The sequence below is a fragment of the Pan troglodytes genome, chromosome 4, assembly GCF_028858775.2.
Source record: "Pan troglodytes isolate AG18354 chromosome 4, NHGRI_mPanTro3-v2.0_pri, whole genome shotgun sequence".
In the NCBI taxonomy this organism is placed as follows: Eukaryota; Metazoa; Chordata; class Mammalia; order Primates; family Hominidae; genus Pan; species Pan troglodytes.
Window position 1 is genome coordinate 98,760,600 of NC_072402.2, and position 576,716 is coordinate 99,337,315.

The following is a 576,716-nucleotide window of genomic DNA, read 5'->3' on the forward strand; positions in this document are numbered from 1 at the left end:
GTTTGCAAATATCTCAAATCTGAGAGGGAAATGATAACTTTATGATGTTTTCTTCTCTTCTGTAGGAAAATGACAGTGACCACGTTAAATTACATTAAACCAAATAGGCACACTACATTTAAGTGTTCAAATATTTGCCATATAGTAGAATTGTATATTAAGAACTGTTAATAAATAAAAACACTCCATTGTGTATATGAGACACATTTTCTTTATCAATTCATTAATTGGTGGGTGCTTACCTTGCTTTCATGTCTTGGTTATTTTCAATAGTGCTGTAATAAATATCAGAATGCACATTTGTTTTCTTTTGGATGTATACCTGGAAGTGAAATTCCTGGATCATATGTTAGTTCTATTTTTAGTTTTTGAGAAACTTTCCTACTGTTCTCCATAGTAATTGTACTTACATACATTTCCACAAACAGTGTACGTGAGTTTCTCTTTCTCCATATCACCAGCATTCGTTATTGCTGTCTTTTGGTTAAAATACATTTTAACTAGGGTGAGATGTTACCTCATTGTAGTTTTGATTTGCATTAGTCTGATAATTAGCTATTTCGAACATATTTGCATATAACTGTTGTCTATTTGTATGTTTTCTTTAGTAAAGTTTCTATTCATATTTTTTGCCCATTTTTTAATCTGATTATTTGTGGATTTTTTTCTATTTAGTTGTTTGAGCTCCTTACGTATTTTGGTTATTGTTAGAAAGGTGGTTTGCAAATATTTTCTCCCATGCTATGGTTGTGTCTTCACTTTGTTTATTGTTTTCTTTGCTGTGCAGAAGCTTTTTAGCTTGATGTGATTCCATTTGTTCATTTTTTATTTGGTTGCCTATGCTTTTGACATCTTAAGAAATCTTTGCCCAGTGTAATGTCCTGGAGTATTTCCCCAATATTTTTTTCTAATAGTTTCATAGTTTCAGAATGAAGTTTTTAATTCATTTTGATTTGATTTCTCTATATGGCAAGAGATAGGGGTCTAGTTTCATACTCTCTCTAACATTTCTTGTAAAACAACTCTGATGTTGACAAAATCTCTCAGTTTTTTTGAGAAATGTTTTTATTTATGTTTGAAGGATAATTTTTCTAAGTACAACATTATAGTTTTAAAATTGGAGTGGTTTTTAAAATTATTATTTTCTATACTACTTTGAATATGTCAACCTGCTTTCTCTTGACCCACAAAGTTTCTGCTGAGAAGTCTGCTGCCAAACATATTGGAGCTCCATTATGTGTTATTTGCTCCTTTTCTCTTGTTTATTTTAGGATTCTTTTTTTAAAAAAACTTTGAACTTTGAGAGTTTGATTATTATATGCCTTGGAGTAGTCTTCTTGGGGTTGTATCTACTTTTTCTTTTATGACTTTCTTGTACCTGGATACTCACATCTTTCACTAGGTTTGGAAAGTTCTATGTTGTTAGTTATTTTTGAATAAACTTTATACTCTGATTTCTTTCTCTACATCCTCTTTAAGGTCAATAACTCTGAGGTTTGCCATTTTAAGTCTGTTTTCTGGGTATTGTAGTCATAATTCATTCTTTTTTAATTCTTCTCCTCTAACAATGCATTTTCATATTACCTGTCTTCAAGCTTACTACATCTTTTGCATGCTTGATGAATTTTGCTATGGAGAGACTCTGATACATTTTTCAGTTTGTCAGTTGAATTTTTCAGCTCCAGAATTTTTGCTTGATTTTTATTATTTCAATATCTTTGTTAAATTTCTCTGACAGAATTCTGAATTCCTTCTCTGTATTGTCTTAAAGTTTGTTGAGCTTCCTCAAGACAGCTATTTTGAATTATCTGCCTGAAAGTTTACATATCTATATTACTGAGACTGATCATTTCTGCCCTATTTAGTTTGTTTTGTGAGGACATGTTTTCCTGAATAACATGTGGACACTCATGAATGTCTGGGCATTGTAGATTTAGGTATATATACTGATCTCTGTAGTTCAGAATGTTTGTACTCACCTTTCTTGAGAAGGCTGTCCACATAGTCAGAGAATTGGGTATTGTGATCTAAGCCTGTGGTCACTTCAGCTGTATTAAACATCACTGCACTTTTAAACTCCTCTATATAATTTTTCATTTCCTTCTATGGATGAATTATTGGGCAGAACCTAGAGCTGTTTTTGCAATATTTCAAAAGATTAACAAATAATTACATGGTGTCTAGATCTTAATAGTCAAATCCAATCTAATATCTGATTTCTTTTATATTGTATTTTGTCTAATCTTCCTCAGTAAATTTTAAGTTTTGTAAATAGGGATTATCATTTATTATAAGTGACAACCTTTAACATTTTTGCAACTTTTATTACTTTCAGAGGAAAAGATTGTAGTAGAAAAATAAGCATTATAGTGAAGAGGCCTGTGATAAAAGGTTTGGAGTACAGTGCTAAATGCTTGAGGGGATGGATACGGCGTTCTCCGTGATTCCTTCTAGTTTTAATGTGTATTAGCTGTGTGATCTTCAACAATAACTTAAAGAATCTTTATATTTCACATTTGTATTTTGGAGATATATCTCCAAATTTTATATATATACATATTTATTTATTTATTTATTTATTTATATATCTCTTTCATTATAATGTCCTAATTAGAATATAATAAATCATTAAAGCATTGAAAATAACAAATGACACTTAGTAAACACTAAATAATTATTATTTTTATCATGATTACTAATGTTAATTGAGTTTGAGTATGGACTCTACAGAGCATTTTGTTTTCCTTTTAAAATTCAATTTGTGTAAAAATATGAGCTAAAATGATAATTATACATATTTTTACAGGGAAACTGAGGAATCGGATGTCATGTACTTTGCAGGCAACCATCAAATTTTATGTAAATTATATTTATTTCAATGTAAATCTGCTTTAACTTAATGCTATATCTGCTAATTTTCTTATACCGTGCACTTTGCAGACCGCTAAGAAGTATTGTCTTAACAAATAAAAAAATGCATAATTGGAATGCTTTATTTTATTAAATTTATGGGCAGTCAAGCCAAAGACTTGTAGGGCCTGAATTCAGTCATTTGCCTACCAGTTTGTGATACCTGATTGTGTGAACTGTGACAGATAGAAGAATAATAATTTAAAACATAGAACCACTGTCTCAAGACACATAGTTTAATTTGTTTCTTTAAGCTTTCAAGCTGATAAGAAAAATAGTCTTTCATCAAGGGCATAAATCCAAGGTGAAGATAAAGATATTTGTTCTAAAAGCATTCTTATTTTAGACTACAAGGGTACTATTATAAGGTTGGTCTCCTCAAAATATTCCCAATATAAAAAGAGAAGTGTGACTAAATAAGGTTGTTGTGATGATGCTGATATTATTCATTCTCTCTCTGACACACACATGCACACATTTTTTTTTTTTTTTAGCACACTCATCCAGTTCTTTCTCTTTGACTGGTAAGATTTTTCTCTATGGGCGTAGAAAATCTGTTCATGTCACTGCTACTATAAAGTCATGGATGTCAAGCTATTTTGTGTTTTCTGGATGGGCCCAATATCTGCATTGCTTATGGAACGAAGCTTCTTTCATCTAGCCACGAAGTGGCTAGATGCTGCCAGGGCACAGTCTCCATCATTACTCACTTTTGCTACAAATTTCCAATTTGTAGAATTTTAGCATCTTTAAAGATACTACTAGTTATAAAATGTCCCAATGAAACTTGTGAAACTCTTTGATAGATTGCCTAAGTCAGACTTACAAGGACAAACAGAAAAGGAGTTCTCATGGAGACACCCATGCCTGCATTGTTGGTGGATTATTAAGGTACTTCTAGTATTTGCATCTGAACATTTCAACCAATATTCATTTCTCTCTTGGGGGACTGATTTCTTAACCAAAGATATATTTAAATACTATAAAAGTAGTCAAAAAAGACATATCTTCTTTCTCAGTTCATTAGCTCAGATTGGTCACTGTGGCTTAATAGTTAATGACAATGTTGTATAGTTTGTGACATCTGGAGTAACATATTCCTTCTCGGATATAAATAAAATGTCTCTTTTTGTCCTGGTAATGTCATTTCCTATGAACTATTGCAGTGATGTGCTGCTTTGGTATATAAAAATCAGTGCCATGTATCTGATATCACAATAGACTATTTTAAAATCAGGTTTCTATTCTCTTTATCTGTATCCTGCTCAACATGATGTAATGTTTTGATTTGCAGTCAATTTATAAACATCTAAAATCTGACACTTGAAATGTTCAAAGCAACCACATTAATGGAGATTTTTGTATGAACACAAACACATTAATACAGCAGGGAAAAAGAGTTTGAGCCAGTTTGTTGCACAAAAGACATCATTTTCCTGAAAACAAATGGGGTGTTAAGTTCAGCTGACATCACAGTGACAGTACAAACAACTAAAAGACAGAATTATTGCCAAGAATTTCACTTTGCCCGATAATGATTGAAAGAAAATACACTGTGATATCATGTGGAAATGTAGGTTTTCAGAATTTCTATTTTTCTAAAAGAAACAGCTATATAAAGCAGAGAAATACACTCATTTCTCAGATGTATTTATTTTAAAAGGTAGACAAATAAATTGTAATAATTCTGATTTCATTCTTATTTCATTTTATTCATAAGTCAACTTGGAGAAAATTCTGGAGATGCGAAAGTCAAATATTCACGCTTTTTATTTTTTAGCCACACAACTAAAGAAAGGCTTAAAAAAATCACTTTTCTGGCCATATATGCTATTTTGTTCTTTATTCAGCCTCTTGAGAAGACATGGGATGTCAAAAAATGTACCATGATTGAGCAAAATGCATTAGAGTAGTTTTTCCTGGATTTCTTCTGAACATGGTGGTCAATGTATAAAAGCCTGTTTATATAACATTTTTTTGACCATATGTTTTAAAATATAATGATTTTCATCTGTTTCTTGACATTGCTATTTTAACGTGGAATATTTCTAAATTTCTTCATAGTATATTGTCTCAATATTTAATTCTATTTAATCAAAGTTATTGTACCTAGAATACTTAGAAAAACATTAGTGTGTACATGCTTATGATAACACATATGTGTGTACACACACAGAGTAAGCCAAGTGAAGGAATATTGTTCAGGCTTTTTGTTGGTCCATGGTTTGGAGACTGTAGTATTAGAGACTTGCAAAGGTTAAGCTATACTGCAGGTAAAACAAATTAACTTTATTTAAAATTCAGAAGGTAAATCTGGAATAAATGGCCTTTTCCCTGTATCCAATATACAACAAATGAATATAAATATACGTGTAGTTATATAGTTATAGATAACATAACATAACACATAACATAACGTTTTTGTACGTTTGTACATATCAGTTCACCGAGTGTAAATTTCCTGTCTTATATTGTTAAGTACATCAGTTTTTTTTAGAGAGGCATGTTAAGGGTTATTTGTAAAACAGTTGCTTTGTAAGCAATTTACAGATTAATTGAAACTAGCTTTATAACTAAAATAAATCACAATGTTCAGTTCCACAGATGCATGAGATAATTTTTTAATAGATAATTCTCCTGAGAATCTTCCAAAATCAAATTATTTGATGTAAAGAGTTAGTTCTTTTTCTTATGTAACCCAGGAGACATTATCCAAAATATAGCCCTTCCATAGTTTCTTGCTTTTTCTACCTCCTGTTTCATTATCTAGGTGAAAGCTTTTCAAATTTGAAGGCAAAGCTGACTTATTTAAAACTTGAACAATTAGACATACATGCTCTGAAGTCACCACCATTAGAAATCAATAGCTTAGGATAGCTGTTCAGGATACTAGTGGAGAAAATGAACTCTGTATTTAAATATGTGTGGGAAAGTTAGGGGAGGTGTTAAATAGTTCTTTTTCTTTCCTATATGAATGACTACTACCATGTCAATCAGTCTTTTCTGAATTTCTAATCTGCTAGTGTTGAATACAGCATATTTTATTACCCCCACAGAATGCCTATAAATATACTGAAAATGTTCATCAAAGTTCTTATCAGTTCTGTGGTTACTAGTAATGCAAAGAATATTTCCTTATCTGTTGAGGAAAAATTTATTGCTCCCTAATCACAGAACTCAATTACTTTTATCAACCACATTAGGTGCTTAGATAAAGTTTCATTACATCTCCCCTACTCTGTTGTTACCTGCCAGGGCCTTATGCTCAATATCCTGAGAGATATGATGGAGCGCATTTAATCCATCCATGAATCAGGAACATTTATAGTTCTGTGTTTTTGTTAGCTTCTGTATTGCGACTCAGCTAAGTACACGTGTTTAGGCAATTTCAGTAAATATAAATTGTCAACACGTACAGCATCTGGTATTTAGGCATAAACAGATGTCTCCAGTACAGATGCTTTCATGAATTTGGCTACTGTTCCATTGTAGATTGTAAATCATGTTTCCTCTCAAAGGCTCTTGAGCTAAAACATGATTGATATAAAGCTTTCTTATCAATTAGATAAGACTTTAATGGTATATATGTGTAAGTGTATGTGTGTGTGTATATATAAGTATACATATATACATATATATACCATTACATAAATACATTTGATTTGTTAATTTGTCCTTTATACCCTTTGACTGTAATCAAAATGGTATGATAAAACTAGCTAGTTAAATGGAGATTATATACATACACAAATATATACATATATGCATACACACATATACATATATACACATGTATATATGTAGGTATATATGTATACATGTATACACGTGTATATATGTATACACATATACATATACAGATATGCATACACATATATGCATATACATATATGCATACATATACAGATATACATATACAGATATGCATACATATACATATATACATATACAGATATGCATACACATACATATATACATATACAGATATGCATACACATATGCATGTACATATATGCATATATATACATATATACATATACATACATATATACACATGTATATACATGTGTATATACACACACACACTCACACATATACATATATCTGGTCTGTACCTGGCCCAGGTCAGTTATTTAAGTGACCTGCATAGTTTTGTAGGTGCTTAAGGACAGTGACTATGTCTTCAATATTACACTAGGTTCAACTCAGGTCTATCTCTTGAATCTTGCCTCAGTATGTGTGGCATTTTCATTCTAAAATTACTATCTCTCAATTCATTCTTCAACTATTGTTTTATGTTGCACCAGTCTACAATGATGATCTCACTAAAGCCTGCTACTACTTCAGATGATAAGGTACACACCAGTGACATCATAATACTTGTTCACATGTTACATTTGAATGACATGTTACTCTCTTCTCATTGCTCATACCACTGACAAAGTCCATTAAGAAGGAACTGACAGAATATTGTCCTAAGAGGTTATTTGCATTTGTTTTGTTTTAGTTAGTAGAAATTCTTGTGTTTTCATCAGCAAAGAATTTCTTTTTATATATATATATTTTTATTATACTTTAAGTTCTAGGGTACATGTGCACAACATGCAGGTTTGTTACATATGTATACATGTGCCATGTTGGTGTGCTGCACCCATTAACTCGTCATTTACATTAGGTATATCTCCTAATGCTATCCCTCCCCCCTCCCCCCACCCCACAAAGAATTTCAACAGGAATATGTGGTTGCGATGATAATGAGGATACTAAAAGGCGGAAATGGAAAATTGGCATCTAGCTAAGTAGATTGGCTCTAACATTGAGTATATCAGGCTGCCCAATATTACACATCTATGGCTGAGAAGGTGTTAATTTACCAACAGAACAGAGTAGAAAGACCTCATGAAAGTTGACCTCACAAATGAAAACCAATGTCTTGTTACTTCCCACCATACCTCTGTGTCCACGATCTTCACATCCAATGGTAAAACAAGGAACTTCTCACATGGTGCCACACACCACACACAGAGGAACACTTTTATCCCTTATTACCTCAAACACATAATCTTTTCTGCACTACAGGTATTGAGTCATTTTTCTGAGAAGAAAAAAAACATTTCTAGAAGAATTGGGAAGACTGGAAACTTGACTCTCAGATGTCAGATATTCTGTGTTAGAACTTCCTGTCTCTGTGTTAGAAAGGATATTCTCTCACTTTGTGGATCAATGTCCTTAAGCAGCTATTTTGCATGGCTTTTTATGCATATTTTATGACCTAGATGCAAATCTGTCAGGCAAAGATGCAACATGAGAAAGTAAATATTGAAAAACTCACTTTTGTTAAGTACTGTTGAGATACCCTACATAGGTAGATATGTAATAATTACTGTCCCTTATATTTTACTTGGAAATTTATGGGGCATTTATTTGTATATCCTCATTTGACTGTTACACTTCCTTAAAAAGTATTATTAATGTTATCCTCTATTAAAATTAAAACAATCCAAGGTGTACATTAAGTAAACAGTAGAACCGGGTGTTCTGACTCCAGAACCAGTGCTCTCCTTGGATTTTACTCTTCCTCTGGGGAAAAAATATCCTTGGCCCTACATCTTTTTGAAGTATCATCTGAGGACCAGCCATGCTTTTTTCCTGGCAGATACAGCACAATTGCTATGTATATCTATGTCTAGATAATTATTACTTAGCTGACACCTTACCATCTGAGACGTTAGATTTTTTACAGTACTTGATCCATACCTACCCAAGACTTCTGTAATACAGAGACTGAATTCAGACTGTGGCCCTTTAACGAGCATAGTACATGGATCTGCCTACTGTGGAATAAATTCATTCTTCAGTTATGTAAATCCCTAGCCCACCAAGTAAATTCTTTGGTGCTAAGAAGATACTGGCTTCTTGTATCCTCAGCAAAATATAAGAGTGAAAATAAGGATAAGAATAAAAAATAATCACAATGTCAGGGCACCTGCCCCATGCCAACAATGTTTCATATCTATTACCACTAATCCTCAAAAACACTCTAACAGGCAAGTTTTATATATTTGTCCAAAGACATGTCAGATATAATTTCTAGAGCAGAGCACAAGATCTGATTTGTCATTCTCTAATGCCTGTCTAAGAACTTTCTGCTAAATAATTGCCTCTGTAGTTCGGGAGACAAAAATGAGCTAATTTTCTAAAGATTATTGAAGAGGGTTTACATAAAGTGGCTGTTATCAGAAGGATTATCTCATGGCACAGTGCTTAATGATGATCAGTTTAGATAACACAAACATCTGAGATAACACTCACACTGTGTCCTGATATGCAAATCATGGAGAATATTTGAAGCAATTATTTGGATAATTTTTGAAGAAAACAAATGCCATTACCTATGATAGTAGAAAAATTAATGCTAGCTTTTTGTACTGTACTAATAATATTAATAAATATTTCCTGCTTATATCATGTCTGAGGCAGTTCAAAAGGCCCCTTTTCTTGTAGCTATGCCATCTGGAGCAAATGCTTTTAGTAGAGAAAACTAGAAATAGAAGATTCATAATAGTCTTCAGTTGCATTGGCCCTGAAGTGACACTCTACATACACACTGTACTCTAGTTAGTAAATTTACTTCTTATAGGGTGTGAGGTTACAAAGTAAACCTGATACATATGTAGAGTAGAGATGAAAGTACATAAGTTATAGATAATGGGAGTCAGGTTTTTCACTGTATTATGCCATTCTCATGCTGCTATGAAGAAATACCTGAGACTGGGTAATTTATAAAGAAAAGAGGTTTAATTGACTCACAGTTCCGCATGGCTGGGGAAAACTTAGGAAACTTAAAATGATGGTGGAGGGCACCTCTTTACAGGTTGGCAGGAGAGAGAATGAGTGCCCAGTGAAGGGGGAAGCCCTTATAAAAAAAAATCAGATCTTGTGAAAACTAACTCACTATTATGAGAACAGGATGGGGGAAACCGCCTCTATGATTCAATTATCTTCACCTGGTCTCTCCCACGACACGTGAGGATTATGGGAATTACAATTCATGATTAGATTTGAGTGGGGACACAGCCAAATCATATTGCTGTCAGAGAAATAAGCTACAAAATAAATAAATACAACAAGAGAGCACAATGAAGCCTAGAATGAACCCTATGGGGCTAGACGACAGCTAGAGAGATTCAATAGAACCCTTGTCTTTTAAAATATGTAATATACATAGAAGTAGAGAGAAAAAAAAAAGATGTGTATAGAGACTGACTGGAATACATAGTTATGTTTGCTACCTCTATCCTCTGATAGGATCTAAAAGTTGTGACATTCCAGTAGCAACAAGCATATCTAGGGCCCAGATTTTGATTTCTGAAGATAATTTCCAATAAAAGAAACCATTACTTTTTGCAGAATTATTTGTTCTAGGGCACATACAAGACATCTTATAGGGCTACAGAGTAAAGAAGTTCTAAAAAAAAAAAAAAAGGAGGAAAAGAAAAGGATGGGGTTATATCTGGGGATGTATCAAAAGGAGACAGAAATCAACCTGAAAGAACTCTCAAGGGCCAGAAATGAAACAAGTTGAAGGACAAAATAAATAATATATTTTATTATACTCCTAAGAATAAGATATCTATCCAATGTTCCTACTGGTATATATAAATAAATAAATAAGGAACAACTGTCTTATAGAAGAACCTTAATTAATAAGGGTGGAAATAAAAAGGTAAGTTGAAAATCATAATTAGAAAACCATGGTAAAATGTTTGCAGACCAAATCTATTGATAAATGTTGAAATCAGTGGATGAAACTTTAAGAAGTGGTATATCCACATAGACTCAAAATATCCACAATGTCTGTGGTGTTTTATATATAACCACAGAACTTTGATATTCCCTCATCTAGCAGATAGAGCTTATTTCTCCCCACCCTAAGTGGAGGCTGGACTTTAGGACTTGGTTATAATGAATGGTGTATGAGAAGGAAAACAACTTATTTTACAATGAAGAAAACTGAAATACACTACCTTTACCAGATGATCACGTTAACAATACTGGAATAAGTCATACCGACATCATGTACCCTTGAAAGGATGCAATGAAATGGGAGCATCACCTCTGTAGTATTATTCCTTATATCTATAATATGTCTATTTATAAATAAATATTAGACAAATACAAACTGAGGCACATTTCCCAATATACCCTACTGAGTCATCTTATCCCTGACCTTTAACTTCTCCAAAACACTTTCACTAGAAATGAGCACTTTCTCTAGAAACAAGCACTTTCATCTCTCTTGTCAAAAAGACCTATCATATTGACTTTACATATGAAATATCTATTTCGTGGAAATTAATGGTATTATTTTTTAAATAAGTCTATTAAGACTGACCTAACTTGCAATGTGGGACATGATGTTCAGTGTTTTTGCTTTCCCCATCCTGATCCCACTACGGGGCAATGTTGAAGTTTGAAATTCTAGGTTCTAATCCTTTTCTAAATATTTACTGAATTTCACATTAATTGATAAAAATTCCAAGATTCTTTCAACTAAATTTTTTTTTGACTTGTGTTGTGGAACAGGTGAAAAGAGTAAATTGAAAGTCTAAATGTTATTTATAAACAGTGTATGACACTGTTAAAAGCACGTTGAAGAAATAAATGAATGTGTTTTTCAATGCGAATAAAATTGTTATAGTCTCAAGTTGAATATTATTTGTTTATGTTTGTATGCTGTTATATTACTGGTAGGCTCAATATAAGACAATTATTTTGGATTTATTATACATAATTATTCTAAGCTATGTTATTATGTATGGATACTAAATTTCTTCAAGATATCTATATGATAAAGAATTAAACTAGCCAATGGAAAACTAGTAAAAAGTAGAAATCTTTAAGCAGGAACAATACAATTCTAGAATCCTGTAATACTTGAAAATGAAAATGATAAGAATAATAATTTAGAGCCATAGTGCCACTACCATACCCACAAACTTTCTGTGGCTATGTATAAATTTAAATATAATTTACAATTCAGTTCCTTTATTACACTAGTCACACTTCAATTGCTGAAGAGCCACATATGGCTAGTAACTATCATATTAGAGGGCACAGGCACAGAACATTTTTCGTTACTGTAGAAACTTTTATTAGTCTGATTTAGATTAAAATGATATTAATTTAAAATGATAATGTTTTGTTTTTATTAAACATTTCCAAATGTATAATATAGCATAAATCTGTAGAAATTTAACTCATTCTCTCAACATACTTGAGGAGAAGAACATTTTCCTTACTGTGAGAATTAAAAGCAAATAGGAAACAAGATTTAAAGGTGTATTTCAATCTGGACAGCAGGTCACTGCCCAAGTTCACTGAGCATTAAGTACCTTTGAAATCTTATAATGGCTGACATTACATTGTAGTCCTGAATCTCCAAAGATGTCTTTGATAATGGCTGTAATGATTAATTTACACGTTGCCTGGTCTGGGCTAAAGAATAAACAAATAACTGGTAAAACATCATTTCTGGGTGTGTTGAGAGTGTTTCCAGAAGAGATTAGCATTGAATTGGTAAACTGAAGAAATGATCGTCTTCACCAGTGTGAATGGTCATCCAATCTGTTTAAGGCCAGGATAGAATGATAAAGTGAATAGAGGGAAAATGTACTCTTTTAGTTGAGACATTCACTTTCTCCTGCTCTCAGACATCAGCACTCCTGGTTTCCAGGCCTACAGACCCTGGCCTGGACTTATATCATCGACCTCTACCCCTCTCTGCCAATTCTAGAGTATTTGGACTTGAACTGAATTTCAGTAATGGCTTTCCCAGTTCTCAAGTTTGCTGGCAGCAGATCATGTGACTTCTTTGCCTTCACAAGTGCACAACCCAATTCTTATAACACTATGATAAAGATAAATTTATCTCTTTCTCTGTTTCTTTTTCACACACACACGTGTGTGTATATCCTATTGTTTTTGGTTCTTTGAATAGCTCTAATACAAATTTTTGTCCAAGAGTGTTCAAAAGAAATAGAATTTTAAGGATGGTTTTTATAAATTGATTCTGAGATTTTGAGGTTTCAGAAATTGTCTCCTTAGTCTGATTAGATTTGAAGATGGGAATGACTATTTCCAGTAGAAAAGAGGGCAATGACATTCTATGGCCTGAATAGGGAAATGGAAATCTGCAGTTGATATTCCTTATCAACCACTTATAGAAGCAAGAAGCTCAGTGACTTTGTATACGACACTTTTGAACATTTCTTTTAAATTAAGGACTGTAATGATGTTCATTGGTTGCTCCCACTATCACTGTACAAAGTGGGAAAGAAAAGGAGGAGTTCAAGGAATCAAATTCCCAGCTCCAAGCTCTATTTCTTCTAGCTGCAAGGCTAGAATTGCCAAAAATAAAATGCAGAAGCTCACCCTGTGATTGGCTGAATTACAATGAAGTTGTATTCCCAGCCTCTTTGAGTTTCTACTATTAAAATTGGGCATTGATTGAGGAAAAAATTGAATTGCATAAGTTGAAAGAGGGTGTGAAGAAAGACCTTGAACCCCTAAATTATTTTTGCTTTTGAAATGGACAGGGTCTTGGTCTGTCACCCAGACTGAAGTGCAGTGGCGTGATCATAGCTCACTGCAGCCTTAAACTCCTGGGTTCAAGCTATCTTTTCACCTCAGCCTCCCAAATATCTAGGACTGCAGGTGCATGACATCATACTCTGGTAAAACCCCTAAATTTAGATTGTTATTCTTTGTCAGTGAAATTTCCATACACCCCATCAAATTAGCCTCTCAGCCACCAGCTAAATTGGCTGTTCCATCTTCCATCTTCAGTGGTATTGGTCTCCCTGCCTCCCTATGAGAGTATTAACACATATTGCCTGGGAAAATAGTAACAGTCTCTCCTAAAGTAGTTGCCATGGAAGACAATGTTGATTCTCCTCTCAACCTACCCCCAAGTGACTGCACTCAACCAAAGGCAAGATGGGCATGGTTACCACAATGGACATCAGAGTCAAAGCAGCAATCAGAATAATCTGACCTGCACAGACTTATGGATTTGGCTAGTTAATCATAGAGTTCCTAGCAGTAAAGTAGATAGGAACCATACTAAATTCTTACCTGATATATATAGATAGAAAAGTCTTAAGTGAATAAACTTAAATCCTAACTTAAATCCTAAAAACAGAAAGTCACAACCCCTCAATCAATTATCAGGCCTAAGGAGTTTACAGACTCATAAGTCTTTGAATTAAGGGGAGGCTGGTTCTCCTAAAGGAAGGACCTCAACATAAAATTTTGATTGTAAATCTTTCTTCCAGCCTTGTCCAAAAGGACCCATGGCTTTTTGTTAGGGTAACTGTGCTTCAAAGAAAAGGAAATAATCATACCTTTCGGGGACTACTGATCACTGGCTCTGAAGTGACATTGAATCCAGGAGATGCAAAATGTCACTGTGGCTCTTTAGTCAGATTAGGGGCTTATAGAGATCAGGTAATCAATGAAGTTTTAGCTCAAGTCCATCTCACAGTGGATCTAGTGGGTTCTGAATTCATCCTGTGGTCATTTCCCCAGTTTTAGAGACATGATTGAAATAGACATACTTAGCAGCTGCCCGAATCCCCACATTGGTTCTCTGACCTGTGAAATGAGGGACATTATGGTAGGAAAGACAAAGTGGAAGCCAATATAACTGTCTCTACTTATAAAATAGTAAATCAGTAGCAGTGCCTCATTTGTGGAGAGATTGCAGGGATCCTTGCTACCACCAATGATTTAAAAGATGCAGGGGTGGTGATTCCTACCCCATCCTTATACCACTCTCCTATTTGGCTTGTGCAAAGGATGGATGGATCTTGGACACAGAATTATTGTAAGCTTAACCAGATGATAAATCCAACAGCATCTGATGTACCAGGTGTGGTTTCATGCTTGAGAGAATTAAGACGTACCCTGGTACTGCTATGCAGCTATTGATCTGGCTGCCTGTTTAGACAGCCAGAGGATAAGTGCCTCTTTATCCCTGTCCATAAGGCCCATCAGAAGCAATTTCCTTTCAGCTGGAAAGGCCATCAGTACATATTCAGCTACTCCAATTATATATCAACTCAATGACCCTATGTCATAACTTAGTTCAAGAAGGATCTTAATCATCTTAACCTTATATAAAATAACACACTGTTCCAATACACTCAAGACCTTATGCTGACTGGACCTAGTGAGTGGGAGATAGCAACCACTCTAGACTTATTGGTAAGACATTTATGTGTAAGACAGTGTTAAATAATCTTCACTAAAACTCAGGGACCTTCTATCTCAGAGAAATTCTTAGGGATCCAGTGATGTGGGACATGTCAAGATACACTTTCTACATTGAAGAATAAGTTATTGATTGTATCTATCCTTTCCTAAAACCATAAAAGAGGCACAGTGCCTAGAGGTCCCCTTCAGAATTTTAGAGGTGATATATCATTCATTTAAGTGTTTTACTTCAGCCCATTTACCAAGTGACCCAAAAAGTTGCTAGTTTTGAGATGGGCCCTGAAAAAGAGAAGGCTCGGCAACAGGTCCAGGCTATTGTGCAAGCTGCTCTGGCATTTGGGTCACATGATCCAGATGATCCAATGGCGCTTGAAATGCCAGTGCAAATAGGCATGGTGTTTGAAGCCTTTGGCAGGTGCCCATGCATGAATCACAGAGGAAGTCTTTAGGGTTCTGGAGCAAGAGCCTGCCATCATCTGCAATTAAATAAGCTCCTTTTGAGGAGCAACTCTTGGCTTGCTATTGGGCGTTACTGAATGCTTGACCATAGGCCACCAAGTTACTATGAGCCCTGAGCTGTCAATCGTATACTGAATGTAATATGACCCAGCAAGCCACAATGTTGGGCTTGCATAGTAACACTATATTATCAAATGCAAGTGGTATGTATGTTATTGAACTTGAGCAGGCCTGAAGGTACAAATAAGTTACATGAATAATTGGCCCAAGTGACCATAATCTTCAATCCTACTACCCTGCATTCTCTCTCCCAGCCTGCATCTGTGGCCTCATGGGGAATACCCTATGTTCAGTTGACAAAAAAAGAGAAAACTTGGGCTTGGTTTATGGATGGTTCTACCCAATATGCAGATAACCACTGAAAACTGGACCACTGTAGAACTATAGTCCCTGTCAGGACATTCCTCAAAGATAGGAAGGAAGGCAAATCTTTCCATGGGTAGGACTTAGGGCAGGGCACCTGGTTTGGAACTTTGCTTGAAGGGAGAAATGGCCAGACATGTGATTATACAACAGTTCATGGGTTCTCACCAATGGTTTGGCTAGATGGTCAGGGATTTGGAAGAAACATGATTAGAAAATTGGTGACAAAAATATTGGGGAAAGATATTTGAGGATAGAGAACTCTCTGAATGGGAAAAATTGTGATGATATTTATATCCCATGTGAATGCTCACCAAAAAGTGACTTCAGTAGAGAATTTTAATAATAAAGTGGATAGCAGGAACCAGTTTATAGATGGCCCTCAGCCTCTTTCCACAGCCACCCCTGTCATTGCCCAAAGGACTCATTTAAAATAAAAGGTCTTAGTAGCAGGGACTAAGGGTAAGCAACATAGATCTCCATTCACCAAGGCTGACCTGGCTATGACCACCACTGAGTGCTCAATCTGCTAGCAGCAGAGATTAACACTGGGTCCCCATTTGGCACCATTCTCCAGGGTGATCAGTCAGCTATCTGATGACAGGTTGATTACATTGGACCATTTCCATTATGGGAGAAATAGCATTTTGTCCTTTCTGGAATAAACGCTTTGGATATAAATTTGCCTTCCTTACCTGCAATGCAGGCGTGGTGGCAGGTGCCTGTAATCTCAGCTACTCAGGAGGCTGAGGCGGGAGAATCACTTTAACCTGGGAGGCAAAAGTTGAAGTGAGCCGAGATCGCACCATTGCACTCCAGCTTGGGCAACAAGAGTGAAACCCTGTCTCAAAAAATAATGTATTAACTTTATATCAGTATTTAAGTCACGTTAATTTTATATCCCAATATTTAAGGTATGGAATATCAGGAGAAGGGTTAACATTATTTCAAGACTTTTGAAGAAGAGTTAACATCATTCAAAGACTCCTTTTTTGGGAAGACATTAGAGCATTTTTGGTCATATAAATGATAATTGTATCATAGTAGGTAGAATTATGACTTTGTTATTGTAGTTATTTGGAGGTTAAGTATGGTTTAAGTAGATGCATATGGGCACCAAGTTAAAAAGGGGTGAGCTTCTGATGGTTAATTTTATGTGTCAGCTTGACTGGGCTAAGGGATGCCCAGATAGCCCGTATTTTTTAGTGTGCCTGTAAGGAAGTTTCCAAAAGAGATTAGCATTTGAATTGGTAAACTGCGTAAAGAAGGTTGCTCTCATCAATGTGAATGGGCATCATTCAATCTGTTGAGGGTCAGCATAGAAGAAAATAAAGGAAGGGCAAATTTTCTCTCTCTATTTGAGCTGGGGCATTTATCTTCTCTTGTCCTTGGACATTGTCACTCCTGGTTCTTAAGCCTTCAGACTCAAACCTGGACTTCCACTATCACATACCTACCCTGAACCCTTGAGACTCAGATTGAATTATACCACTGGCTTTGTGATTCTCCAACTTGCAGACTACAGATGGTGGGATTTCTCAGCCTCCATTATTATTTGAGCCAGCATTTTATATATATACACACACACACACATATACATATATCAGTGAGAGATGATTCTGTTTCTTTGAAGAATCTTGACTAACATATGCCTGACTTGTAGAGTATACCTAGAAGTTCATTCTTTTTTCACCCAAATTTGAACTTACATGTGGCAAATTATGCATAAGTTAAAATCAACTATTTCCAGCAACATGTAGCAAAGCTGTTAGCAATTTATGTATAGTATTTCATTGTTTTATGTTTCCTGTGTTTTAAATGCCAGTATATTAAAATACTTGACTGTAGATAACAGTAGATACTTTAGTAAACCTTTTCCAAGATAATTCAATATAAAAAAAAAAGAAACAACTAAAGGCTAGAATGTGGTTTTCTAGGAAATACAATTAATAATATAAAATCTTCCCTTATTTGTAATTAAATGAAATAGTAGAAAATCTATATTTGTTATGTGGTAACCAAAAAAAAGAACTTTAAAAAGAGGATTTATTATGTAAGGTTTTTTTTTTTTTTCACTCTTGCACAGGCTGAGTCACATACTTTATTATTTTATTTTAATTTTGAAATAAAACTATTTTAAACAAATAGTAATCCTGTCAGAAGAGTATGTTTAATTATCTATTATTAAATTATAATCTCCTAGATTTTGCGAAAAGCTCTAGATTTTTTTCTATATTGATCTAACTACAAGGCAGCATTATTTCCAAATGATAATGTATTAGTTTCCTAAGGCTATTGTAACAAAGTACTGCAGCCTGGGCAGCTTAAAAAACAGAACTCTATTGTCTCACAGCTGTGGAGGCTAGAAGTCCAAAATTAAGATGTCAGCAGGATTGGCTCTCCACAAAGTTTGTAAGGGGAGGATCTGTTCCAGGTCTCTATATTTGGCTTGTAGATGACCATCTTCTCCCTATGACCTCAAGGACCTCACTTTAACTGGAATCCATCTGTAAAGATATTATCTCAAAATAACATCACATTTTGAGATACTTGTGGTTAGGACATCAACACATACTTTTTTTTTCGGGGGAGCACAATTCAATGTACAACCCATCGCTTTTTTTTTTTTAATACGGAGTCTTACTGTGTCGCCCAGGCTGGAGTGCAGTGGCGCAATCTCGGCTCACTGCAAGTTCCACCTCCCAGGTTCACGCCATTATCCTGCCTCAGCCTCCCGGGTAGCTGGGACTACAGGGGCCCACCACCATGCCCGGCTAATTTTTTTGTATTTTTAGTAGAGACGGGGTTTCACCGTGTTAGCCAGGATGGTCTCAATCTCCTGACCTCATGATCCTCCTGCCTCGGCCTCCCAAAGTGCTGAGATTATAGGCGTGAGAACCCATTGCTATTATACTATCAAAGCTTTCCACTAATTCCTTGCTTATTCACACTCACAGTAATATGTATGTTGTGTGTGTGTGTGTGTGTGTATACATATATATATAGAGAGAGAGAGAGACAGAAAGAGAAAAAGAGAGAGAGAGAGAGAGAGAGAGAGAGAGATTCTTCTCAGGAGAGAAGAGTAAGTGAGCACATACTTGAACCAGAACAGATAAGTGTGGTCCTCAGGCATTCTCCTGCTTAAGATTTGCTTTTAATAAATCATCAGACTGACAAATTACTTAAAAAAAACTGAAAAGTTTCAAGATGCATAGACCTGAAGGCAACAGAAGTCTGGGCTATGGGAGCATCATTCTTTGATTATATCATTAGATTTAACCAAAGACAAATTCGGCCACAAAAATCTCCCACTTTCCATTCTGACAGTGACTCAGCACATTATCCTACTAATTCCACAGATTTTTAACTGGCCCTCCAAATCAAAAACCAATGTTTGTCCCCTGATTTTTTATAATAGAAATGCATTTCCATCTGTGCAAGCCCCAGCAAGGCAGAGTTTTCACTGTTTTTATGCTGTTTCGACAGAATTGTGCTAGAGATCAATGGATAATACAACACAAAGTGCCATATGATCAGCATGTATTTCACAGATTGAAATGTTAATTTCAGGCCAATAGAAATGAAGAAAGCTTAAAAACAAATGCAGGAAAGGAAACGCGCACACACACACACACACACACACACACACACTGGATGCTATTGCATTTAAAACATTCTGCACATCTGTTATTAATCTTCCTCTACTGCGCAACGAATAGTTATATTAGCTACTGAAACATCAGAAAAAATAGCATCTGGAGAGGATGTTGTAATATTCCATAAATATTCAGCAAACTAGGCCAGTTTCACAGGCTTTGGGAAAGGAAAGGGTGAGTTTGGTGCTCTTAGCTGGTGTGAAGGGACCTGGAAGTGGGGTGAATTAAAATAAAAGTGAAAACAATATGACATGTAAACCATTTATAATCCTAAGGCCAGGGCTACTGTATGTTCATATCCCAGGGAAATTTGCCAAATAATTAATAATATAATTTTCCCCACACCGTGTCTGAGATATTATAGGAGAAAAATCTCTGCTTCATGAAAAATGTCTTTAGTGTAGTTGTTATCAAGGATAAATGTCTTATATTAAGAAAAATAAGCTATAATATAGTGGATAATACAATTCCAGTAATAAAACCTAATGCCTGAAAATCATTTTAATTTTGGAGTGCTTGTACTCCAAATAACTAGTAGAAAGCCTATTGATAAACAGATAATATCTATACAGTACTTTTTCAGTTCCACAAATTCTAAGTGAGATCTTCATGCCTTTCAAGACACTTTTAATATAAAAAATATTATCTTTAAACTTTAACATAACTGGAATGTATAACCTCATTCTTTTATGGACACAGAATGATATGCTGAATGAGTTTTGCACTATGTGATTTGGCAGGTGCAAATTCATTGAGAATTTTTGCTAGCAAAAGAATGACAAAATCATGGTGCTACAAATATCCTCAAATTTAATGTTGCTTGATTTGGATTTTTTTTTTCTTTAAAGCAGCTTGTTGCTTCTGGGAAGATTATACACTTCATGGATGCCATTTATAAGAACCAACCCTCCCTCCCTCCCATCTCCCTTCCTTCCTTCCTTCCTTCCCTCCCTCCTTCCCTTTTTGTTACTATATGATACTTGGCCAGGGACAAGGTGTGAGAGAGGGAAACAATTCTAAACTGATGTAGGTGTATCTGATCATGAAACTATTATTAATAGAGGAAGACATAATGTAAGGGAACTGGATTATATTAAAATTATGGAGTCTGAATCTGATGAACATAATCTAAAGCATATTATTACAGAGAAAAAGAGCATCTATAAATTTGCAGATTGATCCTGAAGTTATTCATCTAACATAAAAAGGTAACAAAAATGAAATCCATTGTTTATTTATATATAGTTTTGCCAAATTTCAAGGTTAAATGCTTCTCTAGAAAATTAGAATAAAAATTATAAAAATCTACAAATACTATTCGGTGAAGTTACAATATCATTAAAAATTTGGACAGGCAAAGGATTTCAGGAGTCATTTATTAATCCAAAACTCCTGTTGAAACAATAAGGAAATAAATTATTTTATATATTCATAAAACAATTACTGTTCGATGTGTAAGATATACAATGTGTATTATAAATATGAAACCATCTGATTACTCAGAAGTATTGTATATCATAATATAAGCAGAAACAATCAAATAAAAACACAATTAAGGTAATTTTCATGATACAGTGTATGATGGCTGTGAAATAATAATCAGGACAATAAATACTGAAGAGTTCAATGGAAGGAGAAGTGCCTGGATCAAGCTTGTCAGGGAAGCAGAGGTATAGCTCAAGTTAGAATTTTAAGAATTGTCAAGATTTTTTGCATAGTAAAATTAAAACATACTTCAGGCAAATGAAGAGCATTATTACATTCTGCTCCATGCTATGAAACAGCAAATTACATGCTCCCTCATGGCCACCATCAGTACCTTTGCATGTGCATAATGGTAGAGAAAATAGGGATCTCTTCGCCTATTATTCAGACCTTCCTCCCCAAAACAATGATATTTTGACCTTATATATCCATAATCTCTGTCGTTTCTCTTATCTCAATAAACTGTTTTCTCAAGGCAATCTAGAATGTTTAGGTTTTGTCGTTTCACTGTTTATCTGTGACAACCGTTTACTGTATTTACATAGATCTTCTTTATCATACTTTAGGCTAGTTCAATTTAGGTTACAGAATAAGAAAATAAATCTTAGGATTATGAAAAATATGCTGAGTTATTTTTATAAAGTATATGTTAATTTTTGTTTCATTAATTTGGGAGGAATCATCCACCCATGATACTTTTATTTATTTAGATATCCTTAAGTTTGATGTGCTTTTCTTTCTAATTTTTTTATGATGCCTTTGAGGATAAGAATATATCACTAGATAAATATATACTTCCATATAGCAGATTAATTTTTTATATGGGCTAGATATTTATAATATCTCCTGTCACTAAAAACAACAATCTATGTTTGATAGGTATTAAGCATTTAATAAATATCTGATGAACAAACCTGAATATCCTCTTTAAAAGTCATCAAAGAAATGAAAAACAGCTGTTCCTTTCCACTGGTTGCTTAGTTATCTGCTGAATATTTCACATGAATCCCAAACAATTATGCCACTTGGGCCCTAAACAAAGTAAAAGAATTTTATAAAATACATTATGGGTTGTGTGGGGGGGTTACATTTTGAAGCTTATATTTGCTAAGCATCACTGTCGTATTTCTTTGGCTCCATATTCTTATTTCTTTCAGTTTTGTAACCAGAGATCCAAACTTTCATCTCTAATCTCTCAATCACCCTCATTTACTTGAAAAATTCAATGGAAGCCTCACCACATTTAATAAAGCCAAACTTAACTGAGCTTTAAAACTTGAAAGCAGGGGCAGGCTATATCTTCAACAGCATGAATAATATCATAATTTAAAAAAAGCAAAATGCCTTCAACTGATAGAGCAAGATTAAATTGTATATTTACTCTAGGTTCTGGCCATAGAAAAAGTCAAGGGGCTGTTTGAACGCCAGTGGGAAAAGTAGTAGCAAATAGGTGCTCAGAGTGTATTTCCTTATATTTCCTATCACTTTATTTTTTCCTCATCATTTTATTACTTTACTGGGTGGCAAAAAGTAAAGAGCCCATGAGCCCCTATCAGCAATTCTATAGCTACTCAAAGTACATGTTGTCCTGCTAATATTTTATTTTATATCATAATATTTTTTAGATTCTGAAATAAACTTGAGGTTATCTTACGTTGATCATTCAAGGTAGTTGAATCTTCCTGGAAGAAGTATCCTAAAATCATGAAGGCCAAATCACAGAGCACAAAAACAAGCAAGAGTTTCCCAGGGCAGTCATAATTATTACTTTGGAAAGCATCACTTCTTATTTAGACTCCTGTGGTTAAATATTTGAGAAACATGCTATAGTTGGTTTAACTTAAAAAGTGGGAATTATTACATGCTCAGAGAGGTAGCTCCTAGAATGTAAGAGAGAGATGAGACATCCATTAAGACACACTGAATCTAACTAGAAATTTATCAGAAATGTTATATATGCTTTATCTCTGCTTTCTTCCTTTTTTTCTTTCCAAATATTCTCATTACATACTGTTTTTTTTTTTTTTTTTTTCCTGCTTCTTAGAGATAGTGAAACTGCCACCACACCACTCCTTAGTTATCTTAGTTCCAGACATGCAGGGGAACCAACTGACTGACTCTGAATCCTCTTTGTAAATCTAGCATTGTAAGAGCCCTCTACTATGACTACATTCACCTTTTGAAAATCATCAGGTTTAACTCATTTTAAGACATCTTATTTTGTGTTTTTGCATTTATGATGTTCAAGAATTCTATATTTTGATTTATGTAATTTAAAAATAAAACAATGGTAAAATGTGATGAAAATATTTGAATTGGTTCTAGTGGTCAGCAATGTTATTGAATAATGTGTGTATTTAATACACTCAAGCGTATTTGCATACTAATTCCTATATTTACATATATTTATACATGTTTATATGTATAGAAAATATGTAAATAAAATGTATTGGCCATACAAATAAATTTCAAGTTATGAAAAACTGGATTAAGAAAACATAAAGGCATACTGAGTTTGTTTGTGAGAATGCAAGACCATTAATCACTTCAGAAACACTGCGTTGAAATCACCTTCACTAATAGGACATTTGTGTGTTACGTTGACTACTATGTACCTCTCGTGGTATTTATCCTAATACAATTCTATACATTTGAAAAGAGAGAGCCATTCCACCAATGTTAGCACAATTCACATAATTTTAGAATGTTGTATAATCAATACTTTTACAGTCCCAAGCTTGTACAGGCCTCAAAGCAGAAGGTTAGGTCATTCTTCTCGTGGGGTATAGAGTTTAGCCTTCATCAACAAGTGCTGTGACTGCATAGCTGGATTTTATTTTATTTTTTATTATTTTCAGTATAAATATATATGTTTTCATTTTTATTTTTGTATATGTTGATGCATACATTTAGAAGTCACATATTTCTTTGTATATTTAGAAATATACACATGTATGTGTGTTTATACACATACGCATAAATGTGTATATTTCCAAATATATCTCGATATAATCTGTCAGTCTGGTATTTCATGCATACAGGGAACAAGCAAAGATATATCACAGCACAAAATGGGCACTAGCTTATTAAATGGTATCATCCACTCACCTGGGCTGGTAGTGTTCAACAGTGTGTCTTGTATCCAGATTTTCTTTCTTGCCACCTACTTTGGAGTTCAGAAGAGTTTGTGATGCCAGACACATTTTTTCCATGCTCCTCATACTTGTCAAAGAGGCCTCAGGCACCTAGTATTCCAGGTGTTTTTACTCTAGGTCTTCTGTCAGCCTATCTTGAGTTTCTCTAAATTTAAATGAGAATGGCCAGAACAGGCTAATTCCAGGACTGGGTAATCTTTAGCATCTGGTCCCACTGTTATGGCACTCAGAAAGACCCCAGTGGTCCTCAGTGCAGCCCGGCTATGGCCTGCCCCTTCTACCATCCTTTGTACTGTATTTCATAAACCAAACTTGTGCCGCCCTTAACCTGTCCTGAGGACTCAGGCCTAGCCTTGCTACCTCTGATGGAAAGCCTCTTCTCCACCCATTGTACGTGCACCAATAGGAAACAATTTTCCTGATTTAAAGGTGGAGGAAAAGTGGACAGAATTCCCTCTGGAGGGTGGTAGAACTATTACTGGGTATGGTAAAATTGCTGGCCTGGTTTTAGCCACAAGGGTGTAAAACCATGGAACTAGCAAGAAAAGCCTCTAATGGCTTCCTTTCCTGACAGTAGGTTGCAAAGGGCCCAATGGCCCCTAGTGTAAATGTAGGTATATCTGTGTGTGTGACTCTATGTGTGTACCTCTGGGTATTTTTATTGGATTATGTTTATTTTATACATATGCATTTATATTTTGATATGCTTCTGTAGATATTTGTATAAATACATATGTTATATATCATATCTATATTCATTTTTTATCATTTATCTTTTTTATTTCTAAAAATGTAAGGAGTACAAGTGCAATGAATATGTTGTGTATTGGTGAAGTTTGAGCTTTTAGAGTAACCATCACCTGAATAATGTACATTGTACACATGAAGTAATTTCTCATCCACCCGCCCTCCCACCACCCACCCTTAAAGTCTCCAGTTCGTCATTCTGTACTCTATGTTCATGTGTACATATTATTTAGCTCCTACTTAAAAGTGAGAGCGTACAGTATTTGCATTTGTTTCTTAATTGTTTCTCTTAAGATAATAGCTTCCAGTTCCATCCATGTTGCTGCAAAATACAGAATTCCATTCTCCTTGTGGCTAAGTAGTATTCCGGTGTGTGTGTGTGTATATAAACACACACACATATGTGTATAAATATACATATATGTATATACCCATATACACATATATATACACAATGGAATACTACTTAGATGCAAAAGAAGGAAATTCTGTACTTAAATATTATTCTTACTTAAGAATAACGTGTTTATTATTTAATAATACTGCAATTAAGTAGTATTCCTTTGTGTGTATATATACACACATATATACATATATGTGCGTGTACACACACATACACACACGTGTGCGTGTACACACACATACACACACACGTGTGTGCATATACGCACGCATATATATGTGTGTACACATATATATACATACACACATATATACATATATACACATACACACATATATACATATATACACATATACACGTATATACGTATATACACATATACACATATACACGTATATACGTATATACACATATACACATATACACGTATATACGTATGTACATATATACACATATACACGTATATACGTATGTACATATATACACATATACACGTATATACGTATATACATATATACACATATACACGTATATACGTATATACATATATACACATATACACGTATATACGTATATACATATATACACATATATATGTATATACATACCTATGACTGGGTAATTTATAAATAAAAAGAGGGTTAATGGACTCATAGTTTTCACATGGCTGGGGAGGCCTCACAATCATGGTAGAAGGTGAAGGAGAAGCAAAGTCATATCTTACATGGTGACAGGCAAGAGAGCGTGTGCAGGGAAACTGCCCTTTATAAAACTATCAGATCTTGTGAACAGTCACTCACTCTTGTGAGAACAGCATGGAGGTAACTGCCCTTATGATTCAATTACTTTTCACCAGGTCCCTCCCACAACACAAGGGGATTATGAGAACTACAATTCAAGATGAGATTTGGGTGCGGGCACAGCCAAGCCACATCAGGTAGATAACTAGTATGTGTATATATATACACACACACACATATATACACATATACACACACATGTGCATATACATATATATGTATATATACACACATATTTGCATATACATATATATGTATATATACACACATATTTGCATGTGTCTGTATGTATATATGTGTGTATATATGGGAAATGTCTGAACTTTCCCCTCAATTGTGCTGTGAACCAAAAACTGTCCTAAAAAATGAAGTCTATTGAGAATGCTACATAAAGTAAAACAAGGTTTAATGATTTTAAAAATTAAACTACTTTTCATATCTTATTTACAGTTTCTATCACTCTGTGTGTGTGTGTGTATGTGTGTGTAACAGACTTCATGGTGGGTTGAGGGTAGAAGAGTGAAAGAAAACATGCAGAGCAAATGAAGACCTCTCACGGAAGGTGATGATCATGTAAACCTTATTAGGGCAATGGAGCAAAAGGGTTGGTAGTGCAACCTTCCCTACTTTCAACTCTGAATGCCAAACATAGATATCCTAGTGTGAGAGAAATGAAACAATCTTGTCCTTCACTGCTGTGAGCCTTCTTTCTGTAAAATCAACACCAAGTTGAAATCAGAAGTATATTAGGTTGAAAGATTTTGAGAACTTGGGCCCCTCTTTCATACAAGTACCTTGTTCTCACATAGATTACCTTGAGAACAAATATGCTTTCAACAGACACCAAAGTGTCAAGCATCTTTGTCCTTTTAACCATCAAAATTATTTCTAAGAAGTTAAGAAGAAATTAAATAAGCCAGGGATAAATTATTTTGTCAAACTTCATCTCAGAATGGTATGATTTGAAGATTTAACCTTTGGTAATTTACCCAGTAATTTATTTTCTAGATACAAGTGCCTATTGCGGCCTTATAACAACAGCAAGCTTAAGAAAATGTAGAAATATATAATTAAGGAAAAAGCTGACATTTATGTTTCCCTTAAATTTATACAGCTGCTTCTTGGTGCAGCAGTAGACCTCTTACATCAATATGAAGTTGATTTCAATCAACATTGATTGCCCAGTCTGGACCATTAAGTGCATAAGCTGATTTCAGAGAAATGAAATATGATAGATGTAGAAATCAGTGTAGGAAAGCTAAAGAACAACAGGAAGAAATCAAGGGTCCTGAAGTAAATAAACTCATTCCTCACTGTTTGCTAATTAGCTTTTTTTTTCTGCTTTTAAGTTTAGCAATTTTGTTGATTGTTCTTTTCTTCTTTAAAGTGTCTGAATCTAGAGGATCTGAAACACAGTGCATCCAAAGAACGTTAAAATGGTAAATAAATCCATCCTAGTACCATTTCCCAAATTAACGAAAGCTCTACATACACAGGGAAGTAGGAAAAGTAAGTATAGGGAAGCTGAAGTTGCTCAAGAACACAAAGGTGAATGTGGGTGTGAAGGAGCATTCAGAGATTTGAAAGTAATGAAATTTCATTCACTTTATCATAATACTTCCATTTTCCTTATATTCTGAAATCTGAATGTCCTTTTAAAAAGCAGCTAAGTTTTCTTACTCCTGATACAGTTGTTTTATTTAAACAATAAAACTCAACTGTTTAGAGAATACTGAAACTCATCACTCTTTTATTAACAACCATTAACTGCATATAAATTTTCCAGAAAATGGAAAGCATTAGAAGTTTAGAACTTCCTGAGTGTCCTATGAGATTAAATGTACACAAGTTATTTAGGTTATGCTATATATTTTGTTGTACTCCCTAACAATCTTAAGACAGTAATAAAACAGAAGAATGAGGGGCCACAAACTAGGTAAAAGGCAAGAGAAATAGGAAGAAACACAGATATGAAAAACAGAGACTGTTTAGATTTCAATATTCATATTTCATTTGAACCGAAAACTGTCTAGTGTTTTAACATATACAAAAAGTAGATAACCTTATCCTTTTGCACCTTTTTAAAAATTCCATCAAAGAGCTTTCATGCTCTTTAATTATTAACGAGAAGCCCTCTTCGGTACTTTTCTTTCTCTGTGTTACAGTGTCTAATATCCATCTGGATATTTCTCTCAATTAACCCAAAGAGATAATTTTTTAATTTCCCATGCTAAAATGCAGTCCTTAATGTCCTGCTTACACTTTTTAGATTATAAATAATCTAAAAGAAGCCTTTGATTCTTATGTAATATGGAGCATATGTATTTAACTGAAGCCATAACTTTAATCTGTAGGGTGCATAATTATAGCACAGTTTGATTTTAAGTTATGGTTTAAGGAACCATAACGTCTCAAATAGCATAAGGTATAGGCATATTTTTGCAAAATGTATTTGTGAATCTTCACTGAACATTCAAAATATGGATTCAAAAATTGCTGTGCAATTGCAGCTCTACTGAAATGAACCAGTTATAGGAAAAAACAAAAAACAAAAAAACAACTTTTTCCCCCAGAGCTAAACTGATCTCTTTTTAAGCCATCACAAGAGCTCCACTGTAGGAAAAAATGTCTTTGCCATTTTAAATACTCTTTTAATTCAGATATTATTCTTTCACTATAAATAGTCCATTTTGATAACGAATTACGTAGTCCATCTGTCAGAGTTTCACTTCCATTTCTCAAAAATGGCAGCCAGGTATATGATGGGAATCACAGGACTGGTGACTGGTATTGGCTGTTGCTTGGGAACTTAAATAAAGGGAATGACAATCAAAACACCTACACCTGGGCTCCACATTTCTTTAGCTTCACTAAAACATCATGGCTGGGGCCGGGCAAAGTGGCTCATGCCTGTAATCCCAGCACTTTGGGAGGCCGAGTCAGTTGGATCACCTGAGGTCAGGAGTTCGAGACCAGCCTGACCAAAATGGTGAAACCCCCATCTCTACTAAAAATACAAAAAATATCTGGGCATGGTGGTGGGCACCTGTAATCCCAGCTATTTGGGAGACTGAGGTAGGAGAATCGCTTGAACCTGGGAGGCTGAGGTTGCAGTGAGTCGAGATCACACCATTGGACTCCAGCCTGTGACAGAGCCAGACTCGTCCCCACCCCCAGCCAAAAAAAAAAAAAAAAAAAAAAAAAAAAAAAAAAAATCATGGCTAGATACAAAGTTTCAGTATCCTAAAAGGGAAAGAGCATGTAGGAGCACCTTTGCCTTTTTGGGGCCAACTTTGAAATTGACTAATTATCCTTTCCATGACATTTGATTAAAAGCAAGTGATTAAAACCCTTCATATTCTGGCTGGGCGCAGTGGCTCACGCCTGTAATCCCAGCACTTTGGGAGGCTGATCACTTGAGGTCAAGGGGTTGAGACCAGCCTGGCCAACATGGTGAAACCCTGTCTTTAGTAAAAATACAAAAATTAGCCTGACTGGTGGTGTACATCTGTAATCCCAGCTACTTGAGAGACTGAGTCAGCAAAATCACTTGAGCCCGGGAGGTGGAGGTTGCAGTGAGCCGAGATTGCGCCACTGCACTCCAGCTTGGGCGACAGAGCGAAACTTGAAAAACTCTGTCTCAAAACAAACAAACAAACAAAAAACAAAAAAACTAGAATCCGTTATTTCATGGAAAAAGCGTCAGAAAACCTGCAGATATATTATTAAATCACTATAATCTGCTTCTATTTATATTCTTCACACATGTAAAATAAACTCTTCCCTCTCCCATGTCCTCCTACACTGTCTTGCTTATTGTGATATCATGGTAAGCTTGAAGTTCAACTTAAGTTCAAGTGTGGGTGAATTATCTCAGCTACAGTTCCTCCAGTGTAGCTCCTTGAGTAAAATTCCTCTGTATCTGAAGACCTGTGAACTTTACAGACAAATTAACTACACACAAACACATGCACACACACAGACCCATATGCAAATAAATTCCAACTAGGCAACAGTGAGACTTGCCCCGGATAACTGCTCTAGACTCTCCCATTCAAAAAGAGAAAAATGGGCACACAAGAATCACATATTTATAGCAAATTTGAAATCTAGCCAAGAACATGCTGCCAGCTTCTTGATTAGAACTTAATCCTGCTACCTAAGGATGATTCTTCATGACCCTTGTGGATTTACCTTCAAGGTTCTTGATTTTACTGAATGAGTTACTTATTTCCATTAGAAATGAACAGTATTTACAGCTGAACAGTTTTCTCAGCATGCACCTTGCCTATACTAGTTCAAGGTTTCAACAGACTTTTAATTCTGTTGTCTGTGTCCCTCTTAGTCTAAGCTGGCCGAGTTTCTGCCAATATGTTCTCTTAAAATTTTTGCAGGATCTCCATGAGGATTTTGTCCACTAGACAAAAGTTACGCTCACAAATCTCATCAAAATAAACCCATCTCCTTGACTTCCTGTAAGATTGCTGAGGAGAAAGTCCTCAGGCCCTTGAGACGTCCCGTTCTTTAATGAAGATTTGTGAGGCATGGTTAGAAAGACTGTTGCCTGTTTGAAATACCATAATAAATATTTCTGTGGTCTTAACAGAAGGTTTTATAGACATGCCCTTATTGCCTCTTTTAGACTATATTTTCCTGACAATACCCTAAATTTGATCTCTTAGAAAATATTTTTAATTTTTACAATCATTCGCTAACTGAAGAAGCTGTTGATGAAAAAATGGCTTTAATTTGACAATGTACTGGACAATAAATAGACATATATAACATAAGAAATCCTGTTTTATGCTAAATAAATAAATGTTTTTTTAAATCTTATTTCTTTTACGTTTTAATATAAGCAGTTAAAGGAAGCCAGGTGGCAACTTTCACACTTTGTCTGGAATATTCTTGAGTAGATCATCAAGTTCCTTTTTCTTATTTTTAATGTTAATAAAGGTAACAGTATCATTAAATTTCCGCATATCAATGACTCTTTTTCTTTTAATCTATCACCAACATCCTATCAAAGTACTACTAGGTTACTAACAGGCTCTGAGGCTTTTTAGGCTCTCACTGTCACTGTTGTCTGCATCTTTCCACCTTCTCCCCACCAGCAGGGCTTAAGGCACTCTTACCTGTTTTAAATGTTTTATTGTAGTAGCACCACTTCTGGTAGCCAAAACTATTCCATATTCCAGGTATGCATTGCTGTGAAATAAACTAGTGCAATATTTAATGTTTAAAGCAAAATCCTTTTTTTAATTACACATCTGCTATTTGAGAAGGGCTTTGAGGATACGCTTACCTCTGCTTCATTTAGCATTACACAGGGTGCTGGATCCTAGAAGCTGAATGCTGGAATTATGTGAAGGCTGTATCAGTCACTTATCTCCTGGTCAATACTGGCTATAACTTGTTGCCTAAGATAGTACTGCTGGTTTTTATACCATGTAGTCCCTTTATGTAGTTTAGGTATCTCATAACATGATGGTTGGTTTCCCAAGATGAACATCCCAAGAGAAATAATCAAGCCTTTCCTATCTTAGCATCAAAGATCAGGCAGATTCCCTTTCAGTAACTCTATTAGCACAAGGTCACAAAAGCTGACCCATATTTAAGTGGAGGGGAATTAAATTCCACGCTTTGAAAGACAAGTCTCAAGATATTTGTAGACAAGTTTTAAAACCACAATCTTAAGATTTACCGTAATGTAAATCTCTCTTTTATACTTTCAACCGTGGTTCATGATATGCTAAGTTGCATAAAGCATTAAGAAAATACTCCTCTCCATGAAACTTTATTTTTGAGACTCTTCCAGTATCTCATTTTTGCAATTAAATTAGAAACTTGACTTGGTTTTCTTATTTTTCATTTATGCTATAGCAAAATACTACACACAGCCCTTCAAGAAGATAAACAAATGAGTGTACAGAGACATAATTATGTAACAAATGCAAAGGATAAATACACATTAATATATTTTAATATATATTGTTCCTGTTACAATCCAAGGATAATCTCAAAAATATTACAGCGGAAAAAAAAGCAGGAATTGATAAATCAATGTCAGAACGGTTGGATGGATGTTTTCCTTGGGTATATAATTTTCATTTAGATGGAAGGTTGAAATACTAGTTTGAATCATAGTCACTGACTTTAAGATCTTCTTTTAAGATACTACAAAAAATACAGTTATGCAGTTGAAAAGATAGCTATATAGATATTTGAAACTCAAGAGAAAGTTCAAAAATAGCCCAATGTATATATGGTTTTAAAACAATGGCACCCATAGAATTTTATGTGGAAAGGAAAATCTTTTTAACAAATATTACTGGAACAATTGCGTAGCCATATTGCAAAAATGAACTTTGACTCCTATTTCAAGTTACACAAATGCATGCACACACATACACACAGGCTCTCTCACTCTCATGGGGGATAAAACATAGATCCGTACTCACTGTGTTGTGCTATCAAATACAAAGCATGTTTATTCATTCGAACTATTTTTAAAAAGTATAATTAGATTGTTTGTAACACAAAGGATACATTCTTGAGGGAATGGATACCCCATTTTCCAAGATGTGATTATTACTCATTGCATGCCTGTATCAAAACATCTCATGTATCCCAGAAGTATATACATTTAATATGTACCCACAAAAATTAATAACTAAAAGAATAAATCTAATATAACATCTAAACTCATAAAGCCACTAAAAATTATGTGATTATATTTGTGAACATGAGTTACATCAAGATTTCTTGTACAAGGTAGTAGCCATGTTAGCCGTAAAGAAAAAAAGCATTGGCCGGGCGCGGTGGCTCACGCCTGTAATCCCAGCACTTTGGGAGGCCGAGGCGGGCGGATCACGAGGTCAGGAGATCTAGACCACCCTGGCTAACATGGTGAAACCCTGACTCTACTAAAAATACCAAAAATTAGCCTGGCGTGGTGGCGGGCGCCTGTAGTCCCAGCTACTCGGGAGGCTGAGGCAGGAGAATGGCGTGAACCCGGGAGGCGGAGCTTGCAGTGAGCGGAGATCGCGCCACTGCACTCCAGCCTGGGCGACAGAGCGAGAATCCGTCTAAAAAAAAAAAAAGAAAAAAAGAAAAAAAGCATTAACTATAAAGAAAAAATATAAATTAGATTCTATTATCTTTTTATTATTAAAAAGATAAATAAGGTAAGAAGTACTGCATATACATATAAATATTTGACAATGTATTTGTACTCAGAATATATAAAGCAAGCTTATGAATTCTTCGTAGTGCAAAATACAAGCACGTTTGTTTACATTGTGGGCAAAGAATTTGAACAGACTATTCACAAAAAAGACAAATACACTTTGCCAATAAACTCTAAACAAAAGTATATATTTGTATTAGTTATAATTGAAATGTAAATTAAAACTATTATTGTTATAATAGTTATATTGACAATTATATTAAAATATAATTGTCATGTGATTATATTTGCGAACATGAGTTACGTGAAGATATGTTAAACATAATTGTTATATTAACAATTATGACAAGGATGTAGAGCAACTTGAGATATCTTATACTGCTTGTGTGGTGTAATATGCAAAACCTCTTCTTAAATTGGCTGACAATTTATAATAAAGTTAAACCTTATTCCTATTATGTAACCCAAATTTTCATCTCAGGTATTTATTTAAAGGAAATGAAAGAATGCACAAAAATTTATACAAGATTGTTTATAGCAGCTTTGATAATAATTGCCAAATAATGGGAAAAACAAATATTCATCGACAGAGTGGGGTAATCAAAGTACAATATATTTATCCAAATAAAAAGTCTTCAGCAATAAAAAGAAATAAAATATTTGTGGACGCAACAACCTTGATGAATCTTTCAAGCTTTGTGCTGTTTGAAAGAAGCCAGATATACACAAAAATATATTGTATGATTCCATGTATATAATCAAATACAGACAAAACTAACCTATAGCTTAAAGTGCACAACAGTAGTTGGTTTAGTGCTATTGACTGAAAGGTGGCCCAAGAGAATTTTCTGGGGTAAAATAAATATATTTCTTGATTTGGGTATTGTTTATATAGTTCATAGATTTCTCAAATACATAAAATATAAAATATGGGCAATTTTATGCATGTAAATATGTTATTACTTGAGGTATAATACATATAAAATTAAAACCATTTTAAGGTGCTCAAGTCAGTGATATTTAGCACATTTACAATGGTCTGCAACCATTGCATCTATTTAATTCCAAACACTTTCATCACCCCTAAAAAGAAATTGGATAGCCCTTAAGCAGTTATTTCCCATTACCCTTTCCTTCTTAGCTACTGCCAACCATCAATTCTTTTCTCTCCTATGTATTTATCTATTCTATATACTTCATGAAATGAAATAACACAGTATATCACATTTCTAAGTGGCTTCTTTCGCTTAGCAAAATGTTTTTGAAGTTCATGCATTTTGCATCATGAATCAATACTTCATTCCTTCTTATGTTTGAATTTTATTTCATTGTATATGTGACAGAGAATTTTACATATCCACTTGCTTGGCCAGACTATACAGACATGTGGTTAAGCATGATTCTAGATGTTTATGTGAAGGGATTTTTTTTAGATGAGATTAAAATTTAAATCAGTAGACATTGAGTAAAGCAGATTACTCTCTATAATGTTGTGGTTCTCATCCAATCAGTAGAAGGCATTAATAGAGAAAGAGTGACCTTCCTAAACAAGAAAGAATTCTGCCAACAGATTGCTGTTGGACTTAAACTGTAGCTCTTCCCAGTGTCTCCAGCTTTCAAGCTTACCCTACAGATTTTGGATTTGTCAAGCCTCCACAATTACATAGGCAAATTTCTTAACATATGCCCCCACCTCTACATCTCTATCTATCTATATATCTGTCTGTCTATCTGTCTATCTATCTATCTATCTATCTATCTATCTATCTATCTATCATCTATCCATCTAGATATATGTATATCTCCATATACACACATTTATATGTGTATATACACATATGTATAGCCATATTTACATATATATATATACACACGTGTTTATGTTTATATGGTAAGACTGTGTTTAGTTTTATTTTAAAAAACTGTCAAACTGTCTTCCAAAATGACTGTATTATTTTATATTCTACCAGCAAATAATGACACGCAGTGTTACTCCATATTTTTGCCAAAATGTGGTGGTGTTAGTGTTTTAGATTTTGGCCATTCTATGAGGTATGCCGTGGTATATCCTTGTTTTGATTTGCAACTTCCTAATGATCATCATCTTTTACTATTTTGGACATTTATACATTTTATTTGGTGAGGTGTCTATTCAGGACTTTGGACAATTTTTAAATTGCTTCTTTTCTCAAATTTTTAAATGTTTAATTTTTGTGGGTATATAGTAGATGTATATATTTTGGGGATACATGAGAGGTTTTGATACAGGAATACAATGTGAAATAATCACTTCATTGAGAATGGAGTATCCATCCTCTCAAGCATTTATCTACAAATCAAAACAATTGAACTCATGGACAAAGGGAGTAGAAGGATGGTTCTCAGAGGCTCAGGAGGGTAATGGGGAGATGCAGATGGTTAATGGGTACAAAAATAGTTAGAATGAGTAAGACATACTGTTTGTTTTCTTGTTATTAAGTTGTATGACTTCTTTATATATTTTGGATAATTGTCTTTTACCAGGAATACCTTATACAAATATTATTTCCAGTTTATCGGCTTGTCTTCTAATTATTTAGACATAGTCTTTTGCAGATCAGAAGTTTTTAATTTTAACAAAGTACAGCTTGTCATTACTTTGTTCATGGATCATGTCTTTGGTGTATCTAAAAAGTCACTGCCATATTCAAGGCCATCTGGGTTTGTTATCTATGTTATCTCCTAGGAGTTTTACAGTTTTATTCATTTTACACTTAGGTAAAATCTATTACCTATAATTTATTTTGAGTTAATTTTTGTGATGGGTATTAGATCCATGTCTAGATTTTTTTGGAGGGACGACTATTCCTTTGTTCCTGTATCAAAGACCATTTGACTCGATTTGTATGTGTCTATTTCTTGGTTCTCTATCCTGTTCCATTGATTTGTTTGTCTCTCATTTTGCCACTACCACATTTTGTTTATTACTCTAAACATAATGCTTTACAGTAAACCTTGAAATTGGGTAGTGTCAGTCCATCAACTTTATTCTTCTTCTTCAATTTTATATTAGCTATTTTGGGTCTTTTGTCTCTTACACAAACTTTAGAATCGGTTTGTCAATATTTACAAAATAACTTGCTGGGGTTTTTACAGGCCCTCTTTGAGTGCCACGTGAATTTTAGAATAGTTTTTCTACTTCTGTGAAAAATTACATGGGTATCTTAATAGCTATTGTATTGTATCTCTAGATGGCTTGGGGCACTGTAATCATTTTAACAATATTAATGCTTTGGTCTACAAGATAGATTATATTTCCATTTGTGTCTTCTTCAATTTCTTTCATCAGTGGTTTGTAGTTCTTCTTGTAGAGAACTTTCACTTGCTTGTTTAAGTAAATTCCTAGTTTTTGTTTTAGTAGCTACGGTAGAAAAAAATCAACATAAACAAAAATAGGCAAATGAGTACTAATTAAGAAGCTTCTGCACATTACAAAATAAAAATAATAACCAACAGAGTAAACAGACGATCTACAGAATGGGAGAAAATATTTGCAAACTATACATCTGACAAAGAACTAATATTTAGCATCTCCAAGGAATTCAAACAAATCAGCAAGAAAATAAAACAAATAATCCAGTTAAAAACTGGGCAAATGACAAGGATAGGTATTTCTCAAAAGAAGACATACAAGCAGCCAACAAGCACATGAAAAAGTGCTCAACATCACTATTCATCAAGGAAATGCAAATTAAAACCACAAGGAGATAGAGCCTCCCCACACCAGAATGGCTACTATTAAAAAGTCAAAACCAATATATGTTGGGGAGATGTGGTAAAAAGGGAACACTTATATACTGCTGGTAATAATGTAAACTATTACAATCTCCATGGAAAATAGTATGGAGATTTCTCAAAGAACGAAAAGTGTATCTACCATTCCATCCAACATTCCCACCACTGTGTCTCTACCCAAAGGAAAAGAAAGTCCTGATATCAAAAAGACACCTACTTGCACACATATATTTATTGCAGCACAATTCACAATTGTAAAGTTATAGACTCAACCTATGTGCCCATCAACTGATGAGTGGATACAGAAAATGTTATATATGTGTGTGTGTGTTTGCATATGTGTGTATATATCATGGAATACTACTCAACCATAAAAAAGAATGAAATAATGTCTTTTGCAGCATTTGAATGGTTGAATGGAACTGAAGGTCATTACCCTAACTGAAGTAACTCAGGACTGAAAAGTTAAATACTATGTGTTCTCACTTAACAAGTGGGAGCTAATCTATGGGTATAAAAAAAGCATACAGAGGTGGTATAATGGACATTGGAGATTCAGAAGTGGGGAGACTGGAGGGGTGTTGAGCAATAAGATATTATCTATTGGGTACAATGTACCCTTTTAGAGTGACAAGTACACTAAAAGCCCAGACTTTACCACTATAAAATTCATCTATGTAACCACAAACCACATGCACTCCAAAGCTATTGAAGAAAAAAAAATGAAGTGATTATTGATATAATTGGGGTAATGTTTACCATACTTTTTAATGCTTTCTCTTTGTTGTCCTTATATTCTGTTCCTATTTTTTGTCTTCTGCTTTTTTCCTGCCTTTTGTGATTTTCATTGTGAATTTTGTGTAATATATTTTCCTTTCTTAGCACATCAGTTCTCCTCCTTCTCCTCTTCCTTCTCCTTAATTTAGTTTTTGTCTTAGAGTTTTCAATATACATTTACAACTAAGTCAAGTTCACTTCCTAATAACACTATACTGCTCTATGGGTAGTGTAAATGACTTATAATGAAAAAATAATCTGAATTTCTCCATATAGTCTCTTGTACTGTTGCTTCATTCATTTCATTTTTATACATAAACATATGAAATTATGTTTACTGTATATAGCAGTCACAGTCTCTGTAGATTGCTTGCGGTGGTGTAAATATTTTAACAATATTAATGCTTCTGATATATGATTGATGTCTCTCTCTCTAGACATTTATATATATATATTATAATCATATATAGTAAGAAAAGTAAATAAATCTTTTTATGGACTCATTGGCAGGTTGGATATGGCTGAGAAAAGAATTTGAGAATATTCTCAAGAGCTTGGAAATATTTCATGAGAAACTTTCAAAACTGAAAAGTAAAGATAAAAAAATTTTATAAAAAGAATAGAATATCAAAGAGCTGTGAGGAAACTATTATACAAAAGGCATAATATATACATAATAGAATAGAAAAAGATGTAGAGAAACAGAACAAAAGCAGATGTATATACATAAACATAGCTTATTGAATGCATTGATTTTATTATTTTAAAGAATCTGATATCTATTAGCTCACTTAAGAATAAAATAATTATTTTACCTTCACTTTTTATTTCTCTGATGATCTTTCTTTTATATACAGACTGAGTTGCTTATTTACAGCATTTTTCTTTCTCTGAAGAACTTCTTTAACATTTCTTGCAAGGCAGGTCTATTAACAAATTCTTTCCATTGCTGTTTGGTTCAGAAAGTATTTATTTCTCTTCTACTTTTGAAAGATAATTGTGCAGAGTACATATTTCTAGGGTGGTAGTTTTTAATTTTTTTCTCTCAGAACTATTTCACTCCAGTTTCTTCTTACCTGAATGATTTCTGAGGAGGAGATGAATGTAATTCTTATGTTTAACCCTCTGTATGTAAAGTATTTCCCCCCAACATCATTTGGCTTCTTTGTAATGTTTCTCTTTATCTATGATTTTGTGCAGTTTGATTCTGATATATCTAGTTGTAGTTTTGTGGTTATTTTTGCATTTATCCCATTTGGTGTTTTCTGAGCTTTCTGGGTCCATGGCCTGGTGTTTGAAATTAATTTGGGAAAGTTTTCAGTCATTATTGCTTCAAATATTTTTTTCTCTTCTTTTCTTTCTCATCTTCCATTTTGCATATATTATGCCCTTTATAGTTTTCCCACAGTTCTTAGATATTCCATTCTTTGTTTTTTTCTTCAGTAATTTTCCTCTAGGTTTTTATTGAGGTATCCTTAAGTTTAGTTATTCTTTTCTCAGCCATATCCAGTCTACTAAGGAGTACATCAAAAGCAGTATTCATTTCTGTTGCTGTGTTTTTGATTGAAAACATTTCCTTTTGATTTTTTTCTTAGGATTTCCACCTCTCTGCTCACATTTCTTATTTGTTCTTGCATGCTTTCTACCTTATTCTTTAAAGTTTGTGGCACAGTAAACATAGTTGTTTTGAATTTCCTGTTTCATAGTCCCAACACATCTGCAATATCTGAGTCTGTTTCTGATGTTTTCTCTCTCTCTTCAAACTGTGTTTCTTGACTGTTAGTATACCTTGTAATTTTTTCTTGGCAGCATGACATAATGTCCTGGGTAAAAGAAGCTGCAGTAAACAGGCCTTTAGTAATGTGGTGGTCAGGTATGGCAGTAGGAAGAGTCTCAGTTTTTTAATCACCCTATATCTTTAGATTATGAACTTCACAGTACTTCTCAATTTCCACTCCCATCCCCTTTCCCTGGAACAGCCTGGCTGGAGTGAACCAGAGTTGGATATTTTTTTTCTGCATGTGACATGCTAGAGCTAGCTGGAGTAGGGTATTTACCTTCTCCAGGTCAACTGGGCTCTGCAACAATAGCAACTAGTTTTAGCTCTGGTAAAATAGTTTTTCTTCGGGGCAGGCCTTTTTTTTTTTTTTTAAGAAAAACAGAATGCTTAGGATAATAGCCTGTAGCTGCATACATGTTTCTGCCGAGGAGGAGGAGGAGGAGGGGGAGGGGGAAGCGGGGAAGGGGAGAAAGGGGGGGAGGGGGAGGGGGAGAAGGAGGGCAACAACAGAATGCTCCAGTATATTAATTTCAAACTGGTTACTTTCTTTTCTCCCTGCTGGCAGCATGAAGGGATTTTTCTGATATTTACTGTGATAACCTGGTCAAGGTCCTGCAGATGAAACTCACAAAAGTGTGGGGTTCTGTACAAAGTTTGAGAGTATTCACACTGAGCCTCCAGCATTCATCAGCTCCTGTTTAGGTCTGCCTGTTCACCAGGACTGGTCCCCACAGAGGTTTCTGCTCCTGGTTTTCTGCTCCAATAAGTTGTGATTTTCTACCTCTGCCTGTCTCTCTAATATTGAGGGCACCAGTTTATCTGTGACCTCACTTCTCTTACAAATCTAAGGAGAGTTATTGACTTTTCATTTTCCTCAGTTTTAAGTTTTTTTGTTAGTACAAGTGACATATTCCTAGCTCCTTGAATTTCAGATCAGAAAGTTTTATTGTTTCTTTGGCAATATTTTTACTGATGCTTCCAAATAAAAATAAATAACAATATTTTGTCGTTTCTGATCTTTTTGCATAGTGAAAATTGTTACATTGTTTTCAAGTGTCCAGAAGAATTTATTTTTTTTTTTGTTTTTAAAGATTTGATTATTTCTTCTGGCTAAAACCAATATATTATCTATATTTCACAATAGCCAAAGTTTTTGATTATAACAATATAAGAAAAGTATATATCACTACAAATAATTGTGTGATATAAAGAAGTATTATAATATAACTTTTATAAAATTATTAATGGTAATCTCAGTTTACATTCTGGCAATGGTAATATTCTGGCAATGGTAATTACTGATCATAAATGCATGCAACTCTGTAAAAAGTCTAAGTACTATTTTCCTTTCAAATATTCTTTTGGACACAGTGTTTAAACTATTCAATCTGGTCTCCAGGTGCCTCCCAACCCTCAGCACCACCTGCTTGACCCAGCATGCTCTTGCTCCTTAATAGAGGCTGATTTTTTCCCTCTCCTTTGATCTCATTCTGAGTCATCACTATTCACATAGGCTGTCCCTGGGACAGGCTGTGGCAAAATTCTATTTCCTTCCATTAGATTAAATCCTACTCATAACTTAAATCACACTTCTTCAAAGAAGACATCTTGGACAGAGAAAAATAAAATAAAATTACCTTTCTGCTAATGTCTCCTTATATAATGCCCTTAAATGTTTTATGTGTTTGTAATATATCATCAAATATTAAGCTGTCTCAATTATATAGTACTGTAGATTTTATAGACAGCTTTCAAAAGTCTTTTTATGCATTCCTGACAATAGTTCTATAGTTGGTTGGATTTCTATTCCAACAGATGTAGAAATTAAGAATGTGGAGTATAGGGTAACCTACTCTGAATTACAGAGCCCCATAAAACTAGAAACTAAAAATAGTCCCTATCTTCTGATGATCTGACCTCTGTAAATATCTCTTTCTTGTCTTCTTCATGTTGTATACATTTGGACCTATTTTTCATTTAACTCGATAAATGGATGTTTTCGTGGAATGTAAGAGGAAATCCTTGGAAAAACTCTGATGCTTTAAAAGTATCATACCACTTATCACTAGAGCTCATTCCATCACTGGGAAATATACAATTGATTAAATTAACTGACTCTCTCAGAAATCCCTTGTTCAATCACTTTGCAGAGAATTCTCATCGACACAGTTACTGTATTTAGTTGACACTGACTAGTTACTAATTTAGCAGTGATTTGAGAGAATGGGTTAAAGGATATGCATGTTATGATAGAGGAGAAGAAAGTTAGGTCAGGATTTGGGGATACTATTATCAGTGGCACAGCAAAGTGGGGTTTTGTGCAAGTGGCATCTAGAAAATATGAAGTCCTAATTGGTAGAAGAAAAAATGAAGCAAAGCCATGGGAAAGGATGTTAAGAATAAAACATACAGATGTTAAAAAACATATTATGTATGCAATATTTACAGGTGATTGATATATTAATACATAATAAATACATTTACATGCAATTATATGTCATATGTTTTATATATTACAAAAGAATTAAAGGGACAAGATTTAGTCTGTGGTAGAATTTTAAGCAAATATTTTGAAATGAATAAGATAGTAAAAAATCGAGCTGAAAGAAGTTCTAAAGGGCTTTTTTATTTTCATCATTTCCCAGAAAAGGCCCTGTTTCTGCCAAATAAAGCTAAGTACCTTTTTTTTTCAAGGTGAGAGACAGAATAAGAAGCAAGGGTTACCTTATTCCCATTTATACTGTATATGTTAGCCAAGTTGAATGACTTGCAGTTCATTGTTTACTTCATGATTTTCACATTCCTCTGCCTTTGCACTTGCCTCACCCTTAAATGGATGGTGTGCATGTGGCTCCTGTTTATCCTTTATCTGTATTTGCCTATTTGCTTTTCTGCTTTTCTAGCCTAGTTGAATTATGTAAGAAATGAAACTGTATCCCTTTCATTTTCACATCTCTCAGTGGCTAACTCACAGTGGATGCTTAATAAATATTTGTTTAAAAAATTGAATAGGTATCGGCTAGAACTGACATTTTATACACTGTAGTTTTTCTCCCATTATTTATTTTAAATTGTAAGAATTTCTTTTATATGAATTGTGAAATTTAGATTACATTATTTTATCTATAGATGCCACATTTTAAATGCCTTGGTTTCAATGATTTTTCTCTTGACCATCTGTTATCAAGTAAATTTTATAACTACATTTCATTGTTTCTATTTTACAACTTTTGTAATACTTTAATTTTCATGCCCAGTAATGTCTCCAAAATGGGGAAGATATGGTTACAAGAATGTACTATACTTTTCATATGTCATATTAAATTCCTTTATTCCAATAGCTAAACAGTGTCCAACTCTCTATTTTAACAGCTTTGGTTAAACAGAATATTTCTGGTTTCATCTATTATTCTTTTACATCTTTTAGGTGTTTCTGTAAATTCAGAGTACATCAAGAAAATTAGGCATTCTGTGTTGTTTTAGCTGTTTTGCATTGAACAAAAACATGTTAATCAAATTGTGACAGACAGTCAGAAGTAAAATGGAGCAATATGAGACTATGCAGAAAAAAAAAAATAACTAAAATTTCACGTGGAAAGGAACATTTTATAAAAGCTTTTCCAAAGAGCGTTTACCAAAAAGATATCCTAGTGCATGAGGGCATTTTAACTTTCTATCTTAACTACTTTATATAACTAATTTCCCTTGGCTACTTTATATTTTTTTCAGTATTTGAATAATGTTTAACAATTTTATTACTGGAACATGCTATAAACCTACTTAAATATTGAGAAAAACTTGTTCCACATTCTCATTATAAGGCATTCTATCTTATAAGATCATTGTCTATTTCAGATTAAATTTATGTTGTTTCATTTATTCAGAGACACAAATTCAACTTCTATTCATCTGCATCTCTAACATTTTTAAGAAAATGCTCATAAGCATTTAGATTTACACACATTTATTTGTATTTAATGATATAACATGTAGAGTATATAAATGTCTTTTATGGCTTTCACATAAGCACATCTTGGGACTAAACAATATTATGAGGTTATGAGTATCCTTCTTTACTGTATTTTTTTTTGAGAGTTTCTCTCTGCAGCCTCCACGTCCCAAGTTCAAGCTATTCTCCTGCCTCAGCCTCCTGAGTAGCAGGGATTACAGGTGTGCGCCACCACGCCTGGCTAACTGTTGTATTTTTCGCAGAGACAGGGTTTCACCATGTTGGTCAGGCTGGTCTTGAACTCCTGACCTCAGGTGTTCTGCCCACCTTGGCCTCCCAAGGTGCTGGGATTACAGGCATGAGCCACAGTGCCCGGCCATCCCTCTTTACTCTTAATTCAAGGGGTCATTTTGAGCTAACTAAAGTAAGGGTTGCTAGGCATAAATCAGGACAGGAATTAGAGAATCAGAATTTATAGGAGTGTATCCTGGATCAGAATGTTAACAAGTAGCACAGAAAAATCATATATATATATGTGTATATATATATATAATTTATATATATATAATATATGTGTGTATATATATATAATTTATATATATATAGTATATGTGTGTATATGTATATAATTTGAAAGTTAGTGGTTCACTAGGTCAGGTAAGCAGGATAATGACAGTGGAGGCCATAACAAGTTCTGAATGATAAAAAAAAATCTGAAGTAAAAAGAGTAGTCAACAGAATTGAACAGATAAATTAGAAAAATAGAAAAAGAACTTATTATGAATGCAAATATTCCTATTTATTCAGTGGCTTTTTAACACTTTCTTCTATGGTGTAAACCTACTTGACAGGAAGGTAGCTTTAGCTAGTAAATAGGCTTACTGTAGCACAAGATATTTAAATAGTTTTCTGAAGAACTCTGTTTGGGACCTTGGAGAGAGGACAGAAAGAGGAAGAGATAAATGAAGGATATGTGAAAGTAATAATAAAAACTAAGTAGTAATCTGAGGTATGCAAGGGAGGCAACCAATAGAAAGAGAAATATGAATATTACTGACTGCATAAACATGACATCATTTTTATTTCTATTTTTATTTCATCTCTGTCTATATTACCTATATGACATGGTAGGAAGTAGACACCCTGAGGAGTGAGAGAGGGTAAGGGTGGGAGAGCGATTTAAATCCTTATGTGATTGATAAAATGTATTATTTGGCCAGTGAAACATTGTAGTTTGGAGTAATAATTCAACTTGTGCAAATTGCTTCTAGTGTCATGTTACTTACTAACTCAAAAACATTGTTTACTATATTAATCTCTAGTGCAAAGTCTATTTGGGTTCATCATGTGTTTATTAATTTTTTGTTAAATATCATATTAGGATAATGTCATTAATAAATTACTTTATTGATGATAAAGAAAATTATTTAATGTGCTTAAATGATCATATTACTATAATAAACTATTTGTGTATAAGCAACTGAACATATTCCTGATTTCTCAGACTTTTATAATAAACATGTCTTAAGAATTAAAAAAGTGAGAAAATATTTAATTTTATTAATTGTTTGTTACTATGTTTTAATGCATAATTTCACCAATAAGTTATTTTTTTCTCATCTGGGTAGGCTTAAGAAACTGAGGAATAATGTAAAAATAACAAAATTTATCAGAACTGCCTTAATTCATTAGAATTTAAACACTGAAAATATTGATCCATTCTATGTTTAGAAAATTATTCAAAGAATAAAATCTTATACAGAATATCATTTATTTTTAGGTTATCTTACTTGAAACTTGAAACTGCAACATATTATATCTGACATTTTATGCTGATTACCTTTTTAAAAATGATCACACCAGATAGCTAACAGTTTTCAGGTTCAACATTATTATATAAATAAAATGAGGAAACATTCATAATAAGTTAACTTTAATCTTGGGAAAAAAAGCAACTAGGTGATTGTGAACCAACATCCCTCATTAAATTAATTGGTTTACCTAATTCTTATGTCTGCTAAATGCAGCTTATTAAGCTTTATGCTCTTTTACATTTATTACAGTAACATCTTGTGAATTTTGTGTTATTTTTCTTTATAATCATCTTATAAATCATTTGATCGTTGAAGAAGCTTAACCTACTTTGCTAAGGAGAAAAATATCTTCAAATTGCTGGTTCAACAATATAATCTTGAAAATAATCTCTGCTAGGGCCTAGATGATTTGCATGGACTTCTGGTAATATATCAGTTAGCTTGGACTACCATAATAAAACACCACAGACTGTAGCTTAAACAACAGAGATTTATTTTCTCACAGTTTAGAGGCTGGAAGTACCATATCAGAGTGCCAGCATGATTAGATTCTAATGAAGGATCTCTTGTTGGGTTGCAGATAGCTATCATCTTGCAATGTACTCATATGGCTCTGCCTCGATCTATGTGCATGGAGAGAGAAAGAGAAGATCTTTGGTGTCACTTCTTACAAGGACCATAACTGTATCAGATTACAATGTCATGCTTATGATCTCACTTAATCACATATGTAAAGGCCCTATGCCCATTATAGTCACATGAAGGGTTAGGGCTTCAATATATGAATTGTGGGGTAAGAAATTAAATTCATAGCATTCTACCCCTGGCTCTCTCAATTTCATGTCCTTATCATGGGCAAGATGTATTTTTTTCATCCCAACAATCTAAAGATGTTTTTAGTCATTCCATCTAAACTCTAAATTTGAAAGTCCAAAGCATCATCTAAATATCATCAAATCAGATGAAGGGAAGACTCAAACTATGATTTATTCTGATGTAAATTTCTTTCTGGCTATAAAACTGTAAAACCAGACAAAGTATGTGTTTCCAAAATGCAGTGGTTGGTCAGGCATAGAATCGACATTATTATTCCAAAAGGCAAAAATAAGGAGAAAAATGTGTGGGCGAAAGGTCTCAACCAACTCAGAAATCTAGAAAGATAATTTTCCATAGATCTTAAGGCTTTAATAATACTCTTTGGCTTAATACTCTGCTATCCAGGACTGCTGGAGACAGAGTCACCCACACAGCTGTACAAGGAAGCCTCACTCCTTCGGTCCTCTGTGAGAAATCTACCCATGTGGCTTCTTATGGGGCAGCTCCACTCCTTAAGCCCTGGATGTGGTCCTGCTGTCCCACAGAAACAAGGGAAACTGATCCTGCCCTTTGAAATGGAGGAGGAAACAGTCTTTCCCTCTAAGCCTGTGGCAAGAATGGTACCTCTGATGCTCTCAGAATCACCTTTAGGAATTTTTTTTTTCTTTTTTTTTTTTTATTATACTTTAAGTTTTAGGGTACATGTGCACATTGTGCAGGTTAGTTACATATGTATACATGTGCCATGCTGGTGCGCTGCACCCACTAACTCGTCATCTAGCATTAGGTATATCTCCCAATGCTATCCTTCCCCCCTCCCCCCACCCCACAACAGTCCCCAGAGTGTGATATTCCCCTTCCTGTGTCCATGTGATCTCATTGTTAAATTCCCACCTATGAGTGAGAATATGCGGTGTTTGGTTTTTTGTTCTTGCAATAGTTTACTGAGAATGATGTTTTCCAATTTCATCCATGTCCCTACAAAGGACATGAACTCATCATTTTTTATGGCTGCATAGTATTCCATGGTGTATATGTGCCACATTTTCTTAATCCAGTCTATCATTGTTGGACATTTGGCTTGGTTGCAAGTCTTTGCTATTGTGAATAATGCCACAATAAACATACGTGTGCATGTGTCTTTATAGCACCATGATTTATAGTCCTTTGGGTATATACCCAGTAATGGGATGGCTGGGTCAAATGGTATTTCCAGTTCTAGATCCCTGAGGAATCGCCACACTGACTTCCACAATGGTTGAACTAGTTTACAGTCCCACCAACAGTGTAAAAGTGTTCCTATCTCTCCACATCCTCTCCAGCACCTGTTGTTTCCTGACTTTTTAATGATTGCCATTCTAACTGGTGTGAGATGGTATCTCATTGTGGTTTTGATTTGCATTTCTCTGATGGCCAGTGATGATGAGCATTTTTTCATGTGTTTTTTGGCTGCATAAATGTCTTCTTTTGAGAAGTGTCTGTTCATGTCCTTCACCCACTTTTTGATGGGGTTGTTTGTTTTTTTCTTGTAAATGGGTTTGAGTTCATTGTAGATTCTGGATATTAGCCCTTTGTCAGATGAGTAGGTTGCAAAAATTTTCTCCCATTTTGTAGGTTGCCTGTTCACTCTGATGGTAGTTTCTTTTGCTATGCAGAAGCTCTTTAGTTTAATTAGATCCCATTTGTCAATTTTGTCTTTTGTTGCCATTGCTTTTGGTGTTTTAGACATGAAGTCCTTGCCCATGCCTATGTCCTGAATGGTAATGCCTAGGTTTTCTTCTAGGGTTTTTATGGTTTTAGGTCTAACGTTTAAGTCTTTAATCCATCTTGAATTGATTTTTGTATAAGGTGTAAAGAAGGGATCCAGTTTCAGCTTTCTACATATGGCTAGCCAGTTTTCCCAGCACCATTTATTAAATAGGGAATCCTTTCCCCATTGCTTGTTTTTCTCAGGTTTGTCAAAGATCAGATAGTTGTAGATATGCGGCGTTATTTCTGAGGACTCTGTTCTGTTCCATTGATCTATATCTCTGTTTTGGTACCAGTATCATGCTGTTTTGGTTACTGTAGCCTTGTAGTATAGTTTGAAGTCAGGTAGTGTGATGTCTCCAGCTTTGTTCTTTTGGCTTAGGATTGACTTGGCGATGTGGGCTCTTTTTTGGTTCCATATGAACTTTAAAGTAGTTTTTTCCAATTCTGTGAAGAAAGGCATTGGTAGCTTGATGGGGATGGCATTGAATCTGTAAATTACCTTGGGCAGTATGGCCATTTTCACGATATTGATTCTTCCTACCCATGAGCATGGAATGTTCTTCCATTTGTTTGTATCCTCTTTTATTTCCTTGAGCAGTGGTTTGTAGTTCTCCTTGAAGAGGTCCTTCACATCCCTTGTAAGTTGGATTCCTAGGTATTTTATTCTCTTTGAAGCAATTGTGAATGGGAGTTCACTCATGATTTGGCTCTCTGTTTGTCTGTTGTTGGTGTATAAGAATGCTTGTGATTTTTGTACATTGATTTTGTATCCTGAGACTTTGCTGAAGTTGCTTATCAGCTTAAGGAGATTTTGGGCTGAGACAATGGGGTTTTCTAGATATACAATCATGTCATCTGCAAACAGGGACAATTTGACTTCCTCTTTTCCTAATTGGATACCCTTTATTTCCTTCTCCTGCCTAATTGCCCTGGCCAGAACTTCCAACACTATGTTGAATAGGAGTGGTGAGAGAGGGTATCCCTGTCTTGTGCCAGTTTTCAAAGGGAATGCTTCCAGTTTTTGCCCATTCAGTATGATATTGGCTGTGGGTTTGTCATAGATAGCTCTTATTATTTTGAAATACGTCCCATCAATACCTAATTTATTGAGAGTTTTTAGCATGAAGTGTTGTTGAATTTTGTCAAAGGCTTTTTCTGCATCTATTGAGATAATCATGTGGTTTTTGTCTTTAGCTCTGTTTATATGCTGGATTACATTTATTGATTTGCGTATATTGAACCAGCCTTGCATCCCAGGGATGAAGCCCACTTGATCATGGTGGATAAGCTTTTTGATGTGCTGCTGGATTCGTTTTGCCAGTATTTTATTGAGGATTTTTGCATCAATGTTCATCAAGGATGTTGGTCTAAAATTCTCTTTTTTTTGTTGTGTCTCTGCCTGGCTTTGGTATCAGAATGATGCTGGCCTCATAAAATGAGTTAGGGAGGATTCCCTCTTTTTCTATTGATTGCAATAGTTTCAGAAGGAATGGTACCAGTTCCTCCTTGTACCTCTGGTAGAATTCGGCTGTGAATCCATCTGGTCCTGGACTCTTTTTGGTTGGTAAGCTATTGATTATTGCCACGATTTCAGATCCTGTTATTGGTCTATTCAGAGATTCAGCTTCTTCCTCATTTAGTCTTGGGAGAGTGTATGTGTCGAGGAATTTATCCATTTCCTCTAGATTTTCTAGTTTATTTGCGTAGAGGTGTTTATAGTATTCTCTGATGGTAGTTTGTATTTCTGTGGGATCGGTGGTGATATTCACTGTATCATTTTTTATTGCGTCTATTAGATTCTTCTCTCTTTTTTTCTTTATTAGTCTTGCTAGCGGTCTATCAATTTTGTTGATCCTTTCAAAAAACCAGCTCCTGGATTCATTAATTTTTTGAAGGGTTTTTTGTGTCTCTATTTCCTTCAGTTCTGCTCTGATTTTAGTTATTTCTTGCCTTCTGCTAGCTTTTGAATGTGTTTGCTCTTGCTTTTCTAGTTCTTTTAATTGTGATGTTAGGGTGTCAATTTTGGATCTTTCCTGCTTTCTCTTGTGGGCATTTAGTGCTATAAATTTCCCTCTACACACTGCTTTGAATGCATCCCAGAGATTCTGGTATGTTGTGTCTTTGTTCTCGTTGGTTTCAAAGAACATCTTTATTTCTGCCTTCATTTCGTTATGTACCCAGTAGTCATTCAGGCGCAGGTTGTTCAGTTTCCATGTAGTTGAGCGGTTTTGAGTGAGATTCTTAATCCTGAGTTCTAGTTTGATTGCACTGTGATCTGAGAGACAGTTTGTTATAATTTCTGTTCTTTTACATTTGCTGAGGAGAGCTTTACTTCCCAGGATATGGTCAATTTTGGAATAGGTGTGGTGTGGTGCTGAAAAAAATGTATATTCTGTTGATTTGGGGTGGAGAGTTCTGTAGATGTCTATTAGGTCCGCTTGGTGCAGAGCTGAGTTCAATTCCTGGGTATCCTTGTTGACTTTCTGTCTCATTGATCTGTCTAATGTTGACAGTGGGGTGTTAAAGTCTCCCATTATTAATGTGTGGGAGTCTAAGTCTCTTTGTAGGTCACTCAGGACTTGCTTTATGAATCTTGGTGCTCCTGTATTGGGTGCATATATATTTACGATAGTTAGCTCTTCTTGTTGAATTGATCCCTTTATCATTGTGTAATGGCCTTCTTTGTCTCTTTTGATCTTTGTTGGTTTAAAATCTGTTTTATCAGAGACTAGGATTGCAACCCCTGCCTTTTTTTGTTTTCCATTTGCTTGGTAGATCTTCCTCCATCCTTTTATTTTGAGCCTATGTGTGTCTCTGCACGTGAGATGGGTTTCCTGAATACAGCACACTGATGGGTCTTGACTCATTTTTTTTTTCAAAACTGTATTCTGGTTCTCATCTAATGTTCCACTTGCTCGTCAAAATCTCATCCATTCCATAGCTTAGAATACTATTCATAATCTGACCATGCCTACATTTACATATTTGGAATAGAATTATATAATTCTGTTCTGTACTTTGTATTTTATATAGTCATGCCCTGCATAATGACATTACAGTCAACAATGAACTGCATACATGATGGGACTCCCATAAGCTTATAAGGTTATCATATCATATTTTTACTGTACCTTTTCTATGTTTAGATATGTTTAGATACACAAATGCTTACCATTGTGTTACAATTGCCTACATAATTCAGTACAATACTATGCTGTACAGGTTGGTAGCCTGGGAACAATAGACCATATCATCTAGCCTAGGTGTGTAGTAGGCAATACTCTCTAGGTTTGAATAAGCAAACTCTACAATGTTTAAACAATGATGAAATTGCCTAATGACACATTTCTCAGAATGTTTTCCCATTGTTAAGCAACAGGAGACTCTCTCGCTCTGTTTATGTACATATATGCCATCTCTATTGAATATTCTTATGTGTGATTTAAATTTAACTATCTAAAATTAAACTGACATTTTTGCTTTGTGAACTTAATATATAATGAATATTTTTAAACCTCAGTTCAGAATCATAACATTTTCATCGAAATCACACCTCTCTTGACTTTTAGTTTAGGCTGATTATTTCTCTTCTAGCTGATTTCTATAGGTTGGAGTTTTTTAGGGATTACTTTTCCTTTCTTTGAAGAACAGTCTGCATTTCCAGCCTAACAGCTCTGTGATCTACTGTGGTAGTACCCAAAAAGTCTGAAAGTTTTTCTTTGTTCTTCCCACATTCTCTGTCTTCTTTAGTTCAAACTGGCAGCACTTGCCAGTGGTTAATCCCATTTCTATTCCTGGCTTCTGCTGAAATGGTTTACTCCAGGAGTTGAACCCGTAATGTCTTTATCAAATGATTGCTCAGCCACACCTTAGTGTTGTCTCTCACAACAAGCTTTCTCATTTTGTTCAATATAGATAGGCTGAAACATTCCCACATATTTATGTTCTGTCTTTTGTTGTCATTGCGAAAAATGTTCTCTTCAATTCATCTCTCTCCTTTTGCATTTTACTATTAATAGTCAGAAGGAACCAAGTTGCTCTTTCAACACTTCCTTACAAATCTCCATAGCTAACTACCCTACTTCATTGCTTGCTAGTTCTACTTCCACAAAACACTAGAACACAGTTCAGCCATGTTCTTTGCCACTTTATAACAAAGATCACCTTTTCTCTAGTTTCCATAACCTATTCTTCATTTCCATGTGAGACCTCACCAGAATCACCATTAACATCCATATTTCTGGCATGTATTTCAAAACTCTTCTAGCCTCTACCCATTATCCAGTTCAAAGACTGCTTCCACAGCAGTAACCCATTTCTCAGTACCAAAACCTATCTGGGTTAGTTCAGACTGCTATCACAAAACACCATAGACTGTGTGGCCTAAACAACAGAAATTCATTACCTTATAGCCTAGAGACTGGAAGTTCCAAGATCATTGTGCCAGCCTGGTCAAATTCCAGTGAAATTTTTCATTCTTGTTTACAGGTCACTGCCATCTTATTGGATACATATTTGTGCATATGAGGAGAGACAGCAAGTTCATCTCTTCTGATAAGGACAATCTTTATATTAGATGAAGTTTCCACCTTTATGATGCTATTTAATGTTAATCACTTTTTTTTTTGAGATGGAGTCTTGCACCATCGCCCAGGCTGGAGTGCAGCGGTGCAATCTCGGCTCACTGCAACCTCCACTTCCCGGGTTCAAGCTGGGACTTTCTCAGTCTCCCGAGTAGCTGGGACTACAGGCGCCTGCTACCACACCCGGCTAATTTTTCTGTTTTTAGTAGAGATGAGATTTCATCTTGTTGGTCAGGCTGGTCTCAAACTCCTGACCTAAGGGATCTACCCACCTCAGCCTCCCAAAGTGCTGAGATTACAGGCATGAGCCACCAGGCCTGGCCAGTTAATCACCTTTTTAAAGGCCCTGTCTCCAATGTAGTCACAAAGGCAGTATTAAAGCTTCAACATATGAATTTGTCTATTCAGTCTACAGCAGATAACCATCGGACTGTATGTGTAAAATTTGAAAAATTATGTATCACATAATGACTGAGAAATCATCCTAGATCTCTTTTTCTAGGCGTTCAATAAATAATGACCTCATACTATTAATTAAACAAAGAATTGTTGTTCTAGATACTGTGTTAGGGGCCAGATATAAGTGAACAAATGAGAGCTAATTGTTGCTCACTTATATTTGGTATAATAAATACTAATAAATGAAAAACTCCCAGCGTAAGAAAAAGTGTGGGATTAGCAAAGGGTTCCCTGAGAAAATTAAAGGTAAATTGAAATCTAAATGCAGAATTGAAGTCTTGGAAGCGTTCCAGGAAAGAACAGCTCTGATAGTAATCAGCATGTGCAAAGGTGAAAAGACTAAAGCATATTAAATGACCTGAAAGAAGACTGAATTAGAAATGACTAATTTAATTTTTAAAATCATTACTTTGGTTTTTCAAGGAAAAATAGTTTGGAATGGGACAGCGGAAGCAAAGAAACAACTTGGGAAACCATCTCCTAGACCAGCAGAGAAGGCATGGTCACTCAAAATGGGGGCGCAGAAAGATTGGGGATATAGTAAGAATGTAGTATAATATCATATGGTAATAAATTGAATATTTATGGCATAATGGAAGTAATATGATTAGTGACTTCCAGATTTATGGTACTCAAAACATGCATGGAGTGGTGACTTACTGTATGTAAGAGGTGCAGAATTGAAATTTTTCAGTTTAATTTTAGATAGTTAAATTTAAATCACACATAAGAACATTCAATAGAGATGGCATATATGTACATAAACATAGAGAGAGGGTCTTCTGTTGCTTAACAATGGGAAAACATTCTGATAAATGTGTCATTAGGGGATTTTATCATTGTTTAAACATCATAGAGTGTACTTATTCAAACCTAGAGAGTATTGCCTACTACACACCTAGGCTAGATGATATGGTCTATTTTTCCTAGACTACAAACCTGTGTAGCATAGTACTGTACTGAATTCTGTAGGCAATTGTGACACAATGGTAAGTATTTGTGTATCTAAACATATCTAAACATAGAAAAAGTACAGTAAAAATATGATATGATAACCTTATAAGCTTATGGGAGCACCATCGTGTATATAGTTCATTGTTGACTGTAATGTCATTATGCAGGGCATGACTATATAAATAAAATACAAAATATAGAAGAGAATTATATAATTCTATTCCAAATATGTAAATGTAGGCATGGTCAGATTATGAATAGTATTCTAAGCTATGGAGTAGACGAGATCTTGAAGAGCAAGTGGAACGTTAGATGAGAAACAGCATAAAGTTTTGAAAAACAAAAAACAAAAACTCCAACCTATAGAAATCAGCTAGAGGAGAAACAATCAGCCTAAACTAAAAGTCAAGACAAGTGTGATTTAGATAAAAATGTTATGATTCTGAATTGATGTTTAAAACTATTCATTATATATTAAGCTCACAAAGCAAAGAGTAAAATATCATATCTTTAATAGATTATTTTCAAATCTATCCCTGTATTGAAATAATAAATTTAAGAAAAATAGTGATGTTGATACTTGTAGGTGTTGAATTGTGAGACTTTTTGTTTTTTAAAATTTTTTTTAAACTTATTTTATTTTCTTCATTTTCTCTACAGAATATACATTTTGTTTGTAAAATAAACATCAAATTTATTTTGAATCTAAAAATACATTAAATGCTTGTATCTTATGAAAAGAGGAAAGGCAAATCTTGTAAGCTACTATGAAATATATAATTTAGTAAGCTTTACATAAATTAGGGTCTCTCTGACCTATATATTAATAGGTCAGTGACATACTCAGTATCTTTTTTTTAGGCTGTAATGTATATTTCTATATATACTATTGTTTATTTGAAAGGAAATACATTTTAATTAAAAATAATTAATTGTTTGCTGTCCAGTAAACTTTTTTTATCTCCTGGAGCAAGTAATACCAGTTTTACAATACAAGATCAACACACAATTTTGGATAGGTAGTGATATGGTTTGGCTGTGTCCCCACCCAAATCTCATCTTGAATTGTAATAATCCCCACATGTCAAGGATAGGGCCAGATGAAGATAATTGAATCATGAGGGAGGTTCTCCATACTGTTCTTGTGGTAGTGAACAAGTCTCACAAGATCTGATGGTTTTAAAAATGGGAGTTCCCCTGCACAAGCTCTCTTGCCTGCTGCCATGTAAGATGTCCTGTTGTTCTTCCTTCATCTTCCACCATGATTGTGAGGCCTCCCCAGTTATGTGAAACTGAGTCCATTAAAACTATTTTCTTTATAAATTACCCAGTCTCAGGTATGCCTTTGTTAGCAGCATGAGAATGGACTAATACAGGTAAGTTTAAGGATTTTTACATATTATTTTTATCACTAGTCTACATTACAATGGAAAATGAGAATTTATAGGAAAAGAATGTTTTTCACATCCCTGCACTAAAAAGTATGTGCAAATAAAACACATGGTTTCAAAATGTTATTTATAATAATTATTGGAAAAAATAGAGTTTGATTCAAATATTGAATCAATATTTGAGTGTCCCAAATTTCCTCTAACTTTAGAGTTAAAATCCATTTAGTTAAGCAGATATCAGTTCCTATAGAATCCACATATGCAATAGATGGTATCGTCCCATTATTAAATTATTATATTATGAATGACTCAGGATTTCTTTCTAAATATAGTATACAGTTGTGCTATTTATTTGAAGTTCCATCTAACCTATATAGGTAAGTTATACTGGATTTGATACAGTTAACATTTCCCTGTTTTGGAGGATGGGATTGATAATCTTTGAGTACATGGCAAGTACCAAAGTTTCAGCTGCTTAAGTCAGATAATTACATAAAAATGGAAAAAAATTATAAAAGTGCCAGAGCCTCTGTTTGCCCCTGCTCCGGAAATGACACAAGTATTGAAAAACATGTAAAATATTAATAATGTTTAATGTCTTACTTGCTTATCTTTAGCCAGATATGAGAACAAATCCAAATTCCAAAGCAACCATTATAAAAGGCTTCAGTTTTCCCTCCAGTCAGTTATTATGAAGGATGTTGACAGTATATTATCATCATATATCTTTAAATTCTGGCAAGAACTTCATTGTGAAAAGAAGAAATTGAGTTCCACAAAACCTTTATTTAACACAGTTTACTTATATGTTAGGATGAATTGATAAAAGTAATTCATTTACTATTATCATTTTAAAAATAGTAGACAATGATAAAATGGACACAGTTCATGGTCAAGACCTCCTTTCATCTTTTCTCTCCACCCATTAGAAAGCTAAAAAATGTCACCTGGGCATTTTTTTTTCATGCATTAAGTTTCAAGCACCATTAAGATTAAGATGCTTGGGACAGTGGATAAGAAAAGCTATTTGGTAAATGTATTAAAGCAGGTTAGTGAAAGATCTTAGGTTCTTATCTACACAAGGAGTGAGAGGGCAATAGATTATGCATTCTAACAATTAAAAATACATCTTCATTTGTTTTGCCAATTCCCCAGATTTATTCCTTAGAGGAGAAATTAAAATTATATGATCTGAAATATTCTAAAATACAAGAATAGTTCTTTTTTAGTAATTTTTCCATTAATTTGAAGGAAGATTTCACATTAGACAGTTTTTATTCTAGAATTATGGATTCTGAACATCAACTGTAAAAATAACAGAAATGCAAAATGCAGTTTTTGTCTAAACTTAATAAAATAATTAATGAAGTGTTTCAAAAATAAGTATTTTAAGGCACAATCAGTTATATAATAATGTTTGTTTCAAAAATAACATTTGTTGCAATGCAATTGATATATAGGAACAATTTAAACATAACAGATTTTACATTTGCTTCTGTGTGATTTCATTCACGAGAAACCCAAAGTAATCACTGAAAACTGTACCAAGCTCAACCCAATGGCATAGCAATACACAAACACACACATGTACAAGCTACCTCAATTCACTACGTGTGTTATGAGCCACATCCGTTCACATCTGATGTTATTAATTTCATACAACCGAACTTCAGGTAATTTTCAAGGAAAATTGATATATTTATTAAGTATTTACGCAGTTCTTAACCTCTTAACATAAACAAAACTGTACTATCATTTTTATGGGTTTCTATTTTTTCCATAAACCCAGAATATTTCCTTATTCATTTTTTCACAGCTGCTAATTTTTAACACTGCATATCTAGAGTTATAGGAGAACTGACTATAGTATATTTAATGAATTAAACCTACATCATTTGTATTTGCATAAAAAGACTGAGGATAAATAAAATTTATACTGATCTTAGGCTCTCTTGGGAATGAAAGATTAATTGGCATCATTAAACCTAGCTATAGTATACGTTAAGTCCTTGAGCTGCACAGTTTTCTTTAAGTAGGGTATGTGTTAGTAAAAAAAGGCAATTTATAAAAGTTTTTAGATAATGTATAATAGGCCTGACTACCTAATATTTATTTTTGTTTTTTATGAGTCAAACTAAAAGATTAAATTTAAAATGTATTAATAAAATGAAACTTTTAAAAATATTTTATTTACTTAAAATTCTTTATCCCTTAACACCTAAATATATGTTCATATGTAAATGCCTATGTAAGTTCATTATACTCACAAATGTCATTGTCTCTTTGGGTTGGTGTGATATGGTGATATTTTTACTCAGTATTTCTGTTTTAAATATCATAAGCTGCAAAATAAACCATTCTAAAATTAGTGGCTTAAAATAACAATAATCTATTATTTATCATGATTTTGTGGGTTAGTTGGATGACTCCTCTCCTGTTTTGCCTGCATTTATCAGAGGATGAGCTAAGAGACTCACTTGTCTGGAAATTGTTGCTGAGTTATCAACTAGTAAAGATTGGTTCTTCTTCACATAGCTTGTAAAGATGCAGTGGATTAGCCAGTTACCTTACACAACACTCTCAGTGCACCCCTCCAGGAGACCAAATACAAGTCACCATAAGACCAGGGCCCAAAAGATAGGACTTTACTTCTGCCACATTCAACTGGGTCAAAGCAGACAGAAAATCAATCCGGATTCAAGGGAGAATTAAGTAGACTCCATTTCCCAATGGAAGTGTGGCAAAGTCACATAATAAAAGGTAGTAGGAGGAAATGTTTTAACCATCTGTGAAAACAATAAACCATGAAATGCATTTCAAAATTTGTAACAGGAGAAAATTTTATAAACACCTTTTAAAAACATACAACCAGAAAGATGGATCACTATAATTAAAATAAGTAATGTGTTGAATGGTTAATATAAACAAAACAAAATAAAAACATGAACATCTGATCTAAACTGGAATTGTTAGAACTATGATGTGAAAGAACCAATTGATGGGTGACAATTGTTTTTGTAGGAAAACATATTTCTACAAAAATACACGTATTAAGGGAGGCATCTTAGAAAAATGACAGGTATCTAGCAATAACACATGTCTCCTGTTGAGTTATCTGGAAGGAGAATGAAGTGTCTTAAGTAAATTAGCAAAGATAATTCTGTAAGGAAACAAAGGAGTTTCAACTCATTCTAAGAATACAATTCTAAACATTTTTTAATTGATAAATTATACATGCATATGTTTATGGGGGTACAAAATAGTGTCATAATATTTGAACACAATGTTGAATGGTTAAATCAAGTGAATTAACATATTCATCACCTCAAATATTTAACAATTTTATGATAAGAACTTTTGAAATTCACTCTTTTAGTGAAATTTAAATGTACGGTATTCAGTTATTAGCTTTATTCTTCATGCTGTGTAACTGATTTCAAAAAGAGGAAAAGAAATGAAATGTATTTTTCCTATCTAAGTAAGGCTTCTACCATTTGACTGTATCCTCATTCTCCCCATGCCCCAGTCTCTGATAAATACCTGTATTAATCTGTTTTCACACTGCTCATAAGGACATACCCAAGACTGAGCAATTTACCAAAGAAAGAGGTTTAATGGACTTCCATTTCCACGTGGCTGGGGAGACCTCACAATCATGGCAGAAGGCAAGAAGGAGCAAGTCACGTCTTACATGGATGACAGCAGGCAAAAATAGAAAGCTTGTGCAGGGAGACCCCCAATACACAAACCATCAGATCTCATGAGACCCATTAACTATCATGAGAACAGCCCAGGAAAGACCTGCCCCCATGACTCAATCATCTCTCACTAGGTCCCCCCTATAACATGTGGGAATAATAGGAATAAAAAGATGAGATTTGGGTGGGGACACAGGGCCAAACCATATCATTCTGCACCTGGCCCCTTCCAAATCTCAGATCTTCACATTTCAAAACCAATCATGCCTTCCCAACAGTCCCCCAAAGTCTCAACTCATTTTAGCATTACCTCAAAAGTCCACAGTCCAATGTATTTTCTGAGATGAGCCAAGTTCCTTCAGCCCATGAGCCTATAAATTGAAAAGCAAGTTAGTTACTTCCTAGATACAATGGGGGGGTATGGGCATTGGGTAAATACAGCCATTCCAAATAGGAGAAATTGGCCAAAACAAAGGGGCTACAGGCCCCATGCAAAGCCAAAATCTAGCAGGGCAGTCAAATCTAATGCAGGAGGTGAGTACCCATGGTCTTGGGCAGATTCATCCCTGGGGCTTTGGAGAGTATAGTCTCCCTCCCAGCTGTTTTCACCACTGATGTTGAGTGTCTGTGGCTTTTCCATGCACACGGTGCAAGCTGTTGGTGGATCTACCATTCTGGGGTCTGGAGGACAGTGGATCTCTTCTCACAGCTCCACTAGGTGGTACCCCAGTGGGAACTCTGCACAGGGGCTCTACCCCACATTTCCCTTCTGCACTGTCCTAGCAGAGGTTCTCCATGAGAGCTCCACCCCTGCAGCAAACTTTTGCCTGGGCATCCAGGTGTTTGCATACATCTTTTGAAATCTAGGCAGAGGTTCCCAAACCTCAGTTCTTGATGTGTGTGCACTCACAGGCTCAACACCATGTGGAAGCTGCCAAGGCTTGTGGCTGTACCCTCTGAAGCCATGGCTCAAGCTCTGCATTGGCCCCTTTCAGCCCCAGCTGGAGCAGCTAGGATGGGGGGCACCAAGTCCCTAGGCTGAACACAGCAGAGGGATCCTGGGTCTGGCCCACAAACCAATTTTTCCTCCTAAACCGCCAGGCCTTTGATGGGCTGCCTGAAAGGTCTCTGACATACCCTGGAGACATTTTCCCAATTGCCTTGGTGATTAGCATTTGGCTCCTTGTTACTTATGCAAATATATGCAGGCTTAAATTTTGCCTCAGAAAATGGGATTTTCTTTTTTATCAATTTATCAGGCTGCAAATTTTCCAAACTTTTATGCTTTGTTTCCCTTTTAAAACTGAATGCCTTTAATAGCACGCAACTCACCTCTTGAATGATTTGCCTCTTAAAAATTTCTTCCTCCAGATAACCTAAATTATCTCTCTCGAGTTCAAAGTTCCAGAAATCTCTAGGGCAGGGGCAAAATGCTGCCATTCTCTTTGCTAGAACATAACAAGAGTCACCTTTGGTCCAGTGTCCAAAAAGTTCTGAGACCACCTAAGCCTGGATTTCATTGTCTGTATCATTATCAGTATTTTGGTCAAAGCCATTCAACAAGTCTCTAGGGAGTTCCAAACTTTCCCACACCTTCCTGTCTTCTTCTGAACCCTCCAAACTGTTCCAACCTCTGCCTGAAACCCAGTTCTAAAGCTGCTTCCACATTTTTCAGGTGTCTTTTCAGCAGTACTCCACTCCTGGTACCAATTTACTCTATTAGTCCATTTTCACACTGCTGTTAAGGACACACCCAAGACTGGGCAATTTACCAAAGAAAGAAGGATAACTGGACTTACATTCCACCTGGCTGGGGAGGCCTCACAATCATGGTGGAAGGCAAGGAGGAGTAATGTTACATCTTATGTGGATGGTGGCAGGCAAAAAAGAGAGCTTATGCAGGGACACTCTCGTGTTTAAAATCATCAGATCTCATGAGACCCACTCACTATCATGAGAACAACACAGGAAAGACCCACCCCCATGATTCAATCATCTTCCAACAGGTCCCTCCCACAACATGTGGGAATTATGGGAGCTACAAGATGAGATTTTGATGGAGACACAGAGCCAGACCATATCAACACTATTCTATTCCTTGCTTCCATGAGTTTAATTGTTTTAGATTTCACATGTAAGTCAGATCATGCAGTATTAGTCTTTCTGTGTTTGACTTATTTCACTTGGTAAATGTCCGATTTCATCTACATTTTTGCAAATGACATAATTTCTTTGTTTTTAATGCTGAATTTATTACAATAAACAGCCTCATCAACTCAGGATTTTAATCCAGACTCAACAGATATATGTTTATGAGATAAAGTTTGAAGCCATTATTTTGGCTCAAAACTTAGTGCTTAGAACTGATTGTACAATTATTTTAAAACTGCAACATATATACAAATATACTATAATAAATGTAGGATAATGTGACTACCTTTTTAGTAATTTGATCCTAAAACAGAAAAGCATAGTATCAGAAATATTAATGAATCTAGAAACATTAGAGAACACTTGGGAAAATATCTATCTTTTATAGGTTATTTTAAAAAGTCTTATGTTTTTTAAAATAGAGTTTAAAACTATGTTGGGATTGTGTCATCTGATTTTCATTTTAGTTTGTTTTTTCCAAAATAATTGGTAATTATATATTTGAAAAATAAGATTTATTTGTGACTTAATTAACATAATCAAAGATATAGTACATATTTTCTTTGTAAGATATCAAGTTTTCGATATGTCATTCTTGTGCCTAGGTAAATTTTAATTTAAATGGGTCAAAGCTGACAGTAGAGGGTCAGAAATTTCAATTCCTAACTGACATAACTGCAAATGTTTTATTAGAATTTCAAAGATAAAAATGTATATACTTTAGACATCTCCTTGATAGACATGACTTAAAATTTTTTGCCTATTGCAACAAAAATTTGTGCTGATGTTGCAAATATTTCTACAATTTATAAATGTCATTTTAGTTATATTCTTTCATATTTTGAAAGTAAAAGATGATGGGTAACAATTCACTTGTGCTTGATAGCATAGGGAAAATGGAAGAGAGGCTAAATGATTCCAAGGTCAAAGGGCTAGTGCCAGACCTGGAACAATATCTATGCTACATTTTCTGTAATTTTCCCTGAATATACATTAAAACTGACAATACTATCAAACTTTATAAATATCATGAGCCTCTGATACAGAATATAAATATCCATAATTTTTCTACCCAACTGGGCAATTTTGTTCTCCATAAAGTTATATACATATGTGTTTGCCTAAATATTTATTTTAAAGTTTTTTTTTCTGAGCTTCTCTTCCTGTCTTGAATGAATCTTCCTGCGCACTTAACAAAGGGAGAATTTGGACTCAAAGACAGTTTTATATCCAGCATTAATAAATACAAAGAGATTTAAAAATTCACTAAAATTCTTGATAATTCATTTTGAACTTAACTGCTTTTGGATTTCTTATATTTCATTATTTATGTTGAATTGTAAAGCACTTAGTAACTTTGGTCCTTACCTAATCACTCTAGCAGGTCCTTGGCTTACTTACCGTATGTAGGTCAGTGTCAGTGTTTCAACTCTATTAAATGGAACATGTTTATCATTAATATATTCAATGATATAAAGTTACTAGAAACTAATTCAAGATAAATTAATCTCAAAAATAATAATGTAATGTATAAGAAGAAAATGGAATGCCTACATTTGCTTTTTAGTAAAAGGCAATTTTTAATATAAGCAATGGGTGTGTTCTCTTACCAGTGAGTGATCAAGCCATTCTCTCTGCATAGGACAATCTCTATTCTTAGTTTAATGAGTATTAGTTGTTTTATTTCAGTAAACCTTGCACACTTTTTATTTTTCATAACAATATTTTGAGTCCTTAAGAACATCCCACCATTTCTTTTTCTATTATTGTAAGAGTGACCAATCCAATTTCCCAGATTCAAGAGTGAATCATTTACCTAGACTTGGACAGTAATATTTTAAATTTTATCCCTTACAAAAATATTTATGGAGTGCCTACAATGTGAAAAGCAGCTTTTTAAGATGTTTGGGGTACAGTGCTGTAAAAAGATATGACCACTGATCTCATGAAGATTATGTGTATTGTATTAGATGTGCATTTTACTCTTTTTGCCTATTTCCAACCCTAGCTGTAGTTTCCAGAATGGGCATTTGATTCAAGCTAGGCAAACGAGATGAAACCCTGAAATTTCTCATGGAAACATGGGAAAATGAGATGACCTTGGTCATTCCATTTATTGTTTGTACGACAGAATATAAGCCAATGTTCTTACAGCCACACAGTAAGAGGCTGGCTAAATGGAGACGACTGGAGAACAGTCAACTGGATCTAGCTTTTCCTGAGAACTAAAATTCAGCTCTGTTCTCTAAGACATTGTTTTCTTCTCCTCCTTCTTCTTCCTTTTTAGCAAAAAGCAGCTGAATTAAACTATTTTTACTTGAAACTGACACATTTGGTGAGTATAGAAGCAGAGCAAAAAGGATTTAATGACATAATTTCAGTGTGGAATGACCCCAAGTACAACAACTAAATGTGCCCAGTCTTACAGTCTTGTTTTTTGCAAATGCCCATTGCACAGACTCTCCTCTGCACGGTACAGGAAGCAAATGCTATTATTTGTCTCTGCACGCTTGCCTTTTCTATGCTTTTTTTCCCTGACTAAATCCTTTCAATTCCCAGATAACTTCATCTTCATTAAGATATATAAATCATTTCATATTAAATTTGAAGTCACTTAAAGTTTTATATTTTTTAATATTTTATTTTCCCCCATACTACACAGATATATTAATGTTTTAAAGTTTCATATTTAATGTGATTTTGCACTTTATGCTCTGGTTTCTATTGTACTTATTTCTTAGTTTAACTCATTAATTGTGTATATTTCTTGCCAGAGTTTGCAAGCCTTTTCAAGGGATGACATTTCCTGTAACCCTTATAGCAACTTCAACACTCTATTTTCCAGCTTTATTGAGGTATTACAGACAAATTAAATCATATATAAGATTTCCAACATGATGGTTTGATGTATGTGTACATTGTGAAATGATAACCACAGTCACACTAACATAACCAACGTACCTACTTTTATATTTGAGTCAGAGACCATGGTTTAAAAGAAATTGATCAGCAATTCACATGTAGAGATACAAACAGGCATCTAGAGAGTAATATTCAATTAAATGTCTTCATATAAACTCTGAATATTTGGAGTAACTAGTAAAGGAGAAATCTTAAGAGACATTTGTGAGCAGTTTTTTCATCTTAGTGGCTATGGGAGAAAAAAAAAACAACACCAAGTCTTCTCCAACTTGTATTTATCTTTAAGAACAGTGTACTACTAAGAATGTCTTTTTTTCTTCACTTGGTAAGGAAATATATTCCTTCAAGTTGGAGATGATGATGTAGATATTACTGAATTCAATTCGGTTAGGTAGAGTTTTTAGAGATAATAATATTGAGACTCCTTTGGATATATACCCAGTAATGGGATGGCTGGGTCAAATGGTATTTCCAGTTCTAGATCCCTGAGGAATCGCCACACTGACTTCCACAATGGTTGAACTAGTTTACAGTCCCACCAACAGTGTAAAAGTGTTCCTATTTCTCCACATCCTCTCCAGCACCTGTTGTTTCCTGACTTTTTAATGATTGCCATTCTAACTGGTGTGAGATGGTATCTCATTGTGGTTTTGATTTGCATTTCTCTGATGGCCAGTGATGATGAGCATTTTTTCATGTGTTTTTTGGCTGCATAAATGTCTTCTTTTGAGGAGTGTCTGTTCATGTCCTTCGCCCACTTTTTGATGGGGTTGTTTGTTTTTTTCTTGTAAATGGGTTTGAGTTCATTGTAGATTCTGGATATTAGCCCTTTGTCAGATGAGTAGGTTGCAAAAATTTTCTCCCATTTTGTAGATTGCCTGTTCACTCTGATGGTAGTTTCTTTTGCTGTGCAGAAGCTCTTTAGTTTAATTAGATCCCATTTGTCAATTTTGTCTTTTGTTGCCATTGCTTTTGGTGTTTTAGACATGAAGTCCTTGCCCATGCCTATGTCCTGAATGGTATTGCCTAGGTTTTCTTCTAGGGTTTTTATGGTTTTAGATGTAACGTTTAAGTCTTTAATCCATCTTGAATTGATTTTTGTATAAGGTGTAAGGAAGGGATCCAGTTTTAGCTTTCTACATATGGCTAGCCAGTTTTCCCAGCACCATTTATTAAATAGGGAATCCTTTCCCCATTGCTTGTTTTTCTCAGGTTTGTCAAAGACCAGATAGTTGTAGATATGCGGCGTTATTTCTGAGGGCTCTGTTCTGTTCCATTGATCTATATCTCTGTTTTGGTACCAGTACCATGCTGTTTTGGTTACTGTAGCCTTGTAGTATAGTTTGAAGTCAGGTAGTACACTGAAAAATAATAATAATAATAATATTGAGACTCTAAATAAATAATTCCCCTTTGTTTTTATAAAGTGGGCATTTTCACTAGACTGAGGGAAAAACTATACACAGCAAAGAATAAATGTAATTTTATTATACAGAGTACAGAATGTAATTATATTAGAAATAGTAATTATTTATTATTGATTAATTAAAACATGAATTTAATTATTATCATTGGCTTTAATTGAAATGTGAAAATTGAAATACATTATATATCATTAGTAGAGAAAAATGAACTAAAGCTGTTGAAATTCATTTTCCTGAATTAATACATAGGCTTCCCAAAATCAATGAACAGGAAACTCTGGTTACCTATTTATCTTAATAGTATTATGGCTAGTAAAGATTGGCCTGGATGTGATCTTTCTTTTGAATGTAAAAAACTGATTATTGGGAGGGCTATATGTAGCTAATATATGCATATAAATATCAGTATTCAAAATATTTATGCGAGCAAATTTATTTTAAAAATTGCAAATTCTGTCTTTAGGTGTTTGAGGAATCACTACACTGTCTTCCACAATGGTTGAAGTAATTTACACTCCCACCAACAGTGTATGAGTCCCTTTTTCTCCACAACCTCACCAGAATCTGTTATTTTTTGTTTTTAATAATAGCCATTCTGACTGGTGTTAGATTGTATCTCATTTTGGTTTTGATTTGCATTTCTCTAATGATCACTCATGTTGAGCTTTCTTTCATGATTTTTGGCCACATGTATATCTTCTTTTGAGAAGTGTCTGTTTATGTCTTTTCCACTTTTTAATGCGGTTGATTTTTTTCTGTAAATTTGTTTAAGTTCCTTTTAGATTGTGGATATTACACCTCTGTCAGATGCATAGTTATCCTATTATTGGGTAGATACCTAAAAGAATATAGATCATAATATTATAAAGACACATGCACACGTATATTCATTGCAGCACTATTCACACTAGCAAAGACATGGAATCTACCCGAATTCCAATCAATGATAGACTGGATAAATAAAATGTGGAACATACACTCTGTGGAATACTATTCAATTATAAAAAAGAATGCTATCACGTCCTTTGCAGGGCATGGATGGAACTGAAGGCCATTATTCTTAGCAAACTAACACAGGGACAGAAAACCAAATACTGTATATCCTTACTTATAAGTGGGAGATGAATGATGAGAACACATGGACACATAGAGGGGAACAACACACACTGGGGCCTATCAGAGAGTAGAGGGTTGGAGGAAAGAGAGGATCAGAAAAAAATAACCAATAGGTAATAGGCTTAATACCTGGGTGATGAAATATTAATAATCTGTACAACAAACTCCTCTGACACAAATTTACCTATGTAACAAACCTGCACATGTATCCCTGAACATCAAATACAAGTTAAAAAAACTGCAAATTATACTATTTTAAAGGTCTATTGAATAATTTAAAAATCAGGTTTGTAAAGGCAGATTTTCATTTTCATTGTGTTTTAGAAGCTGTCAAAAGCAAGCACATCAACACTTCAAATTTTTCTAGTAGCTAGGGAATATATTAGCACTTCATTTTGGTATCATTGATGAGAAAAATAAAAGCAAAACCCAAAACTTCTTATCACATTTCATTTAGAGACAAAATAAAGAGAACTATTTTGTTTTCTGTTAGAATTTATTTTACCTTGACTAATTTCCTCTTAATTCTATTCAACTCAAATCACTGGGACATCTTCAGCACTTGATGAAGTGCAATAATAAGAGTCTCTGCTTACAAGAACATTATTTTAGGCTTATAATTTGATTTGTAAAATGAATTTATTTTTGCTAAATATAACTTATCTTTATATCTTCTTTTAGCAATTTCCACATTTATTTTATCCTGCTGTTTATATTTTTCTTCATAATATTTTATTTGAAAATTCAGCTCTCTACTTGAAATTGATGGAATGAATACATATTGATGTATTCATGAAATTGATGGAATGAATATTTATGCCCATTTCCTCCCACTGTCACCTATATTTTTCTTCAGTACTTTCGTAGTTAAAAAACAGGTTAAGAAAGCTACTATTCATCTGGAAACATGGGTCATTTCTTTCTGAAAATGAAGGATTACTCAGAGGTCAAGCTGGTCATCTTGAACAACAATTCTCTGGCGATAGATGTGTGCCTGAAAAAAAAAAAAAAAAAGCTGATGACTGCTTTTCAGAATCCTTATGAACCAACTGCTTACAGGTGCCCTGTTGTCTGCCATTTTGAATGGAACTACATATTTTTGTCGTTGTCACTGGCTCAACATTTTATTTTGTATTTCTGGAAGGCAGATTAATTTTCTCCTAAGTTCACTGGCCGTTAAGTCAAAAGAATCTGTGATTGAGGAACTTGCTCTGATACCTGTACTTGATTTAGATAATATCACAGGCCTCAAGCTGGAGCTGATGCCATAATGAAATGGTACTTTGAGGATATTGGAAAGAAGGTAAGAAAACCATGAATCATTAGGGGCTGTATCTTAGCCTGAAATAAACTTGTTTTGTTGGCCCCTAAGGAAACATGCTTCCTGGTCTTCACACAATAGTTTAAACCATCCCCTGGATAAGTGACTTCTTTAACCAATAGCAAATAGCACAAACAATATTGTACAAGTTTCCAAAGTAAGTCTTAAGAAAGACTTACTTAGAATTAGTTAGTCCAACAGCTTGTTTTTGCTTTCTATGGGCAACCACTTAATATAAGTTTAGTTATCCAGAGACAATTAGGCAGTGAGAATCTCAAATTACCCACATATATAGTCCTTGTGCAAAAGAAGCTCAGAACAAGCCTAAGGTTAGATCCCACTCATCAGCCAGAACCAACTTGTCAACCGTATGAGTGAACTCACTTCAAAAGTGGATCCTACAGCTTCAGTTGAGCCACCCTTGATAAGGCAAAGTGAAGCAGTGACAAGGTAACTCCATAGAACCCTGACACATTTCTATAATAATGAGCTAGTAAATAAAATGGTTGTTTTAAAGCCATTGAGCATAGTAGTGGTTAATTACACAGCAAGAGTTAACCAAAACACTATTTTAAATTCTTTTTCTGTACTTATGTCCATTTATCTATTTGGTTGTTAATAGACAATATTTCAGACAAAAAACATGAGAAATAATTGGTAGATAGTCTACCCTCTATCACTCAATTATGACTTACAGATTATCTTACTTCTGACATACGCACATGCACACACACTAATGTAGATAAATATATGCATAAATAGTTTTGAAAATTAAATATCTGATACTTTAAAAATAAATTTAATTATTTGTTAATTCAGTAGCAACTATGTAGTTACATAGTTAGAATGCTAGGATATTTTTATGAAATAAGAAATGACATTTGGAATAATATACAAGTGACAAATGTAATTGGTTTTGCTACTTAAGAGTCAACACTTGTATTTATGCAAAGTGGTTTGTTGGGAATAATTTGTCACCAATATTTTCCAAAATAAAGCATCACATTACAGATTCATAGAGTTGACAGAGAACTTTGAGAGTCCTCATACATATCTGTGCTTTTTTGAAGAACTATATATAACCTCTCTACCTTCTGACAACCCAGGCAATTAAAATCCTTCAATAATGGCATTATGTAGGAGCTTACAGAATATTAATTGAAAATGATTTTGTAAATTATTAATGGGGATTTGGATATATATTTACCATATGTGATAAAAATTATGTGAATATTTTTATTCACATAATACATGTGAGTTTGGCAATATACTTTTTCAAGGCAACGCATTGAAATAAAGCATTTAATTCTGTGTAATCTTATGCCTTATTTGCCCAATTCATCTCTAAAAGATGTTTCATTATTAACTACTGGATTGCTTAGGTTTATTAGATTGTAAAATGATAGAATCCTTCAACTAATTTGAATACACGTGGTGAATATTAGTTGAATATATCTTTCTACAATAAGATTGAATAAAACTACATATCCCATAAATGAATCCATCATAGGGCGATGTCTCAATTAAACTGCAGCTCTAGGTATCTGAGGAGCAAGCATTTTTTGGCAGGTCTTTATATTTGTTTTCAAATATGCCATTTTGTATTTTCCTTTTTTCATTTTTTAATATATTTTTATTTGTTCATTTTCGGAGGGACGGCCAGTTTGTTACATGGATATACTGTGTAGTGGTAGGGTTTGGGCTTCTAGTGTACCCATCATCATTTGAATAGTAAACATTGTACCCAAAAGGTACTATTTCAACCCTCACCCTTTCCAATCCTCTTCCCTTTTGAGTCCCGAGTGTCTTTTACTTCCATGTTGATGTCCATGTGGACTCGCTGTTTAGCTCTGACATAAGTGAGAATATGAGGTATTTGGTTTTCTGCTTCTGACTTATTTCACTTAAGATAACAACATCCAGCTTCATCTATGTTGCTGCAAAGACGATCCCATTCTTTTCTATAATTGCATAGTATTCCATAGTGTCTGCATACCACATTTTCTTAATCCAATCATCTGTCGATAGAACATGGTTGTTTCTTTGACTTTGCTGATGTGAATAGTGCTGCAATAAACATATGAGTTCAGGTGTCTTTTTATTATACTGATTTCTTTTTCTTTGGAAGTACCTACGAGTGGAATTACCAGGTTGAATGGTAGTTCTATTTTCAGTTCTTTGAGAAATCTGCATCCTGTTTTCCATAAAAGTTGTCATAATTTACATTTCCACCAAACGTGTCTAAATGGTACCTTTTCTCTGTATCCTTCCTAACATCTGCTGTTTTTGACATTTTGTTTGTTTGTTTGTTTTGTTTTTTGAGACAGAATCTTGCTCTGTTGCCCAAGCTGGAGTGCAGCGGCACGATCAAGGCTCACGGCAACCTCCACCTCCCAGGTTCAATCGATTCTCCCCCTCAGCCTCCCAGATAGCCGGTATTATAGACACGGGCTACCATGTCCGGCTAATTTTTTTTTTTTTTTTTTAGATGGAGTCTTGCTCTGTCACCCAGGCTGGAGTGCAATGGCGCGATCTCGGCTCACTGCAGCCTCCGCCTCCCAAATTCAAGTGATTCTCCTGCCTCAGCCTCAAAACTACCTGGGAATACAGGTGCTTGCCACCACACCCGGCTAATTTTTGTATTTTTAGTAGAGACAGTGTTTCACCATGTTGGTCAGGCTGGTCTCGAACTCCTGACCTCAGGTGATCTCCCCACCTCAGCCTCCCAAAGTGCTGGAATTACAGGCATGAGCCACTGCGCCTGGCCCTAATTTCTGTACTTTTAATACTAACGGGATTTCACCATGTTGGCCAGGCTGGTCTTGAACTCCTGACCTCAGGTAATCTGCCTGCCTTGGCCTCCCAAAATGCTGGGATTACAGGGGTGAGCCACCACGCCTGGCCAACTTTTTAAAAATAATCATTCTCACTGGTGTGAGATAGTACCTTATGATGGTTTTGCATTTCTCTGATGACAAGTGATTTTTACCATTTTACCATGTATTTGTTGACTTCTTGGATGAATGAAACCACTGGTTCTACAATATGCCATCCTTTATGCCATAGTACAGCTTTTTTGTTTTAATGGTAAGTTTTGATATTTGTTAGTGTAAGTACTCCAACTCTGATGTCCTTCCTCAAGTCTGTCCTGCCAACTTTTGCCTTTTACAATGCACATTCCTTTAAAAATAATTTTACAATATCTGTGAAAAAACCTGCTGAGATCTACATTGAATTGCATTGGAGCTGAAGAACAATTATGAGAGAGTTATTACCATTATTTTACTAAATCATCTAATTTATAAACATGGTTTATTCTCCCATTTATTTAGGTCTCTAATTTTTCTCAATAATATTTTGTGATTTTTTTAGTGTAAATATCTTACACATTTTTGAAAAATTTAGAGGAATGCAATGTTTTAAATATAATTGTATATAGTATTTTAATTTTACCTTTTCTTATACAAACATGGAAATAATTTCAGAATTTGCTGACCTTGTTAAAGTATGGATTAATTTTAATATTGTATAAATACTTCTGTATTTAGTATGTTGAAAATCATTCTAAAAAATTGGAGTTTTTTTTCCCTTTTTTCTTTTTTTTTTGCTTTTGTTTTTGTTTTGTTTTGTTTTCTGAGATGGAGTTTTGTTCTTGTTGTCCAGGCTGGAGTACAATGGTGCAATCTCAGCTCACTGCAACCTCCGCCTTCTGAGTTCAAGTGATTCTCCTGCCTCAGCCTCCCAAGTAGCTGGGATTACAAGCATGTGCCACCACGCCTGGCTAATTTTGTATTTTTAGTAGAGACAGGATTTCACCATGTTGGTCAGGCTGGTCTCGAACTCCTGACCTCAGGTGATCCGCCCACCTCTGCCTCCCAAAGTGCTGGGATTACAGGTGTGACTTTATTTCCCTTATGTTCACAAACTAGTGTTTTCAGGATACTGTAAAAGAAAAGTATTTTTGTCTCATTTTTAATCTTATTGTTCATCATTTAATATTAAGTATAAAGTAGCTTCAAGTGTTCTGTTGTTAGTCTTTGGTAAATTAAAGGAATTTTCTTATATTACTAGGCTGTACAGTTTTTATCATAAATATTATTTGAAACTAAAATCAAGTATATTTTAATTAGATTATCAAATTCTTAAGTCTTGCATTATCTTTTGAGTTTTTTAAAAATTTCTTATTGTGTAACAACTCTTGACTTTTTAGAATAAATCCAAATTAATTTTAGCATAATATAATTGTCATTTATCACTGGGATTAATTTGACAATATTTTCTACAGGATATTTGTATCTATATTTTTAAGTATTTGTTTTCTTACATAATTTTCAGATTTAAGATTCTAATGGATTCATAACAGTATTTGGGAAAGTTTCATTTTATTCAAATTCAATGTTTAACATTTGGAAGACTTTATGGATAAAGCCATCAGGGTTTGAGATTTTTTTCTGAGGAAATATTTTTGAAATGAGTTTAATACTCTAAGAGATTAAAACAATTCTCATAGGTCAAATTTGTTATACTATGGCTTTCGTACTATGACTTTTCTATTTTTTCTGCCAGCTTACAAATTCTTTCTTATTTTATATTTTAAAAAGAAATTAAAAATAACTTTATTATGATGTAATTTATAGTTAATATATTAAGTGCACATGATGATGAGTTTGCAAAATGCATACACTTGTATAACTACCACTTAAATCAATACAGAACATTTCTAGTACCACAAATCTTTCATTTTCCTCTTTGCCACCAAATATCATAAGCCTCAGGACCCACATAAACACTTTTCTGCTTTATTTCAATATAAATTAAGTTTTTCTTTTATATCATTTAATAAAATTCAAATCACATAGCATATTTAGTGTCTGCATTCTTTTACCAAGCATATTTTTGAGATGCATTAAGTTCTTTCATATGTTGATTAATTTATTTCCATGTTTGTTTCTAATTTTAGCAATTATAAATATAACTTTTATGAATATTTCTGAACAAATATTCCCATGGAGTTATAATTTCGTCTCATTTTATAAATGCCTAGGGTTGGATATTTATTTAACTTTACAAGAAATTGTCTAATCTTTTCACAACCAATTCTCCATTGTGCATTCTCACTAAGAAATAACAAGAATTCCAGATACTCTACATATAGGTCAGATGTTTAAATTTTAGTCATTCTAAAGTTTCTGTAGTGGTTTCTAAATAAAGTTCTAATTTGCATTTTTTTCTGATTATTATTTTTATATGCTTATTATATTTTGTGTAACTTCTTTTGTAAAATGTTTAACTATTTCCCAAATTTTTGTCTTGTGATTTTTGAGTTTGAATTTTTTTTATTGTAGGTATAAGTCCCTTGCATGATACACGCATTGTGAATATTTTATAAAGATATGTTGTTGTTTCTACAATTTACTATTGGTCTTCTGAAGAGCAAAAATTGTAATTTGGTTAAAGTTCAATTTATCCACCTAAATAGATGTGCTCTTTCTTCCCTTAAAAACTTTGCATATTCCAAGTTTACAAGAATTTCCTCTTATGTCTTCTTCTAGCAAGTTTATCATTTCAGCTCTTACATAAGTTCATAATTCAAGTTGCTTTTTGTAATGTCTGAGATTTTAAGATTAATTTTTTCCATTAATATAATTATTTTTTCCAGCACTGTTTCTACATTCTTTGGGATTTTTAGTGACTTACTCCAATAATCTGCAAATAAAGGAGAAATTGTATTCTTTGTTCTTACTTCCATGCTTTTAGTTTATTTTATAGCCTCATTGTTATATACAAGTAGTAGCACATTTTATATAAAGGATTCGAGCATCCATGGATTTTTATATCCTGGTCCTGGAACCAATCTCCCATGGATACTGAGGGATGACTGTAAGGCACATAGACTCTCAGTTCCCTCTTTGGAATCTCTCTGAAGAGCTTAAATAACTTAGTAGCAAAATAATTCGTTCAGAGCTCTAAACAATGAGGTTACAGCACTCACTTAACTTCTCTTTTTGTCATGGGGCTTTTTCTTAATGGCAATATTCTAGGGTTCTCTTTGTCTTAAAGCTGTGTTTTCAGGCAAGTTTGTTTTAGTGAGAAGCATATTCACTTTTTAACACTGAAATTTGGGGAATTATTTAACATTCTATTTTACAATTATATTTGAAAACTGGTCACTTCTGAGAGCTCATCACTTTCTTTTAACACCTTACACAATTTGATAAAAGTCAACCCCTACTGATATTGTGCTTCAAAACTTACTTGTCCATTAGCACAAGTTTATTAAATGCATTTTTATTCCTTCTAAATTGTCACGAGTAATATTTTTACCAATTGTTTCACTGCTATGTAATATGAGTAATTAATTTTTCAATCTCTTGTAACAGTTTCCTTGTTAACGCCCATCTAATTGCAAACTTAATACGGTATTTTTTTTCATTATTTAAGTATCTCATTTCTAAGTGCCAAATCCTGTATTAATAATTTATTACTGCAAAAATAATTGGTGAAATAAAGAACTTCAAGTATTGCAATGATAAAACAAGATTTATATTTCATTCACATGTGTGCAGAATTTAATTAATTTAATGTGAAACCTTTAGCTTAATAATTGTCTAGAATAAACACAGGTACATTCGTTTAAAAATACTTGTTTTTTGTATATTTAAATACAAAATTATTATTGGTTGAATTTTTGAATATAGTAGTCGACATTTCAAAAACTGATTATTTGATCATTAAACCCCTCTCTCATAAAAAAAATTACTAGAGGTTTAAATAAAGCAAACCCAAACCAAAACAAACCAAAACAAAACATAATTGAGAAATGAGATTTTTGTAGATTCTGGATATTAGTCCTCTGTCAGATGAGTAGGTTGCAAAAATTTTCTACCATTCTGTAGGTTGCCTGTTCACTCTGATGGTGGTTTCTTTTGCTGTGCAGAAGCTCTTTAGTTTAATTAGATCCCATTTGTCAATTTTGGCTTTTGTTGCCATTGCTTTTGGTGTTTTAGACATGAAGTCCTTGCCCATGCCTATGTCCTGAATGGTATTGCCTAGGTTTTCTTCTAGGGTTTTTATGGTTTTAGGTCTAACATTTAAGTCTTTAATCCATCTTGAATTAATTTTTGTATAAGGTGTAAGGAAGAGATCCAGTTTCAGCTTTCTACATATGGCTAGCCAGTTTTCCCAGCACCATTTATTAAATAGGGAATCCTTTCCCCATTGCTTGTTTTTCTCAGGTTTGTCAAAGATCAGATAGTTGTAGATATGAGGCATTATTTCTGAGGGCTCTGTTCTGCTCCATTGGTCTATATCTCTGTTTTGGTACCAGTACCATGCTGTTTTGGTTACTGTAGCCTTGTAGTATAGTTTGAAGTCAGGTAGCATGATGCCTCCAGCTTTGTTCTTTTGGCTTAGGATTGACTTGGCAATGCGGGCTCTTTTTAAACAAATTTACAAGAAAAAAACAAACAACCCCATCAAAAAGTGGGTGAAGGATATGAACAGACACTTCTCAAAAGAAGACAGTTATGCAGCCAAAAAACACATGAAAATATGCTCATCATCACTGGCCATCAGAGAAATACAAATCAAAACCACAATGAGATACCATCTCACACCAGTTAGAATGGCGATCATTAAAAAGTCAGGAAAACAACAGGTGCTGGAGAGGATGTGGAGAAATAGGAACACTTTTACATTGTTGGTGGGACTGTAAACTAGTTCAACCATTGTGGAAGTTGGTGTGGCGATTCCTCAGGGATCTAGAACTAGAAATACCATTTGACCCAGCCATCCCACTACTGGGTGTATACACAAAGGATTATAAATCATGCTGCTATAAAGACACATGCACACGTATGTTTATTGCAGCACTATTCACAACAGCAAAGACTTGGAACCAACCCAAATGTCCAACAATGATAGACTGGATCAAGAAAATGTGGCACATATACACCATGGAATACTATGCAGCCATAAAAAATGAGTTCATGTCCTTTGTAGGGACATGGATGAAGCTGGAAACCATCATTCTCAGCAAACTATCGCAAGGACAAAAAACCAAACACCGCATGTTCTCACTCATAGGTGGGAATTGAACAATGAGAACACATGGACACAGGAAGTGGAACATCACACACCGGGCCCTGTTGTGGGGTGGGGGGAGGGGGTGATAGCATTTGGAGATTTGCCTAATGTTAAATGACGAGTTACTGGGTGCAGCACACCAACATGGCTCATGTATACATATGTAACAAACATGCACGTTGTGCACATGTACCCTAAAACTTAAAGTATAATAAAAAAAATTAAAAAAAAAAGAAGTGAGATCCTATTTCCCACTTCAGATTTAAACTAATTTGAATGTTTTTGAGGTAATACAAAATCTAGTCTCATTCTGCCAAATTTCCTAGTAAATTCCTTGCTGTTAGAGAACCAGTTTCTTAGTATCTTCTTAAAATAAAACTTGTATTGCTCTGAAGACATTAATCCTACCTATTGTACTTTCCTTTCTTCTTTTTACTTCTGCAATTTTTAAAGAAAATTATGGATTCAGCGGGGATATGTGAAGGGTTGTTACATTAGTATATCAAGTAATGGTGAGGCTGGAGTTTCTAGTACACCCATCACCCAAATAGTGAACACTGTATCCAGTGGGTAATTTTTCAAGCCTCACCCGGCCTCCTGCCTTCTCCCCTTTTGGTGTCCCCAGTGTCTATCATTTTATTTATGTCAATCTGTATCCATTATTTAGCTCACACTGATAAATGAAAATATGAAGTATTTGGTTTTATGTTTCTGAGTTATTTCACTCAGGTTAATGGCCTCCAGATCCATCCAGGTTGCTACAAAAGACACCAAAATGTTGCTAATATAGTACAACTTTTTAAGGTTGTATAGTATTCCATAGTGTGTATGTACCACATTTTCTTTATCCAATAATCTGCTAATAGACACTTAGATTGATTTCATGACTTAGCTATCATGAATAGTGCTGCCATAAACATGCTAGTGCAGTCATAGTTTTGACGTGATGATTTATTTTCCTTTGGGTAGATATCTAGTAGCCGATTTACAAGGCCGAATGGTAGTTCTGTTTTTTTCGTTCTTTGAGAAATGTACATACTGTTTTCCATAGAGGTTGTACTAATTTACATTCCTACCAATAGTATATAAACATTACCTTTTCTTTCTATCCTTGCCAACATGTGTTGTTTTTTGGCTTTTTAATAAGTCTTTCTGAGTGGTGTGAGATGGTAGCACATTGTGGTTTTAAATTACATTTTTCTGATGACTAATGATTTTGAATATTTTTTCATGTTTGTTGGCTTCTTGGCTATTTGTATGTCTTCTTTTGAGAATTGTATATTCATGTTTTTTGCCCACTTTTTAATAGGGTTATTTTTTTTCTTATTTAGTTGTTTGAATTTATTGTAGATCCTGGATATTAGCTCTTTTTCAGATGCATAACTTGCAAATGTCTTCTCCTTTTCTGTAGATTGTCTGTTGACTCTTGATGATTGATTTTGCTGTGCAAAAGCTTTTAAGTTTAATCCAGTCCCATTTGTCTAGATTTGTTTTTGCTGCATTTGCTTTTGAGGTCTTAGTCATAAATTCTTTGCATACTCAAATAAGATAAAGATCAACTTTTACTCTAAAACCTTCTGTAACACCTGTGATTCATAGTAAACTTTTCTATTTCCGACACTCCATTAGCGGTGGTGAAATCTCAGCTTACTGCAACCTCTGCCTCCTGGGTTCAAGTGATTCTCCTGCCTCAGCCTCCCTAGTAGCTGGAACTGCAGGCGTGCACCACCACGCCTGGCTAATTTTTGTATTTTTAGTAGAGATGGGGTTTCGCCATTTTGGCCAGTCTGGTCTTGAACTCCAGACCTCAAGTGATCCGCCCACCTCAGCCTCCCAAAGCGCTGGGATTACAGGCGTGAGCCACCATGCCCAGCCTTTCATAGTCTGATATCTGCTAGAACAGTAATCTCTTTCTTTGATATTAAACTTTTATTGACAGTAACTACACTTATGATGATTTAACAGAACAAATTTCAGATTCTTTATAGTTCATACATAGGCCAGAAATTTTAATTAACAAGTTAATGTTTTGTTCTGGCAAGTAGTGAGAGAAGTAAGAATTATTTAAAAAGAAATAAATTAATATATGAATAACAAAAAAATGGTTATGTCTTACTTTATCTGGTGGTATGTGGAGATTTAGATAAGAGTATGAGAAATTTTACTGACAAATGTTTTAAAGTAATTCATCAAAATATTTATGAGTTGAGTATCCTGAAGTCATTATGTTATGCTTCTGGAAACTGCATGGAATCTTTTACTCCACTTCAACATATTCCTTAGGCATTAGAATAAATACGTTTCTTATTATAATCTGGAGTAAGTGAATGCAAATGTACAGCACTTTTTTGATACAGGTTTCCCATAAGCTTTCATTTCAAAAAGTTCGTACATTTCAATCAAATGTAAAATAAAATCTTAGAAAAAAATGAGACACCTTTAAAGAAAATGTCTTCATGTGTAATTCTGTGTAATAGCTAAGTATGGATTTGATTGACAAAGAGCACACTATGTTCAGTACTTGGGAAATACACATTTCCTCTTACTAATTTGTGGCAATTAACATAAATATTCAAAGGATGGAATATTTGTGTTACTATTTAAAAGCAAGAAGGTATTCTCATTCATTTTATCTCTCTGTGTGTAGAAGATAACAGGATAGTACTTGTTAATAATGTCAAATTATCCTTTTGAAAAATAGATCAAACAGCTATCTTTCATAACCTATTTGGATGACATCTTTAAAAATATTGAATGCTATCCGGTGACTACAAGTGAGAACATAGAGTAACTAGTCTGTTTAGCAATAAGGTACTATACTGACATGGTTTGGCTCTGTGTCTCCACCCAAATCTCATCTCTAATTGTAATTCCCACTTGTTGAGGGAGGGACTTGGTGGGAGGTGATTGGATCATAGGGGCAGTTTCCCCCATGCTGTTCTTGTGATAGTGACTGAATTCTCAGGATACCTGATGGTTTTGTAAGTGTTTGACAGTTCCTCCCTCACATACTCTCCCTCTTCTGCTGCCTTGTGAAAAAGATGCCTGCTTCCCCTTCTGCAAAGGTTGTAAGTTACCTGAGGCCTCCCAGCCATGTGAAACTGTGAGTCAATGAAACCTCTTTCCTTTATAAATTACCCAGTCTTGGGCAGTTCCTTACAGTAACGTGGGAATGGGCTAATACATATACCATCCAGACAGCCGGCTTTGGTCAACATATAACCCTACATTGTTTTTAGGAGAAGCCATTTTTAAATTTCTTAGTTAATTTTACATTTTCCAGTAAATTAACATTAACATAGTTAAGGTCTTTGATTCATTTCCCTTTATGTGGAAATGTATTTATTCCATAAAAATAAAACTATTTAATGCATACAATTTATCCACTTTTATAATTCAGATTATTTCATTTTTGATGTATGTAAAATTCAATTTTAATACAAACAAATTACAAGACCACAAATCCTTGGTCTACCAAGGGCTGCTTAAATCTACCAATAGTTATATTTAATTTGCTCTGGGGATTGCTGGACTGCAGGAAATTAGATATCCATCTGTACCTCAGAATCTGTAAGTAACAGGATTATATTATTATTGTGTATGGCTGCAAATACTATAATTATTGTATGATAGTTTGTGTTTGGTCTATCAATTTATCTTGAAAGAGAGAAATTGAGTTTTAAGGATATATACAAGACAATCAAAAAATATCAAGAAGGAAACATATTTTCACTGGTTTTGATTCACACCAAATCTGCTTCTTCTTCTACCTTAAAATTGACAGCAGATTTTTTTCGACTCTTTTTGCTTTTGCTTAACTGTATGTTTTCCATTGTCAATTCTTGCTTACTCAACTATTTTATCTCTTTATACTATAAATTGATATCTGAAAATATTGTTACATTACATAACTGATTTAATACCTCTGTCATCTTTTCTATCAATGCCTTCATCTTACACCTTCACAAATAGCTTATTTATTTTGTAAAAGAAAAAAATGAGAAAAGAAAGAAGAGACAGTCATAGTCACATTTATTGAATGTCTCTGTGTATGGATTATCAAGTCATAGAAAGTAAATGTCATTTTAATGGTGCCCGTTATTGAAATAGAGAATAGCTATAACAATGCAAATCTGTCAAAATAAAATTTACTCTGGTAATAAAAGTTTCTGGTTGCTAGACTACTATTTAATTCAGATAGTGTGAAAGATTTATTGTACTTTACAAATTATTTATCTTACTCTCTAAGAATAAGTTACAAATGGGGTAAAAGAGATTTCTTAAATTTTGAGGAAACACGGAAGAGACGTACCCAAGGTCTTTTGATTCAGAATATGATTATTGTATCTATGATTAATACTTATAATCTTTGGTTGTGTTTCAATATGAAATAAGGCACGTTATAATTATTTGAAACTAGTTGCTTCTATAATTAAAACTATCCAAACAGAAAAGCTTCCCTTTTATTTGGGAGCGTCCCCAGAGACAGTTAATACTTCTACAGGTCAGCTGCAGTCATTACATTATGCTAACTTTGACAATGCATTTTCTTTCTTACTACAGCTATTTCTTTGGCTCCGGGTTCTTTAAGAGCTAATATGAAAATTTGACAGGTGTAGGTTTTGAAGAAGTAGTTAAATATGAAATCTTCTGCAATCCAGCAAAACCTCTCCACAAAAATGTAGCAAATAGTAAAACAGTTTTATTGTTAAATTAGCATCAAATCAGACTGTGATGCATATCACAGGCCATTTACTAAAGAGATTACAAAGAGAAAAATAAATCTCGTCCTTTCATATAATTAGGCAGATACAATCTATTACATATGTGTTAAGTATCTTTATCCAAAGAAAAAGTAAAATTTCTTGTATCTTTGTGACAAGTATCAGGTTATGACTCTGAGCCAGGCATCTAAGCTAAGCTAAAGTGACAGAAGACAGGGTGTCTATCACCTTGATGTTTGTATTTAAAGAGACCACTCCAAGTCCCCCTAGTAAGACATTTCTGGGATGCAAAACTAGCAACAGTCTTATTTAGCTCTTAAAAAGATTTGCATACATCTTAAGGTGACAGAGGAAAGATTCAGAATATCAAGTTATCTCAAGTAAATACGAAAAGGAATGGAGTGTTCTCTTTCTCTTTTAGCACCAGAAAAATATAAAATGTATTATTATTCATAGTAGAATTTTAGACTTCCATTTTCTCTCACATGGTCCTCTCACTATTCTGTGTTATGCAGTATCACTGGGAACGAATTTCCTCAGAATTATTCATAAAATCATTTCAGTCCGTTTATGCCCTCAATTCCTTAAATTTAGAGAGTCAAATTAAGGTCACAACGTACACAGTAAAGACATACCTTTCTGTGTCCTTCTTCCCCTCTTCCCTGCACCACATCCTCAACCAGACCCTGAACATCAATGGGGTCAGGCTACGTTGGTGGCCCTGTCAAAAATTCTGATTTATCAAAATTTTAAAACTAGAGACTGATGTTTCTTTTACTGTATTAATCCACTGTATTATAGACTTTGGAAATATTTGTGCCTAGTTTTCTAAAGCAACCTTTATGAGCAGTTTCATGGATCTAGCTGTCAAAATTTTTCAGTCTATGCATGCACTTGCTGTGAATAGGTGGCAGTTAATGAAAGTTGAAATCACAAACAGCAATGAATTCACTGATCTTATGCTTTTTCCAATGCCTTGCTTGAGTCTGAAATAATTTTATAGCTATTATTCCACTTCAGGACTTTGATAAAACAAAATAAATGCTTCAAATATATTCTAGCAACAGAGTAAAAAATGGTAGTGTGATTTTATTTTTCTTATCAACATCACATGTATATGAAGAAGATAGATTTCAAGTTCTAAGAAAAGAAAAAATTGATTTGTAACCGAGTTAAACAAGTATGGAAATTCATGTTGAAATTGAAACTATGTATAATACAAATAAAAAATAATGATTGTATACATTTTTCTAACATGAGTAGATATAAATATGATTTTAATTACAATCAGCAGCACTATGGTTATAGGATGAAAAATGACATCATTTTTGTCGATATTGATAAAATAATAGTTGTTGCTTTTCAATTTGGGCAGTATTACTTTCAGTTTAATGTTGGTAATTCTGAGTAGACCCAAGACATAGAGAGGGAGTTGTTCCTCTTGCTGGCTTTCTTCTATGTAAGAGTTATATTGTGAAGCAAATGAAGTAATAATGATTCTAGACTTTCTCCTTAGAAACGAAAAGCAGAATACTGAAAGAATACACCTGTTTTGAAGTCTGATAAATAACCCTCATCTATTCAAGATCCAGAACAAAGGGTAAGATGGCACTAAGAAAGCATGAACAAATACAAGAGAAATAAGACTGAACACACACACACACACACACACACACAACTTTTTATGTAAATCAATATAAATGTTAACCTAAAAGTTCACCTTAAAATTTATGTTTAATTTGTTTTTGGTTTACATCGATATCTGTAACACTTTTCTCAATAGCGTAACTATGTTCTATTTTACCTAGCATTCATTTCATTAGATGTGAATGTTGATCCTTCAAAGAAAGGAACCCAAAACAAAAATAACATATACAGCATTATAAAATTAAGGTTATTAAAAAAGACATTTCTTTGAGAACAGTATAGGCAATATACTCTGCAGTGAAGACTAACAAAGTCAGCATTTCCTTTCCTTTTGTGCATTCGGTTTTCTGGACCTTGTTTTTGTTTTTGTAGCTGTATGGTCAAATCTAGTTATATTAAGGCATAACTGTTGTCATTTAAATCCTGAACATCTTCAATCTTTTCTCCTCACTGGCTGTCTTTTAACCATGGCTTTTAAGTACTTGTGTACCAATATGGTTCTGTGATCTGATTCTGGGTCTCCTGTCAGCTTTCAGACTAGACAAAGCGTTACCATTTTGGCCACCCCAATTACTGCTGATATTGCTCTTCATTGTTGAAAGTTTATCCTTTCTCTACCTTCTTCCACATCTAGGACTCATCTTTAGATATTTCTAACAATAGCTTAAGTAATAGAAAAAATGTATATGTAATTGTCGCCACAGTATATTGTCTATGACAACAAAAAAGGGACTTCGTAGTTGAAATTTATAAAAGAACTAGTTTTCCAGCAAGGTCACTAGGATAACTGTCCCTCAAACTTGAGATCAAGCTTCCTATATATGATACTGCTTGGTTTCTGCCTTTCAAGACCCCTGTTCAACATCAATGAGGCAATAGCAGAACATTTAAAAGAAAATTATGATTTTTGGATACAGGGACATAAGTTTGCCACTTAACCCTTCATTCAGTGTGTTTACTGTCTCCAAACAAAAGTGAGAAACATTCCCAAATTTAAGATGAAAGTATCTTAAATAAAAATGTATAGTAAGCCTAAGCATACCAATATTTGGAAGCACATTCACTATACTTAGACATTTTATTTTACTTCTACTGGAGTTAATTAAAACAAAAATTGAAAGTAGTCCCTCTATATGAAAGGACAATACTCATGATAATTTTGGCTTTCTTGTACTCTCTTTCCAAGAACAGATGACATTATGAAAAACAAAGGAAGAAAGCCAAACTTATTCACATCTCATGAAAAATCATAGAAAGATAAACATTTAGTAAAAAAAAAAAATTAGAGTGAGAGAAGAATCCAATGATAAATAAATATGACACTGTCAGTTACCTATGAGGGAAACAAGCCACAGAGTTGTTTTTGACCTAACTAGTGCAGCACCCAAACTTTATCTTAGTTTTCTTTACCTGAGCTTGGGGATTAGAATTGACACTTCAAAAGCCCTCAGAGTTACCAGGGAATTCCAAAAATTAGTTGCATGTTAGAATCACCTGAGAAACTATTTTATTTTTATTTTTGAGACAGGCTTTCCCTCTGTTGCCAAGGCTGTCATGCACTCAGTTCATTGTAGCCTCTGCCCCCTGGGCTGAAGTGATCCACCTCAGCCTCCTGAATAGGTGGGATTAAAGGTGTGCCTGCCACACCTGGCTAATTTTTGTATATTTTTTGTAGAGATGACATCTGACAATGTTTCCCAGACTGGCCTTGAACTCCTGAGCTCAAGCAATCGGCCACCTCAGTGTCTCAAAGTGCTGGGATTACAGGAACGAGCCACTGCACTTGAGCAGAACTTTCAAAATCATATATGGTTAGCCCACATCCAGAAATTATTCTTCTGAAATAAGACCTGTATATCCACAGATTTCAAAAGCTCTCTTTAACATTCAGCCAGTGTTGAGATCCATCAGCAAAGGTATTTGAAGCCTTTTTTATACCAAAGCTGTCATCGGTTTAGAATTAATGATAGACTGGCTCAAGTTTGGTGTGTATAATAATTTTTTACAATCTTTAATACACAACAAATTTGTGGGAAACCAGTAATTCACCTTGGTTTACTGAATTTCATTTTTAAAAATCTTCCTTCAATTTCCATTAGCTACATAACTCATCTATTTATTTACATTAAACTGTTATATGCTGGGTGAAGTTCAAAATATTTACCCATTGATAAAGATGTATGGTAAATGAGACAGGCAAGAGTAACCCACACAGACAGTGAAGCATGCTAAGTTCTTTCTCTCTGTTCATAAGCAACACTGCTTTTTTTCTAATAGATTATAAAGATATATCAAAATAATTTGCCAATAAAGTGTATCTGAATGATAAAATGTTGGCATATGGTCAAATTATATTGAGAACCTAAATTTGGTTGAAAAAATTATTATGTCCCATTCTTGGAACCTTTGCAGACAGTTGAACAATAATATAGGGCAATATTTCTTTAAAACAGCTAACAACAGTAAATAAAGTTAAATAATATAGCATATTCATCATCAGCTCTCAAGGAAAAATAAATCTGTCTGTCAATTTACTTCAAGGGAATAGTTTTGTCATGTTTCCACTCTAGCTATCCTTTTAAAGCTTACCATATCTGAAATAAATAATCTACAAATCTCAAACTAGGTATCTTCTTAGAGTCCCAAAGTATATAAATATGGATACGGATATCAATGTGATTTCTTTCCTGACCCAATCTCTTTTCCAAAATGTACGACATAGTGCCCATATCTTTTAAAACTGGAAAAATTTATAATTTATTATTTTTTGTAATTGAGGAATATTTTCTAAGTAATAAACAGATCTTGTGCTCAGTTTGGCAAAATTGCTGATTAAATAGACTTATGTATGTACCATGTAAAACAAAATAAAGACTCTGCATCTCCCCAGAATTTTCCAGTGTCCCTGTATAGGTATTCTTCTTATCCTGGTCCCTCCAGTGGCAACAACATTCTAACTTCTATCACCAATAATACATTTCACCAACTTTTTTATGTTTAGCTTTTTTTTTTTTTTTTTTTTTTTGAGATGGAGTCTCGCTATGTCACTCAGGCTGGAGTGCAGTGGCACTATCTCGGCTCACTCCAACCTCTACCTCAAGTGAGTCTCCTGCCTCAGCCTCCTGAGTAGCTGGGATTACAGGCACCTGCCACCACGCCTGGCTAATTTTTTTTTTTTTTTTTTTTTTTTTTTTAGTAGAGACAGGGTTTCACCGTGTTGGCCAGTCCGGCCTGGAACTCCTGATCTCAAGTGATCCACTCGCCTCGGCCTCCCAAAGTGCTGGGATTACAGGTGTGAGCCACTACGCCTGGCCTGTTTAGCTTATTTTCATTCAGATTATGTCTTTAGGTAGCAAGATTCAGTCATCAGCAGCTCATTATTTTATGCTGCTGAATAGTATTTTGTTGTATGATCACACACTTATTCACACATTTATTCATTCTCTTATAGATAGAAAATTTTTTGTTTTATTGGTTTTGCATTTGTTAGCTTTTGGGAACAAAGCTGCTATAAGTATACTTGTACAAGTGTTTATTTATTTATTTATTATTTTTTGGTGTGGAGATTAATTGCAGAATCACTGTGTAAATATATACTCAAAAGAAACTGCCAAAAAGACAGCTCCAAAGTATAATATCACCATTACATTTCCAACTGCAGTACATGAGGATTGCATTTGGTCACATTTGGTATTGTCAATCTTTTTTATTTTAGAGCTGTGCTTCATGTGATGACAGGGAAAATTCTGAGTTGTTCTAATATGCTATATACCTGACTCTTCTGCATGTCTGCCTCTTCATTCAGGCATTTTTATGAAGTTATTTTTTTTCCCCTTCAGCTTTGTCTATTGGCATTAGAATGCAGTAGAAATGTAATGTATTTATTAAAGCACTTATTACTTAAAAATAAATATTTCTGGTAGGATACAATTAAATTTTTTTGCATACCTATCTTTTTAAAAATTATTAAACTAAATAAGATGTAAGTATTTTTTAAATATTTCAGACTTTATGACATAGAGTTATATTTTCTCCTTTAGCTGTCTACATCTCTTATTTAGTTGCTGTCATAGTTATTTGAATCAAAGCATTGAAATGAGCACATATTTTCAGAGCTGAAATACATATTTTGAAAAATATTTTTGCTTTTACCACATAGGCCACTAACTAACCAATAACATGACTAAAGCAAATTATTGTCAAAACTAGTTCAGCCTCCTTAGAAGACGCATGTGTGCACTTAGGACCCTCAAAGGTGCCCTGAAAAAGACTCATCTTGTGTACTGATATTTCTTGTCTCCATCTTCTGTCCCAAAACTGCAGTTTTTTTCTGATGTTTCTCTTGGTCCAGTGTCTTTTGGCTTTCCCTATGGTTTCGGGATTTACTTACATATCTTCATTTTTACTCTGTTCTCACACTTGTCTTTTCACTCCTCCTAAAAATAAATCCTTGGTCACAGATTTTCCATTTTTGCTTAACTGAGAGGTAAAGTATAGAGGTTTACTTCTGATGGCTGAGTTCTGTTTGGTTATTCAATTCAGAATGGCAAAAAAGGCAACCTTGATTTTTCTTACTTTCACATTATTCACCATCTAAAGGTTTTGCACTTAAAATAATATATAATCCACCTGGAGCTTTTTTTTGTATAATATGATAGCTTTTAAAATCCACTTTCTGTCCATATTTTTATCCTTTTGATGCAGTAATATTTATTGAAAAAATAATGATTGCTCCAATGCACTACACCATGTTATCACCTAGATCATAAATCAAGTGACTCTAGATGTGTGGATATGCTTTTGGACACTTCAATCTGTCATACCGTTCAATTTCTTTAGCCTTGTGTCAAGGCATCACTGCCTTACTTACCATTGCATTAAGTCTTCAGCTGTGATATTTGTCACCTAAATTTTTAATGCAGCTTTTTAATTACCATAGGGCTAACTGGTGGGATTTTGACTCAGATTGCACAATATTTTTGCATCAATTTATATAGAAGAAGCACATTTACAATTTCACCTATTTTGTAAACTTGGCATACCCCTCAATTTATTTAGAATTTCTTTAATGGTTTTCAGTATTGTTGTTATTAAGGAAGTAGTTGTGCACAGTTTGCATTACATTTAGTATGAATTATTGATACCTTTGACGCTATTGTGAATGGTATTTTTAATTCACTTTTTTGTCTCTTTCTGGCATATAGAGATAACACAAAGGTGTATAGGTTGTCCTTGTATTCAACAATGTTGAAAAGTTCATTATTTAATTCTCAGTTTATGTGTAGATTATTTTATGGTTTCAGCATATACAGTAATTTTGCCAAGTTACAGCTTTTTTGCTGTTTTTAAATGTTGATATCTTGTAATGCATTTTTGAGGGGCATGGCTATGGTGTCTAGAACAATTTTGACTAGAAGGCATGCCAATGACATCTGGTGTCATTACTGACTTCAGGGGTATAACTTTCAATATTTTAACTTTATGATATCTATTCAGAGTCTTACATATACTCTATCAGACTAATAGACTTCCACTTTAAGGGAGATCTTTTCTAAGACTCTAAGCATAAAAATATAATGAGATTTTATAAACATGTTTTCCAAATTTATTTTGGTAACCAAAATATTTCTCCCATTTTTAAATTAAATTGTGACTTCTGTTGTTCAAGCTTTGAATATTAAATTATCCTTATATTATTTGAATAAACCCTACTTGGTTGTTATGTACTGTTCTTTTTTGATATGTCATCAGGTATGATTTGCTATATTTAGTTTGGGAGATTTTTCAACAAAGAGCTCTGGCATGCAAGGTCATAAAATAAATTGACATTTATTTTTCTTTCCTACAATCTCTTTGTCATAATACATCAAAAGATTAAATTTTCAATAGAGATCCCACAAATAAACTCAAGCATATATAGTCAAGTGATTTTTTAACCAGGGCGTCAATAAGACACAATGGAGAAAGAATAGTCTCTTCAATAATTTAAATTGAGAAAAGCGGATATCCACATGCAAAAGAATGGAATTAGACCTCTATATTACATCATACCACAAACATCAACTCTAAGACCTGAAACCATAAAACTCCTAAAAGAAAATATAGGAGAGAAGCATCTTGATATTGGCCTTAGTGCTGATTTATTTTTAGATATCACACTAAAATCTTAGGCAAAAATAAACAAGTGGGACTACATCAAACAAACTACTTCTGCACAGCAAAGGAAACAGTTAACAAAATTAAAAGGCAGCCCGTGAAATAAGAGAAAATATTTGTGAACTGTATATCCAGAGACTAATATCCAAAATATATTAGGAAGTCACACAACTCTATAGCAAAAATAAACTGATTAAAAAAGTCGAAAGCCCTAAATAGACATTTCTCGAATGAAGACATAAAAATGTTCAACTGGTGTATGAAAAGGCCTACATATGCCTTGTCATATACCAGTTGAACAATTTTATGTTTCCATTTGAGAAGTATCATCATTAATCATAAGAGAAATGCAAATCAAAACCACAGTTAGATACCACCTCACACCTGTTAGTATGACTACTATAAAAATGACAAGAGATAACAAATTTTGGCAAGGATGTGGGGCAAGGGTAACCCTTGTACACTGTTGGCGTGTATGTGAACTAGTAGAGTCAGCATGGAAAAGAGTATGGAGGTTTCTTAAAAAATCAAAAATGAAATTATCCTATGACTCACAATTCCCTCTTCTAAGTTTAACCAAAGGAAATTAAATCAGCAGCTCATAGAGATTTTTGTGCTCCCATGTTCATGGCAGCATTATTTATAATAGCCATGATATAAAAGATGATCTTGTCATTTGCATCAACATGGATGAACCTGGAGGATGCTATGCTTAACGAAATAAACCAGCCCGGAGAGACAAATACTGCATAATTTTACGTATCTGTAGAATTTTAAAAATTGAACTCATAGAAGCAGAGAGTAGATGATGGTTTCCAGGGCCTGGACATGAAGAATGGGGGTACTGGGGAGATGTTGGTTAAAAAGTACAAGTTACTCTTTAAGAGTTAGATAGGAGGAATAAATTCTGGAAATCTATTGTATGGCATGCAACTATGGTAAAAAATAATGTGTTGTATATTTGAAAATTGCTAAGAGAAATTTGAAGTGTTCTCTTCACAAAAAATGATAAGTATGAGAGGTTATGGATATATTAATAAGCTTGATTTATTAATTGCACAATGTATACATATGCAAAATGTCACATTATTAGCCATAATTATATAAAATTTTTATTTGTCAATTAAAATAATATATTTAAATGGTAACTATGTGGGATGATATGTTAATTTGCTTGGCTACAGTAGTCTTTTTTTACATATATCAAAACATCATGTTATACACATTAAATATATATAATAAAAGAAATTTTCACATCAGTCTATTAATTTTATTATATTATTTTCTCTTTACTTAGTTATTAAATACTAAACTATTTTTGAATTTATAGAATTAGTACCACATGGCCATGGCATATTCTCTTGTTATAACTTGATTAATATCTTATTTACTATTGTTACTTTTATCTGCATGAAAGATGTTATTTCCTGATAAAAATCCTTATTATAATATTTGATAATCTAAATTGGGAAGGTCACTTCTTTGTTTTTTTTGAGAGGGAGTTTTGCTCTCGTTGCTCAGGCTGGAGTGCAATGGTGCAATCTCAGCTCACTGCAACCTCTGCCTCCCGGGTTCAAGCGATTCTCCTGCCTCAGCCTCCCAAGTAGCTGGGATTACAAGCATGCACCACCATGCCCAGCTAATTTTGTATTTTTAGTAGAGACAGGGTTTCTCCATGTTTGTCAGGATGGTCTCGAACTCCCGACCTCAGGTGATCCATCCGCCTCTGCCTCCCAAAGTGCTGAGAGTACAGCTGTGAGCCACCTCACCCGGCAGGAAGGTCCCTTTTTTTATATATTCTCTGAAGGAGTTTTTTGAAAATTGGTGTTATTTCTTAACTATTTTAATATTGTATATATATTTACCAGAGAGGGGATTTTATTCTAAATACGTCTTTAGATTTTTTTTTCAAAATCACAGACATAGTTTCTATATTACTTATCAGACTGTTCAAAGCATTCACGTCTTTTTACAATTTTGATTAATTATATTTTTCTTAGATTTTGGGATTGCTGCTTTTCTGTGGGAAGCACAATTTTCTATGTAGATTTGTTTTTTTCTTTCATTAATTTTGGCAGATTTGTTATATAATTTGTCTAGTTTCTTTGCTTTGAGTTTGCTACTTTTTTCTGATTTTTTGTGTACATACTTACATGATTAATTTTTTAAGTCTCCCTCCCTTTCTAGGGTTTTCTTATGATGATACACATTTCACTGTAAAGATTTAGCCAAATTGCAGAGTTTTGCTAGGCCATTTTTACATTCAGTTGAAAATGATTTTTTATTATTTTCTATTTATATTTCTTATTTGTCCTGTATATTAGTCTGTTTTTGCACTGCTATGAAGAACTGTCTGAGACTGGGTAATTTATAAAGGAAAGAGATTTAACTGACTTACAGTTCAGCATGGCTGGGGAGGCCTCAGGAAACACAATCATGGCAAAAAGCAAAGGGGAAGCAAAGAGCCTTCTTCACAAGGCAGCAGGAAGGAGAAGGAACACAGGACGAACTATCAAACACTTATAAAACCATCAGATCTCATGATAACTCACTCACTATCATGAGAATAGCATGGGGGAAACCACCCCCATGATCCAACTACCTCCACCTGGTCTTTCCCTTGACATGTGGGGAATACAGGGATTATGGGGATTATAATTCAAAATGAGATTTTGGTAGGGACACAAGGCCTAACCATATCACCCTGCCATTCATTTGGAAATATGTTATTGTCAAGCGTGTCTGTGAGATGAAAGTCCACCAACAGGCTTTGCGTGAGCAACAACGCTGTTTATTCACTTGGGTGCAAGTGGGCTGAGTCCAAGAAAGGAGTCAGCAAAGGGAGATAGGGGTGGGGCAATTTTATAGGATTTGGGTAGGTAGTGGAAAATTACAGTTAAAGGGGGTGGTTCACTTGCCGGCAGGGGCGGGGGTCACGGGGAGCTCGGGAGACTTATTGTCCAGGAGAAGGAATGTCACAAGGTTAATTGATCAGTCAGGGTGGGGCAGGAACAAACTACAATGGTGGAATGTCATCATTTAAGGCAGGAACTGCCTATTTTCACTTCTTTTGTGGTTTTTCAGTTGCTTCAGGCCATCTGGATTTATACATGCAGGTCACAGGGGATATGATGGCTTACCTTGGTCTCAGAGGCCTGACATTACTTAATTGCCATGGCCATCATTTGGCTGAGTGATGAGATGTGAGGCTCAAAATAAGTGAGGCATGTATCACAGAAAGGCACCAAAAAGAAGGAGTAATTTCTTTGACATTTATCTTGCCAGGGTCCTGGGTTGATTTTGAAGGTTGCTCAAAAAACAGCATACTCATATTAACTGAGGCCACTGATCAGTTTCAAGTAGCTAATAGAAGAATATGTATAGAGTTTTACCCAAACCACAAAAGACTTACATGTAATGATTATCACAAAATAGACTGAAGACACTCCTAATACCTTTACAATTAGCTAATTAGTTTCAATTTTTGAAAATCTGTATAATAAATATAACTAGCATACTTGTTTGTAGATGCTGAATTAACAAGAGCAACAGAAAGTTTTTCCATCATCAAATTACTGAGTTTGAAATATTTGCTTCTAAAGAACCCACAAGCCTATGTTTAACATGGATAATATTTTTCCTATATGATGATTTAAATAATTTCTAATTTGCTTTGCAATTTACTGGGTCATCCTATTAAATTTTCAGCTTTTATTTTAAAAAATTATGATGTTTTTAAACTAAAGTTCTGCTTCATGTATCGGGAAATTTCTAGGCCTTTTAAGGTTACATGTTATTTGAAATTTATTTTATGTTAGGATAATCTAAATAATATATAAACACAGTTCCCTTTTTAACATTTTAAAATGATATGAAAATGTCTGTATTTAGGAGATCAAAACCAGAATGAATATTTATCCATTTTCATCATTACTTTTTAAATACATCAAAGTATTGAATGGCATATGAAAAACACTAAGCAGGATTCATCATTATCATCTTTCTGCTTTATGAATAAGTTAGCAAGAGAATTATTCAAATTAAGTTTCATGAATTATTATCAAAGGACTAGTCTGTTTCTAACAATAGGTTAGTAAGTTACAGAATAAGCTACAAAGGCATTGCTTTTAAATAATTGGTATCATCTATGGTATATTTAGATGCAGGAGTTTTGTTTTGTTTTGTTGTGTTTTGTTTTGTTTTTTAATTGAGATGGAGTCTTGCTTTGTCACCAGGCTGGATTGCAGTGGTGCAATCTCAGCTCACTGCAACCTCTGCCTACCAGTTCAAGTGATTCTCCTGCCTCAGCCTCCTGAGTAGCTGGGACTACGTTGTGCACCACTATGCCCAGCTAACTTTTTGTATTTTTAGTAGAGATGAGGTTTCACCATGTTCGCCAGGATGGTCTCTATCTCTTGACCTCATGATCTGCCTGCCTCAGCCTACAAAGTGCTGGGATTACAGGAATGAGCCACCACACTCGGCTTAGGAGTTTATTCTATTAATATATTTTCTTGAAAATTTATGAAATCAAATGTAAGGATTGTGGTCATATTGCTTTCTGTTGCATTATAAATTATTTTTCCACCTAAATAATTTTTAAAACATGCACATATGGTAAACTAATGTTAATGAGTTATTGTCATCAGTTAGCAAAATAAAATATATTAAATGTGGTAAAATGTGGGTAACATAGCAAAAGATCTCTGAAAGAAGAACATAAATATCTGTGATTCTAAAAGCTCTAACTTATAGGATATTTGAAAAAGTACATTTTTAATGCAATTGTATTTATCAGTAAATATCATATGCTTTATGTATATGTAACCCCCTAAAATATTTAGACTTTTTTTATTGTCCTAAGTGGGTTAATAAATGTTAATCTAAAGTGTGTTTATTTGTTAAGCAAAACTTTTTAAATACATAGAGTAAATCCTGATATCAATCAGCCTGTAGTATTCTGTGCTAGTTTCCTGCTAGAAGGCCAAATTGATGCTGCTTGGCTATTTATGCAATGTTTAATCTATATTAACTATATTCTCTTCAAGTTGCTTTAGTTCTCAAGCTTGTATCTTAAAGGTTATCTACTTGCTATTTTGAGCTGTCCAATATTTCATAAGTACTTATTATTGAAACATAGAACAGATGAAATGGATGATTACTCTGGTAACCCAGTGTCCAAGAACCTCAACTTGCTTGCTGACATGTAGAAAACAGTGCACTAGAAATACTACACTGGAGGTGTCCCTGGACTTTCATTTCCTAATAAAAGACCCTCAGAGCATTTAGTAAGTGCCACTCAGACGTCAATGTGCGACCAATCACCATCTCTAAAATTAGTTTACTTTTTCTTTATTTTTAGAAATTTCAATCGTGTTTAAGCAGAGTTGTTAACATTGTCTTCTAATAGTGGATTAATGAAATAGGAACAAAGCATTATTTTGTTTGTTTAACGCATTTCAGAAATCTTTCTTCAGCTTAACAAGCCCATAGATGATTACTGTTAACTCTATATTTAATTATCTAAACACCATACAAAAATATGTGTCTAAAAGACATGTTTTTCCTACATCTTCATTTTCTTTATTTAAGAAGCAGACATTTCTTTGAATTTTTGTATACATTCTGGCAGGCTTTAGACCATGGATTTTATTGATTGACCCTGATCCAAAGCAGCAATTATGTTCTTAATTCTCTCTGAAGGTAAGAGGGTATATTTATCCAACTAGCAGAAAAACCAAAGTTCAGGTCAGGAGAAAATATTAAAGGTGATTTTTAAACTGGAATAATTTAACAAGTTGAGAACAGAAAGATGGACCAAAAAAGTACACTTAGGTATGTAAAAAGATCCATACTTTTTTTTTTGATGTCCAGATGGTTTAAATACAGCATCTTCTTGGCAGAGAGTATGAGTCAGTACTGGACACGTTCTTTAGAAAACTAAAAATAGGCTGGCGTTTCTGCTAGTAAAGTCTGAAATAAGCCAAACTGTGTTTTAGCTGTCATGACAATTCTTAGACAGTAATGGCCTAGTTTGAGATCCTGCATTAAAAAAAATATATATATATGTATATATATATACACACACACATATATATACACACAAGTATATATATACATACATATATAATATATATTGTAAATATAAAATATATATCATAATACGATGTATCATGAATAAGTATGTTTTGTACATTTTAAAAATTAAAATTCAATTATGAGGTTCCAGAAACCACATAGTGCTTATGATTAAAGACTTAGTAAATAAACCCTATAAGAAACAAAAAAAGAACTAATTTTGTTAGTCTTTAAGGCAAATAAAGAAAACATATGAATGAACTCGGTATATAAGATAAATAATTGTTTTGGTGAAAAAGATATGATTGCATAGAAACAAGAGTCAATTAATTATGTATCACTTGTAGAAATTTTTTTTAACCCCAGGAAAAAAGTATGAAAATAAATAAAACTATCTTTATTTTCTATAATTGAGTATAATACTTTTGATGCTCTAGTTTATCTTGTGGCCAAAACTTTTATCAATGCAAATAAATTAGTGAATTCTCAGGGTTTTTATTTTGTTTTAAATAAATTTAGGGATTTGCTATTCCCTTTCTTCATATTCTTGTGCTTGAGTGGAAGTTCTGGGTGATTTGGATATAGAGGGGCAACTGACAAGCGGTCATCATCTTCTTTCACTGCTCCCTTTGATTGATATTTCTATGTGAAATCGTGTATCCAAGCAAGTCACTATGCCTTATTCTCATCTCAGACATGAGTCCTCCTAGATTCCCTAATCACCTCTCAGATATTTCTGTTTGTTTAACAGAAATAGTTACATAATCTCTTATAGCATTCTGGGTCATGAGCAACTTGTGAAGTGTCTCAGCTACTGCTATTTTCCTGTTGCTGTACAGAAATTCTGGTAGTCTTCCAAGTTTTCTGTGAAAGGGGTGGCAGCATCTGAGTTTTGTTTTGTTGTGTGCAAATAAACTTAACAAAGATTCTCATTGTTTTCTAATCCAAGCAGTGAAATAATGAGAGGGAGCAAGCATTTCTAACAATAAAATTTAGAAATACTTCTCAATTTCTGCAAAATAGTCTGTTGTTTTGATTGACATTGAATTGAATCTATACATTATTATTGTGAAATTGACATATAGAGTCTATTCTTTCAAACTATTAACCTGTTTTTCTTCATTGTTTCTCTAAACAAAGTTTTATGTATATATATTTTATATTGAGAGAATTTTTCTATTGGAAAATTAAGATTATTAAGGGTTACAATATTGTCCCTTATTTCAGGGCATTTTGGTAAAATATTCTACAATAAGTCATATTTCTATCCAAAAGAGTTATTTGACGTTGAATAAAAAAAGATAAGCGTTGTGGAGGCCAAATTGTGCTATTGGAATTTGTTGTTAAACATAATTTCCATGCTAATCATTATTCAGAATCACTTAACCTGTTTACTTTGGACAATTTGTTTATTCAGATGTTAAAATACAGATAGGCTCAATGACCATAATAGAACCAATATAAAACCAAGACAGAATATGAAGCATAAAGCCTATATGATTCAAAATATTAAGTCCTAGTAAACTTAAAATGAAGAAAGCCAAAATGATGAACTTAACCCTGCTTTAACACTGATGGAGACTCTAAAGTGACTTTAACAAATCCCTCTTCCAAAAACCTTTTTTTCTAACTAAGGTTTTATAAACCATGTTATGACAGCCTATACAGATTGTGGAAAATTAAGAAATTAAATATTTCCATGGTCAGAATACTTTGGGGTAAAAATTATTTAGGACATTTTGGAAGTTTATATTTTATTTGGTGAATTATTTTTATTTCCTTTTTAACTTTTATTTTATGTTAAGGGGTACATGTGCAGGTTTGTTACATAGGTAAATGCATATCATGGGGGATTGTTGTACAGATTATTTTATCACCCAGGTACTAACCCTAATAGGCAATAGTTATTTTTTCTGGCCCTATCCTTCCTCTCAAACTCCACCCTCAAGCAGGCCCTGGTATCTGTTGCTCCTCTCCTTGTGTCTCTGTGTTTTCATTGTTTAGCTTCCACTTATAAGTGAGAACGTGTGGTATTTGACTGGCTGTTTCTGTGTTAGTTTGCTAAGGATGATGGCCTCCAGCTCCATCCATGTTCCTGAAAAGGACATGATCTCATTCCGTTTTATGGATGCATAGTATTCCATAGTGTATATATACCACATTTTCTTTATCTAGTCAACCACTGAAGAGCATTGAAGTAGAGTCCATGTCTTTGCTATTGTGAAAAGTGCTGCAATGAACATATGTTTTCATGTGTTTTTATAATAGAATATTTTATTATTTCTTTGTAGATATACCCAGTAACGTGATTGCTGGGTCAAATCGTAGTTTCGTTTTTAGGTCTTTGAGGAATTGCCACACTGTTTTCCACAATGGTTGAGCTAATTTACATTTCCACCAACAGTGTTGAAGTGTTCCTTTTTCCCTGTAACCTCACCAGCATCAGTATTTTTTTTTTTTTTTTTACTTTTTAATAATAGCCATGCTGACTGGTGTTAGTTGGTATCTTGTAATTTTGATTTGCATTTTTCTAATGGTCAGTGATATTGAGCTTTTTTATATATATACCTGCAGCCTGCATGTATCTTCTTTTAAGAGTCTGTTCATGTCATTTGCCCACTTTTTAATAAGGTTGTTTCTTGTAAATTTGTTTAAGATCTTTATAGATACTGAATATTAGAAATTTTTCAGATGTATGCTTTGAAAAAATATTCTTCCATTATGTAGGTTATGTAGGCTTTCTGTTTACTCAGTTGATAGTTTCATTCGATGTGAAGAAGCTTTTTAGTTTAATTAAATCCCGTTTGTCAACTTTTGCTTTTGGCATCTTCATCATAAAGTTTTTGTCCATTCCTATGTCCAGAACAGTATGGTCTAGCTTGTTTTCCAGGGTTTTTATAGTTTTTGGCTTTACATTTAAGTCTAATCCATCCTGAGTTGATTTCTGTATATAGTATAACAAAAGGGGGTAATCCCAGCACTTGGGGAGGCTGAGGGGGGTGGATCACCTGAGGTTAGGAATTTGAGACCAGCCTGACCAACATGGTGAAACCCCGTCTCTACTAAAAAATACAAAAAAATTAGCCAGGCTGGTGGTGGGTGCCTGTAATCCCAGCTACTTGGGAGGCTGAGGCAGGAGAATCACTTGAACCTGGGAGGCGGAAGTTGCAGTGAGCCGAGATCACACCATTGCACTCCAGCCTGGACAAAAAGCGTGAAACGCTGTCTCAAAAAAAAAAAAAAAAAAAAAAAAGAAGAAAAAGAAAAGGAGAAAGGTCTTAAGTCAGTGACCTCAGTTTTCACTTTAAGAAACTAGAAAAAGGAGAGGAGTCCGTTCCAAGATGGCCGAATAGGAACAGCTCTGGTCTGCAGTTCCCAGCATGATCGATGCAGAAGATGGTGATTTCTACATTTCCAACTGAGGTACCTGGTTCATCTCATTGGGACTAGTTGGACAGTGGGTGCAGCCCACGGAGGACAAGCTGAAGCAGGGCAGGGCATCGCCTCACCTGGGAAGCATAAGGGGTCAGGAGATTTCCCTTTCCTAGCCAAGGGAAGCTGTGACAGACTGTACCTGGAAAATTGGGACACTCCCACCCAAATACTGCACTTTTCCAATGGTCTTAGCAAATGGAACACCAGGAGATTATAGCCCCCTCCTGGCTCAGTGGGTCCCACGCCCACGGAGCCTTGCTCACTACTAGCACAGCAGTCTGAGATCGATCTGCAAGGCAGCAGCCTGACAGGGGGAGGGGCGTCTGCCATTACTGAGGCTTGAGTAGGTAAACAAAGCAGCCAGGAAGCTTGAACTGGGCAGAGACCACCACAGTTCTGCAAGGCCTGCTGCCTCTATAGACCCCACCCCTGGGGGTAGGGCATAGCTGAACAAAAGGCCGCAGAAACTTCTGCAGACTTAAACATCCCTGTCTGAAAGCTCTGAAGAGAGGAGTGGTTCTCCCAGCACAGTGTTTGACCTCCGAGAATGGGCAGACTGCTTCATCAAGTGGGTCCCTGACCTCTGTGTAGCCTAACTAGGAGACACCTCCCAGTAGAGGCTGACTGACACCTCACACAAGCGGATGCCCCTCTGGGATGAAGCTTCCAGAGGAAGGATCAGGCAGGAATATTTGCTGTTCTGCTATTTGCTGTTCTGCAGCCTCCACTGGTGATACCCAGGCAAACAGGGTCTGGAGTGGACCTCCAGCAAACTCCAACAGACCTGCAGCTGAGGGACCTGACTGTTAGAAGGAAAACTAACAAACAGAAAGGAATAGCATCAACATCAACAAAAGGGACATCCACACCAAAACTCCATCTGTAGGTCACCAACATCAAAGACCAAAGCTAGATGAAACCACAAAGATGGAGAGAAACCAGAGCAGAAAAGCTGAAAATTCTAAAAGCTAGAGTGCCTCTTTTCCTCCAAAGGATTGCAGCTTCTCGCCAGCAATGGAACAAAGCTGGACGGAGAATGACTTTGACGAGCTGACAGAAGTAGGCTTCAGAAGGTTGGTAATAAGAAACTTCTCTGGGCTAAAGAAGGATGTTTGAACCCAACATAAGGAAGCTAAAAATCTTGAAAAAAGATTAGACAAATGGCTAACTAGAAGAAAAGGTGTAGAAAAGACCTTAAATGACCTGATGGAGCTGAATACCATGGCACGAGAAGTTTACGTGACACATGCACAAGCTTCAATAGTTGATTTGATCAAGTGGATAAAAGGGTATCACTGATTGAAGATCAAATGAATGAAATAAAGTGAGAAGAGATGTTTAGAGAAAAAAAAGTAAAAAGAAACGAACAAAGCCTCCAAGAAATATGGGGCTATGTGAAAAGACCAAATCTATGTCTGATTGGTGTACCTGAAAGTGATGGGGAGAATGGAACCAAGTTGCAAAATATTCTTTGGGATATTATCCAGGAGAACTTCCCAACCTAGCAAGGCAGGCCAACATTCAAATTCAGGAAATACAGAGAACATGACAAAGATACTCCTCGAGAAGAGCAACTCCAAGACACATAATTGTCAGATTCACCAAGGTTGAAATGAAGGAAAAAATGTAAAGGACAGCCAGAGAGAAAGGTCAAGTTACCCACAAAGGGAAGCCCATCAGACTAACAGTGGATCTCTCAGCAGAAATTCTACAAGCCAGAAGAGAGTGGGGGCCAATATTCAACATTCGTAAAGAAAAGAATTTTCAACCCAGAATTTCATATCCAGCCAAACTAAGCTTCATAAGTGAAGGAGAAATAAAATTCTCTACAGACAAGCAAATGCTGAGTGATTTTGTCACTACCAGGCCTGCCTTACAAGAGCTCCTGAAGGAAGCACTAAACATGGAAAGGAACAACTGGTACCAGCCACTACAAAAACATGCCAAATTGTAAAGACCATCGATGCTAGGAAGAGACTGCATCAACTAACGGGCAAAATAACCAGCTAACATCATAATGACAGGATCAAACTGACACATAACAATATTAACCATAAATGTAAATGGGCTAAATGCCCCAGTTGAAAGACACAGACTGGCAAGTTGGATAAACAGTCAAGACCGATCAGTGTGCTGTATTTAGGAAACCCATTTCATGTGCAGAGACACACACAGGCTCAAAATAAAGGGATGGAAGAAGATCTACCAAGCAAATGGAAAGCAACAAAAGAAGCAGGGGTTGCAATCCTAGTCTCTGATAAAACAGACTTTAAACCAACAAAGATCAAAAGAGACAAAGAAGGCCATTACACAATGGTAAAGCGATCAATTCAACAAGAAGAGCTAACTATCCTAAATATATATGCACCCAATACAGGAGCACCCAGATTCATAAAGCAAGTCCTTAGAGACCTACAAAGAGAATTAGACTCCCACATAATAATAATGGGAGACTTAAACACCCCACTGTAAATGTTAGACAGATCAGTGAGACAGAAGGTTAACAAGGATATCCAGGACTTGAACTCAGCTCTGCACCAAGCAGACCTAGTAGACATCTATAGAACTCTCCACCCCAGATTAACAGAGTTTACATTCTTGTAAGCACCACATTGCACTTATTCCAAAATTGACCACATAGTTGGAAGTAAAGCACTCCTCCGCAAATGTGAAAGAATAAAAATCACAGCAAACTGTCTCTCAGACCACAGTGCAATCAAATTAGAAGTCAGGATTAAGAAACTCACTCAAAACCGCACAATTACATGGAAACTGAACAACCTGCTCCTGAATGACTACTGCCTAAACGACGAAATGAAGACAGAAATAAAGATGTTCTTTGAAACCAATGAGAACAAAAACACAATGTACCAGAATTGCTGGGACACATTTAAAGCAGTGTGTAGAGGGAAATTTATAGCACTGAATGCCCACAAGAGAAAGTGGAAAAATCTAAAATCGACACCCTAACATCACAATTAAAAGAACTAGAGAAGCAAGAGCAAACAAATTTGAAAGCTAGCAGAAGGCAAGAAATAACTAAGATCAGGGCAGAACTGAAGGAGATAGAGACTCAAAAAATCAATGAATCCTGGAGCTGGTTTTTTGAAAACATCAACAAAAATGATAGACTGCTTGCAAGACTAATAAAGAAAAAGAGGGAGAAGAATCAAATAGATGCAATAACAAAAGATAAAGGGGATATCATCACCGATCACACAAAAAATACAAACTACCATCAGAGAATACTATAAACACCACTACATAAATAAACTAGAAAACCTAGAAGAAATGGATAAATTCCTGGACATATATACCCTCCTGAGACTAAACCAGAAAGTAGTTGAACCTCTGAATAGAACAAAAACAGGCTCTGAAATTGAGGCAATAATTAATAGCCTAGCAACCAAAAAAAGTCCAGCACCAGACAGATTCACAGCCAAATTCTACCAGAGGTACAAAGAGGAGCTGGTACCATTCCTTCTGAAACTATTCCAATCAATAGAAAAAGAGGGAATCCTCCCTGACTCATTTTATGAGGCCAGCATCATCCTGATACAAAAGCCTGGCAGAGACACAACAAAAAAAGAGAATTTTACACCAATATCCCTGATGAACATCTATGCGAAAATCCTCAATAAAATACTGGCAAACTGAATCCAGCAGCACATCAAAAAGCTTATCCACCACGATCAAGTGGGCTTCATCCCTGGGATGCAAGGCTGGTTCAACATACACAAATCAATAAACATAATCCATCACATAAACAGAACTAACAACAAAAACCACATGATTATCTCAATAGATGCAGAAAAGGCCTTTGATAAAATTCAACAGCCCTTCCTGCCAAAATCTCTCAATAAACTAGGTATTGATGGAATGTATCTCAAAATAATAAGAGCTATTTATGACAAACCCACAGCCAATATCATACTGAATGGGCAAAAACTGGAAGCATTGCCTTTGAAAACTGGCACAAGACAGGGATGACCTCTCTCACCATTCCTATTCAACATAGTGTTGGAAGTTCTGGCCAGAGCAATCAGGCAAGAGAAAAAAAAAGGGTATTCAATTAGGAAAAGTGGAAGTCAAATTTTCCCTGTTTGCAGATGACATGACTGTATATTTAGAGAACCTCATCGTCTCAGCCCATAATCTCCTTAAGCTGATAAGCAATTTCATCAAAGTCTCAGGATACAAAATCAATGTGCAAGAATTACAAGAATTCCTATACACCAACAACAGACAGAGAGGCAAATCATGAGTGAACTCCCATTCACAACTGCTACAAAGAGAATAAAATACCAAGGAATCCAACTTACAAGGGATGTGAAGGACCTCTTCAAGGAGAACTACAAACCACTGCTGTACGAAATAAAAGAGGACACAAACAAATGGAAGAACATTCCATGCTCATGGGTTGGAAGAATCAATATGGTGAAAATGGCCATACTGCCCAAGGTAATTTATAGATTCAATGCCATCCCCATCAAGCTACCAATGACTTTCTTCACAGAGTAGGAAAAAACTACTTTATACTTCATATGGAACCAAAAAAGAGGCCACATTGCCAAGACAATCTTAAGCAAAAAGAACAAAGCTGGAGGCATCACGCTACCTGACTTCAAGCTATAATAAAAGGCTGCAGTAACTACAACAGCATGGTACTGGTACCGAAACAGAGAGATAGACCAATGGAACAGAACAGAGGCCTCAGAAATAACACCAGACATCTATAACCATCTGATCTTGGACAAACCTGACAAACACAAGAAATGGGGAAAGGATTCCCTATTTAAAAAATGGTGCTGGGAAAAAATGGCTAGCCATATGCAGAAAGCTGAAACGGGATCCCTTCCTTACACCTTATACAAAAATTAATTCAAGATGGATTAAAGACTTAAACATTAGACCTAAAACCATAAAAACCCTAGAAGAAAACCTAGGCAATACCATTCAGGAAACAGGCATGGCCAATGACTTCATGACTAAAACACCAAAAGCAATGGCAACAAAAGCCAAAATTGACAAATGGGATCTAATTAATCTAAAGAGCTTCTGCACAGCAAAAGAAACTACCAACAGAGTGAACAAGCAACCTACAGAATGGGAGAAAATTTTTGCAATCTACTCCTCTGACAAAGGGCTAATATCCAGAATCTACAAAGAACTTAACAAATTTACAATAAAAAACTAAAGAACCCCATCAAAAATTGGGCAAAGTATATGAACAGACACTTCTCAAAAGAAGACATTTGTGCAGCCAACAGACACATGAAAAAATTCATCATCCCTGGCCATCAGAGAAATGCAAATTGAAACCACAATGAGATAGCATCTCACACCAGTTAGAATGGCAGTCATTAAAAAGTCAGGAAACAACAGGTGCTGGAGAGGATGTGGAGAAATAGGAACAGTTTCACACTGTTGGTGGGAGTGTACACTAGTTAAACCATTGTGGATGACAGTGTGGTGATTCCTCAAGGATCTAGAACTAGAAATACTATTTGACCCAGCAATCACATTACTGGGTATATACCCAAAGGATTATAAATCATTCTACTATGAACACACATGCACTCATATGTTTACTGTGGCACTATCCACAATAGCAGAAACTTGGAACCAACCCAAATGTCCATCAGTGATAGACTGGATTAAGAAAATGTGACACATATACACCATGGAATACTACGCTGCCATAAAAAAGAATGAGTTCATGTCCTTTACAAGGACATGGATGAAGCTGGAAACCATCATTCTGAGCAAACTACCCCAAGGACAGAAAACCAAACACCACATGTTCTCACTCATAGGTGAGAATTGAACAATGAGAACACTTGAACAGAGTGGGAACATCACACATGGTGGCTTGTCATGGGGTGGGGGACAGGGGGAGGGATAGCATTAGGACAAACACTTAATGACGAGTTAATGGGTGCAACAAACCAACATTGTACATGTATACCTATGTAATAAACCTGCACGTTGTGCACATGTATTCTAGAATTTAAAGTTTAATAATAAAAAAACGAGAAAAATGAGAGTAAATTAAACTCAACATAAGCAGATAAAAGGAAATAATTAAGATCAGAGCAGACATAAATGAAATGTGAGACAACAATAAAAACCAAAACAATAGAGAAAAATCCAATGAAATCAAATGCTGCTTGAGAACAATGAAATTGATAAATCTCCAGCAATAGTTACCAGGAAAAAAAAAGTGAGAGAAGAGAGACAAATGACCAATAACATAAATGAGAATGGTTTTATTACTATAAATTCTACAGATATTAAAAGCATAACAAGAAAACATTATAAATAAATGTATGCCCATAAACATAACAACTTAGAAAGACACAAATTTCCAAAGTTCCACCAGTTATTAAATGTGAATCCTTCAACAAGTTATTTTCAGTGTCTAGACCTCAGTTTCTTTGTATTAAAATTGTAGAGTTTGTGAAGAGTAAATGTACCTGAAGTTATTAGTCATTACTATTATTACTATTGTTATCTTGGATTCAGACTTACAGAGCAAATGAGGATCTGGATGGGACTGAGAAAAAAACATGTGATTCACAAATAGCTACTGTGGGAGTTAGTTGATGTGGTAAAATTCTCTTGATTGGACCTCTGATTTTGTTCAATCTCATCATTTTTGTTTCAAAAGTTTTCCTGCTCACTAGAGAGTACTAATTGGTGCCTTGTGCATTAAAAACCTGATTGATCACTATCATTAACTTGTGCTCATAAAAGAAAGAAAAAAGGGGGACCAGTTTCAATATTCTGCTTATGGCTAGCTGGTTATCCCAGCACCAGTTATTGAATAGGGAGCCCTTTCCCCATTTCTTGCTTTTGTTAGCGTTGTTGAAAATCAGATAGTTGTAGGTTTGTGGGCTTATTTCTGAGCTCTCTATTCTGTTCCATTGGTGTATGTGTCTGTTTTTGTAACAGAACCCTGCTGGTTTGATTACTGTTGTCCTGAAATATAGTTTGAAGTCAGGTTATTGATGCCTCCAGTTTTGTTCTTTTTGCTTAGGATTTCCTTGGCTATTTGGGTGCTTTTTTGGTTCCACATGAATTTTGAAGTAGTTTTTTCTATTTCTGTGAAGAATGTCATTGGTAGTTTGAGAGGAATGGCATTGAATCTATAAATTGCTTTGGGCAGTATGGCCATTTTAATTATACTGATTTTTCCTGTCCATGAGCTTACAATGTTTTTCTATTTGTTTGTGTCATCTCTGATTTCTTTGAGCAGTATTTTGTAAATTTCATTATAGAGATCTTTTACCTTTCTGACTAGCTGTATTCCTAGATATTTTATTCTTTTTGTGGCAGTTGTAAATATGATTGCATTCCTGATTTGGCTCTTAGCTTTCCTGCTATTGGTGTATAGGAATGCTTGTGATATTTGTACACTGATTTTGTATCCTGAAACTTTGCTAAAATTCTTTATCAGGTGAAGGAGCTTTTGGGCTAAAACTATGGGGTTTTGTAGATATAGAATAATGTCATCTGCAAACAGGGATACTTTGACTTCCTCATTTCCTACTTGAATGCCTTTTATTTTTATCTTGCCTGATTACTCTGACAAGGACTTCCAATAGTATGTGGATAGGAGTTGTGAGACAGATAGCATCCGTCTTGTGCTAGTTTCAAACAGAATGCTTCCAGCGTTTGCACATTCAGTGTGAGGTTGGCTATGGGTCTTCAAGAGGCCCATCTCACACTCAATGACACTCATATGTTCAAAAAAAGGGATGTAGGAAACTCTACCAATCAAAAGGGAATCAGAAATAAAGAAGCGGTTGCACTCCTAAATTTAGACAAAACAAACTTTAAACCAGCAAAGATAAAAAAGGACAAAGAAGGGCATTACATAATAGTAAAGGGTCCAATTCAAAAGGAAAATCTAACTATCTTAAATACACATGCACCCAATATAGGAGCACATGGATTCATAAAGCAAGTTGTTAGAGACCTACAAAGAGACATAGACTTCTGCACAATAAAAGTGGGAGTCTTTAACACTCCACTGACAGTATTAGGCAGATTATTGAGGCAGAAAATTAACAAAGATATTTAGAACCTGGACTAAACATTGGACCAAGTGGCTAATAATAGACCTCTACAGAACTCTCCATCCAAAAATAGCAGAATATATTTTCTTCTCATCACCATATGGCACATGTTCTAAGTCAACCACGTAATCATACATAAAACAATCCTCAAAAATTGCTATATAAACCTAAATAATACCAAACACACTCTCAGATCACAGTACAATAAAAAACAGAAATCAAGACTAAAAGCATCACTTAAAACCGTGCGATTACAGGGAAATTAAACAACGTGCTCCTGATTGACTTTTGGACAAATAAGGAATTTAAGGTATAAATCAAGAAATTCTTTGAAACTAATGAGAACAAAAATACAACATAGCTGAATCTCTGGGACACAGTGAAGGCAGTGTTAAGAGGGAAATTAGTAGCACTGAATACCTACATCAATAAGTTATAAAGATCTCAAATTAACAACCTAACATCACAACTAAAAGAACTAGAGAAGCAAGAACAAACCAACCAGAAAGCTAGAAGAAGAAAATAAATCAAAATCAGAGCCAAACTGAAGGAAATTGAGATGCAAAAGTCCATTCCAAAGATCAACAAATTCAGGTTTTGGTTTTTGAAAAAAATTAAAGAGAAGCATAGGCCACTAGCTAGATTAATAAAGAAGAAAAGACAGAAGATCCAAATAAACACAAAGAAATAACAAAGGGAATGTTACCACTGACCCCACAGAAATACAAACAACCAGGAGCAACTACTGTGACCAGCTCTGTGCATACAAACTAAAAAACCTAGAAGATATGGGTAAATTCCTGGACACATAAACTCTACCAAGATGGAACAAGGAAGAAACTGATTCCCTTAACAGACTAATAATAATAATGAGCTCCAGAATTGAATCAGTAATAAATAGCCTACCAACCAAAAAAGCCCAGGACCAGATGGATTCACTGCCAAATTCTACCAGATGTGCAAAGAAGAGTTGATGCCACCCATACTTAAAATATTCCAAAAAATTGAGGAAGAGGGTCTCCTCTCCAACTCATTCTATGAGGCCCACTTCATCCTGATACCAAAACCTGGCAAAGACACAATAAAAAATGAAAACTCCAGGTCAATATCCTTGATGAACATTGATAAGAAATTCTCAAGAAAATAACTGGCAAAACAAATCTAGCAGCAGATCAAAAAGCTAATCCACCATAATAAAGCAGGCTTTATGCCTGGGATGCAAGTTTGGTTCAACATACACATGTCAATAAATGTGATTCATCACATGAACACAGTTAGAAACAAAAATCATATGACTGTCTCAAAAGATGTAGAAAAGGCTTTCGATAAAATTCAACATCCTTTTATGTTAAAAACTCTCAATAAACTAGGTATTGAAGGAACATGTCTCAAAATAATAAAAGCTAACTATGACGAACTTTTCTATCTTTAACACTTAACAAAGATTTGTCTTTAAAAACTGATGCTCAATATGAGGAGACAATCAATATGACATTTTGAAAGACAGGTAAGCAACAATAAACTAATGGTGAATATTAACTGAGCACTTACTAATGCTCACCTATAGTTTTGGGTCCTAGATTTCAGCTAGTGGAGAACATAGTGTAAATAAGATGAACCTTGTTCATTCTTAAACATAAGCATGATTAATTTATTAACCAAGTAGTGATTTTTTTTTTTTTGAGAAGGTGTCTGGCTTTGTCGCCCAGGCTGGGGTGCAATGTTGCAGTCTCAGCTCACTGCAACCTCCACCTCCTGGGTTCAGGCGATTCTCCTGCCTCAGCCTTCCAAGTGGCTGGAACTATAGGCATGCACCACGATGCCTGGCTAACTTTTTGTATTTTTAGTAGAGACGGGGTTTCACCATGTTGGCTAGGCTGGTCTCAAACTCCTGACCCCAGGTGATTTGTCCTCCTTGGCTTCCCAAAGTGCTGGGATTACAGACATGAGCCACTGTGCCAAGCAGCTATTTTTTCTAGATAAATTATTCACACACATTTTTGTAATATATTTAGTCATAAATTTAAGCATGAATTTAAGCATGGTATAGCATTCAGACAATTTGAGGCATATAAACAACCCCCCCCCAATAAAATTTCATCTTGGGACATTTATGCAACTATCTCTCGCTTAAAACATCTAACATTTCTGTATTTTCAACACTCTAGTATTTCAGGACACAGGTTTAATGTTTGCTTGACTGACTAGATAAACAACTTTAAAAAATCAAATTGTTCTGTTTCATTCATTAAATATGACATTGAAAAATTATAACTGAGCAAAAGCTTCTTGCAAATATAAAAGAGTGATGATAATTTGAAGTCACTAGAGCTCAGAAAGACAGCAAATTTACCACAAAAATTCATGCAAACCTTTTTTTGTACTTTAAGTGGAGATAACACACGTAGTTTCATTCAAACTTTTCAATAATTTTATGTAATTTGAGTAAATACATGTCTAATAAAAGATGTGTGCGTAAATATGAAGTTTAATTTCATATTGTACTGCTCGATTGATCTTTGACTATTCTTGTGATCACTTGCTCGAGAATTTCTAGTTAGTTCATTTCAGAACTTTTGACCTATAAAATTTATTAAAGAAAAATTGGATCATGTAGCCCAAAGTGGCAGATTTAATTAATGTTCTTATATTGATCACTGAATTAATCACATCTATTATTTAACTTCAGAAAATCTTGCTGTCAGCTTTTGCCAAGGTGTTGAAAGTTATCACAGACACAGTCTTTCATGCAATGTTTGCTTAGTAATATTTAACAAGCTCTTTTTATTCCTTTCTTTTTTTGTTTTCATATACTATCAGACATTTGGAATTTCTTGCAAGACTAAAAGGCAAAAATCTCTGTGAATGTAATAATGGGATATAAATGTATTTTTAATATTTGTGCCTATGTTTTGTGTCAGCTAAATGTATCCATCATGAATGAATGAATAAATAAAACACATTTGCATATATATGTCAATCTTTAATCATAAAACTAAATATACAAAGAAATTTTTAGTGCCATTTCTCAAGTGCATATTAACATGCCAGGTACTCTCTGTTGGGTGATTATATATATTATGTTTAATTTTACAGCAACACTTTAAGGATAATGAAAATTATCTCAGCATACAAGAAAACATAGGTTAAGAAAAATGCATGTGAGCTTACAGTTAACATAAAAAATAAGCCATTTTAAAACCAAGTCTTTCTGGTCCAAAATGCAGTTCATTCTCTTGTGCTATGTTACTAACAGGTGATAAGAGTCAGAAGATGTAATGAATGTTTTGTTTTAGTTTCTTTTCTTGCAAACAAGCTTTCCAAAGTCTAGTATATGTTTACAGAATTTAGAAGCTATATTCTCATTTTTAGAGTGACGTAAGTACAGTAACCCTGACACTCTTTTCTTTAGCAGTATAAACATTATGCACAGCTACTTGGATTCCCAAAATTGCTAGTTTCATAACTCTTCCTTTGTCTACAAGTCACCAAATAAAAAGTCTTGACATTTTTTTCCTTAATTTCAAATTATACTACATAGAACCGCCCCCTTCCAATAAAAAAGACCTTCATAGGAAACACATATATTAACAAATGCATTTTCCTTTTTCTATTGTCTAAACTTTCTATTCAGTTTCTTCTATTTTGAACTATGCTAAGGAAATTTGGGCTTAATGTGGTGCAGAAATGGAATAGAAATGAAAGAAAGATAAATTAAAAAAGGAGTATTGGTATATTCTATAAAGAAAAGTTGAGTGAGAAAAATAGCTACAGATTCTTGAAATAAGGGTAGTATAGGAGTGAATCATGTTTAGTGGGGTGAGATGAAACTGTTTAGATGTCTGGGATAACATGGACGGGAATGCACATTTTCTAGACATGGAAAAGTGAAAATCTGAGATATTTGGAAGGAGGTAATAATTTATGAGTTGAGAAAAACTGATTTTTCTAACGTCTATGGATTATACATATGACTCTCTAGGTTTCATAGTCTCTGTGTAACTGTTTGCTAGGCCAAAAACTTATTCATTTTTCCTGTGGCAGTGCTTACTTTATCTTTGTATACATGAACTAGTTAACCATCACTCAAAGAGCCTGTTTAACAAGTCTACATTGTAATACCTCTGGAGTAAAAGATACCTCCCTCTCAAATTCCATGTGAAAAGAGAGATTGTATCTAGTTATAATTCCTGCCAATTGCACAATATAAAAAGAAGGGAGGCAAGTTACGTCAGATACAGGGGGGAAACCAATTAAATGTATTTGACAATCCTACATCAGCATTATGGTTAGAGCATAATAGAATTTCTAAAAATCACTGCTCAGATTTATTTTTAACTGTTGAAGGAAAGTGGCCTGATAAATAACTAAATAAATGTGCAGGTTAAATCTGATAGTTACTTAATACATGTTTGACATGGTTTGGTTCTGTGTCTGCACTAAAATCTCATGTTCATTTGTAATCCCCCAGGGTGGAGAGGTTGGATCATGGAGGTGGATCCTTTATCAGTGATTTAGCACAATCCCTTTGGTGCTGTTCTTGAGATAAGGTTCTCATGAGGTCGGGTTGTTTAAGTGTGTAGCACCCCTCCCATTTTCCTACTGCTCTGGTCATGTTAGACATGCCTGCTTCCCCTTTGTCTTCTGCTGTGATTGAAAGTTTTCTGAGGCTTCCCCAGAAGTCATCATGATTCCTATACAACCTGTGGAACTGTGAGAAAATTAAACCTCTTTTCTTTATAAATTATCAGTAGTCTCAAGCACTTCTTTATAGCAGTGTGAGAAAGGACTAATATAGAAAATTGGTACCAGAAAAGGGTATTGCTATAAAGATACCTGAAAAGGTGGAAGCATCTTGATAACTGGGTAATGGGTAGAGGTTTGAACAGTTCTGAGGGCTCAGAATAAGATAGAAAGATGAGGAAAAGTTTGGAACTTCCTAGAAACTTGTTAAATTATTGTGACCAAAATGCTGATAGTGATACAGACAATGCAGTCCAGGCTGAGGAGGTCTTAGATGGAAATGAGGAACTTACTGGGAACTGTAGTAAAGGTCACTGTTGCTATGCTTTAGCAAAGAAACTGGTAGCATTGTGTTCCTGCTTTAGGGGTCTGTGGAACTTTGAACCTGGGAAGGATGATCTGGCAGAAGAAATTTCTAAGCAGCAAAGCATTCAAGATGTGGCCTAGTTATTTCTAAAAGCCTTTTCTCATATGCATGAGCAAAGAAATGAACTGAAACTGGAACTTATATTTAAAAGAGAAGCAGAGCACAAAAGTTTGGAAAATTTGCAGCCTGGCCATGCAGTCGAAAATGAAAACCCATTTTCAGGGGGAAGAATTCAATCAGGCTGCAGAAATTTGGATGAGTAAAAGGAAGACTAATGCTGATAGGCAACACAATGGAGAAAAGGTCTCCAAGGCATTTCAGAGACCTCCACAGCAGCTCCTTCCATCACAGCCCCAGAGGCCTAGGAGGAATAATGTTTTTTTGAACCAGGCCCAGGGTCCTACTACTCTGTGCAGTCTCAGGACATGACACCCTGCATCCTGGCCACTCCAACTCTAGCCATGACTCAAATGGGCACAGGTACAGTTCAAGCTGCTGCTTCAGAGGGTACAAACCATAAACCTTGGCAGCTTCCATGTGGTGTTAAGCCTATGGATGTGCAGAGCACCAGAGCTGAGGCTTGGGAGCCTCCACCTAGATTTTAGTGGATGTATGGAAAAGCCTGGATGTCCAGGCAGAAGTCTGCTGCTTGGGGGCAGCCCTCATGGATACCTGTACTAGGACAGTGTAAAGGGGACATGTGGGGTTGGAGCACTCACAAAGTAAAGTACTCTCTGGGGAACTGCCTAGTGGAGTTATGAGAAGAGGGCCAACCATCCACCAGACCACAGACTGCTAGATCCATTGACAGCTGGCACCGTGTGCTGGGACAAGCTGCAGGAACTCAACCCTACCACATGAAAGCAACTGCGGCGACTATACCCTGCAAAGTCTCAGGGGTGGCGCTGCCCAAGGCTTTAAGAGCCTACCCATTGTATCAGTGTGCCCTGGGTGTGGTACATGGAGTCAAAGGAGATTATTCTTGAACTTTCAGATTTAATTGCTGCCTTGCTGGGTTTCAGACTTGCATGGGCCTGAAGTCCCTTTCTTTTGTCCAAAATCTTCTTCTTGTAATGGGAATATTTGCTCAACGTCTGTACTCCCATTGTATCATGGAGATAACTAACAGGTTCATAGGCAGAAGGGAATAGCCTTGACTCAGAACAAACTTTGAACTCTAGACTTTTGAGTTAATGCTGGAATGAGTTAAGACTTTGGGGACTGTTGAGAAGGGTTGATTGTATTTTGCAATGTGAGGACATGAGATTTGGGAGGAGCCAAAGTTGGAGTGATATGGTTTGAATCTGTGTCTCCACCCAAATCTCATGTTCAATTGTAATCCCCAATGGTGGAGATGGGGCCTGGTGGGAGGTAATTGAATCATGGGGGTTCATCTTTCATGAATGGTTTACCACCATTCCTTTAGTGCTGTTCTTATGATAGAACTGTCATAAGATCTGGTTGTTTAAAAGTCTGTACCACCTTCCCCCACCCACCTTCCTCCTGCTCTGGCCACGTAAGACATGCCTGCTTCCCCTTCACGTTCTGTCATGATTGAAAGTTTCCTGAGGCCTCCCCAGAAGCCTGTCATGCTTCCTTTACAGCCTGTGGAATCATGAGGCAATTAAGCCTTTTTTCTTTACAAATCACCTAGTCTCAGGTATTTCTTTTTAGTAGTGGGAGAACAGACCAATGCAATGTTAAAATTAGAAGTTAAATATTCCTATGATCAGAGCATTTTGGAGTAAAAAAATAATCATCAGTTTGAAAGTTTATGTTTGACTCGATGGACTATTAACTTCATTTTAATTCCTAAAACATTTCAACAGAGAATTTTTTCAGTAAATTGGTGCTCACTGTGAAATAATCAATATGAAAATTTAAAATATAACAAATTAAGCAATAATTAATAACAAATATTAATTTTATTGAATTAGGAGACTTTATTGAATATTTATTCTCTCTAGAAAATGGGAACATTTTATGTACTGACTTATTTTAAAAATACTTATTATTGGTATATGTTATAGCAGGCAAAAGGTAATTTCTTTTAACTCTTATTTTAAAATTTGCCCTAAGCAATCCTTTCAATGGTTTTTAATATAATGTATTTATTAGCTCATTTAAAGTCAAAGTTATTAACTTTGGGGACCATGATTCAGAATTGTACTTTTAGACAAAACACCTGACATGGAGTAGCTGGAGGGTGCTACCAATGAATTGAAAAAAAAAAAAAAAAAACTCAAGCAGCCAGGGTGCCCATATGGTCAGAGTTGTAACATTTGTTTTGTCTCAGCAAGTTTGGCCTATTTAATCACTGTCATGTAAGTGATGATCAAAACTTAGTATTCATTTATTTTCAGAGAAGACAAAGAAAAAAATTTGAATCATTCAGATGAGTGGGAATAATATATTAACCTGATTCTCAAGACTGGTAAGAGTAAAATATAATCAAATCTTCCCTAAAACACTCAGAAAAGCACAAGTTTTATGAAAATAGTTGATAGCAATAACTCTCTTTTTGCTGAAAGGAATATAAAATGGTGCAAACAGAATCATGTTTTTAGTCCATTAAAATACACAAACACTTTGGTTCATTCAACATCCTGTATTCAGCCAATTAATTGGGACAAACTGCTTCAGGAAAAAAAATAGTATTCTGAAAATTATTTTATTTCCTTAGTTCTGCTTCAATGACAGACTGCTTGCAAAGACACTGCTTGCTCACAAAGCAAGGTGGTTAATTGCTAGGGTTATTCTGCTCTGAGATAAAACATTTAAAATGCAATTATTCTAAAAGCAAGATGGATAGTTACTTCAGTTGCCTAGTTTTAAATCTACATCAACAGAAGTTTTTATGAATGTTAAGTAGATTGTGACTTCACTGTTTCCTCTAATTATTTTGTTTATTTGAGAAAGCTAATAGTCATAAAATTGAATGTCTAATATCATTGGCTAAACAGACAAAGTGCTACTAAAATATTTTGTAGACTAAAACAGTTTACAAATTGCTACTAAAATATTGTGTAGACTAAAACAGTTTACAAATGCACTATTGTCCTAAAATAATAATGTGTCTGTTGTGTCACTCAGAACTCAATGCCATTCAAAAGCAAAAGAAGGTTGTCTTCTTTAACAAAAGGTAGAAATATGGATGTAGTTAGTTAGTAAATTTTAAAGGTGCTCAGCATGCTCTGTGACAGACCGCACTGAATTCATGAGGTAGTACATCACAGATGCATAAAAATTTCTCTCACCTGAGTGGAAACATAATATGACGGTCATTAAAAATTTAGAATATCTGAATATTTTCTTTATGACATATGTCATGTAAACATCATACAGAGAAAAAAATTTATATTATGAAAATGTCAGTATCCTCCCTCTATCCTTTTATGGTGTGTGCGCCATTAAAACTTAAAAATGTAAAACACAGCAACACTAACACTTCCACATATTACTAAAACTTAAGCTCCCTAATTCAAATTATTTCACTACATTTTAATATAGTTTAATTATAACCATTTGCTTATTTGTATTTATTGTATATGTTTGGTGGAACTATGATGTTAGTTTGCTGCTGCACTTATCTTTGCAACACCATGGTCAATGACATCATGTCTGCCTTGACATCATCTTGAAATGTTCTTTGGTAGGGTATTTACATCACAAAAATTACCAAACATACAAATCAGGGCTGAATTGATTGTGTTGTTGATTTTCCAGGCATTTAAAAGTGACGATAATGCAAATTCAACTGAAGTGTGGCAATATTTTGAAAAAAAAGTTCTTCCAGTATTTAAAACTACCATTAGATTGAGAAAGAAAGAAGATGCTCACTACATTGAAAAATAAGTAAAATTTTGATGTATATCTTTATTATTTCACTTGTCTTTCTCAGAACATAAACAAAAATATGGTAGAACAATACTCATTTATCGTTCAAAATCGTAATTTGACCACAGAAAACAACAGTTTGACAAAAATTAATGAAGGCATTCAGTAAGATTAAATTGACTATATGGGGGGGAGGAGCCAAGATGGCCGAATAGGAACAGCTCCAGTCTACAGCTCCCAGCGTGAGCGACGCAGAAGATGGGTGATTTATGCATTTCCATCTGAGGTACGGGGTTCATCTCACTAGGGAGTGCCAGACAGTGGGCACAGGTCAGTGGGTGTGCGCACCGTGCGCAAGCCGAAGCAGGGTGAGACATTGCCTCACTTGGGAAGCGCAAGGGGTCAGGGAGTTCCCTTTCCGAGTCAAAGAAAGGGGTGACGGACGGCACCTGGAAAATCGGGTCACTCCCACTGAATACTGCGCTTTTCCCACGGGCTTTAAAAAAGGTGCACCACGAGATTATATCCCGCACCTGGCTCGGAGGGTCCTATGACCACGGAGTCCCACTGATTGCTAGCACAGCAGTCTGAGATCAAACTGCAAGGCAGCAGCTAGGCGGGGGGAGGGGCGACCGCCATTGCTCAGGCTTGCTTAGGTAAACAAAGCAGCAGGGAAGCTCGAACTGGGTGGAGCTCACCACAGCTCAAGGAGGCCTGCCTGCTTCTGTAGGCTCCACCTCTGGGGGCAGGGCACAGACAAACAAAAAGACAGCAGTAATCTCTGCAGACTTAAATGTCCCTGTCTGACAGCTTTGAAGAGAGCAGTGGTTCTCCCAGCATGCAGCTGGAGATCTGAGAACGGGCAGACTGCCTCAAGTGGGTCCCTGACTCCTGACCCCCGAGCAGCCTAACTGGGAGGCACCCCCCAGCAGGGGCACACTGACACCTCACACGGCAGTGTACTCCAACAGACCTGCAGCTGAGGGTCCTGTCTGTTAGAAGGAAAACTAACAAACAGAAAGGACATCCACACCAAAAACCCATCTGTACATCACCATCATCAAAGACCAAAAGTAGATAAAACCACAAAGATGGGGAAAAAACAGAACAGAAAAACTGGAAACTCTAAAACGCAGAGTGCGTCTCCTCCACCAAAGGAACGCAGTTCCTCACCAGCAATGGAACAAAGCTGGATGGAGAATGACTTTGACGAGCTGAGAGAAGAAGGCTTCAGACGATCAAATTACTCTGAGCTACTGAAGGACATTCAAACCAAAGGCAAAGAAGTTGAAAACTTTGAAAAAAATTTCGAAGAATGTATAACTAGAATAACCAATACAGAGAAGTGCTTAAAGGAGCTGATGGAGCTGAAAACCAAGGCTTGAGAACTACGTGAAGAATGCAGAAGCCTCAGTAGCCAATGCGATCAACTGGAAGAAAGGGTATCAGCGATGGAAGATGAAATGAATGAAATGAAGCGAGAAGGGAAGTTTAGAGAAAAAAGAATAAAAAGAAATGAGCAAAGCCTCCAAGAAATATGGGACTATGTGAAAAGACCAAATCTACGTCTGATTGGTGTACCTGAAAGTGATGGGGAGAATGGAACCAAGTTGGAAAACACTCTGCAGGATATTATCCAGGAGAACTTCCCCAATCTAGCAAGGCAGGCCAACGTTCAGATTCAGGAAATACAGAGAATGCCACAAAGATACTCCTCGAGAAGAGCAACTGCAAGACACATAATTGTCAGATTCACCAAAGTTTAAATGAAGGAAAAAATGTTAAGGGCAGCCAGAGAGAAAGGTCGGGTTACCCTCAAAGGGAAGCCCATCAGACTAACAGCGGATCTCTCGGCAGAAACCCTACAAGCCAGAAGAGAGTGGGGGCCAATATTCAACATTCTTAAAGAAAAGAATTTTCAACCCAGAATTTCATATCCAGCCAAACTAAGCTTCATAAGTGAAGGAGAAATAAAATACTTTACAGACAAGCAAATGCTGAGAGATTTTGTCACCACTAGGCCGGCCGTACAAGAGCTCCTGAAGGAAGCACTAAACATAGAACAACTGGTACCAGCCGCTGCAAAATCATGCCAAAATGTAAAGACCATTGAGACTAGGAAGAAACTGCATCAACTAATGAGCAAAATAACCAGCTAACATCATAATGACAGGATCAAATTCACACATAACAATATTAATTTTAAATGTAAATGGATTAAATGCTCCAATTAAAAGACACAGACTGGCAAATTGGATAGAGAGTCAAGACCCATCAGTGTGCTGTATTCAGGAAACCCATCTCACGTGCAGAGACACACATAGGCTCAAAATAAAAGGATGGAGGAAGATCTACCAAGCCAATGGAAAACAAAAAAAGGCAGGGGTTGCAATCCTAGTATCTGATAAAACAGACTTTAAACCAACAAAGATCAAAAGAGACAAAGAAGGCCATTACATAATGGTAAAGGGATCAATTCAACAAGAAGAGCTCACTATCCTAAATATATATGCACCCAATACAGGAGCACCAAGATTCATAAAGCAAGTCCTGAGTGACCTACAAAGAGACTTAGACTCCCACACATTAATAATGGGAGACTTTAACACCCCACTGTCAACATTAGACAGATCAACGAGACAGAAAATCAACAAGGATACCCAGGAATTGAACTCAGCTCTGCACCAAGCGGACCTAATAGACATCAACAGAACTCTCCACCCCAAATCAATAGAATATACATTTTTTTCAGCACCACACCACACCTATTCCAAAATTGACCACATACTGGGAAGTAAAGCTCTCCTCAGCAAATGTAAAAGAGCAGAAATTATAACAAACTATCTCTCAGACCACACTGCAATCAAACTAGAACTCAGGATTAAGAATCTCACTCAAAACTGCTCAACTACATGGAAACTGAACAACCTGCTCCTGAATGACTACTGGGTACATAACGAAATGAAGGCAGAAATAAAGATGTTCTTTGAAACCAACGAGAACAAAGACACAACATACCAGAATCTCTGGGATACATTCAAAGCAGTGTGTAGAGGGAAATTTATAGCACTAAATGCCCACAAGAGAAAGCAGGAAAGATCCAAAATTGACACCCTAACATCACAATTAAAAGAACTAGAAAAGCAAGAGCAAACACATTCAAAAGCTAGCAGAAGGCAAGAAATAACTAAAATCAGAGCAGAACTGAAGGAAATAGAGACACAAAAAACCCTTCAAAAAATGGAGCTGGTTTTTTGAAAGGATCAACAAAATTGATAGACTGCTAGCAAGACTAATAAAGAAAAAAAGAGAGAAGAATCAAATAGACGCAATAAAAAATGATAATGGGGATGTCACCACCGATCCCACAGAAATACAAACTACCATCAGAGAATACTACAAACACCTCTACGCAAATAAACTAGAAAATCTAGAAGAAATGGATAAATTCCTGGACACATACACTCTCCCAAGACTAAACCAGGAAGAAGTTGAATCTCTGAATAGACCAATAACAGGAGCTGAAATTGTGGCAATAATCAATAGCTTACCAACCAAAAGGAGTCCAGGACCAGATGGATTCACAGCTGAATTCTACCAGAGGTACAAGGAGGAACTGGTACCATTCCTTCTGAAACTATTCCAATCAATAGAAAAAGAGGGAATCCTCCCTAACTCATTTTATGAGGCCAGCATCATTCTGATACCAAAGCCAGGCAGAGACACAACAAAAAGAATTTTAGACCAATATCCTTGATGAACATTGATGCAAAAATCCTCAATAAAATACTGGCAAAACGAATCCAGCAGCACATCAAAAAGCTTATCCACCATGATCAAGTGGGCTTCATCCCTGGGATGCAACGCTGGTTCAATATACACAAATCAATAAATGTAATCCAGCATATAAACAGAGCCAAAGACAAAAACCACATGATTATCTCAATAGATGCAGAAAACGCCTCTGACAAAATTCAACAACCCTTCATGCTAAAAACTCTCAATAAATTAGGTATTGATGGGACGTATTTCAAAATAATAAGAGCTATCTATGACAAACCAACAGCCAATATCATACTGAATGGGCAATAACTGGAAGCATTCCCTTTGAAAACTGGCACAAGACAGGGATGCCCTCTCTCACCACTCCTATTCAACATAGTGTTGGAAGTTCTGGCCAGGGCAATTAGGCAGGAGAAGGAAATAAAGGGTATTCAATTAGGAAAAGAGGAAGTCAAATTGTCCCTGTTTGCAGATGACATGATTGTATATCTGGAAAACCCCATTGTCTCAGCCCAAAATCTCCTTAAGCTGATAAGCAACTTCAGCAAAGTCTCAGGATACAAAATCAATGTACAAAAATCACAAGCATTCTTATACACCAACAACAGACAAACAGAGAGCCAAATCATGAGTGAACTCCCATTCACAATTGCTTCAAAAAGAATAAAATACCTAGGAATCCAACTTACTTACAAGGGATGTGAAGGACCTCTTCAAGGAGAACTACAAACCACTGCTCAAGGAAATAAAAGAGGATACAAACAAATGGAAGAACATTCCATGCTCATGGGTAGGAAGAATCAATATCGTGAAAATGGCCATACTGCCCAAGGTAATTTACAGATTCAATGCCATCCCCATCAAGCTACCAATGCCTTTCTTCACAGAATTGGAAAAAACTACTTTAAAGTTCATATGGAACCAAAAAAGAGCCCGCATCACCAAGTCAATCCTAAGCCAGAAGAACAAAGCTGGAGGCATCACACTACCTGACTTCAAACTATACTACAAGGCTACAGTAATCAAAACAGCATGGTACTGGTACCAAAACAGAGATATAGATCAATGGAACAGAACAGAGCCCTCAGAAATAATGCCGCATATCTACAACTATCTGATCTTTGACCAACCTGAGAAAAACAAGCAATGGGGAAAGGATTCCCTATTTAATAAATGGTGCTGGGAAAACTGGCTAGCCATATGTAGAAAGCTGAAACTCGATCCCTTCCTTACACCTTATACAAAAATTAATTCAAGATGGATTAAAGACTTAAACGTTAGAACTAAAACCATAAAAACCCTAGAAGAAAACCTAGGCAATACCATTCAGGACATAGGCATGGGCAAGGACTTCATGTCTAAAACACCAAAAGCAATGGCAACAAAAGACAAAATTGACAAATGGGATCTAATTAAACTAAAGAGCTTCTGCACAGCAAAAGAAACTACCATCAGAGTGAACAGGCAACCTACAAAATGGGAGAAAATTTTTGCAACCTACTCATCTGACAAAGGGCTAATATCCAGAATCTACAATGAACTCCAACAAATTTACAAGACAAAAACAAACAACCCCATCAAAAAGTGGGCAAAGGACATGAACAGACACTTCTCAAAAGAAGACATTTATGCAGCCAAAAAACACATGAAAAAATGCTCATCATCACTGGCCATCAGAGAAATGCAAATCAAAACCACAATGAGATACCATCTCACACCAGTTAGAATGGCAAACATTAAAAAGTCAGGAAACAACAGGTGCTGGAGAGGATGTGGAGAAATAGGAACACTTTTACACTGTTGGTGGGACTGTAAACTAGTTCAACCATTGTGGAAGTCAGTGTGGTGATTCCTCAGGGATCTAGAACTGGAAATACCATTTGACCCAGTCATCTCATTACTGGGTATATACCCAAAGGACTATAAATCATGGTGCTATAAAGACACATGCACACGTATGTTTATTGTGGCATTATTCACAATAGCAAAGACTTGGAACCAACCCAAATGTCCAACAATGATAGACTGGATTAAGAAAATGTGGCACATATACACCATGGAATACTATGCAGCCATAAAAAATGATGAGTTCATGTCCTTTGTAGGGACATGGATGAAATTGGAAATCATCATTCTCAGTAAACTATCGCAAGAACAAAAAACCAAACACCGCATATTCTCACTCATAGCTGGGAATTGAACTATGAGATCACATGGACACAGGAAGGGGAATATCACACTCTGGGGACTGTTGTGGGGTGGGGGGAGAGGGGAGGGATAACATCAGGAGATATACCTAATGCTAGATGACGAGTTAGTGGGTGCAGCGCACCAGCATGGCACATGTATACATATGTAACTAACCTGCACAATGTGCACATGTACCCTAAAACTTAAAGTGTAATAAAAAAAAAAATTGACTGTATGAAATTTATTATACCGTACCATTTAGTATTATAATTCATTAGTATTTTTAAATTATATGCTGCACATTCTGCCTATCAGTAAAGTTTATAAAAAACATATGTGTTTGTATGTGTGTATTTATTTATATGTATATGTACACATAATGTTTTGAAGAGGTTATTGTTTAACATTTACCAGCACAATGATGACTAAACCCAACTATGTTAGTAGATACATAAGATGTGGGAAAACACCTCAAAAGTTAAACGTGATGAGAGTCAATTAAAAAATAATGCAGAGCCTATTATATTCTACTTCTAAGAGATTAATTTTACAAATTGAGAGACAAATATTTAAACACATGTATATATATATGATCAATACATATATGAATATTAAAGTATAATAGTGTTAGAGTAGACTTGAATGCAAGAGGTATTATTTGAGAAAAAGAGGGAATTATTATAATTTGGAAAAAGTTCATCTTCCAGAAATTAAATACACAATGAATATGCAACAAATAACATACACTTAAAATATATTTAAAAATTTGACAAAACTAAACAACAACAACGACACCAAAATAGAAAATCCTCCAAAAAATATGGAGGTATTTTGAGATATTTTTCTCAAAAACAGTTATTTAAAAAGTGAAAAAATATAAGAATATAAGACATTTGTACAATAACATGGACAGAATTGACACAATGTCTGTATAAAGGGCACAGAATTTATCAATAACAGAATAAACCGTATTTAGGTATATATGGGACACTTAATATTGTTGACTATACCCTGGGCTAAGAAGCATGTCTCATCAAAAGGCAAAGGATGAACATTTATAGAACGTATTTTTTTACCAATACAATTAATTTGCAAATTTGTAATAGGGATTTTTAAAAACTCATCAACTACTTGGAAGTTTAAGAAACACAATTACAAATCAGGGGCTCAAACATGGAAATTATCTAAAAAAACCTAAATAAATGATCATTAAATCACAGAAGTAAAAAATTATGAACTTTAGGTTAAGATTTGACCAAAGGAAAAAAATTATATTGTGGAACATAAAAATGTATTTAAAAGAGTTGGGAGTACATAGCCTCAGGGACATGAACTCTTCCCACAGCTGAATCTCACAGACCCTTTCCAAGATCCATCCATGGGCCTTCATGGATTTCCTGATATTTAGTAGCTACCTGTCTGGTTATTGATATATAACCCTCCAAGAAGTATTAAAGTAAAATCATCATGACCACAAAATTGTTGGTTGCTTTCATTTAAGAATCAAATTTAATCTTATAGGTTGACACTGTAATATTGTGATGATAATGACTTGTTTATTAGTTCAAATGGCAGATTTGGATACTTTGTTTGCATAGTTCACCCCCTTGGAAAGAGCAAAATAGTGTGTAGAGAGTCACACTTTGAACTTTTATCTGAGAAGGAACATGGGAGCTCAACAGAAAAATTGAAAGCATATTTGAATACTTTGAAAGGAGTGGCAGGCAGCAGCCAGGTGGAAAATTGCAAGTTTTCAGAGCGTGAAAGTGGACAGGGACTGTCTTCATCCTACACATTCCCATTGGGGAGCCAGGCAATCCAAGCCACAGGGAACTCCTTGACCCTACCCAGCACTTGATCTGACTTGATGAACAGAGGATAGTTTTTAAGAGGTAATGGTATCAGGAAATGTTTTGCATGCACTTCCAGGCCCTTGTGCCAATAAAAGGAAGACATTCCTGATCCTAATTCACAGGAGACCTCAGGGAACTTTGCCAGCCACCTCAGGAGGTGGTCACATTAGATCCCAACTGAGATTTGCAATCTAATTGTTAATGAGGATGAATCTGCACAGCCAGATAAAATTAGCTAAAAATAAAGAAGAAATAAAGTCTTTCCCAGACAAATGCCATGGGAATTTGTGAATACTAGATCCACCCTATGAGAAACACTCAAGGGAGTTCTAAATATGGAAATGAAAGGCTGATACTGACAATCATAAAAACACATGAAAGTATAAAATCACAGGTCTTATAAAAATTACACAAATTAGACTGCAAGAAACCAGATTACAGTTAACATTATGACAGAAACAAAACTTCACATATCAATATTAACCATTAATGTAAATGGATTATGTTCTGTACTTAAAAGATATAGATTGGCAGAATCAATTGCAAAGTGTGATCAAACCATATGCTGCTTAGAAGAAACTCACCTAACTGGTAAAAAATTAAAAAAAATTAAAAACAAACAACAATACAATAAACTTATAGACTCCAAGTAAAAGGTAGAAATTGATATGCCTCACAAATGAAAACCAAAAACAAGTAGAAGTAGCTATAGTTGTGTTGGATAAAACAGCCTTTAAATCAACAACATTTTAAAAAAAGACAAAAAAGGTCATTATATAGTAATAAGCGGATCAGTTAAATAAACTTATTTGGACCCAACACTGGAGCACCCAGATGTATGAAACAAATACTACTCAACCTAATAAAATAAATAGATAGTAATACAATAAAATTTAACAGCCCACTGACAAGACTAGACAGATTATTGAGAAAGAAAATCAACAAACACAGAACTTAAATTGCACTTTAGTCCAAATAGACCCAACAGTAATTTACTGAACATTCTACCAACAACCTCAGAAAATACATTCTTATCATCAGTACATGAAACATTCTCCAAGATAGACCACATGTTAGGCCACAAAATAATTTTCAGTAAATTAAAAAAGTGAAAATTTTATCAAGTATGTTCTCAGACCACAGTGAAATAAAATTCAAAATCAATTCTAAGAGAAACTCTCAAAACCATAAATTAAATAACCTCGAATACATGGAAATTAAACAACCTGCTTCTATGTGATCTTTGGATCAATGATGATATCAAGATGAAAATTTAAAAATTTTTAGTAATAAATGAAAATTGAGACACAACAGATAATATAACTTCTGGGATACACCAAAAGCAGGCCTAACACAAAAGTTTAAAGCATTAAATGACAACACTTAAAAAAAAAAAGCAAGTAAATAAATTAACAACTTAATGTCACACCTTAAGGAACCAAAAATGAAAAAAACAAACAAGATCCCAAATTGGTAGAAGAAAATAAAAACAAAGACCAGAATAGAACTAAATGAAATTGAGACAAAAATATACAAAGGATCAATTAAAAGAAAAGTTGGTTCTTTGAAAAGTTAAACGAAATTGTTAGACCACCACCTAAATTAACCAAAACAAGAACAGAGAAGATTAAAATAAGCACAATCAGAAATGAAAAAGGAGACATTATAATTGATACCACAGAAACACAACATATCATTAGTGACTAGTATGACCATATCTATGCTCACAAACCAGAAAACCCAGATTAAACGAATAAATTCCTTAATACATACAATCTCCCAAGATTGAATCAGAAAGAAGTAGACACCCTGGGCAAAATGATAACAAGTTTTAACACTGAACCAATAATTAAAAATTATCCAATGAACAAGGGGCCCGGGACTACATGGGCTCACAACCAAAATCTGCCAGATGTACAAAGAAGAACTGGTACCAATCCTACTGTAAATGTTCTAAAAAATCAAGGAAATGAGACAATTCTCTAATTTGTTCTACAAAGCCAACATTTCCCAGATATTAAAGCCAGACAAGAACATAACAAACAAACAAACAAACAAACAAAAACACAAACCAATATTCCTGACGAACATAAAAACAAAAATGCTCAAGCAATCAGGCAAGAGAGATAAATGAAATCCATACAAATTAGAAAATAAAAAGTCAAATTATCTGTTTGCTGACAATATCACGTTGTGCCTAGAAACTATTAAAGACTTCTCCAAAAATTCCTAGAGAGATTTTACCAATGAATCCATTAAAGTTTTAGAATACAAAATCAACATACAAAAATCAGTAGCATTTCTACACACCAGTAACGATCAGGCTTAGATATAAATTAAGAAAAAATCCCATTTACAATTGTTAACAAAATGCCTAGAAATAATGTAACTAAGGAGGTGAACGATTTCTACAAGAAAAACTACAAAACACTGAAAGAAATTATAGATGACACAAATGGTAAAATATCCCATGCTCCTACATTAGAATAATTAATATTATTAAAATGACCATACTGCCCACAGCAATCTACAGATTCAATGTAATTCTTTTCAAAATACCAATGTTATTTTTCACAGAATTAGAAATTAGAAAAAATAATTCTGACATTCATATGGCACCAAAAAAGAGCCTTAATAGGCAAATATATTATTGCCATAAAAGAACAAAGTTTGAGACATCAAACTACCTGACTTAAAATTATACTATTATATAGTATATAAATAAAGATGCATAGACCAATGAACCATAATAGAGAAAACCAAAATAAAGGCTACATCTAACTGATCTTCGACAATGTCAACAAAATCATATACTGGGGAAAGGGCACACTATTTAATATATGGTGCTGGGAAAATTGGATACTTATATGCAGAAGAAAAAAACTGGACCCTTCTCATTATATTAAAAAAATTAAGATGGATTAAATACAGATGCAGGACTTGAAACTGAAAGTTCTAGAAGAAAACCCAGGAAAAACTCTTCTCAACAATGGCCCAGGCAAATAATTCATGATTAAAACCTCAAAAGCACACAAAAACAAAAATAGACAAATAGGACTTAATTAAACTAAAAAGCTTTTGCATAACAAAAATTATAATCTACAGAGTTAAGAGACAACCTCAAGCATGGGAGAAAATATTTGCAAACTATGCATCTGACAAAGGACTAATATCTAGAATCTTAAAGAACTCAAACAATTCAACAAGAAAAACCAAATAACCCATTTAAAAATGGGCAAAAGATATGAACAAACATTTCCCAAAAAAGAAATACAAATGACTAAGAGACATATGAAAAAATATTAAATATCACTAATAATTGGAGAAAGGCAAGTCAAAACCACAATGAGATACAACTTCATACCAGTCAGAATGGCTATTATTAAAATGTGAAAAAATAACAGATGTTGGTGAGAATGTGAAGAAAAAAGAATACTTATACACTGTTGGTTGCAATGTAAATTAGTACAACCTTTATGAAAAACAGTATGGAGACTCCTTGACTCCTTAAAGAACTAAAAAGCCGTTTAATACAGCAGTTTCACTACTGTGTATCTATGCAAAGGAAATCAAAGTTAGTATGTAAAAATGATACGTGTAACCCTATGTTTATCACAGCAGTATTCATAATAGCAAACATACAAAATCAAACTAAATGTCTATAAATTAATTACTGGATAACTAAAATGTGATGCAGACACACAATGGAATACTACTAAACTATATCAAGGAATAAAATGATGTCTTTGACAGCAACATGGATGGAACTGGATGTTATTATTTTAGTGAAATAACTTGGAGAGTCAAATATCACATGTTTTCACTTATAATTGGGAATAAAGAATGTGTTCACATGGGCACAGAAAGCAGAATAATAGATTTTGGAGATTTAGAAAGGTGGGAGGCTGGTAGGAAGGTGAGGAATGAGAAATTTTCTAATTGGTACAATGTACACTGTTTTAGTAATGGTCACACTAAAAGCCTGTACTTCTCCACTATGCAATATATCCATGTAACAAAACTACACTTGTACTCCCTAAACCTATATAAGTATGAAACAAGTTGACAAAAAGCAATCATTTAAGTATCTGTCTCAAAAGCTGTAAGTATCGAAGCAAATCCGATGGAAATATGATAAAACTAAACAATATTGAGCAATTAATGCAACAGAAAAAAGTTTAAAGAATGTATAAAAGTGAAAACTTTATTTTGAAAAAGTAAAAATGTTAATTTTCTAACAAGGTTTATCAACTAAGCAGAATGAAAGAACAATTAATATTTATAGAAATGCAAAAGATGACAAAGCAAGTGATTTTACAGAAATAAAGAAAATTAGAGTGTATAATTATGAGATTTATACTTAAAAAATTAGTACAAATATATAAAATACAACTTACCAAATTGATAACAACATGAATACCTATCTATATATTTATGTACAGATTATTATGGATGTGTGTGTGTGTGTATTGCATACTTCAAATCTCTAGATTTTAAGGAAGGACTTACTGATTTATTTTATAATTTAATAATTACATAATTTTTTTAAGTTTGGTATGATATTTATCTCAAAATCTTAAAAGAACATTATATGAAAAAAACTAAAAATCTATCCCATAATCATATAATATATACTTATTTATATTATATATATAATTATTTAAAAACCAGCTCTATTTGTTAATGTTATTATGTTGGATATTTATTTGGTTTTAAAAGATTTGTTTTTCATTAAATAAAAAACTAATATATTAATATCAGAATAAAGAAGAATATGTGATTTACTCAGTGGATGTGGAAAAACATTTGATAAAGTTGAAAATTAATCCACAATAAAAACTTGTAGCAAATAAAGCATGGATGGGAAATTTCTATACAATTCAGAATATCTACAAGATACTTACAGCCATCATTACACTTAAGGTAAATTTTCAAAGCTTTCGTCATGAGATTCAGGAATGAGGCAAGTGTGCATATTATCTCAGCTTCTTTTCATCGTTTTATTGTAGAATCCAGTCAGTGCAATAAGAAAAGCTCTCCCTACCCCATTCCAAGTAGAAAAAAAGATAAAAATCGAAAGGAAGAAAGATAACTTATTATTTACATGACATAATTTTGAATGTAGAAAATACATGATGTTCAAAATTAAATCACTGCAATTAATGGGTGTATATAGCAAGAACACTGCAAACAAATTCCATATAAAATTCTATGGAATTTCATACATAAGTGATTAATTACTAAAGTCAGATGTATAAAAATAATTAAATTTACACTAGTATCATAAAATATTAAATATCTAAGAATAAATGTACTGAAAATCATATGATTATTTTTTACTTAACAATTAAACTTGGGGATAAATTTAAAGACATATGAATTGAGGGCAATAATGTATTCATGGAATGGAAATAAAATGTTTAAATTCTTCCCAAGTTAATCTATAATTCAGTGTAATAAAAAATAAAAATTAAAGTAGTTACTTTCATGACAATCACAAATTTTATAAAAATGAAAAATTACCAAAAATAGCTAAGATATAAGAATTTTACATTGGCTATTGAGTTACTGCAAAGATTTATTAATTCCGGGAATGTGGTATTGTCACAATGACAAATAGATAAATGTAACTATTAATAAAAAGATGAAATTGAATCTATATAGAGAATTGAGAAACCGTGTACAGATAAATGGTACCTGATTTACAGAAAATAAATCTGTTTATAATAGACATTCTACACAATAATAGTGTTGGATTGACTACACAGCAGCATAAAAAAAGAAACCTTTTCTCATACATCACAGAATACATAAAAGTAAATTCCAGATGAATTGTAGATTTTAATCTAAAGGGAAAAGCCATGACAAAAATATAAAAATATCTTCACTACTTTGAAGTAAGAAAAACTTTTTTACATATGCTATGATATGTAAATTATGGTATGTTAAAATTAAAAAGTTGTTCACCATTACTTGCATGCAAGGACAAAAAATGTTGTGGGTAAAAGATATTCCCAAATATAAAAAACCCAACATAGAATGCACACATTTTACATGCAGACAACACACACACACCAAACATACATGCACATATACATATGGTTATATCTACTAAAGTTGAGCATATGAACTTTCTATGACAAAGCATTTCTACTCTTAGGGTATAGGTGACAGAATGCATATATACCTACCTACATACATACACACACACACACACATACACATATATATGCACTTAATTTATATACAAGAACATTCATGAAGAAAATACAAAATGATTTTTGTCATTATGATATATATTAGTATTATGACACCAACAAATCTTCATGTCTTAGCAGGAAATGGCTAATGTATGGCAAATAATGGAGTATTCCATCAGCCTGAAAATGAAGGAATTTTACAGGAAGAAGTAACATGGATCCATATACAAAATACTATGAGTAAAAATATATATATACTATATGTGATCTTATTTATTTATAGTTTTAATACAATGAAAGTAAACTTATGGCTTTGAAATTCAGGATATGATTATTTTAGGGAAGGAAAGAGGTTGTAATAATTGAAGTGGGAAAGAAGACAAGGTTCTAGGAAGCTAATGATATTATACTACTTATTTTATGTTCACTTAGTGATACTGTATTGATTTTTGCACTTCTGACGTGACTTTTCTAGAAATGTATTTTGAAAGTATGTTTTATAAAACACAAAATCTACAGAAGATAATAGCTTCTGAATTCCATTAATGTATTAGAAATAGATCATAATAAATTAGAAATGTCCATTGTTTTGCATTTTATGAATGCAATTTTTTTCAACTTTAGTAATCAAATGACATATTTTGTTAGTTTACCAAATGACATCAACAAAAATAACAAATATACCAGTTCTAAAATATATAAAGTAAGAACAAATAATGGTGTTTAAAAATGGTAAAGTCTCTGGCAAAACAAATAATCAATTGCAAATTAAATGACAAAAAGCTAAAAATATTGTCATTATAATTATCTACAAAATAGGAATATACACTATCCCCATAGTTATTCAACATTTTAAAGATGTTTAACAAAATATGTGATAAATATTGGTAAAGTATTCATCATTTCTAAATTTAAAGATGATCTAAAAATTCAATGATACCCTAATAAGCATATTAAAATTATTAACAAAATTTGATAAAGTGGCAGTTATAATGTAAAAATTAAAAAGTCATAAACTTTCATTCTAGGTAAGAAAATTTACTTATGTTACTCTTGTGTTATTAACTTTTTCAAAACAGATTGTGATATAGTTATTTTAAAAAAGAAAACGAAAACATATATGTAAGCCCCTAAATGACATAGTATCTACATATAGAAGTAAAAAAATATAAAACACAGGTTTGTTGAGCTCTATGTTTAGAAATAGACAGTGGAGGTCAAGAGTTTGTTTTCTGCTAGGTAAAATGGAGTGGAAGTGTTTCAACCTCATGCCTAAAGCAAGGCACTGTGGAATGAGAGCTTCGTTACTATCCAAATACTGAGCTTTCCTGCTTTCTGCCGAGTATTTTGACAGAAGAAAAATAACAGGTTAACAAACAAAAGGAGAAGATATTCATGCACTGAATGTGGACTGTTTTTTTGGTTCAATAGATATTAAAAAGTATAGACATGGGCTCGTGACCAAGAGCTGTACCAAAGTATCTGGCTTTTGAATATCTCCTGGATAAGCAAAGACAGAATATCTAAACTTTTCATTACCACACTGGCGTGTGGAACGAATGGTGGAGGCAACCAAAAATGATAAGAGAGCAGCCAACATAAGCAACAACTGTAAAACAAATTCATTTTGGCCAAAGTTGTCACAATAGAAGATATTTAGAGATGATATTACATTAAGTTAATTTGGGATGTTCAAAGTACTAAGAAAAAAAAAAGGCCCAAAACCAAAACCAGCATACAAGTATGCAAAAAATTTTATACACATATACAAGCTCATTCCAGAGAATGGACAAATATGCAAGATTATCAGTCACAGACTTTCCTAATAGAACTATAAAATCATGTTAATTCTAGCAAACCTCTTAGATTTACTAAAAAACATTTTTAATCGAGAATTCATGAATTAAAAAAATTAGAAATCACAAATGAGTACAAAAGTTGAAATAATAGTAATAGAAATATAATTAATAAACCACCGTATAGTATAAAGTTAATTTATCCCTAAGAAAAAGCAATTCTAAAATAAATAATAATGGGAGAGTTGTGCATTCTAAGTTTTTTTCCTTATTTGGGGAGGAAAAATGGAAAGAATAAGTACATATTTAGTTAGCAAATTAATGTATAAAGAGCAATGTTAATAACTTAAAATTAACCATTAAAGAATAAAGTTGAATATAAGGTTTCTAAACTAGCAGAAACAAAAAATAAAAAATGAATATTTTAAAATTATGAATTTAGTGAATGGAAGATAATAATAGAAGGAAATAAAATATGATATTAAACATAACATAAAAAGGGCATGGTAGAAATAAATTTTAAAAAGTATGCTTATGCAATGGAATACTATATGCCAGTCAATATGAAAAATATGTATAGATAAGAATTCAGCCAAATATTCAAAGTAATATTATAAATAAGAGTTTCAAAAGTTTAGAGACAGTATGACAACAATTTTATAAAGATAAAATTTTGAAATGACAAATAGAAACATCAAATTTACCAAAATAATTACATCTGAGGACAAAATATGAGGAGGAATTAAAAATAAGAGGAGAAATTCAAACAGAAACTTCACCATACCTAATGTTTTATATTTATATAAAATTTAAAGATCTAAAGACTAAATGACAAAGTTGTTGAGATTTAGTAATGGATGATGAGTGTTTTAGTGTTAAACATATTATTTTTATACTAATATTGATAGTGAACAAATATTAAAAATAATCATTAGATTTCTCTATTCTAATAAAAGCTAATTCTAGAAAAAATAATTTATTCAACTACTAAAATTTATTTGTAAATATTTTGATATAAATAATTATTTAACTTTTGTTGACTGTTATATGAATTGTCTATATTTCTTTTTCTTAGGTGGATATAATTCGTTATGCCAAAACCAATTAAGAAATAATTTTCTCCCATTAGTTTTCAATGGTATTTTAAATGTGGTACATATAGTTCTCATACATTCTTGAGTAAATTAGGAGAATATTTTTCAAATCTTTAGCATGGTTTGGCCTTTCGAGCAAGGGAAGAAACCAGAAAGATCTTAAGAAAAATAGCGTAATTAATTTCATAAAACATACTATTTTTAATATTAAAATAATCTATGAAGTAACAAGAAAAAATTTCAAAATAAGTGAAGTATATTTTATAGTACAGTCTAAGGTTCCATATTACTAATTTGGAAATAATCCTACAAAATGGTAAGGAAAAAAACAAGCAATCCATTAGAAAAAAAGGCAAATGCAAAAGCAAACAATGAACATAAAAGGCTCCCTAAGAAACACCTGAGAAGCTGTCCTATCTAGCTAGTACTTTGAGAAAAGCAAAATGAATTAAAATAAAATAGAGATTTTCATTCATACGCTTGCTAAACCTTTTAAAACTCTACAACTATGAGAATTGTCAAGAGTGACAAAATTGTACATTCCATACCTGCTTGTGGGAATGTGAACTGCTGTAAAATTACTAGGGTATTACCCGGCAATATCTATTAAAAGTACAAATAGTTTTTTTTTTAATTTCTTAAAATTTAAATTTGTTTCAGAATCATCTCAAGTATTACAGGAATTCTATTAATTATAATTCTTACATTCCTTTTTTTATATACTTTAAGTTCTGAGATACATATGCAGATCATGCAGATTTGTTACATAGGTATGCATGTGCCATGGTGGTTTGCTGCACCCATCAACCCGTCACCTAGGTTTTAAGCCCCACATGCATCAGGTATTTGTTCTAAGGCTCTCCCTCCCTTTGCCCCCCATGCACCGACAGGCTCCGGTGTGTGATGTTCCCCTCCCTGTGTCTAGGTGTTCTTATTGTTCAACTCTCACTTATGAGTGAGAACCTGCGCTGCTTGGTTTTCGGTTCCTGTGTTAGTTTGCTGAGAATGATGGTTTCCAGTTTCATCCATGTCCCTGAAAAGGTCATGAACTCATTCTTTTTTTATGGCTGCATGGTATTCCATGTTGCATATGTGCCATATTTTCTTTATCCACTCTATCACTGATGGACATTTGAGTTGGTTCCAAGTCTTTGTTATTGTGAATAGTGCTGCAATAAACATATGTGTGCAGGTGTCTTTATAGTAGAATGACTTATAATCCTTTTAATACAAAATTCTAACTTTAGGAAATCTATGCTGTCAAAATAAAAGCAAGAATGCATAAATAATGAAAATAATGTGTACATTTTTTCCATTTTTTGTCCCAAATGGCAGAACAAAAACATCTGAAACTATTTACAGATATCAGTATAGTGCTTTATGTTATTATGAACACAAAGAAATATATAAATGACAATGCACCAACTTTTTAAAATTAATTATTTATGAGTATGTGTGTGGTTCAGGAATAAAAGTAAATGTCAGAAAAATTGCTAATACATTCTTTACATATCTGTATTTTACTTATTTTAGCAGCTTTAAATTTTTTATACAAGTGAATAATTTTTAAAACTTTAAATACATATTAAAATAATAACATTAAATTAAGGTGAATATTGATGTCGTTTTGTAGATACCAAATCATTGTGGAAAACATGAACATAATTCTGATTCATGTTTCCATAGGTTGTCTACAACTGGCATGCCTGTACTACCATGTGTGTTTGTGATGACTTAATTCTCCCAATGATTTTCTGTATTCTAACTATTGAGATACCTTTAATTTCAGCATATAGTGACATCACTATCATTTAAGTGTTAGAGGCTGACCTGTCTTTTAAATATTAAAACAATTCTTGTTCTTATTTGCTTGCAGTAACAAGAGAAGTTATACTTGGCATCAATGTAGTTATGCAGAAAAATGAATACACAGGTACTAAAAGATAGGACAAAACCTAGGGATAAGATAGTCTTCTAAAACATTTGTAGAATGTTGATATTATTATTATATATTTCACTATAGAGTAAAAAAAGTACACAAGTATCAAAAAACAATCTCATAGAATGTCTCAGACCCCTACAATTCATTCACTTTCTGTGTTCTGTTTACCCATTTGTGATTTCAGAAACATCTTTTCCAGTGGTGCGATCTTGGCTCACTGCAAGCTCCACCTCCTAGAAACATCTTTGATAGAAAATTATTTATGCAGACCGAGCTTCTTGCTTTGTGTAAACAGGTTCAATTATGCAAAAAAGTGTATATCTTACTAAGAATTTTTATAAAATTATACGTGAAATTTTTTGTTGTGTTGTTTTTAAATTTCCTCAAAAGTTAAAGACACTTTTAACTTTGCATCTTGTCCAAACTCTCCTTTTTAGCACCTTGGGTTATTAAAATGACCTTAAACATTTTTTTAGGACTAAATTGAATCTATTTTTAATGATTCTCTCTTCACCCCTAATACACTGTTAGAGCTCACCAGATAGCAAAAGAGACATGGTTAGTATTTGAAATTCATCTAATCAGCTCTCTTTAATGTGTTAAATCCACTAGTACTGAGGGGCATAAGAGGGAAAGTGAAAAGGATAAAGGTTCCTTTACTTGTTTGGCAAATAGTTAATCCTTTTTAAGGCTGTTGCTGCTTTGTGACAAGGGCTGGCTTTCAAAAATCTGTAAGGGCTGGATTCTGAATTTGTTTTCACTTTCAAATGTATTTGCGAGTACTTTGGAAGACCCTGTGTGGGACTCCACTTTGCACAGTTTTTGATGTAGAAGAACTTGCTTCGACTCATCTTCTCTATGCCTACCTCAGTTCTGTAGATTGAAATTCCTCTTCAAAATGTGACTACCTTTCTTCTAGCCTTCCTTTCTATTGATTGAGGAATGTTTATGATGATGATGGTAAAACTAGCGTGAGCACCTTTCAAAGGGGACCTGTATGAAAGTGGCTGAGCCCAATGGTTAGTGACTTTCCAAATGTTGATTTTGGCTATTAAGAACTTTTCTCTCAACACAGGGCTTCAGTCACAACCCTGTTATAATAGAAAAAAAAATCCTGGTTATAAATCAGAATTGGTATTAACACTACCAAATTCTTCTGACAGTTTATAGTAATTTTTCTCATTTTAATTGGTTTTAAGATCACATATTGTCTAATTCTCTCCCACTATCCTACTCTCCATGGAACATAAAGTGAATACAACTAATATTTCTTAGTGAAGACACTTCTAATCATGTTCCACACTCAGCCATTTGATTTGTGCAGTATTAAATGCATTTTAAAATGATAATTTGCTTTCTAACTTTTTCTGTGTTTTTGACTGATATTTATCTCTCTCACATCTTTTAACATACAGGTTGGTGGTATTTACTTGTTAATCAAAATTTATCTGTCTTTTCCACAGTACCATGTACTGGCTTAGGGAATAGAAAATCAACAATGAGCAAGATAGGCACTGTCCCTATCTCATGGTATTATTTTTCTACAATTCTAGAGACTATTGCATTAATTTGGTATTAGCATTGTTTCAGAGAGTGCTGGTATCAGATAGCTAAATGAAAATATAAGAGTATTAAAATGAGAAGTTTACAGCCAGCACAATTTTTAATGTCCAAGGATAAATAAAAATATGACTTCATGCATTGTATCTCTTATGGCATTACTATTAAAAATGGCTTATGCCATTTAAGTTTTAGAAAATAGAAACGTTTGGACTCTCATTTATAGATAGCACTCTCTGTTCTATCATTTATCTGTACCAGATCAAACGTTTACCTTCCTTGCGCTTTGTTAACATAAAGTGATGAAGAATACTTCTGATGAATATAGGCTTTCAGAAATGTTAAACCATTGTCATAATGTTGTGCTGTAAATACAATTCCAAAACAGGGCAAAAAAAAACACACCTGTATTCCACCCTTAATTAACAGAAAGGCACACAGTGGCAAAAGCAAGTGCATAAGGCTGGTAATATGAGCAACTGTGGAACGCTAACAAATATGTTGGTAGTCTGAACACAATACAGTGAAGAATATCTGGAACAGAGTCAGATAAATTAAAATATTTGTTCATTTATATCCCACATAGAACTGCGTACTGCTTAAGATTTTTGAAATCATACAAAAATAGGAACTAATGTATGTCACAAACTTCAAAGAGATGCTCTACACCAATGCACACATTCACATAGAGTCCCATAAATGTATTACATTGTAGAGGGTTATTATCAGTTCCTAATATTTTTGTTTTTGTTCATTATATGGACAATCTGAGCTAAATATTTATTTGTTTCAATTATTTAGAATATCAGTTGGATATAGTGGTACGAATAGTTACCTAATATTAAGCAATAAATTACTTTAATACTTTTTGAAAAGTTTTTCAATATGCATAAAAATGCTTTCATAATTACAGAATAATCATATGAAAGTTAGAAACCACAGTTTCTAGCACATTGCAAAATTTTCCCAAGTCAAAGAGTACTTTTTATGCTAATATTCTTAATAATTGTGTCTAGTTAAACAATATTATATTTATACCCTAACCTGCAGTCCTGAGATTATTAAAAAAAATCAAATCTACGTGCTTAATTTTTGGTTATGTTTATAACAACCTTAATAAATATTGCAAATAAACTAAGCAAACAAAAAATGTCCTGTCATAGTTAGAATGGAACAAATCTTTACCATTAAACAACTGGTTATGAGAGGTATTCAGAAGGGGAAGGCAGCCCACCACAGTGAAAGTAGCAAAATGTAGGGAGTACCATTTTTCTTTGTTTGAAGGGTGCGTTACCTTTTAAAATTTTTGTTGATTCCTTAGTAATATCATAGATTTAAGAAGCCTTTGAAAAGTAACGCATACACTGAACCATACATCCATAAATTTCTATTACAATTACCATTATTTCTGCTACTGCATAAATTATAAATGAGTAGAAATAATTTTCAAATCTTTTACCCTCTCTAAGCATTAATGTGTCCCCACTAAGACTCCTTCATATACATTTCTATGGCGTAGTCATAATGTCTTAAAATAATTTCTTTATAAAACAAGTGTGTATATTATATATGTTACTCACTACTCGAGGCAGTGCTAATTTACCAGTGATCATGTAAAGAAAAACTTTTACTCACATGAAACATAAATTATATTAAATTAGATAGGAAACCCTAATACAACACAAAATCAGCAAAATGTGTAAGTTTTCAAAAGAATAATAAATACAAAGAAACTAAACAAGGAAAGGAGAGCAAGAATAATCAAGCAAAGGAGAAAAATAGGATACCTAGAGAAAGATAAATTAAAGAAATGACATTTCAGTGGCAACATGAAGTAAGTATGTGACCAGGCCATAATAATACCAGGAGAAGTAAAATTGCAATGAAGGAAAACAGCAAGTGTAAAGCTCTGAGGTAGCAGCTTGCCTGGTATGTTTATAAACCAGCATGTAGGCCACTATGGCTTCAACAGAAAAAGGAGAGATAATAATAGAAGATGAGGTCAAAGAGGTAACAGAAGGCTAGAAAATATATTTACTTATGGATCATTTTTAGGATACTGGCTTTTGCTCTTAGAGAGATGGAAGCTGCTTGGTTTTGAAACAAGAAATCTCAAGATCTGACATATTTTAGCAGACTCACTTTGGTGGCTGTATTATGAAGAGACTAAGGATGGTGAATAAAGGAAGGAGTAGAGGTACTATTTTGAAGTGTATTCGAGTAACACAGGAGAAAGATTTTGATAGGTTGGACTAGAGTGGTAGCAGAGTATCAACCAAGAGAATGTTTAAAATGCTGAAGTAGAGAAAATACTTTCAGCAACAGTTTTGAGGAGCTGTCTCAAATACTGTTGACGAGTCATCATTGTCATTTATTTGTCATCAATGCCATCTATTTATCATTTATTACCTTGCCAAGAGCAAAAACTCATGCAGAGCAAATGTTTCCAGAAACCAAACTAGTAGTTTAAAAATCATGTGATTAGTCACTGCTTTTTATACATTGTGTTTCATCAGGAATTTTAAGAATTAGGATTATCATTAAAATTATCACAAAGTAATTTCTGAAACTATAATTTTATAGCTGATTTTGTATCAAAATAGCTCAGAAATGTGATTTGTATCATCTAAATTAGCTCTTGCAGTTTAGTTTTTCAAAAATGAATTTTCAACCTGATTTTTCATCAAAAATGTTCAGAACCTTAATTTTTAATTTAAATTATCTCAAATGCAGTGTTTCTTATATACCAGATTTACAGCAGATTTTTATTCAAGAATAGCTCAGACACTAACAACCCATGAAAGACTTGGCTGATTCCAACTTTTTGGTTTCCACCTTGGTGCTCAGATAGGTATAATTTGCATTTTCATGGATCAACGTTTATGGAGTCATTCAAAATACATATTTGTGGTTTTCCCACAGAGATACTTAAGTTCACTGGTATACTATCATAATACAGTATTGCAGAATGATGAGATTAATAACAATTATGGGTAATTCAGTGCACTTATTGATGGTATTATAATTTTCTCCTCAAGAAATATATATGGAGTAGATAAAGAGTATAGCAACCTGTATAATGAGGAGAGGTCAGCTAATGAAACCAGCAAGACCTGGCTCAGTGGAAAGTTTTTGGAATTATGTGGACCAGAGAAATGAGAAATATCCTTCAAATTAGAAAAATAAATGATTTTTTACTGATATTTCACTAAAAAGGAAGCCTAGAAACTCATGATACTCATTCATTTTGATAAAACCTCATTCTTTCCATGAGTTAGGCTGCCCCATTCATTAATTCACCAAAATTTAAAATTGAAAGATCGATGAAGCAAAAATAAGCATTAAAGGACTTACAATGGTCTATGGCCTTGGCTATAAACTAACCTTCAGATGATTTTACATGGCATATAGAATCAAGTCATTAGCAAAACTAGAATGCCACTTGATATGGTTTGACTCTGTGTTGCCCCCCAAATCTCATCTTAAATTTTACCCCCATAATTCCCACATGTTGTGGGAGGGACTCTGTGGGAGGTAATTGAATCAAGGAGGCAGTTAGCTCCATACTGTTCTCATGGTAGTGAATAAGTCTCATGAGATCTGATGGTTTTATCAGGGGTTCCCACTTTTGTGTCTTCCTCATTCTCTCTTTGCCATTCCACGTAAGATGTGCCTTGCTCTTCCTTGCCTTCTGCCATGATTATGAGGCCTCCCCAACCATGTGGAACTGTAAGTCCAATTAAACCTCTTTCTTTTGTAAATTGCCTAGTCTTGAGTATGTCATTATCTGCATTGTGAAAACAGACTAATACAGGAAATTGGTACCAGTAGAGTGGGGCACTGCTGAAAAGATAACCAAAAATGTGGAAGCAACTTTGGAACTGGGTAAGAGGCAGAGGATGGAACAGTTCGGAGGGCTCAGAAGAAGACAGGGAAATATGGGAAAGTTTGGAACTTCCTAGAGACTTGTTCAGTGGCTTTGACCAAAAGCCTGATAGTAATATGAATAAAGTCCAGGCGGAAGTAGTCTCAAATGGAGATGAGGAACTTTTTGGGAACTGGAGCAAAGGTGACTCTTGTTATGTTTTAGCAAAGAGATTGGCACAATTTTGCCCCTGCCCTAGAGATTTGTGGAACTTTCAACTTGAGAAAGATGGTTTAGGGTATCTGGTGGAAGAAATTTCTTAGCAGCAAAGCATTCAAGAGTTGTCTTGGATGCTGTTAAAGGCATTTAGTTTTATAAGGGAAGCAGAGCATAAAAGTTCAGAAAATTTGCAGACTGTCAATGTGATAGAAAAGAAAAACCCATTTTCTGAGGAGAAATTCAAGCTGGCTGCAGAAATATGCATAAGTAGCGAGGAACTGAATGTTAATCCCCAAAACAATGGGGAAAGTGTCTCCAGTGCCCGTCAGAGGTCTTCATGGCAGCCCCTCCTATTGCAGGCTGGGAGTCCTAGGAGAAAATGGTTTTGTGGCCCAGGCTCAGGGTCCCTGTGCTGTGTGCAGTCTAGGGGACTTGGTGCCCTGTGTCATAGCTACTCCAGCTGTGACTAAAAGGGACCAAGGTAGAGCTTGGGCTGTTGCTTCAGAGGATGGAAGTCCAAAGCCTTTGCAGTTTCCACCTGGTGTTGAGCCTGGTGGTGCATAGAAGTCAAGAACTGAGGTTTGGGAACCTCCACCTAGATTTCAAAAGATGTATGGAAATGCCTGGATGCCCAGGCAAAAGTTTGCTGTAGGGGGATCCCCCTCATGGAGAACCTCTGCTAGGGCAATGTGGAAGGAAAATGTGGGGCCAGAGCCCCCACACAGAGTCCCTACTGGGGAATTGCCTATTGGAGCTGTGGGAAGAGGGCCACCATCCTCCAGACCCCAGAATGGCAGATCCACTGACAGCTTGCACCATGCACCTGGTAAAGCCACAGACACTTAATGCCAGACTGTGAAAGCAGCCAGGAGGGAGGCTGTACCCTGCAAAACCACAGGGTTTAGCTGCCCAAAATCATGGGAACCCATTTCTTGCATCAGCATGACCTAAATGTGAGACATGGAGTCAAAAGAGATCATTTTGGAGCTTTAAGATTTGACTGCCCTGCTGGATTTTGGACTTGCATGGCCCTGTAGCCCCTTTATTTTGGCCAATTTCTCCCATTAGGAAGGGTTGTATTTACCCAATGTCTGTACCCCCATTGTATCTAGAAAATAACTAGCTTGATTTTGATTTTACAGGCTCATAGGCAGAAGATACTTGCCTTGTCTCAAATAAGACATTGGACTGTGGACTTTTGAGTTAATGCTGACATGATTTAAGACTTTGGGGCACTGTTGGGAAGGCATGATTAGTTTTGAAATGTGATAACATGAGATTTCAGAGGCCAGAGGTGGAATTATATGATGTGTCTCTGTGTCCCCACTCAAATACCATCTGGAATTGTACTCCCATCATTCCCACCTGTTGTGGGAGGGAACTGGTGGGAGATCACTTAATTATGGGGGAATTTTCCCTCATAGTGTTCTTGTGGTAGTGAATAAGTCTCACAAGAACTGATGGTTTTATCAGGGGTTTCCACTTTTGTATCTTCCTCATTCTCTTTTTGCCTGCTGCCATTCCAAGTAAGATGTGACTTGTGGCCAGGTGCGGTGGCTCACAACTGTAATCCTAGCACTTTGGGAGGCCAAGGCCAACATGGTGAAACCCCGTCGCTACTAAAAATACAAAGAAATTAGCTGGGCGTAATGGCATGCACCTGTAGTCCCAGCTACTCAGGAGGCTGAGGCAGGAGAATCACTTGAATACAGGAGGTGGAGGTTGCAGTGAACTGAGATCTCACCACTGCACTCCAGCCTGGGTGACAGAGCGAGACTCCATCTCAAAAAAAATAAAATAATAAAAAAATAAAATAAAAAAGATGTGACTTGCTCCTCCTTGCATTCTGTAAGTCCAATTAAACCTCTTTCTTTTGTAAATTGCCCAGTCTCGGGTATGTCTTTATCAGCAGCATGAAATGGACTACTACACCACTACTTGGAAGAGACTTTTGTGGTTCTGTAATTAAATGCTGCCTTGCAGATTACTTAAAAGACAATCGCTATTGATCACTGAATTTTGCTTGAAAGTGTGTCACCATGGAAAGACATCAATTAATCTTGAGAATGAAAATAGCTATTAAATCTTGAGTATGCAGATACAATTTTGGATAAAAGGAGAAGCTTAAGAAAGATCATCTGTAAAATGGAAAAGGTGTGTTATATTACATGCATCAGAGGGAAGCTTAGGGGAAGGTACAGGTAACAGTACATTGCTTCATTCCCCACAATACCAAACATGAAGCATTCCAGTTCTCCCTTGCTTTGTTTCCCAGAACTCTTCCCTAGCCATGACAGAACACACTGCTGAATCACCATCAAGAGTTCCTGGATTGAATGTGACATTATTTGGAGACAGCTGTCATATGCCCTAAAGGAATAAGGTAATAGAACATCTGCACAATGGGCAAAGCTGAGTAATATTTAGATAATGATTTTAAAAAGTGCTTAGTGACTCCTTTGAGGGTGTTTTTTGATATTTTCTGAGTCTTGAGCCTTTGTCCTGGCCTTGCAGTAGAGTGAAGAAAATGGGCCCAACATAATTGGAGAAAATAGTCATTTATGGACTACTCTGAAAGTCTCTATGATAATTTAAAGAAATAATTGAAGTGAATCATACAGAGGCTCACTCAAAGACCCACTGACTACCTTAAAAGAGGATTTGAATTATGAAGTACATACCTTAATCAGATACCTAGAATTGCCCATGTTGGTTAACGAAAAAAGGGAATCTGTGGGATTCCTGGCTATGTACAGATGTACTAAATAACAACATACTTCCTTCACATACAATACAACCACAAATGTGGGATTAAAGTGTACCCAGTGGCAACAGAAAAGTTACTACCTGACTTGAACCAACACTTCACCAAAAAATATACACAGATGACAAATAAGCACATCAAACTATATTCAACACAATAAACCCCTCAAGGAAATGCAGAGAAAAATCAAGGGGAGTGATGTGGTTTGGCTCTGTGTCCTCACCCAAATCTCATCTCAAATTGTAATCCCCATGTGTCAGGGGAGGGACTTAGTGGGAGGTGATTGGATCATGGGGGTGGTTTCCCCCATGCTATTTCCATGATAGTGAGGAAGTTCTCATGAGATCTGATGGTTTAAAAGTGATAGTTTCTCCTGTGCTCTCTCTCTCCTGCCACAATGTAAGACATGCCTTTCTTCCCCTTCACCTTCCACCATGATTATAGGTTTCCTGAGGCCTCTTCAGCAATGCATACTGTGAGTCAATTAAACCTTTTTTATTTATAAATTACTCAGTCTCAGGTTATCTTTATATTAGTGTGAAAACAGACTAATACAGAGAATTGGGACCAGAGGTGGGGCACTGCTATAAAGATAAACTGAAAATGTGGAAGTAACTTTGGAATTGGGTAACAGGAAGAGGTTGGAACAGTTTGGAGGGCTTAGAAGAAGATCAGAAGATTTGGAAAAGTTTGAAACTTCCTAGAGACTTGTTGAATTGCTTTGACCAAAATACTGATAGTTATATGGACGATGAAGTTCAGGCTGAGGTGATCTCAAATAAAGATGAGAAACTTATTGGGAACTAGAGAAAAGGTTACTCATGCTATGCTTTAGCAAAAAGACTGTTGGCATTTTACCCCTTTCCTAGAGATCTGGGGAACTTTGACCTTGAGAGAGATAATTTAGGGTATCTGGTAGAAGAAATTTCTAAGCAGCAAAGTATTCAAGAGGAAACTTGGCTTTTTCTGAAAACATGTGGTTATATGGGTTCACAAAGAGATTTTTCTGAAACTGGATCTTTTCTTTAAAAGGGAAGTAGAGCATAAAAGTTTGGATAATTTTCAGCCTGACCATGAGGTAGAAAAGAAAAACCAATTTTCTGGGGAGAAATACAGGCCAGCTGCAGAAATTTGCATAAGATGAGGAGTGGAAATTTAATAGCCAAGACAATGGGAAAAATGTCTCTGGGGCATGTCAGAGATCTTTGTGGCAGCCCCTCTCATCACAGATCTGGAAGCCTAGGAGGGAAAAATGGTTTCACAGGCCAGGCCTAGGGCCCCCCCTATTCTGTACAGCCTTTGGACTTGGTGCCCTGCTTCCCAGCTGCTCCAGCTTCAGCCATTGTTAAAAGGGTGCAAGGTACAGCTTGTGCCATTGCTTCAGAGGGTGCAAGCCCAAAGTCATGGTGGTTTCCACCTAGTGTCGAGCCTGTGGATGCATACAGGTCAAGAGTTGAGTGTTGTCAGCCTCCACCTAGATTTCAGAGGATGTATGGAAACACTTGGATGTCCAGACAGAAGTCTGCTGCAGGGGCACAGCCCTCATGGAGAACCTCTACTAGGGTAGCACAGAAGTGACATGTGGTGTTGGAGACCCCCACACAGAGTACTCACTGGGGCACTGCCTAATGGAGCTGTGAGAAGAGGGCCACTGTTCTTCAGACCCCAGAGTTGTAGATCCACCAACAGATTGCACAATGCACCTAGAAAAGTCAAAGACAACACCAGCCCATGAAAATAGACATAGGGGCTGTACCTAGCGGAGCCACAGAGGTGGAGCTGCCCAAGGCCTTGGGAGCCCACCCCTTGCACTAGTGTGCCCTGCATGTGAGACATGGAGTGAAATGAGATCATTTTGGAGATTTAAGATTGAATGACTACCCCACTGGGTTTTGGACTTCCATGGGGTCTGTGGCCCCTTTCTTTTGGCTAATTTCTCTCATTTGAAATAGGAACATTTACCTAAAGTCTGTATCACTATTGTGTAATGTAACTAACTAACTCTTTTTTTTTTTTACAGGCTGTTAGGCAGAAGAGGCTTTCCTTTTCTCAGATGAGGATTTGGACTTGGACCTTTGGTTAATGCTGAAATGAGTTAAGATTTTGAAGGACTGTTGGGAAGGCATGATTGGTTTTGAAATGTGAAAAGTACATTATGTTTGGGAGAGACCAGGGGTAGAATGATATGGCTTGGCTATGTGTCCCCAACCAAATCTCATCTCAAAGTGTAATCCCCATGTGTTAAGGCAGGGAGCAGGTAGGAGGTGATTGGATTATGAGGGTGGTATCCCCCCTGCTGTTCTTGTGATAGTGTGGGAGTTCTCATGAGATCTGATGGTTTAAAAGTTTTTCCTGTGCTTTCTCCTTTTCTCCTGCTGCCATGTGAGATGTGCATTGCTTCCCCTTTGCCTTCAGCCATGATTATAAGTTTCCTGAGGCTTCTCCAGTCATGTGTAACTGTGAGTCAATAAAATCTCTTTTATATTTATAAATTACTCAGTCTCAGGTAGTATCTTTAGAACAGTGTCAAAATGAATTAATACAGGGAGATATTGCTACACAACTATCAGAAGAACTAAAATACAAAATTCTAACAATTTAATGTGCTGACAAGGATACTGACTAACAGAACTCTCGTGCATTGTCAGTGGGAATTAAAAATGGTACAGCCACTTGGGAAAACAGATTGGACCTTTTGTGCAAAGTTATCATTATGAGTGCAATATGATCCAGCAACCCTATATCTTACGGTTAGGGTTAGACGTAGAGTTGCTGGATCATATTGTACACATTTTGTTAACTTTACACAAAAATATAAATATTTATCTTATAGAAACGAAAACATCTGTGTACACAAAAACCTATACACAAATGTTTATAGCAGCTCTAACCATAATTATCAAAAATCATACAGGACACAGACGACACTTGAGGGTGAGTGGATAAACAAACTGTAGAATATTCATACATAAAATACTAATCAAAAGAGAAAGAAATAAACTAAAGCAACAATTTGGAGCCAGTCTCAAAAGGTTACACATCATATCATTCCATTAACGTGGTATGCTGGAAAAGACAAATCTATTGTATCAGTTGCCAGGGAATGAAGTGAGAGTAAGATATGATCAAAAGGGGTAGCATGAGGTAGTTTTCTGGGGGAGATACAACTGTTCTGTATCATGATGTTGGTGGTGTTTATACAAATCTGTACTTGGATCAAAACATACAGATCTGTACAACAAAAAGTGTCAATATTACTTTATATGTTTGCTTTAAAACAATATACTTTCTGTAGTCTTCTGAGCATTATTGTTCTTATTATTTTATATAAAATATTACAGAAAATGTTCTAAAGCAAATTATGAAAAAAATCTGAGAAGTCTTCTGCAAGGAGATATTGTCTAAATTCAGAAGGTAAACTAGTGGTCAGCAAGATCGCAAAATAGAAAGCCTCAGAGCCTCTTCCATCCATGGAGACTCTTAATCAACAACAATATATAGACCAATTTACTTTGTGAGAAATCCTCAAACAAATTAAGAGGCTTATCTACCTGAGGTGTGTTTGAAACAAGTCACATCAAAGGCGGAAGGGAAATTCAGGGGACTCACTCACCAGAGCCCATTCCCTCCTTCATATCACAGTATAATTTGTAAGTGGAAAAAAAAAAAAAAACCCTTCTCCCAGCTACACAATGGGGAGAGAAAGAAAAAACTAGACTATATGTCCAACATTCTGACTTTTCTAGGGGGATACTTGAAAAGGTAGCTTCTACCTTGCTTTCATTTCAGCACTGACAGGAAAGGATATATGTTTAAGACCCACTGAGAGCAAAAGCAATGAGTGGTTTAGATTAGCATTCACTCACTAGCCATAGTCCTTCCCCCAACCTCACTACAGAAGTAGGAGAAGAAAACTCCTAACTCCTGTATTTTTTTTTTTTTTTCCTGGTGAGAGTAAGAGTTGAAGCATAATTCTAACATTCTGGCTTTTCAAGATGATAGTTCCCAAGGGACCATTTTCTATCTCACTTGTCTTGGAGTACTAAGTCCCAGCATACTCTAGATGCCTGAGGGCCACTGAAAACAAGAGAGAGGTAAGCAGCTTGCTGCTGCTCCAGAGGACCTGTGTTATAGCAGACAGAGGCTGACACATCTCAGAAGACTCCTTTTTGAAGGAAAGAAAAAAGAGAAGAATTGAGTATGTGTCCAATATTATAATTTGTTAGGGGGCTGCTTGACGGACTAGTTTTTGTCTTGTCAAACTTAGAATGTTGATGGAGTCTGGCACACTCCACAAGCCTGGAACTCTCTGAGAGCAAAGGAGAACTGAGCATTTTCCAGCATATTCAGAGAATCTGCAGTACTACAGACAGACACCAGAGAAAGCAAAAAATTTATAAGCTCTTGAGAAAAAGAAACTGGTAAAACCCTCTACTTGGAATTTACAAGCGCAAGTTGAGAAAAAATACATTCACAGAAAAAATTTGAGAAGCTCTCAGAATCTTGAGCCAGGCTAATAGGTGAAGGTATTTCAGTTTTGAAGTTAGTTTGTAGCACTGGGAGAAGTGTTTTTTGTTTGTTTGTTTGTTTTTTGTTTTTTTCTTAAATGTGTAGTGTCCAACACAAAACACACAAAGAAATAAGGAAAAATTACTCAAATAGAGGAAGATAATAAACCTCTAGAAATTGAGCCTGAAGAAACAAGAAGTTTAAAGTTACCACCAAAAGATGCTCAACAGGTTCAGAAAAACAATACATGAACAAAATTAAAATATCAACAGAGATAGAAAATATTAAAAAATAACCAAACAACAATATTGTAACTGAAAACTGTAGTTATACTGTTATTACTAAATTTAAAATTAAACTAGAAAAATTCAACAGCACGTTTCAAGAGGCAGAAGAAACAATTACAGATCATTTGAAATTATCTAGTCTAAACAACCAAAAGAAGAAACAATGGAAAAGAGTAAAGAAATACTAAAGGACTTATGGAACACCATAAATCAAAATTATACACAGTATAGTAATTCCAGAAGAATAAGAGAGATAAAAATGTGTAGATAGCTTATTTGAAGTAATAATAGCCAAAAACTTTTCGAATCTGGGTAAGGAAATGGGTATCCAGATTGAACAAGGCTAATGGACAGCTAGTAGTATGTACCTAAAGAAGTCTACATCAAAACACATTACAAGTAAACTGTCAAAAGTAGAAAGCAAAAGGAGAATTTTGAAAGCAGCAACAGTAACTTTTCATATAAAAGGGATCCCCCATAATATTATCAGTAGATTTGTCTGCAGAAAAGTAGATTTGTCTGCAGAAACCTTGAAGGCTAGAGGGGAATGAGTGACATGTTCAAAGTGCTAGCAGAAAAAGAAATAACTCAAAACTGTCAATTCCAAATTCTTTATCTAACAAAACTGTCTTTCAAAAATGAAGAAGAAATAGAGCCTTTTCCAGATTAACAAAAGCTGAGAGAGTTCATCATCACTTGTTCTGCCTTATAAGAAATGTGAAAGGGAGTCCTTGAAGTTAAAACTAAAGATGGACTAGACAGCAAGACAAAATCATACAAAAATAAAGCTCATTGGTAAATATAAATATATGGACAAATACTGAATACTGTAATACTGTAACAGTGGTGCATTAATCACTTTTAATTCTAGTATAAAAGTTAAATTATTTAAAATAACCATAACCATAAAACATTAATAGATATATTTTTATAAAGATATGACTTATGACATCAAAAACATTAAGTATGTGAGAAAGAGAAGCAACACAGTAGAGGTTTTGAATGTGTCATGGTTAATAGTGTTAACTTGACTGGATTGAAGGATGCAAAGTATTGTTTCTGCATGAGTCTGTGAGGGTGTTAGTCTCCTCTGCCAGAGGAGATTAATATTTGAGTCAGCGGACTGGGAGAGGAAGACCCACCCTCAATGTGGGAAGGGGACACCATCCAGTCAGCTGACAGCATGGCCAGAAAAAGCAGGTGGTAGAAGGTGGAATAAGCTGGCTTGCTGAGTCTTCGGGCTTTCAACTTTTCAGCAGTGCTGGATACTTCCTGCTATTTAACATCAGACTCCAGGTTCTTCGGTCTTTGAACTCTGGGACTTAAACCAGTGGTTTGCCGCGGGTGGGGGCGGGGCGGGTCTCGGGCCTTTAGCCACAGACTGAGGGCTACACTGTCGCGTTCCCTACTTTTGAGGCTTTGGGATTTCAACTGAGCCTCTACTGGCTTCCTTGCTCCTTAGCTTTCAGATGGCCTATCATGGAACTTCACCTTGTGATTGTGTGAGTCAATTCTCCTTAATAAAGTCCCCTTTGTATATATTAATACATATATCCTATTAGTTCTGTTCCTCTGGAGGACTCTGACTAATACAGTATGTGACTGAAGTTCAGTTGTTATCAGCATCAAATAGTTTGTTATATTATCATAAATTATGTTTTATGAAAACTTCATGATAACCAGAAAGAAAATTCCTATAGAAGATACACAAAAGAATATGAAAAAAGAATCAAAGCATACCGTCACAAAATATCAATTAAACACCAATGAAGCTAGTGAGAGAGGAAAAGAAAGGGAAAAAAATCCCTACAAGGTAGACAGGAAATGGTGATCAAAATGACAATAATAACACCTTTTTTTTTTAACAATAATTACTTCAAATGTAAATAGATTGACTTCTCAAACAAAAGACATAGAGTGGCTGAATGAATAAAAAGAAATAAGACCTAACTGTGTGAGCTACATGAGATTCATGTAAGATTTAAGGACATACAGAGCCTGAAAGTGATAGGAGGGAAAATAATACTTCATGCAAATAGTAAACAAACAGAGCAGGTGTGGCTGTACTTACATGAGGCAAAATAAACATTAAGTCAGAACTGCCATGAGAGACAATGGAAGGATGAAAGGTATTATAACAAAAATATCAATTCACAAAAAAGGCATAACAATGATTACGTGTGTGAGTGTGTGTGTGTGTACCTAGCTTTAATTAAGGTACCCACACGCATAAAGAAAATATTGACAGAACTGAGGGGAGCAATTGACAGCAACACAAAAATAGGAGATTTCAATGCCTCACTTTCAAAAATAGATATAACATTCAGATAAAGGATTGATAATGTAACAAATGACTTGAACAACACTGTAGACAAAATGGACCTTAGAGACATATACAGAATATTCTACCAACATAAGCAGACTATACAGTCTTCTCAAACACACTTAGAGCTTTTTCCAGGATATATCACGTTAGGTCACAAAACCAGACTTATTGAATTTAATAAGACTTATTGAATCCTATTTGGTATTATTTCAATCACACCAAATATCTTCTATCTGACAACAATGGAATGAAAGTAAATCAATAACAGAAGAAAAACAAAAAATTTGCAAATATGTGAAAATTAAACAAGACACTCTTTAACAATCAATGAGTCAAAGAATAAATCCATTATTTGAATGTTTTCCTTTTCAGAATGGAAATTAGAAAAATCCTGAAAAAAATGAAAAGAAAACTTAACATATCAAAATATATGGAATTCAGCAAAGACAGTATTAAGTGGGAACTTTATTGCAGTAAATGCCTACATTAAAATAAAAGAAACATTTTAAACAATGTAAATTTATATCTCAACTAGAAAAACAGAAACAAACTGTGCAGAAAAACAGTAGAAAAATCAACTAGAGGTTTCTTTTTCTTTCTAAAGATGTACAAAATTGGCAAACCTTGAGGTAGAAAAGATAAAAGAGAGAAGGTTCAAATAAATAAAATCAGAAATGAAAGAGGAGCCATTATAACTGATGCCACAGAAATATAAAGGATTGTTAAGAGTCTACCAGAAAGAATTATACACTAACAAACTGAGTAACCTAAAAAATGGATAAATTGTTGGAAATATACAGCCAACCAAAACTGAATTATGAAGAAATATAAAATCTGAACAAACCTATAGCTGTTTTGGAGATTGAATCAGCAGTCAAATTCCTCTCAGTAAAGAAAAACTCCAGCCAAGATGGCTTCCCTGAAGATTTCTACCAAACATTTCAAAAATAATTAATGGAGCCAACATTACTGTGATATCTAAGCAAAATAAAGACACTGTAACGAAAGAAATGTACAGGCTGATATCCCTGATAATTATAGTTACAAAAATTCTCAACGAAATACTAGAAAACTGAATTCAATCGAACATTAAAAGAATCATAGACCATGACCAATTAGAATAAATGACTTAGACACAAAGATGATTGAATATATAAAAATCAATCAAGGTAATATACTACATTAACAGAACAAAGGATAAAAATCAAGTGATCATCTCAATAGGTGCAGAAAAATCATTTTACAAATTCAACACCCTTTTTGGATTTAAAAAATGTAAAGCTGGCATAAAAAAAGAATTATTCAACCTAGTAAAGGCCATGTAGGAACTGCCCACACTAATATTACTATAAATGATGAAAAACTGAATATTTTTTTCCAGCATAAAGAGCAAGGTAAGAATACCTCATTCTTGCCAGTTCTATTCAATGTGGTAGCTGAAGTCCTTGCTAAAGTAATTATACAATAAAAACTTTAAAAAAGACAAATCAGAAAGGAAGAACTAAAAGTATCTCTGTTAGCAGATGCAAATGCTAAAGATTCATACATGCACACATACATAAACATACTGTCAGAATTAATAAATGAATTCAATAATATTGCAGAAAACAAAACCAGCATGCAAATATTGGTTGTATTTCTAGATGCTAACAACGGAAAATCTGAAAAAGATGACTTTCAAATGGGCAACATATATATGAAAAAATGCTCAGATAACCAATTATCAGGAAAATGCAAATCAAAACCACAATGAGATAGCACCTCACACCTGTTAGAAGAGCCATCAAACAACAACAAACAAACAAATAACAAATGTTTGCAAAGATATGGAGAAAGAGAAATCTTTGTGCACTATTGGGGGGAATGTAAAATGATGCAGCTATTTGGGCATGTTTGGCTAGACCCTTTCATGTAAGTTGTATATTTAATAGGATAATTACAGGAATATGTTCATCAACAAAACATCTCTCTACGTGAAGGTAATATTCTGCATGAATTGCTTAAATATAGCAATTTAAATCACATTCAGAAGGCATTCTAATACAGAACAGAAAGAATCTTTATAACACGTTGTTGACAGTCTTGAACTTCCTCAAGAAAATATTGTTTTACAAGCCCAAATGGCCTGTATATTTTGAAATAGGATAAAGGTTGGTACTGGGTAGTATCTATGATTAAATTAATTCTGGTTTGGCAATGAGATGCTCTGTGTTTTCTCAAAGTATGAAAAATCCTTCCCCAAATATCTCTATTTTTTGCTTGTGTTTTGATTTGTTTTTAATTGAAGTTTAATTGTACAGATTAAAATGTGTACATCTTCAGTGAACATATGAAAATGTATACACCTACGTAAGTAACACCCAGATAAAACATGCTCATCTGTCAATAAAGCTAGCTTCTAACTATGTGGTTTTCATTTGCATTTCTCTAATGATGAGGATGTTGAGGACTCTAATGTTTGTAGGGCTATTTATATTTACTTTATTTAAATTGTTGATTTATCTCTTTCCCTTTTTTCTATGATGTTATTGTTTGTGCATCCCATATTTTAGATATTTATATATTAATGATACTGCTTCTCTGCTACGTTTTTCCTAGTGTTGTATCCTTTGTTTTTGCTTACAGTATTATTTTTTTCATGGAGTTTTTCTTTTTGTATGTTGCAAACTTATTTATATTTTCTATTATTGCATGGGGTTCAGTCATAACAATAAATGATTTCCTCACTCTGGTCTTAACAGTGTTTCCTTTTAGATTTTGCATGATTTCCATTTAAATATTTGATTGATTTTCCTACAAAACATGTTAGCTATTTTGTATACTTATATTAGGATGTTACATTGAACATATATCTGTCATGAAAACTCAATTCTTACCTCTAGAGCTACAAAAGACTACTATGGCCTTGATTTTTATGATGTAAATGAGCATGCATTCCTACTTACAATTAAAGATGACTTTAGAGAACTACATGGGGCATCAGAGATTCTATATAACAAAATCTGTTCAAAACAAACTGTTGTCTTAATCTATTCAGGCTTCTATTACAAAATATAATAAACTAGTTAACTTATAAACAGCAGAAATTTATTTCTCACAATTCTGAAGGCTGAGAAGTCCAAAATCAAGTTCCCAACAGATTCAGAGTCTTGTAAGGGCTTGCTTCCTGCTTTATGGATGATGCCTTCTCACTGTGTTGCCACACAGAGAAAGAAGGGAATAAGCTCCTTTGGCCTGTTTTATAAAGCCATTAATCACATTCATAATAAATCTGCCCTCCTGACTCAATCACCTCACAAAAAACCTCATATCCTAATACCATCACCTAATAGCACCCACCTACCCCACAATATAAACCTTAATGAAAATTTCTAACAATGTAGAAATACTATTTCAAAAATATTACATTCCATTATTGAAAACATTACAAAACTCTTTCTTTAATGAAACAAACTACTTGCAGTTGTGTACTTTTGATCTTCATTTTTGTTTTTCTATAAGATTGCAAGAACAAACCCACCATTTGTTTTAACTAACAAATATTGCAGTTGGCTGTATATAGCTCATAATATTCTCTTTTCCAAAGTATATATTCTCATTAATATAGTGACTTCTCATATATGATTATTTCCAGTCAGTTGCTATCCCAATTACTCTAACCTTGGACATTCCAGTTTACCAATGTGCTATTTATAATAGGTTGCTGTATCTTTGCCTAATTCAGTGTAACAATTACTTTTATTAATTAACATTGTCTGAAAGTTTATTCATCTTTCTCATTCTGTGGCTTTTTTGTTGTACCTAATTTACTTTGTCTTTTCTTGATAAATTATGGCCTATTAGTGAATTCTACATTTTATGTTTTTGAAAATAATCACATAACTGTTAGTTATCTGGCAAACTCATTTAAACAGTTTCTTGATTTACATATACTAAACTATAATCCCCTGTGATCTATGCTTCTATCTCAGAGCTTTAGCTTTTTTTTTTTTTTGTAAAATTGATGGTAACTTTAATACATAAATACACTTCTTTTCTTGAATGAGAATCTGATTTTCTTTCAGATGCTTATTTCAATATCTGTCCTTGGAATAATATAGACTAATTCTACTACTTTCCCACATTATTATCTTTTAAATATTTGAAATTATCTTTCAGGGTAAAATTTGCATATGAAACAAAATTAGATAAAATATTAGGCTAAAATTTACTGAGATCAGTATCATAGTTTCTTTACTTCCCTCAGAAAATCAATGCTTATGATGATATTATATTTGGATGTCATACCATCAAATTTTGTATTCATATATTTATATTTATTTATATTTGACCAAATAATTTTAACTGCATTCAAATGACTGATTAGAAGTTGAGATAAATAATTTTATGTTCATGATGTTTAAGATAAATGGAAATAAAAACACTTTTATTTTCTTCCTATCTTCTAAAATATTAAACTACTTTGTTCATTATTCTCTTTAATTTCTCTGATGCAGGGTCATCCTAAATTTATATATAGATAAGTGATCACTAGGACAGGAAACATAGCTCTGCTTTCACTTATAGCAATATAGAATAATCTATAAATATTAAATATTAGATGCCTCTACAAATGTGGTCTGCAGAGGAATGTGTGCCATCAGGAACTTGTTTTTAGGAAAACAACCGTGCATGAGTAACTTTATTTTAACTCATCAATTTTAATTAAATTGAGTCTCCTATGTAGCCAATTTTTTAACTTGTGTGCTAAGTAAATGGCAGCATATTTAGCTGGAGTTTTGATTAGAGTATTAATAAATTGATAACATTCTCTTCTATGATCAAAGCTTAAATTTTCTAATAACTGGTGCCTAAATGAATAAAGAGTCCTAATAAAGATATTAGAAAATAAGCAACACTGTATTAGTTGGTACAAAATTTAAATTAATTATAATAATTGTATAAAATTGAAAAAATATCAAATTCACCTGTAAGGTAATTAAGAGGGAAAAACTGAAACAAACAGACTGAAAAAAAAAAAAAGCCAGCACAAATGCACATGTCTTGCCTACTTTGTAAAATGAAACTGCAATGATTGGCAAGTTCCCTTGGGAAAAGGAAATTAATTCTTTCTATTCTATTCTATTCTAAACATAGTCAGTTAACTCTAGATAATCAATTGATCAATCATTTTCATTACATCATTCTCCATTTGTGATTTTTGAGATTAGCGCCATTTATTATTCTTTCATAGCAAGAATCTACATGTGTGTACATCAAAACAGTCACAATTAATAGTTACAAAAAGTATGTATAAAAATAGAAGTTAAAATAGCCTGCTTATTGGGATATACCCATTCAGTCTAGACTATTGACAACATCTAACATGTAAATGGACCCTCTGCAAAAATAGTGATTTTTTTTGCTAGTCATATGGTAGAATAAAAAATTAAACATTAGAAATCTTAGAGAATCTACATTCATTGGCAATGTAATACTATTTTTAAATAAATACTTATCTAAGTCTTATTCTGAGCTGCTAAGGATATGCACGTGTGTGTGGGTATGTTAGAAAATATACAGTAAAATATTTTCCTTAAATCTACAGTAAAACTTTGTTGTTAAATTAACTAGGATATATTTTTTGAAATTCATATGCTAGGCAGACATTCCAGATGAAATACAGAGAATTGTTAAAAACCCAAATTGTTAGATGATCTCTCACCTTTTTGAGGTTAGAAAGGGCACTTCCTATTTTGAATTTTATTTTGTAGCATTGGGGACATGGATAAATTATTTAATTTTATTGAGTCTGAATTTTTCACTATAAAATGAAGATGTTTCAGTAATTTCTGTAATATCTTGCAATTCTAGAACTCCACACTTTTATAATATATCACTTGCATAACTTATTTTAATTCACAGTATGTAATGGAAGTAATTGTTTGTAAACATGCCTATTATTATATTTTTAGATCACAAAGATAAGGACTTGAAATTTACCTTAAGTGATTTCTTGATTTATTATGAAGAATCAAAGTGCTTATTCACTGGAATAAAGGGAGACATGCAGGTTTTCTCAAACACTTTAGACAGATTAAATATATTAAACTTAAATACTTCCTTTTATTTAAAATTTTCTTTAAATCCACTTAATTTTGTGTTTATCTAGTGTCTAGTGGGAGTCAAAATAATAATAAACTACTAAAATTGAGTCAAGTAAATATCAAAAAACAATAAAAATTTAATTTCTAAAACTTTGGTACTGAACCAATTCTCATTGTTATAATATTTTCACAAGTATTTTATGGTGACAAAATACTAAACTATAACAAAAGAAGAAATATTTTTTGTAGGTTTCAAAGTTATTTTTCTTTTTTTCTGACTGAAATTCCACTTATATCATTTATATGATATTAAGGCTGAATGTTTTTCCCACTCCAAATGATTACTTTTATTGAAAGAGTTCAACACACCTGATTACTGAAATGTTGATGGCTAAAGTTTTTCAGAAGACATGTCAGTAACCAATAGTGAATGCTTACATCTCTGTCTCTTGTTACCTGCAATCTATCAATGATTTATTGTGCATCTTTGAATTCAGCTTTCTCACATGTAAAACAAGGATAAATTTGGTGGCAAATAAATATAAAATACATTACAAAGATTTTTTATCAGTAGCATAATAAACATGCAATATATCATCCTTGTCATTTTCATTACTGTTATCTTTATCCTAACAACTTCAAGGATTGAGATTAGTTTTCTTCACATCCCTGAACCTATTTATTATTTTTTTTAAAAAACTATTCATTTATTTATATACTTTTGTTTTTTTGAGACGGCATCTTGCTTTGTTGTCCAGGCTGGAGTGCAGTGGCACAATCATAGCTTGCTGCAGCCTCAAACTCTTGGGATCAAGCAATCTTCCCACCTCAGCCTCCTGAGTAGCTGAACTTCAGACACATGCCACTATGCCCAACTCCTGAATCTCCCTGTAGCAATGTTATTCCGCTATAATTATGAAAAATATCAGATATCATGTTCAAAGTTAAATAAATTTGCAGAATTATTTACTTGTAATTTTTGTGTTATTATGTATGCTAACTAAAATCGATGGTATCAGGGCTAATGACCCTCTAAATTAGAAAATATTTGTTTTTATTGGTTCTTTTTCTTATTCAGCATGCTTGAGAATATGAAACAATTTAGTTACATAGTGACATTTTTACTAGGAAGTTAGCAATTCTTATGAAATATGAAATTAAAAATATATTAAATATTCAATATCTGAGCTCTTGTCCTCTATAATTTGTCAGAGAAAAGGACATTTCAGTAACTATAGAAAAAGCATTTAAATAAGACCTTATATAACATACTATACTTATACTTCATTCTCTTTTTTATTTTTCTGCAAAAAAAAACTTATTGATGGGCTTGTATATTATTCTGTTTCACATTTCTTTTTTCTGATCCAGTTTGCCTACAATATCTGTTTTAGCATAGTATACTTGACATTTGTTTATTTTTTACTTGTCAAACGTTATAAAGAAAGCAAAAATGAGTGGAAATTCCTGTTGTTTTATTAAATGTTTGTTGCAGACACTTCTATTCATCTTAACTCTATCCACCTCTATTTTCTTCTTAAATACAACATTTTGATCTAGTTTATTGTGGCAAAATGTACATCCATCATGTTAAGCCCACTCTGGTTTCACACTTTATAGCAAAGGGTGGACATGAGGCATGGATTTGTCCGATGAGAACAAATGAAAAATGATATCTATCAGGAAAATCTTTTATTTTTTCTTAGGAAAAAAAGGTGTATTCATCAAGGTTCTCCAGATAAACAGAAGTAATAGGAGAGAGAGAGAGATTAATTAATTATGGAGGCCAACAAATCCCATGATCTGCTAACTGGGGAACCAGGAAAGCTGGTGGTATAATTTACTTCAAGTCTGAAGACCCAAGAAAGAGGAGTGCCAGTGTCCAAGGACTGGAGGCGATGAATTACCCAGATCAAACAGACAGAGCAAATTTGCCCTTCCTCTCCCTCACCAGATTGGATGCCAGTGAGGGAGATCATCTTTGCTCTGTCTACCAATTCAGATACTAAGCTCTTCCAGAAACACTCTCACAGACACACATAAAAAGTGTTGTACCAGCTATCTGAACATCCCTTAGCCCTTTCAAGTTAACATAACATTAATCATTATTAAAGGTAAGGCACACTGGCATCATTATCTGTATTTCTCTTTTTCTCCAGCTGTGCATTCTTATATAATGACTAAAGCTGCAGAAGACATCTTGCAGTCATAGGAGAAATGCCCAGTTTATTAGACACATTGGCCCTACATATTCTAGTGGCCTCCTGATTATTGGGCAAGATAGATATATTTCTTTCTTCTCTTTTTCTTTTTTTTCCCTACTTTCTTCTATATAATTTACACAATAAGGTGTTAAGAACGTATCCCATTGTATGAAACTATTTATTGTTAAACTATCTATTTGTTAAGAATGCATCCAGTGTATGAAACAGAAAACCCTATTGACTACGGCTTAAAAAAACAAGCGTTTATTTGTCCACGCATGACCAAATATTCCTGGAGTAAGGGAGTTACTTCTTTTGATTCAGGTCCTCAAATGTACTACCGGGGACTCTGTCTTATATTTGTTTCTTACACAATTTATTTATTTGCATATGTAAAATATTCACATAATTCCAAAGCCAAAATTATATAACAAGACAGAATCGAAGAAAGCTTGTTTCCAAGCCCATCCCCTCCACGCTTCTCCTCCTTTTCTTTAGGTGTAATAACTTGTATGTTTTTAAACATCTTAAAAGTATAATACGGCCGGGCGCGGTGGCTCATGCCTGTAATCCCAACACTTTGGGAGGTCGAGGTGGGCGGATCACCTGAGGTCAAGAGTTTGAGACTATCCTGGGCAACATGCTGAAACCCCATCTCTACTAAAAAATATTAAAAAATTAGCTGGGCATGGTGGCAGGCACCTGTACTCCCAGCTACTCGAGAGATTGAGGCAGGAGAATCGCTTGAACCCAGGAGGCAGAGGTTGCAGTAAGCTGAGATTGCGCTCTTGCACTCCAGCCTGGGTGACAAGAGCAAGACTTCATCTCAAAAAAAAAAAGAAACATTATAATATACTTACAATGATGGAAATTACATCATAAATATACAGTTTGGTGAATTCTCATAGATTGATCATATATGTGTATCCACCACCAAGGTACAGAAATAGAATATTACCAGCACCCCAGAAACTATCCTTATGTCCTCCTTGGTTGGTACTCCCTATTCTCTCCAGAAACAACCGCTCACTTAAAACACTATGGAATAGCTTTGCCCGATGTTGAACTATGTATAAGTGGGGTAATACATATGTGTTCTATTGTGCTTGGTTTCTTTCACTTGACAGTATATTTATGACATCCATCCATGTTGTGTGTAGTAAAAATGTTCCTTCTTTTTTATTCCTGTTAACAAAATCTATTCTATATAATATACAGTATATCATAATGTGTTTATCTCTTTTGGGAGCTGAGCAATGACAACACATAGACACAGGGAGGGAAATGACACACATTGGGGCCTGTCTGGGGAGAGTAGGGAGAGGGTGGGAGAGCATTAGGGAGAAGAGCTAATGCATGCTCTCTTACACTTTTTTACCACATGGCCCACCTACCAACCTCAGAGGAATGACTTTCTTTCTCGTACTTTATACAACACAATTGCAAAATTGCTGCCCTAGTTTCAAACGCCATATCTGTTTATAAGGCAGGAAGAAAGGCAGTTATTGGCATCAGTTGTCACTTTCCCTATAATAACGAATTCCACAGGAGAACATTTTATATGTCTTACCGCTAGAAATTAGTTACATAGAAAATTGTAGCCAAAAGGGAGTGTAAGAAAAACAAAACAAAAAAACAAAACAAAACAAAAACCTTGCACTGATAAAAACAATAAAGGTTTCATAGAAGCCATTTTCTGCCATGTTTTGAAATTAAACTTATTGGAGTTAAAGGGAGAAGAAACATATAATGCACAAAAATAGTATTTTTTTTGTTTGTTTTGTTTTGTTTTTGTTTTTTGCTTTGTCTTGAGATGGAGGTTCGCTTTTGTTGCCCAGGCTGGAATACAATGGCGCAATCTCGACTCATTGCAACCTCTGCCTCCTGGGTTCAAGCGATTCTCCTGCCTCAGCCTCCATAGTAGCTGGGATTACAAGCAGATTTTGGAGAATTTCAGATTTTAACTCTCAGAGTTTCACAGATATGTCTTGTTATATTCATAATACCATTTTGATTATCTAACTCCTCAAAACATCCAACAACACAAAGAAAAAATTTTTGAAGAATATATTAGTATTTTTCTATCTAAAAGACATTCTGAAAACTAATAAGTAATATTTTCTTTTTCTTAAATTACTTATTCATAAAAAGACAATGCAGTTCAGAAATTCTGCATAATTAATTAAAGAAGTATATTAACATTGTAAGTAATTTACACATGTCTGTTTATAGGAAATAGTAATGTCATAATACTGGAGGCCATTCAAGGGGTGAATTGAAATTTCTTAATTGCTGAATGAGTCAATATTTAGCCTACTTTTTACTCTTGGGTTGCATAATATTAATAATCTACTAACTCAAAATTATCCCTGTTTAAAAATCCTATTAACAGAAATTAAGTCAAAAAAGCAAAATGGCATTTTCTCAGAAAATCCCATATATTTAATCATAGTTCGTAGTAGTTAACCATTTTATAACAACTTAAATCATCTAAACCTCTCATATTAATGTGTTTTGAACTCACACTACAAAACAAGACTAACAAATTGCTGAAAAATATAGTAACACTAGACTATTTATAACCCAAGGCCTTTAGAATCATTATGTACTGTTTCAAGATTTTCATACATTTAGAAGAGAGGTCACAATGAAATTTGTTGTAGTTCAAAATAGTCATAATAAAGGGAACCCTGAAAATATTTTAATCTTATTATGTAGGTCAATAAAAATGTGATTAATGGGACTAGAATCTAAATATCATATATATTCTGAATTATTTTTGTCTTATCAGTGAGACCTAGATATCCCAGGACTAACTCAAGTGAAATAATTCCATAAATTTCAAAAAAAAAAGTTGTATAAACTACATAATTTCCATAATTGTTACTAAAGTAATAGAGACATTTGTTAGAATGACTGTGTTATGGGCGAAATTGTGTTTTCAAAAATGTATATCTTGTGGTCCTTACCCTCATTATCTCAGAATGGAACTGTATTTTGAGATAGAGTTTTTAAAAGAGGTAATTATGCCAAAATAAGGTTAGTAGGGTAGGACCTACTCCAGTATGACTGGTTTCTTTTCAAGAAGAAGACATTAAGACACAGAGGAAAGCCTACGTGAAGGCACAGGCAGAAGATGGCCATCTACAAACCAAGAAGAGAGGTCTCAGAAGAAACCAAACCTAATGGCACCTTGATCTCAGACCTGTGACTTCTAGAATTATGACATAATTAATTTATGTTGTCGATGTCACCCAGCCGGTGCTAATTTGTTGCAGTAGCCCAAGCAAACAAATACAGATTGTAAAAACAAAGCATTTTAATAAGTCAAGAAAAAAAATACTTACCATATTGGTAATATTCCCTTCTGCCCTAAATTCATCCCTCTCCTTGATGTGGATCTGCTAAAATGATATTGTCAACCAACAGACCTCAATTCTAGGCCCAATTTTGTCATATAATTAAACTCTGCACTAGCTCAATGTTTTGTTAGAGGAAAATGTATATAAAATAAAGAGCAATTAGGCAAGATATGATAATTCATTGACTTTTAGTTTCAATTTTCAGTTTATTATTAGCAACTTAACATTTCTTGTCAGTCTTTATTTGTGCATGTTGTCACCCTTATTTTTTTAATTATTATTTTTTATTTTGATAGTTTTTAAGGTACAGATGATTTTAGGTTACACAGATGAGGTCTATAGTGATCAATTATGAGATATTTAGTGCACCTGTCAACTGGGCAGTATACACTGTACTCAACATGTAGTCTTTTATCCCAAACCCCCTTCCCAGCCTCCATCCCTGAGTCCCCAAAGTTCATTATATTACTCTGTATGTCTTTGTGTCATCATAGCTTAACTCCCACTTATAAATGAGAACATACAGTATTTGGTTTTGCATTCCTGAGTTACTTCACTTAGAATAATGGGCTCCAGCTCCATCCAAGCTGCAGCAAAGACATTATTTCATTCCTATTATGGATGAGTAGTGTTCCATGGTATGTATAAACCACATTTTCTTCATCTACCTTTTGGTTGATGAGCACTTAGGTTGGTTCCATATCTTTGCAATTGTGTACTGTGCTGCTACAAATATGCGTATGCATGTGTCTTTTCATATAATGACATCTTTTCCTTTCAGTAGATATCCAGTAGTAGGATTACTGGATTGAATGGTAGATCTATGTTTAGTTCTTTAAGGAATGTCTATACTGTTTTCCATAGAGGTTGTACTGATTTACATTCCCACCAGCAATGCAAAAGTGTTCCCTTTTCACCACATCCAAATCAACATCTATTGTTTATTGAGTTTTAAATTATGGCTATTCTTGCAAGAGTAAGGTGGTATCTTATTATAGTTTTAATTTGCATTTTGCTGATGATTAGTGATGTTGAACATTTTTTGTATGTGTATTGGTTGTTTGTATGTCTTCTTTTCAGAAATGTCTATTCATGTCCTTGGCCCATTTTTTTCATGGGATTATTTTTTTTCTTGCTGATTTGTTTGAGTTCATTGTATATTCTGAATACTAGTCCTTTGTCTAATGCATAGTTTGCGAATATTTTCTCCATCTCTGTGGATTATCTGTTTACTCTGCTAATTACTTCTTTTGCTATGCAGAAGCTTTTTAGTTTAATTAGGTCCAATGTATTTATTTTTGTTTTTGTTGTATTTGATTTTTGGATCCTAGTCATGAATGCTTTTCCTAGGCCAATGTCCTGAAAAGTTTTTCCAATATTATCTTCTAGAAATGTTATAATATGTGATGTATCACATTTATTGACTTGCATATGTTAAAATATCCCTGCATTCCTGGAATAAAACCCATTGGATCGTGATATATTATCTTGCTGTTGGATTCAATTAGCTAGTATTTTGTTGAGGATTTTTGCATTTATGTTCATAGCTTGAACATCGGGCTGTAGTTTTCTTTTTTTGTTGTTATGTTATTATGTCTTTCCCTGCATTTAGCATTAGGGTGATACTGGCTTCATGGAATAATTTAGGGAGGATTTCCTCTTTCTGTATCTTTTGGAAGAGTTTCAGTAGGATTGGGACCAATTCTTCCTTTAATGTCTGATAGAATTTAGCTGTGAATCCATCTGGTCCTGGACTTTTTTGTTGGCAATTTTAAAATTACAGATTAAATTTCACTGCTTGTTTTTGGTCTGTTTATGGTTTCTATTTCTTCCTCATTTAATCTAGGAGGGTTGCATGTTTCCAGGAACTTATCCATTTCCTCTAGATTTTCTAGTTTGTGTGTGCAAAGGTGTTAATAGTAACCTTACATGATCTTTTGTATTTTTGTGGTATCAGTTGTAATAGCTCCAGTTTCATTTCTAATTGAGCTTATTTGGATTTTCTCTTCTCTTTTCTTGTTTAATCTCACTAATTGTTTATCAATTTTTTTATCTTTTCAAAGAACCAGTTGTTTGTTTCATTTATTTTTTGTATTTTTTTGTTTTAATTTAATTTAATTCTGCTCTAATATTTATTTTTTTTCTTCTACTGGATTTTGGATTTAGTTTGTTCTTGTTTCCCTAGTTCCTTGATGTGTGACGTTAGTTTGCCAATTTGTGATTTTCAGACTTTTGATGTAGTCATTTAACACTATGAACATTTTTCTTAGCACTGCTTTTGCTGTACCTCAGAGGTTTTGATGACTTGTGTCACTATTATCATTCATTTCAAAAATTTTTAAAATTTTCATCTTGATTTTATTATTTACACCCAAATGATTCAAGAGCAGATTATATAATTGTCATGCATTTTTTGAGGTTTCCTTTTGGAGTTGATTTCCAGTTTTATTCCACTATGGTCTGAGAAGATACTTGATATGATTTCAATTTACTTAAGTTTGTTGAGACTTGTTTTGTGGCCTATTGTATGGTCTATCTTGGAGAATATTCCATGTGCCAATAAGAAGAATGTATAAGCTGCAGTTGTTGAGAAGAATGTTCTGTGAATATCCATTAACTTCATTTGTTCTAGGGTATAGTTTAAGTCCATTGTTTCTTTGTTGACTTTCTGTTTTGATGACCTATTTAGTGTTCTCAGTGGAGTATTGAAGTTCCCCACTATTTTGTTGTTGTTGTCTATCTCATCTTTTAAGTCTGGTGCTAATTGTTTTGTGAATCTGGGAGCTCCAGTGTTAAGTGCATCTAAATTTAAGATTGTAATATCTTCTTTTTGGACTGATCCTTTTATTATTATATAATGTTCTTCTGTGTCGGTTTTTTGTTTGTTGTTTTACTCTTGTTGCTTAAAGTCTGTTTTATCTGATATAGGAATAGCTAATCCTGCTCACTTTGCTTTCAGTTTCCATGGAATATCTTTTTCCACCCCTTTACCTTGAGTTCACATGAATCCTCATGTTAGGTGAGTTTCTTGAAGACAAGTGATAGTTGGTTGGTGGTTTTTAAAATTCATTCTGCTATTCTGTATCTTTTAAGTGTTGCATTTAGGCCATTTACATTCAACATTAACATCCAGATGGTAGGTACTGTTCTACACATGTTAATTTTTACCTAGATACTTTATTTTTTCATTGTGTTATTGTTTCATAGGCCCTGTGAGTATTATGCTTTCAGGAAGTTCTATTTTGGTGCACATGAAGCTTCTGTTTCAAGATTTGGAACTCCATTTAGCATTTCTTGTATTGCTGGTTTGGTATTGGAAAATTCCCTTAGCATTTGTTTGTCTGAAAAAGACTTATCTCTCCTTTATTTATAAAGCTTAGTTTTGCAGGCTACAAAATTCTTGGCTGACCATTATTTTGTTTAAGAAGACTAAAGATAGGACTCCAAACCCCTTCTAGCTTGTAAGGTTTCTGCTAGAAGTCTGCTGTTACTCTGATAGGTTTTCCCTTGCAGGTAACCTAATGATTTATCTCACAGCTATTAGAATTATTTCCTTCATTTTGACTTTAGATAGTCTGGTGACTGTGCCTTAGTGATTATTTTTTGCAGTCAATTTCTCAGGAGTTCTTTTAGCATCTTGCATTTGTGTATCTAAATCTCTATCAAGGCCAGGGAAGTTTTCCTCAATTATTGTCTCAAGTAAATTTTCCAGACATTTAGCCTTCTATTCTCCCTTGGGAACATCAATTATTCTTATTGTCTCAAGTAAATTTTCCAGACATTTAGCCTTCTATTCTCCCTCGGGAACATCAATTATTCTTAGGTTTGGATGTTTAAGGTGATGCCAAATTTCTTGGAGAATTTTTTTTTTTTTTTTTGCTTCTTTATTTTTATCTTTGTCTAATTAGGTTAATTCAATAGACTTGTTTTGAGCTCTGATATTCTTTCTTCTACTTGTTCTAGTCTATCGTTTAAATGTTCCACTGCATTTTTAAAAATTTGTCTATTTGTATCTTTCGTTTACAGAAGTTCTGATTGGTTTTTCTTTATGAATTCTATCTCTCTGGAAAATTTTCATTCATATGCTAAATTGCTTTTTAATTTCTTTATGTTGTTTTTCACCTTTCTCTGGTACCTCCTTGAGTAGGTAGCAGAGAAAGGTGAAAAACAACATAAAGAATAATCAGCCTTCTGAATTCTTCATTTGGTATTTCAAATATTTAATCTTGGTTTGGACATGTTGCTGAGAAGCTACTGTGATCATTTAGAGGTGTATGGAACCCTATTTTGTCACATTACCAGAATTACTTTTTTTTGTTTCTTCTAATTTGAGTAGACTATTTCTTCAAATTATTCTTGAATTTATTTTTGATTTGACTATGTTTTTTTTTCTCTCAAGGATGTGACTTTAATGTTTATAATTTATTATAGCTCAGTTTGGTTCTTGGTGCTTTTAGGGTTGAAAACTCTTTATGACTTCCTTGGTTATGTAGAGTATTTGTGTGCTGGCTTTCTCAAATGCTAATTGTAGTAGTTATGTACTTGATGTATGGGCAAGCTTATTGTCTGCTGTTAGGTCAGAATGGCAAGGATCTCTTGAAGCTTGTATCATTCCTCCATTATGTGCACTTTTAAATTTATTTAATATTTCCTCAGTTTTCTGTTTAACAACTTGATGCTTCAGGCTTCATACCAGTAGGGGATGTACCCCTGGGTAAAAAAACAGTTGTAGCTAAAGCACGTGGGTAGATGCAATACCCAATGGTGGGCAGAAGTCCCAGCCTTGATAAAGGTGTCTGTGGGAGCTCACAATTAGATGCACTGAGGTTTCATCAGAAAGAGGGGTGAGAGTTACCTCAGCTCCCCTGCCTGGTCAACAGGAAAGCTATCCACCTCCCTCCTGTCCAGTGTTCCAGCTATTCAAGTCAGACAGACACCTTTTTTTTTTTAAATGTGTAGGAATGTTGATGTTCCAAGTAGAGAGAAATTGTGACACAGTCCTTGTTCGAGCCTGAAACTGGGGCATGCTCCTCTTGTGGAGATACAATCACCCTTAATTCTTCCAGGAAGGCTGTCTACAGTTGTATTCATGCTGACTTGCCATGGGAGTAGCCCCAGCTGTGCCTGCAGTGGTGGAAGGAGGGGAACAAGGATCCCTTCACCAAGACCCTTTGTGAGCATGAAGACTGCCTGATTATTGGGATAGAGGTGCAGACTTTCTCTCCTGTTTCCAGCCTGTCATTGTGCCTCTGCTGAAAGAAACTTCCCACCAATGGAAAGATCTGGGATTCAAGGACTGCTGTCCATATATTTTTGTTCTACAGGGTGTTCCCTTGATGTGGTGCTCTCCCTCTTCCCCTAGGAGTAGGAGCTAATGAGAGCCAGACTACATTGATTGCTATTGTTTTTCTGGGTTTAGCCACCCAGTGGGGCTTCCACACTCTGGGCTGTTGCTGGAAAATATCTGCAAGGGATCCAGTGATGAGATCTGTCTTCAAGTCTCCTAGCAGTGGATACCAGTACCAGCTGTAATGGGGGTGGTGGGGATTGATATAGACTTTGTGAGATTCCTTGTTTGTAGCCAGTCTTGGTGTGCTGGGTTACTCAAATGCTGCTTATAATTGTAGTGAACTTGTCACGTGGACAGAATCAGGATCTCTGGAGATCCAGGGTGTTGTGGGTGGTGGTGATAGCTAAGGCTATGCAGTCATTTTCTCCTTCCTGAGTGCCATGTTATTCTACCTAGAGATATTTTAATGGACAGCGTTGGTTGGCCTCAAGCCAGGAGGTGTTACTTGCAAAAGAGCACCAGCTGCAGTAGCAACAGTGGAATTTGAGCCTGCCCTAAGTTGCCCAGGGTAAGTATTCTGGTTTCTTTTTTTAATTTCCCACTTTTATTTTAAGTTCAAGGGTATATGTGCAGGATGTATAGGTTTGTTACATAGGTAAAGGTGTGCCAAGGTGTTTTTTGCACAGATCATCCCATCACCTAGGTATTAAGCCAAGCATCCATTAGCTATTCTTCCTGACGCTCTCCCTCCCCTGACTCCCTGCCCTCCAATAGACCCAAAAGTGTATTGTTCCCCACCATGTGTTGATGTATTCTCATCATTCAGCTACAGCTTATGAGAACATGTGGTATTTGGTTTTCTGTTCCTGCGATAGTTTGCTGAGGATAATGGCTTCCAGCATCCATATTCCTGCAAAGGACATGATCTCATTCCTTGTTATGGCTGCATAGTATTCCATGGTGTATATGGACCACATTTTCTATATCAAGTCCACTGTTGATGAGAATACAGGTTGATTCCAAGTCTTTCCTATTGTGAATAGTGCTACAGTGAACATATTTGTGCATGTATCTTTATAATAGAATGATTTATTTTCCTTTGTGTATATACCCAGTAATGGGATTGCTGGGTCGAATGGTATTTCTGCCTTTAGATCTCAAATTTAGATTCCCACCAACAGTATAAATGTGCTCCTTTTTTTTCACAACTTCTCCAGCATCTATTGTTTCTTGACTTTAAAATAATAGCCATTCTAATTGGTGTGAGATGGTATCTCATCATGGTCTTCATTTGCATTTCTCTAATGATCAGTGCTGTTGAGCTTTTTTTCATATGTTTGTTGGCCACATGTATGTTTTACTTTGGGGAGTATCTGTTCCTGTTCTTTGTCCATTTTTTAAGGAGATTTTTTTTCCTTGTAAATTTATATAAGTTTATTGTAGATGGTGGATATTAGACCTTTGTCAGATAGACTGCAAAAATTTTCTTTTGTAGGTTGTCTGTTCACTCTGATGATAGTTTATTTTGCTGTGCAGAAGCTCTTTAGTTTAATTACATTACATTTGTCAATTTCTGCTAGTGTTGCAATTGCTTTTGTCGTCTTCATCATGAAATCTTTGTCCGTGACTATGTCCTGAATGGTATTACCTAGATTTTTTCTAGGATTTTTATAGTTTTGAGTTTTACATTTAAGCCTTTAATCCATCTGGAGTTGATTTTTTATAGGGTCTACAAAAGGAGTCCAGTTTTGATTTTCTGCATATGGTTAGCCAGTTCTCCCAGCACCATTTCTTAAATAGGAATTTTCCCCGTAGCTTGTTTTCGTGAAGTTCATCAAAGATCAGATGGCTATAGGTGTGCAGTCTTATTTCTGGGTTCTCTATTCTGTTCCATTGGTTTATGTGTCTGTTTTTGTACCAGTACCATGCAGTTTTGGTTACTGTAGCCTTGTAGTATTGTTTGAAGTTGGGTAGCATGATGCTTCCAGCATTTTTCTTTTTGCTTAGGATTGTCATGACTATTCAGGCACTTTTCTGGTTTCATGCAAATTTTAAATTAGTTTTTTCTAATACTGTGAAGAATGTCAATGGTAGTTTAATGGGAATAGCATTGAATCTATACATTTCTTTGGGTAGTATGGCCATTTTCATTATATTGATTTGTCCTCTTCATGAGCATAAAATGTTCTTCCATTTGTTTGTGTCATCTCTAATCTCTCTGAGCAGTGGTTTGTAGTTCTCCTTGAAGAGGTCCTTTAGTTCACTTGTTAGCTGCATTCCTAGGTATTTTATTCTTTTTGTGGCAATTGCGAATGGGAGTTCATTCATGATTTGGCCCTCGACTTGCCTGTTGTTGGTGTATAGGAATGCTAGCAATATTTGAACATTAATTTTGTAACCTGAGACTTTTCTGAAGTTGCATATCAGCTTAGGAAGCTTTTGGGTCGAGATGATGGGTTTTTCTAGATATAGAATCATGTCATCTGCAAACAAAGATTGTTTGACTTTCTCTCTTCTTATTGAAATACCCTATATTTATTTCTCTTGCCTGATTACTCTGGCCAGAATCTCCAATACTATGTTGAATAGGAGTGGTGAGAGCGGGCATATTTTTCTTGTGCTGGTTTTCAAGGGGAATGCTTTCAGTTGTTGCCCATTCATTATGATATTGGCTGTGGGTTTGTCATATAGGGTTCTCATTATTTGGAGATATGTTCCTTCAATACCTAGTTTATTGAGATTTTTTAACATGAAGAGCTGTTGAATTTTATCAAAGGCCTTTTCTGCATCTATTAAGATAATCATGTGTTTTTTTATCTTTAATTCTGTTCAAATGATAAATCACATTTATTGATTTGTGTATGCTGAACCAAACTTGCATCCCAGGGATGAAGCCTACTTAATTGTAATGGGTAAGTTTTTTAATATGCTGCTGGATTAGGCTTGCCAATATTTTCTTGGGAATTTTTGCTCACCAAAAATGTTAGCCTAATATTTTTTTTTTTATCTCTGCCAGGTTTTGGTATCAGGCTGATGCTTATCTCACAGAATGAGTTAGGGAGGAGTCCCTTCTTTTCAATTTGTTGGGAATAGTTTTAGTAGAATTGGTATCAGCTTTTCTTTTTGCCTCTGGTAGAATTCAGCTGTGAATCCATCTGGTCCTAGGCTTTTTTACATTGGTAGGCTATCTATTACTGGCTCAATTTCAAAACTCATTATTGGTATATTCAGATATTTAACTTCATCCTGGTTCAGTCTTGGGAGGGTGTATGTGTCCAGGAATTTATCTATTTTTTCTAGATTTTCTAGTTTATATACATAGAAGTGTTTATAGTATTCTTTGTTGGTTGTTTGTGTTTTTTTGGGGTCAGTAGTAATATCATCCTTATCATTTCTGATTGTGTTTATTTGAATCTTCTCTCTTTTCTTCTTTTAGTCTTATTAGCGGTCTATTTTATTAAGTTTTTCAAAAGAGCAGCTCCTAGATTTATTTATTTTCTAAAGGGTGTGTGTGTGTGTGCGTGTGTGTGTGTGTGTGTATGCATGTGTGTGTGTGTGTGTGTGTGCGTGTGTCCTTCAGTTTAGCTGTGATCTTGGTTATTTCTTGTTTTCTGCTAGCTTTGGGGTTCGTTTGCTCTTGGTTCTCTAGTTCTTTTAGTTGTGATGTTAGGTTGTTGACTACATATCTTTCTGGCTTTTTGAGGTAAGCATTTAATACTATAAATTTATCTTTTAACACTGCTTTAGCTGTGTCCCAGAGATTCTGGTAAATTGTCTCTTTGTTCTCATTAGAACTTCTTGATTTCTGCCTTAATGTCATTATTTACCGAAGAGTCATTCAGGAGCAGGTCATTCAATTTCTATGTAGTTGTGTGGTTTTGAGTGAATTTCTTAATCTTGAGGTCTAATTGGATTGTGCAGTGGTCTGAGAGACTGTTTTCTATGATTTCAGAATTTGCATTTGCTGAGGAGTGCTTTACTTCCAAATATGTGATTCATTGTATTTTTATTTTTTTATAGGCTACTTTTTTTTTTTAATACTTTAAGTTCTGGGATACATGTGCAGAGCATGCAGGTTTGTTACATAGGTATACACGTGCCATGGTGGTTGATCCACCCATCAACCCATCACCTACATTAGGTATTTCTCCTAATGCTATCCCTCCCCTAGCCCCCACCCTCCAACAGGCCCCGGTATGTGATGTTCCCTCCTTGTGTCCATGTGTTCTTATTGTTCAACTCCCACTTAGTGAGAACATGCAGTGTTTGGTTTACTGTTCCTGTGTTAGTTTCCTGAGAATGATGGCTTCCAGCTTCATCCATGTCCCTGCAAAGGACATGAACTCATCCTTTCTTATGGCTGCATAGTATTCCATGGTGTATATGTGCCACATTTTCTTTATCCAGTCTATCATTGATGGGCATTTAGGTTGGTTCCAAGACTTTGCTCTTGTGAACAGTGCTGCAATAAACATATGTGTGCTTGTGTCTTTATAGTAGAATGATTTATAATCCTTTGGGTATATACCCAGTAATGAGATTGCTACATCAAATGATATTTCTGGTTCTAGATCCTTGAGGAATCACTACACTGTCTTCCACAATGTTTGAACTAATTTACACTTCCACCAACAGTGTCAAAGTGTTCCTATTTCTCCACATCCTCTCCAGCAACTGTTGTTTCTGAACTTTTCAATGATTGTCACTCTAATTGGCATGAGATGATATCTCATTGTGGTTTTGATTTGCATTTCTCTGATGACCAGTGATGATGAGCTTTTTTTCATATGTTTTTTGGCCACATAAATGTCTTCTTTTGAGAAGTGTCTGTTCATATCTTTTGCCCACTTTTGGATGGAGTTGTTTGTTTTTTTTCTTGTAAATTTGTTTAAGTTATTTGTCGATTCTGGATATTAGCCCTTTGTCATATGAATAGATTGCAAAAATTTTCTCCCATTCTGTAGGTTGCCGGTTCACTCTGATGATAGTTGCTTTTGCTGTGCAGAAGCTCTTTAGTTTAATTAGGTCCCATTTGTCAATTTTGGCTTTTGTTGCCATTGCTTTTGGTGTTTTAGGCTTGAAGTCTTTGCCCATGCCTATGTCCTGAAGGGTATTGCCTATGTTTTCTTCTAGGGCTTTTATGGTTTTAAGTCTTACATTTAAGTCTTTAATCCATCCTGAGTTAATTTTTGTATAAGGTGTTAGGAAGGGGTCCAGTTTCAATTTTCTGCATATGGCTAGCCAGTTTTCCCAACACCATTTGTTAAATAGGAAATCCTTTCCCCATTGCTTGTTTTTGTCAGGTTTGTCAACAATCAAATGGTTGTAGATATGTGCTGTTATTTTCGAGGCCTCTGTTCTGTTCCATTATTCTATATATCTGTTTTGGTACCATTACCATTCTGTTTTGATTACTGTAGCCTTGTAGTATAGTTTGAAGTCAGGTAGCATGATGCCTCCAGCTTTGTTCTTTTTGCTTAGGATTGTCTTGGCTATACAGGCTCTTTTTTGGTTCCACTTGAAATTTAAAGGAGTTTTTGCTAATTCTGTGAAGAAAGTTAATCGTAGCTTGATGGGGATAGCATTGAATCTATATATTTCTTTGGACAGTATGGCCATTTTCACAATATTGATTCTTCCTATCCATGAGCATGAAATGTTTGTCCATTTGTTTGTGTCCTCTCTTATTTCCTTTAGCAGTGGTTGGTAGTTGTCCTTGATCAATTTTAGAGTTATTGCCATGTGGTGAGGAGAATAATGTATATTCTGTTGTTTCTGGATGTAGAGTTCTGTATATATCTGTCGTGTCCACTTTATCCAGAGGTGAGTTCAGTTCCTGAATATTTTTGTTAATTTTCTCCCTCAGTGATCTGTCTAAAATTGTCAGCATGGTGTTACAGTTTCCCACTGTTATTGTGTGGGAGCCTAAGTCTCTTTGAAGGTATCTAAGAACTTGCTTTATGAATCTGGGTGCTCCTGTATTAGATGCATATATATTTAAGATAGCTAGTTCTTCTTGTAAATTAAACAATTTATCATTATGGAATGCACTTCTTTGTCTTTTTTGATCTTTGTTTGTTTAAAGCCTGTTTTGACAGAAACTAGGATTGCAACCCCTGCTTTTATTTCTGTTTCCCGTTTGCTTGGTAAATTTTCCTCCAACCCTTTGTTTTGAGCCTATGTGTGTCTCCGCATATAAGATAGGGTCTCTTGATTACAGCATAGTAATGGGTCTTGATTCTTTATTCAGCTTTCTATTCTGTGTCTTTTAATTGCGGTATTCAGCCTGTTTACATTTAGGGTTAGTATTGTTATGTGTGGATTTGATCCTGTCATCATGATCTTAGCTGGTTAACATGCAGATTTGTTTATGTGATTGCTTTATAATGCCACTAGTCTGAGAAATTCGGTGTGTTTTTGAAGTGGCTGGTAATAATCTTTTCTTTCCATATTTAGTGTTTCCTTCAGGAGTTCTTGGAAGGCCATTCTGGTGGTAATAAATTTCCTCAGCATTTGCTTGTTCAAAAAGGATCTTAACTTTTTTTTTTTTTTTTGGCTTATGAAGCTTAGTTTGGCTGCATATGAAATTCGGGGTTGGGAATTTTTTTTCTTTAACAATGTTGAATATTGGTCCCCAAACTCTTCTGGCTTATAGGGTTTCTGCTGAAGGGTGCACTGGTATTCTAATGGACTTCTCTTTGTCAGTGACCTAGTCTTTCTGGCTGCCTTTAACATTTTTTTTTTCTTTTGGACCTTGAAGAATCTAATAATTATGTGTCTTAGGGATGATCTTCTCATGGAGTATCTTACTGAGGTTCTCTGCATTTTTTGAATTTGAATGTTTTCTTGTCTTGCTAGGTTGTGGAAATTCTACTGGATATCCAGAAGTATGTTTTCCAACTTGATTCCATTCTCCCTGTCTGTTTCAGGTACCCCAATTAGTTGTAGATACAGTCTCTTTACATAATACCATATTTCTCAGAGGTTCTGTTCTTGCCTTTTCATTCTTTTTTCTCTCTTCTTGTCTGCCTGTCTTAATTCAGAAAGCCGGTGATCCAGTTCTGAGATTCTTTCTTCTGCTTGGTCTATACTTCTACTAATACTTGTGATTGCATTGTGAACTTCTTGTAATGTGTTTTTCCACTCTAACAGGTCAGTTATGTTTCTCTTTAAACTGGCTATTTTGACTGTCAGCTCCTGTATTGTTTTATCATCATTCTTATCTTCTTTGCCTTAGGTTACAACATGCACTTATAGCTCATTGAAGTTTGTTATTATCCACATTCTGAAGCCTACTTTTGTCATTTCAGCCATCTCAGACACAGCCCAGTTCTGAGCTCTTGCTGGAGAGGTGTTGCTGTCATTTGGAGGAAAATAAAGCATTCTGGCTTTTTGATTTTTAATTGTTTTTGCTTTGATTCTTTCTCATCTTTGTGGGCTTATATACAACCTTCAATCTTTGAGTTTGCTGATGTTTGGATGGGTTTTTTTGTGGTTTTGTTATTGTTGTTGTTGTTGTTGTCCCCTCCCTCCAGGCACTCTGTCCCGGAGAGAGATCAGAGCTTTCTCCATAATACCTGCAGATGGGTATGGCTAGAGGCCCTGGCTGGGAGGTCCTCCCCAGTGAGGAGGAATGGATTGGGGTCCCACATAAAGAAGAAGTCTGTCCATGATCTGGCAAAGCCACTGTGCTACACTGCTGGGGGGACCCTTTCTTGTCTGGACCATTTGGACTCTCCATAGCCCACAAGTTGGAATGGCTGAGTCAACCAAACAGCAGAGATGGTGCACCTTCCCCGCCACCCAACCCCGGGGGGCTCGGTCTGATCTCAGGCAGGCTCCATCCTGTTGCCAATGCCTGGCTGGAATTCCAAAACAGGTTTTCTTATCCCATGAGGTGTCATGTAAGTGGAACGATGCTCAGCTCTCTGAATTCTATCTACACTCTTCCTAGGGTTGTATGCAGACCTCCAGCCTTACGTGAGTTGCAGACATGTTTGTTGGGGATCCCTGCGCTGGAGTATGTAAAGCTACATGGTCTCTGTGTGTGCATGAGCAGCTGATCTGAAGACTCCACACAGCTCTGTGTGTCAGACCCAAGGTCCTGGCGCCATGAGCTCACAAGGGGATCTCCTGATCCATGGGTTGCAAAGATCCATGGTAGAAGCATGGTTTCCTGGAGTTACACAATCACTCCCGGTTTCCCTGGCTAGGGCTGGGGGTTCCCTTGGCTCTATGTCACTCCAGAGTGGGCCATCACCCTACCCTGTTTTTCTTCATTGTCCACAGTCAAATTGTTTCCCTAATCAGTCCCAATGTGAGAACCTAGATATTTCAGTTGAAGGTACTGTATTCATTCTCCCCTTTCATTCTTATCTGTTAGTATCTTGGATCGCAGCTGCTTCTAATTGGCCATCGTGGCACCTCTTCAGTATTCTGGTTTCTTAGGCAATAAGCAGGGCTATAAGGTTCCCAAAAGTTTATGTTGTTTGTGCTAAGCTACCAGGGTGGGTGGATGGGCACAACCAGGAGAAGCAAGGTTAGTCGAGTCTTTACTCTGACTCTCCTTGAGCAGGTCAAGCTGTGACCCCTGTGAGGGTCAGGGGGTGGTTCTATGGTCACTGGAGCAGTGTTCCCAAGGTGAGTATAACTGCCTCTGCTTCACAGAAAAGTTTGCAAAGGGAGTGGGGAGTTACAGGCGGCTGTAAGCTTCACCCAGCTTCCATGCAGTTGGCAAGGACAATCTCACTCCCACAGTGTTCCATTAACATCACCAGGTTAAGACCCAGGCTGTCTGTGCACAGAACTCAGACCTGCCCAGGCCATAAGCTTACCCTTCAGAGATAGCAACCATGGCCTCCCTGTCTCCGCACTAGGCTGGGTGCCCAGTTCCTGTGCTTGTTTCTGGAGCATACTTCCCTTTCAGCCCCTGGGTTCTGGGCAAGGGAGTTCATCCCCACTTGAGATTATATTATGAAATTCAGTTAGGAGCTTCATTCTCATCATAGTGACCCCTCCCTGAGCTAGTTGACTGACTTCCCCAAAGTCTCTTATGAGATATAATCAGGAATGGCTTCCTTCAGTCCTCACTGGAGACGGAATACTTGCAAAGTATTTCCTGCTGCTGCTTCTACTTTCACATTTCTTGTCATTCCTTAAATCAGTCCCAGCTCTGGGTAGGTTTAATGTCTCCTGCGAGCTGGATTTTCAGATTCCCAAGTGGGAATGTATATCCTGGAGGCAGTCTCTCTCTCCTCACACTCTGTGGACTTACAGTTTTTCTCTTGTTTCAGAGAGTAGGCTTCAGACTGTTACTTGTTTCAAAGGGTCTATGGATTATTTAAGTTTTCCTATTAATTTCCTGCATTGCTCCTTGGAAAACAGTTCACAGTGTGAATTTCTACACAGTATTCTGTCCTTCCAGTGGGAGAGACACACTGACAGTTCCTCCAATCTGCCATCTTAGAAAAAAAAATCACCCTTATTTGTATTATTTTCTAGGTCTATCTATATTTTCATGAAGTGAATGTCTTATTAAAATGACTTTATGGGAGATGTCAACAAAATGGTGGAAAAAGAGCTTTCTGACTCACACTCCAAGCATGGATGTACCAAATAAACATCTACTCATGTATCAGTTCCATCTGAGAGAAATTCAGAAATAGTTGAGAGACTCCTACTCACTGAGCAGCTAAGAAAACATCCACATGGAATGGGTAGTAAAAGCAGAGGCACACCCAGGTACAGGCCCTGTTCAGATACTGCACCACGTAGACAGGAGAGAAATCCCAAACACTCAGCTCTGCCTGTGGAGAAGAGGGCTTGGACCTCACATGTAATGCCCTCACTCTAAGGTTCCTTTTAATTTGGTTCTTAATTCACTAACTCTGGGAGTGAAGGAGATTAACCATGTAAAAGTCTATCTTGTCCACAAGAAAAAAAAATGAGTGGTTTTGTATACATGTGCAAGCACTTCTAGGGGCTCTATCCTCCAGGAGTAGTGCAGAGAAGGGGCTTGAAAAAACAGCTCCTTGTTTCTCCCCAGAAGGGGTTTATGACACACTGTTGCAGTGGATACTTAGTAGCCTGGCTTCTACCTAACATACATTGAGGACTTAAAGATCAAACAAACAGTGACCCTCCAGCGTCTGAGAAGCAGATCAGCACTTTCCAAGCCTTCTACTCCTGCTTGCCCCCGTGATAACATCAAGTTTATCAATTCATTCTGGAAAGAGTTTGTCCAAATATCAAACACTCCAACTTTTACAGCTTCCACCCAAGGTATTGAATTCTAATCCTCCTAGCTGTGGGAGCAGAGAAGACTAGGCATATATAAGTCTCTCTAGAACACAGAAGAAAAAGTACAGTTGTGAGCAATCATTCAAGTACTTCCAGGCGCTTCATCTCTCAAGGGTGCTGAAGATAATGGGGCTTTAAAAATGAAGTTTCCTTCTTCTCCCAGAAAATGGTTTAAGCCACACATTAAGTACCCCAACTTTTATGGATCCCACCAGATGGGCTGTCTCCTAAGCATCTTATCTCTGGGGGCAGAAAAAACTAGGTATATCCAAGACTCTCTGGATCACAGAACAAAGAGGTAGTTTTTAAATGATGTGCAATATCTTCTAGTGGCTATGCCCCCTTAAAGCAGTGCAGATGTAGGGTTGGAATGTATAGTTTCTATTTTCTCTCTGAAAGAGGTTTCTTGTATTCTCTTTCAGTGTCTTCTTAATGTCCTGCTTCTAATAAATTTGTATCAAGGAGCTAACAGAATAGACAAATAGTAACCCTTTGATAGCCTTAGCCAGGGCTTGAAACTTCCTGAGCCTTTCCTCCTGCTTGCTCCAGTGATATATCCAGGTCTACCTTTTCATCCTGAAAAGAAATGGTTGAAGCACATAGTGCCATAACTCCCATAGCTTCTGCTCAAGGGACTATCTTCTTAACAACCTAACTCTGGGATTCAATGGATATTTGTGTTCGCGAGTGGCCCTAGACCACAAAAAATAAAGAGATAGATATACAATGGGCTCACGTCCAGCAGCTATCTGCCCAAGATCAGAGCATACAAACTGAATATGAGTACAGGCATTTGACAAAGATCCTTGCTCAGGCTTACTGCAGAAAGAGAGGGAGATAAGAGCCTGTGCTCAGCTTTACCATGAGGATAGATAAAACTGAAATACATCTCCAACCTTTCCAGTTACATCTAGAGGGGTTGGCTTTTACCTTAGTTATCAGAGTAAGGTCAGTAAGTACCTTACTTACTGACAGGATGTGGCCTATTCTAATCTCCAAGGAGCCACCAAAAACATAGACAGTAGTTTGGTCAAACACAAAAATTTAAAAGGTACATTAAAATCTCTAGCCAGACAGATAGGTGAGATGTTTCTCCTACAAAAGACCGGTCTAACAAGACTGAGGGAGGCAGTAGTCTTATCTGATTCACAGACACCAAGACAGTGAAAAAAAAATGAATATACAGGTAAATATATTTAAAATAAGCAAACAAGATAAATCTCTAGAAACTTACCCAAGTGAAGTGAAGATATGTTTTTTACCTAACAGGAAATTCAAAATTATGGTCATAAAGAGGCTCATTGAGGTTAGGAGAGCAATGCATGTATAAACTGAAGATTTCAACAAAGAGATAGAAACTGTAAAAAAGTACTGAACAGAAATTGTAGAGCTGAAAATTGCTATAACTAAACTGAAAAATTTAGTAGAGGGATTCAACAGAAGACTAGCTCAATCAACAGAAAGAATCAGGAACTCAAAGACAGGTCCCTGGAAATCATCCAATCTGAAGAGCATACAGAAAAAAATAAAAAAGAATAAAGATAAGTTAACAAATGTTTCTCAACACAATAAAGGTCCTCATTATTTTTTAGTCTCACGTATCACTTTGTAATGTAAACGTTTTTCTTGGTATATAAATTTTACTTATTTTACCCTTCTCTTTCTCCTTTCTTAGCTCATGACAAGCTCAAAGCTAACTTTATACTGGGTGATAAAGAGTTGAAGGCATGTCTTCTAAAATTAGGAACAAGACAAAAATGCCCACTATCATCACCTCTTTTCAAAGTAGTACTGGAAGTCCTGGCCAGATTAACTGGGTAAGAAAAAGAACATCTAAATAGAAAAGAAAGATGTAAAATTTTCTCTGATTTCCACACATCTTATAACAATCTTATATAGAGAAAATTTCAAAGATTACACCAAAAAACTGTTAGAACTAATAAAGGAACATAGTAAAGTAGCAGGATACAAAATTAGTTTAGAAAATTCAGTAGTGTCTCTATACACTAAGAAAAAAAGACTTGAAAAAATATAAATTTAATTTACAATAACATCAAAAAATGAAATATCAGTAAATTAGTAAATTTAACTATGGAGGTGAAAGACCTGTGTACTGAAACTTGTATATTGATGTAAAAAAATGAAAAATGACACGAACAAATTGAAAGATATCTGGTGCTGATGCATTGGAAGGATTAATATTGTTAAAATGTCTATTCTACTCAAAGTGATATACTGACTCAATGTAATTCCTATCAAATTTCCAATGTCTTTCTTCATAGAAATAGAAAAAAATTACCATTCGTGTGGAACCACAAAAGACCCCAAGTAGCCAAAGTTATCTTCAGCAGAAAGTACTAAGCTCAAGCTATCACATTTCCAACTTTCAAAATCTATTACAAAACTGTAGTAATCAAAACAGCATTGTACAGGCAAACAAACAAACAAAACAAAACAATAAAAAACAACAACAACAACAACCCCAGAAACATTCACTAATGTAATAGGAAAGAGGGTCAGTAAATAAAATGGACATTTATGGTCAATTGATTTTCCAAAACGGTGCCAGGAACACAAAATGGGGAAAAGGCAGTCTCTTCAATAGTTGTGGGAAAACCCAATATCCACATGCATATGAATAAAATTGAACCCTTATATCACTTCTCATACAAAATTCAATTCAAAATGAATTAAAGACTTAAATGTAATACTTGAGACTGTAAAACTATTAAAGAGAATATAGGAGAAAAGCTACATGATATTAGACGAGTCAGTGATTTCTTGGATATAACCCTAATAGCACAGATGGCAAAAGCAGAAATAGATAAATGGGATTCCATCAAACTAAAAAGTTTCTACACTGCAAATCAAACAATTAACAGAGTAAAGAGACACCCTACAGGTAGAGAGAAAATGTTTGCAAATCATACATCAGATAAGGGGCTAATATCCAAAATATATAAGAAACTCAAACTAGTCAATAACAAGAAAAAAATTTTCAATGAAAATGGACAAAAGGGTTGAGAATGGTGGCTCATGCCTACAATCCCAGAAGTTTTGAAGGCCAAAGTAGGAGGATCACTTGAGCCTATAAGTTCAAGCCTGGACAACATAGTGAGATTTTGTCTCTATACAAAGCAGACAAAATTGTTAGTTAAGCATGGTGGCACAGGCCTATGGTCTCAGCTACTTGGGAGGCTGAGATGAGAGGATCACTTGAGCTCAGGAAGTTGAGGCTTCAGTGAGTTGTTATCACACTCACAGGTATGTAAAAAATGTTCAACATGTCTAGTCATCAGAGAAATGCAAGTTAAAACAACAACAAGATATTACCTCACACCCGCTAGAATGGCTACTATTAAAAAAATGAAAGATAACAAGTGTTGGCAACTATATGAAAGAAAGGGAATCATTTCTTAGGAAAAATAAATTCTGGGACCTATTACATAACATGGTGCCTATAGTTAATAATGTAATATATTTTTCAAAATAGCTAAAGAACAGACTTCAAATGTTCTTACCACAACAAAAAGAACTATTTAAAGGGATAGATATGTTAATTGTCCTGATTTTATCATTCCACAATGTATACATGTATCATAATGTCATATTGCATTCCACAAATATATAGTTATTATCTGTATATATACATGGAAACATAGAGCCACAAAATTTCCTAAAAAAGAAAAATCCAGGACCAGACGTCTTCAGTAGTTAATCATAACAAATATCAAAAAAAGAAAAAAAAAGTATCAAACTGTTAGCAAAAAAACTTGACAATAAGGAGATATTTTAAAATTCAGTTTATGAGCCTAGCAATGCCAAAATCAGATAAAAACATCACAAGAAAAGAAAAACATGGAACAATATCCCTTATAAATACGTATGCAAAAATCCTTGGGAAAACATTAGCAGATCAAATCAAACAACATATACGAGCTATACACTGTGACCAAGCAGGATTTATCTTCACCCACTAGATTTTAAGTAGGCATAATATAGCAAAAAATTATTTTTAACAAATTTATGATATCTCAGAGTAACATCAGCAAAATGGTAGAGTAGGCAATACCAATCTCTCCTTCATCCCCAGAAGAAGCAACAAATAAGCATGAATCGTTAGAAACAACTTTGACAAAATTCTAAAAAACAGTCAAATGTTTGTGTCAATCAAGTGAATGTTAAATTAAGAAAAGGCAAGTTGAAATTGACAAAAAATTCTCAGTTTTTTTACTTGCCTTTATCACACCACCTCCCTGGTACAGTAGCAGTCTTGAAGTGGTAGCAACTTCTTGTTTTCAGTGTGGGACCTTGGTCTCCAGTTCCTGAAAAAGCAGAGCAAACCTTATATATAAAGCATTCTGTTTATCTGTTCTGAGCTGTCAAATGGGCTTCCTGAAGAACTAACATATGGTACTTGTCTCTGTTTTTCCTAAATCAGACCAAAAAAAGTGGCATATATTGCACATATATATATATCCATATATATATTTATATATGCAATATATATGCATATCTCAATGTATATATACACCATATATATGGTTTCTCTGTCTCTCTCTCTATATATATATAGTGTGTGTGTGTATATATATATGGTGTGTGTGTATATATATATAGTGTGTGTGTGTGTATATATATATATATATGGTGTGTGTGTGTGTGTATATATATAGAGAGAGAGAGAGAGAGGGAGAGAGTAACTTTTGCCCCAGATGCTTGTTGTTTATTAGTCCAACTTTCAGTGTGTATGTGTGTGTGTTTGTGTGTGTGTGTATGTTTTAAGACATATGTGTGTGTGTATATATGTGTATACACATATATACTATATATATATATTTTTTAAACTGTTTTACTATCTTTTATTGATATAAATACAACAAACCTCCTAAGTGTGTTCCTGCTTCAAGGAACTTAAGGACATCCTCCTCCTTTATTTGCAAGACATGAAGGGCTCCAGACATTGTGAAGGTTTCACTTTAAGTTAGGACTGACAGGAATACAGAACAATGCCATATGGACCCCTCTGTGGGTAGTATGGAAAAGCTGTTCATTTTTATATACCATCTAAAGTTCAATAAGTAAAGTCGTGATAGATTCTTTGGAAAACTAGGAACATCTGTGTATACAGGAGAATTTAGAATTCCACATGCATAACCAGGGCAAGATATATGCTCAGAAAAAACTGAGAAGGTCCTAATATTTTGCCTTGGGAACTAGACTAAGTTGGAAACCTGGCAAAGATTTGAAGTACCCCAGCATAGAGCCAATTTGCAATGATTGATAGAGAAGTTTGTTTTGGTTTGCTTTTTTTTTTTCTGTTCTATAGTTGTTGTTTTGTTTATTTACTTATTTTTAGTTCATAACAATCAAGAAAATCTCTGTCAAAGTATTAACTAAACACAAGATAAAAGATCAGAGATTTCAGGGACCACATATGACAAAGAATACAATTTTTACAATCATTTGGAAAAGTCACTAAACATATGGACTATTAAACCTTCAACAATAAAAAAGCTGCAAATCCTGAGTAAGAGGGAGAATCTGACTTCCAGAGTTGCCACATTAAAGCATTCGAAAGTCTACTTTTTAAAAACAATAACAAAATCACAAGACATGCAAATAAACAGAAAAAAACCTGCCTATTGAAAGGAAAAAATATTAAATTGACAAAATATGCAATGAGCTAAATGTTTGTTTCTCCATCAAGTGTATATGTTGAAATCCTAACCTCCAATGTGATGGAGCTAAATGGTGGTGCATTTGCAAGATGATTAAGTCGCAAGGGTGGAGCCATCATGAGTGGGATTACAAGTTTTACAAGAAGAAGCATAAGAGCTTGATCTCTCTCTTTCTCTCTCTCACTCATTCTCTCTGCTCTTCACAATTTTAGCCCTATAAAAAAATGCTGAAGGAACTTCTTTAGGTTAAAATTAAAGGATACAATTAGAAAACTGCCATCTGCAAACCAGGAAACACACCCTCACCAGACACTGGATCCACCAGGAAACACACCCTCACAAGACACTGGATCCACCAGGCCCTTACCCTCAGACTTCCCAGCCTCCAGAACTGTGATATATAAATTTCTCTTGTTTAAGATGTCCATTCTATGGTTTTCTCTTACAGCATTTGAAACTGATTGAGAAAGCCCAATCATGAGATGGACTGGACAAATCTTTAAACAACTCTTCTAAATATGCTAAACAGCTAAGAGAGGAGACAGAAAGAAATAAAAAACTAAAGAAATTAACAAAACAATGTCTAAACAAAAAGACAATAATATTAAAATGATGAATAGCTTCAAAGAAACCAAACAAAACCTCTCGAGATAAAATCAATAACCAAAGTGAATGTTTTGCTATATGGGCTCAACAGCAGATTTGAGGAGGTAGAAGAAAGAATCAGTAAACTTGAAGATAGGACAGTTAAAATTATTGACTCTGAGGAGCAGAAAGAAAAAGTAATAATAAAGAATACTTAACAGAGCCTAAGTGACCCGATGAAAGCTATCAATTCAAGAACATACAAATTATGAAAGTCTCAGAACTAGAAGAAATAGAAAATAGGGGCAGAGAGAATATTTAAGGTAACAGAAACAAAAATACTACCAACATACCAAAATACTACAAACATTTCATTTTTATCAAGTACATGTGTATGCAAATCCAAGATCAACAAAATCCAAGTATAATAAAAATTAACCAGACCCACATTAAGACACAGCATAGTCAAATTGTTAAAAGCCAAAGAAAAGATAATCTTGAATGAAGTGAGAGAGAAATGACTCATCATCATATATAAGGATCCTCAACAAGATTAGGAGCTAATTTCTCAAGTGAAACCTGAAGGCCAAAGGCATGGGTATTATATATTTATAATGCTGAATGAAAAAAAAATGAATGCCAACCAAGAATTCTATACCTGACAAAACTATTCTTGAGAAATAAAGTAAAATTAAGACATTTTCAGATAACCAAATCTGAGAAAGTTGATTACTACTAGACATTCCTTACAAAAAAATGCAAAAAGGAATTATTTAGGTTGAAATGAAAGGAAACTGGATGTAATTCACAGCAATACAAAGATATAAATATCACCAATAGAGGTAAATATATGGACAATATAGAAGCTAATATTTTTGTAATTTTGTTTTGTAACTCTAAATTTGTTTTTGTTTATGAATATTAATCAATGAATGTGTCAATGAAGATTGCAAAAAATTAGAAAATACTTAGAGATGAGTTAAAATAAAACACAACATGTAAAACCTTAATAGATGTAACAAATGTAGTGCTCAGTGGGAAAATTATAGCTGCAAATACCTATATTTTAAAAAAAAGACCTCAAATTAGTAACCCAAATGTACATCTTGAGGAATTAGAAAAAGGAATTTACATCTTAAGGAACTAGGGAAAATACTAACAAAGTAGGAACTAGAAATGAAAACTAAAGCCAAAGCTTTCAGAAACAAGACAATGATAATGGCTAAAGTGGAGACATAAAACAGAGAATAGAAAAACAATACAATCAAGGTACCCAAGAGTTGGGTGTTTGAGAAGATCAACCAAATTGGCAAACTTTTTGCTAGTTTGACCAGGAAAAAAAGTAGTGCAAGTAATTAAAAACCAAAATAAAAATAGAGACATAACTACTAGCTTTATAGAAAGAGGAAAGAATGTTAAAAGAATGCTAAGAACAATTGTACAGCAACAAATAGTTAACCTAGATGAAATTTACAAAATCCTAAAAATATACACATATTCCAAACTGACTCAAAAGGAAATAAAAAATTTCATCAGACCTATAACAATTAAAGATATTCAATAAGTAATCTAAAATCTCCTAAAAAAGAAAAGTCCAGAACCAGATGTCTTCAGTAGTTAATCATGACAAATATCGAAAAAAGAAAAAAAACTTATCAAACTGTTACCAAAAATACTTGATAATAAAGAGATATTTTAAAATTCAGTTCATGAGGCTAACAATGCCAAAATCAGATAAAAACATCACAAGAAAAGGAAAACATGGAACAATATCCCTTGTAAATACATATGCAAAAATCCTTAGGAAAACATTAGCAAACCAAATCAAACAACATATAAGAACTATATAGTATGACCAAGCAGGATTTATCTAAGGAATTCAAGGGTGGTTCAACATAGAAAAATCCATCTACGTAATATCTTACATTAGTAGAAAAAAAAGAAAAAAAATGATTATCTCAGTTGTTTCAGAAAAAACACATGGCAAAACTCAGCACTCTTTCATGATAAAAGCAGAAAAGTAGGAATACAAAGGAACTTCCTAAACAATAACAAAGAACATTTATAAGATCTCACACTAATAACCATCTATGCCATTGTAAAGACTGAAAGCTTTCCCTCTAAGATAATGAGCAAGCAAACATGCCTTTTTCCATTGCTGTTATTTGACAGTTTACTGGAAATTGTAGCCAGAGAAATTAAACAAGCAAAAGCAATAAAAAGCATTGAAACTGGAAAGGAAAAAATAAGATTGTCTGTAGTCAGAGATAACTTGATCTTACATAATAAAAAAAGAACTCCACAGAATTCAGAAAGCATTTGAGCTAAAAATTAAAAATTAAAAAAATATAACACAAGATCAGCACACAAAATCTAGTTGTGGTTCCTAAAACAGCAATGAGCAATTCAAAAAAAATCAAATCAATTTACAGATTCAACACACTCTTTATCAAAATTTCAAAAGCCTTTATTTGCAGAAACAGGAAAGCCAACTCTCAAATACATGCAGAATTGCAAGGGTCCCCTCAAGGCCATGACAATTTTGAAAAACAGAACAAATTTCAAGGACACACACTTTCTATTGTGGAAAGTTACTACAAAGCTACCATAATCAAAACAGTCTGATACTTGCAGAAGAATAAACATATGGGCCAATGGAATGTAATTAAGAGTTTAAACCACATCTTTATGACAAACTGATTTTTGATGAGGGTGCTAAGTCCATCAATGGTGAAAAAATAGTTTATCAGAATGGATGGTGCTGAAACAACTGAATTTCTACATACAAAAGAACACGATTAGACCACTTGATTAAAAATGTATCAGTGACCTAAATGTAAGAGCTAAAATTATAAAATACCTCAGACAAAACATGAATAAGCCTTTATGTTCATGGTTTTGGCAACAGATACTCATATATGACACTAAAAGCAATAAAAAATAAAAACAAAGGAAAAATCGACAAGTTGGACTTTGCCAAAACTAAAATCTTTTGTGCCACAAAGGACATTGTCAAGAAAAAAAAAACCTACAGAATATGAAAAAATATTTGCAAATCATGTATCTGAGAAAGCTTTTACTTAGAATATATAAAGAACTCCTACACTCAAGAACAAAAATAAACAATACAATTTAAAAATGGGCAAATGTAAATTGATAAAAATTTCTTCAATGAAGATATAAAAGTGGGCTATACATACATGAAAAGATTTTCAAATATTCACTAATCAAAAGAGAAATAGAAATGCACATGAACATTAGTAATCACTAGGGAAATGCAAATTAAAACCAGGAGATGTCACTTCATGCCCATTAGAGTGGCCATTATTAAAAAGCAAATAAAAAATATGTGTTAGTGCAGATGTAAGAAACTGAAACCCTTTTATATTGCTGGTGGGAATGTAAAATAAAGCAGCCACTGTGGGAAACAGTTTGTCATTCCCTCAAAAATTTAAACATGTAATTACCATACAACCCAGCAATTCCACTTTTAGATATATGCCTAAAATAATTGAAAACAGAGACTCAAACAGGTATTTCCATGCCAATGTTAATTGCAGCAGTATTAACAGTAACTAAAAGAAGCAAACAACTCACTTTCCACTAACAGATAAACAAAATGTGGTATATTCATACAATGGGATATTTATTCAGCCATAATAAAAAATAAAATTTGTATACATGCTACAATGATTTATCCTTGAAAGCATTGCAGTAAGTGAAATCACACAGACACAAAAGAGCAAATATTGTATATTCCAATCTATCTGAAATATCTAAAATAGGTAAATGTATAAAGAGAGAAAGTAGTTTAGAAGTTATCAGGAGTTGGGGAAAGGGGAATTGGAAATATGTGCTTACTTCTTTACAGAGTGTCTGTTTGGAGTGTTAAAAAGGTTTTGAAAATAGATTGTTGGACACGGTTGGACAATATTGGAATTACACTGTGAATGTAATTAATGCCACTTAATAATACACTTAAAATAATTAAAATGGCAGAATTTATATGTATTTTACCATGATAAAGAAAGAAAAAGCAGTTCATATGATTTCGATAGAAATTCCTAAGACTCTCATTAAACATTTTATGAAGTGCTATTTTGCCCTGTGATGCCTCCAGTTAGTATTTGCATTGCTGTTGAATTCGTGAGTGATATGTATTTTTATGTTTTTAAATATCCCTCTACTTGAATATAAGATTTGGAAACACAACCATGTCTCATATTTGCTAGCACATTTCTGAACACTTTTTGATCAACATTCAAAAAATAATTTAAAATTTGAGAATATGTTTAAATCTCAAAATGGAAAAATATTAAGTCATTGTATACAACCAATTGCTCATAATCTTTCTTTAGATAATAGAAATTATATATGTAGAGTATATTATATGATGATATATAAGTATGTGTACCTTATATCATAATTATATGCATATGTAATAATTATTAATTTACTCAACACTTGTGATACTACACTAGTTTATAAAGCTGACTATCTTTGTGACTCCACCCTGTATTTTCTAGAATTTTTTAAAGAATGGGCAAGAAATATCCAGCTCATTATTTTCTTTTGCAGAGTATATTCACATACCATTAGAAATAAAACACTCATGATTTGTAATACATATTTTAAAGACAAATTCTAACAAGAAATAGTAAATGTTTTCATGTTGAAAAACATTGAAATCAAGTAGAAATAATTGTTTCTTTTTGAATACAGAAGGAAAGAGAACAGAAAATAATTACTTTTGCTCATCTACATCACTTCACAAAAATGAAACATTTATTTTCATCTATCCAATCTCTAGTAGTTGAAGGCTCAAGCTCAGTGTTATTCGAGGACATCTGTGTTACTTCATTCCACATTGAATTCACTTCCTTTTTAAAGAGTTAGTCTCTAACTTGGCAGTTAATTTATACAGCCTTATTATATATTACAAATATAATAATGACAAATAGTTACAGGGCATCTTCTATGCATCATTGGCTGTTCCAAGTGTTTTACATATATAAATTCATGAAATCTCCAAGCAAGTTTATGAGATAGGTAAAATTATTAGTTGCATTTTGCAGATAAAGGTATTAGTTTTGGAAAAATTAAGAGTCTTGCTCAAGGTCATATAGCTAAAAAGTGTCAGGCTCAGATAAGAATATATCTTTTAAACATCTCAATTACTATAGGTCTTTCAAAACAAATATACTATGCTATGCCATGCCATTCAATGCCATGCCATGCTATGTTATGCTTACCCCATTAGTGTCTGTTGTGGGTTGAACTGTGCCCTTCTAAAAGATATGTTGAAGTCCTAACGCCTCATATTTGTAATGTGACTTTATTGGGAAACAAGGTCTTTGCAGATGTAACCAAGCTAAAATAAAGTGATATTAGATTAAGGTGGTCCTAATCCAGTAGGACTCATGCCCTTATAAGAAGAGTGGAATATATGCAGGCTCACAGAGGGAAGAATGACGTGTGAAGATGGAGTCTGAGATTGAATTTAGGAATCTACAAGTCCAAGAATGCTAAGAATTACTGGCAACCAGCAGAGCTAAGAAGTTGCAAGAAATGATTCTTACCTAAGAACTTAGAGGGATCATAGGCCTACAGATACCTTAATTTTATACTTCTGACCTACAGAACTCTGAGAGAATATGTGTTTTTAAACCACATAATTTGTGGTAGTACTTGGTTATGGCTGTTCTAGGAAACTAACAAAATGTCTCAGAGTGTTTTATCAATTTAGGATTTAAAATTGCTTCCGTTCACAAATTTTTAATGTTTAATTTTGTACATTAGTAGCATTACTTCAAAATTAACAGGAAACTTAATGTTAAAGCAAGCAAACAAACAAACAAGGAAGCAGTCCTGAGGGGCTTTCTGGTGAGGCCCCTGATGCCACCCTCTAGGTCTTAGAGTTTTCTGATGCACAGTTGTGAAAAATAACAAACCCAATTTAAAGTTATTATTTAATTTGTGTGAAAACTGAAGCTTAAAGAACTTTATTCTCTTATATAAGGTCATCCAGATAGATGGTGGCAGACCTCTCACTTTGGTATGTATTGTTATTTCTTTATTAATTTTCTACACTATGCTGGGCTTCAATTTAAAGACTGACTTCTAAAAATAGCTCTTATTGATTTTCTCATCATAAAAATATTATATTTTATCTCAAGAAAATTTATTAAATAAAAACAGTAAAATGAAGAAATGAAAAGTCTAATTAACACTCCATAAAAGAACTGTAAATATTTGGTGGATTTACATATAAACACTTAACTCTGAAATTAGATCCTGGAATCTCTATTGCCTAGTCAGAAAGCAATCTTACAGTCAAAGAAACATCAATCCATCAGCCAAAAGATACTTACACAGAAATAACATTTTATTACTCTTTTTCTTGTAATTCACAACACTTTGAAAACCCTCTTCCTCTAGTTCTTCTCATTCCACAATTTACTTGAAATTCTGTAGCCACCATTCCCATCCTTTACTCTTAACAATACACACATTTCCTTTCATCAGGAAACTCACCCTTTTTCTCCAACTTGTCCTTTCATCTCTCTTCCATTCTCCAGATTCTTTTTTTTGCAAAGTTCAGGAAACTTTCTCACAGAAAATCTACACAAAATGTAGCAATAACCTAAGCAGATATATTTTATCTGGTCCTGCCCTTGGTACACATACACATGTACTAGTTTGCATCATACTTTAGTCAGAAACACTGTCATCACTAGGAGTTCTCTTAAAATATTTGTTTTATTTATCCTTTTAAACTACTTTTTTCTCATTATAAGTCAAGAAATATCATTGATTATTGTACCTTAATTTTTACAAAGGATTAAGCAGATGCATTTATGGTAGGTATATATTTTTAAACATATCTAGGCTATTTTAATGTCATATATGCTATTGTTAAAATTCTAAACCATACAAGAGTGAATAAATGAGACTTCTGTCTTCATCTCTAGATGTTGAGAAGTTGAAGGTACTTTATTCCCATATTTACAATAAAATAAAATGCAACAAACTGTAAATTCATGACCAGTTTTGAACCCATTATAAAGCTAAGTTGACAGAGCAACTGTGATATTGTGAAATACATATATTTAGTCTTCAGTCCCCATTTTTTGACATTCAACTCATAAAATCCTTGGACTATCCAGTGTTATAAAATATTCTATGCTACTGATTTGACTAGTGGCTGACAACCTCTAGGTAGCCACAGGATTGGGCTGGTCACTAGAAAGACTAAGGCAGGATTAGACGGCTGAGACTTTCAGTACCACTCCTAAACCTTCAGTGGGGAGAGAGGGGCTAAAAGCTCAGTTGAGCACCAACAGCAAATGATTTAATCAATCATGCCTATGTAATAAAGCCTCCATAAAACCCCTCAAAAAACAGGATTCAGAATGCTTCTGGATAGCTGAACATGTAGAAGTTTTTGAAGAGTGGCATGCATGAGGAGCGTATGAAGGCTCCATGCCTCTTCACGCATGCATTGCTGTATGCATCTTTTCATTTGTACCCTTTGTATTATTCTTTATAATAAACTGATAAACTTGAGTTACATTTTCCTAAGTTCTGTGAGCCACTCCAGCAAATTAACTGAACCCAGAGAGGTGCTGTGAAAGCCCCAATTTATAGTGGGTCAATCATAAACACAGGTAAAAAAAACCTGGGGCTTATGGTTGGCATCAGAAGTGGAAGGCAATTTTGTGGGACTGAGCCCTCAACCTGTAGGATCTGATGATACCTCCAGGGAGACAGTGCCAGACTTGAATTAGAACACATCCAGTTGCAGAATTTATTGCTTTCTTGGCATGTGGGGGAAAAATACCTACACGTTTAGTCACAGAAGTCTTCTATGTTGACTGTGGAGTGAAAGTTTAGGAAAAACAGTTTGCATGTTTTTCATTCAGATCAACCCACTGCCCCAAAATTTCATTAGAGACAGCAACCTACAGAGAGAGCAGAGAAACCTGGAGGGAGAGAGAAGTGAGCGCTGGTTTACTTATTGAAGACATAAATGGGCACTTGCAACAGGAGCTCAGCATATATAATGCAAATTTTTGAAGGCTGTATTTGAGTTGGTGGGATATTGTAATGCCCTGGGTGTCATAGATATTGAGGTATTTTACACTCTGTGGAAAGTGTTTATCAACAATCTCACCGAGTATTCACAACAACTATCAAAATGAGTCCTAAGAAAGTTTCCATTGTAGATCAAATGTAGAGGAGGGCAGTAGCAGTTCTGTTAGAGAAGAAAGACTCCCACTTGAGCCCTTCTCCTCTAAATCCACTATAGAACAAAAGCCTTAATTTATGCAGAGGTGGGCAACATACACCACTGCCTTTAGAATACTGGAGAAAATTTATTGCATCTAGAATAAAACATGGGAAAAATATCTACTCCTGAATCAGGTGAAGATCTATGAACTGGATTCTGAACTAAGCCAATGGAGGTGAAAAGAAATAAGTAGGAGCCATTCCCCAAACCTAGGATACTGTGACTGCCTAAGACTTAAAGCTTGATCAAACCATTTAAGAATGCTTCTCAAGTACTGGGAGCCAAGCCGCCAAGCTTTGAAACACAAGTAATGATTGAGAACTGCAGAGAGCAGTATAAGAAAAGAATAAGAACATGCAAAAAATAACACTCTCTGAGGCACAATGTAAAAGGAAGGCCAATACTCAGGGTCAAACCAATCTATACACTAAACACATGGTATTGCTACAGGAAAGTGCATCCTATTATGCATAGATAATAACTATAACAACAATATACTTCTCAGCTCATCACCTGAATTAATTAATTAGTTAGCTTCAACTCCTGCACTGAAGGCATTCAAGAGAAAAGGTATAACCATTTTCAGCATTAAAAAACTGTTTACTTCAGTGTGTATTGTCCTAAACAGATTGCAGGTGGCTTTCAACAAAACCTATAAGACAAATAAAAATTATCTGAGATAGCACACTGCTAAGAGAACAAGTAATAATCAAAACCATATTTTAAATGACACAGATATTAGAATTTATGCTAGGGCATTTAAAATAGTTATAATTGATATGTTAAAACAGCCCACGGAAAAGATGTACAATATGCAGGATCATATTGGGAATTTCAGTAGAAAAATTTATACCAATAAAAAAATAAATTATTGAAAGAACACAAGTACAGGACACAAATCAAACAAAAGAAAAAAAATTCAAATGGAAATACTAGAAATTAAAAACATACTAACAGCGACATAAAGACTGTCTTTGTATGCTTGGCACACCTGAGGGAAAAATCAACTTAAATCAGAAAATCAGACAATAGAAATTATACCAATTGAAAAACAAAAAGAAAAATATAAAACACTCAAGAGTTGTCTGGAAATACCATATGGTCTAACTTATGTGTAATTAGAATTCTAGAGGAAAATAAAAGAGAATAGGGCAAGAGAAATTGTTTAAAAAAGAATGGCTGAGAATATTTCAGAATTAATGACAACCATCAAACTCTAAAAACACAAATCTCAGAACAAAACAATTGGTATTTTTTAAAGAGAAGTATGTACATTATGTTCAAACTGGTGAAAACATTAGACAAAGAATAATAAAGCAAACATGGCAAAAAAGCAAATTAAATACAGATAAACAAATATATAAATTATGGTCTGATACCATACAAGCCGGAATATAATCAATCCAATGAAATAGGAAAAGAAACTACTTATGGGAGAAACTGAATGATATGGTTTGGCTCTGTATCCCCACCCAAATCTCACCTTGAATTGTACTCCCATAATTCCCACGTGTTGTGGGAGGGACCCAGTGGGAGACAATTTGAATCATGTGGGCGGTGTCTCACATACTGTTTTCAGGGTAGCTAATATGTCTCATGAGATCTGATGGTTTTATCAGGAGTTTCCACTTTTGCATCTTTCTCATTTTTTCTCTTGCTGCCACCATGTAAGAAGTGCCTTTGCCTCCTGTCATGGTGCTGAGGACTCCCCAGACATGTGGAACTGTAAGTACAATTAGACCTCTTTTTATTCCCAGTCTCAAGTAAGTCTTTATCAGCAGCATGTAAATGGACTAATACAGTAAATTGGTAATAGGAGTGGGGTGTTGCTGAAGAGATACTCAAAAATGTGGAAGCAACTTTGGAACTGGGTAACAGGCAGAGGTTGGAACAGTTTGGAGGGCACAGAAAAAGACAGGAAAATGTGGGAAGGTTTAGAACATTCTAGAGATTTGTTGAGTGGCTTTGACAAAAATGCTGATAGTGATTTGGACAAGAAGGTCCAGGCTGAGATGGTCTCAGATGGAGATGAGGAATTTTTGGGAACTGGAGCAAAGGTGACACTTGTTATGTTTTAGCAAAGAGACTGGCGACATTTTTTCCCTGCCCTAGAAAGTTTTGAAACTTTGAACTAGAGAGAGATGATTTAGTCTATATGGCAGAAGAAATTTCTAAGCAGTAAAGCATTCAAGAGGTGACTTGGGTGCTTTTAAAAGCATTCTGTTTTAAAAGGGAAACAGCATAAAATTTCAGAAAATTTGCAGCCTGAAGATGCAGTATAAAAGAAAACCCCACTTTTTTGAGGAGAAATGCAAGCTGGCTTCAGAAATTTCCATAAGTAACAAGGAGCCAAACGTTAACCCCCAAGACAATGGGAAAAATATCTCCAATGTGTCATAGATCTTCATGGCAGCCCCTCACATCACAGACCTGAAAGCCTAGGAGGAAAAAAAGATCTCATGGGCCAGGCCCAGGGTCCTCATGCTGTGTGTAGCTTAGGTCTTGGTGTCCTTCATCCCAGCTGCTGCAGCCATTGCAAAAAGGGGCCAAGGTATAGCTAAGCCAATGGTTCCAGAGGGTGCAAGCCCAAACCTTGGCAACTTCTATGTGGTGTTGATCCTGCAGGTGCACAGAAATCAAGAATTGAGGTTTAGGAACTTCCACCTACATTTCAGAAGATGTATGGAAATGCCTAGATGCCCAGGCAAAAGTGTGCTGTAGGGGCAGAGCCCTCAAGGCAAACCTCTGCTAGGGCAGTGCAGAAGGGAAATGTGGGGTTGGAGCCCCCACACAGAGTCCCTACTGGGGCCCTGCCTAGTGGAGCTGTGAGAAGACAGCCACCATCTTCCAGACCTCAGAATGGTAGATCCACTGACAGCTTGAACCACGTGCATGAAAAATCCACAGACGCTCAATGCTAGCCCGTGAAATCAGCCAGGAGGAGGGTTATACCCTGCAAAGACAAAGGGGCAGAGCTTCCCAAGACTATGGGAACCTACCTCTTGGATCAGAGTGTCAACGTGACCTGGATGTGAGACATGGAGTCAAAGGAGATTATTTTGGAGAACTAAAATTTGACTGCCCCACTGAATTTCAGACTTTCATGAGGCCTGTAGCCTCTTTGTTTTGGCCAATTTCTCCCGTTTAGAAGACCTGTATTTACCCAATACCTGTACCCCATTGTATCTAGGAAGTAACTAGCTTGTATTTGATTTTATAGGCCCACAGGTGGAAGGAACTTGCCTTTTCTTCAGTTGAGACTTTGGACTGTGGACTTTTGGGTTAATGCTGAAATGAGTTAAGACTTTGGGAGACTGCTGGGAAGGCATGATTGCTTTTGAAATATGAGAAGATGAGATTTGGAGAGGCTAGGGTCAGAATGATATGGTTTGGCTCTGTGTCCCCACCCAAATCTCATCTTGAATTGTACTCCCATAATTCCCACATGTTGTGAGAGGGACCTGGTGGGAGATAATTTGAATCATTGTGGTGGTTTCCTCCATACGGTTCTCGTGCTACTGAATAAGTCTTGCAAGATTTGATGATTTTATCAGAGGTTTCCACTTTTGCATCTTTCTCATTTTTTCTTTTGCTGCCATCATGTAAGAAGTGACTTGCAACTTCCACTATAATTCTGAGGCCTCCCTAGCCATGTTGAACTGTAAGTACAATTAAATCGTTTTTCTTCCCAGTCTTGGGTATGTCTTTATCAGAGGCATGAAAACGAAATAATATACTGAAGAAGTCCTAAATTAATGAAGAGATATATGTGCTTATGAATTGATATACATGCTTATGAATTGATATACATGCTTATATATTGTAAAGATGTACGTGCTTATATATTGTAAAGATGTCAGTTCTTCCCCAAATAATCCATTGATTAAATGGAATCTCAAACAAAACTCTCTCAGGCTTTTTGGTAGATATCAATAATACTATACTCAAATTTATATAGGAAATCTAAGGAACTGAAATAACCAAAATACTTGAAAAAGAGAAATTTCTAGGATCATAATGATACAAACAACTAAATATATAAGTAAATGGGATATATAAGACAGGGATATATCTCTTCACGACAGAATAAGTCTGAGTAACAAATGTAAAATTAATGATAAAAATAGAAGATTAGTATTAAAACCCCACATTAATAATTTTCACAAGCAGTGTCCATTGGGATGATGCTAACGTTAGTGGGTAAAAATTTAAGCAGAAAGAGATATCTCATAGCTTCAAATGTCCCTCTCAAAATATTAAATGTTTACAAGGGGAAAAAAGTAACAATGGAGAATCATTGCAGACAGTACCTTAACCAATGATCAAGTTAACATCACCAGTAACACATATCTTCACCAAGAACTACCCAATACAAGAGAGTAGGAAGGACATATCAGAGTTGTGGCATTGTTTCCAATAATTTATAAGGTATATGTAATAATGGAGACACTTCAGAAGAAAACAAATTGGAGGACATTCTATAATATAACTGACCAGAATTCTTCAAAAGTTTCTAGGTGATGTGCTTTGGCTGTGTCCTCACTCAAAGCTCATCTTGTATTCCCACATGTTATGGGAGGGACTTGGTGGGAGGTAATTGAATCATGGGGGTGGGTCTTTCCCATGTTGTTCTCCTGATAGTGAATATGTCTCATGAGATCTGATGGTTTTAAAAGGCAGAGTTTCCCTGCACAAACTGTCTCTTTGCCTGCTGACATCCATGTATACTGTGTCTGTCCTGCAGACTCTGGACAAGCGATGGATGAAAGAAGTACGCAGATATTTTGCGTGAGCGTGACTAAGGGATTGCTCAGCTTAGAGATGCCAAAGAGAGAGTGCAGTCTCGATAAGCCTGAGCCGCTTGTATTTATTCAGTACAGATTTTATGACAAAGGCTTGGAGCTAACACAACCTGTGGATAATTAACATTGTTATCCCCCCTTTCAAGGAGCAGTCTTGCGTGGGGATGATCAAAGGTCAGTTTCTGGACACCATAAGTAAATAAACTTATCTAGATAAACTCCTTTACACTCCCTTGCATCTACTTCTCACTCTCTGCATCAGGGTAAGGGAATTAGCTGCATTCAGCTTTTATTCTCTCCCGAAGCTTTGCAAAACCTCCCGGCCTTCCAAGAGGGTTTGCGTCTTGTCCTAGAAATTTTCTTATAATTTTTCCCACCACCCTGACTGATCTCCTACACATGTAAGATGTGGCTTACTCCTCCTTGCCTTCCACCATGATAGTGAAGCCTCCCCAGTTACGTGGAACAGTAAGTCTATTAAACCCTTTTTCCTGGATAAATTACCCAGTCTTTGTATTGTATTTATCAGCTGCACAAAAAGAGACTAATACAGTAAATTGGTACCAGTAGAGTGGGGTGCTGCTGTAGATCCCTGAAAATGTGGAATCAACTTTGGAACTGGTTTACAGGCAGGGGTTGGAATAGTTTGGAAGGCTCAGAAGAAGACAGGAAAATTTATTGAAAGTTTGAAACTTCCTGGAGACTTGTTGAATGACTTTGCCCAAAATGCTGATAGTGATATGGACAATAAAGGCCAGGCTGAGGTGGCCTCAGATGGAAATGAGGAACTTGTTGGGAACTGGAGCAAAGGCGACTCTTGTTATGTTTTAGCAAAAAGACTGTCATCATTTTGCCTCTTCCCTAGATATTTGAATTGAGGGAGATGATTTAGGGAATTTAGTGGAAAAAATTTCTAAGCAACAAAGCATTCAAGAGATAACTTGGGTGCTGTTAAAGGCATTCAGTTTTAAAAGGGAAGTGGATCATAAAAGTTCAGAAAATTTGCAGCCTGACAATGGGATGGAAAACAAAATCTCATTTTCTGAGGAGAAATTCAAGCCAGCTGCAGAAATTTGCATAAGTGGCGAGGAGACAAGTGTTAATCACAAAAACAATTGGGAAAGTGTCTCCAAAGCATGTCAGAGACCTTTGTGGCAGCCCCTCCCATCATGGACTTGGAGTTTTAGGGGGAATAAATGGTTTTGTGGACTGGGTCCAGGGTCTCTCTGCTCTGTGCAGTCTAGAGACTTGGTGCCCTGCGTCCCAGCCATTCTAGCCATTAATAAAAGCAGTTAAGGTACAGCTTGGGCTATTGCTTCAGATGGTGGAAGCCCCAAGCCTTGGCACCTTCCACATGGTGTTGATCCTGCACATGCATAGAAGTGAAGGATTGAGGTTTGAGGACCTTTGCCTAGATTTCAGAGAATGTATGGGAATGCCTGGATGCCCAGGCAGAAGTTTGCTGCAGGAGTAGGGCCCTCATGGAGAAACTCTGATAGGGCAGTGCAGAAGGAAAATGTGGGGTCAGATCTCCCGCACAGAGTCCCCACTGGGGCACTGCCTACTGGAGCTGTGAGTAGAGGGCCACCATCCTCCAGACCCAAGAATGGTAGATCCACTGACAGCTTGCACTGTGTGCCTGGAAAAGCCACAGACACTCTATGCCAGCCCATGAAAGAAGCCAGGAGAGGGGCTATACCCTGGAAACACACAGTGGTGGAGCTGCCCAAGGGCATGGGAGCCCAACTCTTGCATCAGTGTGACCTGACTGTGAGACATGGAGTCAAAGGAGATTATTTTGGAGCTTTAATATTTGACTGCACCACTGGATTTCTGACTTGCATGGGGCCTGTGGCCCCTTTGTTTTGCCAATTTCTCGTATTTGAAATGGCTGTATTTACTCAATGCCTATACCCCATCATATCTAGGAAGTAACTAACTTGCTTCTGATTTTACAGGCTCATAGGTGGAAGGGACTTGCCTTGTCTCAGCTGAAACTTTGGACTGTGGACTTTTCAGTTAATGCTGAAATGTATTAAGAGTTTGGGGGACTGTTGGGAAGGCATGATTGGTTTTGAAATGTGAGGACAGGAGATTTGGGAGGGGCCAGGGGCAGAATGAAATGGTTTGGCTGTGTCCCCACCCAAATCTTATCTTGAATTTCCACATGTTGTCAGAGGGACCCAGTGGGAGATAATTGAATCATGGGAGTGGGTCTTTCCTGTGTTATTCTTCTGATAGTGAATATGTTTCATGAGATCTGATGGTTTTATAAGATGGAGTTTCCCGACACAAGCTCTCTCTTTGCCTGCTGCCATCCATGTAAGACTTGACTTGCTCCTCCTTGCCTTCTGCCATCCATGTAAGACTTGACTTGCTCCTCCTTGCCTTCTGCCATGATTGTGAGGCCTCCCCAGTCACGTGGAACTATAAGTCCATTAAGCCTTTATTCCTTTATAAATTATCCAGTCTTGTGTATGTCTTTATCAGCAGTTTGAAAATGGATTAATACACTAGGTCATGAAAAATAAGGAAAAATTAATACTGTTTCAAATATGGAGGCTAAGAAGACATGATAACTAAATGTATTGTGGAATAACTAATTATATTCAAGAAAAGAACAAGACAATGAGTGGGAAAACTGGTGATAATTGAATAAATTCTCTAGTTTAGCTGAGAGTATGCTACCAGAGTTATTTTCTTGTGTTGATACTCATGGTAATGTAAAATGTTAACATAGGGAGCCATTGGGTAAAGGATATATAGAGGTACTTCCCTCTATTTCTACAACTCTTCTGTAATCTAAAATTAATCTCAACATAAATAGTTAAAATGAAGCCAAAATCTAAACAACCAAAAAGTGAATAAACAGAAAAAAATCTACATATCCTCACCTTTCCATGTTCAACATTTTTCAGAAGAAGACATAGAAATGCCAAGAATTATATAGAAAGTGCTCAAGATAACTAATCATCAGAAAAGTATAAATTAAAACCACAAGGAGATTCCACTTTATACTAGTAAACATGGCTGTTACTCAAAGGACAAAAAATAATAGATGTTGGTGAGGATGCAGAGATAGAGTTACACTTATACATGGCTGTTGGGGAAGTGAATTACTGCAACTCTGTGGAAAACAGTATGGAGGTTTCTCATGAACTAAAAGTAGAACTACCTTTCGATCCTGCAATCCCACTACTATTTATCTACCCAAAGGTAATAAAATCATTATATCACAAAGACATCTACACTTGCAGGTTATCACAGCACTATTCACAGTAGCAATGACATGGAATCAACTTATGTTTCCATGAACAAATTGTTGGACAAAAAATTATGGTATACAATGAATACTATTCAGTCATGTAAAAGAAAGAAATCATGTCTTTTGCAGCAACTTGGACAGAACTGAAGGCATTATCTTAAGTGAAACAACTCAGAAACAGAAGGTAAAATCCCACATGTTCTCATTTATGAAAGCTAAATAATGTGTACACATGGACATAGAGTGGGGAATACTAGACATGGAAACTCAGAAGCATAGGAGGGTGGGGGAGGGGTGAGAGATGAGAAATTACATAATCGGTACAATGTACATTATTTGGGTGATGGTTACACTAGAATATCTTACTTCACCACTGCACAATATATCCATGTTGTGTAGTATAACAAAACTACACTTGTACCCCTTACATGTATACAAATAAATTTTAAAAAAATTAAAAAATACATACACTCCATATTCTTCTAGAAATGTGGAATATATTTTTATTTTCCTAAGCCTTATATAATACTGCATACTCTTTTTATCTATTAAGATAGACTGAAGTGATGGTAAACTGATGTTCATTGATTAAAATTTGTATGCTTTGAAACGTGACCCAAAGGTCCAAATCGTGTAAGAAACATTTCATAAAGTACTTTATTTTTGTAAAATATAAATTTGTGGGAAATAATTTCTACTTTAACTTTTTTTCTCTTACTGGATTGTTAGTTATACTTTAGGTGATTAGGCTGGTAAAGTGCAGGCTAGCTACAGAAGTATATGCTCATTATCTTTAAAAGTTTAGCATTTTTTGGTTGTCTGGATAATGTGAATATGTTTGTCTGCTTACATCCACTATGTTTTTCCCCAACACCATAACGTTTCTCTAAGCCAAAACAATTTCAATGTGAACTTCTTGGTTTAAAAATATGTCTGTTAATTTTTTTTTCTTTTTTACTGATCCAACTGGGGAACAAGTTAGTCTATGAATCCTTTAATCCTCCTCCCATAAAGAGATTTAAATAAAGCTTGTTCTTTTAAAATAGATGTGTATTTATGACTGTATTCTCAAATAAAATGCTGTGCAAATGACTCTGAGTGACTTTTGAGGTTAGGTTATAACATGCCATGAATCTTCCAGTAGTTCTCTCTGGGATTCTCTGTTAGAATGTACAAAGGCCAGCTACCAAATGATCACTATATGAAAGGACCACAGAAAGTGACTACAAAAAGAGAAAGAGAGAGAGACCCAATAATTCCACTGGTTTTAGTGTCCAGATATTTGAATCTTTTCATTCTAGTGCAAAACATGTGAGGGAAGAAGCCTTCATGAGGACTACAGACACCTTCTGATGTGAATGTATGAGTTAACAAATGAGAATTGCAGTTGAGTGTAGGCAACTTCCATATTCATGAGCAAAATAAATGATAGCTAGTGTTTTAAGTCACTGTTTTGGTATAGTTTGCTTTACATCCATAGATAACCGAAAAAGGAAATTATTTAGAATCATCTATAGGACTGTTACTGCATTTCGATACATCACATTTTGTTCCAACTAATAGCCTTAAATCTTAAAATCCTGAAAGAGAGAATGTGTCTGTGATTGTCTCTCTGTCTTTTATCCTGAGATAATCTTTGTGTACCTCAAAGGCTTTACTTTCATCAACAGCTAAATTTGTCAAAACTGTTTTCTTACCCAATGTACTTAACTGAGTTGTTTATATTAATGAAAAAGAGTTTTGCATAACTTATCTTTCTTTTTTTTTTTTTTAGTATTTGAAGAGATTTATTCTGAACTGAATATGAGTGACCATGGCCAGTGACACAGCCCTCAAGGAGGTCCTGAGAACATGTGCCTGTAAAGATTTTTTTTAATTGGGGTATGGGGAAGATACCAAGTCAAGATGCATGTGGTTACAAATAAGAATTTTTAAAAAGGCAGAATAAACATCTTGTAATAAACTTAATAAGAAATATGTAAAAGAAGAAAACCATATTGAAATGTGTATCATGTTCTTAAACAGAAAAATTCAGTATAACAATATCAGCTCTTCCTTAGTTAATCTACTACTTTTATGTGATCCTGATAAAACGGCCAACAGGAACTAAAGTTAGACAAGCTGATTATAATGTATCTATGGGGAAAATAAAATTCAAGAATGAACATAGAATTCTAAACAGGGAAGATAATAAGGAAAGAATGTAATTAAAACACTGTGCTGCTATCACATGAATAGACATATCAATGAAACAGATTAGAAAGTCCAGGAATGGACACAAACAAACCATACAGGAATTATAATAAAAAATGAATTTTCAAATCAATGGAGAAAATATGGATTATTCAATAAATGGTATTGAAACATCTGACTAGTAAAGCAGGAAAAAAGAAACACATTTGGATTAATACCTTATATTATATATCAAGAAAAAGTCCAAGTTGATCAAATATCTGAATCCTAAAACCAAAACCATAAAAGCACTAAGAAAAAAATGGAAGAATTTTGTTTAATCTCAAAGTTGGAAAGGTCTTTCTATACGTGAAGGAAAACCCTGAAGTCACAAAGGAAAATATTGATAAATCCACCTCTGTAGAAATAAAAATGCATACATAAAACATCCAGTATAAATCAGAAGATAAATGACAGACTGGGAAAAAGTATTTGCAACTCATATTCAAAGGCTTAATTTCTTTAACGAATAAGAAACAAAATCAATGATTCAAAGAAAAACATGAAGAAGAAATAGCAAAAGACAATTTGTAGAAAGGAAAATCAAGCAATTATAAAAATTAAGGGGTATTCAATCTCAGTACTTATTTTTTAAAAATGTTAATCAAAACTACAATGAGCTGTAAGTTTTCATCTATTACATTATCAAAGAACAAAAGTTTGATAATTCACCAGATTGCTCTGCCAGTTTTAGGGTTATTGTCCCTCAGCTCCAATCCTACCTTGTGAAACTGTGATGCTGGTGCTGGCACTCTGCACCCCACATTCATCATTGCCATCTGACTCCATGGTAGGCTCAGCCAATGAGAGGTACAAGAGGTAGAGAGGAAAGCTGAAAGAGGAAAAAGGGACTTATTCCTCCCGGTCCGCTTCCTGTTCTGTCTATTTCACCTCAGCAACTTCTTTCACCTGCAGCATCAGTTCTTAGCCACTGAAGCAGCTGAGTCCAGTTTGCAGTTTTTCCACCACTTGCCAATTAAGCCTGATTATTCTGCCCTCAGAGAACCATCACTAGCCAACCAGTGCTCCCTGCCAGAAGTCTGGTCGCAGCCCCAGCGGATCCCTCCTCCAAGCTCACGGTATCAGATGAACCATACTCCGTGCTCAGAGATATGAGTTTCAATACTGGAGATCCCTCCTCTAAGTTTCTCAATTTTAATAATTTCAACTTATTCACTTGTTCTCCTTACCCCTAGAGATGGTGGTTGTTTTCTGCAGTTGCTACCTCCCTGATACCTTAGTATTCCATTCTTGCCTTAATTTTCTTCTTAACAACTTTACACCTACTCAATTATCTTTCTGAAGGCTTTCGTTTAAGCAAGTTTCCTGGTAACTTGCTTTATTGTTTGGGTGTCTTTTGACAGAAAAAATTTTAGCTGTGATATGCCAGTCAATATTGTATTCTCTATATTTTAAATAAGAAAAGCTACTCAAATGCTGCCATAACTGCAGACTATAATCTCATTTCTGGGTTATGTTTTTCCTTTTAAAACCTTAGGCAAGATTTGCAGTATCTGTTTCAAGCCATAGAGACATTGGAGCCCAGATTATAAAATTCTATTTTTCAGCCTTACCACAGATTTACTGTAAGAAACTATAAAAATTGCTTAAATTTGGAGATGACATGATAACACATCTAGGAAATATGACCTTCATTTACATCATGTTCTTATTCCTCTACTATTAGCCTCTTGGTGCCTAAAAATTGACATGCAGCAACTTCAAATCTCAAAAGCTAAAATAGAGGTGAATATTTGAAGGTAAAAGTTATTAAAGTATCAGTTGCACATGGAAGTAATTGAGAGGTGCTATAAAAAGAGGAAGGAAGTATTAAACTTAGCTCTCTTTTCACCTCTGTGGTGACTTGATACTCAGAATAATCTACACTTACAAGATATTTTCTTGGCTCTCTCCTGGCTTCTGACATCACAGATTACAGACAGAAAGGAATAAAGAATACTTAAATAATGGTGTCAGTAAATGGTATTAAATTTTTCTCTAATATCTGTGTGTCATATACTTAGTCAAGTAAAAGCTGAATTAAAATTTTAAAAAATATATTTTTAAATATTTCCTCTTATTTCCATGCTCTTAATTGATGTTAGTGGCTTTAGGTACATTTTAAGACTTTGTACATTACTTAACTCATTTGGTTATCACCCTTTAGCCAATGTATTAGTTACCCAGTTTTACCAATGTGCTATCTGAATACCCTGAAAATAGAAATAAGATGACAGTGACTGTTTCCATCAAATTGTGCTATTAGAATTTTAAATAAATAGGAAATAATTAAATATCTACAAAGTCATAACAACTTCTAACTCATTCTCAATAGATGATGCTGTTTGAAACTTTTTTAATTCTGGAAAATTATAAATAACCTAGAGATAAATCAATTCTGAATTGATAATTGTTAAAATACCCAGACATTCTGATGTAATCATTAATTGAATGTAATGCCATAAATGCACATTTACATGAAGCAATATTTATCCCATATTAAGTGAAAAAAATGCTTTAAAACAACAATAAATTGCACCTCTCCTACAGTAAGAGAGAATAGATTTTCCCTCCAATCTTAAAATTAAAAAATAAAAACAAAAGTATGCAAAAAATATGAAAGTACAGTTTTCAGATAGTAAACAATAGGCAGCAAAAAACTATTACATCTGAGAGAAATGCTTAAAAGCATGCTTGGAAACAATTAAACTGGTGACAAAGTATTTACAGGGATACCAAAGCAATGTCCAACACTAAAAGAATACAATAAAACTCTGGACCCAATAATGTAAAACCACAATGTTCATTACCCAATCAAGAATTCAACAGGCATGCAAAGAAGCAGAAAAACATGACTCTTACCCAGGAAAAAAATAAACTGCTAGAAACAGAACCAAGAATTATCAACATAATAGGGTTATCAACCACAGATGTTAAAAAAAATTTATAAATAGGTACCACATTTAAGACAGTAGAGAAAAAGATGAATATAATGATGAGAGGCATAGGATATATGTAGAATGGCTCAAATAGAGTTCCATCCATTTAAAACAATATCTAAAATGAAAAATACACTGCATTGGATTAACAGCATATTAGACATTGCAGAAGAGACTAGTGATATTGAAAACAAAACAATATAAAATATCCAAATGAAACACAGAGAAAAATAAGAGTTAAAAACAAACAGAGCCTTGTTGGTTAGTGTGACACTATCAAATTGTGTAATACTGTCTACTGGTCTCAGAAGAAGAAGTAGGAGAGTACCAAAAGTTGAATAAATAAGGGCTTTAATAATTTTTTTATCACAGATGATATGCTGTTTTATGTACAAAATTTTTAAAAAATCTACAAAAAAGCTTTGAGAACTATTAAATACTTTTATCATGTTGATGAATGCAAGCAATAAACAAATGAATATTTAAATGAATGAAAACCAACTCTCCACACAGCAGTATCAAATTTAAGAAATTTTTAGGGATATATTTAACAGGAAGTGTGCAAGTTTTGCACAATGAAAAGTATGAAATATTGCTAAGGGAAATTATGGAAGACCTAAGTGAATTAAGAACAGTAGTATCATTATGGATCAGAAGACCCAATATTGTAAAGATTTCAAATCTCTCTAAATTTATTTACAATTTTAAAGTCATCTAAACCAAAATGGAAATCAGCAAGCCTCTCTTAAACTTTATAGAAAAACAATGTTGGATAATTAAAATTACCTGATTTCAAGACTTATTGCAAAGCTATATCAACAAAAGCAGTGTGGTATTGATATAATGGTAGAAATATAGACCAGTATAAAATAATAGGAAGGCCAAAATAGAAAAACACACATAGGGTAAATTAATTTTTCATAAAACTACCAAGGTAATTCAATGCATAAAGGATGAACTTTCAAGACATTTTGATGAAACTATTAAATATCTAAATGCATAAAAATGAACCTACATGTTACCAAATTCTATACACAAAACTAAATCAGTATAAATAATGGATCTAAGTGTAAGGGTTACAACTACAAAAAATATATTAAAAAATTGAGCAGAAATATTTGTAGTAAGCAAATATTTTTTGATAGGACACAATATTTATAAATAATAAAAGATAAAAGACAGATGAACTTAAATTAATTAAAACTTAAATTAAAAACTTTTAAAATGTTTTTAGCTAAGATACAATAATAGGACTAGATTTATCCTTTACCCCAAAATAACAATAAAACCATTACCACATGTGAAACCATAGTTGTTAAGACATAGGTTATCAGACAATTAAGGTTAGTGATCGGAGAGAGAAAATAATTGAACAAAGTGAGTCATATGTTGGCCCAGCTTACTGCATGGAGAAAGTACCCAGCCAGCGATTTGAGGATGGAGAGTCCATGTGGAACTTAGTATTCTTGTCTCTTTAAGAAGATAAATCTAGGAGACCAAGGAGACCAAGGCAGCAATTGTTAGAAAGGCAGAATACGAGAGAGAACAACAACAACAAAAAAAAAGATTAGGAGGAACAATTCCTAGTAAGAAATTTATGAAAGTATTAAGGAGAAAAAGCCCCAAGCTCACGTGGGACTGGGAATCAATCCTATTCCCAAGAACTAAATTCGAAAGCTTCAAAATTTGTTCAGAATAATATCCATAAAGTTTTTGAATCTGTAGGAGTCACAATTCGTCCTAATCTAAAGGCTTCTCTGCCTCCACCTAAAACAGCTCTAAATAAAGGTCCTGAAGAGTTAAACAATATCCAAGAAATCTAACCGCACCCCAGAACAAAGCTCAGTAGTATTTACTGGAATACAAAAATTTGCAGTATGAGATAAAATTCCTCACGTCTGTTTTTGATGAAAAACTACAGTCATGCAAATAAGCTGAAAGGTACAACCCACAATAAAATGAAAATCAACTGATAGAAAAATACCCCCAAAAGACACAGATGGAGTATTATAAATGAATGTTTTATCTTGTATTATAATTGTACTCTATATGTTTAACAAGCTACAGGAAAGGCCGAATTAGACTTTATGTTATGTAGAATTAGGGAAGATATAAAAAAGACTCAACTCCCACACACCCAACCCTGGGCCACTCCTGAAAGTGCACTCAGGTTGCATCTGGAGTTCGTCCTGAGGGCTGGAGCAGGCAGTGTCCATCCTTGGTGCAGAAGCTACTGCCCTGGAGCTGTCTGCTTGGGTGATCCAGGCAGTGTAGTTCCCCTTAGACTGTGAGAGCCCAGCCCTACCCTGTATCACCTCTGCAGTTCCTGAGAGATGTTCCCCTTCTTCCCCAATGTCATTGCCAATTACAAGACCTAGAAGCTAAAAGCATGCTGGGCAAACACACAGGGTGAGGAAGAGGCAGTTTTTTTGTGACTATGAGGGGTGTGGCAAAACCTTCATCAGGAACTACCATCTGTCCCTTGATCTTGATTCACACAGAAGAAAAGCCATTTCTGCAGCTATTGGCTGTGGTCAAAAATTCAAAACAGAATCAAATCAGTAAAAATAATGTGTACGTAATTTTGAACTTTGGAACATGAGCTTTAAGAAACATTGCAGCTGAAAATTTTTCAGTGCCAGTATATTGGTGAAACACTCTTCAAGAAAACCATGGAGGATGTGGGAGACACTTTGCTTCACCCAGCAGGTGGAAAGGAAGGAGAAAGGTTCAGAGGGTTCTGTGTGTCAGACAAGACTTTCCTCTGAGGTAAAACCATGGATAGAGCTTCTTGAAATGTGAGAGAAACCCAAAGAGACAGTATCACATGAAGCATGAGAGGAAACATGTGAAATATGTCTCTGAAAACATTCAAATGCAAAGATTGTCTTAAGCAGCACATGAAAACTCGTGCCTCCAAAAGGGATGTATGCTGATGGCGAAGAGAAGGCTGTGGTAAAACCTTCATAACTGTTTAAACTCCAGAACCATATTTTCTCTTTTCATGAAGCGGAGCATTCATTTATGTGTGAATATGCTGGTGGTGGCAAAGGTTTGCAATGAAACAAAGTCTCAGTAGTCATGCATGTACATGATTCTGATAGGAAAATAAAATGACCAAAATAAAACAATCTTATGGAAAATAGTTTTGCTTCTCATGTCATTGCATATATCCCTCCTAAACAAAACAGGAACAAGGCTTATCTTTGCCTACAAATGGAGAGTCACTGAATTGTATGAAGACAAGGTGCTCTGCGCAGTTGTGATACTTACCCCCAGCTAAATCTCAGATTGCTTTGTTTAAAGAACTATAGACTGAGGAACTTAGCTATTTCCTGTCAGAAGCATGTTTTTTTCCTTTATAAATCACTACTGCAGTGGCTCATACCTAAACCCAGCTACTTGGGAGGCTGAGGTGGGAGGATCCCTTGAGCCCAGGAGTTTGAGGCTGCAATAATTCTTCCACTCCACCCCAGCCTGGGTGCAGAGTGACATCCAACCCTACCCTGCACCTTGTCTCTAAAAAAAAAAAAAGATAAATAAAAATAAAATCACTGACGTAGAAAATAAAGCCCAAAGGAAATTTCTAGAGATTCTAAAAAACATTCTGAAATTTGGAATACACAGCAAAAGATTCCATAAGATTAGATATTGCAGAATACAAGATTCATAAGTTGATAAATTTTATACATAAATAATTAAAAATATCCAATATGAAACACAGACAGAAAAAAGACTGAAAAAATAAAAGGGCATCAGTGGACTGTGGAACAACTCTACAGGACTGAGAACATGTGAAATTAAGCTATTCATAAATTTTGAATTTTTAAAACTCTTAATAAATAATGCTGAATACTTTTGAAATTTGATATAAACTGTAAACTCACAGATCCAAGAAGCTCAAAGAACCTCAAGCACAAGTCTGAAATCAAAACTAGACAAAACACGAAGATATATCATAAGCAAATTTCCTAAAGAGTGATGACAAAATCTTAAAAGCAGCTATGGGCTACAGTAAAAAAAAACAAACAAACAGCAAATGTGATTTCTTGTCAGAAACAATGGATCAGATATATTCCTTAAAGTGTTGAGGGGGAAAAAAGAGATATACCTAAAATTATGTCTCCTATAAAAATTCATTTTAAAATTAAAGGCAAAATAAAGACTTTTCAGACATACAAATACTTAAAAGACTGTATTACCAACAGATCTAGGTTACCTGAAATGCCAAAGATGTTGGCATTTTTGACCACAGCCAATAGTTGCAGAGATGGCTTTTCTTCGGTGTGAATCAAGATCTAGGGACAGATGGTAGTTCCTGATGAATGTTTTGCCACACCCCTCATAGTCACAAAAAAACTGCCAAAGACATTAAGACAGATGAAAATGATACCAAATGGGATTCCAGATCCACAGAAAGGAATGAAAAACACCAGAAATTGAAACTACGTAGGTAAATATAAAGACACTTTCCTTGTTATATGAAATGTTACAAATACAATTAATGTATTGAAACAAAATAATTTATCATGGAGTTTAAACCTATGTAAAAGTAACATAGAGAAATAAACTATGTCTCTATATACTAGTTATGAACAATTGGAAATGAAAATGTTTCTATGTGTGTGTATATATTTGGGTGTGTATACATACACACGGAGACATTTTAATTTCTTTCTATATATATAGGCAAGAGCATCAAAAATGAAATACTTAGAGATAAAGCTGACAAAATATTTGAAAAGCATATACGGTAAAAACTGAAAAATGTTTCAGAGAGAAATTTGAAGAAAAATGAAGAACTTTATGTGTCTATGGACTGGATGACTAATATTATTTAGATATCAATTTTCCCCAAATCAATCTATAAATTAAAGACAATTGTATTCAACATTGCAGCAGATATTTAATAAAATAATGCTGGTTTTAAAATTCATGTGGAAATGGCAAGGAAATTGAATAGTTAAAATCAATTTTGAAATAAAAGGAGCAAAGTTGGATAAATTACACTGCCTGATTTCAATACTTATTCTAAAGCTTCTCTAGGAAAGAAAGGATGGTATGGGTGTCTAAATAGACAAATAAGTCAAAGGAACAGAAATAGACACAACCATGTAAGTCTATTTTCCAGAGTTGCAAATGCAACTTAGTGAAATAAGGATAGTTTTTACCAAAAAGTCTTGCTGAAAATTTGAATATCCATATTCAAAAAATTAAGCTGGTCCCAAAATTACAGCATGTACAATAATGAGCCCAAAATGCATTACAGGCTTAGAAGCAAAGCAAAAACTGAAACCACCCCAACTTTTAGAGTAAAACATAGGAGAACATATTTATGACCTTAGACTTTGTATGTAAACCTTAGATAATACATCATAAGCTCAGTTCCACAAGTTATTTAAATTGAATACATTTCTGTTGATATACATTGAATAAATTAAAAATAAAAATCAACCACTTAGACTTCATAAAAACTAACAACTTTGCTTGTCAGAAGACACTGTTAAGAAAATAAAAAATAAGTTACTGACTAGGATAAACTATTTGCAAATCACATATTTTAGAAAATGTTTTGTATCAAAATATAAAAAAACTCAAAATTCAATGATAAGAAAAAAATTCAAATAAATATAGGAAAGCAAATAGGAGAAATAACACATGAATAGTAACGATTCCAATATCAGCAGAAACTAGAGCATTAAATTAGTCCTAACACAAGAAGACAACTAATTATATATATATGCTTACACACAGACACACACATAAATTTGCTGCATAAATGAGAATGCCTCTAGTCAGAGGGAATCAGGTTGTAGAATTGTCATTTCTTGCCTTACAATTTCTTCCAGTTCTTTCTTTTTCTTATAATTCCCCTTCCCCTTGGTAAAATTGACAAGATGTGGAAAGTGATCACAGGAAATTTTACAGGATAATTAAAGGCATTTTTTTAAAGTTAGAGAAAATCAGAAGAATATGTATAGAATGCATGTTCCTTAATTTAGATTACATTTTAAACTTCCAATAGAATGAATATAAGGGCTCCCAGAGATAAGAACCCTCATTTTTTTTCCCATTACAATCCTTTTGAATTTTTTTTACAACTCAATTATTAGTCAGTTTTTCTAACTGGTTTTGATGAATCCCATCTTCTCCCCCTAAATTGGTATGTATTAGCATTTACATCTCATCTTTCTAGTAATCCTGAGATTTAAAGGCAGAGCTGCCATCCTGAAAATAAGTAATTAACATGTGCTTTCTCTAATACTCAATCGTGGATATTATTTTTCTAATTTTCTTGTGCGTTTTTTCCTCCTTTCTAAAATTTATTTTATTTCCCATATAAGGGATTCTGCAATTTCTGTTCCTTGGCGAGCCAACCCTAACAATGCAGTAATGATTAGATATGCTGCTAGACCCAGGAGTGTTACAATCCTTGCTTCTCTATCTTTCTCATTTGCCCTTTAATTCCCTTCCTCACCAGTGGGGCAGTGTAGCATCAACATGTCATATAAAATTTATTACTTTGAAGTGCCTTAGACATAGCATAAGAACAATACATGTTTAATTAAATGAAGGATGCATGGACAAGTGAACTCGGCCTGTAGGAGGTCTCTATGGATTTCACACATATTTCTAGGTAGCTGGGGGCAGTAGAATAGCATTTAATTTCTGAGAGAGGAAGTGATGCTGAGAAGACTCAAAAAAGCAAAGTACAGGCCTTAAAGAAAACTGCTCTTGGATGCCTAATTACCCTAAGCTTATCCCCACGTTCAAATCATTTTCAAATATCTGAAAGAATTGAGGAGGGCAGGTCTCAGTAGCTGAACCATAAAGAGATAAATTTAAGACCGGTATTATAAGAAAGTATATTCTTCATGTGTCACTGAGACATTGATATCGGCACAGCATTTAATGGAGTTTTGACAGTAGCTAATGATAATTTAGGTTAAAGAGTTTTTGTTAGTAGGTTTACAGCAAGACCAAAAGTGGTTTTTGTGTACATTGAAAAATAGTGTAGGATGGAGATGAAGTTTCAAATAGTTAGTTAAAAATGGGCTACCCAATAAATGGTGTGAAGAAAATTGAATATTCATTTTAAAAGTCAGAAATATTTCTCAAGCAATATTAAAAACATAAATTTCAGTAATAAATGCAAGAAAAGCTGTATTTTCAAAGAATTAGAAAAAAAATATAATACTTCTAGAATTCTAAGATTTAAAAACACATTTTAATTTCAAAAACTTGAAGTCAAACAAAATGCCATCAAAAAAGATGATTGAGTAAAATAAAGTACACATATACCACAGAATTCTGTTTAATATTTTAAAAGAAATAAGTAAATTTAAACAGACTGACACGAGCAAATCTCCAAGTCATATTGACATCAAATGCAATTCAGAGAAAATTACATATCTAATTTGGTTCATTAAAATCTCTACTAGAAACAGGGTATCAAAAAGCATGTGTGTTTATGTGTGTGGTGTTTGTAAATTAATACAGTAAGGTCTGGACATGTATAAACTAGGCTATACCAGTGGTTATTTCTAGGGAGGAAAATAGGATTATATGAAGGTACAGTGGTATTTTCACTTCCCACTACAATGTGGGAAGGTTTGACATTTTTCCCACATTGTGTTCCTCTATTATTTGAGTAGTTATAGAAACATTTTAAAAACACATGTTTTAAAATGTTATTTTTTTCTTATCATAATTTCATTCATCTGGAACTGCAGTTATTGAAGGACAGGTCAAAATTCTAGATCCATTTGACAGTTGAAAAGGAAAAATAAATACTATTGCAAAGAAGGTAGTATCCCTGGAATTATTTTACATGTTGGGTTACTTTTCTTTTATTCTGTAAGTCACAGTAAACCTATTATGATGGTTTCTTACATAGATTTTTAAGGAATTGTACAAAATTGGATAAGAAGATTGCAATTCTAGGTAATAACATGTGAATTATTTTACCAATTGGAAATTCTTGAGACCTCCATCACTATATAAGTGACATATTGCAAAATCCCTTGATATAAAAGGGTATGAGAGAGTTAAGAAATATAGATTCATCTTAATATCACAAATAAGAATTTAAAGGAATGCAATTTTTTACTTCCACTGTTGTGCTAACTTCAGTTCTGGTAAGTTTTGAGTATCTAAAGCACTTTTAACTGTGTTCAACTTTAATGTATGACAAGTATTTGATTTTGTTATTCATCTTGCTGTATAAGAACTATGCCTGAAGGCCATAAAATGCATTCTATTTTAGAGTCTGAAATATCAGTCATAAACTCAACTTATTAAAACTCAAAGAGATAAAAGTTTCTATATAAATTATTATAATACAAAGGGAAATAATTCCATAGCCTGGTTAGAAGATAAGCCCTGCATTTGGGAATAGGCTTAAAGGGTTAGCAAGCATTGATGCATTTCACATTGCCCCTCATAGAGGAGAATTGCCATAGAAAGCCTCAGAAAGAGAATGAGATATATGCTGCCTTCACACATTTAAGAAAAAGTCCAATTTAAAGATTTTTAAGTGTTCATTTTAATTAATAGTGAAGCAGACATTTTATATTTTCTTTCTATTTCCTTCTATGATTTCAGCCTGCTGCCTTTCTGTTTCCTAGAAAAAATACAATTTAGTAATATATTCTTATTTTAGAGAAAGACATAATTATAGGTTCATATAATGTTTGTTCCAAATGGGATCTTAGAACTTAGTTTTCTCATTTCCTTATTTTACAGATTGTAAGTTAAAAATTATTTTAGGCCGGGAGTGGTGGCTCATACCTTTAATTCCAGCACTTTGGGAGACCAAGGTTAGTGAATCACTTGAGCCCTGTAGTTTAAGACCAGTCTGGGCAACATGGTGAAACCCCGCATCTCTACAAAAAATTATCTGGGCTTAGTGTCATGTGCCTGGAGTCCCAGGTACACAAGATGCTGAGGTGGGAGGATGACCTGAGCCCAAAGAGTCAAGGCTGCAGTGATCTGTGCCTGGGCAACAGAGTGAGACCCTGTTTCAAAAGAAATTAAACTAAAAACAAATAAAGAATTCTTTTCTGCAGAAGGAAATAATTTCTTGTTTCTACATGACCATTATGCAGGAAATCTTGCCTAACTGCAAAACAGCATGTCATTTTCTTAATTATGTGTATAGGTGACTCATTTCTCAGTCATGAAGTACAAGCAAGCATCAGTGGGAGGATTTGGGGACCTGGGAAACATGAGATTATAACTCAATGAGAATGTGGCTCTCCTTTTTCTCCCGGGAACAGGTTACAAAGGATCCAGAACAACAGCAACAATAAAAATTCCAAGAGAAGGAAAAAAAAAGACAAAATGAGTACTGTTCCCACAAATAATCCTTAATAATCAGTACTCTCTTGTTCACTAAGAAAAAAACATATATTACAGTGGAACATAATATTATATGTAGTTTTGAATACCATCACCATTTTTTTTAGTTAAGTTCTTTTTATGCTGTTAAACCATATAATCTTAGCTTCTATGGTAACAGATATTTCTGTTCAAGAATGTTATTTTGACAAAACAATGCAAAAATTGAAGATGTTTTCAGGTGATGCTGAGAATTCTGAAGTATTGCCCAAACTGGATCAAGCAAACATTGAAAGACATTATTAATGAGCCACCTAACCAGCTTTGAGACCCTCAGAAAGTTCTTTGTTAAGCAAAGCCATGCTGTGTTGAAGTTGACAAAATGAAATAAGGGAAAGGGAAAGGTGCTATGTAGCATAACCACAACTCAATTGCTAGCCAACCTCCTACACAATGTACAGTCACAACTGGTGAGCCACTATTAATATAAGACAGAGGCAGCCTTACATAAAGTATGAAGGGAAAATCTTTTCTAAAACGGAGCATAATGGAACGGTGTGCTGTTGTCAAGGTAAAAACCTCATGGCAGTATGAAATATAAAAGATCTAATTAGAATGTGCCATCTAGCTTCTTACTAACTTAAGATGCAGTTCCCAGGGAAGGGACTTAATCCCTAATTTTAGTCAAAGGGCAAATGTACAATTAAGCTAACACAAATGCTTCAGCCAATCTTTTAGGAAAATTCTCTTATCCCTGGAGTCCCTAACCCACCACAGCTTAATAAGAACTTCCTACTGCACAAAATTGCTGTTTGTCAGGCTGAAAAGAGCACAGCCCACTGAACTGCTCTACATCAGATGACACTTTGATATGAAATAAATGTGAGTATAAAATAGACTACAGCATGTGTAGTTGCTGGAATTGAAAATAAACTTTTTTTGCGCAAAAAAAATACCTCACTTATTTCTAATCCAAAGATATCTCTGCCAGCCACTCTTGGAACACTCATGTGTTCTGAGGCTTTGACCAACAAACTAATTTGAAAATAAAAAAATATATATGAAATAACAAGCTTTACTGAAAAGATGCTGTGAGAATAAGAAAGTTCATCATTATGGGAATGCTTGTGCCAGTAACAGCACTGGCCCAAGTCTCCCTATGTGTTAATGAACAGAGGTATTTCCAGTCCACAAAGTTGTTGGTGGGTTGAGTAGGGTTGGTTCACACAGTGTGCCCCTGTGAATAAGCAGTGCTATCCTTTTTGAGGAGGAAATTTGTCTTTTGACTGCTAAGGGTTCATTAGCTCCTCTCTTTATCTTGCAGAGAGAGAAAAAGGGAATAATGAGGGAGCTTTGGAAACAAATCTGATCTGAGAAAATGATCTGGCTGTAGCTAATAGGTTGCATTGCTTTCTCCCAACCAACATCCATTTCAACTGAAATGCACTCAATTATGCTTATCCAAATTTTTTACCTCTAAAATGTAAAATTGATGTCACCAACATTTCAGGGAATATAGAGGAAAGTAAAAAACACAAACTCTACACTCAAACTTCCAGTTTATAAGTAAAAATTAAAAGTTCACAAATAAATATCACTCAAAGAAGAACATAAAAGCTATGAAATAGTACAAATAAAATGTAGAGGGAAATAAGAAAAAGAGATTAAACCCACCCAATCGTTCAGACCAGCCTCAAACAAATTGGATAGATAAGGAAAATCAGCCCCTTCCTCAAAACACCTACGATCACTTGCTTAAAATTTGTCACAAAAATTTAAAAATCTTCCATAAGCAAAAATGTGACCTGTGACCCTAGAGTTGCATTTGTATATCAGAGACATGGATATTTTTTAAAGCAAGCATTACAGGTGTCACTATTGGCAGATAATATAATAATTTTCTCAAAAAACTAAATGCTAATGAAGATCACTGACAAACTACTGGAATTACTCAGTGAGTTCTATAAGATGCTGGTTTACAGGTCTGAACTCTGTATTAGTGACAGAGCTATACCTGGCAAAAAACTTCTGGATACACAAGGCAAAATATTTTGTGTTACTTTTTTAGCAAAATCTCATGAGTACATTAGATTATGGTGGTTACTCAGTACTTAGCTACTTACCAAGTGTTTACTGAATGTTTATTTTTTCTTAGTGCATTTGCAGAACAGCAAGTAATAAATAAGCAGAAATTAGTCACCGACGTCAAAAGCCAAAGACCAGCTGCCACTATGCATAGATATATGTACTGAGGTCCCAATGGAACTAGTTTTATTATTTATGTGTTTGTGCGTGTGTGTGTTTGTGTGTGTGTGATAGTCATTGAGAACAGCTCACGTTATACATTTTCTAATGAGGAACTGAAGAAATAAAGTGAATGGAGATGAATTTGTTCCCTATTTTAAAGTATCCTTCAAGGACATTCAAAGTGAGATTATATATCTAGGAAAAAATACTGTATTTGTAATATTTTTCTGTGGACAATTTGCTTTAAAAATATAAATCATTTTAGGAGGTTTTAAAAATTGTTCTAAAGTAATTCCTATTATGGACATTTTCTGTGTGAGTAGCAACATTCCATGCATTAAAATTCAACTTCTCAAATTATTTAATTTTGGACTTCACAGAAACAACCAAATAATTAATATAAATTATTTTTTCCTCTACTAACATAATTATAGTTATTATATCACAGACTCTAAGTATTCCTCAGTTGCTTATGTCAATTTCTTTTATCTTTTTTGACACAGGATCTTACTGTGTTGCCCAAGCTGGTCTCCAACTCCTGGGCTCAAGTCATCCTGCCACCTCCGCTTTGCAAGTAGTATATATCAATTTCTAATTTCATACTTCTAGACATGAAATCAGATATAGTTAAAAGCATTATTTATCTGGGTTTGATTTATTTTCTTGTGCCATTCAGGCTATGTTTGCTCTGCCTTTCCTTTAGGTTCTGAATTCCTTTTTACATATTAGTCTATGCAAAAATAGATGTTGTTGTTTTGTTGTTGTTGTTATTGCAGCACCATTATTACTAATCACAGTATTATTTTTAAAATCTTGGGTGCATTAAGACTTCACACTCTTAATTATTTTATTTTTTAATCAATTGCATTTTTTAGAAGGCTTTGCTCTCTCAGTTATCCTGTTCAACACCTGCCATGTCTTGCTATCTTGCTTACTATATTTTATGAGGGAAATATTTTATTTTTCTTTGTGGTTAAACTGCTACTCTATATATTTCATTAGAGTCTTACCTTTTCCTAGCTGCTCTGGAATTTTGTCTCTCTATTCCCTTGCTATAGTATGAAGCACACATATTTGTACATATTTGTGTAGGGTGTCATGAGGAGAAAGAACACTGTTCTGTTATGGATTACTCTGGTTTATCCTGGTTCCTAAAAGAAAATATAAATAGATCTAGAATGTGTTCACAATGAATATAAATCTCTGTATTAGTCAGCATTCTCCAAAGAAACTGAACCATTAAGAGATAGAGAGGTATAAAAAGAAGATCTATTATGGGAATTGGCTCACACAATTATGGAGTCCAAAAAGTTCCATGATATCCCTTCTGCAAGCAGGAGAACTAGGGAAGCCAATATTTAATTCAGTCTGAGTCCGGTGACCTGAGGACCAAGGGAACCAATGGTCTTACTTACAGTGGGGAGAGCGGGCACTGATCTAAGTCCCAGTCCCAGGCCAGAGTTCCAAAAACCAGGATCACCATGGCAGAAGAGGATGAATGTCTTAGCACAAGGAAGCAGGAAATTGACTCTTCCTCATCCTTTTTGTTTATTCAGGCAGGCCTTCCATGGACTGGATGGAGTTTGTCCACATTGGCATGGGCAGATTTCCTTTATTCAATCTACTAATCCAAATGCTAATTTCCGTCAGAAACACCCTCACAGACACACACAGAAAGAATGTTTTACCAGTGATCTGGGCATCCCTTAACCCACTCAAGTTGACAGATAAAATTAATCATCATATCTCTGATATGGCAGAAATGACAATATCACAATACTTTTTAGTGTCACAATATATACTTAATCACCGGCTACAGTGGTTCAAGAATTTACAGTTACCACATCATGGTAATTATGAAAGCCTGGAGGACTTAATCATTTATTAATTCTCTCCCTCAGGCTTATGTCACAACAAAATAGAAAAGGGTCAAATAAGGGCATTGGTTTTATTAGTGGTCATATTGTGCCTATTACCTTGCAAATAGAAAGATTTTGGTATACTTTGTTAGAAGTAATATTTAGGGTCTAAGGCCAAAATGAAGTTGTCTGCTGTTTACTCCAAAATCTGAATATTAAGACCTGATGTTGGATTTATAGAGTAAACTTATCCACCTAACCATTTGGAAAATCTTAGTTTGCTTTACAAATCTGGCAATGGAGAGCTGCATTTTGACTTTTGTTACTCATAGGCACTTTAACTTCCTGGAGCTCTGTCTTCATAGAAATACTAGAAATTATGTTTTATGACAATTTTAATATAAATATGGATATACTAAATATATAAAACATTTTCTTCAACCTAAAGGTGTATTATATTTAATCCCTTTTCAATCATCTATGGGCCAATATTATTTTTTAAACTGGGAATGACTATACTTACTCATGGAGTTAAAAATAATGAAAATATCTAAAATGAAAACAATTCACTGCCAATTATGTATCCCAAGAAATGGAATGTAGCTTCATACATATTTTAACCAATTTACCCACAGAGCATCATAACATTAATTATAGTCGCTTTATATATTGCTTATCATTTTTCAAGGCATAACCTTATTTAAATATTATGACAGCCATTTAATAGATCAGAAGCCTCAAGCCCTAAGAGATTAAGTGATTTGCCAAAACTTACCTTGTGAGGAAATAGCAATGCTGAACTCAGACCCATCCTGAGACCAGATACTTAATTAATACAATATATATGGTCTGTTTTTTTACGGATAGATATTTGAGCGGCATAAGTTCACTTTATATTTTCATTAAGACTGTGCTGATGGAATGATCAGGTAAAGAACACATTTTATAAAATGTGTCTGTAAACAGATTCATTACTGTTAGGGGGAGCTTATTTTCTGTGACGTCACAATATTTTAGATTCTGTAGAAAAACTTTAAAGGTAAAGAAATAGATGACAAATAAAATGCCTTTGGATAACTACAATGGTAATTTAATTCTAATTAGTGATTTCTTTATTCCAAGTTGCATATCTCGTTATCAAAAATAATTTATAAATAATTCATTTTATTTCTCCTAATGCTATCCCTCCCCTAGTCCCCCACCCCCTAACAGGCCTCGGTGTGTGATGTGCCCTCCCTGTGTCCATGTGTTCTCATTGTTCAACGCCTACTTATGAGTGAGAACATGTGGTGTTTGGTTTTCTGATCTTGTGATAGTTTGCTGAGAATGATGGTTTCCAGCTTCATCCATGTCCCAGCAAAGGACATGAACTCATTCTTTTTTATGGCTGCATAGTATTCCATGGTGTATATGTGCCACATTTTCTTCATCCAGTCTATCATTGACGGGCATTTGGGTTGGTTCCAAGTTTTTGCTATTGTGGATAGTGCCACAGTAAACATATGTGTGCATGTGTCTTTATAGTAGAATGATTTATAATCCTTTGGGTAAATAGTATAAAAAAAAGAATTCACTTTATGAAGCTCCATGAATACTGAAAGTCAAATGAATCAATAGGGTGATTTTCTACTGAAATTTTTTACATTTTTTTTTGCTTTGATATCACAAAAAAATCTTTTTAAATGGAAATTATTATCTTAATGAATTAAAAAATACCTATTACTACCTTTAGATGAAATTTCTCACCTATTAAAAATAATACTTAATTTTAGAATGTTTACTCTTAAGTCAGAAGAAAAAATAATGCCAATAACACCACCAAGAAGCTTTATTCCTTCTACAAGCATTTCAAAACAAAAATAACCTCAATTTCAAATGATAAAATTCTTCAAATTTTGGACATTTTAAGTGTAATTCTGTATAACCTGAAGCACCATTTCACCCTCTGGACTATTGCTCCTGAACATTTAATTGTGACCCAAATAAATGCTGTAACATTGTAGGAACCACTTTATTTTGAATAATAACAGCAATAAACTTCAGGTGACTTGAGAATACTCACAATAGATTGCTTTCAATTAAATGGTGGTACCCCTGAAGGTCTTTTGTTTAGGCAGCAGGATGAGAGTTATTTATTGGTCATATATAGCCCATTCTAAAAACAGGAGGTCAGACCATTGCATAATACATTCACTGTCTTATTTCTGCTTTTCTGAAAATAGGTACTTTGAGCGTCAGTATAGTGACAAAGAAAAGCATTTGTAAGTAGGCTTCAGGAATCTTGGCACCAAATGAACATAAAATAGATATATTGTGTTTTTAAAACATTCTCCCTTATTTTCAGCACAGTTCTCATTGTTGGTATCCCTATGAATATTGTATGATTACTGTCCTTCACACAGTTCAAGGAGAGAATGATGTGGCACCACTGAGATGCTGCTGTGCAGCCACTTAAAAAGAAATCCCTAGAGATAGACACTGATAAAAGGGCCAGATGCAAATGGGTATTAGAGGCAGACCTTTCCAGAAAAGCTAGGTCAAGACATCCTTGGTCATGAAGATAGAAAAAAAAAAAAAAAATACAATGTGCACACCTAGAAGTCTTTTAAAATCTCTCTTTACAATTCCTCATTCTTAATAAACTTTTTGCACAGATTCAAGACCATCAGAACTAAATTGAAAAACTCTGACATTGTCACCTGGATTCTCATTCACAGTATAATAAATATAAGGCTTATCATATACATACATACATACATATGGAATTATGTATGTATATAAATTCTCTCCAGTCTTAGTTTAAAATATAATGATAAATAAAAATGTGACAACTTTTAATAGTGCAAATATGTGTATATATTTCAAGGTGTTTTTTTACCTGATAATACAAAATATTTTATCATCTATAATTTTAATAAATTATATTAAAATGTAATATATGAATCATATAAATCAAAAGTTTCATACAGTGATAAAATTTTAATTGTAGTTATTAATTATTGGCCATATACAGTATTGAATGCTAGCCACTATAATCGTTTGAATGCTGACATTTGATTCATGTATATATTTAATTCACTTAACAACATTGATATACAAGAAATATGATAAATCCTGGGAGACTTTTGTCATTCAGAGTAGTTGAAAACATAGTTTTCCTTTGTCAATAATTCAAGGTAGACTTTCTTATATTAATGTGGCTTTTTGTTCAGACGCTGTAAACAGGAAATCAAAGATGTATTAGATATAATCAGTAAGAGCATAAAATAAATACACCATCTCTTCTTACAGAGATATTTGGTTATAATTTTAAGTAGAAAGGGAATTATACACATATCCATACAATTATAACTAAATATCACTAGGAAATATTAAAGTTACAGACAATAGCACAGAGAACAGAGGGGAAACCCATGAAGGATGTGAGGGCAATGGGGGTTGTTGTTGGCGGTGGTGGTGTGGTGGTGAACTGGGTACAAAGGAATCAGTAAGATACATATACGTAGAGGGTAAGGGGATGACATTACAGACTGAAGGCACATTATAAGCAAGTGTGGATAAATGAAAATGGATTTTGCATATACAGAAATCTACAAAAAGATCTTATTGAATGTGATCATTGGAGCATTCAGGTAGGAAAACAAAAGAGAGAATTTGGAAAATTTGGGAACATGTTAAAAGTTATCTTGAATTCTAAACTGAGTAACATGACCTTTCCTGTCAAAACATTGGATTGCTATTGATATGTATGTGTGTGTGTGAGTGTGTGTGTGTGTGTATGTGAGAGAGAGAATGAAATGAAGAAAGTAATGTTTTATTATGGTTTAATCTGTCTGCAAAACGCAGGATTTCAGTGAATGAATAAACTACTTAGGTGGTTACAATGGAATTGATAGGTCTTGCACCACAGTCGTTTCCATGTGGATAGAAAGGAAATTTTAGGTGTAGATTATATTAGGAAAAGTGAACATAAAACACTTCAAGACTGATCATTTATACAGACGAAAGCAGATATATAAATATTATGTAAATGTTCTAAACTTTCATGACTTGATATATGGTGGCTTGGTTTTGTTTAAGGATCATGCATTCAGCTTTATTTTGAGCTTGAAGTAAACAGAAAATCAAAGTAGAAATGTGATTATATTTACCATCTTGGGATGGTTTTCTTTGCAGTCATGTTTGTTGCTTTACTTTTGAACAATCTATTGCTCAGCATGGTTTCCTAGCCCAGACATTGTCTCGATTCACCATTTTTTTAATAATTAATGAAGTGATAAATGTTAGGGTATATAAATGTTAGTTTCCTGAAGAGAAAATTACTGGTAAAAGAAAACCAGCTATTATAGTTCATCATGATATAAGAAAGCAATCGTTTCTGTTCAAGCGAAACTTCAAATGTTGAATATGATGATGGTGTAACGCTGCAGGATCCATCACTTGTTCTCTATTGCACTTCCGTCCTAAAGAGGAGTTAGGAGTGAGAATTTACATGCTAGTCTGTGGATGCAAGTGTGGGAATTTTTATTAGGTCTTACAAAAAACCTTTCACAAATCAGGAGTCTACAAAAATGCCACTTTGTTGTTAAATACTTTTTCTATGACAAATTATATAAAATGTTTAAAATCAAAGGAACCCAAGCATATTCCTCTGGAGGTTCCTAAATATTGGGGATAGATAAATAGCTATGTCTTGGGAGACACTGTTTCATATCCCAAGCAGGAGGAAACATCAAGTGAGATAGTAGTTAGCTAGTCAAGAGAAAAAAAATTAATCAGTTTCTGGAGCCTGCAGTGTAGACCCTAAAGATAAGATATAAATAAAAAAACAGGCCGGGCACAGTGGTTCACGCCTATAATCCCAGCAATTTGGGAGGCCGAGGCGGTAGGATCACCTGCGGTCAGAAGTTCAAGACAGCCTGGTCAACATGGTGAAACCCCGTCTCTACTAAATATACAAAAATTACCCAGGAGTGGTGGCAGGCGCCTGTAATCCCAGCTACTCGGGAGCCTGAGGCAGGAGAATCGCTTGAACCCGGGAGGCAGAGGTTGCAGTGAGCTGAGATTGCGCCATTGCGCTCCAGCCTGGGCAACAAGAGTGAAACTTCATCGCAAAAACAAACAAACAAATAAACAAACAAAAAACTAATCTGGATTGGAGAAGGTGGAACATGAGCTAGGTCTAAATGGGTAAGTAAAATTAAAAGATGCATGAGAGATGATATGTTGGAAGTAAAGCAGAGAGGTACATACATGCAAGGCATGAGCTGTGGCTGATAAATACACCAATTTGAATAAAACACACAGTCCATGCAAAGAAAATATAGTTAAATAGGGAAGTAGAGAGAGGCCAGATGATATGCAATCTTTAAATTATAGTGAAGGAATGTAGTCTTATTTAGATGAAATAAAAGGCACAAAAGATGTTTGAGAAATAAATCTGTGTGTAATTATTTTAAGATACTTTATGTTTTATTCTGGTGGTAGTAAGTAAGGTATTTTGGAGAAAAAAGTGGCTAGAACTAGAATATATCATTTAGGAAGTTCATAAAATAGTACAGACTTTGGAGCCTAATGATCTTTGGAAACAGAGACATCTGGATTACACATCTTTATTCCAAAATTGATAGCTTTGAGATCTTGAGAAAGTTACTTATTCTTCCTGAATTTAGAGATAATGTTGTATGATTGTTTGGAGATAAAATTATATAAGTGTGTACATGCATTTTATACATGTACACGTACACACACATACATCTGTAGATAGATAAAATATGGATATATTACAGTGCCTGACATAACGATGCCTGACAAAGTTCTTAACTGAAATGTTTGTATACCCCATTTATGTTATTTTTTATTTAGCATCCATATATACATTTATTCATGTTGTCTTCTTATTCCTCTCAATATATTTCCTTTAGCAAAATGTTTAAAGTGTCTATAAACTGCTTAAACAAGAAAATAATTTGAAACTATATATTAGGTTAGTGCAAATGTAATTGCGGTTTTTTTCCATTACTTTAATGAAAAAAACCGCAATTACGTTTGCACCAGCCATTAAGTAATGGAAAAAAACCGCAATTACGTTTGCACCAACCTAATAGAAACCATAAAATAAAGCGGTTCAGTGAAGAGAAGTCGGTGATGCCAAAAGGGTCATATTACGAGAAAAGGTCATACATAATTGGTCAAAGTTTTCTCATGTGAGAAAATAACTTTTTTTGCCATTGGGGACTCTGGAATTACTTTGAAAATTTTCTTAGAATAGCAATTTTTTTATGTTCCATCTTAAGAAAATATTATTTCAAATGTGCAGAACATATGATAACAATATTTTGTATGTTTCATACAGTAGTTTTTGAGGCATTTCATGTACTTTAAAACACTCTTTAAGATCATGTAAAGAGTGATTTAGCAGAGTATACTTAACAGAGCGCATTTGCCTTCTATCGACAGCAAAAAGTATTCCTTTATCTCCTCATTATTTCTGAGGTAGAGAGTCTTTGCTCTCTGTTCCCTATTCATAAGAGAAGTAACAGGTACAAAGAGGGTCAAAATACACTTATTTACTAAAAACGAGGCACTTTTCTTATACTTTTAAGAGAATTTAAACCACTGGCTCAAAGGTTTAACTACAGTACGTTGGAAAAAGGCAGTGTATTTCTGGGTTCTTGGTTCTGTTCCATTGGTCTATGTGCCTATTTTTTTGTTTGTTTTTTATTTTATTTTATTTTGTTTTATTTTTTCTTTTATTATTATTATTATACTTTAAGTTTTAGGGTACATGTGCACAATGTGCAGGTTAGTTACATATGTATACATGTGCCATGCTGGTGCGCTGCACCCATTAACTCGTCATTTAGCATTAGGTATATCTCCTAATGCTATCCCTCTCCCCTCCCCCCACCCCACAACAGTCCCCAGAGTGTGATGTTCCCCTTCCTGTGTCCATGTGTTCTCATTGTTCAATTCCCATCTATGAGTGAGAACATGTGGTGTTTGGTTTTTGTCCTTGCGATAGTTTACTGAGAATGATGATTTCCAATTTCATCCATGTCCCTACAAAGGACATGAACTCATCATTTTTTATGACTGCATAGTATTCCATGGTGTATATGTGCCACATTTTCTTAATCCAGTCTATCATTGTTGGACATTTGGATTGGTTCCAAGTCTTTGCTATTGTGAACAGTGCCACAATAAACATATGTGTGCATGTGTCTTTATAGCAGCATGATTTATAGTCCTTTGGGTATATACCCAGTAATGGGATGGCTGGGTCAAATGGTATTTCTAGTTCTAGATCCCTGAGGAATCGCCACACTGACTTCCACAATGGTTGAACTAGTTTACAGTCCCACCAACAGTGTAAAAGTGTTCCTAAGCCAAAAGAACAAAGCTGGAGGCATCACGCTACCTGACTTCAAACTATACTACAAGGCTACAGTAACCAAAACAGCATGGTACTGGTACCAAAACAGAGATATAGATCAATGGAACAGAACAGAGCCCTCAGAAATAATGCCGCATATCTACAACTCTCTGATCTTTGACAAACCTGAGAAAAACAAGCAATGGGGAAAGGATTCCCTATTTAATAAATGGTGCTGGGAAAACTGGCTAGCCATATGTAGAAAGCTGAAACTGGATCCCTTCCTTACACCTTATACAAAAATCAATTCAAGATGGATTAAAGACTTAAACGTTAGACCTAAAACCATAAAAACCCTAGAAGAAAACCTAGGCATTACCATTCAGGACATAGGCATGGGCAAGGACTTCATGTCTAAAACACCAAAAGCAATGGCAACAAAAGCCAAAATTGAAAAATGGGATCTAATTCAACTCAAGAGCTTCTGCAAAGCAAAAGAAACTACCATCAGAGTGAACAGGCAACCTACAAAATGGGAGAAAATTTTCGCAACCTACTCATCTTACAAACGGCTAATATCCAGAATCTACAATGAATTCAAACAAATTTACAAGAAAAAAACAAACAACCCCATCAAAAAGTGGGCAAAGGATATGAACAGACACTTCTCAAAAGAAGACATTTATGCAGCCAACAGACACATGAAAAAATGCTCATCATCACTGGCCATCAGAGAAATGCAAATCAAAACCACAATGAGATACCATCTCACACCAGTTAGAATGGCGATCATTAAAAAGTCAGGAAACAACAGGTGCTGGAGAGGATGTGGAGAAATATGTGCCTATTTTTATACAAGTACTATGCTCTTTTGGTGACTATGGCCTTGCATTGTAGTTTGAAGTCAGGTAATGTGGTGCCTCCAGATGTGTTATTTTTGCTTAATCTTGGTGTGGCTATGCAGGTTCTTTTTTGGTTCCAGTGAATCTTAGGATTTTTTTTTTTTTAGTTATGTGAAGAATGGTGGTGGTATTTTGATGGGAATTGCATTGAATTTGTAGATTGCTTTTGGCAGTATAGTCATTTTCACAATATTGATTTCACTATTTCACTTATCCATGAGCATGGGCTGTGTTTCCATTTGTTTGTGTTGTCTATAATTTCTTTCAGCAGTGTTTTGTAGTTTTTCTTGTAGAGGTCTTTCACTTCCTTGGTTAGATATCTTGCTAAGTATTTTATTTTTTTGCAGCTATTGTAAAAGGGGCTGAGTTATTGATTTCATTCTCAGTTTGGTTGCTGTTAGTGTATAGCAGAGCTACTGATTTGTGTACAGTAATTTTGTATCCAGAAACATTGTTTCATTTACCAGTTCTAGGAGCTTTTTGTATGAGTCTTTAGGGCTTTCTAGGTATACAATCATATGATCAGCAAACAGAGTTTGACCTCCCTTTACCGATTTGGATGCCATTTATTTTTTCTCTTGTCTGATTGCTCTGGCTAGGACTCCCAGTATTATGTTGAACAGGAGTGGTGAAAGTGGGCATCCTTGTCTTGTTCCATTTCTCAGGTGGAATGTTTTCAACTTTTCCCAGTTCAGTATAATGTTGGCTGTGAGTTTGTCATAGATGGCTTTTATTACCTTAAGGTATGTCCCTTCTATGGGAATTTTTCTGAGGATTTTAATCATAAAGAAATGCTAGATTTTGTCAAATGCTTTTTATGTGTCTATTGAAATGATGATGTGATTTTTGTTTTTAATTCTGTTTATGTGTTGTATCACATTTATTGACTTATGTATCTTAAACCATCTCTGTATCCCTTGTATGAAACCCACTTGATCACGGTGGAATGTCTTTTAGATATGCTGTTGGATTCGGTTTGATAGTATTTTGTTGAGGATTTTTGCATCAATGTTCATCAGGGATATTAGTGTAGTTTTCTTTTTTTTGTTATGTCCTTCCCTGTTTTTCATATTAGGTTAATACTGGTTTTATATAATGGTTTAGGGAGGATTGCCTCTTCATCGTTTTGAATAGTGTCAATAGGATTGTTGCCAATTCTTCTTTCAATGTCTGACAGAATTCAGCTTTAAATCCATCTGATCCTGGACTTTTTTTCTCTTGGCAATTTTTTTTATTGCCATTTCAGTCTCACTGCTTGTTATGGGTCTACAATCAACTGATCTTCAAAAAAGCAAACAAAAACATAAAGTGAGGAAAGGATGCCCTATTCAACAGATGGTGCTGGGATAATTGCCAAACCACATGTAGGAAGAATGAAACTGGATCCTTATCTCTCACCTTATATGAAAATCAACTCAAGATAGGTCAAAAACTTAAATGTAAGACCTGAAACCATAAGAATTTTAGAAGATAACATCGGAAAATCCCTTCTAGACATTGGCTTAGGCAAAGACTTCATGACCAAGAACCCAAAAGCAAATGCAGTGAAAACAATGGTAAATATATGGGACTTAATTAAACTAAAAAGCTGCTGCACAGCAAAAGAAATAACCAGCAGAGTTAACAGACAACCCACAGAGTAGGAGAAAATCTTCACAATCTATACCTTCGACAAAGCACTAATATCCAGAATCTACAAATAACTCAAATCAGCAAAACGAGCAAACAAAGAATCCCATTAAAAAGTGGGCTAAGGGTTGGGCACGGTTGCTCATGCCTATAGTCCCAGCACTTTGGGAGGCTGAGGTGGGCGAATCACGAGGTCAAGAGATCAAGACCATCCTGACCAATATGGTGAAACCCCATCTCTACTAAAAATACAAAAATGAGCTGGGTGTGATGGTGTGCACCTGTAGTCCCAGTTACTCAGGAGACTGAGGCAGGAGAATCACTGGAACCTGGGAGGCAGATGTTGCAGTGAGCTGAGATCACGCCACTGTACTCAGCCTGGTGACAGAGCAAGACTCTGTCTCAAAAAAAAAAAAAAAAGTGGGCTAAGGACATGAATAGACAATTCTCAAAAGTAGATATGCAAGTGGCCAACAGGCATACTGAAAAATGCTCAACATTATCAAGGAAATGCAAATGGAAACCACAATGCAATACCACCTTATTGCTGCAAGAATGGTCATAATCAAAAAATCTAAAAATAATAGATGTTGGTGTGGATGTGGTGAAAAGGAAACATTTTTATACTCTTAGTGGGAATGTAAACTAGTACAACCACTAGGGACAACAATGTGGAGATTCCTTAAAGAACTAAAGTAGATCTACCATTTCACCCAGCAATCTCACTACTGCGTATCTACCCAGAAAAACAGAAGTCATTATATGAAAAATATACTTGCACATGCCTGTTTATAGCAGCATAATTTGCAATAGCAAAAAATATGGAAACAACCCAAATGCCCATCAGTCAATGAGTGGATAAAGTGTGATATATATATCACACTTATATATATATGTAAGCCTCCCAAACTGCTGGGATTATAGGCACAAGTAACCATGCCCAACCCTTAGCCCACTTTTTAATGGGATTCTTTGTTTGCTCGTTTTGCTGATTTGAGTTATTTGTAGATTCTGGATATTAGTGCTTTGTCGAAGGTATAGATTGTGAAGATTTTCTCCTACTCTGTGGGTTGTCTGTTAACTCTGCTGGTTATTTCTTTTGCTGTGCAGCAGCTTTTTAGTTTAATTAAGTCCCATATATTTACCATTGTTTTCACTGCATTTGCTTTTGGGTTCTTGGTCATGAAGTCTTTGCCTAAGCCAATGTCTAGAAGGGATTTTCCAATATATATATACATATATATAAAAAATGGAATGCTACTCAGCCATAAAATGAAATGCTACTCAGCCATAAAATGAATGAAATAATGGCATTCACAGCAACCCGGATGGAATAGCAGACTATTATTCTAAATGAAGTAACTCAGTAGTGGAAAACTAAACATCTATTTTTCTCACTCATATATGGGAGCTAAGCTATGAGGACACAAAGGCATAAGAATGATACATGGACTTTGGGGACCCAGGGGAAAGGGTGGGAGGGGGTGAGGGATAAAAGACTACACACATTAGGTACAGTATACACTGCTCAGGTGATGGGTGCACCAAAATCTCAGAAATCATCATTAAAGAACTTATTCATGTAACCAAGCACGACCTGCTTCCTTAAAACCTGTTGAAATAAAAAAGTATTTGTTTAAAAGGCATTGTAATAAATTATAAATGCCTTTGGTTCAATGTAAGTATAAGATGTGAACATTCTTACACACCCCACTGACCAACAAAAGTGCCTCTACTCCTTGCTAGTTTTCATTGATTTCAATGATTTCTTCATTCTGAACTCAGAGCCTTTCCCTGGTAGTCTAACTTTTAAATATCTCTTCCATTTTACTAGCTGTGTAACTTAAGCCAAGTTACTTAAACTCATCTAGAATACTAAGTACTAATGCTACATTAAACATGGTGCATTTAACAATCCTTCTAAAATAATTATTTTCTTTAGACAAGGCAAAAAGGAGCAGATCTTCCATGACCAAAATTTTAGATGATTTATGGATGCCCACAGGCCTCCTTGTTCACAATAGTAAGAATAATGATAAACACCAATTACATCTTAGGGTTCTACCTGCAAAAATTAATTCAGTCCTGACAACAAATTTGAACAAATCTGAAGGTTGTGTACTGTTACCAATTTCTATCCACAAATAACGAAATTAGGGTCTGAGAATTTGAGAGTTGTATAATGTCAAGCACCAGGCTGAATGGCACCATTTATGACTTCATTTGCATGGCCAGCCTCTGAGCATGGCACTAGCATCTCTACTGGGTTGTCCAGACTTTAGAATTAGCCACAATTTTGAAGTGAGTATCTTATTCTGTTGAGTTTAGCTCATTTCAGTCAGAGAGGAGTTGATGCAAAGGTAGGTTGTGAAGTATAACAAGAAGCAGCTGAAGTCCATCAGATTTAAGTTATAGTTGATCAGCGATCTTCTATGATGTCCAGGTGGCATGTTTTCACATCTAAGTGTTTTGTATCTTGGCCATACTTCAATATGTATAATTTATCCAATCTACTCTGATCTTGTAGCTGGGTCTCTGCATCAGTAGCCTGGGTTTTAAGTAGTTTGGGTTATATAGGGTTATCCAGGGTTTTAAGTGGGTTTTAAGTGAGTTTTAAGGAGCTCTTGCATGTAGTGTAGCTGGTAGCTCTTGGTATTTTCTTTTTTTGCTGAGTTGTATCCCTTGTCTACTAAAATCTGACTTCTTATTTCAACTTACTGTGACTAAACCCTTGTTCTCTCCTTTATAAATAATATGTTTCATAAAGCCTTATTCCTTGACCTAAAATTTCTATCTACATTACCTTGGAAAAGCCATAATTATACTGATTAAATTATATATTCTTCTTGAAGAGAATACTCAAAATATCTGAATCCCTTTTCTCCAACTCTGTTAATTAAGAAACTGTTACTTTAGTTCTCAATTCTTTCAATTCTTTACACCCATAAAATGCTTCCTAAAAATGCAAACATAGACACTTGAGATATAAATAATTATATACCCAGAGGAAGTACACCATGTCCTTGGATCCTTGAAGATATTTTACAAAGGTGCCCATGAAAATATAGGTGTGACTGGATGGTGGAAAACTATGGGTTCAGAGGTATATGTGATAGATACTACTTTTCTAACTTATGAGCTATTCAATTATGAAAACTCCAGCAAAAAAAGTTTTCTATATTTCGCCCAGGCTATATTTATCTTTAACATGATGTTAAATTTCCACAACAACCAAGTTACTTCCCAAACAACAAAACAAAACAAAAACAGAAACCCGGAAGACATTCAGTGATAATAGCAATATATAAATCCTTGGAACCTACATTTATCCAAATATTTCAATCACAATCATACACATTTCTTTCTGTTGAAATTGTGCTGTTTGATGCATGAGGCTGACCCACCCATGCATCTACACCGTTGAAATTAAGCAGGATAATATCAGCTAACTTTTCTAGGTAGGTGCCTAAGCTCTATAGAGCATCTTGCACAGTTTCATAATGTATGATTACTTTGAAAACCCACCTCACACAGGGAATTCCCTTATGTCAGGTCACTGTACATTTGCTACATTTTGATTTTAATGTTGCAGTACCCTCAAAGTAATTTAGTTATACTATCACCTAGTAGTGTAAGTTAAGAGGATGAGTTGCCTGAAAACAGCAAGCACTCCTCTTAACTGCACAGAACAAACTGTCTTCTCATATGGAATTTTTCTCCTGCAAAAATATAATCGATTTGAGTTTTTGGTCATGAAAGTTAATAGCACATGGTTTGGACTCAGGCAAATCTTGATTTAAATCCCAACTCAAATTTTATTACCTACTAATTTAGCTAATTTGTTCAGGCCCAATTATTTCTCCTATAAAATGGAAATAATGGCCTTAAATCTAAAATTTTTTGAAGTTAGTAAAGGAACACATGTGAAACAAGTGGCGTATCTAGCATATTGAAAAGTTAATAAATGTGAATAATAACAATAACTATTATTATCGTCATTATGATAACATTTTCCTTGACAGTATATATGGATTCAAATTTTTATTGTACCACTAATTTCATGACCTAAGTTAACTTGTCTGATGCTGGTTTAATGATTTATGCTTCTAAGCTTGTTATTTTATTTCAATAATATAGTTTTCGTTATGTTATACAACAGTCAATGCATGGAATTTGGTAAACATTTTTAAAGGTTTTTCTGTCTTTTTATTTATGTATCTTTATTTTTTATAGCACTATGGAGATTGTTATATATTTAGTAGGGCTTTAGTAATGAAATCATAAGAAGATGAATATTTAGCTAAATGAGTAATCATTAAAGGAATATAATACATTTAAAAATATACACTATTTCAATGACACCCCTGGAAAAAAAATGTAATGCAATTTTTTTTCTGGTAGAAACAATTTTTTTGATACATCAATCCATGTTTTATGTTTTAATGTTTATATGATTCAGAGATAAAATAATTCTACCACAGAGCTGCTGCTGTTTTTTTCTTTCTTTCTTTCTTTCTTTTTTTTTGCTCTCCTCAGCACTCTCGTGACCATTAACAGATCATTAGCATTGATGGGAGTTCCTAAGGCATATTGAAAGTACACATTCAGCTACCAACTCACTTCCTTTAAACATGACAAATAAGCAAAAATAAATTTACATCTGTTGCCTTTAAAGACATGTTTGAAGTTTCCATATCATTAAAATGGTATAGCTTTCCCTAATATGCTTAACACTACTTTTTGAAAAAATAGTAATGCTCCATGGATTTTGGCTTCCTTGATCATTTTTTTAGCTAGGGGAGAGGGATATGTGATAGAATCGTTTGTTGCTTTAGTTGCTTGAACAGCATGTACAGAATGAAAATAAGAAAAATGTTAAAATGTATTCAACAAATATGTAAAAGATAATATAGTTAGGAATAAAAAATAGCGTAAATTTAACTTCCAATATTTACAACATATTGCTAAAGAACTCAGAATTCATGCTAATATTAATATTTCATATTGAAAACATTTACAATTATGTGAGCCAGTTAATTTTACTTTTAAAATAGTTATTTTTCTAACTATACTGCACAATTGGAAAAAAAAGTAATATAAAATATAACCATTAGTATAGCACAGAGAAAAAGCAATTCAGCATAACTAGTAAGTATAATTCTTTGTAGACAATGAGCGTGTTTATGGAATCAAAGCGGAAAAACGCATATCTCTCAATGTAAAATGTATTATAAAATATTGCATATATTTTAGTGCATATATAAATGAAGTTTTTAAATATATGCATAAATAACAACATTTATAAAATGCATACTTTAATTATGATGTATATTCTAAATACAATGTTTTCTTTTTATCTTTTAGACGTGTATAATATCATACGCTACACTATTATGCATAGATTGTGAAAGCAACAAATTCAATATGACCGATGCTGATTTGTAATCTTGCTGAAGACAGTATTGCAATAGAAAAAGTCATCTTCTGTTTCAAGCAAATAATCAACATTTAATGTGCTTGTATTAGTTAAGTGGTAATTGGGATAGAAAAAAATCATTTAAAATATGTTATTAGTCAAAAGATTGAAAAAAATAGAGCTTTGTAAGTTCAAAGGAGAAATCAAGGTGACTATCACAATAAGCAATTCACTTTTACCATGTAAGTTCAATGCCATTCAGAAAGAATTAGAAAGAAAAGGACTTCAAAGGTCTCATAAGCATAAAGATGTCAAAGAAGGTCAATCTTGAAACAGCTGCTGAAGGGGATCAGAGATAAAACTTAAACCTCATAATTACTATTAGAAAATTAAAGGAATAAAAGTGGCCAACATCAAATCAAAAACTTTCAAAGTGGTAGAGGAGATTCTCTTGAAACAGCAATAAAATCCATCCAGACATAAGTGTTCAGAATTCATATTAAAAGATGATAATGGAAAAATAGACTTCAACCCATTTATCAATATATTATCAAGAAAGAAAGATTCTAGAAATCATTCAGAGGAAGGAATAGATGATAAAATTTTAAAAAAACAGGAAATAAGATATTTCCCTGAGTAATAAGAGAATTTAAACCTTGAGGTAAAGGAATAAAATCCTAAATTTGAAATCTAATAGGTCCCAGGCCAAGGACAAGCTATTGAATAGTGGCCAGCAAATCAATTAATGCATCTCTGATTCTAAGGCCCAGGGACCATGGAGACCAAGTAGATCATAGATATTTTAATTTATGAGTTCCTTGTGATAGCAAACTACTGCATATTACTCTACATACTGCTCTGGGTAATCGAGTATAGAATTCATTACCCTATATTTATTTTTCTACTTTAAGATTAAATTCTATCAGAAAATATCCATATCCACAGAAACTCAGTCATACTTAAAGAAAAATCCCAGCAGCAACAGTCCATATTTACATGGATCAATTATTGAGTAAATAAATAAATGGGTGAGAAAACACACATCTCCTCTAAGGAAAATTTTCAAATAATTTATTTAGATATTTGTATTCAAGGATGTGAGGCATAAGCCTCTCTCCATTAAGTATGGCCTGGGCATAGTGACTTCCTTGCAAAGAGAAGAGCGTCAAATAGAGGAAAAGAAAAGTTACGTGGCATTGAAGAAACCGAGAAACATTATTTCAGTCAGACAATTGAATTCAACATCATCAGTGATCAGTCATGTTGACAGTATGTGCTCTTGATAGGATGTGATGAGAATGACATTTTACTTCTGTGGTTTTCCTCCTAAAAACTCATAATCATAGTATAATTCTGGAAAAACAACAGACAAGTTTCAATTGTGGTATGTACATTCCATAAAAGTGCTAGACCAGTGCTTCTCAAACTGCCATGGCTGTCTGAAACAATAAAAGTCTAAGAAACTGTCAGAACCAAGAGGAGCCTAAGGAGATGCTGACAACTACATGTAATGCGTTATCTTGGATTCAATACTGGAGCAGGAAAAGTTTGTAAAGTAAAAACTAAGGAAATCTGAATAAGGTGTGAACTTCAGGTAATTTTTGAAAACTTAGGATAATATTAAAATTATATTAAATACCTTATTGTTTAAAACTATTCACATACAAGAATTACTATGTACAATTGTTAAAAATTAAGCTATTCCCAAAAGTTGACATTGTAGGTGCAGCTGCACAGCCTTCTCTGATCCTGCAGTTATTCATCCCATTTAGATTGCTTGCCAATTATTATATTACTTAATAATAATAGAGCATATCGCTAGAACCATCACTCCATAGAAACAGAGATTCAAAAATGGAGAGTTCAAAATACCATGAGTTATAAGCACACAAATTTCATCACTTGTCCTGGATTTATTAAAAAGATTTAAGCATTTTCAAATAATAATTCACTAATGTATTAACAGCAATGGGCATATTCATTTATTAGTAATAGTCTTAAAACTGAAATACAGAAGATGTGTTAACTTTTAATGTAAAATGTATTTAGTATAATTGTCAAAGCCTTCTAAAGGGCCTTCCAGACAATAACCCTGAAGCTACAGACACACACACACACACACACACACACACACACCCCATTTGTACATGAATACATACGTACATTTATATATACATGAATATTTTGTTGTCAGTTTTTTACTTGATTTCTTTAATCATCAATTACTTGTAGAAAACTGTGCTACTATTGAAATTATGTCTTATCCTTATTTTTTATGGTGGGTTTCTGTGACTAAGTACAGTATTTGAGCTTACTTTCATATTGACACTATTAATCAATGTGTTAGTACATATCAGTAATAGTATTAAAACGATACAATTGTATAGTATGTTTTCCAGAAAAGTTGACAAAAAGTCACGAGTTTTGCCTTAAGATCTTAACAAATAGAGAAACATTATTATGCAAAACAATGTAGAATCTAAGGAAATGTAGTAGGACAAACTTTTACAAGTAAAAACTTTAAAGTTGAAAATATAAATGCTCTCTGGATAATCAAGAAATTTTATCAAGGAGAAATATAGTCTTGAAATAAAACACTTCATTCAATTATGCCAAAAGTAGCTGGTCAGGAAGTTTAAAATGATTTATGAGATTTATAGCTTCTATCTTATAGAAAGCATTGGCTGAAAAATAATTACAGTGGTAACTCCTTGACCAAGCCAGTCTCATTCATCATGCAGTATCTTGTAAAAGCCCTCTAAGGGGCCTTCCTATTTCCATGTTTGCCTCCTAGAATCTATGTTCAATATAGTAGCTAAAATTATTAACATATCAGTCAGATCATGTCACATCTCTACTCAAACCATCAATGGACGCTTGGAGGATCCAGGATGGAAGTCAAAATTCTTACGAGTGCCTAATGGACAGTGTTTCTTAATAAAGGTATGACTACTATCCTCCCTCTCACTTCTTTTGTTTTATCTATATTGACTGCTACACATTTTTTAATCTAAACAGGTATACTTCTACCTGAGAAACATTTTACTGCTGTTTTCTCTGCCTGGAACAAACTTTGCCAATGTATCTACACCACCTATTTCTATACCTTCCTTAAATCTTTGTTCAAGTATTACTTTGAAAATAAGGTCTAGATTCACCTCACTTATTTCACAACTCCAATTCACCATCCTGTAATCCCAATCCTCTTTCCATAGTTGTATTGCTTTTGTGTAACAGTTATAAACTTTTATCATACTATTTGCTTTATTTATTATCCTAATATTTATGCATTCCACTTCCATAATAAAAGCTTTATGAGAGTTGAGCTTTTGGTCTGTCTGGTCCCTTGAAATAAACCAGGAATCTCACACAGAGTACATGTTGAATAAATATTGTTTGAATGAATGAACAAATGAGAAGATTTTTGTGGTTCTTTTTAATTATTTTTATTTAAAGATCTAAAATGGGAGTTTTTGGAACCCTGGAAAGAAAATTATAGAAATTAAACTTGTTAGGAAAATATGTAAAGAACACATAGCTGAGATCCTACTGAAATGGGAAACAACACAGCAAACCAAGAACTAAGAAAACATAATAATTAGGATAAACTTTTTTTCATGGCAGACAAGTAAGGCATCTCTGACAGGTCCTACATTGTACCCCATAGAATTAAGAGTATATAGAAATAATTTAAGAAGATCATTTCTCTACCCACCCTTCTGGCTTGAAATCTCTGATTCTTTATTTTAAGATCTATGTGAAGAAGGCTTCACTTGCTTTTGCTTTAATTTTTTTCTTGTAAATAATGTAATAATAATAATCATTAAGAAAATGATTGAAGAAATACAGGTGTACTTCAGAAATATTGTGGCTTCTGTTCCACACTACAGCAATAAACATTGCCATAAAGCAAGCCACACAAATTTTTGGTTTCCCAGTGCATATAAGTTGTGTTTACTCTATATGGTAGTCTGTTAAGTGGTAAATAGCATTCTGTCTATAAAGACATTGTACATATCTTCAGTAAAAAGTACATTTTTATAAAATAATGCTAACAATCATTTGAGCATTGATTACCCTTCAGCAAGTGGTAATCTTTTTACTAGCGGAGAGTCTTGCCTCAGTGCTGTTGGTTACTGACTGATCAAGGTACTGGTTGCTGAAGGTTGGGTGGTTGTGACAATTTCTTAAAATAAGACAACAATGATGCTTTTTTGCATTGACCAACTGTTTTTTTTTTTCACTAAAGATTTCTCCATAGCATGCGATACTATTTCACAGCATTTTACATTCAGAATTTCTGTGGCAATTTGAGTCAATCCTCTAAAAACCTGCTGCAGTTTTATCAAATACATTTATGTAGTATTTTAAATCCTTTGTTGTCATTTCAACATTCCCGGCATCCTCACCAGGAGTATATTTCGTCTCAAGAAATAAATTCCTTGGCTCATCCATAAGAAGCAACTTGTCATCTGTTCAAGTTTTATCATTAGATTACAGCAATTCAGTCACATTTTCATGTTAGTCAGGCTGGTCTCAAACTCCCGACCTCAGGTGATCGTGATCCACCCACCTCGGCCTCCCAAAGTGCTGGGATTACAGGCGTGAGCCACCGTGCCCAGCCAAGACAATTATTATACTTTAGTTTGGAATAGAAGTGTTTTAGCACTTTTTCCATTTTCTTACATAAATTTTCAAAATTTTCAAAATTTCAAAGTCAAGATTTGATAAAATTTATTTATTAATTATTAGCAATAATTATTACTAAGTGGCATTGACTTATTTTGTAAGTGTGTGGCAGTGAAAAATATAATGACTTTTCCTATATGTAATGCCACTGTCTTGATTCATACTAAGGCACCAAGAGTTTAAATCATGATTGCTTTTGCATTACTGATACATCAGCATGGTGAAACAGGTAAATGATGTATTAATATTATTATTAAAATAGTTTTGATGTTGTTATTCTCTGGAAAGGGAATCAAGGAAACACAGAGAGCCAATGGAGACCATATTAAACAATAGTTATTCTAGGAAAAGTCTATCACATGACCTTAAGATATTTATTGAAGACTTTTAAAATTAAATTTGTACTTATTATAAAAAACTGAGACAGCAAATTAATAGATAAAAATGCTGCATATTTGTAGCATCTATAGAATTGATACAATATTCCAGAATATTTTCAATGAAAAACATTAGAGCTCTCTTTGTATTTCTCCCTTTGTTACTCTCTATCTATACACACATTTACTTATACATATGCATATCTACACAGAATTGTAGATTAAAATGACAAAATATTTTTTAAAGTATGGCATTGGCATGTGAGGTTAAGCTAATAATGACCATTTCAAAGAAAAGTTATTTGAAATTTAAAACAATCAAATAACTTGTGAATAATTTTTATAACTTACCTGTTAAACTTATTTTCTTTTCTGTAATAATTAGGGACTCTTGGTTAAAATGAATTAAAACTAAACTAGGCCAAGCTCATGCCTGTAATCACAGCACTTTGGGAAGCCAATGGGAAAAGATCACTTGAGACCAGAAGTTTGAGACCAGCCTGGGCAACAGAACTAGTCTCTGCCTCTAGAAAAAAACAAAAACAAAAAAACAAAAAACAAACAACTCTACTACAATAAAAGCTGAGGTAACTGTGATAGTATGGAAAAAATTTGAGTTGTAAATATGCAAATGTGCAGAAGATTGAGATTAACATACAAATTTAAGTATTGCAAATATCAAAAAGCTAAAAGTAAGTTTTTCCTTTGGATGATACACTCAACAGCAATTGATAAAATTAAATTTTAATACAACCTGAAATCTGGCAAGCAGGAAGAGCATGACAGGTTGTTATAAAATGACTTATCCTCCTACTTTCTGCACTGATTACATGTGTGACTTGGATGACCCACCGATTGCTTCTAAGAGGTTCTGTAGCAATTGGGAAAAATTATCGTTGATTATTGCCAGAACTAAATATCAAATTAATCCCACAGTATTATATTAATGGCTAATTCACACTGAAATCAAAGTTGTTTTTCTTTTCTATTTAACAAAGCAAAATAAAACATTTGCAGATTTGTTTGTTAAAGTTCAGATGTGCAGCTTTGACAGAGCAGGATCACCATCTTGGAAAAACAACTCCATTTTAAGTTCCCCTTGGTTACACCACCATTTTAAGTTCCCCTTGATTAAAAATCACCTAAATCCAGCCCAAAAAACAACAGCATAATGGCTAATGTCTGCATGACCATAAACCACAAATGACACCTCTGACCAGAAAGATTCCAACCTTGAGATAAACCTCCCTCCAACCAGGGACATGCCAACCCCTAGATAACCTCCCCTCCAACCAGAGACACTCCAACCCCCCAATAAAACTCTCCTCCACCCAGAAACATTCCAAGCCTGCGATAAGCTCTCTTTCCCTAAACCCTTAAATATCCTTAGTCTGTAAGAAAGAATGCTCCTGATCAAAATTGGCCAGAAGCCCCTCTCAGGTTTATTCTCCAAAAGAAACCTGTCTTTGACTGTTGAGCCGATTTTTGTGTTTCTTTCTTTTTTCTTCAACTCTTACAAGCTTTAGCAGATCAGAGCCAGATACAACATGTAAACTGAGCACTGCTCCCACATGGATCTCCTTTCTTCCTGAATTGTCCTTTATCCTCCTTGTTGGAGTTGCATCTGTGCCGCTTTTATGAAACTGCCATACAATGTTAGTAAGAGAATGCTTACCACATGCTAAAGCAAGAGTTCTTATGAAATGGTTACTTTTGGTATATGTCTTCCCATTGCCACTTCACAGGCAGAGGGATTTGGGAGGTTTACTTTGGGGATAGTATGTAAGTGACCAATTTGGTCAATGACATTAATGAAATCTCACTTTTGTTAACATTTTATTCTTTCCAAGTGTTTTTCCCCACATTATTTCATTAGGTTTTCATCATATCCCTGAGAAAATAAAATTTATTTTAAATGTGGAAGAGAATCAGCCGTCTAGATTTGCAAAAGCTCTCAAAGAAATACTAACAAAAGAAAAACATTAATCTAGTTCTTTTGACTCCTTTTGAAATAATTTTCCATGATAACACCTTGTTTCTTTTAACAAGCAATACTTCTTAAAAAATAATAACCACAAAAGATTGATTCTCTGAACACATTACAAATAAATGTATTACTCTGGAGTTTCCCTCTGAATGACAATTACTTACTAAATCACAGTTAATAATTCTTTATATGAAATTTCCTCTAGTAAGCCTACTGTGTGGCTTATCTCTCTTGATTGTACTCAAAGTGCTAGAACTCTCAATTCATATAGGACAGATAAGTGTAACTTGTCAAATGAGAGTATCTGAGGCATTTGTTTAACTTTAAAATATAGGGGTTTTTTTTCTCCATAAATTTGTCCTCCCTCTCCTTCATTCTAAGGGTAGCATCTACATGCTAGGCATACTAATGAGTGTCCATGGCTTTGGAGCAAATATCTTGTTTGATATCAGTATCTGTTTAAACACAGACATTTATTCTATTGTATACTTTCAAAAATTCTAGATTCTCTCTTTCTGTCTTACTTTTCAATCTTCACAGGGAGCACTCAACATGTATTTGTAGGAAGAATATGTAATGGGCCATGGAACTGTGTGTAGCCTGAGCCCATCATCTAGAAGCCATGAGAAAAGATAAAAATTACTGGAGAAAAGTTGTATTTCCTCATTGACTTTTTGAAGAATTGTGCTAATAACTAAACATATTAATAAATTCAAAAAAAGTAATTAATGTCCTAAGTTTATTCTTCCCTTGCTCATCCTCCATAACATTGTACAATTTTCTTCAAAAGAATATTTGTCTTTTTAAAAAAGATTGTTTTGAGTCCCAAAGCTACTTGCACACACTTAAAGTACCTAGGAGAAACCCAGGGCTAAATAGGCCAAATTACCATGCATTTTTAAAGTGTATCCATTTAGTTGCCTCTTGTGCTTTTATGATCTTATTGGCTATTTTCAATCAAAACACTTATATGTCTAGCAGATATTCACTTGTATATACATCGGGATTATGTTACTATCTCTTTTCAAAGCTATTAAATTTATTATTTGATTTTTTCAGAATTAAAGGCAACTAAAACCATTTTAAATTGGTATATTTTCGGGGTTTTTTTTTTTTTTTAAACAATTCTGGCTTTATAATTGTAACAAGTAATATTTGCCTTTAAAATACTTTTATTTAGGATTTCTGCGACCTTGGAGCCAAGATGGCCGAATAGGAACAGCTCCGGTCTACAGCTCCCAGAGTGAGCGACGCAGAAGACGGGTGATTTCTGCATTTCCATCTGAGGTAAGGGTTCAACTCACTAGGGAGTGCCAGACAGTGGGCGCAGGCCAGTGGGTGCGTGCACCGTGCGCGAGCCGAAGCAGGGCGAGGCATTGCCTCACTTGGGAAGCACAAGGGGTCAGGGAGTTCCCTTTCTGAGTCAAAGAAAGGGGTGATGGACACACCTGGAAAATCGGGTCACTCCCACCCAAATATTGCGCTTTTCGGACCGGCTTAAAAAACGGTGCACCACGAGATTATACCCCACACCTGGCTCGGAGGGTCCTACGCCCACGGAGTCTCACTGATTGCTAGCACAGCAGTCTGAGATCAAACTGCAAGGCGGCAGCGAGGCTGGGGGAGGGGCGCCCGCCATTGCCCAGGCTTGCTTAGGTAAACAAAGCAGCAGGGAAGCTTGAACTGAGTGGAGCCCACCACAGCTCAAGGAGGCCTGCCTGCCTCTGTAGGCTCCACCTCTGGGGACAGGGCACAGACAAACAAAAAGACAGCAGTAACCTCTGCAGACTTAAATGTCCCTGTCTGACAGCTTTGAAGAGAGCAGTGGTTCTCCCAGCACGCAGCTGGAGATCTGAGAACGGGCAGACTGCCTCCTCAAGTGGGTCCCTGACCCCTGACCCCCGAGCAGCCTAACTGGGAGGCACCCCCCAGCAGGGGCACACTGACACCTCACACAGCAGGGTATTCCAACAGACCTGCAGCTGAGGGTCCTGTCTGTTAGAATGAAAACTAACAAACAGAAAGGACATCCACACCAAAAACCCATCTGTACATCACCATCATCAAAGACCAAAAGTAGATAAAACCACAAAGATGGGGAAAAAACAGAACAGAAAAACTGGAAACTCTAAAAAGCAGAGCACCTCTCCTCCTCCAAAGGAACGCAGTTCCTCACCAGCAACAGAACAAAGCTGGATGGAGAATGACTTTGACGAGCTGAGAGAAGAAGGCTTCAGATGATAAAATTACTCTGAGCTATGGGAGGACATTCAAACCAAAGGCAAAGAGTTGAAAACTTTGAAAAAAATTTAGAAGAATATATATCTAGAATAACCAATACAGAGAAGTGCTTAAAGGAGCTGATGGAGCTGAAAACCAAGGCTTGAGAACTACGTGAAGAATGCAGAAGCCTCAGGAGCCGATGCAATCAACTGGAAGAAAGGGTATCAGCGATGGAAGATGAAATGAATGAAATGAAGCGAGAAGGGAAGTCTAGAGAAAAAAGAATAAAAAGAAATGAGCAAAGCCTCCAAGAAATATGGGACTATGTGAAAAGACCAAATCTACGTCTGATTGGTGTACCTGAAAGTGATGGGGAGAATGGAACCAAGTTGGAAAACACTCTGCAGGATATTATCCAGGAGAACTTCCCCAATCTAGCAAGGCAGGCCAACGTTCAGATTCAGGAAATACAGAGAACGCCACAAAGATACTCCCCGAGAAGAGCAACTCCAAGACACATAATTGTCAGATTCACCAAAGTTGAAATGAAGGAAAAAATGTTAAGGGCAGCCAGAGAGAAAGGTCCGGTTACCCTCAAAGGGAAACCCATCAGACTAACTGCGGATCTCTTGGCAGAAACCCTACAAGCCAGAAGAGAGTGGGGGCCAATATTCAACATTCTCAAAGAAAAGAATTTTCAACCCAGAATTTCATATCCAGCCAAACTAAGCTTCATAAGTGAAGGAGAAATAAAATACTTTACAGACAAGCAAATGCTGAGAGATTTTGTCACCACCAGGCCTGCCTTACAAGAGCTCCTGAAGGAAGCACTAAACATGGAAAGGAACAACTGGTACCAGCCGCTGCAAAATCATGCCAAAATGTAAAGACCATCGAGACTAGGAAGAAACTGCATCAACTAACGAGCAAAATAACCAGCTAACATCATAACGACAGGATCAAATTCACACATAACAATATTAACTTTAAATGTAAATGGACTAAATGCTCCAATTAAAAGACACAGACTGGCAAATTGGATAAATAGTCAAGACCCATCAGTGTGCTGTATTCAGAAAACCCATCTCACATGCAGAGACACATATAGGGCTCAAAATAAAAAGGATGGAGGAAGATCTACCAAGCAAATGGAAAACAAAAAAAGGCAGGGGTTGCAATCCTAGTCTCTGATAAAACAGATTTAAACCAACAAAGATCAAAAGAGACAAAGAAGGCCATTACATAATGGTAAAGGGATCAATTCAACAAGAAGAGCTAACTATCCTAAATGCACCCAATACAGGAGCACCAAGATTCATAAAGCAAGTCTTGAGTGACCTACAAAGAGACTTAGACGTCCACACATTAATAATGGGAAATTTTAACACCCCACTGTCAACATTAGACAGATCAATGAGACAGAAAGTCAACAAGGATACCCAGGAATTGAACTCAGCTCTGCACCAAGCAGACCTAATAGACATCTACAGAACTCTCCACCCCAAATCAACAGAATATACATTTTTTTTCAGCACCACACCACAGGTATTCCAAAACTGACCACATACTTGGAAGTAAAGCTCTCCTCAGCAAATGTAAAAGAACAGAAATTATAACAAACTATCTCTCAGACCACAGTGCAATCAAACTAGAACTCAGGATTAAGAATCTCACTCAAAACCGCTCAACTACATGGAAACTGAACAACCTGCTCCTGAATGACTACTGGGTACATAACGAAATGAAGGCAGAAATAAAGATGTTCTTGGAAACCAACGAGAACAAAGACACAACGTACCAGAATCTCTGGGATGCATTCAAAGCAGTGTGTAGAGGAAAATTTATAGCACTAAATGCCCACAAGAGAAAGCAGGAAAGATCCAAAATTGACACCCTAACATCACAATTAAAAGAACTAGAGAAGCAAGAGGAAACACATTGAAAAGCTAGCAGAAGGCAAGAAATAACTAAAATCAGAGCAGAACTGAAGGAAATAGACATACAAAAAACCCTTCAAAAAATTAATGAATCCAGGAGCTTGTTTTTTGAAAGGATCAACAAAATTGATAGACCGCTAGCAAGACTAATAAAGAAAAAAAGAGAGAAGAATCAAATAGATGCAATAAAAAATGATAAAAAGGATATCACCACTGATCCCACAGAAATACAAACTACCATCAGAGAATACTATAAATACCTCTACGCAAATAAACTAGAAAATCTAGAAGAAATGGATAAATTCCTCAACACATACACTCTCCCAAGACTAAACCAGGAAGAAGTTGAATCTCTGAATAGACCAATAACAGGAGCTGAAATTGTGGCAATAATCAGTAGCTTACCAACCAAAAAGAGTCCAGGACCAGATGGATTCACAGCCGAATTCTACCAGAGGTACAAGAAGGAACTCGTACCATTCCTTCTGAACTATTCCAATCAATAGAAAAAGAGGGAATCCTCCCTAACTCATTTTATGAGGCCAGCATCATTCTGATACCAAAGCCAGGCAGAGACACAACAAAAAAAAGAATTTTAGACCAATATCTTTGATGAACATTGATGCAAAAATCCTCAATAAAATACTGGAAAAACGAATCCAGCAGCACATCAAAGAGCTTATCCACCATGATCAAGTGGGCTTCATCCCTGGGATGCAAGGCTGGTTCAATATACGCAAATCAATAACTGTAGTCCAGCATATAAACAGAGCCAAAGACAAAAACCACATGATTATCTCAATAGATGCAGAAAAAGCCTTTGACAAAATTCAACAACCCTTCATGCTAAAAACTCTCAATAAATTAGGTATTGATGGGACGTATTTCAAAATAATAAGAGCTATCTATGACAAACCCACAGCCAATATCATACTGAATGGGCAAAAACTGGAAGCACTCCCTTTGAAAACTGGCACAAGACAGGGATACCCTCTCTCACCACTCCTATTCAACATAGTGCTGGAAGTTCTGGCCAGGGCAATTAGGCATGAGAAGGAAATCAAGGGTATTCAATTAGGAAAAGAGGAAGTCAAATTGTCCCTGTTTGCAGACGACATGATTGTATATCTAGAAAACCCCATTGTCTCAGCCCAAAATCTCCTTAAGCTGATAAGCAACTTCAGCAAAGTCTCAGGATACAAAATCAATGTACAAAAATCACAAGCATTCTTATACACCAACAACAGACAAACAGAGAGCCAAATCATGAGTGAACTCCCATTCACAATTGCTTCAAAGAGAATAAAATACCTAGGAATCCAACTTACAAGGGATGTGAAGGACCTCTTCAAGGAGAACTACAAACCACTGCTCAAGGAAATAAAAGAGGATACAAACAAATGGAAGAACATTCCATGCTCATGGGTAGGAAGAATCAATATCGTGAAAATGGCCATACTGCCCAAGGTAATTTACATATTCAATGCCATCCCCATCAAGCTACCAATGCCTTTCTTCACAGAATTGGAAAAAACTACTTTAAAGTTCATATGGAACCAAAAAAGAGCCCGCATCGCCAAGTCAATCATAAGCCAGAAGAACAAAGCTGGAGGCATCACACTACCTGACTTCAAGCTATACTACAAGGCTACAGTAACCAAAACAGCATGGTACTGGTACCAAAACAGAGATATAGATCAATGGAACAGAACAGAGCCCTCAGAAATAATGCCACATATCTACAACTATCTGATCTTTGACAAACCTGAGAAAAACAAGCAATGGGGAAAGGATTCCCTATTTAATAAATGGTGCTGGGAAAACTGGCTAGCATATGTAGAAAGCTGAAACTGGATCCCTTCCTTACACCTTATACAAAAATCAATTCAAGATGGATTAAAGACCTACACGTTAGTCCTAAAACCATAAAAACCCTGGAGGAAAACCTACGCAATACCATTCAGGACATAGGCATGGGCAAGGACTTCATGTCTAAAACACCAAAAGCAATGGCAACAAAAGACAAAATTGACAAATGGGATCTAATTAAACTCAAGAGCTTCTGCACAGCAAAAGAAACTACCATCAGAGTGAACAGGCAACCTACAAAATGGGAGAAAATTTTCGCAACCTACTCATCTGACAAAGGGCTAATATCCAGAATCTACAATGAACTCAAACAAATTTACAAGAAAAAAACAAACAACCCCATCAAAAAGTGGGCGAAGGACATGAACAGACACTTCTCAAAAGAAGACATTTATGCAGCCAAAAAACACATGAAAAAATGCTCATCATCACTGGCCATCAGAGAAATGCAAATCAAAACCACAATGAGATACCATCTCACACCACTTAGAATGGCAATCATTAAAAAGTCAGGAAACAACAGGTGCTGGAGAGGATGTGGAGAAATAGGAACACTTTTACACTGTTGGTGGGACTGTAAACTAGTTCAACCATTGTGGAAGTCAGTGTGGCGATTCCTCAGGGATCTAGAACTGGAAATACCATTTGACCCAGACATCTCATTACTGGGTATATACCCAAAGGACTATAAATCATGCTGCTATAAAGACACATGCACACATATGTTTATTGCAGCATTATTCACAATAGCAAAACTTGGAACCAACCCAAATGTCCAACAATGATAGACTGGATTAAGAAAATGTGGCACATATACACCATGGAATACTATGCAGCCATAAAAAATGATGAGTTCATGTCCTTTGTAGGGACATGGATGAAATTGGAAATCATCATTCTCAGTAAACTATTGCAAGAACCAAAAACCAAACACCGCATATTCTCACTCATAGGTGGGATCTGAACAATGAGATCACATGGACACAGGAAGGGGAATACTACACTCTGGGGACTGTTGTGGGGTAGGGGGAGGGGGGAGGGATAGCATTGGGAGATATACCTAATGCTAGATGATGAGTTAGTGGGTGCAGCTAGATGATGAGTTAGTTACATACATATGTAACTAACCTGCACAATGTGCACATGTACCCTAAAACTTAAAGTATAATAAAAAAAACTTTTATTTATAATTACATTTGAAATATTAAGTAAATCAGTGATATAAACTTTATTATCTACTTAGTGTCACCTTTTCTATCATTTAAATTTTTCACGATGATAAGATTGTTTTATCAGAATTGTAATCACTCCTATATACAGAAGACTCATATTTGGCATCCACAAGAAATGACCATAATCTACATCTGTCCGTACTACTACTTCTCCCATCTCCCATGCTATGTACCCTCAAGATGGGAGTTGGTGTTTTCAACAGAATAATAATTATTAGTTTGATACTTGAAAGAAGTTCAATCATATTAAAACTATATACATAAAAACACTTCAAGATTTCATTAGACAGCTCAACATATATGGTGAATAACCTTTATTCTATCTGTTTATTCATAGAGTAGGGTACTTTTAGAAAGCTTTCTATAATTTACATCGTTTAGCAGTTACATATGTCTGTAATATGTAGACTAATTTTCTTGCTTAGAGAGTTCCATGTTAAAAATTACAGTGGATGACTGATGTATCAATGCATTAACATTACTAAAACTGAGGTTTAAAATTTCAAATGATTCAATCGGCTAAATTCTCCAGTAAATAATTGAAAGCTTACAGTAAGTCACTTCAGCCAGCCCTCTAGTTATTTCATTTCATTAGAAGTTCCTATTCTGCTCAACATGCTTATTATAAGGATTAATATACTTCCTTTAGGAGTAAGCCATCACTGTCTATGCCTCTTCTACTCGAGTAGGATCTTCTTCCCCTGTGTTTTGATTCTTTCTCTCAATGTGACCATGAACTATGAAGGACATAATTTTTCCCATAATTTTTCAATCAGTTATTCTTTGGTGTTTTGGTTTTCATTCTGGATTTCAGAAGATCTCCTTCATGCCACCCCACCAGATAATTACAAATTGCACTTCTTCTTATATAATGTACAGTACTAGTACACAACATATTTTAATCAGAGGTCTAATTTTTCCATGAAGATGTTTGCTATATTCAATTAGAAGGTTTCTGAAAAGGAGAAAGGAAATTACATTAATAAACAGAGTGTCTCATATTATAAACTCATTTGTACTTTAAGGTAGAGTGAGGCACTTAGTGTATACATGCGCTGTGCAATATTTTAGTTGTTTTTAGAAGTAAATAATTCATGGATATGATTTATCTGTTGATCTTTCTAATGATTTTTCTAGAACATTAAACTGTATGTGTGTGTGTATATATATATGATATTAAAACTAAGTGAAATATAGGGATACTTACATGAATTATTTGTGTCTTGGTTTCTACCTACAGATATTATCTGTGTTTCTGGATATGAACATGGATTGAATCTCGCTCTTAGAAAGTTATTAAACTTTGGTTAGAAACTAGTAGATATATATCTATGTATCTGTTATCCATCATAGTGCTTAAGAATTCTAGCAAAAATCCACTTGAGTTATATTCTTGCTTTAGCAGTTATTATTCTTGTAACCTCATCTGACGCAGCTCTTTGTTTCACTCTTCGAGCTCCATGTAAATTGACCTAGTCCTGGTTTAGTCTTTTGTACTTGCCATCTCCTCTGCCAAGAAAGTTTTTTTCTACATTAACCTTGACTTGCTTTCTCATTTACTTCATTCAGCTCTTTGCTCAAATCTTCTCAGTAAACTCTCCCTATCTAACCTATCCTATATAAAATTTCAGTCCCCTCACCCTGATATTTTGTATTCTAATTAATTATCAAGCACATTTTTTCCCCATAGCATTTGTCATGGTCCAATATATATAGATTTGTGTGTGTGTGTGAAATTTCAGTTAAATTAGAAATTAAATATAAGTATGACCAAACACATCCTACAACATATGTATCATAAAAACATTATTTGCCATTTATCAGAAATTTACATTTAATTATTCATTTTAATATGTGATATATGGGATATACTTTTAAAAATGACATGTAGTGACGTCCTTTAAACATGCAGTATCTGAGACAGTAAAATTTATGTCATCTGAAATTTAAATTTAACTAGGAATTTTGTATGTTTTAAGATACTTCTGGCCAACCTAGTGTGTGTGTATGTGTGTGTGTCTGTCTCCCCAGTTACATTGTAATCTCTCTTAGATATTTTTTATTGATTTGTTCGCTGCTGTAGAGGTGAACAAGTAAACAAAGGTGCTCTATAGTACGTATTTAAGAGTGAATTAAGTTGCTTGACTTTTTCATTTAGTTTTTGTTACTTGTAACATTAGGACATAAATATCTACCTACAAGGTTTTGGTGAGGTTTAAAATAAATAGCTTGTATAAATCACTTTGGACAGTACATAGCAAGGCAGTAAGTAGTTGATTATTCATTGTTTTGCATTTGCTATCATTATAGTTATTATTGATTGTATTAATCCCAAGAAGGAAACCCAGATATTCAGGTGAAGAACTCTGAAAATCTTGACGTTTTTGATGTGAAGAGTGCCATGACAACTTTTCCTAGGATTAAGCTCAAAAATAGTTACTTTGCTTCTGAAAGATATATTAAGTGCCGATTAAGTCCAGTTGGAGTTTTACAATATTCTTATGTTTTTCAAAGAAATAAAATATGTTTTCCTTTCTTCATTTAGGAAGGCATGAAATAGTATGGATGAAAGAAATCAAGAGGATGTGGAGTAAATCTGTAAAATGACACTTTCAAATGTTATATCTCATTTTCAAATAGAAGTCTATTACAGAGAGGAGGAGGATGTAAGTACAGGAAGTGATCAAAAAGCAATTTGAAAACTATTTTTAAATAACACCATTTCAAAACTTGCAATTTTCTTGTTCTCTGAAATAGGCTTTATAAGAGGTGAACCCATCAAATGCACTTTAATGCATTAAGTGCTGTTTCAGTTTTCCAAGGATACTCGTCTAAGAGTTTGGAAGTGCTGTGATGGGGCAGGGTTGGGTCCTCTGGAAAACAGAGAGTGTCATCTCTTTTCTGTTAGCAACATGAAATCACAGGCTTTATTGTACATGTGTCAGGCATTGGTGCTTTTTTCAGACCATTGTCATGGCTTCTTCAGAAATCAAGTTTACGTAAGTTGAAGCAGTAGATGCATACTTGAAAAAATGGTTTTAAATTGATTGTATTCAATAAATCATAATATATTTTCAATGTCTGTAAGAGAACTTACCGTTTACATGAACACTTTAGAAAATATTGTGAAGAATTGGGAAACAGTTTGAGATTTTATATACTCACATCCTAACTTATTTGTTTTGTGCCTTTGGACAATCACATTATTCTATTGTACACAATTGGAGAATACCTGGTAAGCCTCACATAGACTTAAAACTAGACAATAGTTAAAACTTTGTTGTGATTAGATCACTGATAAAATTAAACAGATATTTGATGTCCATTTCCCATATGGTGACACCCGTTCTTATGAGTATTCTGTTGAGCAAAGCACACAAAGGTAAAAAAGAGATAAACTATTAATAAGATTTATGTTTTCATTTTTACACATTTACTCATATATCAGAATCTCCATGGTTTTTAATTGGGTGTCAGAATGAACATACACTTGAATTTTCACATGAACAATTTTAAATATAGACATGAATACAGAAGTTCAGTTTCTAAATTTGCCAGTTACTATTTTCTGCGATAGAAGCAAATAATGTACAGAGATTATAAGCATGGACTTTAGAGTCAGACTTCTACTTATCCCCTTCTCACACATGTAATCCTGCAAAAATTACTTGTTTCTGAAGCCTGAGTTTACTCATTTGTTTATTGTAGGACAATAACATCAGACTGATAGAAGTTTTGTGAGGATTTAGACATGTTCAGATAGGTGCTTATTATCAAACCTGCTGTATATTAAATGATATAAAATGGTAGCTATTAGTATTATTTTATATGACCTCAAGAAGAATATGATTATAACCACCATGAGCTTGAAATTCTCTACTGTCTTATTATTATCATTATTTTAGTTCTTAAATATATTAAGTTTTATTATAATTTTTCTGTTAGACTACATAATTATACATATATATTTTTAATTCCACAGACACGTATATTTTATATGTCTTATTACAATTTTGAGGGGATAATTTTTAAAAAGTTTTATTGTATGTTTATATTTTAAGGTAAGGCAAATAAGTCATGTAAAAATGACTTCTATTTATACATTTTGCAGGATGGTAATTTCTAGTCTTAATATATAAGTCTTTGTATTTTGAGTTACTTTACTGTAATTGTAAGACTTTATGATTTAAGTAACATATGTAAATGAACTTAAGTGATATTTGCATACTAACTCATTTAATTATAATATTCATGATCAAGTAAAATAATTTTAGGTAAGTGTAGCTTTAATGAATGTAGTGAATTAGCTCTAATTTGTGAATGAGTGCTTTTAAATAATGCTTTTGAAATTTGACTTGATTTATAAAAAACATTGATCATTCTCTGTTAAGTTTAAAGAAATACCAGAAGCTGCTGACAAGTTAAATTCAACTACTTTTCTTCATTTCTGAATAAAAAAATTAAAATGCCTCATTGACCTATTTTATGATAAAGATATAATAAATAATAACAGTAGAGTCTATGTTAGTTATTCAAATGAATGAATGACTGAGCCTTTTAAATGAAAAAGTTCTAATTTCCAGTTAGTAACCATCTCACCTCTAAAAGCATAACTGAAAAATAAATTGAGTTACTGTATAATTTAAATTTCCTGGAAAGTGGATGCAATATATGCATGAATATAATTTATACTGGCTTCTTGCATCCAGTATATAAAGGAATTAAAAATCACCCAATAGTCCCTAATTGTTTTGGAAATAAAGTTGAATTTTAAACAAGTTTTTTAATTAAATTTATTAGTAATCACCTGTTATAGTGGAAGTAAGATAATACAATTTTTAAAAATACAGATATCTGAGGAAAGCCTTTCTTTCAATCCAGCACCATAGTTTTTCTGTAACAACTGACAAATTATTTAACTTATCTAACACTCACTTTTCACATCTTTAATACAGCAATAATAACAGTATCTGACTTCTATATTTATTGAAATATGTAATCTTATTCCAGGCAATCATTTAGAAAATGGAAGTGCTCAGTAAAAATTAACTATTATCCTTATCACTATTATTTGCTCAAAGAAAAAATAATATCTTTTAAAAAATACTCCTTGAGTAATACCCTCATTATTACAAAATTTATTCCTGCTTAAGAGAAAAATTACAGGTTATGGCAGACCTATAGGAATCAAGAGTGGTTAAATAATCTCTGTTGACACTCAGAACAATCATATGAACCTTGTGGCTTTCCAAGCATCAGACTGACATCAAATATGTTTGGTCTGATCTAACCTTGATTATAGAAGCTTGGAGTACTTACATAACAAGCATGTATCCTGTAAAACTTGTGTTACTGTTATCACCCTTCTCAAATAGAAACATGATTTCTACACATCCTGTCCATTGTAATCATACACAGATTTTGCTCTATTCCATTGTTCAACTCATTCTGCAATTAAGCATAACTGTAGAGGAAAAATCTAGTTTTCCGTACTCAGGAGAGAAGTTAAAACTGTTTTATAATCTGACCAAATGCCCCCAGATTTGTTCAATGCCAAAACTAAATGTAGCTGAAGTATAAACTCATTTGAGATTGACTTACTGCCAGGAAACACAATTCAGATTATAACTATATTTTCTTATTCTATTTTAAAAATCTATCCCACGAAGAACTATTTTAACAATTATTGTTGTACAAAAATCACAAGCATTCTTATACACCAACAACAGACAAACAGAGAGCCAAATCATGAGTGAACTCCCATACACAATTGCTTCAAAGAGAATAAAATACCTAGGAATCCAACTTACAAGGGATGTGAAGGACCTCTTCAAGGAGAACTACAAACCACTGCTCAAGGAAATAAAAGAGGATACAAACAAATGGAAGAACATTCCATGCTCATGGGTAGGAAGAATCAATATCGTGAAAATGGCCATACTGCCCAAGGTAATTTACATATTCAATGCCATCCCCATCAAGCTACCAATGACTTTCTTCACAGAATTGGAAAAAACTACTTTAAAGTTCATATGGAACCAAAAAAGAGCCCGCATCGCCAAGTCAATCCTAAGCCAAAAGAACAAAGCTGGAGGCATCACACTACCTGACTTCAAACTATACTACAAGGCTACAGTAACCAAAACAGCATGGTACTGGTACCAAAACAGAGATATAGACCAATGGAACAGAACAGAGCCCTCAGAAATAATGCCGCATATCTATAACTATCTGATCTTTGACAAACCTGAGAAAAACAAGCAATGGGGAAAGGATTCCCTATTTAATAAATGGTGCTGGGAAAACTGGCTAGCCATATGTAGAAAGCTGAAACTGGATCCCTTCCTTACACCTTATACAAAAATCAATTCAAGATGGCTTAAAGACTTAAACATTAGGCCTAAAATCATAAAAACCCTAGAAGAAAACCTAGGCATTACCATTCAGGACATAGGCATGGGCAACGACTTCATGTCTAAAACACCAAAAGCAATGGCAACAAAAGACAAAATTGACAAATGGGATCTAATTAAACTAAAGAGCTTCTGCACAGCAAAAGAAACTACCATCAGAGTGAACAGGCAACCTACAAAATGGGAGAAAATTTTCACAACCTACTCCTCTGACAAAGGGCTAATATCCAGAATCTACAATGAACTCAAACAAATTTACAAGAAAAAAACAAACAACCCCATCAAAAAGCGGGCAAAGGACATGAACAGACACTTCTCAAAAGAAGACATTTATGCAGCCAAAAAACACATGAAAAAATGCTCATCATCACTGGCCATCAGAGAAATGCAAATCAAAACCACAATGAGATACCATCTCACACCAGTTAGAATGGCAATCATTAAAAAGTCAGGAAACAACAGGTGCTGGAGAGGATGTGGAGAAATAGGAACACTTTTACACTGTTGGTGGGACTGTAAACTAGTTCAACCATTGTGGAAGTCAGTGTGGCGATTCCTCAGGGATCTAGAACTGGAAATACCATTTGACCCAGCCATCCCATTACTGGGTATGTACCCAAAGGACTATAAATCATGCTGCTATAAAGACACATGCACACGTATGTTTATTGAGGCATTATTCACAATAGCAAAGACTTGGAACCAACCCAAATGTCCAACAATGATAGACTGGATTAAGAAAATGTGGCACATATACACCATGGAATTCTATGCAGCCATAAAAAATGATGAGTTCATGTCCTTTGTAGGGACATGGATGAAATTGGAAATCATCATTCTCAGTAAACTATCGTAAGAACAAAAAACCAAACACCGCATATTCTCACTCATAGGTGGGAATTTAACAATGAGATCACATGGACACAGGAAGGGGAATACCACGCTCTGGGGACTGTTGTGGGGTGGGGGGAGTGGGGAGGGATAGCATTGGGAGATATACCTAATGCTGGATGATGAGTTAGTGGGTGCAGAGCACCAGCATGGCACATGTATACATATGTAACTAACCTGCACAATGTGCACATGTACCCTAAAACTTAAAGTATAATTTAAAAAAACAATTATTGTTATCAAATATAGAAATTAAAAAAATATAGTTCTTCTAAAAGTTTCACATCAAACTTTCATAGTCCGTCTCCCGTAAACATTGTCAAAGAAATGGGGCAAACTAATTATAAGTTCTATTTTTTAAATGAGGACTTAAAGAATGATAAGATATTGAGGTATGGAATATGCTAAATTCAGTTAGCTGAATTATAAGCAAAGTATTCTGCTTAGGCACACACATGAACGCACACACAGAGACACAGAGAGAGAGAGAGAGAAAATAAAGGAATAATATGTGATAGTCAAGTAATTAATAATCTGCATATCGACAATTTCCATTTTCAAGCTATTAAACCAATCAATGATTACTCATAGAAATCATTGATAAAGTAAGGGAAAATTCTACCAGAAAATTTTCCACAAACCTGAAGACCAGATTGTAATGTGTCACAAGATCTTCAAAGTATTCCAATTTTTTTTCAAATTTTTAGTGAAAAGATTTTTTTTACATTTATTTATAAATACCAGAAATACATTCTAAATATAGATGACAGTCTACAGGCTGAACAAACATGAACAATGAGAAATAACGTTCTGCGTAATAGATCATAGTGACACTTCACATCGAGGTTAGCATTACAAAGACACATTATTAAATTATTAAATTGACTATGTAAAGGAGTTGTATGGGAACATTCTTGAATCTCTCAGCCTGCATGGATACAGGCTCAGAAATACAAAATAATTTTGAATTTTTAATTTTAATAGTTATGAAGAAAACTGGGATTTTGGGCTTAGTAATTTGAAGGACATTATGTCATGTTTTAAATTTTATTTATATTTTATGAATTTCAAAACAATTTTTCTTTTGTCTTTTTAATTATACATGTGATTCTTGAAATTGAAATACCAGGTGTTTTTATTTTCAAAATGCTACAAAGCAAAAAATGCTGGCATTACTTACTTAAATATTCATGGAAAAGCATATCCAGTGAAATGGATAAAATTAGTTAAACTCGTAACTTTAAGCATAAAAAGATTTTTAGATTACATAATATGGATCAGATTTCATCATTAGCGATGTCTTGCAAACACAATGTTTTCAACATAGAATCAACAAAAATTTGTTAAATATCGATAATTTACCCTCTACTGTGCTATACATTGGGAATTAAAATAAAACAAACATATTTTATCCTCTCAAGGGGCTCATTGTAAAAATATAATTGCACTGTTTTGGCAATACAGTGAGTGGAATGCTAACAGCAAAAACACATTACCATGAGAAGATAAATAACAATGTGACAAACTGTCCCTGGTGAACAGGGGGATGACTTTGCTGAATTAGTAACATATGAGTTGGACCCTGGATTATATAATATGTTAAGCATGTAAAGGTGGTGTACAAATGAAAAGGGTTCATTAATGGCACAATGATCGTAAGTATAAGGTTGACTTTTAGGCTGTAACTTTTCTCAATAAAATTTAAGTAGTGCTAACTGCAGTGTGGTATCCTAGGTTGAATTATAGAATAGAAAAAAGAATATCAATGAGAAATCTCGCGAAATCCAAATAGAATCTAGAGCTTAGTAACAGTAATGTGTTACCATGTTTGTTACATTGATGAGGTTCACAGTCACTTCCTTATAGTGTTAACCTATTGTGATCAATAATTAACACACATTTCCATGACCATTCGGAGGATAGTTTGAATTGTCATTCTATTTACTCTATAAATCATACATAAAAATTGTTAGCATATAAAGAGATAAAGAATACACCATCAACAACACATAGGGTAAAGTTTATGAAAATGAGCAGGCAATTGACAAATATTTTAATTTGCTAAATTATGGACCATTTGTGTAAACTAACTCTTGTAAAATGTTCAATTTGTCCATATCTCTTTCCTTATCCTATGCAAATATTCACTTTGCACTTTATTTTGAACTACAATTTTTGTATCATGTGTCTAAAAATGACTCCTCCTAACTTTATAAGCTAGAGGTCACAAAAAAATCCTGGATCCACCTCTGTAAATATAGTCATTCAAATAACTGATGGAAAACTAAAGCAACAAATAAAAACAGAAATGTAACAAAATAAAACTGATAAATCTAAATCTAATTGGTTTTTGGATAAAACTTTAAAGAAAACACCAAAAAGATAAAAAGAAGCAGTGAGCAACCAAAATTGTCAAAATTGAATGAGTTGGCATTTTTAGAAAAACAAATTTGTACAAAGTGAGTTTTTTGAGCCATATTCTGCATACAGAGAGTAAACGTCACCCAGTTCTGATGAACAATGAACCTGTGTTGCATAAATAAATAATAAAGAGAGAAATTACTTGGGGCCTGTGTGGCTTTAGTCTTCTGTGTCAAGGAGGGGGATTTTCTGCGATTAAACTCAGTGGATACCAGTCACTTAAATCTGATGCATTATATCCCTAGACATTGACGCTAAATTCAGAAGATATCTTACAGCTGCTGACACAAAGCCACTGACAGAATGATTCACTAAAAACAAACAAATAAAACAAAACAAAAACCACAAGGATTTTTCATTCAAACTGACACAGGCTTCCTGAATTTTAGTCTTCAAACCTGTAGTAACTGTGCTAGATTATTTTCTGGACACACTCTGAAAGTACTCAACTATAGAGATCAGTCTTAAAGAGGAATGCTAAATTCTCGTTTTAGAGAAGAACAGGGGCATTACAGGATAGCTTGTCATATGGCTGAGAAACGATGACTCATAAAGAGGGCAGGTGTTCATAGTAATCAACATTAAATCTCTGGAGTCACAAGCACAGCCTCAAATATAATTCCACCATCGATAAACGCCAGGACATTGGGTAAGTTACTTAGCCCCTTTGTGCCTAGGTTTCTATGGTGGAATAATGAGAGAACATATCACAATTGTGGTGATGAAAATTAATTGAGTCAACATTTTAAAATTACTTAGAATATTGTCTTGAACACAAAAAAATGCTATGAAACTGTAAATTAAAAAAATCATCAGGCACTCATTATCTGTATATAGAGAGAAGGAATCTTAGAAGATAGTATGATTGTTTCAAAAAACTTACATTCCTTTCCACAGAGAAATACTTGGTATGAATGTAATAAAAACAAAACAAACAAAAAACACCATACTAACTACAGTTAAGAGGGAACAATTGAGTTTGTTTCTCCATACCACGTTCTCTTTTGACCCTCATATAGGCAATTACTTTAATGTGTTTAATGAATACTTTTTCAAAATTGGCATCATTGTTTTGTATGTTTTAAATTCACAAAAATGCTATCATATCACATACATAAGTTTTGTACTTTCTTCAGTAATTACTGTGCTATTAATATTTGCCAATATTGCTATCTATATCTTTAATCCATTTCTCCTATTTAGTCATATACTTCATGGTGTAAATTCAGTCCATTTTACCCATTTAACTCTCTGAGTATAGACATACAGTTTGACTGGCAAACATTTTTATAGATAGTGCTCATGGTTTGCAGGGGCTGGAAGCCACAAGAAAATGTATAAACTGCTAAAGGACAGACTGGCAAGCACACTGGAAAGCAACTTTATACCAGTTATTCAGATTAATAGACCATTGTCTTAATCTACATGTTTCTCACAAACGATCCTTTTATATTTACTTTATACATGTGCTTGTTAGATTTTTGGTTCTCCTTTTCTAAAAAGTTTACTCTTGAAATATATACATTTTTTTCTGCTAGTATTCTTTAGAAATAGCTTCTAAAATATTTTACATAATAATCTCAATTTATTTTAGACACCAAAATATCTTTTCCCATTCAGTCCTCTATTTCTTAACTTTTTCTGTAATATCCTTGGTTTAAACAGTCATTAATTTTAATCTTTAATTTTATACTTACAGAAAAAGATATACTAGTACTAAAATCTGAATCATATGTCATGTACTGATTTATCTACTGGTTTGCATTTTTCTTCGTTTGCTTATGCTTAATTTTATATTTTAAAAACATACATATAAACACATAAATCATATATAGACATTTGTATTTGTTTATGAAGCATTTGAGGGCAGGTTACAGACATTTTACTCCTGTACTTTTAAATATTTCACTATGTATTTCCTAAGAGCAAAAATATACTCTCATATAAACACAGTAAATTTTTCAAACTCAGAAAATACAATTGAATTAATAATTCTGAGCAATTATTAATTGCAAAATCAATATTTAAATGTTGTTAATTATCCTCATCAGGTTCTTTAACATCCCACCCTCTAGGCTTGGCTTATACCTTGAATTTTGCTGTCATGATTGTTCTTTGATATGAAATATTTCCCCCATTTTTTTGCTTTTAGACCTTGATCTTTTTAGAGAACAGGCTAATTGTTTTACATAATCCCCCACAATTTGGATTTTTCCCAAATTTTCCTCAGATTAGAGTTAGATTATGCATTTTGGAGAGGAATAACACAGATATATTGTGCCCTATTAATACATCATATTGGGACACACAATATTGTTCCAATATTAGGTATGTTAAGTTTATTTTTTCACTTGAGTAACAAGGTCTCAGCCCAAATCATCCACTATAGTGTTATCTTTTTTTTTTTACACTTAAGAAGTATTTTTTGTAGTATACTTTGAATTACATCATCGTGTTCTGAATCAGTATTTTTCTCACTAGTTTTAGCACCCATGATAATTTTTGTATTATTGTCTATGTTTTAGGTGTGATGTTCTGATGTTCTTATACACAGTGAACTGGTTACTATAGGAAAGTAACTTAATATATCAATCAGCTCACACAGGTTTTTTTTTTGTGTTCCTGTGTGGCGACAAGAGTGCCTAAAACACAAAAAACTTCCAGGATACAACATCATAATATTAGCTTTAATCCTCATATGGTACATTAGATCTGTAGAGTTTTTCATCCTACATAACTGAAATGACTGCAACTTTATGTCTGGCTTATTTCACTTACCATAATGTTCTCCAGGTTCACCCATATTACTGCAAATTACAAGATTTCCTTTTTTCAGGATGAATATTATTCTATTGTAGATGATTTTTTAAACTACACAATTATTTATTAGCACTCATGGGTAAAGAAGAACTTACTTTTTTCATGATTTATCACATTTGTCTGTATCTGTGTGGTTTCATGGATTTATTTTATATTTAATGTATTGTAATACATTGTTTATTTATTTTGATGCTCAAATTATTCCAGATTTGACCAGCAGAGGACCACTAAGTTGAGTCTGTGACCCTAAAACATGTTCTATCATTTTTTCCAGGTTTGTCTTGAAATTCCCCTTACCTCTTCATTCGTCTAAGGAGCCCTTAGATTCTTATGGTTGAAAATGGTATTTAGAAATGAAGATTTGTTAACTAAGCCTGCTCATTGCTATTGACATGTCATTGTAACTATTTACTTATATCTCTCTCACCCCTCTCTCTTTTTATATATATATATTTATATTTATATTTATATATGGCATGTGTGGATATATACACACACACAGTATGTATATATGGTATATATACACCTATGATGTATACATATGATATATATACACACATGATGTATGTATATGGTATATATATGGTGTGTGTATATATATATAGTGTATGTATCTGAATATATATACACCTTTTTTTAGTGTTATATAAAAAAGTTTCAAATACAAAATGAGAAAAATAAAGTAGATGGATGGGACTGGAGATATCAATGCAAACTCATAGTTTTGTAAACACTTTAAGGTAAGATATACAAAGAGACACAAATAAAAATGTACTTAAACACATACAAATATATATATATAATTACATATAGTTGTACCTATTTTTATATCTCTCCGTCGATGCAATAGATGCAATAACATTTTAATATTTGGTAGAACAAGTCCCTCCTTCTTTATACTCTTTTCTTTTGGATCACTTAGTTCTTTGCAGGCCTTATTCACTCCAACTAAATGCTAGGATAAGTTTATTGTGTTCCTCAACATATTCAATAGGAATTTTGATTGGGATACTTGAGTGTTTTTATAACATGAATGTAGAGTTATCTATAAGTCTTGAGACAGGTAGTCAGAAAATCTGGATTTGAATCCTGGCTATATAACTAGCTAGATAAATCACCAAGGACAGTTTAAATTCTAAATAAGACTTACAGTTCTCATGTGTAAAATGGGTATAGTAATGGGTACTATAAAATATTGTCAAAATAAATAAATGAAAAATAAATTATAAAAATTATTTTACAAATGTATTTTTCTCCTCCTTCCTAATTAGTTTCCCAATTATTTTCTAAATATTACAGAAAGGCAATTCTTAATAAACTATAAAAAACAAAACCTTAGTTGTCAAATAAACACATTAATGGGATGGTGATTTCATTGGCTTTGATTCATGTATAACTGATCTTGCATAGCTATACTCAACTATAAAACTACCTAATTTTAATTCAATTATTTTCTGCATCTTTAAATTATAATATTTATATCATGAATTTCACCTATAAAATTGTGCTTTGTATCTCTATACAAACTGAATTAGCTGGACAGGTCTTAATTTTAAATTTTTAAAATGATAATGAGGGGAAAGTGACAGAAAAGACCAATGGAACCAGTGAAATTAAAGGAACAAAATCATTTTTTAAAGTGTTCTCAGGAATTGTTTTATAATTGTTTTTATTGCCTAAGAAATATTCTCCTTGACATTGCAAATTCTTTTTGTTATGCTAATGAATGCACTTAGTCCTCATATTAAAAAAGAATATATATTTCCTTTTATAATAAGATTTTTTATTATATAAGTTCTTCGTTAATTTTAATTAGAAAATCGTACTCATTCAAATGACACTGAAGGAAAATTTAGGAGATCATGCTTCACAAAGCACTGTCTGATATGTTTTCCATCAACAGGGCCCTTGAAACTGTTCAGCTTGTTAGGCATTTGCTATGGAAAATGCATCTATCTCTGAAAACAAGATGGAGGGAAATGCAGTCCTCATTTTCTCCAGTACTTAGTTGTTCAAAGGACTGTAGCAATTTCAAGTGGTGCTAAAATATGCATGCATAAGGCTTGATCATACTAACAATGAAGAAGTATAATGAGCATTTACGATTTGAAGAGTTTCAAATGGATGTAAATTAGTATCTTATCTAAAGGGATAGAAAATATCCCATCAAGTTAAAGCTATTTTTCAGATTCTAATCTTATCATAAGCATTTAAAAAAAACAACCAGTATTTACTACTCTTGCTGAGAGCATATTGTGTTAGTTCATTTCCCCAATAGGAGAGCACTTCAAAGCTATCAAGGACTTTATCAACTCATAACAAAGTAAACAAGTGAGGGAGAAGGTAATGGTAATAACTGTGAAATGTCATTCAGGAAAATAGAATATAAATTTAAGAACAAGATGAATTTCATATCTATCTGTATTAGTTTTCTATTGCTGTGTAACAAAGCACAAACTCACTTGCTTACAACAATGCTCCTTCATTCTGATCCAGTTCTGTAGGTGAAAAGTCTAGGCAATCTTAGCTTGACTTTCTGCTTAGGCAGTTTGAAGTCCAAAGTCAAGATGTCACATGGGCTGGACTTATCTGGAGGTTCTTGGGAAGATTCATTTCCAAGCTCATTCTAATCGATGGCATAATTAAGTTCCTTGCTGCTATGGGACTGAGGAGGTAAAGAGCAGTAAGTCGCCACTTCTGTCTCTAATAAGGAAGGGTGGATGTTCCTTCTTCCTCCCTCATTCTTCCATTCTAACATTCTTTCCTTCGGATATTCCCTTTGTCTCCTCTATAAGGGAAACTGCAGGAATGGCACTTAAAAACCTTCCTTAGTCAGAGGAACTAGACCAGAAACACACATTCCAGTCCAGGTGTCTACAGAATGCTGTGCTAAGGTATGCATGTTTTTACTGCTGAAATGCCTGGTGTTCCTATTTACCATTTCTATTTTTAGTTCTACCACCCAAACATCATTTTGGGAGTTGATAAAAAATAAATAATTTTCCTTCAATGTTACTGTCAGAGCATTTTGTGCTATCACACAAAAAAAGGCATTAATTAGCATGCAAAATCAAGGACAGCTTTTTGTCTTTTCTCTAAATTACAGGATCATTGAAAATTCAGTCTTTGGTATCATTCTTGTTGTAAGATTTTTATATATAGAAATATGAACCACTACCAAAATCATTTTGCAAACTCCATACATTTACAAATTATTAATTATATGTATTTATATCATAATAATTTTTTAAAGTACTTTATTTCGGATATGAAAAATTGTTCACTTTTGCTACATCATCATAGAAAAGAGTTCTGTAAGCAAGCCTTTAGTTTTCTATAAATATTTCACAACGATAACAATTAATCTTCCCTGAAAATAGAAATAATTAAAAAAATGACAGTTTCCAAGGGAATGATTCAAAGTTACCTTTATCCTCCAAGTGCTAAACCTGGATAGAAGAGAACTCAGAAGTCTCCTAATTATTTGATTTTCACAAATAATTATCCAAAAGATGTATTCAAAATGTGTTTCTGTGATAAGAACATTGCTCCAGAATATAAATCTTTGCTAAATATACCCTAACTTGGAATATATAATCAATCGTAATTTCCAATGTTCAAACTATATTACAGGTATTTAAAAATTGTTTTAATATTGACGGGACAAGGCCCAATTGTAAGGTCACTATCTCTGGTATCACAAAACAGTTGGCTCAAAAACTACTAGTTGAACTAAGCAAAAGTAATAATTATATATTTTTTGCAAATACACTAAATCAAACTCTCATAATTATTCTATACATATATAAATTATAATTTTTATTGTTGGTTGCTTACAAAATATAGTGAAAGCAGAAATATTTCTGATTATATTAAAGCTTTATCACTTCTATAATTTAATAGCTTCATGATATTATTTTGAAGACCTGGAGAAGAAATTACTTTAAAATTTTCTGAATTACTCTAAAACACACACACACACACACACACCCTAAAATTCCATATATGTCTTGATCAAGGGAAGAATGCAGGAGAAAACTAAAAAATGGGTACCTATATCTGTTCTTATGAGATACTATTGCTGCTTTTTTCTATTGAACATGACATGATAAACTGTAGGCACCATGTTTTAATAAAAAAGAACATTTACTTTTTAGTATTTAAAATAGAGGAAAAACTATTTCCACCTGGTTAAATTTTCCCTTGGGTCAAATTGACCCCAATTAGTCAATTAATTCCCCATCAGTGTTACTTAAATGAAGAGCAGATTAGATAGATAGATAGATAGATAAGACATACTCTTATATCTATCTATCTATCTATCTATACATACATAAACATATCTTTCTCTCTCTATATATATCCATTTGCATCCATATCTGTATCTATATAGATGTGTGTACATTCACATCCATTTGTGCATATATATGTATATCAGTTTGTGTAGGTGTGTGTATATATATATATCCATTTGTGTCCATATCTATATCTATATAGATATGTGTGTATGTATATATATCTCCATATGTGTGTGTTTATATATATATATCAATTTGTGTGTATATATCCATTTGTGTACATATCTATATCTGTATAGTTATATGTTTATGTGTGTATGCATATATATTAGATATATGTATGTGTGTATATATATAGTTTATATAGATATACATTTTATATATATATATATTCACTTATGTATCTCCAAATCAGTAAATGCCAGATTGGAGTCTTCCCACTTTTCTACTCTGATATAACTTGAACCCGACTGCATTCTCTTGAAAGAAATAAGCACTAAAAATGAATTTTTCAAGAATAGTGATTGCTTACTTTAAAATTTTCATTCTGACCCTCCCTAGAGCTGACTTGTCTCAAAGTTTAGAAGCCTTTCTCTACCAAACCCAAGGTCTGGCAGAACCCCAGAGGCAACTTATCTGGAGTTTTTTTTTTCTTCTCATCTTCTGATTGATCTCATCTGAGGGCCAGGCTGAGAGGGTGGGGGTAAAGGGGTACGTCACATTACACACTTCAAGAGTCCATCACCTTCAACATTAATAAGCCCACTGCCTTCAACATTCTGAAGCCTCTGGGCTCAAGACCAAGAAATTTGTCTTCTTTCTGGTGTGAAATAAGTTTCTATATTTTTCCCTGAAGTAGTAGATGCAGTTATGGATCTCAACCTTCTGAGAAAAACTGTCTCCCTGTAAACAGAGTCTTTATCTTCATAGCCCCACAGCAATCACATTATTTTAATCAGAAAGACATTGGGTCACAAGATTTTCTTGAGCCCAACTCACAATGGAACTGATTAGGAAATAACTAAATTACCTACGGATGAAAACAGATAAGTTAATATAAGATCTATTTGACTAGGTGTCAGGCCTCTGAGCCCAAGCTAAGCCATCACATTCCCTGTGACCTGGACGTACACATCCAGATGGCCGGTTCCTGCCTTAACTGATGATATTCCACCACAAAAGAAGTGAAAATGGCCTGTTCCTGCCTTAATTGATGACATTGTCTTGTGAAATTCCTTCTCCTGGCTCATCCTGGCTCAAAAGCCCCCCCACCGAGTACCTTGTGACCCCCCACTCCTGCCCGCCAGAGAACAACCCCCCTTTTTCCTTTACCTACCCAAATCCTATAAAACGGCCCCACCCCATCTCCCTTCGCTGACTCTCTTTTCGGACTCAGCCCACCTGCACCCAGGTGAAATAAACAGCCATGTTGCTCACACAAAGCCTGTTTGGTGGTCTCTTCACACAGACGCGCATGAAACTTGGTGCCACACTTCAATCTCTCCCTTCTCTTAATTTCAATTCCTTTCATTTTCTGGTAGAGACAAAGGAGACACATTTTATCTGTGGACCCAAAACTCCAGTGCCAGTCACAGACTAAGGAAGGCAGCCTTCCCTTGGTGTTTAATCATTGCAGGGACACCTCTCTGATTATTTACCCATGTTTCAGAGGTGTCAGACGAAGCAGGGATGCCTGCCTTAGTCCTTTGCCCTTAGCGGCAAGTCCCGCTTTTCTGGAGGAGGGGCAAGTACCCCAACCTCGTATCTCTGCACCCTGATCCCTTATTTCCACGCCCCAACCTCTTATATCTCTGCACCCTGATCCCTTATTTCCATGCCCCAACCTCTTATATCTCTGCACCCTGATCCCTTATTTCCATGCCCTGACCTCATATCTCTGTGCCCCTACCCCTTCTCTGCTTTTCTAGAGAGCAAGAACCCCCCCACCCCTTCTCCGTGTCTCTACTCTTTTCTCTGGGCTTGCCTCCTTCACTATGGGAAAGCTTCCACCTTCCATTCCTCCTTCTTCTCCCTTAGCCTGTGTTCTTAAGAACTTAAAACCTCTTCAACTCTCACCTGACCTAAAATCTAAGCATCTTATTTTCTTCTGCAATGCCGCTTGACCCCAATACAAACTCGACAGTAGTTCCAAATAGCCAGAAAACGGCACTTTCAATTTTTCCATCCTGCAAGATCTAAATAATTCTTGTTGTAAAATAGGCAAACAGTCTGAGGTGCCTGACGTCCAGGCATTCTTTTACACATCAATCCCTTCCTAGTCTCTGTGCCCAATGCAACTTGTCCCAATCTTCCTTCTTTCCCTCCCACCTGTCCCCTCAGTCCCAATCCCAAGTGTTGCTAAGTCTTTCTAATCTTCCTTTTCTACAGACACATCTGACCTCACCCCTCCTCCCCGGGCTGCTCCTCGCCAGGCCGAGCTAAGTCCCAATTCTTCCTCAGCCTTCACTCCTCCACCCTATAATCTTTTTATCACCTCCCCTCCTCACACCCGGTCCCCTTTACAGTTTCATTCCGTGAGTAGCCCTCCCCGACCTGCCCAGCAATTTCCTCTTAAAAAGGTGGCTGAAGCTAAAGGCATAGTCATGGTTAATACTCCTTTTTATCAGACCTCTCCCAAATCAGTGAGCGTTTAGGCTCTTTCATCAAATATGAAAAACCCAGCCCAGTTCATGGCTCGTTCGGCACAACCCTGAGACGCTTTACAGCCCTAGACCCTAAAAGGTCAAAAGGCCGTCTTATTCTCAAATTACACTTTATTACCCAATTACCCGACATTAAATAAAACTCCAAAAATTAAATTCCGGCCCTCAAACCCCACAACAGGACGTAATTAACCTCACCTTCAAGGGGTACAATAATAGAATAGAGGCAGCCAAGTAGCAACATATTTCTGAGTTGCAATCCTTTGCCTCCACTGTGACACAAACCCCAGCCACATCTCCAACACACAAGAACTCCAAACGCCTGAACCGCAGCTGCCAGGGGTTCCTCCAGAACCTCCTCCCCGAGGAGCTTGCTACAAGTGCCAGAAATCTCGCCACCAGGCCAAGGAATGCCTGCAGCCCAGGATTCCTCCTAAGCCGCGTGTCCCATCTGTGCAGGACCCCGCTGAAAACTGGACTGTTCAACTCACCTGGCAGCCACTTCCAGAGCCCCTAGAACTCTGGCCCAAGGCTCTCTGACTGACCCTTCCCAGATCTCCTCAGCTTAGCAGGTGAGGACTGACACTGCCACATAACCTCAGAAGCCTACAAGACCATCACAGACGCTCTAAGTAACTCTCACACAGTAGAAAGTAAGTCCATCCCCTTCTTAATACGGAGGCTACTCACTCCACATTACCTTATTTTCAAAGGCCTGTTTCCCTTGCTTCCATAACTGTTGTGCGTATTGACGGCCAGGCTTCTAAACCTCTTAACCCTCCCCAACTCTGGTGCCAAATTAGCCAATACTCTTTTAAGCACTCCTTTTTAATTATCCCCACCTGCCCAGGTCCCTTATTAGGCCAAGACACTTTAACTAAATTATCTGCTTCCCTGCCTGTTCCTGGATTACAGCCACACCTCATTGCCACCTTTTCCCCCAGTTCAAAGCCTCCTTCACATGCTCTCCTTGTATCTCCCCACCTTAACCCACAAGTATAAGACACCTCTACTCCCTCCTTAGCCACTGATCATGCACCCCTTACCATCCCATTAAAACCTAATCACTCTTACCCCGCTCAATGCCAATATCCCATCCCACAGCATGCTTTGAAAAGATTAAAGCCTGTTATCACTTGCCTGTTACAGCATGGCCTTTTAAAGCCTATACACTCTTACCATTCCCCCATTTTATCTGTCCTAAAATCAGACAAGGCATACAGGTTAGTTCAGAATCTGCGCCTTATCAACCAAATTGTTTTGCCTATCCACCCTGTGATGCCAAACCCATATACTCTCCTATCCTCAATAGCTCCCTCTACAACCCATTATTCTGTTCTAGATCTCAAACATGTTTTCTTTATTGCACCCTTCATCCCAGACTTTCTTCGCTTTCACTTAGACTGACCCTGACACCCATTAGGCTCAGCAAATTACCTAGGCTGTACTGCGCAAGGCTTCGCAGATAGCCCCCATTAGTTCAGTCAAGCCCAACTTTCATCCTCATCTGTTACCTATCTCGGCATAATTCTCATAAAAACACACGTGCTCTCCCTGCTAATTGTGTCCGATTAATCTCCCAAACTTCAACTCCTTTCCTTCCTTGGCATGGTTAGTGCGATCAGAATTCTTACACAAGAGCCAGGACCGCACCCTGTAGCCTTTCTGTCCAAACAACTTGACCTTACTATTTTAGCCTAGCCCTCACGTCTGCGTGCAGCAGCTGCCACTGCTTTAATACTTTTAGAGGCCCTCAAAATCACAAACTATGCTCAACTCACTCTCTACATTTCTCATAACTTCCAAAATCTATTTTCTTCCTCATACCTGACGCATATACTTTCTGCTCCCCGGCTCCTTCAGCTGTACTCACTCTTTGTTAAGTCCCACAATTACCATTGTTCCTGGCCCGGACTTCAATCTGGCCTCCCACATTATTCCTGATACCACACCTGACCCCCGTGACCGTATCTCTCTGATCCACCTGACATTCATCTCATTTCCCCATGTTTCCTTCTTTCCTGTTCCTCACCCTGATCACGCTTGATTTATTGATGGCGGTTCCACCAGGCCTAATCGCCACACACCAGCAAAGGCAGGCTATGCTATAGTACAAGCCACTAGCCCGCCTCTTAGAACCTCTCATTTTCTTTCCATCATAGAAATCTATCCTCAAGGAAATAACTTCTCAGCGTTCCATCTGCTATTCTACTACTCCTCAAGGATTATTCAGGCCCCCTCCCTTCCCTACACATCAAGCTCGAGGATTTGCCCCCACCCAGGACTGGCATATTAGCTTTACTCAACATGCCCCGAGTCAGATAACTAAAATACCTCTTAGTCTAGGTAGACACTTTCACTGGATAAGTACAGGCCTTTCCTACAGGGTCTGAGAAGGCCACTGCAGTCATTTCTTCCCTTCTGTCAGACATAATTCCTCAGTTTGGCCTTCCCACCTCTACACAGTCTGATAACAGACCAGCCTTTATTAGTCAAATCAGCCAAGAAGTTTTTCAGGCTCTTAGTATTCAGCGAAACCTTTATATCCCTTATGGTCCTCCATCTTCAGGAAAAGTAGAACGGACTAAAGGTCTTTTAAAAACACACCTCACCAAGCTCAGCCACCAACTTAAAAAACACTGGACAATACTTTTACTCAGAAGTCAGACCTGTCCTCAGAATGCTACAAGGTACAGCCCATTTAAGCTCCTGTATAGATGCTCCTTTTTATTAGGCCTCAGTCTCATTCCAGACACCAGACCAACTTAGACTGTGCCCCAAAAAACTTGTCATCCCTACTATCTTCTGTCTAGTCATACTCTTATTCACTGTTCTCAACTACTCATACATGCCCTGCTCTTGTTTACACTGCCGGTTGGTTTACACTGTTTCTCCAAGCCATCACAGCTGATATCTCCTGGTGCTATCCCCAAACTGCCACTCTTAACTCTTGGAGTAAATAAATATCTTTCCTGACAGGACTATGCTAAATCTCCTTAGGCACTCTAATTAGATGTCCTAGGTCCTCCCAATTCTTAGACCTTTAATACCTGTTTTTCTCCTTCTCTTATTCCGTTTAGTTTTTCAATTCATACAAAACCGTATCCAGGCCATCACCAATAATTCTAAATGACAAATGTTTCTTCTAACAGTCCCACAATGTCACCCCTTACCACAAAATCTCCCTTCAGCTTAATCTCTACCACTCTAAGTTCCCACCCGCCTCTAATCCCACTCGAAGCAGCCCTGAGAAACATCGCCCATTATCTCTCCATATCACCCCCAAAAAATTTCACCGTCCCAACACTTTACCACTATTTCATTTTATTTTTCTTATTAATATAAGAAGATGGAATGTCAGGCCTCTGAGCCCAAGCTAAGCCATCATATCCCCTGTGACCTGCCTGTACACATCCAGATGGCTGGTTCCTGCCTTAACTGATGACATTCCACCACAAAAGAAGTGAAAATGGCCTGTTCCTGCCTTAACTGATGATGTTGTCTTGTGAAATTCCTTCTCCTGGCTCGTCCTGGCTCAAAAGCTCCCCTACTGAGCACCTTGTGACCCCCACTCTGCCCGCCAGAGAACAACCCCCTTTTGACTGTAATTTTCCTTTACCTACCCAAATCCTATAAAATGGCCCCACCCCTATCTCCCTTCGCTGACTCTCTTTTCGGACTAGCTCACTTGCACCCAGGTGAAATAAACAGCTTTATTGCTCACACAAAGCCTGTTTAGTAGTCTCTTCACACAGACACGAGTGAAACTAGGAGCTAGAAAATATTCTTGAAAGAGTCTGGAAACCCACTTTCTTAAGTGCTTATGAATCTTTGGCCAGTTGTCCAAGCTTCAGCTCTGCCTTATTTGCGAATCTTGTCTTGCCTCTCTTGAGGACACAGCTTCAAATCTCTCCCAGATGTCTTGTTGCCCTAAGAAGTGGATTCAGGACAACATCGATCTTCCCAGGATTCTCTCTCCCGTCACTCATGATAAGACCACATTTCTCTCCTCAGTTTTTTTCCCTTCAGAATAATCACCCTTGACCAAACCCACCATTTTCATATTGGAGAAGGGAAAATTAGAATCCATTATGCTATAACAATTTATCACTGATAGGTCATTTAAAATGTAAAGGAATTTTTGAAGGAGAGAATTGTAGAAATGCCAGTTATAGCCACAGTCACAGAGCTCTTAATAAGAAAAAAGGTTGATTAAATATAGTCACAGTTTGGAATCTCAAAAGGCATGTCCAGAGCCTAATAAATCTGACAACTTTTGAAGACAGAGCATAAAGAATCAGCAGGAGAAATCTAAGGACTAATCTGCCTTTGGATTGAGAACACTTTGAACACGGTACAGCACACAAAAGCCTAATTCACAGGATCAGGAAGTGTACATCATAGAATGAGCACTGAAAACAATCTAGGAAAAGTTGAGATAGTAAAGGGCTTCAGGCAGAAAATATGCTTTAAAATGGATAGCAACTGAGAGAGAGGTTACTCAGATAGTGATCTAAATTTAGACAATTTAACCGTTAATGACTGAGGACAAGGAATATGACAAGAGATAACAAAATATGCAATTAATAGGAAATTCAGGCTACTGGTAAGTCCATAAAAAAGTAAAAATAGAATATATTGAATTATTTGACTAGATGAAAACAGGATAAAGCTTAGTTATAATTATTTTAAATAATGATCTAACACACAAAAATTGTGAGGTAATATAATAAGAACAAGGATAAGCAAAGAAATAAAGAAAAATATTGCTTATACATTCAGGCAAAAATGTTTGTAGAGAGCTGAAAAGTTATTAGGATTTAGCATGTTAAGACCTTGTTTCTAATAACTGATAATAAAATGAAATGACATATAAAAATGTGAATACTAACCAAAATAATGTCAAGTGACACAGACAACATTTTGAGCAAGAACACTGTTGCCTATTATTCAAAATTGATGTTATATTATTTTGGACCTATAATTTATATATTATTAAAACTTTTATTATTTCTTTAGTTTTTATTCTCAGCCTCAGCCAAGTCTGATGTTAAACATACATGACTTCTCTGCTTCCACCTCTCACCTCTCCCCAACACATGTTAAATATGCCCTAGAATATCTGAATCCAATTATAGGTAAGTTAGCACAGTCAAGTCTACAGTGTACTCTATGAACGTTATATGACATATCCTCATTATTCTCTCCTGAATTTGTATGCTGTAAGTCATCGATGATCCCCATTACAAAGGAGCCCTTTACTAAGGTCTTGCTTTACATGTGAAACTTGTTAAAGTTTTATATATAACTCTATTTCTCACTAGCTGTGCCACAGGAACAAGTGAATGAATTTAAGAGTGTGAATAGCCTATAATGGCTTAGTAGGAGATTTCATCAGAACATTTGTATGGCATTATATTGAAGATTCCTGTAGCTAAGATTGCTGCTATTTTTTGAGTGTCTGTGATGTCCAGAGGCACTCTTCTGATGCTTTACACAAATTATCAAATTTAATGCTCGCATGAGAAGCTATTAGATAGAAATTATTTTTCCTACTTTATAGTTACACATTTGAGGGACAGAGAAGTAGCTTCCACAAATACAATATTCAATAATTTATTTTTGTCATAGTCAGGATTTTAGCCTTATTTTATCTGTCTTTAAAATGTATACTTGGAACCACTTTGATACCTGTGCACAGAAAAATAGGACAGCAGCAAAGTAAATGGCTCACAACACAATTTTACCTAAGGTCATTTCTCTCCTACTAGGATGTTAGCTGAAGCCAAGATATAGATCATTACTGAAAAAGAACTGTAAAATGTTCTAATCTTGATAGGCTTCAGAAATAAAAGAGATCGTAGGGTGTTTGGTAAGAGAGGCAGCTGTCACTTGCCAGGAAAATGTAATTCTTTCAAAACAATGTCAGAACTTCCTCAACAGAACTGGGTTCATTTACATCAAATGAGGGTTTAAGATAGGTTATTACAAGATATTAATAATATTTAATCCACATTACATAGCACTAATTAAAGAAACATGCAAATTTTGACCATCGAAAAGACCACTGAAGATAACATTCCCTACTTTATATTAATTTTCTTTGTGAATTTAAGACAGATTAAGAAAAGGTAGGCTGAGCGCAGTGGCTCACACCTGTAATCCCAGCACTTTGGAAGGCCGAGGCGGGCAGATCACTTGAGGTCAGGAGTTTGAGACCAGCCTGGCCAACATTGGTGAAACCCCGTCTCTACTAAAAATACAAAAATTAGCCAGGTGTGGTGGCGCATGCCTGTAATCTCAGCTACTAGGAAGGCTGAGGCAGGAGAACTGCTTGAACCTGGGAGGTGGAGTTTGCTGTGAGCTGAGATCGTGCCACTGCACTCCAGCCTGGGCAACAGAGCAAACTCTGTCTCAAAAAAAAAAAAAAGAAAAAAAAAAAGAAAAGGTATGTTATTACTCCATTGTAATATATAATAATAATCCAATATATGAATACATTCTGCACTTGTTGCATTGCACAATAAAAGTAAATAGTGGCTGATTGAATAAAAGAGACAAAGGGATGTCAAAGGATAAACACTAACAGAGAAAAATTAAGAAAACAATGAAGAAGAGTATATCAATTACAAATAAAACAACAAATACCAAAAAAGAAATAAACATAACCATTCTCTGAAGGGGAAACATCAGGAAATATTAAATGCTAGAAAGGAGGAGTTCATAATCGTTGTCTTAATTAATAATTTAAGCTACTTTAGATAGAACAAAATGAATCACTGGTCTGTATACATTTGATTAAAGAATGTCCCATTGTTCATTGGAAAGCAATTCAGTTCAGGCCAGCAATAATTTTCCAGATGATGTCACTCAGAACTAATTAAAATGAAACACAATTTTAAGAATTTTTAAAAGAAATTTTAGAATAGTTTTAGATTTACATAAAAGTAGTAAAAATTTTAGCATTCTAACAGAACTCAATCTCAGTTTTTTCTATCATTAAAGTTTTATATTAGTAGGATACATTTCTCATCATAAACCAATATTAATACTATTGTTAAATAAAGTTTATATTGTCTCCAGATTTCCTTAGTTGCTATCTAATGTTCTTTTCTTTTCCAGGATCGTATCCAGATAGCCACATTACAGTTAGCGGTCATGTCCTTAGTCTTCTCTTGGCCATGACAATTTATCAGACTTTCCTTGTTTTGCATGATCTTAACAGTTTTGAGGCATACTGGTCAGGTGTTTTGTAGAATGTTCCTCAATTTTGATTTGTTTGACAATTTTCTTAGACTAGGGTAAAGGGTTCTGGGGAAGAACACCACAGAAGTAAAGTGCCATTCTCACACATCACATCTTATTAAGGAAACATACCATAATGTGACTTATTACTATTGAAGTTAACCTCAGTCACTAGCTCAGGTAGTGTTTATCAAATTTCTCCACTTTAAAATTAGTGTTGTTTATTTTTTTTCTTCAATTCCATACAGTACTCTTTAGAGAGTAGCCTATGTAAACCAAAAATAAGATTCTGTGTCCCCCAACAGATTGAGTGGATGCCCCTCTTGACAGATGGGGTCACAAAGAAACTTCAGGAAGTAGATGAGGCCATGACAGGAAGGTAGGCTGGACTTGCCTCATTTTAACTCTTGCCCTTTGGGGTTTAGACACAACTGGCCAGCATTAACATTAAAATAAAGATCATGAGACTGACAAAACAGACTCTTCATATCAATAATATACCAAATTCTAACCTGACTTTGGTATAGCATCATATGACAGATAACAGGCTCTGAAGAAAATCAAGGTGTTTTACCCCAAAATATATTTATTTGACATATTTTGAAATGGCCCTGCACAGTTATCTCTTGTAGCAAAAATTTGCATTTTGTAGAGACTCTCCTTCCCATTCTAGGTCTTTTCGAGATCCAAGAGAGATGTAACTAAGAGTCTGACACCTTGTAAGTTCCTAAGGTCCAAAAAGACACATTTACCCTCTATTCCCTCTGATACCTGCTACTTAGAGTCTTCATCTACATAACAAGAACCTTGGCTTTCAAAAACCCCTCTACCTAAACCCAAACATTTGTTTCTACTGACTTCAACTCTTTAGGCAAAACTTAACTCTTTCAACCAATTGTCAATCAGAAAATCTTCAAATCCGCCTGTGACTTATAAGCCCCCAAATCATGCTTTGAGATGCCCTGCCTTTCCAGGCTGAATCAAAGTATATCTTATATGTGTTGATTTATGTCTTTGCCTGTAACTTCTATCCCCCTAAAATGTGTAAAACAAAGCTGTAACACCTTGGAAACATGTTCTCAAGACCTCTTGGGACGGTGCCCTGGGCCGAAGTCACTTGTATTTGGTTCAGAATAAACATCTTTAAATATTTTACAGAGTTTATTATTTTTGTTAACACCTCCAAGCCACCCATTTTTAAGGAGTAAGAAAATATGAAGAGCCTCCTTTGTATTTTCAGAATACGAGTATCTGAAAATACTATTTGACTGCTTTGTCTCTGAAATGCTTTCATTATTATGAGTATGTGTGTGTGTATGTGTGTGTGTGTGTCTGTGTCTGTGTGTGTTTTAGCAGTACCTTTCTGCTTCAGTCCTAGAATCAGCCATTTGCCTTAGGATTCTTGTTTTGTTTCATTTTTCCCCTGGATAATATAAAAATATCTAAAAATACATAGAGAAATATATAATAGGTAATATAAAATACACATACATATACACATATATATTCTATATATCCTGAATGCTGAACATATATATCTCTATATAAAAATCTATATATAAATATATATAGTATATATATGTATATGAAATAGAATCTGGACACCAAATGTGCATGTTGTTATGTTGTTACTAGGGCTTACTACTTCTAGGCTCTTTCAGTTGTCAGAACCAGAAAATATACATGTGTATTCTGACACATATATGCACACATGCACGTACACATTTATAAATATTCTATATGTGTCTGTCTGTATCTATATAAAGTTAAACATGAGTTTATACTGTTGTTTCAAAATCTAATAGATTACCACATGGGTCATTCTAGCCTTTTTCTCTTGTTTATTCATAATTTATTTAATTATTTATTTCCAATATACTTGCATAGTAGATTCATAATTATTAACCCATACCCCTATGGGAAACAACTTTATCAACTAAACACCAGTGCTTAAATACAGCTCTTTTTTTTCTTTGATCATATAGATGCCACTCCTTTCCAAAGTTACTTAGACCAGTACTTTTCCCCCACCCAATTACATAAGATTGTTTTGTGCATTTTAATGCTATTAAATTGTTTTGTCACATTCTACTTTTTGTTCTGTGAACAACTATCCTCCTAAATGTTTGTTGTTGTTGTTATTGCTGTTGTTTAATTAATACACATTACATTTCTCTCTTTCTGCTGTAAATTCTATAGGTTTTAACATGTAGCAACCAGTATTGAATCTTACTGAATAGTTTAACTACCCTAAAAATTTTCTGTGCATTACATACTCAGCCCCCATTCCCTGCTAAACCCTTGCAACAACTGATCTCTTTATAATCTCTGTTACTTTGCTTTCCCAGAATGTCACATAATTGAAATCACATAATTGAAATCATATAGTATGTAGCCTTTTCAGTCTGGCTTCTTCTTTCACTTAGCAATATGCATTTAGATTCATCCAAGTCTTTGCATAGATTTATAGATAATTCCTTTCTACCTCTGAATATAATTCCATTTATTGATGCACTACAATTTATTCATTCACTTATTGAAGGGCATTTTGGTTAATAACAGCTTTCTCCTAATTATGAATAAAACGACTATAAATATTTGCATGCAAGTTTTTGTGAGAACATGACTTTCAAACCAATTGAGTAAATATGTAGGAGAATGACTGCTGAAACATAAGGTAAAACAATGTTTTGCTTGGTTAAAAAAAAATTGCAAATGATTTTTTTTTTTAAGTGACTGGACCATTTTTCTTTCCCACCAGTACATAATGAAAGGTTCTGACGTAACTGGTATTTTACATCATACCACCATACCATGAAATACTATTCAGCAATAAAAAGTAACAAACTCTTTATACATACAACAACCAGGATGAATCACCAGAGAATAATTCTGAGTGAAAAGCACAAGAAGCCAATGCCAAAAGATTACATCAGTATGATTCCATCTATACAGCATTCTTAAAATTAAAAAAAAAAGACAATGAGGAACAGATTTCTGGTTACTGGAATTTAAAGAAAAGATACGGAGGTAAAGAAGTGGGTGTAGCTTATAAAAGTAGCATAAAGAAAAGTTATAATGATGGAAATTTTTTTATTGTAATTGTATTAATGTCAATATCTTGGCTGTATGTTTTGTAAAATATTACCATTGAAGATGGAACTGGAGGCCATTATCCTAAGTGAAATAACTGAGAAACAGAAAGTCAAATACTGCATGTTCTCATGTTCTCACTTATAAGTGGGAGCTAAACAAGAGTACACATGGACATATAGAGTGGAATGATAGACATTGGAGACTAGAAAAGGTGAAAGGGTGGGAGGAGGGTGAGGGTTGAAAAACTACCTATTGGGTACAATGTTTACTATTCAGGGGCTGGGTACACTAAAAGCCCAGAATCCATTACTACACAATATATGCAGGTAAGAAATCTTCACATGTACCTGTAATCTATACAAATTAAAAACAATTAAAAAATAATAATACTGGAGAGAATTTGATAAAGTGGTCATGGAACCTCCATATTATTTCTTACACTTATATATAAATATACAGTTATCTCAAAATTAAAGTTTAAACATGAAAGTAAAATAGCTTTAAAAATTAGTGACTGAAATGGCAGAATATGGAGCAGGGTTAAGAAGAATGAAAATCCATCAGAGCTGTGTTCTGTGCATTTGGAAAAGTAAGTCCATGGATATTTTGTCCTTAAGAGGACAGCTGTGGCAGGTTCATGCTTAGCCTTCACAGTACAAAATTTGGGGGAAGCCTTACTCAGTTGGAATCACATTTCCCAGCTTCCCCCAAGCTGGCAAAATAGGACTGTGTGACTCATTCTAGCCCATAAAATGGCAGCAGAGTGAAATATATAAATTTCAAACCAGAATTTAAGAAGGAAATGTGACTTCACACTTTCTCATTTCAGACTGAATGTCAAAACCCAGGGCAATTTTGGAAGTTGTTTTTCTCCATATGGCACATCCTTTGCAATCTGGAACTCCAAAAACTATGTGGAACAGAATGCTGCTTGCCTATCTTGGAATGTCACCTAAGAAATTGGGTTTTTTAAACACTGATGTCAGCCATTTATTTTATTACATATATGTTATAGTGTATATTGTTACCATAACAAATATAATAATGTACTATCATTTCCCACAAGACCTGGAGGGAAAGGATAAGACAACAGACACCCGCAGGACATGACAGGCAACATCAAAAAACAAAACAATAATATCACCTTAAAATGCGGATGTATTTGGGATTGTCATTTGAAGGGAAAGTAATATTTCTTGCTAGCCATATGTAACTAGAATCTAGTTGTTTATGTGATATTGCAACTATTTCACTTAACTCAAATGTTTTGAGAAACTGCTTGTGGAAAACTTCTTCTCTTAAAGTAAATAATAAAGAATGCATTATTATCTGAATGTACAGTGTTTTGTTCATGTAATCCCCATTAACACAAATGAGAACAAGTATGAAATAAATTATTTCTCATTAAAGTAAAACTATGCATTTTAGCATTTTTAGTGTTATATCAAAAAAATACCCTGAGCTGACAATTAAAATAGCCTTAGCTCATTTTCAGCTAATTGGAAAAAATTATCTCCAATACACACACACATACAATAGTGTTTTTCTTTTTTAAATCTAGGAAATAAAAATAATTATGGAGGATAATTCTTCATACATTCTCATGATATTTTAATAATTCATTCATCAGATAAAACAAAATATTTAAAAGTATATACAAATTGGACAAAGTAACTCTAGTGCATCAAGGCGTAACTGGATAAAAAAATTATAAAAATAAAATTATAGGGAAATCTGTGAAAAATGACTAATAGAAGTATATAAGATACACAAATTTTAGAACACAAGAACCCTGAAATATGCAGTTCTTCATGAGTCCTATTACCCTTTGACAACTTCTCCCAAAAATTGTTACTTAGCAACCAGAAAAGAGCATTTCCCTTTTAACTCTACATGATATGCCTGAGTTCAAATTTAGATCTTTAATGCAAATTCATATTATATTTTATTAAAATAAATAATTGCCTTGGGAGGTTTCATTAATGAACATGGGACTATTTTCAGACTAGCACTTATGAGTAAATCTCATTTGAGCATGCTAGATAAGAACATTATTATACTAAATTCTACTTCATGAGTATTTATTTTTGAGAAGGTTTATGGACAGAACCAGAGGAAACCTCCTTTATTCAAGTAATACAGAAGAAGGATAATAACAAGCAAAAGAAAATAGTAATGTTAATTTTTATTAAAAACTCTTTGTATCAATAATTGTATTGACTATTTAACTTTTGTTTCTTATTTAGTTTAAAAATTTGGAAATTTGCCCAATATTATTATATTAAAATTTAGAGCTGAGATTTGAATCCATGTCTCTCTAATTCCATGTTCTTTAACATGTTTGGCACTGAATTCCAACTATTTTCTCTCTCCTCTCCTTTTTAGCCCTCTAAGAAATCATGACTCTGGCCTATTTGAAGGTCCTTTTTAACTGCTCCCTCTCTCTCTTTTCCCTTCACTATTTCTTTCAGTATCTCCCTGCATGCTGAACTTCTGTTTTACTTATGTTTCTGTGGTCATGGCTTTACAATTTAGATCACCATAATTACTAGACAGCAGAAAAGATGTGTGTGATGGTACTTAGGAAAATCCTTGTGATTTTGAGATAAGAGCAAAAGGACTGTCTTTATGAACTGCAGTATAATCTCAGTAAAAACATTATCAAGAATGTCAGGAAGGCCAGAAGAGGGTAAGAAGTTTTAATTGGGTGAATTAGTTTCCTGTGGTTTCTATGATGAATCACCAAAAGCTAGGTGGCATAAAACAACAAAATTTCTTTTTTTCTCGTAATTTTGAAAGTCATAAATCTAAAGTCTAACCCTCATTCCTCATGAAGAATCTAGGGACGGATGCTTCCTTGGCTATTCCCACTTCTGGTAGTTGTCAGCATTCCTTGACTTTCTCAGCTTGTGGCCACACCATCCTAATCTCTGCCTTGATCTTTGTGTAGTCTTCTCCAGATCCCCTGAAAATTCCCTCCTGCCCCTTCTCAGTCAGTAGCTACCAAAAAGAACTATTTTTTTATGTCTCTCATAAGATTAGTTTGAATCAATAGACTCAAATCAGTGAAATAATTCACAAGTTTAATTTATATAAATCCATACATTTCATATAGACAGCATTTATGTAAATGGAAAGACTATTCATCAAGCTCAAAGAAATAACCCTTTAGTGATGGATGAGAGGAGGTCAGTTGGATTCGGAGCCTCAATAGGATCATTAAAATCATACGATGTAGGTAATCACCCTTTGAGAGCACTAGTAAGGTGGAGAGGGGAGCGAAACTGGCTGACTTGATGCAGCCAGGAGGAACATCTCCAACCGAGTGACAGGAACATCAGGAAGATTGGCACACTTTGAGCAGATCTTGAGGGAAGGCATTGAGAGTGGATGGAGGGAAAACACAGATGCTGGGCTGAAGGAGGAGGAAACTGGGAACGCTGCATGGGGCTGCCTAAAACTGGGACTTATTGCTGGCACCCAGTGACTCCTGGGGAAGTGATGAGTTGAACAAGTAAGGAGTGGCCTGTTGCTACCATGGATATTGAAAATTCTAACAGCAGGAAAACCCATGACCCCCATGGGCATTTGAGCTGCCATGGTGAGATGCTAAGAGAGGTGGCAGGGGAAGGATTCCAGCCTTTGCAAAGACCAGGGTGTTTGGCACCAGAATGGCTACAGAAGAACATGGCCAGGAATATCTATCCCTGAAGGCTTGTTATGCTCCTCCAGGAGGCTTTAGACTTTGGGTGACTGTCTGATCTGAACAGAGCACAGCAGTCTTGCTGTGGATGGGGCCAGTCCAGTGTGAGCATACCCTGTTTGCCAACCTCTCCTGGGGCCCTAGTCATGCCCATGGGCAGTGCAGCCTTTCCTGGAACCCCTCATTATAGCTACTTTGCAGGCAGACAGTGCTTGACCACTGGAATGCTCCAGCAGACTGGCCTCCACTAATGCACACCAGCCCACCTGCAGCTCTGCACCTGCCAGGGTCATGTTGCCAATCTGCACACACAGGGGCCCTGCCTCAGCTGACTGGTCTGCACCCTGTCACACCACCAGGGCTGCTGGCACCCATGCATTAGCATGTATCCTGCTGCCACTATGTCAATGTAACACACTGGCCAGCGTGACCAATTGGAGTGTTGTGGTTAGCAGACCAGGAATACCTCGGCCCCTCCAATGCAGCATGTTTCTAACCTTGTGGGGCCAGAGTACAATGCCAGGCCAGTACAAGCACCTAAGGGTTAGAGCAGGGAGCCCAGGTGTACTGAGCTGAGCCATGGCCCCCTAAAATCTTCCGGAAACAAATCCAATAAACTGAACACACTTTATACCACAATCAAACCTCCAAGGGCATCAAAGAAGTTAGAGCAAAAAACTCCATCCAAAGGACAGCAGCCTCCAAGATTAAATGAGCATCAGCCACACACATGAGAAAGAACCAGTGCAAGAACTCTGGCAAATCAAAAAACAAGACTGTCTTCTTACCTCCAAATGAATGTAATAGTTCCCCAGCAATGGTTCTTAACAAGGCTGATATGCCTAAAATTACAGAATTCAGAATATGGATAGAAACAAAGATCATCAAGATTCAGAGGAAAGTCAAAAGCCAATTCAAGGGATCTAAGGAATATAGTAAAATGATGCAGGAGCTGAAAGACAAAATGGCCGTTTTAAGAAAGAACCAAACTAATCTGACAGAGCTGAAAAACTCACTACAAGAATTTTAGAATGGAATCACAAGTATTTACAACAGAATAGACCAAGGTGAGGAAAGAATTGCAGAGTTTGAAGACTGGTTTTCTGAGCTAACCCAGCCAGACAGAAATAAGGAATAAAACACCTCTATGCACACAAACTAGAAAACCTGCAAAAAAAAAAAAAAAAAAAATGGATAAGTTCATGGAAACATACAACCTCAGAAGATTGAACCAGGAAGAAATGGAAGCCCTGAATAGACTAATAATGAGTTCTGAAATAAAATAAGTAATAAAAAGCCTCCCAAACAGAAAAAGCCCAGGATCAGATAGATACAGACATATAGCCAAATTCTAGTCTACATTTAGAGAAGTGATGGTAGTGTTCTTAGTTAAACTATTCCAAAAAATTGAGGAGGAAGGACTCTTCCCTACTGCATTCTATGAAGTCAACAACATTCTGGTATCAAAAGCTGTCAGAGACAAAACAAAAAAAACTTCAGGTAAATATCCTTGATGAACATAAACACAAAAATCTTCAACGAACACTAGCAAACTGAATCCAGCAGCACATTAAAAAGCTAAATCGACACAATAGGCTAGGATTTATCCCTAGGATGCAAGGTCAGTTCAGGATATGCAAATCAAAAAATGTGATGCATTACATAAATAGAACTATAAACAAAAACCTCACAATCATCTCAATAGAGGCAGAAAAAGCTTTCCTGAAAATTTAGCATCCCTTCATGTTAAAAACTCTCAACAAACTACTCATTGAAGGAACATACCTCAAAATAATAGAAGCCATCTATGACAAACCCATAGCCAACATCATATTGAATGGGCAAAAGCTGGAAGCATTCCTCTTGAGAACCAGAACAAGACAAGGATATCCTCTGCCACCACTCCTATTCAACATAGTACTGGAAGTCCTAGATGGAGTAATTAGGCAAGAGAAATAAGTGAAAGGTATCCAAATAAGAAGAAAGATAGTGAAATTATCTCTGCTTGCAAGCAATATAATTCTATACACAGAAAACCCCATAGTCTCTGCCCAAAAGCTACTAGATTTGATAAACAACTTCAGCAAAGTTTCAGGATACAAAATCATTCTACAAAAATCAGTAGCATTTTTATACACCAAGAATATTCAGGCTGAGAGCCAAATCAATAATGGAATCCGATTCTGATTACCCGCAAAAAAAAATAAAATAAAATTAAAAGGAATACAGCTAACCAGGGAGGTGAAAGATCTCTACAGTGAGAATTAGAAAACAGTGCTCAAAGAAATTAGAGATGACACAAACAAATGAAAATACATTCCATGCTCATAGATAGGAAGAATCAATATTGATAAAATGGCCATGCCTCCCAAAGCAATTTACAGATTCAACTCTATTCCTGTTAAATTACCAAGACATTCTTCGCAGAATGAGAAAAAGTATTCTAAAATGTATATGAAACCAAAAAAAAAAAAAAAAAAAAAAGGACCTGAATAGTCAAAGCAATTCTAAGCAAAGAGAACAAAGCCAGAGGCATCACATTACGCAAATTCAAACTATACTACCAGGCTTCAGAAACCAAAACAGGCTGGTAATGGTACAAAAACAGACACACAGACTAATGGAACAGAATAAAGAACACAGAAATAAAACTACACGTCTACAACAATCAGATCTTCAACAACATTGGCAAAAAAAAGCAATGGGGAATTAATCCCTACTAAATAACTGGTGCTGGAATAACTGGCGAGCCATATGCAAAGCATTGAAACTGGACCCCTTCCTTATATCATATAAGAAAATTAACTCAAGATGAACTAAAGACAAAGCTGTAATAGCGAAAACTACAAAACCCTTGAAGGAAACCTAGGAAATGCCACTCTGGATATAGGCCCTGGCAAATATTTCATCATGAAGGTACCAAAAGCAATTGCAATAAAACCAACAATTGATAAGTGGGACCTAATTAAACTAAAGAGCATCTGCACAGCAAAAAACAAACTATCAACAGAGTAAATAGAAAACCTACATAATGGGAGAATATGTTTGTAAACTATGCATCTGACAATGGTTTAGTTATTCAGCATCTATAAGACTCCACAAATTAACAAAGTAAAAACAAACAACCTTATTAAAAAGTGGGCAAAGACACGAACAGATATTTTTCAAAATAAGACATACAGGCAGCCAACAAGCATATGAAAATATGCTCAACATCACTAAGCATTAGAGAAATGCAAATCAAAACCATATGAGACAACATCTCACGCCAATCAGAATGGCTATTAAAAAGTCAAAAAATAACAGATGCTGGTGAAATTGAAGAGAAAAGGGAACCCTTAAACACTGTTGGTGGAAATGTAAATTTGTTCAGCCATTGTAAAAAGCAGTTATATGTTGAACCCAGCAATCCCACCATTGATTACATAGCCAAAGAATACAAATTGTCCTACCCTAAAGACACCTGCTTGCATGTGGCCTTCACAGCACTATTCACAAGAGTAAAGACATGTAATCAACCTAAATGCCCATCAGTGGTAGCCTGGATACACAAAATGTGATACATATACACCACAGAATACTACACAACCATAAAGAAACAATGAGATCATGTTCTTTGCAAAAACATGGATAGAGTTGGAGGTCATTATCCTTAGCAAAGTAATGCAGGAACAGAAAACCAAGCACTGAATTTCTCACTTATAAATGGGAGGAGCTAAATGAGGAGAACACATGGACACACAGAGGGAAACAACAGACACTGGGACCTTCTTGAGGGTGGAATGTGGGAGGAGGGAGAGGATCAGAAAAATGGCTATTGAGTATTTTGCTTAGTACTTGATTGATAAAATAATCTGTACACCAAACCCCCATGACACAAGTTTACCTATATAACAAACCTGCAGATGTATCCTTGAACCTAAAATTGAAAAAACAAAAACAAGAAACAATTAGTAAGGTAGACAGGAGCCATTCAATTGCCACTTATACATTTTATGAGCAAGTAATAGTATTTTAAGAAAAGCTCTCAAGAATGCAGATTTTATTTATATAACCATATTACATAAATGTGTGCATTCTGGAACATGGAGAGGCAATAATAATTAAATAAAAGTATATAAACTGAAAATTTGGTATTTCATTAAAAAACTGTAAATTAAGCTGTAGAAGTTCTAATTTGGGGTCACCTAATAACTCAGCATATTTTTATCTTAGTCTCTTCAGGCTGGATAACTTATAAACAACAGAAATTTATTTCTCACATTTCTGGATGCTAGTAAGGCTCATTCCTCATACATGGATTTTTGTGTCTTCCTCACGGTGGAGAAGGAACAAACACTGAGTTATCACATGTACAAAAGAATGTAAAGAACAAAGTCGCTCCCTCATGCCCTTTAACAAAAACACTATTCCCATCCATAAGGGTAGAACACTCAAACTAAGCACCACTCAAATGCACTACTCTTAGTACCATCACCTTGTGGGTTAAGTTTCAATATATGAATTTTGGGAAAATACCAACATTCAGACCATAGTAATGACTATAAACATATTATTTTTATGTGTGTCACCAAGTGCCCTACGTTCAATAATAGGAAAAAAATCATGCCCTGCTAGGCCTAGATAAATGCTTAGAGAATAGTAAGACCTATAATAGTAAGACCTATATATAACTGCTATATGTTAACATAAAAATTTAAGCACTACAGAATATTGTAATCAATGTTTAAAATAAAATTTAAATTATTTTCCAAGTTAAAAAGGAGTGTGTTTTCAACCTCAACCTACATGTGTTCCCTAAGTTAACATGATGTCGGAGTATACAAAAACCAGCACTTATGAATACAAGCTGCCTTTTTTAAGGTAGACAGTTTAAAAGTAGAATTTGTCATAAAACCATCTCCTCAGCAAGGTTAATTATTACAGTGACTGACAGCATATTTACCTAAATATTAAATGTTATATTTTTCTGAGTAAATTTTATACATTTAAATCGCTGAGAAGAAAACTTTATATCATTTCATGGAAAAGTACATATCTTTTCTTATAGAAATTAATGGGTACAAATTTATGCAAATATGCTTTATACTTTCAAAGTAAAAATACAGCCAAAATTTCCAAATTGTGCTTTTAGCATCTATAATTTACATTAGATTTCTGAAGAATATGATGTCCTTTGGAAGTTCTGGAAACATGGAAAACTTCTTGCCTTCCCTTACAGCGTAGCACATCTATAAGCTCTGCAAGACAGGAATTACATTCTTACCCACCATTGACTATTATGGCAATCTGGCATTGTTCACTTCGGAGCCAAACTCTTTGGATTTAAATCCTGGCTTACCATTTAATGGCCCAAAGGCCTTGGGCAACTTTATTTACTCTCCCATGTCTTACAGTCAACAAATGTAAATAGGAGTAACATTTGTAAATATTTTATAGAGGATGTGAAGATTCACTTAGTTTAAAAAAGGTGGTCAAAAAAGTGCTTAATACCTTTTAAGTATTTAACAAAAGTGATTGAATGAATGAGTGAATGAGTGATGATGACGATGATGATTTTAATCTGCTCCCTCAACTTTTTTACACGAGATCACACACATTGTGGCAAGGGGGTAAAAATTATGGTTAATAATACTACTTGCACAGATAATTATAGATGCCACAGTTGGGAGTATAAACATGATATGTACTGCTATATTTTAACAGGTAAGAAAAACATTTAATGATGCAATATTAGAGACAGCATGAGAAAAACAAGATTTAACCATATAGTATACATGAAGGAGGTATATATGATATGAAATAAAGTTTATGATAATCACTTATGCAATATATACATCGTATTCTCTAATCTCTAATGTACAGGCTACAATTTTTCTAAAAATTATTTAATTTTGTTGATTTTCATGGATTAGACAACATTTTTTATTCAGATGTTTAATTCTAGGAGCACAGTTTCATGTCTTCTAGATTTCTATCACATGCATTTAATTATATCTCAACTCTAGGCCTACATGCCCTAGCAAGTTGATAAATCCTACAACTTTTGAAATATGTAGCTAAAATTGGTATTAGATGAAAATTTTTTTCATGACTTTGAGAACCTACAGAAGATATTCATTGACAAATTATCATAAACTTTAACTAAAAATGATAGAAATTATATTCATATTGCAATGATTAGAGATGGGACTGTGTTGACCCCCAAGCTTTGCATGATCTTCTTAAAGACCCATCTACTTTTGGAAAGAAAAAAAAACTAACGCTTCTGCTTTAAATTACTGGGAGCAAAGCAGTAAATCTTTAGAGGGTATTTTGAGCTGAAAAGAATGGCAGAATTCACTCTCCCATGAGTAAAAGGGAAAGAGAGTCCTGGCTGAATTGTCTCAAAAGCAACTACAGAAAACATGGTTTTGAAAAGGATATAAGCTAAGAATAAAATAGGTAAATAGAATACAGTGAATAGACAGAAGTGTAATAGGAAAAATAATAACATGTTATCACTAATGCTGTAGATGATGATATCTAATGAACAAAGCTGTCCTGTTCATAGTGTCACTGCTCACTAATTCAAGTGCAATCACTATCAGAGCAGAATAGAAAATCAGAGAGTGAACACTGACACATGATTTAAAAAATTGAAATAGGTTAGTGAATTTTTTGCAACATTTTATGGGTTCACCTAAACCCAAAAGATAACTAGCACCATATACAGCACTTAGTATGTGAAAGGTATCATTCTAATTTTGCAAATACTGCACATGTTCACTAATTTAATGTCACAATAAGTGGGGTACTGCTATACATTCTTATTTTACAGATGAAGAGACTGAAGCACACAGAAGGTAAGTGACATGCTTGTAGGAAGTCAGATAGTAGAATCTGATCACTGATCTGCTTCATGGTGATTCATGGTTATCTTCCCATTCACACTCTGCCACAAATTTAAATAGATATACAAATACAGCAAGAACCTTACATTAGACTGATAAGAAGCCTAGAGGAAACAATGCTCTTGAGAAAACTGAACTGCTAATGAGCCAACTGTGAATAAACAGTTTTTAAAAGAAACTAGAATTTCTTTTTTTTAGTATCTTTCTCAATCTGGTATCTTTCACAACCACTAAATAAATTTTCAAAAACAACAAACATCAGATATAATGAGGCCAAATGTTTGCCTTCTAAGCTGTAGCTGCAACTGTACACGTTTATCCTTGAGAGACTAAACTTATTCTAGCCAACAAGGATGAGAAATTCTCAAAATGTTAAGAGACCCCTGCAAATACCTACACTGTGTAGCACCTTTGAACTGTCCCCTACTGCATACCCATTGAGACATTGTATTGACTGGCCAGAGAGCCCCTGATGACCAGACCGCACCATTTACTTAAATTTATGTAGTTCTACACAGGTGTAATATAAGTTCAGTTCTGGAGTGTAAATATTCTTATTGCACTCCATACAAGGCAGTAATTTTCACTCAGAAATACTGACAAACCAATGTGAATGCAGTAGAGGCATCTGTTATAGTCGCTGCTTAATGAGCTAGCAGTAAACATTATGAGCTTGCCAAGACACTGATCATAGCCTGTGTTGCAACACAGACACTCATTCATATGTGCACATGCATCCATATAATATATATGGATATATACATATATATTCTGATTTGCATATGTATATATATTCTGATTTGCATTTTTGGAGGCAGTGACTGTTCAATTTATCTCTTTTTTAAAGTAGTTACTAGAAAGCCTAACTCATATAATAATAAATGCTAAATTAAACAAATGTCAATAAGGAAAAACAATCTTTACACTAAAAAAAAAAAGATCTCATATACACCTGAATTTTAATCATTCAAAAATGCACAATCTTCTCTTTCAGCCCTTTCCTATTCTGAATGAATCCATAAACTTCACAAGAAATTATCATTTGGTCTTAGAACAAAATTCAGTGAGTCAGATTTGGCTTGTAAAGAAATTGATAATTTCTTACAATTATGTAGAATGTTATTATATTTCTTGCATTGCTATAAAGAAATACCTGAGACTGAGGAATTTGTTTAAAAAGATAAAATAAAACAGGTTTAATTGGCTCACTTTTCTCCAGGCTGTACAGGAAACATAGGGGCTCTTCTTCCAGTGAGGCCTGAGGAAACTTGCATTCATGGAGGAAGGCCAAAGTGAAGCAGGCTGGACCAGGAGGAAGAGGCAGAAAGGAGGTGCTACACACTTTTAAACAACCAGATCTCGTTAGAATTCACTCACCATCAAGAGAACAGCACCAAGGGGTTGGCGCTAAACCAGTCATGAAGGATCCACCCCCATGATCCAATCACCTCCTGCCAGGTCTCACCTCCAACACTGAGAATTACAATTGAACATGAGATTTGATTGGAGACAAAGGTCCAAACCACATCCAAACCAATAGCCAGTTATCATACCTGTGTACCTTAAGATAAATTATCTAAATGTATATGTTTCTGTTTTTTTTTTAAAGGAATTTTAAAATAATACAACTTTGGTGTAAGATTAAGGGGAGTAAAATATGATAGCACTAGCATATCTTACTCTACCAGTAAATATTAGCTGTTATTATTATTATGTTTGTTAGCTAATTGAATCTCATGATGACCTTTGAGATAGCTGAGAATTACTTTAATTTTAAATATAACGAATATACTAAATAAGTCCAACTTAATTACTAAAATTCTTACCTGTAGTAAATGGAAGATCCATGGTTTGTTAACAAGTATAGTCTTGTAAGACCGAAACTGGTTTAGGAGTTGATTGTTTTTGATACTTGACCCTTAGCCAATTACATTTTGGCCATTATTTTGTATTTTTAAAGAGATTATATTTAATTTGGCATTTCCCAGGTTGTCTTCCTCTGGAATATAGTTTGTGTGCATTTTTCTTTCTTAATAAATACAAAGGATTCAAAATTTACAGTTTACACTAAAACAGACAAATGGCTTGGGTGTCATTTTTGATCTCATAACAAGAAAAAAAATCAGAGCAAACTCAAAATCAACAATTCATCTTCGATCCATCAGAAGATTGATATCATAGGGCAAACTTCAGCTTAGAAAACTGAAGAGGCAGTAGAACATGTTGAATACTTTTTATGGAGTAGAAGCTGCCAGGGCAAGTCACTGCTAGGAACACTTAAAGGTTAATTGCTAAATTGCTGGAACCTGGTTGTCAGCTAATCACAGAGGTAAAATCTGTTAAGGACCCAATCCTAGGTATCCCTGACACTATCATGAGATTTACCTGGAGAAGTCTCACTATATTTTCATGATAAAGATTGAACTGTGCTTAGGTCAGTGAGAGAAGAAAAGTAACCATTTTAAAATATAGGCATAGCTTTCTGTTTATCATAACAAAGGCTTGCCTTGAAGGAAAGCAACTTTACCAGAATCTTATCCAATCTAGGGAAAAAGGAATAAAACAAATAGAGTTTCATCTAGATTTCTTGTATTTCCCAAGCAAGTGAAGACGAAGAAGAAAAAAAATAAAAAATAAAAAAGTTAGGAAGCTTTTCTGAAGGCCACAACTAAAGACACTGGCTCACCAAAAACAGACAAGAGTATAATGATAATAGTAATGACAAGATTATAGATTACTTCCTTCCTAAATACCTTATCATCACATCAACAGGGTTTCAATATAATAACAATGGTTTACAATGGAAAAAGACTGCAAGTCATAGGTTCTGGTTAAGATGGAGTTTCTAGGGAAATCCAAAGTTCAGACAAAATAAGAATGCCAGAGAAAATTGAAATCTCTGCCACCTGTAGTTCCAGCAAACATTAAACATAGCCTACCTTCAGAGAGATAAGCAGAAATCCTCACACTAGTGGCTAACTTACCTAAGTATTAGGTGACACATCGTATCTGAATTTCCACAACAACAACAACAAAATGGCTTGCTAAAAGGCAAGAAAAATAAAATCACATTCCAAGAATATAAAGCAAGCATCAAAACTAGAGTTGGTCAAATATGGCAGAGATAAAAACGGATGGGAAGTGTAAAAAGGGAGATGGAAACTCTATGAAAGAATGTAAAAATGACAGACGTTTTTAAAACACTGTAACATAAATTAAAAATGCGTTAATTGGCTAATTAGTAGAGTATATGGCTACTAAGAAAATAATCTAAGAACTTGAGGACATGTGAATGAAAACTTTTCAAACTGAAAACCAGAAAGAAAACAAACAACAAAACCCAGAATATCCAAGAACTGTGGATCAACTAATAAAGATGTAACATGCATGTAATGAGAGTACCAGAATGAGAAGAAAGAGAAAAAGGTGCAGAATTTATATTTTAAATAATAATTGATGAGGGTTTTGAAAAATTAGGAATATAAAAAATAACTACAGAACCAGGGAGCTGAGAGAACACCAAGAAGGATAAATATCAAAAAACGTACAACTAGGAAAATCGTATTCAAACTGTAGAGAACCAAAGATGAACACAAAATCTAGACAGAACGCAGGTAGGCAGAAAATACCATAGATGAATTTTGAAAGCAGCAAGGAAAAAGTAACTTATCACATACAAGTGAGCCTCTATAAGAACTATTAGACAGAAAAGAATGAACAAACTAACAATATCAAATTTTTAACTATCAATATTTTCTTTAAACATAAATGGATTAAAATATCCAAACAAATAAATAACAAAATTAAAACTAGAAAATCCACACATAAATGGAAAGTAAACAACACACTTATGGACAAACAATAAATCAAAGAAACCAAAAGATGACTTATAAACTATCTTGAGACAAACTAAAACAAACATACCAAAACTTATGTTATGCAGCAAAAGCAGTGCTAAGAGAGAAGTTGATAGCAATTAACACATATATTTTTAAAAAAGGGAAGATCTCAATTAAACATTGTTTAGTTAAACATTGTTTAATTGAGCAATTTCTGTTGGTGTCCCACAAATTTGTTAGGCTTTCTTTGCTCATCTTTACTCTTTTATTCTTTCTGTTTGTTCCTTTGAATAATTTCAAATTTTCTGTCTTCAATTGTGCTTTTTATTTATTTATTTATTTATTTCTGCTTTTATCAAATTTGGTGTTGAAGCCCCCTAGTGAACTTTTCATTTCGGTTATTGTATGACTCAACTCTAATATTGAAGAGCTGTACTCTAGGAAGTAGAAAAAGAATACGGCAAGCCCAAAACTAGACAAAGGAAGAAAATAACAAAATCTATATATAAAATTAAATTACGAAAACAGAGAATACTCAAATAAAATTCCTAGACAAAGGAAGAAAATAAGAAAATCTATATATAAAGCTAAATTAGGAAAACAGAGAATACTCAAATAAAATCAGAAATAAAAGAGGAGGCATTACAACTGATGTCATAGATATAAAAGCCTGCTTCATAAGAACAACTATGCACCAACAAATTAGATAACTTAGGAGAACACAGTGAAAAATCTTTATGGCATTTGTCTTGGTGATAATTTTTTGACTATGACACCAAAAGTACAAGTAAGAAAAGCAAAAATATACAAATGAGACTACATCAAATTAAATAAGCTTTGCACATCAAAGAAAATAGTCAACAGAGTTAACAGACAACCTATGGAATAAGGAAAAAAAATTCCTGTACATCTATATCTTATATGGGGTTAATATTCAAAATATACAAGTAAATCCTACTACTTAAGAGAAAAAAAAACAAAAACAAAAAAACCCCTAATTTTAAAATGAGCAAAAGATGCAAATAGACATTTCTATGAAGAAAATGCCAAAATAGCTAATAAGTATATGAAAATATCTTCAACATCACTCATCTCCAGGGAAATGCATTGAGATATCCTCAAAATGATATATCCTCACATCTGTTAGGATGGCTACTATTTTAAAAAAATTTAAGTGCTGGCAAGGATATAGAGAAAATAAAACTTCTGTACACTATTGGAGGGAATATAAAATGGTGCATTCACTATGATAAACAGTATGGAGAGTCATCAAAGTATTAAAATTAAGACTGCTATGTGAAATAGCATTCTCATTTATGATTATGTGTTTGAAATATTGTTAGGATCTCAAAATTAACATTCCCATGTTTATGATTGTCACTATAGCCAAGATATAGAAACAATGGACAACATATTAATGGACAAAGAAACATGTTAATGGACAAAGAAAATATGACAAATATACAATACATTATTATTCAGCATTTAAAAAAGACAATCCTGCCTTATGTAACAACATGGTAGGATTTTATTATGTGAAATTTGCCATTCACAGAAGGATGAATACTTCATGATTCCACTTGTATAAGGATCTAATCAGACTCATAGAAAGTGAAGATTGAATGGTAATTGCCAGAAGATAAGGAGAGGGAGAAATGGAGAGTTGCTCTTCAATGAGTGTGAACTTTCAGTCATAGAAAATGAATTTAGTTCTAGAGGTCTCTTGTAAATATTGTGTTTATATTTAACTATATTGTACTGTGCAGTTAAAAATGTGTTATAAGAATATGTTTTAACTTCTTTTGAGAAAAAATCTATAGTTAATAACAATGTACTGTAGTCTTCAAATTTTTAAGAGTAGGTTTTAAGCATCTTTAGGACACACGACAAAAAAGGTAAATGTTTAGTAACATATATATTAATTAGCTAGATTTAGCCACTCTACAATTAGTTATATTTAATATTTCAAAACAACATGTTGTACATATAAAATATCCATTTTTTATTTGTCTATTTTTGAAACATTAATTTAAAAAACCCTCAGATCTACACAAAGAAAAAATGATAGAGTAGGTTTAAATGAAGATAAGATTATTTATTTTCTTATTCTTTATTGATCTAATAGGTAACTGTTCAAAGTAATAAATACAACAATGCATTAATTATCTTTTACAGAAATTAAAAGGAATGACAGTGGTATTAGAAGTGATAGGACAGAGGAATTAAAAATATTGTAAATTACCTGAACTACCTCTGAAAAACCTCCGTTTTATTAAAATGGATTTAGATTAGTTGTTAATGTATTTAGTGTAGGGCCACCACTAAAAAACAAATAAATAAATAAAATCATTTAAAATGCTGAATTAAAACCAAAGAAAGCAGAAAATAATAATAACAACACCCAATTCCAATGAATAAGAAACAATTAACAATGTGTTAAATATTAGTATGAGTTGAATGTATTCTCCAAAAGATATGTTGAAGTTGTAATCCCCAGTGCCTGTGAATGTTACCTTATTTAGAAATAGCATCTGCAGATATGAATAAGCAACTTAGTACAGGGTATTAAGATGGACCCTAATCTAATAAGATTTATATCCTTATAGGAAGAGAGAAATTTGGACAGAGACAGAGAATAGAATATCATGTTGATAGAAACAGAGACAAGATGAGCATATGAAGATAAAGGAAGATTATAGTTACACTGTTACAAACCAAGGGGAACACTTGAGGCTTACAATAGCTAAAGGAAACAAGGAAGCATCCTGCCCTACATGAATTAGTGGGGACACAGTGCTGTCAACACCTTAGTTCCAGAATTGTGAGACAATAAATATTCATTTTTCTAAGCCACATAGTTTGTGTGCACTTTGATCCTGCACACCTAGAAAATGAATATGGGTTTTTGATACTGGTAAGTGGATTGCTGCTGCAACAAATAGCTAAAATTCTGTAATTGGCTGTAGGATTGGGTCATGGATAGAAGCTGGAAAAAATTTGAGGCACACATTAGAAAAATATTACATTTAGGCAGACACTATAGGTAGAATTGTGGATGTTAAACTTGATTCTGGTTAGGGTTCAAAAAACTGAGGAGCACTGCAGAGAAAACTTCCAGTCATAGAGAATACATAGATTGTTGTGACAGAATGTTGCTAGAAATATGAACATTATGGATCTTCTGGTGAGGTCTGAGGCAGAAACATGCAATTGGAAATTGGAGGGAAAGTGATCCTTGTTAAGAAATGCCACAGAACTTGGCTGAATTGTGTTTTTAAGTTGGGTGGAAAATAGAAATAGTAAGTAATGAAGTTGGATGTTCAATTCAGGATATTTCTAGGCAAAGTGTTGAGGACATGGCCTGGTTTCTCTTGGCTCCTTATAGCAAAATGTGAGGGAAAGAGTGAATAAGTAAGCAAAAAAGAAACAGCACTTGTTAATTTAGAAAAATCCAGATAATCTGCTTTGGAAACGAGGCCAAGGATGTGGCTAGATAACCATTAGCTAAAGAGATTCCGTATATGACCCTTGGAGCCAATCAACCATCTCAGCAGAAGTCAGAAATAGAGATGGAGTTACCAAAAATTGTGATAGAACAAATTTGTTTTAAACCACCTAGTATGTGGTAATTTGTTATGGCAGCCCTAGGAAGTGACTACAGTATATTAACCAACAATAGAAATAGAAGAAACATTTTCTACTTTATTCTATGAGGCCAGCTCTACCATAATACAAAACTAGATGAAGACTTAACAAGGAAAGCAAACTACAAAACGATAATTCTCATAAACATAGACCCAAAAATTCTAAATAAAATATTTGCAAAAAATTCCAAAATTGTATGAATAGAATAATACACCATGACCAACTGACATTTATTCCAGGGAAGCAAGGAAGACTTCACATTCCACAACAACAACAAAAAAATCAATATAATTTATCATGTCAATTGTCTTGAAAGGAAAACCATATAATCACATCAATTGATGAGGAAGTATTTGACAAAATCCAGTACCAATCTGTAATTAAAACTCTTAGCAAACTAAGAATAAAGAGAAATCCTCTCCCTTGATAAAGAATGTCTATAAACACCTAGGGTTAACACAACTGTTAGTGTTGAGAGAATAGATGTTTTTCCTTAAGATCAAAAACAAGCCAAGAATGTTCTCTCTCACCATTCCTATTTGCCATTTTATTGTAAGTACCAGCTAGTGCAATGGGACCAAAACAAACAAACAAACAAACAAAGCATACAGGTCAAAATATAAATAAACAAAATGGCCTTATTTTCAGAGATAGCAATTGTCTATGTAGAAACCTCAAATAATCTATCAAAAGTCTCTAGGGTTTTAGTTAAAGATGGCTGACTAGAAGCAGTTACTAGGTGCATCTCTCACAAAGGGAAATCAAAATAACAAGTAAATATAATACTTTGAGTGGATTTTCTAAGACAGCATGCTGGAATTCAGGAATCACGGAAGGTAGAGGCGAGTGAAGCAGGCAGCCTGCTGAGCTAGGACCAGCATGAAGCTGGGAGAGGTTCCCTAATGCAGGGAAAGGGTGAGTAAATGAGATTCCTGGGGTTCCATAATTTCATCATGGACCGTATGATCCTAACCACAGGAGAACTACATGGACAGCTCCCCCAGCTCACACCCCCAGACCTCCAGAGTAACAGCAGGAGTTGTTCAGAGACTGCACTGCTCAATGCTTGGAATCTCACAGGATTTTGGTACCTGAGCAGCCCAGTTCCAGCTACCACCACACAGCTAATAAAATAGCTAAGAGGCCAGGCACTTTCACATACTCCAAAGACATAGCTGTGGAAATGAAGGAATGGGAAGACTATGTACTGCATGACTACTTGCCTCTTCTGCTTCCTGCTAAACAAGGTATGTCTTCAGCATCCCACCACCACCCCACTACAGGTGACGTGTAGCCACCACACTGCAAAGTGAGCACTTCACTGAAACTGAGAATTCTTCTGAACAGCCAGCCCACGGAGACCGGCAATCTGCCTTTCGGCTGCTCAGCAGTTGCCACCACCACCATCTGCTCCTGCCATTCTGGGCCAGGAAGACAGTGAGCAAAAACGGCACCTTTGCAAACCCCCAACATTGAAATCCATGACCACTTCCATGGGAGGAAAGTGCAAGTGGGCCATGTGGCCCGCAGCTGTCAGCCTCCTCTGCTCCAGTTGCGGGTGACCTGCCTTCCCCACTGAGAGACCATAAGCATAGCCACCTTGCTCATGCCTGACAATTTCATCTGTGGCACAGAGCCTGCTGAGAATTCAGCCATCATAGGCCTATGATCCGCCCTTAAGCTGACACCACCTTAATATTCTGCCTACTCCCATGTGAAGGTTCTACCAGTGACCTGTGGAATGAGCTACTTTATCCTACCACAGCCAGCACCTGAATCCTAAGATCTCAAGACCAAATCTGCTGACCTGCTCATAGTCTAGTCCCTTCAGGACTCATACATGCCATCCAGTGGGCCATCCAGGGACCTACAGATTCGGAAATTGCCTAGCTCAGTTCAATACTGCTGGCACATGATGACTCTCCCCAGGGTCTCAGATTGGGGTGACCCAACCAACTGACACAACCACACTGACATCCATTTGCATTTGTTAAAAGTCACAGCTGTTTCTCCATCTACATAAAACAGCAACATAACCACATCAGAAAACAGTCAAACAATAAAGCTACCCATATTTGGCTGAAAGGAGAGCATCCACCTTAAAACAAATCCAGTGGAGAGCTGTGAGATACATTTTCTGTGTCTCTCAGCTACATTGTGGCCTGGAGGTAGACATAAGTGTGCACCTGAACTGAGAGTCATGAGCCCCAAAAGAGGGAGGTAATACAAAAACGAATCATATTCCTGATTGTCTAGGATATGGAGGATGGAGCTGGGCATGAAACACCCTCACCCTCTGCAGAAATATCAGAGTATTTTGACAGAAGATCTCCCAGCCACTCCCATCAAGCATCAGGGCTGGTGCCTATGCTCATCACTGGATACTAGCCAGGTGGTCTAGCTCTGCCCAGCTTTGTATGCCCAACCCCCCACCATGGAACATGAAGCTAAGGGCACTGGGCATTTCACTGTCCCGTCCATCACTCTAAACAAAAGAGGGCACCTCTCAGTAAACAGAAATCAAGTACATACCCATCTGCTTTTGCTGCAGCTGGCTCTTACCCATAAATTCCATCTACTGGTTTACAGCTTGAAATACACAAACCAATATAAAACCTGCTGACAGAATTCCACAGAGTTTAGAAGGAAAGCTAAACAGTGCCACCTATCACGTTCTACAGTCATATCTTCAAAAGGCAGAGATTGGGGAGGGTCCCATCAAAACAAAAGTAAATTCAGGAATAAGAAGTGTCAGTTTCTTCAGATGAGAAAGAATCAGTGTAAGAATTTTGGCACAATAAAAACTCAAGATGTTGCGACAGCCACAAAGGATCTCATGAGTTCTCTAGTAATGAACCCTAACCAAAATGAAAATTCAGAAATGACAGATAAAGAATTCAGAGTGTGTTTTGTAAGGAAGCTCAATGAAGTCAAAAAGAACATTGAAAACCAATGCAATGAAATCTGAAAAGCAATGCTAGCAATGAAAGTAGAGATAGATAAAAATCAAATACAATTTCTGGAAATTAAAAAAAAACACTGAATAAATTTAAAAGTATAGTTGAAAGCTTTAACAATAGAACAGAGTGAGCACAAATGAAAAAAAAAGATAATTTCAGAGCTTGAAGACAGGTCTTTCAAATTAACAAATTAACCCAATAAGAATAAAGAGTTAAAAAAAAAAAAAAAGAAACAAAGTATTTGACAAATATGGGATTATGTAAAGTAACCAAACGTACAACTTATAGGCATTTCTTTTTTTTTTTTTTTTTTTTTGAGATGGAGTCTCGCTCTGTCGCCCAGGCGCCATCTCAGCTCACTGTAAGCTCCGCCTCCTGGGTTCACGCCATTCTCCTGCCTCAGCCTCCCAAGTAGCTGGGACTACAGGCTCCCGCCACCATGCCTGGCTAATTTTTTTTTTTTTTTTGTATTTTTAGTAGAGACAGGTTTTCACCGTGTTAGCCAGGATGATCTCAATCTCCTGACCTCGTGATCTTCTCACCTTGGCCTCCCAAAGTGCTGGGATTACAGGCTTGAGCCACCGTTCCCGGTCCTTATACGCATTTCTTAGGGAGAATATTAAAAAATGAGAAATTTGGAAAACATATTTGAAAGAATAATTCAGGAAAATTTTCCTGACCTTACTAAAAATGTAGGCATTCACATACAAGGAATTCAGAGAACACCTGGAAGATATTATACAAGACAAACATTATCAAGGCATACAGTCATCAGAATATCCAATGTCAACATGAAAGAAAAAATTCTTAAAAGCAGCTAGACAGAAGCATCAAATCACCTATAAAGAAAATCCCAGCAGGCTAACAGTGGATTTCTGAGCAGAAATCTTAAAAGACAGAAGAGATTGGGGTGCTATTTTTAGCCTCTTTAAAGAAAAAAAAATGGAAGTCATGAATTTTATATCTTACCAAACTTGACTTCATAAATGAAGGAGAAATAGTATTTCACAGACAAATAAACAGTAAGGGAAATTGTCTTCACTAGACCAAACCTACAAGAAATGCTCAAAGAATTTCTAAATGTGAAAGCAGTAGGATTGTATTATTCATTATAAAAGCTCACAGATCTTATAAAGCAATTATATGATTGAAACTCCATGGCAACTAACAACACTGTGATTGGAATAAAATCTCACACAGTAATATTAACCTTGAATATAAATGGTCTAATGTTTTTTATTAAAAGATACAAAGTGGCAAATTGGATTAAAAAAAAAAGACCCACCCATATGCTGCCTGTAAAGACCAACCTAATAGCTAAAGATACATATAGAAGTAAAGGGGTGGAAAGAGATATAACATGAAAATGGAAAACAAAGTATGCAAGAGTAGCCATTCTTATATGAGATTAAAAAAAAAAAACTTTAAACCAACAACAGTAAAAAGAGAAAAAGAAGGCCATCATATAATGCTAGAGGTTTTAATACAACAAGAATATTTAAGAACATGTTACTGTCCTAAATGTATAGGCACCCAACAACATAGCACCCAGATTCATAAGACTACTGGATATATGAAAACAAATTGACAGCAATGCAATAATAATAGGCACTTCAACACCCCACTTATAACATTAGACAGATCATTAAGGAAGATAATCAATAAAGAAACTCTGGAATTAAACTGGTCTCTAGACCAAATGGACCTAATAGATGTTTACAGATATTACAGACAACAAGTGCAGAATATACATTTCTATTATATGTGCATGGAACATTGTCCAAAACAGACCACATGCATGGTCATGAAGCAAGTCTCAATAAATTCAAAAGAGCAAAATTGTACAAAGTATTGTTTCAAGCCACAGTGGAATAAAATTAAAAATAAATACAAAAAGGAATTTTCAAACTATACGAGTAAATGGAAACTAAATAATTTGCTATGGAATGACTTTTGGGTAAACAATAAAATTAAGGCAGAATTTTTTTTTGTGTTGAATGAACAAAAATAAAAACACAATATACCAAAACTTCTGGGACACAGCAAAAGCAGTGCTAAGAGAAAAGATTGTAGCATTAAATGCCTAAGTCAAAAAAATAGAATGGTCTCAAACTTAACAACCTGATGTCCTACCTCAAGAAAATAGAAAAATAAGAATAAAACAAACCCAGAGCTAAAAAAAGAAAATAAATAACAGGGATCAGAGAGGAACTGAATAAGATTGAGACCCTAATAATAATAATAATAATAATAATAACGTTGGTTCTATGTAAGGATAAACAAAATTGATAGACAACTCACTAGGTCAACCAAGAACAAAAGAGAGAAGATTCCAACAAGCACAATCGGAAATGATAAAGGTGACATTACAGCTGACACCACAAAAATACAAATGATTATCAGAAACTGGTATGAACAGACTAGAAAATCTAGAGGAAACAGATAAATTCCTGGAAACATAATACCTCCTAATATTAAAGCAGGAAGAAATACAAATACTGAACAGACCAAGAATAAATAATAAAATTAAATCAGTCATAAAAAAATCTTCCAACAACAACAAAAAAGCCCCAGAACAGACAGATTCACAGGTGAATTTTTTCAGACATACAAAGTAGAGATAGTGCCAATCTTAATGAATCTATTTCAAAATATTGAGGAGTTAGGTTTCCTCTGTAACTTATTCTGTGACACCAATATCACCCTGAAATCAAAATCAAGTAAGGAGGCACAACATTGAAAACATCCAATATCCCTGGTGAACATTGGTGCAAAATTCCTCAACAAAATACTAGCAAACCAAATCCAATGGCATTTCAAAAAGATAATTTCTCACAATCAAGAGGGTTTTATTCTAGGATGTAAGGATGGTTCAACCTATGCAAATCAATACATGTGATTTACCAGAAAAACAGAATTAAAAGCAAACAAACAAAATGATCACTTCAATAGATACAAAAAAAGCATTTGATAAAATTTAACATTCCTTTGTAATAAAAACCCTCAAAAACTAGGCATTGAAAGAACACACCTGGAAATAATAAGAACCATCTATGACAAACCCACAGTCAACATCATACTGAATGGGGAGAAGTTTAAAACATTCCCCTTAAGAACTTGAATAAGACAAGGATGTCTACTCTTATCACTCCTATTCAACATAGTACTGGCCACAGCAAACAGGTGAGAGAAGGAAACAAAATGCATCCAAATTGGAAAAGATGAAGCCAAACTATCTCTGTTCTCTGATGCCATGATTATATACCTGATAATGAAAACCATAGTTATAGAAAACCACATAGACTATTCTAAAACACACCTAGACATAATAAACAACATTAGTAAAGTTTCAGGATAGAAAGTCAATGGTCCAAAAATCAGTAGAATTTTTTTTTTTTTTTTTTTTGAGACAGAGTCTTGCTCTGTCACCCAGGCTGGAGTGCAGTGGCACTATCTTGGCTCACTGCAACCTCCACATCCCGGTTTCAAGCAATTCTCATTCCTCAGCCTTCCAAGTAGCTGGGATTACAGGCATGTACCACCACATCTGGGTAATTTTTGTATTTTAACTAGAAACAAGTTTTCACCATGATGGCCAGGCTTGTCTCAAACACCTGACCCCAAGTGATCCATCCACCTCGGCCTTCCAAAGTGCTGGGATTACAAGCATGAGCCACTGTGCCTGGCCCAAAATCAGTAGCATTTTTATATACCAATAATTTTCAAGCTGATAACCAAATTAATAACCCAATCCCATTTACGATAGCCCCCCAAAATTAACTAGGAATAAATTTAGCTAAGGAGGTAAAAGATCTCTATAGGAGAACTACAAAACACTGATGAAAAAAATTGTAGGTGACACAGACAAATGGAAATATAGCCCATGCTCATAGATTGGAATATCGATATTATTGAAATGACCATAGTACTTAAAGCAATCTGCATATGCAATGCAATTTTTATCAAATTACCAGCATCATTTTTTACAGAATTAGAAAAACAATCCTTAAGTTTATATGGAATGAAATTAGAGGCAGACTAGCCAGAGTAATCCTAAGAAAAAATAACCTGGAGGAATAACATTGCCTGACTTCAGATTCTACCACAAGGCTGTAGTTAAACAAGGCTAAGTAAAACAAACAGCTTCATACTGGTACAAAAATAGACACACAGATAAATATAACCCAATACAGAACCTGAAAAGAAAGCCATATACCTTCAGACAACCAATCTCCATCAAAGTTGACACAAATAAAAAATGGGCAAAGGACACCCTCTTTAACAAATGGTAGTGGGAAAATTGGCTTGTTGTATGCAGAAGAAGGGAACTGTACCCGTATCTCTCACTATGTAGTATACAAAAATCAATTCAAGATGGATTAAAGACCTGAACAAAACATAAAACTATAAAAATACTAGAAGAAAACCAAGGAAAGTCATTTCTGGATATTGCCATAGGCAAAGAATCTATGTCTAAGACCACAAAAGCAAATGCAACAAAATAAAAAATATGCAAATAGGACTGAATTCACTGAAAAGCTACTGCATACCAAAATAAATAATCAGCAGACAACCTACAGAACAGGAGAAATATTTGCTGATTATGCCTCTGACAAATGACTAATATCCAGAAACTACAAGGAAGACAAATAACTCAACAACAACAATAAACAAACAACCTCATTACAAAGGACATGAACAAATATCCCCTCAAAAGAAGACATACAAGCGGCCAACAAATGTATGAAAAGATGTTCAACATCAGTAATCATCAGAGAAACACAAATTTAAACCACAATGAGTTACCATCTTATAATAGCCAGTCATAATGGCTATTATAATAGTGGGAACATAAATTAGTACAACTTTTGTGGAAACCAGCATGGAGATTTCTCAAAGAACCAAAAATGAAACCACCTTTGACAGAGCAATCCCATTTTTGTGCATCTACCCAAAGGAAAAGAAATCATTATATAAAATTATATAAAATCTGAACTTGTATGTTTATTACAGCAACATTCTCAATATGAAAGTCATAGAATCAACCTGCGTTCATCAATGGTTGTTTGGCTAAAGAAAATGTTATCTGTGTATGTAAATATACATGTATATATATACATGTACCATGGAAATGGAATTACTATGCAGCCATAAAAAATAATGAAATAATGTCATTGACAGCAACATGGATGGATCTGCAGGCCATTATCCTGAGGTAAATAACTCAGATAAATAAAATCAAATATCACATCTTCTCATTTGTAATAGGGAGCTAAACAACATGTACACATGGACATAAAGATGGAAATAATAGACACTGAGGACTCCAAAAAGGGGGAAGGTGGGGGGAGGGATGTAAATGTTGAGTAGTTACCTGTTGGGCACATTGCATGCAAGAAGCCCAAACTCTATCATTATTCAACATTATCAAGTAACAAACCTACACATGTATCCTCTTAATCTGAAACAGAATACAATTTTTAAAAAATCTCTTGGGACTAAAAGGGATTATAGCACAGTCTAGGAAACACATAAGCAAATTTATTTCCTATATACCAGCAATGCACAATTGAAAGGAACATTTAAAAAGTATTTATAGTAGCACAAAAGTAAATGTTTTCTATGTATCTAATAAAATACAGAATATGTATACTCAACACTACAAAGCCTCAGGAAAATATCATAAGATATACATATATTGAGAATTATGTCATATTAATTATTGGAAGATTATATGTTAAAATGGAAGTTTTTCTAAAGCTTATATAGAGATTCAACATAATCCCAATGAAAATCCCAGTAAGTTATTTTGTGATATTGACAAGCTGATTTTAAAGTTTACATGGAAAGGTAGAAGACCCAGAGCAAAATATTGAAGAAGAACAAAGTTGGAAGACTGACGTTACCCAACTACAAGACTTACTATAAAATTACGTTAAGAAAGCACAGTGTTGACAAAAATAAACAAATCTATGGAACAGAATAAAGAATCCAGAAATAGATCCATACAAATATAGACAACTGATTTTTGACAAAGGAGCAAAGCAACAATGGAGAAAAGATAGTGTTTGCAACAATTTGTTGAACAACAGTATTTTGGGGACAAATAGATGTTCACTTCCCAAAAATAAAAATTAAGCTAGACACAGGGCTTAAACTCTTCACAAAAATTAACTTGAAATGGATCACAGACCTAAGTTTAAAACACAAATCTATGAAACTTTTAGATATAAGACAATAATTTAGGCAGTCTTAGGTTTAGCAGCAATAGGTTTTTAGATACAACAACAAAATTATTATCTATGAAAGAAAAAATGGATCAGTTTTACCTTATTAAAATTTAAAACTTCTGCTCTAGAGACAACAGTGTTACAGAATAAAAAGACAAGCCACAGGCTGGAAGACAATATTTGCAAAACACATATCTGATAAAACACTTGTATCCAAAATATGAATTTTAAAAAGTCTCAAAACTCAACAATAAGAAAACAAACAACTCAAGTAAAAAGTGAATAAAATATGTAAACAGACAACTCACCAAAATCTATACAGATGACAGGCATTTGAAAAAATATTTTATATCATATGTAATACAGGAAATGTAAGTTAAAACAACAGTGAGATGCCACTATGTATCTATTAGAATAACTAAAATCTAAAACACTTTTAACACCAAATGTTGGTAACTATGTGGAGCAATAGGAATTCTCTTTCATTGTTGATGGAATGAAAAATGGCACAGCCACATTATAAGATAGTTTGGCGGTTTTGTACAGAGCTAATGTAGTTTTACTACATGACCCAACAATTCCACACCTTGTTATTTAAAAAAGTGAGCTGAAAACCATGTATACACACAAACATTTTATGCACATGGGTGTTTATAGCATCTCGATTCATGATTTTCAAATATTAGAAGCAATCAAGATGTTTCTTAAGAGGTAAATGTATAAACATATTGTGATACATCTGTTCAGTGGCATATTACTCAGTGGAAAAAAAAGAATTACCAAGCCACAAAAATATATAAAGACACCTTAAATTTATATTTCTAAGTGAAAGAAAACAATGCAAAAATATTACATATTACAAATCATTAACAAAATGATCCCAATTACGTGACATTTTAATAAAGGCCAGGCATCTGGGGTGAGGTGGGAAGGGAAATGAATAGGTGAAGTACAAGGAAAGTTTAGGGTAATGAAACTACTCTGTATGATACTGTAATGGTGGATATATGACATTGACCATTTGTCAGAACCTATAGAACTGTGAAACACAAAGACTGATTTTTTAACACAAAGTATGGATGTTAGGTAATAATATATATTAAGATAGGTTCATTAATGTTGCAAATGTACCCCACTAATGCAAGATTTTAATCAAACAGAAGCTGCAAGAGGGACAGAGGTTGTATATGGGAACTCTGTACCATCTATTCAATTTTTCTGTAAATATAAAACTATTCTAAAAATAAAGTTCATTAATAACAAAAAAGGAAAAGTCTGATAACTATGCACATATTCCATATGTTTTATTGGACATTCACTTGTTAACAACTCTGAGATATCTTTCAATAAACACTTTATTTACTCCAATGTATCCCCAACTTCTCGGACACTAATATCCTTCATTTAGAAGAATATCCATTTATATCAAGGATGTTATTGTACAACAGAATACCTATGTCATCATATTGCTCCACATTTCTAGGAGAAACCAGCAGGCTTACAAATACGTAGAGATGGTTAATATTCTTTTAATTTCCATTTAGGCATCTTGCTGAGTGACGTATATTTGCATGGGCAGTTACTCTTGCAGTGGTTACTGACATCTCAAGGTCACCAGCTGTCCTAAGACCTAGGAATTAATACCTCTTCCTCCTCTGCCTACAAATGTTTAGCTTACAAAAGCACCACATTTATTTACTAATTATTGATTGTCTTTTATTTCCATTTATAAAAAATCTGGTCAGCTTTATCTAATGGTAAATGCAGTAGTATCAATATCTCTGAAGATCTTCACCTCATTAGCAGTGATATGAGTTGACAGATAAACCCACTTGAATCTAGAGGTATTGCCCCATGAACACTTCTTATCTTCAGCCCTGCCATGACCTCACCAACAGGTAACTTGTATATCACTTATGTCTGTGTATAACGTCTAACCTCATGCCAGTAATTTGTTGAATTCATAAGTATGTTTCTCTCTTTAACTCTGAAACATTGTTTACTTGCAAAAGGCCTACCTTAAATTAATGAAATTTCTTTCTCACATTGTATTTTCACAGTGTCAGAAAGTTCTTCCAGTAAGCTTAGTAAGGCATTCTATCACCCTTGTATAAATGAGTCGCTTATACCCTGGCCTCTATCCTATGGCAGCCATGTATATTTTGGCACAGGAAATATTCATTAGATTTTCTTTCATTTGGAAGTCAAAATTTATTGATTCAAGAAAACTGAGAGAACTTCTACTTCTAAAGTAACTAGCAGACCCATACAGTGCAATCACCATTAAGATTCAAACCAACCTTAGTTATTATAATTACAGAACTCCACTCCTCAGTGAGCATGCTATCATATTACTATTGCTGTCAAACTTAATTGAATGGCTTCCCCAATACTTTAAGACTGCATACTAAGTTGATCTTTAACAACTGAGATATTAAAAATAAAAAGAAGGAAAAAATAAAGAAAGAACTCCTCTACCATCATTCTAATGAATACATTTAAATTATTTGGGGAAACAGCCTGGTGATTGGAAAAAGAAATTGACTAACCAAATACCTGAATTGGGAATATGAAGGGATATGTATAATTAACAAAAACAAGAACAGCAATATGATTCAAAACTACCTGGTATGCAATATAATTGTTCCCAGTCCTATTCTACGTGTGTCTACTACAAAATTTCACCCTCTCCTGTTATTTAGTTTGAGTAAATATGTGTATGGAATAGCTAATTAAGTCCAGGCAGAAAAAGCCCTCTTGAAGCAGTCAGTTGCATTACGGTTTTGTTTTATCACATGGGTTGATCACACCAAAAAAAAAAAAAAAAAAAAAAGATAAACATCAGTGCTTATAAAAGAAAGAATATCATAGTTAGGTCATAAAAACACTTAAATAATAACTTAAAATTTGTTCTCCTCTGATACTTCCTAGATAATGACTTTTCAGTCTAAGCAGGACTCCCTTAGTGTAACTTTAAAGTCATATTGCAAATATTCTTTTTCACCAGCATCATTCATGCAATTAACTTTTAAGAGTGGACAATATGAACAGTAATTTCCCCAAATACTGTATTTATTTTATCATCTTCATTACCACCTTAATTAAATCCAACAGACTTGCCCAATGTGTTTCATTAAATTCCTATTTTTATAAACTACAGTGGCTGATGTGTTGCCACATTTGAAATATTTTGAGATAAAAGTATCATATTCTTGATAACAGCTGTACTATCTTCAAATGTATTTGAAAAGACACACAGAGGCTGCTCTCATTTTTAAGATTGCTCAGCACAACTTTAGAAATGTACAGTTGGCAGAACCAAACTAGGAAGTAGTAATGGTCAAACAGTAACAATAATCTTGTGATATGCTTATATACTTTGCCTACTTTCTCAGTGTTTTTACTTTTGTTTTCACCATCCATCTTCTCTATCCTCATGGTAACACAAGGAATGTAGAGATACATTATGATCAAGTAAATTTTTTTCATGCGCATACATAATTAATAGCAGAATGAGCATAAAAACATATCTTTGCTTCTTTCACAATTATAAACACAAGTTCAAAAAGTAGATATTAACCTTTATTTTATTGGAAACCACAGGTTTCCCAACTGTAATTAAAAATACAGTGATAAATAGGTCACAAAACTACAAAAGGATAAATATTACTATGTCCACAATATGAATATACTGTCTCAGTTTTAAGAAAACCTACCTAATTACATATGGGTTAGAAGCATTGTTTTCAAATCAGAGAAAATGGATTCATAATTTTAAATTTATGAAATAACTTAGTGGGCCGGTAGCGGTGGCTCATGCTTGTAATCCCAGCACTTTGGGAGGCCGAGGCGAACAGTCGCTTGAGGTCAGGAGTTTAAGACCAGCCTGGCCAACATGAGAAGACCCAGTCTCTACTAAAAATACAGAAAGAAAAAAGAAAATTAGCCACGAGTGGTGATGCATGCCTGTAGTCCCAGCTACTCAGGAGGCTGAGGCAGTAGAATCATTTGAACCCAGGAGGCAGAGGTTGCGGTGAGCTGAGATGGCACCACTGTACTCCAGCCTGGGTGACAGAGCGAGACTCCACCTCAAAATAATAATAATAATAATAATAAACTAACTTAGCAATAACTCAGGTAATGTAATTGAAATTTGTAATTATATTGTTTTATACAATTTAGTTTTATAATATATCAAATTGATCAATAATTTCTTTCATGTTGTTTGTTTTTGGCCTCACTTTTTTTTTTACATGACTATATCTTTTTCTTGGTGTAATACAACAGGAAAAGTTATTTATACATTTGGAACTTTCAAAATAGGTTTATTTTATTAAACAGAAGTTTCATTTAATTAGGAGAAATTTCATATTTAGAATTGCCATAACAAAAGCTATAGCAGTGACACATATTTATGGCAGCATTCTGGGTTCAATATAAACATTATCTTAATTAAGCATACAAGTTAGGCCTGTAAAGGTCCCATTATATAGCTATATCATAGGTAGCTATATTATAAATTGCTACTCATGAATTAGAATTAACCATATGCTTAATAGTGAAACATGCTGTTTGACCCTGAGAAAGAAGTGAAAACTAAAATGACTTTTTCCAGTTCATCCCAAACTCTTCTTTCTGTAAAGAGTAGCTTTACTGCACTACCTGCGACTGTTCTAGGCCCCATTAAAATGCCTATAATTGGACTTTACTGTGCTATGAAACTAATCAAATCCGATTCTCTGGTCTGCCTTCCTTTCTCTGGACTTATATCCAACTGTATCAATGCTTCACAACTATCCTGTATCTAAGCTGCTGCCTCTGACCTATTGCTCAGACTTTCCTTCATATTCTCTGTTGCTTTGCCTCACTGGTAGGTCTTCCACATTTATTTATGATGGTCTCCTACAGTTGGATCTATTTTGTTAAAGCCAAATCTCATCATGCATCCTCATAAGTTATTTAGAGATAGTTATCATTGTAATAATGCAATCATTGGAGAAGTCATTTTAGGCAGTGTATTCAGTTTTGAAGAATAGACCAATGTTAGGAAAACATTTCACTTTGGTGTCAGAAAAAAATGTATTTCACTTTGACACAATGCAATTAAAAACACTATCATGGATTCTTGAGAAAGAGTGAAACAGTTTGGAAAAAGAAAAATACTATCTGCATCTCAATCTCGTGAACTTATTTGTTTTCTAAATTTCTTCACCTGTAAAGTGACACCGACAATCTAAATCTTGCCTGTGGAGATCTTGTGAGGTATAACTAATGTTGCTAAATCACGCTGGGAAAAAAAAAACCACCCACAAAGCTTTACATTTAGTATAATTTGTGACGGTAAGACAAAGGCAAAAGCAAAGCCTTTGTTTTTGAGCAAAATCATACATTTGCACTTTAATATTTTTGATAATTGCATGCCTCTCTTTGGACATCTATAGAATTTGCCAAGAAGAGGGTGACAAGGAGCATTTGCTTGTGCCCCTGTGTTATCCATGTTTAAGTTTGTCTTTTCAGTTTCACAATAGAGAAAAAAAACATTCTTTTTATTCATCAATTTAAAAACAGGACTACAAAAGCTGAATTACTTGACAGATGAGGGAAGAATTTCAGGACACTTTACAGATGTCAATTCAAAATATTTGGCACAATGTGATTTCCTGCTAATACAAAATGCTAGAGCTGGAGAAGATCAAAATTAAACTCTAAGGGTTATTAAGAAAGATTAGAAACCTTTAAGTAAAATGCTTGATGAAAAAAAAATTGTGACAAGATTATTTGACTTTTTCAACACATGTAAGAGAAATGCTGTTTACCTGGAAAATGTTAATTTTATTTTCATTAGCAGGAAGGTACACTGGATGCTTACAATAATGGAATTTACAACAGAAAGCAGTTAATTTTTACTCTAGATAAAAGGCCTTTTATTATTCTGGATCTAGAACAAAGTGATTTATGCCATAACATTTCCTCAAGGACTTTTAGGAAATCAGGAAGATAGTATACATTTATGCTGCTTTTAAAAAAGTTACCCATTAGGTTTTCATCTTGGCAGGTCCTTTCAATTTTAACTTTCTCTTACCTCATATCTCCCCATATTTCTATGCAAAATAGGAATTTAAATTTTTAAAAAATTCTATGATCTTTCAGGTGTCAATATTAAATATTTACATTGATTCATCACATGATAATTATTATAGACTCAAATTAGCCAACTGGTATGACAAAAACCAGACACATAGACAATAAATAAACAGAAACTTCTATGAACTGGTGAATATAGAAGTTTAAAAGCCAGTATATTCTAACAGTATGCATAGTGATATCAGGTTGAATTTCAAATATCTTATTTTATATTAGTATTCTTAGTCCATTGTATTATCTATCTATCTATCATCTAATCCATGTATTTTCAGAGCCTGATTCAGACTAAAAATACCATGGTAAAATTGTGTGTATAGGCAGGTTGGGGAGAAGAGATCAGATAGTGCAAAAGAGTAGATTAGATAGAGAAAAAGTATTTATATTTTTGTGAGGTCATTTATTTGCAAGGGAGTAAAAATATTATGGAAACACCAGTGTCACTATCATAAGAGCAAGAAGGATGTTATATGAATGAGCACAAATATCATGGTATGTGATATTTTTAGGTCACAAATACAGAGAGAACCCATCTTTATTTCTTATATAGCCTAGGTGCCATTTTGAGAGATAAGACTTAGGCAAATTCATTTCTTCACTCTGTTTTGCTATTTACTTTGAGTATATATCATATGTGTTGCCTGAACTACATAGATCCTTAGAGTATTTTATAGATTATCCTTTATAAAGCTAACATTCTCTTAATATGTCAAAATATAAATAGAAAAACTGAAACAAAAAACTTACAACAGAGTTTTAACTATGTTGCTCAAAATAAATGTAGTGGTTTTTATTAAAAGTGTTTTATTATGTTATTTCTAGAGGGATTCCTGTATTAACGTCCTGGGACTACTGTAACAAAGTACCACAAAATGAATAACCAAGAACAACAGAAATTTTTTTCCTCATAGTTCTGGAGAATAGAGGTTCAAAATTGAGGTTTCAGCATGACCATGCTCCATTTGAAGGCAGTAGGGAAGGATTATTTTCTCTCTCTTTCAGTTTCAGGTAGTCTTAAATGTTACTTGGCTTATGGCAACAAAACTCCCATCTTCACATGGCATTCTTTTATGACGATTTACATAATTTTTCTTCTGTGTACATCTGTCTCTGTGACCAAATTACCTCTTTTTATATATAGACAGTCATATCAAATTTGGGCCCACCTTAATGATCTCATGCTATCCTGATCATCTGCACAGACTCTATTTTCAAATAAGGTCAGGGTAACAGGTACTAGAGATTAGGACTTCAGCATCTTTTGCGGAACACAATTCTACTGATAGTAACTCCTAAAGCCAGTGTTGCAAGCTCCCTTCCTCATGGCTATCTACTTATGTTCATTTATTTAGTTCTTCACTCAGTTTAACACATGCTTTCTTAAATGAAGTAGTCCTAGGAAATGCTCAAGTTTTAATTGCTAAAGTTACTTTTGAAAGACAGTCAACGTAGTCTTTTGCAAAATCAGGGCAACACTTAAAATGCTATAATCTTTTCTTGGCTCATGGCTTATCTAATTTACAAGCTTTCTTCTTTTAAACATCAAGACATACATCCCCCTTTGAATGGCTAAAGATAGCTAGAAGTGTCATGTTAATAAGTGTGGGCCATATTTCTCCTTGCATCTGACTTTCTTTCTTCCACAGAAAATACTAACACTGCTGCCAGCATCTGCAGTCCCCTCTGCTGGATACCCCTAAATACTTCAAGTTGACACTTGCTATGCTTTGGATGTGTGCCCAAAATTTCCTATGTTGGAAACTTAATGCAACAGTGTTGGGAGGTAGGAGCTAGGAAGAAATGATTAGGTAATTACTTCCTAATGACTTGGAAATGATTAAGTATACAAACATAGACACACACACACACACACACACACACACACACACACACACACACACATCTTTCCTATCCTTTATAGTGTCTAGAAAATTGTTATGAAAATAGTTGGATAAATGTATCTTCCTGATAACTTGAAATAAATTAAACGAAGAATAGCCCTTTTTTTCTGTCATCTTTATCTTTTCATATTTGCCTCAACATTAATTTTTTTTTTTGAGGGCAGGGGCTAGTCGTCCCTACGCAGCTTTCAGACACATTTCCATTATGCTTATGTTCTATCAGAATCATCAAAGATAGGATAAATGGGTTTACAAGCATAAAAGTTTTAGCTAACTAAAAACAAAAGAAAAAATGTATTGCTCATCTAAATAATTCAGAGTTCTCCTGAGTTTAAAATAAGAAAAATGTATATAGTATGCACATTTGTTTTAGATATAGTTATAGGCAAAAATTTTTTTAAACATTTAAGTTGTTTCCATTTTAACTCATCCTAATGAAGCTACGAAAGCTGACCTCATAACCCCTTACTAGAAGATTCCTCATTATTAGATAGTTATGATTTACATCTTCATAGGAGAGTAACACTTCACTGACATTTTTCTTTTACTCACTACAGTTCCTTATTTCTAAAAATAAGCACTATTATATTTCCCTGGGCAATTCTTTACAGATCATTAGGAATAACGTCAAAATAACTAAGGCACATTCAATCTAAACAACTTTAAATAAGTACAAAAGCAAATTTTCTTAATTTGAAAACTTTAGAATTTAGGCCAAGACCATTTTATTCTGGGAACTAAAAATTAGTCACACAGTTAAGGAGGAAACAATCAAAGAGTTAAAAGTAATTAAGAAAAAAATGTGTTTTTAAAGGTATCTTAATGGACACCACGCTTCAACTTTAAATTAACAAAAGTCAAAAATAATGACAGTCCCCAATGCAAATAAACATTTAGCTTAGTTTTCAATTAGTAATGATGCAAATTTTAGAAGTATTTATGCAAGAGTTTTGACAATATGTTTCAAAAGCATTAAATGTATTTATAAACTTACCTTAAAACATTATGGGTACTTACCACTAGGTGGTAATCACTTTCATATTCTTTCTACTGTTTATATTTTTTTCCAATTTTTCTGTAATGAACACTTATTAAAGATATTATTAGAGGTTAATGCAATGTTAAGGAGAAACAATGTTATAAAACGTTTTTTAAATGTTGATAAAATTAATCTGTTAATCCTTTTTTTGATGATTTATCTTATAAAAGTCCAAAGAAGGAAAATAATTTATGAATGACGATATTTGCCTAAGATTATTTAAAATAGGAATAGTATCAGGAAGAACCTAAATACCATATATTGATAAAATGGTTAAGTAAATTGCATTACTCTGTTTGGAACAAAAACAAGATTTAGAAGAAAACATGTAAAGTAATATTTACGAATTTTAATAGTGATGTATACGTAATAATTATTTCTAGTATTTTTCTATTGCATTTCTCTTTAAGTAGATAAAATAAATATTTTATGTGTGTATTTGAAACCTTAAATTTCTCTTCCAAATAGCATACTCTTACAAAATGACTAGAATCTACCCTCTATTTCAGCTACACTCTCTAGTGCTACTCAGAGCTGCAAGATTAAGTCCTAAAAATTTGATTCCTGAGTTCAAAATGAATTGAATAACCATCACATTTAAAAAATTATCTAGCACATACAGTTTTTGTAAGTTATGGAAAAGTATAGTTATTTATTCAATCTGCATGGGGAAGAACATTAACTCATAATTAACTACTTGTAGACACATCCTTGAGCTAGGTAGCCCTTAAAAATTACAAAATAAAATGTATAGCTAAAGATAATTATCCTAAAAGGAAAGTGCATATGACTTTCTTCCCTAACAATCTAAATACATATGCTCAAATTAAATGTGACCTCCTAGATTCTACTTTCTACATAAGACTATAAATGTTATGATAACCTGATATGCTCTGTGTAAAAAATGTTTGTGACATTTGTCAAAGCATGGTAAAAATTAAGAACAGCAGCAACAACAAAAAGTTGAAGGGAAAAGTGGCTTATTTCAACAAACCAATTATTTAGTAAAGAAATACTAACGGAAGGGTAAGGCTTGTTAAACAGCCAGCCCTGACTTCCAGAAGAGGAAGCACATGATCGCCTGCACGGCTGCACAACAGAACTGGAAAGACACCTTGTGCTTATTGAAAACACATTTGAAATTCAAGGCCAGACAAGCGAGTCCTCTTTTCTGAAGTGGCTGCCAAGGAGATTCTGAGGTCATTTTGGTTAACATGTGACACAATATGTGAGCAAAGGTCAGATGAGTCCAGGATAAATATTCAATCCTCCTGACATCTCCCATCTCGTTCTATTAGTTTGTAGAGGAACAAGAGCTTCAGCAGGAATGTTGCAATCAGAATGAAAGGAACTTGGTCTGAATAAAAAAGAAAAATAAATTGTTTGAGTTGTTTAAAAATTTATAAAGTGCCAAAGAAACCTACAAATTGATTTATTTTAAACTCTTATGAGGTAGATATTATGGAGGAAACTGAGATTTTTGAAGAGATAAGTTCTTTACCTAGGATCATCACAAATCACTTAGGTATTGGGGTTAGATGATAAAGACAGGAATTACAGTCATGTGCCACATAATGATATTTTGGTTAACAAAGAACCACATACACAAGAATGGTCCCATAAGATAACACCATATATTTATTGTACCTTTTCTTTCTTTCTTTTTCTTTTCTTTCTTTTTTTTTTTTTTTTGAGACAGAGTCTTGCTCTGTCGCCCAGGCTGGAGTGGGAGTGCAGTGGTGCGATCTTGGCTCACTGCAAGTTCTGCCTCCAGGGTTCACGCCATTCTCCTGCCTCAGCCTCCCTAGTAGCTGGGACTACGGGCGGCTGCCACCCTGCCTGGCTAATTTTTTGTATTTTTTTTTAGTAGAGATGGGGTTTCACCATGTTAGCCAGGATGGTCTCGATCTCCTGATCTCGTGATCGGCTCACCTTGGCCTCCCAAAGTGCTGGGATCACAGGCGTAAGCCACAGCGCCCGGCCTACTTATTGTACCTTTTCTAATAAAGATATGTTTAGGTACACACGTACTTAACATTGTTTTCCAATTACCTGCAATATTGAGAGCAGTAATAGGTGTTGCTCAATATTGTAACACAATGGTAACTATGTGTGTATCTAAACATTTCTATATTATACAAACATTATACACAAACCTATATTATAGATATGTTTAGATATTACATGCTGTAAAGGTTTGCAGCCTAGGAGCAATAGGCTATATCATATGGCCTAAGTGTGTAGAAGACTGTGTCACCTGGGTTTGTGTAAGTACACACCGCTGTTCTCACAATGCAGACATCGCCTAATGACACGTTTCTCAGAAGGTATCCTGGTCATTAAGCGATGCATGGCCCTATGTGTTCTAAAACAACTACTGCTCACTGTTACACCACATTGTCTCATTACTGAAAACTTTCTTTAAGACAAAAATCTTCTACTACATCAATTTTTGTTGCTGTTGTAAGTCTACTTGTAGGTAGATGGGACAAATAGTTAGCAGGGCAATTTTACTCAGGTTTTGCTTAGTTCTGTAGCCATAGCAATAGCCCTTAGCCAAACATTTAATACTAAACTTTCAGGCTCTCATTGTGACCATGTAATGTGATAGGTCAAGATGAAACAAGCTGTCAGCATATTTAAGGAAAACATAAAGATTAGTGATAAATTTGGTTGTTGGCTTGAAGTTTGCATCTTTAAGAATTCTGGACCCCAATACTCAGGGGTCTACTTGGGTGAATCTACTTGGGTGGCAATATCTCACATGAGAAAATTACATTTTATGTTAAGCTCACAGAAAGAGAGGGAGAACTTGAAAGCCTAGGTGTGACTTCTCTAGCTTTTGTCCATGTCTGTTTCCTGCTGTTATTGCACTGTATATTTTGCTATAATAAATATTTACCTGATTATAACTTTATGCTGAAGTGTATTAATCCAACCAGTAACCAAATTAGTTGTGGGAACCCCCACTCCTTACCAAACAACAGTGATTAAAATGTATGGTGATGGAGCAACCAAATTATACCCTTAGCTTTTTTGTATAACAACACACCCCCATGCATATTGGTTTTACAGCTAAACATTCAAGTTTAGATATGTGGCTGCTCCAGATTTCCAAATCATCACAAAGTTAGGAAAGCATTTCCAATTTCAGATCTCTAGCTTAGTTTCAATTACATACATTGATGCCTGTGAATCTCCTGAATTTTGAAAATTTGACTTTCTCAGTATTTATCAGCACAGAAATCAGCTGGAATTAGATATTCAGGGTAAGAAAAAAAAGTTTTCCCAGGTGGAAAAAAATCACCTTATGAGCCTTATTTAACATGAAAATAAGAGTAATTAATAAAAAGTAAGTAATGAAAGATTTTATTGTTGTAGGGAATTAAAATGTGCCTCCCAAAAATATGCCAGACTGGCTTAAGGATTATTTTGAGCTGAAGGCAATTAAGAAAAAGCAGGCATAGGGCAAGTTTCTGCCCTCCCCCATCTGCCTGAAAACAAGGCGTAAATTTTCCCTCTGAAGGTGCCTCCCTCTCTTTCCATCAAGGAAGAAGAGAACAATCCATATCACCAGAGATGAAGGGGGCTTAAAAACAAACCTTACAGACTAGACCTTAAATAACACTAGCGTCTCCCAGATACCTACCTTCCCATAATTTGTTGCCCTAAGAAGTCCAGAAAGCTCCTTCTTTTCCTTACTTCTCTATAAATTTATCACCCCTTGTCCAGATGGCATAAAAGCCTCAAAGACTAGCTGCTGCTTTGATTTTTTTTCTTCGTGAGTGACCCTCCCACAATGCCATGGAAAATTTACAGCATCAAATACAATTGGTAAGCTTTTCTCTTGTTAATCTGCTTTTGTCAGTTAATTTTGAAGACCAGACACTGAATTTTTTTTTCAATTTTTCCCCTCCTTATATATAGTGTAACCAAGAGCATAGAAAATAATTTTCCCCGAGGCCCAGTTTCCAGAGGGCAGAAAAGATGGTCACAGGCCAGCAAAGCAATCTCATGCTGAAGGGACTCATCAACAAGGGTGGGTACTCCTCAGAAGGAAAATAACAGAACCGTCTTTCAAGCTTCACTGAGCCTTGTATGAAGTACTACAAGATAATCAATGAAGTATGGAGTCAGAAATCTGGGTTGTACGTTTCTTGTCACAAAACTTCTGGCACACTTCTCCAAAATTATTGCATTATTTTCTATACATAGTTTTCATGTGTAAAGTACAATTTGCTACCAATGAGAAAAATATATCTATTTCACAGTTACAGTTATTAATATGTATCTTTCTCAAAGGTTCCAAGCCCTTTACAAGAGAACTTTATGAAAATACTATACACAGACACCATACTGCCTCTGGCTCTCAATTTAGGAGTATTCTCACTAAAGTCATCCTATTAATGTCTTTAATGAATATAGTATCAGCTGATGTCTTTAAAATTGTCTCACAAGCCATTATGTAACATTCTGTGGTAAGATAAGCATGGTTTGTTTGCATTGATTTTATCCAATGTCAGAATTGTTTAACTTTTATATTAAATAATATAGTTTGTCTTTTATTATATTTAATGAATATGTGACATATTTAGAACCTCCTTGCTCTTTAAAAGTATTCCAATGGTTAATTTGTATGATTTAGTTTGATTTTTAGTATGGAGTATGTTGCTTTTAGCCTAAAGTACTTTATGAAGAATGTTCATTTTATTTTAATAAAGAGTAGATATTTATCTACTCTTTGAAAGATCTTATTGTTGTAGGAGATTAAAATATGCCTCCAAAAAATATGCCAGTGTGGCATAAGGATTCTTTTGAGCTGAAGGCAATTAAGAAAAAGGAGGCATAGGGCAAGTTTCTGCCCTCCCCCATCTGTCTGAAAACAAGGCATAAATTTTCCCTCTGAAGGAAATCAAAAACCTATAATATGATTTATGAGGAAATAACGCCAGATTAAAAATGAAATAAACTGAAGCCTACACTCTGTTGATATATTCTTAATCTATAATATTTCTAACCACTATGAAACCCATATAGTAATGCTTAATGTAGATTAAAGTAGTATTTGAGTCAGTCACTAATCTAGATGGTTTTGAAAACTTAATTTTCAGGAGAGTATAGAAATCATGATACTTAAGTCTCGTATAGTTTTGGTATTAGATAAATGATTTAAAATCTGTATCTGTATCTAAAAATATGGTTAACTTCCCATTAGTATCTAAATTTACAAAGAAACACATACTGCTTTAGTTATTTTTTCTCTTTAGGGACACAGTCTTCAATTTTGAGCAGTAATTGTTCTATGCTTACTGTATATGTGATGATATTTTCAGGCTATATTTTATGAGGTTAAAAATATCCTATGATTCATGCTACAATTTTCTCACGTTTCAGACTTCTATTAAAACCTATGGATTATTAATCATAAGTAGAGGCAAATGCCATTTTATGAAATTTTGCCTTGAGAAAAATGTATCTGATTATTCAACACCCATTATGCTCATTTATTATTTCAAATAAATATTTTGAATAATACTTGACACATTATGTAGTGTCTATATGGACAGTCTGCCTATACACAAGATAAATATGCGTGTGTGTGTGTGTGTATGTATGTACGTATGAATATATGAAGTTCAAAATTATCAGGAATGTTCCTTTAATTAAAATTTAATTCATATCTTAAGAAAATCATAATTATTGTTTAACAACTTGTTGGTTTCCTTGGCCATTCTTTTTAATGGTCATTCTTTGTTAATGGGGTGATTTTTAAATTGTCAACTAAAGTATTAATATCTCAATTTTTTTCTATTTACTATGTTTTCTGTTTTTAGTTATATGATAGCAATATTTTTTGGTCACTGGACACTGATTTAATATTATTATTTGTATAAATCTTATAAAACAGTTTTAATTATCATAAAACAGTTTAAATTGTTAGTACATGTATACAGCTTACTGTTGTCAGTTAATATGGACAATTCAAAGTCACTGCTTTGTTAAGGAAGGGTTCCTAGAAGTGCATAAAATCTTTGAAGAAATACTTTCCAGGCTGTTTTGTAATTACTTATACTTGTCAAAAGTTCTCAATCTTTTTTATTCTTATTCAGTAATTTAGAACTTTGAATCTATAAAAATGAATACATCTATCTTAAATTCATATTAAATTTAATAAGAAAGAAAACACCTACTCTTTTAATATACACTTTTCCACATAAATTTTATGCTTAAAGAAAAATATAAAATTTGGATATTTACTTATGAATGACTCTATTTGTGTGTATTCAAATATGCACATAAACACATAAACCTTCTAACACCTCTTTTGGTGGTCTGTCGTTCCTTGTTTGCATTGTTATTTCTAAGTTTTTAAAACATCCTCATGCCCAAGGATTTCCAATCTGCATAATTTAACTTTTTGTTTAATACACATCATACCATTTTCAAAATGGATATTTATCATTATTTTTATTACACCTATTGAAATTGTGGTCTTAGTGTGTATGCATCACTTTTTATGTTGCTATAAAATATTCTTGCAAGTAAATGAAAAGGTTAATAGATAAATCCTGAAGACTAGGCTTTTGAACAAAACTGAAAGAGTCAAGAAAGCATTCATGAATTTGAAATTTTTAATCTCTAATACTCTCATTAGGCCTCATGCTGGTCATTTACTTCTTTACTTTCATATCCCTTGCCAGATCAACCCTTGTTCTGCTTTGGATTATAAACGACTGACATACGACACACTCCACAGTCCCTCCTAAATGACTTTCAGCTAGGTTTAGCTAATGAAACGCTGCAAGAATTTTGAAGGGCAGAGGGGAAATGTCAGAGCATTTATCTCCTTCTTTCTTTCCAATAGAGCTGCAGCAGCACCGTAATTCAGTGTTCTCTAAAGTTCCAGCTCCCTTGGGAGCTTTTGCTCGCAGCATGACCTCCAGGTTGAGGGTTTCTCTTTCTTACACTCCTTTCTCGCTTTCTCTCTTTAGCACTAGGGATGGTATCTAACCTGCTGTTCTAATTTTTTTGTTGTTGTTGACTCAGAGTACACTGTTTGCACTTTTAGTTCTTCCAAACATTTTACCAACTAGTTCCCTATGTTAGATTCTCTCAATTAAGCTACCAGGTTCTGTATTCCAAATTGGTTCCTAACTATACAGGAATATCCACATTCTTCAATATGTATTTTAAATTACATTTTAACTAACCTTTCATAAAAATATACTGCACACAGTACAAAGCTGCAGCCACTAAGTTTTTTTTCTTCTTATTGATTATCCCAAGCTCTTCCCATCTATGTAGTCTTTTGCATACTGCACATCTACCCATAACCCTATACCTCCTTTTAGTCTTATGTACATACCTCTATTCCCATTGCTGGTCTTTCTCCTTTATTCACATGTCAGGCTAAAAATCATATTTTTAGAGGTGCTATTCTTGACTATTATATCAAATATATGTGGTTAATTTGTTATTTTCCTTCAAGGCATGATTTTTATTTTCATAATTATTTATAATGATTTTTATCCCTAACTATACTGTACATTCCAGGGTAAATATTATTTTTAGTTTGTTCATAAGTGAATATTTAGCAATTTTCATAACACTACTGCATATTATAGAACTATATAAATAATGTAAAAAGAAGGTTAGAATGTCAAAAAGGAAAATGAATAAAATATGATTATTTTCCTTTGGGGATTTACATATTATGAATTAAAATACAAGATAATTTTTAAAAAACCACATTATAAAGCAAATGTGACTGTGAGTACCATGGAAAAAGAGATTTTATTCATTAAGAAACAGAAAAAACTTCAGAGAAGACATAGCTCGTTGTCTAGGAATTAAGAGATGGCCATATGTATGCTATTAATTGTTTGATAAGTGGAAATGCATTCTTGGGCTTAAGAGTTACATAAATAGGAAAGAAGGAAGATTGTACCTGATATATCTCTTAAATGGTAAATAGTCCAAAAAGAGATGAAGTTTAGAGTTAAAGAGAAAGAAGAGAATAAAAAGACATACTTGGATCTGCTGCTAGGTCAACTTGAATGAATCAATAGAAGTTTGATATTAGCACTATGTTGGAAGAGTGATGAGTCTGCTATAAATGAGAGAAGGGAGATATACGAAGTCATCATAGGGAAAAATAGAAATAGGAGCCGGAAAAGGAGAATTCATGATTGGACATGTTGAATTTGAGTTGTCACGAAGACATCCAGCCATTTGGAAATTTGAAACGGAACTCACAAGAGAAACAAAAACTGGAATACAGATTTGAATATCATTGATTTTGTCAAAGCATAAATTGCACCGGGCAAAGTTAAATATACTAGGGAGACTTTATTCAAGACTATCGGAAAAGGGGAGAGGCTAGAAGTCAGTCTGAATTCACCTTTGATGAAACAAATATCAGTAGGATTTGTATAAGAGCTGGAATAAGAGAGAAATGTTGAGCCATCTGTGTTTGCTAATTAGTTTTACCCAATGCAAAAGTAAACTTCCACATACCTTCTTGACAGAAGATAATTTTATAACTTGGAGCAAGGTGCCCATGGAAGTTAGGCTCCTACTCTCTCACGAATAAGATACAGGGGCACTATCTCGCTTAATGTTTACATTTCAAAGGGATGGCCCCCAGGTCCTTTAGAATGATGTTCCTGGGTTGTAAAATGCACAAAAAAGAAATTAAAAAAAAAGAAAAGAAAAAAGAAAAAATATTTCAAAAAGATTTATACTTCAGAGTGCAGAGAGTGATGTTTCCTAAAGTAAATGCTCTAAAAAAGAGAGAGCAAGGCTTAAAGTCAGGAATCTGCTTGTTTAGAGTATAGCAAATCTAAGGGGAAAGTTAAGGCCTTTTTCCATGTAAAACTAGTTGTTTAAGTCACACGAGTATATAAAATTATTATCGAGTTAAAAGAGGAAGGAAAACAATCAAGGAGATCCACCATTTAAGTAGAAGAATAGTCAAAGGAAATAAAAGGCAAGTAGAGGCAAAGCAAAGAGAATGAGGAGGCATACTCAAGGCTGTATTAGGAAAATGGGGAGAATCAGGGATGACAATTTGGAAATTAAGATATTGTGAGGAAAGATGTTTTTGTGGAGTTAAAGGAGGAGATGTATTATGTAAATGTTGATTATATCTTCTTCAATATTGGTAGGGTTGGCAGAGAGATAACAAGATGGTAGTGCAAAGAGGAAACATTTAATTTATGATGAGAAAATTTGAACAAATGTGTTGCTCTGGGACAAAAAAAAATCAATGGAAAACCATATTGAATATGCACAAACACAGGGTAGGGTTTGAGATTGTTTACTGTTTATTATTAAGGTTATAGGCTAAAGTGATACAATATAGAGACACAGATATAGTGGTTTAAATAAAAGAGAACTTTATTCCTCTTTCACAAAATAGACCATAGATAAACAGCCATGAACGAGTGAGCAGCTCTGCTATTCTAAATATGTAGCTTCCATTTATGGGTCCCAGGTAGCTACTGTAATAGGTAAACTCCCAGTCAATGAGGAAGAGGAAAAGAGCCAAAACTGAAACAATTTTTGAGCAAAATCCAGAAATGGCACTTACCACTTTCATTTACATCGTACTCATCATGAAACCTCTGAGGATTAGCAAAATTAAAGTATTATGATTTGTGCAATGCTTGATTGTACTTTGTCTTGATAGTGGGAGTCTATGACTCCCAAGTACAGCCACTGAGATCCTGACAGTCCACCCATCTGCCAGGTTATCCAGTACTTTTAAGGGCCCATCCTGGACAGAGACCCTCATAAAGGCTCCAGGTAGAGCCATCCATTTAAGTCCATATTAGATCCAGAGAACATACATGAATGCTTTCTTTGATTACAGTAAAGGCAGCACATCCTTCTTCTCTATTTGGCTGGCCTTGGCCAGCGTAGCAGCAACCTTCCAACCAGGTCTTATGCTCCTTAAATTCCAGAGAATGGATATTCCCAATAGTCTCCTGAGGTGCTGTAGTTGACTTCCAATTTTCAAATCAGCTTAGGAGATCTAACTCTTTAATTAGAAATGGGGTTGTTACTTGAAATTTTTTTACTTTAGTATTATAGATAAAATTGAAATAGAAATAATCTTATTTAGCATCCTTTTGTGATAGTATATATTAAATAATTGAATAAAATTTATGCTAGTTATGGGACTTGAGAGTGGCAAAGTGTGAGGAAGTTAAAGGACATTTGAAGTATGATATTTCCCCAGCTTTATATATTATAGATAAAATAGTAAAACAGTGCCTACAGTAACTATGCTCACAATATAAGATTAAATTATATTAGAAAACTTCAATGACAGCACTAGGTAAATTTAAAATTGAATATCTGACTTCAAAATAACTACTTAGTATTAGGTCTTCTAGTTTATAGATGAAGAAACTAAGCTTAGAGAGAGTAATAATTTGTTCAAGGACATATAACAAGCAGAAAATATTTAAACTCCCATATTCAAAGAAAAGATTAAACAATTCCATTGTATGATTATGAGATAAGCAGCCATATTATCTTTAAATATAAATTACCGCAAACATTCAAAGAAAAACAAAACTTCACTGAATTTTAAATAAATAATTGTATAAATTAAAAAAATAAATTTAAAAGATACTAAGCAGTTTGTTTTAGTTGGAAATAAAAAATGATTCTCATTGAGACTTATCTTTCAGGCTGATAAGTCTCAATCAAAACAATTCCTTGTCTCAATCAAATAGAAAATAAAAAAATTCATACTGATAATATTTGAGTAGTAAAATGCGTAAACATAGACGTTTATACTTATAACTTATTTGTATAGGTTTGTATGTATTTTATATAAAGATTCAATGTTGTATGTGTTACCATTAAAATTTTATTTATGTTATGACCAGAGCATAAAATAGACTTTTAAAATTATACAGAAAGTATAATTTCTGTAAGCCTCCTTCTTTGACTACGGTGAAATGATAATGTTGCTTATTAATAAGGAAGAGAAAAAGCAAAGAAAAAACAAACAAAACACTTTAAACACTTCTAAATAACTAGTCAAAGAGGAAATAAAAGTTACAATTATAGACTCTAGAAAATAATAAATCTTGGAACTCTAAGAAAATTAAACCTGAATTAAGACAAGATTTGAACCTAATAATAATCATATGAGAAAACTTTAGTAAATAAAATTAACAAGGAATCAAAAAGAAACAGAGAAACAATAACAAAGAAGGCAAGGTGAAGAACAAATGAAAAACTCTTAAATATTATTATGACTGTTGATTAACATTTCCTAGTGAAACTTAGCAAATAGCCATGTCATAAAAGAGTTATACTTATTGAAAAATGATAAAAATTATGAAAAGTTATGGTTGACAAATGATGCAACATATTAGAAATAAAAAGGAGAGAACTATTCAACTACAAATAACAAAATAGTTCAATATACACAAAGACACAAAATCAAACTGTAGCAACCAAAAAAACCTATTTATTTAAAACAAAGAAATACTTAAATGTCACACATTTCCTAAATACTTCACACATATTTTTTGAGAATGGAATATTTTCAGATTACATTGTTTTAACTACTTATTTGGTGCTCTTGAAGAAAGCTATATATGTATGTGTGTATATATATATTCATAATAATTCATAAGAGCTCTATGGAATATACTTTAAAATTTTAGAAAGGTGATTAGAAGAATATATAAACATAATTGAAAGTCACATTATGCTCCTGCATTTTAAAAATAAAATTTAGAAAGATAGGTTACTTTAAATTAATTGACAGAATCATTTAAATTTATATTTTAGTTTTCCAAGTTACCAAGTACATCAAACTAAAACAAACAACAAGTTCTTTTATTATTATTATTATACTTTAAGTTCTAGGGTACATGTGCACAACATGCAGGTTTGTTACATATGTATAGATGTGCCATGTTGGTGCGCTGCACCCATTAACTCGTCATTTACCTTAGGTATATCTCCTAATGCTATCCCTCCCCCCTCCCCCCACCCCACGACAGGTCCCAGTGTGTGGTGTTCCCCACCCTGTGTCCAAGTGTTCTCCTTGTTCAATTCCCACCTATAAGTGAGAACATGCGGTGTTTGGTTTTTTGTCCTTGCGATAGTTTGCTCAGAGTGATGGTTTCCAGCATCATCCATGTCCCTACAAAGGACATGAACTCATTTTTGTATGGCTGCATAGTATTCCATGGTGTATATGTGCCACATTTTCTTAATCCAGTCTATCACTGATGGACATTTGGGTTGGTTCCAAGTCTTTGCTATTGTGAATAGTGCCACAATAAACATACATGTGCATGTGTCTTTATAGCAGCATGATTTATAAGCCTTTGGGTATATACCCAGTAATGCGATGACTGGGTCAAATGGTATTTCTACTTCTATATTCTTGAGGAATCACCACACTGTCTTCCACAATGGTTGAACTAGTTTACAGTCCCACCAACAGTGTAAAAGTGTTCCTATTTCTCCACATCCTCTCCAGCACCTGTTGTTTCCTGACTTTTTAATGATCGCCATTCTAACTGGTGTGAGATGGTATCTCATTGTGGTTTTGATTTGCATTTCTCTGATGGCCAGTGATGATGAGCATTTTTTCATGTGTCTGTTGGCTGCATAAATGTCTTCTTTTGAGAAGTGTCTGTTCATCTCCTTCGCCCACTTTTTGATGAGGTTGTTTGATTTTTCTTCTAAATTTGCTTAAGTTGTTTGTAGATTCTGGATATTAGCCCTTTGTCAGATGGGTTGATTGTAAAAATTTGATATGCGGGAGCTAAACAATGAGGATGCAAAGGCCTAAGAATGATACAATGCGCTTTGGGGACTTGAGGGGAAGAGTGGGAGGGGGGCGAAGTATAAAAGGCAACAAACATGGTGCAGTGGATACTGCTCGGGTGATGGGTGCACCAAGTTCTCACAAATCTCCACGTAAGAACTTACTTATGTAACCAAATACCACCTGTACCCCAGTAACTTAAGAAAAAAATTTCTATAAACGTTTTGAAGAAGTTTAAGGAATGATTATCCTGTAGGATACTGGATATTCCTATGCGGAGCTACAAATTTAAATTGAAAAATACTAAGGTGATAACAGGTTCAACATCATAAAAATAAATTAAAGTATATGTGATAACATGGAATACAATGAATGTGTCATCAAAATTTTTGCTGGGGAGAATTTAGAATTATACAAAAGTTGATGGGGCACAGTTAATTATTTAGGAAAAAAAATGAAGTAACTTTCTTACTTTCTATATAAATTATAGGTAAATTACAAATTAAATGAATAAAAGAAAGTGAAGCCAGGAGCAGTGGCTTACTCCTCCCAGCACTTTGGGAGGCCAACATGGGAGGCCAACAAGATGACTTGAGGTTAGGAGTTCGAGACCAGCCTGGCCAACATAATGAAACCCCCTCTCTACTAAAAATACAAAAATTAGGTGTGGTGGCCTAAGCCAGTTACTCCAGAAGCTGAAGCAGGATAATCACTTGAACCCAGGAGGCAGAGGCTGCAGTGAGTCCAGATCACTCCACTGCACTCCAGCACTGGCAACAGAGTGAGAATCTGTCTAAAATAATAATAATAATAATAATAACAGTAATAATAATAAATAAACATAAAAAAAGAAGAAATTGTAAAAAAGCAGGTACATATTGATGAAAATCTGCCATATCTGTTAATAGAATTTCAGTGTATCAATGAAACAAATTCCAATGGAAAAATCAACAGAAGTTTAAAACTAATCCTAATATGAATCCAAAAACAACATCAAAAAACAAAAAATAAGTTACAAAGAAAAAAAAACATATTAGCCCAAATCTACAAAGAAGTCATACATGAATAAAGTTGAATAATAGCTTAATGGATGTCTAATTTTACAATTAACATTTGCAAATTAAAACACCAAAGATGTAACTGCTGTCTATTCAGGAAGACACATTTTGTAAAAAAGGCATCAATTTTGATATTCGGGTGAAGGGGAAAATTACCATAACTTTTCTTAGATGACACTTTATATATTGATCTCGGTAGAATTAAAAATGTTCATCCCATTTCAATTCAAATTTCTATTTTTTTTTGGAATGTATGTACAGAAAAATCAGTAATGATAAAAATAATTGTGGGTATAAAATACTGAAAGAAATCATCATAATATTATAAAGTCCATAAACTAAATACCAAATAAATCATGCAGGCTAAATATTTAATGCCAAAATATAGTCATGATAAAAGTTTTAATAAAATATCATCAAATTTTGTTAAAATATATTCTGAAGAATTTATTTTCGCTATTGCTACTGCTGTTCATACACACACAAATAATTTGGATAAACACACAAAAAATAAGCTGACTATGAATACTCTTTTCCAAATGTCAGCGCTGCATACTTTCAATTATCTGAAGTGGATTTACTCTGTTTATTACACTACTACATGTCTTCTAACAAAAAAATACAATGTATTTACTTATCATGTATATAGTTCTTGTTTGCTCTGTCTTGTTAAATGCAAATTCCACGAGAGCAGAAATCGCTCTCTTTTATTCACAGCTGCAATAATTTATTGGCCAACCATAAATTTTATTTATGGTTGACCAATAAAGCCAACCATAGTGCAGGTCAACCAGTTGAGAGGAAAAGACAACATTTTACTACTGGGTCTTCATTGGCATGGCATAGAGATTTTCTTTCTTTTCTTTCTTTTTTTCATATATTCCACTCACTTTTAATAATTAAAATAAATAATTTCTATTTTTGTCAATAGCTTCAGCTTTTATTTTTGATTCAGGGGTATATGTGCAGGATTATTATATGGGTAAATTGTATGACACTGAGGTTTGGGGTACCAATAATCCTGTTACCTAGGTAGTGAGCATAGTACCCAATAGGTAATTTTTCAGCCCTTTTTCCCATCCCCCTCTCTCCCTTCTAGTGTCCCAGTGACTACTGTTCCCTTCTTTGGGTCCATGTGTACCCACTGTTTAGCTTCCATTTATCAGTGAGAACATGTGGTATTTGACTTTCTGTTCCTGTGTTAATTCACTTAGGATAATGGTCTCCAGCTGCATCCATGTTGCTGCAAAGGACATAATTTTATTTTTTATGGCTGTGTAATATTCTCTGGTGTATATGTACCACATTTGCTTTATCCAATCCACTGTTGATGGGCACCTATGTTGATTCCATGTATTTGCTATTGTGAATAGTGCTGGAATAAACATATGTGTGCATGTGTCTTTACGGTAGAACAATTTATTTTTCTTTGGGTATGTACTCAGGAAACAGACTGCTGGGTCAAATGACATTTCTGTTTTAAATATTTGAGAAATTTCCAGACTGTTTTGCACAGTGGTTGAAATAATTTACATTCTCACCAACCATATATAAGTATTCCCCTTTCTCCACAGCTTTGGTAGCATTTGTTTGCTTATCTGTTGTTGCCTTTTAATAAAAGCCATTTTGACTAGAGTGAGGTGGTATTTCATTGTGGTTGTGATTTGCCTTGCTCTGATGATCAGGGGTATTAAGCATTTCTTCATATGTTTGTTGTACTCTTATATGTCTTCTTTTAACAGGTGTTGTTTCATGTCCTTTGCCAACTTTTTAGTGGGGTTGTTTTTTGCTTGTTAAATTCCTTATATATTCTGAATATTAAACCTTTGTTGCATGCATACATTGCAAATATTTTTCCCCTTCAGGGGTTGTCTGTTTAATCTGTTGATAGTTTATTTTATTGTGCAAAACATCTTTAGTTTAATTAGGTCCCACTTGTCAATTTTTTTTCATTGCAATTGCTTTTGAAGTCTTAGTCATGAATTAATTGCCAAGGCTGATGTCCAGAATAGTATTTACCAGGATTCTTCTACAATTTTTATAGTTTGAGGTTTTACATATAAATTCTTAATCCATCGTAAGTTAATTTTTGTATATAGTGAAATGTAGGGGTCCAGTTTCATTCACTGGCATATGGTTAGCCAGTTCTCACAGCACCAGGTATTGAATAGAAAGTACTTTTTCCATTGCTTATTTTTGTCAACTTTGTTGAAGATTAGATGGTTGTAGGTGTGCAACTTTATTTCAAGGTTTTCTGTTCCAATGGTCTATGTGTCTGTTTTTGTGGCAGTACCAGGCTGTTTTGGTTACTGTAGCTTTAAAGCACAGTTTGAAGGCAGGTAATTTGATGCCCCTGGCTTTGTTCTCTTTTGCTGAGGATTGCTTTGGATATTTGGGCTCTTTTTTTAGTTCCATATAAATTTTAGAATAGTTTTTCCAATTTTGTGCAAAATTACTTTGGTAGTTTTATAGGAGTGGGGTTGAATCTATAGGTTTTTCTAAGCAGTATGGCCATTCATACTGATTCTCCCATTCATGAGCATGGGATGTTTCTCCATTTGTTTGTGTCATTTATGATTTCTTACAGCAGTATTTTGTAGTTCATTCTGTAGAGATCTTTCACCTCCTTGGTTAGATATATTCTTAGGTATTCTATTTTTTGTGTGTGGCTATGTAAATGGGATTGCATTCTTGATTTGGCTCTCAGTTTGAACTTTATTGGTATATAGAAATGCTACTGATGTTTGTATATGTATTTTGTAACCTGAAAATTTACTGAAGCCATTTATCAGGTCTTGGAGACCTTTGTCAAAGTCTTGAGGATTTTCTTAGTGTAGGATCATATCACTATTGAAGAAAAATAGTATTACTTCTTTTCTTATTTGGATGCCTTTAATCTTGCTCAATAGCTCTGGCTAGAACTTCTAGTACCATGCTGAAGACGAGCAGTGAGAGTGGGCATACTCAGTCTTGTTCCTGTCCTTAGGTGAATGCTTCCAGCTTTTGCCCATTCAGTATGGTGTTAGCTGTGGGTTTGTCGAAGTAGATCTTATTATTTTGAAGTATGTTCCTTCAATGCCTAGTTTGTTGAAGGTTTTTATCATGAAGAGATGTTGGATTTTAAGAACTCTTTCTCTACAGCGATTGAGATGATCAGGTGGTTTTTGTTTTTAATTCTGTTTATGTGATGAATCACATTTATTGATTTACATATGTTGAACCAACCTTGCATCCCAGGAATAAAGCCTACTTGATTATGATGAATTACTGGAATTGTTTTGCTAGTATTTTGATGAGGATTTTTGCATCTGTGTTCATTATGGATATTGGCCTGTAGTTTCCTTTTGTGTGTGTGTCTTTGCCATTTTTGGTATCACTGTGATGCTGGCTTTGGAGAATGAATTACAGAGGAATCCCTCCTCCTTAATTTTTTCTAATACTTCTCATAGAATTGGTACTAGACTTTCTCTGTATGTCTTGTGAAATTTGGCTGTGAATTTATCTTACCCAAAGCTTTTTCTTGGTTGGCAGGTTTTTGTTTTTGCTTTCAGTGCTGAAAGAAATTCCGTTTTTAACAAAAATATGTTTTTCAAAGAAGGAAAAAGTATCAGTAATGATTAAAATCAACTGATAAAATAATCTTGCACATTCTTTTGCATTCTTAAACAAAGATAAAAATATAAAGGAAGTACATGGTAGTCAGTTTAAGATAAAGGGAATGGAGTTATTCTGATAAAGAAAAGCCTTAATGCCCTACAGTAAAGCACGGGTCTAGAGGTATTTTCTGGAACCAGTTAGTATAATGAATATACTCATACCTGTTAGTATAATTACACCATTTTAACTGGCATAATGTATACCATATACATTATACCATTATACTAACTGGTATAATGAATATATACTAACTGCACTTGTGATGGCTTCTTGATGTGTCACCTTGGCTAAGTTCAACTACAATGCCCAGAATTCCCTTCCTTGTGTTATTTCAGTTAGAGTGAGCTAGAAGATATATTCTTTATTAAAATTTGGAGAATATAAAGAAGCAGCAGCCATTTGGTAACATACACATACCTTTCCCCAATTATTTAATCAAATACAAATCAAGATGCTGCTGTCAAAGGATTTTGCAGAAGTAATGAAAGCCTCTGATCAATGGGCCTTAAGTTAATCAAAAGGTAGATTTTCATGGTGGTGCAAAAATCTGTCACAAGCACTTTTAAAAAGAGTTTAACTCTTCCCTGAGCTCAGAGATTGGCAACTTGCAGTTCGGTTTGCAATCGTTCTTCATCTCTGCTGAATCTTCCTTCTTGACTGTCTGTTCATGCTCATGTGGTCATAGCCTGCTCCTGATCTTCTCTTCCTGACTGCTTGCCTGTGAATTCTAAGCATCAGCTCACTTGTGCTTTTGGGGCTCTAGCCATCATCTGTTGATCACTGCCAGCCCCATGGACTTCAAACTTGTTGAGCCAGGTACCTCACTTAATCATGTAAGCCTATCCATTACAATAAATCAGATAGATAGACAGATAGATAGGTAGATAGATGATAGAGATAGACAGATGACAGATAGATAGATAGATAAATAGATAGATAGGATTGTCAGGCTGCAAACTTTCCAAACTTTTATGCTCTGCTTCTCTCATAAAACTGAATGCCTTTAACAGTACCCAAATCACCTCTTGAATGCTTTGCTGCTTAGAAATTTATTCCACCAGGCACACTAAGCCATCTCCCTCAAGGTCAACGTTCCACAGATCTCTAGGGCAGGGGCAAAATGCCACCAGTCTCTTTGCTGAAACATAATAAATCACCTTTGCTCCAGTTCCCAACAAGTTCCTCGTTTCCATCTGAGACCACCTTAACCTGGATTTTACTGTCCATATCACTGTCAGCATTTTAGGCAAACCCAATCAAGAAGTCTCAAGGAAGTTCCAAACTTTCCCACATTTTCCTGTTTTCTTCTGAGCCCTTCAAACTGCTCCAGCCTCCACCTGTTACCCAGTTCCAAAGCTGCTTCTGCATTTTTGGGTATCTTTTCAGCAGTGCCCCACTCTCCTGGTACCAATTTAACATATTAGTCTGTTTTCACACTGCTGATAAAGACATACCCAAGATTGAGCAATTTACAAAAGAAAGAGATTTAATGGACTCACAGTTCCACTTGGCTGGGGAGGCCTCATAATCATGTTGAAAGGCGAAAGGCACATCTCACATGGCGGCAGATAAGAGAAGAGAATGAGAACCAAGCAAAAGGGGTTTCTCCTTATGAAACCATCTGATCTCATGATTCACTACCACGAGAACAATATGGGGGAAACCGTCCCTATGATTCAATTATCTCTCACTGGGTCCCTCCCACAATATGAGGGAATTATGGGAGCTTCAATTCAAGATGAGATTTAGGTGGGGACACAGCCAAACTATATCAAATTTAAAATGGCAGAGCTAAATCAATCTACTGTTATTGATCCCTACATGCAATTATATCAAGTTTTGAAGTATCTTTCCCCTTTCTTTCACACAATTAAGTCAATAAAATTTGCATGTGGATTTTGAGGAACAAAGCATTTGGTTCCTTTGACATTTGGAAATATTATAATTTTTATAAAAATTACAATTTTTACAGGAGAGGATGTAGTTCCTCATCTGTGGTTACCATTTTACATTACTGGCAGCAACAACAACAAAAAAGATTAATTATGTGCTTTACTTACTTATGTGAATTGATACAAAAGGTGTAAACTGTCACATGTCATCTTTCCAGGCTAGAAAAACCTATTCCTCTTCCCACCTAGAGAATGTAATGCTAAAATTAATACAACCTCAAGGAGGAACAGGTGGTTGAAACAAATGTCAATGTGCTGTGTTAAAAAGGGAGTAATTGTTCAATTTACATATCACAGTACAAGTGACGAACTTATTATTAAATTATTTTTTTCCTGAAACCCAAAGGATGATTATAATAGAAATATCAAAATGGCATTGAAGAGTGAACTAAACTAAATCTGAAGAGATGAATTTATCCCCGTTTTTCATGATGTAGCAATATTTAAAGCAACAGAACAGAAAGGGAGATGTTGTCAAAGTTCTACACTAGGGCTTTCTGAGTTATTAGCGATCATTCCCACTGAGAGTGGGGCAAAACATGTTAAGATAACCTACATGATCAAGATCCAGAGAGCTGATGCTGAGATGGAGTTAGTAGCCAGAGAAAAAGTGTAGAAGTCATACCAGTAAAACAGATAATTTTGTGGGATGAAGGAATGTACAATTAGAGAGCCAATATAAAGCAGTTATGAGTAGTTTTGTGTTTTTGCATGCTCACTAGTAAGAATATAAATTAGCCATGCTATCCTTGGAGAATAAACCTGAAAAACCTGACATATATATTCACATACTGGCACAAATATATATATATAAAGTGTATTCATTTTATGATTAGTTGTAAAAGAAAATAAACAAGAAATTGTCAAAGCTATACATCTACTCACCCATATGGTACTGGCTGAAAAAGTTATGATATATCCATATATGATATAACAGAGAATATGCCATCATTAAAATGTGAAACCGCTCTATTTGTACTGTTATGGGATTAATTTCAAATTACATTGTTAAATGAAGAATAAAAGTATGATAATGTAATAAAAGAATCAAAATGGGTGCTATTATTTATATAACAAGATTATATTTGCATATGCATTGAAGATCTTTTGGAGGATGCATTATAATGATACAAGTGGTTATGGTGGAAGGGAACTGAGGAACAGGAAACAGAATGAAGGGGAGACTTTTTACCAGATTCCACTTATCATAGAATTAGTTTTTGGTGGTGGTGGTGGTGGTCTGTGTGTGTGTATTTCACGTTGAAAATAATCTGAAAACTAACCTGTAATAACTATTTGTAGGCAGTTTTCAGGATAGGGTTACGTATGGGTATGCACATCAAAGTTTTATGATATTTGCTGAGGGGTACGTTATGACACTGACAAGTTTTAGTAAGTGACTTGTGGTGATTCTGCTAATGGGTATAAAGAACTCTAGAAGAGTTTGGAATATTTTTCTGTCTCTTCTGATGCAGATAAGCAAATTGCTGAAAATGAGGAACATAAACCAAACCCACTTATCCACTCTCATTCCTGCATGTTCAATGATTTGCCTCACAGGTCAAATATTTACTCTGTTGACAATCCAGATTTAAAGAAAATTGACAAAAAGAAACAAGTTCCAAGTCGCCCACCTCCATTGCCAGCACATGGTGCTATTTAGTAACGCTTGGCTCCATGAACCACACAGAGAAAAGCCTCCATGTTGGCTTTATTCTGCTTTGTTAACAGCCCCAAACAACACTGAGCAGTGGGTGATACAGCAATCTTCACCCCTTGTCACCAGTAAGAAAGCTGGAGTTTCAATCTTCTGTCTTTCATGAAGCACCTGTCTTTTTTTTTTTTTATTGTCAAATTGTTCTTCTCCTCTTCCCTCTCTTACTGTTTCACTCTGTATTTGGAGACTTTTAAATCAAAAACAGGAAAGGAAATCAATTTAAGACTCTGATTTGATGTTTGTGCTATTAGTCAATTTCCTATATTGTATATGTGTAGTTAAATTTGCTATTTTATATTGTGTTCAATTGTCTATGGATAAGGAATTTCTATTGAACTATGGATGCAAACTAAATACAGCTTCTCAGAGTTTACAAATTTTATTAAACCAAAGAAATTGATTCCAGAAGCCTAGGAAAGACTAAACATTTTACAAATTATTTACAAAAATTTCTCCACAGTTTTTTGAAAATACTTCCTTTGTTCCTGATTTTAACACATAAAATAATGCATAATAACATCAAAGGTCTAGTTTTAATATTGCTTTTGAAGAACTGTAAAAAGAGTTCCAAGTCTGTTAATGATAATTAAGGATGAAATTGAGATTCTTTTTTCCAGGGCCACAAACCTCACTCATTGGAATCTCAATTTTACCTGGTCAAGTCAACTTAAGCTATTAGAAGTAAATGTCATCTACCAGCCTGATGTATATTTCTGAAAAGTTTTTAATTAAGCTCATCTGTTATGCTTCAGATCAAAAGAATTGTCATTGAAGATATGTGAGTCCTGAAATGAGTTTCTCTTGAGTAGTTCTTGAGTATTTTGTAGGCTTGAATGCAGCGCAAATATATAGGGCTACTATCTGCTCCATAACAAAGAATGCTTAGGTCCTCCCAGATCCTAGACCAAATATCTAACCTTTCCTAAAGTCATTTATTTCATTTCAACCTCCACTAAATCATAATTTGAGTTACAGCTATGTCTGCTCTTACCTGCTTACCAAAACTTTCTGACAATTCTAAGCCTTACAAGCTTCTCTCTATTCTTGTTTAAATTTATATTGCACATATTCTTATGACACACAATTTGGCAAATTTGATACTCTTTGTTTTCTGGATTGCTTCTTAGTATCTTGAAAACACTGCTTCTTTTGGGAACAGGAGCCGTAACTTTGGTTTGTACGGTACCCTTAGAACTCTAGCATAGTGCTAGTATCTAAAAAAAAAAAGAAAAAAAAACTTAATATAAGGTCTGACCATTTGATGGTAGAATAGTGATTAAAGAAATAGTGACTCAGTTTTTGGATCATGTTCCAAATATTATTTAAAACATTTAATTTGAGTAATTAAATTACATATATTACCTTCTGACTATCATGTGAACCTCGTATTAAATTTCTACTTTTGTGAATAGTGCAGAAGAGGCTGTGGGAAAATGGGTTTGTGGTTAGTTGCTGTGAGAAAGGTTTATTATTTTCATACAATAAAATGCACTTTTCCAATGAACACAGACTTGAAAAACAACTTCCAAAAAAATGTTTTTATGAAACTGTTTTATCCCCCAAGAGAAGCAATGTTCAACTAGAAACTCTTACGTCATACTTGGTCCCTATAGCTGCACTTCACCTAAATACATTTACTTGCCTCCTTCAATTGGATAAAGCTGAACTCATAGCCTGAAGAAAACTGCGTAATTTAAGTGTATAATTCTCTTTCAGCTTATATGTTGGCATTTCACATTACAAATATGAAAATGTTTTCAAGACACTTTAAAAAAGTATTCTTGATAGTTGCAAGAAACACACTGCCCACTTTCACTTATATGACTGCTCCCCAAAGTATTGTAGATGCACGCAGTTCTATAGTAAATTTAGGAAACCTCAAGAGGCTAACTTGACTAATTTACTTGTATTTATATACTGATTTGGGGAGTCTGTGTATTATACATTTTAAGTAAGCTCTAATTTTAACTGTTCCATTTATAATATTTGGATTAAATATTTTTCGGCACATTTTTATTTAATGGATATTTTTCTAGCCAAGGTACATGAGGGTATGGTCTATACTTATTTTTCTACATATGTATCCTCAGTGCTTAAAAGTTACTTGCAAATAAAGGTGCTATTATATTTGTTAAAAAATAATGAACAGATAATAAAAAAGATATAATACATTTTCTATGGCTTGTACTTTACAAATTAGAATCTCTCAGAAAATGTTTAGTACCAGTAATGATAGACTAACAAATATTAGACATAGCCTCCCGCTGTAACTAACTACAACAGCTAGACAAAATATTGTTAACAATTCCTTGCAGGTATCAGCACACAACACAGGGAAGCATTCATTCTCCTTTGCTGTTTCCTTAAGGACATTTTCAAAACCATAATTCATGGAAACAGAGCCCAATCAGAGATTAGCATGTGGAAAAATATGTGTGCAGGGGTTACAGAAGTTATTGGGATTTGGAGGTACAGTGCTGAGAATAAATATATAGGGAAGGAACATCGACAATCTGAATGAAAGCTCACTTTGAATCCTGGACCAACTTCTAAATTGTTAACACGCAAAGCGTATCTCTGGAAGTCTTAGCAGAGAATAGTGCTGAGAGGCTAAAAGCAGAAAAATGCCTCAGAGTGTTGGGGAGACACTGAAGTTCCAACCCAATCAAAGTAGAGAAATCTCTGTGAACACTCCTGGCTTTAAGATGAGACTCCAGAAAGACCATGCCCTAAGCATAAGGTTAACACCTTGAGATAACGTCTGTACCCTCCAATAAGAACAAAGCTCATATGGAACCACCCTAATGAAACCTAACACCAAGCCTGTGACAGAAGCAGAATAAAGTACTAATAATCAGAAATGATCCAGGTTTGGAGTAAGTCAACAAGGGCCTTAAGATAACTATGAAAGAGTAAATGGTACATTAAAAATGGAGGAATGCAAAGGAGAGCATAACCCACTCAACCACCAACACCCCCCCACACACAATCAAACATTTAGAAATGTAATATGCAACATGTAAATTTAAGACCTCAATAGATGAATTTAACTGCAGCCTACACAGAGTAGGAAGTAGGATTAGTAATTTCTAAGACAGGTTAATAGAAAATATTCAATCAAATTTCTGCCAAAAAGCAGAAAAAGAGTAAAAATTTGAGGAAAAGATTTGAGTAAAAGAGTAAAAGATTTGAGGAAAGATAGGTAACATAGTTAAAATATCTAATATGTATGTCTAAAACTGAAAAATGTAAAGAAATTATGAAACGCATGCAGATTAAAATGGTATGTACAAGGACATTCATAGCAGCTTTACTCAAAATATCCCTAAACTGTAAAACATATAAGTTTATCTACATATAATGGATACACAAAATATGGAAAATTCATAAGTAGAAATACTATTAAGCTGTAGCAAAGAATAGACCACTGATACTCAAAACAATATTGTTTAATCTCAAAAACATTATCTTCAACAAAAGCAGTTAGACTCAAAAACTTGATATTTTATAATTTGGTTTACAAAAAGTTCAAAGTCAGTATAAACTAATCTCTGTTTATGGAAGTTAGAATAATAGTTACTTCTGAGGAGTATTGACCAGGAAAGGGCACTAGGAAAATATCTGAGGGGATGTAAACATTTAGATTTTTATTTGAAGTATGTGACTTAAGTGTATTATACTTTTGTTTTTATAATGCATATTATTAAAAAGTCTCTGTGGGTAAAGAAGTAAATTCAATATCATTTAGTATATTCACAGTTTAATGGATATTTGTTTTCCAGCAATATTCCATTTTCTAAGGTCATTTTGCAGGAATAATTTGTAGAGGAGCTTCATCTTTACCTGGGAAGGAGAATCTTTACATTCCAGCTCCAAGCTTCATAAGTGACTAACTGAAAAACACAGAGAAATGGTGTCCTCTAGAGGTCTAATATCTAGTGGGGGAAGGGGAAAAAAAGAAACTGCAAAAATAAGTGAGAAAATCACTCTGTCATAGGTAGTAAGAGAAATGAGTAGGGTGGTATGAGAGAAAGAGTGAACTACTTAAGATGGGGTTGTTAATGAATGGCTCTCTGCGAGTTTAAAATATGAGACTGGAAAAAAATTTAAAAAGAAGTTATATGCTGAATTGTATAATGGTTTGTGAAAGGAACATGAGGACTCTACCTTATGTAATATACTTACTCCACTGGCTTGCCATGAAATCAACCTTCTTAATACTAGAAGGCTTAAATTGTCCCTATGTCCTCTTCTATTACTCCCTTCTTCATTTACTCACTTATTTGGTCTTTCATTAGAAATTTAGATATGGAATGTCTACCACAGGCATCAGGTGAAGCCAATGAAGCTCCAATTCTAACTCAGTTGATTCTGACACAGGAAATATGTCAGTCACTTTGGACTGCTATAAGAGAATATCACAGACTGGGTGGCTTAAACAAGAAACATTTATTTCTCACAGTTCTGGAGGCTGGAAGTCTATGATATCAGGGTGCAGGCATGGTCAAGTTCTGGTAAGGGCCCTCTTCCTGGTTAAGTCCTCCTCTTTTCATAAAGACATTCGTTAATTCTGCCAGGAGGGCCTCACCCTCGTGGCCTAATCTAATACTAATTACCTACCAAAGGTCCCACCTCCAAATGCCATCACACTGAGGATTCGGTTTTTGACATATGAATTTGGGGGTGGGGGGTGGTGCATGCACATTTAGTTCACAGCAGAGGGCTTTCACACACTCTGAGAAAAAGTGAGCTATACGTTTTTTTACGTAATAATGCTATAGCAAGATTTCCAAACACTTCTCATTCATTTTGGTTTATGAGACACCTAAGTTTGTAAGGTATTTCTTTACAGAATTCAACTTCGTTTTTATTTTATCAGTACAACTCTCAGGATCATAACCTTATTTAAAATATTGGAAATATGATCACTGTCTCTCCCTTGTTCTCATTCTATTTTCCAAACAAACACTTAAAATATTTTTACCTGAAGAAATACACCTCACATTTAACGTAAATTGCCAAAGGTCCATGTCAGAACTTAGGTTTGACGAGCATTTTTTTCTTTTCTCTTCCCCGATTCAAATACTGCCTATTCTTCAGAACTTTACATTTTCAAATATGAAGTACATTTTAAGAAACAGTGATGATAATTTTTCTATTATGGCCTAAAATTATATTTTAAGCTATTCCTATAGCATTGGAAAAATCATATTATATTCGATTTGAGTGACACCAGAGATTACTCCATCCAACACGCACACATTTGAAAACAGGAAAAATTTAAAAAATGTTTCAAGAAACACAGCAAATTAATGACACACTACATTAAAGAGCTGTATCTCTAAATCATCATATAGAGTTCTACATATCCAATCACATTTACCAAGAACAGCTCCAATTCAATATACAAGAAAATGTTTCCTGATATTGCTAGTTTATTTTGTTTTTTTTTAAACTTGTCCTATATTATGTCTTAACCTAGATTGTAGATTCTGTCATGACAAATAGCATGGCTTAAACTTCCTTTTTAATCCCCCTTAGAAGCTACATGCATAGGACATTACACATAGAGACGCTGAAGGTAGTCAGTGCATTTCTCATTTATTTTTCCATTGGCACAATGTATAACCATGTGCATAAAACAGTTAATTCACGTATTTAGAAAGGACAGAGAGGGGAAAAATGACCTAGGGAAAAACAACCACAACAAGCCAAGCAGGTCACCATGGTAACGCAAGATTCCAAATTGTCATTCTCCTAGTTTCTGACATTTCTCGTGTTCAGGATACATGGCACCATCTAGTGGTTGCATTCACATTCCAAATGTTCCACTTCTTTCCAAGCTGAAGTTAGCTCTGAACAAACAAGCAACAACTCTATCATCTATCTATCTATCTATCTATCTATCTATCTATCTATCTATCTATCATCTATCTATCTATCTATCTACTATCTATCTATCCACACACATATATATGTGTGCATATATACATATTTAGGGTACACCGTTGCAGTTGTGAAATAGAGTCAGAGTTTGCTTTTCAAAATGTGTAGTTCAAAGATTACAAATCTTTGTAATTTGTTTAGTGAAATACTGCTTGTTTCTTCCTTTAAAAAACATGTATTCTGTGTATCTTTGCTGAGGTGAGAAGGTAGATTGGTCTAATACCTATATTTCTAAGATCACTAACTCAAATGATTTTTAAAATAAAAATGAGGTATTTTTACAAAATGAAAAAATACTAACAACGTTGGACTCAGGATGAAGAGTCCCAGAGAACTAGTCCCAAATTTATAATTGAAATGTTTACTTAAAATATGAGCTTAATTATTTTCATATATTTAACAAATAAATTTGGGGGTAGTTATTAGTGATAGAGTGAATTAATATGCTATGAAATCTAATTTAAAAAATTGACTTGCTTAGCACTTTTTAAAGCTGTAATTAATTTAGTTCTACAATATATTTCAATCTAGTTCAACAGAGAACATAAAAAATAATAATGACACCATGTCATTCTAGAAAGAGCTGAACTACAATAAATATGTTTTATCTATTAGTTAATCAGCCATAGCAATCCTGATGTCTTTGATAATATTATTTTAAAAATTAGAAATTGTAAAATGCCATCTTTCAGGCCATGCTAAGAATTTTATTTAAAAATCATATGATTTAACAGTGATAAAACCCAGGGAGGGTAAGTACTATTGTTATATTGTATTCCACATATATTAGAGTACAATATTACATTATTAATATGTATGTTACATATATCTATATCTATATTCTATATATAGGGGTGTGTGTGTGTGTGTGTGTGTGTGTGTGTGTGTGTGTGTGTGTATGGAAATGTAAGTCCCAGAAAGATTAGAAAATTTTTACAAGGTCACATGTATGATACATTCATTCAGGAATAAATTATTATTGGGAAATTACTGTGCACCAGTATTTTTACAGAACTGAGGATATAGTAGTGATCAAGATACAAAAGGTACTTGTACTGATGAAGCTTACTTAATGATTTCAGTGGAGATAAAAAAAGGAAATATACTATCGGCTTTGAAATACACCAACACAGAAATAACAAATGGTGATAAGATCTGTATGAAGAATTAAAACATGCTAATTGAAATTCTAACATATCATTAAGCACAGCATTAAAATATGAAACTCTTAGAAATAATTTAATAAAATATGTGTAAGACCTGTACACTCAGAACCATGACAGCATTGAACTTTAATATAAATTATAAGACCTAAATAAATGAAGATAAATACCATCCTCCTGGATCAGAATACTCAGTATTGCTAAGATGTCAATTCCACCCAACTTGATTTATCTATTTAATAAAATTCCAATCAAAAACCCCAAAAGGGTTTTCATAAAAATTTACAAGCTGAATGAAATATATATAGGGAAGTCTAAAGGGTCTAGAATAGGGAAAATAAATTTAGAAAATAAGTACTAAAATGAAGACACACAATATGTGCTTTTGAAACTCACTATTAAAGTATATTACTAAAGAAAAGATAAACATATAGAGCAATGAACAGAACACAGAATCTAGAAATAGACCTGCACATATGTTGATAATTGTTTCTTCACAATGGTAGCAAGGTAATTCAGTGGTTAAATATATATATATATATATATATATATATATATATATATATATATATATATGTATATATCTCCAAAATATGAGTTCCCATATCCTTATGGGAAATAATGTATCTGGGCAATTTTCACATACCATGCACAAATTTTAACATGAAACGGAATATATGACATATTGGCAGATTCTTTCAAAGCTACATATATATTTAATCAAACTTGTGTCACGTGACAATGACTAAAATGTTCATAGCAATTTTAATCATAATAGCCCAAAACAGAAAACAAGTAAAATGACCATCACTTCATGAATGAACAAACAAATTCGTGGTATATTCAAACAATAAATGAAAAGCAACAAAATAAAATGTACCCCAGCTTTATTTCCACATGATAGATGAATATCTAAAAAATAATAATGTATAAAAGAAGCTAGACATAAATGACAACATACGGTATGATTTAATATATTTGAAGGCAGATCAGTGATTGCCATGAGCTCAAGGCAGGGGAAGTTTTAAAAACTATTTTAGTTATTTTTTTATTATTTAGATTTTAAATGGCAAATAATTAAATTTATTTATGAAGTACAATGTGATGTTTTAATATGGGCATGCTTTGTGGAATAATTAAATGAAGCTAATTAACATATCTATGACCTCACATACATATCATTTCTTTGTTGTGAGAATACTTAAAATCTATTCTTTTAGCAATTTTGAAATTTATAATACATTATTATTAATTACAGTCATCATACTATACAATAGAGCTCTAAAAAGTTATTCCTCTTGTTTAACTGAAATTTTTTACCCTTTAACCAACATTCTGTATTCTTTTTCTATGAATTTGACTATTTTGGATACTTCATATAAGTGAGGTTATACAGTAGTCTTTCTGCTCCTGGCTTATTTCACTTAGGATAATGTCCTCCAAGTTTATGCATGTTTTCAAAAATGGCAGAATTTTTTTTTTAATGGCTTAATGATGTTCTTATGTGTGTGTATATATATATATATTTTTAATCCACTAATCCCTTATGGACACTTAGGTTGACTCCACATATTGACTATTGTGACTAATGCTTCAATGAACATGCGAGTGCAAATATCTCTTTGAGATAATGATTTTATTTACCTTAGATATATATCCAGAAATGGGATTGCTGGATTACATGGTAATTCTGTTTTGAATTTATTGAAGAACCTTTATGCTGTTTGCCATAATGGCTGTACTAATTTACATTTCCACCAACAGCACGCAAGGGTTCCCTTTTCTTTACAATTGTTGAAGCAAACTAAATACGGCCTGAGAAAGACTCTATACCGCCATATTAGAGTCCTTGTGGATGAACTGTAACCTAGTTTAATAGGCAGACAAGATTGACAACTTAACTTGGGAGTATGCGCCTGTAACAATAGCTGAGTGTTGGTCAATTGCAGCGGCCATACTTCAACCACTCATAGACTGCCAAGTGTTTAAACTGTTTTCAAATAAGGCAAACGCCAACCTGTAACCAATCCAGTCATTTCTGTACCTCACTTCTGATTTCTGTACCTCACTTCTGATTTCTGTACATCACTTTCCTTTCCTTGTCTATAAATTTGTTCTGACCATGAGGCATCCCTGGAGTCTCTCTGAATCTGCTGTGATTCTGGGAGCTGCCCAATTCGTGAATCATTCATTGCTCAATTAAACTATTTTACATTTAATTTGGCTGAAGTTTTCTTTTAACAGATGATGTCAGAAACGGGGTCTGAAGTAGACCTTCTAAAGACATCCAGGAGCACTGAGTGAACAAACAAGGAAACTGCTAGACCCACTTGTGTTGTTTGATGTCTCAGAGCAGCTGGGGATCATGGGAAGTTGTTCTCGAATTTCAGAGCTCCAAGAATTTGTGTTTTGAGCTCTCCAAGTTTTTTTGAGCAAATTTCTGTTCCAAACTGGATTTGGAAGTTGTGACAGAAAGTGGACTGTGTCCAAGATGAGATTTGATCCTGTAATTAACTGTCTTAGTTCCAGTTAGAGGCCTCCTTCATCTGACTGGGTTTGAAATAAACTGATAGTAAACGGTAATATTGCAGGGGATAGAAATTTGGCTTTTAGAAATTTACGGGGATTTTTGTATTCTACCCCTTTGTTTCATTTCTCTTGCCCGCTTACCTAGAAAAAAAATCACTGGTTAAGTTCATCAAGGAAACGTGAAAGCAAAGCCAATATTTTAGGTAAAAATGGGATCCTTAATTTCTGGAAAACTGAGTTCCTTCCAGCTTATATACATTAGGCCAGGGAAGTAGCAAAGTCTAACAGAAATAGTGAAATGTTACTAAACAAGGTAACTTACAGTGGAACATTCCAAATGAACAACAACACACTGAAGTGCATAAAAAAAAAAAAAAAAAAAGAAAGAAGGAAAGAAAAACTTGTCTTTTGTATTGCGGCCTTGCCTTCATGGCTATGGTATGGTGAACTGGGTCACTAGGGCTGCTCAGGGAAAGGGAACCGGGAAAGCCTGGTATGCTGACAAAAGGGTAAGAATTTCTTACCAGTCAGACTTCTGGCCTCTCCCTCTCTGTGCAAACCTGTTGAATAAATGGTAAAAATCACTGTTTATCTCCTCTGTAAAGTTTTGATTAATGAGAAAAAGAATTCTGAGGCCAGTCTTAAGCTCTAGCAAATCTGGTGTATTTTGTGCTATGAATTTGTTTTTCTGTGTTGAGGGGTACCTTAGGAATAGAACATGGATTTAGGACCCCATAAGCTTGGGGCTCAAGAAGGCCCAGCAATCTGGTCAGTAACAAACTTTGATACAGGTGCCTGAAACAAACAAATAAACAAACAAACTGGATGAGATGTCCATCTTGCTTTATGTCCTTGGGAGCTTGACCTTGTGACCATGTGGTGGCACTTTCTTGTGGTCTCCGCCTTCCAGGGAACAGGAATTTGAGGGTTCATGCCAGAGTTAGCTCTAAAAATTATCTTGAATAGGTAAAAGCCTTTTCAAGCTCAAAATTAACTACTCTAGACTCCTTCTGGGAAGGGAAATGAAGACTGCCCAGTGCTGTAGCTCAGTAGCTAAGCTTTTGCCTTTTCACAGTGGCCATCCAGGTTCAATTCAATTACTAGCTTAAGGAATGAGTCTTTTCTGGTTTGATATCTGTGTGACTTTTACAATTGGTTGATTCTCTTCCCCTCCTCGAACTCTCTTGAATTTTCCTTTCTCTGAGCACCTGAGAAGTTACCTTTGGTAAAGTTCAAAAGCCAGTAATATTGGCTGCTTGGCATGGCGAAAGTCAGGTAATAAGAGATTTAAAAGGATTTTTTAAAGAGAACTATGGTTAAAAGTCAGCTTAATTAAAAGTGGATATCCAAGCTATACAAATATTTAAAAGGCCTTTATGTTTTTTTTCTCCTTCTTGAATCTTGTTAGGAAAAAATGTTTTTTTCTTCTCAGTCCACTGAATTATTTCTATCCATTTTGTCTTGTCAGTCTTCATGCACACATGAGAGGACCTAAGATAACTTCTGATAGCCTAGGACTCCTTGGGAAAAACAGAGGAGGCACCGCAGAACCTGTCTACAAACAAACAAACAAACAAACAAAAACCAGTCTGTTTTCTTCATGAAACCCCAGGAATTAAAAGCAGATAGATCCCTTTAAAAATCTAAGGCTTTGTTGTGTTTTGCATTGTGTTATCTGATGGTTTTGTGAAGTAATCAAAATTACTTCACATTATGAGAGAGCTTTGATGTGTAATAACTAGGTAGGAAATGTACTTTTAGTGATGGCTAGTGGCAGTTATGGGGAAATACTAGTTCTTTGCATGTTTGGATTAGAGAAGCATGCTCTTGGACACCTGGACATTATGGAAATGTCCCCACTCCACAATGAGGGAGAAGACTCCCATGGGGATGGGCTGATTCCCTCTTTCTGGGATCCAGGATCTGGTACAAAAATGGGACCTTTGATTTTTGGAGATCTGTTTTGCCTTCCAGCTGTGCCTGCTTGTTAGGCCCTAGAAACTAAATGTTTTCCTAGCCATTTCTTCTCCAGACTGCACCCTAAGGTCAGTAATCCAATTAAGAAACTTAGAAACTGGTAAATGAAATATCTTACAACTACTGGACCTTCTTCTGTCTGTATATTTATATGTGTTTTGGTGTGTGATGTTTATATAAAAGAGCTCTAATTAATTGGCTTAAAGAAAAATAACTGCTTAAATCAAATATATTGAAAGAAAAATTAATACTGTAATGTTCTATAGCTCACATAACCTTAGTAATCTTTGGAACAAATCTGATTCTTAGATACACAAGTGTACTTATTTAGTAATAATTCATCAAACATTCCATAAATGTTTTCTGCCTATATTGCTGTATGCATGTTATACATCAGTAAAAATTTAAAGAGTACATATTTGCAAAAAAATAAAATAAAATAGTTTTAAAGATTATTATCAAAATAAAAACATTTGGTCTGAATTATGCAGGCCCGATATTAGGTTTGCTAATTGCTTTAAGGTCATAAACTGCTTCTTTGACTTTTAAAAATTGTTCAATTTATTCTGGAGCGTTAGATTCTAAAGAAAGTCTGGGGACATGTGGAATTAGTCATGTGCCCTAGCTATGCAAAGAAGGTTATAAATAAAAGAGATTTTATATAAGAGGGAATCTTGTATGGCAAATTCATGTCCTAAAGTAAAATAACTGGTTGTTTAAAAAGAGGGATGCTTAGGACAAGTCAGAAAGTCCAAGCATGTCATGTCTGCGGAAGTCATGAGAGAATTCATGAAAGGAAATGTATGCACTGAAAGTAAATGTTGCTCAGAGTTACCATTGTAACATGTAATTGAGACTACTGAAAACATAATTTTACATGCAAGGTGTGTGAGGAAGGTGTTTGTTCTGACCCCGAGGCATCCCTGGAGTCTCTCTGAATCTGCTGTGATTCTGGGGACTGTCCAATTCACAATCCATTCATTGTTCAAATAAACTTTTAAAAATTTAATTTGGCTGAAGTTTTTCTTTTGACACATCCTTGCTAACATTTTTTCCCCCTTTTGGTAATGGTCATTCTAACCTGTGTTAAGTGATATCTCACAGTGGTTTCAATATGCACTTCCATGATGATTAGTGATGCTGAGCATTTTTTTTCATATATTTGTTTGTCATTTGAATGTCTTCTTTTGAGAAATGTCTGCTCAGGAAAGCAGAGGGTGGGCAGCTTATTGGTAGCAAGTGTCCTAAAGGAATATTCTGGGGGTGACGGAAATGTTCTCTATCTTGACTATGGTGGTGTTTACATGCCTTTATATATTTGTCAAAAGTAATTAAATTGATAACATTATTTAAGTAAATTATACCTCAATGAAGCAGGTTAAAAAAATAAAACATGCCATTATTTAATGAGTAACTAGGGGACTGAAGGGGAAGACAGGTCTGAGAAAATAATATTTAAACTAACAATATACTAAAATGTTTGTGCATAAATCCAGCAAGGTGGTGCAAATGCTAAACCTATTGTTATCTCCACATCAAAACTAATAGTAGTATTTCTCCAGCCTCATTTAAACTCTTTAGAAAGAACACATACAGCAAAGAGCACAAGAAAGAAAATCCTCAGAGAAAAGAATAAAAAGTAGAAATGAGTGAGTCACCTTGCAGGAGGAAAGGGAAGGCCAGAATCTCTGGTGTGGGCCAAGGGAGAAGGTGCATCAGATGAAATCAGGAGAGCAGACACAGTTCAGATCACCAAAGCTTCATAATTCAGAACAAAATCTTCATTTTTTATATTAATTGTGAAGGTGGAGAGAGGGGTTATAAACTCAACTGAGTTGTATAATTTGTGTTTCAAAAAAATCATTGCATTAGAGACAGCAGATTGTGTGAAAGCAAAGGTGTAGACACGGAGAGCCATTGGGAGACAATCATAGTAGACTAAGAAAGATGTGATAAAAGTGTTGGATCAAAGTAGTAGTAGTGGTTAATTGTTTAGGAGGTAAATTAATAGGACTTACGATAGACTGCATGTGGAAAGCGAGATAAATTAAAGATGCTGCCGAACTTTTTGTCCTGAGTGACTGGGTAGATACAGTTGCTAATTGCTCAGCTGAGAACACAAGGAGTGGGAATAGGCTTTAAGGGAAGGGGGTACAGTTAAGACCTTAGACCTGAGCACTTATCCTCTTATGTAGGAAATCATACCACTTTAGGTCAGAAGAAAATCCTCTTTATGGATAGCATTTTATTTTGTTTTTTCTGACTTAGATATACCCTTGCTCTCAATTTATATTTCCTTTTCCCCCTTTTCTCTTATTTCCACTTAAATACAGAAATGACCAGTGACAGAAATTATTCAAAATACATAATTTATTTTACAATTTAACACTTTTATCTCAATAAAAGGAAGGCAAAATAAATTACAAGAAAAAGGATAAAATGAATATCTAGAAATCCCCACAGGATAAACCTGAATGCCTATTTTAAAGATCCTTAACCTGAAAACATCTAAAAGATATTTTTAAAATATATGGTAAAACTAAAGAGAAAGAAAAAAGTTAATTCACCTCTTCTTGATAAACCCTTGTCAATACTATACATTTAACTAATATATATTACGATGTAATATATACATTGTATGTATGTAACTACTACATATTACAATGTGTGCCCTTAAATTCAACAAAGATAATACAAATCCTAGAGAAAAAAATTATATTGCCACCCCAAGAGAAAGAATCATATCTTTCCTACTGTACATATATGGTGCATAATATGTGCTCGATTTGTGTTGATCTTAACTATATCCTTTATTAACATCATTACTGTCATTATGAGCTCATCGAAACAAATATTTACTGAGTACTCAAAGATTTAAGTCACTGATTTTAAACTCTGTAAAAGTTTCATTAGATTATGCAGATAGACTTGGAGACATTTCAAGAGAAGAAGGTTCTATTCTAGCTTCAAACCTATTGCTTTGCACTCCCTGTGGCCACAAGAACTCACTTTAGTGTTTAGAAATCATTGCTCTACAACAGGAGTTGACATTGTTTTTTTTCTAGAAAAGGCCAGAGGTAAGATTTTAAACTTTGTGAACTATATAGTTTCTGCTGCAACTACTCAACTGCATTGTAGCACAAAAGTAGCCATGGGAAGTACATAAAAATAGAACTTAGCTGTTTTACGAACTACCTACAAACCACCAATCTACCCTTTATCTTTATGAGATACATTTTTAAGCTCCTTCATATGAGTGAAAACATGCAATATTTGTATTTCTATGCTTGACTTATTTCATTTGGCATAATGACCATGTTGCTGCAAAGGACAGGATTTTATTCTTTTTTATGGCTGAAAAATATTCTACTTTGTATACATAGAAATTTTCTTAATCCATTCATGCATTGGTGGGCACTTAGGTTGATTCCATATTCTGGCTATTGTGAATAGTTTTTTAATAAACATGGGAATGCAGATATCCCTTTGATATATTGATTTCCTTTCTTTTTTATATAGTAAGTAGTGAATTGGCTGGATAACATGGTAGTTCTACTTTTATTCTTTTGAGGAACCATCGTACTGTTTTCCATAGTGGCTGTACTAATTGACATACCCACCTACAGTGCTCAAGGGTTTCCCATTCTCCACATTTTCACCAGCATTCGTTATTCCTTGTATTTTTTTTTTTCATAATGACCATTTAAACTGGAGTGAGGTGATATCTCATTGTTGTTTTGATTTTCATTTCTCTGATGATAGTAATTTTGAGCATTCTTTCATATAACTGTTGGCCATTTATGTAACTTCTTTGGTGAAATGTCTTCAGATCTTTAGTCCATTTTTTAAATTAAATTATCTATTTGTTTTTCACTATTGATCTGTCTTAGCTCGTTATATATTATGGTTATTAATCCCTTATCAGATGGATAGTTTGAAAAAAATTCTCCCAATCTGTGGGTTGTCTTTTCACATTGTTGATTGTTTCATTTGCCGTGCAGAAGTTTTTTTAGCTTGACGTGATCTCATTTGCCTATTTTTGCTTATTGCCTGTGCTTTTGAGGTCTACACAAAAACTATTTGCCAAGACTAATGTCCTAAAACATTTTCCCAATGTTATGTTGTAGTATTTTCATAATTTCAGGACTTAGATTTAAGTCTTCAATACAAAATCAGATTGGCTGGCTGAACTTGGTCTGTGGGTTGTAGTTTGCCAACCCCTGCTCTAAGACAAGAATTTCGTTTTTATCTAAATCTTGGCCAACCTGGCTGCTTCAATCATGAAGTTGATGTAATGTAGAGTGACTAGAAAATTGCATGAAAATATTGGCCTTTAAGCAACACTCATTAATCTCATAGGTTCTCACTCTCATTTAATATAGCAAGAGCAATAAAGAACATTCAGCAATAAAATGAATGTCTAATTAAATTGAAATGTTTTAATAATCCTTCATATGTGATCAGTTTATCTCATTCTTAAAAATGCAGTATTGAAGACAAAACAAAATAAAATAAAATAAGTATGAGTGTATGAATATATGAGAGATACATGAGCAGGTGGGAAATGGCTTAAGATTACTTTTTTTTTACATTTATGACTGGGGTTTGAGTACCTTTGGAACAAGGTACTCAATGTATGTGTGTGTATATATGTGTGTGTGTGTGTGTGTGTGTATATATATATATATATATATATATATATATATATATATATCACAGCTCATTGTATATAATACAGATTTTTTTTGTTTCTTGACCACAAGGACTGAGGACTAAAGCTTGGTTGTAGGTACAAGACTGAGACATCCACAAAAGGAGGCAAAGGGCTGATAGACATTAAACCAGTGTTTCTCAACCTTGGCACTATTGACATTTGGGGCCAGATAATTCTTTGTTGTGCATGTTTATGTGCTGCATTATAGAATATTTGGCAGCAATTCTCACCTCTGCCCATTAAATGCCAGTAGCAATATCCACTTGTGACAACAAATTATATCCACAGATATTGCCAGTTGTCATCTAGGATACAAAACTGCTGCTGGTAGAGAATCGATGGGCTAAAAGAATAAAAAAAGACCTAACTCTTGACACTTTTCCTCCACTTCAAGCAGAAATTATACTTTCTTGTTCTTTGCAATCATAATATATTCTCCCTTGGCATAAAAGATAAAATGTACATACAAATGATACATTTGGTTTTGTCTGTTTGTGTTTTAGAGATGTGGTCTCACTATGTTGCCTAGGCTGGCCTTGAATTCCAGGGCTTAAGTGAGCCTCCCACCTCAGCCTCACAAGTAGCTACAACTACAGGCATATACCACTGCCCTGGCTAATTTTTTTAAATTATTTTATTTTAATGTTTGTGGAAAATATTTTGAAAAGAAAATTATAAGAATAAATATATTGAGTTATTACTAAAATGACTCCATTTGCTTCTGAATGTTTGTATGGACCATTCACATCACACAATTTATTAAAAAATCAAAGGTGGATGTGTCTATTGTGCATTTACTTTTTGACTACTTTGGACGCCTGCCTTATCAAATGAGAAGAGTGTATTTGGTAGCTCAATTTTTAGGTTTTTGAGGAACCTCCAAAATAAAGTATGTAATTGGATTATTTGTAACTCAAAGAATAAATGCTCAAGGGGATGGATACCCTACTCTCCATGATGTGCTTATTTCACACTGCATGCCTATATCAAAACATCTCATGTACCCCATAAATATATACACCTACTATGTACCCACAAACATTTTTAAATAAAATTTTAGAAAATATTGCATTTGGTAAAATTCCATTTTCAAAACAAAGCACAATGGGAAAATTACACTTGAAACCACCAAAAAGTTTAAAACAGCTCTGTTTAAGTAATTGCTGTGAAGATTTGTCACAAATTTATATTTATATTGCTGAAATCACTGTTAGACCTGAATGCAAATCTTATAGATATTTAATCAAATATTTTTAAAAAGACACTTGCTTCTCATAAAAAGATGTATCCAGTGTACTGTGTGAGAATATAATGTTTTTAACATTAGGTCTCATTCTATGTAATCTGGAGTAAAGTATCATATAAAACCTTTTGTTGCATACAACAGTAACATTACTATAGATTTTCTAAGTTCTGAACATTTTAATGAATTTTGAACTATTAAATTCCTCATGTATCTCTATAAAAATTCTATGCAATTACTTATATTTATGGAACATTTAAAATGTATTAGTATTAAGGACAAATGAAAGAGTATGAAATAAAGGTTGATAATTAAAGATTTCACTAATTTAAATATTGGCCCTAAACTCAATTAAAATGTTGTTCAGAATTCAATAGTGAGTCAGATTTTCTGGGGAATGTTTGAGCAATAGACAGCTCTCTGATACATGGGTGCACATGGCCATCATACATGCCAGAAAGATTTAATATTCCCACTTTGCTTTTCACTATCAGAATTCATCTTTACTGTAGATATTTAAAACACTTTATGATATAATACCTAGTGTATACCACAAACATCTAAGCTGTGCTGAACAATGTAGAAGCTGCACTTATTATATAAGATATCTAACATAATACAAATCATGTATTGTTGTTCTTTTGAGCAAGGTATTTTAGTATATACAAACATAACTGAAATATACTCTACCTTAAGCCACATAACTGAAATACACTCTACCTTAAGCCACTTGCTAGGCATAATGGTCAAAATCAAGATACAGTCACACACACTTTTATTACATGAAGGTTCATCCATACTATATATTAGAGACACATAATACCATGAAATGCACAAAGGGGAGAAAAACTGTTATCCAAGGAGACACAGATGTTTCACACTACAGGTGTCTTAATATAGGATGTCAGAAATCCTGACATTCAAGGCTGAAAAGAAGCACGAATACATGTTGTTAAAAATACAAAACTAGAGACAAATTCATTGTCCATTAAAAGAACAGTTAAAGAAGTTACCATACAGCTATTAAAACGTTGATGAATATGTGAACGGACTGACATGAGAAGATTGGCCCATGACAGACTGTTAAGGAGGAAGGCTACAGACAGCATAACGGCATTGGAACCAATCCTGTTTTTATAATTGCATGTTGTACATGAGAATGTGTGCATAGAAAAAGGGATACAACTCCATATACCAAAATTAGAGAAAAGATAAAGTTATTTTAAGTCTATGTTCAAACAATTGGAACAGGACAAAAGGAGTCGAAATTTGACTGCAGATAAATCCAGTTCACAGAGAAATTGTTATTTTTTCCATGTTCTCTAATCTCTCACCTCCAAAAACTTGGTCCTTTCCCTCAGCTGGTTTTTACATGTTCCCCTTTCCTCAAAAAGAGGGGCTTCATATTTCTCTTTACAGAATCTCTCATCTCTCTCCTCTTTTTGAAAACAAAGAGGAAATGTAAAAAACAAAAACAAAAACAACTCTGACATGTTTAAACAAGAGGCAGAAATATGCACTTGAATCAAAACAACCAAATGGGTTTACTATAGTTAGAGTGTAGCTGTGTGAGTGGGTGCAATTTTAGCAGGCCAAAAAACTAGAATAGATAATGACTATTTAAAACCAAATGGTTGAAAGCTTCAAACATCATGCTAATGAGTGTGAGATCTCTCTGCAGGAAATGAAAAGTAGAACAGGTCTTTGCACAGTGCATATCAAATGCCACAATAGATGCTCACCCTTACCAATCCACTTTTAGGAATAGATAAGGAAATACTAGCAGAAAGATTTAGTGAAATTGATAATCTTAGGCATACTGTTTGCAGTGATGAGAAATTATAAATAGTTTATAAGCTTATCAATAGGAAAGACTTCAATAAATTATGGTCTGTCCAGTTAATGGAATATTATGTTACTAGTATAAAAACAAATTTTAAGTTAAATAAACATAATTTTCAAATGAAGAGATTGTGGTTCCTCTTAACTAGGTAACAACAAAAAATGGGGAGAGACTGTTTTGGAAGAGTAATTAATGCAATGAAACATATTTACAGGACATTGAAATCTAGGTTAAACTAAATATATACAATGATTTATATTTTGTAAATTATATGCATTAATGTGAATATTAAATATTATATTGCATATTATATATAATATACATGCACAATAAAATAGTAATGGTAATTCTCTCCAGTATATAGGATTATGAGCAAGTATTAACTTAATTTTTAGATTTGTCTACATTTCCTAAATCTTACATAATGAATATATAATACTTTGTAAGAAAAAACCTATTGAAATTATTTGTTAAAGAGAGTTTCTCAGAAGCTGAATGAAATAATTGATATGAATTATTAAGAAGATGTCTAGAGTAACAATAGGAAATTGACGTCTCAAAGATGATGTTAAAATTTGAAGTATAAGATGTAGGCGTGTTGGTGATGTCATTATCTAGGACTGACAAAAAATGAGAACATTTTGAAGAAAATAATTATTTTGGTTTGGTTAATTAATTGGGTTCTAGGTAGAAATATTATATGGAAATGTCAGTAATGAACTAAAGATGCTGCTTCAGAGCTTAATACAGAGTGAATTTTGCTGGAAAATGCTTGAGTAATAGACAGCTTGCAGATGCATGGGTGCACAGACTGAGTTATGCCAAAGCTTGTTTTAGTAAACTCAATCTGTTACTCTCATTTAAAAATCTTTATTTCTTTTGTGGAAAGCACTGAAATGTGATCATCCTAAATACAATTCTTGGAGATTTGATTTAAAAAATCTAAAATAATACTTGAAAGTCTCTGCTGCTTTAAGTATTACAATCAGTAAACTGAAGTGAAAGTGATGTCTTCTAATCTCAGAGGTTTTATCATCAAAATGTACTATATTTTTAGTACAAAAGTGAACCAATTCACTACAACTAGGGAAAAATGAAAGTCTTACATATCACAGGTAGCTTATAACTTCTTTATTAACTAAATACTGTGACATGTTCCTATCCTTTTACAATTAAATATTGTTAAAATTTTAGCAATTAAAGACAAAATATTTAACTGTTGTATGCTTTAAAAGTTTACCTTTTAAAATATCAATATTTATTATAGTATTGGTATTATATATCTTGAGTAGTAGAAATAGCATTCTAATTCAAAGCAGAGTAATCAATAATAATCCTATTTATAAAACAGATCTAAGGAAGAGAAAATAATAGGATGAGAAAGAAACAAGAATACTAGAGTGTGTAAAAATTCAATTTATATGTTAACTAAACTACCACTGCCTATCATCTGCTGTATAAATTATGGCCTACAGTTATCAAGGGAACAGTTACTTTCTTGATACTTCTTAATTAACTGTTTTTGATAATCAATAACTGTTCTGCATGCTAGGTTGTATTGGCACATCAAAGGAAATATGTTGTGAGTTTTAAGGAAGATATTGTGTTTTTGTTCTGCATCAAATTCTGCAGATTGCTCCTCTTGTTTGTCCAATGTCATTGATAAAATTATCGTCAGCCATCCTGTTACTTAGAAATAGAAAATTCAACAACAATTTTCACTCTCCTCTCACCACCCATGTTTTTGACTGCTAAGAAACATTACTTTTTTCTGTCTTTCTCAACTCAGTATTTATTTTTTCTTTCTTTTTCCTGTGCTAATTTCTTCCAAAATTTCTTCCAAAATTTTCTGTTTCCCGTGCTAATTTCTTCCAAGAATCTGTTCTTGGATAGACTTTGTCTTCATTCACTGCTTGGGTTATCATACCTGGTTTCTTGGTTTCAAACGTAATTCATTTGCTGCTGATTATAAAATTATGTTTTCATTTTATTCTCTACATTGAAAAACCACTCATGAACCTGCTAGCTTACCTGGCATCTCCATTGAGTGTTGCATAGAAAACTCACGTCACAAGTTTTCAATGAAATATTTTATGCCACACTCCCCCATCCCCCAAATTCTCATTATATGCTGATGTTGTTGCTCATCTCAAAAACTGGTAACTCCCTTCTGTGAGACGTTCCAAGCAAAATTATTGGACACATTTTTCCTTTGTCTCCACATCTAATTCCTCAGCAATATTTTTTAAAATAGTAGTGTTAAATCTCAATATTACTGTGGAATGTCATTGGCCTAAATGCTCCACTTAAAAATAGAGAATGGCAGAACGGATTTAAAAAAACATCAAGTAACTGTCTGCTGTCTGTAAGAGACTCACCTAACACATAAGGATTCATATAAATACCAGGTTAAAGGGTAAAAAAATATATTCCATGCAAATATAAACCAAAGCAAGCAGGAGTCACTATTCTTAGATCAGACAAAACAGACCTTAAAGCTTTAAAGGAAAAAAGACAGAGAAGACATTACATAATGATAAAAGGACCAGTCCAACAATAAGATATTACAATCTGAAACTTATATGCACCTAACACTGGAGCTCCCCGATTTATAAAACAATTACTACTAGACTTAAGAGATGAGAAAGCAACACAATAATAGTAGGGGACTTCAATACTCCACTGACAGCTCTAGTCAGATCATCAAGACAGAAAGTCAACAAAGAAAAAAATGGAACTTAAACTATACCCTATAACTAATGGACTTAACACATATTTACAGATCCTTCTTCTCAAAAGCTTCTGAATATACATTCTTCTCATCAGCACATGGAACTTTCTCCAACATAGACCATATGATAGGCCATGAAACAAGTCTCAACAAATTTAAGAAAATGAACATTGTATCAAGTATCTTCTCAGATCACAGTGGAATAAAACTGGAAATCACTCCAAAAGGAACCCTCAAAAATATACAAATACATGGAAATTAAATAATCTGTTCTTGAATTAACTTTTGCATTAACGATGAAATAAAGATGGAAATTTAAAATTCTTTAAAATGAAAAATAATAGGTATCAAAACTGCTATATCAAATATATCAAAAGCAGTGCTAAGAGGAAAATTCATAGCATTAAATGTCTACATCAAAAAGTTTGAAAAGCACAAATTGGCAATTTAATGTCGTACCTCAAGGAACTAGAGAAACTGGAACAAACTAAAACCAAAGCCAGAAGAATAAAAGAAATAACAAAGATCAGGGCAGAATTAAATTAAATTGAAACAAAGAAGATACAAAAGATAAATGAAACAAATAGATTTTATTTGAAAAGACAAACAAAATTGATAGACTATCAGTGAAATTAACCAGGAAAGGAAGAGAGACGATCCAAACAAGTTCAATTATAAATGAAACTGGAAATGTTATATCCAATACCACAGAAATAAAAAAGGTCACTCAAGGATACTATGAACATCTTTACATGCACAAACGAGAAAATCTAGAAGAAATGGATAAATTCCTGGAAATATACTACCCTGACAGATTAAATCAGGAAGAAACAGAAACCCTGACCAGACCAATAACAAGCAGTGAGACTGAACCAGTAATAATAATAATAAAAAATTGCCAACAAACAAAGTCCAGGACCAGAAGGATTCAGAAGAATTGGCTCCAATCCTACTAAAACTATTCCAAAAACACAGAGAAGGAATTCTCCCTAAATCATTCTGTGAAGTTAGTATCACCCTAATACCGAAAGCAGGAAAGGGCATAATAAAAAAAAAGAAAACTACAGAACAGTATCCCTGATGAACACAAATGCACAAATCCCCAACAAAATACTAGCTAACTGAATCCAACAGCAGAGCAAAAAGATAATATATCATGATACATTACATAAACAACATTAAAACAAAACCTATATGATCATCTCACTAGACACAGAAAAAGCATTTGATAAAATACAGCATCCCTTTATGATAAAAAAAAAAACCCTCAACAAAACAGGCATAGAAGGGACTTACCTCAAAGTAAAAACAAAAAAGCCAATATGACCATCCCACAGCCAACATCATACTGAATGGAGAAAAGTTAAAAGCATTCCCTCTGAGAACTGGAATAAGAGAAGAAGGCCCACTTTCACCACTTCTATTCAACATAGTACTGGAAGTCTTAGCCAGAGCAATCAGGAAAGAGAAATAAATAAAGGACATCCAAACTGGAAAAGAGGAAATCAAATGGTCAGTTTCCACTGATGATGGAATTGAATACCTAGAAAACCCTAAAGATTCATCCAAAAGGATCCTAGATTTGATAAACAAATTCAGTAAACTCTCAGGTTAAAAAATCAATATACGCAAATCAGTAACACTGCTATACACCAACATCAACCAAGTTGAGAATCAAATCAAGAACTCAATCTCTTTTAGAACACCTGGAAAAAATGTCCAGGAGTATATTTAACCAAAGAGGCAAAAGAACTCTACCAGGAAAACTACAAAACACAGCTGAAAGAAATCATAGATGACACAAACAAATGAAAACTCATCCCATGTCCATGGATGAAAAGAATAAATATTGTGAAAACAATCAAACTGCCCAAAGCAATCTACAGATTCAATGCAATTCCCATCAAAATACCATCATTTTTCATAGAACTAGAAAAAAAAATCCTAAAATTCATATGGAACCAAGAGAGTGTCTGCATAGCCGAAGCAATATTAAGCATAAAGAACATATCTGGAGGCATCACATTACCAGGTTTTAACTTGTACTACAAGCCTATGGTTACCAAAACAGCATAGTACTGGTATAGAATAGACACTTCGAGAACACACAAATAAAGCCAAATACTTATAGCCAACTGGTCTTCAACAAAGCAAACAAAAACGTAAATTGGGAAAGGACATCCTATGCAATAAATGGTGCTGGGAAAACTGGCAAGCCACATGTAAAAGAATGAAACTGGATCCCTATCTCTCACCTTATACAAAAATCAACTCAAGATGGATAAAAGACTTAAATCTAAGACCTGAAACCATAAAAAGTCTGGAAAATAACATTTGAAAATCTCTTGTGCACATAGGTATAGGCAAAGAATTCAAGACTAAGATTCCAAAAGCAAATGCAACAAAAAACAAAATAAGTAAACGAGACCCAATTAAACCAAAAAGCTTCTGCACAGGAAAATAAATAATCAGCAGAGCAACAGACAACTGACAGAGTTGGAAAAAATATTCACAAACTATTCATTGGACAAAGGACTAGTATACAGAACATACAAAAAACACAAACAAATCAGTAAGCAAAAAGCAAATAATCCCATCACAAAGTGGGCAAAGGACATGGATAGACATTTCTCAAAAGATATACAAACAGCCAACAAACAAATAAAAAATGCTCAAAATCGCTAATCAATAGGGAATGCAAATTTAAACCACAATTAGATACCATCTTACTTTCCCAAGAATGGCCATAATTAAAGAGTCAAGAAACAAGAGATGTTGGTATGGATGTGGTGAAAATGGAACACTGTAAAAATGTAATCTGCTGGTAAGAATGTAAGTTAGTACAACCTCTATGGAAAACAGTATGGAAATTCCTCAAAGAACTAAAACTAGATCTACCATTCATTCCAGCAATCCCACTACTGGGTATCTACCCAAAGGAAAATAAGTCATTATATGAAAAAGACACATGGACATGCATGTTTACAGCAACATACTTTGCAGTTACAAGGATATGGATTCAACCCAGTGCTCATCAACAAATGAATGAATGAAGAAAATGTGGTATGGAATACTACTCAGTTATAAAAAGAATAAAAAAACACTAACATATTTTGCAGAAACTTGGATGGAGCTAGAGTCTATTATACTAAGCGAAGTAACTCAGGAATGGAAAACAAATACTGTGTTCTCATTACAAGTGGAAGCTATGCTATGAGGATACAAAAGGATACAGAGTGATGTAATGGACTTCTGGAACTTGCTGTGGGGATTGGCAGTGTACATATTGGATACAGTGTACACTGCTCATTTGACACGTGCAGTTAAACCTCAGAATTCATCACTGAAGAACTCATCCACGTTTAACCAAAAAACACCTGTACCCCAAAAACTACAGAAATAAGAACCCAATCATTTTCTACGAGTTTCCACTTTAACCATTCTCATGTGAGCCAGCATTATCTCTAGCATGAGGTATTTCAATATTCTTATAACAGGTCTCCCTACTTCCTTCCTTGGACTTCTGTAGGCTATTCTCTACTCATGTATCAAGTAAATACTTTCAAAAAGGTATCTAATTTATAATATTGACACTTGCCCCACATTTTCCGTTGGCTTTCCATCTCACGCAGAAAAATAAAAGTTAATTACTGTGTAAACTGGTCCCCTGTAACCTCCCTAACTTTGTGACCTTCTCTACCCTCCTACTCACCTAGCTCTAGCCACACTGACCCCCTTGTTGTTCTGCAATCATGCTTGAAAGGTCCTGTTTTATAGCTTTTACTCTTGTGTTTGAAATGTGCTTTCTCCTGTAGTCACATGATCCCATCCCTCACTTCTTTAAGGTCACTACACAAAGTAGCCTCATCAGGAGTAGCCTAAACCCCATTTGGTATTTTGTTTTTGTTTTAGTATATAATATGAATCTCCTCCTACAAATATGCAGTCAATTAATTGTTTAATGCCTACATTTTTCTAACTAGAATGCAAACTCTATTGGTATAGGGTCTTTTTGGAGAGTTGTTACTATATATATATCTCAATTCTAGAACCGAGACATGTGCTTAACAAGTGTTTTCCAATGGGTAAATAATTGAACTAATTTTCTCAATATTAAATATATGGATGATCCCCTAGTTTCTTGCATAATACACTTTTTGAAGAAAAAGATATATGAAATTAATTTATCCAAAAGTAAAATAAAAGAAAAGCATTTTTCAATACCAGGAACTTAAATGCTTTTGGAATTCATCAAATATATCGCTTTTTGGACATTGGCATGAAAGTTATATTTTAGGTATGCATTTATATCACTGATTTTTATTTTTCAACAAATACAATATTCAGAACAAGGTTAAAATGCCACTACTTTTCATGGATACTGTTCTATTTTAATATTTTCAAGTACAGCACTTTTTTCAAATATCAGCTTTTATTTTCTTTTCTATTATTTTACTAAATAAGAGAGAAAAGAAAAGAAAAATTCAAGTACATATGGAATACATTTCAATACATTCACACAAAGACAAAGATGTTGATGCTACTGGAGCAGAATTCTTCCTCATGAGCAATCTCATCATGTAATCACTTTTAATTTTCATCAGTACATGCAGAAAAGACCAAATTTGGTTTCTAAAGGACAGAACTTTACTACCAGGGTGTGAGAATGTGGGCTGTATACAAGTTGAAGGTAACATTCGTATAAAACTGGGGCAATACAGCTGACTGAGGTACCTCTAAGATCTAAGTCAATAAAATAAGAATTTCGTTAAGAGTACATAACAATAATTGACGTTCCTCTACCCCCAGATACTGAGTCACTGTATTCACAATAGATCAAAATTTAGAGTTTTTAGTAAAAAACATACATGCTCCTGCTATATGATGCCTGATACTTTAAGAAACACATCATGTATGAGAAAAAAAAATATGATAAAGCATATATTTTGGGTTTCTGATTGTCTTAGTGCATTATTTATATTCCATTTTCATTGGTGCTTCAAGCTTATTGGCATAATTCAAAGACTTACTTTTGCTTCATCATTGAACAGAAACTACATTCAAAGATATCCACTTCCTCAGCTTTACCTCCTTAATCTTCTGAAATGAGGAGCATGAATAATCTTTTGCCTTTATACTTATTTTTGGAGGGTGTAGATAATAGGAATTTGTCTAGCACTGACTTTTTTAGCCTTAGGCTACCCAGTACCAACTTCTAACTATTCCTTCCATTAGTGTGTCGGTTTCTTTCCATCTCATGGAAAAGACCCAGATGAGGGCTGCAGAGGATGTGTTTTCTTTGAAGCTGAAACACCTACAGCAGTTAAAATATGGGAAAAATATTGTCTTGGCAGGACTAAAGTACTATTTCAAGTTCAATGTTAAATAAAGGTTCTCTGTAGCTGGAAGTTTTAATATAATTAGCTGTAGCTCAACTTATGTTATAATAAGAATGTTATTTTTCAAGACAGAAAAAATCAATCAGAGTCATTCCTCTGGAGACCACATACGAAATGTTAATATTTCACCAGCTATGTTGTATACATCTCTCTTTTTTTTAGTATTCTTCCACATAAAAGTAAAATCTTACCAAACAAGCTCATATATTTTAGAAATAAATAACTGACCTCAGAATATTCCATAGGATGGAATTTTTATTTTTTATTAGTTTAAGTACAATACAACTTAAATCCACCAGTAAACCAATTTATTTGCTGATCAATATTTAATATTTGTGTTTTTTAAAATTTGTATAATTCATTTCATGTTTTATTAAACCATTCTATACCAAATGACTTGAAAAATATAAAAATCTCTTAGTAACAATATACCATGGGTATTTTTGTTATTTTTTGTTTTGTTTTGTCTTCTCTGAATAGAGACAGGATCTTGCTATGTTGCCCAGGCTGATCTTGAACTCCTGGCCTCAAGCAATTCTCCTGCCTTGGCCTCTCAAAGTGTTAGCCACCATGCCCAACTGAACTTTTTTTTCATATGACTTCAGTAACAGTGTAATCATAAGAGCCATTGGAATGTTTACTTGCTTGACAATAACTAACACAATCAAAGCAAGATCAATAAGATCAAAACAACACAAAACAAGGACAAAGATATGAAGTCGTAAATATCAGTAATTTAAAGCGATTAGTGAAGACTTTTATTTGTAAACCAATAGCACAACTCTACTTAAATGAGTGTATGTAAAGAAAGCTTATTTCTCTGTTTAATTAAGAAGTCCAAGCCTAGCTGGGCTGTACTTCATCTTTAGGCAAGTTATTATCACCTACTAGAGGAAGTTGGCTGTAGCCCGCTTTTTATGTCCTATTTTTATCTTATTTATATCCTATTTTCCAGCAATCCATGTGGAAAATATATTTTGCTTTACCAAAAGTTTCAGTGCAATAGTGAGTCTGATAATAGGTGGCCCAAACTAGATCATGCACTGTATTAGTTTGTTTTCATGCTGCTAGTAAAGACATACCCGAGACTGGGCAATTTATGAAAGAAAGAGGTTTATTGGATTTACAGTTCCACGTGGCTTGTGAGGTATCACAATCACAGCAGAAGGCAAGGAGGAGCAAGTCATGTCTGACATGGATGGCAGCAGGCAAAGAGAGAACTTGTGCAGGGAAACTCACCCTTATAAAGCCATCAGATCTCATGATACTTATTCATTATCACAAGAACAGCACGGAGAAGACATGCCACTATGATTGAATTACCTCTTACTGGGTCCCTCCAACAACATGTGAGAATTCAAATTGAGATTTTGGTGGGGACACAGCCAAATTATTTCACGCACCTATTCATGAATCAGGGCAACAAGGATAAGCCATTGGCCCAGATCTGGCTCTTTATCCCAAACTTGGAGGTGAAGTTGGAGTCAATGTCATTTCTACAAGCAACATTGGACTCTGAGTGAGGAGGATGGTTCCTCTGAACTATGATAGGTTTTTTTGTCAAAGGTGAAATGGAAACTGAGTAGGAAGAGAAAAACAGACATCCAGTACTATGAAAATTGTTCTAGCATTTGTCTAAGTTTAAAGAATACACGATTAATTTACTCTTTGTTTTTAATCAGTTTACAAATCATATGACTTTGACTCCTTCCCACAATCTGTTGCTTGCTATTTGGAACATCTGAATGGCAGCTAGCTTTGTACATTAATGTAGGGCATTCTGTAAGAAAGAGGTGAGAGAAAGGGTGAGAGAGATACACTCCCTTATTATTCTGTTTACATTCTTATCTTAATTATAGTGATTTTAAAAATATTTTTTCAAAGCATCATTATTAACCCATAGCAGTGCTACAGTAATATTTCCAAAGCTATTTCCAGCCCAAAGCAGTGGCTCATGTCTGCAATCCAAACCCTTTGGGTGGCCAAGGTGGGAGGACCAATTGAGGCCATTAGTTTGAAACTAGACTGGCCAACATAGGGAGACCCTGTCTTTCAAAAAAACAATCATATTAAATTACCCAGGTGTGGTGGTCCACATGTAGTCTCAGCTCTTCAGGTGGCTGAGGTGGGAGGATCACTTGAGTTCAGGAGTAAAGGTTGTAGTGAGCTACGACCTCACTCACCATTGCCCTCCAGTCTGGGCTACAGAGCAAGACCTGGTCAGAAGAAAAAATTCTAACACTTCCAGAGCTAGCATGACTGCCTTAAATTTTTTTTGCCCACTCAGGAAAGAAAATTAGGCTTAATTTGTTTTTAATAAACAAAACCACTAATGTAAACTCATCTGTGTATAATTACAAAAACCATTTTACTGCATTATTTTATTATTATTTACAATACTCTTTTGCTACTTTCTTACCAATATTGCATTTCTGTTAACCTTGAATCTTCCATAGCAGTCAACCAATAACCTTTGGAGAACATTTTGTACCAAAAAAAGAAAATGCTTAGATAAGTTATCATGGAAACTTTCATTGTCTTGATCAAGTGTAGTTACAATACTTGGGAAATTAGACTATCAATAAATTCAATTACAGAAAAAAACCTCAATATTTATATTTCATCAAACCTTATGAAACTAGACAATGATGCAAATCTATCAATTAAATGGGGTTGTAGAATTACATGTATTAAAAATTGGCCAGGAATTTTGTAAAAGAACACAAATCTCTTACTATAGTGATGAAAATCCTTCTTGTCTTATGTGTTGAACATACCATTGAATATTCAAATAAGAGGAAAACTGAAAAGTCATCTAGTTTAAACCCTTTTCTCTTATAAATGTGTCATTTAAGGTGCATAGAGATTAAATGTCTTGCCCGATGGTGACAGCTACAACCTAACATGAAAATAAAACAAAGACCTCAGCATCATAGACCAGTGGTCTACCAAGTATTTCATGATTTATGGACGTGTAATGCCCTAAGCCAAATCAACTATAGTGTCTTTTGTTAAATTGTTATTATTTTTAATACTGGATCAATATACAATAGTATCTAAACTTTATAACACTAAGAGGATAAAGAGATACATGTTGAATGAGTTGAATAAAAGGATCAAGATAATATTATCCTTTAGGGTTATGTTTACTGTATAAGTCCTGCCATTTGTTATTTAGTATTTTTCATTTTATTATAATTGCAATGAAATGATAAGTACTATTTTCTTTGCTTTGACTCTAACAATTTAAGGTTAAGTCTACTTTCAGTTTCAGAATAGCTTAACACAAACTGTTCATGTCAGTACAAATAACAACAAAAACTGCATACATGCATACAAATTTATTGTCCACAATCTTGTCTGTCCCATGACTCACTGATCAATACAAACATAGTAATTGTCGTTCATATCTATAGAGTTAACACTGCATGGGCAATTACAGAGAAAAATATTATAGTCCCTGTCCAGAAAGCTCTATAAAGGTGGATCAGAGAGAAAAGACTTCCATTAAGATACGATTTCAGAAAATTACAGAGCAGTGTATAATGAAGGAATAAACACAGTAATTCAAACTGCAGTATCATAAGACTTCTCATAAATTTGAGAAAGGTAGGAAAATTAAAAAATTCAGTTTTATAACATTTGCTTATCATATCTTAATCATTTTTTTCCAGCCTCCTCCTTCAGCTGTATTTTCTAATCCACACATCATAATAAAGTGTATTACAACTTCAAAACCACAAGCAAAAGCTCCATATAGAAGGAAGGTCAAATTTCTTGACATAGCATATAAAGGAACACTGTTTGGCCTTTGCCAAACTGCAATAAACTATACCCTTTTCCACATTGTATGTGACTGGTATACTGAATGACTTGAAGTTTTTGAATGTGCCAAATTATTTACAGCCTCCAAGGAATGCTCCTGCTTCAACCATTCCATATTTTTTACTCCATCTCTAACCTTTTCTTATATACCCGTCCTTCACTTTATCACTTCTGCAATTACAATTTCCAAGAAGTCTACTTATTCTACTCTCTGCATGTTAATAAGATAGGTCCCTTCTGTGTGTCTTTAGTGTATCAATGTATGTTTCTATCATAGTGTCTGTGATACCCTTGAGAAGAAACAAAAAAAGCAGTCTCTGATATCTGAAAACTAATCTGATGCTTATAACTGTTAATGTTATTGCAAACTGATCTTGTGCTTACAGCTAAACAATTTTATTCTCTTTTTGGAAATACAATAGGAAAAACAACAGAAAGAAAAAGAAAATTCAAAGCTGGTTATTTGAAAAGATTAATAAAATTAAATTAACTGGGAAGAAAAGATGATAGCCTAAGTGGCTTTGGAAATGAGCGGAGTCTGTAATTCTAAATGTAAAATGAATTAAACATAAGCAATATAGTGGACAAAGTTGTTTCCCATGGGGTTATAGTTTAAAAATTCTAATATTGCTACACATGTATAGTAGAACTGAAAAACTATTAAATGATGTCAAATATTTGGAACCAGGTTTCTCACTGTTACAGTGTGCATTAACAACTATGCAATGGGAGATGGCTGAAATGATTCATGTGGTAACACATCAGAGTTGGAGACCTCAATATGAACTAATACTTAATATAGGTACAGATGCTTACATATCGAGATAGGTATAAAGATGTATATGTATCTACATAGGTTAACGTACACACTTTTATTTTAGTATCTGACTTTGTTCTGGCTGGTACAACTAAATATCATAAACTGAGTCACTTTTAAATAACAGAAATTTATTTCTTACTTTTCTGGGTGCTGGGAAATGCAAAGTCAAGGGGCTGACAGATTTGGTGTGTGGTGAGGGCTTTCTGGCTCATAATTGACACCTTCTTGCTGTGTCTTCATATGGTGTGATGGGCAAGAAAGCTCTCTGGAGTTCTTTTTATACGGGACTAATCCCATTCATGATGGCTCTGTCCTCATGACCTAATCACAACCCCAAGTCCCCACCTTCTAATACTATTACCTTGGTGATGAGGTTTCAACATATACATTTTGGAGGGATACAAACATTAAGATCATAGCCATGTTTCAGGTGAGGGGGCCTAGAAATCATGATATCTAAGAGCAACAAGCAGATTTAGTTCCAGAATATTGGTTTTGAACATTATTCTCCAGTAATAGAAACCAAAGCTCCTTGGAGAAAGGGCTGTTTCTACTACTGAGGCAGAAAATATACCAGATGAGCCTAAAGCATCTTATAGAATCAGAAGTTAAGAAAATGCTAAAAAAAAAAAAAATTTCTTCACAAAATGATGAGAGTCTGCTAAAGGGACAAAGGGGCTAACAAAAAGAACACACCATAGTCAAACTTAGTCAACTGAAACCAAAAAAAATCAAATTTTATTGGATCATAACTATTTATAAAATAAATATTCATGAGTTCATACTGATATAAATAAATTATTTAATAAATAGTGGAGGATGGAAGAATGAATGAACTCCCCATACAGAGGAATTCCAAATAATTTAGGTGGCTACTCCATCCTTATGGGCTGTCAGTTGTTAGTATTTTCCATATCAGTAAAGTATGAAAAAAGAGAAAAAAACATGAATAACCACAGTATAAAAATTTGACAAACACTATCTTAGCCAGGTCACCAAAGTTAATATTAACAGTATTAAGTAATACTGATTATATATACCCTTGATATTATATAATAAATATGGCACTTTACCTCCATGGCTTTCCTTTCAAAAGTAAATTCCCCAGTCTAATAATGAGAAAAACATCAGCCACATCCCTATTGAGGAACATTCCACAAAATAAATGATCACGACTCCTTAAAATGGTTAAGGCTATTAGAACAAGGGAAATTTGAGAACCTGCCACACCAATGTAATGGAGTATCCTGAGGGGGATCCTGGAACATAGAAAGGACAGTAGAGAAAACTGAGGAAATCTGAATAAGTTATGTATTTTAGTTAATAGTAATGTATTAACATTTGTTCATTGTAGTAACATTTGTTCAAAAGTGTGTATCATACTACCATATGAAATTTACAAAAGAGAAATTAGGGGTCACACAAGGTCTCTGTATCCTCTTTGCAACGCTTCTATGATTCTAAACTACCATAATAAATATTTTGCTACTGATATGCCCACTGAAGGCATTCTTTATTTCTGTCAAAATGATTTTAGTTTCTGGTATTTTCTTTTGGTTCTTTTTTAGAGTTTCTTTCTGTTTACACTGCCCATCTGTTCTTGTGTGTGGTCTCCTTATCCCATTAGTTCCCTTAACATATTAATCAGAGTCATTTTCAACTCTTGGTATGATTCTTCTGTGTCTGATAATTGGATTGTGTCTTTATGTTATGTATTTTCTTGCCTTTTGGCAGGTCTTGTCATTTTTGCTTAAAGCTGAATATGTTGGATCAGGCAATAAGAAATGAGGTCAAACATCCTTTAGTATGTGTGTGTGTTTAGTATATGTTAATATGGCTAGGAGTTAGCTGTGCTTAATGTTTGTTGTAGCTACAGTTGCCAAAGGCTTCACTTTGTCCTCGTGTCCCTGTTTTGTTTTGTTTTTTTCCTCCTCTTATGCTTTAGACTTCCTTATTTCTCCTTGGAGAATATGACATGCAGTTCTTTAATCAGTAATTTGTTGTTAACATACTAGAGACTTGATGTGTTGGTAAGCTGTGGAGGAAAGGAATATTCTGTTATCTCATGATTGAAACCTGGTATTTCAATGGGTCTGTGTTTCTGGAATGTGACCTTCTCAAGTGTTTCTTCAAGGTTACAGCATTGTTTATTTTGCTCTCTACTTTCTTTTCAGCATTTCCAGTTCATTTCCTTGAAACTCTAAACCTTCTTGACTATGTTGTGTTCCCTTGCTTTATTTATTTTTTATTATTTTTACAGGAAGACTGGATGCGGCTGAATCAAAAGAAATTTCACTCCCCTCTTTGGGAATTTTTGAGCTGATTTTGTCTGCTTCTTTGTTTAGGATTTTATTTGACAAAGCATTTTTTTTCATTTTTATGGAAGTACAATTGACAAAAAAACTGATGTATTTTAGGTGTACTACTAAATGTTTTAACAGACTTATACATTGTGAAATAATCACCATAATTAGGCTAACATATCTAACACCTAACGTAGTGTGTGTTCAGAACACTTAATATCCACCTTCTAAGAAAATCTGAATTAGATAATACAGTATTGTTGATTACATTCACATCGCTCTACCTTAGATATCCAGAATTTACTTATCTTCGTTATTGAAACTCCAGTATTTAACACTCTTTCTGTCTCTTTCTTTTCTCCTCTCCTCTATTATTTCAATGGAATATGTTTCATTGCTTGAAATTTTTCCTACAATATCTGAGGCTCTATTTTTCTCAATATTCTTTTCATCTATTCTTCATATTGAATAGCTTCTATCAATGTAACTTAATATTTATTAATTATTTACTTGGGCATCACTGGTATTCTGAGGAACCCATCTAGTGATGTTTTTATTTTAGTTATTGAAGTTTAAGCTCTAGAATTTACGTTATTAATAATTTTCTTTTTTTGTAGGTGTTTTGTGTTTATTTAAAAAACAGCATGTTTTTTTCTTAGTTTTTGAACATGCATTTAATAACTTCGTTAAAGTTTTGGTCAGTTAAATCCAAAACCCAGAAACTCTAAAGATAGATAGTTTCTATTGTTTACCTAATTGTTCTTTGTAGTGTAGGTCACAGGTTTCTGACTTTTTCTTTCTTTGAATGTCCAATAATTTTTGGTTGAAAACTGGGCAGTTTATATAATAAAATGTAGTGACTCTGATATATTCATCTGAGGATGTTTTAAATTTTAATTCTATTAATAGTTGAAATTATACTTCCTTGGACTCAAATGTAATCTTCATTTCCTTTATAGTGTGCAACAACTTATATCTAAATTCTGTTAGTATGGCCTCTACTGTTGCATTTTTAGCTTGGCCACCTGGTGGTTTCCCTAATTCTGTGTAATAAGCTGACTCAAACTTATTTTGAGAGTCTTTTTTTATGCTCTTTGATGAGGAGTTCAGATTAGGTTGATCTATGAAAAATGAGGTACGCTAAATCAAGATGATGTCTTCTAAAAAAGATTAATCTTTTTTTTTTCTGCCAGAGTATCACATGTGCTAACACCCTTAGTCTAATTTAGCACTCTTCTACGTTTGCTAGATGTTGCAGGTCCAAAATTGAAAATTCATTATGCTACTTGAAACACTGATTCTCATTTTACCTCTCGGTTAATGCTGATCTTTCCTTTTCCTACAGCTTCTAACCCTGTTTATCCCTCAAACACTCAAGCCATCATATGCCATCAAGACTGTATGTGTGTGTGTGTATACAGAAACATAAATATTATATATATACTTAAATATTTTATATATACATAAATATATATACATAAATATTTTATATATACAGTATATGTGTGTATATATGTATATATTAATATATACATATACTATATATAGCCTGTGTGTGTGTGTGTATATATATATATATACACATATTGTCTTGATGGCATATGACTGTGTGTATGTATATATATATATACACACACATACACACATACATACATACACACACATATATAATACTTATATATAAGTGTATACATGAACTTTCAATTTTAATTTTAGAATTAATTCTGTGACAAAAATATGTGGGCGTGTGTTTGTATAAACTACATGAATATATTGCTATTCTATCTTGCACCAGCTACTTCCAGAATTTCCTGTGGGACAGTGGAAAGAGGAGAGGACACTAGAAACTAAAAATCTTTCTCCATCTGTTCTGCCACTGACACAAATTGCTTTCCACATGTACAGCTAACCTGTAAAATTGTTTATATAACTTTACCATATTTCCTTCCTTGAACCTAATTGCATATGCCTTGTTCACTGTTCACTTTAGGACCCATACCTAGTGTTTTAAACAAGATATATCCTTTTTTTCTTCATGGTGAGTCTCTATTCTCTATGAATTTTGTTTTATTCTGGCACTTCATGATATCTGATAAGAGTTGGACCCTCTCACCACTCCCTACATTTATTCTCTTTATTGTTTTTCTATCCAGACTCTGCTGATCTGAGTTGTTTGGTGAACACAACACATATTCCACATTATGGATTTAGTTTCCCTGGAGTACATTTTTTATTTTTTCTTTAACTTTCTTTGGGACAATTTGATAATTTATGAGAGGACAAGAATGAAAATCCTGACACTCAGCAATGTTCAAAATTGAATACATTATTAGTCTTAAATATTATTTGGGAGTTTTTTCCTCTTAAATAATTTCACCTCCAAAGATTTTTTGATACTATTTCTTACTGGTCTCTCTTCTCTTTTGGTGGTTCTTTGATTTTCACTCTCTCAAATATTTTTTTCAAATATTGCAGAACCCATGATTTTATTGTTTCCATGGGACAAACTGAGTAACTTCTCCAAGTTCCAGAGAAAAGTGACTTGGAACAAATTATCTTACTGTTCTTCTATCTGTGTAAGTTTGGTTTGACCTAATGAAGACAATATTAATTTTCTAATTTTTGTAAATTTAATATATTTACCACATATGTGGACTAGAGTTAACACTATTCCAAGATTAAAAATGTGTATGATGTCCTTCATTTAGGGTTTGTTTATGTTTTATTTTTTCTTATCATTATGTAGGTATTTTCTCTCTTGGCGGATGGAGACCACAGCAGTGAAATTTATTTTTTATCACATATTATGGGTAAATAATATCAGCATGTCTTATTATCATTGATGTCAACCTTGATCACCTGGTGAAGGTAGTATTTGTCAGGTTTCTCCACTGAAAAGATGCACTTTTTCCCTTTCCACATTGTTCTTTTTGAGCAGAAGTCACTATGTGCAGCCTATATTTAGGAGGTAGAACATTATAGCCCATCCTCTTGAAGGGTGGAATAGCTACATATATAACAGAATTACTCTGCTTGCAGATTTGTCTGAAGCTCAATTTATTTATTTAATAATTTATTGATGTAAATATGGAATTCTGGATATGTATTTTGTACTTTGTGTAATTAAGATATTTAACTTTATAACGTGAAAAATACATTCAAAGAATTTGCATAAATTATGATTTTTAAAAGTTATATGGGTATTACTATTATTGTAGAAGTTTTATCTTAAATATTGCATATAGTTTAACATATCAATAAAAACAAACTATAAATTCAACTTCTAATCAGAAAATTTAGAATAAAAATAAAATACCAAGAGCCAGGTTTCTGACTGTGTTGTTTTTCCAAGAACTGCAAGGAAAGACTAAGAATTCATGTGCTAGAGATAAGTCTGCTTGTTTCTATGCCACTTTCTATTCCGCATTAGAATATTAAACTTGATCAGATAAGGTTGGAAGGGAAAGGAAAACAGCCAAATGATTTTTTGGGGGTGGTGCATACCAATACAAAAGTGCTTGTTTCTCATTTCCAGGACATAATTTGGGGGAAATTCGAGTGAATTATTGAGGCTCTTTATGTACAAGGTATCTAAACAGATAAACTGAAAAATAAACCCTTGTATCTTACGGTCAAGGCAGGGTACAAGTGGGATCAGAATTTTTCTGCCTATCCTAGAGTGGGATATAGAAGGTCTAAGAGCACCAATAGAGTGGAAGGGATTACAGTGGAGCTGAGAAAGCCACATAGTAAGAAGACCTCAATTACAGGAACAATGGAATTTAGTGTGTTATGTAAGCAGAATATCCAAGGAGACAATTTAACCAGAAACCTTTTAGTAGATTTGTAAAAAAGCCCAATGGATAGATGAAAGAAGCTAAAAGTAGGTCACAGCTAGGGACAGCCAGGCACACCTAGTCCAATACTCGGAAGCATATAAGACATTTGGGACTTCAGATAAAAGCTATTGCTGAAAGAAAAAAGAAAAATAATTTAAGGGAAACCTGCAAGAATATGCATTTATATTAGGGATAATTTATTAATATGGTAGTAGACTAAAATTGGACATTGAAAATGACAGCAATTCTGAGGTAGCAAAATTGGGAGTTTCTCTTCATCAAAAAGATTAAGAAATATCAGCAATTTAATTAAAAATCAAAATAATCTACATATATCATAAACTGGGGTTTTCATACTTGAAGTTAGATGACTAGAAACAACTGGACCTTCTGAGATTAAATGATGCACCTATCAAAAGAAAGAATGAGTCAGGTGACCTTAATCCTAGTGCTTAAAGTGTTTTGAGGGACTCATGGTTCTACGTAGCCAATGGCTGATGCTAAAAATCACTTTTACCCACTTGCATGTGTGAGCATCAGTAAAATTAATGTTCATGAGACTACTCAGCAACGTGTGACAATAAAAATGTTTTTATTAAAGAATCCCCAGACCGAGGGGAATTATCATAGAACTATGTTAGCTTAGATTGGTGAGCATCACTAGGAGATAGTCCATATATTGGCCACCAGGGCGACACAAAGGTTACTTTTAGGAAGTAGTAAGTGAAGAGTCTGGTTCAGAAAAATCAATGACATGGCCCAGCCTTTTCTATGTGGGATCCCATGATCTTCACATGTCTTTTGCAGAACATTCAGAGAAGAGGTAGAAGAAATAAAGACCAGGATGTCGGGCCATCTAAAAATTCGTAATGAAATTTTGTTTCAGAGGGTGCGTTTGTGATGACCTGACTTTCCTGGGAGGTGGCCACTGGCAGAGATAAAGTGAATACACAATTCATATTCGAATGTGAGAAAACCAGGACATTCTTTGAGATGATTTCAAGATTGACACCGAAAGACATGATAAGACTTTCTGGTAATTTTGTAGGAAATGGGGATCTATTTTGTAATCATAGGCAGATATGTTTAAATACGTTTATTGTACAGATACTCTTTTAAGATTTGCAACTTTAACAGAATCAATAAATTCCAGTTACCTGCCCTCATTACAAAATTCTCTACTCATTTTTTTGCCCAGCAACCAGCCAATCTTATTATTCTGAATGTGTAAAAACTATAAAGAGAGAATTCAGGAAAGGAAATGAATCATTAGATTCCCACAAAACAACTTTACAAGCTAACAATTTTACAAGTTAAACAGATATTTACAAAATGCTAAAATTTCAAATGATCTGTTATTTATGAAACTATATAATTATCATCAGATAATCCTTCTCTTAGGCTGTGCCTCACCTATTCTGGCATCTTTTATTCTTTATTAATCTTACGAGTGTGGGGATTAAAGTTGAATTTTCTGAACATGACTGTGGGGAGTGTATTCTTCTAACACTATAAAAATAATCATTGTACTCTTATTGTGTGATAGGCAGATAATGCAATAAGCAGTAATCTGAATCATTCACACACACACACACACAAACTCACAATAGTTCTATTTTATCAAGTGAGTGCTACTCTAAATTAATCACTCTGGTCAAGTTTAAACGACACACACCTATACCCAAATGCCAAATGAAATTGTTAACAAATACTGCATAGAACAATTTCTCCTGGAGATATGTTTACAAATGACTGGAAAAAGAGAGACACTTTTATTACTATTGGTTATCAAGACACTTTCCTTTAACAGTGTTTTTGAAATATCTGACTAATGTGTTTGATAGATGAAGTACCTTTTTATAAACACTCTCAAGTATTCCTTTTTAAAACTGATTGATGCCAATAAATAGTCAGATGGTTAGCTCCGGGAACAAGAGCCATTTATTCAGCATGATACACAGTGAGTCAGGAATTCCAAGAAATCAAGTGGGTGGTAATGGCTTAAGAAAAAAATGTTCTATTTAGAACAACATTAACATTTTGGAAATCAACATTATATATTGCTCTGCCTTACTTACTAATCCTCAATTCATCAATATTCAGAAAAGTTTCTCCAGTAAAGTTTAAACTATGGATATACTAAATTAGGCATCTGTTTATGAGACTTGTTTTTAAGGGCATCAAGAATTTCCCTGAATTATTCCCCTAGCCCAATTTCCCTCACCAATGTACATCCAATGTCTGAATTTTTTCCATCATAAGTCAATTATTTTATGTACTGTAAAAGGAAGTTTTAGTAACAAGATATAAATGCCCAGTAAAAAATACTATAAAATAATTTATTTATGGCAAAAATAACAGAAACAGAGAAAACTCATCAGGAAATAGTGTTTGTATACAAATCTCTGTGTTGAAGTAGGAAGTGGAACGGAACTCTATTCTTTGTGAATGCCAGCTACTCTCAGCTGTCATCATGTTCAATTACCCAAACTCTTCTGAATTTATGGCTGAACATGTGACACAATTCTAAGAAATGCTATATAAAGGAAAATTTCTGGGAAAGCATTTTACTTCAAAATGAAAACAGTGGAAGAAAAAAAGAGATTGCTCATGACTGCCTCTGCCCTCTCTGCCTTGTGGACCCCTGGGAAAACTAGTCCTGACAATCTCTCTGTCCCTTGGCTGAAATTCTTCAAATTATAATAATTATAACAGTAGTCTCCATAACCCAAAATAATATCATCATGTTTACACTAAAGCGTGCTGTTTATCCTTATTTCCTGCATTTTGAAGGAGAAAATGCTCCAGTGGAAAAAAGTGGCCATAAATACAGACTCTCTTCATTGCAATGTCCTGCTCTCTGGGACTGTGGCCTCTGAAGTTTTAGGTACCCCAGAAAAAACACTCTCTTTAAAATGGATGTTTGCATTTAATATGGATTTAACTGTTATTCTCAAAGAGTGGGTGGGTATGACTTCAGCTACATAAGTTCCAGTGCAACTCAAAGGAATATTCAGAAACATATTGTTCAATCATATGTATTGTTTTGAACAATTTATTATTCTATTAAATTTACCTAATTAATATGGTTTTAAGACATAGTATGTGAATGTGCAATAAGCATTTGACTATTTTCCTTTTGTCAGGATTTTTGTGTGTTTTTTTTCTTTTGGTATAATTATAATTAAAGTTGTAGTAAATATAATATCTGCACACATGTCTATTCTCATGAAGAATATTTGTAATATGTACATATCCTAATGTTTCTTATATTTATAAAATTGCTTTATTGTTACAAATATTTTCTAAACATAAGTGCTTTTATTTTTTTTATTTTAATGACTGGTTAGTGGACATGAGGCAACTCTCCACATTATTGCTACATTTTTCTTTCCTTTTTTCTTTTTTCTTTTTTTTTAAACTTCAAGTCCTAACAAATTGAATGGAGAGAAAGAATGGTTTTTCCTCCTGAGCAAACTTTCCAATCTAAAAAGTTAAAGGATTGTTTGTGCTTCCCTCATTGACTGCATTCTTGGTTAGACCCAAGATCTAAAATAAAAAACATGATATTCTGTCAATTCTCTCTGAGACTTGGTAGTGATTTATACAAAATGGAAAGATGTTTCTACCCTATCCCTGTTTTAACTAGTCCTCAATTAGGTCCAGTGACTAAGCCTGGCCTCTGGAGTTGAGTCCTGTCTCCTACCCTACTTTGTTGTAACGAAATGCACCTAACCAATTCTCTGCTTAGGCCTTTAACCTGAGTACGACACAATCACACACACACACACAAATATTCAGGCACGCAGAATTTTCTTAGAGTTTTACTTGATGTAGAAGAAATAATAGGACTCTATACAGCTTCTGAACTATGAACTGTTGGTGTTAAAACTGCTGTTGTGCTAATGGTACATTGAAGATTTTAATAAAGATTCACTTAAAAATATATTGCTTTTCTCATTACAAATTATTTAAGGGGTTTCAATGCATAAAAATTATTTTCATCATGACCAAAAACAGAGTAAACTACTTATAATGATCAGAGAGTTGCAATAGATATCCCCCTTTTCAAACTGGATGGGATATAGTATAATTTTTAACAGAAACAAACAATAACTTGCAAAAGTAAGCAAGGAATCATCTTGTGTAGAAAGTAAAAACTTAATTACTTTTATCATAATGGACCAGAATAATAGTTTTTTATGTTATTAAATAAAACTTCTAATTCTTGGTGTTTTTATATCAAACATATGGATAATACTAAGCTATTAGGTAGTAATTTTCCACTAAAAGTCTAAGTGATTAAAATAATTTCAGAGATTAATTTTCATCATAATCATGTATCAATTTAAAATAATTCTCATGAAGATTTATTATCCTTTTCTGGTTATAACTTCTTTTGTGACGAAACTACAGGAATACTTAAAAATTACATGTGTATCAGTTGACGTTTTATAAAATAAAATGTCCCCATTACTGTTCAATCACTTAACAAAAAAGGGAAAATGTAACTTCAATGAGACTTCTTGAAGTAAAGTATTTTGCTATGCATTTATGTAGTTACAAAAACTCTACTGTAGCTGTCACATTTTTATGAGAAGAATTGAGAGACACAATATAAAAACTGTTGATTTTACAGTCTGTTAATGGTAGAATGTTTGATATTATTAAAAAGTGCAAGCATTTGTAATTTCCCCTAAAAAGTGGCAAACAATGATTTACTTTACTTCATTTTCTCCTCAACTTTGTCTTAAACTATTCTACAAACTACACTAAATTGATCTAAAGTGGTGTGAAATTAATAAATAAATCAAGAATCAGTGGGTCTCCTGGAGTCTGCTTGGTAGAAATTCAATAGAATGATAAAGGAAAAATGCCTAAAACAGTATCGTAACTTAATAATCAACAGCCTGAGCTATTGTTTTTATTATTGATATCAGGATGTGTAGATTTACCTCCAAACATACAGTTTTTAACCAAGAATCTAAAGAGTCACATCCTTGAAAGGCATAGGGATGCCCAGAGTCATAAAAATGGGTTTTCCAGAGTCCCTTAATTGTGAGAAAGTTTGTATTGCCTCTCACTGTGCGACAATAGAAAACTTGAATGGGATGATGTGATAGAAATAATATTTCTAATGCATAGGGGAATAGATAGTGTTTTTCACTCAATGGCGTAAAACAATGCAATAGTTTTCTATGTAAGAGATGTAGGCAGTTTGTCTTTGTCAAAAGGACTTTCCTAAGCGATTTGCACAGATCACAAAAAGAAGTGGGAAATATATGGCAAAGTAGATGCTGGACATGATGGATGTACCAGCCAAACCTAATAGAGTGTAAAAGAAGAAAAGCAAAATAGTAATAATAATAATAATAATAATAATAATAATAATAATAAAAGAGAAAAAAGGAAAAGAAGTGTTGTCAACTAGAAATGAAGAACTGAAACCTTTTTTATGGATTCTGGGAAGAAAGTCAGCTGTATAATTACCTCTGCTAACATGAATGATATTGCAACATAGGTTTGATAGAAATGATTAGTTGATACAAAAAGTAATAAATACAAAATGAAATTTGATCATTCCTCAATACAATCTAGTTTCAGCTTCATTTCTTATATTCCAAGGATTTGTTTCTTATTATTATATTAATTGCTTGAAAAGAAAGATATGTGATTAATCATAATAAGCCGAGCATAGTAGCTAATTCTCATTAATAAATACATATTAATGTGTTTAATAATTGAAATAAGTAATAAACAGCAAAATAGTTTTGTATCTGGAACATAATGAGGTCTAGCTTATATGATACAAAATTTCTAAAATAGAAACTATTTTTGTAAATTTTACAAAAAGGACATAAAGTCTAATTATTTACTGGGGTTTACTGAGTAGCTAGGGAAATGGCTAGGATCAGAACCTTGGTGATGATTCTTGTTAAATATGTGTGCATCTCTGTGTGTGTGTGTGTGTGTGTGTGTGTGTGACAAAGAGAGACAGAGAAGAGAGAAAAACAGAGAGGAAGAGAGAAAGACTCATAAAGGCTACTTTAATGTTTTGCTTTTACTTTAAAAATGTACCTTTTCTTAGCCAATGTATGATATGTTCAGGTGACATCCAGAATCTTTCATTTCAATTGCCAATGAGCTCCAATTACCCTATTTAAAACTAGTTTCTAAGGGACATTAATAATAGTAAATATAGACTGGTTGTAAAGTTGCTCAGCAATTAAACTATAAATATGTATTAGATAACTGCTGTAAATTTATTAGTGGAATATTTGCTGTGACCCCATTTTACATTCTCAGGCAAATATCTAACCACTCATTCTTTAACACTGTATGATCCAACTATAAAACTATTTGCAATTTTATTTTCTACTTCACAGTCTCTATTGCCTCCAGATCTCTACAAATGCCATTTCGTCTACTGTTTTTTCCCCTTGCTAAGTTTAGTGGATGATTAAGGTCTTAGTGTACATGCTGCTTTTCAGACCCTCAAAGTTTGGGCTAAGCATATTCTCCTATAAGGATCAATAGTATGGTGTGTTAACCCCTTTATAACAATTGTCTATGCAGTTTCTTGTCTTTCTTGTCAGGCTGTGAGTTCTTTCTAGAACAGGCACATTTTCTGCAATGTCAAAGTCCCACTGTCTAGTAATACAGAACCCAATACAAAACAAGTGTTCAATAGAGAAATGTTATATAAATGAATTGGTGAGGAGATGAAACAGATATGTATGTGGCACATAGATTAATGTTAGGAAAAGAAAGTACTATTTACATTAGTACCACATATTTATTAAACAATTTTATATTCTTTATTCTATTAAATTATATCAACATTTTACAAATGAACTTCAGAGACATTAACTCCCCTCATATTTAGCTAGTATATTGAGATTGACACATACATACAACAGAACAATAAATGTCAAATGTAAGCATGTGTAAAATGCATCTTCTGATCAAATGTTTTATATATATGTATATATGTGTGTATGTATATGTGTGTGTATATATACATATATACACACACATATACATACACACATACATATATATACACACATACATATATATACACACATACATATATACACACGTACATATATACACACACACATATGTGTGTATATATATACACACACACATATATGTGTGTATATATATACACACACACACAAAAATAGATGTGAGAGGGAAGTTTAGATTTGAGGATAAAGTGGGAAGTGAGATGTTTTTCAAATGTGTTGCTTAGGGAAGAAAGTTCCATATCACTGATCATTAGAGAAATGCAAATTAAAACCACAATGAGAGACCATCTCTCACTAGTCAGAATGGTTATTACTAAAAAGTAAAAAAAAAACAGATGTTGGTGAAGTTGCAGAAAAAAGAGAACACTTATATGTTGTTGGTGGGATTATAAATTAGTTCAACAATTGTGGAAAGCATTGTAGCAATTCCTCCAACAGCTAAAAGCAGAACTACCATTCAACCCTGCAACCCCATTACTAGGTATATACCCAAAGAAAAATAAATCATTCTACCCTAAAGACATACACACCAATGCTTATTCCAGTACTATTCATAATAGCAGAGGCATGGAATCAACTTAAATGCCCATCATTGACAGATCATATAAAGAAAATATGGTACATATACACCATGGAATACTATGCAGCCATAAAAAAGAATGAGGTAATGTCTTATTTGGGAACATGTATGGAGTTGGGGCCATCATCCTCAGCAAAATAACACAGGAACAGAAAACCAAACACTGCATGTTCTAACTTATAAGTAGGAGCTAAGTTATGAGAACTCATGGACAGAAAGAAAGGAACAACAGACACTGGGGCCTACTTGAGGATGGAAGGTGGGAGGAAGGAGAGGAACAGAAAAAATCGTTACTAGGCTTAGCACCTGGGTGAGAAAATCTGTACAACAAACCTCCATGATATAAGTTTACCTATATAACCAACCTGCACATGTACACCTGAACCTAAAATAAAAGTTAAAAAAAAGAAAAAAAAGATCGAATGATATAACATTATCCAGACTGAGTAGTAAAATATTGTAGACAGCAATGAGACATTAGACTTAACAAACTAGAACAGGGTGAACAAACTTTTTGTAAAAGGCCACATAATAAATAATATGAAAGTAGCCATAGACAACATGTAAGTAAATGAATATGGTTGTGTTCCTATAAAGCTTTTTTAAAAAACAAAAACAGGCAATGGGCTGAATTGTGCCTGCATGCTGTAATTTGCAGACACCTGGACTGGAGGAAACTGCATAAATAGAGGTACTCTCTGGGAAAAAGGAGAGATTCTACATGAATCCTGAAGGATTAGATAAACCAACAGCAGACAGTAATTAACTGGCTCCATCTGGTTTCTTAAGAGAACTATCATCTGGCCACCTCTCCTCCTGACCCACCTAATGAAACATAATTCGTGTATCAATCTGTAAGAACATTTACCCTACTCACAGACATTTTTAAAACTCCTAAACCAACCTCTCAAAATCCCACAAAAATGCAAGACCTGAGAAATAGGTATTTATGCACTGTATGGTACTATTGTATGATTTTAAATATGACTGTAAAATGAATATTTAATAGATCCTTTGCATTTCTGAGAGAAATTAGATAAACCTATTTTATTCCTTGTCTTTCAGTGATTTTGTTTTAATTTCCCTATAGAGAATGTAGAAATAACTGTATTTGATGAAATTTTATCTCAGCATAGTCAAAAGAATTGTAAAATTATATGCTTTATGTGCTTTCATAATCTCTGTTAACTATCAAAACCCAGTGTATTATTAAATAATAACACAGTAGAGAACTGTGTTTTCATGTAATTTTATTTTATATATTTTAATTGTATACTTTAAAATTTTGCGATATAGAATTATAAATCATAACACATACTCAAATAAATATGGGTCATTACTAAATACTTATCTTAAGTTTGCTTTCCTAATAGCTGATAAAATAATTATCTTTATTATGAAACCAAAATTGAAAAGTGATAAAATTCTAAAGAATGATATAAATTATGAAATACTCCTATATTATCTAATTGAATAAAATGAATAAGGGAATTTCTGATTTCCATCATTAGTGCATGACTTCTTGATATCTGATGCTTAAATAATTTTCTGTTAAATACGTTGAAGATGTGCTAGACATATATAATATGCTTTGAAAATAAAGTCCAAAAACATCAAGGAAACCCCCAAACCACTGCAATACTTACCAATTTAATTATAAAATACATAAAAACTTAAGGTCTTAAACAGACTTATGTTAAAATAATTACACAGTCATAAAGATAAAATTTTAATATTATAATTTTTTTCTGGTGAAATTCTCATCACTTTATTGTCTCAACAATTAAATTTTATATAAAATATTTAAAAATAACTTTTAACTTTCAACAATGTATTGACATAAGCTAGATGTCAATATGTTCTCCTTCTTTTACGATTTACTAGATTGGATTAAAATGAACCCTAAACAAGTGTATTAAGTAGATATGTATATATCAACCAAAATAATAGTGGACATTAACAAAAAAACACACATATATTCCATTTTAAAGAAATTATACCACTTGTTCTAAATTGTATCCAAATGGTCATGGGAATCCAGAATCCAAGAAGTTGAAGACAAATGAAATTAATTCATGTACACACTCCGTATTCAGGATGTAAACATCCAAAATATTTGCACACAAGCTTTTATTTGGGGAGAAAACTGGTCTCGCTATTGTTAGGAACTAGAATCTTTTCCTCACTCCTCAGTGTGCTCCTAAAATACTATCCACTAGAAATCAACAGACTCCTGTAAAAACAACACTGACTTGCAGGATAACTGCAGAATGGCAAATTGCATAATCAATGAATTTTTGTCAATGGGATTATGAGTATCAATATTGTGAATTTAATTAAATTAATGTCCAAGATATTGCATTACTAAAGCAACTGTTCCAAGCTACAGTCCTCCTGTAACTACTGTCACAGCCACCCTGTGTGATGTCCTGGGTCCTGTGAAATAGGGATAAAGAGGTAGTTATCGCAGATGAGCCCTTTGACACTGTCTGACCCGGATCATAATTATCGGTGCCTGCATCTTCAGAGGACATAGTTCTAGATGATTTCTAGTCACTTTATCTGTGTTCTTATTTATACACTGTGATTTGATGTACTAATTCAGTTTCCTGTGGACCACTGTATAATTTTACAGGAGGCACAGCATGAAAATCAAACCTTGTTTTTGTAGTATTGCTGTGAAATAAAAAAGAATGCCACTCTTATTTGAAAAAAAAAAAAGATTATTGAAAACAAGGAATCAAAACGTGGACTTCTTATAACCTTATGGTAATTGGCTACAATTTGTTATTAATTTATATGCATCTACCATCTTAGAACTGGCCACTCTATGTGTGGCCATGAGCAAATGGCAGTGGCATCACCTGGTAGCTTTTTAAGAACAGTAGAATCTCAGGCTACACCCCAAAGCTACAACTTTTCTAGAATATTTTACTGCCATAAGCTATTCACATTTCCTGAGCAACAACTCTATTTCATACCCTGTACTAAATGATGGGAACAAGGTAAATTATCTCTGGTGCCTGCAATTGAAGGAGCTCATGGCCTGGTGAAAAAGACAGCAGGAACTTAGCGCGATATTTGATGGAAAAAATGTGAAATAAAGAGTAAAAAAGAATTACATTTGTTCCCTTCTGGTGGTCAGAAAACCGGAGATATTGTGTCACCTTATTGTTCTTCAAACAGGGTGTATCTTTATGAGATTACAGTAAGGTATTTATTAAACTCCTTGCTTTCAGGGAGAGTACACCAAAACTGAGACTTTATTTATCAGGAAATGAACATAGTTTCTTTACTGGATGACATATCACCACAATAATTTCCTAAAGTTTTTGATTGATCAATATGTTTAATTTTATATATTTATATTTTTTTACTTTTTAAACTTTTTATTCTGAAATAATTTTAAACACAAAGGAAAGTTAAGATTTGTCAAATATTAACAGTTGTCCTATTTTTCCATGCATTTTTCTTTTTATTTTGTGTGTATTTTTGATATTTGTTATTATTTGCAAAGCCATTTGAAAATGAGCTGCAGACATGCTTAAGAACTTCAATAAGTTCAGGGTGATTTCCTAAAGAAAAAATATTGTATAATCATTGTAAAATTAATTATTAAAATAAGGCCCATTTTAGAGCAATAAAATATTAATGTCTGATATGTAGACATTAAAATTTTGACATATATATCTCTGTAACGTCCTTTACAGCTATTTTGTTGAGCTCCAGATCCTACGATCTAGGATCACACATTGTGTTTGGTTGTCTTATCTCTTTGTCTTTATTTGGAGGAGTTCCTTTGTCTTTATCTTTAAAGTCATTGAAATTCTAGAAGAACAAACACAAGTTAGTGTGTAGAATGTAGCCTAATGTGATTTTACTTTATATTTTATCATAAAGGATCCAGGTTATAAATTTTGGTCAGGAATAAGAAATATGCAACATGCCTTCTCAGTGCATCTCATCAGGAGGCATATAATGTCTATTTGTCCAACTGTTACTGATGTTAACTTTGATTTTTGTTTATAGATGTGTCCACCAGCTTTTGCCATTATGAAGTCACTCTTTTTCTCTTTGTAATTAATGAAGAACTGTTAGTTTATAACGGCATTTGTGTATGTTTCTTGGAATAAATACTAAAATAATTTATTTATAAGAAAATTCAATATGATTATTAAATAATCTCCTTGGTCTATGGTTATCTAGTTTGAGTTTATTAAACAAAATTATTCTGTAGATGTAAAAATGTCATATATAAATTTTTATTATTACTACATTTTTATAACTTGTAAAAATTTCAAAAATCTAAGCTTTATGTTATTTGTTATCATATAATTTAATAACCAAAAGTCATGAGTCATCCTAGGTAATTTTGCTTTAAAAAAAGATATTTATTTATTTATTATTTATTTATTTTTTGAGACAGAGTCTCGCTCTGTCGCCAGGCTGGAGTGCAGTGGCATGATCTTGGCTCACTGCAACCTCTGCCTCCTGGGTTCAAGCGATTCTCTTGTCTCAGCCTCCCGAGTAGCTGGGACTACAAGCACGTGCCACCACGCCCAGCTAATTTTTGTATTTTTAGTAGAGACGGGGTTTCACCATGTTGGCCAGGATGGTCTTGATCTCTTGACCTTGTGATCCACCCCCTCGGCCTCTCAAAGTGTGGGGATGTCAGGCGTGCACCACTGTGCCCGTTCAGAAAAGATAATTTATAAAAATACCAGATAACTTAATCTGAAAAGACTTGAAATCAATGTATTTGTTATGTCAGTTATATTTGTATGACTTCATTATTTTAATAACCATATAAAATATAAGCATTAGAATTCTTAGGTTATGAAAACTATCAATTAAAATTTTATAGACAATGTATTAAAAAGTAAAAATAGGTACTTAGAAACATATTTATCAAGATTTTTTAAAAACTATATTGGAAAATAATAACTTGCATTCCCTTATACTTTAAGTGAAGCACTTCAACTTAGAAAAATAAGAATGTTTTAACTTGTGCAATTTTACCTTGAGTTTAAAAAGTTTCTCAGGCTATGGCCGGTCCCAGCTTATTATAAGACAGAGATGAGTGCAAAAAAATTAGCCAGAATTCACTGGTAAAACTCCATGTTGTTTCATTGCAATTTAGGAAATCATTGAGCTTTGTATCACTTTGAATAGACTGTCATTCTTCCTTCCTAACAGTGCATGAACAGGAATAATGATTTATAATAAGTGGGCCATTCTTCAATAAAAGATTTCTCCAATGGGGGCTAGGATAGAGAGCTCTGCTCCACTGAAGCAATCATAGCTGTCCTTGGATGTCCTCAGCACTCCGCACACAGTCTCAGGAGAAGGAGCAGAGGAATTACACTGATCAAATTTCAATTTTTTATCTCCTTCCTGTTAAGCAAGGCAGCAAAATATTAACCCTCCAATATCACTTATTCAGTAGCTTAGGGTATTCCTGTTGAAGAGACATTTCTCTCTTTATATACCTAAACACTTCTTTTTATGCACATGAGTCTTCTAACACCAAATTAATAACTTCTCAACACTTCCATTCTTTCTTTCCTGTATATGTTCCAACTTAAAAAGCTAAGATAAAGCTTCAGGTCATATACTGAATAAGCATTGTGTACTAAAGATTAATCTTAACAGCACTTGAAAATTAGAAAATATAACAAAATCAAAGAAATAATTCTATCAATGTTAAACTTTTGTCACATGAAAACTTAATTTCAATCCTAATTTCTCAAACACTGTGATCCTAAATTTACAAATGTTTCTCCATTCATCTTTAGACATATTGAAATTTTCTTTTAAAGATTAGATTCCTCTCCATTTTCTCTTTGTTCCTTTGCAATCTTTGTGCTTGTTCAGAAGAATCAGGAATGCTATGTTCAAAGTTCTATTTCTGAAATAGAGCTAATTAGCAAGTGGAGTCAGTATTAGAACACACAGAGACAGACAGGGTCTAGAGTCATTCACTTTAAAACCTGATTATTCAGGCTTCTTATCTGACAGCTCTAGAGAAAAGTTATTCTCAAGCTTTATGAGGAATTAACACACCAGACTAAGATAAGCGGATATTCTTGAGCTATTTATCTTTATAATATAGCAAAATATTTTCTGTTGGTTTATTTGGGTTTTGCCTCATTAGGCTCTATATTTTAGTTTTCATTTTCATGAGCTTAACATTCTAGCTATTAATTTTACATATTATTAATTTTAATTGGACATAAGTAGTTTAGCTAGTGAAAGAAAGCATTTTGAAAAATTAGTACTACATCCTACAAATTATCATCATGATTCTTTAATAGAATAAAGATCAACTTTCTGTATTTCAAATCTTTCTTCAGTTTACAAAATTAGACACAAACATAGGTGATTTAGTCATAGTTCAATTATGAATGAATATTTAATTTAAATAGTGTCAGATAATTTTATGTTACCCATGTATTGGTAACTCTTCAACTATAGCCTGTGAGATATAAATTCAAATAGTTTCAAGATCTTTGACAATGTAAACACTCCCAGAATAGGCATAGGCATTATTGTACACATGTGTGTGTGTGTGTATATATATATATATATAAAATAGGAAACATATATTTGGTGATATTTATATATGTGGATAGATGGTTGTATACAGTTTATTTCATGTTAAATATATTGCTAAATATTATACATTTTTGAAACATTTACTAGTGTTGCATCAGTTACCTGATTGCTGATCAACAAAATACCTCCAAATTCAATGGATGAAAAAGAACTAACCTTTTATCACCTCCTGAATCATAAGCTGATAATTCAGAATGAGGTCAACTAGTCCTTCTAGTGTCCACAGATCTTCCTTACATCTGTCTACATCTATCATCAGCAGCTAGTTCTTTGATCTGTTTCTGGACATTGGCTAGCAGTGAGCTGGTGTGCAGTTTCTCACCATTTTATAGGCTAGACTAAGTTTTTTTTTTTTCTTATAAAGGAGGCTGAGTTCAAAGAGAAAAAATGAAACCACGAAAGACTTTTCAATGTTTAGAATTTAAACTGTCTAATGCTAGTCTTATCGTGCTCATTTGGTGAAAGTAAGTCACACGCCAGAACAGATTTAAGAAGTGAGAAAATAGTGCAGACTATTGCAGGTCCTCTTGTTGGGAGAACCTACAAAGGCAAATTGTAAATGATGTACAAATGAGAAAACCATTGATCCTGATAAATGCTGCTATCAAACTACCACAAAAGCGGTACTTAGTAATTACTAAAATGTAATTACAAATGGTTGTTGTAAAAATAGACACATTACAACAGTATTTTCTTTAATTTTTATTTGTTAAAGTTGTATTAACTGACAAATACAAATTATAAATATTGATTCATAACAGGATGTTTTGAAATACATATACACATTGTGAATGGCTGAATCAAACTATTTAATATATGCATTACCTCACATACTTAACCATGTTTTTTGTGGTGAACACTTAACTTTAGTCACCGTCATGTACAAGAGATCTCTTGAACTTATTTCTTCTGTTTAACTGAAATTGTATGCCCTTTGACCAACATTTCCCATATTACCTTCCCTCATCAACCTGACCCCAGCCCCTGCTAACCACCAATTTACTGTTTCCATGAGTTTCACTTTTTTAAGTTGCACATATATAAGTGAGATCACAGGGTCTTTGGCTTTCTGTGCTTGGCTTATTTCACTTAACATAATGTCCTCCAGGTTCATTTATGTCGTTGCACATGACAAATTTTCCCTCTTTTTAAAGGCAGAATGACATTCCATTGTGTATATATTAATTTTTTATTTTCATTTTATCAATCTAATCATTCATTGATGGACACTTAGTGTGATACCATATCTTGGCTATTGTGAGTAATGCTGCAATAAACACAAGAGTGCTAATATTTCATCTACATATTAATCATGTCCTTTAGATATACACCCAGTAGTGGGATTGCTGGATCTTACTATATTCTATATTTAATTTTTGCAGAGATTTTAGATTTTTTATTATGCTTTAGATATGTTTGAATATATCATCTAAAAATGCATATAACTTTTTCTAGCATTTTGTAATAGTTTTACTTCTAATGTTTTTTCTTTTTCTGTTGCAAAAGCCAGAAGTTTCAAAACAATATTGAAAAACACTGGTTGCAGCAGGTCTCCTCAAAGTTTTCCTTAGGAATTTCATGGATTAAATGGCAAATATGTGTCATTTGGATTGTATTTGCTTTCTATATAATTTCTGAGTAACAAAAATCAACTTAAATTAATAACAAAGATGATTACATGTACATAATGAATATGATTATTTCAATATGCTGAAAATAGTTCTTTTTTTCTTTCAAATAGCATTTGAATAGTGTACTTTATTATACAGGGTTCCAACGCAAGACAAAATACACTCTGAATCAGCATAATTCAAAGAGTATTACAAAAATAAATCACAAAGGGTACTATAGAAACCTCGGACTAGCAGCAGGCAAACACTCGCTTCTCTTAAGCCTGTGGTGAAAAGGATTTTTCCCAAAAAATCCATAGCAATATCTGGGGGTCCTGAAATACTTTCATATGGTTTGGCTCTGTGTTCCCACCCAAATCTCACCTCGAATTACAATCCCCATGTGTTGGAGGAGGGGCCTGGTTGGGGGTGTTGGATCATGGGGGCGGTTTCCATTGGTTTAACACCATCCTCCTAGTGCTGTCTTGTGATGGAATTCTCATAAGATCTGCTTGTTAAGAAGAAAGTATATAGCACCTCCTCCTTCAGTCTGTCTCTCCTGCTACCATATGAAGATGTGCTTGCTTCCTTTTCCACCTTCCGCCATGATCGCAAGTCTTCTAAGGCCTCTCAGCCATGCTTCCTCTACAGCCTGCAGAACTGGAACTGTGAGTCAATTAAACCACATTTCTTCATAAATTACCCAGTCTCAGGTAGTTCTTTGTAACACTGTGAGAAGAGGCTAATACTTCCAGCATCTCCTCACTCCCCAGTTAAAAGAATCCATTTTCTCTCTTAAAACTGGCCAGGACTTGGCTTCAAAAAATAAAATGGAGTAGGTGATGCTTCAAGATTTCTGAGGCTAGATTATAAAAGGCACTGGGGCTTCTGTCTAATCTCTATCTCTATTTTTCTCTGTCTCTCTCTGTGTGTGTTGTCTGTCTATCTGTCTCTCTCTCTGTCTTTCAGTCAGGGCACTCACATTTGAATCCAAGAACCATGATGTGAGAAAGCTCAGGCTATTTGGAGGGCTTAATGAAGGTGTTCTTGTGTAAAGTTAAAGTTCCAGCTGGGAGCCAGCATCAAACATCAGAGTAAAAAAGCTTTCAGATAATTCCAGACCCTGGTGATTTACTATTCCTGAGTTTTAAAATATTTCATCAGAGGCCTTAGACATCATGAACCAGAGACAACCTAAACCTACTCTGCCATGTCTGGATCAATGGCTCACAGGATCTATGAACCTAGTAAATGGTTATTTTACATTAGTAAGTGTTGAGGTAATTCAACATGCAACTAATGGAGACCAAAGGAAAGGAGAGGGGTTGTTTTTAGAACTAGAGAAAAAGAAGATTACATAGGGTCATCCATATTGAATGGAAGATAACAGCCAACCCACGACAAACACATTGGGAGAGAGTCGAGGTAATCAGCACTCTGACCTCAATCTGGTATCTCTACTTTCAGTTTCTGATGGGGATCAACATTATTTTAACCTAGACAGAAGACAAAGGCCATGGGAACCTTGTTGATATAGTTCATACAGCTCAGCTTCTTAGGCAGAAGGCAAGGTGGAGAAGTATGCAGAATGTATCTTGAGCCACAAATTAATGATTCCAAACACATGTACCACATGCAACTTTCCAAACAAATTTTCCCTGAAGCAAAGCAGTCTAAAAGGCAAACACAATAGGAGAGACGAATACTGTTTATTGTGAATGGAAACCTTAATTCTATGCCACACTGATATTTATGCTGGCATTCTGAGATCAGGGAAAAAAAGACAAATTGAGATGTGTTCTGTGACTTCATGAGAATAAGAAACTCCTTATTAACAAAGGTAATGAAACAATTATAATTGTCTAACATCAAAAAAGACTATTTTTTTACTTCAATTTTTACTAGGAGTTTATGATGAAAGTTAAAAAATAATTTTAATTTATATTTATCTATTGACATGATGAGCAGTATAAATTGGCAAATATGGTTAGAAATTAGAGGTAGTATTACTTGTATGGCAGCATCAATGCCATATTATGAGTCACATAGAATTGTTATATTAGAAATATTTTTCAAGGCATTATACACTGTGCTATGGTTCAGCAATGTATCCTAGGATAAAGAACGTATTCTGTAGTTACCAACTCACATTTTGTGTGCTTTTATTCTCCCTAGAATTTGTAATAGTATAAAGAGATCATTCCTACAGAAATGTTTGCAGCGCAAATGATTCAACATTCTGTATTGGTGGTTAAATAGCAAAGAACAGAAGCATGCTATTTCTGTTCTGATTGGTCCAAAACAGAAAAATATAGTAATCTTTGTTTGTGTTTTGTTAGAAGAAGATGGCACTTTGTTTATTTTTGTTGTTTGTTTTGATTTCAAATACCATAAGTATGCTTGCCTTTATAGCTTTTAATTTCTGTTTAGATCCTCTCTCCCTCTGTCTCCCACACACACAACCCTACATACACACACACAGAAATGACTATGCCCTAATAACACTTTTTGGCTGTTTCTTTAAATAATACATTTACAAGTATAGAAAAAAATTATAAAGGAAGGTGCATGTGAAAAACAAAAGTCCTTTCCCACTATATCCAAAATTGTTAGCCACAAAAGTAGCCATTGTTAATTTTATTTTGCAAAAATTTTTACTTTTGTCTATATATGTATGCATCTGTCATGTTATTTTCCTTACACTTTCCACTGCAATTTGCTTTCTTCAATTTTGCAATACATCTGAAATATCACCTAATTTTAAAAAACTCATTCCTTAAAACGACTATATATAATCTAGTTTAAGGATATGTCACAATGTAGCAGACCTCTAACTCTTTGCTTAATATGTTAATGAGAAATGATCTGTATTAAAATACAATATCTATTATTGAAAGTTAAAATACAGACTCATATAAATTATATTTAACATCAAAAACTGATAATTAAAATAATGTTTATTAAGATGCTACGTTAAAACCTAGACTGTCTTTGTGACTGTGGGATAGGACAAGATTTTTTAGAGCACGAAAAGGAGGAACTGTAAAACAAAAGATAATTTGATATTTTGGACTCTGATATAATATGGTAATATTTTCAGTTTATCAAAGGATGCAGTAGAAAACATTGTTAATACAGATTAGAAAAAAAATCTTCAGGAGCCAAGATGGCCAAATAGGAACAGCTCCAGTCTACAGCTCCTAGCGTGAGCCATGCAGAAGACGGGTGATTTCTGCATTTCCAACTGAGGTACTGGGTTCATCTCATGGGGGAGTGCCCGACAGTGGGTGCAGGACAATGGGTGCAGCGCATCATGCATGAGCCGAAGCAGGGCGAGGCATCACCTCACCTAGGAAGCACAAGGGGTCAGGGAATTCCCTTTCCTGGTCAAAGAAAGGGGTGACAGACGGCACCTGGAAAATCGGGTCACTCCCACCCTAATACTGCACTTTTCCAATGGACCTAACAAATGGCACACCAGTAGATTATATCCCGCACATGGTTCAGAGGGTCCTACGCCCATGGAGCCTTGCTCATTGTTAGCACAGCAGTCTGAGATCAAACTGGAAGGTGGCAGCGAGGCTTGGCGGGGGGGCACCCACCTTGCCCAGGCTTGAGTAGGTAAACAGAGCGGCTGGGAAGCTCGAACTGGGTGGAGCCAACCACAGCTCAAGGAGGCCTGCCTGCCTCTGTAGGCTCCACCTCTGGGGGCAGGGCACAGACAAACAAAAGACAGCAATAACCACTGCAGACTTAAATGTCCCTGTCTGACAGCTTTGAAGAGAGTAGTGGTTCTCCCAGCACGCAGCTTGAGATCTGAGAATGGGCAGACTGCCTTCTCAAGTGGGTCCCTGACTCCTGAGTAGCCTAACTGGGAGGCAGCCCCCAGTAGGGGAGGACTGACACCTCGGCCAGGTACTCCACTGAGACAAAACTTCCAGAGGAACGATGAGGCAGCAGTATTTGCAGTTCACCAAAATCCACTGTTATGCAGCCACCGCTGCTGATACACAGGCAAAAAGGGCCTGGAGTGGACCCCCAGCAAACTCCAACAGACCTGCAGCTGAGGGTCCTGACTGTTAGAAGGAAAACTAACAAACAGAAAGGACATCCACACGAAAAACCCATCTGTACGTCACCATCATCAAAGACCAAAGGTAGATAAAACCACAAAGATGGGGAAAAAACACAGCAGAAAAACCAGAAACTCTAAAAATCAGAGCACCTCTCCTCCTCCAAAGGAATGCAGCTCCTCACCAGCAATGGAACAAAGCTGGACAGAGAATGACTTTGATGAGTTGAGAGAAGAAGGCTTCAGAAGATCAAACTACTCCAAGCCAAAGGAGGAAGTCTGAACCCATCACAAAGAAGTTAAAAACTTTGAAAAAAAATTAGACAAATGGATAACTAGAATAACCAAGGCAGAGAAGTCCTTAAAGGACCTGATGGAGCTGAAAACCATGGTAGGAGAACTACATGACGAATGCACAAGCCTCAGTAACCGATGCGATCAACTGGAAGAAAGGGTATCGGCGATGGAAGATGAAATGAATGAAATGGAGCGTGAAGAGAAGTTTAGAGAAAAAAGAATAAAAAGAAATGAACAAAGCCTCCAAGAAATATGGGACTATGTGAAAAGACCAAATCTACGTCTAATTGGTGTACGTGAAAGTGACGGGGAGAATGGAACCAAGTTGGAAAACACTCTGTTGGATATTATCCAGGAGAACTTCCCCAATCTAGCAAGGCAGGCCAACATTCAAATTCAGGAAATACAGAGAATGCCACAAAGATATTCCTCAAGAAGAGCAACTCCAAGACACATAATTGTCAGATTCACCAAAGTTGAAATGAAGGAAAAAATTTTAAGGGCAGCCAGAGAGAAAGGTCGGGTTACCCACAAAGGGAAGCCCATCAGACTAACAGCTGATCTCTTGGCAGAAACTCTACAAGCCACAAGAGAGTGGGGGCCAATATTCAACATTCTTAAAGAAAAGGATTTTCAACCCAGAATTTCATATCCAGCCAAACTAAGCTTCATAAGTGAAGGAGAAATAAAATACTTTACAGACAAGCAAATGTTGAGAGATTTTGTCACCACCAGGCCTGCCCTAAAAGAGCTCCTGAAGAAAGCACTAAACATGGAAAGGAACGACCAGCACCAGCCACTGCAAAAACATGCCAAATTGTAAAGACCATCAAGGCTAGGAAGAAACTGCATCAATTAATGAGCAAAATAATCAGCTAACATCATAATGACAGGATCAAATTCACAAATAACAATACTAACCTTAAATGTAAATGGGCTAAATGCGCCAATTAAAAGGCACAGACTGGCAAATTGGAAAAAGAGTCAAGACCCATCTGTGTGCTGTATTCAGGAAACCCATCTCCTGTGCAGGGACACACATAGGCTCAAAATAAAGGGATGGAGGAAGATCTACCAAGCAAATGGAAAACAAAAAAGGCAGGGGTTGCAATCCTAGTCTCTGATAAAACAGACTTTAAACCAACAAAGATCAAAAGAGACAAAGAAGGACATTACAAAATGCTAAAGGGATCAATTCATAAGAAGTGCTAACTATCCTAAATATATATGCACCCAATACAGGAGCACCCAGATTCATAAAGCAAGTCCTTAGTGACCTACAAAGAGACTTAGATTCCCACACAATAATAATGGGACACTTTAACACCCCACTGTCAACATTGGACAGAACAATGAGACAGAAAGTTAGCAAGGATATCCAGGAATTGAACTAAGCTCGGCACCAAGCAGACCTAATAGACATCTACAGAACTCTCCACTCCAAATCAACAGAATATACATTCTTTTCAGCACTACACCATACCTATTCCAAAATTGACCACATAGCTGGAACTAAAGCACTCCTCAGCAAATGTAAAAGAACAGAAATTATAACAAACTGTCTCTCAGACCACAGTGCAATCAAACCAGAACTCAGGATTAAGAAACTCACTCAAAACCACCCAACTACATGGAAACTGAACAACCTGCTCCTGAATGACTACGGGGTACATAACGAAATGAAGGCAGAAATAAAGATGTTCTTTGAAACCAACGAGAACAAAGATACAACATACCAGAATCTCTGGGACACATTCAAAGCAGTGTGTAGAGGGAAATTTATAGCATTAAATGCCCACAAGAGAAAGCAGGAAAGATCTAAAATTGACACCCTAACATCACAATTATAAGAACTAGAAAAGCAAGTGCAAACACATGCAAAAGCTAGCAGAAGGCAAGAAATAACTAAGATCAGAGCAGAACTGAAGGAAATAGAGACACAAAAAACCCTTCAAAAAATCAATGAATCCAGGAGCTGGTTTTTTGAAAAGATCAACAAAATTCATAGACCGCCAGCAAGACTAATAAAGAAGAAAAGAGAGAAGAATCAAATAGATGCAATAAAAAATGATAAAGGGGATATCACCACCGATCCCACAGAAATACAAACTACCACCAGAGAATACTATAAACAACTCCATGCAAATAAACTGGAAAATCTAGAAGAAATGGATAAATTCCTGGACACATACACCCTCCCAAGACTAAACCAGGAAGAAGTTGAATCTCTGAATAGACCAATAACAGGCTCTGAAATTGAGGCAATAATTAACAGCTTACCAACCAAAAAAAGTCCAGGACCAGAGGGATTCACAGCCGAATTCTACCAGAGGTACAAGGAGGAGCTGGTACCATTGCTTCTGAAACTATTCCAATCAATGGAAAAAGAGGGAGTCCTCCCTAACTCATTTTATGAGGCCAGCATCATCCTGATTCCAAAGCCTGGCAGAGATACAACCAAAAAAGAGAATTTTAGACCAATATCCTTGGTGAACATTGATGCAAAAATCCTCAACAAAATACTAGCAAACCGAATACAGCAACACATCAAAAAGCTTATCCACTATGATCAAGTGGGCTTCATCCCTGCGATGCAAGGCTGGTTCAACATACGAAAATCAATAAACGTAATCCAGCATATAAACAGAACCAAGAACAAAAACCACGATTATCTCAATAGATGCAGAAAAGGCCTTTGAGAAAATTCAACAACGCTTCATGCTAAAAACTCTCAATAAATTAGGTATTGAAGTGACGTATCTCAAAATAATAAGAGCTATCTATGACAAACCCACAGCCAATATCATACTGAATGGACAAAACCTGGAAGCATTCCCTTTGAAAACTGGCACAAGACAGGGATGCCCTCTCTCACCACTCCTATTCAACATAGTGTTGGAAGTTCTGGCCAGGGCAATGAGGCAGGAGAAGAAAATAAAGGGTATTCAATTAGGAAAAGAGGAAGTCAAATTGTCCCTGTTTGCAGATGACATGATTGTATATCTAGAAAACCCCATCGTCTCAGCCCAAAATCTCCTTAAGCTGATAAGCAACTTCAGCAAAGTCTCAGGATACAAAATCAATGTGCAAAAGTCACAAGCATTCATATACACCAATAACAGACAAACAGAGAGCCAAATCACAAATGAACTCCCATTCACAATTGCTTCAAAGTGAATAAAATACCTAGGAATCCAACTTACAAGGGATGTGAAGGACCTCTTCAAGGAGAACTACAAACCACTGCTCAATGAAATAAAAGAGGATACAAACAAATGGAAGAACATTCCATGCTCATGGGTAGGAAGAATCAATATCGTGAAAATGGCCATACTGCCCAAGGGAATTTATAGATTCAATACCATCCCCATCAAGCTACCAATGACTTTCTTCATAGAATTGGAAAAAACTACTTTAAAGTTCATATGGAACCAAAAAAGAGCTTGCATTGCCAAGTCAATCCTAAGCCAAAAGAACAAAGCTGGAGGCATCATGCTACCTGATTTCAAACTATACTACAAGGTTACAGTAACCAAAACAGCATGGTACTGGTATCAAAACAGAGATATAGACCAAGGGAACAGAACAGAGCCCTCAGAAATAATGCCGCATATCTACGACCATCTGATCTTTGACAAACCTGACAAAAACAAGCAATGGGGAAAGGATTCCCTATTTAATAAATGGTGCTGGGAAAACTGGCTAGCCATATGTAGAAAGCTGAAACTGGATCCCTTCCTTACACCTTATATGAAAATTAATTCAAGATGGATTAAAGACTTACATGTTAGACCTAAAACCATAAAAACCCTGGAAGAAAACCTAGGCAATACCATTCAGGACATAGGCATGGGCAAGTACTTCATGTCTAAAACACCAAAAGCAATGGCAATAAAAGCCAAAATTGACAAATGGAATCTAATTAAACTAAACAGCTTCTGCACAGCAAAAGAAACCACCATTAGACTGAATAGGCAACCTACAGAATGGGAGAAAATTTTTGCAACCTACTCATCTGACAAATAGCTAATATCCAGAATCTACAATGAACTCAAACAAATTTACAAGAAAAAAACAAACAACCCCATCAACAAGTGGGCAAAGAGTATGAACAGACACTTTTCAAAAGAAGACATTTATGCAGCCAACAGACACATGAAAAAATGCTCATCATCACTGGCCATCAGAGAAATGCAAATCAAAACCACAATGAGATACCATCTCACACCAGTTAGAATGGCGATCATTCAAAAGTCAGGAAACAACAGGTGCTGGAGAGGATGTGGAGAAATAGGAACACTTTTACACTGTTGGTGGGACTGTAAACTAGTTCAACCATTGTGGAAGTCAGTGTGGCGATTCCTCCGGGATCTAGAACTAGAAATACCATTTGACCCAGCCATCCCATTACTGGGTATATATGCAAAGGACTGTAAATCATGCTCCTATAAAGACACATGCACATTTATGTTTATTGTGGCACTATTCACAACAGCAAAGACTTGGAACCAACCCAAATGTCCAACAATGATAGACTGGATTAAGAAAATGTGGCACACACACACCATGGAATACCATGCAGCCATAAAAAATGATGAGTTCATGTCCTTTGTAGGGACATGGATGAAGCTGGAAACCATCATTCTCAGCAAACTATCGCAAGGACAAAAAAACAAACACCGCATGTTCTCACTCACAGGTGGGAATTAAACAATGAGAACACATGGACACAGGAAGGGGAACATCACACACCAGGGACTGTTGTGGGGTGGGGGGATGGCGGAGGGATAGCATTGGGAGATATACCTAATGCTAAATGACGAGTTGATGGGTGCAGCACACCAACATGGCACATGTATACAAATGTAACAAACCTGCACGTTGTGCACTTGTACCCGAAAACTTAAAGCATAATAATAATAAATCTTCAACACACGAATCTGAATATCTGACAAAAGACCTGTATTCATACAAATAACTCCTACAATTTAATATTAAGAAGACAAACAACCCAATAGAAGAATAGGCAAACTATTTGAAACGTCACATCAGAAAGAAGATATGAAAATGTCCAATAAGCCCATAAAAATTACCTACATCATTAGTCATCTGGAAAATGAAAGTTAAATCTATCATAAGATACAACTAAATGAAAAAGAATGAACAAAAACATTGAAAGGTGGAGAGGATGTGGAGCAACCAAAACTTTATATGTTGTTGAGAGAAATACAAACATAGTGTAGTCTCTTTGGAACAATGCCTGACATTTTATTTACTTATACATACCACCCTATGATCCAGCAGTTCTGCTTGTAGCTATTTAAAGTAAATGAAAATATGTGACCTCAAAATTCTTGAAAAGAATAGTCATAACAGTTTTATTCATTATAGAAAAAATCGGGACAGAATCCCAATATTCTTCAACAGGAGAATAAACACTGTGCTGTATGCTACCCAGTAATAAGAAAGCAATGAGCTATTGATACATACAATAACATGGATGAATCTCAATAATATTATGCTGAATGAAAGAAGCTAGAAAAATGATATAATGTATGATCTCATTAATATGAAATTCAAGGTTATGCAAAACTAATCCATGTTAATAGAAAGCAAGTCAATTGTTGCTTTTGGTTGGGAGTACGGCATGAGAGAATATTCTGATGTAATCAAAAGAATCGATGTCCTAATATGCATTTATCAAAACTGATTGAATGTTACATTGAAGAGCTGAACATTTCATTGAATGCAAATTTAAATAAGAGAGGGAGAAAGAGAAAGCCCTGAGTAAATAATAAGTAATGTAAAACAAACTAAAATATTAAGAAATTAGCACTTACGAAATCCACCTAGCAAAGAGCAAAACATTATAGACCAAATATTTTATATAATTTTAATTTAATTTTATTTTATTTTAAAAATGTCTATGACAAATTCTCAGTTTAACTTAGGCTGAATCATTGAGAAAATATTACTTGGTAGAAGCAGTAAAATCATAATTTTATATATAAATTTATTTGTAAGTGACAGCTAAATCTGACTTTGAATCAAACTATTGTGAATAGGCTATAAGTTAAAAATATGTGGTTTACATCTCATACCAGTCAGAATGGCTATTATTAAAAATTCAAAAAATAACATTCTGACGAAGTTGAGGAGAAAAGTGAGCCCTTATACACTGCTGGTGAGAGTGTACATTAGTTCAATCATTGTGGAAAGCAATGTGTCCATTCCTCAGAAAACTAAAAACAGAATTACCATTCAACCAGCAGTCCCATTACTGGGTGTATACACAAAGGAAAACAAATCATTCTACCATAAATACACATGCACACATATGTTCATTGCAGCACTATTCAAAATACCAAAGACATAGAACCAACCTAAATGCCCATCAGTGGTAGATTGGATACAGAAAATGTGGTACATATACACCACGGAATACTACACAATCATAAAACAAAATGAGATCATGTCCTCTGCAGCAACACAGATGGAGCTAGAGGCCATTATCCTTAGCAAACTAACACGAGAACAGAAAAACAAACACACATGTTCTCACTTTTAAGTTGGGGCTAAATAATGAGAACACACAGACACAAAGAGGGGGACAACAGACACTGTGACTTACTTGAGGTTAGAGGGTATCGTGCACTTGAGAGGTGGAGGGAGGAGGGAGAAAATCAGAAAAAAATAACTACTGGGTATTTTGCTTAGTACCTGGGTGACCAAATAATCTGTGTACCAATCCCCCATGACACAAGTTTAGTTATATAACAAACTAGCACATGTAGCCCTGAACCTAAAATAAAAGTTAAAGAAAATAGTGGTTTAAATGTCCTTATGCTTTCACTGCAGACCTCACCACTGTCTGTAACCCATAAATGGAGCAATGCAGGGCACACAGCACATTCTAATGGTTTAACTCGGTTTATTTTGTTGCCAACAGTAAATTATGATTGCCACTGTTTTTAAAGTGATTTAAGTATCAAAAGGAAAGTTACTTTGCTGCCACCTAATACCCTTGACAGATACAGCAAGTTACTTACTCAAAAATTCTGAAGCTGAAAGATGTATAAAACAATGCAGAGTTGACATACTTTCCAGTTTTCTCTGATAGTTAACAGAACCCCTGCTTTTTAATGTATAATAATATTGTTTTCATTTTTTTTTTGTTAAGAATGAAAGGAAGCCTTTGGTTTACATAGTTGAAGCTCCAATTTTGTCTTTTGCTAATCACAAATGATATCAGCTGGGTTTTTTAAGAAGCAAATAGGCTGCAGGCAGGACGGTTACACAGTTTGTCGCAGCCGGAATAATAGTGTTGCAAGCATCCCCTGGTGTGTAACTGAGCTTTTAATGTCTAAACTAAAACTGTTAAACCTCTGCGGGCAGAGGCTGAAATGGGGCTTTGGCTTTTATCTCAGGTGACTTTCTGAGTTTCATATTTGAGATTGTTTTCTACCTTGAAGATTAAAATGTGGTGAGAAAAAAGAAGTCCATCAAAATATTTCACATAATAAAATTAACTTATTTTTGTCATGTAGGAAGTAAGAAATAAGATATTGCATGAACACAGACACTGTACTTATGCTCACTCACCCATCCTAAACTACGGGAGACACTGAAATTTTTCCCTCTTTGTTCCTCTTCCTTACATAATATAACAATTCATAGCAATGTTTTTGGTTTATTTTATACATAATAAAATGCTTAATGTGAACATACCCTAAATTACTCTCCTTTTAGATAGAAAAACAACAACAACAATAACAACAACAATAAAAAACATGCAGATTCTACTCATAACAAGGAAGGATACTTTAGGAGCCTGTAATATACATAGATATTTGCATTACAAAAGCTTGTATTCCAATTCTGGCTTTACCAGTTAATAGCTATGTAAAATCGGGTGGTTTTTGCTTAGGTATTCTGAGGTTTAGTTTTCTCCTATGTAATTTATCAGGTAATGATAATAAGTTGATAATGTATAAAAATGTTTACTATATAAAGTACCAGTCTTATAGTCATCTGAAGTTGTGTACAAATAATAATTCTTTTGTTTTTGCCCTATATTATCTCATACTATGCCTTCTGAACAGGAGAAGATGGTATTAGAAAATTCCACTTAATGGTGAGTATATGTGTTTGAAATGATGATGACACAATTTATTATTATTTTCGTTTGCCTTTCTTGAATTTCTTCTACTGGGAAAGCTGAAAGAGAAATGTAATAAAAAGGAGACATGTGCTCACTAGGCAGAATTTATTTTTAGTCAACAAACAAAAATTTAAATTTTCAGGCTTCAACCTATGTACTGAGATTGAAAAATACATTTTATTTTATACCTCCATATCAGTTCATGTTGATAAGAAAAAAAAATAGGCTAATATCATCCAAAACAGGTGCATTCAAATACAGATGTAGAAATTTGATTACCTGTCATTATCCATGTACCTCTATTCGCCTTTCCTGCTATACTGTAGGGTCATATACACTACCTGTCAATTAGGGTGCAGACATGTCATTTGTTCTTTGGATTTGTTTGTCAAAAATGGCACTGCCATCCTTTTTTGGTTTGAAAGCTTGTTTCAGTCAGCCACTTTCCTGAGCTAAACTCTAGTCTTTATTATTCAGAGTAATGTATCTATATTCCTGTTTAAAGTGGCTGCAAACTTCATATAGAAGTTATACTCTAGCATGCAAACAAGAAAGAAAGAAGTAAAATCATCTCTGTCTGCAGATGATATTATTTTCTCTGCAGAAAACCCTAAAGACTCCACCAAAAAATTGTTAGAGCAAATAAACAAAGTCAATGAAGTTGTAGAATACAAAATCAACATACAAAAACCAGTTGCATTTCTATACAACAACAATAACTATCTTAAAAAAATAAGAAAAATCTCATTCACAGTAGCATAAAAGAACAAAAGAATTAATACCTTAAAAATGTTCTTATTACCCAAAGTTATCTACAGATTCAATGCAATCAAAATTCCAATATCATTATTCACAAAAAGTAGAAAAAAAATCTTAAAATTTGTATGGGATCATAAGGGATTCTGAATAGCAAAGCAATTTTGAGCAAGAAAAACATAGCTAGGGGTCTCATAGTACCTGATTTTAAATTACTTTAAAAAGCTATAGTAGTCAAAACAGTATGATACTGACCTAAAAAGAGACACATAGACTCTATCAATAGAACAGGATAGAAAGCTGAGAAATAAATCTATACATATGCAGTTAACTGATCTTCACAAAGGAAATAATATATGATGGGAAAAACATAATCTCTCATAAATGCTTTTGGGAAAACTGGTTATCCACATGCAAAAGAATAAAATTGGATTCTTATCTTACATCATGCATAAAAATCAACCTAAAATTATTAGGCTTAAATGTAAGACCTGAAACCAAAAAACCCTATAAAAACACATAGGGGAAAAACACTTAGATATTGAAATTGGCAATAATTTATTCTGATATGTTGCTAAAAGCACAGGCAACAAAAGTAAAAGTAACAAGTGGGACTACATCAAACTAGAAAGTTACTATACAGCAAACAACACAATCAACAAAATAAAAAGGCAAACTATGGAATGAGAGAAAATATTTGTAAAACATATATCTGACAGGGGCAAAAATCCAAAACATATAAGGAACTCACACAACTCAATAAAAAAAAAAAGATTAAAAAATTGTCACAAGACTTGAATATACCTTTTCCCAAAGAAGCCATACAAATGACCAACAGATAAATGAAAAGGGACTTCTTAGCATCGCTATTCATCACGGAAACGCAAATCAAAACCACAATGAGGTATCATCTCCCACATATTAGAATGTCTATTATCAAAAAGACAAAACATAACAAGTCACGGTGAGAATGTGAAAAAACAGGGAATCCTTGTACACTATTGGTGGGATTGTAAATTGCTACAGCCGTTATGAAAAACTGTATGGAGTTACCTCACAAAAGTAAAAATAAAACTAGTTTGATCCAGCAACCCCACTACTACCCAAGGGAAATGAAATCATTATTTCAAAGAGATAGCTGCATTCCCATGCTCACTGCAGCATAGTCATAATTACCAAGATATGGAAACAACCTAAGCGTCTATTGATGAATGTATGGATAAAGAAAAGGTGATACACACACACACACACACACACACACACACACACTAGAATATTATTCAGCCTTAAAAAGAAGGAAATCCTGTCATTTGTGTCAACATAGATGAATCTAGAGGAGACTATTGTAAGTGGAATAGACCAGACATAAGATATTACTGCATGATCTCATTTTGATGCAGAATCTAAAAAGGTCAAATTCATATAAACAGGAAGAGGAATAGTGGCTGCCAGGGTTGCCAGAGCTTGGAGTGTAGGGAAAAGGAGTGAAGTGGTTCAAACAGTGCAAACCTTCAGTTACAAGGAGATTAAATTCTGTAGGTCAAATGTGAAGCATTGTGACTACAGTTAATAATAATGTATTATAAATTGAAATTCAGTAAGAGATGAAGTCTTAAGTATTCTCACCAAATAAATAAATACATACATATATGCATACATACATACATAAGTTAATTAGCTTGATGGGTGAATCATTTTACAACTTGTATGCCCTTCAAAACATCCTCGCTGTTGTAGTGAGAACACATGGACTCAAGGAGGGGAACATCACACACTGGGGTCTGTGGGGGGCTGGGGGGAAAGGGGAGGGAGAGCATTAGGACATATACCTAATGCATGCGAGGCTTGAAACCTAGATGACGGGTTGATAGGTGCAACAAATCACCATGGTACATGTATACCTCTGTAACAAACCTGCACGTTCTGCACATGTATCCCGGAACTTAAAGTAAAATAAAAAATAAAAATAAAAATAAACATCCTGTTGCATACCATAAATATATACAATGTTTGTTTGTCAATTATACCTTTAAAAAGCTGGAAAAAAGTAAAGACCACAAAAAGAAGAAGGAAAAGAAGGTATAGGCTTTCATATCATATTGAACAAAGGAGTTAGCGCCTTTCCTAATACTGTGGTGGGGTAATTAGATTCTCTGACTGCCTGTGAAATTGTAAGGGGAAAAAAGTATATTTTAACAAAGACATTTGAATACCTAATATAAAATCTGACTTATCTTTTTTCTTTTTCATTTCCAACAAGTTGATTTTTTTACTGGGTCTCAGTTTTTTCATAGGTACATTAAGTATTATAATAATACAATAATAAGACTTGCTTTATAGAGATATGCTCAGGATCATTAAACATTATGATACCCCCTCCTCTTTGTGCACGTAATTAGAAAATTGTATGAGATATAAACTTCAAACTTCTTAGCAATCAATGATCAGATATATTATAGAATCTCTTTAGATGACACGAATTCTATATATTGTGAGCTTAGAAATATGTAACCTATATAGGATTATGAGAGGCCAAATAACGTTGTAGTTCAGAGCCTTGCCTTTGAAGTCAAAGTAGCTGTCACTTAGACCTAGTGAGGAAAGCTGTGTAACTTCTCTTTGCCTTGATTTCTTCACTTATAAATTTGAGCCAAAAAATAGTTTTGTTAGCCAAGTTAATTAAGAATTACAAAATATTATGAATAGCACATGAGGCATAGTAAACATTGAATACATTTATTTACTATTAATTTGTTATATTACTAAACTGCATGCTCTCACACTCACATTATATGGATTTGGATGGTACAGAAAAGAGCCATTCTGATTCCCTTTCATGGAAAGGCTAGTTGACCAGCTGATGGGACTGCTGTTAACAAACAAACTTTAAGTGTCAGCCCTTTCAGGGACTGCTTCAGTTTCAGAGAAATGTCCTGAGATATTCAGTAGACTTCATCTGAATGGAAATTCCAGATATTGTGCGCCACCCATTGCCATTAGGAAGCACTGTCCCCTCATCCTGACAACACTACTAGGTAGGAGGTTAGTCCCAGCTACTCCTGTGGACATCCTACTCAGCGTATTGCATCACACCTTCCCAATCCAAAAATGTTACTATCAACCTAAAGTTGACAGGCAATATTAGCAATGTGACATTCCATATTATTCTTTCAACCAAAATATATTAAGAAACTATAAAGTGTTAGGCTTTATCTAGGTTCCAGAATATAAAAAATTAAAATAAAACAAAATAAAATAAATTATGTTCCTTAATATTATGAATATCTGTTAACTTCCCACCATATCAAATGACATGATCATCTCTCTGAAGAATATCTTACAAGGATGTATCTCCACAGCTGCAGTTTCAAATAGACTCTCACCAGAAGTTGCACTGTCTGACCAAATGTGCTCTAAAAACAGTGGCATTTACAATGGGGTAGAATTAGCTTAGCATATGCAATGAATCTCCAAGGAAATAAGTGAGATTCCCAAATTCAGTATGCAATTTTGGCTAAAACTGAACTAACTTCCTAAATATAACCCACTCATAATTATTCTTACACTTCTTTAAAAAAATTATGTGTCTCCCACCTGGTACAAATGTTATCATTCCTTAGGGCTAGAAAATGTCTGGGGTTCTAAAAGTACAATTTAAAAGAGTGATGTTGCTGTTAAGGAAGTAAATGAATTTAATTAATGGGTACAGATTTCTTTGGCAAATCAGAAAATTTCTATTTTCTTACTTTCAACAAATTTAAAGGAGAATCTAAATGAGTTCTGAGCTGATCAATAATTAAAAATATTTTATGACAGATAATACCAAGACTTTCTTTTCATTTTTCTCACTTAGAAGTAAAGTATGAAGTGACATCATTAAAATTGAGTCTGTTTTTATCTGAATCTACTTTTCAACATGAACTTATTTCCTAAGCAATTACTTTTAAGGTTAAAACCAAGAATAATGTTAATCTATACATACCTGAAAACTTAAAAAGAAGCCTCTTCCATCCCTGAAATTGATGCAATCTCAATAACGTTTTGTATTTCATTATGTTTATTTTTTTACATTTAAATATTAATATGTTTATGTGGTTTGGCTTAATTGCATATTAACCTTAGTTGAATTAGCTCAATCAAGGATAAACTGTTTAGCACTTAGTGCCTTGCATTCTTAATATAATACATAAACTTAATTTCAATTTATATACATACTTTTATTACATAGAATTATGACAGGGTTACAAATCTTAGACACTTAAATGTAATACTGTATGTTACAACAAAATTTCTGCAGGAAAATAGAATGAAAATAAAAATTCAAATGTAAGAAGATATAAAGAACAATTTCTCATTCTTAAAGAAGAGCTAATGCCTATATTCTTTAAATAGTGTTGATGAGAGAGTATAGATTTGTCGAAAATCTTGTAGAGGATCCGAAAGCAGAAATTTTAGAATTCCCACATTAAAATATTTATTTTCTGTTTTCCTGTACATATTAAATTCTAATCTCATTACCTAAGAGTGACATTAGTTGTAATACCAATGGTGTAAAACATCCCTTATCTTATAGGACTTTACTGTAAAAAAAAAAATTACAACACTCAAATATCTGTATAAAATATAATGAAACACTATTCAATCTATCACTGTAAATAAATTGCATCTCTCTCAAACATATATCAACTTCAGCAAAAGCAAAGGCAGATTATTTTTTTACCCACATTTATTTCCTTAATTTTTCAACTCAAAATTAAGCCATTTAAAAACATTATTTTAGCAAAATACATATAAAGTAAGATAAATCACTGTTACAATAAACTTGTTTGCTACATGTTTACTATAAATCATGCTTAAAGCAGCTTTTAACACTTAAATACAGTGTATTCTTTTATTTGGGAAACAGTGGTAATTATCATAGATATGGGCAGAATAATGCGTGAAACGTATTGCCAACAATGCAGAGGCAGAAGAGGTATATTTACCTAATTAATAGTTAGGGGACACATGAAAGAAGTTTCCTCAGACTTACACCTTTGCCCTCAGTTATTATTAAAAATATACTTGATGATACAATATTGTTTGTAATAAAAAATGTCATTTGGATTATTGCTAACTTTGACTTATAGACACTTGTAAAATAATATTTTCAGTAAAATAATACAAAATATTATAGAAACTTGATATTTTAAGGAAATCTATGGATAGTTTCTGTTTTACAGTTGTATAATCATAATGTATTTATCTTAAAAAATACATTTGTGTTGAGAACTGGATGACCTAATTCTTAGAGATCATTTGCTTCAGGAAACCTTTACAGACAAGACTGTAAAGAAATATATCACATCATTCTTCATGAATTCATACAGATCAATTTATTTGAGACAATGGTCAACTTACTTGAGCAAACAAGCTTGCTTATCAGACAACTGTGTAGTTAGCAAGATTCACTACAAACCGTTCTCTGTTTATAACCACTAATAACCAATTATTATTTCTCCAAATTTTACTCAACCACAGCTATTTCCATACTTAAGATCTACCTCAAACGACTTAAGTAAGCCCAGGCCTCAAACCTATGATATCTTTTCCTCTCAGATAATACTAAGATTGTCAAGATGGTGCTCTTTCTTACTACCGTGAGTCCTAATAAGCGTAGTTATACTTTACCAATACATTTTGTTTGTAACAGGTTATTAACAAGTTGATAATTCAGGAAGTTCATAAGTACACAATTTCTTATTCACATTTTCCATCATATTTTCTACTTGTCACTACCAATGATTTTCTAGTTATTTAATGTTTATGAGCTGACAAGTGAGACCACTTAGCAATACAGAAAGATGCAGTTTGTACATATAACATTTTAAATTGTTAAAAAAGTAATATTTGAAAACAAAATTAATCTGACAAATGTTATCATCAGGCATTCTTAATATGATCCCATATGATAAATTAGTACAAATACTCAATATTTACCTTAACGGAAACAGTAAGTTTTTTCTTTATTACGAAGTCATTTTAAAGTTCTAATTTTCCTATTCTCACATTAGTGATTTAGCTTCTAAATCTACACAACATTAAGTGCTGCTCAGCACCACAAATGCCTCTGAAAATTGACAGCTCTGTCACATCTCACTGCCTCTCCTACAACATGGATCCATGCGATGCACACGTCGTCTTTCTTTTTAAATGTTGATATAAAAACTTTTTGTTCTTTTAATTAGATTAAGGTGTGTAGGCAGTTTGAATAGTGTTCCTGCAGATTGTCACTAGATTACACAAGCTAGGGTATTCATATAGATATAAAACCTAAGGAAGAAATTGAAACTACATTTTTATTTTTGAAGCGTTACATCAAAATCTCTATCTGTGATCATTAACGTCTACAAATTTATACAAAGGAGAAATTTATATATATTGAGGAAAATGTTCAGCAGTAGATTTCTAAATTTTTGTCTTAGGCTAACTCAAATATATTTTAGAAACTTATTTGTGTCCCATAGCCAATAAGTCTAAGGGATAGTTCGGAAAGATGTTAGCCAGGACACTCCACTTGAGGTAGTAGGTGCAAAAGTAATTGCGGTTTTTGCCATTACTTTCAATGGCAAAAACCGCAATTACTTTTGCACCAACCTAATAATAGTTGAAATAATAATATCAAACTTTATGGATACTTTGATGACATTGATATTTATGCTGTAAGATATTCAAGGAAAAAGAAAAAAGATCGAAATTGCTCACAATAGTATCTTTACCAAGCCCTACCCAAGAACATGAGCAGGGTAACAGTTTACATCAACCACAAGTTGGCCAAATCCATGGTAGTCACTAAAAGCCTGTCTTGTTTCTTATTTCTTCTGTGTGTGTGTGTGTGCGCGTGTGTGTGTGTCTGAATGTGTGTGTGTGTACCTGTGTGTCTGTGTGCAGCTGAACCACAGTCTTGCACATAAAAGACCATAGTTGGATTTATTTTTTGCCATAATCTAGTACATTTAATGATATTGAAAACTCCCCATCATTTTGGTTAATAATTTTATGAATTGGTTATTCAGGATAAAGTAGCATATTATACTTTTGTAGCACATTATTTCAGTTTGTTACTTTTAATTGTATCCCTGACTCATTTGAGAATGTATGTTCCAGGACATTTTGGCTTGAGAGCATTAAATTATTTTCCTTTTCTATATTTGAATCTTCCTAAAACCTGTTTCTTGGAATATACATATATATGTGTGTGTGTGTGTGTATATATATATGTGTGTGTGTGTGTGTGAGTATATATATATGTATAAGAGTGTGTACCTATGAATGTGTACAGATGTCTTGGCTAAACGGTAGTATAAATGGCAAGAATTATATGTTACCCAAGCTGCCTGAAGTTTTCTAGTTACAAATAAACTCTAAAATTTCTAAACCATTAGGAGCATCACTACTATAAAATCATCTGTTCACGTGCATTTGCTTAATATTCTTGTATTTTTCACGTCCCTTAGTGAATCTAATAGATAAGTAAAAGTTTTTCTGTGATGTAAGTTTTTGAACTTAATGAATTAGAAAGAAGAATGTAAAACCCAAGTAAGCTATATTTAGAAAAATGTAATTTGACCAGCATGCGATGGACAAGTGACTAGGTTACTGGTATAAAGACTGTATTACTATTCATTCCTAAAGTTAGCTACTTGGTCAAATAAACTAGTTTATTCTTAATTACAATTACAAAAATGATGCCAGTTTTCATTTGTCTAGTGAGTGATGATGACAATAACAATAATAATAATGTAATTTTAAAGCTAGCTTCACTAGTCTCTCTCTGTCATAGCTGTTATATCTTCTTTTTCTCTTATGAATCCAACTCCTGATAGTTTTAATAGGAAAAACTATAATTATTGTAATTATGCAATGGCATCAACTGTTTTGACTATAACTAGGTCTTACACATGCTCACATATTTTTCCTATGTCATTTTTAACTGCAGTCCTTAAAATAAAAGTATCTATTTCAGCTTTCTAACGAGGCTGTCAATCTGAAGCATTTTATTTATTCTTTATCTAAGGTTAACGATAAAACTCAGTATGACTTTAAAAAAAAATAAATCCACCTCTTGGCTGCCCATATTACATACTACTATACCCAAGAATGGTTAGCTATTTTTCAATAATTCACTCAGGAAGCAGCAAAAATTTTACTATTTTGTGATTAAATTGTAGCTTTCTTTGAATTACATTTGCAAAATGTAGGATCCAAAATAAATGATCTAGTTCTTATTTTAGCAAAATTATGAGGAACAAAAATATAAATATTAGATATCTAGAGGATAAATATATATATAGGCATGAATATGAACATCAGACATCAAAGATAAGTTTTTAACAGATGTTGATTAAAACGGGGATAATTTAATCTTCTGTTTATATGATTGCTTTGAAGTTCAGTAAAACATTACTTCAAATAGTTCCGATATGTATTTTCTTAACAAGAAAGGACAACAGCATAATGATAAAATGTGCCAAAAATTTTAACAATGTGACTTTACATTTATATTTAATATTAGTTAATATTAGTATTTAATAATGTATCCTTTATATGAATGGATAGAATAAAAGAAATCACGAATCAATAGAATTATTCCGTAATAAGTAAATACTGTGGTTCGTGTATATATATATATAATATATAATATATATAATATATAAAATATATATATAATATATAAAATATATATAATATATTATATATAAAATATATATAATATATAATATATATAAATATATAATATATATAAAATATATATAATATATAATATATATAAAACATATATAATATGTATAAAATATATATTATATATCTTATATATATAAAATATATATATTATATCTATATTTTATATATAATATATATATAATATATAGATTATATATATTATATATAATATAGATAATATATATATTATATATAATATAGATATAATATATATTATATACAAAAAATATATATATTATATCTATATTATATATATAAAATATATATATAAAATATATATATAATATATATATATTTTTTGAGACAGAGTCTCTCTCTGTTGCCCAAGCTGGAGTGCAGTGGCGCAATTTCGACTCACTGCAACCTCCGCCTCCCAGGTTCACGCCATTCTCCTGCCTCAGCCTCCCGAGTAGCTGGGACTACAGGCGCCCGCAACCATGCCCGGCTGCTAATTTTTTTTAAATATTTTTAGTAGAGACAGGGTTTCACCGTGTTAGCCAGGATGGTCTTGATCTCCTGACTTCGTGATCCGCCCGCCTCGGCCTCCCAAAATGCTGGGATTACAGGTATGAGCCACCGCGCCCAGACGGTTCATTTATATTTTTATAAACTTTTTAATGAGAGCTGATTTTACAGTTCAATGCCTTATTTTGGGGGAACTGTAGGCATAGAGGAAAGATAAATGTTCACCCAATAGCTTAAACTAGGTCATATAACAGATATAATACAAAACAATATATTTAAAAGTTAATGTTAAAATAATTGTACAAGTTTTCTATAATAGCTGGGGGACCAGTGATTTAAGAGGGAGGAAAAAGTAAAAGAAAGCTTATTTCATTTTTTTACAGGCTTATATATTGGCATGCAGGTCCATTTAATAAATAAAGTTGTAAGAAAATGATCAAACTAAGGCTTTAGGGCCACATGTGTCCCTTTGGAGCTTTTAACAGCCATCATTCTGCAAAAAACTTACTAGATATACCTGTTAAGTGCCATAGGGTACACAGATTCTTTAAGCATGTTGGTATCTTAAAGTATTTACAATCTGGTTGAACAGATAAGACTTGTACAAACAAAATTACAATTCAGGGAAGTATAAGTTAAGTGTCAAGTGCCAGGTGAAAAATGTTTCTATTGAAATTCAAAGGGAAAAATAACTTCTGATTAGAGTTTCACTTAAAACCTCCATGCAATCTCAAAAAAAGAATAAAAATGAAATGTTCTGATTCTGGTTAAGGTAATATTGTTTTCTTAAAAATCTTAATTTGATACTGCAAGAGCAGGGCCTCTAAATGCCTTATATACAATCTAGAAAATAATTTTAGAAAAATACATTTAAAGTGATAAAATGACTCAATAGCAATGAGCATAATAAATTCTAGTTTGTATCCACTTGAATAACTTTATATTTTATATTAGGAAGCATATCTCGTATTTTAAAAATGGAAATTCAGACAAAGTAACAGTTGTTGAGTCTTATGTACATAATCAAGGCAATTTGGTTTACTGGAGAGAGAGAAAGAAAGGAAAAGAAAGAAAAAGAGAGTTTCCATGAGTGATAGGCCACGTTCATTACTTAAATTCCAAATATAATTATTTTCATGTATTAGTTAAAATAAGAAACAGAAGTCAGTGACTTAACTCAATAAAGACTGGTTCCTAATTGCATGACAGTCAGATTCTGGTCAGATAGTTTTCTTAAGTGTTTTCCTCCAGGAGTAAGGATGCATCTTCTTCTATTATTTGTATCTGTTATCTCCTGGTCTTTCACTTCCAACTCCTTGTATAAGGAAAAGAGACAGGATGGACAATCATGGCAGATACCTTAGTATTCAGACCTGGAATATTTGATATTTTTATCCACATTCCAGTATTTGGTAGTATTTAGATGCAAAGTAGGGAGTAGATGTTAGACAGTATAGTATCCTTATGTGTCCAGGAAGAAATAAAACACATAGCACTTCCTTTGTTAAATTTTATTTTCAATAAATGTCAATAGAGTGAATATTTTTATTTTTTATTCTAATATCATTTTTTGTTCATTTTTAAGGTGGGGTACTGCATCCAATTCATTGCCTATCATCTTTGTAGGGTGATAAATCAAAGTGTTCTATTTTGCCAGCACAAAACCCTAAAGTCTGCCAGATAGTCCCACTATTAAATCCATTCCCATCCTGCCATGATAGAGTGAAAAGGTGGATGTGGTTATCTAAATTCTGCCAACTGAATTATTTTTATGTATTTTTGAATTATAAGAAGAATTGTTCAAGAAGAACTCTGATTTATATACTTATCTTAGTAACAATACTGAGAAATACGGTTAAGTATCAGTTGCTCTCTAGATGCTTTAAATTGGCTGATTCCCATCTTGGTTGCCGTGTTTGTTTCTAGCCAAAATATCCTGACATAGTAATCCATTGTGTGAGCAACCCAATATTGTATAAATAATTTCCTCTTTTTTTCTCTTAAGTAAAACCTTAGTTTTTTTTTATCTCTTGCAACTAACAAACCCTAGTTAGTATATTAATACTTTCATTTAAAAATGAAAGATTTAAATCTTTCACTTAAAAATTTAAATCTTTCATTTAAAAATGAAAGATTATAATTGCTGTTGGCTATGAATGATTCATAATAAATTTAAAAATGATAACCAATTGGATTATGATCTAAATTTGAAAGAAGTTGGCTTTCATGATTTAATTTAATGAAGAAAAAACTTTGGCCAAAGATGGAAAATAATAAATCAGTATATATCAGCATTTTCTGCTGACTTTTGCTGTTACTTTATAAAAATGATGATTTATTCAGTTATAACGGCAATTTATTGAAATGATGGGGTTTCTCAGTTAGTATCTGGGTACAGTATTATGACATGCAAATATACTTAAAATTTTCAGTGTTATACAAATGAGTGCAAAAGATAAATGAATATAAGTTTTACAGCAAATAATTATTTTTTAAATGTAATACTTCAATTCAGAGATGACAAGGACCTGTAACAGGCCATGTATCTTTAGCTTTGGGAGCCGTATGCCACTGTTAAACCTACTCAACTTTGTGTTGTGGCACAAAAGCAGCTTTTGATAATACATGTATGAATGAGTGTGGTGGGGTACCAGTAAAACTTTATAAAAACTGATGGACATCGAGATTTGGTCTGTAGGCAGTAGTTTATAGACCCCTGCCCTAATTTGTCAAAAATTTCTTTTTTATATTTTCATAATGAAATATGTTTGTAATAATAATGTAATAATCTCATGCAAATAGTCATCAGGATAGGTAACTGAAGTAAATAATCATTTCTGCTTTTCTGTCTATATTAATGATTGCAAATAACCATAATACTAAAATAATGGTCAAAGGAGTCTCATATGTGCACATACAATATAAACATTATGAGTGTTCTGTTTCTCTGGGTTGTAGAAATAATATTCATTTTAATTGTACTCAGTATTATTGTACTAAATTTAATTACAACTTAAATATGTGTAATCTTAATATTTTCTCATATATTGTGAGAAAATTTTTTCAAAGTGCTTGCTTTTGTTCATATACAAGACTACATGTTGCACAGATTATTTAGAAAAATGATTTGATATAATTGATCACTTTATTCTTTATGCTTAGTTTTTTAAAAGGAAAGACCGTAAAAGGTAAGACCGTAAAAGGAAGAGATTTCATATATTTCAGAAATAAATAATAAGTCATCCATTTTTATTGCTCACTGATTATAATCTCTTTTACTGGGAAAGTGTGAGTACTGGCATGCATATAAGATAAAAAATAAATTGATAAGATATTAGTAAAACAAGTAATGAAATATGGATTATATACATAATACCACGTACTGGGGAAAACAAAGATTAAGAAGAAGGGAAAAATTCTATTTTTAAAGAAGAAAACAGTTACAATTTTACCTAATAAACCATAGCATATCCAAGACAATTCATACCAAATTTTAAAAATATGTGACAAGTATGTTGCCATTTTAACAAATTCCTTGAAGGTCAAGTAGAACTCTCATCTTATTTTCTTGTAAGTGTGAAACTTTTGAGATGTTGGCGTACTATTTTACATAGACAATAGAAAAAAAAAATGTGCCTGTAATCCCAGCACCTTGGGAGGCTGAGGTAGGCAGATCACTTGAAGTCAGGAGTTCGAGACCAGCCTGGCCAACATGGTGAAACCTCGTCTCTATTACAAATACAAAAATTAGCCAAGCATGGTGGTGGGTGACTATAATCTCACCTACTTGGGAGGTTGAGGCAGGAGTATCACTTGAACCTGGGAGATAAGTTGCAGTGAGCCGAGATTGTGCTACTCCACTCCAGTCTGTGTGACAGAGTGAAACTGTCTCAAAAAAACAAATAAATGAAAATAAAAATTGTACACAAAACACCTCAAATTTAGAAAAAGAAGAAAGGAAAGTGAAAATAGAAAGAGGGAAGGATGGAAAAACAATAGGATAAGAAATTGGCTGTCATCAAAATGGCAAATGTTTACTTTATGGGAAGAGGAAAAATAGTGAAAATGAATAAACCAGATGTGTGGAGATTTAAATCAATAACACAGATTGGCAGGTGGAGACTGAGTCGAACACCGAATCTTCATCATCCTCCTTTGTAATGTTTTTAAAATTTCAACTTTTATTTTAGATACAGTGGGTACACATGCAGTTTTGTTACATGGGAATACTGCATGATGCTGAGGTTTGAAGTATGGATCCCATCACACAGGTAATGAACACTGTACCTGATAGGTAATCTATACACATATTTGGAGAGAAAAAGAACATGTGCTAATAAAAATATATAGTTTGTCAGAGGGAAAATCAACCACTTAAATGTAGAAGATCTCAGAAAAAAATATTTATAAACAATACTATATAAAATAACAAAATTGTATAATTCATAATATCTAGTAAATAATTATAAATATTGAAGCAAACTGAAAGAAAACCAAAAAAGGTACCCTGACAGGGACCCACTGCTCCCCCTCCCTCCACTCTCTAGCAGTCCACAGTGTCTATTCCCACATTTATGTCTATGCAAACTAAATGTTAAGCTCTCATTTATAAGTAAGAGCCATATTTGGATTTCTGTTCCTGTTTTAATTTGTTTAGGATTATGGCCTTCAACTCCATACATGTTGTGTCAAAGAACATGATTTTATTCCTTTTTATAGCTGCATAGTATTCCATGTTGTATATATACCCCCTTTCCTTTATCCAGTGTACCGTTGATGGGCATCTGTGTTGATGCCATGTCTTTGGTGTTGTAAATAGTGCAGCAATAAACATGTAACTGCATGTGTCTTTTTGATAGAATGAGTTATTTTATTTTGGATATATATACCCAGTAAGAGGATTGCTGGGTTGAATGACAGCTCTGTTTTTAGTTATTTGAGAAATATTCAGACTACTTTCCACAGCCGCTGGACTAATTCTCATTCCCACCAACAGTGTATGGTCATTCTCTTTTCTCTACAGCCTTGCCAGCATCTGCTGTTTTTTGACTTTTTATTAATAGCCAGTCTGACTGGTGTGAGACGGTATCTCATTGAGGTTTTGGTTTGCATTTCTCCAATCATTAGTGATGATGAGCATGGTTTCATATGTTTGTTGGCCATTTGTATGTCTTCTTTTGAAAAGTGTCTGTTCATGTCCTTTGCTCATTTTTAACGGGGCTATTTGTTTTTTCTTGTTGATTTATTTAAGTTCCCTACAGATTTTGGATATTAAGACCTTGTCAGGTGCCCAAATAGCCCCAGGAATCCTAAGCAAAAACAGCAAAGCTGGGGGCATCACACTACCCATCCTGAAACTACATTATAAAGTCACAGAAACAAAAACAGCTTTGTACTGGTACAAAAATAGACACATAGAGCAATGAGATACAAAAGAAAACTCAGAATAAAGCTGCACACCTACAACCATCTAGCCTTTCACAAGGCCAGTTAAAATAATGGAGAAAGGACTTCCTATTTAATAAATTGTGCTGGGATAACTGGCTAGCCACATGCAGAAGATGGAAGGTAGAGCACTACCACTCACCATATATAAAAATTAACTTAAAATGGATTAAAGGTTTAAATATAAGACCTCAAACTATAACAATTCTGGAAGGTAACCTAGAAAATACTCTTCAACATGAGCCTTGGCAAAGAATTTTTGGCTATATCTCCAAAAGAAATTGCAACACAAACAAAAATAAAGTGGGACCCAATTACACTAAAGAGCTTCTGCACAGCAAAAGAAACTATGAACAAGCTGAAAGCATATAAAATGGAAGAAGGTATTTGAAAACTATGCTTTCTTTCTAATATGTGCAGCCTAGATTCCCCACAGGGATCCACTGCCAGAGTCGAAGCAAAGTAGAGTCAGAGAGGGGATGCAGAGATAAGTTTTGCTTACAGAGCCTATAATGTACAGACTTAAAATAAAGTCACATTGAGTCATTAAGCACCGAAACTGAGGACAAGTCCGCACAAATGGCAAAACAAATAACCAATTGGTAGTTAATACATTTGAGAAAACCATATTCAAAGCTTTTCCTTACTACCTTGCCATCCCTAACCTTTTTAAAAAGTAAAAAGGTGTCTCCCTTCAACTATTGACAACAATTAGAAAGGAACACAAAGTCTATACATATATTTCTTAACAAACAATACTATATAAAATAACAAAATTATAGAAGTCATAATATCTATTAAATAATTATAAATACTGAAGCAAATTGTAAGAAAACCAAGAGGTAAAAAGTGAAGCTGCTAATTTTAATAAGCAAAAATTAATATATGTATGTGTATTACGGAAATGAAACCCACTCTGAAAGAAATGATAACAAAAATGAGTTAAAATGACCAAAATGAGCAGTCCAGACAACATAAGATAAAATTGAATAGAAAAGGATATTTCTTTTTCTTTAAGGTACTTAGTAGGGTGGAAAAAAATCTTTTCCAACCTATTAATAATTTTTCTAGACAAAGTTAGCATAATAAACAGAAAAACATTTGAAGAAATGCTTCTAAAATCCTTAACTGACTCTGCATTTCTCAGGTTAATTAAAAAAAAATAACTAACACAATGACAAAGTTACTAAACTTTGTGAATAACAACAGAAAATATGTGTATCTCCACACAAGTAAACAACAAACAGATGGTGAATATAGAAATCATTTATTTGGAAATAGAAAATAATGTATTACACACTTGGGCAATATAAAAGTGATATTTTAACTTATTACAGGAGATGAGGCAGGGTAAATAGGAGAATGTGAAATGTTCCCTCCATAATCTTCTATATTTTATTAAATAAAATTTATAGATGTAGCTACATTTTAAACATATAACACTTTGAGAAATCAAATGTCTGTTATTTTTATCTTTTTCCACTTTTTAAGAGGTGTATTGTATACATACACATTTGTTTATTAAAAAAACTTGTTAATTTCAGTAATTTCTACGAATTCCATTTTGTTTCATAAAGAAATATGCACTTAAACATTCTTAATTTTTTTATAAACAAGTATAACCAAATTGTATTTTATTACATTATATCTAATATAACTCTATAGGCAAAGAGAAGTGGCTATGATGGTGCTCATACAAAATTAATTGTGGTTATTTGTAAGAAAAAAGATTTTAAGTGATACAGTAATTCTATTTTCATTTTTTTGAAGTTGCTTGGTATTTTTCTAAATAACACATATTTTCTAAATAGCACATTTTTAAAAGTTTTTTTTAACTTTTATCTTAGGTTCAGGAGTACATGTGCAGGTTTGTTATATAGGTAAACTCATATCACGGGGGTTTGTTGTACAGGTTTTTTAGTCACCCAGGTGCTAATACTAGTACTCAACAGTAATTTTTTTAAAAATTCTGTCACTCCTCCCAAACTCCATTCTCAAGTAGGCCTTAGTGATTGTTGCTCCACTCTTTGTGTCCCTGTGTTCTCATCATTTAGCTCCCACTTATAAGTGAGAACATGTAGTATTTGGTTTTCTGTACCTGAGTTAGTTTACTTAGGATAATGGCCTCCAGCTCCATCCATGGTCCTGCAAAGGACATAATATCATTCTTTTTATGGATGCATAATATTCCATGGTGTATATATACCAGAAGTCTACCATTGGTGAGCATTTGGGTTGATTCCATGTGTTTGCTATTGTGAATAGTGCTGCAGTGAACATATACGTGCATGTCTCTTTTATGGTATGACAACTTTCATCCCTTTCAAAATATACCCAGTAAAGGGATTTCTGGGTCGAATGGTAGTTCTTTTTTTTTAGCTCTTTGAGAAATCACCACACTGCTTTCTACAATGGTTGAACTAATTTACGCTCCAACCAACAGTGTATAAATATTCTCTTCTCCACAGCATTGCTAATAATATCTGTTGTTTTTTGACTTTTTAATAACAGCCATTCTGACTGGTGTGAGATAGTATCTAATCGTGGTTTCAATTTGAATTTCTCTAATGATCAGTGATGTTGAGCTTTTTTTCGTATACTTGTTGACTCCTTGTGTGTCTTCTTTTGAAAACTGTTTGTTTATGTCCTTTGCCCACTTTTTAATAGGGTTGTTTTTTGCTTGCAAATTTGTTTAATTTCCTTAGAGATGCTGGATGCTAGACCTTTGTCAGATGCACAGTTTACAAATATTTTTCCCATTCTGTAGGTTGTCTGCTTACTCTGTTGATAGTTTCTTTTGCTGTGCAGAAGCTCTTAAGTTTAAGTGTAATTAGATCCTATTGCCAATTTTTGCTTTTGTTGTGATTGCTTTTGGCATCTTCATCATGAACTCTTTGTCAATGCCTATCTCCAAATGACAATGCCTGGGTTGTCTTCCATGGTTTTTATAGTTTTGGGTTTTATATTTATGTTTTTAATCCATCTTGAGTTGAGTTGATTTTTTATATATATATATTAAGAAAGGGGTCCAGTTTATATTTTCTGCATCTGGCTAGCCAGTTATCCCAGCACAATTTATTAAGTAGGTAATCATTTCTCCATTGCTTGTTTCAGTCAGCTTTGCTGAAAGTAAGATGGTTGTGGGTGTGCAACCTTATTTCTGGGCTCTTTATTCTCTTCCATTGGTATATGCGTCTGTTTTTATAACGGTACCATGCTCCTTTGGTTACTCTAGCCCTATAGCATCGTTTGAAGTACGGTAACATGATACCTCCAACTTTGTTCTCTTTGCCTATGATTTCCTTGGCTATTTGGACTATTTTTTGGTTCCATATAAATTTCAGTATAGTTTTTTGCTAGTTCTGAAAAGAGTCTCAATGGTAGTTTCATAAGAATAGCATTGAATCTATAAATTGTGTGGGGGCAGTACAGCCATTTGAAAAATATTGATTCTTCCCATCCATGAACATGGCATGTTTTTACATTTGTTTGTGTCATTGCTGATTTCTTTGAGTAGTCTTTTGTAATTGTCATTGCAGAGATGTTTCACCTTCCTGGTTAGCTATATTTCTAGGTATTCTAGTCTTTTTGTGAATCTTTGTGAATAAGATTTCATTCTTGCCTTGGCTCTCAGCTTGGCTGTTGTTGGTATGTAGGAATGCGAGTGAATTTTGTACATTGATTTTGTACCTGAAATTTTGCTGAAGTTGTTTATCAGCTGAAAGAGCTTTTGAACCAAGACTATGGGGTTTTCTAGATATAAAATCATGTTTTCTGCAAACAGGGATAATTTGACTTCCCTTCTTTCTGTTTGAATGCCCTGTATTTATTTCTATTTAAATGACACATGTTTTCTAAATGGCACTTAAATTTATTTAAAAATAAAAATAAATCTCTTTTGAAAAACTAACAAATTCGATAGGTATATAAAAGCACTTTCATACAAGATAAAATGTTGAAAATAGTAGGCCAACATTTTTGACTATATGTCCTTGATATAATTTTAGTGCTATTTACAAGAAACAAGCAAAAACTACCTTATAAAAAATTCACATTGAATAAAAGCTCATACATAATTTGAATACAATTAAATTCAAATTATTATCATCAACAATATTACCTCTAAAAGTGTTTTTTTCTTGTTACTTTGGTGGGCTTGTGTGTTATTTTTCACACACTTCTCTGTTATTTTATGAGAAAAAATAAGAAAAAATAGGAAACAACATAATTTCTGGGACTTGAATGTTATAATTGTGGAAATAACAACTAGTCCTTTTAAAACTTCAAAACATTAAATTGATCAATCTTTTAAAAACTACAAAACATTCTAGGACAGAAAACATTATCCTATTTCAAATCAATTGCATATATACTCATATTATCTGTCCAGCATTAATAATTAAGCTTATGAAACAAAAATATTTATTGAGTCACTATTAATACAACAAACATCTGACTTGAACTCCATAAAGCTCAGTCATACATATAATTAATTATAACTCATTTCACCTGCTTCAGAGCATAATTTAAACTTATAAAGATGTACAGATTCATTGAAATTAAATTTAGGTTGTTAAATTGAACTGATTAACAATTAATGGATCACAATTTTACACCTGATCGAGATTTGGGATATATAAAATATAAAATTTAAAAATAACTTAATATGTGAAATGCTGGTGAAGGAAGGAAGGGAGGAAGGGAGGAAGAGAGGGAGGGAGGGAGGGATGAAGTAAGGAAGGAAGAAAGAAAGGAAGGATGGGTGGAAAGAAGAAGGAAAGAAAAAAAAAGAAGATTAACACAGATGCACTGCAAAATGTGTGTACTATGAAAAGAGCAATAACACAGTGACTGCCTGGAGGGCAAGTCTCATCTGCTGTAATAAACATCAAGGTAAGAAGCCAAGATGAATTTGAACAATTTTCTTGCTCTAGCAAAGAAATTGAACAAAGAAGCTCTTAATCACAACTGGTCACCTTCCCTGCTGTTATATCAAATTGTTCTAAAGACCTTCTGGTTAAAAAGCTATTGTAGTTTGAGATTTATGTAACGTGTAAATTGGAATAGAGGCAGACATATTCTCCAAAGGTGTTTTGAGGTAAGCTCTGAAGAAAGGTATTTTGTAAATTTTATGAGTATTTTAGCTTTTCGTCTCTCAGATTCAGTATAACAGATACGTATCTTTCATCTTCCATTAAGCCAATCAAGAAGCAAATTGGAAAGAAATTTATTATTAAAGATGAAGATAGTTGTTGATGATTGCTATTTGATTTGAAGCTAGTAGTATGCAGATTACAGAAGTGAAGCATTTCACATAGAAGTAATAAATGGCAGGTCTAGAGAAGAGGGGAATTAAAGAAAAAGTAATAGTCTCAAATGAGAAATGAGAAGACCTTATTTTCTATTTTTTCCTTTAGATATTTGGATGCCCTCATTTGGTCACTTCGTTGAAATCAAGACAAGCAGCCTCAAAGTTCATAGAAAACCAGCCCCAAAGGCACTGTGTTATGTTGCTCCTGTATTCCAATCATCTAGCTTTTCAAATAATATAAAATAATCTGTAGTATGAAGGGGATTCCATTTTCCAGTATCAGAATTATCTGAAGATTTTTACAAGTATACCTTTTCCAACATTGTCTTGCACATATATTTTACATTTCAAATAATGCATTAAATTTAAAACATATTCAGAAACTAGCATTTTCCCCTCTTATTAGCTTGCTTCCTTTTCACTTTTCAATACAAGTGATCATGTTCTATAATCAGATTTGACTTGTACATGGCATCTTGGCTGTTAAGAGAATGGCAGAAGCACAGAGGGCAGATTTCCTGCCCTTAAGTTTAAAGCATCTCCCTCAAAAACTGACTCTTCAGTTGATGTTTATCAGAGTGCCTACACCGCTTAGTATTTTTAACCTAATTTTGTAGCAAAAGGAGACATTTAAACAGTCCCTGGTGTCTGGAATTTTGCACGGTATTACTTTGAATTTAAGTTTAAAATAACATTGGCTATATAAACTAGAAATATTTGGAACAGGCACCATCCCACTTGGCCTAAAGCAAAAGAATCATGACGATGTTGGTGGGTATTGTTAAAGATGATATTGTCTAATAAACAGATAAATTAAACAATAAAGAAAACAATTGATATATAATGGATTTAAAAAGTATGCTTTAATTGAAAATGGATCCAAAAATCTGACATAATCTCAAAGCCAGTGCTTCAGACAATATAAAGCTTTTTTCTCTTTTTATTTTTTATATTCTCTTCTTTTTCTACATTTTCAGATTTTGGGGCAAGCTATTTGGCAAAAGAGGATCAAAATGTTTGAATTTGCACACAGAATTTTTAGCGGTGTGATTAAAACAAATCATCTAAACTCTCAAGTTTCAGCTTCTCAACTGTAAGTAATGATAATATGTCCTCTACGATTTTCTTCTATATAGACATACAGATTAAATAAGAAACTATATAAAATATTTTATTATATAGCTATATTATAATAATTCATACAGTTTTTCAGTATTGTAATTTTAAAAACTACTTTTTTAAAATAAATTCACTTTAATTCCTTCAGTTCTTTAGTAATGCAAGGACCTGGTTATATGTCTCAGTGATTATTTTAATCAACTAATTATATTTAAAATTGAATTTGAATGATTTGTAGCAATGGTAAATGAATTATGGATTTCCAACTAGGTTGACATATGTATCAATTTGAAATACTAATTTTTTTCTCTTAAAATTATTAAAATACTAAGCATTGAGGGCTAATTTCATCTTTCAATCACAAAACATTTATTTTGTATATTCTAGATGGGGCAATATTTGGTTGTGGAGAAAATAAGAAATATTTCATAAATTTGTTTATTTATATCAATATTTGTTACAATATATGAATTGAAAATAACTGAACTTTTAGGTTTGGAAAATAATTTTAAAAATGATAAAGGTGAAAAAATGAGAAAATGGTGCTTCAATTTGCATTCTTAAATTTCAGTTTTTAAGAACCCGTGTCTTAGGTTGGAGCTCTTTAAATGGTCATTTTGATAAGTATCACCTTCTCCCAAACTTGTTTCATTTGTTTCCAGATTTGTAAGTGGAAGCAGTCATGCGTGTTCATATGTGTCCATGAGTCACTCATGCACACCCACATAGAACAGGAAGTGGTGAGGAGTTTCATGATATTTAGTATTTTGGGGTATTATTTTTCTGTTTCATAAATAAAACTAAAGGATAATCCACAGTATCAAATAAGAAAACTATCAAACCCAGATTTTATATCCAGCAAAAACTTCAAGACTGAAAGTGAAATAAATGCATTCAAATGAAAAGGTAAAATGATTTCATTTCAGTAGAATTGCCAAAGTAAGTACTTTAAGTTAATGGGAAAATATATCAGTTAGAAATTCCAATCCTTCAGGAAAACAAGGGAGAAGAATAACAGAAGTAATAAATAACTGAAAATTATAAAATATTATTTTTAGCCTTTTTTATATTAATTTGTTATAAGCCATATTGATGTTTAAATAAAACATTAGAGAATAGTCTAAAAGTTTTTACATGTAGATAGATTTAAACATGTAACACTCAGGTATTATGCATAGTATCCATTCGTTACTTTTCCTGATCCTCTTGCTCCTCTCACCCTCCACTCTCTGGTAAGCCCCAGTGTGTGTTGTTCCCCTCTCTGTGTCCATGCGTTCTCATCATTTAGCTCCTACTTAAAAGTGAGAACATTCAGTGTCTGGTTTTCTTTCCCTGTGTGAGTTTGCTAAGGATAATGGCCTCCAGCTCCACTCATGTTTTGGCGAAAGACATAATCTCATATTTTGTGGCTGCATAGTATTTTATGGTGTATATGTACGACATTTTCTTTAGGCAGTCTTTCATTGATGGGCATTTAGGTTTATTCGTGGCTTTGTCATGACACATTTACCTATTGTATTAGTCTGTTCTCACACTGCTATAAAGAACTATCTGAGACTGGGTAATCTATAAAGTAAAGAGGTTTAATTGGCTCATGTTTCTGCAGGCTGCACAGGAAGCATGACTGGGGAGGCTTCAGAAAACTTAAAATCATGGCAAAAGGCAAAGAAGTAGGAGGCATGTCTTCACATGTCCACAGCAGAAGGAAGAGAGAGAGAAAGTGGAGGTGCTACACACTTTTAAACAACCAGATCTTGGGAGAACTCTATCACAAAACAACATTTGGGGATGGTGCTAAACCATTAGCAACCACCACCGTTATCCAATCACCTCCCACCGTGCCCCTCCTCCAACACTGGGAATTCTGATTTGATGTGAGATTTGGGTGGGAACACAAATCCAAACCATATCAGCTATGTAATAAACCTGTACATGTAACCCTCAGTTTAAAATAAAAGTTAAATCAAAAATTGAAAAAAAATGCATATACATATATATGTGTGAATACACACACACACACACACACACATATGACACGTATAACATGAGAGAGAAGGGGAATATGGATCTAAAAATTTGCATGATTTTTTGTATTAGAAGATTCATTATGGGTAAGCCATCAATACTACTCAAATCCCAATCAGAATTCAGAAAGAATTATTTTGTGTAGAAATTCACAGGTTGATTCAATACTTACATGGAAATGTAAAGATGCTAGAATAACAGAAAATGACTTTAAAAAGAACAACAATGGAAGACTTGACTACTGTACTGAAAGCATTACTCCAAAACTACAATAATCATACAGCATGTGGCTGACATTAAGGATAGGACTAGACATCAGTTGAACAGTTTAGGAAGTTTAAAAATAGAATTATGCATATATGGTCATTCATTTTTAACAAGAGTGCCAAAACAATTCAATGGAAAAACTAGGTGTTTACACGAAAATAATGCTGAAACAAGTAGATGTCATAGGGAGAAAAAAAAAACTTAACCCATATGCCAAGCTCTTTTTAAAAAATTAACCAAGAAATGAAATAGAGATCTATTGATATATGCTAAGAGTCAAAATTTTGAAATTACCAGAGAATAATTATGATGAAATATAGATGCCCCTGATTTAGGCAAACATATCTTAGCAGAACATTAAACTTAAGCAAGAATCATATAAAAATTAGATACTTGAACTTCATCAAAATTAAAATTTCTCTTTGAAAGACACTGTGAGGAAAATGAAAGCATAGGAAATAGAATGAGATAAGTTATTTGCAAAACATATTATCTAGTAAAAGATTTATATTTATAAAAAATTCTGAAAACTCAATCATGAGAAGCCAAAGAATGAATCTAAGTAGGCTATATATATATATGTATATATATATATATATATATATATATATATATATATTTTTTTTTTTTTTTTTTTTTTGAGATGGAGTCCCGCCCTGTCGCCAGGCTGGAGTGCAATGGCACAATCCCGGCTCACTGCAACCTCTGCCTCCCGGGTTCAAGCGATTCTCCTGCCTCAGCCTCCCAAGTAGCTGGGATTACAGGCATGCGCCACTATGCCCCGCTAATTTTTGTACTTTTAATAGAGACGGGGTTTCATCATGTTGGCCAGGATGGTCTTGATCTCTTGACCTTGTGATCCGCCCGCCTCGGCCTCCCAAAGTGCTGGGATTACAGGTGTGAGCCACCGCGCCCGGCCAGTAGGCTATATATTTAAGCAGGCACTTTATTGGAAAAGTTATACAGATATACACATGTAAGAAATATTAAAATGATTAGCCATTAGTCAAATGCAAACGAAAACCACAATGAGGTACAACTAGACTTTCATAAGAATACCTAAAACCAGAACTACTAATAATTCTAAACGTTGAACAGAATGTGGAGCAATTAGACCTTTCATATATCACTGATATATACTAAAAAATGCAAACATGTCCTAACACAAAAATGTTTAAGCAAATATTCTACATTTTTCATAATAGACAAAAATTGGAAGCCACCAAAATGTTTATTAATTGTGGATAAATATAAAAAGGGTGGTACATAAATACCACAAAACACTACTCAACAACAAAACAGAACAAATCACTGATACCACCACCACTAATGAATCTCAAACACATTATGTTAAGTGAAAGGAGCCAGACACAAAGTACAATTGTATGACTATATTTTTATGATTTTTCTAAAAATTCAAACCTATAGCTCCAGTAAGTAGACCATTGGTTGCAAGACACTGGGGGTACTGGGAAGGTACTGACTATCTACAAGATAAGATGGAAATTTGGGGGGAGATGAATCATTCTACATCTTGATTTTGGTGATAATTACACAAAAGCATATATTTCTCAGAACACTTCAAACTCTAAAGTTACAATTGTTGAACTTTCTTTTATGTAAATCATATCTTTATGAAGTTGATTAACCAACTAACAAACAAATCAATACTATAATTTTTTAAACTAAGAATATACATTTAAGCAATCTGGTAAAGTATCTCATTTATTTTTCTTTTTAATATAAATCTGGTTATTATAGGGTGTTATATAGAACAATAGTTCTCAGTCTTGGTTGATCATCAGAAAATCTGCGGAGTTTTGAAGAATTGCATATTCCCAAGCTCTTCTCCAAACTCAATGGATCAGAATCACCAGAAACGAAGCTCAGCAATTAATATATTTAAAAGATTTTCCATGGACATCTACTGCTTGCTAAGTAAAACCATCAAACTAATGAACAACAACAACAATAACAACAACAACAAACCTTCTTTTTGGAAGGGTCACTGTAAAAAATAAGACAATTTAGAGACTAGGAAAAATATTTACAAATCATATGTATGATAAAGAATTTGTATCCTAAATATATATACATATATGTATATAATTAAAATCCCTCAAAATTCAATTATAAGAAAACAAAGTACCCAATTTTTTAAGTGCAAATATTTGAATAGGCTCCACCAGAAAAGATCCTTAAATGACAAATAAGTACAGGAAAAGATGTTCAATATCAATAATTATTAGGAAAATGCAAATAAAAACCAAAATGACATAACACTACACACCCTAAACATCAATCGAAATAGTTGAAAGCAAAAAAAGTGGTAATAAAAGAGTTTTGGTGATCATATGGAGAAACTGGAAATCTCACACCTAGTCATGAGAATGTAAAATACTATTTGGAGAATAATTTGTCCATTTCTAAAATGTGAATACACTTCTCTCAAGATCCAGCCATTGCACCCTTGAGCATTTATCCAAGGGAAACGAAAGCATCCACTCACACACAAGGTACATAGCACATGTACCTTTTACACAAAGGTACATAGCACATGTACCTTTTACACAAAGGTACATAGCACATGTACCTTTTACACAAAGGTACATAGCACATGTACCTTTTACACAAAGGTACATAGCACATGTACCTTTTACACAAAGGTACATAGCAGCTTTATTTGTAATTGCCAAAATTGTTCAGATCAAAGTGAATAGACGACAAACTAAAGTACAGCAATATAATGGTATAATAGTTGACAATATAAAAAACGTATTATTCGTATGTAGTACAACATAGAGGAATCTCAAAATAATTATGCTGAGTGAAAAAAAGAAAAAAGAATATATACTGTATTATTTAATTTATGTAACATTTTGGAAAATGCAAACTAAACACAAGTCAGCAGTGCCTGGGGAAGGAAAGTTCAGGAAAAGATATAAAGAAAGCTTTACAAAGTGGCACCAGGATACTTTTGAGGGTGATAGTTATGTTCTGCATGTTGATTGTGGTGATGGTTTCATGAGTATATACATATGTAAAAACTTACCAATTGTACACTTTAAATATGTGCAATTTATTGTGTATAAATTACATCTCAATAAAAATAATATTTTAAGATGCAAGAGAAAAAGTCCCAAGTTTTCTGATTGTTTGATGATTTAGAAACCAATAATACAGTAGTAGTCTAATCTGTTGGATTCCCCTTCTAAGAAAAATAATTATTTTTAAATAGATTATTTTCTCCACATATTCCCAGCATGTCACTTGTATCTAATTATTTTTATAGCTTTGAATTCAGCTGAAATAGCTTTGGAAAAGAAACAAATTGGTTTCAAAAGCAATCAGTGATTCATTAGCAGGTGGTGACGTTTAGTATCTGATAATTTTCTTAAAATCCTATCTAAACAGTGATGTCAAGTTATTAAAGTTTGCACATTTAAAATGTTAACCAGTATAATCATTATCTGAACTATATATCTTTGTTAACTGCCATAAAACCAAAGCATTTTAAGGTCCTGACCTATAAAACGAATAGTCTGCTATTGTGTCTCCTGAAAGTATATGGTCTTTATCTGGTTTCTGTCTCTAAGGACCTATGTTATTTTATTGTTATCTTTGCAGGGAATGGAACTTTTCATTTTGCCATCATATTTTCTCTTTAAATATTATTTCTAATTTTCAGTATGCCTTTTAAAATCACGTAAATTTGCCATTTTTGAGTTATAATTTTCCCCTCGACTCAGCTATATATGAAAATGAGGTTTAAACTTAGTAGGAAAAAAACAGCAGGCAGGCAGAAAAGCAAATTTTAAGAAGAATTTATGTGCTAAGAACATATTCTGGTTTTTAAGCTTCAAGATTTCTGCTAATATCTCACATCAACTAATAGTAGGTTTGGTCTCTTGTGATTGGGAGAAGAGCAAAATTAAAAGAAGAAAAGCCTACCATACTTGACATATTATAATTAATTCATTATATTTCCGTTAACAATTAGTTTTTACAGAGTAACTGCTATTGATAGCAGAACCTTACTTCTAAATTTTTACATAAATAAAAGAGAACTCAAGATGAATTATAAAAGATAAGGTATGTGTACAGGTGACTATATCTTCATTCATTGTCTGCCTGCAACCAGGTTTTGTGTGTCTGTAATATAACCAGGGAAGCGGTTGTGATAAATTGAAAAAAATATATGTACCTTTCCACTTCATCAGAAAACCACCTGCAATGCATTGTCAAAACAATTGCTACAGAAATTTCCACATTTCATATACACATATTCCTGAGTTGCATTTTGTCAACATAAGTATGAATAATTTATCTAAATTATTATATTCTTCAATCACATCACGTTTTATCTCTGTACCCCATCCAACTTATTTTGGGTGTTAAACATTTTAGAAAATTGGAAACACTGTGTTGCAAGTGGTTGCTGCTAAAGTTGATGCTTGAATCTGTTGGGAAAGTCTTGTTTGCAAATCTGCCACAGCAGCCAATGCTGAAGATACTCTCATCTGTGGAGATTGCTGTGTTGCTGGTGGAATCCGCAATCCTACACTGTCTGTGAATTTTGGCATTAATTGGAGATTCTGTCTCCAATGCAATCCTAGTCCTTTCCTGTTTATCACTATCTAGATGAATTCCTCCTCAATAGAAGTATCTTAGCAAATGAAAGTTGAATTGCACCGCAGGCTTTACATATAACACAGTAACTCTTCTAACTGTACCTAGCAGCGAGTGGCATATGGACGTGTGGCAACAACAGGGGAATAAAGCTATAAATAAAAATAAAACCACCTAGATAAATATTTGCTGGAAATGTATTCATTATGAGAGAAGAAAATCTTTTAATTTTCCCAATAATGTTGTGGAAAACATTCCAATTTGTTGATAGAAATTTATATTTTGAGTCTGAATTTTTTTATTAGGTTCAGTTAAAATTGTTCTCTTGACGGGTCATAAGTATGAAAACTGTTTTGTAATACCAATTTGTATGCATCTTCTACATCGTTATTTTTTGCCTGTTTTAGATAAAATTGGCTGTAAATATAAACCAGAAACTTAAGCAAACAGCAAGTGAAAAAAGATTATTTTGTAAGACATTCTATGATCTTGTTTATGATTATCATTCAGCCCAAACTGTATGATAACAATCAATTATTGATTATAAATCATCTTCTAGGTCACTGCTACATTCAATCACTTGGCTTGGAGGTAGTTTTTACTTCTTATTTCTTTTCTGGACTGTTGGTCAAAGTATTAAAACATCGTATGGAATGCAATCTAACCCCCCTCACCCCCAGCCATTCAGTAGAATAGCTTCAATAATTTTCTACATAATCCTATATCAGGGACAATAATATGAACTGCAGAAGAGTGAAAATAGCATTTATTTAACAGAAATGACAAATTAAACAAGTACTATATATATGAGGAACTTCAGATGTATCTATTTCTTTTTTACCACTGTCTTCTATGATGGAAGTTGATGGAGTCATGCATACTTCTTAGGCTCTCTAAATTAATTCTTCCTGTCGTTATTAGCCCCACATTCTTTCTCCTATGTGTACACACCAATCAATCATCTAAAATTACAACTATTTAACCACTTTGATCAGATATTTTGTCATCCTACTACTGAAGGGGAATTTAAGTTCCATAAAAAGACCCATAGGAAAGTTTACTTTCTGGAAATTGATTTTTACATTGTATAATAGTATAGGCAATTTCTTACATTATTTGTATCTTTAAAGGCAGAGAAATGTATGTATATAAACAATGTATCAAAACTTCACTTGTAAATTCAATGTAACTTAGTTACACTTGACATATAAAAGTACCAAAAGGAGTTTTGTCTGCCTACCTGAAATTCTTTTAGTCTATTCTTATAAGAGACTTCCTCTGACCATCTTATAAAAATTAAAATTTCACAGTTTTAATAGTATATTTACTTATTTTCTTGAATCACAGTAATTCTCACAATTTATTTTCTTCATAATGCATCTGCTTAGTTTATTATCTGTCTCTTCTTCTAGGAAGTATAAGATTTTTCATAAATGATAAGACATTTTCTTTTTTATTTATACCATAAAACCAAGGCTAAAATCTATATCCAGTATATATTTATTACTAAATGAATTAATAAATAATTTGGATTCATATTATAATTTTTCTTCATATCAGCATCTTACAATGTAGTGACCATATACATAGGTTACACATTTGCCATTCTCTTAGACTACTATCATTCACTTTATGATAAATATGCCACCAAATTCATCTTTTCAATATGCTACACAATTATGTAGAGAAAAAAATTGATATATCACATACTCATTTGTGAAATATGAGATCATAATGGCAATGAAAACATCAAAAATAGAGAAATTCATATAAAGTTGACTACTTAAAGAAAGTGGTAATTGAAATCTGTATTATGACCCAATTTTCTAATTTTATAAAAGAAAAAATAAGATTATCTCATGACCAGAACTTTCTGGCACATTCAATATATAATCATATTCTTGAACATCAGGAAATGCCTTCCCTACATTATGATACATCCTTTTGTTTATACTCAAATTGTCAGGACCAAAAATGTGCAACCATTATAATAAGGCACGGAAGCTATAATGATAAACAATATTGATACATTCTATGTTTAAAGAGAGAAAATGGACTTTTTGTTTTTGTTTTAAGACGGAGTCTCTGTCACCCAGGCTGGAGTGTAGTGGTGCGATCTCAGCTTACTGCAACCTTCCCGTCCAGGTTCAAGTGATTCTCCTGCCTCAGCTTTCCCAGTAGCTGAGATTACAGGCACCCACCACCATGCCCGGCTAATTTTGTATTTTTAATAGAGACAGGATTTCGTCATGATGGCCAGGCTGGCCTGGAACTCCTAACTTTTTGTCTCACTGCTCTTCAAATTCTTTCCTTCATGTTAACATTAGATAACCTGATGACAATGTACATAGGTGATGATCTTTCTGTGATCAATTTACCAGGTGTTCTTTGTGCTTCTTGTACTTGGATGTTTAGGTATCTAACAAGGCCGGGGAAGTTTTCCTTGATTATTCCCCCAAATATGTTTTCCAAACTTTTACATTTATCTTCTTCCTCAGGAACGCCAATTTTTCTTAGATTTGGTCATTTAACATAATGCCAGACTTCTCAGGGGCTTTGTTCATATTTTCTTATTCTTTTTTCTTTGTCTTTGTTGGATTGGGTTCATTTAAAGACCTTGTTTTCGAGCTCTGAATTTATTTCTCTGCTTGTTCAATTCTATTACTGAGACTTTCCAGAGCATTTTGCATTTCTGTGTGTCTGATGGTTTCCTGAAGGTTTGATTGTTTTTTTCTTTATGCTATCTATTTCCTTGAATATTTCTCCCTTCACTTCTTGTATTGTTTTTTGGATTTCCTTGCATTGGGCCTTGCCTTTCTCTGGTGCCTCCCTGATTAGCTTAATAACTAACCTCTTGAATTATTTTTCAGGTAAATCAGGGATTTTTTCTTGGTTTGGATCCATTGCTGGTGAGCTAGTGTGACTTTTTGGGGGGTGTTAAAGAGACTTGTTTTGTTATATTACTAGGGTTGGTTTTCCGGTTCCTTCTTATTTGGGTAGCCTCTGTCAGAGGGAAGGCCTAGGGCTGAAGGCTATTGTTCAGATTCTTTTGTCCCACAAGGTTTCCCTTGATGTAGTATTCTCCCCCTTTTCCTGTGGATGTGGCTTCCTGAGAGCCAAGCTGTAGTAATTGTTATCTGTCTTCTGGATCTAGCCACCCAGTACATCTACCAGGCTCTGGGCTTGTACTGGGGTTGTCTGCACAGAGTCCTATGATGTGAACCATCTGTGGGTCTCTCAGCCATGGATACCAGCACCTGTTCAAGTGAAGGTGGCCAGAGGGTGCAATGGACTCTGTGAGGGTTCTTAGCTTTAGTGGTTTAATGTTCTATTTGTGTGCTGGTTGGCCTCCTGCTGGGAGGTGGTGCTTTCCAGAGAGTATCAGCTGTGGTAGTATGGGGAGGAACTGGCGGTGAGTGAACTCTAGAACTCCCAAGACTATATGCCCTTTGTCTTCCACTACCTGGGTGGGAAGCAAAGGACCATGAGGTGGGGGTACAGTTAGGCATGTCTGAGCTCAGACTCTCCTTGGGCGAGTCTTGCTGTGGTTGCTGTAGGGGATGGGGGTAAGGTTCCCAGGTTAATGGTGTTGTGTACCCAGGAGGATTGTGGCTGTCTCTGCTGAGTCATGCAGGTTTTCAGGGAAGTGAGGGAAAGCCAGGAGTCACAGGCCTTGCCCAGCTCCCAGGGCAATCCAAGGGGCCGGTCTCACTCCCACACCGCTAACAGCACCAAGTCTGTTTCCAGACAGAGGGCAAGCAGGGATGAGAACTTGCTCCAGGCTACCTGCCTCCCAGCTGTGGAAGAAAAGGGCTTTAGTTCTTCCCCTGCCTGTGGGGCCTGCACGCCAGATTCAGGCCCTCCCCTGAGTTCTGGCCAGGAGTCTTCTCACCCAGTTCAAATTGTTACAAAGTTTAGCTGGAGACTTCCTTCTCCTGTGGCATTCTCCCCCAACCTCTGGCTGCCCTCCCGAAGGATCCCTATGGTGCCAGGTAGGAATGGCCTGCTTGGGAATCCAGTGAGCTCCCAGGGCCTTTCCCGCTGGTTCCTCTACCCCTGTATTTTGCTTGGCTCTCCAAATTGACTCAGTTCCAGGTGAGACTGGAAAATTCTCCTGCAATCCAGAACTTCAGTTTCCCCAGTGGGGGTGTGTGTTCGGGGGCAGAGGCTCTATCTCCCTTTTCCACTTCTACAGTTTGAGCACTCACAGTATGTGGTGTATTCCTGTTCCTGGTTTATTCCTGCAGTCATTCTGGAGCTAAAATTTATGATACAATCCTCCGCACACTGTTCTGTCCATTCCAAGCCAGAGCTGCAATCTAGTCCTGCCTCCTATCTGCCATGATGAGCCCCCTTCTGCAAATTATTGCATCTTTTGGCTCCTACCATAAGAAAGAAGCACAACGTCTAGCAGATCTCTTTGGGTATTACTCTGCCTTATGTACTAGAGGATATGAAAGCCTGTGAATTTGAGTTGGGCTCAGACAAGACAAAGTTTCAGGCTGTGGTACAGGCAACACGGCTACTTGGAGACCAGGTAGTGTTGGAGAGATCGGTGATGGTAAATGATGCCATATAGAGTTGTGGCAAATCCCAGGGGGGAATGGAGAATACCATTCCATGGTTTGCTGGAGCGAGATGATGGTACCTGCACTGATGAATTACATACATTCTGAAAAACCTCTTCTAGCACGCACCCAGTCCCTGATGGAGAAGGAATACATAATAAACCAAGTAACCCTGTATCTAAGACTGCTTATCAGAAGACGGATCTTATCAGAACCACCATATTAAGAATTTTAGGAAGCTCAAAATAAAATTGATCAAAAATGAAAGTGTCACAAATAAGATTGAGCATTAACAAAAACAGAAGGCAAAAACAAGTTGCATAAATCATAATCCCAGACCAGTGATACCCACCACTGTTCCTCATCTCTCACCTCTGACACTTGGAAATTATTTGCAAGCATGAAAAACAGGAGGAAGAAGTCAGAGCTTGGTTTACTGACGGAATAGCTAGTTTTGTTGGGAAAAGATGAAATATACACCCTAGAGGTGCTGCAATTTTATTTCAGGTGTCCTTGAAATAGTTTGAAATGGAAGAGTCTTCTCAATGGACTGAACATGGTGAACACAGCCATCCATTTTATGTGGAGAACCATGTAGAACAATTTTAGAATATATACAAACTGTTGGGAAGTTTCAAAATGTTTGGCTGGGTAACTGAAATGGAGGATATAGGTGAAACCCCATCTCTACTAAAAATACAAAAATTAACCAGGCGTGGTGGCTAATGCCTGTAATCCCAGCTACTCAGGAGACTGAGGTAGGAGAATCGCTTGAACCCAGGAGGTGGAGGTTGTAGTGAGCCATGATCCCACCACTGCACTCCAGCCTGGGCAACAAGAACAAAACTCCATCTCAAAAAAAAAAGAAAAAAAACTGAAGGATATATATAGGCTCAACAGAATGCATTCACACTTATACAGGTTATTCTAGTTACTGCTGCCATTAACTGTCCTCTGCCACCAACAGAGATGGTATATTAGTTCGTTTTCACACTGCTATTAAGATACTACCTGAGACTGGGTAATTTATTCATAAAAAAGGTTTACTCACAGTTCCATATGTTGGAAGATAAGGGGAAGCAAGACACGTTTTACATGGCAGTAGGAAAGACAGCCAGAGAGCGAGGAAGTGCCACACTTGAAAACCACCGCCACTCATGAGCACTCACTTACTATCAGGAGAACAGCCTGAGGGAAAACATCTCCATGATCCAATTGCCTCCCACCAGGTCCCTGCCCTGACATGTGAGGATTACAAACAGAGATAAAATTTGGGACACAGAGCCCAACCATATCACATGGTGATTTGACAACGTTTTTCAAGAAGGCCAATTAGCAACTTGGTGGAAATTTGACCATGTTATGCCCCTTTCCTTCCCAGAAAGACAAGCTTAGTTGACTGATTGATTGAATGATTCTCACACAAATACACAGGTATTCTGTCAATGAGTTTGCCTTTCTCACTTGCAGGACTTTAACCGGCACTGCTGCTGAGGGTGTAAGAAAGGTTTGATCCCTGGCATGGGATCCCACATGATATCACATCAGATAACAGGAAATATTTTAAAATAAATATTTTAAAGGGAATGAGCCTATGGTAATGGGATTAGGTAGTAACATGATTAGGTATTGTACCACTCTGAAGCTGCCAACCTGTTGAATGTACAGCTGAAACACTGGTCCAGAAGGTATTTTTGTGTGTGTGTGTGTGAGGATGGATAGTCACCTTGCAAGATTCAGTAAAGGCGATAAATCGAAGATTTTTTTTTTTTGAGATAGAGTCTCGTTCTGTTGACCAGGTTGGAGTGCAGTGGTGCAATCTCGGCTCACTGCAATCTCCACCTCCCGCGTTCAAGCAATTCTCTTGTCTTAGCCTCCTGAGTAGCTGGGATTACAATTGCGCACCACCATGCCTGGCTAATTTTTGTATTTTTAGTAGAGACGGGGTTTGACCATGTTGGTCAGGCTGGTCTCAAACTCCTGACCTTGCGATCTGCCCGCCTCAGACTCCCAAAGTGCTGTGATTAGAATACTTGCATTCAAGATACTAGGGGTGGTAGCAAGAGTGGCCATACATACCATTACCCCCCAAAAACCACTCATAGACTCTGGGCTTCCTGTTCTCACAATTCTGGCCTCAAAAGAGTTAGAGGAACTTGACATCAAAGGGGCTATATTCTGATCAAGAATGAACCTCTTTAAATTTTAACATGTTGCTCTTGGCATCTTATGTTCAGGCACCAGAAGAAAAATTGTATTACTATGCTAGCAGTGATAATTGACCCTGATCATCAGGAGACACTAGAGCATTAATATACAATAAGGGCAAGGAGAAAAATGTGAGGAACCCAGATGATATATTTGGATACTTCCTGGTACTTCCTTGCTTAACTATGATGACTGTAAATGGATAGATACATTAACTCTGGATTGTGAGGTGACAAGGCCATGCCTTTAATAAAGCCACTTAGGTAATGTAGTAGTCAAGAGTAAGAGTAACCTAGAATGAATAATGGAGCAGGGAGTGCATAAGATTCAATTAAGCTCTAGGCCAGCTGCAGAGCAAGATCTGTTGTTTGTCCCACTAGCCTCCTCTAATTTCTCTTCAGAAAGAAATGTTCATAAGAATTTTAGAGTAGCTGCTTCCAGAGCATACAAGAGGATTCAGAAAACACAAAAAGTGGACTGTGAGAGAGACAGAAGTAGCCCACATCCCAGTGCAAAACAAACTTGCTGCCCAGCTAGGGAAGTGCAGACAGCAGACATGTTTTTAATTGTCGCTGCTTCAAGGTCTGCTTCAGCTGTAGAGGCCAAAATCATGCTGTCACGGGCAACTCCCGTGTTGGTCCAGAACACAGGGATGAAAGAATGGCCATTTCAGATTATTTCAGGAAAACTCAGACAGGCAGCAGTCCCTCCATATATTTTCACTGGATTGGTCAAGGCTTCATGTGGTATGAAATGCTTTCCTTTCAAACCTGCAGTATTGAAATTTCTAGACAACTTAAAAAAAACTTAGTACCTAAGATACGGAGATGTGGATTAAATAGACTTCAGAATATATTCTGCCCTCAGAAATAGAGATGTTTTATTACTTCCATACCCCAGAGAAATTCAGAATAAGAACAGGGCTCTAGGTCTTGCACCTTTTTAAGTCTTTCTAATAGGATAACATGCAAAATTGTTTGTCTGGACATTAGTGAAAAACTGGTAGATTGAGATTTCTCTCTCCCTCTTCCCCACTTCATCACCTTTCTTCCCTAACATCCACATTTCCCAGATATGTAAATATGATCCTGAGAGACACAACATTCTAGATTATAAAAAAGAAAAATTTATTTCCTTCTAACCATGCTATAATTTGCAAATTGCTTCATTTACAACGAACATAGCATTTAACATTATTTTGTAGAACAATGTTAGTTCATTTTCCTCATGGGAACCATCACTCCACTATTTTTTAATGAATGTTCTTCATGGCAATAAAAAAAGAGAGACTTACAAGTAAAATATTTTTTTCTCCACAGCTACTTCTTTTGTTACATAAAGACCTGATCTGAGCAAGGAAATTACTACTTGTTTTGGTCTGCTTAATTATTCAACTATACATCCCTCTCCTCAGCTTTTAAGTCATGGGTGTGAAAACTGGAAGGGAGGTGGTTAGAGTTTAAGGTTGATGAGGTGTTTGGAGATGATACTTGATATCTAAAATATGGAGAATGCCACTTTTTAATTCAATTCAGCAGCAATTTGAAAGGCAAAAAATTGTTTTTGCAAGGAAAGCATGACATAGTGAAATGTGCTTTAGAAACAGTTATTGAAGATGAACTTGTGTGCGTGTGTGTATACATTTGTGCATGCATACACATATGTGCACACGTGTAGGCATGAAATGAGAGTGATTACAGGTAGGAAGGGCAGTTGAAAGTTATTGGCAGTTACATAGGCCATAAGGAAAGGGATGTGAATAATTGTGACAGCAGTGGAATAGATTTATAGAATTTCATCATGCGACTTATAAATAAAGAAAATAAGACAAAGAAAAAATAGTGTTTTGCATTTATCCAAATATTTATCATTTCCAATTCACCTCACTCTTTTCTGAGAATTTGAGTTTCCATTAGCTGTAACTTCCTTTAGCCCAAAGAATTCCCCTTGGAATTTTTTTTATAGTGCAGGTTGGCTTGCAAAAAATTAATTTGCTATTACTTAAAACTATCTTTCATTACCTTCATGTTTAAAAGGTATTTTTGATGGTAATATAATTCTGAATTGATTTATATAAATATATAGGTTCACCCTCTTCTGATCTTTGGTTTTCTGAGAAACCAGTTGTTAATTGAATTGTTACTCCTTATGTGAAATATATTGTTTTTCTATTGCTGTTTATGGATTTGCTTTTTATGTTTGGCTTTTAACCACTTAACTACTATGTGCTGCTACAGTTTGGATGTTTGTTCCTGCTAAATCTCATGTTGATCTTCAATGTTGGAGGTGGGGCCCACTGGGAGATGTTTGGTTCATGGGGTGGATCCCTACTGAATGGCTTGGTATAGTCTGAGTGCTAGTGAGTTCTCAGTGTAGTAGTTCCTATAAGAGTTGGTTGTTAAAAAGAGCCTGGCATCTTTGCACTCTCTCCTTTGCTTTCTCTGTTGCTGTGTGTTCTATGCACACAACAGCTCACCTTCACCTTCTGCCATGAATGGAAGCAGGCTGTGGCCCTTGCTAGATGCAGGTGCTCAATCTTAGGCTTTTCCAGACATCAGAATTGTGAGCCAAATAATCATCTTCTTTTTAGAAATTTTGCAGCCTTGCGTATTCCTTTACAGCAACACAAAAGAATTAAGACATGTGCCTTGGCATAAACTTTTTTTGTGTTTAGTCCACTTGGTTTTTCTTAGCATCCTGTATCTGCAAACTTCTGAATTTCATTACATTTGGGAAATGTGGGATCATTATTTTTTCAAACATGTTCATTCTTTTTCTCTCCTGTTTCCTAGTTTTCTAATGAAACATAATTGGGCTTTCTGTTATTATCTAACAGGCCCTAATACTGTGTTCTTGTGTTACAATTAATTTTTCATTTTTGTTCTTTACCTTGAATTTCTGTTGTCCTAAGCTCAAATTCATACACTCTTTCACTCTGTCATCTCCATTCAGTGGCACAATCCATCCAATGAATTTTTTGTTTCAGATATTTATTTTTCAGTTTTTGGAATTTCTATTTGGTTCTCTTTTATTCTTTCTATTTATTTGATACAATTTCTATTTTTCTGCTAAAATGTTCTCCCACTGAGAGCACACTGTGTTTTTCCTCCTTTTTAAAGGCTGAATAATATTCCATTATTATTAGTATTACTGTTGGTGAGAATGTAATTTGGTATAGACATTGTGAAGAACAGTATGGAGGGTTCGCAAAAAAAGTAGAAAATAACCAACACATGATGCAGCAAAATTAGAAAATAACCATCACATTATGCGGCAATTCTGCTGCTGGGTATCAAAGAAGGAATTGAAATCACTATGTCAAAAGGGATATCTGCATTGTTATGTTAATTGCATCATTATTCACAACAGTGAAAACATAAAATGCAATTTTTATTTTGCCTATTCCTTCTTAATAGTTACTATAAAATCTTCTATGTTTCTGTTGTAGTCTTCAAAGTTATTATTCCAATACTTGAATAAAAATTTCCTCAGGGGTCTCTAACTTATCTAAATATGTTCTTCTACTTTTTCATTTTAGATTTTGTGATTCTTAGTTCTGTGTATACACTTGATTGAGTTAGGGGATGCCCAGATATTTGGTAAAGAATTATTTCAGTGTGTGTTAGGGAAGGTGTTATTGGAATAAGTTAGCATTTAAATCAGTAGGCTGAACAAAGAAGATCTGCCCTTACCAGTGTGGGTGGGCATCAGCCAATATATTGTGGGTCCACATAAGAACTTAAAGGAAGAGAATGGGTAAATTCTGTTTCTGTCTTTTTGAGCTGAAATACTTATCTTATCCTGCCCTAGGACATCAGGGATCCTGTTTCTCTGACCTTCAGACTCAGATTAAATTACACCAGCTGCCTTCCTGGTTTTTCAGCTTGCAGAAGGCACATAGTGGGACTTCTCAGCCTTCATAATTGTGTGAGCCAATTCCCATAATAAATTTTCTTTTATCTATCTATCTATCTATCTACCTACCTATCTATCTATGTATCATTTATCTATCTATCTGTCTGTCTTATTGGTTCTGTTTTTCTGGACGTTCCTCACTCATATAGATGGTTTTGGATGTTGTCATTTTATATAAAGTGTAAATAAGTGTATTTATGCATATTTCTATTGTCTTTATATATTTATTTTGAAGATATTACTTTATTTTGACTAATTCCAAGTAATAGAGTCAGAAAATAACGATTCAGGGTAAATAGTAAAATTCTATTGTCTAAATCTAATAGTAATTTATATAATTATTATCAATTACATAGAATCACACCAGTTTCATCACAATTGAACTACGTCTTATGTTTTTCTTTATTGAATACCTGCACAGTGTGAAACACTGAAAACATTTTAAAATATAAAATTACACATTAAATATAATGTGAATTGTATAGATTTAAAAATGCCAAGTTGCAATTTTAGACCTTTATTATTTTAATTTATTACAAGCTGTTAAGATGATCATTTTAATTCAAATAGACTTATAAGAGGAATTTTCTCTTCCAAAAGAAGACACAACTTTTAGTGGAAAATCCAAGGTTGAAATAGGGAGTTAAATAGAATTTAAAGCCTGTAGTATAATTTTCAATACAACTTTTCATTATAAGAGTCACTCAAGACCCTTATAAGGAAAACAAAAAGTAAAGCTGAATTTTTGAAAACTGGGTTAAACACACTGTATTAATTTCCTAAGGCTGCCATAACAAGATAACACAAACTTAGTGGCTTGAAACGACAGAAGTTTATTCTGTAACGGTTTTGGAGTCTAGAAGTCCAAAATCAAGGTGTCACCAGGATCACGCTCCCTCTGAAGGCACTAATGAAAAATTCTTCCTTGCCTCTTTCTATGTTCTAGTGGTTGCCAGTATTTTCTGGCATGCCTTGGCATGTAGCTGTATCATTTCAATCTCTGCCTCCATCTTCACATGGGCTTTCTCTGTGTTCCGTCCTCATTCTATAAGGATACCAGTCATTGAATTTAGGTCCTACTGTAATCCAGCGCAATATCATCCTAACTTAATTAATTACATCTGCAAAGGCCCTAATGCCACATGAGTCACATTCTGAGGTTCCAAGTAGATATGCATTTTGGGGACACAATAGAAAATGCACAAAATATATTGAAGAAATAGAATGTTATAATTAGGAATCAATCCAATTATATTTAGTAAGTTCAAATGCTATATCTAAGGTAAATATGATTAGTGCTTACAACTATCTGGCTCTCCTTTGAGGCTCACAGAGAAAACCAACTTTTCTAATACCTTTTCATTAAGATAGAGAATTAAGATTTGTTCTTGTACTAGTGATGTGGGCAGAGTGATGTACCTTGCTTCTAGGCTAAGTCATTTAATTGCAAAACTCTTTATGTCTTCACCTGTTTCAAAGAGATCTCATCTTTACAGAGAGTAAGTTAACATAAAAGACAATGCAGTCTCCATTATCTTGGGCCCCTTTTAATTTTGTGAAGCTGAACCAACCAAAACATGAATTGGATACTGGGTGAGAAAAAATTAGTGATTTTGTAGAACTAATGTGTTTTTTTTGTTTGTTCCTGCAACATACCCTTTCCTACAATTACCAATACTTTCTGTCTAGATATTTCCTGTTCTAGGCTACCATATACCCATTATCAATCATATACTATGGTATTTAATTATCTCCCTCATCTACTGTTTGGTAGCATAAACAATCAATTATCAAGTGTTCTATATTACTAAAAATATAATTATAAATTATACTGAATCTGGCCGGGCGGCGTGGCTCATGCCTCTAATTCCAGCACTTTGAGAGGCCGAGGTGGGTGAATCACCTGAGGCCAGGAGTTTGAGACCAGCCTGGCCAGTGTGGTGAAACCCCATCTCTACTAAAATACAGAAATTAGCCAGGCGTGTTGGTGCATGCCTGTTAATTCCAGCTACTCAGGAGGCTGAGGCAGGATAATTGCTTGAACCTGGGAGGCGGAGGTTACTGCTAGCGAAGATCGTGCCATTGCACTCCAGCCTGGGCAACAGAATGAGACTACGTCTCAAAAAAATAAATAAATAAAACAAAATAAAATAAAATAAAATATACTGAATTTGACACTTTGTAAATCCCTAAACTTCAATAATATTTTTTTCTCATTTACGGCCCCCCTCAAAGGGAGCAAACATTCCTCTCTCAGAAATTTTGGTTCCTTAAAACCATTATATTTAGAAATGTAAAATAATTCAAAGTATAGATGTATCAATGTAAAAATATCTAAATGTCTCAAGAAATTAAAATTATTACAAATTGTCTCCTCTATTTGAATATACTCTATTATTTTATAATGTTTGTAATAAAAAGAGTTACAAAATCATAAGAAAGTGTGCCAAAATGTTTTATTAGTTTATAATCAAAGTTATTTCCTTTTAGATGATACTATTTTAGTGGCATTGAACAAATGAGTTGATGTTGTAACACATTGTATAGTTCTTCAAATGAAGAATTTCCAGGGTAATATGGATTATAAAGAGACTCCAAGACAGAGATACATCACAACAATATGTAAATTACAAGTACATTACCTGTAGAAATTAATTTATGTTTGACAATTTAGGGATACAAATGTATGAAATGTACTTCTTTCGATTTCAGCTTCCATAATAGAAGACATTCAATTACAGTGTGTTCCAAATGAAAAGGCTAATTAGCTGCTCAAAACTGGCATCTTTGTGATGCAAATTATGATATTTCAGATCTCAACTTTTAAAATTTCAACTGAGTATGCTTTAATTTATGGTGTCAGGGGCTATATGTCTATACTTATGTATATGTGTTTGCATGTGTTTGAGTGCATGTGTATACACACATATTGTACCCTAAATAATTATTCAATTATTCCATTAGGAGTATATCTTGTTAGGTCAGTTAACCAAACAAATACTTAGCTGCATAGGAGTAGTAAAACATACAAAAGGAAAACATTATCTTCTTGGACTCCAAATGATTTTTCAGAGACAAACTTTCTCACCCGATTTATATAACAATTATATTTGATGTGTTTTCCTAAGAATTCTTTATACCCAGTCACAATATTAAAGCATATTGCATTTCACAGAAAATTGATTGTATAATTAAACTTATAACATTAAAGAAAAGGAAAAAATAAAACACACATGCTGATAGAGGAGTGAGTGAAAGGGAAGACAATGAGTAGGAGGATGTGTGTATCTGCTGCATTGCTAATATAAAAATTATTATTGCCAGTAAAGTATATCTAATAGAATATGAAAGCATAAATACTCAGTTCATAACAACAAGGAATTATTGGACAAAGGTTGAGTCATATTAAATATCAGCTAATAAATGCAAGATAGTAACTGATGAAGATCCACTGACATCTTTATAGAAGTTGTTTATGATGAAACAAATGTTATTGAAAAATGTTAAAGGTTTTCTTCATTATTAATTGACACATTATAATTATATATATATTTTTAAATAATGAGATAACAATGTAATTGTAGTTGGATTTGCTAATTATTTTCTCCCAAATTTATGATAAATTCAACTTTCTATAAATAAGTTAACCATAAATTTGTACATCACATATAACCCCATTTTGAAAAATAAGGCATAGGCATGCATATTTATACATATGCCAAATATAAATACATGTCATCGATAATAGATTGTATTTTCATTAATGTAGATTTACCTTTTATGACATAGCATAACATGGATCTGAAAATAAGACTGTCCTTTATACTTGAACACCTGAGAATACTCTTTTGTGGGAAAAATTAATTAGTTATTCAACTCATATTAGATCACTTAATATATGCCAGACTCTATATCAGTAAAGAAGCTTGAGTTTTTTGTTAATTTTGGTAATTAAAATAAATACAATTATTGCTTCAGATAACTGAAATCTTCCCAGTTAAAAACAGAATTCATTATGTCACTCTCAAATCTCTCTAGAAAAGAATAACATCAATTATAACAATACAAATATTAGAAGAGTGAGGAAGAAAAATCATTTAATTAGAAAGACCCAAAGTTATTTGTGCTGATTATAGAGCTAATATATATCTAGATTTATATATTTTTTTAAGATGTTAAAATCCACACTACTCATCTTTTGTTCATGTTCTTTCAAGTAAACAAAACTGACAAGGAAGTAGGCTGAATTTACAAGCCTATTTTTCACAGCTTGTTTCCAAGATAAGAAATAAGATTAATACAGATTGAAAATAATTTCTTGACTCTTCCAGTTTTAGGATCATAGCACATAATGAGAACCCTGAAACTTTTCAATATCCTGAAGTGACTTATGAATTAATAAAGACTCTGGCACATATTTGGCATATATTTTGTGTTCATCTTTCCCCCTTGACAGTTGATACTTCATTTGTATAAGCAATTAAGCAAAACATTCCTAGTCATAGAGTAGGCAATCTACCTTGTACTTAATTCATAACATCTAAGCTTTGTTTTTATTGTGTGTAGGACAATAAACAGATATTGTTTTCAAAACAATATTATCAAGTTGGGAACTCTAGTTAAATATGTTCATTGTAGGAATTCCCATAATCTTAATGGGCAAATATTTATGTGGTAATTATACAGAGAAATGTTTAGGTGCAATATTTTCCAATGTTATTTGATCATGAGTAATGTTTCTATAGGATGAGAATTACCACGCCACTGAACTAGGGTTGCATATAATTCTATTTCTGAAGAATCTTTCAAGCTACAACCACAAATTTGTCAATGAAATTCTTTCTTCTTACTTTCACTCCTACTATTGACCAAATTCAGGCAATCTTGCATGTTACCCTTCCTCTTTATGCCATTGTCCTTCATTTTGACTGTTATCATTTGGATTTTCAAAGATCGTTCCATCCATTCTCGCTATTCTCTAGTCTACCCTTCACGTTATGACTGTCCACTCTATTTAACATGGGTAGGTGGCTCATATACCTTTGTGGCTACTTCCTGCTTTTGCAGGTCCAGCTCAAATACTACATCCATGGAACCTTCTGAAACAATCCTACTCAAAACAACTTTTCTATTATTCCAGTTGCTCTTAAGTCTATTACTGCATTAATTACATATGTCTACTTTTGCAGTGTATATATCATTGTCAAATCCGAAATTTTAGTGTTTTTTTTTTCTTAAAGACAGGTAGATATTAGTACAACTTACTAAATACTTCCAATTTTCCTTATGGGTGCATGATGGGGTCTCCCTTCACTGACCCTTAGAATTAAGTGTGGCCATGGGAATTAGTCAATTAAAAATGAGTAGAAGAAATATTTATTCCTTTGGGTAAAACCTTAAGAGTCAGTGCATGACTCACCATGCTGTCTCTTTTTACTTTTTCAATAAAAGCTGACAATATTTCAGGCAGACAGTCTAATCCCAGGGTACAAACAATATAGGGATGAGTCCTAAAAGACAGGCAGTGATGATGCAGTATGATAGGAAAATATATTTCTATTGAGATTATGGGTTTGTTTGCTAGCACAACATAATCAAGCTTATTCTATTGCTATGCATTCTAAATGTAAAATATGCCCAAAATATATATGTTTAATAGACAGAAACGGTCCTGAAAGTTATCAATATTTATTTAAATAATGAGCTCGACTCACCTAAGTTTTTGCTGCTTATCAGTTTTCAGAAATATGATAACAGAATAGAAACATCAAGTCAATTAATTTTAGCTAAAAAACACTCTTAAAATAAACAAAAGTTTTATTATACTGCATTCCTATCCAGTTTCCCAAACTGTTGTCTGCAATTTGTTGACCTGTATTCAGTGACTGTTCATGGCATAACCACTCCAGACTTTAAAAAGCAAGCAGCAAAAGACCAAAAATATCTAACACAGTATTGAAGGAGAAGAACAAAGTTGGAGAACTGACACTACCTGACTTCAAGACTTATGATAAAGCTACAGTGATAATGACAGTGTAGTATTAGTAAAAAAAAAAAAAAAAAAAAAAGACCAATAGATCAATGGGACAGAGTAGAGAGCCTAGAAATAGATCTACATATATAAAACCAGCTGATCTTTGACAAAGAAGCAAAGGCAATGCAAAGTTAGTCTTCTCAATAAATAGTGAGGGAATAATTAAACACCCACATTCAAAAAAAATCTTGAATATATCTTACATTCCTCAAAAATTAACTCAAAATGAATTACAGACATAAATACAAAATGCAAAACTATAAAACTGTTAAAAGATAACATAAGAGAAATCCTAGATGAACTTGAGTATAGTGATGGCTTTCTAATTACAATACCAATGGTACAATTTATGAAAGAAATAATTAATAAGCTGGACTTCATTAAAATTAAAAACTTCTGTTCTGCAAAAGACAACATCAAGAGACCAAGAAGACAAACCACAGTCCGGGAGAAAATATACACAAGAGACACATCTGATAAAGGAATTATTCAAAATATACAAAGAACTCTTAAAACTCAACAATAAAAAAATGATTAAAAATAGCCAAAGACTTTAACAGACACCTCACCAAAGAAGATATAGACATAGCAAATAAGCATGTGAAAATATGCTCCATATCATATATCATCAGGAAAATGCAAAGTAAAACCACAGTGGGAAGCTGCTACATACCTATTAGAATGGCAAGAAATCAGAACCCTAACAACATCAATTGTTAGTGAAGATGTGGAGTGATATGGTTTGACTCTGTGTCCCCACCCAAATCTCATAGTGAATTGTGATTCCGATTCCACATATTGGAGGTGGGGCCTGGTGGGAGGTGATTGGATCATGGGGTGGTTTCTAATGGTTTAGCACCATTCTGCTAGTGTTGTCTCATGACAGCGTTCTCATGAGATCTGATTGTTTAAAACTCTGATACATGCAACAATGTGAATGAACCTCAACATAATTATGCTGAGCAAAAGTCAGAAAAAAAACCCCTGTGATTTATTTACATTAAATTCTAGAAAATGGAAATGTAGTCTCCAGTGGTTACCTGGGAACAGGTAGGGAGGAGGAAAATGGTATTACAGAGGAATGTGATAAAACTGTTCAAGGTGATAGAAAATGTTCATCATCTTGATTGTGATGGAACATTTCAAGGATATAGCTCTATCTCAGAACTTTTCAAATGGTATACTTTAAATATATACCTGTTTTGAATGTCAATTATATTTTAATAAAGAAGTTAAAAATAAAAGACCAGAAAAGGACTATGACTGTGGGAGGAACAGCAACTAAAACAAATTTTAAAAAGAGAATAACAAAATGATCATAAATCCTGGCTATATACCACATGGTGTTCAAAAATGTTTTTCATGTATTATCTCATTTAAACCTCAAAACAGCCCTATGAACTCAACATCATAGTTATGTAATTTTACAAATAAAGAAAATGAGGCACGGAGAGGTTAAGTAATTTACATATGGATATTCACACAATAAGGAATAAAGGCTAGATTAAATACTGACATTTTACTACCCGAGCCCACATTCCTAATGATTTTTCTGCTCTCAACTACAAACTGAGTAAGACTGTTCCATTGAAAATAATGAGATTATGTTAATAATAATGTACACATTATGAATAATAAGCTGTTAAAAATTATTTCACTCTAAACCATATTTTATTTTGTTATTATTTAATATCATTTTACTTGACAAACAATTATATGTATTGTGGGGTATAATGTAATATTTTGATGTTTGTTTATAATGTGGAATGATTATTTTTATCTTTAAGGTATTTATTTTAGAAACAGGGTCTTGCTATATTGTCTAGCCTGTAGTGCAGTGACTATTCACAAGTGTCACCATCACCCACTACAACCTCAAACTCCTGGCCTCAAGTGATCCTCCTGCCTCAGCCTCCAGAGTAGCTGGGACTACAAGAGCATGACATCATGCCCTGCTACACTGTGGAATTATTGAATCATACTAATTAATAAATTCATCATCTCACATACTTATCTTTTTTGTGTGTAGAAAACATTTAAAATCTAATATTTCAGCAATTTTGATATATGCAATGCATTATTCTTTATGATAGTCACTATTCTGTGTAATAGATTACTACAGCTTATTTCTCCTAACTGAAACCCTGTACCCTCTGGTCAACATCTCTTTTCCCATTCACTCTCTTCCTCCAGCTGCTGGAATCCACACTTCACATAAACAGGACTATGCTTTGTTTCCTTCTGCATTTCTCATGCATAGAAACACTGCCTAGCATATAGCAGAGGCTCGTTAATCACATTTAAGAATTTGTTAAATAAAAAGAAAAATTACGATCTGATACTGTCAAAACTTGGATGCTATTTTTTTTAATTTGGATAGATTGATTTGGTCTTCTTTATATAAAGATGTGGTAGAAGCAAGGTAAGGTAAAGTTTGTTGTATACAAATAAAGACTCTTCAGTGTCTTCCATGCAGAATGATTTCTGACAAAATGGATATTACATCCCTCTTCCAAGAAGTCATTTCATGTTTGGTAAAATTGAACGGTTAGAAATGACTACTGGCACCAAAATTTAATTTTTTTAAGAAAAATATGCTCCCCTTTGTTTCCATCTCCTAGACATACTTCTACTTTTAGGGTAAAAAGAAATGTGATTTGAAGACCCAAAAAATAAATTAACTCCATAGTTTCCAGGTATGAAATTCTGAATCCTTACAATTTAAAATAAGGAGACTTTTTCTAATTTTTTCAGCATTATCCCTGATTCTTAGCCTTTAATTTCCTCTCCTTGAAAGTCCCAGGAAAGTCCCCTTGCACCCACCCTTTAAGGTCAATTTTAATCCCCATTTCCCACAGATTTCCCAAGCATATAGTCAAAACTAATCTTATGATCCTTGGACTTTCTTAGCCCATTGCCTTTACCAAACCAGTAGAGTTTGCCACTTTAGTCCCAAACTGTGCTGAAAGGGTTTGTTTCCTTCACCAGAATGCACCTACTGGAAGGAAAAAGCTATACCTTATTCATCTATGAATTCTTAACAGTTCTTTGCTCATAGTTAGCTTTCAAAGTTTGATATATTTACCATTCATTTCACACCTTCTTCTTTGGAAGTAGTAGCAATAAATTAGTTGAACTTTCAACCTAGCCTTTTAAACTTAATCCCTGGCCCTTGTCAAGAGGTGAATTAGTTCTCTGGAAGAGAAACAGCAGTAGTTTAATTGCAGAGACTACGGCAGGTATCTTTCTGCCTCAAGTCATAAGCTTTCCTGAGGGGAAAAAAATGTATTCCTTAAGAAATATGTATTAAATAGAAAAGTCCATCTTCATAATGACCTTCTTTATCTATCTTCTTCTATTCCAAATAAGAGATAGCTTTGGACATTTCAGCATGCTTGAACTACCTGCACTCATTTCTCTGGAATCCACATTATATGAAAGTCCAGCTGTAATAAATCTAGACTTGTGTTAAATTTCCCTTTTGGCTCAATGTTCCATTTTGTGTTAGACAAGAACGCAGCAGAGATGAGATACAGAATTCTGATTTTGCTGTGTTATGCCTTATAGCAAGCCAACTGCCAAAAGAGGGCAATAAAACTGAAGTGTGTATATCATGAAACAAACATGACTAACAGGTGGACATTTGCCTTAAATACTCAGAAGGCTTTATGATGATAAACAACATAATGTGGATAGAAGAGGCTTATAGTTCCTTAAGTTTGTGAGTAAAATGATTTCAACCGCTTCTAGCATCCGTTTATCTTCAGGAAGTATAGTGAGGCTAATGGCAAATAACTAAAATGTTTATTTAAAATAATTAAAGACTTGATTCCGTATGGATTTAATATAAAAGAATATATGCTATTTCAGTCATTTGTTTGGGTTATTGTGAACATTTTAAGATTGAAAGTGGAATTGTAGTGTTCCATGGAGGCTTTAATGTCTTATGTAAACCACTGTAATGATTTCTCTTCATACACATACTAGCATACATAAAACAGTTTGGAAGTTCAACTCTTCAATTATAAAAAGCGTTTTTTGCTACCCTATTTTAACTATGAGTAGAGTATCCTACAAGGTGTTTTGCTAGATTTATTGAAATACTGACATGCTACAACAACTATAAGGTCATAAAATTTAAAAAGTAAATGAACCATAGAGATGATGTACAACCCTCTATTTATTTCTAATTTTATTTTGAGCTGAAAAGAATATTTAAGGTGTTATTCTCATTATATAATGATATTTCTGCCCTGTGTGTTTATAAGATGTAGAATCAGAATTCAATAGTTGTTTTTTCTGTCTTGCTCATATTTTATCAGAAGTACATTATCTCACTTATTTGTATAATTCTTATCAATCTTTCCCCACATAAAAAGTGTCTTCCATATGCAAGCTGTTTTGCTAGATACCGGGTTACAACAGTGAGAAAGATAGAGGGACCCCCTCCCTTGAAGGAACTTGATATGTCCATTTTAAACCTACAGAAGCAAAATCTAGTGTATATAGGTATACAAGTATATATATAATAATTGCAGATTAATCGATAAATTTAATAGCACATAAGTTACTTTGTGACAAATATTATGCTAAGCAATTTGCATATATTGAGCAGTATAAATTACTAGCAGAAATAAACAAAGTTGTCATATACAGTTGACTGTTGAACGACATTGGTTTGACCTGCATGGGTACACTTATATGCAAATTTTTTACAATAAGTATATTGGAAAATATTTTTAACCTATGTGAAATTCAAAATTTAAAATTTCACGATGAATCACATAGACTGGAAATATTTTAAAAATCAAATCAAAAAATCAAAAAATCAAATCAAAAAAGTTCTGAGTTATATGTAGATATATGTACATGAAATATATGTAGATAATAATCTATTTTATTATTTACTACCATAAAAGATACCACATAAGCTGTGTATGTGTCTATTATAAAACATTAACATTTATCAAAACATATGCACCAAAAATTTATCGACCATACGTGCTGCCATTTGCAGATGAGGAAAATGTAAACAAATGTACGGATGCAATGTTAAATCATAGTTGCAAAAAATTAACTGTAGTACATACTTCATGATTGTAATAATTTCATAGTCACCTCCTGTTGCTATTGTGGTGAGCTCAAGCCTTGTGTGTTTCCGCTTAAAACATCTTATGACGCTAATCATCTACCAGTTAGCAGTTTATCTCTCCAGTAAATTGCATATTGCATTAAAAATGATCTCTTGGAGTTCTTGAGTATTTTTATCATGTTTCGCGCAATATCATAAACCTTGAGTAACACTATGTGAGCCATATAGGCATGGTGTCTCATGCCTGTAATCCCAGCACTTTGAGAGGCCGAGGCAGGTGGATCACCCGAGGTCAGGAATTCAAGACCAGCCTGGCCAACATGGTGAAAGCCCGTCTCTACTAGAAATACAAATATTAGCTGGGCATGATGATGCATTCCTGCAATCCCAAATACTCAGAGGTTGAGGCAACAGCATCGCTTGAACCCAGGAGGCGGAGGTCGCAGTGAGCTGAGATAATGCCACTGCACTCCAGCCTGGATGACACTGTGTGACTCAGTCTCAAAAAAAAAAGAGAAAAAAGAAAAAAGCAGAGACAGAGAAACATCATGACATTATAAGAGGAAGTTGAATTGCTTGAAGTTTGCAGCTGAGGTTGTCCACTAATTCAAGATAAATAAAATTTGTGAAGTCATGGATACCAGCAGGCAAGATTATGCCAGCAGGCAAGAAAACTTCGTAATTTTTGCAAAAATACCTTTATTTGTATTAAAAATGCAGATTTTATGTGGTTGCAGTATTGCTACAAGAAAGGCATAGCTATTGACTCTGATATAATTTGAGAAAAAGTAAAGTAATTATATGACAACTTAAAGATATGGGAAGGTGAAAGATCTAAAGCTTCCAAAAAAGGGAGATTTGATAATTTTAGAATGAGGTTTGGCTTAAAAAAAGTGTCAAAATAACAGGAGAAGCAGCTTCTGCTGACCAAGGAAGACAAGATCAGTTTCCAGACACCATTAAGAAAATCATTGAGTGGGACAGGAGTGGTAGCTCACGCCTGTAATCCCAGCACTTTGGGAGGCCAAGGTGGGCAGATCATGAGGTCAGGAGATCGAGACCACCATGGCTAACACAGTGAAACCCCGTCTCTAATAAAAATACAAAAAATTAGCCGGGCGTGGTGGCAGGTGCCTGTAGTCCCAGCTACTCCGGAGACTGAGGCAGGAGAATGGCATGAACCCGGGAGGTGGAGCTTGCAGTGAGCCGAGATCATGTCACTGCACCCCAGCCTGTGCGACGGAGCAAGACTCCATCTCAAAAAAGAAAAGAAAAGAAAAGAAAAAATCATTGAGGGTTGGACATGGTGGCTCACACATGTAATCCCATGTAATCCCAGCAGTTTGGGAGGCCAAGGAGGGAGGATCACCTAAGGTCAGGATTTTGAGACCAGCCTGACCAACATAGTGATACCCCATCTCTACTAATAATACAAAACAACAACAACAACAACAAAAAAAAAGCCGGGTATGGTGACGCATGCCTGTAATCACAGTACTCAGGAGGCTGAGGCAGGAGAATCCCTTGAACCCAGGAGGCAGAGCTTGCAGTGAGCCAAGATGGCGCCACTGCACTTCAGCCTGGGCAACAGACCAAGACTCTGTCAAAAAAAAAAAGAAAGAAAGAAAAAGAAAATCATTGAGGAGAATGTATAGCCTGAATGGATTTTTAATGTAGACAAAAGTGCTCTATTGTGGGAAAAAAAAAAGTCAAAAACTATATTTATTAATAAGGAAGAGAAGGAAGCACCAGGAAGGGATAGGCTAATTCTATAGCTTTGTGCAAATGCAGTAGGATTTCTGATCAGGACTACCCTTATCTACAAAGCTGCTAATTTTTGAGTGTTGAGGGGAAAATATAAACTCCAGCTGTCTGTTTTTCGATTGTACAAGAGGAAGATTTGTATAACAAGAACCATTTTTTTCTGGATTGGTTCCATCTATGCTTTGTCCCTGAAATTAGGAAGCACCTTACCAGTAATGTACTTAGTTGTAGAGTTATTTTGATATTGGGCAGTACTTCTGGCCATGCAGAACCCAAGAGTTCAACATCAAAGGTGTCAAAATGGTCTATTTGCCCCAAAAACAATGTCTGTAATTCAGTCTCTATATCCGAAGATCATCAGGACCTTAAGGTTCATTAAATGTGGTACTCTATGGAAATAATGCTACAGAAAACAAGCCCAACAGAGAGAACACCATGAAAGTCTGGAAGGATTACACCATTGAAGATGCAATGACTGTTACAGAAAAAGCCTTGAGAGCTATCAAACCTGAGACATGAAATTCTTGCTGGAGCAAATGAGCCCAGATGTTGTACATAACTTCACAGGATTTATGACAGAGCCAATCATAGAGATCATGAAAGACACTCTGGACTGGCAAAAAAGGTGGGGGTCAAGGTTTTCAACATAAGGAACTTGGAGGAATTCGAAGTAATAATAGATACTTGATATGGTTTGAACATTTGTCACCTCTAAATCTCATAATGAATGTAATCACCAATGTTGGAAGTAGGACCGGGTGGAAGGTAATTGGATAATGGGGGCAGGTCTATCATGAGTGACTTTACACAATCCTCTTGGTTATGAGTGATTTATTGCTCTGAGTTCACATGAGATCTGGTTGTTTAAAAGTGTATGGCACCTCCTCCCTCTTTCTCTTGCTCCTGTTCTCACCATGTGAGATGCCAACTCCCCTTTTGCCTTCCATCATGATTTTAAGCTGCCAGATGCCTCACCAGATGCCAAGCAGATACCAGCACCATGCTTCCTGTACAGCCTGCAGAACCATGAGCCAAATAAACCTCTTTATGTTATAAATTACCCAGTCTCAGGTACGTCTTTATATCTTCAGTAACAACCTAATATAGAAAACTGATGCTGAAGAGTAGAGCGTTGCTATAAATATACGTGAAGATGTGGAAGTGCCTTTGCAAATGGGTAATGGGTAGAGGTTGGAAGAGTTTGGAGAGCTCAGAAGAAGATAGGAAGATGAGGGGAAGTTTGGAACTTCATAGAGACTGTCTACCTGATTGTGACCAAAATGCTGATAGAGATATGGAAAGTGAAGGTCAGGCTGATGAGGTCTCAGATGGAAATGAACAAATTATTTGTAATGAAAGCAATTAAATTACCAGTGTTATGCCCTATCAAAGAACTTGGCTGCATTGTATTCATGTTCTAGGTATCTGTGGAAGTTTGGAATTAAGAATGATGACTTAGGGTATCTGGTGGAAAAAAAATTCAAAGCAGCAAAGTGTTCAAGATGTGGCATGGCTGGCAGGGAGCAGTGGCTCATGCCTGTAATCCCAGCACTTTGGGAGACTAAGGTGGGCAGATCACCTGAGGTCGGGAATTTGAGACCAGCCTGACCAACATGGAGAAAACCCGTCTCTACTAAAAATACAAAAAATTAGCTGGGTGTGGTAGTGCAGGCCTGTAATCCCAGCTACTCGGGAGGCTGAGGCAGGAGAATCGCTTGAACCTGGGAGGCAGACGTTGTGGTGAGCCGAGATTGTGCCATTGCACTCCAGCCTGGGCAACAAGAGAAAAACTCCATCGGAAAAAAAAAAAAAAAAAAAGAATATGTGGCATGGCTGCTTCAAACAACCTATAGTCAGATATGAGTACACAGAAATGACTTAAAGTTGGAACTTGTATTTAAAAGGGAAGCAGAGAATAAAAGTTTGAAAATTTTGCAGACTGGCAATGTGGCAAAGAAAGAAAAAGCATTTTCGGGTGAGGAATTCAAGTAGACTATGGAATAACAATTTGCTAAAGAGATTAGCATGATTAAAAGGGAACCAAGTGGTATTTTCCAAGACAATTTTTAAAAAGGCCCCAAAGGCAGTTCAGAAATCTTGAAGACAGCCCTTCTCATCACAGGCATAGAGGCCTAGCAGGAAATGAAAAATAGTTTGGGGAGTCAGGTCTGGGGTGCCAATGCATTGTGCCACCTCATAGACATTACTCCTCACAGCTTGACTTCTTGGCTCCAGTTGTGACTCAAAAGGCCCCAGGTATAGCTCAGACTGCCACTTTGGAGAGTGCAAGATTTCATAGCACTGGCAGCTTCATTGTGGTGTTAAGCCTGTAGGCACACAGAATGCAAGAGTGAAGGAAGTTTGGAAGGTACCACCTAGATTTCCAAGGATACATGGGAAAGCCTTGCTGCCCAGGTAAAAGCCTGCCACAGAGAAATTGTACAAGGGCAATGCCAATAGAAAATGTGGAATTGGAGCCCCCACACAGATTGCCTACTAGGGAAGGGGGCCACTGCCCTCCAGACTCAAGAGTGGTAGAGACAGTGGCAGGTTGCATCCTCAGCCTGGAAAAGCTGTAGCCAACAAATGCGCAAGGATGGAGCTGCCAAGGCCTTGGGAGTCCACCTCTCACATCAGTGTGTCTTGGATGTGGAACATAGAGACAAAGGAGATCATTTTGGAGCGTTGAGATTTAGTGACTGCCTTCCAACTTTCAGACTTGTGTGGGGGCTATTGCTCCTTTCTTTTGGCCAATTTATCCCTTTTGGAATGAAAATATTTACCCAATGCCTGTACCATCATTGTATATTGGAAGTAAATAACTTGTTTTTATTTCCAGGCTCATAGGTGGAAGGAGATGAGTCTCAGATGGGACTTAGTGAGAGATGACAACATGTTAGCAGCCCTCGGTCGCTCTCGGTGCCTCCTCGGCCTTGGCATCCACTCTGACCGCTCTTGAGGAGCCCTTCAGGCTGCCACTGCACTGTGGGAGCCCCTCTCTGGGCTGGCCGAGGCTGGAGCCAGCTCCCTCTGCTTGTGGGGAGGTGTGGCGGGCAGAGGCATAGGCAGGACCAGGGCTTCACGCGGCGCTCGCAGGCCAGTGTGAGTTCCAGGTGGGTGCGGGCTCAGTGGGCCCCGCACTTAGAGCAGCCAGCCGGCACCACCAGCCCTGGGGAGTGAGGGGCTTAGCAGCCAGGCCAGCAGCTGCGGAGGATGCGCCAGGTCCCCCAGCACTGCTGGCCTGCCCACATCACACTGGAATTCTTGCCAGGCCTCAACTACCTCCCCATGGGGCAGGGCTCGGGACCTGCAGCCTACCATGCCCACACCATCCCCCCTCCCTGGTAGGCTCCCATGCAGCCTGAACCTCCCCAACAGGGCGCTGTGCCTGCTCCACAGCGCCCGGTCCCATTGACTGCTCAAGGGCTGAGGAGTGGGGGCATGCAGTGCGGGGCTGGCGGGCAGCTCCGCCCGTGGCCCTGGCACAGGATCCACTAGGCAAAGCCAGCTGGGCTCCTGAGTTGGGTGGGGACTTGGAGAACTTTTATGTCTAGCCGGAGGATTACATATGCAACAATCAGCACTCTGTGTCTAGCTCAGGGTTCGTGGACGCACCAATCAGCACTCTGTATCTAGCTAATCTGGTGGGGTCTTGGAGAACTTTTATGTCTAGCTAAAGGATTGTAAATACACCAATCAGCACTCTGTGTCTAGCTCAAGGTTTATAAACGCACCAATCAGCACTCTGTGTCTAGCTCAAGGTTTGTAAATGCACCAATCAGTGCTCTGTGTCTAGTTAATCTAGAGGGGACTTGGAGAATTTTTACATCTAGCTAGAGGTTTGTAAATACACCAATCAGCACTCTGTGTCTAGCTCAGGGATTGTAAACGCACCAGTCAGCACCCTGTCAAAACGAACCAATCAGCTCTCTGTAAAATGGACCAATCAGCTCTCTGTAAAATGGGCCAATCAGCAGGATGTGGGTGGGGCCAGATAAGAGAATAAAAGCAGGCTGTCCCAGCCAGCAGCAGCAACCCATGGGTCCCCTTCCACATTGTGGAAGCTTTGTTCTTTTGCTCTTTGCAATAAATGTTGCTGCTGCTCACTCTGGGTCTGCACTGCTTTTATGAGCTGTAACACTTACTGCGAAGGTCTGCAGCTTCACTCCTGAGGCCAGCGAGACCACGAACCCACTGGGAGGAATGAACAGCTCCGGACAGGAGGAACAAACAACTCCAGACGCCCCGCCTTAAGGGCTGGGTAACACTCACCGTGAGGGTCCGCAGCTTCATTCTGGAAGTTAGACCAAGAACCCACCAATTTTGGACACATTAGGAGTTTGGACTTGATGCTGGAATGAGTTAAGGCTTTGGAGGATGATTGAGAAGGGATGATTGTATTTGCAAGGTGAAAAAAACGTGATATTTGGTGGGGCAGAAGCAGGATGATATAGTTTGGGTATTTATTCCCTCCATACCTCTGATAAAATGTAATCCCTAATAATCGAGGTGGAGCCTGGTGGAAGGTGATTGGATCATGGGAAAGATCCCTCTTGATTGGCTTAGTGCCATCCTCTTGGTGATAAGTCAATTCTTTCTCTGAGTTCACCTGAAATCTGACTGCTGAAAAGTGTTTGGCACCTCCCCATTCTCTCTTTTGCTACTGCTGTCACCACATGATACCCTGGCTTCCCCTTTGCCTTCTGCCATGATTGTAGGTTTCCTGAGACCTCACTGGAAGCTGAGCAGATGCCAACACTTTGATTCCTGTACAGCCTGCAGAACCATGAACCAATTCAACCCATTTTCTTTAAAAATTACTCAGCCTCAGGTATTTTTTTTTGAGACAGAGTCTCGCTCTGTCGCCCAGGCTGGAGTGCAGTGATGCTATCTCGGCTCAGTGCAAGCTCTGCCTCCCGGGTTCACGCCATTCTCCTGCCTCAGCCTCCTGAGTAGCTGGGACTACAGGTGCCTGCCACCATGCCCGGTTAATTTTTTTGTATTTTTTTAGTAGAGACGGGGTTTCACTGTGTTAGCCAGGATGGTCTCGATCTCCTGAGCTCGTGATCCACCTGCCTCAGCCTCCCAAAGTGCTGGGATTATAGGCATGAGCCACCACACCCTGCCAGCCTCAGGTATTTTTTAATAGCAACACTAGAACTGCCTAATACCATACCAGAGGTATTAATAGACGATGACTTGAGAGAGGTAAGTGCTTCAAAACCAGTGCCAGACAATCAGGAAGAAGATACAGAAAAAAAAAAGTGTCAGAAAACAAATTCACATTAGATAATCTCAAAGAAGGGTGCCTATTAGTCTAGACTGCTTTTGACTACTCTTAAGACATGGACGCTTCTATAATATGGGCATTGAAACTAAAGTAAATGGTGAAAAAAGAATTGGTATCATATAGAAACATTTTTAGAGAAATTAAAAAGTTATAAAAAAGTCTAACAGAAATTACAAGGTATTTCTCTAAAGTTACACCAAGTGTGCCTGCTTCACCTGCCTCCCCTTCCACCTCCTTCTCCCCTTTAGCCTCTGACACCCCTGAGACAGCAAGAGCACCCCCCACCTTCAGCCTACTCAGTGTGAAGATGAAGAGGATGAAAAGTTTTATGATGACCCATTTCCACTTGAGGAATAGTAAATATATTTTTTCTTCCCTGTGATTTTCTTAGTAACATTTTTTCTGTAGCTTCATCGTAAGAATATAGTATATAATACATACAGCATACAAAATATGTGTTAATTGATTATGTTATCAGTAAGGCTTCCTGTCAAGATTGGGCTATTAGTAATTAATGTTTGGGGGAATCAAAAGTAATTTGTGGGCTGGGCACAGTGACTCACACCTATAGTTCTAGCCCCTTTGGAGGCCAAGGCAACAGGATCACTTGAGACCAGGAGTTCAAGCCCAGACTGGGCAATATAGTAAGAGTCTATCTCTATAGAAAATAAAGAAATTCGCCAGGCATGGTGGTGTGTGCCTATAGTCCCAGCTACTCAGGAGGCTGAGGAAGAAAGATCACTTGAGTCCAGGAGTTTGAGGCCACAGTGAGCTATGATCACATCACTGAACTCCATCTTGGAAGGAATGAGACGCTGTCTCTACTAAATAAATACACAAATAAATAAATAAGTCCTATATGGAATTTTGATTTTGTGGTGGATTGGCACCCCAATTCCCTCATCGTTCAAGTATCAACTGTATGTACAAAAAGTAATGTTCAAAGAAAATATATAATAAAATAGAGATTTTTATATTAATTATTTTGCATTCCTTTTATCAAAGTGCGAATCTATACGATGCATTAACCAATTTAAAGTCTCTTTGCTTAAAAATTTGTAAAAGAATATAATGTATTTTTATGTTAAGTACATTTAAAATATATTAACCATTTGTGTGGCACCAGAAACTTTACAGAATAATCAACATTTTTCTTGAATTTTAGCACACATAGAGTGTGCTAAACCAAATTTTAGAGAACCACCATAATCCTATTAAGTGAAATTTCATGTTTTGATTAGTGAGAAAAGAAATAATTTGACTCATAACATTTTACTCTATTATTCAGAGGTTGTGTCTTGTGTGTGTGTGTGTGTGTGTGTGTTTTAGTAATGGAAACAGTTGCATAAATATATTTTTAGTAACTTTTTCAGTAAATTTTTTTAGTAACTGAACATGGCTTTACTAACATGAGTTCAGGAACGCACAACTAATACTTTTTAATTCCAAAATACTAATTTTTGTAGCTTTTAGTAAATAAACACATAAAATTATCTTTATTGGAACACAGACTTCCCACTCAATGAAAAGTTTTCTCTAAGCAGAAGTTATTAATTTTGAACTCCTTCCTTGTAGTTTGCTTATCTATTTTTAAAACACATTCCTATTATAGAGTTTCTTCTCCCATTTTTTTAAATTAAAAAATAATTCCAACAGTTTTCATCCCCTAAACGAATATGGTGAGGTTTTTATCCATGGTGTTGACATTCACTTTATAGGGTTTCTCTGTGTGCTTATTGCTTTCTAACTTTGTCCCATAACATAGTCACTATTTAATACTTAACCACTGAAAACCAATACTATTTGAAATCCATGTTGAATATCCAAAAATGCCATCAAACAAATTTTATAATTCATGTTTCTCTCAAAGAAATTAACAAAATAACAGAGTAGAAAACTGATGTAGAGAAAAAAGGCAGTAATTTTTTGACAGATATTTATTTTTAATTGACAGATAAAAATATTTATTTTTAATTGACTTTGTTATTATACTTTAAGTTCTGGCATACATGTGCAGAACGTGCAGGTTTGTTACATAGGTATACATGTCCCATGGTTGTTTGCTGCACCCATCAACCCGTCATCTACATTAGGTATTTCTCCTAATGCTATCCCTCCCCTAGCCCCTAACCCCCAACAGGCCCTGGTGTGTGATGTTCCTCTCCCTGTGTCCATGTGTTCTCATTGTTCAATTACCACTTATGAGTGAGAAGATGTGGTGTTTGGCTTTCTGTTCTTGCATTAGTTTGCTGAGAATGAAGGTTTCCAGCTTCATCCATGTCCCTGCAAAGGACATGAACTCATCACTTTTTATGGCTGCACTCCATGGAGTACATGTGCCACATTTTCTTTATCCAATCTATCACTGACGGGCATTTGGATTGGTTCCAAGTCTTTGCTATTGTGAACAGTGCCACAATAAACATATGTGTGCATGTGTCTTTATAGCAGAATGATTTATAATCCTTTGGGTATACACCCAGTAATGGGATTACTGGGTCAAATGGTATTTCTCGTTCTAGATCCTTGAGGAATCACCACACTGCCTTCCACAATTGTTGAACTAAATTACACTCCCACCAACAGTGTAAGAGCATTCCTATTTCTCCAGATCCTCTCCAGCATCTGTTGTTTCCTGATTTTTAATGATTGCCATTTTAACTGGTGTGAGATGGTAGCTCATTGTAGTTTTGATTTGCATTTCTCTAGTGACCAGTGATGATGAGCTTTTTTTCATGTGTTTGTTGGCTGCATAAATGTCTTCTTTTGAGAAGTGTCTGTTCATATCCTTTGCCCACTTTTTGATGGTGTTGTTTGTTTTTTTTTCTTGTATATTTGTTTAACTTATTTGTAGATTCTGGATATTAGCAGTAATTTTAAAGTGAAACATGAATTGCCTAATGAAATTTGTCAGGTTTAGAAGACAGATGATTCCCAGTTTTAGTAAAGAAAGATGAGTAAGGACATATTATAAAGGATGGAACACATTTGAAATTAATCTTGTATATTTTTATGTCTGCAACCAAGATGAAAGAACTAAAGATACAATCTTTAAGTGTATCAAACTGGTTGTGGGAATGTCAGTAGGTCAGGTAACCCCATTCAGAGCAATCTGATAAACAGAAAGCTTGGTGCTACAATGAAGCCACAATGGAGATAAATGAAATTAACATGTCTTCATGGGTTATAAGCCCAGCAAAACTGAAAAATAAAAAGCTTGGAGAAAAAGAAAAATGATATTACTGAAGTACAGCATCTAATGAAAGTTTCTTGGGGTATTTTCTTAGAAACTAACAAATGATTTATGGATATTTTATGCTGGAGTCTTTCAACTAAAGGATCATTAATCTCCACAGTTTTCACATATTGAAAGCTAAGAAAGGATTTCTTATAAGAACAATAACATTGTTTTACATTTTAGCTCAAGGCTGCAGACTTTGATGCGTCGCTTTCCTTTCACCTAATTAACTTTTTCTCTTATTTCCCCCAGTTATTTTCATCAGCATTAGTTTCAGAAAACAGTGTAAAAGAAGGAAAAATGAACACAACAGAGTTGGAATGGCCTCCTGTCCCTGAGAGCAGGCACATGCCTGTGCTGTCAGTGTGCTGGAGGTACTGTTCAGAAAAACAGAATTGTTGCTGACATTTCCATTGTGAAAAATGTGTATTACTCTATAGGTTGTTGGGCAAATAGTCTGTTGTACTCAGGGTTATATTGCCTCAGAGAACCAAACATAAAACTAAACTTAAAACACAAATCAAAGTAGAAAAAGCTATAAAATGTGACATATTACATTTATGAATTTTATTAAAACATACATGATAAAAGAACTAAGTTGTTATTTTCAAGTTTCAGAAGGATGAGGTAAACTCTTCTCTATGTATCTTGCCATTTAACCAATAGCAGATTGCTTCTTAACTGCAATTGCTTATGATTAAATTAGGAAAATAATGCTTTGCATTTTTTAATTAAAAAATATGAATTTTAAGTGATTTCTTCTTGGACAAACCAAGTCATACTACCTTCATGGTTTTGAGTTTTAGTTCAGTATGACTCTGTAAGACTTTCATGTATATAAAATCACATTTGCAAAATGTTTCCAATAAAATTTTTCAGGTTCAGAAGACAAATGATTTCCAGCTTTCATAAAGAAACTTCTCACATTCAAGTGGATTTTTTTTTCCAATTTCTACCAAATGAACAACTCACATAATTTTTAGAGCAAATGATAGGCATATGAAATACCCAACATAATAGGAAGTCATCTTTCAGATCTCAAATGAGAATTTATTTCTTTTCTGAGGTCTTCCCTTCACCATTCTAGGTTGTTGCGGGAAGTCAGGGACCCTGAACAGAGGGATCTGCGGAAGCCGTAACAGAGCATAAATTGTGAAGATTTCATGGACATGTATTAGTTCCCCAGATTAATACTTTTATAATTTCTTAAGCCTGTCTTTACTACAATCTCTGAACATAAATTGTGAAAATTTCATGGACATTTATCACTTCCCTAATCAATACTCTTGTGATTTCCTATGCCTGTCTTTACTTTAATCTCTTAATCCCATCATCATCGTAAGCTGAGGATGTATGTTGGCTCAGGACCCTGTGATGATTGTGTTAACTTCACAAATTGTTCCTAAAGCATGTGTGCTTAAACAATATGAAATCTGGGCACGTTGAAAAAAGAACAGGATAACAGTGATGTTCAGGGAACAAGGGAGATAACTATTAGGTCTGACTGCCTGGGAGCTGGGCAGAACAGAGTCATATTTCTCTTCTTACAAAAGCAAATAGGAGAAATATCATTGAATTATTTTTCTCAGCAAGGAACAGCCCTGGGAAAGAGAATGCTTTCCTGGGGGGGATCTCCAAAATGGCTGCTCTGGGAATGTCTGTCTTATATGGTTGTAGATAAGGGATGAAATAAGCCCCAGTCTCCCACAGCACCCCCAGGCCTATTAGGACGAGGAAATTCCTGCCTAGTAAATTTTAGTCAGACCAGTTGTCTGCTCTCAAACCCTGTCTCCTAACAAGATGTTATCAATGACAATGCTTGCCCAGTGGGACATGAAACTTCATTAGCAATTTTAATTTCACCTTGGTCCTGTGATCATACTTTCATACATACACTGATGCATACTTTCATACATCAGGACATCTGGTAGATGGTGTGGCATGTACTGAAAGGAGAACAATCTCAGGGTGGGGGTAGCTGTAGAAGAAAAGCAAAGAATCTTTTATCTCTGGTGATTTCTCTCTAGAAATTCCATTACCAAATATTTTATACATTTACTATTTCATCCTATTTTTTATTTGTTTTCTCCCTTTTCTGCTTTCTTTCTCTATCATATGGACCACAAGTTTAGTGGTATCACATAACAAAAATTTATTATTTTTACAGTTCTGGAGCTCAGAAGTCCATAATGGGTCTCATTGGCCTGGATGCATTTATTTCTGGAGGCTCGAGAATCCATTTTCTTGCCTTTCCATTTTCTAGAGGCTGTTTATATTGCTTGACTTATGGCCCTTTTCCTTCTTTTGGGCTTTTGCATCACTGACACTCACACCTCTCCCTCTCTGTTTTACATATAGCCATTAATAAAGAATAATATCTTTATTTAAGGTCAGCTAATTAGCAACCTTCATTCTCCATGCTACCCAAATTCCTCTTTGTTATGTAACATATGATATTCAATTAAGTTGTGTATATCTTGATAGTACCATTTTTTCTGCTTATTGCACCCTCATTTCTAATTTGTTTATAATTTCATGAGATGTTATCTTCTTCACATTATTACATTTTATTTGTTTTTACTTTTAACTTTACTCAGGATGTATAATCATGATAATTTCAGTTTTTTATAGTTCCAATAATGTCAATTACTCAGCTTAATGACTTGTTCCATGCTGGACTAACCCATGGCTAAAGCAATATTTTTCTATAGTCTCTTCCTAAATGTGAATGGAGGCTCATGCCAGGATGTTCTTAAATTGTTTCTTAATTGTTTAAATGGAAGCTCATTTAAGATTGCTAAGGAGAAGTATCTTGCCCTAGGACAGACTGAGTCCATAACAGTAAAACAAATCTGCTATAGAGTTGTTGTATTTCCCCAATGATGGGCAAAAGGATCTACAGAGAGTCAAATAATTTATGTTAAGAAGTGTACCTTTTAATCCTTTAGTCTTTGTAATGTGCACTCAGATTATTTCATTGAATTAATACTTTCCGTAAATGTAAGCTGTTGACATATTTTACTTACTTGCAAAAACTAAAAGGCTTACTAGTGGTGATTTTTGTAAAACAAGCAGTAATGTGTGACACCACCAATTTAATTCAAATAAAAAGGAATACAAATGTTTATTTTAGTTTCAGATTTAAACCAAACCTATCCACCAAGTGTTGCTGCAGATGATGCTCTACTACTCATCTGAGTTTTATTCCTCTTTTTACTTGGGTTTAGAACAAAAAATTAAGAGAATTATAGTTATCATTTCCCTAAATCATTAAGAATATAGGAGCATCCTGGAAAAGGGATACACATTTCAATATGAGGATCAAATAAATAAGTTTAATTAAAGGGTCAAGTAATTAATCCAAAACTGCTAAATTTAAGGTAACTGTATTTGGAATGGAGGATCTGCCTTCACTCTGCTTGTTTCAGAAATAACTAAAAGATGACCCTCATCTTCAAATCAGTTATTGGGTACCATAATAACGAAATATCTAGTTTGCCCAAGAGTGTTCAAGAAAATTATATGGCCACCCTCAATAATCCTTAATGAAAAGGGGTCAAAAACTAAATGCATACTTTACTTATTTTGATCCTATGCATCTGATCCAGTAAAGGATGTTATCATTTCAGAAGATTGAAAAATAAGTGAAGAATTATTATCAATGAATATATCCATAGTAACTATGTTCTCACCATCCAGTGCAGAGCTGAATTTGTAACTACTCAGTTCCAGGAACAAAGTCATAGTCCCTGCCCTCTCACCATACAATGTATATGCAATGTCATCCTAAACTGCTCGCTCCATTGGAAATGGAACAGAACCTGGAGGATAGAAAATAGAAGATTCCAACCAAGTATTCTTACTTTTTATTCTCTACTACTCTCCAAAGTAGATAGAGATTTTCTACAGGAACTTAGATTTGTGATGAAATCCTAATAGCTTCATAGACTGGAGCCTGAGGGAAATGTGATAGCCTAATTTAAAGTCTTCACATTCAGCCAAACATGAGCACTCCATTAAGTCCCCATAGCCATAGTTTTGAATATAGCTGGGCTAGATGTCACCATTAGAACACATACAACTCTCCATGTATCACAATGCCCTATGAATAGATAAGGTAAAGTAAATATGAGAACTGTTATGGGTTGAATTGTGTCCCCCCAAAATGCATGTTTAAACCCCAGTATCTCAGAATGTGAACTCACTTGGAAATGGCATCATAGCTGATACAATTAGTTAAGATATCATCATCATAGAGTAGAGTGGACCCTTGATATTCAGTATGACTGCAGTCCTCATAAGAGGGAAATTTAGACACAGACACAGAGGGGAGAATGTCATGTGATGATAGAGGCAGAGACTAAAGTCCTGCAGTTGCATGCTAAGGAATGCCAAGGACTTCTGGAAAATCACCAGAAGCTAGGAAAGTGTAAGAAAAGATTTTTTGCTCCAAGGTTCATAGCCCCACTAACAACTAGATTTTGAATTTTTAGCCTCCTGAATTGTGAGACAGTAAATCTCTGTTGTTTTAAGCCACACAGTTTGTGTTACTTTGTTTGCAATCCCAGCAAACTGGTACAAGAATCCTTCTTTAAAATTTTCTGGGCATATAGATTAATCAAAAAAAGACTAAAATTAAAGCAGAAAAACTTTTCTTTAATAGTCAAGTTTACATAATTCTATATACTATCTCCAGCCATCGCAAAAATAACTCTTTATAAAAACACAAGAACCAGATATAATAAAAAATGTAAATAATGCTGCTTTTTTGACCTAAAATTTTATTGTGTATAATTTGCAAACCATCTGTAAAGTATAGGTGTCTCCCAAAGAGTCCTTACTTCTGGCACAACTGCAAATTTGATGTTCCCCCAGACCACCCTCAGGTTTAGTAATTTGCTAGATTGACTCACATTATTCAATGAAAACTGTTTTACTCAAAGTTACAGTTTATTACCTTGACATGATATGTATTAAAATCAGAAAAGCAAGAAGCATGTGGGGTAGGAACCAGAAGGTTTCCCAGTGTGGAGCTTCACATTGTCTTCTCCCAGTAAGGTTGTACACACAGAATTTACTTCTCTCAGAAACTATGTGAGACAATACGCATCATAGAATGTTGCCAACCGGTGATGATCACCTGGCGCCAGAGATTTTGTTGGTTATGTCACATAGACATGGTTAACTGCTCACATGGCTGACATTAGTTTCAAGGCCCTCCAGAGGTTCCAGCCTCTCCAAGGCCCCACCATAAATTACATTGTTTGCACAGACCACATGGCATGGGCCAAGACCCCCTGGTAAAAAGAGTTATTCATTACAGGCAGGATTTTATGAAGCTTTTGAGATTAGGCCTCCCAGAGGCTGAGGGCAAAATGCCAAACCTTTTGTCAAGGTTAAACCCTTACTGCACGACATCATATATTTGAATTCTTAAAACGCACTATGCTACATTGCTGCCTGGGAGGAACTGCTCTTTCTTTTTAATTAATCCTTATTGATCTTTCAGGTCTATGTCACTCCTTGGAGATGTTTTTCCTAACCTAATTAGGTTTAGGTTAATTAGAATTTATTTAGAGGTTAGATCAGACTTTACTTAGTGCTTCAATGATATCATCAACCCATTCCGTCTTCTTCACTCTCTTCAAACTGTTGGCTTGTCATCTTTGTCTTTCATTATCACAAAAAGGTGGTTGCCACAGTTACACATAACATCTTCATACTCCAGCAACCTAGCAGAAAGAAAGGGTTGGAGCAATACATTCTCCTTGAGAGGGTACGATTATTCGTCAAACAAACAGTGCTTCACAAAAGTCTCCTTGCTCATAACTGGGTTACATGGCTGCTTATAGCTGCAAGGGAAGTAGGAAGAGTATGTAGCCACCAAAGAGGAGTGGGGTTATTATGACTCCAGGAAAACATTCCCTGGGGATGCCTCAAATGACATTGGCCCTCTGTTAGCAATAGAATTAGAGACAAGAGCTCCTGGAAGGGTGCTTATTGTAACTGTCACATACATTTTTTCACTTAGCTCAGAGCTGAATACTCGATTAGTCTTCAGCAAATAGTCAATGTATGAATAAATGGAAGGATTAGGTTATAAAGGAAAGGGAGCCAACTTTGGCATCTTTATTAATATAACAACTCTTCCTCTTTTTTCTTATTAATTTTAATGATTTCGGTCGAATTGCTTAATTTGAGCCTAATTTAGCTTCATCTGTAAAATGGTAATATTCCTTTGGAGGATAGCAAGGGTTGAAAGATAATACTGATGTGTGAAAGTGTTGTTTATATATTTGGTATATACTTGATACTTTACAATAAGAAGAAAAATGTAGAACTTATGCTTTTCAATGTACAGCAGTTAAATAAGCAGTATACAAACAAACACGCCTGGGCAAGCCCTGTGTGCTCTCTGTTTACGTGTTAGTTTGCTTTCTGGTGTACACTGATAGGAACAGCCAATCCCACACTAAGATCAAAGCTGCAGGTGCTGGCAGGCAGGTGCTACACTCACCATCTGGAACTTCATTCCTGTTTTAGCTCTTCCTGTCCTTGAACTCATTTAGGTTTAGTAAATCCACTCAGACTATTCCATTTAAAAAATACATTAAATTGATGATAGAAAAATAGGGCAGAGCATAGCTAAATTTTGTCCCACTCACACTGTTGCCACTTTTAATTTTGTCTTCTTTTCATCCAAGATAAACATCTATTCAGAACCATCTTTGGTTAATGTACATGCAGCATTGTTCTGGGCTAATAATGGCTGATTTTCTCAGGAAAACTATTGTATTCAAAATATAAAGGAACTTGACAAAAGTGCTTTATAAAATATTAGACATAATGTTAGCAATTATTCAGTGTGGTGGGCCATAGCCAAACTGTTGCTTGCAAAGCCCTTACCTTAGAAACTTGTGTATGTGAGAAATCCTATGTAATGTGCAAGAGTTTATATTAAGTTGAAAAATTACAAAACATGTGGCATGGTTATAAATCTAACACCAAGAACACAGAAATGAGGTCTCTGGAACATGGTTTCACTGTTATGGAGAGCCATATGATCTAGCTTACTGGATAAAAGTACTGAGGACAAGCTGATTCCATTTTCCTGACAGGGTATGATGCCCACACTGAATTGTCCTAAGGCCCATAAAACTAGATGTACTGAAGAAGTTAAAGAAGTCACAGAAGAGTTTTTACTACTAAGTATTAAAACTTTTGGCCTATCTTCCTGTATTTAGTATTTTACTTTAAATAACTAAATGTTTGCTGTCATGGTGAATACAAGTCGAAACACCTGATTCTTGCTGAGTCATTAATACCCTGAAAGTTACTAGGCAGATAATAAAAACTACCTTTATTATAATCACAGTAACAAAACACAGACTCCCAGCTCATATTCAAATGCTTTGAAAACAAATTTTCTCTGAAATCATACAATGTTTTCATTTACACAAAATCCTTCTTCTCATAAGCCTGTTGTGTAAACCTAATGCCCTTATAATCACACGCTGAGCATTTGAAGTATTCAGATAAAGAACATTATGGAATTGCAAATCCAAAACAAGTATTACTTTTTGCTTTTAGAGAGGGAGAAAATGTTATTTCTCTTTAATGTAACTTCCAATTAGATTCCTGATGCTATTATAATGTATTTCTAGAAAAAGTCTTAACTTTGGTAAATTTTAAAAATCTTAGTCTGGCATAATATAAAATATACTTTTAGAGAAAGCCATTTTTACTGTTATGGATCTCAAATAAATAATAAATCAGAAGAGAAATTATTCTTTATTATATATTCTATGTACATTAAGCTCTGTAAAATGTACATTGGAGCATAAAGCGAATTTTAGTACTGAATGCTGTATTAGAAAAAAACAGGTAAATTGCATTGTATGCAGTTTCTCTTTTTATTAAAAATTTCCTTTAAAATTTTTCTTAAATAAACTTTTATAGCTAGGTTGATGCCAATGCAATCCTACAAGCATCCTGAGCACTCTACACACCACAAAACTTTCTTTCAATCTCAGAAATGGCAGAAATATAAGTTGCAAAGCGTGTTACTAATCTGATTCTTAGAATACTGTGCCTTTTGTGCAATAAATGAAAACAATTTTATAAAGTGCATTTTGCAAAAATATATTTCCTCAAGATTCTCAAAGTAGAACACAATTCTGTGGTTCATTAATACCTTTGAAGATTCAACAAATATTAAATTATTAAAGCTTCAATAAACTCTGAAACAAAATATAAAAATTGAAGTTAGTTTAACTTACAGTTTTCCATCTTTAATTTATCCTAGAAACCTTGTTCTCTACCTCAAGTGTAATACTATTCAGCATAATTAAGGTTTCCTAGAATCTTTTCAGAAAAACTAAAGCAAGGTGAATATTAATGAAACTAAAGTTCAAACCAGTTTTATATGCCTGGCAGAACATCAGATAAAAATCCTGTAAGGCTCTATGGGGTAAAGTGTGCTGTATAAGTGTGTCCCTATTTCTGACAGGAAGAAAGATCAGGAACATGAAACCTCTCACTAGTTGTGAGATACTGTGAAAACTTCAGCAAGCTATTTTACTGCATTTGTTTAATTTTGTCTTAAAAGTTACTAACTTATTGTTGAGTTCTTTAGTTGTTTTGATATCTATAATATAATGAAGGTGTAAACTCCTGACATACTCTGTTTTATTATATTATATATTTTGCTAATTTTATGTGATTTTGAAACTCAGTCAATTGTCCCATAGAACTAATGTTTATGGTTTAATAAAAAAAGTAGAAATTAATCTTCCAGTCTTAAGGCTTAAAACATACATTTGTTTTACATGAGTTCCTTTCACAGGAAATCAACCTCAGCCTTCCCTGATACTATCAAGGAACTGAAACTTCTTGTAATTCCTGTTTTCCTAACTGACCACTGGCTTCCTGTTGATCAATTCTTCTTCCTTATTCCTCCCTAAATTTTGTTTTCCCACAGGTAGCTACATTCCTTCCCTGTTACATACTCCCAGTTTTAGTCAGTTAATGAGATAGATTTGAGACTGATCTCCCATCTCTTCAGCTGCAGCACCCAAATAAAGCCTTCTTCCCTGGAAATACACATTGTCTCAGGAATTGGCTTTCTGTGATGTGAGCAACGGGACTTAGACTGAACCCCTGATGTTTTGGTAAAAACAAATTATGGCATCTATGATATTGATGCTATAGTATTAATTTATTAGAATCTTTGATATGGCTCCACGTATTCTTACAGTTTTTATTAACATTAACAAGCAATATAAATATCTTAAAATGTTACCTTTATTATGTATTTTCTCAGAAGTGCCATATACCCTGAATATTCTCAACCAGGCAATAACAAAAACTTAAATAGCCTACTTACATAATTTATTTTAATCATACAGCAATATTTTAAAAAATATACTTAGGAAAATTCTGTATGATTCATCATTAGTAAATTTTAAGGTATTTGTCTTTTGTGAGTGTCATCATGGACTTAGACCCTTATAAAGAATCAACTTGATACAATTGACTGAAATTATTATTTCTTTTCATGAAGCTCAAATTATTATTATCAGGTTGACAGGGACTCTGATAGTCTGACATCCTCATTCTTATTGGTAGTATCTTAGACATATTTGAAATTATCTTTTCATTCTTTCAGTAATGAGAAATCCCTGGATTATCTTGACTTCTTTTGTCTGAAGCATTAATTTTGCTGTCTCATAGTAAGGACAATATTAGAGGTAAAAATTTGAGTGCTATGGTTTGTTGAAAACTCCTATCTAAGTACAGGTGACAGGCAGAGGGACATTAGAAGTTTCAGAATTTCTTTTGTATCTAATAAAAACATTATTTTATATGTTATATTTTATATCTCTAATTTAATTTTAAATTTATATACTTATTACACCATCCTGCTATAAACTTCATTTAATGCATTTTCCATTTTGTTGAGCTATCTACTTTAAAAAATTAACTTTTTATATCATGTTATCTATTTATCTAGAACTCATTTTTCTAAATATAAAATAATACTAATTAAGTAATTGTCCTTTTTTTAATTTGTATCACTCAAAGATTTATATGATTACATAGCCAACATGTAGCAATTTTTCAAATTCCTATGGGCTATTTGACATTGAAAATAACTCACAACGCAATTATTTACTAACTTAAAAAACATAATTTGTGTAGATGAGTGGCAGAATGTAGTTTCAGTCTAACTATGGTATTAGAGTTAGGCCTAGTGTTAAAATAAGTAGCATTTTAAGTTCAGTTAGGCAGGATTCCAGGGGCACTTAACAAGGTGCAGACTTGAGGCAGCTCCTGCCCATAGTTGTAATGTGTATGTAATGTGTAAGTTGTAATGTGTAATTGGTTGGATATAACCGGAAGTATAAGCATAAGGAAGTGATATTAATGACCATACTGAATGATCCAAAATTTCTTCTTCAATTATAATGTCTCTAGAACAAAAAGATAAAAATTCTGGAAAATGGTTGAGAAAACTGATGTTATATAAAGAACAAAGAATTTGGAGGCACATGAAATGGGCCTTGGAATACATCCCAGGCTTGTTTCCAGTTGGCCTTTGATAAAGTGCATATTTGAAATCCTGAAAAATGTCATCACAGACTGGACATGAAGAAACTAGAGAAGAACCACACTGTGGTCTTTCTTTGGCAGGCACGATGATGTGAATAATGAGGACTTTCCTTTGTGAATACTAATGGGAAAGAATGGTCAACATGTAAGTAAATAAATGAAATACATTTGATAACTACTATTAAAGTGAAAAATAGGTGCTAAAAACACACACAGATACACAGAAACAGGAAGATAAATATCGACTTAAATTTAGACAAAAATCCATGGCACTCTGATATATACAGACCCAATTAAACTAAAATCATGATCAAATATCCTATAATGTTAGATGAAGAAGAAAGATTTTATTTTACTAATAAATACTTAACTTGGATAATATTCATTATTGCTACGATTAGACTAATTTGAATATTGCTGAAACTCATAAATTCATACAGTGATAATAATGTGTTGAATTTATGTAATAGTTTGAAATTGCATATTTTACAAATAGATAATCATCAAGCTTTTTCAAATGTATAACGTTATTAAAAGTAAACTATTAAATCTCTTGTATATGAATGCAACTTTTTCTACAACTCTATGAACTCACTGACAGTTTTGTTTGTTTCCAATTGCTTCTTATGTTGATAAATTATTCCTAAAATAGAATTTTCTTAGGTCATGGGTCTTTTCCTCATGAAATGATTTGAAATTTTTATACAATATTAAAGATTGTTTTTGATTAGTTAGCTTCTAGTTGTTAGCATTAAATTTTTTTCAAAGGAGAGATATTTTAAAACTTGATTATCTTTCCTATAAAGTCTCTGTGAGTAATGAAAACTGGTACCCAGTTTTATTTCAAAGCAAAATTTTTCATTTCCAATATTACAGCCTATATTGATTTAGGAAAAAAAAGTACTTTGAGTTAAGTGAAAACGGGCAGATAATATCTAATTACATTTATTTAGATATTATTTAGATAATATCTAGATACAGACAAGATTTTGGCACTTTACTTTTATTTGGAGAAAAATGTGTCATTCCAGGAAAGCTTTAATAATGGAATAAACATATTATGCGAAATCAGAAAAGGCTGGCAAGAAAATAATATGCCAAAAATAGTATTTTTATATTGACCTGACTACGAAATAACAGATGTTTTCCTGAGAAGAAAAGCTAGCTCCAAGATGATGTAATCATGCTTTTGAATAAAACGCCAGATATATTTAAAGGGGAAAGTAACACATTTGTAATAAAATAAAAATCTGATCTTTCCATTTGAGAGGGAAAAGAACACAGTGCAGTGAGGCTGGGAGGCCATCCTAACTAGTTGTATTCAGATTTATTCAGATCTAAATTTCGAAAATGAAAGGTAATTCAGGGAATGGTTTTCACCATCATTTTGCAAGATGTAATTTATATAATGTGCTAGATATCAAAAGTTAACAGTATGTTGATCTTATCCTCTTCAGTGTTAATTTGTATTAGTTGAGTGGCTAGGTTTGCTCCTAGAAGACGTTTATTTCCACACAGCCCTTTGATTTCAATGAATCCTCAGAAATTGTTCCAGGTGCTTAATTTAGAGGTGGGTGGGCTGTTCTTTTAAGATGGTAGTTGTTGAAGCTATTATTAACAGCTGTTTTTACTGAAATACTTTAAAAATTAGGTTTCCAACACCTATCATATTGAATATTTAGGGAGTAAAGTTTGGGAGAAATAAAATGAGTACTTCTTGGCAAAGTGAAACAACCTCACAAAATTTATTTGATCTGAGAGATAATGCCAACCTAAGATAAAATACTAAAAAATAGAGGGTGAATTTATGGATGAGAGAGCCAAAGCATAACATCGAAAAGTACCAGGGTATTTATGAGGGGACTTTTACCTGAATTTTGCTGTTAAATAGGCTACATATAAGGTCAGAGTATGGGGATAGAAAATAAACAGTAATAAAAATAGCTTTCTTTAAGCAGTAATGGTGTCAAATGCCTACCAAGCACATAAGGCATATTTCACAGATAGGAAAACTGGTCTTAGGGAATGTAGGTAACTTGGCCAAGGAGCAAAGTGGTTGAGGCAGTAAAGGAAAAGTTTGTAATTTCTTAGGTTGGCATGATTTCCACGAAATATAATTGATTTTATACCTGATTAAATTTTGAAAGCAGGATAGGAATTTCCAGATTTTCTTCACATAACCTCAACCTTACTTGAGATGGCTGTAAGAATTTCATGATCTGGCCTATAGCCTCTGCCTTTCTTAATAGATCTTTATGTTCAAAGTCATAGATTATTCCCCAGAAACAAATAGCCTGTTGTACCCTTAAAAAAAATGACGCTGAGAATGACAGTCCTTCCCTTCTGAAACCACACAGCCAAATAAGTAACTATGCTGATGATATCAGTCTATCTTGTACCACCATATGTTGACTTTTACATCTCATGCATTATGCTAAAAATAAATATTTATACACATCATTTTAATTTTCATAGTGACCTTGCAAAAAGGCACACATTTTAGTACTTCATGAAGAAACTGAGGTTGAGAACTGTAACACTTTCTTTTTTTTCTTTTCATTTTTGTTGTGTTTATTTATATATATATATATTTTAATTATACTTTAAGTTCCAGGGTACATGTGCACAACGTGCAGGTTTGTTACATATGTATACATGGGCCATGTTGGTGTGCTGCACCCATTAACTCGTCATTTACATTAGGTATATCTCCCAGTGCTATCCCTCCCCGCTCCCCCCACCCCACAACAGGCCCCAGTGTGTGATGTACCCCTTCCTGTGTCCAAATGTCCTCATTGTTCAATTCCCACCTATGAGTGAGAACATGTGGTGTTTGGTTTTTTGTCCTTGCCATAGTTTGCTGAGAATGATGGTTTCCAGCTTCATCCATGTCCCTAAAAAGGACATGAACTCATCATTTATTATGGCTGCATAGTATCCCATGGTGTATATGTGCCACATTTTCTTAATCCAGTCTATCATTGTTGGACATTTGGGTTGGTTCCAAGTCTTTGCTATTGTGAGTAGTGCCGCAATAAACATACATGTGCATGTGTCTTTATAGCAGCATGATTTATAGTCCTTGGGTACATACCCAGTAATGGGATGGCTGGATCAAATGGAATTTCTAATTCTAGATCCCTGAGGAATCGCCACACTGTCTTCCACAATGGTTGAACTAGTTTACAGTCCCATCAACAGTGTAAAAATGTTCCTATTTCTCCACATCCTATCCACACCTATTGTTTCCTGACTTTTTAATGATCGCCATTCTAACTGGTGTGAGATGGTATCTCATTGTGGTTTTGATTTGCATTTCTCTGATGGCCAGGGATGATGAGCATTTTTTCATGTGTCTGTTGGCTGCATAAATGTCTTCTTTTGAGAAGTGTCTGTTCGTATCCTTCACCCACTTTGTGATGGGGTTGTTTGTTTTTTTCTTATAAATTTGTTTGAGTTCTTTGTAGATTCTGGATATTAGCCCTTTGTCAGATGAGTAGATTGCAAAAATTTTCTCCCATTCTGTAGTTGCCTGTTCACTCTGATGGTAGTTTCTTTTGCTGTGCAGAAGCTCTTTAGTTTAATTAGATCCCATTTGTCAATTTTGGCTTTTGTTACCATTGCTTTTGGTGTTTTAGACATGAAGTCCTTGCCCATGCCTATGTCCTGAATGGTATTGCCTAAGTTTTCTTCTAGGGTTTTTATGATTTCAGGTCTAACATTTAAGTCTTTAATCCATCTTGAATTAATTTTCGTATAAGGTGTAAGGAAGGGATCCAGTTTCAGCTTTCTCCATATGGCTAGCCAGTTTTCCCAGCACCATTTATTAAATAGGGAATCCTTTCCCAATTGCTTGTTTTTCTCAGGTTTGTCAAAGATCAGATGGTTGGAGATGTGTGGTATTATTTCTGAGGGCTCTGTTCTGTTCCATTGGTCTATATCTCTGTTTTGGTACCAGTACCATGCTGTTTTGGTTACTATAGCCTTTTAGTATAGTTTGAAGTCAGGTAGCGTGATGCCTCCAGCTTTGTTCTTTTGGCTTAGGATTGTCTTGGCTATGTGGGCTATTTTTGATTCCATATGAACTTTAAAGTAGTTTTTTTCCAATTCTGTGTAGAAAGTCATTGGTAGCTTGATGGGGATGGCATTGAATCTATAAACTACCTTGGGCAGTATGGCCATTTTCACGATATTGATTCTTCCTTTCCATGAGCATGGAATGTTCTTCCATTTGTTTGTATCCTCTTTTATTTCTCTGAGCAGTGGTTTGTAGTTCTCCTTGAAGAGGTCCTCCACATCCCTTGTGAGTTGGATTCCTAAGTATTTCATTCTCTTTGAAGCAATTGTGAATGGGAATTCACTCATGATTTGACTCTCTGTTTGCCTGTTATTGGAGTATAAGAATGCTTGTGATTTTTGCACATTGATTTTGTATCCTGAGACTTTGCTGAAGTTGCTTATCAGCTTAAGGAGATTTTGGGCTGAGATGATGGGGTTTTCTAGATATACAATCATGTCACCTGTAAACAGGGACAATTTGACTCCCTCTTTTCCTAATTAAATACCCTTTATTTCTTCCTCCTGCCTGATTGCCCTCGCCAGAACTTCCAACACTATGTGGAATAGGAGTGGTGAGAGAGGGCATCCCTGTCTTGTGCCAGTTTTCAAGGGGAATGCTTCCAGGTTTTGCCCATGCAGTATGATATTGGCTGTGGGTTTGTTATAAATAGCTCTTATTATTTTGAGATACATCCCATCAATACCTAATTTATTGAGAGTTTTTAGCATGAAGGGTTGTTGAATTTTTTCAAAGGCCCTTTCTGCATCTATTGAGATAATCATGTGGTTTTTGTCTTTGGTTCTGTTTCTATGCTAGATTATGTTTATTGATTTGCATATGTTGAACCAGCCTTGCATCCCAGGGATGAAGCCCACTTGATCATGGTGGATTAGCTTTTGATGTGCTGTTGGATTTGGTTTGCCAGTATTTTATTGAGAATTTTCTCATCGATGTTCATCAGGGTTATTGGTCTAAAATTCTCTTTTTTTGTTGTGTCTCTGCCAGGCTTTGGTATCAGGATGAGGCTGGCCTCATAAAATGAGTTAGGGAGGATTCCCTCTTTTTCTATTGATTGGAATAGTTTCAGAAGGAATAGTACCAGCTCCTCCTTGTACCTCTGGTAGAATTCGGCTGTGAATCCATCTGGTCCTGGACTTTTTTTGGTTGGTAAGCCATTAATTATTGCCTGAATTTCAGAGCCCATTATTGGTCTATTCAGGGATTCAACTTCTTCCTTGTTTAGTCTTGGGAGGGTCTATGTGTCCAGGAATTTATCCATTTCTTCTAGATTTTCTAGTTTATTTGCAGAGGTGTTTATAGTATTCTCTGATGGTAGTTTGTATTTCTGTGGGATTGGTGGTGATATCCCCTTTATCATTTTTTATTGCATCTATTTGATTCTTGTCTCTTTTCTTCTTTATTAGTCTTGTTAGCGGTCTGTCAATTTTGTTGATCTTTTCACAACACCAGTTTCTGGATTCATTGATTTTTGAAGGGTTTTTTGCGTCTCTATCTCCTTCAGTTCTGCTCTGATCTTAGTTATTTCTTGCCTTCTGCTAGCTTTTGAATGTGTTTGCTCTTGCTTCTCTAGTTCTTTTAATTGTGATGTTAGGGTGTCAATTTTAGATCTTTTCTGCTTTCTCTTGTGGGCATTTAGTGCTATAAATTTCCCTCTACACACTGCTTTAAATGTATCCCAGAGATTCTGGTATGTTGTGTCTTTGTTCTCATTGGTTTCAAAGAACATCTTTATCTCTGCCTTCATTTCATTATGTATCCAGTGGTCATTGAGGAGCAGGTTGTTGAGTTTCCATGTAGTTTAGCGGTATTGAGTTAGTTTCTTAATTCTGAGTTCTAGTTTGATTTCACTGTGGTCTGAGAGACAGTTTTTTATAATTTCTGTTGTTTTACATTTGCTGAGGAGTGCTTTACTTCCAACTATGTGGTCAATTTTGGAATAGGAGTGGTGTGGTGCTGAGAAGAATGTATATTCTGTTGATTTGGGGTGGAGAGTTCTTAGATGTCTATTAGGTCCGCTTGGTGCAGAGCTGAATTCAATTCCTGGATATCCTTGTTAACTTTCTGTCTCGTTAATCTGTCTAATGTTGACAGTAGGGTATTAAAGTCTCTCATTATTATTGTGTGGGAGTCTAAGTCTCTTTGTAGGTGTCCAAGGACTTGCTTTATGAATCTGGGTGCTCCTGTATTGGGTGCATATATGTTTAGGATAGTTAGCTCTTCTTGTTGAATTAATCGCTTTACCATTATGAAATGGCCTTCTTTGTCTCTTTTGATCTTTGTTGGTTTAAAGTCTGTTTTATCAGAGACTAGGATTGCAACCCCTGCTTTTTTTTTGCTTTCCATTTACTTGGTAGATCTTCCTCCATCCCTTTTTTTTGAGCCTATGTTTGTCTCTGCACATGAGATGGGTTTCCTGAATACAGCACACTGATGGGTCTTGACTCTTTATCCAATTTGCCAGTCTGTGTCTTTTATGTGGAGCATTTAGCCCATTTACATTTAAGGTTAATATTGTTATGTGTGAATTTGATCCTGTCCTGTCATTATGATGTTAGCTGGTATTTTGCTTATTATTTGATGCCGTTTCTTCCTAGCATTGATGGTTTTTACAATTTGGCATGTTTTTGCACTGGCTTGTACCGGTTTTGGGGGGTGGTTCCAAGATGGCCAAATAGGAACAGCTCCAGTCTACAGCTCCCAGTGTGAGCCATGCAGAAGACGGGTGATTTCTGCATTTCCAACTGAGGTACTGGGTTCATCTCACTGGGGCTTGTTGGACAGTGGGTGCAGGACAGTGGGTGCAGTGCACCAAGCATGAGCCAAAGCAGGACAAGGCATCACCTCACTCAGGAAGCGCAAGGGGTCAGGGAATTCCCTTTCATAGCCACGCAAACTGTGACAGACAGCACGTGGAAAATCGCGTCACTCCCACCCTAATACTGATCTTTTCCAATGGTCTTAGCAAATGGCCCACCAGGAGATTATATTCCATGCCTGGCTCGGAGGGTCCCATGCCCATGGGGCCTTGCTCATTGCTAGTACAGCAGTCTGAGAGCGAACTGCAAGGCAGCAGTGAGGCTGGGGAAGGGGTGCCAGCCATTGCCGAGGCTTGAGTAGGTAAACAAAGTGGCCAGGAAGCTCGAACTGGGTGGAGCCCACCGCAGCTCAAAAAGGCCTGCCTGCCTTTGTAGACTCCACCTCTGGGGACAGGGCATAGCCAAACAAAAGGCAGCAGAAACCTCTACAGACTTAAATGTCCCTGTCTGACAGCTTTGAAGAGAGTAGTGCTTCTCCCAGCACGGAGTTTGAGATCTGAGAACGGACAGACTGCCTCTTCACGTGGGTCCCTGACCCTGAGTAGCCTATCTGGGAGGCACCCCCCTTTAGCGGCAGACTGACACCTCACACTGCCAGGTACCCCTCTGAGAGGAAACCTCCAGAGGAACGATCAGACACCAACATTTGCTGTTCAGCAATATTCGCTGTTCTGCAGCCTCTGCTGCTGATACCCAGGCAAACAGGGTCTGGAGTGGACCTCCAGCAAACTCCAACAGACCTGCAGCTGAGGGTCCTGACTGTTAAAAGGAAAACTAACAAGCAGAAAGTACATCCACACCAAAACCCCATCTGTACGTCACCATCATCAAAGACCAAAGGTAGATAAAACCACAAAGATGGGGAAAAAACAGAACAGAAAAATTAAAAATTCGAAAAATCAGAGCACCTCTCCTCTTCCAAAGGAACAGAGCTCTTCACCAGTAATGGAACAAAGCTGGACGGAGAATGACTTTGACGAGTTGAGAGATGAAGGCTTCAGACAATCAAACTTCTCAGAGCTAAAGGAGGAAGTTCGAACCCATTGCAAAGAAGTTAAAAACCTTGAAAAAAGATTAGGTGAATGGCTAAATAGAATAACCAATGCAGAGAAGTCCTTAAAGGACCTGATGGAGCTGAAAACCATGGCACGAGAACTACGTGACGAATGCACAAGTTTCAGTAGCTGATTCAATGAACTGGAAGAAAGGGTATCAGTGATTGAAGATCAAATGAATGAAATGAAGCGAGAAGAGAAGTTTAGAGAAAAAGGAATAAAAAGAAATGAACAAAGCCTCCAAGAAATATGGGACTATGTGAAAAGACCAAATCTATGTCTGATTGGTGTACATGAAAGTGACGGGGAGTATGGAACCAAGTTGGAAAACACTCTGCAGGATATTATCCAGGAGAACTTCCCCAACCTAGCAAGGCAGGCCAACATTCAAATTCAGGAAATACAGAGAATGCCACAAAGATATTCCTTGAGAAGAGCAACTCCAAGGCACATAATTGTCAGATTCATCAAAGTTGAAATGAAGGAAAAAATTTTAAGGGCAGCCGGAGAGAAAGGTCGGGTTACCCACAAAGGGAAGCCCATCAGACTAACAGCTGATCTCTCGGCAGAAACTCTACAAGCCAGAAGAGAGTGGGGGTGAATATTCAACATTCTTAAATAAAAGAATTTTCAACCCAGAATTTCATATCCAGCCAAACTAAGCTTCATAAGTGAAGGAGAAATAAAATACTTTACAGACAAGCAAATGTTGAGAGATTTTGTCACCACCAGGCCTGCCCTACAAGAGCTCCTGAAGGAAGAAACGTAACACTTTCAAAGTCACATGGCAAATCAGTGGCAGAGCTATCATGATTTATCCACAAGCTGGGAAAGAAAAAGAAATAATGAAGTAAACTGACTGTATTAGTCCATTTTCACACCGCTATAAGTAAATACCCAATACTGGGCAATTTATAAGTAAAAAGGTTTAATTTACTCACAGTTCTGCAGGCTTAAAAGGAAGCATGGTTTGAGCGTTTCAGAAAACTTACAATCATGGCAGAAGGTGAAGGGGAAGCAAGGCATGTCTTCTCATGGCGGCTGGAGACTGAAAGAGTAAAGGGGGAAGTATCATACAATTTCAAAATATCAGATCTTGTAAGAACTGACTCGCTGCCACGAGAAGAAAAAGGGGAAGTCCGCCCCATGGTTCAGTCAACTCCCAACAGGCTTTTCTCCCAACATGTGAGGATTACAATTTGGGATGAGATTTTATTGGAGACACAGAGCCAAATGATATCACTAGCATTATTCCTTTTTTGAATACAAAGTTGGTCTAATTATGCTCTGTGTCTTGCTTCTGTCTTTTTGTTTAGATAAGAACTACAACCTATGTTCTTACAATCATTGTACAATTCTCAGTTGATCAATTAAAATATGCTTACTATACCAACTTCTGTATAATATTTTCTTTTTGCTTTAATTTTTCACTCATATAAAAGATTATTTAAAATAGTACCCACTTCCACATCCCTGGATATGTCTGAAATTGATATACTTTTACTCTATATTTAAATAATATGGAGTATACACAAAATATATGTTTACATAATAGATGTTCATGTTTTCATATACACACATGGAATTTAAATGACTTTCTAGATGATCAGACTGAATTATAGTGATTTTCAGTTAGGAGACTTATCTGGTAAAATATGGCAATTTTGATAATGGGTTGAATTCTGTCCCCTCCAAATTCAGAAACTGAAGTCCTAACATCCAATACCCCAGAATGTGATTTTATTTGGAAACAGAGCCATGGCAGATGTAATTAGTCAAGTTATCATGAGGTCATACTGATGTAGTATGGGCTCCAAATCAGTAGGACTGGCATCCTTATACAAAGGGTAAATTTAGACACAGAAAAATGTACACAGGGAGAATGACATGTGAACATGAAAGCAGAGATGAGGGGATGAATCTACAAGACAAGAGGTACCAAAGGTTGCCAGCAAACTAACAGAGACTGAGAGAGGCATGGAACAGATTCTCCCCGACAGCCTCAGAAAAAAAAAGCAACTCGGTTAAAACATTGATCTGGAACTTCTAGCCTTCAGAAATGTGAAACAATAAATTTCTATTTTTTAAGCTATGCAATTTGTCGTATTTTGTTATGGCAGCCTCGGAAAACTAACAAAGTAAGCCTTACTCTAAGATATGGTGCTGACTGTTAAGGTTTGGCTTTTTCAGTTTCCAAGGATATTTAAAGAGGTGTTGAATAGGTCACAGGTAATCCACTATAGCCCTTATTTTCTAAAATTTGTTCCTCTCTCTATCCTTGACCAGTCACATTCTGGTAACATGAATGGTCTCACCCTGCAAATGTGCAGCCCAGATTTTAGTCATGAACTTACAAGGAACCTCCATTCTGACTTCTGAAATTCAGTTTCTGCACAGCATCCCCTTCAGTACAGTATGCTGCCTCACCCTGCAAAAAGGAAAATCTCTACATAGACCTAAGAAAATTGTTTCCAGGTGAAGACTAGACTGACTCTGGAGTCCTGAAGTCACTTCTGAAATTCAGAGATTGCAGCTTTCCACTGACTGTTGTCCACTTCCTGAAACCAGATGCCTCGTATGCTTTGTCCAGTTTTGTAGCTGCTTACAGCAGAAGAACTAGTTCAGTTACATGTATTTTATGAAGGCCAGTCTATATTCCTGGATGGAATGTGAACTCTAATAATTTAGGTGTTGGTAAGCTACTACCTAAATTCCTATGGAAGTCTGACTAGAAAACTACATCACATCAACCTTAAAGCTACTCTGGCCTTTTCAGTTGATAGTTAAACCCCACGTTTCTTCTTTTTGTTCTCCATACTTGATTTTCAAAAGAAATATGAAAAAATTGATGAAATTAGGTAAGTGCAATGTCTAATTTCTTTTCCAGAACCATGATGAATGCCATCCCATTCCATTGTAGATGTTGATCTAAATCTGTTTGTAACATGAGATAAAAGTCTAAGACCTCCGATTCGTGCTCCACAGGAAATAGAAAGTATATCTAAATAGTTTAGACAATAACACAAATTCTATTTTCCAGTATTTCTCTACAAAATCCAAAGTCCACATCATTTTGAAAAAACTGATTCAGGCTGGGCGTGGTGGCTCACACCTGTAATCCCAGCACTTTGGGAGGCTGAGGCGGGTGGATCACCTGAGATCAGGAGTTTGAGACCAGCCTGGCCAATGTGATGAAACCCCGTATCTACTAAAAAATACAAAAAATTAGCCAGGCGTGGTCGTGGGAGCCTGTAATCCCAGCTACTCGGGAGGCTGATGCAGGAGAATCACTTGAACTCCAGAGGCGGAGATTGCAGTGAGCCAAGATTGTGCCATTGCACTCTAGCCAGGGCAACAAGAGCAAAACTCAGACTCAAAAAAAAAAAAAAAAAACTGATTCAAAACATAAAAGAAAAACATACTCTTTTTCCCAAGTTACTCCAAACTTCTCTCTCATCTTCAGGCCCCTTTCTTATTCTGTACATTCAGTTTGACTCTAAGATTTTTGTGATTGTTTCATTAAGCAGTTAAATTGACAGAAATATGTAAATGTTATAATGCAGTTTCAACAATATCCTGTAGTACTCACAGAGAACAATTCATAAATCCTTGCATTCTAGTCTATGTATTTTTCTGATATCATGATGCTGTATTTCTTATTAATCTAGAGTAAAATATACTACCTTGGCTCTGACAACATTATATTTGAAATATTTTTCTTTACTTTGTAGAAAAACTAACGGTGTGCTGGTAACAAAGAAGTTTAATTATCTCAAGTGGTAATTGTTATTTTAATTAGTACTTAAAGGAGTAAAGAGAGGAAGATTTACCTTTCTTGGAAATCATGTAAAGAAGTGATTTGATGTGCAATTGTTAATTCTGAAATTGATCCTTAAGAAAGATACTATAGAGCTGCCAAAGGAGCAATAAAGAAGTATTAATCAGTCATTAGTAGGGATCATTTAAAATATTAATGGAATTAACCATCGTGGACAGTTTATAACAACAAGACTACTGAAAATATGGAATACAGAAAAGACACTAACCAGCCAGATAGAACTAATCAAAATACAAAAAGACAATCAGAACTCATCAAAAATATAAAAAACATTCACAAATTTGACTATTCTAAAATTACCTTTATAACAGGCATGTGATTTTGATACAGATGTCGGGAAGTATATTACTAACTGGTTCTACCTGTCAGGTCATACTCTTGTTTGCAAAAGATCACTGAAGCTATTTTCCCAAAGAAAGATGCTAAGCTCTTCCTCAATTATGTTAATAAGGCCAACTATTTAAAAATAACATTTTAACATGAGATTGAGCAAGATAAAACTTTCAAAGAGAGAGAGTTTCCTTTAAACAATACTTTACACGTTAAATATATTTTATTTGCATTGCACTGTTTTCAGAAAAAAATATCTGAGGAAAACTTAGAAAACTCTGACTGGATTTTCTTTATGGACAGAAGTCCGTGAGATTGGGGCAAAACAAGACATCCTGATCCAGACATCTTTGGGAATGATTCATCTCCAAACATAATTCCTCTCTTTTGTATAAATGCCATTGCAACTGGAGACATAACAGATGTCTCAAAAGGCCGTAATGGTTGGGCTCGTTGCCTCCTTTCTGCAGAGACAACATAGCAGCAAACATCTGTCTAGATAGGCTTTCTTCTTCCTCCCTATGATACAGTAAATTTTCCATTTGCAAATGCGACAAGGGACTCGGTCTCTGATGGGCTGCTGGAGGAGGGTGTGTAATTGGAAAACTAAGGGTTTGGAGAAGAGGGCTGATAGGGCCCCCTAGGGAAAGAAATCCTACCTCATCTGGTGGTTTGATAAGGATTGAAATGTTACGCTGTAACTTTTTCTCCAAATACTTTCTAGGCAGAGGTTGGAAAGAGAGGTTTGGGGCTTGATAGGCTGTCCCCACAATATGCCTCCTAGCAGAAGAAAATTAATTTGTCTTATAGAAGGGATGCTTAAATTCACTGGACAGTGCTGAGTTCTCACATGAAGAAAGAAACAGCCTAAATGGAGAGGAGGGTACCTACTCAGGGTGAAATATCCCCCTATTCAGTCCCATGTATAGACATCATAGGGGGACAGAGAAGCCCTTAGACTGAAATCTTGAAATCCCCGTGTCTCAGGGAAATCACAAAAACAACAACCCTTTGAGCTGCATTGCTGATTGCTAAGGCATCTGCTGACTTTAGCCAACAAAATTGTATCTCCAGGTTGCAAAAACACCCACAACATTGCATACAAAGAAGAGATAGGAGCCATAACAGCCATGAAAGAGAGAAAGAAAAAAAATGTGATAGAAAAGACTGGAAGTCCTGGTGCCAACACCCTAACAGGCTGTCTGGGAATGGAGTTAATCTAGGGACCTTTGGGTGACTTGGAGGTTTAGCCTCATCCAGATACTCTCAGTTGCCCCAGGACCTCCTAATCCCATGTGACAGCTAGACCTCCATGAGGGAAAATTGGTTTGGGATACAGCCAACATTTCCAACATTCAAGGGTGTTGGGAGATTGACAAAATCCTCCCCAGCAAGTCTGACCTCTGAGTCTTAAGTCCAGCAGCCATGATATTTGCTCTTAATTGGCTGACAGAGGCCTGGTGTTTTATTTGATCTTGAGGAAAAAGAAAAAAAAGGATAAGAAGCCTCAGAAATGAAAGTAAAGAGTTGGAAGTCTGCTCTGACTCACCCTTCTGACAATCCCAGATGAGGTCCCAAATGTTGCAGTCTGCTTAGTCTCTAGCTCAGCCAGGTCCGAGTTCTTGTTCTACAACCAAGAAGAATAAGGCACGCAGACACCCAAGAGTGAGTAGAGTAGAGTTTCTTAAAAAAAGGATAGCTCTCAGCAAACAGAAGAAACCTGAAAATAGGTGGCCAGAAATGGGGCTGAGTTCTGGGTCTTTTATGTGGCAAGAACAAGGAAGCCTTCTGGGGATTCTGCCCAAAACGATAGGGGTAAAGTTTCCTCCTAAGGGTGCTGTAACTGTGCATGCCTGCAGTTGGCCAGCGTGACTCCATCTTGGTTATTACTCATGAGTACCTAAGTGAAACCCACATGGGAGATAAAACCGCAACGCTAATATCATGTTAATGACATTATAATGAGTTGGATCAAATTAAGGACATTTAGATTGACTTATTGTGCCTGCATCTAAGTTAGGACAGTCCCTTCTGAAGAACATTCCAGCATAAGGGGAATTTCTTAACCATGTTTCTTCCCATTAGCTGCAGAGGCAGTGTAGGTGCTGTCCCACGGATGTTCCTATGAACATTGCTCTTCTCCCAAGACCCTCCCTTTTTATCTGCCTAAACAGCCTCTAGCTGCCTCCTTTCTCAATAGTGTGGAGAGCATAAATAATGTCAGCCTCTAAAGATAAGTAAAGATGGAAGAGATTTAAATCACAAAATTATTAGTGGTCATATACATGAATCAATCCATGTGCTAGTTCAGATGTGAGAACTGTGGGAGGAGCACAGGCATTCTGATTAAACATATTACCTTAATGGATTAAAATGCTTTATCTCAAAACATTGAAAGTTTTTAAATCAATAATCATAGGATCAATAATTGTATGTCTTGGTGGAAATTAATGTGAGAAATGCATTTTTAATGAATAAAAATATCAGTATGATAAATGTAATCTCCTTTAATTGAAATTTATGGGAACCAAACATTAAGATAATTTATTTAACAACAAAAGCAAGAATATTACTATGTTTTTCAAAAATAGTTTTTAAAATTATTTTTGAGGCACTAGTAATGTTCAATCACTAAAAAATCATTTATTTTAAAATATTCAAATGAAATGAAATTTTTCTGAAAAATTTACTTGAAATTATAATTTCTCAGTTCCCAAAATTTGGGTTATTACCATTTCCCAATCCCAATTATGAACTCTGGCTTAGGAATTTTCTGTGTAATCATATCAATATGGAAAACTTTGTATTGTGTTAAAAATAAAGTAGCAATCCCAGCCTCTGAGAGTAGGGCTCATGGAAAGCCACTCCTACAAAACCCTAGGCTAAGCCCCCTGCACAGAACTGTGTGTCCAGGAACACCACTGTTGGCTTCTCAGTACATGAAAACAGGAAAGGAAGCCCCACTTAGTAAAAACCTGGGTGCAAACGTGTGTGACAGTAGGATGTTGAGTGAATGGGAAAGTCTGTGGATGCAAGAGTTCTTCATGTATGGAGGTTAATTCATTCATAGATTCACTATTTATTGAATGGTATCTGTGTAACAGGCACAATCCTAGATCCTTGGGATATAGCAGTGAACAAAAGAGAAAAACGCCCTACTACTATGGTACTTACATTATTGTGGGCCAAATAATAAACAAGTTTTAGTACGATATGTCTACATGTGAATTTTTTTGCTATTTTTCACACTTAGTGTTCTTTTTGAGCTTCCTCAATCTGTGGCTTGGTGTCTGTTATTAATTTGAAATATTAATGGAAATTATTACTGGAAATATTTATCTCATCCAGCCCCCCTAATGTGGCCGCCACTGCCAGCAGCAGGAACGCGCACATGGAGGCTAGCAGCCCTGCCTGCCAGTGTCCTGCTCCAGCCAATGAGCATGCACCCTGCTGCATTGGTGCCACCACTGGCACATGTGAATAAGCACAGATCCAGCTGCCACCATTCTGATGAAGCACTTTGGTTGAAACCAACCATTGAAGTGTTGTGGCCAGTGGTTGGGAACTCTTGGCCCCTCCAGCATAGCAGGTTCCTAACTTCAAGGGGCCAAAGGACAAAGCCATGGCCTGATACTACCCATCCCCTGCACCCCCGCGCCCAGAATTAGAGCATGCTGCTCAGGAGTGCTGAGTTGATTCTTTCCCCCCTAAAATCTTCCAGAAACGAAGTTAGTCAACTGAACCCACCTTATACCACAATCAAACCCCAAAGAGCCTCAAAGAAGATAAAAGCATAAAGCCCATCCAAAGTATAACAACTTCAAAGACTGAAGGAACATCAGCCCACATATATGAGAAAGAACCAGCACAAGAAGTCTGGCAACTCAAAAAGCCAGTTTCTTCTTACCTCCAAATGACTGCACTAGTTCCCCAGCAATGGATAACGGGGCTGAAATGGCTGAAATGTTAGAAATAGAATTCAGAATATGGATAGAAACGAAGATCATTGTGATTCAGGAGAAAGTCAAAACCCAATCCAAGGATTCTAAGAAATACAATAAAATGATACAGAAGATGAAAGATGAAACAGCCATTTTTATAAAGAACCAAACTGATCTGACAGAGCTGAAAGCTTACGTCAATACTTTCAGAATGAAATTGCAAGTATTAATAGCAGAATTAACCAAGCTGAGGAAAAGAATCTCAGAGCTCGAAGACTGATTGTCCAAAACAACTCAGTCAGACAAAAATAAAGAGAAAACAATAAAGAAGCATGAACAAAACCTCCAAGAAATATGTGATTATGTAAAAAAACAAAACAAAAACACAAATTTGTGACTCATTGACTTCCCAGAAAGAGAGAGAGAGAAAGCAGACAACTTGGAAAACACATTTCAGGATATCATCTAAGAAAATTTGCCCAACCTCACTAGAGAGGACAATATTCAAATTCCGGAAAGGCAGAGAAGCCTTGTGAATACTACACAAGATGATCATCTCCAAAACACACAGTCATCAGGTTTTCCAAGGTCAAAGTAAAAAAAAAAGAAGAAGAAAGGAAAACTAGAGAGAAGGGGCAAGTAACCTACAAAGGAAACCCCCTCAGTCTAATAGTGTTCTTTTCAACAGAAACCCTAGAAGCCAGAAGAGACTGGGAGCCTATATTCAGCATTATTAAAGAAAAGAAATTCCAACCAAGAATTTCATATACAGCCAAACTAAACTTCATAATTGAAGGAGAAATAAGATTCTTTTTAGACAAGCAAATGCTAAGGGAATTTGTTTTCACCACACCTGCCTTACAAGAGGCCCTGAAGAGAGTGCTAAATACAGAAAGGAAAGACTTTCTCCAGCCACAAAGCTAAAAGCAATTGCAACAAAAACAAAAATTGGCAAATGGTATCTAAACTGAAGAGCTTCTGCACAGCAAAAGAAATTATCAACAGAGTGAACAGACAACCTACAAACTTGGAAAAATTTTCCATGAATTATGTATCCAACAAAGGCCAAATATCCAGAATCCATAAACAACTTAAACAAATTAAGCAAAATACAATCAACTTCATTAAAAAGTAAGCAAAGGACACACACGGACACTATTGCAAAGAAGATGTACATATGGTGAACAAGCAGATGAAAAAAATGCTCAACAACATTAATCATTACATGAATACAAATCAAAACCACAATGAGATACCATCTCACACCAGTCAGATGGCTATTACTAAAAAGCCAAATGATAACAGATGCTGGCAAGGTTGTGGAGAAAAGGGAATGCTTATACACTGCTAGTGGGAATCGAAATTAGTTAAGCCATTGTGGAAAGTAGTTTTGCAATTTCTCAAAGAACTTAAAACAGAATTATCATTTTACCCAACAAACCCATTATTGGGTATATACCCAAAGGAATATAAATCGTTCCACCATAAAGATAAATGCATGTGTATGTTCATCACAGCACTATTCACAATAGCAAAGACATGGAATCAACCTAACTATTCATTAATAGTAGACTGGACAAAGAAAATGGGATACATATACACCATAAAATACTACAAGCCATTAAAAAAGAATGAGATCATGTACTCCATAGCAACATGGATGGAGCTAGATGCCATTACCCTTAGTGAACTAACACAGGAGCAGAAAACCAAATGCCACTTACAAATGGCATGTTTTGACTTATAAATAGGAGCTAAGCAGTGAGTACATATGGACACAAAGAAGGGAACAATAGACACTGTCGGCCTACTTAAGGGTGAAGAGTGAGAGGAGGGTGAAGATTGAAAAACTTCCTATTGGATACTATGTTTATTACCTGGGTAATGAATTAATCTATACACCAAACCCCCTGACATGGAATTTTTCCTATATAGCAAACCTGTACCTGTATCCCTGAACCTAAAATAAAGGTTAAAAAAAAAGAAAATTATGTATATATTTTGGAATCCTCTGCAATATTGGTTATTAAGGTGGTGGTTTGAACTTCAAAACACCATTAAATATCAGTTGAACATCAGTTATAACATATGTAACAGTTAATTTCTTAGTAATTCTGGCTGTGAATGACCTAATTTACCTCGGTAGTTGATAAGCACAAAGATGAGTGTGATGATTATTTGCACAGAAAAATCTCAGGAAATGTACTATACAAAAAAGAAAGCAAATTATTGACTGTATCAAGTTAACAGGACATAGTTTAGCATAAAAATTAATTGTAATAATATTTGTATATGTAGCAGAAAAAACAGAAAATTGATATTTAAAAAATAATTCCATTTATGATAGTAAAATTATATAGGGTAAATCTAAAAATATACTTGTATTCTACATTGAGAACTAAAAATTTTTCTGAAAGAAATTAGATAGGTGAAAAGTTATGCTGTGTTTATGGATTAGAATATCAACAGTGTTATAATGGCTATTTTCCTATATTGAATTCTAGTTTCAACAAATTCCTAGTGAAAATTTTAGCAAGATTTATATATATATATATATATATATAAGCAAGGTGACTGTAAAATGTATTAAAACACTTAAAGGACCTAAAATATCCAAAGGAATATTTAAAAAGGGGAATAAATTTGGAAAAGTTACCTCATTGAATTTCAAGATTTAGAATAAAAATACTATAACCAAAAAGTATTGTATTCAGGAAAAAAGAGATATTTGAAGAGACTGGGAATATAATCAATTGATTTTTGTCAAATTGACATAGCTACTCAATGGGAAAAGGAAAATGTTTTCATCAAATGACACAGATTCAGCCAGATATATATAAGAAGAATAAGTAAATATTATGCCTTATATGTATATAAATATTATGTCTTATGATGTATTTTGCTCTTAAACATGTATCATTTAGGAAATGAAAAGGCAAGTCACAGAGTGAGGGAAAGCATTTGCAGAACATATATCAAAGTACTTGTAACTAAACTATGTAGTGGACTTCACAAGTTAATAAATAGACAACAGGATAAGCAATTAAACATGAGCAAATTATATTAATGGAAATTTTATTTAAAAAGAAATAGACCAAATAAGCAAATTAAGACATCCACAGAATAGGAGAAAAAAACTTGCAAATCATATATCTTAAAAGGAATTTGTATCTAAGATATATAATGACTCTTACAGCTCAGTAATAAGGCAAATCGCCCAATTTAAAATGAGCAATAGATAATTCCCCAAAGAAAATATACAATGACCAATAAGCACATAAAAAGTTTCTAGTTATTGGCCAGGCACGGTGGCTTACACCTGTAATCCCATCACTTTTGGAGGCTGAGGCAGGTGGATCAGGAGGTCAGGAGATGGAGACCATCCTGGCTAACATGGTGAAATCCCGTCTCTACTAAAAATACAAAAAATTAGGCGGGCGTGGTGGCGGGCGCCTGTAGTCCTAGCTACTTGGGAGGCAGAGGCAGGAGAATGGTGTGAACCCAGGAGGCAGAGCTTGCAGTGAGCCAAGATCGTGCCACTGCACTCCAGCCTGGGCGACAGAGCGAGACTCTGTCTCCAAAAAAAAAAAAAAAAAAAGTTTATCACTATCAAATTGCAAATTGCAAAAAAAAACTTTCTCATTATCAAATTGCAAATGCATAACAACTCCACAGTGAGATATCACTTCACACTCACTAAGATGGTTATTATCAGAAAGACAGATAATAATAAGTGTTGACAGGGATGTGGAGAAATCCAAACCCTTGTACATTGCTGGTAGAAATGTATATGGTGCAGCTAATTTGAAAAACAGTTTGGAAGTTCTTCCAATGGTTAGATGTAGAGCTACCAGATGTCTCACCAATTCCATCCCTAAATATATACCACTATCTAGAGAGAAATGAAAATACTAAAACTTATATATGAATGCTTATAGCAGCATTATACATAATAGCTAAAATGTGGAAATAATCAAATGTCCCTCAACTGCTGAATAGGAGAACCAAATGTAATATATTCATACAATGGAATATTACTCAGACATAAACAGAAATGAAGTAATGAATATTACTCAAATATAAACAGAAATGAAGTAATGATATATTCAACAATATAAATCAATCTTATGAAACTATAGTAAATTTTTAAAATATCAGCCACAAAAGGCCACATATTATGTGACTGAATTCATATGAAATACTCAGATTAGACAAATCTGTAGAGAATAAAAGTAGAACAGCGGTTATCTAGGGCTGGGTGTGGGAAGGTGGGATTGAAGGCTAAGTACAGGGTTTCTTATTGGAGTGCTATGAATATTTTAAAATTGATTGTAGTGATGGCTGCAAAACTCTGGAAATATGCTTAATCCCTTGAATTATATACTTTAAATGAATAAGTTATATGGTATGTGAATTATTTCTCAATAATGCTGTCAAAAATATAAATGAGAAAGGAAAAAAGAAGCATGTTAAAACATTTTGTGATGACGGAAATAATTTACATTTTGCAGTTGGTGATATTCATGATTGTATGCATTTGAACAAACTCATCTATCCGTACACCAAAATGATAAAATAGATAAGTAGCATAAGGGTTCAAAGACAAATTTACATAACAGAATAATTAGCAAGCCAGCAGATCACAGGAATTAAAATAAAGAGTAAGTAGAAACTTTACAAAAAGAAATATTATTATAGGAGCAGCAAAATTCTGAATTAAAAGCCTGTAAACAGTATAACATACTGTAGACAGACTAGAGAACAATAAAAGTTTAAAAGAAAAATATATGACCGTTTTGGCAGATTTAGTAATTGTTTTTTTTTGAAGGAGAGAACAGAGAAAACAAATGCAAAAGTAATTCAGATGAAAGAAAACATTCTCAAAAGAAAAACTTGAATTTTCACATAAAAGTGGCAGTTATGAGTCAGAAAATTTGATACAGAAGAATCAACAATATTCTGTTCTGATCTTATCTTCTCCTCCTTCTTTCTAAGGCTTCCAACCTGGAATTCATAGTCCATCACCTGCCTACCCTTGATCTTGCTCTGTATCATTCTTACCCGATTGTCTTAGTTAAAACTGTCTGTCCTCAAGGAAGCTTCTTCTTCGCACCCCCCTCAAGAGGTGACTAGTTTGTCTCCCACATAGTACTAACACTGGGACCTATGTAATTAGGGAAGATTCCCTTTTTACTTCTCATTAGCACTTACAGGCCATTGTCCCTGCCTCCATGGTAAGCCCTCTAGCTTATGCCTTTAGATTATTCTATTTACTCTCCATCCTTGTTTCAATCAGTTGCAGATATCTGGGTTACTGTGGCTCATTCCTTGGAGGTTTCAGCATTTTGTTAACTCGTATACTTTTCAATGACATCCTGTTGTTAGAAGTGAAGAGGAGCTGATATATTTGTTAACTTATCCTATTATTATGGAATTTCTCTCAATGTCCCTTATATTTCTAATAATTCATTTGGGGAGGCCAAAAATATTTATGCTAGGTATATATTATTTGTAAATTTTATAATAGGAAAAAATGTGTTATCAAATCTATTTACACTCATATTCTGCTGTTTGCAGTTTTGGGTGAAAAATATAACTTGCCATAGCAAAATATTTATTTAAGTTTCCACCTATTTTCTCCTAGATGCCTGAGTATTTTAGAAGCCGTACTTCTAACTTGGTAACTGCATTCTCCTGGTGTGTGTTAGTGTTTAGTTGGGTCAAAGATTAGCAAGCATAAAACTTGGTTAGGTAATAGTGAAATTAGTCAGACATAGCAAATACATGTAGCTCACTTTATAATGGAAAAAAAATTCCAAATATATACAACTCTAAGTAAAGCCTGATAGGGAAATTATTATAAAACAGTAGTTTAAATTATATATGTACTTAGGTACTTAAACACCAGAATTAATGTATTCACTCTATAGGTCTGTGATCACCCACTAATCAAAAAATATATTGTTGTTTTCCAGATAGACCAATAGATCAAAGAAACAGGAAAGACAGTCATGAAATAGACCCATGAGTATATGAAAAGTTAATTTTTTCTCATGGTGCAAAGAAAGAAATATAATCATTTTAACAAATGGGGTTGAAATGATTGTATATTTGTATATTCATATACAAAAATTGGTAATTTTATTCTTATACCGTGTAAAACTGAACTAATTAGTTAACGTATATAATAGTCTAAATGTAACACCAAGTACTATAAAACTCCTGAAAAGAATCAGAAAAATATTTGTAACTTTACTTAGGCAAAGATGTCTTACATGTGGCACCAAAAGCATGAAACAAAAAATGATAATTGGGACTTCATGATGAAGCTGATGAAAAGTTTGAATTCAAAGTATGTTGAAAAACATTAAAAACTTAGTAACGAGATAGTGAATCCTCAAATTATAGGCAAAAATTTTCAAATAGAATTTCACCAGTGAAAATATATGAACAGCTAATCAGCACATAAAAGATGCTCAACCTAATTTATAATAAGAGAAATAAAAATTAAAAATTAGATACTACTATACAAATATTGCCAGTGGCTAAAATGGAAAGAACTGACCATACCAAATGTTGCTCAGGATGTGGAGGAGCTGAAATCCTCATATACTAATTGGGTGAATGTAAAACAATTTGGCCATTTTGAAAAAGAGCCTGATAAGTTCATAAAAAGTTGAACATACATCTACCATATAATTTAGCTGTTCAACTGCTAGATATTTACCCAAGGAAAAAAAAAAAAGCAACTCAAATGTCCATAGAAAGACTTGTATGCAAAAGTCCCAAGCTCAAAACTGGAAAGAGTCCAAAAGTCAATCATCAGATGAATGTATACTCAGCAGTAAAACAGATTGAGCTATTTGTACACATAACAACAAGAATGAATCTCAAATAATTATATCAAATGAAAGAAACTACAGATAGTCACATATTTTATCGTTTACATTAAACTTTATATATTGCAATTTAATCTATAGTGTCAGAAAATAGATCAGTGGTTTATTCAATGCTTTGTAGTTCTCAGAATACAAGTCTTTCACCTCCTGAGTTGTTTATTAAGTATTTTGTTCTTTTTGGTGCTAGTTTACATAAGATTGTTTCCTAATTTCCTTTTCAGATAGTTCATTGTTAGTGTTTAGAAACACTACTGAGTTTCTGTATTCATTTTGTATCTTGAAGCTTTACTAAAAGTTTGTTTATTAATTCTAAGATTTTTCACAGAATTGTTAGGGTTTTCTAAAAGATCATGTCACCTGCAAACAGGGACAGTCTTACATCTTCCTTTTCAATTACGATGCTTTTATTTTTATTTTTTTTGTTCTGGATAGAACTTCCAGTACTATGTTAAATGGAAATGGTAATAGTGGGCATCCTTTCCTTTTTCCTCGTCTTAGAAGAAAAGCGTTCAGTTTTTCACTATTAAGATGCTAGCTGTGGGTTTTTCATATATAGTCTTTATTACATTGATATCCTTTTCTTCTATTCCTAGTTTTTTGAAATTTTTTATCATGAAAAAGTGTTGAATTTTGACAAATGCTTATTCTACATCTGTTGAGATGAGCATGTGATTTTTATCCTTCATTTTTTTACTGTGGTGTGTTTTATATATATATAGATTTTACTATATTGAATCATCTTTGCATCCCCAGGGATAAATAACACTTATTCAAGTTGTGCGATCCTTTACATGTGTTGTTGGATTTGATTTGCTAGTATTTGTTAAGGACTTTTCGCTCCATATCTACCAGAGATATTGGCCTATAGTTTTCTTTTCTTATGTCATGTTTAGCTTTGCTACCAGAATAATGCTGGGCTTATGAATGAGTTTGTATTTGGAAGTCTTCCCTCATCTTCAATTTCTTGAAAGAGTTTGAGAATTGGCATTATTTTATTTTTATTTTTTTCAGAGAGAGGGGCTTCCTCTGTCACCCATTTTGGAGTGCAGTGATATGATCATTGCTCACTGCAGCCTCAAATTCCTAGACTGAAGCCATCCTCTCACTTCATGCTTCTGAGTAACTAGGACTACAGGCATTCACCACCATACCCAGCTATTTTTTTTTTAATTTTTTGTAGAGATGAGGGCTCACTTTGTTGCCCAGGTTGGTCTCAAACTCCTGCCTTCAAGCAATCCTCTCACCTCAGCCTCCCAAAGCACTGGGATTACAGGTGTGAGCCACCATGCCCATGCCCAGCCTAATGCTTCCTTAAATGCTTGGTAGAATTTAACAGGGAAGCTATCTGTTTTAGGCTTTTCTTCGCTGAAAGGTTTTTACTTAATGATTCAATTGCCATACTAGTTGTAGTTCTGTTAAGACTATTTCTTAATAACTTAGTTACAGCGTCTCTAGAAATGTGTCTGTTTCTTCAAGGTTATCCAGTTGATTGGCATGTGATTGTTCATAGTGGTCTCTGGTGATCCTTTTTATTTCTGTAGCATCTATTGTAAGTTCTCTTCTGTCATTTCTCATTTTATTTATTTGAGACTTCTCTCTTTTTTTCTTACTGTAGGTAAAGGTTTGTCAAATTTGTTTATGATGCGATAAACCAACTCAGTTTTGTTTACATTTTTTATTGTTTCTCTATTTTCTATTTTGTTTATTTCTGTTCTAATCTTTGTTACTTACACCCCTGTAACTTTCAACTTAATTTGTTCTTTTTATAACTCCTTGAGGTGTAAAGGTAGATTGTTTATTTGAAATCTTTTTTTTAATGTAGATGTTTATCTCTGTGAAATATCCTCTTAATATTGCTTTTCCTGCATTCCATAAAATTCAGGATGTTGTGTTTTCATTTCCATTTGTATTTAAATATTTTCATATATCCTTTTTGACCCACAGGTTTTTTAGAAGTGTGTTGTTCAATTTCAAAATATTTCTAAATTTTCAGGTTTTTGTTCTGCTATTAATTCATAGAAATTAAAAAAGACAAAAAGGCACCCTGTGTTCATGGATTAGAGTAAAAAAAATCATTAATATGTTCATATTACCCAAAGACAGCTACATATGCAATGCAATCCCTATTAAGATCTGAATAACATTTTTTTGCAGAAATACAAAACAAAATTCTAAAATTTATATACAACTACAAAAGACCCTGATTAGTCAAAACAGTCTTAAGCAAAAAGAACAAAGTTGGAGGTATAACACTTCCTGATTTCAAAATATATTACAAAGGTATAGAAATCAAAAAGGTATTTTACTGGCATAAATACAGATACCTAGACTAATGGAACAGAAAAGAAAGCCCAGAAATAAACCTCACATATGAAATCAATTGATCTTTGACAGGGTTGTCAAAAAGGCACAATGGGGAAAGTATAATCTCTTATATAAATATCCATATATAAGAAAATGTTGTGTGTATATATATATATACACATCACATTTCGTATATCCATATATAAAATATATGGATATATAAGCTACGTATATATATACACACAGAAAATGGAATATATATACACACAATGAAATGCTCTTCAGCCCTAATAAAAAAGGAAATCTTGTCATTTGTGACAACACAGATGAACTTTGAACTCATTGTGCTAAGTGAAATATGACAGTCACATAAATATAAGTGCTGCATGATTCCACTTAAATGAGGTATATAAGATGATTGAGTTCATAGAATCAAGGTGTGAGATGGTGGTTGCCAGAGGCTGGGGATTGGAGAAGAGGAGGAGTTACCGAACCCTGGCCATATATTTTCAGTTAAGCAAGATGAATAAGCATAGAGATATGCTGTGCATTGTACCTATAACCAACAATAACGTATTGTACACTTAAAAATTGTGAAGAAGGTAGATCTCATGTTGTGTCTTTATCACAAAACTTTTCAAAAAGAACATAAATAATGAATAAATAGGAATAAAGGAAGCAGATCAGTGGTTTTCAGGGGTCAAAAAGAGCACAGGAAGGGACAGCAGTGGAGGATTATAAATGGGTATGAGGCAACCAACTTCTAGAAGTGGTGGATTTGTTCAAAATACTTTTGGGGTTGCTGGTGTCATGGAGATATATATGTATGCATGTACATATATGTGTGTGAATGTGCATTTACTTAAATAAGTGCACTTTTCTGCATGTCCTTTTTATCTCAACAAAGATGCTGTAAATAAATAACTAGAAAAATATTTTGGTAGTTATGGGTCAAGAAGTACTAAATTGAAACTAGAATTATAGTTAATTTATAAATTAGCATAAAAATTATGGTCTATTTAACCATTGATTCATTGAAAAACATCTATTCTTTCCATTAGTGTTTATTACGGATAGAGCAGTAATAAACATTAATATACATGTTTTCTGTGAATCTGTTTTTTATTTCTCTAAGACAAATGCCCAAGGGTGGAACTGCTGTATGATATGGTAATTATATGTCTAGTTTTACAGGAAATTTCCAAAATCTTTACCAGACTGTTTATACCATGCTACATTCACACCAAAAATGTTCTACATATTTTCCACCATGTTTGGTGTTCTCACTATTTTTTATTTGCCTATTCTGGTAGTTGCGGAGTGATATCCCATTGCGGTTTTAATTTGCATTTCCTTGATGGTTAATAATGTTATATCCTCTTCTCATGCTTTTGTCATCTGTATACAGTTTTTGGTGAAATAAATGGACTATTGATAGATGCAACAACTTGAATGACTCTCCAGGAAATTATAGTAAATTAAAAAAAAACGCTAACCCAAAATATATATACAATATAATCCAACTTATAAAGCATTTTAGAAATCAAGCATAAGGTAGTGGTTGTCCTGAATCAGAAACGAGTGAGGTGGAGAGAAGAAAGGAAACCTACAAATGGAAAATATGAAGGATTCTCATGACGACTTTGTATCCTGATTGTGGAAGTTTCTCATGAATATATGCATGGTAAAATGACAAAGAACTAAATATATTCACACACTGACAAAAGTACAAGTAATTCTGATAAAATATCTCAATACTATTTGTGGATGGTATCAATATCAATACCACAATATACTGGTTGTAATATTTACTACAGTTTCAGTTTGTACTAAAGTTTTGAAAGCTATTACCATGGCAAGAAATTGGGTAAAGAGTACCAAGGATATCACTGCATTATTTTATACAACTGCATTTGAATATACAATTATCCCTAAAATAATTATTCAAGTAAAAGTATTCATGACATGTGACCAACAATACACTTAGAATAAAATGCATAACTTAAATGATTTAATCAAGAATAATTCATACTAAATTTTGAAATTAAAATAAAAGATAGAAGTGATTAAACTAGCATGGTTTATATCAGGAATAAGAGAATATCTCCAATGTTAGTAAATTTAACAATATAACCATCATTTATTTCTCAATTCATGTGGCCTTGAGGATCACTAAAATGTAGGCAATATTGTTTTATATTCATTTCTACCTTTAAAAAATCCCTTTTGGTTTTATCCAGAAAGAAAAAATATTTCCTTTATTTAGTAATTATAATCAGTAGTAGAAGAAACTACTGTTTTTTCTTACAGTAGCCAGGTGGGTGATAGAATTAATTATATGTAGAGTATAAATAAGACAATATCTTAATCAAAATTAAGATATTATGTATGTGTATATCTATCTATGCTTATATCAGCAAAGGAAATTTGAGGCAGAACATGCACTAGGACTTTTTTAAAGTTACTTCAGGTACAGTATGAGTAGGGGATAAAAGGAAGTTATAATTTATATCTGTGTGTGTATCTTTTGTTCACACAAACACACATGCTTGTAATATATATTTATTGTATAATGTAGCATACCTTGCTTATTGTTACTGTAACAAAATAAAAATACTAAAGAAAATATTACATTATAACTAATAAAATAATTATAAAATACTAAATGTCAACATAATTTAGATAATTAAAGTAATAGATAAAGACAACAAACAAAAAATAAATACTACAAAACCTAAGAAGAGACTTAGTTAAACGGAGACAAATTGTGTTCTAGGTTAAGAAGTCTCAGTATTTCATTATGGCATTTCTCCAGCAATTTATTTCTAAAATTTTTTCAATTTAACAACAATACTATCTGAGAATAGACAGACAGTCTTCAGTTGTGTTTTAAAAATATATATATATGTATGTATATATATATATGTAAATAAATCAAACCTTGTTTTACCAATTTATGAAAACTTTTATGAAGACAGGGTAACTTAAAGAATGTGGCACTGGCTTAGTTACAGACAAACACTTGTATGTCAAAATAATATGCCTAGAAACAATTCTACCCTAAAAATGTGTGTATATGTGTAATATATATGTATTATATGTCAGAAATTTAGTCCTACACATGATTAAGAATGATGTTTTACTTAACACACAGCATGAAAATGGTGCTAAGTCTGCAAAGAAAAGTTTGTACTCATATGGATAGTAAAATTTAACTAAAATAATTGTCAGGTAAAATTTAGAATATATTTTCATTGAGCATACAAGTCAAATTGAAATGCTGGACATATGTCAAATTGGAATGCTAGACATATGAAAGTCAAATTAAAATGTTGAACATATAAAAATGCAATTTTAGTAAAATAATTTACAAATTCGGTGTTACATTTTGTAAAGATTTTTGTGTCTGTGTTTATGAGAGACATTTGTCTATAATCATTTTTTTTTGTAATGTCTTCTTATGGTCTTCCTGTAAGTATAATGCCCACCCTTTAAAATGAGTTGGGAAGTGGTCTCTCTTCTTCTGTTTTCGGTATTATTAATATTTTGTATGATTTTATCTTTAAATGTTTAGTATAACTTACTAGATAAAAAACAGCTGAGCCTGAATTATCCTATCTTGGAAGTTTTGTTTATTTTAATTACAAATTAACTTATTTAATAGATACAGACTACATGTGTTATTGCCGATAACTGTTAATTTTTAAGAGATTTTGGTTTGTGTATTTCATGTAAGTGTCCATATTATTTTATTTATAAAACATAAGAGTATAGGATGATTTGCATTACCTCATTTTCATTTAATGTATCTGAGATTAACATGGAAGTAACCTCTTTCATTCATGACGCAAAATTTACATTCTATCTCTCTCATTTTCTCTTTGGTTAATCTGGTTAGAATTTAATCAATTTTACTAATATTTTTATAGAGTTAAACTTTGAATAGTGTTTTTGCCTATTACTTTCCTATGTTTATTTTTATTAATTTCTCCTCTAATTTTTATTAATCCCTGTCTTCTGATAACTTTAGGTTTAAGTTGCTATTATTTCTTTAGTTTCCTAAAGCAGAAGCTTAATTTAATATTTTTAATGATTTTTAGTCCTTTCTAATTAAAAAATACAGTATTACAGTGTGTACTGACAGAGAATAATACCTAACATATATATTGACTTAGAAGAAAAACCAAGAAACATAGCAGTATTTTGAGTAGAAATTAATTTTCGTAAGAAAAACAGTGTATACATGTGCACCCTAAACATGCAGTAAGAAGTATGGAAGCATATGCAAAAAGTCTGAAGCAATTTATGGTATGGCTAAATTTAAGATGTCAAGAACATATTATTTTCCATATATAATTTATTATTGTATGTTTTATATAATAAAATTTATTATTTCTATTATATCAATGACAATGTATGAATAAACTAGTCAGTGGGAATTTGAGGAAAGATGTTGAGAAATAATTTAGTGATGTTTAGACAATTAACTAACACTTTGTTATATAAAACTTTTTGAAATATAAAACATAAAAGCTAAATCCTTACATCCAAAATTCCATGAAAATAAGTTTCTGATAAAAATAAATGTATAAAAAGGTAAATGAAATAAAAAAGTAGAAAATATTATTTTTTCACATTTTTGTGATAGAAAAAATTGTAAATTAGAACTGCAAAAGCATGAATAACAAGGTAATGGGTCTACATAAAAATACTGAACATTTCTATACAATTTAAAAATTTTTTTAAATCTTTGTTGGTTTAAAGTCTGTTTTATCAGAGACTAGGATTGCAACCCCTGCCTTTCTTTGTTTACCATTTGCTTGGTAGATCTTCCTCCATCCCTTTATTTTGAGCCTATGTGTGTCTCTGCATGTGAGATGGGTTTCCTGAATACAGCACACTGATGGGTCTTGACTCTTTATCAAATTTGCCAGTCTGTGTCTTTTAATTGGAGCATTTAGTCCATTTACATTTAAGGTTAATATTGTTACGTGTGAATTTGATCCTGTCATTATGATGTTAGCTGATAATTTTGCTCGTTAGTTGATGCAGTTTCTTCCCAGCCTCGATGGTCTTTACAATTTGGCATGTTTTTGCAGTGGCTGGTACCCGTTGTTCCTTTCCATGTTCAGTGCTTCCTTCAGGAGCTCTTTTAGGGCAGGCCTGGTGGTGACAAAATCTCTCAGCATTTGCTTGTCTGTAAAGGATTTTATTTCTCTTTCACTTATGAAGCTTAGTTTGGCTGGATGTGAAATTCTGGGTTGAAAATTCTTTTCTTTAAGAATGTTGAATATTGGCCCCCACTCTCTTCTGGCTTGTAGAGTTTCTGCCGAGAGATCAGCTGTTAGTCTGATGGGCTTCCCTTTGTGTGTAACCCGATCTTTCTCTCTGTCTGCTCTTAACATTTTTTCCTTCATTTCAACTTTGGTGAGTCTGACAATTATGTGTCTTGGAGTTGCTCTTCTCGAGGAGTATCTTTGTGGAATTCTCTGTATTTCCTGAATTTGAACGTTGGCCTGCCTTGCTAGATTGGGGAAGTTCTCCTGGATAATACCCTGCAGAGCGTTTTCCAACTTGGTTCCATACTCCCTGTCACTTTCAGGTACACCAATCAGATATAGTTTTGGTCTTTTCACATAGTCCCATATTTCTTGGAGGCTTTGTTGCTTTCTCTTTATTCTTTTTATTCTTTTTTTCTCTAAGCCTCTCTTCTCACTTCATTTCATTCATTTCATCTTCCATCACTGATAACCTTTCTTCCAGTTGATCGAATTGGCTACTGAGGCTTGTGCATTCATCACGTAGTTCTCGTGCCTTGGGTTTCAGCTCCATCAGGTCCTTTAAGGACTTCTCTGCATTGATTATTCTGCTAGCCATTCGTCTAATTTTTTTTCAAGGTTTTTAACTTCTTTGCCATGGGTTCGAACTTCTTGCTATAGCTCGGAGTAGTTTGATCATCTGAAGCCGTCTTCTCTCAACTCGTCAAAGTCATTCTCTGTCCAGCTTTGTTCCGTTGCTGGTGAGGAGCTGCATTCCTTTTGAGGAGGAGAGGCGCTCTGGTTTTTAGAGTTTCCAGTTTTTCTGCTCTGTTTTTTCCCCATCTTTGTGGTTTTATCTACCTTTGGTCTTTGACGATGGTGACGTACAGATGGGGTTTTGGTGTGGATGTCCTTTCTGTTTGTTAGTTTTCCTTCCAACGGTCAAGACCCTCAGCTGCAGGTCTGTTGGAGTTTGCAGGAGGCCCACTCCAGACTCTGTTTGCCTGGGTATCAGCAGCAGAGGCTGCAGAACAGCGGGTATTGGTGAGCAGCAAATGTTGCTGTCTGATCGTTCCTCTGGAAGTTTTGTCTCAGAGGAGTACCCGGCCCTGTGAGGTGTCAATCTGCCCCTGCTGGGGGGTGCCTCCCAGTTAGGCTACTCGGGGGTCAGGGACCCACTTAAACCAACATAGATCAAAAGAGACAAAGGAGGCCATTATATAATGGTAAAGGGATCAACTCAACAAGAAGAGCTAACTGTCCTAAATATATATGCACCCAATACCGGAGCACCCAGATTCATAAAACAAGTCCTTAGAGACCTATAAAGAGACTTAGACTCCTACACAATAATAATGGGAGACTTTAACACCCCACTGTCAACATTAGACAGACCAACGAGACAGAAAGTTAACAAGGATATCCAGGAAATGAACTCAGCTCTGCACCAAGAGGACCTAATATAGACATCTACAGAACTCTCCACCCCAAATCAACAGAATATACATTCTTCTCAGCACCACACCACACTTATTCCAAAACTGACCACATAGTTGGAAGTAAAGCACTCCTCAGCAAATGTAAAACAACAGAAATTATAACAAACTGTCTCTCAGACCACAATGCACTCAAACTAGAACTCAGGATTAAGAAACTCACTCAAAACCACTCAACTATATGGAAACTGAACAACGTGCTCCTGAATGACTACGGGGTACATCACAAAATGAAGGCAGAAATAAAGATGTTCTTTGAAACCAATGAGAACAAAGACACAACATACCAGAATCTCTGGGACACATTCAAAGCAGTGTGTAGAGGGAAATTTATAGCACTAAATGCTCACAAGAGAAAGCAGGAAAGATCTAAAATTGACATCCTAATATCACAATTAAAAGAACTAGAGAAGCAAGAGGAAACACATTAAAAGCTAGCAGAAGGCAAGAAATAACTAAGATCAGAGCAGAACTGAAGGAAATAGAGACACAAAAAACCCTTCAAAAAATCAATGAATCCAGGAGCTGGTTTTTTGAAAAGATCAACAAAATTGATAGACCGCTAGCAAGACTAATAAAGAAGAAAAGAGAGAAGAATCAAATAGACGCAATAAAAAATGATAAAGGGGATATCACCACCAATACCACAGAAATACAAACTACCATCAGAGAATAGTATAAACACCTCTACGCAAATAAACTAGAAAATCTAGAAGAAATGGATAAATTCCTTCACACATACACCCTCCCAAGACTAAAAGTTGAAACTCTTAATAGACCAATAACAGGCTCTGAAATTGAGGCAATAATTAATAGCTTACCAACCAAAAAAAGTCCAGGACCAGACGGATTCACAGTCAAATTCTACCAGAGGTACAAGGAGGAACGGGTACCATTCCTTCTGAAACTATTCCAATCAATAGAAAAAGAGGGAATCCTCCCTAACTCATTTTAGGAGGCCAGCATCATCCTGATACCAAAGGCTGGCACAGACACAACAAAAAAAAGAATATTTCAGGCCAATATCCCTGATGAACATTGATGCAAAAATCCTCAATAAAATACTGGCAAACCGAATCCAGCAGCACATCAAAAAGCTTATCCACCATGATCAAGTGGGCTTCATCCCTGAGATGCAAGGCTGGTTCAACATACGAAAATCAATAAACATAATCCAGCATATAAACAGAACCAATGACAATAACCACATAATTATCTCAAGAGATGCAGAAAAGGCCTTTGACAAAATTCAACAACCCTTCATGCTAAAAACTCTCAATAAATTAGGTATTGATGGGACGTATCTCAAAATAATAAGAGCTATCTATGACAAACCCACAGCCAATATCATACTGAATTGGCAAAACCTGGAAGCATTCCCTTTGAAAACTGGCACAAGACAGGGATGCCCTCTCTCACCACTCCTATTCAACATAGTGTTGGAAGTTCTGGCCAGGGCAATTAGGCAGGAGAAGGAAATAAAGGGTATTCAATTAAGAAAAGAGGAAGTCAAATTGCCCCTGTTTGCAGATGACATGATTGTATATCTAGAAAACCCCATCATCTCAGCCCAAAATCTCCTTAAGCTGATAAGCAACTTCAGCAAAGTCTCAGGATACAAAATCAATGTGCAAAAATCACAAGCATTCTTATACACCAATAACAGACAAACAGAGAGCCAAATCATGAGTGAACTCCCATTCACAATTGCTTCAAAGAGAATAAAATACCTAGGAATCCAACTTACAAGGGACATGAAGGACCTCTTCAATGAGAACTATAAACCACTGCTCAAGGAAATAAAAGAGGATACAAACAAATGGAAGAACATTCCATGCTCATGGAAGGAAGAATCAATATCGTGGAAATGGCCATACTGCCCAAGGTAATTTATAGATTCAATGCCATCCCCATCAAGCTACCAATGACTTTCTTCATAGAATTGGAAAAAACTACTTTAAGGTTCATATGGAAGCAAAAAAGAGCCCGCATCACCAAGTCAATCCTAAGCCAAAAGAACAAAGCTGGAGGTATCATGCTACCTGACTTCAAACTATACTACAAGGCTATAGTAACCAAAACAGCACGGTACTCGTACCAAAACAGAATATAGACCAATGGAACAGAACAGAGTCCTCAGAAATAATGCCGCATATCTACAACTATCTGATCTTTGACAAACCTGACAAAAACAAGAAATGGGGAAAGATTCCCTATTTAATAAATGGTGCTGGGAAAACTGGCTAGCCATATGGAGAAAGCTGAAACTGGATCCCTTCCTTACACCTTATACTAAAATTAATTTAAGATGGATTAAAGACTTAAATGTTAGACCTAAAACCATAAAAACCCTAGAAGAAAACTTAGGCAATACCATTCAGGACATAGGCATGGGCAAGGACTTCATGTCTAAAACACCAAAAGCAATGGCAACAAAAGCCAAAATTGACAAATGGGATCTAATTAAACTAAAGAGCTTCTGCACAGCAAAAGAAACCACCATCAGAGTGAACAGGCAACCTACAGAATGGGGGAAAATTTTTGCAATCTACTCATCTGACAAAGGGCTAATATCCAGAATCTACAATTAACTCAAACAAATTTACAAGAAAAAAAACAAACAACCCCATCAAAAAGTGGGCAAAGGATATGAACAGACACTTCTCAAAAGAAGACATTTATGCAGCCAAAAGACACATGAAAAAATGCTCATCATCACTGGCCATCAGAGAAATGCAAATCAAAACCACAATGAGATACCATCTCACACCAGTTAGAATGGCGATCATTAAAAAGTCAGGAAACAACAGGTGCTGGAGAGGATGTGGAGAGATAGGAACACTTTTACACTGTTGGTGGGACTGTGAAGTAGTTCAACCATTGTGGACGTCAGTGTGGCGATTCCTCAGGGATCTAGAATTAGAAATTCCAGTTGATCCAGCCATCCCATTACTGGGTATATACCCAAAGAAATATAAATAATGCTGCTATAAAGACACATGCACACGTATATTTATTGCGGCACTATTCACAATAGCAAAGACTTGGAACCAACCTAAATGTCCAACAATGATAGACTGGATTAAGAAAATGTGGCACATATACACCATGGGATACTATGCAGCCATAATAAATGATGAGATCATGTCCTTTGTAGGGACGTGGATGAAGCTGGAAACCATCTTTCTCAGCAAACTATTGCAAGGACGAAAAACCAAACACCGCATGTTCTCACTCATAGGTGGGAATTGAACAATGAGAACACATGGACACAGGAAGGGGAACATCACACACAGGGGCCTGTTGTGGGGTGGGGGAAGAGGAGAGGGATACCATTAGGAGACATACGTAATGTTACATGATGAGTTAATGGGTGCAGCATACCAACATGGCCCATGTATACATATGTAACTAACCTGCACGTTGTGCACATGTACCCTAAAACTTAAGTAAAATTTAAAAAAATTAAATTTAGGCAAATTGGAGAGATTAAATTATTCCCATATATTGAACATTAGAAACATAAATTCGATGATAATGTTGAAAGATAATTTACATATAAGTAAGAAATTTTTTAAAAATTATATAATTATATAGACCTAATAATTTTACATTTAATTTTTTTCTAAGGAAATAATCAAGTATATGTAAAAGTGTGTAGACAAAAGATATTTACATTAACAAATTACAGTACAACTTACTCTTCCAAAACAGAATATGTCTAAACAAATACTCTTTCAAAAGCTTTATAAAGCTTGAAGAATAATGTTGTAATTATTTAGTGATTTGGAAAAATGTTCATAACGTAATATTAAGACAAAATATCAGGTTGTAGTTCTAAATATGGTAGACGTTAGTCTAGCTATCTCAATCATCATTTTAAAAGTAGAAGGCATTCAAAAATTAAAAGCAGAGATGTTCCAAGGGATGAAAATATCAACTATATTACCTATTAAAAAATTACATTAAATATGATGACACAAATACGTTAAATGTAACTGAGAAAGATATACCATGCTATCGCAAATCAAAAGAAACTGGAATGGCCGGTAATATGATTTTAGGAAAAGCAGATTTCAGAGCAAGAAAAATTATCAGAATGATTTTAAATACAAAACAAGAATTACACAGATCATGAAATAGTGTACTCACTTATGACCAGTTGAGTATACAGAATCATTTAGAGTCATTTTTTATATGTAACCAATTGAGAATTGCTATTAGTAGACGAAACATACCATGAATTAATATTTCTTAAACAATATTTTCTCTTCCTCTTCAAGACCATATAACAATAGTTTATTCAGTGCTTTTGTGGCTTGGAGTTTAATTAGGAAATTTTTGCAGTTGTGTATTTTGGGATATTTTGTAAGAAATCTAAAGTTGTCCTCAGAAACATTTTTTAATTTGTTCCTATTTTAAATAGACTTTAAAAATATTTACTCATGCAGACTTATTTTTATCTCTGAACTTATTTAGGACAAAGCCTGTATCTACCAGTTAGCACCAAGCCTGGCACGTAGAAATTCTTAAATAAATATATACAGAGTGAATGAGTGGTAAATTAGTCATTAGGTGAAGGAAGCAACAATATTATCATCATCTGACAACACTTTCTTCTATTGCGAAATACAATTAATAGGAACCTTTTATTCTTTCTTAATTTAAAACTACATGGAAAAAGTTTTAATTTCAATAATATGTTCATTAAAATTTTAAGAAAGGTAATTTCAAAACTCGTTGTTAAAGTAATCCATAGCTCCAAATCATAAACACTAAATGCTTTACATCTCATAAGAAAATAATTTCACAATGTAGTTGTAGCAGGGATAAGAATAACTTTTCCCGGAAAATATGGTACGGAAAAGTCATGGAACTCTCAAAGAAAATATAAGACTCCATAGCCTTCAGCCTGGAAATTTATAGTCACCAAATATAGGTCAAACTAACTATATTTTTGTCTGGAATTATAACTAAAAGCACTGGCCAAATATGGCTGTTTCTTTAGACACCAACTTTATTTCAAGTGTTATTTTAATTTCTATTTTTATTTCATTTGTCCTTTCCCTAAAGTTTTACCTTGAATAGACAGAAACATTGCTTATATTTCTTACTATAATGCTTTAACTTAGCTATTCCACTGACTTACCAAGAATTCAGATGGCAGTAGAATGAAGATAACTGTCAGCCTTAGAAAAACATGAGCTTCTAAAGGAGTTTCTCTCCTTCAGCCTCTGTGTTTCATGGTACAGGATCTAATACATCATTCTGATATCAGAAAGCATGACATACAGTCATCCATTTTGTTTTATTCTATGTATTTAATCAAAATGGATGATCTAGGGAGCTTTTTCTGGGCATATGCTTATCCACATTTTAAGCCAATAATTTTGACCAAGATAACACAGATTTTAAAGAAAAACTAATCTATTTCAATAGTTATACACTCAACTTGAACCCACTAAACATTATCATTTCACCTTTATTGTACCTTTTTTATAAGTTTGAAGACACTTTCCTTTTATATTATTTGTATTATGGAAAATAATTATTTTACCCAAATGTAGTATTACAACATTAATTCTATTATTTCATTATTTGATATAAATGCTAGTATTTTTATAATGGCTTTATTAAGATATAGTTCATGTTCTATATAATTCACCTGTATCATGTAATATATAGTTACTAATTCAGTATCATGATTCAGGACACAGCTGACATTATTCTACTCTGAATTTGATATTATTTTACTCTGGTTGCATGTAAATTCATGAGAAAAACATAACGGGGAATATCTTACCATACAAATAATTCAGTTCTCTAATTTCTATACAATAGTACCAACATATATTTCATGTTATATTCAGAAATCTTGGTTTTAAATTAAATTTCATTCAAATAAGAATACATTACAATTTTATTAAAATGCTTTCATCAATATTCATACTGTGACACGGCCCTATAGATTAAATAAAGTAATAATACAATCTAACATTGCTGCAATAATTTATACTTGGTTTCCAAAATATTTTATAGGTGTATAGCTGAACAAAGATAATAATAATAATATTTTGCATAAATGTAGTAATTTACATTTGTTTCCATAAAGTTCAAAGCTTATTTATTTATCTGAACCTTGTGAGATAAGAAGGGGAGTATTTATCATCACTATTTTATCACTGTGAACTGATGGCTAGAGAGCAGCTAAAGCATGTCTCAAATGGATATTCTTTTCAGAGAAATTAGCTACAACAAAGGCGGAAAAGATAGAAAGACTGAAGTAAAGGAAAATTTCAAAATAGTTTTTATCTTAAAAAGACATGAAAATTTTCTGAGAATAAGAATGAATGCATTTTCCCTATTGTTGTCTTTTCTTGCATCCACTTCTCTTTACTCACCCCTATTAATCAACTTAAATGTACATTTCATGTTTTTTTCCTGATCTTTTGAGAGCAAGAGGTGTGTATTTTGTCCTTTTTATCCTCAGCATCTAGAAAAGTGATTGCAATACAGAAGATATTTAATAAATACTAATTCAATGACTGAATGCTTCTTTCTAGAAAGAGCCTGCCTGGCTTCTTTCCTCTTTTTCCAGTGGAAATCTATTCAATGAATAAACAGTACTTGATATATATTTCTTAATTTTATTATATGGGAAACAGGAATTACCATGCCATCACAATTCTCTGTTCAGTCTAGTGTTTGTTGATTGACTGAGTGATTCATTTATTCACTAGCTCATTCATTCATTCATTTCACTTTATTACATCCACCAAATATCTATTGATTATCTACCATGTATTTGGTACAATGCTGGATACTAGGAATTCAAAAGCAAGCAAAGCATATATAATCGTTACCATCATAGACTGGGAAGTGAGAAATTAAATAATACTTAAAATGTAAAAAAATGCAAAACAGAAAAAAGTGTGACAGGATAGCACAGAGGAGTGAGAACTGGTTTAACTGGTTTACTCCACAGACACCAGAGAAGACTTTTCAGAGAATGAGAAAGAGTTGCTGTTGTCTAAAAAGTAAATAAGATTTTAATTAGGCAAAAAAAAAAAAAAAAAAAAAAAAGAAAACACCATTCTAGGTGGGGAGAACAACAAATTTAAGAGCCCAATTGTAGGAGCGAAGGTAGTCCATTTCAGGAAAAGAAAGAAATCTGGTGTGGACCACAGTGAACAAATAGAAGGGTGATATTATATGAGGGATTAAATATGAGTAAAGGCCAGATAAGTGAGAAATTGCATAACATGTTAACAGTTTAGGTTGATAATCTCAAAATTAAATCCACAGGAGAGGCTTAATTTGTAGGTGCATAGGCAGAATTAAGGTTTCCATAATGATAATCAAAAATATAACTCTAGCTTTATTTTGAAGACTGAATGTAAGAATGAAAAATGCAGATATAAAAAGTCGTTTACATCTCTATGTCATAGTTTAAGGAATGACACAATAGATGATATTAAATGCACTATAATATTTTTTGAGAAATTGGGTGAAACTCAAGCTGTTAAGGAGGCAAAAATGAACAGGTCCTAATGACCAGTTGAATTTTGATGAGCAATGGAAGAAGGAGGGTGTTAAGAAAGTTCATATCTATCTGGATTGGAAACCAAAAGTAAAAACAGTAATAAGAAATACAGACATAGAGAAAGCACAAACAAGAAAAATTGAGTGAAATGCTAATACTCAGATTTCTGTTTAAAACATGTTTCTGAGATATCTATTAAATATCTAAGTATATGACTTTAGTGGACAGCTGAGTAAGCATGCTTTGAGATAAAGGTCTGGGACAAGACATGTGAATGTGAAGGTCATATAGATGTTATATATGATAATTATTACTTTGGGCATGAAATTTCTCCGTGAAAATATAGATAATGAAAAAAAGAAGGGTGATTTGGACAAAATCATGAGGCTCTCCAATATCAAAAGGCTGAAGATAAGATGATGAATGAGTAAAAAACAAATGAAGAGAATATAGAAAGGCAATTGTTAAAAAGAAATCAGGAGAGAACGAGGTGATGAAAGCCAAAGAGTACTCAAAACTTGTTTAGACGTCATCGATATTTAGGACTGAAAATGACAAAGGAACTTAATGGCATAGAGTTGAACAATGACAATATCAATAGCCATTTTGGTGAACCAACAGAGTTAGTTGTATTAGAGGGTGTTAAACTGTAAGTGGACAGTGAGGAAAAGAAAACAACAAGTATAAACAACTACTCTTAACTATTTTATGAAGATTGTAGTAAAAAAGAGAAATAGAAAGTAAAAAATAGAAATAGATTTGTTTTAAGTTAGAGAAGATAAAGATTTTAACAAGTATAATTCCCAAAAGAAATCATTTAAGAGGAGGAAAAATTTGAAGATAAAGATGAGAGAAATAATTATCAATAGATATTAGATTCCCAAGAGGGTAGGACAGGATTATATCCAGAACCCAAGAGTAAATTATTACAAAATGAGGATTAAGAGAGGAGGGGCTCAGAACCAGGACTAGCTGAACATCTGGTAACTTCACTTCCGGGAAATCTAACCACTGGTTTCTGTTCTCTGTGGGCACAGAATGTAAGAAAAATAATTGGAATGGAGAGGTATGGGATAGTGATGAAATGAGTTAGAAGTAGAAGCAAAATGAAGAAAGATGGAAATAGTGCTCGTTGAAAGTAGGAGAAAGAAACCAAGAAAGCCTTTCACTCCACTTGTCTCCCCTTGGAATGGTCAAATAACAGTTCTTAGACTGGTCCTCATTTTTGCTTTTTATCCACATTGCTTTTGATTTTTTTTTTCATTTACACAACTAATGTATTTTTTTCCAAGTAGAAGAGAAAAATTTAAATACTCCTCGATAAAAACACAATATCACTCCATTGTTACTTTAGATATATTATAACTGATCAATTTCTATTTGTTTAATTTGCATCCAAATGTATACACTTAATGAAAAATAGAGTTTTCCTTTGTCTTTATGAGAAACTTTATCATATGTAAATAAGGGAACAACTAACAGGGTGAAGCAAGGCTTTCAACCCTTTCTAGGGCAGTAAGGATGGATGGAGACAGAGGAGTTAAAGGAAGCCGGGGTAAAGAAAAGTATGAGGGCTTGTGGTGAAGTATCAGAGATGAGTGAGTAGGGAGGGGATTAAAGAAGAAGAAGAGAAGGAAAGAATAGAAAACGTAAATAAACAGAAAAGTGCACAAATCTTTTGGCCAGTGTCTGAAATAGCAGTATACCAACAAAGTAAAATGTTTTGATGTTAAAATAATAAATTCAAAATAATAAAAAATAATTGAATACTGGAATGTTGAGGCCCAGTACTGCTGTTATTACATACAAAATCTTAAGTAGCACTGCTATTGCCCAGCTTAAGTGATGCCAGGACCAGCATCTCTGTAATTTTCTTGGCCTTCACTGTAAGAAAATGGCTGAAAGCTTCAGGCATAATATCATGCCATGAAGAAAGATATAAAAGAAGTACTCAGCTGCATTGTGGAAAAACAAAGTTGGAAGCAATGTCACTCACTGTGGAATCACATTTGGCTTGAGCATTGTCTCCTACCAGGATAAAAATAAAGAAACTCTTCAGCAACATTCAATGTAATATACTTTTATAATTTTCTTTGGACAAAAATCAAGTTGGTACCCTGTGACTCACTTTGATCTAAGGTTTTTTGACTTGAAATGAATTAGACATTTTCCAGTAAACTTTTAAAAAAGAGATTTCATAGTAAGGAAAAAACAATTCTTGTATTTTCACATTATTTCCATTTCCATTTATTTTCATTCCATTGGGTAGATCCACATGTCCATCAAACGTAGTTTTCCTTGTGATTGAATGACTTTTTTTTCTTCTTTTAATATTACCTCCCTCTTTTTTTTTCCCCTTTCTGGCACTCATAAAGATGCTTACAATTCTATTTCTATTTTCCAAATCACTTTACTTATTATTAAGTCTTTTTCTTTTCTTTGTTTTTTATCTTGATGCTTTCTGGGATAATTCCTTATCCTGGATTTGAGCTCATTAATTTGTAGTTTATTCACTATTTTATGTCTAATATTTCCAGTGAGTTATTAAATTTTATTAACTATTTATTTACAAAATAATTGTTTTTTCTTTGTCCTTGCTCCATGTTATTAGTATCCATCTTGTCTCTCTAAAAATGTTTAAAATCATATTTTGGCTGGTCTATACATATCATTTTAGTTTATGTGGACTACAAACAGAAGCTCTTTAGTTTAATTAGATCCCATTTGTGAATTTTGACTTTTGTTGTCACTGCTTTTGGTGTTTTAGTCATGATGTCTTTGCCCATGCCTGTGTCCTGAATGGTACTGCCTAGGTTTTCTTCTAGGGTTTTTGTGGTTTTAGATCTTATGTTTACGTCTTTAATCCATCTTGAATTAATTTTTGTATAAGGTGTAAGGAAGGGGTCCAGTTTCAGTTTTCTGCATATGGCTAGCCATTTTTCCCAAGATCATTTTTTAAATAGGGGATCCTTTCCCCATTGCTTGTTTTTGTCAGGTTTTTCAAAGATCAGATGGTCGTAGATGAGTGGTGTTATTTCTGAGGTCTCTGTTCTGTTCCATTGGTCTATATATACGTTTTGGTACCAGTACCATGCTGTTTTGTTATTGTAGCTTTGTAGTATAGTTTGAAGTCAGGTAGTGTGATGCCTCCAGCTTTGTTCTTTTTGCTTAGAATTTTCTTGGCCATATGGGCTCTTTTTTGGTTCCATATGAAATTTAAAGTATTTTTTTTCTAATTCTGTGAAGAAAGTCAGTGGTAGCTTGATGGTGATAGCACTGAATCTATAAATTACTTTGGGCAGTACGGCCATTTTCACAATATTGATTCTTCCTATCCATGAGCATGGAATGTTTTTCCATTTGTTTGTGTCCTCTCTTATATTTCCTTGAGCAATGGTTTGTAGTTCTCCTTGAAGAGGGCCTTGATATTCCTTGTAAGTTGGATTCCTAGGTATTTTATTATCTTTGTGGCACTTGTGAATGGGAGTTCACTCATGATTTGGCTCTCTGTTTGTCTGTTATTGGTGTATAAGAATGCTTGTGATTTTTGCACATTGATTTTGTATCCTGAGACTTTGCTGAAGTTGCTTATCCGCTTAAGGAGATTTTGGGCTGAGATGATGAGGTTTTCTAAATATACAATCATGTCATCTGCAAACACAGACAATTTGACTTCCTCTCTCCTTATTTGAATACCCTTTATTTCTTTCTCTTCCCTGATTGCCCTGGCCAGAACTTCCAATACTATGTTGAATAGGAGTGGTGAGAGAGGGCATCCTTGTCTTGTGCTGGTTTTCAAAGGGAATGCTTACAGCTTTTGCCCATTCAGTAGGATATTGGTTGGGTGTTTGTCATAAATAGTACTTAGTATTTTGAGATACATTCCATCAATACCTAGTTTATTGAGAGTTTTTAGCATGAAGTGGTGTTGAATTTTACCAAAGGCCTTTTCTGCATCTATTTAAATAATCATGTGGTTTTTGTCGTTGGTTCTGTTTATGTGATGGATTATGTTTATTGATTTGCATATGTTGAACCAACCTTGCATCCCAGAGATAAAGCCAGTTTGAACGTGGTGGATAAGCTTTTAATGTGCTGCTGGATTCGGTTTGCCAGTATTTTATTGAGGATTTTTGCATCAATGTTCATCAGGGATATTGGCCTGAAGTACTCTTTTTTTGTGTCTCTGCCAGGTTTTGGTATCAGGATGATGCTGGCCTCATGAAAAGAGTTAGGGAGGAACCTCTCTTTTTCTATTGTTTGGAATAGTTTCAGAAGGAATGGTACCAGCTTCTCTTTTTACCTCTGGTAAAATTTGGCTGTGAATCCATCTGTTCCTGGGCTTTTTTTGGCTGGTAGGCTGTTAATTACTGCCTCAATTTCAGAACGTTTTATTGGTCTATTCAGATATTTGACTTCTTCCTGGTTTCGTCTTGGAAGGGTGTATGTGTCCAGGAACTTATCCATTTCTTCTAGATTTTCTAGTTTATTTGCGTAGAGGTGTTTATAGTATTCTCTGATTGTAGTTCGTATTTCTGTGGGATCAGTGGTGATATCTCCTTTATCATTTTTTATTGGGTCTATTTGATTCTTCTCTCTTTCCTTTTTTATTAGTCCGGCTAGAGGTCTATTTTGTTAATCTTTTCAAAAAACCAGCTCCTGGATTCATTTATTTTTTGAAGGGTTTTTCATGTCTTTATCTCCTTCAGTTCTGCTCTGGTCTTAGTTATTTCTTGCCTTCTGATAGCTTTTGAATTTTTTTGCTCTTGCTTCTCTAATTCTTTTAATTGTGATGTTAGGGTGTCGATTTTAGATCTTTCCCGCTTTCTCCTGTGGGCATTTAGTGCCATAAATTTCCCTCTAAACACTGCTGTAGCCATGTTCCAGAGATTCTAGTATGTTGTGTCTTTGTTCTCATTCATTTCAAAGAACTTATTTATTTCTGATTTAATTTTGTTATTTATCCAGTAGTCATTCAGGAGCTGGTTGTTCAGTTTCCATGTAGGTGTGCAGTTTTGAGTGGGTTTTTAAATTTTGAGTTCTAATTTGATTGCACTGTGGTCTGAGAAACTGTTTGTTAGGATTTCCATTCTTTTGCATTTGCTGAGGAGTTTTACTTCTAATTGTGTGGTCAGTTTTAGAATAAGTGCGATGTGGTGCTGAGAATTTGTATTCTGTTGATTTTGGGTGGAGAGCCCTGTAGATGTCTGTTAGGTCTGCTAGGTCTAGAGCTGAGCTCAAGTCCTGAATGTCCTTGTTAATTTTCTGTCACGTTGATCTGTCTAATATTGACAGTGGGGTATTAAAGTATCCCATTATTATTGTGTGGGAGTCTGATTCTCTTTGTAGGTCTCTTAAAAACTTGCTTTATGAATTTGGGTGCTCCCGTATTGGGTGCATACATATATTTAGGATAGTTAGCTAGCTCAGTGTCTGCCCAAACGGCACCCAGTTTTGTGCTTGAAACCCAGGGTCCTGGTGGTGCAGGCACCCGAGGGAACCTCCTGGTCTGTGGATTGTGAAGACCATGGGAAAAGCATAGTATCTGGGCAGGAATTCACCATCCCTCATGGCATAGTCCCTTATGGCTTCCCTTGGCTAGGGGAGGGAGTTCCCTGACCCCTTGTACTTCCCGGGTGAGGCAACACCCCACCCTGCTTTGGTTTGCCTTCTGTGGGCCGCACTCACTGCCTAACCAGTTCCAGTGAGATGAGCCGGTTACCTCAGTTGGAAATGCAGAAATCACCCGCCATCTGCGTTGATCTCGGGAGTTGCAGACTGGAGCTGTTCTTATTCGGCCATCTTGCCAGCCACTATGTGTCTTCTTAGAAATTTCAGGGGCTAATCTTGAGACAGACAGATGAAGTCTGAAGACCCAGTGGCAAAATTTCAGAGACCAGTTGAAGACATCTAATCAACCACCCAGCCATTGTTGAGACAAAGTCAGCTCGGTGGATTGGGAGCCAAGACAGCCACCAGAACAAGACACAAAGGCATTGTCCTCAGCTTGCAATCCAGATAGACTGGAACCCAACATAGCTGCTAGAACAAGACACATGGATTTGTGCTCAGCCCAATTCTTACATGTCTTCCTTATCAAGTTTTCCCTTTTTAAACCCATACTTCCCTCCCAACCCCACGGAAATTCAAGCAGTTAGTTTGGGTAGGAATCTGGCTGCTTACCCATTTACTAGTTTCAGTTAATAAATTCACTTTCTTTCTACCATACCTCGTTCTTGTTAATTGGACTCTGCAGGGGGTGAGCATCTGGACCTGTGTTCAGTTACAAGACCAGTGTTTTAATCAAAATTCCCATAAATTTTCCATGGGGAGCAAATTTTCCCCAGATAAGTCTGCTAGCTTAGGTGATGTTATTTCAAAGTGTGGGTTAAAGATTGTGATATAGCTTGTACCCTCTTCTATTTAGAGAGTAGGTGATATAGCATTCACAACATAGATGATTATTTTGATTTGTTCTAAATTGTTCTGACAATTTTTTCTCTGACCAACTCTACAAGCAGGCAACTCTCTCCACATAGAACCAACCATTTGATGGTATCACCTTGCCCTTGGGTATGGAGGATGAAGAGGAACTTTTAGTTTATTCCTGTACTTGTTTTTATCTACTTCTTACCCTACCACTTTTTTTCCAGGCTTTGTGTTATAGTAACACCTTTTATTTCCATATCCTAAAAATCCCAATATATATTATATCCATTTTGTTTGAAAAGTCAATGATCTTTTGTTGAATTATAGCTAGTTAGCCAAAAACGAATAATGTATAAACACTTCAGTAAAGAAGATATGTTTATTGCAAAATAGCATTTATTCAGTATCATAAGGCATTAGAGAAATAAAATTTAAAATGAAATTAGGTAATACTACATACTTAAGAGACTGTCTTAAATTAAAAATTCTAACCATACCAATTGTTGGTAAGGATTCAGAACAATTGGATTTATCATATACTACTGATGGGAATCTAAAATTATACAATCACTTTGGAAACCTGCATGGTAGTTTGTTAAAAAGTTAAACATACACCTACCATACAACCTACTCACTTCATACTTAAGTATTTGCTCCAAAGAAATAAAAACATATGTCTACACAAAGATGTGTATATGAATGTCTGTAGTAGCTCTATTGTAATAATCCTAAACTGAAAAAATCCAAATGTCATACAACCACAGGTGAATGGATAAGCAAATTGTGGTATGTCTATACAATGGGATACTACTCAGCAATTGAGAGGAATTGTGTAGTGAGGCATGCAACAGCATGAATCCATCTCAAAACAATTATGCTGAATGAAAGAAAGCAGACATAAAATAGCATATCCTTTACGATTTTATTTATATAACTTTTTAGAAAACGCACAAAAATATTTGAAGACAGAAGATTGTCTGGGGATGGAACACATAGGTATAGATAGGAAGAAGAGTTTACAAAAGAAATTAAGGAAACAATGACATTTTGGGGAATTATTCATATGTATATTATCTTTATTGTAGTGGATATATTATATGTTTATATATGTTTATATATGTGTGTGTGTGTGAGAGAGTGTGTGTGTGTGTGTGTGTGTGTGTGTATCTGTCACCTGGCCTGAGATCCCTTGGGAAAGGGAGATTGAAAAAGTGAATGAAATACATAAATAACATCAGAATGAGAAAAAAAGCAAAGACTTGCTCTAGTCAGTAACCATCACTTACATCTAGCAGAGACTTGAAGAGTGGGAAAGCTTTATATATATAAATTAAACATAATATAAATATAATGCGTAAAAATATCTATAACATGTAAATCTTGCACCTAGAGAGGCAAATAAATTGAGAGAGACAGAAAGAAATAAAGAATGAGAGATACAGAACAAAATAGCTCATTTTAATTTATTTTAGATTAGTATTATACTTCAAAACTTTTTGTCCTAACATACAACTTTGCTCAAAATATTGTCTCTTAAATTAGAAAATTTATAAAAGTGCCGTATTTTCTAACATTCTTCAAAGTAATCTTTTTACTCTAGACTCTTAACTTTTTTTTATTATTATTATACTTTAAGTTTTAGGGTACATGTGCACAATGTGCAGGTTAGTTACATATGTATACATGTGCCATGCTGGTGCGCTGCACCCACTAACTCGTCATCTAGCATTAGGTATATCTCCCAATGCTATCCCTCCCCCCTCCCCCCACCCCACAACAGTCCCCAGAGTGTGATGTTCCCCTTCCTGTGTCCATGTGATCTCACTGTTCAATTCCCACCTATGAGTGAGAATATGCGGTGTTTGGTTTTTTGTTCTTGCGATAGTTTACATGAACAGACACTTCTCAAAAGAAGACATTTATGCAGCCAAAAAACACATGAAAAAATGCTCACCATCACTGGCCATCAGAGAAATGCAAATCAAAACCACAATGAGATACCATCTCACACCAGTTAGAATGGCGATCATTAAAAAGTCAGGAAACAACAGGTGCTGGAGAGGATGTGGAGAAATAGGAACACTTTTACACTGTTGGTGGGACTGTAAACTAGTTCAACCATTGTGGAAGTCGGTGTGGCAATTCCTCAGGGATCTAGAACTAGAAGTACCATTTGACCCAGCCATCCCATTACTGGGTATATACCCAAAGGACTATAAATCATGCTGCTATAAAGACACATGCACACATATGTTTATTGCGGCACTATTCACAATAGCAAAGACTTGGAACCAACCCAAATGTCCAACAATGATAGACTGGATTAAGAAAATGTGGCACATATACACCATGGAATACTATGCAGCCATAAAAAATGAAGAGTTCATGTCCTTTGTAGGGACATGGATGAAATTGGACTCTTAACTTTTAAACTCAAAATAGCATTTGAATTTCTCACAGTTGCTCTGAATGCATTCGTTTGCCTTTAACTCTTTTTGCTGTTGTTATTAAACACATTGTGATTTTAAAATTATATTTGCTCTTCATTTCATTTCCATGGGATACTGGAAGATATATAAGGAGGTTAATGCCTCTTTCTATGAGGTGTTAAAAAAAAAGCTTATGGTGTTTAAATTTAAATAAAATGAAAATAGGCAGTGGAGAAGAAAACTGGGTTTTTGACACAAAGATTAGAGGCAATAGAGGTGATAGAATGATAAAAGTCACAGGACACTCGTACTAGGCATTTGGGAATGGGTTAGGGGTTGGGGAGAAACTGTATATTCAGAGAGTATTTCAAAGAATTTCTTTGCTTTCAAGGTTACCATTAACATGCTGAGAAGTAAAATACATGTGCAGGATTTATGTGATAGAATGACATGATATAAAACAAGTAGGTCAAGAGACTCAAATCTTTATTTTAAAAATACATTTTTTATGATTTCTGTACATCTGAAAAAAACCCAGTTAGATGAATAATACTAAAAACCACATTTACCTTAAAAAGTGGAAAATGAGCAGTTAACAATTCCTTATTTTCAAATATTTATCAATTTAACACATAAACATTCTTCAGACAATGATATTAAGCATGTCATTTATTTTCTAGTTATTAAACAGTGTAAAGTGTTAAAACTATATGAAACTCCAAATTAGCATAAATCTTTAAATTTTGAGCGAAATAAGAGAAATACTGATTGGCTGGAACAACAAAGGCTATTTATTTGATTAGACAGATTTTGTTTCACAATAGAATGAATAATATAGCTAAGGAAGATGTTTCTGAAAAATCTGTATTAGTACTGTCAATGGAAAAGAGTTCACCAGCAGTGAGAGAGACCAGAAGAATCCATAAGAACTCTGGTTTTAAAATCAGGTTTATCTGTGTTACAATCCCAACTTCATAATCTATTGCCTGTGTGCTCATGGAAACATTCTTGAAAGTTGTGCTTATTTTCTTCATCCATAATATGTGATAATGATAACAATTATATCATTTCAATAGTAACATTTATAAAGTGCTTACTCGGTGTTAGACCCTTAAGTATTTCATATGACTTTATCACAGTTTATTCTCACAGCTGCCCTATGAATAGGTACAATTATCATCATTCCGATTTTATGGACAAGAAAATGGAGTCATAGAAAGGTGAAGTGATTCCCCAAGAGTCACACAGCTGGTGAGTGTGAGAAACAAGCTGTGAACTCAGGCAATCTGCTTTTCTTATCTTGGCTTGGTACTTTTGCGAAGATTATATGAGATAATGCATGTTTCATGCTTTATATAATTTACTAAATATGCACTCAGAAAAGATAATATTAGAGGTGATTATGAAAAGAAAATCTTCTACATTACATGTGTATCCATAAATATAAAATGAACTTTTTCACTTTTCATTAGCCACTTTTAGGGAATTGATTCAAATATAGTGACAGCAAAATAAGATTGAATTTTGCATATATTGTCTTTTTGATTGATTGAAATAGTATATATATTTTCTTTGTGCCATACTTCAGTCATCTGAGCTTCATAGAATTAATTAAAATTTTAGCTTTGGAGTCATTTATTTGCTAAGGTAATTGTTACATAATGTCTGTCTAGAAAAAAAAACATAACCCAGAAAGCAATCTGAGAGCCATGTGACATTTGTCTTATCTGAACCTATAAGACCAAATAAATTTGATAATTGCCAAATATGTACTTTGTATTATATCAGCATTGTTGTCACTGTAATTTTAGGGAATGCTAATAAACATGTACTGAAAAAGTCAATAAGAGATTTACAAAAAAAGTGTGTTTCCCCACACAAACTATTTCTACTTCACGTTCTGAAAAATGTCGAGACATACTTTGATCTTTGGGAAATATTTAAAGTCATATTATAATTAAATCATGTTGAAAATGCAGTAAAAATGGTTAGTTCCTATAGAAAAATGCTAGTTATATAGTAATAAAGGAGCTGATTGTGGTAAAACTATGGCCACAGAGTCTAGGTGGAATTGAAACTTTTTTCAATGATATTTGTAGTTATAGCTTACAATTCAATAATGAGTGCCTTGGAAACTATAGTCCATAAGATTAGAACAAGATCCAAGCCTGAGACCTGTAAAACATCAGTATTATTGATTGGAGCAAAGATGCATTTTAAAAGATCTCAAAACCAAATCAGTAATATTGGACTAATGCATCTAGCTTCTTATATAATTTCTGGTGCTGTTGAGAGAGACATTTTTAATAAACTATTGTGTAAAGACTAGAAAATCTGCAAACATTTCAAAAGATACAGAGGAATAGCCTTTATTCCCTATTGTTTCCTCCTACCTCCCTCTACGCATCTCCACAGAGACCATGTTCAAACAGCACTGGAGATAAATGAGGCTGTGGACATGGGAACACAGTTGACAACTATTTTCCTGAGAATAAGAAAAAAAAAATGCTCAAAGACTTAGAAAGTAGTGCTCCTTTGTTCACTCTTACACATAAATATCACAAAGTAAATAGGCAACACAGATATACAGCAAAATTTGTGTATGAAAGACCAAGTAAACTTTGCTTTCATTGGTGGTTAAAAAACTCCAACAAAACACAGAGGATGATTGTGGTCACTAGTGATAGACAAATTTTCACTTAAAAAAAAAAAGATTAGTAGTTTACCATAAACTCAGAGCAAAATAATCCAATGTCAATTATTTAAAAATAAATAATATATGTGTTTAGAAAAATACCATTATTTTGATAGCAATAAGAAGCTAAAGCACAAAAGTGGGTAGTCCATCAATTTTAAGAGGACAAAATAATGGTCAGAGGCTTTTGTGTTGTTGTTTTGATTTGTGTGTGTGTGTGTGTCTTTTTAAATCTTCAGTAACTTGATATGAAAATGTGTGTCCATCTTTGACTTTAAACAGTAATTATGTTTTGAGAACAGGTCAAGGTAAATTATTCTCTGTAATGCATCTCCACAGAGGTCGCAGACCAAACTCATGTGGCCTTTCTCAGCTGCAGAGAGCTGCCAAGGCAGTAGAGCTAGGTTTTAGAATTACTTTAGAGTTACTTATTTCACCTTGGCTACAATTACCGTGGTAGCTGTTAATCATGACTAATTGAGAGCAGAGGAAAAAAAAAAGTCACTTGTAGAGGGAAAGCAGTATTTCAGAATTCCTGTAAACAAAGCTTTGGCTAAAAGCTTGAATAGAAAGAGCAAAAATGAGAAAGAAGGTGTTTTGGGCCTGGCCCCCAACGATATTAAACTATTGTAACTGTTTTGAATTGAGCTGGAATGGCTAGATTGAAGAAGATTGAAAAAGAAAGCTTGAAAGTTTGTCCTGTGAAGGCATTAGAACCTCCTGGAAGATGCCAAAATATCTTTGAGTATAGATGTCTCCAGGATGTTAGTGCCAAGGCTCCAGAGAACTCTCCACTGCATCAGCCTTTAGCTTGAATGCCTGCTGTCAACTCCTGTGGACCCCATCACAGATCTTAGGACTCATCTATTTAACATGGGATCTGTGCCCGGGACCAAGACACTGATTTGTCTATAAACTTCTAGTGCTGTGACACTGCAGCAACCCTCAGGCAACAGAAGCATGAAAGGGCTCAAGCAGAACCAAACCCAGGTTTGGTAAGTAACACATGGATTTTTCAAAAGTCTAACAAACTAGAATGGATAAAACCACCACAGGAATCTTACATTTCACCCTATTTTTAAAGCAACATAGATCAGCTTAACGGTTTATATTTTAAAAGCACTTTCCATCTACATTGTGTAATCTTTAAAACAACCATATAAACTATGTATTGTAAAAAAACAAAAAAACTTATTTTGCAAATAAGAATTTATAGCATCTCGAACAAGATGACAAAGATAGTGAGGGCAAGGGCAGGGACTCAAATCCTGACCCTGATTACATATTGTATGTTTCTTCCTCAGAAATATTGTGGTTTGAATGTAAAATATAAGCAGATCTAAACAAATGCTGAGTTAGAAAAAGACCAAGGCTAAAAACTATCATGAAAATGAAATATAAACATGTATTTTATAACATCAAAGTAAATATTTGAATATTTATTTATTTATTTATTTTATTTTATTTATTTTTGAGAGGGAGTCTCACCCTGTCGCCCAGGCTCGGGTGCAGTGGCGCTATCTCGGCTCACTGCAAGCTCTGCCTCCCGGGTTCACCCCATTCTTCTGCCTCAGCCTCCTGAGTAGCTGAGACTACAGGCACGTGCCACCATGCCCGGCTAATTTTTTTGTATTTTTTAGTAGAGATGGGGTTTCACCATGTTAGCCAGGATGGTCTTGATCTCCTGACCTCATGATCCGCCTGCCTCGGCCTCCCAAAGTGCTGGGACTACAGGCGTGAGCCACCACACCCGTTAAATGACTTTCATTGTGTCTGTTCCCAATATCATTTTGTCTTCCTTTCCTTCACAAATAACTCCTTTCCATCACAAATCCAGTAACCTCCCTGGTAGGATACTTTCACCTCAAGCTTTTATCCTTCCTTTCTTTTCTGTCCTGTGTCCAATCCCCTGTTGATCTCAAATGATCTTCATTTGCCTTATCAATTGCATTTTTCCCCATTTTATTCCTTCTTTTGATTCAATATATCCCCCAAACTGTCCTGTATATAGAGTTAAATACAGATACAGAACAGGAGGCTTTACCTGTATGTTTTAGCATTGATGGTAGTCATGGCCTCACATATTTCCCACTGGAATTTCAGTATTAGGGAGCAAAGACCTAAGACTGCTAGCATAATTACTTTCCATCGCCTTTGAGAAACACTCACAACCTCATCCCTGTCCTAGCCCGCCCCTTTCCATCACCCAGTTATCAGTAAGGGTATGAATAGGGAGAATAATTATCCCATATAAAATCAGAGAATTTTCTAATTCTAGCATTTTGACTGTCTCTCCCAAGAAGATGGACTTCAAAAAAAGAAAAACGGCTTTAACTTTCCTGTGCTGAACTTTCCAGGCATTATTGAAAAGAAATGACTGCTATTTGGTAAGCAGTGGTCCTACAAGCAAAGGCGAAGAATACCTATAATAGAGCAATATTAGTTTTTGTGGAAAAGAACAGTGGGAACTTTAGCCATCAGCACAATTACTTATGGTTATACATACTGTATATAGAAGGGAGGCTAAGATCAACTATTGTTCTGAGAGGACTAGAAACATTGAATTCCTATCTATCGTGAAAACAGATGATTAGGCCAGGAACATTGAGCTATTGAAAAGAAAGCAAGTGAGATATAATGTTGAGAACATGATTAGAGCACATGTCGTATTCACTAAATTGATTCTTTATGTTTTGATCTCAGAAAGCATTTTAAAGTTCTTTGCCACCTTCACTGATGTGATGTTTTTACTTATGGCAACTTTCAGTCATTTTATAAACATTGATGCTTATCTTTAGTTTCTTAAACATTACTGGTAAAAGAGTATTAGATCACTATGTTAGAATTTGATTCTTATCTTTAGTTTCTTAAACATTACTGGTAAAAGAGTATTAGATCACTATGTTAGAACTTGATTCTGGTCAATTTTATTCAATTGGATCAAAAAATTGATTTAAGGATGACAGAAATACTAACTTTATGAATCTAGACTTAAGTGTGTCTGGTTCATTTACAATCTAATTAGTACAGTAATTTCTTCCATTTGCCAAAGTACCATTTAGTTGATATCTGAAGTGTGATGAAGCCAGGCAGAAGGGGCAGTCCTATAATTGTTTGATTCTGCTGCCCTATTCCTTTCTTGCTGAAAATCAAGTAGTAGTATAGGTCTCCTCTCATCTACCCCTCTCCTACAGAACACAAGCCACTTAAAGGAGATGGGCTATGTCCTACCTCTGGATGTGCCTTTGTGATGAATGAGACAGAAGGCATCAGTTCTCATTCCACTCACTCCTTCCACAAACATTTAATGAATTACTTAAAGAAATATGTTTCTAAGTAGTATCTACAAGTACTAACCCTGGTTTTTACTTAAGGCAAATTAACTGTGCAGACTTCCATTAATAAGCATAACAACAATAGCAAAAGAGAATTTATCACATACCAGCTACTCTTCTATGCATTTTACATATATTACCTCATTTAATTCTCACAATATCAGACATTATCCCCTTTTCATGAATCAGAAAGCTGAGGCAAAGATAATTTAAATAACTTCCCTAAGGTTCTCATGACTTTCCTATGGTCTTCAGGAAGTCTAGCCCCTGAAACAGTGGTGTTCACTGTTTCAATATCACAATATCACAATTCAAGGTCACAATGACCTTGAATATTGAGCTATTAAATATGAGGGTATATTAGGATAGTTCTTATGGAAATTTCTATAGTGTTCTAAAATATAAAGTTTACTGTATTCTATTCTATAGTGGGTATGAATACTTCATAGTATTCTATAGTAGGTATAAATGACTAATAAACCAAATGAATACACACACTAAGATATTTAGATTTAAAAAAAGAAACTTGCTAAACCAAATTGGTCAGTGTTTAAGCAATGTAATTAAATGAAGACCATCTCAAGCAGAAACATTTTCCTAAAAGGTTGCCTTCTCTCAGTTTCTTAAGATATTCATCATGGGAAGCAGCCAATGCTAAAGATAGATCTAAATCCTACTTAGTTAAAATGTGGTTTTATTTATAAATGAAAACCTAGTCTTTCCATAGCCCTTTCTAAATTGGCTATGACTTCCAAAATTGTTTCTGAAATATCATGTAGATAGAATCATTTTAGAAGGTTTTTATTTAATGTACAAGTGGTGAGACACTTGATGTTATTACCATACTACCACATGTACAGGATATGCTCCTGTGTCATGAAACTGTTTTGTTCATGGCAACAGAAAATACAAAATCCCACTACAGCACTAAGTATATCAATCACAGCAGTCATCTAACGGGTAGGAGAGGACAATTTATGGAACAACTTTATAAATATGTTACTTTATACTTCAGCCAGATTATTTCATTTTTCATATCTGTGTCATGTTATGGAAAGGAGTTAAGAACCAGATGATTAAGAGAAGTTGCTCTAAATGTCTAAGAAAATCCTATGAAAAGTAAGAATCTTGACTAGTTTCATGTTAGTCAAAGGTATATGTTAAATTATGAATGAGTAATTAGATATATGGAATGAGGCAAATTTTTATCTGATTATATATTAGTGAGATGAAAAATTTAGCTTCTACAAAAAATGCAAATGTAATGTAAATTGTATATAAACGTATAATTATATTTTCTATTGTCTCATAAAGTAAAAGTTTTATTTTAGCTACTCAACTGTATTAGTAAATTTTTAGTCTATTTATATTCAAAATTCCCTGACTTCTTAGCAGAGAGAGCAGATTCCCAGCTTTCTACCAAATAAAAAATATTACATTGCTTTTTGCCAGAAGCTCACAATTTGCTCATTTTTATGCTGTCCAACATACCACTTGAATGTACTTATTTATAGGTTAAATTGAGCTGCATGACTTAGAGGGGTAGAAGATATATAAGAGTGTTTCGCATATATGAGTTAACTGAGGGCCCTTATAAAGAAATAAAATCAAAGTTAAATTACAAACTATTAAAAATCAAATTTTTTAAAAGCTTTGTAGAGGTGGAAAGGAATGATACATTTCCTTCCCATCGTAAGGATCTTAGCTACATTCTTCAAACAAGAGACAAGTTAACAAGAAAAAAGCATAATACATTTACTTGATGAAAATTTTATATGACACAGGAGCCTTGAGAAATGAAGACCTAAAGACTCAAGGGAAGACCGTGCATTTTTATGCTTGAATTCAATAACAAGTGAACAGCCATGGAGACACGTGATTAAACAAAAACGAAATAATGTAATAGTACTAGATTGAGCAGGCAAAACCAGCAAGGCCTGTCTGATCGGATTCTTCTTGGCTTCTCTGTGTGACATTTCTTCTTCCCAAGTATAAGGCCGGACCCTTTCTGGAATGAGGGTATTATGATCTGCTCTCAGACAAGGCAAGTCCATTTCTTTACGGCTAGCTCTTACACAGAAAGGTGAAGGAAGGCTGAAGTAATATTTCTGGGGTTCATGGCTAACTTTGGAGGAGAGGAGTTCTAGTTGCTATGATCCACATTGGGGAAGAGGAATTCTGGATTCTACAACTTGCCTTGGGAGAGAAAGAGGAGCAAGGAGAATGGAGGGCAGGAGAAGGTCAGAGTGACTCTGCTTCTGAGTCCTCTCCAACATGTTTTAGTTCAAAGCACTTAGCATGTCCAAGTGCCAATGTTTATGGTATCATTTTCAGAGCTCCAGCAGCTTCAAACTGAATAAAATTCAAGCTAATATCATTAATGTAATATGAGTATTGTTTTGCTACAGTGTACTGGAGTTTATTACATAGGCTGTTTTGAGTTTGCTATGTTTATACTATTATTTAAAGCTAACATTGATTTAAAATTATGAGTCAGATACAGTTTTACACGACTTGTGTTTACAGAGGTTTTTAAAAATTATTACAACAATCCTATGAGGAAATAAATTTGTTTTCATATTTAGAAAAACTGTAAGGTAAGATGACGTAATTTCTCAAAATCAGGCAGTAAGTGACGGAGTAAGTTTAAAAGTTGGCAGTCTGATAACAGAACTCTCTTCAATAGTACATACACTGCCTCTAAAATAAAATGTTCACAACACTATTCCTCTCCACAACTGAGTACTCAAAAGAATCATATAGGAAAATACTGTTATTGGCACTTAAAATATAAAATATGATATTTCTAACATGTCTACCCTTTAAGGGTATGTAGCTGCAAACTGTGAATTAAACTAAAAAATACATCAAAAAGAGAAAGGTATACAATTTTTATTTAATGTTAATATTTAAAAATTTTATGTGCATAGTCACAGAATAGAAGTCAATATCCAAAGAGGTGATTAAATTTGTATTACTTATATATAATCTTAGCAGAGGATGACAAATTGAGAAGACGTGATAAGAAAAAGAAAAAAGGGGTCCATGCTTCTATGGGCAGTATATTGTGGAAGGCAAGAATATGTGGATGGAAGGTAGGAGCTATCTAGTAAGATTTCATTTACTTAGATTCATCTTAGGACTCTCTCCATGTGCATGGATAATTGGTGTTCCTTCCTTCCTGGTATGAAAGAGGAAGATATCTTGATATGGCTTGAATCTGTGTCCCCGTGCAATTCTCATGTTTAATTACAATCCCCAACGTTGGAGGTAGGGCACAGTGGGAGGTGATTAGATCACGGAGGCTCAATTCTCACTAATGGATCAGCAACATGCCCCTTGGTACTGTCCTCGCCATAGTCAGTGATCTTCCTGAGATCTGGTCATTTAAAAGTGTGTGGCACCTCCTCCCTCTCTCTCTTTCTCTTGTTCCTGTTCTTGCCAGGAAGACAGTTGCTCCTGTCACAAGTAAAATCTCCCTTATGCCTTCCCAGAACCTGATGCCGCCATGCTTCCTGTACAGCCTGCGAACCCTGAACCAATTAAACCTCTTTTCTTTATCAATTACCCAGTGTCAAATATTTCTTTATAGCAATGTGATAATGGACTAATACATACCTTCACAAGGAAAAGTTATGTCCTGCTTTTAGGCACACAGGAGAAGGTGGAGAGCTTTTTCTCAATTGCCTTTAACTTAAATAATTCTTGTGCCAAAGCAGCATATTTTTGGAGTGGCATATTCTTTTCCCCTTCAAATGGAAAAAATTAGTTGCTTAACAATAGTTAAAAATATCAGAGTCATTCTTAGCCATGTGGAAACCTAAAGAGTCCTAGTTCAGGAGGACTGAACTAGGACTCCTAGTTCAGTTGTTTCCTGCTCTTCTGAGTATTATTACACGCTTGATGCAAGGAGGAAAAGAATAGGTTACTAGATATTATTCCTATTTAGGATTATGATTATAATATGAGTAAGACAGGATAAAGAGAGAAAACCATCTGAGCATAATAATATACAACTGAAACATTTAAGTGCACAAAAATTTCTTACTAAAGAGGAGTAATAAAACCCACAACACCAGTCACCATTATAGATCCAATCATCTGGAAGAACAGTTGGTACAGAAAATATACCAACCCACAAGCATTAGTCACAACTAGCTTCACATTGTAGTCAGAATGTGGCTCATGGTATTTGCATTTGTTAGAGGTGGCACAAGTGGTGGTTAGAAAGAGAGCTATTCCAAGCCCTTTGCGAGGAATAGAAGACATTTCCTGGACTGTCACTCTTCAGGCATGATAAGTGAATGTAAAACAAAGGCAATGAATGGTTTTACCTATTTCCAGTTAACTGACTTGTGGGTTTAATCAGTACTCCCTAGACCAATGTCTACGGCACACTGATTTTTTTTTCTTTTTATTATTATACTTTAAGTTTTAGGGTACATGTGCACAATGTGCAGGTTTGTTACATATGTATACATGTGCCATGCTGGTGTGCTGCACCCCTTAACTCGTCATTTAGCATTAGGTATATCTCCTAATGCTATCCCTCCCCCCTTCCCCCACCCCACAACAGTCCACAGAGTGTGATGTTCCCCTTCCTGTGTCCATGTGTTCTCATTGTTCAATTCCCATCTATGAGTGAGAACATGTGGTGTTTGGTTTTTTGTCTTTGTGATAGTTTACTGAGAATGATTTCCAGTTTCATCCACGTTCCTACAAAGGACATTAACTCATCATTTTTTATGGCTGCATAGTATTCCATGGTGTATATGTGCCACATTTTCTTAATCCAGTCTATCACTGTTGGACATTTGGGTTGGTTCCAAGTCTTTGCTATTGCGAATAATGCCACAATAAACATACGTGTGCATGGGAACACTGATTCTTTAGAATGCCCAGAAAACTATCTGCCCACCAGTAGAATTGAATACTTCCAACGTAAGTAATTTTTTTCTTCCAAAATCTGTTTATGCCATGGTTATTATGATAGTTACTTTAATTAAGGTTAATGCTGTCAATATTATATAAAGGGTTTCAGATTAAATGTGACATGACTGAGTGATTGGAGAAAATGATAAAATTAAAATTTGTTGCTCAGAGTCCTTTTAAATATAAGTTCATATTCTAATTCATATAAATCCAAACTGAAAACATAGATGCCCTGTGACTACAGGTTAGATTAAAAAAATATATATTTGGCTGGGCATGTTGGTGTGTTCTTCTACTCCCAGCTACTTGGGAGACCGAGGCAGGAACATTGATTGAGTCCAGGAGTTCTGGGATATAGTACACTATGCTGATCCAACATTCACACTAAGTGCAGCATCAATATGGTGACTTCCTGGGAGCAGGGAACCACCAGGTTACCAAAGGAGGAGTGAACCTGCCCAGGTCAGAAATAGAGCAGGTAAAAATTCCTGCAGGGATCAGTAGTGGGATTGTGCCTACGAATAGCTACCACACTCCAGCCTGGGAAGCTTATCAATACTCCATCTCTAAAATAAATTATTTAAATAAATAAATAAATAATTTTTTTAAAGATTGAAATGAAAGCAGTCTTAGGCATACATTGGTATTTTAGCAAATAAATAAATATTGTATGCTTTAGGTTAAATATGTATATTACATCTGTACGTATATATTTAATTTAAAATGTGTAATGTTTATACATTATAAGATAATGTTGGAAAGCTTAAATAGGTTAATCATTTCGAGTTACTGTTGTGTCTGTCAACTTAATTTAGTGAAATAAGTGCAGTAAATATACCCATCATGTGACTTGCATGTTTTGAATTTCAAGTAAAAATTCACAAAATGCCCTTCTGCACCAGCTTACAATATTCTTTTTTTAAAATATATATTTATTTACTTATTTATTTATTGAGACAGAGTCTCACTCTGTCACCCAGGCTGGAGTGCAGTGGCACAATCTTGGCTAACTGCAACCTCCGCCTCCCAAGTTCAAGCGATTCTTGTGTCTCAGCCTCCACAGTAGCTGGGATTGCAGCCTCGTGCCACCATGCCTGGATAATTTTTGTATTTTTCAGTAGAGGTGGTATTTTGCCATGTTGGCCAAGCTAGTCTTGAACTCCTAGCCTCAAGTGATCTGTCCAACTCGGCCTCCCAAAGTGCTAGAATTGCAGGTGTGAGCCACCATGCTGTGCCGAGTTTAAAATGTTCTATCTTTGTCCCACAATCACAGTCATCGTAATTGGAGACCACACTCTATCTTTGTTGAGTTGCAGGAGTGTCCAGTCTTTTTGCCTTCCTAGGCTACTTTGGAAGAATTGTCTTGGGCAATACTTAAAATACAGCAACACTAATGATAGCTGATGGGCTAAAATCATTTGCAAAAAAAACTCATAATGTTTTAAGAAAGTTTATGAATTTGTGTTGGGCCTCATTCAAAGCTGTCCTGGGCCACCTTGCTCACAGGCTGCAGGTTGAAGAAGTTTGAGTTACAGTCTACCACAATTTATTCTCATTTATTTTTAGACCTAGAAAGGAAAGACACAGTTATTCGGTTACATAAAATAGAATTTGTGGCCGAGCACAGTGGCTCACGCCTGTAATCCCAGCACTTTGGGAGGCCGAAGCGGGCAGATCACGAGGTCAGGAGATCGAGACCATCCTGGCTAACACAGTGAAACCCCATCTCTACTAAAAATACAAAAAAATTAGCTGGGCATAGTGGTGGGAGCCTGCAGTCCCAGCTACTCGGGAGGCTGAGGCAGGAGAATGGCGTGAATCCGGGAGGCGGAGGTTGCAGTGAGCAGAGATCACGCCACTGCACTCCAGCCTGGGCGACAAAGCGAGACTCCGTCTCAAAAAGAAACAGAATTTGCAAAGCAGTTTTCTAATAAGTCCACAAATTATCCTTTATTATCTTTTGAAATGAAGGAAAACGTATTTTTCTCAACAAAATTGAGATATTCGGTATTATTTGGTGTGAGAAGTGAGAATAATAATGTCAGGACACTGAGCTCAGTGTTAGATTTCTCTTTTTAATTTTTATTTTAGATTGGGGGTATAAGCGCAAGTTTGTTATATAGGTGAAGTCATGTCTCCGGGGCTTGTTGTACAGATTATTTTATCACTAAGCCTAGTACCCATGAGTTATTTTTTCTGATCCTCTCTCTCCTTTCATCCTCCACCCTCACGTAGGCCCCAGTGTCTGTTGTTTACGGTTTTGTGTAGCATTAAATATTCTTTTTCAAGTATACACAGGTAACAATTCCATGTGAATTCTTCTTTCAAAGTGGAAGATATGTATGGGCTTTGTCATCTGAAAGCACAGGTTCAAATTCTATGCCTTGTCTCTCACTAGCTGCTCATTTCAAAAAAAGTTACATAACCTCTCTAGTTCTTATCATACAAATGTAATCCATACATCTTACGGGTTTTTTAGTTTGAATGTGCAATAGTATGTTTGAGAGTGCCTATTCTGGTATGCAGCAGATATTAATGATTCAAGAAACTTGTTTTTTATTCCTTTCTCAACCACTTTATCTTGGTCCTTCTATGTAAAATTGCATTACAAATTATAGTTTTTATTTTTCAAGCCTAACTTATGTTATTATTGGTGTCATGGTTTATTTTTTTCTTTTGCCTCTTTTATCTCATTTAAAAAGCTCAGACTATAGTTTTAAAAAGAAGTTATCTGTTTCAATATTTTTTTTTCTCTGTCAAGGGAGTGGGGTACTAGTATCCACATCAGAATACAAGACCAAAAGACAAGACTCAACTTGGAAAATAAAATCTTCTACCTATCCAGGTTTCCAAGTGAGAATCTAATATTTTTATTGTAACCTGCAAGGGATTGTTTAGAAAACATTCCCCTTTCAATGCCTTTCAATAGTTACCAAACATAAAAAAATTATTATATTTAAAAATATATATTTTATTTTCTCTCTCTCTCTCTCTCTATATATATATATACAAACACACGTATACATATACTTCTAACACATATAGGGTTCAAATGTTTTTAAAGGTCATTTTCACGCTAGATGTTTTCAGTGTTATATTATTCTTATTATCATATTTTTCATTTGGTATGTTTAAAGTATAGAAAATAATTTTATTGTGATTTTTAAAAACTCAGACACTTGGTAGAGAGCCCGTATTTGGTCAGTTCCCAGGATTTGTTATTCCATATCAATTTTTAATACCTTCACCTCCTAAACAATGTAGCTCTCTTATACTTTTTACTCAGTCAAAGTTCTTCCCTAGTGTACAATTATAGAGCGAAAAAATAAAATAAAATTTTAATGAGTTGAGGTTACCAAAATATATATAAATATTAATGACCAAATATTGAAACAAAGTTTTTACTGAACATGATAAGCTTATCTCCTCTTAAAGTGATCCTATGGTACCCATGATAGCAAGAAGTAGCAAAGGGATTTCAAAAAAATTAAACAGATAACTGAGAACGGACTGTGTTTCCATAGATACTGTGATTAATTACTGGGTATGTTTCACTGTTCTACTTCTCTAAATGTAGTTGTTGTTTCTAAATTGGTACTAGCAGAGTGGGGCATTGCTGAAAAGATACCCAAAAATGTGGAAGTGATTTTGGAACTGGGTAACAGGCAGAGGTTGAAACAGTTTGGAGGGTTCAGAAGAAGATAGGAAAACGTGGGAAAGTTTGCAACTTCCTAGAGACTTGTTGAATGCTTTGGCCCAAATTGCTGATAGTGATATGGACAATAAGGTCCAGGCTGAGATGGTTTCAGATGAAGATGAGGAACTTGTTGGAAACTGGAGCAAAGGTGACTCTTGCTATGTTTTAGCAAAGAGAATGGCGGCATTTTGCCTCTGCCCTAGAGATTTTTGGAACTTTAAACTTCAGAGAGATGATTTAGTTTATCTGACAGAAGAAATTTCTAAGCAGCAAAGCATTCAAGAGTTGACTTGGGTGCTGTTCAAAGCATTCAGTTTTAACAGGGAAGCAGAGCAAAAAAGTTTGAAAAATTTGCAGCCTGACAAATTGAGAGAAAAGAAAATCCCATTTGCTGGGAGAAATTCAAGCTGGCTGCAGAAATTTGCATAAGTAATGAGGAGTCAAATGTTAACCCCCAAGACAATGGGGAATATGTCTCCAGGGCATGTCAGAGGTCTTCATGGCAGATGCTCCCATCACAATCCCAGAGGCCTAGGAGGAAAAAGTGGTTTCATGGGCCAGGCCCAGGTCCTCAAGCTGTGTGCAGCCTTGGGACTTGGTGCCCTGTGTCCAGGCTGCTCCAGTCATGGCCGAAAAAGGCCAATGTAGAGCTCAGGGTGTGACTTCAGATGGTGCAAGACCCAAGTCTTGGCAGCTTCCACATGGTGTTGAGCCTGCCGTCTCACAGAAGCTAAGAACTGAGGTTTGAGAACCTCCACCTAGATTTCAGAAGATGTATAGAAATGTCTGGATGTTCAGGCAGAAGTTTATTGCAGGGGCAGGGCTCTCATGGAGAACCTCTAATAGGGCAGTACAGAAGAGAAATGTGGGGTTGGAGCCCCCACACGGAGTCCCTACTGAGGCACTGCCTAATGGAGCTGTGAGAAGAGGGCCATTGTCCTCCAGACCCCAGAATGGTAGATCTACTGACAGCTTGAACCGTGCACCTGGAAGAGCCACAGACACTCAATGACAGCCTGTGAAAGCAGTTGGGAGGGAGGCTGTATCCTGCAAAGCCACAGGGGCGGTGCTACCCAAGACCATGAGAACCCACCGTTTGTATCAGTGTGACCTGGATGTGAGACCTGGAGTCAAAGGAGATCATTTTGGAGTTTCAAGATTTGACTGCCCCACTGGATTTCAGACTTCCATGGGCCCAGTAGCCCATTTGTTTTGGCCAATTTTTCCCATTTGGAATGGTTGTATTTACCCAATGTCTGCATCCACATTGTGTCTAGGAAATAAGTAGCTTGCTTGTGGTTTTACAGGCTCATAGGCGGAAGGAACTTGCCTTGCCTCAGATGAGACTTTGGACTGTGGACTTTTGAGTTAATGCTGAAATGAATTAAGACTTTCAGGGACTGTTGGGAAGGCATGATTGATTTTGAAATGTGAGGACATGATATTTGGCAGAGGCCAGGGGCAGAAATACATGGTTTGGCTCTGTGTCCTCACCCAAATCTCATCTTGAACTGTACTCTCATAATTCCCACGTGTTGTGCCAGGGACCCGCTAGGAGATAATTGAATCATGGGGGCTGTTTCCCATAATTTTGTGATAGTGAATAAGTCTCACCAGATCTGATTGTTTTATCAGGGGTTTCTGCTTTTGCATCTTCCTCATTCTCTCTGCCTGCTGCCATTCATGTAAGATGTGACTTACTCCTCCTTGCCTTCCACCATGATTGTGAGGTTTCCACAGCCATGTGGAACTGTAACTCCAATTAAACCTTTTTTTTTTTGTAAATTGCCCAGTCTCAGGTATGTCTTTATCAGCAGCATGAAAATGGACTAATACAGTTTCTATCACATTGCTCCATAGATATAAAGGCATACTCTTATAGATTGTTAAAAGATACGCAAATCAATAAATGTAATCCAGCATATAAACAGAACCAAAGACAAAAACCACATGATTATCTCAATAGATGCAGAAAAGGCCTTTGACAAAATAAAACAATGCTTCATGCTAAAAACTCTCAATAAATTAGGTATTGATGGGACGTATCTCAAAATAATAAGAGCTATCTATAACACACCCACAGCCAATATCATACTGAATGGGCAAAAACTGGAAGCATTCCCTTTGAAAACTGGCACAAGACAGGGATGCCCTCTCTCACCACTCCTATTCAACATAGTGTTGGAAGTTCTGGCCAGGGCAATTAGGCAGGAGAAGGAAATAAAGGGTATTCAATTAGGAAAAGAGGAAGTCAAATTGTCCCTGTTTGCAGATGACATGATTGTATATCTAGAAAACCCCATCGTCTCAGCCCAAAATCTCCTTAAGCTGATAAGCAACTTCAGCAAAGTCTCAGGATAAAAAATCAATGTACAAAAATCACAAGCATTCTTATACACCAATAACAGACAAACAGAGAGCCAAATCATGAGTGAACTCCCATTCACAATTGCTTCAAAGAGAATAAAATACCTAGGAATCCAACTTACAAGGGATGTGAAGGACCTCTTCAAGGAGAACTACAAACCACTGCTCAATGAAATAAAAGAGGATACAAACAAATGGAAGAACATTCCATGCTTATGGAAAGGAAGAATCAATATCGTGGAAATGGCCATACTGCCCAAGGTAATTTATAGATTTAATGCCATCCCCATCAAGCTACCAATGACTTTCTTCACAGAATTGGAAAAAATTACTTTAAAGTTCATATGGAACCAAAAAAGAGCCCGCATTGCCAAGGCAATCCTAAGCCAAAAGAACAAAGCTGGAGGCATCACGCTACCTGACTTCAAACTATACTACAAAGGCTACAGTAACCAAAACAGCATGGTACTGGTACCAAAACAGAGATACAGATCAATAGAACAGAATAGAGCCCTCAGAAATAACGCCGCATATCTACAACTATGTGATCTTTGACAAACCTGATGAAAACAAGAAATGGGGAAAGGAGTCCCTATTTAATAAATGGTGCTGGGAAAACTGGCTAGCCATATGTAGAAAGCTGAAACTGGATCCCTTCCTTACACCTTATACAAAAATTAATTCAAGATGGATTAAAGACTTAAATGTTAGACCTAAAACCATAAAAACCCTAGAAGAAAACCTAGGCAATACCATTCAGGACATAGGCATGTGCAAGGACTTCATGTCTAAAACACCAAAAGCAATGGCAACAAAAGCCAAAATTGAAAAATGGGATCTAATTAAACTAAAGAGCTTCTGCACAGCAAAAGAAACCACCATCAGAGTGAACAGGCAACCTACAGAATGGCAGAAAATTTTTGAAACCTACTCATCTGACAAAGGGCTAATATCCAGAATCTACAATGAACTCAAACAAATTTACAAGAAAAAACAAACAACACCATCAAAAAGTGGGCAAAGGATATGAACAGACACTTCTCAAAAGAAGACATTTATGCAGCCAAAAAACACATGAGAAAATGCTCATCATCACTGGCCATCAGAGAAATGCAAATCAAAACCACAATGAGATACCATCTCACACCAGTTAGAATGGCGATCATTAAAAAGTCAGGAAACAACAGGTGCTGGAGAGGATGTGGAGAAATAGGAACACTTTTACACTGTTGGTGGGACTGTAAACTAGTTCAACCATTGTGGAAATCAGTGTGGCGATTCCTCAGCGATCTAGAACTAGAAATACCATTTGACCCAGCCATCCCATTACTGGGTATATACACAAAGGATTATAAATCATGCTGCTATAAAGACACATGCACATGTATGTTTATTGCAGCACTATTCACAATAGCGAAGACTTGGAACCAATCCAAATGTCCAACAACAATAGACTGGATTAAGAAAATGTGGCACATATACACCATAGAATACTATGCAGCCATAAAAAATGAAGAGTTCATGTCCTTTGTAGGGACATGGATGAAACTGGAAACCAGCATTCTCAGCAAACTATTGTAAGGACAAAAAACCAAACATCACATGTTCTCACTCATAGGTGGGAATTGAACAATGAGAACACATGGACACAGGAAGGGGAACATCATACTCTGGGCACTGTTGTTGGTGGGGGGATGGGGGGAGGGACAGCATTAGGAGATATACCTAATGCTAAATGACGAGTTAATGGGTACAGCACACCAACATGGCACATGTATACATATGTAACAAACCTGCACATTGTGCACATGTACCCTAAAACTTAAAGTATAATAATAATAAAATAAAAAATAAAAAATATATAGCTGAAAAAAAAAGAAAGCTACATAAGTTAGCATATCATGACCTGAATGAACGTAGGCAACATCACAAGAAAATCTGAACAGTGTTTGAAATTAAAAGAACAGCCACAACAACAAAACAAAAAACAAACAAATAAAAAAACATAGACTTATGCTTCCAGAAAGGTACTTCTGGAAATAGATGTACTTTTAAATGTCCTTCTCCACAATCCTCTTGCTAAGGCCAACTAAAATCCCTGGACATAATATATAAAACAAATATATGAGCCCCTGAAAGGTGAAGAGAAGGCAGACCAGCAAGAAACTCTGGAGACACAATAGTGCTTTTACTGGGTTTTCATTTAGCTTCATATATCCTAGAGTTGGAACTAAAGAAGGTCGGAATCCAGAAACACAACAGCAGACAAAATAATTCCTCAACAAAGACTAATCTCAGTAGCCAAGTAACTGATCTCTCTTCCCAAGTAAAAAACAGCCTAGAAAGATAGAAATTGTATGAGTCAATTTTCATACGCTGTATAGAACTGCCTGAGACTGGGTAATTTATAAAGGAAAGAGGTTTAATTGACTCACAGTTCAGCATGGCTGGGAAGGCCACAGGAAACTTACAGTTTTGGTGGAAGTTGAAGGGGAAGCAAGGCACCTTATTCACAAGGTGGCAAGAGGGAGAATGAACGCAGGAGGAACTACCAAACACTAATAAAACCATCAGATCTCATGAGAACTCACTCACTATCATGAGAACAGCATGGAGGAAACCACTCAAATTATTTAATTACCTCCACCAGGTCTCTCCCTTGACACATCTGGATTATGGAGATTACAGTTCAAGATGAGATTTTGGAGGTCACAGCCAAACCATATCAGAAATCATTTAGATAATTACCACTCTACTCCTGCCAATCATTAAAGAAAAATACTGTGGCCCAACCCCACCCATGCCAAAAAACACTGAGCAGGTTTCCATGCCCACAAGGCTATAATGAGGTTTCTAATCACAGCACCTGGTTGATGTCCAAGAAAGAAGCCTACGTTTTCATCCATACTGGGGCATAATAACCCCCTCCTCATGGTCTCAGTGGAAACCACCAGTGGAGCCTGGACTTACACCACCACCTGGTGGTAACAAGAATAGTACCAAAATTGGCCACATGGAAAGTCAAAATTTTCAAAATGTTCCTCTGGCTGTGAGATAATTCCCCTTCTCTGTTGTGTTCATTAAAGCCACTTGGAAAGAAATAATGAAGCAGCACTATGCATCCTAGCCAGGAAGGCATCAAAAAGGCTTATTGTAGAGCCAGAACTCCCAACCTGGCTCAACTATAAAGAGCTCTCACCTTCATCAGGTGTAAATGGAGGCCTAGTGAGAAATCTGGACTTCTATCCTCATCTGAAAATAATTAGGCAATTCCCTCCATCACATCTAAGTGAGACTGCAGTGGGGTCAGAGAGAGCCAACTAAAATAGGAGTAGAATCCAGTCTTATAACTTAATATCCATAATGTCTAGGTTTTAATTTTTAATAAATTACTCCTCCTAACAAGAATCAGGAAAACCTCAAACTGAATGAGAAAAAATAGTTAATCAACAGATGTCAACACAGATATGAGAGATGTTAGAATTATTTAACAAATATTTTACCACTGCCATTAAAAAATACTTCAACATGCAATTACTAACACATTTGAACAAATGGAAAAAAAATCAGCAAAGACATAGAAGATATGAGTAAGAAACAAAGGAAAAATTTTGAACTTAAAAATTCAATAATTGAAAAGCTCAACAGAAGGGCTCAGCAGCAGGGTAGAGAGAACAGAATCCAAAACCCAGTAAATATTGAAAAAATAAAGTAAGAAGAGCCTCAGGCACTTTTGGGACTACAAAAAAAAAGGTCTAACATTCACATCATTGGAATTCTGAAAGGAGAGGAGAAAAGAGGCAGAACAAAAATGTACTGAAAAATGGATGAAAACTTCCCACATTTTGCAAAAGACATAAAACTTCAGATTTAAGAAGCTAAATGAATGCAAAACAAGATAATCTTAAATAAGTCCATGACAAGTTATATCATATTCAAACTTCTGTAAACTAAAGAAAAAAAATAAATCTTGAAATCTATAGAGAGAAACGGCACCTTACCTGTGAGAGCAAATAATTTGAAGGACAGTGAATTTCTTATCAGAAATGATGGAGGCCAAAAGAAAGTGTCATAGTCTTTTAAGTCCTGAAAGGAAAACAAAAACAAAAAGAAAAATAAAACACAACAATCATGTACATCCACAATTCTATATCTACCAACAATATTCTTCAGGAGCAAAAGGGAAATCAAGATATTCTTAGATTAAGGAAAAGTCCCTTTCCTTATGGATTGTGGCAAAGTTCCTTTTGCCATATAACTTAACATATTCTTAGATTTTTAAAAAATAGCTAAAGGAGAAAGTCTCTAAGCAAAAAATTATATAACAAGAGATCTTGTAACATTAGAAAGGATGGAAGAACATAGTAGGCAAATACAATTGAGTTTTATTCTTTTTGAGTTTTCTAAATTATATTTGACATTTGAAGTCAAAATTATAACACTGACTGATAATATTCAAAATGTAAATACAGGAAATATTTAAAACAGTTATAAAGAGGAGGATAAGTAAGATTTCTAGATGTCACCAAAACATGTAAAATGATGTCACTATTAGAAAAACTATATAAACATAATACAATACCTTGGTCAACCATTAAAATAAGTTATAAAAACATTTTATAACTTATTACTTATTTTAAATACTTATTACTTATTTTAAAATAAGTTATGTCTTATAACTTATTTTTAAACATTATAGATAGAACCTAGCACCTCTAGAATAGTGACAGGAGGAGTTCCATAGACCCTGTACTCAGAAAAACAATCACAATTGGCGAATATCATTTTTTAAATAAAATATTATTTTTTTAAAAATTAAAATCTATAAAATTGAGTGCACATAATAAAGAATCACTTATTTTTTAGAAAAACTATTATATAAAGAACAGCAAGAGCTGGGCACAGTGGCTCATGCCTCTAATCCCATTGTTTTGGGAGGTTGAAGCAGAAGGATTATTTGAAGCCAGAAGTTTAAGAGCAGCCTGGGCAGCATAACAAGATCACATCCAAACAAAAAAATATATACAGAAATGGTGGTGCACGCTTGGTAGTAGTTTCATCTACTTAGGAGACTGAGGTGGGAGGATTGCTTGAGCCCAGGATTTTGAGGCTACAGTGAGCTATGATCATGCCATTGCACTTCAGCCTGAGCAACAGAGACCCTGTCTCCAAAAAACAAACATACGGCTGGGTGCAATGGCTCACGTCTATAATCCCAGCACTTTGGGTGGCCGAGGTGGATGGATCACAAGTTCAGGAGCTTGAGACCAGCCTGGCTAATATGGTGAAACCCTGTCTCTACTAAAAATACAAAAATTAGCCAGGCGTGGTGTTGGGCGCTTGTAGTCCCAGCTACTCGGGAAGCTGAGGCAGGAGAATTGCTTGAACCCAGGAGGTGGAGGTTGCAGTGAGCGGAGATCATGCCACTGCACTGTGGCCTGGGTGACAGAGGGAGTCTCTCTCTCTCTCTCTCTCTCTCTATATATATATATATATGACAATTTTTTTCTAAGTGTTTTTTTCTATTTGATGCTATTAAAAATGAAACTGATTTTTAAATTTTATTTTCAGATTTGTATTGCTAAGATATAGAAATTTATGAATTTTAAATATTGATCTTTCATATATATATACACACACACATATATATATTATATATATAGTAAAAGTCCTTGACATGTGTGTAAAGACTCATTCTTTTCTACCTCTCTAGCTCTACATAATAAACATTTTAAGCCACATAGGTAGAATGAAGAAGGCATGGTTCCGTCTTTCACCTGCTACCAGGTTTGGGCTACAGTTTCTTCCCAGGAAAGCCTGGTCATTAGCATTTGTCCTCTACCACCAGCCCCTGTCACATACACCAGCTCTGTTTTGCAGAAGTTTTATTCCAGGTAAGAAAGCTAAGAGTACCAGGCCTCTATTTCTTCCTTTGAGTATCCTCTCATTGGGTGGAATATAGATCCTATGTTCAGCAGGTAAGAAACACTGGACCCCATTTTCATGGTCCTCAGTTGTTCAGAGGTGAAACTGGTAAGCAGGAAGAGACAAGATGAGAACACCAGTTGTCACCACCACACCCAGTGCCCTATTCTGAAAGCAAAAGTGTTATAGTAAGAGGATGCTCTCTACCTAAGATCAACAAGAGGAAAATAATATTTACTCTTGCCGCCTTTTAAAAACAATGTGGTAGAAAATCTGGTGAGGACAACAAAGCAAGTACTAAAATGCGCCTAGATTAAAAAGAAAGAAATACAAATATCTCTCTTGCAGATGAAATAATTCTGTATGGAGAAAATCTTCAGGAGTCTACTATACTAATATAAAAAATAATAAAGAAATTCAGTAAAGTTTCTGAATGAAAGATCAATATTTAAAATTCATAAATTTCTACATCTTAGCAATACAAACCTGAAAATAAAATTTAAAAATCAGTTTCATTTTTAATAGCATCAAATAGAAAAAAAACTTAGAAATAAATTTAACAAATAAGTGAAAGACTTGTAATCTGAAAGCAACAAAATATTGTTGAGATTATTTAAAACCTAAATAAACAGACATTCCATACATATTGATTAGAAGATTTAATATGGTTAAGAGAGAAATATCTCCAAAATTGATTGACAAATTCAACAATATCTCTATAAAATTCCCAGCTACTTTTGTGAACAAATTGTAAGATGATGCAAAAGTAATATATAAATGTGAATAATCCATAATATTCAAAAATTATGATAAAGATGCGATATCACCAAGATGACAGAGTAGGAGATATCAGCTTTCATCCCACCACAAAAAAAATAGAAATAAAAAACAGATAGTTATTTACAAATCAAAATAGGCCAGAGAGGGCTCAAGGGCCCATTAGAAAATCTGCAGCAACACAGTGGAACAAAAAAAAAAAGAAAGAAAGAAAAGATGGAGAATATCCACATAGAAAGGATCTCTAGTGATACTGACATACGTAAGACACCAGATGATGACTAAGTGGGAATAAGAAAGATGGAAGCTATTGGTATCAGCCATGTGATGGGAGCCACCATGCTCCCCAGCAACCTGCTACACAGAGGACACTGGCATCTCTTGTCACTGAGGTAACCAACAGCTAATCCTGCCAGGAAATCCTAGAGAAGAAAACATTGCTGCACACCCATATTCCCCAAAGAAACATCTGCTTGGGAAAGGAGCCACTACCTAGCCCAACTCTTCATGTACCCCAACCCTGTATACATGGCTGCTCTCTGAGTCTCCAAAGTACAGACCCATGCTCAGTGGCAACACTGGACGGATCCACGTTTCAGATATCAGAGCCAATAGCAGAGCAAGCTAGTTTTCACTCTGGGCCATGGAGCCAAGCACTTACTGTGGGCACCAGCTCTGCTGCTATGGAGAGCTAGGCACCATATGCCCATGCTCTGGGGCACCAGCTCTACTGCTATGGAGGGCTGGAACCTGCCGTAATCCCAGAGTCACTCTACCCTGTGCATTCCTGTGCTCTCATGCTTGGTTTTTCAGATAATTCACAAGAATCTGTACCTTGCATACTGTTACCAAAATGGAGGCAGGGGGTGCCTTCATCATGGGCACCAGTTCCCCAAATCTCAGAGCTATAGCCCCTCCGTGTGTGCCCATGCTTCAGGCCTTAGCACCATGGTCACTCCATAAACACCACCCATGAAATACCAGTGCCACAACCACTGCAAGCAAGCCTATAAGCCATACCCAGTGCCAATAAAAATTTCTTCACCCACAATTTTTCTGGTTGGAGATAGAGATATTGGGAAGATCTTTGCCAACAAAGAACCAGTGATCCTTCCCACCGTTGTAGATATCCACAGCACTAAACACTGAAGATGCCTATAATCTTCATCAACATGGACCTCAGCTTACAAAGCCACACAGATAATACAAACCTGGCACTATTACTGGTTCTAGAATCACTACGCCCCAATAAGCAAGCAACCTTGCACTCCTTAAAGTCTTTTCACAATGAACCTAGCCCATAAAGTCTGCAAGAGGTGACTACTCTGCCAAATGCATAAATATAAATGTAAGGCAACAAGAAACATTTAAAAAGAGGACACATAATGCCACCAAAAGTACAAAATAATCTCTCCATAGCTCACAGCAAAGAAATGGAGACATACAAATTTCCTGTCAAAGAATTAAAAATAATTGTTTTAAGGAAGCTCAGTGAAACTGAAGAAAATACAGAGAATTTCAATGAATTCAGGATATCAATCAATGCCTGAAGTGAAAAATTTACCAGAGAGATTGGAAATTTTTTTTAATTCTTCAGTTCAAAAATATAATGAATGAAATGAAAAATACAGTAGAGAACATCAACAGCAGAATGATCAATCTTTCAACTTGAGGACAGGTTATTTGAAAATGCATAGTAAGAACAGAAAAAAGAAATAAGAATAAAAAGGAATAAAGGAAGATCACAGGATTTACAGAACAGTATCAAAAGAGCTAATATTTGAGTTGCAGAAAGTCAAAAAAGAGAAGAGACAATGGAATAGCAAGTTTATTTAAAGAATTTAAAAGCAGAATCCTTTTCAAATCTGGGAAAAGATCTAAGTGTCCACATACATGAAGGTTAAAGGTCTCTAGCCAAATTTAACCAAAACAAGACTACATTGCCATAATCAGACTTCAAAAATAAAATACAATGTGAGGATCCTGAAAGCAGCAAGAAAATAGAAGTAAATTATAAACATGGGAATTTCAGAAGACTATCGTAAGATTTCTCATCAGAAAGCTTATAGGCCAAGAGACAGTGTGATGATATATTCAACATGCCAAAAAACAAACTACCAACGAATAATTTTGTAACTAGAAAAGCTGTCCCTCAGAAATTAAAGATACATAAAACAAAAGCTGAAGGAGTTCATTACCACCAGACTTGTCTTCCAACAAATACTAACAAATTATTCAAGCTAAAAGAAAAGGTTGCTAATTGGTAATAGAAAAACATTTGAAAGTATAAAACTTACTGGTAAAAGAAAATACACTAACAAATTTAGAACACTCTAATACTTTAATGGTGGCATGAAAACTATCTCTTTAGTATAAAGGTTAAAAGACAAATCTATTAAAAATAATAAATTGTAATTTTCCCAATACAAAGAAAAGATAAATGTTTGAGGGGAAGGATATAGTGATTACCCATCCACCACGTGAGGACATGGCAACAAGGAGCCATCTATAAGGTAGAGAGTAAAACCCTACTGGAAACAAATTTCTGCTATGCCTTCACCTTGGACTTCCCAGCTACCATAACTATGAGAAATAAATGTCTGTTGTTTATAAAATACCCAGCCTAAGATATTTTCTTATACCAGCCCAAAAGGACTAAGAAGGGAATGTAAAGCAAAAATGCATCATGTTTATTATGCAATCAAAATTAAGTTGTTATCAGCTTAAAATAACCTGTTATAAGATATTTTATCCAAGCCACATGGTCACCACAAAACCAAAACCTACAGTAAATACACAAAAGATAAACAGTAAGGAATCAGTGAATTCTACTAGAGAAAATAATCTAATCACAAAGAAAACCATCGAGAGGGAAAGAAGGAAACAAAGGTCCTACACAACAACCAGAAAACAATTAACAAAGTAGCAGTTGTAAGTCCTTACCTATCAAATATTACCTTGAATGTTAATGGATTAAAATTTCCAATTAAAAAACAGTGGCTGAATAAATGGAAAAAATAAAGGTAAAGCAAAGAAAGCAAAGCAAAACAAAACAAAAGAAGTGACTCACTTGCTGCCTACAAGAGACTCACTTCACCTTTAAGGACACACAAAGACTGAAGTGAAAGAATGCAAAATGATATTCGTTGCAAATTAAAATAAAAAAGAACATGGCTAGCTACAGTTCGACAAAATGGACTTTAGGCCAACAACTGTACTAAGGGAAAAAAGAGGCCATTATATAATGATAATGAAATAAATTCTTGAAAACTATATAACAAATGTAAATATATATGCACTCAATATTGGAGGAGCTAAATATATAAAGCAGATATTAATAGAACTGAAGAAAAAGATAGACTGTGATAAAATAGTAGTGTGGGGCTTCAGAACTTAACTTCCAATAGTGGACAGATGATCCAGAGAAAAAATTAATATGCAAAGATTTGAATTGAACTGCATTCTAGGCAAAATGGGCTTAATAGAAATATACAGAACATATCATCCAATAGCAGCAAAACAAACATTCTTCTCAAGCACACATGGAACGATCTCTGTGGCAGATCATATGTTAGGCCAGAAAATATCTTTTAACAAATTGAAGAAGACTAATAGTATATTAAGTATTTTTTGATAACTGAACTGAAATTAGAAATCAATAATAGAAGAAAATTTGAAAAAGTCATAAATGTGGAAATTAAACATGCTTCTAAAGAACCAATAGGTCAGATAGGAAATTAAAGGGAAATTTTAAAATACCTCAAGACAAATGAAAATGGAAACATAGCATAGCAAAACTTACAGAATGCTGCAAAAGCAGTCTTAAGATGGAACTTTACAACAATAAATGTCTACATAAAAAAGAAAATTCCCAAATAAAATCCTAATATTATCCCTCAAGAAACCAGAAACTAGAAAAAATACTATAGTAAGCCAAAAGTTAATAGAAGAAAGGGAATAATAAAGATCAGAGCACTGATAAATAAAATAGAGAACAGAAAAACAATGGAGAGGATTAAGAAAATGAAAAGTTGGGTTTTTTCCTGAAAAGATAAATAAAATCCACCTAACTTTAGCTAGATTAAGAAAATAAGAGAAAAGAACAGAAAGGAAAGAGGACACATTACAACTAATATAACAGAAATAAAAGAATAAGAGACTACTATGAATAATTATATGCCAATGAATTGGATAATCTGTAATAAATAGTTAAATTTTAAACACATACAATCTAACAAGACTAAGTCAAGAAAACATAAAAAATCTGAACAGACCAATAACAAGTAAAGACATTGAAGAACTAATCAAACATCTCCAAGCAAAGAAAATCGTAGTACTAGACAGCTTCACTGCTGAATTCTACCAAACATTTAAAATCAGTTAAAGACAATTATTTTCACTCTTCCAAAAAAGTTAGAGGAAAGAACATTTCCAAATTCATGTTATGAGGTGAGCATTACTCTAATATCAAAACCATAAAAAGATGCTACAAGAAAAGTACAGGCAAATATTCCCAATGAACAAAAATGCAAAAATCCTCAACAACAACAACAAAATTAGCAAACTGAATTCAGCAGCTCAGTAAAAAAATCATACACAATGATCAAGTGGAATTTATCCCTGTGATAGAGGATTTTTTTAACATATACAAATCAATAAAATATGATATGCCATATTAACAGAATCAAAGATAAACATCATGAAAATCTCAATATATGCAGAAAATTCATTATTTTATGAAAAAACTCTCAACCAATTAGAATTAGAAGGAATGGACTTAATTATTATAAAGTCTATATACAACAATCCCATAGCTAACCATATTCATCAGTGAAAAATAAAATTTTTTCTTTAAGATCAACATGATAAACATGCCTACTCACCACTTCTATTCATCATAGTACTGGAATTGCTAGTCAGAGTAATTAAGCAAGAGGAAGAGAAAAAGGCATCTAAATTAGGAAAACAAAAGAAGTTAAATTGTATCTATTTGGCAGAGGTCAAAATCTTATATATAGAAAACCCTAAAGACTACCAAAACTCATTATAACTAATAGACAAATTCAGTAAATTTGCAGAATACAAAATCAAGAGAAAAATCAGTAAGCTTTCTATAAACTGACAATGAAGTGTCCAAAAATTCAAGAAAATAATCCATTCTCAAAATGTACAAAACTATAAAATACTTAGAAATATACTCACTTAAGGGAGTGAAACATATATACACTGAAAACAATAAAACATTGATGAAAGAAATTGAAGACACAAATAAATGGAAAGGTATTCCATGTTCATAGGTAAGAAAAATTTGTGTTGTTAAAATGCCCATACCACCCAAGACAATTCGAGGTTCAGTGGAGTTCTAATCAAAATCCCAATGACATTTTTCACTGAAACTGAAAAAAAAAAATCTGAAATTCATGTGGAACCACAAAAGGCCCAGAATAGATAAAGCAATCTTGTGCCAAAGGAACAAGGCTGGGGCTACCATATTACATGATTTGAAGATCTAGTATGCAGCTATAGTAATCAAAACCTAGTACTAGCATAAAAACGGACATTAAGACCAATAAAACAGAATAGATGTCCAGAAATAAATCCATGCATTTATAGTCCATAATTTTTGACAGAGATGCCAAGAACATACAAGGGGGAAAGAAAAATCTCTTTAATAGAGAGTGCTGGAAAAACTGGATATCCACATGTAGAAGAATGAAATTAGATGCTAATATCAGACTATATGCAAAAATCAACTCCAAATGAATTAAAGCCTTAAACACAAGACTTGAAACTGTGAAATTACTAAAAGAAAACATAGAGGAAGAGCTCCATGACATTGTACTGGGCAATAAGCTTTTGTTTTTGGAGAGGAACCCAAAAGCACAGGCAACACAATAAAAAATAAACAAATAGGATTACATCCAGCTTAAAAGGTTCTGTGTAGCAGAGGAAACAGCCAACAGAATGAAGAGACAATATATGGAATAGGATAATGTATTTGCAAACGATACATCTGATAATGGGTTAATATGCAAAATACATAAAGATTTCAAACAAGTCAATAGTTAGAAAACAAGTAACCCAATTAAAAAATGGTCAAAAAACTGTATAGACATTTCTCAAAAGAAGACATGCAAATTGTCAACAAGTATGTGACAAAAGGGAAATGCACACCAAAACCACAATGAGGCATTTTCTCACACATATTAGAATTCCTATTATCAAAAAGAAAAATAATAAGTGTGGAAAAAATGTTTAGAAAGGGTAACATTTGTACACTGTTGGAGGGAAAATAAATTAGTATAGCCATTATACTACATATTGAAAAACAGTATGTAGGTTCTTCAGAAAATTAAAAATAGAATTATCATATGATCCAGCAATCCTACTACTGAGTACATATTCAAAGGAAATGAATTGCGTATATCAAAGAGACATCTGCACTTGTGAAACATGCAGATGTTCATTGCAGCATTATTCATAATAGCAAAACATGGAATCAACTTCAGTCTCCAGCAGCAGATAATGAGAAAGTGAAAATGTTATGTATATAAACAGTGGAAAACTATTCAGTCTGATAAAAAGTAAGAAATCTTTTCATTTTTAACAACATGGATAAACCTGGAGAAAATTATGCTAAGCAAAATAATCAGGCACAGAAAGACAAATACTCCATGATCTCATTTATAAATAGAGCATAAAAAAGTCAGACTCAGGACCAGAGAGTAAGATTGAATTACTAGAGTCTAGCTTGTGGGGAAAATAAGTAGATGTTGGTTAAAGGACACAAAATTTCTGTTAAGCAGGATGAATAAGTTCAGGAGATGTATTACACATAATAGTGACTACAGTTAAGAACGATATACTGTACATTTGAAAATTGCTTACAGAGTAGATCCTATTTTATTATTATTTATTTACTTATTTATTTAGAGACAGGGCCTTACTTGGTCACCCAGGCTGGAGCACAGTGGCATTATCACAGCTCACTGCAGCCTTGACCTCCTGGGTTCAAGTGAACCTCTCACTTCAGCCTATTGAGTAGCTGGGACTGCAAGCACATGCCACCACACCCAGCTAATCAAAAAAAAAAAATCTTTTGTACAGATAGGGTCTTGCTATGCTGCCCAGGCTGGTCTCAAACTCCTGGGCTCAAGCAATCCTCCTGCCTCAACCTCCGAAAGTGCTGGAATTACCGACCTAAGCCACCATGCCCTGCCTGGAGTAGATTTTAAATGTTCTCACCACATACAAAAATGATAACTACCTAATGATAGGTAATACATATGTTAAATGTCTTGATTTAGCCATTTCATATTTATGTATATTTTAAAACATCATCTTGTACATGATAAATATATATAACTTTTACCTATAAAAAAGCAAAAAAAAATTATAAAGATCTAAATTTCTAGATTCATACTTTCTGTTTTCAAAACTTAACCCAAGTCTCCTGCAATCAATACAGTGTGATACTGGCAATAGGATAGATATAAAGATTAACAGGAAAAACAATCAAGGTTTATAAATAAATCCTTACATTTATGTTCAATTGACTTTTTATAAATAGTACTGGAACAATTGGATATCCATATGCAAAATAATAAAGTGTCACTTTCCTCACTCTCTAAATAAACATTGATTCTAAATAAATCTAAACCTAAATACCAACGCAAAATCTATGAAAATTTAAAATAAATATAATATCTCTGTGACATGTCAAGCAAACTCCTCCTAGATATCAAATCCAAACCACAAGTAGCAAAAAATGAAAATAAATAAACTTGGCTTAACTGAAATGAAAAACTTTTGTGCTACAAACAATACCATCAACAATTTGAAAATACAATTCACAGAATTTGCAATTCATATAAGAGATTTATTTCCAGAATATATAAAGATACTTACACTAAATTTTAATTCAAATAACACAATTACAAAATGGACAAGGGATCTTCATAGAATTCTTTACAAGTATATATATATATATATATATATATATATATATATATATCCAGTAAACACCTACAAAGGTGCTGAACACTATTATTCATTAGGGAAATGCAAATCAAAACCACCATTGGATGCAATGCTGGTTCAGTATTCAAAATCAATTAATGCGATTCATCATATAAGTGATAAAAAAAACCATATGATCATAAAAAAAGGTTCAGAAAAACCACTTGACAAATTCAACACTGATTCTTGACAAAATTTTTCAAAAATAGAAACAGAGGGGTCTAATAAAGGAAATCTACCAAAAAGAAAAAAAAAAACTCTATAGCTAACACATTTTGTTTAGCTAGGCTGATTGCTTTCTCTTAAGGTTGGAAATAAAGCAGTCTGTTCTCACAATCTTATTCCATATAGTATTGGAATTTCTAACCAGTGAAATATGGAGAGAAAAAGTATAAATATCATATACATCAGAAGGAAATGTAACTATCCCTTCTTGCATATGGCATGATAGTCTACATAAAAAAAAAAAGAATCAAACAAAACATCCTAAAAGTGAGCTCAGGAAGTTTGAAAGATAAGAGAGAACACAAAAACTCAATTCTATTTCTTTCCACTAACAATGAACAAGTAAGGAATAAAATTTAAAATACAATATCATTTATAATTGCACAAAAGATGGAATATTTAAGTTTAAATCTAAAAAAGAAGATTCATGGTTTGTATGCTGAAAACTATAAAATAAGTCAAGAAAATTTTTTAATGGAGAGCGATAAAATGGACTGCAAATCTCAACATAGTAAATAATTCAATTCTCCCCCTATTGATATATAGACTAAGCAAGATTCCCAACTCAACAAAAATATTTGCAAATACAGAAAATATTATTCTAAAAATTGTATAAAAAACAATAGAGCTAAAATAGTGTTTTTACAAATGAAGAATAATGTGGAAAAATAATTCTAGATGTCAAGATTTAGCATATAGCCATAGTGGTTTCCAGGTTTAACATATAGCCATATTAGTCAAGTCCGTGTGGTATTGGCAGAGGAATAAATATATGGAACAATACAGGAACTAGATAACCAAGAAACAGACCCACACAAATAACGTGGAACTGATACTTCACAAAGTTGACAAAGCAATGCAGTGGAAAAAAGATAGCTTTTTCAAAAATGGTGCTGGAGCAATTAGACATCCATAATAAATTAAAAAAATAAAAATAAAAGTTAACCTCGACTTAAGTCTCACACTATGAAATTTAACTCAGAATAGATCATGGACTTAAATGTGGAAAGTAAAGTAATACTTGTTTAAATAAATTACACATAGAAGAAAATGTTTAGGATCCATGATTAAACAACCAAAAACATGATTCATAAAAGGAAAACTGATAAATTGGACTTCAAAAAAAATAAAAAAAATGCTCTCTGAAATACCTTGTTACGATGAATAGAAGGAAAACTACACACTGGGAAAAAAAATTTGTGCAGTTGTATTGCCAAAGAGCTAGTATCTGAAATAGATCAAGAACTTTCAAAACTCAACAATATAAAACGAACAAACAAGCGAACAATCCAACTGGAAAATCACCAAAAGACATGAGCAGATATTTCACTGAAGAAGATGTACAGACAGCAAATAAGCACATAAAAAATGTTCAACATCATTAGTCAAAAGGTAAATAGAAATTAAAACCACAAAAAGATATCACTACACACCTATCAGAATGACCAAATAGATAGACAGATAGATTGATGATAAACAGATAACTGATAGATAGATGTAGATATAGTGATAACATCTGTAATACTACGATATCATAATAGACATGTATTTTTTCTTTATCCCTAGTTCCTGGCACAGAGCTCCTAAAATCCCTGGAATTTCTGAGTAATAGGTATAAGTAAAACATATTTTGCTATTCACAGTAAGCCCCTTTCAAATATTCTTGAGCCTACGCAAATGAAGTGACTCTTGATGGGCCTCTAGATAGCTTCAGGATGAGGCCTGGTTGCCAGAGGAAGCAACTATGTGATCCAGAGTTGGAATTTTCAGCCCCATTCATCTAACATCTGGGGAGGGGTGAGGGACCGGAGATTGAACTAATCACTAATAGTAAATGATTCAATCACTAATGTCTACATAAAAGAATCTTCATTAAAACTCTAATTTTGTATTATGGTCTTTATAATAAACCACTAAATATGAATAAATGTTTTCCTGAGTTTTGCAAGCCATTCTAGGAAATTATCAAGCCTGTGGAAGGGATTTTGTGACTACCCAAATATATGCTTGGTTGGTCAGAAGTATGGATGGACCAGGCTTGCAATTGGAATGTTTACTGAGGGTAATCTTGTGGAGCTGAGTCCTTAACCTGTGGAGTCTATGTTAACTCTAGGTAGGTAGTTTAAGATTGAATTGAATTGAATTATTGGACTCAATAGAATCACCCAGTTGATGTGTCAAAAGTTGGAGAATTGGTTGCAGGTGAGAAATTTAAAAAACACACTTTTGATTCAGAAGTATTGGAAATAGAGGTAGAAGAACTGTTTTTTTGTTGCTGTTGCTTTGGGTTTTTTTTGTTGTTGTTGCTGTTGTTGTTGTTTTTTACACCAAATGTTGGCAAGGATGCAAAGAAAGTAGCTCACTCATACTTTTCTAGTGTCAAATAAAATGGCATGGCCAATCTGGAAATACTTTGGCATTAAAAAAAAAATCTAAACTAAACATGAAACTACCATATGACTTCAGTAGTTGCAACCTTGTGCATTTATCCCAAAGAAATGAACATGTACTTTACATGCACACAAGCACACACACTCACACACACAAACTATATAAGAATATTAATAGCAGCTTTATTTGTAATTGCAAAAAAAATGGTGAAAAAGGATGCCTTTCAATGGGTGAATGGTTAAACTATGATACATTTACATTTATACCATAGGATACCAGTAAGAAATTTAAAAAAGATGAACTACAGGTATATGCAACAATCTGCTTGAACCTTCAGAGAATTTTGGCGAATCAAATAAATTCCATTGGCTATATACTATATGACATTTATATGACATTCCATCTGTTGATTTTCATAAGAATAGACTGGAAGAGCACAATATTCTTCTGTTCATTTTATTATGATCTCTGTTTACAGATAGTATTGCCTTGAGGAGGAACATGGTTAGCTAGGCATCCTTGAAATCACTGAGTGCCTGATGTTGTTCAGGAAAAAAATAATCAAAGAGAAGTAAGTGAAACAGTAGTTAGCTCAGTCATTTTGATCAGACAGAACAGGAGTTTAAGTTTCTGCTTTTCACTGCTCTCCACTATTTCCAATGCCCCCATTTCATACACACACACACACCCCTTTCATATCTGCTATGCTTAGTAAGAGATACTCTCCTGGTTGATATAACTCAGATATGAAAATGTACTTGTAGTGAATTTGCATAAGTTTATGTTGTCTTGGCTTCAATTTAAATATGTCTGGCTTTCTCGTGCCAGAAACGGGTTCAGTCATGCTTCACATAGTTTTCAGTTCTACACTCCTTCCACTTCCTCAGTGTGGTCAATCCAGATATCTACCTTATACAACTTCCTCCTGGTGACCAACTCACTGCAGGACAACTGCTTATAGCCGACTTCACTGGTTCCAGTGACTCTCATACTCTGTATAGACTATGAAGACATGCCACAACAACTAACTCTCAGTAACAGCGTGACCTACTGGAACTCATGACTGCTTGCTTTAAACCACAATTAAAACTCCCTATAGGAAACCTGTTTGCAAAACACCCTGGACCCAATAAAGTGTCCCTTTCTCTCTGTACATGTTCCCTGACCTCCGTGTGTTTGGGGCCTCCTGAGATGGTGTGTAGCTCCTGGAATTTGGAAGTATTAAAATCTTTATTTCCATCTTGTGTTTCTTCTATTCATAGGAGGGATGTTCTCCATCTTAAAAATCCTAAATCGAAACTATGTAATCAAACAAGGGGCTCACTTAAAAAAAAAATCAATTATCAAAATGGCTCAAAAACCAAGTGTGTGTTTCTTCAAGGTGAAGTTTTCTCTTAAACTTGGAATAATTTTTCCTAAAGTCTACTTAATGTAAGCCTATGTAATAAAATGTTTGTGTTAAAAAGTTTATTGAAGAAAATACTGACATAGAACTCAGTAAGTTTCTGTCAATCTGCTAAACACTTTAATAATGTTATTCTCATACCAAATCTATGAGGTAGGCCCTATTTTATCCTCATTTTATAAATGAGAAAATTGATGCAGAGGGAAGTTAAGTAACTTATCCAAGTCTTTCAAGTAGTGAGATGTAGAAATGAGATTTTATCCGGGTTGTCAGGCTTCATTATCTGTTCCTTAAACCACTTCATTAAATTGATTGGAAATTCACTGTGGGTAATAAGGAGACTAATATATCTGTCCTTTATCATATTTAGTTGCTTTAAATTTAAAAATTCTAAAAACACTATCCACCAAAAAATTTTATTAGATTCCAAAATACTGTTACGTGGTACATACAATGACTCATATTTTGGCTTAGAGATTGTCCTCCTTATAATTTCATATCAATAATAACAGTACAGCAACAGTTCATCATCGAGTACCTATTATATGCAAAACATGTTCTAGACACATCACATACATTATCTCTTTAATCTCCATCATAAATGCATGAGGTAATTATTAATATCTCTATTTTATCTCTTAGTAAATTGAGATGAAATAAATGTATCTGGAAATTAAACCCAATTCTGCCTTATTTCAAAGCTCACATGCTTTTCTTTATAATACATGCATTAAACCTTCCACAAGCAATGATTCTGTTGGTTCTACTTTGTTATTTGAAAAACTAGAAGCAGAAAATATTCACAAACATTTTTCATTTTTGAATAATCTCTTTATATCTTATTTTGAATAAGGCCTACCAATAGTTCTTGCAATTAAATCTACATACTTCTGATCAGAAAAAAAGGTATATATTTCATTTGTTACTATGTGGAGGCAAAAGTGACTCCATCTTGGATGTTAATCTACCATGTTGGTTTCTGATGAATCTCAGTCCTGGGATTGCCACCTATTTGCCCCTAGTGTAAGAACATGTAGTTACCATAAATCTTGGCCTTAGATTATAGTAACTGTGATGTTATCACAAAAATTACAGTGACATGCATAACATTCTTGCCTGTTCTGGAGAGTTTCCTTGAATTGTCTCTATAAAAAATATACACTCTTCCCTATGGTATATAAGTCCTGGGTCTAGAGGACAATGGTGCAGAAATTTATCTGTCTTACTGCCACCTAAGACTACACACCTTTCCATAAGTTCCCCAGTAGATCACCCTATACTGAAAAACTAAATTTGTCTCTCTCATTCTGTGATTTCTCAGCTTCTTCTGTGTTTGAGTGTCATTTTGTATATACTGCCTTTTCATGGGAGAGTTAGTGAGCTAGTCGAAGGAGTCCAAGAACCGAAATATGGGCAAAGGGAAGCACACATTAGCAGGGAGAATCCTGAGGTGGCCCTCCTTATCCATGTGAGGTGTTCTTTTCTATCCACTACACGCCTGTGGATCACCACATGAGTATAGTAGAAAGTTGTATGACCCACTGAGGTAAGGAAGATCACCAGGTTATGGCAACAGTGGGTTGGCCACCGTCATGTGCTGTGGGAGTGACCACAGAGGCACAGTTTGTTGCTCAGGCAATGATATGAAAACTAGCAGAAGAATTACAGTTAGAAAAGGATATGAGTACCTCTATGTCTGTATTTGTTTCTAGTCATGGATAAGCTCAAAACTCAGGAGATGCAGTTAGAAACCCTTGCCTGCCACTCCACTTTGTATGTCTGAGAGAAAGGAAACAGTGCTGGCTGAAAATGTGAGCTATCCTTGCTAAACTGACCTGAGATGCTAAGATGTGAAATCTTTGGGAATCAGCTAGTGAGTCAGATGGAGACAGAAGTTATCTTGCAGGACTGGGATAATTATCCTCCCCTTTTGAGAGCAAGACCACTAGTGTAGTGGAAAACAAAAGCCCAGCACATGCAGCTGGGCAATAATAGATGACCTTTTCAGGAAACCTTAACTGTCCAAGAGAGCCTCAGCAGAATTTTTATTGGACATAAGAAAAACTTTTCAACAGCTGCTGAGAGGAAGCTTAGCCACACTGTTGGTGTGGCTGTGTGATAGTGATTGGAATGACATTTCCCCAGCAGGGAGTGAAGCTGAATAAAATGAGTAATATGACCACTCATCTTGCTTTGAGATAGCATTTACATCATGCTAGAACTCTCTAGGAAAATCATAGTCTTATGGACTCGGTTTTCCTGGCCATGAGAAAAGCTTGGCCCAAGAAAGGGGAATTATTTGGTCAGATGGTGGCATGACAATCTCTGGAGAAAGCACAGAGTGATTTAGGGAGTTGGACATGTGTCAGGCCATCTATACCCAACAATTTGAAGGATGAGATAAGGCTGTGTTTACCATGAGCATGAAATTGTTGCAAGGTGCCCACTGGGAGTGGCATGGCTGCCTCCTATTCCACCTGAGCCCTCTCCTGAGACAAGATGTGTAGGACATGGGGGAAACTATAGCTGATCTTGAAGAAACTAAAAAGGGAAGAGTTAAAGTCGGTGGGTTACTAAAGGAAAAGGAAAAAAAAAGGGAGCCATGTCTGCCAGACTAAGAAAGCAAGGCCTAAATGTCCCAGATAGGACTGCCAGGAAACAAATGTGGTATTATCTGATCTCAGCTGGGGTAGACAAAGAAATAATGATTGGCAACCCCATGCTTTATTAGTGGGGCTTTGGAAAGACCTGACTCCTGATCAAGGATTCAGATACCTTCCCAGAACCCTGCCAGAGGAGGGAAAAGGAGAAAAAATAAACTCCACATAAGATAATTCCAATGGCTATGCCTCAGGAGTTGATGCCTCCCCACCCTACAGACTAGAAGTGTGGCCAAGGTCGCCTCCCTGTATGAATAATAGGGGGTGACCAGAGGTCCTAAATGGAGCTCATAATCTATTAGTATCCAAAACCAAGCAGAGAACGTTAGCTTTAATGGATACGGGAGCAGAATGTACTTTAATTCATGGAAATTCAGAAAGTTGCCCTGGTAAGTAAGCAGCTATAGATGGTCCATAGTTGAAAAATCCGAGTGAAACAAACTCCTCTCCTCCTTAGTATTGAACAGAGTGCCCCCCACCCCCTAAGTCCCCATCCTGCTTACTATACTGTATTTAACCTATTCCAGAAAACATCTTGGGTATGGATGTCCTTTTAAGATGCACAACACAAACATCTGCGGGGAAATTCTACCTATAAGTTTGGGCTGTGAGATGTATTTTAAGAAGGGAAGCAAAATGGAATCTGCACAACTCCCTCCTGCACAACATATTGTTAGTGTGAAACAATTCCATCTTTCTGGTGGGATAGAAGAAATTACAACCATCATACAGGAACTGACCAAAGTAAATTTTCTTTGGCAAGCCCAGAGCCATTTCAATAGCCCTTTATGGAGGGAAGAAAAATCAGGTGCTAGCTGGGGCATGACAATGAACTACCGGAAACTAAATAATGTGGTTCCTGAGATATACGCCATTGTGCCTAATATAACTCAAGTGATAGAACAAATAATAGAGAATATAGGCATTTATCATGCAGTGTTTGATTTGACTAATGCCTCCTTCAGTGTTCCTTTACACCTTGACTGACAAGGGCAATTTGCTGTTATTTGGAATGGCCAACAATGAGCATTCCAAGTATTGTCTCTGGAATATCTACAGAGTCCCACTGTTTGTCATAAAATTATTGCTAAAGATTCAACTTTATGTCCAATGCCACCTGCTGATAAACAGTTTCATAACATTGATGATATTGTGCTAACCTCTGAAGGCTTGTCATTGCTACAGCAACACCTCAATGCATTGAGCACCCTACTTCAATCTAGAAAATGGGCCATCAACCCACAAAAGATATAAGGACAAGGACTGGCTATAAATGCTCTAGGGGTTACTTGGTTAGGTAAGACATACTGACTCAGGATTCTTTTGGTGCCGCTTCACCAGGTGGGTGCCTCTGCCTGGGCTTTCCTCAGCTCTAGGCTCCCCTCAGCTCTAGGCTCTCCACTGGGCTTGCTCTGCCCACTTGGCCCAGCGGGCTGAACTCAGCTTGTGCTACTAGCCTAGATCCCACGTGTATTAGTCCATTCTCATGCTGCTAATAAAGACATACAGAAGACTGGGTAATTCATAAGGGAAAGAAGTTTAATTGACTCACAGTTCAGCATGGCTGGGGAGGCCTCAGGAAACTTACAATCATGGTGGAAGGGGAAGCAAACACATCCTTCTTCACATGGTGGCAGCATGGAGAAGTGCTCAGCAAAGGTGGGGAAAAGCCCCTTGTAAAACCATCAGATCTTGTGACAACTCACTCACTATCACGAGAACAGCATGGAAGTAACCACCCCCATGATTCATTTACCTCCCATTGGGTCCCTCTCACAACATGTGGGGGGTATGGGAACTACAATTCAAGATGAGATTTGGGTGGGGATGCAGCCAAACCATATCACCACTCAGGCACAGGGACTCCATGCTCAGCGCATGGCTGAGCCCAGCTTGCCGCGGTTTTCACATTGGGTGCTGGAGTCTGGACAAGGAGGAGGCAGCAGCACCCAAAAACTTGGAGACAAGAGCAGCCGTGGAGCCCCAGGGAGTGTTACAACTCTTGCCCGGGGATTCTCGAAATTTGAGACCCCAGGAAGCATTACAGCTTATCTGTATTATAGCTTGTTCATGCTACAGCTCATTTGTGTTACAGCTCTTTTGTTCCTGCCGTCCACATGCTTTGGCAAACAAGGGTGTGTCACAGCTCATTTGGTCCTGCCACCCTGCTCTAGTCTGTGGCTCCTGGGCTGGCCTGGCCCTGCTGCTTCTGCTTTTCATCCTGTGGGACAGCTGCCAAGCACAGCAGAAGGCGGAAAGTTTACAGTGTTACAACTCCTTTCACACCCGCCATTTGTTGGGTTCCAGGTTCTTGTCCTGCATCCAAGAGGAATGAGGCCCATGGACACTGGAGAGTGAGCAAGGCGGAGAAGGGTTTTATTGAGCAACAGAAAAGCTCTCATTATAAGAGTGGACCCAAAGTGGATAGCCTTCTGTGTGAGAGGGGGCCTGAAAGCAGGTAGTCCAAACGTGTGACTGAGTCCAGGGTTTTCATGGGCTCAAAATGTGGGATTGTTTGCTGACTGGTCCATGGGTGGGCCTGGAAAAAGCACCATTTCATTGACTAAATGGCATCGAGGAAGTTCTCACTTCAGTCGTGGACTCACCCGGAACTAGCAGCTCAGTTTTCAGGCTTTAAGGTGTCTTTGGCTTGAAGGTTGGGTTTCACTACGGACCGTCCCTGTCTGCGTAGGAATTTGTCTGTCTCCTGCCGCTATCAATACCTTACCCTAGGAGCAGTCATTGAGAAAATACAATTTTTCATGTTTAAAACAGTTAAACAGGCCGGGCACCTGTAATCTCAGCACTTTGGGAGACCGAGGTGGGTGGATCATTTGATGTCAGGAGTTCGAAACCATCCTGGTCAACATGGTGAAACCCCTCCTCTACTAAAAATACAAAAATTAGCTGGACATGGTGGCAGGCACCTTTAGTCCCAGCTACTTGGGAGACTGAGGAAGGAGAATCACTTGAACCCGGGAGTCGGGGGTTGCAGTGAGCTGAGATTACACCACTGCACTTCAGCCTGGGTGACAGAGCAAGACTCTAAATAAAAAAAATGAAATGAAATAAAATAAAATAAAACAGTTAAACAGTTACAAAGTTTCCTAGGTCTTTTGGAATATTGGCCGGCTTTTATTCCATATTTAGCTCAATGTTTGTATCACTTATACAAGAAGGAATCTAGTTGGTGCTTGGATAAAGAACAGGAGGAAGCCTTTGAGAAGGCTGAAATACTAGCAGCTTAGACAGATTTAGGTTTCCCTCTTTCTGGGATACCAATGTCTTTGGATGGGATCATAATCTCTGAGGAAATCAGTTGGGACCTCTGGCACGTCCAGCATAGGAAAGCAGTTCACCCTTCACTACTATGGACGAGTGCTTAAACCTACCATGGGTCCTGGGACTATACAAGTTTTGCTGCAAGTTGAAACCATAACTGATGTTTTGCTGGTAATAGTGAGAACAGGCCTCCCTATTAAAGGCTGGATAAAAGGTTTGTTTATCAGGCCTATACTGGGTATTCCCTAGGCCTCCACTTTACAAGGGTGTCATGCATACATGCAACAACATAGCACCCTCTCCATGAGTCCCTTGAGAGATGAACTGCATGCTATCTTAGGGCCAGTACTCTATGAGACCAGTGCTGCTTCTACTGTGGAAACCCCACAGAAGATACCTTTAATAAAATATAAAGGCACAGCCTCTATTCTTGTAAACATATAATTCTCAGATGGGTTGAGCTGAGATAATCCTGGTATATGGATGGCAGTAGCTGGCCAACCACAGACAGATACTATATTGTTTGAAATGGCAATGCAACAGAGCAGTTAATGGGCAGAACTCTGAACTGTATGGTCTGTTTGTACCCATACACAATGGCCTATAGTTTTCTGTACAGCCAGTTGGGCAGTATTTAAGGGTCTTACAGCTTGGCTTGCCCAGTGGACTCAAGATGATTGATATGTGCTTAAAAATCCCTGATGGAGAGCTGCCATTTGGAAAGACATTTGGGAGAGGCTACAAGAACCCACTGCTGATTGTGTATCATATTTTAACATACTGGTCAGATTCACCTCCCAGTAATATGAAGGAGATACCTTAGCAAAAATTAGACCACTACCGGCTGGGTGCAGTGGCTCACACCTGTAATCCCAGCACTTCGGGAGGTCGAAGTGAGTGGATCACGAGGTCAAGAGATCAAGACCATCCTGGCCAACATGGTGAAACCCCGTCTCTACTAAAAGTACAAAAATTAGCTGGGTGTGGTGGCGCGCACCGGAAATCCCAGCTACTCAGGAGGCTGAGGCAGGAGAATCACTTGAATCTGGGAGGCAGAGGTTGCAGTGAGCCTATATCGTGCTTCTGCACTCCAGCCTGGTGACAGAGCCAGAGTCCATCTCAAAAAAAAAAAAAAAGAAAGAAAAAATTAGAACACTACCTCTCTCCAAATCATCTGAGCTAGCTGATTTGGTACACAAACATAGTGGGCATTGGTGCATGATTGATCTGGCAAATAGCAAGAAGAGTAGGAGTGCCCCTCCACTTTACAGATTTAGTGGCAGCAATAGCCAACTGCTTAGTTTGCTCCTACATGTGCCCCTGCAACATCACAAACACACACCAGAACACATATTTAAGAGCTGCCTTCATGAGAGACTGGCAAAGAGACTATATCAAACCCATCAGTAAGCTTAGGATAAAAGTATGCACTAGAATGCGTTGATACTGCCATGAAAATGTTGCAGGCCTTCTCTTGCTAAAGGACAAACCAAACAGCTACCATTAAGGGCCTGTAGCAACCCAGTGTCATGTATGGATATCCTCAGCAATCAAGGCACACATTTCAATGGACATGATACCCAAGACTGGGCACATGAAAAAGATATATACTGGAGATTTCACTTGCCACATAATCTCCAAATGGCAGGATTGATTGAAAGAAAAAATAACATTTTGAAGGCCCAATTGCAAACACATTACAATCTAATACTTTGCATGGGTGGGCAAAGTTTTTGTCTCAAGCCATTAGGAACCTTCATTCGATTGAAATGAACATGGGGGTGGCACCATACCAATGACATGGGACCATTGTGGAGAAGGGTCTATTAACCATAATTGTAAAAAAAGTTCACCCAGATGCCTTTCTACTGGAACTAATAAAAGGCCAATGACAAATGTTATTCAGGACTCCCAAAGACCTTGAACCATGGGAAGGAACACCTAAATGGGGGTTGGACTGACAACTTCTCCCAGGTTAAATAGGGTATTAATTATCGCAAAGCAAGGAATTCTCTGGCTAACTAAAGTGGTCTCTGTTGATTCTGTGGGTGTCTGAACCAAGATGTTCCATGTACCAACAGACTGGAATATAGCCCCTTTTAAAAGACTCTCTAGTTGCCCATTTGACATGGTCCTCTGCCACCCTTGTAACCTTACAGATAATGCCACAGGCACCTTTGCCCCTCAGGCAACATGTTTGGCATGCATGCCCAGCACATACTCCTCTGGCTGCCTATGTCCTGACTAAGATGAAGCTACCACAATCATTTTGCTTGATGATGAAGAGCTGCCTCGCCAAGTACCTACCAATCCCTTGTATTTCTGCCCATAGTTTTCTATTCATATTGCTGTTCTCCTCTATACCTCTTGATTTGGATCCTGGGGAACATGGTGGCAAAAGGCATCATTGATTCTGTGTTTTATACTTGCCATAAGTGTCATTGTCTGCTGTTGTCTGTATTGTTGCTGTCACCTCTGCTTTTAAGTAGAAAGCAAATTGGAGCAGCTTGTCACCCACATTGGCCTCCCCACTAGAGGCTCAGGGAACATTGCAGAAGAGGTGGGTATGTGAGATTTTCAGAACCAAATTAGAGGAGTAGAATGTGGAGGCCAAAGCCTTTTGATTAATTTCAGTCCTGGGAATGCCTTCTAATTTCAACTTTATTTACCATCCTCAGTGTAAGAACATGTACTTACCATAAATCTTGTCCTTACATCAAATCAATCTTGATGTTATTGCACAAATTAGGGGCTGTAACACATACAGCATTCTTGCCTGTTCTGGAGGCTTGCTGTTAATTTTCTCTATAGAGCATGTACCCTCTTTCTCTATGGTATGCAAGTCCTGGGTCTGGGGAGTAATGGTACAGAGATCTACCTGTTTTGCTGCCATCCAGTACTATGCTTCTGCCTGTAAGTTCCCCAGTGAATTACCCTCTACCACCAAAATAGATTTATCTATCTCATTTTTTGGTTTCTTGGCTCCTTCCACATTTGGGGTTCATTTTGCATATATGGTCTTTTCACAAAACATACTAGTATTTTTCTTGCCAGTAAAACATGTAAATGGCAACTTGGTATATGCACAAGAAATTACAGTACCAGAAGCAAGAGTTGGCAGAAATTTTTTTTAAATCTAACCATTCAAACACAGAAATTATCAGATATAGAGTAAAAACTAATGTATTTCATAAAAATGAAAGAGCTTAAATATGAAAGGAAAAACTACATTGAAAAATGAGAATCAAGAAAAACTTCTAGATATAAAAATACGGCAGTGGAAATTTAAGCTTTCTGTATGCTTTCTAACAAAGTATTATTAATATTTACTCTTGAAGAGAAAACTAAGAAGAAGATAGACTGAAAAAACCGTTATCTAAAAGTTACCCCAGATAGATAAACACATGTGCATACAATAAGAAGGTAAAAGATATAGAGGGCAAAGTGAGAAAATCTAATTGAAGTTTCAAAAAAAGAGGTAAGGCAAACCTGTAAGAGATAATAAGTAAGGCTTTCCCAGTACAGATTAAGACACTATCCAAATTTTATAGAAACCTACAAACAGCAAAGCAAGGCTGGGCATAGTGAAAGTGCAGAACACCATCCTGGCTGAGCTGCCTTCTATACTGATTGTTCAGTCCTTTTGTGATTTCATTGCCAAATGTTTCAAATATCATCCCTGAGCATAATGGTAATAACCTTTTGATGAAACAGACCTGGGAAAAAATTCTAGTTGTTGTAATGAATTTGTGCTATGTTGAAGGTTATTCTCAACATTAAATGTGTTAGTCTTAAAATATGTCCACTAATTATATGACACTATTATCTTCAAAATGTAAAGCCAAATTTCCCATCCCTTGACTGTTGGTTGTTAGATTTCGGGACTAAAAATAATACATGGCCAAGGTATTATGTGACTTCTGAGACTAGGTCATAAATTAGGTATACTTTTTGCTTGGCACCTTCTATCTCAAATTGCTTGTTCTGAAGAAGGCAGGCTGCTATGTTGTGAAGATATCCAAACAGCTCTATGAAAAGCCCTGTGGGAAAAATTGAGACATTTTGCCAACTTGCTAGCACCAACTTGCCTGCCCGTGAATGAGCCACCTTGGAAGTGGATCTTCTATCCCCAAATATTCAAACTGACATCCCTGTGGACATTTTAATTACAACCTTATCAGAAGGGATTAGACATGACTTCTCAGCAAAGCTACTGAAAAATTACTCTCCACAAACACTGTGAGAGATAATAAATATTTATTGTGGTTTTGAGCCACTAGGTTTTGTAGTAAGTTGTTACACAGCAATAGCTAATTAATATAATAAAGTATATGACTCTATGAAAGAAGCTGGTTAAAAAGAATGTGTTAGTTTATCCGACAAAACAGAGTGGAGGGTTGGTGAAAAGGGTTTTAACAGAAATGGAAAAATAATAATTATTATTATTAACACTATGAATAAAGTATTAACAGTAAACTTTGTTTCAAAAATCATGAGAGATCCCAGGGAACTTAGAAAAGAGAACAAGTTCTGATCTACTGTCATGTTTAGATATAAATTATTGTCCAACTAAAATATTATCACAGTTCATACAGAATCTATTTTGGGAAACAAGGTTATGAATCAGTTGCCTTATGTCTATTTAATCTCTTTAACCAGAGGAAAAACAAAGAAAGAAGGTAACCCAATCTAACCTTCTTCTCATAAAGAGATTAGTGATATTTTCTAGGAGCAACAGTCCTTATTTCTGAAATGGTCTTAGGAGGATGTATTTGGCTAAAGATTATGTATAATAAATAAAATCTTTGGCTTCTGAGGCATAGCTCCCTGGAAAATGTCACATGATCTGGAGTATAAAATGAAGAAATTTCATAAATGAATCCTCTCCTTTGAAGTTATTAGCGGTTTCTCACTTTGTAATCTCACCTATTGTTGTGGACCAGATTGCTGGTGCCAAAGAAGAGAAAAAAAAAAAAAAAGACCTGGATAACTATGTGTGATTTTTTAGACATGCTTTGTGTCAGCAGCTTTACTATCTGTATTTTGAAATTATTAGCAAAGCTTAATATTGACAAATATTTATGATTTTTATGAGTCTGAACCTACAGTGCATTTCTTTATGCTGGTTCAGCCTAGAAGAAAAATTTATCATATGTCCTATGTGTTTAGGCATCCTCAAGGCCACCCCCAGTTCATTGACTTGTTAGAAGAATTCTCTGAACTCAGAAAAATTGTTATAATCACAATTACGTTTTATTACAGTGAAAAGACACAGACTAAAGTCAGCAATGGGAAAGTCACATAGGGCAGGAAAGACCAGACACAAGCTTCCGATTGTCTTCATCCAATGAAAAAATGTAGAAAGATGTTTCATTCTCCCATCAAAATGATGATGACATGAAAGGAGTATTCGCCAATAAGGGAAGATTATTTGAGGCTCAGTGTCCAGGGATTTTTTTTTTTTTTTTTTTTTAAGACGGAGTCTTGCTCTGTCACCCAGGCTGGAGTGCAGTGGTGCGATCTCGGCTCACTGCAACCTCCACCTCCCGGGTTGAAGCAATTCTCCTGCCTCAGCCTCCCGAGTAGCTGGGACTACAGGCGCATGCCACCATGCCTGGCTAACTTTTTGTATTTTTAGTAGAGACGGGGTTTCACCGTGTTAGCCAGGATGGTCTCGATCTCCTGACCTCGTGATCTGCCTGCCTCAGCCTCCCAAAGTGCTGGGATTACAGGCATGAGTCACCGCACCCGGCCCAGACATTTTTACTGGGGGTTTGTCACATAGGCATGGCTGACTAGATGAGTGGCTGACCTTTAGTTTCCATCCTTTCTGGAGGTCAAGCTGATACTACATGGCCCAAGGACCATACAATAAATCACATGGTTAGCATAAGTCATATGGTGTGGCTCGAGGACTCAGGTAAACAAACACACTCTTCACAGGCAGGATATTCCAAGGGCTTACTGGTTCCCTGTCCATGTTTGGAATGTGCAAAGTTTGGACAAACCAGGCCTGCTGAGTTAATTCTTTACTCTATAACATGTATGTAATATAACTATTGTTTCTTATTTAACTGGAAATATTATAATTGATAAAAATAATAGATGGGTACATCGATAGATACATAGGAAGTATTTAAGAAGAGAGATATATATAGAGAGAGAGAGTCTAAAATCAATAGAACAGAACATCAATAGAGAATCTCCTAAATGTTTTTCTTTTAAGAGAAAAAAAAAATCACAGCTGGAAGATTTGCTACATAAAAAATGAAAAGACAAAAATATACTCAGGTATATTTAAACAAGTGACTATAGCAAATAAGAGAAATAAATATTTTGGAGTTAAAATGAGTGAGAACCAAAATACATGACAATAATAATTTAAGGGCTTGAGATAATAGAAATGTGAGTGGTTTTTGTTTTTTTTTTTTTTTTTTTGAGGAAGCAAGAATATCTATCAATTTTTATTTTTAAAATATCTGGGATTAAATAAATTTGTAAACATCTCAACTAAAATGGAACCTAATGTAAAGGAATCAATCAACTTCAAAGAAATATAAAAGAAGGAAAGAACATAGAATAGACAGATCTCTTATTCATTCTCTTTTTCTCCTTCTTTCTCTTTGAACTCCTGATGTGCAAAATTGGATCAATCATTATTACTTGTTTTGAGACATAATTTTCATTACAGATTTATGAATTCTTCACTGTTAATCATTCACATAGCCATCTTAAACTGCAAAAGTGCCAAAATCTGAGACATACACAGCAATCAACTAATGACATGATTCTCACCTCACCTCCACCCACCTCTACCTGAAACAAAATAACTACTTTCCTAAACTTCTTAATATTTTCTTGTTTTCTTTCCTATCTTCCCTTATAATGCTTAAAAATAATCTCCATAATTTGTTTATAAACTTATTTATGCTCCAGAACATAATCTCTTTATAAATAGAAATGTGCCAACCTTGTTCACTTCTGATTTATTAGCACCTAGAGCAACACCACGTACATCACGAATTTAATTTTTTTATTGCTAAACAAATGATGGATAAATGTATCCTTTTTTAATTTCTAGCAATTAACACAATGCTTATTATACATATTCTAAATGTTTGCTAAAATAAACATATATATATATTCACTAAAGCATGCACCTTTATCCTATAGTAGATAAAACTCCTACATGCCAGTGAGTAAATGCTGTATTTTTTTTCTGTCACCACATCATATTTTACAGATAGATCAATATTCTACACAGAGTAGGTATTCTATAAAAATAATAAAAAGGAAAATGACTCATTTTGAAAACGAGTGATGTTGGCATTTTAAAAACATCAAATATTTTTAAAATATACAGAAAGAAGTGGCCTATTCAGAGCACTGCTTATAGATATATTTCACTGTAAACTGCTCATTTCTGTTCCAATCTCTAGTAAGAGTCAATTAGGTCTTTCAGTCTTCCTAATCCTCTTCTAAAGCAAGTGGCACAGCTGGTACAGCTGCAAAAAAAAGATAATAACTTGTATTCTAATATTTAGCTTTGTTGTATACAAATGTGCTATAGAATTGCATCTTAGCTAGCCCATGCAGATGTTATTTTCATCCATTTACCTCTAGGTACTTATTATTACCGAATCTAGAATGACGAATATATGCTATTCACATTTTGTAGATAGACTCTCTAGGAAATATCTGATGATACATATAATATTGTCTTCTCTTAGAAGGAATCCATATAATGGTCTTTTGGGCTATTTTTATACATAGACTTTTTAAAAATTTTAAAAACCACCAAGAAGTTTTGTCCTGTGAATGAACAAAAATTAATAATCTCAGTAGCTTGTAAACGTAAGCTACCACTTGTAAATACTTCAGAACATAAGGCATGCCAAAGGCTCAGTACCATGCCTCAGGGAGGCTTTAGGAAGACTACTGTACACACAGGAGGATGATAGCTAAGTTGCTGATTTCTCAGGTTCTATGGTCAGCAGATGGGGATTCACTTCAGGACCCAGCTTCATCCTGTTATTCATTGAGTAGAATGACCTTTTCACTGCCAATACTCTTAATTTCATGTTACCCTCACTATCCACCTTAAGTTTCGCAGTCCATCGTTATCACTATTCTCTTGCATACAACCTCAACTGCCAGACATATGATTTTTTCGTTTGTGATACTAGCCTGGCAAACCCTATCCTGCTTTAAGTCAATTGTCTACCTAGAACACCGATCTACAAGTGGTCCTTACTTGAGAAAAACACACAACTGCTAACCTCATCTTATATCTTCATCTCTTTAAATACATCTCTACTCACTTCAAGTGTGATTCTAGTGCTACACAGAAATCACATCTCATTTCTATGGTCCACTCACTCTTACTTCTTCCCAATTCAGCTCCAACACATTCACACTGACCCTCATCCTCAACTGATCTCCTTGCCTTCTGTTTCATTGAAAAAAAAAAAAAAAGGAAGCAATCAGAGGATTGTTTTCATACCTCCACATATACCTATATCCCACAAATTTAGTGCATACAGCATAAATGTACTGGGAATAATTATTTTCTTATAGTAGTTATGCCACTGACTTGCAATTCACTTAGGTTCTGTAGCTTTAGTTTGTTCTGAACATTTAGTAACTCTATTGTATATTTTATCTGGTTTTTTTCAATACAATTTTTATTTTTATATAGAGTAATTGTGGATACACATGCAGTTGTAAAAAATACTACAAAAACATCCCATGGACCTATCATCTAGTTCCCCACAATGGTAACAGCTTACAAATCTATACTACAATTTTACAACCGGAGTATGGATATTAACAGAGTCAAGATTCAGAACAATTTCCTGACTGGTTTCTTGTGTTGCTCTTTTACAGCCACACACACCCTTCTCTGATCCCTGGTAACAAACAATTTATTCTACATTTCAATCAGCATAATTTCCCGGTGATTCATTCAATTTGTGTGTGTGTGGTAATTTGTGCCTTTTTATTCCTTGCTGTAGATGTACCAGTTTTTTTTCAGCAATTAATTTCATTATTTGCAAGAAAATATCCAAAAAGATATTTTAATGGCTAGACTTTAATATACTTTTTAAATGGCAAAATAGACTCTTTTTAAATTAATTTAAGAAAATTAGAATAGTTTAGATTTACAGAAAGCTTAAGAATGTAGACTGAGAATCACTATATACAGCACATCTAGTCTACTCTATTATTAATGTGAATTAATATGGTGTATCTATCACAGTGAAGGAAACAATATTAATTGATTATTATTAACTAAAGTCCAGACTTTGTTCTTATTTCTTTAGTTTTTATCTCATTCTTTTGCTGTTCCAGGATTCCATCCAGGATGTTACATTACATTTAGTTGTGATATCTCCTGACATTTCTCTAGACTGACAGTTTCTTAGACTCTCCTTGTTTTGATGTCCTTGATAATTTGAGGAGTATTGGTTAGATATTTTGTAGAATGTCTCTTAACCAAAATTTGCCTGATGCTTCCTTCATGATCCCACTGGAGTTATGTTTTTTTTAGGAGGAAGACCACAGAAGTAAGATGCCATTCTTACCACATCATGTCTAGGGTACATACAATCAATATGATTTACCACTATTGATGCTTACCTTGATCACCTGGCTGAGCGTATTCTCCACTGTAAAATTACTCATTCACTAAATCTCTTTCCCCTGTTTAATAATGCACTTTTTGGAAAGAAGTCAGTATGCGCAGTTTATACTTAAAGAGTGAGATGTGAGAGTCTACCTACTTAAGGGGGGAGTATCTACATAAATTGATTCAATTTTGTGTGGAAAATTTGTCTTTTTTCTCTATTTACTTATTTTCCAATTATGTCAGTATAGACTTATGGATATGGATTATATAATTTGGGGTATAATCCAATATTTATTTATTTTGTGGTTTAAAATGTACCATCATTGGGTTTTTCTGTTTGCTTTTGCATACAAACTTGTTAACTCAGTCCTTTTTATCACCGAACGGTATTCCATTCTGTGGATTTAATTAACAATTTAATCATGCATTAATCTTTTGAAGGACATCTTCCTTGTCTGAAGATTTTGGCAATTGTTAATAAATCTTCTTTAAATGAATTCTTGTGCAAGACTGTGTGTGAACATAGTTTATCCAGTGAGTTTGGAAAATTTTTTAGGATGGTGATTGCTGGATTGTATGGCAAGACTACATTTAGCTTTGTAAGAAACCGATTTTTGAAGTGGTTACACCTTTTGCATTCCTCCTAGCAACAAATGAAAGTTTCTGTTGCACCACGTTCTCACCAGCTATTAGTTTTTCAAGTTTTTGTTAATTTAATTCTAAGCATTGTACTACCTATGTTGTAGTGTCTCGTTGTTCTAATTTGCATTTCTCTAATAACAAACAAGGTTGAGCATCTTTTCATATGTTTGTTTGCCATCTAAAAAATCTTCCTTGGTGAGTTATGTGCTTATATACTTGATTAATTTTTAAACTAGGTTGTATGTTTTGTGATAAAGGGTACTTTGTTCATTTTGGATATAAGTCTTCTATCAAATACATAATTTAGAAATATTTCCTCCTGGTCTGGGGCTTTTGTTTCTATTCACTTGATCGTGTCAGAGCAAAGGGTATTAATTCTAATAAAGCCTAGCTTATCATTTTTATTTAAGGATAGTACTCTTAATTGTATCTAAAAATCTAATCCAAAAAACCAACGTCATATAGATTTTACCCCTATGCTTGTTTTCTTTTAGATGTTTTAGTTTTGCATTTTACATTTAGGTTTATAACGCACTTTTGAGTTAATATGTGCATAAGCTGCAAAGTTGTCATCTAAGTTCATTTTTTTGCATGTAAATGCCCAATTGCTTCAACTCCATTTGTTGAACCAAAAAGTACCCATTTTTCATTGAAGTATATTTGCACCTATGTTAAAAATTAGTAGATTATATTTCTGTTGGTTTTGGCTCTCTATGTTTCACTGATCTATATATCTATTCTTACATCAATATCAAACTCCCTTGATTACTGAAGCATTTAGCAAGTCTTGAAATAACAGTGCAATTCCTTCAACTTTGTTGTTGTCTTTTTTGTTTATTTCCTTATGCTTCTTCAATATTTTGTTGGATAATATATTTCCTTTGCCTTTATATTTAAACTATAGAATCTGTAAGTCACTAAACATAAAATCAGTTGCTGGGCTTTTGTTTGAGATTGTATTAAATCTATCAGTCAGGTTAGAAATCATTGAAATCTTCACAATAGCGACTCTTCCAATCCATGAATATAAATTATCTCTTCATTTACTTAGCTCTTCTTTGATTTATTCATCACTCTTTTATAGTTATTCCCATACAAATCCTGCATATATTATAAAATTTATATTTAATTATCTAAATTTCTGGTATACAGTAATATTTTTAAGTCATATCAAATTCCAAATTTGTACTCCTTACATATATAAAAGCAATTTATTTTTGTCTAATAACCTTATATCCTGTGATGTTGTTCTACTTGATTAAAAGTTTCAGGATTTCTTTGTGTGTGGGTGGGTTCTTTGAAGTTTTGTACAAACAATAGCATGTCATTTGTGAATAAAGGCATTTTTATTTCTTTCTTTCCAGTCTTTACATTTTTTAATTAATTTTTCTTATAAGAAAGGACATGCTTGCTTTCTTCACAATCTTAGAAAGTGACTATGTTTAGTCACCATTAAGTATGATGTTAGCTGGAGAATTTTCATATTTATGATTTACTGGATTAAGAACGTTCCCTTCTATTTTGTAGGGATTTTTGGTGAGTTTTATCATAAATACGTTTTAAATTTTGTTACTTTTTTTCTGAATCCATTAATATTATAAACATATATACACATATATATATTCTTATTCAGTCTACTAATATGATGAAATGCATTCCTGATCTTTGAATGTTAAATCAGCCTTGCATTTCTTTTGTGAAGCCAAATTGGTCAGCATGCATTTTCCTTTTTATATATTACCAAATTGATTTTTAAATACTTGCCGAGTATTTTTGCAATTGCGGTCATAAGACATATTGATCTATAGTTTCCTTTTTCTATGATAACTTTATGTGGTTTTCATATTAGGGTAATTTTGGCCTCATAAAATTAATTAGGGAGTCTTCTTTCTATTTCCATTACCTGAAATACATTGAGGAGAATTAGTATTACTTCGTCCTTAACACTTTGATAGAATTTACCATTTTAGCCCAGTACTTTCTTGTTTGGAAGATTAATTACTGATTCAATTTCTTTTATAGACATAAGACTATTCAGGTTACCCTATTTCTCTTTGAGTCAGTTGGTAGTTTGCATCTTTCAAAGATCTGGACCATTTCATCTACATTATGGAATTTGTGAGTATAGAGTTGTTTGTATTATTTACTTATTATCCTTTCAATGTCTGTTGATGACATTAGTGATGATTCCCTTTTCATTTCTGATACTGGTAACCTGTGTAATCTCTCTTTTTATTTGGTTACCTTGATATAGGTTGATCAATCTTATTGATCTTTTTGAAGAACTAGCTTTTGGTTTTGTTGATTTTCTCTATTATTTTCCTGTTTTACTCTGTCAACATCTGCTCTAGTTTTATTATTTCTACTAGCACTATTTCTCTTTTCTCTCTATTTTCCTAAGGTAGAAGCTAAGGTTACTAATTTTAGATATTCCTTACTTTAAAACATATAAATTTAATGATATAAATATCCCTCTAACTACAGTTTTAGCTGAATAACAAAAATTTTGATGAGTTCTATTTTCATATTGATTTAGTTAAAAATATTTAAAATTACTTTTCATATTTCTGACCAGGCATGGTGGATCATTACTGTAATATCAGCACTTAGGAAGGCAGAGACAGGAGGGTAATTTGAACCCAGGAGTTTGAGAGCTGCCTGGGCAACATAGCAAATCCCCGTACTCCACAAAAAGAGAAAAAGAAAAGTGCAACTGCAGATTTCTTCTTTAAACAATAGTCATTTAGAAATGTTTTATTTAATGTCTAAGTATTTAAGGGTTTTCCAATATTCTGTTACCAATTTCTAGCTTAATTTGACTTTGATCTGAGAATATACTTTGCATTATTTCTAGTCATTTTGTCAAACTGTGTTTTATGGTAAAG